This window comes from Dermacentor variabilis, chromosome 3 (assembly GCF_050947875.1).
Source record: "Dermacentor variabilis isolate Ectoservices chromosome 3, ASM5094787v1, whole genome shotgun sequence".
NCBI classification, from domain to species: domain Eukaryota; kingdom Metazoa; phylum Arthropoda; class Arachnida; order Ixodida; family Ixodidae; genus Dermacentor; species Dermacentor variabilis.
The window spans coordinates 28,827,200-29,403,915 of NC_134570.1; the positions used below are offsets into that span (position 1 = coordinate 28,827,200).

The 576,716-nt window shown below is 47.4% G+C and overlaps 8 protein-coding genes, 1 long non-coding RNA gene and 2 pseudogenes across 22 annotated transcripts in view; 6 read left to right on the forward strand and 5 right to left on the reverse strand.

Annotated features, from left to right (window-relative positions):
* Positions 1-28,679: 28,679 nt before the first annotated feature.
* Positions 28,680-280,574, reverse strand: LOC142575335 (cyclin N-terminal domain-containing protein 1-like). Its single transcript, XM_075684603.1, has 7 exons — positions 280,257-280,574; positions 277,046-277,149; positions 276,311-276,473; positions 50,612-50,774; positions 38,841-38,991; positions 32,093-32,186; positions 28,680-28,982 (listed from the first exon to the last, which is right to left on the reverse strand). Exons 1-7 carry the CDS (start codon positions 280,404-280,406, stop codon positions 28,875-28,877), a joined length of 933 nt encoding a protein of 310 aa, XP_075540718.1. The 5' UTR covers positions 280,407-280,574; the 3' UTR covers positions 28,680-28,874.
* On the forward strand, positions 44,521-45,898 carry LOC142575333 (ubiquitin-conjugating enzyme E2 Z pseudogene; annotated as a pseudogene).
* On the reverse strand, positions 48,330-48,511 carry LOC142576794 (U2 spliceosomal RNA; annotated as a pseudogene).
* Positions 151,851-162,032, forward strand: LOC142575334 (uncharacterized). Its single transcript, XR_012826628.1, has 5 exons — positions 151,851-152,352; positions 153,322-153,447; positions 155,686-155,877; positions 158,303-158,387; positions 159,249-162,032. It is a non-coding gene; the product is annotated as an uncharacterized LOC142575334 (long non-coding RNA).
* On the reverse strand, positions 188,585-272,396 carry LOC142575336 (uncharacterized). The gene is made up of 2 exons (XM_075684604.1): positions 272,049-272,396; positions 188,585-190,356 (listed from the first exon to the last, which is right to left on the reverse strand). The coding sequence occupies exon 2, from the start codon at positions 190,278-190,280 to the stop codon at positions 189,708-189,710; it is 573 nt and encodes a 190-aa protein (XP_075540719.1). The 5' UTR covers positions 190,281-190,356; positions 272,049-272,396; the 3' UTR covers positions 188,585-189,707.
* Positions 280,575-280,793: 219 nt separating the features above from the next.
* Scox (Synthesis of cytochrome c oxidase) lies at positions 280,794-296,618 on the forward strand. Its single transcript, XM_075684606.1, has 7 exons — positions 280,794-280,990; positions 281,062-281,142; positions 281,214-281,304; positions 289,475-289,672; positions 293,565-293,657; positions 294,835-294,950; positions 296,331-296,618. The coding sequence occupies exons 1-7, from the start codon at positions 280,913-280,915 to the stop codon at positions 296,478-296,480; spliced, it is 807 nt and encodes a 268-aa protein (XP_075540721.1). The 5' UTR covers positions 280,794-280,912; the 3' UTR covers positions 296,481-296,618.
* Positions 296,619-298,292: 1,674 nt separating this feature from the next.
* Positions 298,293-374,344, reverse strand: PolrMT (mitochondrial RNA polymerase). Its single transcript, XM_075684605.1, has 33 exons — positions 374,104-374,344; positions 373,835-373,948; positions 373,304-373,497; positions 371,900-372,295; positions 369,752-369,871; positions 367,353-367,511; positions 364,276-364,344; positions 357,800-357,901; positions 355,576-355,725; positions 350,984-351,077; positions 350,338-350,411; positions 347,038-347,169; positions 345,878-345,997; positions 341,125-341,166; positions 339,172-339,248; positions 338,770-338,836; positions 337,907-338,042; positions 334,019-334,152; positions 330,019-330,119; positions 327,025-327,145; positions 324,815-324,899; positions 322,719-322,830; positions 321,967-322,045; positions 319,448-319,693; positions 315,927-316,004; positions 314,818-315,006; positions 307,954-308,085; positions 306,331-306,377; positions 305,862-305,960; positions 305,096-305,168; positions 303,872-303,963; positions 299,783-299,862; positions 298,293-298,494 (listed from the first exon to the last, which is right to left on the reverse strand). The coding sequence occupies exons 1-33, from the start codon at positions 374,258-374,260 to the stop codon at positions 298,445-298,447; spliced, it is 3,921 nt and encodes a 1,306-aa protein (XP_075540720.1). The 5' UTR covers positions 374,261-374,344; the 3' UTR covers positions 298,293-298,444.
* Positions 374,345-385,565: 11,221 nt separating this feature from the next.
* LOC142575339 (uncharacterized) lies at positions 385,566-390,650 on the forward strand. Its single transcript, XM_075684608.1, has 6 exons — positions 385,566-385,825; positions 386,559-386,608; positions 387,177-387,227; positions 387,830-387,859; positions 389,820-389,882; positions 390,519-390,650. The coding sequence occupies exons 1-6, from the start codon at positions 385,696-385,698 to the stop codon at positions 390,561-390,563; spliced, it is 369 nt and encodes a 122-aa protein (XP_075540723.1). The 5' UTR covers positions 385,566-385,695; the 3' UTR covers positions 390,564-390,650.
* A 22,796-nt stretch (positions 390,651-413,446) lies between these two features.
* LOC142575342 (lisH domain-containing protein ARMC9-like) lies at positions 413,447-473,532 on the forward strand. Its single transcript, XM_075684612.1, has 26 exons — positions 413,447-413,537; positions 430,236-430,425; positions 432,690-432,790; positions 432,911-433,033; positions 434,371-434,538; positions 435,124-435,279; positions 437,341-437,445; positions 439,648-439,672; positions 440,355-440,446; positions 442,768-442,842; positions 443,339-443,481; positions 444,432-444,513; positions 448,502-448,603; positions 448,976-449,066; positions 450,877-451,003; positions 455,345-455,490; positions 456,343-456,419; positions 456,762-456,836; positions 457,570-457,663; positions 459,718-459,776; positions 460,152-460,262; positions 460,670-460,713; positions 462,352-462,467; positions 463,634-463,760; positions 472,688-472,878; positions 473,376-473,532. The coding sequence occupies exons 3-26, from the start codon at positions 432,737-432,739 to the stop codon at positions 473,378-473,380; spliced, it is 2,388 nt and encodes a 795-aa protein (XP_075540727.1). The 5' UTR covers positions 413,447-413,537; positions 430,236-430,425; positions 432,690-432,736; the 3' UTR covers positions 473,381-473,532.
* LOC142575345 (uncharacterized) lies at positions 438,402-467,739 on the reverse strand. Of its 12 annotated transcripts, XM_075684619.1 has the most exons (9): positions 467,564-467,730; positions 461,417-461,475; positions 461,093-461,166; positions 456,774-456,865; positions 455,728-455,811; positions 453,931-453,978; positions 451,165-451,202; positions 441,263-441,379; positions 438,402-438,609 (listed from the first exon to the last, which is right to left on the reverse strand). In XM_075684619.1, the coding sequence occupies exons 6-9, from the start codon at positions 453,946-453,948 to the stop codon at positions 438,534-438,536; spliced, it is 249 nt and encodes an 82-aa protein (XP_075540734.1). In that variant the 5' UTR covers positions 453,949-453,978; positions 455,728-455,811; positions 456,774-456,865; positions 461,093-461,166; positions 461,417-461,475; positions 467,564-467,730; the 3' UTR covers positions 438,402-438,533. The 12 variants fall into 12 exon arrangements, 10 of the variants coding, with proteins under 10 accessions (XP_075540734.1, XP_075540735.1, XP_075540736.1 ...); XM_075684620.1 differs by lacking the exon at positions 456,774-456,865 and having other exon boundaries at positions 467,564-467,693; XM_075684623.1 differs by lacking the exons at positions 438,402-438,609; positions 453,931-453,978 and adding an exon at positions 439,694-440,181 and having other exon boundaries at positions 467,564-467,689.
* Positions 473,533-475,358: 1,826 nt separating the features above from the next.
* The window catches only part of spen (spen family transcriptional repressor split ends), a 194,079-nt gene continuing 92,721 nt past the window's right edge, over positions 475,359-576,716 (forward strand). For 2 of the 3 annotated variants that reach the window (XM_075684609.1, XM_075684610.1), the window contains exon 1: positions 475,359-475,591. In XM_075684609.1, the coding sequence (XP_075540724.1) occupies positions 475,509-475,591 (83 nt within the window). In that variant the 5' untranslated portion in view covers positions 475,359-475,508. Of the gene's footprint in view, positions 475,592-564,561; positions 564,788-576,716 lie in introns of those variants that run through there. The other variant, XM_075684611.1, reaches the window with a different exon arrangement.

Sequence of the window (576,716 nt, forward strand, 5' to 3'; positions counted from 1 at the left end):
TATTCTCTATTCAGCGGTACTGCCAGCGTTACTCCCATCGATATCAATCTAGCTAACTAACGACAATATTACTGCTGCAAACTACAGGGGCCAATGGGTATCCTAGGAGAACCCACAGATAAAGAACGTCCATTGATAACCGCTACTGAAAATTAGGTGGTGTTATACTGTGAAACAGGCATGTGGAGTACGGAATCAACTGAGAAAGGACAACACAAATGTTTCTTTTTCTTTATCCCTACCTAAAGTAGGACAACTTTACATTCCCGACCTTGTGATATCACGGATCCCTGTACCTTTCGTTTTCTTGTCTGCTGGAACGCCCTAGATCCGCTACCGCTTGCGTATTATATCAACTCTGCCCCACGCATACTTCACTGAATTAGTGTTCCAACATACATGATGTCAGATATTCAACACAAGCAGAAGTTCTGCCGCACAGGCGAAACATCCATTGCGATAGCAAAGTATTAGACAGCTATACGAAGTAAGCATAGTAGTATTATCGGCCGCATAAATTTGTAAACATTCGCTTACCAACTAAATTAACAAGCATGGTGTCACGCACACACAAGGAAACATGAACACATTTCACTCTATGACCGCGGAAGCTCGCTGTCAAAACGCTGACGTATGCGCGGCAGCAGATCGAGCGAATTGACCATTGTGCTGTCTCTCGCCACAATGCGAACTAAAGGTCGAAAGCACAGCGCATACGAAGCTACCGGCACTCGACACACTCCGTCTCCATCGCAGATTGCTTACAAGACGGGGCCTGCATTGCCACGCTCAGCCGCGCCATACGCAGCCCACGCCGAAGTAGAACATCCCCCCCCCCCACAACCTTCCGGTATCTTGCGCGCCATGGAAGACGGCGCGCTTTCCCTCTGCCTTCCTCTCTTGCGCACCCGAGACCGGACCACCAAGTCGGTTCACCCTCGCACGCTTTCACTCACACCTACAGCATACTGCGCGCGGCCACGATGTCATCGCCCTTGGACTTTAGACGGAACGTCATGGCGAGAATGCACCTGGAGTGTCCATATAATTGCCATGGCAATAAAAACTAATACACGTCATGCTTAGACTTATTTTCTGGAGCTAACCTCAAGCCACATTTCTCTCTGCTTTAGAAGGACGCGACCTTTCCTTTAACCGCAGTTGTTTGAGGAAGCAACTGTTCTCTTTCAAAGTGCTGTCTACCCCAGCCGGGAAGTGTGTTTACAATTGCTAGTAGGTACAGCGGGGCGTGGCACTTGCGGAGACGACGGACGTTTGCGGGCATGCGCCAGTAAGAGCGGGTGAGAGAGAGGAAATGTGAGGACTTTGGCTCCTTAAGTATATGACGCTGCCTAGGCATTGCGCAGGAGTTTCTTAGCACGTGTTGTATGCATTTGTCCCTAGGCGTGCCGGCAGAAGTCGCGGGGCGCGGTATAGTGCTGAACTGAGCGTCGCAAGTTGGCAAGTGGATGTTATTATATTTATTCAATCGTGTTTCTGACTAAGTCAAACAACGTGTCATTATTTCGCATTATTGGCGGCGCCTCCACGACACCAAAGCGGCAACGGGGACACAAAATCTGGAACCGGGGCTGGTCCGTTGGTTGGGGCCCACCGACGCCTGCGCGAGCCAGGGGTGTATAAGATTGGCTGTCCGCGATTTATGCGAACACCCCCTGGCACGCTTCGACATCCGCAGCCCCAACCCACGGGCCGCCCTGCTTCCAGCTTTGATCCCCCCGCTACCCCTTGGGTGCCCTGGAGATCCTGCGCCGCCTGCTTTAGTATAACCTCAGGTGCTCTCCTGAGGCCTCCGTTTGCCGGTTACATGTGCCCTACTGGAACAGTGCTAGCGAAAAAATCCAATCTATGCGACGAAAAAAGCTATCCGCGACTTATACAACACCAGTCAGAACCTTGCCCCTTCAGACACAGCGATTACCAAAAGGCCGTTCATGCCCACTGCCTCACCGCGCGGGCAGCCATAGGCGGAGCGCAAACTCGACCGCACTCCGCAATGCCAGAATGTCTAGGGGACACACGCATACGACGCGCGCTAAGAAACCTCTTCCGTAGTGCCAAGGCAGAGTCACATATTCAAGGAACAAAGGCCTTCAGATTTTTTCTCTCGCGCCCACTCTTACTCGCACTTGCGCAGAAACGTCGAGTGCCGCGAGAAACGCCACGCCCCGCTGTACCTACTAGTAATTGTAGAAATGCAGCTGGGCGTAGCCTCTCTTCGCAGTTGCACTCTGTCACTCTGTTGTACTCATTTTTAAATGGCGTCTGATGTCTCCTTTCAACCACGGATCTAACGTGCAATTAGTCGCGGACATCCGACTACTCCACCACCACGCAATCAACAAGGGGCACAACCTAATTTACCAGTGGATGCTGGGTCACTGCGGAATTTCATGAAATCGCAGTGTGGATGACGCTGCCCGATCGGCTCACGAGGTTGCCAATATTGTACCAATACCACTGTCATGAAGAAGTGCAGTCACAAGTCTTTGCTCCATCGCACGCGATCTTACAAAGACATTGTGGAGCACCAGTGAATTCACGAACGCACGTCTCCACAGTTTGGATCCACATTTGCAACTCCATCTTCCACCAGGGTTACCACGAGCGGAAGCAACACTTCTGTGCCGCCTGTGGCTCGGCGTGGCATTCACGAACGCCTATTCCTTACGCATTGTAATGACCGACAGCCCTACTTGCGGCACCTTCCCTGTTACTGTTTCCGTTACAAGGTGCAAGAAAAGTGCTCGCGACAGCGCTCGAAAAACTGGACAATCGCTACTTCACGGAAGAAAAAGTTCTAGGACACTGGTCCAGACGGGTTTCGACACTCAAGGCCTTGCGGGCTTGTGAATTGTGCAACCGTCTTTGAATCTTGTAGCGCGTAGCATCGCGTTACTGTGTGAATTTTTCTCAGTTTTTTTTTCTTCTTTCTCCTTTTATTTCCTTTAACCCTTTCCCCAGCACAGGGTAGCCAACACGTATTACACTGGCTACCCTCCCTGTCTTTCCTCCCCTTTTGCATCTCTCTCTCTATCTATCTAAACAGCACTGCAAAACAAGAAATTTTTGTTTGTTTGTTTGCTGTTTGTTTCTTTTTACTTTAGTTTCTTTAAACCATGATTTTATATCCCTCTCACGAATCTCGATTGTTCCTGGTCTTTCACGCTTTCTTTTATTACAACGCTTCGTAAGAAAAAGTACGTTTCTGGCTTTTGTAAATAAGTCATACGGCGCAGCCAACGTCAAATGCTTGTTTTTCGTGTGTGAGCTCGTATGAGTGCTCTAAGAAAGCTTTATGAAAACTCTTACTCTAATATACTCTAATAAGTTAAATATCTTTCTCATGAGAATACATTTTATCTGCCTGTTGATGTTGACTTATAGTTGACATACATGTTTTAATTTTATTTCGTTCATTTCATTTCATTTACTTCTGAAAGTGCCCAAGAAGAGCTCTACGCCTTAGTATTGGTGCACTTGTGTTATACAAAGACCAGAAAACAGGAAAACAAAACAGAAAACCTGAGAAAGCAGTGTTACAAGATGCAACAAAAAATTGAATTACATCAATGACAAAAGTCAGATAGATAACAAATACAGGAGCTGAAAATATCAAGATCATAACGCAAGGTATCTTGTTGTGTTACAAGACGTTTTATAGCATTAAATGTGCAAGCTGAATTCACGTAGAAAATACTGGGATTACGCAAGTTTGGTCGAAGCAAGGAGAACGTTACAGCCGACAGTAACCGCGAATTACTGCCGGCTGTATCATGTATGTTTGTTTGAGAACTAGGAGGCATTTTTCGTTTATGCATTCAGCAAAAGCCATATGGCAGAGCTAAATGCAGCGTTTCTTTAATCACAGGCACAAGTTAACGTTAACAAGCGTTGCAGACACTACATGGATTTAATTAGCACATAACTAATAGCCCCTTGCTTCTGTCACCAATCCAAAGCAGTAGAATATTCGTTATTATGTTTCGCCAGCCTTTGCGTCGCAAAGCTCCATATTTTAGTTGTACTATCAACAATATGATGCACGATTCACGATAGTCAAAAGGCCTTGAATTCCATACAGAAAAACCAGCAAGAACTTAGTTTCATCCTATGGAGTTCCCTGCGGCACTTCATTACTGTTACATAAAAGCGACTTCTTGTGACTAAGCTGCAGTCAACATATACGGTGCCCTTCACTTCCTGCAGTCACAGCCCGATTTATAGGGACCTTGTTTGGCTGAACGTCGACTGTCAAATTTTCGACTTTCATCGTTCTTCGCTAAGCGGCAGCACACGGTAAGACTAATAGCGTCAGATGTCGCTAAACCGAAAACTAATACTAAAAAAACACAAGTTAGACGACTTGACAGGTTATCGGTTACATTTAATGCACATGCATGGTTCGATCAGTGATCATGCTTTGTTAATAACGTGAATATAGCACAAGTTACCTCGTAGTAATTGCCAGGGTGTGTTCAAACTTAATAGTCACTTTGTACTGAGCAACCACCTTTTTTCTTTCTTCTAACGCGGCCATTTCATCGGGCTTACTGCACTCACGGACGGCTTGCCGCCACTGCACGCGTACACGGTGTTGGCCGTCTCCGTCAGCACGTATGTTTACATGTGGTCTTCTATGTTTTCACCCTTGGCTGAGCTCCGACGGTGCCGTCCCGACTAATTGGGGTCACCCTTTCTGGCCGTTTGACAGCGGTCGCGTCCACGCAACCACTGCGCTGAAAAAGCTCCGTTAACGAGAAACTTCCCCCAGCTTATAACAGCTAGGCGCGGGAGCTGCGTGCGTGCGTGCGTGCGTGCGTGCGTGCGTGCGTGCGTGCGTGCGTGCGTGCGTGCGTGCGTGCGTGCGTGCGTGCGTGCGTGCGTGCGTGCGTGCGTGCGTGCGCGCGCGCGCGCGCGTGCACGCGAGCGAGCGAGCGGGCGGTCGTGTCGCCTGTGCAGGTGGCTTCTCTGCAGTTCACTTGTTACTGTGGCAAAGCCGAATAAGTTCCCACTGTATTAATGATCTTAATTTTCCGCGGCCAGCCAGCACATGCGAGTAGACCCATCAAAAGTAGAACGAACCAGGAAGTACTCTCTTCGTCGGCGCAAAAGCGTGGCACACGATTTTCTGTGATCGGTTGAAGGGGCGCGCCGTCTATTGGTGAGCTCCTTAGTAGAAAGAATACCGAAGCATTGTTCTCGTGATGATTCAAGCGCGTCTCATTCGTCGGTATTTCACGAAATCATTAATCTCTCTTTTTTTGTGGGTCATCCCTAAAAGACCGCGAACATAGTACAGGCAGTAAAGACAGTAGTTGGTTATTATTCAAATTATTTAAAAAATTATTCAAGAGAAATTGAAAAGAGAAGAATTATAAATAGCGCTTCCGTAATCTGACTGGTACCCTTTTCGCCGCCACTGCACCAGTACCTCGGTCTCCGCTAATCACGGTGCGCATTCTTGCAGTGTTGCAGCCTAGTGAGACCTGCTCCCTGCAATTGCTGGCAAGAGTTTCGACCATCTCTTAGCCTATGCTTAAGACGTCGTTTGCTTGCCGCATGCACACCACTTTGCCGCATGCACACCACTATTAGCAGAGGCAGGAATACTGGCACGCGGTGGTGACGAAGTTAGGATGTTAGGAGACACTGTGTTTAATCGCGTACAAAGAACAATGTGTCAGCGTGTGGTCAGTACTAGCGTGTGCAGCAGCGAATGTCAAATCTCGATTGCAGCTTCCTTCCATTTGTTCCTCCTTGGTCCTTTATAAGCACATATGTCTGCACTAAGACAAATCAGTTCATCTGCGCTGACTTGTCCTTGCTTTGCTTTGACTCTACTCTGCTCTTGCACGCGAAAAAAAAATGGCGGCGCATCCATCCTTTGGACATAAGTTAATGCGATTAGTAATCTATTTTTTTTATTCATATATCTTATGATTGCATGTGTAATTGTTCAGGATATGCTTTATATGATGATTATCATGAAGAGAGGCACATACCAAAAAAATAAATTATATTATGAAGTTTTACGTGCAAAAACCACTTTCTGATTATCAGGCGCGCCGTACTGGAGGACTCCGGAAATTTCGACCACCTGTGGTTCTTTAACGTGCACATAAATCTAAGCACACGGGTGTTTTCGCATTTCGCCTCCATCGAAATGCGGCCACCGTGACCGGGACGGCATATACGAAGTGACCCAAGTTGGCGTCCAAGAGATTCGTCAAAGAGCAGCACACGCACAATGACACATAACCAGCGATACAGGTTGGCGCGAAGGAGGTTCATTGGAGAGTGCCACGTATCCAGCGTTTAGGACTCAGTGAACCAAGTTGATCCGACGGTTGGTCTTGAACATGCTTCTCTCGGTACAACAGCCCGATACACTTGAACATATGAACTACCCCTTGGCCTAAGTTGGCGGGACAGAGGTTAAGCGCGGATATATACGTACCACCAATTGGGTGAAGTGTCAAACAATGCTGACCGTGCATTAGTAAAACCTAGAAATCAACACAGGGGCTCGCGATCGGCTCTCACACAGCCGCGTGTGTCCAAAAAAAGCAAAAAAATGAAACGCCGTCAGCGATAACAAGAATTAGCTCCACCTGGGTCCCGTCCATATAACAACAAGGAAGCTGCAAATTTTGGGACGCTGGTGTTTTGCTGAATCCGGTACATATTACGTCTGCCAGAAATAAATGAGGATGTACACGGTGGTCTGGCTGGTCTACGTTGTTCTTGTCATTTTTTTTTTCTTCCAGGGGATCCACACGTAGGTGAGTAGCACGGTCCTGGTTGTTACTACAAGGTCATTTTGAACCAGAAACGTCTTCCCCATCATAATAATCATCGCCCTCCTCAGCTTATTTTTATGTTCACTGCAGGACGAAGACCACTCCCAGTGATCTCCAATTACCCTTTTCTTGTGCTAGCTAATTCCTACTTGCACTTGCAAATTTTGTCATTTCATCAGCCCACCTAATCTCCTACCATCCTCAACTGCCCTTCCATTCCCTTGGCGCCCATTCTGTAACTCTAATAGTCGGCCGCTTATCTGCCCTACGCATTACAGGGCCTGCCCAGCTCCTTTTCTTTCTTTAATGCCAACTAGAATATCAGCTTTCGTCGTTTGCTCTCTGATCACCACCGCTCTCTTCCTGACTCTTCACGTTAACCCTAACATTTTTCCTTACGTCGCTCTTTGCGCGGTCCTTAACTTCTTCTCGAGTTTTTTCTTTTTCTTTTAACCTCCAAGTTTCTGCCCCATATGTTAGCACTTGTAGAATGCAATGGTTGTTCACTCTTCTTCGCAACGACAGTGGTAAACTTCCAGTAAGGATTTGGTAATACCTGTCGTATACATTACAACTCATTTTTATTCTGTAAATTTCCTTCTCGTATCGACAGGGTCCCCTGTGAGTAAGTGTCCTACATAAGCGAACCCCTGCACAGACTCTAGAGGCTGACTGGCGATCATGAATTATTGTTCCCTTGCCAGGCTTTTGAACATTATCTTTATTTTGTGCATATTAATCTTCAACCCTACTCTGACACTTTTTTGGTTAAGCTCACCAAACATTTGTTGCAATTCAACCCCAGTGTTGCTGAACAGGATAATGCCATCTGCGAACCGAAAGATGGGATATTCGGCGTTGATATTCGCTCCTAAGCCTTCGGCGTCTAGTAGCTTGAGCATTTCTTCTAAGCGTGCAGCGAATAAATAGCATTGGAAAGATTATATCTCCTTGCCTGACCCCTTTCTTGATACGTAATTTCCTACTTTTTTTGTCGAGAACCAAGGTAGCTGTGGAATCTTCGTACATATTCTCTTAGATATTCATGTATGCCCGCTGCACTCTTTGATTACGCAATGCCTCCAAAACTGCTGGTATCCCTATTGAATCGAATATCTTTCATAATCTATGAAAGCCATACCAAGAGGTTCATTCTACTCGGCCAATTTCCCACTTACCTGATTGATGACGTGCATGGGATACATTGTAGAATATACCTTCCTAATGCTAACCTGTTCTCTTGGTTGAATGAAGTCCAGTGTTGCCTTAATTCTATAAGAAATTATTTTGCTGAATACCTTATACGATGCTGAAAGCCAGCTAATCGGCCTGTAATTCTTCGATTATTTAACGTCTCTCTTCTTCTATATATGAATTAGCATACCGTTGGCATTCTTCCAACTCTGGGACACTTGAAGTCGCGGGACATTGCGTATGAAGGGTCGCAAGCTTTTCAAGCATAACATTTCCTTCATCTTTGAATAAATCGACTGTTATTCGATATTCTCCTGCCACTTTTCCGTATATATCTTCAAAAATCCTAATAGAAAATGTACATCGAGCTTGCAACCGTGTTATCCTCAGGAATGCATCTTATTGCACTCAGCGCTCATGCATACCTATTTTATCACTGTCTCTGTCAAGAATAAAGTATCAAAACAAGAAGGATAAATATACCAGGTCAGAAAGAGAGAGAGCGAGAGAGACAGTTTAACAAGCCAAAAGAAAACTCACTCGCGGACTACACAGGTTTAGGGGAAAGCAAAGGATGAAGGCCACCACAAAGCTGGTCGCCATACTTCGCCCTCTTTGCTGCAGCGTATGCGGAGATGTTTCCTGCCAAAGCCAGCGTCAGCGGCCTATTAGCCCGCGAGTCACTGACCTGCGAGACCATTAGGCGACGCAGGTTATGAGCGGGCGCCGGGAAAAGACTGTTTTTCAACGGTTTCACTCTTGGGCGCATCCAAAGTGTTGCCGTTAGTGTTACCTTCTGAGGAAAGCCGCGTTGTCATCCCTTTGTCGCCAAAGGCTGCGTCAGACGGCGGTCTGTTCGCCAAGATATAATTAGATCCGGTCGCTGTGCTACGTCAAGGACCATTATCTGAAAGACGAACGACTGTCGTGTGTCGATGTCGTGCAATCAGTTTAGGACATGTTGTGTTCTACCATGCTGGTGCTTTTGTGTCTTCTTAATTCAGACGCTTTCCTTTCCCTATTTGTTTGGTACACATCGGAAGATAGGGTGCTACAGCCAATTCATGACGAGATAGTAAACAACTAAGACGACATGCTTATGGTCGTAAGATTGCCAGTGGTGAATGTGTAACTCAAGGACAGACGAATGATGCGTCAAAGCTGTGTTTCTTGAAGGCTGAGGACAGAGTCATACCTGTTAAAAAGCAAGAAACTAAGGACAAAATAGTACATGAGCGGGGCAATACCTCAAGAAAGTATTGTGACATATTTAGAGAACGATCATCGGCGTCTTGTTACAGAATAGTGCGTGTCTTTCAACAACTCCCCAGTAACTATGGGATGCTTGCGCTGAGTGCTTATGCGATGACGCTATATTTATATGCATGTTCACAATAACGAAATTCAGGAAACCAGTGCCCTTGCCTTTATATGCGTCTTTATGTACGTACACAAAGTAAACTGCCACCACCACTAGCCACTGATAGGAACTTAGACATTGGCTCTCCGTGCTGCACTTCATCGTCTTTGTTTCATCTCCTGACGCACCAACAGTCACACTCACTATGTAAAAATGATTCTAAGCAACGGCAACCCATCGCTTATTGTTCGCAACGTAGCGTGGGTTGCACTCTGCTGGGCACATTGCAAAGTTTTGGCTTCAACGAACCCGAGTATGTCAGGCTTTATTAGCAGACGTAGGTATGGCGTCCCTCAAAGCCGACTGTGAAGCTTTGTAAAAATATGCGAACATTCTTGCTTTTGAAGACCGGGATTGTGCAGGACAAACAGACAGGACATAAAAGAACACAGGTGATGTAGACAAGCATTGACTTCCAACTTTTTTATGTTGGAATCATCAGACCAGCCTTTATACACGCGAACATGTTATCAAACTACAAACACTCAGCATAGCTGACTATTCATAAACTGCATTTCCTTATAGCTAATATTTACGCTGTGGGAGGCGCTCACGTAGGGATCACGAGCTTTGCAAAAGTGGGCTCCTTCAACTATATCTCTTTGTTTCGTTTTTGTTTCTTTTCGTTGTTGTTGTCCTGCATGTCGTAGAAAGGTGGTCTTATACAAGTGTGGTTTTAGTTGTTCGTTGTTGCAAGTGAGGTGTTATTGCTTATATATTGCTCGTTACTAGCAGCGTTCCCATGCTAACCGTACGTTTCAACATGGCCCGAATCACGTCGGAGTATGTCGCCATAAGGAATTACCACGGCCCTTAAAGCAATGAAAAGCAACTTTCGCAATGCACACTAAAGCAACAACAGTAAGCCCGCGTTCCCAGCTCAAATACTTCATTAGCGTCGCATCTCTCTTGCTCCATTTCCCTGAGCCTGCCTGAAAACAGCCAGGACTAGAAGGAATGGCATCAAAGAATGAACAAATCCACCGAGACGCGCAGAGTCGAACTACGCTATCCCGTACGGAAAGCAGTGGTCAATGTCGTTCGGTGCCCGGCAGCTGAGCTGTGCGTGCCCTCTTGCTGTTTCTCTTCTTTCTGGCAATCTCAGGCGGGCAATTTCCTTTCCTCCAGCCACATCCGGTCCGGACAGTTTCCGGCCCGAAAGTTACCGGCATGTCTCCCCTCCTGAGTGAGCAGAGTCTTTCGGGCCGAAGATCCCGTTTCTCGGATAGCGTCCACTTATTTCATTTGCTTTTCCCCGGTAATGACTTTAGCGCATTCACTCGCCACCCCACATAGGAAAACGCTTCCGAACGTCATTCAGTTCTTATTAGCGACGTATTAACGCTTGCTACATCATGTAGCTGAACGATAAAGCTGTTTATTTATGCGTATGCATTACATCTAGCTTGCATTAGGATGCGGCTTTTAAAACATAATAGAATGCGTCAGTGTTCTAACTTTGCAAGTCCATCGGCGACCTGATCCTTCGGTTGCAAATATTAGCTCCAGTTAGAAGCGACAAAAACAAGTGAAGCACACACACACGCTGTGACTTTTTTATATAACCGCGTCCACTTCGCGGTAACGTTTACACCAACACCGCCTTACCCGAAATACCATCTTGACAACATGTTTCACATGTTGTACGTGCTAAATACAACATGGGCGCGCGAAGCATCATGGAAGTATCAGTAAGCATGTTCATCGTCCAGGGTTCGGCACTTAAGCTAGTACTAGCTCAAAGCGAGACATCTAGCAATAGTCTTTATCTCGAGACATTTACGACAAAGTACTCAAACTCTTCAGTAAACCTGCATCACTTTTTTTTCTATTATTATGTATCCGCACTGTACAAAATCACAGCACGGGAAGATGTTAACCAAAAAAGCAACGCATTTCACGGAACGTTTCGAGTCGTTATTTCACAAAAATGCTTGGTGCTACGCACAAACCTTCTGATAAGAGTTCCGGCTTCGAATAATGGCGGTCTTCAATTCTGCAAACAAGACATGCTGGATAATATGGCTGATCAAGCAGCTAAATAGTGAATTTGTTAATTGCCAACCGCATCGGCGATCATTGCGCAAATTGTGACGTTTATCACTCTTCTGAACTTTGGTTAACAAAAATTATTTATCTTGATTTCTTGTCTCTACTAATCTGAGACAGCCGTACCATAAGTGAGCACTGTAAAACCTTGAAAGATCTTAACAAAGTGGACAAGATCTTAACAAGGTTAACAAGATCTTAACAAGGTAAAACGGGGACGGCCACCCACAAGACCAACAGACCATGCTGCATCCTACAAATGAGAAAACAAAAGCCTCTTAATTAATTTCATCGTTAAGTGAAAGCCAAAACAAAGTTTGGCACTCGCAACAACATACGCAGATAAACAAAGCCGCCGCATGGGCGCATTTTCTGCGCATTTTTGACGAATGCCCCGACATACACACTCTAGATGGACAGAAATGTAATTTGCGACACAGAGTCATTAGCCTCGAACATTAATCCTGCGTTATGACAGGAAAAGTTACCCTCGATGCGTTTTCGTTTCTTTCGCGAAAATCACAGTCACATTCTGAGACATTCACGTCCGATATTATTATTATTATTATTATTATTATTATTATTATTATTATTATTATTATTATTATTATTATTATTATTATTATTATTATTTGTTTTGAACACATATACACATATATACAGTTAACAGGAAAGGGAAGGCGAGGAGCAGGCTGGCAACTGCCACCGGAAGGGGTCCGATATATAACTTTAAAACTGAACACAGCTCGCATTAAGTTTGAACACAGCTCGCATTAAGTTTCATACAGGAAGCACTATAACATTCGGGTCTAATATAACGTTGTCCGCAACACTAAACACGGGTGGCATTCTGTCTCATACAGGAAACACTATCAGAGGCCCTCTTTCTAAATTTCGATGGCTCGCGACCCATCCGGCGGTCATTATGAAGCTGAAATTAAAGCGCACACGGGGATCCATGCCATCAGTTCTGCTTAGTCAAGTTATATTTTCGTTCAGTCATAACGATGATTGCAATATAGATCTCGTTATTCAGCGTTGGTACGACGCTCGAAATTGTTTCTGATAGTGTTCTCCCGAGCTTGTACCTTACATTAAATTACCTTACATTATTCAAGCATTATATACAGAGCATTAACGGTTTCGTGCACATTCAGGCTGAGAAAAACAAGCAAAAGCGCAGAAGCAAAGAAAACGTGACGCTTTCCATGCTGAAAAATAAACAACAGAGGCTGTACGTGCCCGCTGACCCACGACCTCACGGTGTCGAACCGAACCAAACCGTTATTATTCTACCACCTTGAAACTGAACCTGAACCAGAACCTGAACTTATTGAAGGAACCGCTCTGGAATCGGTTCGACAAATGGTTCAGAAGGCCCCAAAGGCCCATCTTTAGGGCATGTCAGAGGGGAACTTCGGAACAAGGCTCAAAGCTTTCTATAGCCAATCGGGAAACGATGATTTAGGGAAGACTCAAATAACATGGAATAACGTCATCTCAGTTGCCACACTTTTAATGCGTTAGCATTCTCAAGGTATTTCCCGGTATTTCCGGGTTCTATCTATCTATCTATCTATCTATCTATCTATCTATCTATCTATCTGTTTGTATCTAGCTATGTATGCTTGTATGTTCGTGCCTAACCATTTTCCTGCCTACCTGGGTCACTGCGTAGTCCGTGGTCGAATGGTTAGCGCATCGGGCTGCTGTGCTGGGGCAACAGAATTCGAAAACAACCGTCGGGCCAACTTGAGTCACTGAGTTTGTGTCGATATGTACATACGTGCCGCTCTTCAGCGAACCGCTTTCACGCCGACATGAGTAGCTGTGGATGCGGGTTTGGTTGGCCCTGCTGTTCGAAGAAGCCCTTTGAAGCTGACTTGGAGCACTGGGTATGCGCCACTCGGCCTGTGCTGGTCTTCAGTGAACCTCTTTGACGCCAACTTGTGTCACTGGCTGTGTGCCAGTAGTTGTGTGTCACTCTTCAATGAACGTATTTGACTCCAACCTCTGTATACTAGGTATGTGCCACTGGGAGTGTGCCGCTATGCAATGACGAAACACATCCCTTAAGTTTCTTTCCTGCTGAGCGACATCGTACGCTCGTCACAAGGGTTCCTCAAGGACAGCAATCTGATGCATTAGCAAGCTGCACCACAAATGCACTGACTACGTGCCGCTTTTCAATGAAAGCCTTTCACGCGAACGATTTAGCGAGATGCGGCACGAATGCACTGGTATGTGCCACCCTTCAATCAACCTCTCGGTAACTTGGACCACTGAGTGTGTGTCACTGAGTTTGCGGCAAGCTAGGGAACGATTCTCAGCATTTGTAGGCACCGGCACGCGCCACACTTGTCGCCTCGGAGGCCGCGCGCGGGCTTCTCGAGAGTGCCACCAGATGGCGCAGCACGTCCAGAAAGAAGCTCTAAAGAGGAGTCCGGTTGTCACGTGACGCGTTTCTCACCGTTTGCACACATCGGCGCGCCACGCATCGCGAAGGCCACACGGCGGTGGCGGCGCTACATGGCTCCGAGTGCTCCTATGGAAGCGCGAAACAGGAATCCCGCTGCAGTACACGCCTCATGATGCATAGCTCATTCTGATGGTGGCAATACGCGTGTCGCTATATTAATTCAATGCTAACGCATTACCGTCGACAGCAAACGTGAAATGCACTGTGCTGCACTTTATTTACGCCATTTTGTACTGTTAATTCTTGTGTGACCAAGGCTGCCCTTTATGCGATGAAAAATACAGGCACTCTAAGCATGCTTTCAAATCTTGCTGCAGCCAAGGGGCCAGACCAATTCTTGTCGACTTGCTGTTCTGCTTCAAATCTTTAAGATACAAGAAACGTTTATCTCCCAGATTTTAATGAGTTTTTGTACACAATGATATTTTCGCGTGATCTGTATTGGGTCAATTTCATGAATAATACTTTATTCTTTGAAGGGCTAGGATTATGTACTTTTAATATACGCTGGGCCTTTCGGGAGCAAAATCCGATGGAGATCCTCGAACATGTGTTAAATTTCAGGATTTCTTGAACGAAATTGCTCACAGGCGATAATCACACCAAACATTACGGAGGCCTAGTGAGTTTTCTCATGACAAAATTAGTATTTTTGTGGTAATTATTTTTTCACTTGACGACCCGTCGTGGTTGCTCAGTGTCTATGGTGTTGGGCTGCTGAGCACGAGGTGGCGGGATAGAATCCCGGCCATGGCGGCAGCATTTCGATGAAGGCGAAATGCGAAAGCACCCGTGTACTTAGATTAGGTGCACGTTAAAGATCCCCGGGTGGTCGAAATTTCCGGAGTCCTCCACTACGGCGTGCCTCATAATCAGAAAGTGGTTTGGCATGTAAAACTCTATCAATTTTTTTTTTCGCTTGACTGATGTTCTTACCGTTCAAGTGTCCATGGCACATCACTTAATCAGGTAACTAGAAAGGGTTCTTGTACTGCTTCCTGATACGCAGGCAGCATTAATGAACTTATTTTATACACATGAAGACAATATATTTCATGACGGATGCACGCATTAAAATATTATTCAGCATTTTATTCAATAAAGACAGAAATATTAAATATTACTGGGAGGTCTCTCCTGCAATACAGTCATTTTTCTGCGTTGCAATCTTGTTGCGTGATATGCTTGGCGATATCTAAATAAACATATTTCTGCTACCCTTTTTTGGCATACCATAAGATGAAACCATTACTCATTCCGATCGAGGATGTAGGGACAGGCGACGCCGTGCTCTCGTTCTCACAGTTATTCGCGGGAAGGGAAAGCGGCGGCTGCGGCGAAAGCAAATCTGAGCCCCCCCCCCACCTCTACTCCCCACTGGGTATTTCGATTTAACTCAACTTAAAATCATGTTAATTAGTTAATTACTGATTGGCCGCGCGCGAGAGCGCAATCTTTTTATGCTCGCGACTCGAACCACGCTATGTGCGCGGCGCGATGATGGCAGATGATGATGCGCAATGATGAAGATGACGTTACAGAGGATCACCTTTATTTTTCATTGCTCTTACTCTCACTGACTTCGCAATCAGCAATAAGGTTATGCATAAATGTCTTGTTTTATCAGAAAGTTTGATGGGATATATAAATCGGTTTTGATTTATCTAAATTCCGTATAACGTTGTTCACTATCTTATTGACTGTGATTAAAAGAGAATCGTCGACGGAAAGAAAAAGTGTGCCAGGAATAATATGTTAAAGTGCAATACTCGCTCTCTATTTGTACCTGCAACCATACCCTAAGTTATACTAGCAAGCAAAATAACATTTTCTTTTTAAAATAGCAGTAAGAAAATTTGGAGGACGCTTAAGCGACCGCCTTTAAAAGTGGAAGGCGATATCATTCAAAGATCCCCGACTGCTTCTCAAGCTTCCCGGCAATTGCAGCGTATGTATCAGTAATGTTTAACGGGAAACGCTCGCGGCGAACGCTATGCACGAAGGAGGGTTCTCTGGTAGAAATGCAGCCTCTTGCATGGGCCGCGATGCGGCGGTGGCGAGCGCCATCTGGAAGTGTTTCAAGGAAGCCAGCACGCCGCTTCGTGGTCTCCGAGATATGTACGCGCCCGCGTGCGCAAATGGCAGACGCCGTCTCCGGTCTATGAATAGTGCAAACGCTGGAAAATGGGTTTGAGTTTTTCGCGTTCCAGAATCACGTCTTCTCGTATATTCAAATTACAATACGAGAGCTATCATGTCTAGACCGTGTGCGAGTCATAGTTTATGATTTTTTTCACGTATTTTAGCGTGAGAAATTCAATTAGTTCAGTCAGTTCTTCGCGTCACGTGGAAGGCCTGGGTATGCGTGGTTACAAAATCAGTTTGCCGAAACGAAGTCCGACGCCGACACCGACATTTGATTTTCTGCGACACGGGCTCCTTAACGCTATCGCGTTAAAAAGCATCAGATGTACTTTGAGAAATAGCAATCCCTTAGCTAAGTCATGCTTTCATGATTTACGGAAGCCTTTCCTAAATTTACACTTAAAATCAGCTTCCACAAGGAAATACTAAGCATTATAAAAAAATAATAAGGATGCGCGCGCAACAGTGCCTGCTGTGTTCAATACTTCATCAAGTTTGGCAATGAATAAGTCAATGGCCTCAAAATAGGCAGAAATATACAATGTGGTCGTCTGAAACAGTATGTCGTTTGTTTAGTTCTTTAAAAATAACATGTTCTAAAGTACGCGGCGCTTATGGGCTAATGCTGTACATGGCCGGTTGGCTGCAGTTGTGATCCAACTACGACAAGAAATTCCTGATGTTGTTCAAGCTTGATGTGACAATGACAGTGAAAGAAAGAGGTAGGGAAAGTCCCCCCCCCCCCCTGTCAATCTACAGACCAGGCCTCATACTAACGAAAACCTCTCATGCTATAGAATTGTTCGTGATATAAAATCTAGTCACTCCTGATGCTGGACATGCTATTAACGAAGGCCACCGGGCAATGTCTACAAGCACTTACGAACCAGAAGCTTTACGAATTTAGCCGAAAATACGTACGTGATTACGAGATCAACATATTTATTTTAAAACGCCAAATAATTTTTGGTGTGATGTTAATTTTTGTCCCCATAGTACAGAAGCTTGGAGCGATACTAGGTCATCAATGTAGGTTGATGTAACTTAGCAAAATGAGGCAACTAGGCGGAACATAACCTCGGTATCTGCTTTCTGGATGCTGTGCCGCATGACCATATAATAGACTATCTCCATCAACCATATATCAATCTACAAAAACAGCACAATACCCATAACGTGATTGGCGCGTTAACTGCCATGTGACAGCGTCTAAGTTTCAATCCTTTAAAATAACAGAACTTGCCTAAGTGCGTCATTATAACTCGATTGCTGGCTGAACAGAACAGAATATTCGTGGTAAAGGCGTACGTCTGTCATACAGACCTGCGTCGCTGTCAAATCTTATCATAATGTATTGTGACATCGAGTTGCCTGTATTAAAGTAACAAGCACATCGATTCAGACACCGCAAGCGTCGCAAAACAAAAGTGGTACACCAACTGGATTAAGAAGTTGAGAAGTTGAGTTCGACTTAATACATACAGTGCTCAGAACAGGTAGCCGCCTGGCTTAGAACAGCAGACTGTGTGCCCACGGAAGAGAAGTGCAGTCCAAAGTAGCACAGAATGAGGTGGAGTGATAGGGATTAGGTGATTTGCAAGTGTATGTGGTCGGTTTGGTTTGCGTTGGGCATTGGTAATTGCATACATATCTCGGAGAGGCATTTGTGTTGCATTGAAGGATAGTAGTAGTAGTAATACTAGTAGTACTAGTAGTAGTAGGAGGAGGAGGAGGAGGAGATGATGCTGATGATCGTGGTGGTGGTGGTGATGGTGGTGGTGATCCATCACATTTCCGCACCGTCCGCATTTGTGTCCAAATGAATCACCTACTGGGGACACCATAAAAGCCTTGCATGAAAGACAGAGAAGTTGGCCTGAGGTATATGTGTTCCTTTAGCCAGCTGCTCTGTTCTCAGGTCAAACACTTGAACTGTTCTACGACATAATATAAACCTTCCAACATCACTCGGTGTTGTCTTCAAAGGAGAGACGGGAATCCAATGTCGGCTGGCTTCAGTGATCTGGTGGGCACCATTGTCGCGACCACTTGGAGGGTTCTGTTATCTTTTTAATGAAAGCTGTAACGTAGTATCGGGACGCGTCATTATATTAGTGCAACCATACCGTGGCCGACATGAGAGGGTAGACAAATATTACCCAACTTTTTGATAAGTCCCTTTGGGAGTCAGTGATTGCATTGGCATTTTGCGTGTGCCTATTCTGTGGGAATGTTTTTTTTTTCCACAGCCTTTAGGTTTCTTTGTGATAGTTCACAGCTGGCGCGGCCTCTAATTAGCGTGACAAGCCCGCTTAAGTTTGACGACCCTCGCCTAATGAAACGCCGTTCATGGGCAACACGACCATTGTGCAACGCGTGACATTCCGCCAACTCATGAGAGCTGCGGATACGAACTTATGAGCGAAATATAGGGTAGGGGGTTGCTCAGCTGATCATACGGTTCAATAAACTTTAATAATGATTTGACGCTGCGAATTGGACCGGATTTTTCTTCTTGCTGACGCTCCTGGCGTAGCACAAAGGACAAGCTAATTAGGAGACAGCTCTACGGGAGTCATGCAGCTGACGGTACAGTTAAGCTTGAGTCTGAAACAATAAATTATACGCTTCGAAACATGGAGCGATATGATTGAACTGCATGGGCGACAATATGCGAGTAAGAACTCAAAGCGACGTGGGAGGAGACAGATTCCTATTTGTCGTCAGGGCAATCTTCAAAGCAAGAAGGAAGGTGCTTACATAGACCCGAGAAATAGTACCTATACCTATATGCCGAGTGCGCTAGATTAATCTTCCTTCTGTGTTGTGAAGTCGATTAGCTTCTTTGCCTTCAATGAACATAGAGAAATGGCAGAAGGTCAGAGCGAGCAAGTCTAAAATGACAAGTCCATACAATCAGTAAAGAATCTGCAGATCCCACGCGCTGTGGGAATCGGTTTCGAGCGAAGCTTTCGTTGCTTAACGATTACTTGAATACTTAATCGACTGGCATTTGAAAGATGTTTACGAGTGCGGAATATTTTCCCTTGTACAGCGCGAAGTTTCCTTCCGCGATTTGAGCTGCGTTTATTCGCTCGGGTGGTTGTTCATAGCCATTAAAAAGTAAAGACACTCCGCCACAAAGAATCCTACATCCGACGAGTTGGGAAGTGGTGTCCCTGCGCTGCGAGGTATGCTTCGAGTTTAACTCAGTGTACAACAGCTTAACCAGCATTGCATCCCGTATTGCGATGACATCATGCAGGACATTCGCCGGCCTTCGTTCTTATTCGTTGCACTGAAATACGTGTAAGAGAAGTTAACCGCATCGAAGATTGCCATCTTTACGGACCCCCGCGCTGCCCTTAGCAGAGTACAACGCAGTCAGATTGATTGTCCAGTTGCGCGCAGCATTTGCAGACTCTCCCAACAAAATTTAATCACACGGGTATCTCTCCTTGCCCATTGGATACCTTCGGTTGGGATCGCCGGAAATGAAAAAGGCTTGCTTATTGTCTGGCTTCAACTTGCGCTCATAACGACTCTGTCTCGTCTGCTGATTCGTCGACACCTACTCAAGCAGCATCCAGACCAACGCTTCGCAAATGGAACGTTCCCGCCCCGTGTTCACGGTCGAGGCTTGCCTCGTCGCGCTAGAGGGCGGCTATTTAAGCTAAGGGGTGGCTGTGTCAACGGGTGCGAACGTTTATACCGTCAAGGACGTGTGGCCAGTCCATCGTGTGCGTGTTCCAGTTGCTGCGAGACACTTCAGTATCCGATGTTGGAGTCTCCCGCTTTCACTGCGCTAGTGAGAGACTATGACCTCCTTTGCCTGCGGTGTACGACACTCGACGAGTGTTTGTAGCCCAGTAGTTGTGCCTCTCAACGCGTGCACGCGCATCGCGTTTGTCTTACTTTTCTGTAAGTACTAACTTCGGTTCACGTTTGTAGCTTATTTCTGTTTTCAGATGACGGGACTTCAGACACTATTTCTTCTATTTCAACGTTGTTTAGTGACGTGACCTGCAGATACCGAACCCTTCTGTGTGTGACCTGTGCCATGTGTGTTCTGCTTAGTTCTTTGAGATTTGTCATCGTGCTCTTTCTTTCCTCTTTATCCCTTCCTTCCTATTTTCATTCCTATGTTTTTGTATCCTCATTTCTGAAGAGTAAGCAGGCGTCGTGCTCCTTCCGGTGGCAGCTGCCATCCTGCTTCTCGCTCTTCCTTTCGTGCCTAGTGTACATGTGTTTTCAAAACAAATATTAATAATAATAATTACTCGATCGTGTTGGCCCAGCATATGGCATAATGTAACAAAAGGCGCGGGCTGGCTCGTCCTGATAGCGTTATGCTGACCAGAATTTGGCCTTCAGCAATGCAGGGAAGCATCTCCCTGGCGGGAACAACTGGCGAAGTGATAGCTAAGAAGCTGGAAGGCTCGAGCTGGAGGTGGAAAGTGGAGTGAACGAGAAGAAAGGGAACCGAGGGATCCCATTTTTGTTAGTCATAACCCTACGAAGCCAAGAGATAATGAAGGCAAGGAAAGCATAGGGAAGTTATTTGTTTTAATTGGAGTATAGAGATGATAAGGTAAAGGGAAGCGATAGTGCACAAAAAAACAGCCTGCCACCAGCACCAACGTCACTCTTTGAAACTTCTGGCGCGTGCGTTACTTGCCAGTTCCATTTTCTTTTTTCTCGTGACAGCTGACCTGTTGAGAGGCTGGGTTAGACTGCACTGCCTTCGGGATCAGCCCACATTACTCCAACGGCACTGTCTTCATTGGCCTACATTTTTCGTCAGAGAAACACGATGCCACCAACGTGGGTCACTATTCCCAGGATTTCTGAACATTATAGGGCAAGTGCAAGTCGCGCAATCTTTCGGAGGTGGCCGCGCTACTCGCCGTAACTGAATCGAGAGGAGAAAAAAGATCCCATCTCATGAACAAAATTAGTTTTCATAAATTATACATACTGGGAGGCCGAATTAAACATTCTGGTGAAATTTCAGTAACGTGCCACAAAGCACGACCTAGGTTCCCAGGACATTTTATTATTTGACAGCACAGCCTAATTACGAGCCTCATAGGCTGTGTCGCAAAATATTCAAGTGTCCTGGGAACCTACGCGCTTCGCGACACCCTAATGAAGTTTCACCAGAATGGTCCAGCGGATCTTTAGTATGTATAACAGCGACTCATTTTCGACAACTGATTGTGTTAATTATATAATGTTTTAATACTTTTCCCCATTCCGTCACGTGGGGTGCGCGGTCGATCCACTGAGGGTTCAGTTTTGGGAACTAGTTTCGCATGGGTCACCCATTCCAGGCAACTCGGACAGCCTATCATATGCTATTGCATTAAAATAGTAATTCGTTTGACATCTAAACTACGGTTTCACAATGGTGCAGTACGGCGATGCCAAAACAACGATGCCAAAACGAAGATGCACGGGGCACGGGCAGCGACTACAAGCTCTAGCAGGCCCAGTTGTTGCAACGACTGTGCAACAGCCTTGGTCTAGATATGATGCCTGTGATCTCACTACATTGTTTTACAGCGAAGCTGTCGAAAGGACTTCCACAACCATTTCACAACCGCAACCTTCACAACCACAACCATTCCCCAAACCGCGTACTGGGTTCCAAGTTTCAATCAAAGAACAACCAGCAATTGACTTGCGTCGGAGACCCGAATTATTGCTTTGAAACATAATTATCACTGACTGTGAAAGAAAAATTACATTGTGTATGCCTCATTTGGAAAGACAACTTCTTCGCGCTCTCTTTCTTTTTTTTTTGTTCTTGTTTTCTTTGTTCCGGCTTCCCGTGGGAGATCAACAAGGAGTTTGCACGGCTGTGGTGGTGAAAGCTGACGGCGAGGTCCAGCAACGCAGCCTGCGTGGGAGTCCCAAAGTGGTCGTATGACCAGAAGGTCGATGATGAATCGTCACTGATATCAGCCATCAAACAGCCCCCAGTATACTCCCGACCAAAAATGTGAGAACTCGCTTGTACAGCTTCACTGGCTTACGACAACTAGCTCAGATTCGTATACGTATGCGAAGGTTTTTTTTTCTTGGCTCCTTTTTTTGTTTGTTTGTCTTACGCTATCTATAACCACGGCCACTGCATAAAAAAAAATAGAATCTCCTCAGAGAGTCATCTGAATAATGCGTAAGCATTTCGTAGTAACAACGTGGTGTTCAGTGGACATGGGCTGGTGTGTTTGGTATAATTGCGAGAACGACCGTGAAAGAATCGTCAAATGGAGAATCACAGTTTCAACAACAAACTGCTAAGTGAGACCTGCACGAGACCTTGGTTCAATTATTTCTGGCATAATCTGTATTCACGCTGATACTCTGCCTTTCTTCCTTCCTGTTCTTCTTCACTAAACGGCTGCGGTCGTCTTGGCTCGCTATTACGGTAAATGCGACAGCACTGCGGTGACACGAACTCCTGCGGAAGACGGCGCAACGTGAAGTGATGAGGCAAGCAAACCGAGCAAACTACTGCAGGCGGCGGCAGGTGTACCGATGACGTTCCGATCCGAAGCCACGGCTGCTCCAGTGGGCCTCTTCGATTTTCCACTACTCGCCACTCGCGGGCTGCCAGAGCCTGCCAGAGCGCCTTCGTTTTTCTCGGTTTGCTCCGCCCATCGCACCGCCGGGCGTTCGTTTTACTCGGGCCGGATGGTTCTGGCTATCCGCGGGCTGCCAGAACCACTCACGAAGATTTTTGTCTGGCTGCTCTCTAGAAGTTCTCTGGCTAGCACACGACTAAAAGAGGCGATACTTTCTCCCCTACTCTTCTTATCGTTCTCCCCTACTCGTATAGAGCTGTGGAGGTGCCGTCGCAAGAGAGGCAGTAACGGCCGCTGTACTTTTCTCTTCCCATTTTAACGCTACAGCGTTAAGGAGCTCGTGTCGCAACAAAGACGGTGTCGTGGGCGGTGAGCGAAAAATGGCGGAAGGCAATTCATAAATAAAAACAACTTGCAAGATGGGCTGGGTGGGAATCGAACCAAAGTCTCCGGAGTGTGAGACGGAGACGCTACTGCTCAGCCATTTTTTTTTCTTTATTGCCTCACTTGACACAGAGTTTACGAGATCAGAAGAACATATTAACAAGATCATAGTACCGAGAACCGTCAGCTGTTTGCTGACTACAAGTCATCAGTATTTCGGCATCTGCAACAACATTTCTAATCTTGGAACCCACTCTGGTGCATACGACTGCACCTTCTGCACTTCGACAAAATGGGACACCGATTCGCAAAAATATTCGCGAACTGGTCTAGCGTCGATATCCGCATTGTGTACAGCAGTCCGAGTTCGCCATATACCGTGCAGGCCCAGGAGCATAACCAGATCGAAAGGCACACCGTCGTCGCTTTCCACCGTGAGATAACGGATTCCATGCAGAGTTAATGGCCATTTGTTCGATGGTTCAAATCGGGACAAAAGCGCCTCTAGTGAATGCGGTGTTGCCTTAGAAACGTGCCGTAGAAAGTTATGCTGCGGTGTATATCGTAATTATGAGCATGCAAATTACAGAAGTCGCAGTTAAACGAGTAGCCAAGTGCGTTTCCGCTAAATTTCTTCTGCGCTTGGCGCACACGCAGCGCCAACTTGCGGCAAACACAGAAGAAATCGTGCTCTTCGCAATGGACGGCGCTGCCCCGACAGGTGGCGCGCCCCTCGCCCGCTTCTCCCTTTCGTCTCGTTTGAGCGCATTGAAGCCGTGCGGGGACCGGTGCGAGGATGCCCCAATACCCTCGCGTTTAATAAGTTTTCTCGCTCTCTCCCGTTGCAACTTCCAGAGTGCATCACTCGAACCCTCGTGTAGGCGACGCGGCTCCTCTTTCCGTCCACAGCGCGATTCCTAGGTGCAGCGTCCGACGCGGGACGCCTTTGACGTGATCGCTGCGCCCTAGCGCGTCTGGTGGGAAAGCGTCCCCTGCGATGTGTGCTGTGCTGCTGACGAGGAGTCTTGCGTCTGCGTGGTACTCCCAAGCGATATAGAGGACGATCCCATCGAGGCGTAAGCCCCATGATCACGTCCGTCTTTATGGCGAGTCGCGGCGTGGCTGTCTGTGCCGATCCCGACGTTTGGCTTGCGTAGATCGTTTCTCCCTCCGAGACACCGAGTTCTTTGGTTCGTTCCGCTTGCGCAGGCGCACGTTTCGTTGCCGCGCCGAATTCTGCGTTGCTCGGCGCTCACCGCGTGTGTTTGTGAGACTCAAGAGCATGCCGAGCGAATGAGTGGGCGGTGCGAATGGGGTGCGATAACGCTATCGCGTTCCACTCTTGAAGGCGAAGTTTAAGCGTCCTCCAATTTTCCCACTAAAATCACTTACACACACGCGATGGGCGCTCGCCGCCTTCTTTGTGCGGAGTAAAACTCTTGCTTGGGCAAGTTGGTTCATGCTTGAATTAGTAAAGGAAAGGCGCATGCGTAAGTGGCACCGGTCCTGTCGTTTGTGTTCTTCTCGAGTCCTGGTCTTCTGCGCCTTGCCTTTACTAATTCAAACTCTTTGTGGGGACTTGGCGGATTGCAACAGGGGCGCTTGAGGACTTAAATTTACCTGACTAAGCCAACTGTCTACGGTCATCTTCGGATTTACTTACTTCTCGCGTTATCTTCTTAGGTTCTAACACACCATTCGGCTTGCGAGGCGGTGCGATACGAGCGGCGGTGAACCATTTGAAGCTTTTGTGTGCGTATGTTTGTGTGTCCCGTGAAGGCTTCTTCCCGGCGGTGATCAGCGCGCCGCACTTTCATGCGTGCATCTGAATCGTATTCCGCTTAAGTTGTACAACCCGCCGTGGTTGCTCAGTGGCTATGGTGTTGGGCTGCTGAGCACGAGGTCGCGGGATCGAATCCCGGCCACGGCGGCCGCATTTCGATGGGGGCGAAATGCGAAAACACCCGTGTGCTTAGATTTAGGTGCACGTTAAAGAACCCCAGGTGGTCAAAATTTCCGGAGTCCTCCACTACGGCGTGCCTCATAATCAGAAAGTGGTTTTGGCACGTAAAACCCCAAATATTATTATTATTAAGTTGTACAAGCTCATTCACACCCACTGCGGTACATTTTCAGTTCATCTTTCCCTGGTGGTGCTCCTTTCCACATATTTCGCGTATGTACGCAGCGATATCTCATTTTTGTGCAGTTAGCGAAGGCGTTGCACCTAGCCCGTGTTCACTCCGTCTCTCCGTCGTATGCTTGGGTGGCCCCTCGAAACCGATATGTGTTCGAACTGCAGGCTGTTGATGTTAAGAATGTAATGGTTGAGTAACAGGCACACGTAGTATGTTAGCTTATTGCTCTCATGATCGTGACCAATGTTGTTTATCGTGTGAAACTTTTCGCTGGTCACAAGCGGCGTGCATTTTCATGAGCCATCCGCATCCCCAGCTCCTTAGGATCAAAATGAGAAGCAACGTCAGCCGAAACAAACTTTCTGAAATCGACGCCCACGCAAGTCGCCACGAAATTTTATGCGAATTAAACGTGCCCAATATCCTGCTTTTTCATGTTTAGCCAAGTGATGACGCAACGCCAACTCATCAATGTCGCCGGTGGGCGACGTGATCGCTGCGAGCAGGAATCCTCGAGCGATCGCTTTGGGGATACAATCACTTACGTGCGATTTCGTGTCTTGGCATCGAACGCGTCGGAGGCCATCTGTTGCGCTGTGTAAGGTGAGGTTGGCCCAGTGCGCGTCCTGTGTCGAGTCGCGTAAAATCTCGCGAAAGTGATCGTATCCCTGAATGCAACAACATATTTTCAAGCTGGCAACGCATAAGATACGCCGAGACTACGCCGAGTGCGCGCCGGCCTCGCCGGGCGCTGTCATGCTTGTTGCGCGTTTACGTTTGACCATGCAGCTGTCCCGGCGTTCGGTTTTCCAAACTTCGGGCAACTTCAGGTTGTCTTAGGATCACAGCCCACGTGACCTCCAATCAGGGCCGGAAATAGTTCGCTGCCGTCTGGCTGCCAGCGGGCTTCCAGGAATCCGAAAACCGAAGAGGCCCAGTTCTGGCGCATGCCCGATTGTACACGTCACGCGGTCACACAGACCCGCTCGTGCCACTGCTCGCTGCGATCGTCATCCTCTTCTCCCACAGCTGGCTGGCTCTGTCTTGAAAGCGATCGTCTTACGCGAAGGTGGGACGGACGGACAGTTTTCTCGGAGGGTAAGCATAGAAATGCTATACGCAGCTGCCTGCCGCGCCAGGCGAGCTGCAACGGGAGCGAACGTGAGAGCCGTAGTTGCATTCTTGGTCACTTGGCTGGGGCCGAACGGCGCTAGCCGTCGGGGACGGGACGCGTCTGCTTCCACGAGCGACGGCGTTCCAAGCGCGTTCCTCACGCATTTTCTATGCCGATCCCAGAAAACAGACCCCGACTGGTAGCGCCGCAGCGCATGACAGCGTTTTCGATGCATGCGACAGGCTGCATTTTCTTTTTCTTTCTTTTTTATCCAGCAGCCGTGGTACAACTGTCACTTATACTTAGAGTCTTGTTATGGAGTTGTTCTTTGTCTCACGTGGAGTATTGTGGCACAGTCGCCAAAATACATTGTCGCCTTCGTTGCCGTTTTAACCTTTGTAATGATGTTTACCTGCGCGAGTGAATCAGGTAATCTGCAAGCTAATGTTGCCAAGCCACAGTTATGCGGGTCCCCGAGCACTTTCAAGTGGGCTACACCAGTTTTTCGCCCGTGGCACGGGCCAGCTTTTGTAGTTGTATACTTGACCTGTACAGCTTACCGCGTGCTCATATCGCTGTCTTTTCTGCCGCGCCATTACACTAACCAGGACTTTCTTTCGAATTCCTCTTTTACCTTCGAAGTTTCAGCCTTTATAAGTTCTCTCATTCGTGCGTGTGTATTCAACGGCGACAGAATTCCTCCAGATCTGTGCAGCAACTGCCGAGAAAAGCCGCATATTTGAATATATGCTCTTATACACTGTTACCCACTGTAAAACATCCTCTCTACAATATCCTACTAAAATAGAGCGGTAACGCTGGTGGTGCGGCCAACTTTGTTCGAAAAGGGCTTCTGCCCTTTTGATTGCTGGGCATTTCTTGCACCTTTGAGGCCACGACATAGAGAAAGCGTTCAAATCTGCTCAATAGCCGTTGAGAGAATCCATTTCTGTGCGCCTTATGCAATAAAAACCACTCTCCGAGATAAAACACATTGTAATTACACGACTGCGATAACGACCCCGTCGTGATCGCCGCTGTAGCAAACCGGCTGCCGATATGCCGACCCAGCGGGCATCGGAAGTGCAATGGCATCGACCCTCGTCATCGGATATTTAATAAAAAAAAAGGAACGCAATCAGGGGGTCCGACCACCCATCCTCGGTTGTACAAAGGCCACTTTCACCAATGAAAAACGAAAGTGTAAAGCGCAGTACAAGTGGGTAATTACAGAGACATTGGTTCCGCACCCATACTGTGGTGCCGACATGGTGAGCCCAATCAATGCTACGTGTTCATTTTCTTTCTTCGTGACCTTGTGTTCATTAAAGAGCACTTAAAGACGGACAGGAAAAACACTAATGAGGTAAACCACGGACGAGGGAGGCCGACATAAAACGCGTTAAATCGTGCTCACAGAACGCAGAGTCAGTAATTACCACTTGCAATCAAGCAAGGGGAAGGTGCGGATGTTCGCATCTCTTTGATATTTAACATGACGGTGTTGTATTGCATTGTGTACGCATTGTACGCAGTGTACGCATTGTGTATTGCATTGTATTACAGTGTTGTATTGCAAAAAAAAGTATCCCGAAAGAGCAGAAGATTGAATTTAGCAAGTTTTAAAAAACATTTACTGCGCGCGCAACGACCCAAATGCGAAAGAGTCGTTCGAAATGTGCGACGTCACACTGACCGGAGTACCGGCACTATTTATTTTTTTTTCTTTAATAAAACTTGACCTTCACTTTCTCTTCTGATAATGAACCTATCATCCGCAAACTCAACGAAATAAGAGTTTCGAAGGAAGGCATCGTCAGTCTATACTGATTTAGCAGTTCTCTTTGACCTCTCTATAAGGTGCACATGCCGGATTTCTGTACTAGCCATGTGGATACACTGTAACCCGCAGCTGCTGACATTTGCGCAGGGTACGTAGCGCGCTTTTAAAGTATCTTAACAGAGCGTCACCACTGCACCATTGACAATACCACCTGGTACCGTCAAATGCGCATGCGCGATAAAGTATGTGCGCAATAGGGAGAAAGCGGTAGCGATTAACGGTTGAACACTAACGCTATGCTAAAATACTCGAGTGATAAATCGTTCTAACGTTATTCATAAAGAAAGAGCACAATTTCCATACCAATGCCAATCATTCATGAACTAACAATGCAGAAGCCACGATGATTTATGAGAATACATACGCAAACGGTTTCAAAGCGCCCAAACGAGGAGAGACATCTTACGGCGGAAAAAAACTAGAAACCGGCGAAAGAACGCTCCTTCCTGTCCTGTGAAATTACGAACTCCGCAACAAGTAGTGATACGAGGAGGAGAAGTCATGGCCAGCAATAACTCAATAATTTATTATTTTCAATATCGACTTCTTACGCTCGCGCTGTCCCGTCGCTTGGAGAAGACACCTGTCGAATAAGTTATGATTCGCAGGCGAACGTTGAAAAAAAATGATAAAAGAGAGGTGACTAGAAAGAGATAAGCCTGGCCGCGGATGGTCGGGCGACACTGCGTCCTGTTCAGTCGGCCAGCGGGTCTTCGTTGAAGAGCACGGCCATGACGACGGTGCTGAAGTCGTGCACCTCTTTTCCCGACAGCCGGGTGACGTCTTGAAGGTAGCCAAGGAACTGTGGAAAGAATAAACAAGAACTGGTGAGTTCACAAAACAGTTCGCGTACGTCCCGCAGAGAAGTACAGAAAACAGTGGTGCACTATAAATGGAGATGGCAATAAGTGCAGGAACATATACAATGATATGAGGGCGAATCAGAAAGTGTTTGCCACTTTTTTTATTTCAGCCAAATTACGGCCGTAAACGCGAAGCCAACATAGCCATTCCAAGCGGTCGACCTTTCTTCAACCGGCGCGGCCTTATCTGCCGGGAGCTCCGCGGCACGGCGCTGCTGTCAGTTCTTGAAGATGGCGGTTGCGCTTCACGCGTCCACGGCGTACGAGCAAGAGGATTTAGATGGCCATACCGACAACAACGGGAAGTCAATGTTAGACCTTTGTGAGCAACATAACCTCGTTATCGTGAACACAGGGCCTAAGTGTGAAGGGCGGATCACGTGGCAAGTGGGAAACCGGCAATCGACCATTGATTACTGTCTGATGACAGAAGGAATTCATGATAAGTTGAGAGAAATGGTCAATGATGAGGAAGGGTATGCAGCATAGGGAGTGGCCATAAGCGCATCATTTTTAAAATGGGATATGTAATTGGGAAGTAGAGCAAGGAATGCAAAAGGGCCAGTCCAAATTTGAACGCTGAACAAATAACAAATGTACTCACTATAGAGTCGAGGAAGAACTTGGCAAATGACCAAGTAAAGGGTGGGAATAAAGTGAGCTTCTAAGTGCAATAACGAAAGAAATACGGAAAGAGAAACAACATGTTCATTGGGAAGGAAAACAGAAACCGAAAAGCTGGTGGAACAGGGAGATACGAGAAGCCATCGCCGAACGACAGAAAGCATCCCGAGAGCACAGGCAGGCAAAGAAGGCGCAGCTGCCGCAGGATGAAGTAGTCAGTAACGAGGAATATACCGAGAGAAAAAGTCTATGGTTAAAATACTGGTGCAAGCAAAGATAAAAGGTGAAAGTGAACGTTAGTTGTTAGACATACGTAAGAAAAAGAAGGCCACACCTAGAATTTTTCGAAACCCCACCAAATCACTAGTCAGGAAGTCAACAACAATACAACAACATATGCTAGGCGAAGACGGAAACAAACTGGAAGGGGAAGAGGCAATAAATTACATCCAAAAAATAAGAGCCGAATCTTTCCAAGGCAATGACGGGGTTATATTTGAAGAAAAAAAGAGCATGAAAGCGACCCAGGTGGAAAAGGAGTAGGTGCTGACAAATTTCAACTGGAAGAAAGCGGAAGAGAAAATTCCTAAGCGCACAGCCACAGGGCTAGACGAGGTTCCCGTTAGGCTGATTAATGAACTAGGACCATGCAAAGAGTAAGGAAGCTCTGGTGAAAGCAGTGGGAAAAACTTTAAAAGATAGACGAATACCGCACAGTTGGCGACAAAGTAGAATGAATTTAATTGATAAAGGTGAAGGGGAGACAGATAGAATTCCTTTGTATAGACCACTGACCATTACATTGGTAACATACAGGCTAGCAATGCCTGTAGCAAAGCCCTACGCTGCCTGCGATTGTCGCGCCGCTACAGGAGCTTTCCGGTGTGCGTCAGGGAACCGCAGGACGCTGTAACTAATCCGAGGCCCTCCGCTACGGAGTCTTTTCATATAACAATCCCGTTCCTTAAAGAGCCATTCCGTCAATTAGACAACTAAACCTTCACCTGTTGTTCAGAGGGGGCTGCTTTCGCGAGGCAAGCTTATTTGCCACCGTCCGCTCTTCAGTCGCCAAATGCTCGCAAATATACGCATTGAATCCTGCGAACAGCGAGCGCCGTGCGTGGCTGGATTAATTAAGTTTACGTTCGAGTACCGATGGCAACAGAGAAGTTGTTGTCGCTATATATCCATCCCGTACCCATCAATTAATCTCTGCAGAATTTCGAGGCCTTTAGTTATTTTCTTAGACACCTGGAAACATTGTAGCCGTGGTTGCAACGGCAAAAGTTGCTCCAGATCGTCCGCAGGATTGGCCACGTACAACTTCCGAGCGGGGCAGCAGACGAATAGACCACGAGCTCAGCGCACAGGTGCAGAGAAAAGACCGTTAGCCATCACGAGTTGCGGTACTTTTTCCATGATTCTTCCATCTTGCTTTCTTTTTTGGGCGTAATATAGGCTTCAAGATTGTCACGTAACGCTTTCTCTTTGCATTTTTTTCTTTCCTGCATGATAGAGAAAGGAGTAAACGATGTTGTTGCCTCAAGACATCGCCGACATACCCACGAGAGGTACTGGCCGCATGAGAGGAATTAAAAGCTACACACCACAAGAAGGATTGAAACATTCACCACAATTATGATGCTGGTGACTATGATGGTGAATTTTGGCATCCCCCTTTTGAAACAGGGCGAAGACAAATATAGTGACCTAGCCTACTTGACTTAATAAGTTTTTAGTATGGCTATGGTCATTTACTTGGTCCGCTTATCTGATCTCCATCTTAACTTTTGTATTTAAAGCCTCTACCACTATTTGCAACATTACCTACGCTTGCAATGACTCCGGTTCTATCAATCCCTTGCCTCATTTCTTATCACCAATACCGTAAACGTCTCTTACTTACCCCGACTGTGACTGGTAAATTCTTCCATCTTCTTTGAATCCCAACGCTTCTGGAAGATAGGCGCTCTCTATGAATCTCACTAGGTGAATATCTTGGCATTCCGTTACGACGCGCCGAGTCGTTTACCACTTCTATAGCAGCGTAACCTTGTGGACGCATTATTCAGTTTGCGGAGAACTGCTTTTAACCTAGTTGTGTACGGCACGCAGCAATTCTTAAAGAAAACTCAATTAGTGAAAGAAAAAAATGAACGTATGTCGGAATTTAAGTTTCTTTTTGCTTTTGACACTAACGAACATACTCTTACACTAAACTTGTTTGTTTCCTTTTACTACTACTTCTGCTGCTGCTACTACTACTACTACTACTACTACTACTACTACTACTACTACTACTACTACTGCTACTACTATTACTATTACGACGACGAGGACGGCTACTGCTCTGCTGCTAATTAGCAACAACAACAACAACGGACATCGTGGAGCTCGCATACGCGCTCCAAGCGCCTCTCCTCACCTCGGTGTACCTCTGTGGAAACTTTATCTTGACGGCGGAGGCGATCACGGACGACGCTATCAAAAGCTGGTCCGCCTTGAAGGCACGGATCATCCTGTCGGGCACAAATAAAGAAAAGAGAGAGACGCCGCTCAATGTTTCCCTGCAGTACCACAGTAACGTGTTCACTCGTACACAGACTCGTCCATGAGTGTAGCATGGGCTGATATTCGAAAGCAGTAGGCCGTGTTCGAAAGTGAGAACGCGTATGAATGCGTCATTTCCTTCACACAAGTGCCTACAAAAGTAGTCTAAGGTGTGAATAGTTACAGATTATATTAGAGAGTTTTGGAATAGGGGCGCCAAACGTTCTGGGGCCTCATAAAGACAGCGTCAAAGCCACTGCGCATGCATGAGACCCAGACTGCGTTTGTGTTTTTCATCAGGCACGCTATTTCAATGATTCAGCGGGAGTCCCACAAGGTGCCCCAAAAGCTTTGCGTCAACAAACATGGCGGAACCCTCGAAGCGACGGCTCTGATCTAGCACCAAACTGGGCCCGATTCGTCGTAACGCGTGAAGTTCGTAAGGAAAGAGAAGTGACTGCGGCTTTCGCTTTCTCTCAGCAAACGCGTGTAATGAAGATTTATTCATTAGGCACCGCTGATTCCAAATTCGATTGTCGATTTCATGGCTAGTAGGCCTAACACGGCTTAACTTGGCTGCTGAAGGCACGTAAAGTTGATTACGCAAAACTAAGCGCAACAAATTGCTGCTAATAGAATAACCTCTAAATAGTAATTAAACGCGAGAACACGAAAGTCAAGATTGCTCTTCTTATCATAAAATTGTATATGCTATTTTAATATTACTATAGCTTTCCTTTGACGCCGCATTGGCGCCGTCACTAATAATGCGGCGCCGAAAAAAAATAGAAAGAAAGAAATGTCATAATCACCACTGCACTGTTTATTAAATTATGGGGTTTAACGTGCCAAAACCACTTTCTGATTATGAGGCACGCCGTAGTGGAGGACTCCGGAAATTTCGACCACCTGGGGTTCTTTAACGTGCACCTAAATCTAAGTACACGGGTGTTTTCGCATTTCGCCCCCATCGAAATGCGACCGCCGTGGCCGGGATACGATCCCGCGACCTCGTACTCAGCAGCCTAACACCATAGTCACTGAGCAACCACGGCGGGTAACTGCACTGTGTTTAAGAGTTTCACCCTTCCCGTTTGAAGGTGGTGCTATGTTACGCGAAAGCACCACTTTCTAAAACGACAAACAGGTGTTATCGGCTAGAATACTTATCGGCTAGAATACGGCTAGAATCGCCCTCTCACTTAACGGGATCGAGTCAAGCGCCTTGAAAAAACCCACGATGACAACATCGTCGCCCTTCTTTACTTGTATGTACTGTGAAACCGGAATACCCGTGTGATGCCTTTCTAACTGTTCCCGCGGAGAAATTTAATCAAATCATTACCACCAGGGCAGGAAGAGATCAGCTCTTCGCTGGTAAACTATATATGTGTGCGTGTGCGCGCGCGTGTGAGCGCGTGCGTGTGTGCGTGTGCGTGTGTGCGTGCGCGTGTGTGCGTGTGCGTGTGTGTGTGTGTGTGTGTGAGTCAAAATTTGGCAGAAAACATCGCAAGGTGACTGCCAAAGTCAAGCGACAGCTTCCTGGTAGACCTGATGAGATAGATACACGGTGCTGGGGACACTTATCGGTTAGCTCTACAGAGCTCTTTGAGCGTGAGACACGTGGCTGCAGTGACGCTGCACTGGTGCCAGGACAGGATCTTCGATTTCACTGTCTGTGGGATCGCCATAGTTTACTCGGCCAGACAGCAGACCAAGCAAAGCTGGGGAAAGTACCAAATATACATGGGTTCACTTTAGAACCAACTCAATCGACCAAGGGTGTCCGATGGTACGTGCGTGAGCTACACGTTTCATGCCTTGGTTCGCTATTATTTTACGCCACGCATCCCGCTGTCAACTCGTCGTCGTAAACAAAACCTTGAATCGCACCGGCATCCTTTACGAAATTCCACCTCTCCCGACCGAGTGCGCAAACCGAGGTGAGAGCGCTGTACATTTTTTGGAGCCAGCGTGCGTTTGGATGCAGAGGGAACGGTTTCTCATCTCGGCTCTGCTTGGAACGCACACAGCAAAGCGCTCTCGCGTTCTATACAGACGCGGAAGCAAGCGCGTGCTCGGAGACGCGGGACAATATCGCGGTCTCGGCTGGTGCGCGCGCGCACGCTGGCCGTGAAGGGCAGGGTGCGACAGCTTGCCTTCCGCGACGTCTCGCAGAGGCGCTCGCTCCCGTGAACCAGAACGGCCATGTTGTTTGCGCCGAAACAAAGGCGGCATGCGGCGACGGCGAGACGTTACATGCATGCATGATAAAAGACGTATTCCCGACACGGGAGAAAACAAAACGAATGAAAAAGCGAGACGCCCTAGGTTCTTTTTTTTTTTGTTGTTGTTGTTCTTTATATATGCCGCGTGTTTGTGCGAGGACTGTCGCGCAATATTAAACATAACATATTCGTCGGGACGGAAAAAAAAAAAATATGCGGATCCCGCGCGCTGTGGGAATTCGATGTAAGCGAAGCTGTCTGTGCTGTTTGCTTCGACTGACGATAATTGGCGGTGATGTTGACGGCGAAAGCTTGGTTTCTTCAACGTTTAGTCTAACACGAGAGAGCTGAGTTGATGTTAAACGTAACCTCGCCTGCGCCACTGCTGTTTGTCTGCGCGGTATACAGAACAAACAGGCAGACGTGTTTGCTTGAGGCGTTGTTGTATGACGTTGTTTGGGATCGCACCGCTGGTACGATCTGTTGGGAACTCGGCGCTGACGCCCGTGGTTGTACCTGGGTCGCAAGCCCCAAGGGTAGCGTTGGCCTGGCGGCCTGGGGTACAACTGGAAGCATCCGAAGGTCCCGGCAAAGCATGAGTCGACTGGTAACAACAAAACAACTTGTTTATTTTAACATCGCAAAGAGTAGGTGGTCAGGTTTGACCGAAGTAGAGAGACGGGAGAGCACTTCACTCAACAGAAGAAATCGGAGCCCTCCTTTTGGCGTCCGGGGCAGCTGTTTTTATACTCTCGCAGTTGAGGGCAAGAAGGAACCCCTCAAAAGACGAGCACGTGAATGTACAATGGGCTAATGGTGACGCACACTGTCGTAGCGCTGCCGTAGCACCATGTCGAGCACGATCTCGTAGCACCCTGTTGTAGCGATGCCGTAGCACCATGTCGAGCACGATCTCGTAGCACCCTGTTGTAGCGCTGCCGGTCGGGCACAATGACTGTAATGAGGGGATGATCCCTGCTTTGGCATCGCCTGTTTCGGGCACAATGACTGGAATGAGAGGATGATCCCTGCTTTGGCATCGCCTGTTTCGGGCACAATGACTGGAATGAGAGGATGATCCCTGCTTTGGCATCGCCTGTTTCGGGCACAATGACTGGAATGAGAGGATGATCCCTGCTTTGGCATCGCCTGTTTCGGGCACAATGACTGGAATGAGAGGGTGATCCTTTGCGGTCGCATCGCCGCAGTCGCGCCTGGAAACACCTGCCGATGAGTGTTGCGGCGACGACGATCGGGCCAAAATGTCTGCCGCCCCGCCGCAGTCGCGCCGGCAAAACCACGTGTCGCAGGCGAAACGCAACAACGTATTAACTCTACCTTTGAGATTGTTGAGCGTCATATGGCACATTGCCTCGTGGCAGAAGTACTAAACGTTAAGTAAATTATGGGGCTGTACGGGCCAAAACAACAATCGGATTCTGAGGCACGCCGCAGTGGCGAGCTCCAGATTAATTATGACACCATGCTGTTCTTAAACATGCAACTACCGTTTATCCGCAACCGCTGTCTTGTCTATGATAGTAGCGTTTTGTTGCCTTCTCACGTCACTTTACGTACTTATCTTACATCACATGGGAAGGCACCATTATAGGCGATAAAAGCATAGCTGTTTCTGGAACATTCACACATGATCAATCTATCTCTTTTTAGATTTAGGTTTAGGATCAATACTCTTCTTAGGTTAAATGACACAATGGAAATTACACTGCCACACGTGGTGAACGTGAGCCAGGAATATATAGTGAAATTATCTTGACGTCGCCCGGAAATGACCATCCCGTGTACCTACCTTCGTTCTTTTTTCTTTTCTTTTCTTTTCTTTTTTTTTTTTTTGCTGCAGCAATTTTTTAAAGTTTGGCAAAAATTACGAGAAATTAATTTGCAATGTGTCCGACCAAATGCTTTGGCGTTCCAGATACTTTAGTGCTTCAGTGCATAAAATGGCGTTTTCTTCGAAAAGTAAGCGGAACAACATTGCGATTTTACCGCACGTTTAACGCCGCATATCTCAGTCCAATCCTTGTGGACTCACTAACGACGATAGGTGAGGCGTAAACTTGTAAAGGCTCGTGGGACTCGTTGTCTGTTCGGCGCTTCCGGTTCAACAGATGACGTTTCCGGCGCACGATTCTCCGTTCGCGGGGCCGGTCGCGCCTTCTCTCCGTGCGCCTTCATCGAGAGGTATCGCCCGCGCTGCTAATTTCTAGAGCCTTTGGTGATCGCGTCGATGACTGACCCCAAATTCGGGGCATAAGCAGTCACTTAAAATAATTTTTTTAGCCGAACAGATCGAACACGTGAATTAGCTATGCCTGCTGTCGCAGTTACGCGCTTATCTTGAATGACGAATCGCGCTTTCTTGTTCTCAAGCGAGTTCTGTTCGTGCCAAATACATTTTCTTTTTACTTTCTTCATCTCAATTTAACTAGGCTGATTCAAACATACATGATTTGGTAGTGGAGGCACTGTAGGCGGGCTGACGTGGTTCAAACCAAGCTATTTCTTGGCCCGAATGTCTTGGAACACCTTTAGGCGAGTACCTTGCATGCTTTAGCGACCTTAATTTGGTGTTCTATGCATGATGAGCTAGGTGCACTGGGAGGGTTGAAAAGACGTAGACCATAACTTTTTTCTCATTTTGTGAAAGGTATACAGCGTAGTAGTGCCGCTTCCTGCCGCCCCGTCGAGGCATTACAGCGAGCACGAGGCGAGAAAAGGTATCGCCTAACGATCACAAATCTGCCAGTGTTTTCCTTATACAGAAACGCAGACTCAGGCGTGCGGAGAAGCCAACTGCAGTCGATGAACACTTCTAGCATGCCTCACGTTCCACATTTCACACAAATGTCAGAGAGTGTCCCAAACACAAGGGATATACTGCAGCTTTGAACGCGTTAGAGACTTTTATAATAGACGTTTTAGCGAAGCTGAAGAAAGAGATACTACGCTAAAACATGGTTAAAACATGTTTTTCTTTCCTTATTTATTGCGCATTTTAAATGAAACGTCATCAGTAACGTGGACTACAAGTTATATTACAAAACAACATTAGCGTGATTCATATGTAAACGTCTCAATATGTATAGGTTCGCGGTAATATGACATAAAGGTTCGAAGAGCCAAATGCTTTTTTTTTCCCGAAAAGTATTTCTAGCGGAAAGTATTTTAGTACCATGGAGCCTTTACGAGTATACGCGTCATCTATTCATAGATTGAAATATGTGCAGTAAGGTAACTAATTAAAAAGAAAATTAGTGATAATACGCTAATTACATTATTAAGCATTTTCTCTTGTCGTAGGACTAATGGCACCTCCATCGAGTAATTTAGCTCGAGGGTGAGAATTGTGCTATCTGCAACCACCGTTTACAGATTTATAAACGGTGTCTGCAACAGGCAAATTTTAAAATCTCGGTGCTCTTAAAGAGAAGCACCCTATTGCACTTTATTTAGTTTCAGTTTTTGTACATGCATTTTCCTCACTCAATCCGCATACACTATCGACTTTTATCTTGTCTGTAAACGTGTTGCCCATAAATTAACGTGTTGCCAGACATACATGTCATCGGGCGAGTTGGTAGCGGCAGCTGGTGGCGCAGAGTTTAACCAGAGAGGACCCAGAAATATTAGAGCAGGAACCAACCTTATGCTTGATTGCAGCATTACAATGCCGGAGGCAACGCAACCGTTAACATGCAGCCTTTTCTTTATTTTTATTGTTTCAACAACAACATCCATGCGAAACGAAAAAGGACTAGAGTATGGCGTCCGAGATCAATCAAAACCTGAGCGCGCCATCTCGGAGGCCATGTCTAAAGCATTTTTGTAGGACGAATCATCACATGGGGGGCCGCTGCCGGCGTTGTTGCTGATTCTGCAGTTCACGTCTACGGTAATCTGGTATTGCGTGAAGGTTAATACGTCTAAGAAAAAGCTAAAACTATTTATTAGCGTGTACAGTGCGGTCCGTTGTTAAAGGGAACACTCGAATGTGCGGTTCTCACTTTGTTGGCGCCCCAGCTGGAAGTGGCTGCGGAAGCAATCGCGGTGCACTGCACCGGTGCGTCGAAAGGAGTCCAAGAGCTACCAGCCACGAGTAATTTGCTGCAAGTCTAGGCGATTGCACACTCGTCCGATAGGAAGGTCCGGACACGCTCTGCACATCCTTTTCCCTTTACGCGTTTCCTTTAACAGGGGACAGCTCTGTACATATCATGTGTAGTCAGAGCGCATCATGAATAATGTGCCAAATAGATGCAGGCGCTGCTGTTCCGAAAACTAACCTGGAAGAGTATATGAAGAAAAGCAACTGAACTGATGAAACTTCCTGGACCACGCGGATTTCTGCCTAACTGATATCTGCCACAAACGTGCCTGTTCTGCTCTTTCTCGGTCGCCTCGCGGTCCATCTCCAGGTGGGCGAGAGCGCGCTCGTGGACCTCCTGCCGGACCAGGTAGAAGCCCTGCAGCACGCGCAGCATCGTCGAGTACAGGTCCTTCGGTTCGAAGTTCGGCTCGTTGTGGCCTGCAAGCAAATACGCAAGAAAATATTGATGCCCGTAATTTCGTGACACAATCTACGCAGTCGTGAACTTTTCTAACGTGATCGCGCTAGCCCCAACGAAAAGTTTATGCACTGACCCCCTCGGACACTTTCCGGTGAGACTACGTACACTAGGATTAGGCGACCTGCTCCCATTCTCAAACTTCATATTCACTCCCGAAATGTGTCACTCCCTCTTGTTTCTTCCGCTTTTTCTTTCTTTTTCGCCCAGTATTATTTTCTCAAATTTACTTTTGGCGTGCAGCTCATGAGAGATGCCTCGCGCTACTGGCTACGAGCGGAACCCAGGAGGCTATGAATTGTACACTTTATCACCTGCGGAAATGAAATTCTGGCAGGACAATCATTGTCGACGTTAACTCGATTAGCATTCAGGCAATTCAGGGACACACCGTATTTCTGAACACATATTTGTTTAGATTCCGTGGAGGTCATTCTGAAATTCCATTGCTTCGGCTCTATGCGACACACAATCTATCCGTGATCAGCCCGCTAGCTATGAACTTCACTAACCAGGACTGGCCATGACTATACGATGGCACGACGACGGCTGTATGACGACGACGCTGTGACAAAGAAGAAACGACGAAGAAAGAATGACGTCGATATAATACCGCGAGCGTCGTATGACGAAAACGCTTCGAAAATTGGGATGACATTTGTGGAATGATGACGATGGCATAACGATGACAGCGAGAAATGCAAGATGACGACAATGGGTTGCCGGCGTGTGAATGACGACGATGGAGTGATGACGATGGTATGACTAGGATTGGATGACGAAGCTGGAATGACGGCGGTAGAAAGGCCACGGCGGCATCCCAATGGCGGTGTGACGAAGATTCAATGACGGCGAGTATATGACGACTACGACATGACAACGGCGGCATATATAATCACTAGTATTGAATGACGACAGCGCGATTACGATGAAATGACGAAGAAGCAATGACGTCGAAGGAACTACGAAGGCGGTATGACGTCGATGGCACGACGACAATGGGATGATGTTTCTGAAATGAAGACGATGGCACGACGACAGCGTCACGATCACCGCATGACGAAAACGAGATGACGACTGTTACGACGACGATGGCCGGTAAACGACGGCATGGCGCGTGCCTGACGACGAAGCTGGAACGTCGACGATGGAATAACTGCGACGGCATCCAGACCACGAACGCTCGCATAGTTGTCTATGCTAGTACAGGACGTGGGTCTATTGGGTCGGCGTAGAGACTAGATGAATAGATATGTCCAATGTCCCTGAAGTAGGCAAATATGTATTTCTACCCGCATTAAAATGTGAGCCCACGCACAAGCACATATGCTCGGCTTGCGATTTCGCTGTCAGTTTCGCGCACGCATATTGCGAAAAACGTTCGCCAGTTTCATCGGTATCATCGCTGGTTTGTTAGGAGAAATAGATAAGTAAACAGAAGACAGGATCGAGGCGGGTAAGAAGGAGCTATTAAACTTGTTAGTCTGCGGGTAGTGAACGTGGATATACTATGTAACACACAAAGAGAACGACAAGGTAGCTTCATCTCGTCCGTGGATCGCCGGAGGGTGTCCGCCGGAGGGTGTTGAAGTAAAAATCCGTCTCCTGCGATCACCTTCAAAGTCGGCGACTGTACCACATTGGCGAGGGGTACACGCGCCGACAGCTGCGACGTTTCATTTCTCCAGCATGACGTAAGAGCAACAGCTATGGGACCAATAACCTCGACCGATTATTCTTCTCAACGTATCGTCCATTAAACACAGCTAAATGACGTCTATAAAGCTTCTTTGCAGTACAATCGAAACGTCCAAAAGAAGACTCACTGTAAATGTTAATTAGACGCATATTTCTTGAAAACCTCGAGCAGCTGTGTTAACAAGTATAAAGAAGGGACACGTAAAACAGGACGTGTAAGTCCCTTCTTTGTTCATGTTTTTTTTTTCTTGCGTGCTGCTCGGCTTATATTGGCGAAATTGACCAGTTAGCCTAAGCCAACGTTTTTCTGTGCTAAGGCCACGTTATCAGCGGTCCAGGAAACTTCTTGAGAAATGTTCTTGGAATTTCGTATCAAGTGCACAAAGTTTGCACACGTGGTACACTGTTTCGTGCGTCGCATTACACGAAGTGTATTGTTTCAGATATTTGTTCTGTCATTGCATTACCCCCTCCTGCTTATTGCCGTATGGGGGCAAGCAGTACTTGTGAAATAATATAAAGATATAAATCAAATAAAACCCAGCCCTTCAACAAGAATTTCATTTTCAAGCCAGTTCACTGACAGGCCTGTCAATCATTGCAATTAGTTTAGTTCAGCTTTAATGGAGAAAGTAATTGAGGCGGTCATAAGGAATTCGCTCAAATTAAAAAAGAAAGAGAAATTGCATTCGAGTGGGATTTAAACTCATACGTTCAGCGCGGCTGAAGACACGGGCACACACTGAATAAACGCACTCGGGAACTAGGCGACATGAAATTGACGCTGGTTAGTCGTGCGTCACGACTTATATCACGTAATTTTCCGCTAACTTAGCTATTCAAAGCGTAGTGAAGATGTTATTGCCCCGAAGGCGATCTGCCATAATTGATACTGCCCCAACAATCATTCCCACCGTTTCGTAATTCAAGCTTGGCGCGCCAGCTTTAAACATGCAACACATTTTCGCTGTCCACAACCGCCCTGCCGCAAGGAGCATTATATTCCGTATCAAGGCTGCCTATATAAATTCAAGCCCTGTATAAACACACTGGTATCAGAGTATAGTACTCATATAATTTCTTAGAGAGGCATACACAGGAAAACAGACCCTGCAGCCCACGCGGTGCCATCTACTGGCGAATTCCGCTACTCCCTTAGATGTTCGGGGCCTCCAAGATACGGCGTCGCGTCGAAACCTCTGACCGTGCAACCATTGAGTTTCTCACCATATTACCTAGAGGGAAATGCGGCGCCACCATCTATGGGAGTTTTCTAAAGAGCGCTGTGCCGTCATGGGAATGACGGTATATCGGCGTACGAGGCTTGTGTTGGCTGGTATTGTACGAGGCTTCGTTCATCCACATTACATCTTTCAACGAAGTTTGCTCACCTACAATGCAGAATCAAGCGAAGAAAAGCACGAACAGACGACCAAATGTTCCAAAGCGAGCGGGAATCTCGTCGTCTGCCATTTAACTTTAGCGGCCCGCCGATACTTTTTACGTTTCATATAACTGTACATATATTAACAAATCCTCCTAATTAAACAAGCAATGTTTTTGTGCGATAATAAAGATAAAACAACATTTTACGTCCACTTTAAGTAGGAACATTGTGTCAGACAAAAGATATAAATCAGACAAAAGATTCTTGTTGAAGGGCCGGGTTTTATTTGATTTATATCTTTATATCTTTTGTCTGACGGTGCTAGCCAGGAGCCTCTTCAAGGCGTCCCCGCTCTCCGAAAACGATGCCGTTCCGAAGTCACACTATACCGGCATTCCCATACAGACCACACCGCAGCAGCGCCAGATTTCCGTCTAGGTAATATAGTGAGAAACCCTACGCCTGCAACAGAGCAATACTGAAAGCAGTACTGGCTCGTAGCGTCATCTGTTGAGGCGGAAGCAAAACGTCAAAGCTCTGACGTAGACTCCGAGAGAGCACTGTCCCGACGATGCAATCTCGAAGGCCACAGTTCAGTCAAAACCTCCAAGACGTATAGCGCGGATGAGGTTAGGGTATCTTTCTCTTCTACATGGTATCTTTCCTTCCTAAACGGAACGTGTCGACTCTATCGAGGACCCCATAGAGGCAATTTTTCTAGAGGCCAAAATCTCGGAGCCTTCATCGACGGTATTTGACGTGGACTCCAAGACCTTCTACCCTATGCTGTTTTCGAGGCGTCGGAGGCCACTCAATCAAAATTGTGTGATGCAAATACTGCACTGGCTAAAGAATGACTGGATTGTTTAACTGTCACTATTTTATACGACTTCTTTATTTCTCTATCTAACTAAGATTAAAGCATGAAAAAGCACAGGGATTAACAGTACTGCAATCAATTCTCGAAAGCGAAACTGCAGTTAATATGATTAATTTTAGACAATAAAATAACGCCTCAAGATCGCTATTTCAAAAATTATAATAATCACAATGGGCAAAGGAAAGAGGTAACCTAAATCTTGGTTCTACTATACCTCCGCGGGAAAGCTAGAAGAAGAAGATGATGATGCTTTGTTTGAATTCTCTTTGAACAGGTGGGGCAACAAATATAGTCCCCTAGCCTGCTATACCTAATCAGATTTTACACCTATCCCAGTTTAGCGTTTTGCGTCTTTCTCCTTAACTTTCTCTCTTCAATAAAACCTACGCCTGTAAGGACTTCGGTTCTATCAATCTATTGCTTTATTTTCCACCCATGCCCTACACGTATCTCACTTATCTCGACTGCTGACCAGTTAGTGGTTCGATCCGCTTTGAATCCTGGCGCTTCTGAAAGGCGGACTTTTCCCACGGGCCTCGGTGGGTAAATGTCTCGGCATTTCATTATGCCGTGCCGCGTCATGTGCAAGCTTTCTTTCTTGCTTGCTTTTATTTTTTTCAGCACACACATCCCTCGCCATGTTGCGAATATTGCTCCGGTATGTCTCTGTCCTCGGGCAGCTAGCGCGGGCCTCAAGCAGCAACGCATTTCCCTGTGTGTTATCGAACAGAATTCCCCTCCTTATTTTTCTGGCGCTGAGCCATGCTCCCTCAAGGGCTGAAGAAGATAGCGCCAACGTCTCCTATTCCCAATGAAACACTTCTCTCTCCTTATTTCTTGCTAGCAGTATTTAAAACTCTCCGCGGCCCCATTTGTTTCCATTATGTGCCCCTCCTTTTTGATAACTCCAGGTTGTCCATTTACATCATAGGTACTCGGTGACTTAAACTTTCAATCACCCACACATGTAGCACACACACAGCGCCACTGAGTTCCTGTGAGCGCCGTGTGTGTTGAGATTTCAAAAGAGAGAGAGAAAGGAAAAATCAAACGGCACTATAGTATACATTTTGTGTTCTCTTGTCGAGACGTTTATTCACGAAAGGTAAGAATGCGACCGTTTCAAACCATTTCCATCAGTTTAATCATTGCTGTGGCAAAGCGGCCCAAGTGGTAAGTGTTCACTTCCCTTTAAGAACAAGGAAAGTAAGGGGCATTACTGCTGACCGCACTATAAAGCATTTCGCTACATCTGTCGACCCTTGAATGACGGTCAGCAGTAAGGATGGAGTTGACAGGAGGGAGAGAGGACTGAAGGAAAGAAACTACTTATATGTTGTACGACGAGATACGAGGGCGAATCGGAAAGTATTTGCCCCTATCTTTTATTAGCCAAATTAAGGTTCGCAAATTAATTTCTGATTCGCCCGCGTAATAATAAATAAGGAAATGAACAAAAACGACTACGCAAACATGAAAAAGGTCATAGTAAGTATCGGCGACGCGCCGCCGCGTCTCGTTCGCAGTCACGTGAGCAGCGTCGCGAGAGAAAGAGAAAGACGAGGCGCGGCTCGTCTTCGGCTGCAGGGCCCGGCTCGCGTTTCGAACTGCCGACCAGCAAAAGTCGCGCGATTTCCGGGCGCCGCGGAGAGAAAGCGAGAGGTCGCGTGCTTCTAACATCTGCGAGATGACGACGCAAGAGCCGCCTCAGGAAGCTGTCGTAAACGCCAGCGTCGCGGCGACCGACGCCACGTCCGCGTCTGGCTTCGAGTTCGGCGTCACGCTCGCCACCGCGCCTAACAAGCCCGGCACCGCGACCGGTGGTGCGCTGGACAACAAGTTCTCCATGCTCAACCTGAACTTCTGGGACCCGATCTCGTTCGAGCACGAGGAGTCGTCGCCGCAGTGCCGGCTGCGCACCAAGCGCGACATCATGGACATCTACGCCGAGCCGCCGCCGGGAGTGCACATCGCGCCCGAGGAGCACAACATCACCAAGATCCACGCCCTGGTGCTGGGCCCCGCGGGAACGCCGTACGAGGGCGGCTTCTTCCACTTCCTGATACAGTGCCCGCCGGACTACCCGATCCAGCCTCCGCGCGTCCGCCTCATGACCACCGACGCCGGCCGCGTGCGCTTCAACCCGAACCTGTACGAGAACGGCAAGGTGTGCCTCAGCATACTGGGCACCTGGGAAGGGCCCGCCTGGAGCCCCGCGCAGTGCATCGCGAGCGTGCTCATCTCCATACAGTCCCTGCTGACGGAGAACCCGTACTACAACGAGCCGGGCTTCGAGACCGAGAGGCGGCCGGGCGACTCGAGGCGCTACAACCTCATCGTGCAGCACGAGACGATCCGCGTGGCCGTGTGCGACGCCGTCGAGGCCTGCCTCGAGGGCTGCTCGCTGTGCCCGCCGAGTCTGAGGGAGGTGATGCTGAACGCGTTCCCGGACTACTACGACAAGCACGAGCAGGTGGTCAAGGCCAACATGGATCTCACAGGTACGCGCATGTTCGACCCGTTCGGCGCCAGGAGGGGCCTGTACCAGTACGAGACGTTGCTCAAGCGCCTGCAGAAACTGAAAGAGGGAGTCCGAAAGTGGCTGGACACTCCGCCACAAGAGAGAGAATGAGTGACTTTTTGTCTCTGTGGCGTGGCCCGGGAGCACGCAGAAAGCTGAAGCTGCGATGTGTGTGTGTGTGTGGTTTTTTTTTTCTGTCTGTCTCTCTCTCTCTATCGTTTCTGCGGAGCCATCTCAGACGACGTGGAAGTAAAGGGAGACTTTTCTTTTTTTTTTTTTTTTTGAGCTGCAGACTGCGCGAAACAACAGTGTTGTTAACTGTGATACAGAGTGGGTCATCTTTGCAGTTCAATGGATTGAAATAAAAAGCTTGACAGCGAATATGTAATTTGTCATTTCCAGTACACCTTTGATCACGGCACGCGTTGTCTGAAGCTTTCTTCATCATAAGTCATTCGAGGAACGTCAGTACGGTAAGCCACATACAAGAGAAGATTCAGTCATCTCCTTGTCTTGTATTCCTATTATCTCGTGTCTTCAATTTGTCTGCTAGATGTCGCGGTTAGGGCGAGTTGATACGTCTTAACTTCATATACGTAGCACACACAGGATGGAAGAGACACACACACAAAGAAAAAAAGAGGGAGATGCATGCAGCGCTGACTAACAGCTGAACGCTTATTCACGATAAACCGTGAGTGAATCCGCAGCAGATGTTGATCGATCGCCATTCACATCTCATCTCCAAAATTCTAGTTGCTTTTCGATAGCCCGATTGATGGTTTCGACGCACAAATTTAACCATGTAAAGCTACTAGTTCAGTTTCAATAATCCTTCTGATTAGCTGGTTGCGATTCTTGCCAACAATATCTGTGCTATCAAAAATGATTGACAGCCAAACTGCAATTTTAAGAAACCCTCCTTTGACAAGAAAAACTGACGGATTTGACCTTCGTCGCTGACTTGGCGGCCATCAATCGTTTTTTTTTTTTTTTTTCATAGAACAATGAATGTCGAGAAGCACCACAGCAAGCTAACCACAGAGGTTATTGAAGCTGAACTAGTAGCTAGGCTTCTTTTTGTGCCGAAACCATCTAGTGCAGTATCAAAAAATTGCACTATCATCAGCTGAAAGTAAGGTCTACGTATCTGTCTCCGTCTCTCATTTTTGTGTCCCCATTTTGCGTGTGCTACGTAGAGTCGCCTCAATTTTTCGAGGACAAATTGGTTATTTCATTGATGGCTCGCACATCTCGCTTTTCCTCATTAGGTACAGGGGTGTTCATACGTTTCATGCGCGAACACGTTGACTTCGTGCCCATGTGGCGTGTCATGTATCGGATTATGAGAACCCCAAGGTTTTTGTGAAGAGGGTGAGGGACACTGCTTGTCGCCACCCACAGCTTCCGAGTGCCAAAATTACTCGAGGAGTCCCGCCACTTCTTTGAGAGAGGACGTTTTCGAACACGCTGTGGCCTGAACTCTTGACCCCCCTGTACCTATTTCGCGACAGAGCAATCAAAGCAGAAGTAATGGAATTTATAAAGGGCCTGGAAGCGTCGCGGGAGGGGCTACAAAATGCCCCTGTACGCAGGATTATCCAGAAGCTGAATGCGTGCCGGCAGGCGCTAAATTGCACTAAACATTTGCAACGGGGACGGGCTACGCTATACACTGTGCATGAAATTCTCCCCCTTCCACTTCCTTTTTCTTTTTATACCCCTTAACCCTTCCCCCCGTGCAGGGTAGCCAGCCCTAACTACCTCTGGTTAACCTCCCTGCCTTTCTCTGTATTATGTCTCTCTCTCTCCGCGGCGCAGGCCGTTCAGCTCGGCTCCTTTGTCAAGATTAACGCTCGAGAGTAGTAATTTTTTCGAACAGATGAAGCAAGAGGTATGGTAAGGATTTTTCCCCCCGACAGATTACTGCGTGTTGTTCTATTGTTGTTCGATGATATCTGATATAATGGAAAGCGGGAGTGGCGGTGACGATGCGGAGCTCGATGGACGCTCGATGAAAGCGCTTCGTCATATTGAAGTCTGCTTCCATGGGAATAGTGCTATTCAGGCGGGTTAACCAAACTCTTGCGCGAAAGCGCGAATCAGTTGCAAGTTAGCACTCGTCACCATGTATTTGTGTTTCTGTCTCGTTGTCAAACGTTTCGCGCTTTCACACAAGATGCTTCGACACCAAATAGCCCAATAAGTTGCGTGACCGAACTTGCCTCGACGTTCGCTCAGTCCGAACTGCTAGCGTTCGCGTGAACCTGGCGATCCGTTTCCAGCCCGACAAGCCGACTCGACCCGCCTTTGTCGGGTGCACGTAAGCGTAACCGGCAGAGCTTCCAGCCAGCTTTCCTGCATACCGGCGGGAGTGGTTCCCGAAACTCAGAGTCGCATAGTGGATGGGCGTTCCACCGAGAGCTCATGGAATGCTGTGCAAAGCTTGGAAGGCTAGTTTGCTGGGCGAGCTGGTATCCCATTCTTCAGGCAAGGATCGCGAAGAACAAAAAAAAAGCTAAGTAAGAAATACAGACGGATACAGCATGCAAAGCTTCAATGTGTGCGTGCGTGTGCGTATGTGCGTGCGTGTTTGTGTTGCAACGGTTGCTGATTATCAGCGTTTCGTTCTGCCAGGTTCTGCCACACGCGACGCGCGCTCTATACTGGCCGTGGCCCAACAAGTCCGTGTGACGCAATGTTGGACATGTCGAGCACCACATCGACATTTACAGCGAAACTGTCTGTAGCTAGGTTCTGCAAAAAAAATGCATGCGCCTCTATTGAGCCGTGAAGGTCGAGAATTTCACCCCATGCGTGGGCCGATCCCGAAGATCGTGCACTAAGGGGCCCACCCGCGATGGAGGTGAAGCAGGCTTTAAGCACTCCGCCAACTTGCACAAATAACTTTAATATCTTAGGTCCAAATACAACGCGCATCAGATATTAAGCTGATAAGAAAAGACACTACACTTTAACCCGCGTCCTACATGTCCACGTTCACACCACCCTCTCTTTGTCGGCGTTCTTCGTGATTCGTGATTTGGGAGAGGGAAAGTACGCTTAATTCTGCAGCCCATATGGGAGCACGGTGCAGCGTATTGGGGGTGGGGGCAGGGGATAAAAGATGAGGGGATATAGGGGGAAAGGGCGAGTAGGTTTCAGGCAGCATACGTCAGCATCCGTTCCCCCTGGTAGAGGTCCCGTAAGCGCGCTGCCCGCTAGGACCGTGAGGCGGAAAGAAGTGCGAAAGATCCATGTGGCTCCGATCCCGCAGACTTGGAACGTTTTACCCGAGCAACAGCCAGGTTTCAGAGGGAGCTTGTGGGGAACCAATCTTATGTGGCCTGTGTTGTGTGTGACCGCTTGTGGTTTTCGAGTGACCTCACAACAATACTGCACTGCGGGACGTCGACCAACGCACGATCGCCTTGGCTACGGCGAAGCAGTGCGTGCCCTCGAAGTGCGATGAGGCACGCGTCTGTTCCACGAGCCTGGATTCGTTAGTAAAATGTGCAACAATACATGGATATGTATGTCTCCTGCTGCCTCATCATCTACCGAGGCTCAACATCGTGGAGGAGCGACTAGTCACGCCTCGCCTTTTATTTATGTGCATACAGCGTCTTACGCACAGCGGGACCCACATACACAGCTTCGCTGGTCATCCACATTCACAGAGTGGATTGGCATTATATTTTTCGGAAGAGAGTCCCCTCTTTCATGCCAATATGGAGAAATAAAAAGCCACGGGGATCAAACGCAATGTTAGAATATAAATGATGCGAATATTGCTTGAGTTATTGAGGCAGCATCATACTCGGAATGTGAGAATGGGCTAGACCAAATAACAAAAAGAAAACCAACGAACATGTTGTAAATAACAAGCCATTCTATTAAAGGGGCCTTGACACCAAGTTTACGAGCTTGAATTATGCATTTCTTGTTAAAACCGTACGCATGCCACAGCAAGCTGGCGAAATTCGAGCGCATTAGGTGCGATAGAAAACTTCTGTTCGATTTTTTTTTTTCTGTCGCAGTTGAACTGCACAGCAGTCTGGCAACACTGAGTGGTGAAGAAGGGAACTGACACACCGGGCACACTCCTTGGTAACACAAGCCAACCTCGAAGGCCATTCTTTTTTAATGTGAAAACATTATATGGCCCATTGCACGAAAATCCGGCGTTATCGGAGGCGGCGTGATCGAATGATGGTACCAAAAACAGCCGATGGCGCGAAGAGTAAAAACACGTAAAAATGCTCGGATTGACGTCATTTTTGCCAGGCAGGTTTCTGTAAGCAAAGTCAATTAATAGAATTGAGTTGAAAATTCGGTACATTTCGGTCTGGGTAGGAATTTTGAATATTCGGAATAGAGTATCTATCTTCAACATTGCGCTGAACGCAAACCATGATATGCTTATAACCGAAAACATCAAGTCAGTCTAGTACGGAGATTAATGGAATACATCGGTATTTTAAGAGGCGCACAAGCATGTTTGACGAGAACTTTGACATCTTATTGGGTATTTCTACTGTGAATTAGTGTTCCTTTTTTGTATCACCGTGTGACTCAACTCAATAATAACCAGCAGATCTACTTATAACAAATATTTCAGTGATTTTCGTGATATAATTCACCATCTATGAGCACATCCGTAATAAGTTACTTATTTAAGATTACGACGACTGACCTGATGTGACAAGTATTCCCGCCCAGAGGTACAACACTTTTTTTGCAATGTTTCAAGAAAAAAAAAAGAAAAACAAATTTGGAGGCCTTAAAAGAGAATCGTGCCATAATTCGGGACTGGAAGCAAAATATACCGTAAATTTATGCACTTTAGCGCTGCGCAAAAGTCCCTTTGTCATTGCATACGCTCTAACACGAAATTGCGCCTGCATTACTGCCTGTATTCATGTAAATGGGGGCTCCGAGCTCTTCGAGTGACTATATTTCCCCCTATTTTTCGAGTCTGCGCGATCTCCAAAGACCCTGTGGTCGGGAACCAATCCTGACTGACTGAGAAAAGAAAAAGCCGGAAGATGCGCAGAACAGTTGCGAAGGAGCAGGGCAGGTGCGCATGATCACCTATGACTTCGAGCAGCACCTCGGCGTACACGAGAGGGGTCGGGAGCTGGAGGCGATAGCCCAGCGTCCTCATGACCCGAAGCTCGGACTGGACCACGCTGTGGCAGCCGTACGAGTCACCAGCCGCCCTCAGCAGGTCACGCACGTCCGCGCTGGTCAGACCCTGGAGAGACAGAGAAAAAAAGAGGAAACACGACGACAGTGCGGGAGAAAATTTGTTTCTCCGACACTGTAAAAAGTAATATTAAACAAGGAAGAAAAGAAATTGCCGGATTTACAGCCAAAACGTTATTCCTTCAAAACTATCTTCGTTAAGGTTTCGCGGTAAGAGGTTTATTACTAGACGACAAAGTTGAAAGCCACACTTCCACTTTCTTTCTTGTTTTTTTTTTCCTTCTTTAACGCCGCAACCGTGGCGCCGGTACGTCGTCTTATGTCATGGATTTGAACATACTTTCGCCGAGGTGATAGTAGGCCCCTGGAGGTAATGGTGGTGATGTTGCTACAGGCGGGGTTAGCCTGGCAAACCTGGCCGATAATCGCTCCGCCTTAGCGTATGTTTCTTCGCGAAATATAACACCATGTGCGATCAGTCCTGTCTTACGGAAATAGGAGGAGAATGCGCGACACTTCCTTGCACGCTATCCGAACTCCTTCCGAAAACTGTTCGACACGTTCGTGAGGACACTCTCTTCTTCGCACGCTGTCCAGAAGCCTCCTCCTCTCAGGACAGAAGCGCATCTGGACAGAAGGCCAGGTGAAGTGGTCTACATCACCCATTTCATCGCACTCAGCATGAGTTGGAGAAGCAGCACAGCTGGCATTGAAGATTTGCGCAGGAGTGTAAGCCGATCCTGTTCGGACACTACAGGAGCGTGACCTCCTCCGTGTGTTCAAGTCCTTTTCCAACACAGGGCTGCCGCTGTGGTTTCCAAAGCGATCCAAAGTGGCAACGAATTGTCTCTTTAAGAAGTTGGTGATTCGCGGGAGCTCTCACTATTGGCTGAATTGAAAACGCTTGGGCTTCTTTAACACATAAGCGTCAATTACGTAAGGGGCAGGAGTGCTCTGTCCACTCCTCCCCCCCCCCAAACTTATCCGCGGGGGAGAGGGGCTTAGGCAGCCCCAATTACCGGTCGCATTTTGTTGTGGACTTGTACTATACTGCGGTAACATTATCACACAGGTTGCGATTACAGGGTGTGCCAGTATAATATGTTTATAAAATGGCATCAGCAAGTCCTGGTTTCAGCGATTCTCTGGGAACATTGCAAGAATGCGTTTAAAAGACTTCGGAACCCTCTTACACAACGACTGATTTATTTTGTGTGCCTCCCTCAATTCAGTTAGTCAATTTTAGAGTGCTCGTTGTCCAGACGTGGGTCACCCACGCCTTTGTGATTCAGAATCGCATACCTCAACCGCAAAGTGCGCAGAGCGATACATTTTGATGATCGAGTTACATGTATAGCTTCCACAGCTTTCACGTTAAGTATGAATAACGACGACAAATAGACACACACCATGATCGTCTGTGGTGCTTCTAGTCTGTACTCAATCTACTTTAATGAAGGCGCGTATGACGACAAACATCATTTTGCACCCCTATTAACCCTTTGACTACCAAGTTTTCCCCCCGACTGCTACACAACCCCGGCCCGTTCTTTATTATTTTTTTTTTACTTTTTTTTCGGTTTTAGTGGTATTGTGTCGCCGTTTTATTATGCGAAGTATTTTTGACAACTTCGGGCTTTTTGAGCGTACCTATCTAGCCCTTTACGCCGTAATGCTGGCGGTGCCTACCAACTTGAGCCGCTGGGCATATGCTCGCGTTTGCGATGCCGTCGTGATCGCTGCGTGGTCGTCATTCGAGCTTTGTCGTCCGACCCTCGCCGATTCTCGCCTACTTCCTGCGCTCGAGCCAGGTGGCGCACGTAAGAAGATCCGGGCATCTCGGCTGTGGTAAAGCCCCTGCATCTACGCGCCACCGCCGCTTTCTTAAGTAGCGACAACCTTTGTTGTGCGCCGCCTTTTCCCCTCACACCAAATCCGGTTCCGGTATTTCCGGTTCCGCCATTTCCGGTTTAAAAATTTCCGGTTCCTGCGTTTCCGCTTCCTGGAGTTGCGCTGCGGGAATTTCCGCTTTGACTGCTGTTGGACGACGGTGAGACGCCCGCGCGTGCTTAGCAGAGCTGTGGCAGTCACCATAAGGAGAATGCAAAGGGGACAAGTTGTATTCCGCTGAAGTAGTACTTCGCGGTCGCTGCTGTCCAAACGCACGAAAAACGGCAGTGGTCTCCAAGCGCCCAGGCACTGCATTCCACTGTACATTGTCGCTCGTGCCACAACCCGTCGCAGGTTGACGCGAAGCAGCGAACACGAGCAGATCGCTGGTTACAGTAGGCGGTGGTTCTCGGATGGAATCGCATTCACAGTTTCAACCGCAGCTGGAATCGCATTCACAGTTTCAACCGAAGCCTCTCCAGCGGCGCGAAAGTAAACAACGCTAAAAAACAAAGTGTCACTTCCACTCGGAACAGGAAGCTGCAGCTACGTAAGTTCCGCTTGACGCCGGAAGCTAAGGGGGTGAGTGAGTGAGGTGCGTGAAGGAGGAGGGCAGGTTGGCGGTACTTAACCTGGTCGGCGGAAACGCGTATGGAGGGGCTTTAGGCTGTGGTACACCGGGCGGCGGTTGCCTCCGTACGAACAGAGATTGAAAAGGAAGTTTCCCCGTGAGCGTTGGTCGCGACGGACAACAACGCGCCGCCTCTTCGTTCCTTCCCACGCTTGCACAGGACTTTCGTGGCCCTTGTCGCCATTACACGGCCGTTTGATCAAGTGTCGAGACCTGCTGCACTTTCTGCTGCGCACGGATTCTGAGTGCGACAACGCAGCGCTGAGCTCCAGCATGTCAGCACCATCACAGCAAATTGGACAGACTAAAGCCCCTTGATCAGCTTACGCTTACTTTTACAGTGGTGCACGGAGGGGGATTTAGGCTTTTGACGCTCTCGAAGAAGCTCCTGGAGGACGAAGATTAGTCTAAAAATGCGCCAACTGGGACTCTGCCTTCCTCAGGTGTTTGCTTGAGCAGCCCGAAGATGGCGTACGAATCGGGTACTACTGGGCGCAGAGGAAGGGGAATGTGTTCGCAATGAACGAGCAGCTATAGGCAAACCCACGCTTTCTCACCCCGAGCATGTTCGAGCTCAACAATGAGCTCGAACTCGCCGAGAGAGTCGGAGCTGGTCGAGGCGCACCGCCGAAGGGTCGACGCCCTAGCGAGCCACCTGCAAAACGCTTCGCAAAACCTGGATTCACACAGTACGTGGGATCTCCATAATTTCTTTCCTACATCAGTATTCGTGAACATTTTATGAATTCCTTCGTCTGCTATAGTCCGGACGGAAAGACATGCCGCGCTGGTCATGTTCACGATTGCGCTTCCGATACTCAGTCCCAGCCTTCTTATTCCTCTCACTTTTTGGTTCAGCGGAAAATACATGCGACACAGAAACGAGTTCTCCGAAATTGGTTCCTTTTGCTTCATAATTAAAGTTATAATCACAAATCAGGTATGGTTTTAATTCGACAAGTTGTAACTCCCATCACCTGTCAAGCATGGTCAGTGTGACTTGACAATTGCAAAGCGTTTTCAGTAAAAGCGTCCTGTAAAAGATCTTGAAACGTCCTAAGTTGAATCTTCGGCACTTTGAAAATACAATGTAGTGCGCTTTTACCGATCAAAATTTATCCACAGACCGCATCCAAATGTGTGACGTCAAGGCGAGCAGTTGCGGGAATTTCAAAGCGCGGCGGTGCCACTCGTCTTTCATTTTTGCACCGTCACAGCTAAGATTGCTTTTATCTTTAGTCGCCCTTATAAATTAAAGGGGCCCTGCAACGATTTTCTGGGATCCCCATATTTGCCCCAGCCCACGAAGGAAGGAAAGCGTAGGCGAGGCCCTGGCCGGCACGGTGTTGGGGAAAGTACGGAGGAAGTCACGTGCCGTTTTTCGCAAAGGAGCACTGGGACTGGCGCCCCAAACGTCAACGTTGCTATAGCAGCCGCGCTCCCGAAGCTCTCGCTGCTGCTCTGGACCTCTGAAAAGCGGGATAAGTTTCTTCGGCCCATGTCTTTCTCGCAGCACATTCTCTTCGCGAGACAAGCCGACTTTGCAGCGTGATGCATAAGCTTGAATATTGTGTTTAAGATCTACGAGTGCGAGTGTCAGCCAGCAGAGACGTCAGTAATCACGGCCCGGGTTTTCGTCGCGTTCTTCGAAGTGTCACGGAAAAGCACAGGAGCGCGTTTGCTTCCCTAAACTGTTACAGAAGTTTCGTGGGCTTCGTTCTGACGCGCGCCGACAGCACACACTTCCCGTGGCTCGTTGTAATGCAAGTTCAAAGCTCACGCCTATGCGCTCCGGCGAGCTGATTGGAGGCACAAAGGCAGATGGCACACCAACATGGCTACATTTCCGGTTTCAAAAACGTGATGTCGGGCCTCTTCTATTGCGTTTCTTTCATGCATGCCCCAGACCTAGGTTCAGCATGTCATAGAAAAGAGAGCCAAAACTAATGTTAGCCTCCAATATTATTTTCGCGGCTCTAAGTGCCACATGCACTTCACTTTCCCGTGACGTCATGTGGTGACACCAATGGCAGCAGGGCATTGGCGGAAACAGGATGCGCCACGGTTGCCAAGCCTGCTCAACTTGCTAGTGCTGCCAAGCCACGACGGCGGGTCCTTCGTGATTTGTGCCACATATTTAAACCATAGCTTTCTTAGCGAACACTTACGGTATTTGCTGTCCGTGGGGGCTGCTACACTACTGCTGGTGTCTTGCCGTGTAGCACACATAAAGGAAATAAGTGTTCGATGGTGGGATCGAACGTCGGCCGCTGTCAGAAAGGCGAGCCCCCGATGGTGCAGACACCATGACGGGATCGCACCATCGGAAGTGCGCCTTTCAGATAGCTAAGAGCGCCGTCCGAAACGCATGCCGCCATCCCTGTCAAAGAAGGCGCTCGCTCGAAGACCCAAGTCGGGTCACTATAGGCCACTGATCTGTGCTCAAGACCAAAGAGCAACAGCCAAGGCCTGCACCGTGGCTGACCGAAGGCGGAAAGGAAGCCCCGGAAGAAGCATGGCGACACAGTACGCAGCCAGACAGTGGAGCATGGGGTTTATTATTGTTTTCCCCACTTACCAGTCGGGTCACTCACGCGGCAATTATGCTGGGACAAGTCCCGTATGGTCCGAAACGACAGGTGAATAAAATTGTCTACGTTCAACAGTCATTCAATTAGGTCCGTCGAAGCAAGAGCAAGAAATAAAACTATCATGCATACAACCCAAGCTCTTGCGCGTGTCTAAAGGCATAAAACAGGGCTTACATCAGTCTTCTGAAGTGGAAGGCTCGTTCAAGTCGACATAGGGAATTCGGCGACGCATGCACACACAGTAGTACACCACGTAGAAGGCGGACGTGAAGGCGAGGAACAACAGGCCGAGTCCCATAGCCGCGACCGCCCCGTCCCTCCACTCGCGAGACTTGCTTCCCTCCGCCGACGCAGGCAACAAGCGAAGCAGGAGCACGGCGGTGACTCCCGTAACCCACAGGAGGCCCAGGATAGCCGCGGACACCGACAGAGTGCACGGGCGGCGGCAGCCGCCCGAGGTCGTGGAATACACGAGGGGCATGTTCTCGTCGACGAGCCACCTCCCGCGAACGGGTGGCCCTTGGCCAACGCTGCCCCTGGGGCCGCAGACCCTGCCGCTTTCCGACGAGGAGGACGTCGTCGAGTCCTCGGAAGCGTCCCGCCACGAACGATGCTCTCCCGGCGGCGTAGTACTTTCCACGAGAGTTTCGGCCGATCCTCCACTACTCGCTGGAGACTCCACGTACCCTTCGTTTCCGTAGCACTGCTGCGAAGCTCGTGAATTTGGGTCGGGCGCCATGGGTACTCGCGTTGATGCGGCAGACGTGGCCGGACGAGCCGCTTCGCGTGGCTGACCCGAAGTAGCGTTGGCCAGTGGCTCCGGAAGAGACGGCGAGTGCGCACGGCCGCGCCTTGCTAGGACGCGATGCGCTACCACTGAACTGAACGACGCCATCCCTCGGCGTGCCTTTTAAGGTGGACATTCAATGCGCTCGCGTCTTTTTATTCATTTAACGCGAGCGCCACCATGTGTGTTAGAAGAACTGCGAGGATAAGAAGACTGCGAACGTCAGCTGCGATTATCATTGCACGCAGGCGCAGTGGTAAGCGCTTATAACGATATCGCAGAGAGTAGTCTTGACGTCTTTTGAGGGAAACTCGAAAAGAGCGCCAGTGTGGCAAGTTTGTGACAAGTCTGATCCTAAGAGATTATGGTCTGATGCGAGACGTTAATTTGTGCCTACTGTAACGAGGCACAGCTTACAGTGAATTCGGGTTACGTCAGCTTTCGCCGCGTTAGTGTGGACGGTAGGTCGGCAGCACTCTTTGCAATGTAATGTATAAACCCCATGCGAGCGATCTTGCGCGCGACAGAGACATGCGACGCGATGGAGATGGCTGTCGCGTTCGCTCGTCGCCTACAAGTCATACCCCATGCGAGCAATGACTTCGAGCGACGTCTCCCCAGTGTTGCCGATATGAGGGCAGCAATATAGCCGCCGAAACTAGCGTGACGCGTGCTTTACTAACTTAAGTTGCTGTGTTTTACTGTAAGAAGCATAATAAAATATTTCTGGAAGTCTTGCAGTAGGTTCTTATCCCAGCACGTATAAAAATTCAATCGTTTGCTCGTTCCGTGCGACAATCGGAAGTTCTTGAGTTATGTACATCCAGTTCCGGCTTTGCGCTATTGGCTAGTCGCTCATAGCACTGCCGGGCGACGAGCGACGAATTCTAGATTTGCAGAACCGAGCGATCACGCGACAAGACCGAGCGATCTGTTCAAGGGACGGCCCCATCCTTCGCTGGAAGCCGTCGCTCGTCGCTCTCGCGCACAAGATCGCGCTCATGGGGTTTGAGCGTAAACGGCGGACGAGTTGGACAGATTGTCAGCTAATTAAACGATCGGCAGCAGTGAAATCATAATATATTGCCCACCACTGCCAGATTGTTACACGAAACGCTCAAAACGTCGCACTTTCTAACGCCTATAGGTGGCGCGGAGAGCGTTTCAATATGGCGAGGATAGTGGTGATGGAGGCGATACAAAAGCGTGCGCATCTTCAAAAGCAGGCTGCCTACGGGCCTCTGGTATCTCTAAGCGCGATCCTGGACCTTGCTAAGAAAATGCAGAGATGTGCTGTAGAAGGAGACGCTACGTTTAACGCTGGCCATATAATATGGTGCGGAATACGAGAGACAAGCACGGCTGTCCAGGTCGAGTCACTCTGCCTGCAGACAAGCGCCGTGAGAGGCCCGCCGCATACTATAAAAGTTCAAGTCTGCAATGTAACTGGCGCCGTAAAGGTCACCATTTCTCCTTATGATTACAATCTATACGCGATGTACGAGAAATGACACGAAGCAGTTAATCGGTCGCGCTCGGATGTAAACAAAGCGCAGTACCCCCAATGCCGCAGCATAAAATAAACGCTGTGTGCATTCACGACGAGATACAGGGCTCCATGAACCGGCTTAGTTGCGGAATGCTTGTTAAAAATGCCGGATAACACGGAAACATTTCAGTTTACAATTATAATTTTACAAGTTTACAATATATGAGCGAAACGATGCGCTGTGCCAGAGCGCCCCGTTTCCAGCACGATAAGCGTTTTCGCGTGCTGTAGTGAAGCTCGGATGCGCAGTCTTCATCAATGAAAGCTTCAGGTACGTAGTCCTGGCCTTTGTTTCCGGCAACATTGTTGTAGAAGAGATGATTTAAAACCAAAAGAAAAACAAATACAAAATCAGAAACGTGTGCGCGCAACCTCCCATTGGTACATACCATTCCACTACGGCAAAAAAGAAAGAAAACAAAGCAGCGAATGGCTTGAGCATTGACCGCCTGCTTTATTCTCACACATAACGACTCTAGTTACGTTATCTAATTTTCAATGCTTGCAACGCAGCGTCAGGCAACGTCGCAGAGTATATGTCAAAACAGCGCAAGCGCTGGCAGAAAATTTAATAAACAGTGACACGCGCGCACTTAAATTTAACTTGGGAATCTGTGGAGGACTTTCTTCGGCCAACTATGGGCCTCACTCTTGCTTCTGCGGGATCTTTTGCGAAGGCACGGAGTTTCTCTTCAGCCGCTTTCGTAAGGGCTTCAACACCTCTTTAACGCAAAGTTTCACAGTCAGCTCGCCACAAAAATCAAACGAATCTTTGAGAGCAGCGCAACAGTTAATTACACTCCCCAAAGTGACCCCAAAAGAAGGTAGTCTTTGTTGAAATGCTCGCTACATACGACCTGTTCTTCGCTCACTTGCTTCCCGATGCGGAGCTCGACCGCCCACAACTTCTACCGTTTTTTTCTCTTTTGGAAAGTGGTGCAAGCTTACTTTTTCCGATATCGCACGATTTGTGCATTGTGGCACACTGTACATGCGGTTGCTCTTCGCTCGTCGACTGCCATTTTCCATATCGTAGAGTACCAAAACGCCACAATAGTTGCGGAAACCGCGAAAGCGGGAATTCCATCACCCGTTAAAACAGACGTTTGGCCGAGTTGGTAAGACATAGTTGAAACAAAACAGCGCTGTTCTCACGGGGACAAGCGGGGAGAAACGACAGCGCTCGTCCGTGTCGTTTTTCCCCGCTTGTCCCCGTGAAAACAGCGCTGTTTTGTTTCAAATTCCATCACCCCCTGCCGGCTTCCGGAAATATCCGCGCGGCGGTGCTAGCGCATCTGGAAGGCGCGAAGCGCAAACTGTCGTTCGACGGGGCACTGTCACTGAGCCACACAGTCTGCGTTGCCGCACGTCTTTGGCGCTTTTTTTGTACGTGTCCAGCTCGCGTGCTGCCAGCACTCTGCTGACATTACTGATTCGCAACTAATGCAAATGCAGCACATGCTGATAATCTTGCACTGGTTCCGAAAAAGGATGTATTCCCGTACAATGAAACTAAACTAGCAAGTTAGTGTGCACTCTACGTCAGCGCTCTTGCGCATGTATGTCCACTTTCTAATGATCTGTGAAACATTAACAGTTACAACGATCAGTTAAAAAGCTGCGCCACTGTGAGTGACAGTATATTATCGATGTTGCTTCACATGCGGTTCTTTTATCGCAGTAAAAGTAAAGAAAAAGAAAAGAGAGACAGAGAGAGAGAGCACCACTTACGCACGAAGCTGTATTTGCATGGTTACGGGCACGACGATGGTGCCAAAATTTTCCATCCATTTTAGGGTCCGAAATCATTACGGAGCTCTTTTGAATGGTCACTCCGTGTACAATTTCGCACAATAAAAACAGCTAAAAGTACGACTTTAGGACGGAGCACGTGTTACAAGGCTCGTCGTCCTCTTGAAAATCGCGCGCGTTCTGTACGAGATGTCGGTCTTGGTCAATCGCCGTTATACACCGAGCCAAGTGGAAAGACATATCAACAACTGCGTTTGCCATGACTACGAAAGTAGTGTATCAAGCTTCTCAGTGCATCACCGTAGCATGACAGAGCGTTCACATGTGGCATGTCCCTGTTGTTGGTACTTCGGTTGTGTGGCGGACGTAATCTCGAGTTGGTGCCGTGCCGGGGCAGTCATCAGGACAAGTTGAGGAAACGAAGAAAAACAAACTTAAACACGTATTCCCATCATTCAGGGATCTCAGTCAACAGAGTACTGCGCTCCTCGGTGCGCAGGTTGGGGTCCATCCCCTTTTTTCCCTTCCTCCTCGCGGTGGACAGGATCGCACCCATCCGGGAACCCCAATTCACGACCACGCGCTTGCATTTGAAGTGAGAGGCCGCCTCTCTCCCTCTCAAAGGTCAGTGTCCAGTTGACGGCTCATGGAACCGGCGACACCTCTGGCAACCCTTTTAGGAATTTCGCGGTTGGTTGAAGCAACGTTCTCCGAAACCTGATCGGCGTCTGGCGCCGAAGAGGGGAGACCGCCGGAGCACGGTGCTTTTTGTTTCCTTCCCCGGGTCGTTCTCGCGAGGGGGGACGTCGGTGCGGCGCTGTCACGACGGCGTTCCAAAGCTGCAAGTCTGGCGGTGAGGCATCCCTGGTCCGATAAAAATGGGAAAATCGGACATCCACCCATCCGTAGCAATTGCTACAAAGGAAACCCGTACGGGTTCCTCGAAAGAAAAGCCTCACAGTTGAAGAGAAATTCGTCCTGGTCCTGGCAAGAGTTTGACGTAATAGTTTTGCGGAAAGCCGCAGGTTGGAGAGAAGTTATTAATGAAGGGAAAATCAGACATCCACCCCTGATTGGATGTCTGATTTCCCTTTATTGATTACTTCTCTCCACCTTGTGGGTTTCCGCAGAACTGTTACGTCAAATCCTTGGTCAGGCACAGCACCGTTCGTCCAAAACTTGTTTCCGGCGAGCGCGATTCGCCAGCGAGCTGCCAGACCATGCTGCTCTCTCCTTCGACGCGCCACGCTTACAAGCACCGCGTCCCAATCTATGTCGCAGCGCATTACCGCCGCTTGCGTGGATGCCACGCGCCGCTGTCGCATTCACGTGCACGCGGACGTGAAACGTGCTGCTTCGCCAAAATGAGTTCCGTGTATTGGAAAATTAAATTACGGGTTTTTACGCACCAATACCGACATTTCATTATGAGGCACGTCGTAGTAGGGAACGCTGGGTTAATTCTGAACGCCTGGGGTTCTCCAACGCGCACCTAAATGTAAATACACGAGGGTTTTCTTTCATCTTTTTTTTTTCATTTTGCCCCCATCGAATTGCCACCGCTTCGATCAAACCCGCCACCTCGAGCGCAACGCCCCCCTACATCAGCCAACTGTCGAAGGTGCCGCTGTGTTCATATCTTTGAAAGCGGTCGAATAATAGGAAAGTACTGTCAACGGCGCGCCCGCGAGACATTTGATAGCCTTCAAGCTTCCAGACCCTCCGTGTGGCAGATTACAAAATAAATAGATTATATTTTCATGCCGGTGATTATATCTTGTGTCGTTAGGCTAGTGCGCCTTCCGTATGTCTTTATTATTGTTTTTATTAATCATGTGAAGTTAAGTAAACAACACGAAGAGAGAAATAGAAGAAGTGACAGATAAAGAAAGGACAAATCAGCAAGCCACATGAAAACACATCCCGCGCCCCTTCCAGAAATAAAGCATTTGGTTGTTAAGACCACCGATCTTGGCACTGATGTGCCTAAATCAATTTAGAATTATGGAATATGTTTTTCTAAACTCTATTTTCGTTGTTTGACGGCAATAACTTCATAACTACAAGATAAAATCAGCCAGAATTCAACATTATTTAAAAATTCTTGCGCTGAAACCTCAGTGCCACATTGTCACTCTGACGTCACATATTTCGAAGCATATTTACGTGTCAGGTCCGTTCTGGCGCAGAAAAAATCTCTATAATTTCGGTCTTTGGCACCTTCAGAACACAGTGTAGATCATCCTCAGCGATAAAAAAATTTACTAGCCTCGAGCAGACACCATCAAAAACGAGTGACGTCAGGGCGAACTGGTGTTTCGTGCTCGCGTCTTTTCTGGCTTATTAGGCCTCTTCTCACAGCAAGAGTGACCTTATCGCTACTGTAGTTAAATAATTCACTAACACAGCCCAACCTAATATGATATGATCTTTATTGTCGCTCTAAGAAGACGTTTTATCGTACGAGCTCCAAAATCTTACTACTACAGGGGAGCGAAAGAAAATCGTTTTGCTCGGCGGCCGTAGCACCAGCTTTGAGGGAACTTGTCGCATTCAAAAGCATGTAGCATTTGTATAGCAAAAGCTTACATGCCCCCAAAGAAGTGCCTCCGCTTTAAATCTGCTCTCTGTCATGTTGCGAACGGATGTATCGCCCACCAATATGTCATTTAGATAAACGAGCTCTAACCCGCCTTACAGTTTCGAGTTATACGCGTGCGCGGTGCCAGAGACTAAATGACTCGAGGCAGGCATTTTATTTTTATTTTTTACTCCCAATATTTTATTCGGTCTCTATTCTGTTAGCGCATGTACCGAAGGTCATTCATCATACATTAACAACCAAAAATAATAAATGAAGGTTTTAGACAAGTAGCACACGTGGGAGCTGTAGACATGTAAAAACAAAATTATGCTATTAGAAGTATTACATAATGATCTAATATTCTTATATTGTACTATGTATTTCAATATTGCTTTGTTTTCATTTATATACCACAGTGACGCCAGTAGCCCCCCCCCCCTCCTCTGCCTAATGCAAGACATGTAATGAATTAGTATTATATAAATAAAAGGTACGCAGACGTGATGACGCCGCTATATGCAAGTACAACCAGTCCAACTTACAAAACCACAACGCAAGACAAAAAATTCACCCCGACAAAGAAAGCCCAAATAGCGACGACAAGAAAAAAGAAAGGCTAATTTCTGTGTAAGCTCTTAGTATGCGTACTTTTATCCGTTACCTTGCGCAGATCCGTGCGACGTGAAACATGCTCATCAATTGTGCGCGAAATAAGTTATTCGCTGCCGTCCTAACGAAAAAATGTACTCAAAAATGAAGTAGAGAAGGGTACCGTGTACCGCTAGTGAAGAAGGGAAAGAATTCTGCCTAAAAACAGACTTTATTACTTCGCTTACGACCTAGTTTGCTCGACACAACACGCCGAAAGCGCGATTTGTCCTATTGGAGGCAACGTCCGGCTGGTCGTCGACCGAAACACACGCTCATTTTTCGCCTCGCCTATGTGGTCTCGGAGCACCAACGAAGCCGTATGGCTACGTTTTTCACTCGGCTAAGTAGCACCTTTCGATAACGTTGTAGAGGGCCACGCCACTTCACCGACGGAAACCCTGTGCTACGACGATGACATTCCAAGTGAAGTCTTCCCGCGTAGACGGGGAGCGCTTGCACACACACGCCAGACAACGACACCGCAACGGCAGACGCCGCACAAAACAGACTCGTGCTCCGCAGCGATCCGCCTCACTCCAAAAGCGTGTTCCCGTTCTTCACTATCTTGTAGATGCCGACCGCCGACGCGGCCATGACGACCAGGCCCGCCGCCAGGATCATCAGCACGCCGTGGCGCCTGGACTGGAAGTCGACGCTCTTCGCGTACGCCAGGCCCGTGGCGGCGACGCCCGCTATGAACAGCATGCTGGCGATGAACAGCGTCGCCCAGCAGGCTCGCACCAAGTGAAGCGCGGCACTCGACGACGACGACGACCTGCGGAACGAGCACGTCGGCGAGCCTCCGTGGCGGCCGCCGGCGGCGCCACGTGGCCGAGGCGGGGTGCCCGTCGCGATGAATACGCTGTCGCCGACGAACCTGAAGAAGCCGTACGCCAGCGTCGGCGGTCCCGGGTAGGGCGGAGGCCCCGTCTCGTCCATCGACGCTGTCGAGTCGCCCTCCGTAGGAGCGCGCTTGGTGGTCGCGTTGTCCGTCTCGTGCGGGTCGCCGATGAGGAACGTGTCCGGATGCATTCTGAACTCGACTCGCGACGTCTGGAAACAGAATAAAACGAGCTTTCCTTTTTTTTTTTTCGGCAAGCCTGGCAAATGAGCACCCGACGACCCGAGACTTGTGCGAGTTACGGCAGCGTAAGGGAAGCGAACGCCGCCGCAAGCAACATCCCTCTGAGAACTGCGGGGAGCGGTGAGTCGTTACGCATTTCGACGAAGCGCGGGTCAGAAAAGTTCGAGCTACACAACCCAAGTCAGAAGGGACCGCGCAGCCTCCCCGAGGAAAGAAAGGATAGCACGCTAGCTACGAGCAACATGGGCGGCTTCGCTTCATGTCGCCGAGGGTGAAGGGATGCGTGCAGGGGAAGGAAGGATGCCTCAGATAGTCGAGGCAAAGCGAACGCACCCGGCGCGAGGGTAAAGCCCCTTTAGGCGAGGGGCATTAGCAACGCTCGCCGTCAGCTCTGCTACAATAGAAAGCCGACGCATGTGACAGTCCTGACATCAAAACGCCCTTTCGACTTTCTGACGGTCAAGCTTTCCGGGACGATCACGTGTCCGCCTTCCTCTCCCCCTGCCCTCCAAGAAAAAGAAGAAAAAGAAGCAAAGGAAAACATTTCCTTAACTCTTTTCCGTGCCTGCGTTGCGCTGTTTGCCCAAGATTAAAAGAAACCAACGCGTATAAAGATTATAAGAAAACTACTATTCCGGCCGGCTGATAGCGATTATAGCTAATGAAACGCCGTCGCTTCTTTAGATAACTCCAAAAGATCACGAAGACGTGGGAACCGTCTGTGCATTGCTTAGATATGCAGCTATGGTGCCCTGTCTTTAGAATGGGTTTCGTGGAGCCAATAAACCGGCAACTCAACGAAGTACGTGGCTAAACCTGTGAAAATTCGACATAACATTATGATCAGTGCAATACAAAATAGAGTATTCGCGAAATGCTACTAATTATAATGAAATGTGTCTACCGTGAATGTTTGCTGTCTTTCTTTTTCCTTTTAATCCGAAAGCATCAAATGGAAGCCGCCGTCTCGAGCATCGAAACGGCACCTAAATTCTCATTGGCTGCGACGATGAATGAATAGAGGTGAGGTTCTTATTAGAAGGAGGTGAAAGGTTGGATGAAGTGCAGCGCAGTAACTAGAGAGTTTTAAAATAGGGGCCCCAAAGAAATAGCGTCGAAGCCACTGCGCATGCGCGAGACGCAAACTTCGTTTGGGTTTTGCGTTGGGAACGCTATTTCACCGATGTAGCGGGAGCCCAAATAGCGGCACCAAAATCTTTGCGTCAGCAAACATCGCGGCATCCGTCGAAGCGACGGCTCTAACCTAGCACCAAACTGGGTTCGATTCATGGTAACACGTGCAGTTCGCAAGCTAGGAGAAGTGACTGCGGTTATCGCTTTCTCTCAACTAGCGTGTGTTATAAAGATCCCCCCCCCCCCTTGTCAGCGGGGCAACCGTTTCTGTGTTACGAGGGGTCACAGGGACCGCGCAGTGTTGGGTGACGCGTCGCGGCAGGCGCTAGGGGCGCGAGTGCCGATTCCGGGAAGTCGGTATTGTTTGCACGGTGTTGGCAGTCCGCCGACGGTCACACGAGTCCACACAGACCAGCCTTGAAGGGGACCGCTGTACGCGCTTTTGTGGTTCTGGCTCCCGAATACCTGACTAATTGGAGGCGCCGCCGAGGTTAAGAAGGGCTTAGCAACCTTGACCACGTGCCGCATATACGGAGCGGGGATCTATTCTTCTACGCGTCCGGAAGGCAATCGGCAGCCTTAGATGTTGGATGCGATTGCCTGTGTGGTGTCGAAGGTCAGCTTACAGTGTACGCTGTAGAGATGCGGTGCGCACGTGAGGAGTGCATTCGGACGGCGGCGTCTTGTAAACACGCAGTCGGAGAGCTTTGTCTGGTAGACAAAAAGTTTGAAGGACAAGGACGGTCATCAGTCTCCCATGCAGCCAAACCTTGAGTGCAGCTGCAGTACGAGGTGTCGATGCCCCTACTTCCGAGACGTTTGCGGCCTAGAGACGCCATCGGGCTTTGAGGCGGCCTAGCAATAACTTGTACGAACCTGGCGTGTTTTTCTGAGGCCGTCACTGACTACGTAGAAATGAGAGGGCAACGGAGTTTTAGGGAAGAAGGAAAAGAGCTTTGTTTTCCAATATGTCTATTTTTAAGAGTAAGCTCGTCCCCTTGGGTTGTGACTTAACAAACGGTGGACTCTGATTGGCAACTGAACTTGTGGGACGGGCCAACGGCCCTACCGGCTTGTTTTCTTTGTATATTTGGGCTATAAAAATCGGGACGACATACTGCCCCTCAGACTCGGCTGAAATCAGGATTGCTGATAGATCAGTGAGGCTCAGACTTGGCTGAAATCAGGATTGCTGACAGATCAGTGAGCCTCCGTGCTATGTACGTTAAAAGGAGTCTTGGCTCTAACGGTCATTGATACAGTCGAAGAGTGAGACTTTGTTTCTGAATTGTTCAAGTTTGTAATGCATTTGTTTTACCTGCCATGTATATAGAAAAGTTTACCTATAAATATTTCTTGTACATCTGATCTCCATCGCTTCCTGTCTGCGTTTGATCAACTGCCGATCATCGTCCGAGAAGCTTCAAGTTCCAACGGTGAAGCGAGGACAGAGAACGAACAAAACTTTACTATTGCGGAAAAACATAAAGCGATTCACCAGCTATTATAAAATACAGATGTGATAAGCCAAGTCCTCCTTGGCGGACAAGCCTTAAAGTACCTGTTCGTTTAGTTATTTCCACGTCCACCCCAAGGTGAAAAATGCGATGTAATTTCTGAATGTTGACAAGTGAGCAATGTAATACCTGCAGCGCGTAGCACAGCTTGCTAAAATTGTGGCAATGCAATGCAAGTTGCAAATTGTGCAAATGTTCACTGAAGTATTGAACGTGCGTAGTGACCGGAGACATGTCGGCGAAAATACTTGGGGTTGAAGGCCAGTAGTCGTGCCAGAACCCCAAGCTCTTTCCCCAGTTGATAGCGCTGCGGCTGACTCTAGAAAAATGTTTTCTAATGTTCACAACTCTGCTTCCCTGGTTCGAACAGAACACAGCAATAGCGTCAGGGTATGCGAGGAGCAGAACTTCAGTTGCTTGCAGACGGAGTTATCTTACCCACTGGGCTAAACTGGCCAAGTGTCTCAACGCGCTCGCTTGCCCGCGAGGAGTTCATAACTCGAAGGACAAAATTAATGTTTTCGTATCCATAGCCTAAGCACAGAAGTGCTTAGGGGTCCTCGGATATGTATATATTTTTTCATGTCTCTCTCTATCAGTGTGTGCTTTTCTACTTTCTGTCTCCCCTTACCCCTACCCCAACGCAAGTTCGCAAACTCGATATCTATCTTCCAGTTAACCTCCCTGCCTTTCTTATCACATTTATCTCTTTCTCACTCTCTAACGTGAACGAGCGTATCAAGGAAATGAGAAGCAGACGCGCTGGTGAGACATCTATGTACCCGCCGCTGTGGCTTAGCGGCTACGGTGTTGCGCTGCTAAGCACCATGTCCCGGCATCAGAGCCTGGCCGCATTTCGACGGGGGCGAAATGCAAGAACGCACGCGTCCCGTGCATTAGGGGCACGTTAAAGAACCCCAGGTGGTCAAAATTAATGCGCAGTCAGCCATGCGGCTTACCTCTCGTAATTAAATCGTGGCTTTTGAACGTAAAACCCCAGAATAACCCGCCGTGGTTGCTCAGTGGCTATGGTGTTAAGCTGCTCAGCACGAGGTCGCGGGATCGAATCCCGGCCACGGCTGCCGCATTTAGATGGGGGCGAAAACACCCGTGTACTTATATTTAGGTGCACGTTAAAGAGCCCTAGATGGTCCAAATTACTGGAGTCCCCCCACTACGCCGTGCCACATGATCATAAAGTGGTTTTGGCACGTAAAACCCCATAATTCTTTTTTAACCCCATAATTCAATTCAAACGTCGATCTGTCCTGCATGCCGAGGAAATTAGTTTCACACGTGCGGGGAATAAAAAAAATGGTGGTATCTTATCTCGTCACTCTATTTCAGCCGCGTGTATGTGACGTCAGTGCGTGAATATATCGAAGCGGCATTGAACCAGTCGGCGATATTTCGTTCGAGATTAACACGTTCCATAAAGAAGATTTAAAACCAGAACAACGCCACGCTGTACTCCAAAAAATACACAGTCCATCGACGCTGTTTACAAGCAAAACCACGCTCACAAACGATGCAAGGAATGACAATTCGCCCTCGTAAACCGATTCTGCTATTCATCGATCAGAGTTTATAAGGGCAATTACTGCTTGGCACGACTATTGAACAAAAAACCTCGCTGTGTGAGAACAAGCGCTGCAATCTACGAAGACAGTAAAACGAAAAAGAAATGCAAGTCGTAACCCCCCCCCCCCTCCACATCGACACAATTTCGCTACGCCACCCTTCAGCACTTCCCCTGTTTTCAAGTTTCCCCTCACGCGGCAGCTCTGAGCACGTGCTCTTCTGGCTTGGAAATAGGGCCGCAGAAGAGCCGACATAAAGATCACCCAAATTTTTTAGTTATTCTATTCGGTTGTCATCACAACCCACCGCGCCAAAACTATCCCATCATTCCTATGATGACAGCGCCGATAAGAGGTCATTGGCAAAAGTACTTAAAGCGCCCGGGAACGCTGACCACCGTGGCAGTCTGCTTCCCAAATACATCCAAGAGAAACAAACACCTGGCAAAAACTTTATTTAGCAGGCACTTAACGGCACTTGCTTGAACCTGCAACGCGCATGTCGGTAACGAGGACGCTCGTCGTCTCGAGGTGAAGAACGTGAGCGAGGCAAGCGCGGAATCGCTGTCCCTCAGAGTCGGACGCAGTCCTCTTCCTCTACGCCGAACACGTGGCAGTACAGCACAGCCATGAGAGCCACGCCGGACACCATAATACACATCACGGCCCAGTCGATACGAGCGAAGGCGCTGTCCTCGGTGAGGGCCCACGGTTTACTGAGGGAAGCGAGTCGCAACGCGGCCATGCCTGCGCCCAGCGAACCCAGCAACACCGCAAAAGCAATGACGACATGGAATCCGTGTCTCGCGACCGACGACTTAACCCGGGACGAGCCAGTGGACCGTGCTTGCGCGACGACTGCGTGAGACGTCGAAGGTGCCGCGCTGCCCTCGCAAGGGGGGAGATCGCCGACGTCGCCAGTCTGGCAGAAGCACGGAGTAGTCGTACCTTTGGAGCACTTGACGTTGTACACCATCCTCTCTGACATTCGCCGTGCTGTCCAGATATCGACTGGTTGGCGAGGCTCGGGGAGCACGAACACGCTCGCTGCTTCGGCGACAGAATCAACCTGGCACGAACCGCGTGCGTGTCTCAAGGTGCGTCGTATGTAGGGCCCGTCCTTCCTCTCGCCGGCACGAAATGTAGCGCCACGTGACGCCGCTGTCTTCGATGCTGCCGGAGTGACGGAAGTGGTTCTTGAAGAGATAAGGAAATGTTGACGCTGTTTTCTGCAGCCCTTGCGGGAGCACGGCGCAGCGTCAACAGGGGTGGGGGGATAGTGGGAGCAAAGGAGATATGAGAGTAGAAGGTAGGGTGGCTATAGAAGGTTAAAGTGTCGCCATGGCAGCGGCTGAGCAGTCCGGCAGGAAGGGCCCAGTGGGTCCGGTAGGAGTGGTGATCTGGTGAAAGCTGCCGGAGTGACTTCGCCGTCTCCCGCCCTTTCACCTCTCACCCATTTCGCTGTTGACTAAAGATTGGTGGCAACGCTGAGAAAGGGTGGAAGGATGGCGGCGATACAAAAGAAGACGGCGGCTCTCCCCGACGCTGCGCCGCAAAACTGATCGAACTTGTGGCAGATGAGGGCTGGGCTAGCTGACATTTTATGCATTCCAGTGCTTAGGGGAAAAGAAAGAAATACCAGGAAAATAAAAGACAGCAGGACAGAAAGGACGCTTATCCTAAGCGCTGGATACACAACAAAACGTCTCGAGCATGACATACGAGTGGAGCAAATGGATGTCGTCTTTCTCTTAGGAATGTCTATCGTTGCTTACCGGCTTTCCGCAACCCGTGGGCCCCGTTTAGAATTAAACGGTGAGCCAACGAGGTGGACTCGGACCAATTACGTGCAGTAAAGAAGAAAGCTACGGCTTGGGTCAGGCAACCTTATTGGCGTAAGCTTAAAGGAGTACTGAAAAAAAAAATCCACGTGGTTATATCTGCTTTAATAAGTAGTTAATGACCCAGAAATCACGGCACGAAATCTCATTTACTTCAGAGCGCGACAGGTAATTATTTGCAGTCCTTTTTGTAGCGACCAGTCGAAGTTTCGGTTTCAGAGAGCAACGAGACGGGAGCAGCGGGAATGTAAACAAAGTGGTCACGTATTCGCAAAAAGCCATGACGTATGCTGTGCGCGCAGCCAGCGTGCGCGACCAACTTGAATGTTGTGGTGGGACTGCCGCGTCGGTCGGACGACCGCAGCCAATGACAGTGCCGGTAGCCCGAACGTCATGGCCACGTGGTAGACCCGGAGGGGCGGGGCCGGCGAGGGGGCGCCTCACCGCTCCGATCATGTCTGTTTTTTTTTTCTCTTCCCTGGTCGAAACGCGGGCCTCTTTCGCCGCTGATGGCGGCACATAAATCGGCTACAATTTGTTTCTGACACGAAATAACTTCTAGAATGAAGTGACCTCGAAAGAGTGCGAGTTATAAAACGTTGTGCGAAATAGTAGAGAGTTTTAGTTTAGGGGACGCAAGCGGCTTGCGTACGCAAGAACTAGAGGCGACGGTACTGCGCATGCGCAGACCGCTACGTCTACTTGCGTCGTTGGGTTCTTTGGCCGGCCGAAGACATCGCTGCCCCTAAGTGGTCACGTTACCCACGTGGCTCTCGCGGTGTAGGAGAACTTACAAGTAGCTAGCGGGTAGATAATGTAATAAATATTTCGACAAGTGTCGACAGACGTCGTTTTATATATATATTAGAATGGTTTAGCGGGTCCGGTATTCGGATAAACGCAGTTGGGGCGTTGGGGCGGAGCCATAAACGGGAGCGCCCTGCATGGTGCATCCACCTGGCGGCGCAAAGCTCAAACTGACAGAAGCAGCTAATATTGCTGTAACCAAGTCTATTCTACTTCGCTACTGGTGTAAATTTTCGGCACTGGCGTAATTGTGTTGCTGGCAAAAATTTATACCCGCAGCAAAGTAAGATGAACTTGGTTACTGCAATATTAGCTGTTTTTGTCTGTTTGAGCTTTGCGCCACCAGGTTGCTGCACCATGCAGGCCGCTCTAGTTCATGGCTCCGCCCCAACGCCCCAGCCTGCGTTTACCCGAATACCGGACACTCTAAACCTCTCTACTAACTGCTTTTAATAAGAATAGTTTTATGCGCTTTACTTCATATGCTTGATTTCATGTTTCAAAAATGATAACGCAGCAAAGATCAGACGTTGACGGCGCTGCGAGCGCATGCGACCTCACTGCGGCTTGCGTTTGGGGCCGCTAACCTATAACGTGTTTCTGCTTGCGTACGCAAACGCACCCAAGCGCTAGGGGCCCCAACGCCTTGCGTCCCCTAACCTAAAACTCTCTAGTAAATCGTCGGCGTGATTTCTACTCGGACGCGGTCAGCGCAGACGCGCCAGCAATCGTCTGTATACGAAGAGGTTCGCCTAACTGGTGTGTTTACTCATCGCTACTAACGGCACCGGGAAAACTAACCGTATTTTCACTTAAGAGAAACATAAATGTTCAGGCATTGATTGTGCTGAAGAATTTAGGCGCTTTATTACGAGCTGCGGACGCATGGCAAGGACACTCGGCCCCGGATAGACGGCCGGCGAGCTAGGCCTACATCGTCCTCCAGCGATCGCAAGCTCGCCTGGCATGCACTTTCGCTTCTGTCGACGCCAATGAAATCAAATGTGCTGCAATTTAAGCGTGACATAACTGTGTACACGTTGTGCCGACTAACATAGGCGCTTCGTTATACGAGCTGCAAGCGATCGTGTCACAAGCGCAACCGGTGTCGGATTCGATGGCCCAGCGAGCTATGCCTGCCGGCTCCTTGCCATCGGCGGCTGTCATCGGAGCCGATACTGCTAACGCGGCCTTGCGGAAACACGTCTACAGTGCTCGCATAGAGGTGTTTATATCGTCATCGTTTGTTTCAAACAAGATAGCTGTGCAAATACGGTTGCTTTCACTTTCTGTTCGAAGTTACGCAGCATTTCGAACTTCCACGCAGGGGCGCCGGTTTTGGGCGGAGCTACCCGCCGCTCACTAATTCGTACCATGTGTCCCAAATCGCCGCATACGGCAAGCCGCACACGACGCGCCGTACGACAGATCGCACCATGTGTCTGGCGCTTTAGACGTCGCCCATCACTTAGCGACTCGGATATTGCGGCCAGCGATGGCGAGGACGAACCTCAACGAAACCCTCGCATCGACCACGTTCAATGGTAAAACAAAACAAATCGGCGTTGAACGTTGTGGCCTGCACGGTATTTAACCAGTAGCGTGGTCGTGCGTGGTCAGTGCAGCGCAGTCAAGCTGATAGTGGGGCAAATATCCCGGTGGACAGGACGAAAACTGCAGTTGAGGCGGCACGGAGAGCGTCCCACTACAAGTACAACAGCTAGAACAAGCAACAACAGAGGAGAAGAGCACATGTAAGCCGCATGGCAGCCAACGGAAATTCGTGACGTAGCCACATGACGTAGCGTTTTCTTGGCTATTTACAATACCGCTTGATGTCAATGTTGCCAGGTGCTCTGTTTTGCGGTTGGCTGCGCGCACGTACATTAAAATTGATTTTAAATACGTTGTAAGCGATATTCACCGATGATATTTTCTAGACGATGTGTGCGTGACCAACTAAATCGAACTCACAGGTTATCTCGACTTCAAATTTTTGTGTCAGTACTCCTTTAACAAGTGGCCCTTATATTTTAGATTGTTGCTAGTTCTGCACGGTGAGCGAATGCAGCAACATGGATACTTGGAAGAACTTGTTTCTATTGTCAGGTCGGGTGTAAACAGCGCAAAAAAGACAAACCGAGTGAGACCAGTGCCCTTTCGCCAGCTCTGTACGTCCTCGTCCACCTGAGCATTCCACATCCCCGCTAAAATACGGCAGCATTTACGGGCGTCTCCAAGCTTCCGGCTAAGGTAACCCCGGCGACCTTCGCTTATCCATGTTGTTTCCCGCCGGATAGCTCTTCTAGAATGGAAAACGAAATAATGTCCTGCTCCGTTTGGCAGTAAAACGCAATTTCAGCCCCCGTGTGCAACGCAACTATCTGGCCTTTCGAAAATAGCGCGATCCATAGCACCACAAAACGGCATCTCGCGGAGCGCTATAGGGTGGCTTTGGCTGTTCGTCTGCTTCTCGTATAACCATTTAGAAAGAGCCCGTCACCAACCTGTTCATGCATGCGCAGCAGCATTTTTGCAAATCGTCTATTTGTCGATACTTGCCAAGATGGTCAAGTAAGGCACAGGAAAAGAGAGAGAGAGAAAGCCAGCGCTCGCAACTATTGCGAGTAAGTTCGCGGTCAACTAGCTTGCGCGCCACTGGCTAGAGCGGAAGCATTCGGAACGGAATGTCCCAGGTTCGATTCATAGTGATGTGCTTCCTTTTTCTTCAGGGCAACACGGCTCACACAATCGGCTCACAGCGCAGCATTACCAACGGCGGGCTGTGAAAACACTTATCGAATTTAGGCTTCATCAAGGTGCTGCGCCGGCAAACCGCTGTGGTAGCCCGAGCTGCCAAAATCACACACAAACAAGTTGCCGATAAGAGGGTTTATTACGAGGACAGGCACACGTGGGTCACAAAGACAGTCATGCTCAAATAAGCACCATCATACACAAAAACATCCCAGAGGTCGAACGTCAATGTCAATAAAGCAGCGCTCGATTGCAGACTATGACCACTATATAAAACATGTGGACAACTACAACCACTAGGGCAAGAGAAGCCGCCGCAAATCCCAGCGGTTCGGAAATCCTGCGCCAAATGGTGTCGTCGACAAAGAACAGCGGCAGCATCAGGTCGATTAGCACTGAAGCAACCAGCACTGCGGCCAAGATGGCATACACGAAATATCCCGCATCCGTCATGTCCTCGGGTGCCTCGAAGACCTGCTGGCGCTCGATGGCTGGCGGTGGCTCTGGCCGTTCGCTGCGAACGCCGCTGTCGGCGCGATGATGTCCACCAACGGCGTAGCCCCGTGTCTCACAGCTGGGCAGCAGCGTCGCGGCTTCACCGGGGCGGTCGTCGCAGCTTGCCAACATTTTTCTTTCGATGCGCTGAAGAGCAGTCGGTCCAGTTGCAAGTCGGTGACGTGTACGTGCACGGTAGGTGCACGAGGACAGGGCTAGACCTCTCTCGCGGTGACAGAACCCGTCTGGTAGCAGGCGCGCGCAAACGTGCCGATATACAAGCTGTACGAAGCGTGTGTCGGTGCCAGTAGCAGATATAAGACACCAGGCGTGGGATGAGTTTGGACCGGTGGTGCCTTCATGCGGCGGCGCCGTGAATGTAATGGCATGTGACGGCCGAGCCGCAGGCGCCGCCACCAGCTACGTTGCTTGAATGTCGTTTCTTCCGTTTTGAGCTGCCGAAATGCAACGTGGAATCAAATCCGTACAAAGGCGTTGCATTTTTTCGGTGCACGAAAAGGTATTGAACGTGACTGGAGCCGGTGAGTCCATTCAGTTAAATCGGTTTTCAGGGCGGTCTCCCCAGGTCGAATGTCAGAAAGCCTAGATAAGTGCGGTCTGTAGGCAACGGTCTGTAGGATGAGCCCTGCACATTTCCCACTATGCGTTGCTTTTGTGGAGTTGTTCTAAAATTAAAAAGAAGACGCAAAAGCTTCGTCTTCAACGTGACTTGCGTCTCTTTGCCACGGCAGGTGCAACGGTTCCGAAGTTTGGGCACAAAAGCGAACACCCAGATTTGTAGTCGCCATATTGCCGGCTTCTCAGTGGCTTATTGATTCTTTTATTTAGCTTTATTTTAGCGTATATTTTCCTTCCTCGCGCTTTTCAAATCTAGTTGTCTCTGGTGCATGACCAATGTGCATCGAAGGTGAACGCAAACGCAGCGGCGTGTTCACAGTCACCGTCAACGCCGGCCTTACGCCTGCACCGGCCGCCGCAGACGGCTCTTGTCACGCTAAGTTGTGTATAGTAGACCGATAATAAATATTGGGGTAGTTTCTAAGATACTGAGATCGACGAAGCACGGCAAAGCAAAAAAAAAACGAATTACAACGGACACAGAGCGCGAACACTTACCGACGCATGTGCAATCAGCGAAGCAGCGCAAGAAACAAACAGAAAAAAAAACAGCTCAGTGCCCTTCCACTCTGTGAAGAAGGATGACCAGCGAAGATGTATCTGTGGGCCCCTTAATGGTGGACTGCACCTCCGCTGCGGGTCGGCCCGGCATCGCACTATCCTCGGGATTGGCCCATGTATGGGAAGTTTTTTTGCTTACCATAACGACACGAAAATTTTCTGGCACGGTAGAGGTATACAGCTTCGCTGTAAAACAAGGGAGACGTGCTTCTCCCTTTTTTTTTGTCAGTGATTGTTGTGCTGTTTCGCCAATTTACTGAAAGTGGCGTGTGCGCCTTCACCCCGTCATCTGCTTGACGTGCCAGTGCTCTATGGTATTGCTGCCTTTCGCGGCGCTGTTCACCAGCGCGTCGCTGGCGCCTTACGACTAACTTAATACGGCCGTCCGGTATACCTATCTATACATGGAGATTCAAAAGACAGCAAATAGGCGCTGCTTCTTGCTACCCTCATAGGAGCACGGCCTGATGGGTGTAACTTTGTAGCCGCCGTGGTTGCTTAGTGGCTATGGTGTTGGGCTGCTAAGCACGAGGTGGCAGGATGGAATCCAGGCCACGGCGACCGCATTTCGATGGCGGGCGAAATTCGAAAACACCCGTGTACTTAGATTTGGGCGCACGAGAAAGAACCCCAGGTGATCAAAATTTCCTCAGTCCCCCACTACGGTGTGCCTCATAATGAGATCGTGGTTCTGGCACGTAAAAGCCAATAATTTTTTACAGCCCTTTCTATGACTAAAGAGAGGTGCTCCGTGCGGAAAGTGGAAAGGTTGGCTCTATTTTCTGAAGCCCTTGTGGGCGCAGGTATTGCTAAAGCCCTTCCATACACGTGTTACGCTGGAGAAAGCCATTTTAATTAGGAACACGAAGCCTGGAGGTCATTTAGTCCCAACATACACAAACCCACGCTTTAGTTCTTCAATGTTACAATGGTTTTCCTTGTTACTTGCGTATGCTGTGCGAATGAATTCATGCCCTACCTTTGTCACCTAGAATTCCATGCTAAGCGTATGTCCAGGCTCTCGTTCTCCCCCTCCCCATGTGCAGAGTATCCAACCGCGTACGTCATCAGTTAACCTCTAGCGCCGTAGGAAAGGGAGCGGCGGGAGGACCATGGGTGCGAGGTTCTAGAAAGGGAGGGAGTGAGCTCCTCAGATATGTCCCTACAAAGAAATGTCCCCTGTAACGACGGTTTCCGAAAGTCACGACCAAATTCATATGCCTTGGATATGTATCATGAACGCCTCTACAGCGAAGACAAGTTCAAGAAATGTTCCTGTACCAATGTATTGCATTTTGCGCGCTCATTTGTACACCCTGTATATCTTTTTTTGTAAATGTTTCTACGTTAAACCCACGTTTTGTATGCTGTTTCCTTTTATTTATATTGATTTTTCTTTCTTGAACAAAGGATCCCACTGCAGTCATTGACTTTCGCAATCTCGTCTGCACAGCATCTGTACCTATAATCATTGCTTGTTCAACCGATAATAAACTGAAAGTGAACAGAAGATTAGATTAGATTATCGGGTTTTACGTGTCAAAACGGAGATATGATTATGAGGCCCATCGTAGTGGAGGAAATTTGGATCACCTGGGGTTCTTTAACGTGCACCTAAATCTAAGTACACGGTGTTTTCGCATTTTGATCGTGAACAGAAACGAAAAATTTCCGTAATCCAAGAATGGTTGATTTGTTGCTTTGCAGCGAACGCACGTAGAGGCACGGCCACTGCTATCCGCTTATGCGTCACAGATGTCCGGTCACCGCGAGTAATCAACCATCAACCCGGTTCACTAACCCCTTACTTTGCTCGCACTGACACATACAAAGTTTCCTTTTTCCCACGTAGCATGAGAGTGGCATTCACCGACGCAATATGATGCTGCGTTTTAGTTTTCTTTTTTTTTTACTTGCTACCTTTGACCCTATGTTATCAATTTCTTTATTTGATCTGCTTGGATCTGTAACATGATATGCAGTATGACAGCAATAAATAAATTATAGTGACGCACTTTGACGAGCATGCTGATGACAGCCAATGTCATCAGGGCAATCACGAATAATTACAGCTGTCAAGAGGCTAATGTGGCGACGACTAGGGAGCTCCAGAGGGCATTGTGCGCATTCGACGCAGTGGGCTGAAAACGCGTTTCTAGAGACGCCTGTCCTCTGACTCGCTCCTGCTGTCATGTATGCACACGGTGTGACCCCCCCCCCCCACCCACCCACCCCGACGCGGTGTGCCTGACAGCAGCTCTGCGAAATTCGAAGGAAGAGGCAAAGAAAGCTTTGCTCTAAAAGGAAACCGAAAAGCTGATGGAACAGGGAGATATGGGAAGCGATCGATGAACGACAGAAAGCACCACGAGAGCATAGACAGGCCAAAAAAGCGCAGCTGCCGCATGATAATATAGACAGAAAATGGCAAATATACGTGGGGAATTCATATACTGGCACGAGCAAAGATTAAAGGTGAAAGTGAACGTTGGTTCTTAGAAATACGTCAGAAAAAGAAAGCCGCAAAGAGAATATCTTGGAATTACTTAAACTTATTAGGCAGGAAGTCTGGAACAATGCAACAACATATCCTGGACGAAGATGGAAACAGACTGGAAGGGGACGCGGCATTAAATTACATCCGAAAATAACAGCCGTATCATTCTAAGTCAATGAAGAAGTTGTATTTGAGGGGGAAAGAAAGAGCATGAAAGACATCCAGATGGAAAAGGAGCTGGTGCTGACAACTTTCAACAGGAAAAATGCCGATAAGGAAATTCCTACGCACACAGTCACAGGGCAAGACGAGGTTCCCGTTAGGCTGATTAGTGAACTAGGATAAAAAAGTAAGGTAGCTCTGTTGAAAGCAGAAGAAAAAACTTTAAAAGACAGACGAATAATAAACAGTTGGCGACAAAGTAGAATGAATTTAATTTAAAGCGCTAAGGGGAAAAATAATTCGCTCATATAGACCGCTGACCACTAATGCAGGCAATTAAATTACAGCTACAAGCATGGGCAATAAATAATGCCATTTTGGTATACATCTAGATGATAACTTATTTGTTCTTACACAGTGTATTCAAATATACAGAAAAGAGAGGGGACCATTACATGTGGCTATTTTTTCTTTAGACATTACCGGAACGCACGACAACATAGACCGCAATATTTTTGTCGGATACTCTGGAAGGGGAAGGCTTAGGCGACGACTGTGTACCGCTTTTCAGGGAGATTTACCTAGAAAATACCATTTGGGTTGGATGGGAAGGGACGAGGAACGAAGACAAAGTTGATATCAACAATTAAGGGACTGAGGCAGGGGTACCTTTATCCCCACTGCTCTTCATGAAGCACATGGTAAGTATGGAAAGGGCGCTAGAAGGAAGCAATATCGGGTTTAATCGCTTATACAAGAAGCCGGGCACCATAGTAGAGCAGTAGCTTCCAGGTTCGTTTCATGCGCACGACATTGTGTTGTTTGCTAACATGTAAAATAATATGCAAGGTCTGGCTGATATCTAGGGACAAGGTGAAAATTTAGTGTTACAAAATCAGGTTTTATGGTATTCAATGAAAGGAGTGAACAGACAGTGTTAATACAGGGCCAGGAAATACTCTAAATACACACACTTTGGTGCAGGGATAAACGAAGGCGATAGATACCTGGAGACACAGGGAAAAACAATAGCAAAAGGGAGGAACATGCGGCCACAATGAAACACAGAGCGCTATGGGGATGCCACAGGTACGAGGTGCTCCGAGGTATGTGTAAAGGTGTAATGGTTCGCGCACTCACATTTGGAAACGCTTTTGTTTACTTGAGGTCAAGGATACAATCAGGAATAATGTCAATGAAAGGTCAGTGGAACGCCTCGCATTGGGCGCTCACGGCAAGACTAAAGTGTACTAGAAGAGGGCAGTGGGCTTACTCTCCAGCCAAGCTCCCACTGGCGGGTGCGCCGGAAATTTCAACAATTTTTGCTTCACCGAAAGGCCGCGGCGCGGCGGTGATGTTAACTTCACTGTAGCGGGCCGTGTCGACCGTGTTGGAGCCTGTGCGTGCGTGCCTGTGTTTATTATTGCGTTTTCTTGAAACGTCGTGCTGCTGGCGTTGTGTCTATGACTCTTTGTTCTCCAGTAACATGCGGAAAAGGTGTGTGCAGCGAATGTGAGCAAGGCTTCGCGTAAAATTTGTGTAGCATGTCTAAACGCCGACAAAACCACTGCTGCGCACTTAGGTGTAGGACGGGTTACGTTCACGTGAAGGGTGCTCCAAAGATATCATTATTTGGAATCCCGAAGAACGAAGAGTTGTGCAAAAAAATGGGAGAAGAATCTGCACCGCGCGGGCCCAAGCCTGGAAGACAGGAGCGCGGTTTGTGAATTGCATTTTGAGCCGCAATATGTGCTTCGGGACTATGTGCACACTGTCGAAGGAAAATAAGTACGAATTCCACGTGGGAAGCCGATTCTTCGTGCCGACGTAGTCCCAATCATTTTACCTAACTTGCCGGCGTACTTTTCAAAAAAGACAGCACGACGGGACAGACCACCTAGAAAAAGAAGAGGAGCGGACCACTGTGAAGTTCCGGCTAAAGTGTGCGCTGGCAGTGAAGGCGCTGCCGAACGTGATGCAGGCACCAATCATGAAGACAGCTTAGAACTTTACTCCGAAAGCTGTCTACATGTCCAGAAAGTCTCAGGAAGCAGTGAAGTCAGTCTGAGTTCTTGTGCTGCCTGCAAACGCCATCTGAATATTGGAGCATACACAAATTCCCCGATCACGATGGTGTCATATACTGCACATCGTTTTTGACATCGAAAGGCGAAGTCAAGTCAGAAAAGGTCGTCATGTTTTTTCACTCGTCATCCGGCCCCAACTGGAATGTTAAGAGGCCGTGAAACACGGTATAAGGGAAGCGTGCGCATTCAGGTTTCACTGCACAGCATTCGCCGACGCTTATTGACTATCTTAATGTCCAAGATAAGCTTCAAGGAATACTGCACGTGCTCAGAATTCCCGTTGACATCAAAGACTACCACAGATTGTGTCCTACAGTTAGGGGTGCTAAAAATAAAAGGTTAGATAAGCTCTGGCTAACTGCTTGATCAGTGTCGCCAGACTTAAAATCACTACCTTCAGCAGCATGGAAACATCGGCGCAGAAACCTGAAAAAAGTAGCATTTACTTTGATACCATCTTCCTCCATCAAGCCGTTACGTATCGCTGATTGGGCACCGCGCTATATCTCGCCCTGTCTGGGGCATAAAAACGCTAACTAATGAATTCCTTTGCAGACCATGTACGGAGCATCCGTCAACCCTTTCCCCCATAAAAGTAGGTGCAGGAATTAAAGCAGCGCGTACATATATGTTAGCGACCAAGCAGCGCCATAGGCTGGACCAGCACGAAGCTACAGTGAAGTTGCTGGTGGCGTCACCTCTCGTGCTTGAAATGAACGGCATCAGGGAACGAGGGGCCGTGATCCCACTGCCCTCTTCTAGTACACTTTAGCAAGACTACAAATGAAGCTGTGCAAGGTGACGGGCTGGACAATCTTGAAGTTAGGGAAGCTCAGAGTAAAATTGATCTCAAAGAACGAATAAGGAATGTGGAACAAAGTAAATTGCTCGCAAGAGTGTTCGCACAAGGCGACCTCTACCCCTTTATCTTCATTAAAATCTACTCCTCCTCCGCCTCCTTGGCAACAAAAAATGCCAAATGCAAAGTCAGAGAGGCTGACAATTTCATGGATGGCGGCAACGGAAACGAAACCTGCTACGAGTAACTACCTCGGAGCAAAAAAACTAAATCGGGAGAGAAGCAATTTGTGATAACTCAAAGGGAAGCTCCTTAATTTTCGAAACGAGATCAGGATGCCTTCGAACGCGCACTTATAAAGTGAAGTACACAAAGGATGAATAAGCATGCGCTTGCAGCGACAAAGCTAGGGAAACGACAGTAAATGTTTTATTAGAATGTGAAGCTATCTACGGAGCGGTTGGTTTACGGTTCTCTGGTCTCCTTGAAGCTCTTGGAAACAGAAGGGCTTGAAGCCCTTGAGCAAGGGTTTGTTGCCTAGAGTTCAGGAATAGCAGGGGGAAAGTAAACCTGCTTGCAATAAAGATTAGTAAGAGGCAATTTCAGAGGAAGACCACAGAGAACGGAAGCGTACAAAAACAAAATTCCCAGTAGTGCTTCAGAAAGTGTGATGCTAGGAATTCTGCGTGTCTTTTCTTTTTCAAAAAATATAGGTAGGACAACCGGCAAAATAAGAACGAGGGCTTGGTGGCGCAAGCCCACACCCCGTTTCAAAAGGCATCCTCATAGCATCTATCCATCCATCACCTTGCCCGATCGAGATCTTACCAACGTTTAGAATAAACAGCTTAAAGTACCTTGCTGCACGACGCAAGGAGAATAAGAGGAAGGATTCGATGTCGCAATAAGCCGTTGCAACAAGTCAGCAAACGGATAGCGGTGTTATGCCCCAACCACTGGCACGCGCTGAAAGCTTCGGCGCGCGCTGGCAAGCGAACGCGTCGCTTCGCTTCGGCTGGAGGGAAAGGGCGCGCAACCACTGGAGACAAGCTCCGACGCGCGCCGAAGCTCGCTCCTCGGCTGCGGCGCACTGTTGCTGGACTATTCCGTCTTCATCCGTCAAAGTCCGGCCTAAAACAGCCTGCTGTAAACTAAGCTTGAAACAATAAGGTTGTGATCTGTATGTGCTTTTAGATACAAAAAACACGTTTGCATAATGAATATACACCTGCCGCAACAGTTCGTTTTTATTTTTGAAATAACAATAGTGTACAAAATATCGACATCAGCGCTCGCGCGTCGTCTGTCTGCAAGATCGCTTTGCAAACACCTGCACGACGATGCCATATATCAAAAACTGTTGTACCATTTCATTTTTTGGTAGCTTATTGCACAGCCAACTATGTAAGAATTAGGCGTGCAATGGTATAACTGAAAAAAATCTGTGTTGGAAATATTGGCACGTAGTAGTGACGGTAAATAAATAGTGCCGGCTCAATCGCAACGATAGCGGCGAGCAATGTCGGCAATCGTAGAAAGTCGCATCTGCGGGTCAAGCGCGTCGGTTTGCATACGTCAGTCGTCGAAAGTTACAGCCTATTCGCTGGTGCCCGCGCGCCTTCCAGAAACTACAACACAATTCGTGTCGCGTATGCAATCAGATTAGCAAGGTTCGTCGACAACAGACAGAACCATCGATAACATTCGCGAAACTTCCGATACGTGCAGGCGCATCCTGCACCGAGCGATAACGTTTTAACATTTTTTAGCCGGTGAAATACGGTAACCGGATACAGATAAAGCATCCGTGTCAATATAATTATGCTTGTTGGTGCATGAGAGAAACGTGAAAAAGTGGCTTCTGAGAAAATCAGCAAAACAGAATTGAAACACCTGTAGCACTCACAAAAAAAAAAAAAAAACTAGAATAGCTAAAATGTATGTAATTCGTATCTTGTCTCCACCCAATTCTTGATTCTGCCAAATCTAGCCCATGGAGCACCTCTATTATTCTAGGTTGTTTTGATGCATCAACACCGCATCTGGAGGCCTTCACATTGAGTTTATTGCTACAAAACATTTTCACAGTGTAAGGGCCATGTTCTATTGTAACTGGTTTCCACATATCAAGTTTGCCTTTCTTTACATTAATGAAATGACATACCGTCAGATAATACAAGCTTGAGAATTAGAGGGTTTTAATAGGAGTCTTTCGTTGCCCTTTGCCAAGTCGTACAATTGAAGCACTTATTCGCATGTATGGGAGCAGCTCATTTGCATAGTATAAGAAATGTATAAACAGGTTATTTTCAGAATTTATACACTTCGTCACCACAAAAAGAAAAATTGCAGTTTATTGTTTTCAGCCTGCTATGATGTCTTGACTGAGAAAGATATATTCAATTTGTTCTGCGAGGCACGCAATAATTGCTGTGGCATATTTTACTGCACAAAACTGCATACAGTACCCAGCCATTATTAAAACTCAGAAGAAATTAATAGCACAATGCATATGATCAGGCACATAGCATATTATTGCACTTTCCTAATTCATGCCAGAACGACGACCACAGGCGTCCTTCTCTAACAAGGTCAGCATCCATCGTGCCTCCTAACCTCCCTACCTTTCATTTATCATTTTCTCTCTCTCTTCTTAATTCATGCCCTTTTTTTAATTGCACATAAGCTACTGCACTAAAATAGTATACTAGTACATACTTAAAAGGCACAATTTTATACTACGATAATAATCAATCATTCAAATTTTCATTGTAGTGCCCAGGAACAGCTAGAGAGCCTCTGTACTGGTGCACTTAACGAGCTTTAAGGAATGTATAATGTCATGGACCACCTTATACAGGAACAAAAGGTGCGATTAATTAAGACTTGAATCTAGAGGTGCGAGTTGAAGTATATTTGAGAAGGCTCAACTGTGGTTGCCAGAATGGCAAAAGTGGTGCTTGAAGATAGACATCATTTTATTCTGGATGCGTTCAATGAGGTCAGAATTAGATTTGCTCATTGCACCCCCCTCCTACAGAGGCATACTCTAGCAGTTGGAGGCACACAGCAGAATTTCAGAAACACAACAGGTGAGTGGAAATCATGCAATATACGGCAAGCAATTCCAAGAGCGTGAAGGGCATCTTGTGTAATTATCTATGTGAAGAGAAGCTTAGCATTTTGTCGAAGTACACACCAAGATCTTTCATTTCATCGACCCTAAGGAGTGGAGCATCACGTAGGGTGTATCAAAATTTCACATGGTGCGTTTTGTGCATATAACTTAATGCCCTAGTGTTGGAAGCATTTAAGAGTACTTATTTTTTCTGCACCAGCTTGAGAGTGAAAAAATGTCTTTTTGGAAGTCGATGCAGTGGTGAACACTGTTGACAGTCTGAAATAGTTTTTAAGTTGTCGGCACACAAAGTCATGCTGTTCATTTATTAAAATGCTCTTAGCACTAACAGAAAGCGAGGAATCCCATATCGATTCAAATACCTGACGCACTGAAAAGGATAGATATAGGTCGGCAGTTAGTAACTGCACATCCAACACCTGATTTGTGCATGGGCAATGCTCATGCTACCTTCAGAGTGCTAGAAGAGGTACTAGACTTTAGGGAACTATTGAAGATGCTTGTGAGAACGAGGAACAAGTATGCTTCCATACGTCTTAACCCTTTCAGACACCACTTTATCCCGTTGATTGAAAAGTTGCTTTCACCACATCTCTTGCATAATCAGAATCGTAGAACGTGTACAGCTGCAGCAAATATTAAGAATTTTCAATTGTTTAGCGAGTTTTGTCAAGTTTACAAAATTTCGACTCCATGCGAAAACTCACTACAGGAACACAAAATATGAGAACATGTACTATATCGTGTTTTGAAAAGCTTGAAAAGCACTTATCCAGCCACTTGACAATTATGCCTGGTGCACGACATTGTAAAAAACAATGAAAGAAGTGAACTCGCTACATACAACGTACTGACACAGAGTAACAACACCCAGCCGTCTACCTTCCCACTCATTTTGTTAAAACATTCTGCACGTTATTCAAAATTGCAGCACAGTTCCAATAATAAGTGTTTCAAGATGTATGAAACACATTTTAAATACCATTACTTTCATCAGTGCTTTTGCTATTGATGCACGCTCCTGCTGTGCCCAATTGTGTAGACAGCGTCTCAAAGGGTTAAGCTCTGTGGAGGAAATACCATCAGCACCACAAGAAAGGGAAAGTTTAAGGCAAAGTTTAAGGCACTTCATATACTTGGAAACGAGGTTTTCATTGACTGTTAGCATACACTGCGCCAGACTGAGAAGGAAGGTTACTTGAAGCATATTTCACACCATATAGCAAACAGAAATGTTCTGCAAAGGCATCAGCAGTGTTCGAGACACCACCACTATTTTCATGAAGAAGACGTACATCTTTGGCACTCTTTTTAGAAAGGAGAGCCCACAAAGCTCCAGAAATATTTTGAATTATGTGTCACGCTGGCTTCAACACAATCAACGTGGTCAAAGTGATGATTCTAATAATAACAATAATAATAATAACAACAATAATAATCTTAGTGGTAACTTGGCACACTAGACTAAAAAGAAGGCTGATGCCTGTATTTTAGAGCATCTGATAACCAGCCATCTAGAGCAGGAATTTGCAGGATGCAGAAGACACTTCCTTCCTCTCCATGTGCACACACACTTGCTCAATAACACAGCACGACACACACGCACACATTTCACAGGTGCACAACACACACGAGTGCCAATTCAGTCTGGTTCCAAGGAAGGAGAATCCAAATCGCCAGGGGGGTGGAGAGAAAGCTCTGCATGCCAGATATAATCATGGAGTTGTGTCGGGCCATAGAGGCGCGATGAGGGCTCAGACTGTGCTGACCACTTGTTCAGACGAACTGAAGAAATATTAGTGCTGTCCAGAGAGTCGTCAAGCACCCTGCAGTATAGATTAGTGCAATGTTGTGCTGGTATTGCAGGGTGTGCTACTTGAGGGGTTTGAGGCAATCCTCGAAGGCTGGCATGTGCTTGTGACAACCGAAAAGACGGGAGTAAAGGGTGCGTATTGTCCGGCGCTGAACAAGCTTGAGTTTGTTAGCGTCGCGAGTTTGGTACGGGAACTATACTGATGAGCAGTACTCAAGTCGTGACAGAATGATAGAAGTGTAGAGTGCTAGGAAAACCTTAGGTCATCAGGGAAGGGAGACACGCGACACAAACCCAAGAAAGGGCCGGTGCTTACACACAGTGCTGGTGACATATGCGGAAAAGTTGAGAGAACAGCTAAATGCTACACCCAGAATGGGAAGGGCCCGAACAGTCTTTATAGAAGTGCCTCCAAGGAAGAAGGGTGGACGTGCAGCAGTTTCGTTGTGGCTAATACGCATGGCAGCACTTTTTACGGTGCTACTACAAAGTTTGATCCCAGTCGTTCACCTTTACGGAATGTATTTATTGTAAGCACATATGCTGTGCATCGGCATATTGTTGTTGTGGAAGCGTTAACTTGTTAATCAAACACATTCTGCGCAGATGCATTAGTAACTTGGTTTTGAGTAGATCTTTGTCCTGACTACAATTTATAGTATCGCAGCAAGAAACATTTTAGTAGAAGCTGAAGGGATTCCAACAGTTTAAGCATACTGACTGCACAAAACACTGATGACACCTTTTCACCTTCCCCACAATGCACTCACACCATCTACACTTTCCATAAGCAAAAAGTGAGATAAAAAATCAATTACAGTTTCATTGACTCAGTACTTGCTGCTTCTGAAGCGGGCATCGAAGCAATCGTGGTATACGCTGCTACACGCATAGGTCTTGCCTGATGCAGGTCCTGCTATGCACTGCACACAGGGCACACGTTGCAAACAGATAATTTCTTTTTGCAGTGCTCAACTATAACGACACACTGACTCAAACATGACTGCATTGTCACGTATGCTTCAGTGCGTCAGTGTTCTTGATTGCTACACGAGCGATTTATGCCCAACTAGCCCAAAAGACGGACGCACTAGAAAGAAGTGAGTGAATGAGTACAGTGAACTTGTACTGAACTGGATTCACATGCCGAATAGAAGAGCGCAGTGTCAGCTGAAACAGGCGGCACGGCTGATTATGTAAGTACTTGTAATAGTTCGGCTACTAGTGTATTTCGCTTTCGGAAGTTATCTTTACCACTGGAAACAGCGCAGAGCTTGGCTGTGACACTTGAGTCAACCGACACCACACGAAACACGCCGCGGTTGACCAACCCAACTTCCACACGGTTCATTCACCACATCACACATCACACGAAGTCAGGAGTGCCATATTTTAAATCACTGCAGCACCAAAAGGACCTGAAAATTCACTTCCTTCGACAGAGTTTCTTAGCTGGCCTCGTTCACTCGTCAGTTACGAACTCGATGGACCCGCTAGGCCTACGCGTAACGTAAACAACATCGGCGATATCCGAGTGCTGATTATCCAGACTTCGGAACTCGTAAACATGTTTCCATTCGTTTTGGGCACAACAAAATACACACACAACAAGCACAGACGTTGCGGTAATCGTGATTCGGTTGGCTGTTTTAGCAGACGATCGCACTGAGCCCGGCGGAACCCAGTGGGCAGGTTGGATTAGTCGGCGTCGTTCGAAGTCGCTTCGGATCCACGCCGCACTGCCACAACCCACTGTCGTCGGTCGGTCGGTCGTGTCGTTGTCGGCCTACTATTACAACACTGTCTTTTAGGAACACTGTCGCCCGCGTCGTGCGTCCAAAAAACTCGGACGATCGTTGATGGCGGAGCCTCCGCTTGGGCGGCCATTACAGGCACAGCAGCCGGAGGCTGCGCAGCCTTCGATTGGTTGACGCGTGCGACTCGTCGCAGCCTCTCATTGGTGCACGCCGGCGCAGCTTCGCCGCGCGTCGGCAAACTTCTAGCATCGGCAGTAGACGTAATCGCTGCGCGACGTTCCGCTTCGCCGCGTTTCCGACCGACGCTTTGACGCATTTGACCCTTCGGCGCGCGCCAGTGGTTGGGGCATTAGGTTTCCTGCATTGCGAAAGTGCATGCTCAATGACGGCGCGTGTCATATCCTCGACAGAAATGTTTGTCTGGCGGCGAGTGTCCGGCTTCTGAAGACGACCGCACTCCGGACCTTGTTCACTTCCTACATCCTCCATTAACTCTTTCGCTATAACTTGCAAGCACTGAGCATTTTATGACGCAGGGCAAACATTCGACAGAAAAAAAAATTATTTCGCGCCCTTGCAATTCGACTATTCTCTCTTGAACGGCGCAGTTGCTTTGGGCTTGCAGTACAGGCGTTTTAGCAAGAGGCTACACCGCAACGGACGTAAAGGCTGCAATTGGGTTGGGCCGCGCCACCATTGTGCATGAATTTTGCATTACAGAACTGCCTCGCAGCTTTTCCAATTCATTGACACTTGCGAAAAAGGGCAACTGTCGTGAAGTAACGGACAGGAAAAAAATAGTGAAAGCAAGCGCTCGCAAAGAGCGCCAGTAAGCTCCCTGTTAATTGGCTTGCATGCCACTGGCTGGAGCGTAAATATTCAAAACGGAATGTCCCAGCTTCGATTCGTAGTGATAAGTGCCTCATTTTCTCCAAGCATTCGTGCTTTATTTTATCCTTTCTCCCAGCGGCACGATGACGACCATATTTGGATAAGGGCTACACGAGTCTGAACACAATTGGCTCACGGCACGACATTACCACCTGTGCACTGTGAAAACACTTATTCGATTTCATGCTTATCATGGTGCTGAGTGTTCAAGCCGCAGTCGCAACCCGGGCATAAAGAAAGAAACAGATTGCTTATAAGAGTATTTATTTCCAGGACATGCGCACGTGAATCGTAAACACAATCCGGATGCTAAAATCAACACAAATACTCACACGAACATACCAGAGGTCAAACACCCCTGTCATTCAAACGGCGTTCATTTCCAGACTAACAGAAATAAATGCAGAAGCTGGACAAGCACAACCACTAGAGTAACGGCAGCCGCCACAAACCCCACCGGTCCTATAATCTTCCGCCGCTTGCTGTCCGCGACAACAAACAGCAACAGCACCACATCGATCATCAGCACAACAAGCAGGACCGCGGCCAAGATGGCGTACCAGCGTCGCCATTTCCATACCACACTGGCGTCCGGCGACGGCGCCTCCTCGGGTGCCTCCAGCCGTTGGATGCGCACACCGCCATAGCCACGATGATGCCCACGAACGGCGTAGACCCGTATCTCGGAGCTGGGGACCAGCGTCGCGGCTTCACCGGGGCGGTCGTCGGAGCTTGACAACATTTTCTTTTGATGCGCTGAAGCGCAGTCGGTCCGGTTGAAAGTCCGTGAGCTGTACGGGTACGGCAGGCGCACGAAGACAGGGTTAGATCTCACTCGCGTTGACAGAACCGTCCGGTAGCAGGCGCGCTCGAACGTGCTGGTGAGAGCTCTACGAAGCGTGTGTCGATAGCAGGACCGAGAAATGGGAGCGCGGCACAGCACCAGGTAGGTGCGACCAGAGTCATTTTTCTGACTAAAGAGAGGGTGCTTAGTGTCGTAAGTGGAAAGTGTGGCTCTGTTTTTTGCAGTCCTTGTGTGACTCATTCGAGAAGCAGGGAAAGTCCCTCAGCGCCACCGATCTCACCCCACGCGCTACACACACACACACACACACACACACACACACACACACACACACACACACACACACACACACACACACTTGCTTTTACACTCAGCAATTTACACCTTCAATGTTGCAATGCTGTGCCAGTGATTTCATGCATGTCCAGGCAAACATCTCCAGAAGCCATTAAAGAATGACTGTCCGCGATCGTACTCCCCATCCCCAAGAAAAGTGTAGCCAAACGGGCACGTCCTTAACCTCCGGTGGCATAGTAACGGGGGTGGGGGAGTCTGGGGCAGCGTGGACGCTAGTCTCAGAAAGGGAGGGAGTGGGGGTCATCTATGTCTGCATTCTTCCGTCCTCCCGCCGGCTCGGTTGGGCATAAACGGTAAACAATATTCTGCGAATCTTCAGCCCGCGTTCATGATCCCCTCTCCCCCCCCCCCCTATTTTCTTCTCCATCAGTGGCAGGTGTCCATCCACTGTGACCGCCCACACACACTCCACTCTCCGCAGGGTGCTTCTGAGAACCTCGGATGTCACGCTTAAATTAAGTGCCTTGAAGAAGGCCAGTCCACTTGTCCACAACTTGGCTCCTGCTTTCACCTCGTTCTCGCTTTGTTCGTCGTCTTGAATTGCCATCTCCCGCCTTACCCCTTTATCCCAAGAAAGGCACTATAGCCCCCCTCCCTACCCCCACCCCCGTCGCTCCTCCCAAGTCTGCGATTATAAACGGTGTTTATACACGGATGCGAGAAGTGGCGCGTCGGATTCCTAGCAAGGTCGTTCCAAATAGGTCGCGAAGCTTCGGGCGAAAAGCGGTTCAGAACAAGTTGCTACCGACATCCGCAAGGGTTATGGGGGCAGCGTTTGAAGCGCGACTGTTTCGAAGGAACAAACATTGGGAAAGAAAAAAAAACGTTTTTTTTTTAATTAAAACGAGACCACAGTCAGATTCATTCAACGGAGAAAATTCCTAATGAATTTTATATATGCGTTACAAGTAAAGAAAGGACAAGTCTATTTTATTTTATCATTATCAATAAATACCTTTTTTTCAGTGCCCATCGTAGTACCCATCCGTGAGGTCGCTATCGCTTGCAAAGCAATGCAGATCTTGAAGTGTGCAGAAAGGCGCACTCGCAAAGGTCACCTGTTAGAATGCGCCCCCGTCACACGTTGTGCTGTTTTGCTTGTCGACGTTTGTCTGAATTTGGTGACGCGGGTAGCTTCATCGTTTCTCAACCTGTTTAGTCAAAAGTAGTGAGTCACTTTAGTTGTTTTCGTGCGACTGCGCAGGACAACGGGCTTGGTGTCCAACGACAGAATCAGCACTCTCTAACGTACTTTTTTTGGAGGAATCACCTCCAAAAAAAGTACGTTTTGTTCAGGGGTGCGATTTCGACACCTGTACGGCTGACCTCTTCTTGCATCGCTTTCCGCGCTGAAAGCTCGTAACGCCCATCAAGTCTAATTTGATCATATGGCAGGTCACCAAAAGAAGTTTCGCGCCTTTGAGAACAAAATGACTTCACTTGTGTTTTTGACAGATATGGCATCACATTGTTACAAATGCAAACGATAAATATCGTATCGGACGCAGTAATTGCGGTAGTATGTTATATCTGTATCTCAAATACTCGTTGCCCGAGTGTTTTGTACCGTATCATGGTACTATTGCAAAGTATATCTGCACAGCCCTGGTGCACATGCCCGCTCTGAATCACCTCGCGACGCGGCGCGCAAGACAGCGACAGTGGAAGATTCGAATAATGAAGCCAAAAGAAGCTTCGCTTTAAAAAATAAGCGCAACAATAATTGCGTGGAAGTTCTGTCAGTCTATTCACGCTTCGAGGTAAAGACTGCTACTTCGGAGCTCGATCAACCTTCATCTCTTCATTCTTTTACCAAATTATGTTGGAACGTAACGGACAGTTAGGCGTCCATGCGGTGCCTCCTATGTCACGTGTGATCGACGAGTGAAGCATACGCCAAACTAATCGATCACAGCGAAAACGACCACGATCAAATGACTAATTTTTCAATCTAGTTTGGACACGCGTGCCACTGTCACAGGCCGAGTGCAACGTGCAGAGAAAAACAGGCCGCTGATAAATACTTTATTTACCGGACACAACACGTCTTTCCGGACAGGCCCACGCGGGTCACAAAGATCTCTGTGGTCGCCTTGAGGCTAACACCAATGGCGGCACAGACATCCGGGAAGTCGCAGTCTTCAGCGCGTATAGCCGTCCTTCAACTCGCCCTCGATGAGCGGACGAATGGCGGACACGCACTCTTCCATCTTGTACAGGAACGCACCGATGGGCACGAGGATCAGCGAAGATTGGAAGAACCACCAGCCTCAACGGGGAGCCCAGGTCGAGAGTGCGGCATCGGCCACCGCTGCAACAGCGATCAGCAGGGTCATGCCGACGTAGTAATCGAGGCCGGTGGTCCACGACGGTGTCCACGGTGAGACGTCGACTTGCTCGGGGCTCGTGGCTGACCGTGGCGGCTCCGGCCGCTGCCTGCTTCCGCTGCTATCGCCACAAACCATTGTCTTTTCCACGTTGCGGACGAGAAATGTGACTTCTCAATGAGGCGTATGCGCGACGAGAGGAGCAAGACGAACAGAACGCGCTCGCTAATCTGGTAACAGAGCCGATGTCGTAGGCGCATCGCTTGCGCGTTGTATTGGAGTGGATTGCATTGGATTTAGCGGCCTCGCCTTTCTAACGGGTTGGCATCGCCGTGAAAAAGTAGCGATGCCCTGGCATTGGTAGGTAACAATCAGGTACACGCACATAAGCACAGTCACACATGCATTCACACACACTATCAATGTCAATCAACATCAATGTTTGGCCGTTAATGTGCGCGCACTATGGCGTTGAGTCGACTCCACTAACGCCACCTATACGACGTGTACACAACTGCCCTGAGTAGGATGGCTAAAATACCTCGCAAAAGGTCACTTTTTTTTTCTCCCAACTCCACTGTGTGGCGGTTCTAGGAACGCTGAACGGCAGGACATATCATTTTGAAAACAGCCATTCCTTTACGAAGCGCGGAGACGTACTCGTTTGTCACAGTCACCCCCGTCCCCTCTCCCTCTGCCCCTCTTCCACACCGTGACAGACACTCCATCTTGCTTCTATTATGTGAAATAGCTATCTTCAAAGATGGAATGATTCCCTTCTTCATCCGGCCGCCCGAGAAGGTCAACGCCACCAGTCACGCTAGGCCAGTTAGTCACGCTGAGTCAGCCATGTTGACTCGGTCGTGCTGACTCAACAACTACCTCGGCCACCTCCATCCCTTTTTGCCTGCGCTCCTTCGGGTAGGTATAGCGTTTACGTCAACCCGACGACATAAGTTTTGCCCGACAAGCACCTCTATGTGAGCTGGTTCTTTCCCTTGTGACTGGGTAGCAAAGGGTTAGGAGGGCTATTAAATCATCTGTGTATCACGATTTTACTCTACGCAAACTTCAGCAACTGTAAGAAAAGAGTCAGAACGTCACACTTTCTTGCGTCAACTCCTTCAGCTTCTTATGTACGCTAGAAGAAAGCTCGAGAGTGGAACATTGTCTAATGATCTGAAGTAGACGAGGAACATTCTCAGAGTTCGATTTATCTTGATCGAGTTGGCGCCGTGTTAAGCGCTACTGCCTTTTCTCGCTAACATCACTCATAGTCAATTTGTTCCAGCCGCGTCTGACCTCGTTTACACGAAGGGCCTTCTGGCGCTTAGCTTTAAGAAACTACGCATAGATATAGCAGACCCGACGTTAGAATACGCCATGGGCACTGGATCCAAAATAATGGATCATTCGTAAAATCATGGAACTCGGCTGCCCTGCAAGGCTCTTTTATCCAACCAAAAGCTCTCATTTCGAAGTCTGAATCTCTCCCTTTATGCTCGATCCTCCCAGAGAGTAGGAGCCAACAGCTGTTTCACTCGACCGAGAGGGACTGTATTGTTGCCATTCGATTACCATTACCATCGTCGTAACAGCGAAGCTGTTCGATGGAAAGAAATATTCGTTCTGGTAATCTGGTCCTAAGTTCTCGGTTGCAAAAGAGTCGTTTTCTTACCGTTATTATAAAAGCGGTCTCTCGTAGCAACGCTCTAGGAAACGGATTAGGCAGCGCACGAAGAGCGCAACAAGCGTGCGTTTATGGTTTTCCCCAACTGAGCGCGGCGCGTGCCATTCACCGCCCATGACCAATGACATAGGGCCGCAGGTGGCGCACTTTATACGGGATTTCCAGAAACTAAAGCACTCTTAGTTAGGTAACAGTTCTAACACGCTCATTAGCTATCGTAACAGGCGAAGTCTGTTACGATAGTCTACCACGCACAGTCTTTAGTACTTGCGGACATTGGAGCCTTGGACTAAAGACGCCACTCTCTAAACGTACGACAGGAATAAAGGTGTTCTCTCTCTCTCTCGGTGTGTGCGTGCGTGCGGCATTTCGACGGGGGCGAAATGCAAGAACGCCCGCGTCCCACGCATTCGGGGCACGTGAAAGAACCCCAGGTGGTCAAAATTAATGCGGAGTCAGCCTTGCGGCTTACATCTCGTAATCAAATCGTGGTTTTTGAACGTGAAACCCCAGAATTCAATTCAAACGTCGATCTGTCCTGCATGTCGAGAAAATTACGTTCACACAAGCGGTGAAAAAAAAAAATTGGTGGAATCTTGTCTCGTTACTCTATTTTAGCCGCGTGTATGTGACGTCAGTGCGTGAATATATCGAAGCGGCATTGAACCAGTCGGCGATATTTCGTTCGAGATTAACACGTTCCATAAAGAAGATTTAAAACCAGAACAACGCCACGCTGTACTCCAAAAAAATACGCAGTCCATCGACGCTGTTTACAAGCAAAACCGCGCTCACAAACGATGCAAGGAATGACAATTCGCCCTCGTAAACCGATTCTGCTATTCATCGATCAGAGTTTATAAGGGCAATTACTGCTTGGCACGACTATTGAACAAAAAACCTCGCTGTGTGAGAACAAGCGCTGCAATCTACGAGGACAGTAAAACGAAAAAGAAATGCAAGTCGTAACCCCCCCCTCCACATCGACACAATTTCGCTACGCCACCCTTCAGCACTTTTCCTGTTTTCAAGTTACCCCTCACGCGGCAGCTCTGAGCACGTGCTTTTCTGGCTTGGAAATAGGGCTTCAGAATAGCCGACATAAAGATCGCCCAGATTTTTTACTTATTCTATTCGGTTGTCATCGCAACCCACCGCGCCAAAACTATCCCATCATTCCTATGATGACAGCGCCGATAAGAGGTCATTGGCAAAAGTACTTAAAGCGCCCGGGAACGCAGACCACCGTGGCAGTCTGCTTCCCAAAGACATCCAAGAGAAACAAACACCTGGCAAAAACTTTATTTAGCAGGCACTTAACGGCACTTGCTTGAACCTGCAACGCGCATGTCGGTCACGAGGACGCTCGTCGTCCCGAGGTGAAGAACGTGAGCGAAGCAAGCGCGGAATCGCTGTCCCTCAGACTTGGACGCAGACCTCTTCCTTTACGCCGAACACGTGGCAGTACGTCACAACCATGAAAATCACGCCGGACACCGTAATACACACCGCGGCCCAGTCGAAGCGAGCGAAGGCGCTGTCCTCGGTGAGGGCCCACGGTTTACTGAGGGAAGCGAGTCGCAACGCGCCCATGACTACGCCCAGCGAACCCAGCAACACCGCAAAAGCAATGGCGACATGGAATCCGTGTCTCGCGACCGACGACTTCACCCGGGACGAGCCAGTGGACCGTGCTTGCGCGACGACTGCGTGAGACGTCGAAGGTGTTGCGCTGCCCTCGCAAGGGGGGAGATCGCCGACGTCGCCAGTCTGGCAGAAGCACGGAGTAGTCGTACCTTTGGAGCACTTGACGTTGTACACCATCCTCTCTGACATTCGCCGTGCTGTCCAGATATCGACTGGTTGGCGAGGCTCGGGGAGCACGAACACGCTCGCTGCTTCGGCGACAGAATCAACCTGGCACGAACCACGTGCGTGTCTCAAGGTGCGTCGTATGTAGGGCCCGTCTTTCCTCTCGCCGGCACGAAATGTAGCGCCACGTGAAGCCGCTGTCTTCGATGCTGCCGGAGTGAGAGAACTGGTTCTTGAAGAGATAAGGAAAGGTTGACGCTGTTTTCTGCAGCCCTTGCGGGAGCACGGCGCAGCGTCAACAGGGGTGGGGGGGATAGTGGGAGCAAAGGAGATAGGAGAGTAGAGGGTTAAAGTGTCGCCATGGCAGCGGCTGAGCAGTCCGGCAGGAAGGGCCCAGTGGGTCCAGTAGGAGTGGTGATCTGGTGAAAGCTGCCGGAGTGACTTCGCCGTCTCCCGCCCTTTGACACTCTCACCCATTTCGCTGTTGACTAAAGATTGGTGGCAACGCTGAGAAAGGGTGGAAGGGTGGCGGCCGTACAAAAGAAGACGGCGGCTCTCCCCGACGCTGCGCCGCAGAAATTCTCGAACTTATGGCATAGGAGGGCTGAGCTAGCTGACATATTATGCATTCCAGTGCCTAGGGAAAAAAAAAAGAAATACCAGGAAAATAAAAGACAACAGAATAGAAAAGACGCTCCCCCTAAGCGCTGGATACGCATCAAAACGTCTCGAGCGTGACATACGAGTAGAGTAAATGGATGCCGTCTTTCTCTTAGCAATGTATATCGTTGCTTAACCTCTTTCCTCAACCAGTGGGCCCCGTTTAGAATTAACCGGTGAGCCCACGAGGTGGACTCAGACGAATTACGTTCAGTAAAGAAGAAAGCTACGGCTTGGGTCAGCCAACCTTTAAAAAAAGAAAAGCAAATGAAGCGTCTCATCCTGTTCTGCCCCTGATCGCCCTCAACGTGCCCCCGACTAAATGAATGCTTTCTGTTTGGATTATTAGCGCACAATAGGCGCGTCTCCTTTCCTTCTCTGGACACATCGGGCGATGGCAATGCAGCTATTGTTGCAGTGCCGAAAATGAAATCCTGCAAGCTTCTGTGACCTGCGAAAAGCTAACAGACACCCTTCTTTCCTTTAGTTGCCGCTCGGTCAGGTAAAAATGTGCCCCTAGCGAGCTACTTCTCATCAACAAAGACCACAGACAAGACAGCTTTCCTGCGCTGGAAAATTCCGTTCATAAAGGTGTCGCAGCCAACCCTCGTTGGCACCGTCAGGTACAAATATGCAAATACTGTCCTCCATCCTCTATTCCGTTCGCCTATCGTCTCACCCTTTCACTCCTAACGCCACCGCCACTGCTGGCTGACGATGCGGTGTCAGCAGCGGTAGCTATGCGGGGACAGAGCGGTCAGCAGTGATTCCTTTACTTTTTTAGAGCGCAGCTCTTTGGCGTCCGTTCCTGGGTTTCGCGTCGTCGTCGGCGTTGTCGTCGGCGTCGGCCTCGTAACCAGCTCCGCCCCCCTTTCATCCCCCCAGCGCTAGCAGCGACCGACTGATACCGCTGGATGCCGCTGACGCCGCTAGAGAGTCAAGATAACGTGACTGCATAGAACACCGTCGCCGCCATGCAGAAAGAGTATCAGTCAAAGGGCACATTCACACCGGCGACTTGAGGAGGTCGCGCGACCATTTGCGACTCGCAATCAAAAAGCGACCGAAGGCGACTGATGTTCACACCGGCAAGCCCGGCTGAGCGCGACCCGCAAGTCGCAATCCCGGAGATTATCGTTCTCAGCGAGAACTCTTGGAATCTACGCGGAATTTGAACGCGACGCCAAAGGAGGCCGGATGTAGACACACGAAAGATCACTTCCGGTGCACCGCTGATTGGTTTATCAGTTTTGCGACCACGGTCGCGCGACTGAAAAATCGCGCAGAGAGCGACTGGCCCAAAATGGTCGCTTTTCAAGAAAGGCGACCGTTTGCGACCATTTGCGACTGGTCGCTTTGCGACCAACTTGGTCGCGCGACCACTGTCAGTCGCCGGTGTGAATGTGCCCAAAGGCATCAGTCAGTCGCTGCTATCTCTTCCCTCCTCCCTTTATCGTGTTGTCCGCTTGCTGCGCGCGCTTCTGCCCCCATCGTTTGCCGCTGGGTGTACACGCCGCCCCCCTCCGCTTCCGCTTACTGCTGGTTGCTCTCGACGGCGGCGATGAGCCTCCGCTTCGGCGGCGCGAACTGCAGGGTCTTCTCGGCGGCGGCGATGAGCTTCTGCTTCAGCCTCGCTTACTGCTGGTTGCTCTCGACGGCGGCAATGAGCCTCCGCTTCGGCGGCGCGAACGGCAGGGTCTTCTCGGCGGCGGCGCTTAGCCTCTGCTTCCCCCACGGCTGTGACAACCTCGCGAGGCACTTGTATACATCTCGTCTTTGAGAATCAAGCATTGGTGTACCAAGTCGAACATATATCAGTCTATTTCTCCGACCACAAAGCTTCCTTCATGACTGTCAAGAACTGTTAGTGGAGTCTTTGTTAAAGGAATACGTGTGAAAAATAAAAAAAAAATTCTGTGATAGCGCATACATGTGTTGCTCGATTTCTTTGCCTCAATCTATCCAAAAGGTGAAACAGCTTATTTGCTGCGCTCAAATTTCGCATTAGGAAGTAACGTAATCGTCGGTAATTTTTTTTTTCCTCATTTCGTATGAAATAAGCAATCATTGACGATTACAAATACGTAGCACCCACCGCGGCGCCATTCTAAAACCGAGGACGCAGGTCCGATCCCGGCCGCATTTCGATGGGGGCGAAATGCAAAATCACCCGTGTGGTTAGAGAACGCCAGCTGCGCGGTAGCTCCGGCGGCCCCGTATTGTGACTTCGCGTTACAGCAGTGGCGCGCGAAGAAAAAGAAGGTGGACACGACATGAAGCGGGAATACCGGGCGAGCGCTGTCGTTTCCTCACGTCGTGTGTAAGATACTTTGCGCGAAGATCCTGGCGGTAGAAAAAAAAAAAAATATCGGAGTCCGCTCCACTACGGTTCGACTCATAACCAGATCGATCATCATGATTTTGGCATGTAAAACTGCAATTTTCGATTTTAATTTTTTACCATACAACGCAAAGCCTCGGGCATACGGCTTCGGCGAACCTTGCATGCTTTTCAAGCATCGACAATTTCACGTGTGCACCGATTTCGCAGTGCACGAAAGCCACCTTGCACGTTTAGCCAGGTCCACAATGCGTGCAACCTCGAGCATATGGCAAAGTTGGACGGTAGATTTACGAAGTAATGAAAAGGAGTTCATCACATCAATTTTTAATAAATACATTGTGAATTATCAGCCAGAAACGAGACGTGAACAGCGGCGCTGACGTACAGCGAAACTCGGGACACCACGCAAGCATATGCGACTCGCTGTGGAGGCTTGGTCGTAACCGTAATGTAGTAACCTCAGCAGCTCACACGAGACAGTAGAGAGTCTTAGCAGTGCCAAGTCGCAGTACGGTAAGTGCTGTGATACCTTACCCGTCGAGGACTGCGCATGCGCGCATTCTAACGTACGGTAAGACTTTCCGTACGGCATACGAGACGGTTCGGAGTCCGTAAGCCTCGGCTCGCGCCGCGGTTTGCGAGCCGAGCCGCCCCAAGCCAAAACGGTGAGAAAGTGGCGTGGGCCACAGAGTCCGCGTCGTGCATGTTCGCGTCTCACCTGCGTTTTTCACCGTGATGGGACCGAGGCACGGGTTTAATTGCGGCGCGACGAAGTGGCAGCAAGTATGACGGCTCTTCTACCGGGAAGGTAAACTTGGGCTGAACTGAACTTGTGGCTGTACCCTTCGTAACAGGCGAGTGATCTAGTCAAGCCGAATGAGAAAAAGGAAAAAGAATATTCATGAAAGCAGAAATCATTTCTTTAAAAAATCAAAATAAATGGCAAAAGAAAAAAGAGACTGGGATGGTGGCGCGATCTAGTGACGCGGAGTTTACTTAGAGGAGACGCAGAGTTTTTATTGCAGTAACTAATTATATTCTGCTTATCTGCTGCTGTAATATGTCGGCAGCGGTGCAATTTACAACAAACAGTCCTTTTTGTATAAATATTGCTTAGACAAGGACACCTATGTAACGCGTTTCGCGTGTTGCACGACAAAGTGTCAGAAGATGTCGCTGGCGGCCTCGTTACTGGCGTTTACGTTTGCCGTAACAGGACACTTCTGTAAAGAATAATGTGTGTACGGAAAGCTAAAGCGTTCCCCAAAATGAATATCTCGCGCTCAGCTCATTATTATTGTATTTTGCAGAGCCTCAGTGTCAGCCACTATCATCATTATCACTTCACAGTACGCACTGAGCGGCACACGCAGCTAAAACGTTTTAGGCCATCGCGGTAGCTTAGTACGGTACGGCAATACCTTACCGTACTTTCCGTATTGCTAGCCGTACGGTGATACAGCACTGCTAAAGCTCTAGTTTTTCCCGGGGCTGAAAGGTGGTCTATCGTACGTCGCTAAAGCATGCGTGCATACAGTACACGCACAGATACTGGCCACGCGGTACATGGCCACGCGGCCACGCGGCCACGCGGTACGCGGCATGTGTTTATCCAACGCAAGACCGAAGCGGCCCTTTTTCTTTTCTTTGTTTTTTATCGTGCATTCGCTCAAATCTTACAAAGGCCGGTTAACTTCTCACGGCCCACGCTTGTGTACCCACTGCTGGCTCTTTTCTTTAGATTGTGCGATATGATATGCAAATAAGGCGAAAAGGTTTCTTGCTTTCGGCAGCAGATTGAGCCATAGGGAGAGTACTCTTCCATTTTGCCCTTAATATATATATACATATATAGTTTAAAGAGTAGAGGCGCGCGGGAACAAATAACAGGACTTTACTGACGTTTCGGCCGGGGTCCGGCTTTCATCAAGAGTGCGATTGGGGGCACACAGAGTGTAATGTATACATTGTTGTCTGTAAAAAAAGAAAGAAGTGAGTGAGAGAGAAAACAACAAAAACGTGTATACACAGGGGCATCCCATATATATATATATATATATATATATATATATATATATATATATATATATATATATATATATATTGAGAGAGAGTCCCTGGCCCAACACGGCCGTGTTGGAGAAAGGTGGAGAAAGGTACTGGAAGTCACACGTGTTGTTTTTCGCAAAGGAGCACTGAGACTGGCACTCCAACCGTCAACGTTGCAATAGCAACCGCGCCACTGAAGCTCCCGCTGCTGTTCTAGGCCTCAGACAAGTAAGACACGTTTTCTTTTTTTTTTCGGTCCGTGTTTTTTTCGCAGCACAGTCTGTTCGCGAGACAAGCTGTCTTTGCAGTGTGATGTGTAAGCTTGAAAGTTGTGTTTAGGGTATATGCGTGCGAATGTCAGCCAGCAACAGACACTCAAGTAATCACGGCCCAGGTCTTCGTCGTGTTTTTCAACGTGCCGCGGAAAAGCACAGGAGCGCGTCTGCTTCATTAAATCTGTTGATGAAGTTTCGTGGGCTTTGTTCTCACACGCGTCGGCAGCACACACTTCCTCCGGCGGCTCGTAGCAGTGCAAGCTCAAAGCTCGCGCCTATTTGCTCCGGCGAGCTGATTGGAGGCCCAAAGGCAGATCGCACCGCCAAAATGGGGGCACTTCCGGCTTCAAAAACGTGATGACGTACGTTCGGGCCTCTCCTACTTTCTTTTCTCCATATATATATATATATATATATATATATATATATATATATATATATATATATATATATATATATACATATATATGCTTCATGTGTGAAGACCAGCGATTACTGCTTGTTAAAGGTGTCGTGCCCTGTAGAACTGCCAGATGTACTGAAACGAGCGCTGTCTACTTCATCTGATTTATGCTGTGTATTGCTGGAATTGTTGCTCATGCTTTCTGGTGATGTTGAGCCCAATCCTGCTCCGATGACCAAGTCCGAGGCTGAGGCTTTTGCTGACGTCGTAGATAGAATTTATAAACTAGAGGAAGGACGTGCTGCACTCGCTGCTGAACTCAAAAGCGCTAGAAAGGGGGAGACTGCTGCGCTAACAAAAGTAACCAAGCTTGAGCAAGGCAATGCTCAACTACATGCTGAACTTAAAAGTACTAAAGACGAGCTAGCAGCCGCTAAGAGCGAAATCAAACTTCTTAACGCAAGGGTAACGCCACTAGAAGCAAGCGCTCCGTCAGAGCGCTCGGCCGATTCAGCCATGGGAGCCGATCTTCTGCATGGTGTTTCTAATCAGCTAGTAACAATCACCTCTAGGTGCGATGACACGGAAAACAGGCTGCGACGATGTAACTTGCTTTTCTTTGGCATTCAAGATGACCCAACAGAGGATTGGGCAGCATCGGAGATGAAAATAATAAAGTTTTGCGCAGAAAAGCTGGACATAAACATAGCTGGTGCACAGTTGGAACGTGTACATCGACTAGGCAAATACAATGCAGACAAGCACCGGCCCCTCATAGCAAAGTTCACATTTTTTAAAGACAAAGAACAGGTACTTGCAGCTGCACGTAAGCTTAAAGGCTCCTCATTTTTCATACGCGAAGACTTCTCGTTTACCACTCGCCAAGCCAGAAGAAAACTGGTAGAATTTGCGAAGACGCAAAACAAACCGTATAGGTTATCTGTTGATAGGCTGCGTATTGGTACAACAACATATGTCTATGACACTGCAACACAAAATGTTGTGCGGTGGAATAGATAGCATGAGAGGCGCACGTGCACTCACGACCGTCAAGAATCGAGATCTTCTCCTGTTAAAACACCAAAATCACTATCATTTACTAACATCCGAAGCCTAATATCAAAGCATGAACTGGTGTCTTCCTTCCTTGAAGATGCCGATTCTGACATAGTCATTCTCACCGAAACCTGGCTGCATCCAGATATTTCTGATAATGATTTTTTTTTTCTCGCCCGCACTTACAATATCTACCGGCATGACCGCCTTGACAGGCGAGGTGGTGGCGTCATTCTCGCGATTAAAAAAATCATTACATCTTATTACGTTAACTCAGACTCGAATCTCGAGATCTTTTGGGCCGCCTGTTTAACCCGTTCTACAAAGGTACTCATTGGTGCCTGTTACCGTCCTCCTGATTCACTTCAAACCTTTGCCACCGACCTTCGTAACAGTATTACTACTGCAATTAAGGCCTGCCCAGCGGATATAATTTATCTATTAAGGGATTTTAATTTTCCACACATTGACTGGGCAAAGCTAACCTCTATCTGCTGAGTGTCATTAGATTTCATTAATTTAACCCTAGACTTCAACTTCACCCAGATTGTCAACCAACCCACTCGCGGTCCCAACATCTTAGATTTAGTACTGACAACCAACCCTGAAACAGTTCAGCAAATAACATACTTGGATGGTTTTAGCGACCATAATCTACTCCAATTAACCCTTGATATTCCGTTACCATATACGGGTATAGTAAAGGAAACAATTCGGAACTATAACAAGGGTGACTATACTACCATTAATGCTGACCTAGACCTTTTTTTCAACAATGCACTTCTCCCTTCCTTTTACAGTAGAACGGTCGAGGAAAACTGGGTACTATTTCGAGACAAATTACAGTCATTAGCAAACCAGTACATCCCATTAATCAAAATATCCAACGATAAATCGAACCCATGGTTCACCTGTTTCCTTCGCCGTCTTAGAAACAAAAAGAAACGCTTATACACTCGTGCTAAACGATTTAACACCCCATCGGCTTGGGAAAAATACAATCAATGTTTAAAAAAGTACAACTCCGCGTTATCCGCTGCTAAAGATAAATATTTTTCACATGACCTTCCATCTCTTCTCAAATCCAACCCTAAAAAGTTCTGGCAAATTATCTCTCCGAACCGCGACAGTAATCACATTTTTTTACATGATAGCGACCATGTGCCCCTTCCAGACAATGAGTGTCCTTCATGCTTCAACACATATTTTTCATCTATATTTAGTACTGAAGATCACTCCACCCTACCTGACGTTCCCGATTTAGACTATCAGTACATGACACCCATCGACATTACTATCGACGGCATTGTATCTCTTATAAACAATCTTAAGTTATCTAATTCTTGTGGCGTCGATGAGATTAATTCCAAAATACTAAAGAACACCGTTATGACATCTAGCAAAATACTATATCACATTCTCAAACAGTCACTAACTTCAGGAGCGCTCCCGTCAGATTGGAAGACTGCGAAAGTAGTTCCCATATTCAAAAACGGTGACAGATACTCGCCAGGTAACTACCGGCCAATTTCGCTCACGTGTATTTGTTGTAAAATGCTCGAACATATAATAGCTTCTCATATATACAACCATCTGGAATCAAACAACTTTTTTTTCACTAATCAGCACGGGTTCAGGAAGGGTTTGTCATGTGAGACACAACTTTTAGAATTCACGACTGACCTGCATTTAGACATGGACCATAATGTACAGATTGATAGCATATTCCTTGACTTTTCCAAGGCGTTTGGTCGCGTAGCCCATTGCCGCCTAATTTCAATGTTAAATGCACTAAGATTGGATTCACTGACACTAACTTGGCTCCGGAACTTTCTTTCTAATCGCCGACAATTTACTATCGTTAACAACCTTTCTTCGCCCCTTTCGTATGTCACTTCCGGCGTGCCACAAGGTAGCGTTCTTGGGCCGCTACTTTTCTTAATATACATTAACGATATTCCTAATAACTTAACATCCCGAGTGCGAATATTCGCAGATGACTGCATTATTTACCGCGCTATAACCAGCCCCGATGACCACCTCTATCTTCAAAACGACCTTCATCTCATATTCGATTGGTGTAACACTTGGTTAATGAATCTTAATTCGTCTAAATGCAAAGTAATGTCTTTCACCCGTAAACACTCAATCTCTTCCTTCCAATATAACGTAAATAATAAGCCAATTTCTGTAGCTACTTCCTACAAATATTTAGGCATTAATCTCGCCCCAAGCCTTTCCTGGGCCCATCACATTACTACTATATGTACTAATGCTTCAAAATCACTGGGGTACTTACGCCGAAACCTACGTAATTCGCCCTCTAACATCCGTAAGCTAGCTTATCAGACGTTTGCTCGCCCCCAGCTCGAATTTGCCTCCCCAATCTGGTCACCCCATCATAACAACCTAATCAGCTTATTAGAATCAATTCAAAATAGGGCCGCCAGGTTTATCTCGCGTAACTACACCTACAATTCAAGCAACTCACAAATAAAACTTGGTATCTCACTTCAGCCACTAAGTACTCGACGAGATTTTGCACTCATATCATTATTTCACAAGTACGTTCATGCAGATAGGAAATCTTCTTTACGGCTTGAAGTCGCACCTTTCACATCTCGCAGATTACATAATCACCTCAGCTTCACACGCATGTACGGGAACACACATGCATTCAACTGGTCGGCGCTTCCTCATGCCATTCGATTGTGGAACGCTCTTCCTGATTTTATCGTCTCCGAACCTAATCCCGATAAATTCCGCCAGCTCGTCATTTCATATTCCACCGCGTAACTTCAATAAAGTGCACGATTATTTTTTTTTTCAGTTAGGTGCTCTCTTGTTTGTGAGCTCATTTCGCTTATTATTCTTGTATTCTTTAGTATTGTATAGTATTTGTACTGGAGTGGCAACATTATTTTTCATTGTTTATTAAAGAAACTGTATTGTTTGTTTTTTTCTAATATGTACACTCCAGACCTTGTTATGTTGTACAATGCTTTTAATACTTGTATAAGATAGACATATGTTTTTTCAGTGTCAATTAATAATGTATGTCTATTATGTTTTTTATATGTTCTATTTACTCTGTCAATCTTATTGCAACGCCCCCCTTACCCAATGCCTCATACGAGGCCTGTAAGGACATTGTTAAATAAAAATTATATATATATATATATATATATAATTCTTCATTCCACTTATTAAGCACAACTAATTTCCCCTATGTTGTCCTTGGTGTCTGTGTTTGTTGGCTTCTCGTGATATATATATATACTCCAGGACAGCTGTTCGCGCACCCTACGTACACGCGCCCGATTGGCCCCAAACAATTTTCTGGTTGCTGACGTGACATTTCATTGTATATATAAGCTAGAATGAGTGATGTCCATGAATTATTGTCGTCAAAGTTTATCAAAACTTGTGTGCAGACCTTTCTTGCTAAGCTCTTTTGAAACCTCCGCCTTTTCTTACTTTTGTTGCTCTACGAACCTGCTGTTGCAAATATCCGGTCCCGCGGTTCATTTGGCACGTGTGCTGATCATTCATGAGGGGTGCAGTCACCTTACAGCAAAAATCTTTCTCTTGACCAGGCTGTTTGTTCTTTTTTTTCTAACCACGTGTCATCTTTTCTGTAAACCCTGTTTTTGCTGTATACTGGATATTTCAGGGGACACTTTCAAAAATTTTTAAAGGTTGCCTGTGGCCAGATAGCACAATTCTAGTTCATGAGCTGGTCTACTCAAAGAGGCACACATTACTTGCACAAGAAAGATTGAAATGCATAATCGACTAATTAACAAAAATTCCCTCATTATGTATAAAACTAACGATATTATGGCCCATATTGCAATTTACCGATTATAGCTTTTGAGTTTGCAAGGCGGATCCACTTGGAATGAATTCTCAGGATGACACCAGTTTCGAGATGTTAATTCCCGAACTTTGCGGAGAAATGCATTGGCGTTCCAGTTACATTCTTATGAAAACGTCGTTTTATGCATTGAATTATAAATGTAACTGGAACGCAGGAGACAGAGAGAAAGAAATGTACAGGCCTGCGCGGCACACGCAGTACAGTCACAGCGTAAGGTGCAGAAGCGACTACATAGGAGCTCCATTTTCGGCACCATGCATTACAGGGCTTCGCGGTGAAGTATCTTCACGTCGTTTTCACGAGAACGATATGAACTGCCCGCTGCTAGGAACGGCCTGCAGAGGTGCAGACATGTAACGTTTTGCTAGCCAGGTGCGACAGCGGCGTCGACCTTCCCTGGAAAGCCACCGTCATCCTCTAGCCAAAGGGCGCCGCTAAGTCTACTGTGTGCTAAGTACTGCTACTGTGTCTACTAAGTCTACTGTGTCCGCGACTCTTCGTCGCGGGGTTGCCGAGATGAGTTCGACGAACCAGGCTTTGTGACTGAAAACGCCACCGCCGTCCTGGTCTGCCGTGAGCGGGGGAGTTCCCGAGGGAACGTATTTGGAGGCACCGTCCTACGCACCTTTCCAGAAGCAAGCCCCGAGTTCTGCGAAGACCGTCTGACCTAGGTGGGGGCAGTGAAACCAGTGCGTACGTGTGTGTGTCAGCCCTCCAGCTCAAGGGCGGCTCGGTTGCGATGACTGGTCGAACGTTTCCCTCACCTAGGGATCTAGGGAGCACGGAGTGTTTATAAGCAGCTGTTTGTCGCTGCTAGGGTGTGCTCGTCATCGTGCTCTGTGCTCGTGAGCTGTGTGCTCTGTGATCGCGCTCGGGAGCAGTGTGCTCGTGCTCGAGAACCAGTGTGTTTGGAGCTTCGTGCTCGCATGCTGTATGCTTCGTCTTGCGTGCTCCATTTCGGAGCCAGGCTAGACTGTAGAATGTATCTTGTTCTAATGTAAAAAATCTGTAAATAAATCCTGCTCGCCTAGTCCCGTTCCCCAAAGTTTCTCCCTACGACCTACAACCCCTACAACTGATGGCAGCGGCGAGATCGACCTCTCCAACTCCGACACCGCCAGGCGTCGACGGCGAGCTGCAGCTTGTGCTGCAGATTGTCCTGCTCTCTGCGCATCGTCCGCGGTAGAATTTCCAAGCAGGTGTACCATGTCCTCACGCGGCGCTCCCTAAGCGGCTTGAAAACCCTCGTGTGGACCCCCGCTCACGCGGCTGTGCCCGGCAACGCGTCGGCTCACAGTTTGGCTCGAGATCTCGCGCGCCGAGCCTCGTCCACGGATGCGGACGGCGTGAATGAGGAGGAGAGACACAAGGAATCCTGCGAGACTTATCATGAAATAGCCCATAGGTATCGTTTGAGGCGTCGCGCGCTCCCGCTAGCGGCCAAGTAACTCGATAAAACGCAAGCGGTCGCGTTTAGGTGACTCCAGACAAACACATACCCACACCCAAAGTACATTAGCAAAATCACAGGGGGCAAGGGAAGCGACCAATGTAGGCTCTGTTCACAAACAGGAACACTCAGACACATAATGTGTATATGCACCTCGCTCCCGTTTTCTCATCCCCCCGTCAGCAGCGAGACTGACTGGACAGCCTGGCTCAGGTCCGGGGACATCGACCGACAGCTTGAACTGGTGGACTGGGCGGAGAAGGCCAAGCAGGCCCAGGGCCTTACTTGAGCCCCGATCACTCAGCCACGTCCCCCTTTACCGTTCCGTTTTTCAATAAAGTTTACCACTACCACCACCAGCGGTCTGCTGATACAGATGTAGCCTGCTTGCAGCTGCACGCGTAGCTCTATATGAATCGCTTCTTCAGGTTCGTCCCTAGCGAGGAGGCGCCGTAACGTGTACCGAAGAGTAAACAAAGGTATTCAGACTATGTGGCGAGCATGTCACATCACTTGACCCGTGGCACCATACGTGTGTGTTGATGATGGTGATGATAATGATGACAACGTCCCCTTCAAAACGGGATGGTGACAAATAACCACCCAGCCTGCTACATGCAGGGTCAGCTAAATGCAGCACGCGCCTGCTATGTGCAACTGCTACATGTCGGGACACCTCGTGGAATATAACGGAAGTGCAACGCAAAGTTTGTACGTATCGACGTTACGCGGCGCGCATGTCAAACGGCACAATACAATGATAATGATCATCCTGATGCTTTATTGGCATTCCCCTTTCAAACGGGACGGTGTAAAACACTCACCTAGCATGCTTGAATTAATCAGGCATATTATAGACGTTTTTCATTAGATCAATATTTATACATTTCCATGATCTTCTTTTCCTTCCTCAAAACTACTCTATTTACCCCGCACCGCTAACTGTGCAGCTGCTGCGTGGGGTGCCACCGGGTGTAATAATATGCAATTTCAATGCAAAGGGCGCACGTACAGACGCTACCAGGCGCGAATCCCACATTGCAAGGCAAGCGGCACGATACGATGCTAATGATGACGATGATTTATTGGCATCCCGTTTGACACGCGGCGGTGACATAGTCACCTAGCCAGCTTGATTTAATCAGGTACCATAATGTTTATACATCTCTATAAACCTGCTCTAAAACAGCTGAGCTTACTTCTTCTGCATGAACAGTACAGCAACCACGTGCACATCTATACCGATGGATCGACTACGTCGTGCAGTTCTGGTGGCGCCGTGGTTATACCAAAGCGAGGAATGACACTGCGCTTCAAGACATCGCATGTCACGACCTCAACGGCGGCAGAACTAACGGCCCTGCGTCGATAACTAGCATTCATAGAATCTGAAAGAGCTAGAAAATGGGCTATGTTCTGTGATTAAAAACCGGCATTACAGTGCACGCAGTCAGTTCTCCGACACGGATGCCATGACCAATTGACATACAAAATCGCGAAACTTTACCATCATGTCCAACAAAAAGGTCACAAGGTCGTTTTTCAATGAGCACCTGGCAATTGTGGAATCAGTGGCAATGATTCTGCCGATAACGCTGCTCGCACAACACATCAAGAAGAGTACAGCGTTCCAATTCCGCTTTCGAGGACAGACGCCGCAACGCAGCTTCGACACCTGGCACGCATGCAGTCTCACACTGACCGAGTGGAACTCGCCAAACTTACGACTTCCACGATTGCATCGACTAAACCCCTCCCTGCAACCTCAACCTCGACTCGGACTTCCTCGACGTGAAGCTACGCTTCTCTGTCGCCTTTGGTTAGGAGTTGCCTTCACAAAGGCATACTCTACATTAATTGGAGTGACTGACAGTGCAGCATGCGAGGTCTGTGGCACGTAAGAAAACATCGACCACCTGCTGTGACACTGTCCACGATACACCCCAGAGAAACAAGTACTTGCCAAAGCTTTCCAAAAACTGAACAATCCGCCGCTTTCTGTGCAGGTGCTGCTGGAACACCGCCCCCATCGCCCTTCAGCCCATAAAGCAGTGAAGACGCCTTTGTGCTTCTTAAGGACGACGGGCTTGTGCGACCATCTGTGACTATTTATGCAATTTCTGCAGGCCACACACGTCAGCGAACTCACCGCAATTTCCTTCTTTCCTTACCTCCTCTCTCTCCCTGTTATCTGTATTCCCCCTTTCTCATTCCCCCGGTGTAGGGTAGCCAACCGGACGTTATTCTAGTTAACCTCCCTGCCTTCTACTTATCTCTTTTCCTCCTCCCTCCATAAACCTTCTTTAACTGCCTTGTTTTAACTGCCTTCTTTAACTACCTATGCATCTGCTACGTTGCGTCCAACGTGGTGTAATAATAGACAGTTTTAGTACTGTGCCATGACGATACGTACGCAGCACGCGAGCGCTTTGCGGAACGTTGCGGAACGTTGCAGCGCGCGTCACGTCAGGGCAGCGGGAAATGCCTACGTACAGTCGCGATCAATTTGAAGGTGATCGCTCGAGCGGCGACCAAAACTAGGAGCAGCGCCACTTTACGTCATCACTGTCGGTCGAGAGAGAAACATCAGATAGCTCCCCTCTCTCTCTTTTGGTGTTCCCTGAAAAGCTGTCACTCCCGTCACCATTCACGGCATAACCTGCGAATTCATTTCGATTGCGTTATGAGCTTTTGCGCAGAGGCGTCATTGTTAGCTAAAATATGCATGAGGAAGCGACGCACACAGATCATTGCCATGAAAGGGAAACAAACACAAAAATGTGGCGAGTTGGTCTTGGGGGTGATGGTTGCAGTCTGGAAGAGCATAATAGGGGAAGAAGGCCGCGCAATTTTTATCTTCGCAGTTCCGAAATCGGCCGCTATGCTGCTTGGAAGGCCGCCGGTCGATGCTCGCGCGATCACCTTCAAATTGATTGCGACTGTACGTAGGCGGGCGAGCGTCGTTAGACGCCGGGCGCGTCGGAGCGCGTCGGCAGCATCCGCCAGTGCGTTGAACCATCGGTCGAACTATTAAACGCTGTTGCAGTGCACACTAAACACTTTCTCAAAAACAAAGTTCATACTTTTTTGCTATGGATTCCCACCGTGCAGGATGCTGGAATGGGTTCTGCGCGTTCACTTCACGCAGCAAAGCCAAATCGTGTGACATGGAAAAGTACAGCCTTCCGCTGGTCGTCATTTTGGGAAACTCCTTTGTCTCGCGCTCTCCCGAACAAACGAGAACCACGAGAGCAGCGCGCAAGGCTCCCTACGTACGCACGCAAGAACCGGATGCGTGCGTATACGCGGCCGCCGTGTAGGTTCGTGTTGCATTCTGCACATGCGTACTTTGCAGAACGCAGCGATCTTACGTACGCAACGTACGCAGTACTAAAATTGTCTATTATGCGAGTGCAATAAGCCGCGCTGCTCGAATGTCACACCGCGTGTCTCCTCGCGTGCATTTTCCCGCTGCCTGCTAGCAAGCGCTGGCGTGGCTTAGTGTAGGGTAGCTGACTCCCAGGCAGCGGGCCCGGGTTCAATCCCGGCGGGAACTGTCTCTCTTTTTTCTCTCATTCCCGGTGATAGCTGCTGCGGACACCGGCGGTTGCGGCGGCCACCATCGCCACCCGAAACGGCTGCTAGAATGACCCCATAAGAGCTTACGCTGTAAAACGTAGTCACGACCACAAGCACGCGTACATTTAGTGGCGTCATGGATACCAACACGTGCATTGCCTCATGGCAACGTCAACGAAAACAAACGTGAAGACAAACTTGCGCGCACAACAATGGTGCTATAACAGAAGTACAACACTGCGCGCACATACAGTTACATTATGAAAAAGAAAAGAAGGAACGCAAACCAGGTAGGAAGTTTGTAAATAACGCACACGTCAACAGGTGCACATTCAGTTGTGTCGCGTGCGTCGTTGGCAACCTGCCCGCGTGCGTCGCTGGCAAGCTGCTCGCGTGGGTCGTTGCCAAGCTGCTCGCGTGCGTCATTGGTAAGCTGCTCGCGTGCCTCGTTGCCAAGCTGCTCGCGTGCGTCGTTGCCAAGCTGCTCGCGTGCGTCGTTGCAAGCTGCTCGCTCGCATCGTTGGCAAGCTGTTCGCGTGCGTCGTTGGTAAGCTGCTCGCGTGCGTCGTTGCCAAGCTGCTCGCGTGCGTCGTTGCAAGCTGCTCGCTCGCATCGTTGGCAAGCTGTTCGCGTGCGTCGTTGGTGAGCTGCTCGCGTGCGTCGTTGGTAAGCTGCTCGCGTGCGTCGTTGCCAAGCTGCTCGCGTGTGTCGTTGGCAAGCTGCTCGCGTGGGTCGTTGGCAAGCTGCTCGCGTGCGTCGTTGCCAAGCTGCTCGCTTGCGACGTTGCCAAGATGCTCGCGTGCGACGTTGCGAAGCTGCTCGCGTGCGACGTTGCGAAGCTGCTCGCGCGCGTCGTTGCGAAGCTGCTCGCGCGCGTCGTTGCGAAGCTGCTCGCGCGCGTCGTTGCGAAGCTGCTCGCGCGCGTCGTTGGCGACCTGTCTGCTTGGATAGTTGGATTGTGCGTCGGCTGCACGATCCGGTGACGACATGGTTCTGTTAGTGGCTTCAAGGAGTCGGCGAATGAAAATTGCATGGAGGCGAAGAACGGCCAATGCGTCTTCCCTGGGCCTTTGCAGTAGCTCGCCATCTCCCCTTTCCGACGAGCCGGCAACAAGGAGCGATAATGGAGAATGTAGGCCGGTACTCGGTACACTGACGCGGCGGCCAAAGCTCTGGACGAAAGCCGCACTACCGTCTGCCCCATTGGTATGGGGCAGGAACCCCTTCTGTTGCGAAGATGCCATGAAGATCGGGACAAAACATTTGTGGAGATTCAAACAGGCAAGATTATGCTTTACATGACCTATCAGCGCAACAACTACCGAAAGACGAAAAGAAAGGAGATCACGTGCGCTGTCTATCAACTGAAGTTTTAATGTAAACAGGTGTCCAATATTTTAAATTAGGCTCAATCACGCGTGAAGTGTATGGCGTTTTGTACAACGTGCTTGTTTTAGTTTTTCCCGCTTTGGTCACACGTGCTTGCACAAAAGCTTCAGTTTTTAGACAACGCCTGTGATCGTCTATTTCTTTCTTTTATTTTTTCGTCTTTGCCTAATTGTTGCGCCGACAGATCGCTGACATATTCAAACTGGCCCAGTTCTTGCTAATATGTTTTTCACTGCGGATTAGGAGTAAGGTAGACGCACTTGAATATAATAGCAATCCAGCTCCTCTGTGAAATGGAGTCGCCTGTGGCAGCAGTCGCACCTTCTTTTTAAACAAACCGTTCAAAACTATTGTTTGACAAGACGCCCAAACTTGTAATTCTGTCAACGCTTGTAAAGTGTGCCGACTTATTTTCTAAGCAGTTGGCCAAGTTGGTTGCGCCTGCATACCCGCAAAACGGAGCAGCACAAAAGGCAGCCTTCGGTGCTGGAACAGCGAACTGAGTTGGTGAACACGATAAGCGCCATGCACTGACCTGACATGAGTCATTACTCGCCGCATCATTTGACAGCTGCTTTCTTCGTAGGAAAAACAAGAGAGAGTGCGCAGTCTGAGGCTATCAAGTATGAGTTAAAGAACTGACTGGGCAGTCCACCCGAATTAATGGGCAGTTAACTAGAAGCAGCTCCTGCGTCAGTCATCAATTAATCGCCGGGCATACGTAAAAAAATTATGCAGATCGCACGCACTGTGGAAATCGATGTAAGCGAAGCTTTCTGTGCTGTTTGCTTTGATTGACAATACTTAGCGGTGATGTTGACGGGAAATGTTTACTTTCTTTGACGTTTTTTTTTTTCAACACGACAGTGGTGACTTGATGTTCCAACTTGCGCAGATGAGTTTTGTGTCTTCTTTCTTTTTTTCGCCTCAGTGCTTCATTCAGTTGATAGTCGGCGTTCGTGTTGTCCACTTCTCTTGTGTCAGTGTCTGCACGCCTTACCCCCTTTCTTGTATCCCCTTTTTTGCATTATTAAACGTTACCTTGCATGCGTCACTGCTGTTTGCCTACGTAGTATTCAAAAAACAAAGGGAGAGGTGTTCGCTTGAGGCGTTGTTGTGCGGCATATTTCATAACCTCTGAGTGGGTTGAGCATTATCATTGCCTCACATGGAACATCGCATCGTGGCCGAAGCATTAAACTTGAATTGGATTATGAAGCTGTACGTGCCAAAACCACAATCGGATTGTGAGGCAGGCCGTAGTGGCACACTCAGGAATTAATTTTGGTACCGCGGTGTTCTTTAACGTGTCCGTAAATAAAAGTGAGCGAGCGTTTTTTTTTTTTTATTTCGCCCCCCGTCGAAATGCGGCTGCCGCGGTCAAATCCGCGACCTCGAGCAATGCCATAGCCGCAAAGTTACCACGGAGGGGATAAAAGTGCTGATTTGTCGCGCGACCGCTTCTGTCGCGTCACCTAAACCCTGCGGTGCGCTTTAATTAATGCGGCTCTGCTTCTGCACGCCCTGCGTAAGTTGTCCGCTAGGCAAATTTGCATGGTTTCATTTTTCACAAATAGCAGAAACACAGCGTTCCGTACGTTGAACTTTAGTTCATCCAGCGTTTGCTTGCCCCCCCCCCCCCCTCTCCCCTTGTATTTGTATTGGAACTGCGAGCGAAGAGTGGCAAGGCTGTTATGTTGAATTCCAATGGCGGAGTCGGAGCAGCCGACGGACTCCGCGAGCAAGCACTCGACTCTGGCGTAGAGCAACGCCTCCAAATCCGCGAGTGGAACACAGCCTGCGCCGCCGGAGAAAGGCGGAAGCGGAACTTCTATCACCGAGTTACCCGGGATACCTTGCGTGTTGTCATTTCCTTCCGCTGTTTGCTGCCACCACCGCCGCACCAGTAACTTGTCTCTTCAGCGCCGTTCACCTGTTGTTGTTTTTTAAAGTGCGGAATGGATATCTCGCCAAGCTTGCAGCAGCTGGTGCGGCGACACACGCCCTACACTCTTTCACATCTCGTGGGGGTGCGGGGGCAAACCGCAACACTTAAAGACGCCTGGCACGTCATTTGAGCGGTGGGAGGTACACCTGACCGGCGATACCCTGGCGGGACAAGAAGCTCTCGTCCAGCAAGTACGTCGAGCATCCATGGCCAGTGGAGTCCTGGAATGAGGACACCACCCACTCGACCTCAAGAGCAACCACCTCGATGGCTCGAATAAATGTTTCTTTTTTCTCTCTCTCTCTCTCCTAGCTTTCTCTAGGCAACAATCGCGCTTGGCCCTGTGTGTGAACTGTACCACAATATTAGGGCAATTAGCGTTACCGCTTGTAAACACCAAACATTTTAGGCCGTAGGGGCAAACATTGCAGGGAAAAATATATTTCGTGCCCTAGGAAATAGATTATTTTCTCTTGAACGGCGCTGTGACCAGTTGCTTCGGGCTTGCAGCCCAGGCGTTTTAGCGGGAGGCTACACCGCAATGGGCGTAAAGGTTGCAACTGCATTGGGCCGCGCCACCATTGTGCATGAGCACTGCAGGAAAACTGCCTCGCAGGTTTTGCAACTGGTCGATCAGCTGGATCGCCATCTGTCGCATAACAAACGAAGCTCCAGCGCTCTGCGTGCGGGAATATGTGGTTGGAAAGTAAGTTTCTTTTCTCGGCTTCTGCCTGGCTTCTGCCGCCGCAGCCGCGTATCCTCTTTATTGCAGCAAAAATAGCTGAAGACGCCGTCACTTCGTTCCCGTTTACGTACGAACATGACGTGGGCCTACGACTTCTTGAAGCGTGCCTTTCAATCTGATCGTGTGTGGCAGCAGCAGCAGCAGCAGCAAACGACTTTATTGGGGTCCTGAGGAGCTAAGCGGGGGCCTGCAGGTCCCTACCCAGCCGTTGGCTAGTCCCATGTCAGAACAGAGAGGCCATGCCTCTCCGCTCGTTCACGGGCCCTCTGGACAGCCAGGAGCTGGACGTCCTGTCTCGGGTATGTGGTGGCCTTCGTCCAGTCGTCTTCTGTATTAAAATCCTGTAACACAGGGCACTGCCAGAACATGTGATTTAATGAGCTAAATTCAGTGCCACCATCTGGGCAGAGTGGATCGATGTCCGGGTGGAGGATGTTCAGAAAGCCCCTAGAGGGGTAGGACCCCGTCTGGAGCATGCGAATGTGTGGCAGCATTGGCTTTCTAAAACTGCCACGATTCGCCAGACTTGTCGAGGCTCGGCTCTGAAGGAATAAGATTACGTGAAAAAATATAATGAAGCAAATTGGCTGGAGTAATTACAACGATTACTCACAACCATCCGCAGCGCGCCGGACGCTGCCAGCCTGGTCACACAGTGTAGCGCCATCCCTCGAACGAGGCGGCACGAAACCCGCGACGCGGAGCTCACGGACCGTGGGCGTTGAAAAGAGCACAGGCAACCCTGTCTCAGCGCCAAAAGATGACAGTCAACTATCTGGTGCACTATCTGCCTTTTGAACGTCGCCCCCTGTTGGAAATTACAAATAAAATTAGAAGCGTACTAGAAGTTGCAGCGTGAGTGATATTGTGAACAAAGATTAAACATAACTCGGAAGCAATGTTTTTGTAACTTGTTCGGGCAGTAACTATCATATGTAAGCGATCTTGTAGGAAAGGTTAGGGGGCAGAGACCGCATTTTTCTTAAGTTTTGACTGGTTGCCCCGATGATCTCGTTTTGTTCTCGCAGCGATGCCCGGATACAGGCTCTGGCTTTTGGATCAAGGTCATTTGAAAGACACCGACAACGGGGGCTAAAAGCATTTCATGTTTAATAAACGGTTTATGGCTAGCTGCGTTTTAGCCGCAAGCGCCGTAGGCTGCTGCTTCGACAACCAGGAGCTAGGCCTACCAGCTCAAGCGATCGGCGGTTGCCGACAAAGTCAACGGGTCGAGCGCGATGCACCGCTTATGAAAGTTTGTCGTACGGACATGGTCCATCTGCAAGAAAGGAACGCCTCACAGAGTTGTTCGTCTTATTACGATGGACATTACAGGCGCACTTTTGCTGCCGTCGTCGCCGTGACGTTCTGTAAAAAGTCCAAGGGTGATAACACCGTCGCCGCACGCAGTTTGCTGTATGTGCGAGTGAAAGCCTGCGAGGGTGAACCGACGATCGCGGCTCGATCTCGCGTGCGCAAGGGGGGAAATCGGGGAGGAAGCGCGCCGTCTTCCGTCGCCCGCAAGGAACCGGGAGGAGGAGGGATGGTGTTCTACTTCAGTAGCGACTGCGTTGGCGCAGTCGCGAAGGCTTTAACGTGAAAGCGAGCTGCTTTGGGGGCAGCTTATAGGTAGGCTGAAGGCTCATAGCTTTGTGTGTGCTGTGTTCTCGCCGCTCAGTTTGCGTTGAAGTGATAGACAGCGCGAAGGTCATTTCGCTCGCAGCTGCTGCAGCGCTTCCTTACGCCAGCGTTTCGACAGCGAGTGCCCGCGGTCATCGAGCGTGATGTGTGCATGTTTCCCTGTGCGCGCTGACAGCATGCTTGTTAAATCCTACGCTACCATGCGGAAAATAGGTGTTTTCTATAGGTTACGCCGGTTACGGCAGATTTCTTTTTCTTCTGAGGGAACTATGCACTCAATATTTTTTATGTAATACATGAACGAAAAACAGAGTGAATGCACTTTTCACGCATAAAATGTTTATTAACGAGACGTATACAACAAAAAAAGATAAATTGCCAGAATCAAGATTGTGGGATAAAATTGAACAAAGTTTTAAAAACACGCTTGTATCAACTCAGAAAAACATGTAACAAAATGTATGACATATACACAATGTATTGCCGTCTAGTAGGTACTATCTCCAAAAAAATAATTTTTTCATTGAACAGTTATTGAACTACAAAAATTTCACTGCAAGCACTACAGTTCGGCGTGCCGGGCTGCTGCCGCCGACGTCCTGGGCTGGTTTTCGTCGTCACTCTCAAAGTCCGACGAGAAGGCAGCATACGGCCGATAGAACTACTTTCCTTAGTATTAGTAATTAGCAGACAGCCTCCCATGGCTGCCTACTAATTTGCAGTTACAACCGATGCCTCGATTTTCCGGCGAAATTGAGACTTGCGCACGATAACTACGACAAAGTCTGAAAACGGTACGCCGTTCTCTCGACTGCATGCACAAGACTGCCACCGATGAAAGCGTTTGGCCCTGCTCGTTGGCCGTCGATGTCGCCGGACACGAAGAAGCCTCTGCTAGCAACTCAACACATACTTTTTGTGAACTCTTTAACGCATGCATGAACATTAAGAGCCTAAATGAAAATACATTGCAAATACATACATGAAAATACTGTGTACACTGTCGGCAGCAAAGAGTAAGCCTGTCCCGCACAGTGGTCGCTGCTCGTGTACGAAACCAGTTGCCCCCGGATGATGTGTTTCGATCACTTCAGTGTAGTGCTGGGCGCGGACTATCGCATGAGACGCACTTTCCACATCCCTTCATAATATTTATTATGTTTGCACGTCAGCGACAACTTGTTGACGGCTTATGAAAAAAATGCGGCGGCGCTGCAGCGGCGGTAGCTGACCCAGGGAAACATATGTCGCCTTTGGAACGTGTACGTATTTAATATTGGCGTAAGCTTAACAAGTGCGCCTTATATCTTATATTGTTGCTAGCCCTGCACGGTGAGGGAATGTAGCAATATGGATACTTGGAAGAGCTTTTTCCTGTCGTCAGGTATGGTGAACAGCGCGAAAAAGCAAACCGAGTGAGACCTGTGTCCTTTCGCCGACTCTGCACGTCCTCGTCCAACGAGCTTTCCACATTCCCGGTAAAATGCGGCTGCATTTAAGGGCGTCTCGAAGCTTCAGCCGAGATAACCCCGCCGGCCTTCGCTTATCTCTGTTTGCCGCCGGATAGCTCCTAGGATGGAAACCGAAATAAAGTCCTGCTCCGTTTGCCAGTGAAGCGCAATTTCTGCCACAATATGCAGCACAACAATCCGGCTTTTCGAAAATAGCGCGGTCAGTAGCACCACAAAACGGCATCTCGCGGAGCGCTAGGGTTGCATTGGTTGTTCGTCTGCTTCCCATATAAACATTTAGAAAGAGCCCGCGACCGTACTGTTCACGCATCCGCAGCAGCATTTTTGCAAATCGTCTATTTGTCGACACTTGCCAAGAAGGGCAAGTGTCGTCAAATAAGGCACAGGAAAAGAGAGAGAGAGAAATCCAGCGCTCGCAAATATTGCGAGTAAGTTCGCGGCCAACTAGCTTGCGCACCATTGGCTAGAGCGTAAGCATTAGGAACGGAATGTCCCAGGTTCGATTCATAGTGATGTGCTTCCTTTTTCTTAAGGGAGACGCGGCTCCACGATCGGCTCACAGCACAGTATTACCAATGGCGGGCTATGAAAACACTAATCGAATTTAGTCTTTATCAAGGTGCTGCGCCTACAAACCGCAGTGGTAGCCCGAGCTGCCAAAATAGACAAACAAGTTGCCGATAAGAGTGTTCAATGCGAGGACATGCACACGTGAATCACAAAGACAGTCATGCTCAAATCAGCACCATCATACACACGAAAAACCCAGAGATCAAACGTCCTTGTCAATAAAGCAGCGATCGATTGAAGACTGCCACAACTACATAACATATTACGACAAAGACTATAGCAATGGAAGGCGCCGCAATCCGCATCGGTTGGGAAATCTTCCGCCAAATGGTGTCGTCGACAAAGTACAGCGAGAGCATCAGGTCGGTCAGCACTAAAGCAACCAGCACTAAGGCCAAGATGGCATACACGAAACAGTCCCCGTTCGTGAAGTCCTCGGCTGCCTCGGAGACCTCCTGGGGCTCGATGGCAGGCGGTGGCTCTGGCCGTTCGCTGCGCACGTGGCTGTCGGCGCGATGATGCCCACCAACGGCGTAGACCCGTGTCTCGGAGCTAGGCGGCAGCGTCGCGGCTTCACCGGGGCGTTCGTCGCAGCTTACCAACATTTTTCTTTCGATGCGCTGAAGAGCAGTCGGTCCAGTTGCAAGTCGGTGACGTGTACGTGTACGGTAGGTGCACGAGGACAGGGCTAGACCTCTCTCGCGGTGACAGAACCCGTCTGGTAGCAGGCGCGCGCAAACGTGCCGATATACAAGCTGTACGAAGCGTGTATCGGTGCCAGTAGCAGATATAAGACAGCGGGCGCGGGATGAGTTTGGACCGGTGGTGCCTTCATGCGGCTGCGCCGCGAATGTAATGGCATGTGACGGCCGAGCATGGCGAGCTGCTGGCGCCGCCACCAGCTACGTTGGTTGAACGTCGTTTCTTCCGTTTTGAGCTGCCGAAATGAAACGTGGTATCAAATCCGCACAAACGCGTCGCATTTTTTGGGCGCATGAAAAGTTATTGAACGTGACTGAAGCTGGTGAGTACATTCAGTTCAATCGGTTTTCAGCGGGGTCGCACCAGCCTGGATAAGTGCGGTCTCTAGGCAATGGTCTGTATGCTGAGCACAGCACATTTTCCACGATGCGTTGCTTTTGTCTAGTTGTTCTAAAATTAACAAAGGAGACATTCGTATACGCAAGAGCTTTGTCTTCAACGTGAATTCTGTCTCTTTGCCACGGCAGGTGCAACGGTTCCGAAGTTTGGGCACAAAAGCGAACACGCAGATTTGTAGTCGCCATATTGCCGGCTTCTCAGTGGCTTATTGATTCCTTTGTTTAGCTTTATTTTAGCGTATATTTTCCTTGCTCGCCCTTTTGAAATCTAGTTGTCTCTGGTGCATGACCAATGTGCATCGACGGTGAACGCAAACGCAGCGGCGTGTTCACAGTCACCGTCAACGCCGGCCTTACGCCTGCACCGGCCGCCGCAGACGGCTGTTGTCACGCTAAATTGTGTATAATAGACCGATAATAAATATTGGGGTAGTTTCTAAGATACTGAGATCGACGAAGCACGGCAAAGCAAAAATACAAAACGAATTACAACGGACACAGAGCGCGAACACTTACCGACGCATGCGCAATCAGCGAAGCAGCGCAAGAAACAAACAGAAAAAAAAAACAGCTCAGTGCCCTTCCACTCTGTGAAGAAGGATGACCAGCGAAGATGTGTCTGTGGGCCCCTTAATGGTGGACTGCACCTCCGCTGCGGGTCGGCCCGGCATCGCACTATCCTCGGGATCGGCCCACGTATGGGAAGTTTTTTGCTTACCATAACGACACGAAAATTTTCTGGCACGGTAGAGGTATACAGCTTCGCTGTAAAACAAGGGAGACGTGCTTCTCCCTTTTTTGTCAGTTGAGTGTTATGCTGTTTCGCCAATTTACTGAAAGTGGCGTGTGCGCCTTCACCCCGGCATCTGCTTGACGTGCCAGTGCTCTATGGTATTGCTGCCTTTCGCGGCGCTGTTCACCAGCGCGTTGCTGGCGCCTTACGACTAGCTTAATACGGCCGTCCGGTATACCTCAAATTCAAAAGACAGCAAATAGGCGCTGCTTCTTGCTACCCTCATAGGAGCACGACCTGATGGGTGTAACCAGAGTCCTTTGTAGCCGCCGTGGTTGCTTAGTGGCTATGGTGTTGGGCTGCTAAGCACGAGGTGGCAGGATAGAATCCAGGCCACGGCGACCGCATTTTGATGGGGGGCGAAATTCGAAAACACCCGTGTACTTAGATTTGGGCGCACGAGAAAGAACCCCAGGTGATCAAAATTTCCTCAGTCCCCCACTACGGTGTGCCTCATAATGAAATCGTGGTTCTGGCACGTAAAAGCCAATAATTTTTTACAGCCCTTTCTATGACTAAAGAGAGGTGTTCCGTGCGGAAAGTTGAAAGGTTGGCTCTATTTTCTGAAGCCCTTGTGGGCGCAGGTATTGCTAAAGCCCTTCCATACACGTGTTACGGTGGAGAAAGCCATTTTAATTAGGAACACGAAGCCTGGAGGTCATTTAGTCCCAACATACACAAACCCACGCTTTAGTTCTTCAATGTTACAATGGTTTTCCTTGTTACTTGCGTATGCTGTGCGAGTGAATTCATGCCCGACCTTTGTCACCTAGAATTCCATGCTAAGCGTATGTCCAGGCTCTCGTTCTCCCCCTCCCCATGTGCAGCGTATCCAACCGCACGTCCTCAGTTAACCTCTAGCGCCATAGGAACGGGAGGACCGTGGGTGCCAGGTTCCAGAAAGGGAGGGAGTGAGTTCCTCAGGTATGTCCCTATAAGGAAATGTCCCCTGTAACGACGGTTTCCGAAAGTCACGACCAAATTCATATGCCTTGGATATGTAACATGAACGCCTCTACAGCGAAGACAAGTTCAAGAAATGTTCCTGTACCAGTGTATTGCATTTTGCGCGCTCATTTGTACACCCTGTATCTTTTGTTTTTTTGTATATGTTACTGCGTTAAACCCACGTTTTCTATGCTGTTTCCTTTTATTTATATTGATTTTTCTTTTTTGAACCAAGGATCCCACTGCAGTCATTGATTTTCGCAATCTCGTCTGCACAGCATCTGTACCTATAATCATTGCTCGTTCAACCGATAATAATCTGAAAGTGAACAGAAGATTAGATTAGATTATGGGGTTTTACGTGCCAAAACGGAGATATGATTATGAGGCACACCGTAGTCGAGGACTCAGGAAATTTGGACCACCTGGGGTTCTTTAACGTGCACCTAATCTAAGTACACGGGTGTTTTCGCATTTTGAACGTGAACAGACACGAAGAATTTCGAATGTTTGATTTGTTGCTTTGCAGCGAACACACGTAGACGCGCGGCCACTGCTATGCGTCACAGAGGTGCGGTCACCCCGAGTCATCAACGGTCAACCCGGTTCAGAAACCCCTTACTTTGCTCGCACTGACCCATTCAAAGCTTCCTTTTTCCCGCGTAGCATTAGAGAGTGGAATTCACCGACGCAATAACTCACAAAGCATTATGATGCTGCGTGTTTTTTTCTTGTTATTGTTGTTTTTACTTGCTACCTTTAACCCTATATTATCAATTTCTGTATTTGATCTGCTTGGATCTATAACATGATCTGCAGTATGAAATAAATAAATAAATAAATAAATAAATAAATAAATAAATAAATAAAGTATAGTGACGCACTTTGACGAGCGTGCCGATGACAGCCAATGTTGACGTTCCGCAGCATAGCCGCATCAGTCACTCAGCTCGTACGTCGGTTGATTCAATACAGAAGCGGGTGTGACGGCTGACAATGCCGTCAAAAGGGGCTGTCACTCCCGCGTTTCACCGCGTAGCACACCGTAGAACCTCAATGCATAAGGTCGGCTGCATTCGCACATTCTCTCGGACGCAGTGCGTTGAAAGTTAGCGATTCCTCTTAACCTCGGGTCTGTCCAATGCGTGTTAAATGGCTGTTTTGTTTGGTGAACGAGCTTAGCCGGCTCTGTTGAGAGCGGTGTATGAACGGCAATCTTTACAACAAATGGACCCGTATAACGAACGATTGCGGAGGTCCCAAGCACTCCGTTTTAAAGTCGTTTGGCTGCATACGTTGTTATGAACGGTCTGGAATTCGAGCTTTAGAGCAGGGGAAAGGTTCGAGCTCGCTTTTCCGCGTAGAGATAAGTGCCCTCATCCCCATCTATGGTCCCTGCCACGCCCTGAGCTGACGCGGGTAACCACCAGAACACGAAAGGCCGTCGACTTCCCAAACTGACAAGGGCATACAATACTGCGCTGTCAATGCTGCGCAGTAATGATTGACAATACTGCGCTGCACAACACTGCAGAACTGTCCATGCCATTTGAAAATGACAGTATACTAATATGGTTAAAGAAAAACGCCGGAGCTGCCCTTAATTCCGTCCTCGTCCCGGTATTAAACGCAAACGCTCGAAACTCGCATAGTCTCAACCATTACCACTGAAACGAATACATTCTTTCTATTTTTCATCATCACGATGCTTGCCGTCGCCGTCTCCCGATTCTTGCAAAAGCCAAAAGAGCCGAGAAAGAACTTGGCAAATGGCCAAGCAAGGATGGGCATATAGTGAGCTTCTAAATTTAATGATTAGAGAAATGAGGATAGAGAATCAACACGTTTGTTGAAAAGAAAAAAAATATGCAGATCCCACGCACAGTGGGAATCGATGTAAGCGGAGCATTCCGTGCTGGTTGCTTTGACTGACGATAATTAGCAGTGATGTTGACGGCTGAAGCTTAATTTCTTCAACGTTTAGTCTAACACGAGAGTGATCAGTTGATGTTAAACGTTACCTTGCATGCGCCAGTGCTGTTTGTCTACGTAGTGCACAGAACACACAGGGAAGGTGTTTGCTTTGAGGTGTTGTTAATTGTGCGCCATATTTCATAACTTCTGAGAGGGTTGATCATAGTCATTGCCTCACGCGGCACATCGCATTTTGGCAGACGTATTAAACTTGGGTTATCGGGCTATACGTGCCAAAACCACAATCAGATTATGAGGCACACCGTGGTGGCGGACTCCGGATTAATTTTGACACCGTGGTATTCCATAACGTGTCCCAAAATCTAAGTGCACGTGCGTTTTCTATTTCGCTCCCGTCGAAATGCGGCTGCCACGGTTGGGGTCAAATCCACGGTATGTAGCAATGCCATAGCCGCAAAGCTAACGCGGCGGGTACAGAAGTGTTGATTTGACGGTCGACAGCTTCCGTAGTGTCACCTGGACCCTGCGGTGCGCCTTATTAATGCAGCTCTGCATCTGCACACCCTGCGTAGTTTGTCCGCTTGTCCTCTCTGCATGGTGTTTATTTTTCAGAAATACCAGCAACGTACTGTAAGGTACCTTGAAGTTGAGCTTATCCAGTTTTCCCCCCTGCCGCCATTATAGTAGGGCTTGCTTGTCTTCTGACGTCACCTCCTCCACCCCCCCACCCTCCTTGTATGGGAACTGCCTCTTCTCCTCCCTACAGTTCTATCTACGTCCCCTCAGTTTCTGCAATGCTTCTGAGGGAAGTCACGGATAATTACAGCTGTCAGGAAGCTAATGTGTCGACGTACAGGAAGCTCCGGAGGGCATTGTGCACATTCAACGCGGTGGGGTGAAAACGAGTTTCTAGGGTTGCCTGTCATCTGACTTGCTCCTGTCATGTACGCACACGGTGTGACCGCCCCTCCCCCCCCCCCCCAACGCCGTGTGCCTGACATAATAATAATAATAATAATAATAATAATAATAATAATAATAATAATAATAATAATAATAATAATAATAATGATCTTTATTACAAATAATCAAATTGTACATATGATTTTGCTAGGTCTGCCGAAGCCTTCTGTGGGCTTGTATGGCAGAAACCTGGTAGTCAGGGCAATGCATTATGTACCTTATTACAAACTAAACGTCAAATTAAAAAAAATTAGAAAGAACGTTTCACAGGTTTTTTCAAATAAACATGATCAGTAAATAACACCTAATGTTCAAATGAAAACACGTAGCACTCCATAACCATTACAATTGAGTAAACAAGGCACAATAAGTCAACAAAGTTACAACCTACCTAGAACAAAAAAAAAAAGAAAAAAAATGTGAAAAACACCGGAAAAGTGTGACATTCATTTTGGTAAAGATCACACTACAACAAAAGAGACTTTGTACATGTGTGAACTATTCTATCATTGCCTTGAGGACCTTTTTTAATCCCGACAAAGTTGTCTGATCCAGTACAGCACTGGGAAGGTTATTAAACAGGTGGGGGATGTAGTACCTTCTTTGTCCTTTTCCATAACGAGTTCTTGTCCGAGGAACTACATATCTGGGATGACTACGCAAAGCAACACTTTTATGGACAGGTTCTCGGAAAGCATTGCTCCAGAAATAACGCATCACAATTGTTGAACGAAACAGAGACTCGAAATCGGGCATTCCTAAATCTCGAAATAGGTTATCTGTGGTTTGATTGTACGCAACACTTTTTAGTATGCTTTTTAATAGGTTGTCAATTTTATGTTTCCAAAATCTGCTGCAATTAAAAAAACAGGGAATGCCGTACCTTATATGCGAGTAGCCTAAAGCATGCACTATCACTTTTTTAATCCTGGTAGGTGCATAACTCCTTATACGGTAAAGGACACACGCAACATTACGTAATCGCGCACAAATTCGAGCCATTTGAATATTCCATGATAAGTCAGTCTCAAAGTATACTCCGAGGTACTTGACACTATCCGCATATTGTACTGGGGCACAAACACAGTCTAAGCAATCGGAACCGTGAAGGAAAACATGTTGATTTGTTACAAGAGGCTTTAACGGATTTCTAAAACATACTAATTGAGTTTTCTTAGCACTGACCTTTATACGGTTTTTTTTAAACCAGTTCATCACATTTTTTATGTCGCTTTGAAGTAAAGCGACAGCTGCTTACTGCATGTGTTTCGATACAAGCAACGTATCATCTGCATACTGGAAAATCGTACATGAAGTTGTTACCTGTGCCAAGTCACAAACGTACAAATTAAAAAGAAGCGGAGACAAAACGGAACCCTGTGGAACCCCTGCGTTAAGAAACCGCAAAGAACTCTTTTGGTCGCCAATACATACGATCTGGGATCGATTTAACAGGTAGTTTTGTATAAATGCATGGAAATGCCCCCGAAAACCGTAATTATGTAGTTTAGCACATAGAATGCTGTGGCTTACCGAATCAAAAGCCTTTGATATATCTAAAGAAAGCCCACAGGCTACCTGGTTAAGTTCAAATGTTTGATATAGAAGATCCGATAGTTCTTCAAAAAGCGCATGCGTGCTTCTACCAGACACGAAGCCATACTGGGAAGGTGATAAGATGGTATGTTTTAAAACGAACCCTTCAATCGCTTCAAGCACGTGTCTTTCCAGCAGTTGCGCTAAGAAAGGAAGAACAGAGATCGGGCGATAGTTCTCTGGCTTCGAAGCATCTCCGCCTTTAAATATCGGTATCACACGTGCTCTCTTTAGTGCATCTGGTATTATGCAAGTATCAAGGATTCTATTAAAGATAAAAAGAAGCGGATCAGCCAGAACTCTGACGTTGCGACATATGTCTTCTGCTGTTATGCCATCAAGTCCTACAGCACGGCTTTTTCTAGATCGATGCAACAATCGATACAAATCTTCTTTATTTATTGGTGGAAGAAATGCCGAATCTAGTATTGAACTAAGACCACCATCGAGACCAACAGGATCATTTGGTCCATCATTATAAGCGCAAATCGAAGAAAAGAAATCATTAAAGCTGTCCGCCAGATTTTGATTGATAGATCCAAAATTTCTTGTTAACGGGTCCAAATACGAACCTGGATAAGAGCCTCTAAGCTCATTTACTACGGACCACATTTTAGCGGGTTTATGACGCGAGGAAAAAAATTTATTACGATAGTAGTTCCTCTTAGAACAGCGTATCATTGCTGTAACTTTGTTCAGGGCTTCTCGATAGAGACATTTTAGTGTTTCGTCATCAGGGTGCTGTCGACACCGCTTCCACAAGTTTTCCTTTTCTTCAGTAGCTTTTATTATCCGATTGCTCAGCCAGTATAGGTGTGGTCTTCGTTTTCGAACCAAGACTGTTTTTCTACATGCCTTCTTTAAATCGGAAATCACCGCTATAAAATTATTATATACACTGTTCGGACAGCTATTTGTTAGCATTGCGTTCCAGTCATAGTGGGAAACCAGTCGGTCGAAATTAAAGCAATCAAATATTTCAATATATTGGGATTCTTTACTTTGGGATTGCTGGGAACTTGGTAATGAAAGCTGGCATCCTATAAAATAGTGGTCTGCCAGCTTTTTCGTCACTCGGACGGAACTGATGTTTGAAAAATCTATTGAACGGACCATTACGTGGTCAATACAGGAAGTCACCACACGAGACAAAAGAAGCTCCTCTCGTGTAGCCTCGTTAATAGCCGACTCAATGCCATAGTCAGCTAGGATGTTCAAGTAATTGGTAACCATGGCTTTCTCCGAGTTTAAGATGTCTATGTTAATGTCTCCAACGAGACAAAGGTTCGAATTAGGAGGTAGACAACCGAGATTTTGCTTTAGTTCATTCAAAAATGTTTGCACATGTTCGGAGGGGGGACGATAAATCGCAGCTAACAACAAAGCCGCATTAGAATTTTCCAAGCGGAAGGCGAGGCATTCCGCCCCCGTAAAAGTAAACGTCGTAGTTGTAGTTACCCATTTAGACTTGATGAATACTGCTACACCACCACCTCTCCTGGCCGTTCTCGTAAAAAAGTATTCTTGGTAATTCGGTAGATGAAACTGCGACAACATGTCATCTTGAACATTTATCTCGGAGAGTACAAATGCATCCACTAAGGGCATGACGTCAGCAACGCCGACAAGAAACTGATCCCAGTATTTTCTTATGCTTCTTATGTTTATGTGAACGACTGAAAAAGAAGGCTTGCCACAATTTTCGAAAATAGATCCCAATGAAGCGAAGTCCGGGAGAGAAGTATAGTTTATCGCCATGAGTTTAAGGCATCTTATCGATGTCTGTGACCGAGGCAATCCTGATGACAGGGCCTCCGTCTTCCTTTCGTGCAAAGATCTTTGCATTCCTTACCCAGACAAACTTATAGCCGTTTTCTTTGCCTTTAGACCGAGTTTTCCAAAAAGGTTCCTTAGTAGCTTGGGTGAGGTTTTCATTGAGGTACATAGCAGTTAACTTTTTTGTGTGTGCCAACGCACGAAGTTTGCCGCGAGCAGCAAGCCAAGTGTCACGCAAGAATGGGGACGAGAATCTAATGAGCACGATAGGCGTTTTATCTTTTCTGGCAGGTAAGCGGTGGATCGCAACTATGTCGCGGGGTTCAAAATCTATTATTTCTAGCTTCTGTGCGAGATCCGCGACAGCAGTTCGCAAGTTTTCTCCGGATGAAAACGGAAGCCCGTGTAGCTCAAGGTTCGATAGTCTGTTATACTGCTCACAGCCATTAATATCCGCTCGCAACTGAACAATCTCAGTGGATTGGGAATTCACCGTTTCTGTCAGTGACAGAACTTGAGTTTCTAGGCTTTTAAAGGCCGAATCAGACTTTTTTTGTCTGTGTCGCAACAGTGTCATAGGCCGAAGACAGAAACTGTACAGAAGTTTGCAGCTCAACTACAGTCTCTTTCACTGACAGCACTTCATCTATTTTTGGTTTGAGAGCTAGGAGCTCCTCGAGCTTTTCTCGGAGAGGCAAAAGAACAACCATCATGTCCTTAATACCCCTTAGTTCTTCTCTGAAAGCATTTAATTCCTTTGCGAAAGAGCCAGGATCATCAGCCACTGCAGTTACTTGAGGATTAGCGGCTTTCAATAAGCTGTTATCGCTTGCAGGTGTTCTGCATTGCTTACATTTCCAGGCCTCTCTTTTTGCCACGCCCATTGCGGCAAACGTATTTTCAGCCACACCCGAACAGCTTTTGCCAAGGTGATGACCTAGTTCGCAATCCAAGCATGTTAGGAATCTGCCATCAACTGGCAGCTTCTCCGAGCACGATTGACATTTGGTTCGGTCAGGCATGGTCACATACACGCACAAAAAAAAAATGACAAGGCTGAATATACTGTTTGCAAAATACCTATCACATCAACACAATGTTCAACACAATAAAGCACAACATACTTATAGCATCAGCACAAGGTTCAACATAACTAGACAGCAGTCGGCAGCACTGGCAAACAACTATGCTCTTAAAATTAATGGCCCACCTGTCAAGACAAACATGGCAATGAGTATTCGGTGACAGCTTCGCCACCGACTGCGGAGCACTGTTGATTCGGGAGCGCCTTTTATGGTCCGGTGTTTTTGGAATCTGAACCTGGCAACGTTTAACGTTAGAACGCTATCTAGTGAGGCGAGTCTAGCAGTGTTATTGGAGGAATTAGAGGGCAGTAAATGGGATATAATAGGGCTCAGTGAGGTTAGGAGGACAAAAGAAGCATATACAGTGCTAAAAAGCGGGCATGTACTGTGTTACCGGGGCTTAGCGGAGAGACGAGAACTAGGAGTCGGATTCCTGATTAATAAGTTAATAGCTGGTAACATACAGGAATTGTATACCATTAACGAGAGGGTGGCAGGTCTTGTTGTGAAACTTAATAAGAGGTACAAATTGAAGGTGGTACAAGTCTATGCCCCTACATGCAGTCATGATGACCAGGAAGTCGAAAGCTTTTATGAAGACGTGGAATCGGCGATGGGTAAAGTCAAAACAAAATACACTATACTGATGGGCGACTTCAATGCCAGGGTAGGCAAGAAGCAGGCTGGAGACAAGTCAGTGGGGGAATATGGCATAGGCTCTAGGAATAGCAGAGGAGAATTATTAGTAGAGTTTGCAGAACAGAATAATATGCGGATAATGAACACCTTTTTCCGCAAGTGGGTTAGTCGAAAGTGGACGTGGAGGAGCCCGAATGGTGAGACTAGAAATGAAATCGACTTCATACTCTGCGCGAACCCTGGCATCATACAAGATGTAGACGTACTCGGCAAGGTACGCTGCAGTGACCATAGGATGGTAAGAACTCGAATTAGCCTAGACTTGAGGAGGGAACCGAAGAAACTGGTAAACAAGAAGCCAATCAATGAGTTAGCGGTAAGAGGGAAACTAGAGGAATTCCGGATCAAGCTACAGAACAGGTATTCGGCTTTAACTCAGGAAGAGGACCTTAGTGTTGAAGCAATGAACGACTATCTCATGGGAACCATTAAGGAGTGCGCAATAGAAGTCGGTGGTAACTCCGTTAGACAGGAAACCAGTAAGCTATCGCAGGAGACGAAAGATCTGATCAAGAAACGCCAATGTATGAAAGCCTCTAACCCTACAGCTCGAATAGAACTGGCAGAACTTTCTAAGTTAATCAACAAGCGTAAGACAGCGGACATCAGGAACTATAATATGGATAGAATTGAACAGGCTCTCAGGAACGGAGGAAGCCTAAAAACAGTGAAGAAGAAACTAGGAATAGGCAAGAATCAGATGTGTGCGTTAAGAGACAAAGCCGGCAATATCGTTACTAATATGGATGAGATAGTTCAAGTGGCTGGGGAGTTCTATAGAGATTTATACAGTACCAGTGGCACCCACGACGATAGTGGAAGAGAGAATAGCCTAGAGGAATTCGAAATCCCACAGGTAACGCCAGAAGAAGTAAAGAAAGCCTTAGGAGCTATGCAAAGGGGGAAGGCAGCCGGGGAGGATCAGGTAACAGCAGATTTGTTGAAGGATGGTGGTCAGATTGTTCTAGAGAAACTGGCCACCCTGTATACGCAATGCCTCATAACCTCGAGCGTACCGGAATCTTGGAAGAACGCTAACATAATCCTAATCCATAAGAAAGGGGACGCCAAAGACTTGAAAAATTATAGACCGATCAGCTTACTGTTTGTTGCCTACAAAGTATTTACTAAGGTAATCGCAAATAGAATCAGGAACACCTTAGACTTCTGTCAACCAAAGGACCAGGCAGGATTCCGTAAAGGCTACTCAACAATAGACCATATTCACACTATCAATCAAGTGATAGAGAAATGTGCAGAATATAACCAACCCTTATATATAGCTTTCATTGATTACGAGAAAGCGTTTGATTCAGTCGAAACCTCAGCAGTCATGGAGGCATTACAGAATCAGGGTGTAGATGAGCCATATGTAAAGATACTGGAAGATATCTATAGCGGCTCCACAGCCACCGTAGTCCTCCACAAAGAAAGCAACAAAATCCCTATAAAGAAAGACGTCAGACAGGGAGATACGATATCTCCAATGCTATTCACAGCATGTTTACAGGAGGTATTCAGAGGCCTGGAGTGGGAAGAATTGGGGATAAAAGTTGATGGAGAATACCTTAGCAACTTGCGATTCGCTGATGATATTGCCTTGCTTAGTAACTCAGGAGACCAATTGCAATGCATGCTCACTGGCCTGGAGAGGCAAAGCAGAAGGGTGGGTCTGAAAATTAATCTGCAGAAAACTAAAGTAATGTTTAACAGGCTCGGAAGAGAACAGCAGTTTACGATAGGTAGCGAAGCACTGGAAGGGCTAAGGGACTACATCTACTTAGGGCAGGTAGTGACCACGGATCCGGATCATGAGACTGAAATAACCAGAAGAATAAGAATGGGCTGGGGTGCGTTTGGCAGGCATTCTCAAATCATGAACAGCAGGTTGCCACTATCCCTCAAAAGGAAAGTGTATAACAGCTGTGTGTTACCAGTACTCACATATGGGGCAGAAACCTGGAGACTTACGAAAAGGGTTCTGCTGAAATTGAGGACGACGCAACGAGCTATGGAAAGAAGAATGATGGGTGTGACGTTAAGGGATAAGAAAAGAGCAGATTGGGTGAGGCAACAAACGCGGGTAAACGACATCTTAGTTGAAATCAAGAAAAAGAAATGGGCATGGGCCGGACATGTAATGAGGAGGGAAGATAACCGATGGTCACTAAGGGTTACAGACTGGATTCCAAGGGAAGGGATGCGTAGCAGGGGGCGGCAGAAAGTTAGGTGGGCGGATGACATTAAGACGTTTGCAGGGACAACATGGCCACAATTAGTACATGACCGGGGTAGTTGGAGAAGTATGGGAGAGGCCTTTGCCCTGCAGTGGGCGTAACTAGGCTGATGATGATGATGATGAGAGATCCAGGCGCCACGGTTCGGTGCGACGTGGAAGGTGGCAGCGGCCACTTTGACAGCAGCTTAGCGGGCTATCAGAAACGTCGTCCAAACTTTCCAGCTGAATGCTCGGGTCATGCCTGGGACGAAGAATGGCGCAGCCGCAGAAGCTTGTTCCAGGTTAGTTCACAGCGACCAAAGCAGCACCTGCCAAGACAAACGTGGCGATGAGTATTCGGTGACAGCTTCGCCACCGACTGCGGAGCACTGTTGATTCGGGAGCGCCTTTTATGGTCCGGTGAGAGATCCAGGCGCCACGGTTCGGTGCGACGTGGAAGCTGGCAGCGGCCACTTTGGACAGCAGCTTAGCGGGCTATCAGAAACGTCGTCCAAACTTTCCAGCTGAATGCTCGGGTCATGCCTGGGACGAAGAATGGCGCAGCCGCAGAAGCTTGTTCCAGGTTAGTTCACAGCGACCAAAGCAGCACCTGCCAAGACAAACGTGGCGATGAGTATTCGGTGACAGCTTCGCCACCGACTGCCTGATAATAATAATAATAATAATAATAATAATAATAATAATAATAATAATAATAATAATAATAATAATAATAATAATAATAATAATAATAATAATACTGTTTTCTGTCCACTGCAGGACAAAGGCCTCTCCCTGTATGTATTCCCTACGTCATAGTCTTCCTGTGGAAACGTTGCGTGATAAGTCCTGATGCTTGTGTGAAAAGACTATTTGATATGTAACCTTGAACCCTGTACGATGTATGACGGAACCACTCAAGAGATGAGGAGTAGCCGGCGCCTTAAACTGTGCGCCAACATCTCCTTATATCACATCAATAAAAAAAAAAGGCCTCTCCCTGCGATCTCCCAATTACCCCTGTCCTGCGCCAACCGATTCCAACTAGCACCCGTGAATTTCCTGATTTCATCGCTCTACCTAGTCTTCTGTCGTCCTCGATTGCGTTTCCCTTCTCTTGGTACCCATTCTGTAACCCTAATTACATGACCTGCGCGGCTCCATTTTTTTATCTTGATGTCTGATGAGGTTTTCCTCCTTCGTACTCTGCCACATAGTGTACGTGGCAGCCTTCCACAAGTGGATGGAAAGCGAGAAGAACAAGCTAGACATCCTAATCCGAAGGGCTTACAAGACAGCCCTCGGTCTACCCGGAACTACGAACACGAAACGTCTCCTCCAGCTGGGCATACACAACACGCTCGACGAGATCGCCGAAGCGCGAAGAGCCTCTCAGTTGGAAAGACTGTCATCAACAAAGGCCGGCAGAAAGATCCTGTGCAACCTAGGCATCGGCTATCACGAACAGCAGGGACCAAAATGCCCCGTCCCTGACCACGTACTACGGAACGTGCGGGTTGACCCCTTGCCAAGGAACATGCACCCGAAATTCAACGAAGGCAGAAGACGCACTAGAGCCAAGGCACTGACGGACCTGCGCGCGGAAGACACCGGCGCTAGATACGTGGCCGCAGCCAAATATGTCGGCCACAACGGCTTCGCGATCGCGGTGCTTGACGGCCCGCGATCGGGCCGTCAAGCTGGGCTTGGCGGTCCCTACGTGGGACTAGCCGGGTGGCGCGGGGTCTTCCCTGCGTCTTCTCTGGACCAAAATAAAGTTACTTCACTCACTCACTCCGGAGGCAACGTACGGGCGACCGCCAGCACATCGAGCCAGCAAGTGGAGGAAGCAGAAGAAATAGCCATCGCCCTGGCCATTGTAGACCGAGAATGCCACACGATCCTCAGCGACTCCAGACAGGCGGTGAGGAACTACGCCAAAGGAACAATTGCCCCAACGGCGGCTCGCATCCTGCTCCGACAGGCAGACCGCGACAAGAGGACTTGAATCAAGTGGTTCCCGGCGCACGCAGGTCAAGCGTCGGAGAAGAATGCCAATCGCAACGAAACGGCACACGCCCGAACGCGAGGACTAACCGACCACGCCCAAGGCAACGGCCGCCCGCTGTGGTTCAGTGCCAAAGACAGGATGACCAGCTTTAACGAATTGACCAAGGCCTTTCGGCTGGCCCGCAGACTTCTCCCGCCGCCCTGCAAAGGGCTGAGCAGGTCGCAGGCCGTGCTGTTCAGGCAACTACAAACGAGAACGCTTCCAAGCCCGGCGCTATTGCATAGGATGTACCCAGAATCGCACCACGATGACAAGTGCAAAGCGTGCTGCAGGGAGACGGCCACATTCGAGCCCATGCTATGGGATTGCTCCAAACATCCAAGCGAAGCTAACTTCGGACGTATACCGCCGCAGTTCGAGGAAGCAACGCTGAGCGACGACCAAGAAAAACAACTTCAGGCCGTCCAGCAGGTCATCGAGGCGCTGGCTAGGCAGGAGCCTGGCGAGCCGGCAACGGCGAGCGGGGATCCTCGCAGAGCAAACGCCAAGATGACGACGTAGGACACTTCCGAGGCGCGCCTGCGCGCTTTACTGCAGGCTCAATAGACGTTTTCCCAATCCAATCTCTTGATGTAAGTTAGAATATCATCTATACCCGTTTGCTCTCTGATCCAAACCGCTCTCTTTCTGTATCTTAACGTTATGCTTAGCAATCTTCGTTCTCTCACTCTTTGCGCGGTCCTTAACTTGTTCTTAAGCTTCTTTGTCAGTCTCCAAGTCGCTGCCCCGTATTTCAGCACTGGTAAAATGCACTGATTGTACACCTTCCTTCTCAATGATTATGATAAGCTTCTAGTCAGGAGCTGGCAATGTCTGCCGTATGCGATGCAACCCATTCTTATTCTTCTGTGGATTTCCTTCTCATGATCAGGGTTCCATATGATTAATTGACCTAGGTAAACGTACTCTTTCACAGACTCTAGATGCCGACTGGCGATCCTGAACGCTTGTTCCTTTGCCCGGCTATTTATCATTACCTTTGTCTTCTGCATATTAATCTTCAATCCCACTCTTACACGCTGTTAAGGTCCTCAATCATTTGTTGTAACTCGTTTGCACTGTTGCTGAATAGAACAATGTCATCGACAAACCGAAGGTTGCTCAGATATTCGCCGTTGAATTTCCCACAGCAGCAGCAGCTCTGCGAAATTCGAAGGAAGAGGCAAAGAAAGCTTTGCTCTAAAAGGAAACCGAAAAGCTGATGGAACAGGGAGATATGGGAAGCGATCGGTGAACGACAGAAAGCACCACGAGAGCATAGACAGGCCAAAAAAGCGCAGTTGCCGCATGATAATAGAGACAGAAAATGGCAAATATACGTGGGGAATTCATATACTGGCTCGAGCAAAGATTAAAGGTGAAAGTGAACGTTGGTTGTCAGAAATACGTCAGGAAAAGAAGGCCGCACCTAGAATATTTTGGAACCACATGAACTTATTAGGCAGGAAGTCTGGAACAATACAACAACATATCCTGGACGAAAATGGAAACAACCTGGAAGAAGGGACGCGGCATTAAATTACATCCGAAAAATATCAGCCGAATCTTTCGAAGTCAATGAAGAAATTGTATTTGAGGGGGGAAAAAGAGCATGAAAGACATCCAGATGGAAAAGGAGCTGACAAATTCCAACAGAAAAAATGCTCATAAGGGAATTCCTAAGCGCACAGTCAAAGGGCAAGACGAGGTTCCCGTTAGGGTGATTAGTGAACTTGGATCAAAAAGTAAGGCAGCACTGTTGAAAGCAGCAGAAAAAAACTTTTAAAGACAGACGGATACTAAATAGTTAGCGACAAAGTAGAATGCATTTAATTAAAAAGGTAAGGGTGAAAAAGAATTCACTCATATAGACCGCTGGCCATTAATGCAGGCAATTAAATTACAGCTACAAGCATGGGCAATAAATAATGGCATTTTGGTACACGTCTAGATGATAACTTATTTGTTATTACACAGTGTCTTCAAATATACAGAGAAGAGAGGGGACCATTACATGTCGCTTTATTTTGTAGACATTACCGGAGCGCACGACAACGTAGACCGCAATATTTTGTGGGATACTCTGAAAAGGGAAGACTTAGGCGACGACTTTATACAGCTTTTGTGAGATTTACCTAGAAAATACCATTTGGGTTGCCTGGGAAGGGACGAGGAACGAAGACAAAGTTGATATCAACAATTAAGGGACTGAGGCATGGGTACCTTTTAACCCCACTGCTCTTTATGATGCACATGGTAAGTAATGGAAAGGGCGCTAGAGGGCAGCAATGTCGGGTTTAATCGCTTATACAAGAAGGCGGGCACCATAGTAGAGCAGCAGCTTCCAGGTTCGTTTCATGCGGATGACATTTTGTTGTTTGCTAACATGTAAAATGATATGCAAGGTCTGGCTGATATCTGTGGACAAGAAGGTGAAAATTTAGTGTTACAAACTCAGGTTTTATGGTATTCAATGAAAACAGTGAGGAGACAGTGTTAATACAGGGCCAGGAAATACTCTAAATGCACACTTTGGTGCAGGGATAAACGAAGGCGATAGATATCTACAGACAGAGGGGAAAAAAACAGCAAAAGGGAGGAACATACGGCCACAATGAAAGACAAAGCGCTTTGGAGCTACCATAGGTACGAGGTGCTCTGAAGTATGTGTAAAGGTGTAATGGTTCGCGCACTTACATTTGGAAACGCTTTTGTTTACTTGAAGTCAAGGATACAATCAGGAATCGATGTCAATCAAAGGTCAGTGAAACGCCTCGCATTGGGCGCTCAGGGGAAAACCAGAAATGAAGCTGTGCAAGGTGATCGGCTGGCCAATCTTGAAGTTAGGGAAGCTCAGAGTAAAACTGATCTCGAAGAACGAATAAGGAATATGGAAGAAAGTAAATTGCTCGCAAGAGTGTTCGCACAAAACGACCTCTCCTCCTTTAACTTCATTAAAATCTACTACTCCTCTTGGCAACAAAGAATGCCAAATGCAAAGTCAGAGAGGCTTTCAATGTCATGGTTGGCGGCAACGGAAACGAAACCTGCTATGAGTAACCACCTCAGAGGGAAAAAAAAGCGAAATCGAGAGAGAAGCAATTTATGATAACTCAAAGGGAAGCTCCATATTTTTCGAAGCGAGATCAGGATGCCTTAGAACGTGCGCTTATAAAGCGAAGTACACAAAGGGAGAACAAGCATGCACTTGCAGCGGCAAAGCTAGGGAAACGACAGTACATATTTTATTAGAGTGTGAAGATACCTACCCAGCGGTTGGTTTAGGCTTCTCTGGCCTCGTTGAAGCCCTTGAAAACACAAGGGCTTGAAGTCCTCGAGCAAGGGTTTGTTGCTTAGAGTTCAGGAATAGCAGGGGGAAAGTAAACATGCTCGCAATACAGATAAGTAAGAGGCGATTAGAGAGGTAGACTACAGTCTGGTGTAGTCTACAATGTACAGTTTGGTGCTGGGAATTCTATGTGTGTGTGTTTTTTTTTTCTTTTTCAAGAGTATAGGTAGGGAATTAGGCAAAATAAGAACGAGGGCTTGGTGGGGCAAGCCAACGCCCTGTTTCAAAAGGCACGCTAATAGCATCTATCCATCCATCCATTCGGTGAATGCCCACCTCGCCCGAACGAGATCTTATCAACGTTTAGAATAAACAGTTTAACTTGTCTTGCTGCACGACGGAAGGAGAATAAGAGGAAGGATTTGATGTGCCGTTGCAACAAGTCAGTAAACGGAGAGCGGTGTTAGGTTTCCTGCGGTGCGAAAGTGCGTGCTCATGGCGCGTGTCATCCTCGACAAAAGTCTTTCTGCCTGCCGGCGAGTGTCCGGCTTCTGAAGAGGCATGCCGCAGCTGGTTCCCTTTCAACATCCTCCATTGACTCTTTCGCTATAACTTGTAAGCACCGAACACTTTAAGCCGTATTGGTAAACATTCCAGGAAAAAAAAAGTGTTTCGCTCCGTTGGAATTCGGTTATTTTCTCTTTAACGGCGTCGTCACCTGTTGCATCGGGCAGGCAGCACAACCGTTTTAGGGAGAGGCTACACCGCGATGGACGTAAAAGTTGCAACTGCAATGGGCTGCGCCACCGTTGTGGATGTATTTTTGAATTACAGAAGAACTGCCTCGCAGGTTTTGAACTTCGTCGACACTTTGCGAAAAAGGGCAACTATCGTGAAGTAACGGACAGGAAAAAAATTACCGACGATTACGTTACTTCCTAATGCGAAATTTGAGCGCAGCAAATAAGCTGTTTCACCTTTTGGATAGATTGAGGCAAAGAAATCGAGCAACACATGTATGCGCTATCACATAATTTTTTTTTATTTTTCACACGTATTCCTTTAACAAAGACTCCACTAACAGTTCTTGACAGTCATGAAGGAAGCTTTGTGGTCGGAGAAATAGACTGATATATGTTCGACTTGGTACACCAATGCTTGATTCTCAAAGACGAGATCTATACAAGTGCCTCGCGAGGTTGTCACAGCCGTGGGGGAAGCAGAGGCTAAGCGCCGCCGCCGAGAAGACCCTGCCGTTCGCGCCGCCGAAGCGGAGGCTCATCGCCGCCGTCGAGAGCAACCAGCAGTAAGCGAGGCTGAAGCAGAAGCTCATCGCCGCCGCCGAGAAGACCCTGCAGTTCGCGCCGCCGAAGCGGAGGCTCATCGCCGCCGTCGAGAGCAACCAGCAGTAAGCGGAAGCGGAGGGGGGCGGCGTGTACACCCAGCGGCAAACGATGGGGGCAGAAGCGCGCGCAGCAAGCGGACAACACGATAAAGGGAGGAGGGAAGAGATAGCAGCGACTGACTAATGCCGCTGACGGCGATAGTGAGTCAACCCCAGCTATCCGCCACACAAGAACAGGGGGGGGGGGGGGGGGGGGGGGGACCCTTTCCTCCTCTTTCTGCATGGCGGCGACTGTGTTCTATGCAGTCACGTTATCTTGACTCTCTAGCGGCGTCAGCGGCATCCAGCGGTATCAGTCGGTCGCTGCTAGCGCTGGGGGGATGAAAGGGGGGCGGAGCTGGTTACGAGGCCGACGACGACGCCGACGACGACGCCGACGACGACGACGACGCGAAACCCAGGAACGGACGCCAAAGAGCGCCAGTAAGCTCCCTGTTAATTGGCTTGCATGCCGTTGGCTGGAGCGTAAGTATTCAAAACGGAATGTCCCAGCTTCGATTCTTATTGATAAGTGCCTCATTTTCGTCAAGCACTTGTGCTTTATTTATCATTTCTCCCAGCGGCACGATGACGACTATATTTGGATAAGGGCTACACGAGTCTGAACACAATCGGCTCACGGCACGGCATTACCAGCTGTGCACTGTGAAAACACTTATTGGATTTCATGTTTATCATGGTGCTGAGCGTGCAAGCCGCTGTCGCAACCCGGGCATCAAAGAAGGAACAGTTTGCTGATAAGAGTATTTATTTCCAGGACATACACACGTGGATCAGAAACACAGTCACCATGCTCAAACCAGCACAAATATCCACACGCACATACCAGAGGTCGAACGCCCCTGTCATTCAAACGGTGTTCATTTCCGAACAAATAGAAATACATACAGAAGCTGGGCAAGCACAACCGCTAGAGCAACGGCAGCCGCCACAAAGCCCATCGGTTCAATAATCCTCCGCCACTTGCTATCCGCGACAAGGAACAGCGACAGCATCACGTCAGTGAACAGTACAACAAGCAGGACTGCGACCAAGACGATGTACCAGCGTCGCCATTTCCATATTATACTGGCGTCCAGCGACGGTGCCTCCTCGGGTGCCTCGACGGCCTGCTGGGGCCCGATGGCTCGCGGTGGCTCCGGCCGTTGGATGCGCACACCGCCGTCGACACGATGATGCCCACGAACGGCGTAGACCCCTACCTCGGAGCTGGGGAGCAGCGTCGCGGCTTCACCGGGGCGGTCGTCGGAGCTTGACAACATTTCTCTTTCGATGCGCTCAAGAGCAGTCCGTCCGGCTGGAAATCGGCGAGGAGTACGTGTACGGCAGGCGCACGAGGGCAGGGCTATAACTCGCTCGCGGTGACAGAACCCGTCCGCTAGCAGGCGCGCGCAAACGTGCTGTGATTCGGAGGACGGAGAGAATGATGCTGTTTTCTGCTACCCACGAGGGAGCACGGCTTAGCACCGAATAGGTGTGACCACCGTCCTTTTTCTAACTAAAGCGAGGGTGGTTCGTGTGGAAAGTGGACAGGTTGGCTCGGTTTTCTGCAGCCATTGTGTGAGCAGGTATTGCTCTCTCTCTCTCTCTCTCTCTCTCTCTCTCTCTCTCTCTCTCTCTCTCTCTCTCTCTCTCACACACACACACAAAACACACACACACACACACACAGACACACACACAGACAGACACATGCATTTGCTTTCGCACTAAGCAATTTACACCTTCAATGTTGCAATGCTGCGCCAGTTATTTGATGCATGTCCAGCAAAACATCTCCAGTAGCCATTAAAGAATGCCTGTCGTTCACCCCCTCCCCAAGAGCAGCGTAGCCAATCGGGCACGTCCTTTGTTAATCTCGAGTAGCGTACTAAAGGGGGGGGGGGGGGCGGTGAGTCAGCGGAAGCGGTGGCGCCAGGTTACAGAAAGGGAGGAAGTGGGAGGTCATCTATTATCTGCAGAATTTCGTCCTCGCACCGGCTCGGCACAAACGGTAAACCAAGTTCTGCGAATCTGTAGCCCCCGTTCAAGATCCCCTCTTGCCCCCTCCCTCAATTCTTTCTCCATCAGAGGCAGGTGTCGATCCTCCGCGACCACCGATACACAGTCCACTCCGCAGAGTGCTTCTGAGAACCTCGGATGTCACGCTTAAATTAAGTACCTTAAAGAAGGCAAGACCTCTTGCCGACACGTTGGCTCCTGCTTTCAACTCGTTCTCGTTTTGCTCACCGTCTTGAATTGCCATCTCCCGCGTTCCCCCTTTATCCAAAGAAAGGCACTTTAGCCCCCTCCCCACCCCACCCCCGTCGCTCCTCCAATGTCCCCGATTATAAACGGCATTTATACACGGATGCGATAAGTGGCGCGTCGGATTCCTAGCATGGTCGTTCCAAATAGGTCGCGAAGCTTCGGGAGAAAAGCGATTCAGTACAAGACGCTACCGACATCCGCAAGGGTTATGGGGGCAGCGTTTGAAGCGCGACTATGTTTCGAAGGAACAAACATTGGGAAAGAAAAAAAAAACGTTTTTGTAATTAAAAAGAGACACAGTCAGATTCATTCAACGGAAATAAAATTCCTAATCAAATTTATATTTGTGTTACGAATGAAGAAAAGACAAGTCTATTTTATTTTATCATTATGAATAAATACATTTTTTCAGTGCCCATCGGTGAGGCCGCTATCGCTTGCAAAGTAATGCGGATATTGAAGTGGGGGGGGGGGGGGGGGTGCAGAAAGGCGCACTCGCAAAGGTCACCTGTTAGAATGCGCCCCCGTCACACGTTGTGGTGTTTTGCTTGTCGACGTTTGTCTGAATTTGGTGACGCGGGTAGCTTCATCCTTCTCAACCCGTTTAGTCAAAAGTAGTGCGTCACTTTGGTTGTTTTCGTGCGACTGCGCATGCCAACGGGCTTGGTGCCAACGATAGAATCAGCACTTTACGCCTAAAGCTTTCTTCGGCCTCCAAAGAAAGCACGTTCTGTTCAGGGGTGCGATTTCGACGCCCGTACGGCTGACCTCTTCTTGCATCGCTTTCCGCGCTGAAAGCTCGTAACGTCCATCAAGTCGAATTTGATCATATGGCAGGCCACCAAAACAAGTTTCGAGCCTTTGAGAACAAAATGACGTCACTTCTATTTTAACAGATATGGCGCCACATTGTTTCTTCTTCCGCGGGAAGTGTTCCCTTCACATACAGATGGCGCTGAGCCCCATGAACCGCTAGAGTTACTGTATATACCTGTGGTAGCATATACAGTAACTCTATGAACCGCTGCCTAATATCCTACCTAGGTAGGATATTAGGCAGCATAGTAGCAAGAGCTTGGTGGCGCAAGCCACCGCCCCGTTCCAAAGGGGACGCTCATAACGTCCATCCATCCATCCATCCATCCGCTGAAGAACCGTCACGTTTTTTGAACCGTCACGTATAGTCTTCTACGAAAGCTTGGCTACAAGGTATATTTACCTTGTTACCACCTGCGCATTACCACCGCCTAAACGGTGGCAATGCGCAAGGAAGGTGAACAGCATTGATGCATCAGCAGAGGACAACTTGACACCAGTAAGTCGCTTTACGCGATGCATGTAGACGCTGTCGTGCACCATATTGTCAAGTAGTGGCGACGGTGAAGAATGATGCAGAGTCAAAAGTGGGGTTTACACACTGAATTCTTTAACGGGATAACTTGTGCCCAGCAAAACAAGTAACTCTCAGACGCAACAATGGCGGCGAGCTAAGTCGGCGATCGTCGCAAATCCGATCTGCAGGTCAAACGCGTCGGCTTTCGCATAGCAGCCGTCGAAAGTGGCAACGTATACAACAAGGTTGGCAGGGACATACACACAAGATAGAATCAACTATAAAATTCGGGTGAGTTCGAAACCGTTTAAAATTAAAAATATGGGGTTTTACGCGCCAAAACTACGATCTGCTTATGAGGTACGCCGTAGTGAGGGAATCCGTAAAGTTGGACCACCTGGGAATCTTTAACGTGCACTTAAATATAAGTGCACGGGTGTGTTCGCATTTCGACCCCTCCTAAATGCGGCCGCCGTGGCCGGGATTCGATTCCGCGGCCTCGTGCTTAGCAGCCCGAAAGCATAGCCGCTAAGCAACCACGGCGGTTTATTCCACATTGTGCAGGCGGGTCTTGCGCTGGGCGATAAAGATTAACATTTGTTAGCCGCTGAAAAACGGTCACCGGAGAAAGATAAAACAAATACACGCGTCAGCATTGTATTTCACACAGTTGCGGCCGTTCTGGTTCGTTTCGGACGAAGGAGAATGCGCTACATGAAGAGCACAGCATAGTAGAAACACGACACGCAAATGTCGCATTCTTGTAAACCCGCGTGAGGGAGCAAGGCGTTAAAAATCATTTGTGTGTTCAACCTAAAGCCCCATTCAGGAGCTTTAGTTCTACCCACCCCTCTGTTGCGAACAGCAGCTAGCGCCAGTGCGCCAGGGCAGCGCTTCCTTGTTCTAGGTGGCTTTGGCTTGGGGCAGAGTTTCGACCAACACCGCTCTCTTAGCTTTTTCTTAAAGCGAAGCTTTGATAATGATTGTGATTATCAGAAGGGGAAAAGACGCTATATTCTGCAGCCCGTTAGGGAGCACAGCGCAGCGTCGTAGGGAGGGGAGTGGAGGAGTTAAAGATGGTGGAGAAATGAGCTCGTCCGAGCAAGGAGGAGCCGCAGCGAGGCAGGAGCAGGCAAGGGCAGGCCGGTGGTGCTCAGAGGTACGCTGTAATCCCGCTCATCTCCACAAACTCCAGCAGGCTGTGTAGTGCGGGAAGGTGTGAGCGGGACGAGAACAGCAGGTTCGTGAGATGGGCCGCACGGAGGTCCTGGTGTCTTTGCGAACCTCGCCGGGTTTGAGTAAAATTGCGAGACCCCCTCCGCACGGCAGCGCCGGCGGCAGCCGTGCGGTGGAAAAAAAAAACTGCCAGTCACTTTAGCAACTCCGCTTAACGAAAGGCTCGGTATAACGTGTGTACTCGGTACGTGTGTACTCGGTATAACGTGTGTACTCGCGTTTCGACTTTTTGTGCATTCACACAAAACTTCGCTGTATATAGATTCCAACTCGTTGAGTCCACCACTTACGCCTGCGGCGTTCTGTTTGAAGCTGATTAGCTGGTCAAGTTAAAGCTGACCAAAACGTACGTCCGCCTCACCATGAGCGATAACAGGCTATGAAATTTGGCGACATTTGTACAGCATCACTGTCGCTGTAAAAAATGTCGCTACCAGCATTGTCGCTGCTGTACACCTGTCCGGTGATCCGGTATTGCGTAAACGACAATACGTTTACGGCCAAGGTAAAACGGCAATAGCGTCATCGTGCAGAAGCTTCTTATTGCCGCTCTTGTAATTCGATGGCGGCCCGATAGCTGGTCGGCAAGCAGAGCAGCAACTCCCATGAATACACTAAGAGACATTTATTTGAAATAAAATAAGGTTGGTCAGTTTTCCAAGCAAACATTTTTGTGCATACGCGTTTGCTGCTACATTATATAGATCCATAATTAGAAATTTCCGAATGTATCGAAGTATGTTAAAATACAAATGATAGGTATCGTACCGCACACAATAATTGTTGTAGAATCTTATATCTGTATCCCGAATACTCGTTGCCCGAGTATCTTGTATCCCATAATGATGCAAGCGCAAAGTATCTTTGCACAACCATGGTGCACATGCCCGCTCTGAACCACCTCGCGACGCGGCCCGCAAGACAGCGACAGTGGAAGATTGGGAAGATGAAGCAAAGAAAGCTTCGCATTAAAATTAGGCACAACAAAAATTGCGCGGAAGTTCCGTCAGTCTATTCACGCTTCGAGGTAAAAACTGCCACTCTGGAGTTCGAGTAACCTTCATCTCTTCATTGTTTACCAAATTACGTTCGAACGTATCGGACAATTGTGCGGGACACTCAAAGCGGTGCCTCCTCTGGAACGTGTTATCGACGAGTGAAGCACAAGCCAAACGATCGATAAAATCGATAAAAGCGAAAACGACCACGATGAAATGACTAATTTTTCAATCTAGTTTGGACACGCACGCCACTGTCACAGGCCGAGTGCGACGTCCAAAGAGAAACAGACCGCTGAGACCGCTGATAAATACTTTATTTACCAGACACAACACCTCTTTCTGGACAGGCCCACGCGGGTCACAAAGATCTCTGTGGTCGCCTTGAGGCTAACACCAATGGCGGCACAGACATCCGGGAAGTCGCAGCCTTCAGCGCGTATAGCCGTCGCTCAACTCGCCCTCGATGAGCGGACGAATGGCGGACACGCACTCTTCCATCTTGTACAGGAACGCACCGATGGGCACGAGGATCAGCGAAGATTGGAAGAACCACCAGCCCCAACGGGGAGCCCAGGCCGAGAGTGCGGCATCGGCCACCGCTGCAACAGCGATCAGCAGGGTCATGCCGACATAGTAATCGAGGCCGGTGGTCCACGACGGAGTCCACGGTGAGACGTCGACTTCCTCGAGGCTCGTGGCTGACCGTGGCGGCTCCGGCCGCTGACTGATTCCGCTGCTGTCGCCACAAACCATTGTCTTTTCCACGTTGCGGACGAGAAATCTGACTTGTCAATTAACGATCGAGGCGTATGCGCGACGGGAGGAGCAAGACGAACAGAACGCGCTGCCTACTCTGGTGGCAGATCCGATGTCGTAGGCGCGACGCTTGCACGTCTAGTCAGCTCCACCACTACTAACGCCACCTGTACGACGTGTTCACAACTGCCCTGAGTAAGATGGCTAAAATACCTCGGAAAAGCTATTCTGCTTTTCTTACAGCCGCACAGTGTGGCGGTTCTAAAAACGCTGAACGGTAGGACATATCATTCTTGAAAACAGCCATTCTTTCACGAAGCGCGGAGACGTACTCGTTTGTCACAGTCACCCCCGTCCCCTCTCCCTCTGCCCCTCTTCCACACCGTGACACACACTCCATTTTGCTTTTATGTGAAATAGCTATCTTCAAAGTTGGAACGAATCCCTGCTTCATCAGGCCGCCCGAGTGGGTCAACGCCACCAGTCACGCTAGGCCAGTGAGTCACGCTGAGTCAGCCATGTTGACTCGGTCATGCTGACTCAACGCCTACCTCGCCCACCTCCATCCCTTTTTACCTGCGCTCCTTCGGGTAGGTATAGCTAAATCCCCTACGTCCACGCGCCACCGCCGCTTTAAGAGACACCTGCGCCACTTCGACCACTTTGTTTCCACCTGGTCGGCGGAAACGTGTATGGAGGGGCTCTAGGTATAGCGTTTACGTCAACCCGAGGACATAAGTTTTGCCCGACAAGCCCCTCTATGTGGGCGGCTTCTTTCCCTGCCGACTGGGTAGCAAAGGGTTAGGAGGGCTATTAAATCATCTGTGTATCACGATTTTACTTTACGCAAACTGCAGCAACTATGAGAGCCAGAACGTCACACTTTCTTGCTTCAGCTCCTTCAGCTTCTTATGTACGCTAGAAGAAAGCTCGAGAGTGGAACATTGTCTAATGATCTGAAGTAGACGAGGAACATTCTCAGAGTTCGATTTATCTTGATCGAGTTGGCGCCGTGCTAAGCGCTATACTGCCTTTTCTCTCTAACATCACTCATAGTCAATTTGTTCCAACCTCGTGTGACCTCGTTTACACGAAGAGCCTTCTGATGCTCAGCTTTAAGAAACTACGCATAGATATAGCAGACCCGACGTTAGAATACGCCATGGGCACTGGATCCAAAATAATGGATAAATCGTAAAATCATGGAAGTCAGCGGCCCTGCAAGGCTGTTTTATTCAACCAAAAACTCTCATTTCGAAGTCCGAATCTCTCCCTTTATGCTCGATCCTCCCAGAGAGTAAGAGCAAACAGCTGTTTCACTCCACAGAGAGGAAATGTATTGTTGCCATTCGGTTACCATTACCATCGCCGTAACAGCGAAGGTGTTGAATGGAAACAAATATTCGTTCTGGTAATCTGGTCCTACGTTCTTGGTTGCAAAAGAGTCATTTTCTTGCCGTTATTGAAAAGCGGTCTCTCGTAGCAACGCTCTTGGAAACGGATTAGGCCGCGTACGAAGAGCGCAACAAGCGTGCGTTTATGGTTTTCCCCCACTGAGCGCGGCGCGCGCCATTCACCGCCTATAACCAATGACATAGCGCCGCAGGTGGCGCACTTTATACGGGATTTCCAGAGACTAAAGCACTTTTAGTTAGGTAACAGTTCTAGCACGGTCATTAGCTATCTTAACAGGCGGGGTCTGTCACGGCTTGGACTAAGGACGCCATTGCATAAACATACGGCAGGAATAAAGGCGTGCGTGCGTGCGTGCGTGCGTGCGTGCGTGCGTGCGTGCGTGCGTGTGCGCGTGCGTGTGTGTGTGTGTGTGTGTGTGTCCAAAGGGCATGCAGAGTTTTAGAACACGGCTTTGCGCTTGCGGATAACGTCTTGCGCATGCAGCCTCACGAAGGCGTCAAAGAAAAGCTATTATAAATAATTAAATAAAATAAACCATTCAATGACAAGAAGAGTAATTTTTACTTTCGTGTTTAATTACAATTTAGAGGTTACCTAATTAGCAGCAAGCAATGTGTTTTTCTTTATTAAATGTACTTAACGAGAGGTTGGTGGCTGTGAATGGCGCCGAGTACTCCTCTTCTCTTAATGATAGTTATTGTCGGAAAGTTGGCAACACTCACAAAATTGGATTAATAAATAGATGAACGAACATTTATGTACTAAGTCTAAGTTCTGCAATATAAACAAATGTTTGCGCTACAGAAGAGTTCACATATAGCATAAATACTCACAAAACTGAAGTGTTCCCACAGAAGATGTTGGCAAAATTACCAAAGCACTGGTAGATTCACGCGAAATATCAAGACATATGCGAAGACTTCTGGCCAGCAATCTTTGAATTGTTTCCTCTAGATTACAGGATATTCCATGTAGCAAGGAGCAGAATATTACATTCTTTGTCTAATGATTACCGAGTGAATGCGTAATAAGGAAGAGGTTGAACTACCCAATCTCACTCCAGCAAATTGACGAAGAATGTTGATTAGCGGGTTGACTTTCTCCCCTAATGCTTTTATTTGGGGAGCCCATGATAGCCGTCTGTCTATAATAGTTGCAGACGCTGCAGACAAGTTGCAGACGCTGAGAGTCTAGCCCGAGCCGGAATCTCTAGAGGCATTTCCTTGTAGAAGGAAGAACGGCAGTTTTCTCATGTGTAATAATCATACCTCTGCATTTCAAAAAAGATCATTAAGTGTTAGACCAGCTTGTAGTTTTTGCTGAACGGCTTAAGCACTCGAGTCAGATGCCCATATGCACAAGGCGTCTGCATATAGTGAATAATTCAAAGTAGCAATCAAGATATGGGGAAATTCAGGCATAACACAGTTAAATAGAAATGCAGTGAGTCCACCATACCTCGGGCAACACCTTGATTCACTTTCTGTTTTGTGCTTTTGCCATCAGCAGTTTCCATAATGATTTTCCCGTCTTTTACGAAATCCGCAATCCATCTCAGCGTTCGGCAACTATGCCCAGCTGAATTAAACCAATTACTACGCGAGTGTAGCTGACTGTGTGAAATGCAGGCTTTGCGCCTACACTCTTAAAAAAAAGAGAGTCAAAAGAGGGTCACGACTACCTCGACTCTCTTTTTTCAGTCGCTGACCACCTTTTTTTCCAAGGGTAGTCACAAAACGAAGTCGGGAATGACGCATGAAATGGATGACTCCCGTGCTGCTTGAAGGGAGTCAGTGAAAGGCACATATGATGGTATAGGTTGCAGCGAGTGTGGATTCGTTGGTTCACTCAATCAAATAACTGATCGACTATACCAAAGAAAACAGCATGATATGTAACTACCCGAGTTCAACTCTATAGCCGCAAAAAGTAAAATGCGCTTCATGCAGTGCTGTATTACTGCATAATCAGGATAGCAAGAAAAGCAAATTGTTTTTTTTTATTTTTCAGTAAGAAGTAATTGAAGCAGGGTGGTACAACGCCAAACTCCAGAAGTAATAACACTGGTTGGTATATTTATGCAACACACTGTACATTAACAGGTATTTTGTATATAAAGATACCTTAAAGGGGGGGGGGGGAGTGCACAATATTGATTGACCATGCACAGAATGGAAAAAACAAGAAAAAAATACAACACGAATATACACACAATGTCAACAGAACACAAACTGTGAAGTACACCACTTAGAGTTCATAACTAAAGCTAAGCAAATATTAATATTTTTTAATGAAACAACACTAATTCACATCTGGGTACCACTTTCCCTGCCAGATAAAGATCGAGGAACGCTGGTAATACTTCATCTTCTGGCTGCGCCGCACAGACTACATTGCGTTTAAATACCTTAAATGCTTATCGATGTCTCCTGAATTCAACAAGTCCCATCTTGTCTAACAAGAACAGAACCTCATCCTGAGCCGCAAAAATACCTGCAATCTGTGCAAATTGTGCGTCGTCTGCCTAAACCGTCGTGGTTGCTCAGCGGCTATGGTGTTGGGCTGCTGAGCACGAGGTCGCGGGATCGAATCCCGGCCACGGCTGCCGCATTTCGATGACGGCGAAATGCGAAAACACCCGTGTACTTAGATTTAGGTGCACATTAAAGAAGCCCAGGTGATCGAAATTTCCAGAGTCGTCCACTACAAGTGCCTCATAATCGGAAAGTGGTTTTGGCACGTAAAACCCCCATAAGTCAATTTCGTCTCCCTTGGCCATTAAAAGCACATCTCCCACATGGTATGCCATTTACGGCATAGTGACTGACTTTGCCTGCCGTACGTTACCTGCAGACAGGCGCTCCTCAATGCACGTATGTAAAACAGATCTTCGCACAGGTTTCAGGCCTGGCATGGTGTGGGGTTGGTTGAAGACAATCTCACGGAATTCGTAGCTTTGCGAAAGTTGGTGAAGCTCTGCAAGTGTTTTACATATGTTTTTGAAGTTTTTCATCTTTGATGCCTTGAACCTCATACGCCAGATTTGTTTGAGTGGTACGAAAAGAGAGATCATGCGTTGGTAGTGCACAAGGTAATGTAATTTAGGGATTATGCGGGCTTCTGGGTAGCGGGTAACGAATGAACGGAGAAATTCTTGAATTTTCCCCTCCATATTGCTACGGGATACTGTTTCCAATGACGAAGAGCCGAGCAGTAAGAAGACAACGACGACGATTGGAAGCTAGCGTGGGCTGTTGCCTCTTGGCCAACTGCGCCGTATTGTCTTGTAAATATGCTTGTAAATAGCTTTTCGTCGATGTCTTACTACGTAACAATATAAACAAGAGACTCTTAGGGAAGCTCATCAGACGAAAGCATGCCTACAACTTCTCCGAATAGGAGGTAAACCTCCCAGCCCTCGTTTCCCTCTAGAATTTTAGAAGCGAAAATCTGAGGTAACAGTCCGGAAAGGCACCACTTCTGTGAAGCAGTGCCCTTTAGAGGAATATTGCCTCGTACGAAGGCTTCTGTGGGTCGTGGTTGTCTGTCAACGCTTTAGATTTAGAATCTAAAAACGTTGTGGTCTGTTTGTGCAATCATTGCGGCCACGATGGAATGTGCAAACCGCTGCTCTGTTCTTGCTCAAATTTTGTAGAGCGATCGCATCTTGGCGTCGACTTTACACTCGGCACAGTTAAGTGCCTTGTTTGTAAGAAAAACGCAAATTTGCCTGCGCCCATGAGGCTGCAAACAGCTGCGGTAACGACGCAAGAATCAACCAGTGTCGCCGCCTGCCGTCAGCTTTAAAAAGCAGCGTCTTACAGAGGACGGTCGCCTGTACCAGGCATAGAGTTTCCTACAAAATTACTAGAGGGAACTCTGGCGCTGCAGTCGTTGTCCTACCATGGGAATGATGGGAAGTACATGGATTTGTCTGATCTTCGTGCTTGTGGATTCAGACGTTCTTGTGGCTTTGTATATTACGCTATATAATTCTTATTGTCGTATATTTCAGCGCAATCTATATTCTTCGAAGTGTAGAAGACGCCGGGGAACGCGTACAATTGCTATTAATTGCAATGATTGAGCTTGTTTATGTGCCCAAATCGAAACGCACCAAGCGTCTCAAAGCACTGGCATGCCCGCGATAAATTCATAAGTGCGTTTCATTCGCTTGTCGATACATGCATCCGTGGCTTAATGGTTTCAATATCAGGCTTCTGTACTAGAGTCCCTGTGTTCGAATCCTGCAGTCGGGCAATTTTAATGATGTTTATTTAATTATTTATTACGCAATAAACTGTTGAAAATGACGAGTTTACTAAGTCACAAAGCCGTTTGAAGCCAAAAAGGACGAAGTTTAGGCAAATCCATGTACTTCCCATAATTCCCATGCTGGGACAACCGCTCCCATTGTAGCTCACGTAGACACTAGCGCCAGAGTTCCCTCTAGTAATTTTGTAGGAAACTCTATGGTACCAGGAGCAGGCAACACGCGGCAGCGCTCCCTGATATGCTGCTTTCTGCAGCTGACGACAGGCGGCGATACAAGTTTATGCTTGCGCCGTCGCGTCAGCAGCTCGCATTTTCATGAGCGCCGGTAAGTTTGCATTAAAAAAAAGATCAGGCAATTAACTGTGCTAAGTGTTATACTAAACGAAGTAGACACCAAAATGTGGTCGTTCTGCCAAATTTGAGCAGGGATAGCGCAGCGGTGAGCGAAAAATGTTTTGCGAACGCGCGCAGCGAAATATTCAGGACCCAGCACATGACTTACGGCTTTCATATTTACTTCGACTTTGGATTCGCAACTATGAGAAGCGCGGCAATGGCTCTGACGGCGCTTTGCAATCTACGGCGGTGAACGAGTATCTAAACGCGAGTGGTATTCCTCTCTTGCTTGCGTTACGCCTGTGAAATCCGACAGCGGTGGCAGCATGTCGTCCGATCCGCCTTCAACTGAACGCTCGCCGACTGATGCGGAAGGAGCGGTTTGCCTCTTGCTTGCGGTGCGCCTGTACCTCACAGCGGTGGCAGTATGGCGTCCGATCCGCCTTCAACTGAACGCTCGCCAACTGGTGCGGAAGGAGCGGTTTGCCTCTTGCTTGCGTTGCGCCTGTGAAACGTGACAACGGTGGCAGCATGTCGTCCGATCCGGCTTAAACTGAACGCTCGCCGACTGGTGCGGAAGAAGCGGCTTGCCTCGTTTCGCAGGGGCCATCAAAGAAAATCGTGAAGCTCACAGGCGCCCGGAAACTCGCCGACCTCCACGAAAGCCTGCGGACGGGAGGGTTCGTGTACCTGATGACAGGCAACGATCTTCTAATACAGGTGAGCGTAAATGTGCTGCGCGTTATGGAGCGCAAAGAGGATTTGGTCATTGTTTGGTTCATATGGGCAAAGTAGCAACAGTATGCGTAGCGGAAATGTCGAGCACGATTATTAACTGTTCGGTTGCCGCGCGTTGAACTGACAGATCGAGTGCTACGAAATTGCTCTGTGTCACTTCACTGTGCTGCCAACTACTAATATTTTTGTTTCGTGGCAGCCAATGCACTTGACCTTAAATTGAGAAGTGTAGTACATACTTGCCCGTACGAACACAACGTTGCTCAACTATAATTATTGCCGTGTCGAGAAGCCGCAAGGAAACTAGCCTTTTCAGGACTTCCATCTTCTGAAAATTTGTGCAGTTGGTTTACTACTGATGTTGAGGTCAGGTGTGCAATCGCTTCCCTATCTCTGGTAGGAGAGGGAGTAGTAACAGCTTCAGTCAATGTAATGGTGCTTTAGTTAGCATAACTGGTCGCAGTATGCCATATTCTGCAAACTTCTGCAACGTTTAATAAAACAGGCAAGGCGAGGAAAACGGACTTCTTGTTTGCCTGTTCAATCTTTGTCGTCATTTGTGCGCTGCAACATTCACGCAGCAATGAAGTTAAATTGAACCAACTGAGGAAAAAAAATTGCTGGCATTTTCAGCAGTAGGACTATGAAAACCTCGGGCAATCAGCAATATGGGTCTATCTTTGTGAAATCATCTGTTCTTATACACTGATGGTTGCTGACATTGCATAAATAAGCTTAGCCTTGTTAGCTTAATGCGCCCTGTACTTAGATCACATATGGGCAGCAGGATTAGTGCTGTGCTGTGCTGTGATGGCTCTAAATAACAAACCTGTTTGGGACAGTACAGCAACCATAAAGAAAGGCTGTTTAATTAATCAATGCCTGTTCAATGTCCACAGCTTCACTTCTAATGTGCAAAACTATTGCTAAACCATCTGGGTGTGCTTTCAGATCTTCCAACGACCGGTTCCAGTGCTACGTCGACATGGGTGAAAGCACGACGGTGTGTGATGGAGCATTGATTAACTTGGTTGTCTCCCCAAGCCACTCCGAAGCATCAGAGGCACAAAAAAAGCCGTATGCACCCGATCTTATTTAATCTGTACTCATGCATTAACTCTGTATAACATGAAAACCTGTCGTATGCTGGAAAGCTATAATACCAGTATTTGAGCACTACTTTAAAGAGCCCCTCACCAGGCCACATAGCTAATTTAATTATATGCTGGAAGTTGTTAGGTGCCCTCTTGGGAGCATTCTACTGCAGAAATTTTCAAATTGGCTCATTAATAGCTGAGATAGAAATATTGCAGTTCCGCAAACCCATGATTTAAGGAGGTGAGCGTCACAGCCAAAAAGAACGCTTGGATGCCCCTTGCCAAGCCACTAGTGGAGAAAAGGCTGCATGTTGTTCCATACATGCATGAAGTGGCCCACGATTTAAAGAAAGTGGCCAGCAGGTACAAAGTACCTATTATTTTCTTGGCTCCACGGAAGCTTACTGTCCTGTGCCCACGCATCTCAGACCCACAGAAGCTGACCCTTTGTGGTAAAAATCATACAAGGCCATATGTGACTTGCGCAGTCGGTATGGTGTACGAAATTCCACTTAATTGCGGCAAGGTGCATATCAGCCAGACAGGTTGTTGCACCAACGATTTGGCAAGGGAACATGAGCTGTCTGCCAGGAATAAGATTAATGCGCATTTGCCTATGCACTGCAATTACCGGACGCGTGAGCCATATCTTTTCAATATCCGCATTCTTGGTAAAAGCAAAGATTGTCTGCATGAGAATTAATGGAGGCCTGTTTCATCAACATGAAATGTGACGTCTATGCCAGTGATACATCTGTGGCTTGAACTGAATTGAACGACAGTTTCTGCACTGTATGACTGAATAATAACGGGCAAACTTGTTTGAGTATTGCGTGCAAACATATGTGCGCACATGGCCACCTTCACCTATAAATATGAACCTGTTTGCTTTCAGTAAAGTAGTAGCAAGTGACACTCATTCCTGTCCTAAAGCTTTTTTCTGCCCCTGGTTGTGTCTTAACTTTGGGGAATAAGCTCATGGGAATTTCGTAAACAAATAAATGCATGCCATAGGGACAATTCCACTATGTAAAAATAAAACGTTTTTTCCCCCTAATATCTTTATGTATCTATATAGTCCTAGTTCCACTTTCATAGCATACCACTGTCCTTGTTAAATATGGGAATGCTCTGCTACTAATAGATATTACAAATGAGGTGTATTTGTGAAAACATAAAAACAAAACGCTGCAAAATATTTTTTTTAAATTTTCTGCAGTCTAGACAGCCCACATATAACTGATGATATATGAAGAGCTTAAGAAGCACAATCATGTTTGTGACTCCTCAATCCTTCCATATCACCTTTCAAAGTCTTATCTCACCTTGACATTTGTATCTATCTCAGTAGCTCAGATTTATGTAATGCTGAGGGAAAATTTGACTTCCTGTTTGAAATAATAGCCATGTTTCACAAAAAAAGCTTATAAGCAAAGGCACCAAGAAGTTATGAGAAAAAATACGTTCATTGAAATATTAATTCATTAGCCACCAGAAATGTGATAGGGAGTTAATAATGTTTGGATAAACACAACCGGTCTAGTTTGTGTATTTGAGAACCAGGATGTTCTAGTATATTTTTGTTCGATCAAATCATCCTTGGCCTTTATCTGACCTGCTTTTGTTCTCTGTTTCTGGTCCCAAGACAATGCTAGTCTGGACTTGGCACTCTATGGCCCAGTATTTGTCCTTCACAAAGCAATACCTGTGTAGACGATTTAGCTAGCAATAAGTTTTCCTCAGAAGGAATGTTTGCAGGTGCGTCACTATGGTTGCCTATTTCACCTTGGTGGGGGAGCTTTTTGCTCATGTTACCAATGTCTGTGAAGGGACCAATAATGCACCTTCCTTGTGCATGGTACCAATGCTAAAAGGTGGAGAGGGATCATGGTGTGTTGGTAAGGAGGTATCTGTATAGGGGGTGATAAAATTCCTCTTTAAATTTCGTTTTAGGAGCCCATTCATGCTGTAACGAGTCAGTTGTCTCAGTCAGTGATTTTTGCTGTTCGTACATCATTATCCTTGAAAAGCAATGGGCTCCATTTGCCATGGCAAATGTGCCCATATTTATCAAGAGCCCTTCCTGTATTCTTAGCACGTCACTAACTACATAGTAGGTAAATTTGAGCATGTGGAGTGATAGTCTGTGATACCACATCTTTTGTTTTTGTAGCACTGGATTTTGTTGTTGATTTCAATGAATACTTCTTTTTTTAAGGATGTCTGGTAGTGCGGTTGGACATGCGGAGAATGCAGTCAAAGGACAGTACAAGGAATTGTCAACGTACACACTGCCTCTGATGCCCATTGGCGTTGCTGCACACCTCTGAAATATTACAGCAGGAGGCGTGCCTGACAATCTTCAAAAGAAATTTGAATGGATTGCCTACAATTTGTTATCTCAGACAATGTAAGTCACAACAATTACCTGGATGCATTGGTCAGCAAAATAATGAGAACACACTCACAAAAATTCTATTCAGCCGGGTTCATCGGGCTAAGACCTACAAAAATTCGTCTCAGTCGGACTCACTGAGACTCGTTTTCGAGATCAGTCTGAGTGAGTCGACTCATGCATCAGTTTGCCGACCTATGCCAGATGCAAATAAAGTTGGTATAGAATGTACTTAATGAAAATTCATTCCACAGTAAATGTCCCAATTATGTTCAGTCGTGCATTTTTCCCAACCTTGTATTGCAATATGCATGGTAAGCACAATGTTAATTAGAAAGCGTATTACCCTCCATTCTCATGCGGTTATGTCACTAAGGCAAGTGGGAGGTGTCTATAATCAAAACAAGTTTTTGTTGTCTAATTCATGATTATAACTTAGTTGCTGCATAGTTCCCCTTGAAAACGCTCAATAACCGGAGGGGAAAAAAATTGTTTTCCTAAAGCTTTGCATTGGGGCAGTGAACAATGTCCACATTGTGTAGTGCCTTTTTAAGTGTTTAGCAGTGTATATAGCATTGTTGGTTCGAAATGTTTTTATCACTGATACATCGTTGACTAGTCCTGAATTACAGTTCACTCATGACCTCGAGATTTAAATATTCAATGGCAATGTCGACATTGCAGCCCTGAGCCCATTTTCTTTATTCTGGCTAACAACATGAACCCTGACACTAGCAGCGCTACATTTTATGCGGGTACACAAATACCAAGTGAATTGGATGGAAAGACAGTTGTGGCTAGATGAATTCGTACAGTGCTGCGTGTTTCATGTGAAATATGGGGGTTTGGCTACCAGGAGGGAAAGACAAGTCATGGCTAGATGAATTGGTGCAGCGCTGCATGCATCATGTCAAATTTGTGGGTTCGGTTACCACCAGCAGCATTTCTTCTACTTCCATTCCTTTTCCTTCACAAAAAAGTCATGAAAGCTACAGAAAGGTTAACACTCAGTCATAATTTATCTCATGCTTCAATGGAGCAATATCCTCCGTGGTTTCCTTGCCATGAGTCTTGGGTTAATGAGTGGGCGAGGGCGCTAGAATGACGCGTTGAATAAAGCTTCTTTAGCTGCTGGTTACAGTTCTTATAGGTAGTGTACACCACAAAGGTAAACGGTACATAGACAGAAGTGCCGACTGTCAACTGAGATGTTATTATTCAATGTGCCGAATTTACACAAGCAAGTGAAAGAGCTATCTGAAAAACATTAACTTCTGAAGATAGAACTAGAAAAGCAGACGAGTGGGCAAAAAATGAACTACGCTGGAAATTGAGATACAAAAAAAATATGATTGCGTCACAAATACAGGCCGTCCACGTGACTTCCAGAAAAAATTTTGCTCTTTTTCTGATAGGGCAGTCAGAAAGGTATCTGCAACGTCAAGCGCAAGATTTGGCATGTTGACTCCATATAAAAGGTTGTGTACGAAATTTCTCTTTCATGCGGCGCTTGTCATATGGGGCAGACTGCCAGATGCCTTCATGAGAGGTTGTGCGAACATGCATATAATGTGCGCAATGACAGAGAGTTTTTTTGGCACATCATACTAGCATGCGTGGCTGCACTCCTTTCTTTGAAAGAATGTCAGTTATTCACAAGCACAGGGATGGTCTTACCCATATCATACTTGAAGTAGCACAATTGGCATGGGAGCAGAGTTCATGCATCAGCAAGCCATCCATTGCCTTATCAGAAAGAGAGCTCAAGTTTCTGGGAAGTCAAACCTACAGCGAGCATTTTTTACGCAACTCTACATTTCTTCGTGTGGCTCTTGATGGTCTGCTTTGTTCTCTTTTTTAGTAGTTATTTTTCAGATAGCTGTATTACTATTGTGTGTATTCAGCAATAAAACCTCCATTGGTAGTCAGTGCTTGTGTCTACGTCCTCGTTTAACCTTTGCACTGTACACTCACGAGAATTGTTCAACAACTAGCTTAATAAGCTGCCCTTGTAAATTCTTATAGGAGATGCACCTTCAAGTTTGTATTCATGGCTAATTTTCCCTTGTGTGCATGTTTTAGTAATAAGCTAATTTGAAATATTAATTAAAACCTTTTATAACATCTTGTTTGGTGAAAGTATTTTAAGAGTTTGTGAACTGTGGTCATGATTATCTGTTTATCTTGGCTATTGCAGGACAAAAGGATTAAATGTTACCCCTGTCCTGTGTCAAATCCATCTGATCAATTCTCTAACCTCGGTCTTGTCACGCACCTAATGCTTTCATGGTGCAGTTTACTTAAATTCTCCCATCTGATGACTCACGGTTCAACTGTTTGATATTATTTCATGGAAATGGTTGCGCTTCAGTGCTGTTGCATATTGTTTCTTGTGTATTGTTTGATGTCAAAGGTTGATGCACGCTTTTTTAAACATCAGGTACCCAAATAAATTGTGCAATGTTGCTGCAAGGAGCCTCGTAAACCAGTACCCAGCACTGAGGGACACATTGCACCTTGGCCATGTAAGATCATTTTCTTATAACTTTTTTATTTCTTTTGCACTTTTAGATGTTAAGCATATCCAGGCCAAGGCAGCCGCATTTCGATTGGGGCATAATGCAAAAACACCTGTGTACTTAGATTTAGGTGTATGTTAAAGAACCCCAAGTGATCCGAATTTCCGGAGTGCCCTACTACGTCATGCCTCTTAATCAGATCATGGTTTTGGCGCATAAAGCCCCATAATTTTTTTTACATTAAGCATGCTGCCAAAGGCTTTCTTAGTACTTTGTAAAGTTTATGGCCATCCTTGCTTGCAGCTGTTCAGGTCTGTGTGCTTGTGATTGAGTAGAGATTTGGTGGTTTTAAAGCTTTGCAGCTTAACTAAATATGAAGATATCAACAGCACCTCTGCACCTGGCATGTATATGGCCACCTCTTGTAAAATTAATTGCAAGCTCAGCTAAATATGTATTTGGTTAAATAATATATTTTTGTACCTGTAGCCATTTTGACCAACACCAATACTGAAAGTAATCCTCAGATATTGTGTTGGAAGGTGTGCTAAAACAACTCGCTTGGTACATTCTGGAACATGAAGGAAACAGTGAAAAAAGCAAGCTAAGGTCAGGGCAACTCCACGTTTAACTGTACTGTGTTTGCAGTTTCTTTCAAAACCTGAAAACTGGAAGTCATTGAACTGATTATTCAAAAGAACAGCACAAAGTAGCAGGGACAAAGACAGAGGACGACGAGAATATTTTGAATAATCATGATTCTTTTGAATGATCATGACACACCAACTAGCCCAGCTTTCTGCTTTGATTGCAGTCATTGAACTGTTGATTAGGTATGTAAAGTCAATTGCTTTCATTTCATTCCAGTTCTCATGGTATATGGGCCTAAGAAACAAGTACAAAAACATGCGAAAGTGAATGCCACCAGGATGCCCTGAAGTCGATGCAGAAGTGAAAGCAAGAAAGGCAAGCGAAATTGTGACACATGCTCAAAATCTGGATTTTGAAGACGGGTGATCAGCTGCAAGTTTGCATGCATAACTCTAGATAAACTGACTCTCCTTTCTTTGTTATGTGGCTTAGTAGAAACATTTAGTTGCTTCTCTTGATGTACTTGTTCGTTTCATTTACATTTTTTCTTGAAAAAAAGCAAACATGCAATCCAGCTATAGCAACTATGACTGCAATGCTGTCACCAGAGATTTTGTAGGTGATCAAAGAAGCAAAATATCATATCGCATCGCCACCTTGAACCTAGAGTGAAACATTAGTTCAAGATGTAGTGGTAGATGCATTTATAGACTAGTAATACGGCATTTGTACTGTAATGTATATTGATATACATGCTAAGATTTAGCGAAAAGTGTGTGGCTATGCTGCTCTGACACTTCAGTTGTTTTAAACCTTTCATTGATGAGTTCTGCATACAGCATACCAAAAAATTATAATTTTTCTTGCTGATTTTTGGCATTGAGTAAGAAGTTTCTTGTTAAATGTATTGAGCCAACACTGAATGACTGGCAGCTAGTGTCATTTGTCGGTTTAGAGCAGGAACACAGGATGGGAAAAAAAAAGACATGGGACTCGTTTTCTTTGGAAAGCACGGTCAGGGGAGACAGACCAGTGCAAGATCTGCTGTAGCGACCTCAGACACACAATGCAAAGAGCTCTCTGTATAGATTCCAAACGCAGCCATATGTCGCTTGGGGAGAAGCCCACTTCTTCCCCCATACTACTAAAGGAGTTTCTACAAAATATCCTTTATTTTTGTTGGTTATGCTTATTCTCAGTGTCTTTTGCACATTTAGGAAAATAATTTGTTTTGTATTTATATGCGTGGTCATTAAAGGGTTTAACAAATAAAGTGGTTCCAATGAATGTGAATGTATAACTTTAGCGACTCTAGTCGCAATGTGTTGATCATTCCACAATCTTTGTGAGTGCACGAAACAGGAACTAGGCAGCATGAAAATCACTCAGCAGTACCAAGAAGGAAGCTTCAGCACTTATACAGTACTGCAGAATACACTTCTTCTATGCTGTACCTGTGGTGTCCTTTTTATTATGTGGTCTTGATCCCACTATGGGGAAATAACTCTGCTTTGGAAGTGCATTGCAGTACTTTTAATACTTTAACTGCTTGCTGCAAAAGGAAAGTGCCATTAGAGTATTACATAAGGATCATGTGTTATGAGGCAGTTGCTAGACGTGGTATGTCACAGCACTGAGTTGCCGGCGGCCATTATAATTAGCTGTTTTCTGTGGCATTGTTAACTTGACAGAACATAGTGAGCATTATTTGATCAATAAACAATACTACATAATTCTGGCCCTTATTTGGAACTTTGTCTCATCTCTGTGATGCGCGCAACCCGCTTTTGATGTTACTGAGATGGAGTGACTCCTTGCAAAGCAGCAGGGTAGTTCTGTTAATGATGCTGTCATTCACACTTACGCAGATTGTTTAGTAGGCATTAGCTCAGTGCCATTCCCCCATAGAATCGCAGCTTGCATTTCATTCATGTATAATAGAAACATTCTGTAGATTTCATGTGAAAATGTGACATTGGAGGGCATTATGCTATAAGTTCACAGCAGTGAGCCCCATTATTGGAAGACAGCTGTTGTCTCAAATTACTTACAGCAAAGTGAAGCCATGTACATTCTCGCCTTAACTACTGCAGTTTAGTATGGGCCACAATGACCAAAACAAACATAAATAAGGTTCTCGTATTGCAAAAGAAAATTGTTCGAATAATCGCTAATGTTGATAATACAACTACCTCCAAATGTGCTTTTGAAGCACATAACATTGTCCGCGTCAATCATTTGTATAACTTTAAGTTGTTACAAAAAATTTATTTCTCAATGGCATCCACTGCCGATTTTTATTCTACTCTGGCATCTTTGGACATGCGTCGTGCTAACATAGTCACAAGACCTATTAATACATGGATTATACCATGTTTTCGCGCTAATTATAAATTGCAAATGTTGTCTTATAACCTGCCCCATGTTCTAAAAGGGTATACCAAAGCTGAGCTGCGGAAATATTTTGTTGAAATGTGATTTTATGTGTTGAAATGTGATTTTATGTCTTTGCTAGTAGATGCTGCACGTTTGCTTGGTTATTACTTTTATTATTTCTGAACATAAATGTGACCATTTCAGCGTTTCGATTTTACTGTTCAAATTTTGTGCAAAGATTATTAGACTCTGTATGCATAAATAGTGAATGTTTCTCTTTATTGAATGTGACTATTCTATGTGTGTCTGTTGAAGATTTCCTGCACCACTCGTGTGCTACTGCTTGTAGGGGTTTTCTGGGCACAGTCAAGCTGTGCAGGCAGCTTTTTGCCAAAAAATTAACTTATACTTATATCCTTATACTTATTTAAATATGTTCTGCCTATTGTGTATCCACATGTGTGGGCTTGTGATATGCCCTGATGGCAAGGCCATTTGTGGTTCGTTCAAAGAGAACATTTACGGATGCATTATAGCTATTCTCAGGCTCCTCTCTTCCTGCTGTAAACTGGATTCTCTGCTTATAAGAAATAAGTGTTCCTTGTGATTACTATATGTGCTCTTGCTAAAGGTTACTGTGATGTGTTCATGTTCTTATTGAATAAAATGTTTACAAAGTTTTAACAGTTGTGCTGTTCTTTCAGATCTTAACCGGAGCAGGCAGCATTTCACGCAAACATGGAGGCAGTGCTAATGGAAACATTTAGGAGGTGAGACAACAGTCTTTTTTGACAAATTGGATGAAATGATGGCCAAGAAGTTGCACTTTTGAAACATTATGGGATGTACTTACTATGCCGGCACCACGGGGATGTTGAACTGGCGCTATTTATATTGTCCGGTTTTGCATTTATCTGGCCTTTAGGCATATTTCTTTTTCTCCATTAGCATCGATGCTGTATGATTGCTTTGTTTTGGTGAGATTGTAAATTTGTCGCTTAATATCAATATTGAAATTTAATTCCTCTGTCCATGTATGCCTCCATGGCATATCAACATAATTGAGCCCTTTGTCGTGGCAAATGATTAAATCCTTATTCAAATGCCTGAAATGCTAAATTACCTCATAATATGAAGTGAAGGCGCTAAAATGACGGAGGACAAAGAAGAAACACACACACAGGGCGCCACTTCCAACAATGTTTAATCAGGAAAAAACGCCACTGATTTATACTAGAAGCGCAATCACAGTTTCTCAGGGCGCTTTCGCGTTCAGGTAAAGCAGTTCTTTGCGTAACATTAATATGGATGCAACACTTACGCAGTTATCAGCTGTTTCAATGATTCTTTTGGCCTAAATTATTAATCTAACCCATTTGTCATGGCTTCTGGCAACCACAGCGCAGGCGTGGAAGTCTGGCTTACATTTGCAATTTCTACAATGAATTGCCAGGTGGCCCTCCCTCCCATTGTTCACTTTGTTATTGTGTTGCCTCAGCCTGTCATTCAGGCACTGCTCTGTTTGGCCCACATACTTTTTACCACAATCTAAAGGAATCTCATGAACAACTCCTGCCTGACAATCTACGTATTTGTTATCGTGTTTAGTAGCACAGGCCGGTGCCTTGCGGGAACTGCTTTACCTGAACGCGAATGCACCCTGAGAAACTGTGATTGCGCTTCTAGTATAAATCAGTGGCGTTTTTTCCTGATTAAGCATTGTTGGAAGTGGCGCCCTGTGTGTGTGTGTGTTTGATCTTTGTCCTCCGTCAATTTAGCGCCTTCACTTCAGATCATGCTTAACCAACACGCCCAAATATCCATCCTTACCTCATAACTTTGGACATATTGCAGCTGTTTAGTATGCCTTGTAAACTGAAGCATAATGTTTCTCAAGGTTGGCCATTGATTCCAATTTAGCAAATCAGACTGTTGTCTTCTGTTTTTGCCAGGTATAGTCCATTGATGCATTTGAGGTTAATACAGTGATAGCAGTGAAATATTTGCTCTTGGTGTTTCACTCACTGTAGTGCTACGTGCTCAGTGTTTTTTTAGTTGTTTATAGTATTGCAGTTTATCATAACATATAATGGTGGCTAAATAACTAGGTAATTGTTGCACGTGAAAACTAAAATCTATTATGTTGTGAGCTTCCATCTAAGTGTAGAGATAGTCTATTGACTGCCCAGGCAGAGGTCACAGCAGTTGCTGCAAAGGGTCTGGTTAAGTACCATGAGGTAGTTTCACCAACTCTTGTGATGGTAATCGTGTACACCACCATTGTCAGTCTTCAGATGACTACCCTAGGATGGGTCACTGTTGCCATTCCAAAAGGGGTACCGCTGACTATCAAGGGGTACTTGCATGGAACACTGAGGTACTCGCATCAACTCCTGCTTTGGGAGTAATACATACACCTCAGTAGGTCTTGCGGGAGAGAGTCACTCGTGCTGTGAGGGAGTCGCCCGCACTGTATTTTCAAGAGAGTACGTGTTACCACCCAAATGGTAGTTTAACCAACTCTCGCCATGGTAGTCATGTACACCACCATTGTGAGTCTTAAGATGACTACCCTAGGCTGGGTCACTGTTGCCATTCCAAAGGGGTACCGCTGACTACCAAGGGGTACTTGCATGGAACACTGAGGTACTCGCATCAACTCCTGCTTTGGGAGTAATACATACACCTCAGTAGGTCTTGCGGGAGAGAGTCACTGGTACTGTGAGGGAGTCGCCCGCACTGTATTTCCAAGAGAGTACGTGTTACCACCCAAAAGGTCATCATATGTGCGACGAGCAGATACACCCCGAAAAGAGTCGCTTGCGACTACCTTTTTTTTAAGAGTGTAGGAGCACTGCGAGGGCGTTTCACAGCTCCTCTCGTGATCTACATCTGTAACAAGATCTAAAATAGCATCCATCGTACACCGGCGCCTGCGGAAGCCCGCCATATTTTCGGGTAGTGCGTTGGTGCATTCTGTCCACCACTGAAGCATTGCGTCTATCATCTTTTCCATAAGTTTACACAGGCAACTCGTGAGACTGACAGGGCGGAAAGAATCTGGCGATAAAGAAGTTTTACCCGGTTTCAGTATCGGAACCTCTCGTGCAATTTTCCAGGAAGGAGGAAGACATTCCGATGTCCGTGCATCGCTCAGTAATTTCAACTGTGTCCACAGGACGCAGGTTTTCCTGGGCAGCATATGTGACCCCGTCAGGTCCAGCGGCTGTCCTCTGGCGGCATGATACAAGTGCGTTCTTTAATTCTTCTAATGAAAACGGCTAACCTAGGTCGTGATGATGGCTAATGATGGAAAAATTGATCGATGCTTCGACTTCTTCGACAGAGTTACTGTATTCAGGTGCGTTTGCCGCTGCACATAGGCGTGTAATAAGCTGACAGTACTCGTTTGCAACGGTCGTTTCCGGTATTTTCTGGACTAAAGCTAAAGCTATGAATAGCTGTTAGTGCGTTACTGGCCCATTCAAGGAGCACGGAACATTCCAAAGTTTTGAGTCAGGTGTAAGGGGAGTAAGTGAAGTGCAGAATTCCTGCCAGCTCTTTGTCCCTAGGCGCTCCAGGTGCCGACCCATACGATAATACATATTTTGCCATTCTCTGAAATCTTCAATAAGGCCTGTGCGTCGGTATTATCTCACAGCCGTGCGGCGTATAGCTCTGAAACTTTCGTATTCAGAGTCTACACCAGCGTAACCTTCAGGAATCTTAACAAACTTTGAACGAAGGTTCAATTTGTCTTCTATAAGCGATAACAGACTGTCTAAATCACAGACCGCATCAGCTTCACTTGTAATGTGATATCAAAATGCCTGCCAATTTGTTATCATTGCAGAGCGCCGACAAGTCGAAAATAGTAGTCTAGAATGCTGTAACAGAATAGCAAAATGATCGCTACCCCTTGCTTCAATGTCTGTTCTCCATGTTGCTCCCCATGCAGTATCGTTTGAGCAGTGCGTGAGATCTAGGCAGCTGGAGTAATTTAAACCCCGTAGAAATGTCGCTGAGCCGTCATTCAACAAACACAGACCACTCTTCTCAATGGCCTTTTCTAGGTCATTTTCACGACGGTCACAGCAGGCGCTTCCCCACATGACATCGTGCGCATTGAAATCTCCGCAAAATATTATATCTTTTGTGTATTTCTGAACGAGGCCCGTCAATGTGGAAAGTTAAATATGTGTAGAGAGCTGTAGATGAACAGTGACTATAGTGATATTTATTCGGCCAAATCGAACATTACATGCTACGCATTCTTGTATGTGTGGCGCTGCAGCACTTAGTAACGCTGACTGCAGGCCTCTTCGAACACAGACCATCGCTCTGCTTAGTCCTGTAGATTGAGAGGACGTATAAACAGCGTAGTTGGCTAGATTAAACGCGTTGTCCACACCGGCCTCTGTAATACATGACACTGGACAGGAGAACTGAGCCACCAGTTTTCTAAAATCCGCCAACTTATAGCGAAGACTATCCACTGTAATATGGCGACATATTGATAACAATTATTCATGCCCCGCCCGCGCAGTGGCTGATGTAGTGTTTAGCAATATCACTTGTTCCATCGACAATACGGCCTTGAGCTCCGGGAGGTTATTACCCTGTGGATCAGCGGCAAGTATGGCGTTTAAAACACAAAACAACATTGGTACGACAAGTTCAGCAAGAGGCGCAGAGGAGTTCGTCTGTTTCGTTACACTTACTGGTTGCGGTGCGCTCGTATTCTGTCGCATGTTAGCCACGTGGCTGCTGTTCTGACGAGATTCCTCCTGAACTTCTAGTCGAGCTTGATTAACTTTAAGCCTTCTTTTCTAGCATTTAGTGCGTATTTTAATATATAGATGCCACGGCTAAGCGACCACGCCTAAGCGCATATCCATATAGCCGAAGAAACTCCACCTGCCGCTGTAAAAAAACCAACTGCTAAGAAAAAAAACAAAGAATACCCTTGCCGGAGCGCTGTTAAGAACGGCCAGCTGCAGTGCAAGTTTTGCCGGCCAGTTGCGACTGTGGCGGCAACATTCCTGGAGCGTCGCCGCATACCTCTAGCCACGACGTGACTAAGTCGACTGTGTGTGAACAACAATACGTGCGTCCTCGACTCTCCGTCGCTGGAGCCGAGTTTGACGAAGTCGCCATTGTGACTAAACGGGCTCGGCGGACCAACTATTGTTACTGAGCCCGCGGGAACGTCTACTGAGACCCCTTCCCACGCGCCGACCAAGACGCCAAACAATGGGCAGCCGGCGGGCGCGCTGCAGCTCGCGGAGTAAATGCCCCTACGGTGCCGGGTCGTCTCCCCTACGGTGCCTCGTCTCCCCTACGGTGCCTCGTCTAATCGCCTACGGTGCCTCGTCGTCTCCCCTACGGTGCCTCGTCTCCTCTACGGTGCCTGGTCAACTCGCCTACGGTGCTTGGACGGCCGTTTCCGTCACCTGGGTATCGGGGGAGGACCGAGTGTTTAAAAACCGTTGCTGTGCGGCTGCTCAGGACACTCTCTCTCAAGCAGTCATGTTAGACTGATGTACTTTCTCAAGCAGTCATGTTAGACTAATATAAATACTGTAAATAAACCCATATTCCTCGTTATCGATGAGAAGCAGTCCTTCCCTTTCTCAACGTCCTCAGCGTGGATAAGTTGGACGACGGCATGCGCCAGCTACCTTCTAATTCATGCCCGACTCCAATCTTGACAACGGATCACGAGCGACGGGATTGAACCCCCAATCATAACAGCGCACGTTTGTATACTTGTGTGTTCATACTTGTAGCGCTAATCACAACTACCAATTTAAGGCTGTGTCGCCTGCGACTATGCGGCATCCTCCTTCATTGGATCGAGTGGCTTATGCGGCCACTGCAACTGTGAATCGAGTGCATCCTCAGAAAGTGAACCCGCTTCGACGTCCAACGTCAGCCTCTTCTGTGCGCGCTCGAACGGTCGACCCTTTACATAGGCGAAAATTCTCGGCAAATATGGCCTCGCAAACAATCAAACCAGAAAGCTACGCGTGATTTACAGACTTTAATCAACGTCAGCCGCCGTGCGCGGCTGACGACTTGGCGCGACCTAGGCCAATCGCGTGAGGCGAAACTGAACGCGAACTGAACTTGCGTTTCGAACAACGATCTCCGATCACGCCCCTGATAAGATGCGCGTGAGCTCTCTCTCTCTCTTTCTGCCTTTCTTTCAATCCTCCCTGAACACATCCTGAGCCACTGTCCAGGACCAGCTTGGCAACGACGGGCGACGACAGCCGCATACCACCGCCTCGGCCTTCCGGCCAACGCCAACACCATAGATCTCTTACCCCGCTATCCCCAGTCGCAGCACTGCAAGCCTTCCTCGAGTTCGTAGTCGATCCCCTCGGTCACCTACTCCTTGAGGTGTCCTGCCACGACATGTTGCTGCAGCTGACCATCCCCACAACCTACTTCCTTCCCCTCCTTACCTCTCTTTTCTCTCCCTCTCTTCCCCTCCCCCTGATGCGCAGCCATGCTCCCTCGCGGGTAGCAGAAAATAGCATCATCTCCCCTTCCTTCGAATCACTATATATCCCCTAGCCAACCGTGAGCCGGTCCGGTTAAAACTCTTATGGATCAATGCGGTACCCCCGCTCGTGCTAAGTAGCGCCAACCTTTGATATGCGCCGGCGTTTCCCAATTCGTCGCTCACACTAGTTTCGCTTGCGGTAATACCGCTTCCACGATTCCACGATTTCCACTTTCAGTGCTGTTGTTGCACCCAACGTATTGTTACACCGTTCTGTTTCACGCTCGCACCTCAATGCAGCAGTAACCGACGCCGTATACTACGCTCGCAACGAGTACGTGAGATCACATAAGTTCCGCTTGACGTCCGACGCCGCGGGGACGAGCGAAAAAGGAGTGCGGAGACGGGAAGCTGGGTACGTGCACATGTTTTACAGCTGCCCAACGTGCCTGCCTCGCTTTCTCTTTTTTCTCGCCACGAACTTGAGCGCGCACACACACACGTACAAGTGGCCTTCAAAAAAGTAAACCTCCATAACACCCAGGTGACTTATACATGTCAGACAGGAGGATCCGTGTACTTTCGCTCCCAGCCAATACCGAAAAACTCCCGCAACGCGAACCAAAAAAAGAAAAAGAATCATAAACGACGTGAGCACCAGTGAACTCGCCAAGCACTCGACGGCGTAGTCCTCGGTTCCCAACGCGACCACGGCGAAGTACAGTACAACCACGATATCGCCCGTCCCGACGAACGTCAGCATCCGGAACACCAGGCAATCGGCGCGATTCCCCACGGCCCACAGAGACGCTCTCCCGCGTTCGTCGCAGGCGAGCTTCCGGGGAGCGGCGACCGCGCGAGTCGCCGGCGGCGCTGGCGATGACCGTCGAGCCATAGAGCGCTCTTTGCCGCCGCCGTGCATCCCGCTGGTCGGCTTCTCGTTGACCGCGGGAACCAGCGTAAGTTCTTCGGGGCGCACTGTGTAGTGCACCATCGTGCTGCGTGTTTTCGAAAGACAAAACACACGCCGAGCGGATCGAGCGTCTGTGCGCGCGGAACCCAAACAACGGAGCGCCTCGGCGGCGGCACCACGACGGCTGCGCAGGAGGAGAGCTCTCGGGCCGCTTTCCTGAAACGCGATCGATTGGGCATGTCCCAGTGTTGCAAACTTAGCAGTCCTCCCACTTAATTTAGCGATCTTTCCCACTGTCTGGCGGAAAAGCTTGTTCTCTTCCGGACGGCGGGTTCTTTAGCGGTTTTTGCGTCACCTGTAGCAAAGGCGTAGCTCATTTAGTAGCCCTTCGGAAGTAAGAGAGAATTGAGCGTGTTTTCAGCCAGCTGAATGTGCTTCAACCTACACTAAGGTGCCAAATGTCATGCTTACTGTGCGGGCTGGTCTCAGAAAGAACGACAAATGCTGCATCAGTTACACGCTGTCCGAGCACGCTCTTCGCAAGATCAGAGAGATTGAGGCCGGTGGAGTCAACGATGGCACTGACCCTACACCCAAGCCACGTCAGCGAGGAAATACACAAAGAATGCGCGCGAACATACCAAAATGAAACGGAGGTCATTTTTCTGTATTATTATTCACTATCCGGTAGTTCAACCTGTTTTCCGGCAAGTGATTGCAGTTAACGTAGGCAGCTTTTCTTTCTGTCTTCTTTCTTTCTTTGCTTTCTTCTTTCTTTCTTTCTTTTAAGTTTAGTTTCGCAATACGTTTCCGCGCTTAACAGTCCCGCAATAAAAAACGCCCATTATTATTGATGATTTATATACTTTATTCCATCATGGACGAAAAGAAACACACTCTTCTGTCCAAGGCATGTTTTTTTTTTTTTTTTTTGCTCTGTTTTAGGCAGACGCAATAAAACATATTCTGAACTTGGTGCAGAGTGTTGCCAGCTTTTCGCGGGTTTCGAGCGACTGGGGTTTGGAGTTTTTTGGGGTCACGACTAGTTTCTCTTTTTTTCTTTCTTTTTTTCTTTATCATCTACTTGGCAACTCTGCTGGTGATCGCCGCGTTTTGACCGCAGCGTTTCAGTGAACAGATGAATGAATATCGAGTGTGCCCTCGGTGATGGGGGCAATTCTCATTATTCCTACACATCTACAGCAAAGCTGCCAAGGAGAGTTCAGCAACCGTGGTCGGTTTTCTGCGACATACTGCGGCATCGTCCCACTTTGCAATGGCGCTTGCTGGGGAAAGTCGCCCGTGAGCATGACGACGACTGCATGAATCAGTCACGAGGATGGAACGATGAAGAAGGAACGGCGTCGATGAAACGACAAAGGCGGCATGACGACGCCGACATGAAGACAACGGCAAGACGATGGGTGTAAGATGACGACGGTATGAACAAGCCGGAATGACGAACATAGCACGACCACGACGATACGAAGATTACGGTAGCACGACGGGTGCGTGATGGCGACTGTCTGACGACGATGCAATGACGATGACGGCGTGAAAACGGCGGCGTAATCGCGATAGGTCGACGACAGCGTAATTACGATATAATGGCGAAGAAAGAATGACGTCAATTGTATCGACGAAGGCGGTGTGACGATGACGACGGCATGAGGACAATGAGATGACGACGACTGTGTGACGACGACCCCATGACGACAGTCAGACGTCGAAGTTATCGTGACCAAGATCGAGCAACCGCGACGGCATCGCAACGACGGTGTGACAGAGATTGCATGACGACGGCGAAATGACGAAGATGGCATGACAACAGTATGAGTACAATGGGACGGCGGCAATGGCATGACGACGACTGTATCACGAAGCCTGTATGACGACGACGAAGTCGGAAAAGATTGCTAATCGCGTTGTTACAACCTGCACAGTGTTGGGAATTAGACGGCACGGATTACGTTTCTTTATATAATGTACCCTGTACTTGGAACAAATTGAATAGTCACTCTTTACGTGAATTAATGCTTTTAGGAAAGATAATTACAATCAACGTCAGAAAATTAATGACAAATATTCTCTGCATTCCCTGATTAGTTTTTAGCTTACTTGGGGGACACATTCATACAGTGGCGGGGAAGATGCTGGAGGAACAAAGAGTAGGAAAGGAGGAACAGCGCGACGTAGAAAACTTATTTTATCTACAGGGGCCTTTGCAACTAAGACGCAGCCGGGACCAGCAACGCCGGTAGCGTCATCTTGTCGCAACCTGCGTAGCCAAAGCCCGGGATGAACATCTATCGCAGTGAGCGACTCTAACTCATGTGCCGACATAAACGTACCGCTGACAGACACAAACCTCAGAAAGAAAAAAGGAATAACAATAACTGCATCGTTTACTCTTCTGCAGAGAGAGAGAGAGAGAGAGAGAGAGAGAGAGAGACAGCCTTGCTGAACAAAAACGGCCCTTGTGTTTGAAGCGGAAGAGGAGCGTTCCCGAAGGCTACGCGATGTGTTTGTTTTTCAATACTTTATATCTTAATTTGGGGTCGTTATCCCCAAACTGTGATGACGAATTCTGGTACCCTGTCTGCGAGGACAAAACAAGATTCGCGGAAATTTGTCGCGGCTGTTGCTTGTATACAAAACGGACAGCAAAGCAAACACACAACACCATCTATTGCCTCGTTCACGTTTCTTTACTTCGGTTATCGCAAATTTCCCTTCGAGCAACACTCATGGTCTCCACTTTAACGTAACGGGCCACAAACATCGCGCATTCACGCAATTCTCGTCATCAATACAAACAACCTTCACAACTTTTGACAGGGGAGGGGCATCAATCTTTCACCCACACTGACCAAACGTAAAGTTCAGCTCATGATAGGACAGGTCTTACACTCTTAAAACGGTTGCACCCTTTGGGGTGTATATTTTTCCCACAACAATAATCATCATCTGCCTTGCTTGCGTTTCCTTTCCTGAAAACTCGGCGCTCGCTACTTTCCTGTCGAGAGTGCTGCGTCGCACTGATAACGCGCATGCCGTTCGTGACTGGGGAGTACCGGGCTCGCAGCGTTAAAGAAAGGAAACGCGGGCAAGACAGATAACGATTATTGTTGTGGGACAAGGTGAGCCCCAAAGGGTGTAAAATTTTATACACTCTAAGAAAAGTTTAGACCCTTTGAGTCGTATCTTAATACACAACGATAAACGTCATCTGTCTTGCCCGCATTTCCTTTCTTTAACGCGGCGAGCGCGGTACTTTCCAGTAACGAACGACATGCGCGTTATCAGCATGACATAGCGTTCCCAACAAGAAAATAGAGGGCGCGGCGTTTTCAAGAAAGGAAACGCAAGCAAGGCAGATGACGATTATTGTTGTGTGGCAGAGATACACCCCAAAGGGTGCAAACTTTTTTAGAGTGTAGACAAATGTACACCCTTTAGGGTGTATATCTGCCACACAACAATAATCGTCATCTGCCTTGCTTGCTTTCCTTTCTTGAAAACACCGCGCCCGCTACTTTCCTCTCGGGAATGCTATGTCATGCTGATAACGCGCATGCCGTTCGTTACTGGAAAGTACCGGGCTCGCAGCGTTAAAGAATGGAAATGCGGACAAGAGAGATGACGTTTATCGTTGTGTGGCAAGATGCAACCCAAAGGGTGTAATCTTGTTTTAGAGTGTAGAATCAAATCATGATTGGCTATCGTGACTTATAGGGTATCAAGAAAACACAGCGGCCACAGTGAAAAAAAAAAGAAGTATGGGGTTTTACGTGCCAAAACCACGATCAGAATATGAGGCATGCCGTAGTGGGGGACTCCGGAAATTTGGACCACCTGGGGCTCTTTAACGTGCACCTAAATCTAAGTACACGGGCGTTATCGCATTTCGCCCCCATCGATATGCGGCCGCCGTGGCCGGGACTCGATACCGCGACCTTGTGCTTAGCAGCCCAACACCACTGCCACTAAGCAACCACAGCGGGTGGCCACGGTGGAGGCCTCCGGCTTCATTTCGACCCCTCGATGGGGTCCTGTACCGTGTATCCAATGCTCACTACATACGAGCTTTTTCGCTCTTCTACGACCGATCGAAATACAGGGCCGCTGCTGTCGCGAGCCGCAGCAGCAGAACGACTTGGTCCCGGTCCATGGCAATCGCAGTAAATCGTCTCGTAGACCTTCCAGTAGAACACGTACGTCGTGAAGCCAAGCGTGAGGAGAAGCAAAAGCACCACGCACGACACCAGCCGCTCGACGCGCCCGACGGCGTCGTCCGTCTCGTTCACAGCTTCCCACAGGCCCCTCAGGGCGCGGTACGGCACGAGCGCGATCGCCGCCAGCAAAACAATGCTCACGCACGGGAGCGCGGTGTGCATGCTTATCCAACAAAACACGAGGCGCCTCCTCTTGCGCCTTTTCAGCCGGTACTCGTCGATGTCGGCGAGGCAGGGCGTACGGGAGGCGACGACAGCGCCAGGATGCGACTTCGGCCGCGGCGGGAGGTCCGTTTTCCCGTCGCCGTGAAGATCGCGGACCGGCATCCTTACAGGGCGGAAGTGGCCAGCACGGGCTCCTCGCACTCCCAGTGGCGCACCTTGTGAGCGGGTGCCTTGGTCCTCGCGAAACACCCGAACGACGGTGCGCCGCGGCGACACGGCGGCTGCCCTTTGGGCGAGGGACCGCACGTTGCGCCTCTTTCCCGGAGCGCAAATCGATAGCGGCCGTCGCGTCGCAGCCAGAGCTTCACAATCGTGCGAGCTACTTCACGGAATGACTGGTTTGCTTATCGCAGATTGGAAGGGGCATTGGCCACGAGTATAGCTCGTCACCGGCTTGTCCACAACGCTAACTTTTGTACGAGCACAATATTTCGGCATTTTCCCCCGTACGTCCTTGCAGGTATCAAAAACCCGTACGCAGTGATCGGCGAACAGCGTGGTGGGGTTTGCTGACTATCGCGTCACCTATGTACTCCTACACTAACTACAAAACGCCGCTTCTCGAGCCCAACAGAAAGTCTCTGCCCGCACGGTAAGAGTTAACGGCACGTAAACTATATATTCAATCAGCACTGTTCTTTCAGTAGAAATCCCTATTCCAAGCACTCTTAAGCAGGCGATGGTCGACGACGAGTTACATCTCGTCGTTCACCAGTGGTACGGCAGTCAATTATTCCGTTACTCCCTTCATTTCCTATTATTTTCCCCTACAAAGAAAGGTACCCGAGCGTGTTCGTATCTACGTATATCTATAGTTTGAAGCGGAGCTTAGGAATGCAGAACTGGGCATCGCAACGTGCTGATTTTATCGAGACTGTGTCGACAGTGATGACGGTCTTTGGCTCGAAGAAGGAAAAGAGAACGAGGGTTTTGTGGGGGGCACGGCGCAAGTGGTTGCTAGCGGTGGGAAGGGAAATCCCCCTCCACCATCCAGGCATCGAGGAAAGCGCTAACCGGTGCTCCTCGCAGTTATTTCAGAGAGGCTAGAAATAGTTATTTCCCGCAGCGATTATAAAGGAAATGGTGGATGGCATGGGAAAATGATGCGGTGCAGTGTTGCCGTTGGTAGTTATTTTTCCGCCAATGTGGCTACTTTTCGGGAACGTCTCGCGCTTGAAAGATGAGGTTGGTTCCTCCGCCACTTTTTTGGCTACTTCTGATTATCATATCCGCTGAAGCTGGGCCTGCCAACAGCGATCTTTAGAAGAGCGGATTGCTATTTCAAGGGACATCATCACTGAATTGAACAGTAGAGTTTTAAATGCCAAGACTACGATCGGATGGTGAGGCACGTCGCAATGGGGACTGCGGCTTAATTCTGGTAACCTGAGGCTTCTTTCACGTGCACACAAAGCACGGGCACATTAGCGCTCTTGCGTGCTGTCCCCATAGAAATGCGGCCGCCGTGGTGGGGCGACGCACGAAATAGTAGAACGTGACATATGTCAAACTTCGACGTGACCGCCAAGCTATGGGGGGGAATCGTCCCTGTACTCAAGATGTGTAAAAAAGTGTATATGCGCCATAATGACGTGCCTTCTCATCTTATGACCTTATGTTTATTATATATTTACAGGGTGACGAACATAAACGAATTGGCCACTTTTGGCTACTTATGACTTATGCACTGGCTTTCTTCCTTTCGTTTTTTCTTCTGTTTCCTTTTCCCCTGAAATCGCACCGGCACCAGCACTTTATTTGCACCGACCGCGCTGATGCGGTCGAATGCAAATAAATTTGGCCGCAAGATTAGGGGCGGTTAGCTTCGTTTCACGCTACTGCTAATCTCAAGAATTGTAATCACCAAGCCTGACCCCCCCCCCCCCACCTCGAGCATTTAGCAAATTTATTTCCGCAACTTCAACGAACTACTGTAATATATATATATATATATATATATATATATATATATTCCCGATTAATTCAGTCACCTAGTCTTGTTCAACGTGTACCCAATGCACGGGAACGCAATCGTTCTTGCATAAAAAGGACGAAATAAGAGGGGGAAACAAACGTTCTTTTTCCTTTCTTTCTTTTTTTTTTTTGTCGTTTTACACTTTTGCTCCCATTGTTCGCTTAGTACGTATTTTTGTCATTCCCCTCTTACCAAGTGCCCGACGCAGAGGCTATAAGAAGTTTCTAAGTAAATAAATAAATAAATAAATTTCGCAATTCCTAAGTAAAGGAAAGGCTTCGAATCTGCAAGTTGGAATATGTCCTAAGAAAGCTTCTACACAGCACTCTTTAACGGCCTAACCTGTTAACTATTTATTGCGGCGTCAAGAAGAAGGGGCGCCATATATGAAACAAAAACAAAAAAAAACAATAATAAGAAGAAAGCTTACATGACTACTAGCTTGGTCTGATTCAGCACTTGTTAACTACGCAAAAGCTTTCACTGCGTCATGAGCACAGCCAACAAAATAATAATTTAAAAAGAAAAGAAGGAAGAAACGAGGTAAAGCTCACGTGACTATTCGCGGGAGCGCGGCAACAGCTTTCTGTAGCAATATATGGAGTAGTTATTCCGTAAAATGCACCACAGATAAACTTCAAATTTTCAGTTTAGTTTCAGTTTATTGATGCGTTTGAAATGTTTTACAGAAGTAACTCTAGGAGGTCCCATAGTCAAAGACTGGGGAGGGACCTCCAACAATAAATACATAGAAAAAGTATACTTAATGCGGTTAACAACAGCAGTAGCAATCCTAGGAACTGAAAGTATTAACAAAGTCGAGTCACAGTAGTAACAATAAAGTATAAACACGAAAAGCAGATTCAAGGAGTATTATTCGACATACAGAAGCGTAAAAAATATACAACACAATCACTTTCCCAAGAAGTGGTGACGAATTTTCCTCTTAAATAAATGAATGGAAGGAGATGATTTAATGGAGGGTGGTAGTGAATTCCATATTGATGTTGCCAAATAGTTCGCAGTAAGTTTGCCGTAGTTAGTCCTTGGTTTCGGTAGGAGGTAGTTATTATGGTGTGAAAATCGAGTGCCAGTGATATCAACGAAATTGGTAATTCTCCTCGACAAAATTTATACGTCACGACACTAAGACAACATTTATTTAAATCCACTACGGACAAAATATTATATGTGCGGAGTAATGGCAGAGCACTACATGAAAAATGGCTGTAACTGATTATTCTCAAAGCTTGGTTTTGTGTGTGTTGCAGGGGTGCCAAGTGAGTTGCGTAAGTATTACCCCAAGAAGAAATGCAGTAAGAGATGTGGCTGTGAATAAATGCGTAGTAGAGTGAAATTAATATACGTATAGGAAAATAGGGGCGGACTTTGATTAGTATTCTGATACCATATGCTGCTTTACGCGTTAATAAGGATATGTGATTTGTAAATTTCAAATGATTGTCGAGCTCAACTCCAAGAAATGTTGCATGGTCAACAGCCTGAAGCGAAGTCGGACCAATGTTAATGCATGGCTTCTCCTGTACACTTTTTTGCGGGGATGAAAAAACTACAAATTTCGATTTAGTAGCATTAATACTGAGCATATTATCTCGGCACCAATTAACGATTTTTAACCACGTCGGCATTAAGGTAAGATATTAGCGGTTCCAAGGAAGTGTTAGAAGAATAAATTGTTGTGTCGTCAGCGTATAAAATACAACTGTAATGTGTAATGTATTCTGGAAGGTCATTGATGTACATGAGGAATAAAATTGGTCCTAGTATTGCGCCTTGTGGAACTCCTATGTTAGTTAGTTTGGCACGCGAATGTGTATCAGAAATAGAGACGATATGTTTTCGATCACTTAAACAACTGCGAATTAGGGAAAGTGCTGGACCACACACGCCAACAGCGTTTAGTTTAGCAAAAAGTATGTCATGATTTAATGAATCGAATGCTTTAGAAAAATCAATAAACAAGGTACCAGCCAATTTACCAGTGTCAATGGCTGTTTTAAGATGATCGGTTAAAGTAATCAGCGCTAATTCAGTTGAATAATTCAGTGCACTGCAAAATGCGCGGAGTGAAAGTTCGATGAGAGTATGTTCACGATAGGCGTTTAGATGTTTGGGGTTTGCTTTGAGTTGGCCGCACATTGGCACTGTTATGTTTCAGTTCGCGCGTCAAGGGATCACAAGATTAGAATCATTTCTTTTTTTTTCTCTCTCGAATTCACGCAGGCAATCCACAGATACCACTGCTATTCGTCAAGTTATAAGAGATGCAGCCAAAATAGTCCGCAACCAGAAACGAACCGCGGCTCGTGCATGATGCGCATCGTATACGTTTTGCACGGTAAAAGAGTTTCCAATTTCCGTATAGTCACTGCTGCAGCCACAGTGGTTCCCCGACGTCCTGGCAAGAGTTCAAATCACGCAACTACTTCACAGAGAGAGCTAAAGCACCTCCAAATCGTTCCACGCCGCCCGGTGCCAACACATTCAAGCAGCTTCTCGCCGGCTCGGGCATGCCAGAATGGAGAAAAAGCTTCCGTCGCGCTCGTTGCCAGACATCTGGCCGATACGATGCGGCCGAGAGCTCTCTCGTTGCCCTCGTCGCAGTTCCGCGTGCAAGGTAACACACCGTACGTACGTCTGGTCAACGGGCCTGCCTGGTTTCCTCTGTTGCTCGCAACCAACCTGAGTCGCGTACACACGCACGCGTAAAATGGGTCTTCAAGAAAGAGAGATCACGGGCACACGCACATCCGACAGCAATGCTGTCGTACCCTCGTTCGATGGCGTGCATTATAGACGAACAGCTCTATGCCGAAAAGCATGAGAACACCAAGCGTGTACGCCGCACACAATAGCATCTGCACCATGCGCTCGGTGGCGGAGCAGCCCTCGGCGACAGCGCCCCACGTTCTCTCGACGGCCAAGTGCAGTGCAGCCAAGGTAGGGCACGCGACGAAGAACACCGCCACCCGAAGCCCGAACCAGCGGCCGTCGTTGCTCGCGGCCCGCCGCGAATCGCGGCGAGGCCTCTTCTCGCGTTTGTCTGCGGCGAGCTTCTGGGGAGCGAGGCCCGCTGAGCGAGGTGACTTCGGTCGTGGACTCTTCGCTTCGCCGCCGCCGCCGCCGCGTTGATCATGGATCGGCTCCACGAAAATGGCGGGAACGAGCGCGGGCTCTTCGGGGCGCAGTGCGTAGCGCACCATCCCGCTTTGCGTTCGCAGGCGAGCGACGTGCGGCTGCGCGGATTTAGTCGCCGAGCGAATCGAGGGTCCGCGCGCGGGACCCAAACAACGGAGCGCATCGGCGGCGCTGCGACGGCTGCAGAGGCGCGATCGATTTGGCGACCACCGCGCTCCGATGGGCGGATGGTTGAATCGCGGGAGCGGGCCCCCGGAAATGGGATGGTGCCTACTCTTCCCCCTTGGCAGTCGTGTTCAATTACAGTTTCCTTTTGTCTCTCTTTTTCTCTTTACTGCGACAGTAGTTAAAAGCTCGACTTCGGGGTAGCCATGTCCGTCCACTCTTTCTCTCGTGTTATCGTCGTCTTGCCATGACGTCGTCGTGCTCGTCACGTCACCTCCTCATCCTGCGCTTGACGCTCGCCATACGGCGAATAGAAAGTTATGTACGAGATCCAACGCACATCTTGGAATCTACGTGCATATCTGCCAACTCTCCCGATTTGTCCGGGAGACTTCCCGAATTACAGCCAGTCCTTCCAATTGTACGCACACGACCTATAAATCAATCGAAATAACTGCACAATCCCAACGCGGACAAAAAGATTGCAACAAATTAAGGAAAACGTTTCATGCAGTATAGCCGCGTCGTAATTTCCATTATACGCTAGTCAGCTAGCCGAATCCACGTTTCAATTCATCTGTGCCCTATAGACATGCGTTGAGGAGTGCGCGTGAGCCAAAGTCTAATATGCGTTCCATAATGAACGGTTTCTTTGTCAGCTTCGCTGCTATACATGCGTGCACTGCGGTGAAGCATATTCAAAGTGGAACGGGGCCATTATCACAGTACCAGCGCCGAGACGTCTAATAATTGTATTGGCAGCGGTTTCGCGCTGTATCTCGTTCTGTTATACGCCGAATGAGTTCGCAGGACATGAGTGGACTCGCGTTCCGCCGAAATATTTCAGGCTGCCGCTAGACGTGTTGGACAGAGCGTGTCTCTGAGCTTCAGTGCCCACCCCCACCCCTTCTACTTAGCAGGCCGTTACGCGAAGGCTAGCTAGCGCCGTTTTTTTACTCGCAACAGTCGAATGTTTAGCTGCTCATTGCAAGTTAAAAAAGATAAAAAGAGAAGAAGGAAAACAAGCTTACGGGTTATTTTACGCCAAGTGTCCCTGACGTGTCACTGACCCTCTCAGACGTTGCTTTTGAAAAATTCATGCCTGCTTACTTACCATTGCTCAGCACGATTTGCCAAGCTATATTTTCCTGAATGCTTCTTCCTTTCACGCATGACGCGCTTTCGAAGTTTGCCCAAGTACGAGAAGCATGGCTCTAGAAGAAATCTAATATAAAAGTTATATTAATATCTAACGCTTCAGACCTTCGCCTACTGGACCTACACAAAAATGTTCTTTAGCAGTGCCAAATTCTGACAGAAATCTACCAAACTAACCATTTCTTTACCGATTTGTTTATTGTAATTACATTACTGCGTTTTCCCTGCATATTACGCTAACATTGTTTGAGCGCCAAAACTCTGTAGGAACTTTCTTAAATGACCAGCCAAACATGCAATAATTTCTCGTTCGGTCCACTTTCACTCACGATTTTCGCAGTTCTCATAAGCGTATGCCACAAAGCGCATCAGATAAGGCCGCTTATTGGCGTTGGATTCCCGCCATTATCTCATTTCATTTTTTTAAGCGATATATGATTTTTTTTTTATTTGGCATCTGTCCCCACTCGACATATAGTACCTTGCTAACACTGTAAAACCGCACGCGTCAGCGAACTTGCCACAATTTCATTCTTTCCTTCCCTCCTCTCTCTCCCTGTGATCTTTGCTTTCCCCTTTCCCATTCCCCCGGTGTAGGGTAGCCAACCGGACGTTATTCTGGTTAACCTCCCTGCCTTCTTCTTTTCTCTTTCCTCCTCCTCCTCCTCCTGCTAACACTTCACCGCAAGCGCAGCAGCGGCTGTCTTGCTTCAGACAATCTGTGCGTGCAATCTGGTAGCATAGCAGGCCTTCCTCAGCACGTGGGGACTCGACTGTGCTGCCCACTCCCACTAGCTGCATATTATAAGATTTGTCTTTGTGTTGTCTTCTAGTCGTTCCCTTATGACCCTTAAAACAACAACAACAACAAAAACGCGTACTGCATCTGAATACTAAAACCAATCCCTAGAGCCGCGTATGCTAGCGAAAGGTCACGTGATCGGGCACCCGCTTTATTGTCATGGTTCTGCCGCGTGGGGCGCCAATCGTCCTTTTCCGCAACTTCTTGTGAAAAATTAAAGCTACAATCGGTCGTTCAATGAAAAAAAAAACGTGCTCTTTTCAGCCCATACGAAAGAGACGAGATGTTTCCATTAGACATTTCCATCTTGATTTATGTTCAGAATGGTTGTCTGTCCCTTTATCATCACCCAGAACTGCTAGATGGAATCTCTTCAGGCACAGTTAACTGGAACGCCTATAAAGGCTATCGGAAAGTTAAACGCCATCAGGTAGTACACATAACCGCTCTCTGCCCAAGATAAGAGAGGCCTTTAGCGCGTAGCAGGAGAGACGCAAACAGCAACGACGGTGACGTCACCTTCTCACAATGTGCACCACCAAAACCCGCGCTGATCATTTATTGCAGTGACCGACTTCACCACACTTGGCGACATGAATTCATGTAACGACCGCCGACACAAAAAACATAAAGACAAGACAATTTAATCGCTTCTTCAGAAAGTCGTACCGATCAAAACGGTCCTTTCTTTTTTCTTTTTTCCCTTAACGAAGCGAGAGAAAAAATACACGTAAAAAGCGTTGGCAACTGGGAGAGTTGGTACGGGTTCGTCTTTCTTAACGAACTACGCCGTAGGACAGGACACACGGAAAGAAGTGAGACAGACGACTTCTTTCCTTGTGCCATGTCCTATACCGCGCAGCTCGTTAAGGAAGATGTAGCTGTGTTTCTTATTTGCTTTTTTTTTTCACAATGCTCAATATTTTAACGAGGGATTTCTACCACCGAATTATGTTGACAGGTTCTGGCATGCTGTATGCGTGGACACATATAGATCTGAAAGCATTCGTATCAGCTGCACTTTGTAAAGGATGACAAAACAAGACAAGGAGAAACCACCTGTGGCGAATTCGCTTACGTTTCTTTACTTCAATTTTCGCGAACTTTCTCTTCCGAGTATCAGAAATGGCCTCCACTTTTCAACTCAACGACAATGGGCCGCACACATCGCCTTCAGGCAATTTTAGGGACCTACAAAAGCAACATTCACAACAACTGAGACGCCGTAGGGGGCATCAACTCTTTCACCAGCGCTGGCCGCGTCGAAACGTCAAATTTAGCTCACGATCGAGGATATCGCGAACCATATCACGATTAAGGATCCCGACTTAGCCTCGGAATGCAACACAGGAGCCACAGTGGAGGTCTCCGGCTTCGATATCGACCACCCGGTGTGGTTCGTTAACGTGCATCCAATGCACAGTACACGGACTAACTCTTTCTTTTTTATCTGGCATTTCCACCACCGATCGAAATGCGGGGGACGCCACGGCCGGGATTCGAACCCTCGACTCAGCAGCAGCAGCTGCAGAAGGCCTTTTCCCCCGGTTCCCGGCGGTAGGCGAGCAGTCTATCGCAGACGGCCCAGTAGAACGTGTACGCCGTGAAGATGAGCAAGACGAGAAGCATGTACATCATGCACAACACCATCCGCTCGATGCGCGCGATGGAGGTGTCCTCCTCGCCGGCGGCTGGCGCCCACTGGCTCCTGATGGCGTGGTGCGACACCAGCGCGATCGCCACCAGCAAGAAAAACGTGAGGCACGGCACCATGAAGAACAGGTCGGCGGTGTTCCTGGCGGCGCGCGCCATCCTGCGTCGCCTCCTGCGCCTCTCGTCCTCCGTCTCGGCCGGGGCGACGTTCCCGGGCTCGACGAGGGCGCGGAGCCGCGACTTCGGCCGACGAGCCTCCGCTGTTCCGCCGTCGGCGTTGGGATCGCGGTCCGGCTTCTCCACGATGGAAATCACCAGCTTGGGCTCGTCGGGCCGCTCGGTGTGGCACACCATCCTGGTTCGTCCTTGCTATCGGCTTCTGCGGACGAATCCTCAGCGCAAGAAGAGTCGGCGAGATCGCACGTTTGCGCGCGGAACATCCAAACAACAACACAGCCTCCCGGCAGCACAAACGGCTGCTTTGGGTGAGGGGCCGCACACTTCCTCTTCCCTGGAGCACAATCGATAGCGGTGGCCGTCGCGTAGCAACCGGTGATTTGCAGCCGTGCCAGTTGCGTGCTTGAACGGTTCATTTATTTGGTATGGATAGAAAATCTTGGCAACAAGTACGCGGTATGACAGCGGCTTGTCCGCCACGTGAAATTGCTGTATGAATAAAGGATTGCGAAATTCCCCACACGCCCCATCTATTAATACACGGACACAGCGATCGACTGACAACGTGGGACGTTTTCTGAGTGTTGCGTCACCTACGGGCCACAATACGAACTACAAATCGCCACTTTTCTAGCGCAACAGAATACGTTCTCGTACAGTATGCAGTAAGCAATGCCACATAGAATCAGAATAAAAAAAAAAAAATTTATTATTAGAAGTTGGGTCACAATTGCAAGTACTTAGTATGCAGAAGGAGGTCCCATAGTCAAAGACTGTATCGGGACCTCCTGTACAAGAACGGTTATTGTAGTTAACATCTAAAGGCAACAACAGCATATAATAAGGAAGTATACAAGCAACAGGAAAAGAACGGTTACAGAACAAAATACATGATTGATTACAAAAAAATAACAAGGTTTAGCATATCTCATGGTAGCAGCAAAATTGTGCGCGAACAAAATACCAGCAGTTTATTTACAACAACAAAGGAAAAAAAAGAGGAAAAAAAAAGAAAAACAAAAAAGAGAAGAAAAAAGCGAACAATGACCGACTACAGTAATCCTTGTCGTTAATCTAACAATAAAAAATACATTTTTAGTTCTCTTTTAAAATGTGATAAAGATCTTGAGTTTTTTATTGTGAAAGGAAGCGTGTTCCATATTGATATGGAAGAGAATTCTACAGACTGCTTACCATAGTTAGTACGGATTCTTGGTAAAAGAAAATTGTTATTCAACGCAAATCTGGTGGTACTATGAATCATCAGGTTAGAAGGCGAAAATGGGATCGATGGTAGCTCATTATTCACAAATCTGTAGAAAAAAATACCTAGGTTGTATTTAGTGAGTCCAGATATGGTAAGAATGTTATTCTGGCGTAGTAGGGAAGTGGCATTAGAAAAGCGTGGGCTGTAAGTAATTATTCTTATGGCTCGGTTCTGAACTGTCTGGAGAGATGCAGTATGAGTATTATAGGTGTTACCCCAACATATTATGCCATAAGTAATGTGAGAGTGGACAAAAGAGTGGTAAAGCGAGAGTAATGTGGCACGTGAGAAGTAAGGGCGTGTTTTAATTAAGATGCGTATACCATAAGCTATTTTCTTTTTTATGTTAGCAATGTGATTGTGATATTTCAAATTACAATCAAGTAGAATACCAAGAAAAGATGAACATGAACTTGGAGGAAGGCGGTGAGAACCGAAAGTGATAGGTGGAATGGATGGTATGTTTCGCTGATGAGAAGAGAATACAACAAATTTAGTCTTAGTTGCATTAATAGATAACATGTTAACATTACACCACCTTAGGATATTTTCTAAGTCAGCATTTAACTTATTAACGACAGATGAGATATCTTTATGAAATGTGAATATAGTGGTGTCATCTGCGTACAGAATGCATTTTGTGACTATAAGACTATGTTCAATAAGCTACTTTCTTTCAGTCGAATTCGCTAGTTCAAGTACTCGCTAGCAGGCGATGGACGATAATGAGTTTCACCTTATCGCCCGCTAGAGGGGCCGCAGTCAATTGATGTCCCGCATAGTACTTAGAAAAGGCTTTGTGGGAAAAAAGCTCCCGGCCTCGGGTTTCGGGGAGGATATATCGAAGTAGGCCGGGACTCGTATCAAGTTTGACAGCGCCTTGAGCACTTGGTAAATTTAGTTCCGCTACTTCAAAATAGCATTATATTACATTGTAGCCGGTGTCCCTGCGACTTTTAGCCAAGGTCTTGAAGATATGCCGGGGGATACAGCAGGACTGGGCCGCCTAATGAGTGCTGTTGACCATTCCATGGAGTAAAGTGCAGGTGCAGTATTCTTATTCTGTCCAGTTGCCCAACTATATATATATATATATATATATATATATATATATATATATATATATATATATATATATATATATATATATATATATTCAATTAATTACCTGATCAGCTAGCCAAAGTCGTAATTCTCTAATTCAGGTTGATACTTCCAATGAGAAAGCTCGAGAAAGCCTTTATAAACCTCTAATACGGCATTTTTCAACAGCCTACTTCTTACGCAAAATTAACCCCGTGAAACTAGCACCCAAGATATAGGAAAAGAAAGACGATAAAAGAAAATAAAATCGCAGTTTAGTCCGAAAGGTGAAGTACTGCTAGCAATATAGCAAAGTGTTAGACAACTACTCAAAGCAAGATTCGCGGTTTTACCAACAGTATAAATTGCAGCAAACGTTCGCTTACTAACTAAATTAACGGACATGGTGTCACGCGCCGCACGGGCAAACATGAACAGATCTCACTCGATGACAGCGAACACTCGTCGTCACAACGCTGGCACGATGAAGAGCGCAAACAGAAGGCAGCGAACGCTTCCGCTGCTTCTCTATCGCTTAAGCGCTTTCATTTCATAAATGACAACGAACCCGACATGTAAATTTGTACGAATTCCTTGTGAATAACAAGAAAAATATGCGGGGGATACGTGGACAGTAATACTGGACAGCTTATGAAAGCGCCCGCATTATAAGTGAAATGTTCAGCCTTTGCCCGTCGTGTTCTGCACCTCTGAATTCCGGGCTTAACTTAAGGTGGAGCTACTAAAGGTATATATATATATATATATATATATATATATATATATATATATATATATATATATATATATATATATATATATATAAAAGCTGACAAAAAATTAAATCCGGTCTAATGCAATCGAGGATAATTGTAGAGGTGCGCGATCGCTGTTTCCGGTTACCCTACTGCGTTTGTCATAGATTTTCTCACTATAACACCTAGAGGGTAATCTGGCGCCACCGTCTATGGGAGTTTCTTAAGGGGGCACCGTGCCCTCATGGGAATGACGGTATATGTGTCTGCGAGGCTCGTGTTGGCTGGTGTTGTAAGAGGCTTCGTCTAAAACGTGGATATGGCTACGCAAATAACGCGTTCTCAAAGTAAAATCTTCATAAAATGTTTCCATTCACGCATATTACATCTTTACTCACCCACAATGCATGACCAAGCGAAGAAAAGCAAGAACAGACGACCAACTGTTTCAAAGCGAGCGCGAACCTTGTCGTCTGTCCTCCAACTTTAGCGGCCCGCTGATACTTTTTACGTAACATGTACTCGTACACACAATAACAAGTTCTCATAGTTAAACAAAACACGTTTTCGCGTAATAATAAAGCTAAAACAGCTTTTCACGTGCTGTTTTAGTAGAAAATGAATCATTGTGACAGACGGAACGGTACTTGCCAAGCGCGTCTTCAAGGTGTCCTGTCTATCCGAGAACGATGCCAATCCGAAGTCACAATATACCGGCATTCCCATGCATACCACAGCGCAGCAGCGCCAGATTTCCCTCTAGGTAATGTAGTGAGAAACTCTATGGCGTTTGTTGTGTTTTACTATAGACTACGCAGTATTTGTCATATACGAGGACGAACCAGAAAGTCTTTGCCCCTATATTTTATTAGGAAAAATAAGGTACATGAAGGTATATAACTACAAATATAAGTACTATTCTACGTGCCCTAACGCTATTTTTCCACACAGTCCCCACACCGGTTCAGACATCTGTCCTATCGCAGCACTAAATTTGAGATGCCCCTGTGGTAGAATTCGCACGCACGCGGCCTCCGCGAACGCTCATCGTCATGAAAGTCTTCGCGGCCCTTTTGCTTTCTCGCAACACCACCACCTCACACTTTCTCAAAGCGAGGTACCTTTCCCCATACGTGGGCTGCATTTCCTTGTGGATTTCGATGGGCGTTCGTCCCTTGCCCCATATAAGATGAATCAGACTTCGTTGCTCGTACGCCGTGGACGTGTGAAGCACAACCGCCATCTTCAACAACTGACAGCAGCGCAGTGCTGCGCAGCTACCGGCAGATAAGGTCGGGCCGGTCCAACAAAGGTCCACCGCTGGGAATGGATACGTTGACTTCGCATTTGCAGCCGTAATTTGGCTAAAAAATAAGATAGAGGCAAAGACATAACGATTCGCCCTCGTAAATAATCAGATTTCGCCGAATCAGCTGCTGACGCACCAATCTTGAGTCGTGTGTTAGACACGTTGCCAGGCTAACCTCTCAGGGACACACCAAAAAGCTTCCGCCTCCCCCCTTCTCTCTGCTGACGTACTGTTTATTTCCATTGAATAATTATTAACTGCTAATCTACTGTCTACCGCTTACTGGGAAGAAAGAAACCGCCGGAGTGATAGGATAGATTCATTGGTTAGCTTCATAGAGCTAATATTGACAGGGTAATAGCAGATTTGTTGAAGGATGGTGGGCAGATTGTTCTAGAGAAACTGGCCACCCTGTATACGCAATGCCTCATGACTTCGAGCGTACCGGAATCTTGGAAAAACGCTAACATAATCCTAATCCATAAGAAAGGGGACGCTAAAGACTTGAAAAATTATAGACCGATCAGCTTACTGCCCGTTGCCTATAAAGTATTTACTAAGGTAATTGCAAATAAAATCAGGAACACCTTAGACTTCCGTCAACCAAAGGACGATCAGGCAGGATTCCGTAAAGGCTACTCAACAATAGACCATATTCACACTATCAATCAGGTGATAGAAAAATGTGCGGAATATAACCAACCTTTATATATAGCTTTCATTGATTACGAGACAGCGTTTGATTCAGTCGAAACCTCGGCAGTCATGGAGGCATTGCGGAATCAGGGTGTGGACGAGCCGTATGTAAAAATACTGAAAGATATCTATAGCGGCTCCACAGCCACCGTAGTCCTCTATAAAGAAAGCAACAAAATCCCAATAAAGAAAGGCGTCAGGCAGGGAGATACGATCTCTCCAATGCTATTCACAGCGTGTTTACAGGAGGTATTCAGAGACCTGGATTGGGATGAATTGGGGATAAGAGTTAATGGAGAATACCTTAGTAACTTACGATTCGCTGATGATATTGCCTTGTTTAGTAACTCAGGGGACCAACTGCAATGCATGCTCACTGACCTGGAGAGGCAAAGCCGGAGGGTGGGTCTAAAAATTAATCTGCAGAAAACTAAAGTAATGTTTAACAGTCTCGGAAGAGAACAGCAGTTTACGATAGGTAGTGAGGCACTGGAAGTGGTAAGGGAATACATCTACTTAGTACAGGTAGTGACTGCAGATCCGGATCATGAGACTGAAATAATCAGAAAAATAAGAATGGGCTGGGGTGCGTTATGCAGGCATTCTCAGATCATGAACAGCAGGTTGCCATTATCCCTCAAGAGAAAAGTGTATAACAGCTGTGCCTTACCAGTACTCACGTACGGGGCAGAAACCTGGAGGCTTACGAAAAGGGTTCTACTTAAACTGCCACTGTCTCCAGCATCGGTCGGCGTTACTACAAACCACATTAAGACACACTGTCCCTGCAGTGGTTTTGCTGTACACTAACATCATAATCCGCCCAACAAGTCGCTACCTTTGATTATAATGTCTTCGGGATCAGCCTCCCGGTTTACTTGGCCAGACTGTCTTCTAGGAAAACGGGAGGTGATAGCCAAAGAAAACGTGGTATTGAAAAAAAGAATGCGAGTTCAGCGCTCCGGAATTTTCTGCGGTCAGGTGTATGTTGACCGTCCTTAGCTATAGTTGTCATTACAAACGATTTGACGCGAACGTGGGTCGTTGGTTACACGGAACAAGCTATTTCAGAACCTTCCTTGATGGATCGATGCATGGTGTGTGTTCCGTGGGTAAAAAAAAAAAGACAGAAAAAGAAAGAGAAAAGGCTGCATATGACGAAATATTTATTTTCCATGTCAATCCGTCAGGAGGGCTTTACTGTACATGCAATTTGACCGTTAAAAACGCGTTGCATTTCTGCGAGCACAGCGTACATTAGTTGTCATTAATATCGCCAGAGATTAATGCATCCGTTGCCTCTACAGTGCGAACGCAACGGTTCATTCCCATACGTACAACTCGAAAAAGATTGCACATATCAAACAGCACGTCACCAAGACAAGTTAGAGCGGATCATGCATACCAAATGCGACAAATATTCACCATCAGAAGCTCACAGAGTGCTTCCGTCAGTATGCTTTACAGGGAATTGAAACCAGTTCGGCGCCGTGGCGACTGCGCTGTAGCTGCGTACACACCACAACACGGCGCTACACCTTGGCTCAAAATATCACTTAGAACAGCTCCTAGCGAAATAAATGCAGCTACTAGAAGCAGTGAATAACGTTGACAATGGCTACATCGTATTGAGCCCGACGACCTTCTGAAGGCCCCTAAGTTGCGGTCCCTTTAAGCGTAGCTTCCGAGCACTGCTCCTTCAAGTAGGTCGACCAGACGCCCCTGACTTAGCTATATAATGTCATGCGCGCAGTGGCTACTTTCCAGCTCTGGTTGTACATAAAAAAAACATTCGTTACCAACGTTAGTTACCGCGTATCATACTTCACAAGCAGGTTGATCGTCAAACATTAAAACGACTCTCGCAAGAGGAGAGAGTAAATTTCCAGTCTGTAGCGCAGTCCTCTGGAAGCTTTCCACAGCAGAAACAGTACCGGCATCAAGATTACGGCGATGCCGACGAACGCTGCGACCAAGTGGCTATGCGTATTCATAACGGAGGTCAGCTTCCGCGGATAATACTTCACAAACAGGTCGGTCGTCAAGCATAAAACAACAGTCCCACAAGAAACGAGAGTAAGTACAATTCGCCTAGTACACTCCTCCGAACGCGTTTCACAGCCCAAATACCGCAATCACCACGGCGGCAATGCCGACGAAGGCCGTGACCACGTTGCAGTCCGTGTATTCCTCGCCAACTTAAGTTTCCGCGGATCATACTTCCCAAGCAGGTTTATCGTCAAGCGCTAAACGGCAGTCCCGCAAGCACTTCCAGTCTAGCGCAGTCCTCTGGACGCGTTCCACAGCACAAACAGCACCGCCATGGCGATTACGGCGATGCCGACGAACACCGTGACCACGTTGCGGTGCGTCATCGCTCCGTCACCGTTGGCTTCGCTGGAGAACGCCATCCAGATCATGAGCACGCCGACCAGGAGCACGAGCACGCTCAGGAGCATCAGGAACCAGGACAGTGCCAGGATCTTGGCCACTCGCTCCGTCCAGGTCGAGAACTTGCTGCTGTCCTCCTCGATCGCGATGACCACTCGGTTAAGACGCGGGGTGATGACGCCGTACGTCGAATACCTCGCGAAAGGCCTCAAGAGGAGTGGCTGCGAACAAGGGACCGCGCCGTCTTGGGACGAACTCTGCGATTCTTCGAAGATGGGCGACAGCGAAGGCTCGTAAGGGACGAGGTACACCTTGGATTTCTTGCCTCGACGGCGAGACCACTTCACTTTCGGCAACGGTTTCCACGCTGTCGCCGCGGGCCGTGACGTCTCCATACGCGGCAGTGATACAGAGCACGTTCCTGAAGCCAAGCTCCCGCTGCTCTCGTGTCGTTGCATCACGGACAAATATAAACGACGTATGCTTGACTCCAAAGCTGAGGATTCACGATACAGAGCGCGTCGTATTTGGGCACTGTGAAGGGAGACAGAGAGAGAACAGAAAATTTTCAAGAAGGTCAAATCGCTTGCAGCGGTTTACATGAAGAACGCGAGTGGAGAATCACTGACTCTCCCTAGCCCCTCCCCCCTCCACCCTCCTTAACAAAAATAGAGAGGAAAGCTCTTAGTCAGTGTGCCTATCATGATCGTGATATGCGACCTCCAGGCTCAGTGACCCTTTATCGACGACCAGCTTTATGGGGCGACTTTAGTCATAAACAAGAAAAGGGAGAGCCCGTGAATAAGAAGAAAAACGTTGAACGCGGCGTGAAAAGCGCAAACCGCTGTAGGCGCTTCGAGCTACTGCCGAACGGCGTGACGTTCGTATGGCTTCATCCGCATCGCCGGCTTCATTATCTGCCAAGTCAATGCGCGAAGCCGTGCACAAAGGAGATTCGGAAACGGTAGAATTGAGCATGACGAGCTTTCCGTCATGAAGCGCGTACCAAGATGATTCGCAGGTGGGCGGTTCGTTCAACTGAGACGACGTGTGTTTGCGTCGGATTATAGAGGGCTTTAGATTACGTGGACGCACGTGGCTTGCGAACCAAACAACCCAAAGTATGGCTTGGGTTAACCAGCGAGCCGCGCATCTTGCGTCTCGTACTAGCATTCAAATATTTTTCTATTCAACATGCCTCGTGTTGCAGCGAACAATGACGCATCTGCACATCGCCAGGTCAGTAGCACCAACTCCATCTACTATAGGTGTGCGGATTCCTATCAGCAGGCACTGCTATCTCCGCTAAGCCGAGCCATACACGCTGAACATTTTAACACCCAAATTAGACTGTCGCCAGGCTAGCTCCCTTATTTTATTAACACCCTTAAGGATGAATGTTTGGTTGAAGTAGAAGCGAAATGAAAAAAATGTCGCACTCAGCTCGTTATACTTTTCACTGTTTACGAGCTGTTTATTACCATTATTACACAATTAAACGCAATCAAAGCACAAGCACTGCATCCCTAAATGTACTACGAAAGAAATACATGGAGGTGGATTCGAACTCAAGATCCTCACGCGGAAGCCAGACAGCCTAATCATTGCGCCACACAGGAGCCACGTTGCAGCTCTTCAAATGTTGGTCAAGGAACTCAAACTGTTTCGTTTGTCGAGAAACCTTACGCAAGGTCACATCTTGCAACGCAGAAAGCGCGTTCGTTACGCTTGAAATCAACTTTCTTAAAGCTGCAACGTCAGGTTTCAACGGCAGATCCGTATAGGGTGCCAATGTCTACCTTAGGTGTTAATTTTTTTTTATTGTGTTTTGATTCTTGCTCACGCAGCCTTACTACAGAGTGTTTCAATTAAAACGGGCGCTTAACTATAATGAAGGATGTAAATTGAAGAAAGAAAGCACCCTCAAGGGTGTCAGATTGTTTATTGTGTATATGACCTCCAGCAATGTCTCGGAGCTGGATACAGAATGCGTCAAGGTTTCGACTACACCTATAATGCAGCCAGCCAGCGCCTGTGTCATCTTCGCAGGTTCACGTGCTGGTCCTATTTTCCCTCTAATCACCACCGTGCGCCAATGACCAGCTTGTCAACGACATCAGCTGTTCGCACACCAGCACCATGTAGGTTGCAGCACGGCGTTGCGCCACGTGCGCCAGGATTAAACTCGTCATTAAAACGCTCCGCTGACCGAGTGGCGACCTTGTCTAACAAGGCGACAAAACCACGTGCTTCGTGCGGGAGGGCGTCTTGGAGAGAGTTCCTGAACTACACAAAGGCTTTATCACACTGGCCCTCGCATGCACAGTGAAGAAAGTAGACGATCTCGTCGCCTCTTTGCACGCGATAAAGTAATTGTCAGCGGTAGCGCAAATTAATTTCAGCCCCTGAAGTTAGCACGTAGTACTCCATGAAAGCGCTAAAGCTTACTAGTGACCTTTGCTGGCTGTAAATTTCGTGCAATCGCGAGCAAATGGGGCAAGTCTGCGTGTTAAGAATCGAAAGGTGTGTTTATTGAGGGATTCACCTACAAGCGTCTGATGAGAATGTAACACAAACAAAACGATACGTAGACAGACACCCAGAGTAACGATCGGGTGGAAGAATCAGGCGAGCAGGTTCGTCGATGAAGCTGTCCATTTCAGCGTCACCAGTTGCACGTCCACGCAATTTCAAACGGCACGGGAACCGGACGCTAGCTTGACTGCACCTGACCTGGTAGAACCGCAGAGCACACCGCACATCATCATCGAAACTAAGAGAACTGTGGCACCCATGAACATCAGCAGACCTCCGCGCTTGGCCGGCATTTTGTGGTATCCGAGCTCTTCGATGAGGCCCAGGCATATCACGCCGAAGCCGACGACGGCGAGCAATGTCGCGCCGATGAACACCCAAGAGTCGAATGCCCTTCCGAGGAACCTGGTCGACGAACGCCGCTCTTGCGTTATCTCCATGCAGGTGCACACGATGTCCCTACGAGTCTGGGTCGGTGTCTTGCCAAGACCACCGTCGTACCTAGCCATCTTTGGAAAGGTGACGAGTTCCTGCGATGTTCCCGCGGCCCAAACTTCGCCTTCGAACTCCCGTGCGGGTTCCTCGTAGATTGGCGGAAGCGAAGGCATGTATTTCGTCATGCAACCTCTACTCCTGCGTAAGTAGCGGCCTAACTTAGGCCTCTGCCCGGCCGCTTCCGCCGCGTTCACTAGGGAGGTCAGGAAGTGATGGTGGTCTCGAGATGGCATTTCTACGGCATCAGAAATTTTCGAACACTTCGGCATGGCTCTACGTCAGGCTAAGCAACGCTTGCCGGCGGTGGCGAGCACATGCGGGGACGGTACGCGGAAGCGACCGACCGTGAGAATCCGTGTACTCCGCACAGCTAGCAGCTTGTAAAACGACTGAGATATGTTTATCGCCCTCTTTATATTAAGACAAGACTGACGAGTCAAGCTCTCTTCGCGGGTGGAGAAGTTTGGTGTCTAATCTGAGATGAGCACAGTAGATCGGTTGAGAGTTTTGTGTGCGACCCCCCCTCCCGCAGCCTTTACATTTTCTTTTTTTTTTTTTCGATAGCTTTGACCGTGACTCAGAACTGATAAATAAAGACGCGAACAAAAGGCATGGAACAGGAAATGAAGAAGCTGCAGCCATACTGGTTTGAAATTCGGGACCCCCTGGTTGAGAACATAGTAAAAGACATTTCACGAAAAAAGAAATAGTGAGTCGTTTTACTGACAGCGGGGAACCGTACGGTGAGAACTCGTCCGACCACCCAGCCACAACTACTCGCTTCGGAACACGTAGGAGCCATACGGGTCGCTGCATCAATCAGAGATCAATTGAGCATATTGCGCGTGCATTATTTTAACACTGTTCTTCCTCATCTGTTTACATGCTCATCGAAGTCTACATCATGGCCGTTTGTGTTTGTTTGTGACTGTTTATGAACTCATTGTGGTGCAACTTGCACTTGACTTTTAAACTGTGATGTTCATAGGCGTATAGGACTGTGCTGTGGCTTTCTCACCATATGAAGTGATTTTCTTTCTTTTTTTATTTTCCAACATATTTTTCTTTATATCGTTGTTTCTGCTATGAGAAAAGGAGTAGCCGTCACCATTATAAGGTGACTACGTCTCTTTCTTTTATTTTCATTTCAATAAAAAAAAATTGAGCACATGTATACACGTTCGCTGACCGGTGTAACATCGTTAACCTTTCGTTACAATGTCGCGATTGCAAGTGGAGTCGTAGATTTGCAAACCGTATAGTTATGTTCAAACAAAAGACCGAAGCGTGCTTAACGAGTTAGTCATATGTGACTTGCTGCACCCTCAGTGGCCGAAATTAATCCCGAGTCCCCCACTGCGGCGTGCCTCATAATCATATCGTAGTGTTGGCAAGTAGAATTCCAGAATTTAACGGTTGGGGCATGACATATCATTAGTAGCGGTAGTGCGAGCCTAAGTCAGCCCTCAGTTATCTTGTTCAAAAAAGGAATTGCCAGGCCAAAACAGTTATCCTTCGCAAGTGCTCGCTCGCGAAATATTATGAATGGCGGGTTGGCTTCTCTTTAGCGTGCGTGTCTTCCCTTCTTTTCCGCCACTGCGCTACCCTTGAGCTGGCAGTCGGTGTGTGTGTGTTGTCGCGTTCCTTCACAACTGTGTAGGAACGAGCACTGTATGCGTGCCAGAGTGAACAGTGCCTATAGGCCTGCAGTTCAGCAGCATGCGCTCAAACAAGAACAAGCATCCGCCAGCTTTGGACGCGTACTGGCTTATCCGCGTAACGCCATTCGCGACTCAACTAGTACGCCAAGAACTTGGCATATGGTTTCCAGCGGCATTCGTAAAGGTAGAGCTGTAATGCCATATGGCTACGCCAAAGCGCTACTGAGTGCATCGCCGCCTAACCGCGTGATACGCCATTTCGATTCATGGGATCTCAAGCGGTCATTCTGCAAGCCAGCGAGAGCTTAACTAGCACATATGCTGCCTCAGGAATTGCAGGACACCAATGCCACTGAGCCATCTTACATATTTCGGCAGCGAAGCAATTATTCCTGAGGCCCTGGCCCCAAGGCTTGGCTCCACCGCTGTAAGTTCACTCAACACACCTGAATTATGTCCGCAGCGCGAGAAGGGGATAACAACGAGCAGGAATAATATTTCTGTTCGCACGCGCTGACTTTCAGCTGTTCCAGTGTTAGAAAAAGCCGAAGCATTGATAGCGACGGCAAGTATTTGAGCCCGACACGAAGTAAGGTTTGTACACAAATCAGCCTCATATATTTCAGTAAACATTCGCTTATAACTAAACACGCGTGCATGGTGCCACGCGCGCCGGCAAACATGAACAGATCTCACTTGATGACTGCGAGCACTCGCGTGATAAGGAATTAACGCTGGCAGTCGGGGAGCGCACGTGCTTATCCAAGGCCAGGGCGCCTCGACAGTAGCGAGGCATCCTATTCCTGACTAATAAAGCTGGTTGCCTACGGGCAAAAACGCGCCGAGCAAATATTGGCCGAGGCATGCGCGTGCTGAATTAGGAGAGAACTCAGCACATCCAAACGGAACGGGAAGGTATACCCACCCACCGACATCGGTAAGAAACGTCCGCCTTACAGAAGCGTTAATATTTAAAGCGGATGGAAGCGTTAACCGGTCAGGCAGTCGAGATAAGCCAGAGACGTTCACAATATCGGTGGAAAAAAGTAAGGAGCACGTTGATACGACCGGCTCTGTTACAGGCATAGGTGTAACGTAAAATGGGTGGATTTAGAGGCGTTAAGGAAGAGAGAAACGATTAGGGAGACATAGACAAAAATGCTTACATGATAAATGTCTGCACATTGCTGGATTAGCTCAAGCAGCCTAAGTGACTATTTGTCGCCGCCCTTTTCAAAGCGGATGCCAATAAACCGCCATAATCATCGCCTCTCTAAATCCAACGCATCGCATTGCCTCCGCTTCACCATTACAACTCTGCCGCGTTTATCGACAGATAGAAGTGAAACGCCAGTTTGCACGCTGTCGCACAAGCTCGTGAACGTGGACAGAGAGAGAAAATTAACTATATAGAGAAAAACATTGTCCGAACATGCGGACAAAAATCTCACGAAGGCTACCAGGCCAAGCATTTCTGAGAAATTCACAACTTATCACTATACGCTTGCGATACTCCGGTTTTCAAGGAAAGTCGAATTCCCGGCTTGGGCATATTGCTTACAATTCAGCGTTTCGGTGCGCCGTAGTCTCTGCCATCTGGACGCCGATTCTTCCAATCAGAAGGGTCATAAGTTAGCAAAGAAGAAATTCACATTTGACGTGAAACCCGCGAGCTTTTGTGGTCGACTCCATTCGAACTTGCCTCCTATTAGCACTGTTTGACAAACTATCGCAACAAGGAAAATTAATACTTATGCCCCCATAAGAGTTCTAGCTCGGCGCCATACGCTTCCCCGAAAGGGTCACGGAAGGGAAACATCAGCCAACCATTTGATGCTGTGAGCGAACTCATTGTGAGTATAATATTACGGTGCAAAATGCACGCTTTTCAAAACTACCAGGGTGATGAACCACGCGTCACGAGCAGGCGACATGCATCGACGAGACTTTCAACTTCGCCCTGGTGCTTTATTTGCGTGCCCGCCACGGAGGCCGAATGAAAAAACATAGACGGACACCAATACGGTATCACAATTCCGCAAGGGAGAAAGCAATTGCCAATGGTTAAAGAACAAACTAAGACTCTAAGTTATCCTAGGAAGACATAACACGCAGTAGGCATTTTCACCACCGGCTTCGTGGTCTTACCACGAGCGATGACGGCCGCGCGTGGTGAATCGGAACGTCAGAATACTGCGCGTCCTGTCCACTTCTACAACTGTGGCTCGTGTGTCTGTAGCGCAACAACCAAGCAAATGACAAAATCAAATTTAATCTCACCGTTAGGGCGGCTTCCTAAACTGACTGTCCTCACGCAGAGCGAGTTTCACGGAAATAAAGAGCCAGCATGCATGCACTTGCAAAGCTTTTGACTCACGCTACCTGCACGGCGCCTTGCGCATTCGCAGGTACAGAGGGCAAGACCAAGTGGTACAGTTCGAAGTGCACGTTTATCGATGGACACATATACAATGATTTCATGAAGATGGCAAGAAGACATGCCTACAATGAGAAATGGCGTCCGAGTGGGAGCTTAGAGTATATCGTGGGGCAGTCCATTTCACCGTCGCCTGCGAGCGCACTCCTTCATGAGGGATGGACTTCGTGCACGAACTTCACGGCAGCCGATCGGGTAGAACCGGGGAGCACACAACAAATCGTAATGGATGCCATGAGAAGTACAGCGCCCATGAACATCAACAGTCTGCCGAGGTTGCCCTGGGTGTCGCGAGATCGGAGAGCATCGACGGCGCCCAGGCATATCACGACGAAGCCGACGACGCCGAGCACTATCGCGCACACGAACAGCCGGGAGTCTCCCACATTTCCAACGAACGTGGCCGACGAATGACGGCCTTGCACGTCCTCGATGCAGATGCGCACATCGTCACTGCGGGGCTGCGTGGGCCTGTGACAAGGTCTACCGTCGTACCTGGCCGGCTTGGGAAAGGTCAGGAGCCGCTGCGATGAGCCCGATGCCGAACCTTCACCTTCCGACGTCGGTCCGGCCTCCTCGTATATTGTCGAAAGAGAAGGCCTGTACGCCACCATGTAACGCTTCTTGCTGCGTAAGCGGAAACTCCATTTCCTCCTCGGTTTGAACGCTTTCGGCGCGTTGACCAGCCGGGACAGGAGATATTGGCGTTCGTCAGATGACATTTTTTTCAAGGCACGAAGACGTTTCGGACACTTCGGTACGACTCGACGGCGAGCTAGCAATGGTCGCTGGCAATAACGAGCACAGGGACGATGCGAAAATGCGAATGACCTCGTGGGAAGTTCCAACTCGACACTACTCTGCTGCTCGAAAGAGTGAGCGATACTTATCTGTCTCTCTCGCCCTTTCTCTCTTTATACGTAGGACAAAAATAACTAGTCAAGTTCCCTCCCTTCGTGCGCCCCTATGGTGACTAATCCGAAGTAAGCTCTGCTGCTCGAAAGAATGAGCGACACTTATCCGTCTTTCTCTTCCCCCCCCTTTCTCTCTTTATAGTTTAGACAAAACTAACCAGTCAAGTTCCCTCTCTTTGTGTTCCCATTTGGTAACTAATCTGAGGAAAACATCTTGAAGGGGCCGCGCAACTCGCCCAAATGTCGATCCTTCTACAATCCGAGGAAAGCACAATAGAGCGGTCAAGAATTTTGTACATGATTGTTACAACTGCATTCTTTCCCTGTCTTCCCTGGAAATTGTTGGCGTGACTCACCACGGATAAGAAAGGGGCGAACAAAGGGAACAGAATGCAAAGAAGCAGGTGTGGCCATACAGGCAGTGGGAAATTCGAAGGAAGAGGCAAAGAAAGCTTCGTTGAAAAGTTCAATTAAGTATATATATATATATATATATATATATATACATACATACATACATACACACAGTCATCATAAGAAGCCCACAAACACTGACACCAAGGACAACATAGGGGAAATTACTTGTGCCTAATAAATGGAAATAAAGAAACGATAAATTAATGGAAATTAAAGTGGATGAAAAATGCGAAGGTTGTGGGCTCGGTTCCCACCTGCGGTAAGTTGTTTTTTCATCCAATTTAATTTCCATTAATTTATCGTTTCTTTATTTCCATTTATTAAGCACAAGTAATTTCCCCTATGTTGTCCTTGGTGTCAGTGATTGTTGGCTTCTTATGATATGACTAATAAAAATCGGGCCCCTCGTATATATATATATATATATATATATATATATATATATATATATATATATATATATATAGTGGTTCAGACCATGTGCATACATGACAGGAGCGAGTCAGTGAAGAGGAAAGCCGACGTGAGAAACTCGTTTGGACCTCACCGCAAGATGGATGCATGTTATGAGCGTCCGCTTTGGAACAGCGTGGTGGTGGGTTGCGCCACCAAGCTCTGGTTATTTTATTACCTAAAGTCCCACCTGTGTTAAAAAAAATACAAAAATTAAAAACCACGATGAATTCCTATGACCAAAGTTTATGAGCCCCTATTGTGAACTTCGTTTTTGTACGCCTACGTTATTTGTCGTTTCCCTACTTTTCTTCCACCAATCTTTCTATCGTCTCTTACTAATCTCTATTACTGACATGTTTACTTTCCCCTTGCTCTCGCTCAAGCCAAGGGCTTCAAGGAGGCCAGTGATTGTGCACAATGGCCTTTGCTGCTCCTTGGGCGTCCCCACATTAGCGACTTCACAACTGGAATTATCTGTGACCCCCCTCGAAAGCAATGCAGTAACTGCAACGCTTCCCTTTCTACTAACGTGCGAGTCCAGTGCGGACATAAATGGAACTGTAGACAGGAGGGAGGAGAAGAGGCAGTTCCCATACAAGGAGGAGGGGCGCTGACGTAAGAAGGAAGCCCTACAGCTATACGACAGCGGTTTCGGGGAAACTGGATAAGTTGAAGTTCAAGGTACGGTACAGTACGTTGCTGCTATTTCTGAATAATAAACACCCTGCAAATATGTCAAGCGGGCAAACTACGCAGGGCGTGCAGAAGCAGAGCCGCATTAATTAAAGCGCACCGGAGAGTCCAGGTGACACTACGGAAGCAGCCGGCCGTAAAATGAACACTTCTGTGCCCGCCGCGTTAGCCTTGCGGCTATGGCATTGCTCGAGGCTGTGGATTTTATCCCAACCGCGGCAGCCGCATTCCGACGGGGGCGAAATATAAGACGCACGTGCATTTAAAGGGAAAGTGAAGAGTCTGTCGAATTCAATAAGACGCTCATATACGGATGCGGGAACCTTATAAACCATGAAGGTAAAATTTTTGAGGGGATTTTTCACTTAGGAGCGACGCAATCGTCGGTTAAAATTGCGCTGTAGCTCCGCCCCCCGTCGAGCGCCGCGCGCTGCTGCTGACGCTGACGATGCGAGCGGAGACCGGAAACCGCGGCTTAGCGACGTCAACACTGGTGTTCCGCTCCTTCGCAGTCTCCGCGACCGTGCCTGACCGGGCTTATTTCTGCGTGCGTGCCGTCCTAATCTGCTTCGCTCGACCCTACATTCCTTTATTTGTGTGTATATAGGAGTGGTAGTTGACGTGCGCAGCATCAATTGAACTTGTAGGCCGATCATGCCGGCGTTCTGTGCAGCCTACGCTTGCACGAGCACCAGCGGCCGCGACGATGTTCCGATGTTCCATTAGTTCCTGCAAAACAAGAAGCTTTCAGCTAAGTGGGAGGCTGCTGTGAAGCGAAACAACTTCAAGCGCTCAACAACAAGTGTTGTGCTCTGACCACTTTCGTGACGATTACTACCGGAGTTTATCAATAATGCGTGCTTTGGTTTCTCCTAAAAAAATAGTTAGCACGCTGAACGGAAGGTGTATGTTTATCGCCCACCCTTGACGCAGGTTTCATCGCCAAGCGCCGCGAATTTCCTATTCGCACGTGTGTTGTGAAACAGCTTGCATGCAGCTACCATAACGTAGCGCAAGCGTAAAGTTTGCATGTGTTGGAAAGCCTGCTCACGCCAAGACGCTGCGCTCCCCCTTCTCTCGCACACATAAGAAACCGACCATCTCACGTAGCCGACGGAATTCGCCGGTTACGGGTAGTGTGCGGATGGCGCGCTGATGAAGGTTCTATACTACACGTGCTTCAACGGCCGGTAAGCTTTTCCCTCGTTTAAACCGTCTGTGTAGATTGCCGACAGCTTTGGAGCAGCGCACAAATGCTGAAGATCGCATCACCGCTTACGTTCTACGAGGAGGCATGCAGGAACATAACACTACAGTTGTTTGCCCGGAAACGTACTCACTGGAACGCTGAATGCAGCTTAGCAAAAAACATACTCGCCAAAGATCATTTCCAACACAAGGAGATGCTAACACTTCGCCTTCGTTCGCGTGGAAAGCAGTGCTTGCACCAGCATTTTTTGCTTCTCGGAAAGGCCGGCTCTTCGCAATCGGCTCGTACATGTAGTATGTATGTCACAGAGTGCATGCCCGCGCCCCTCTCAAGATGGCCGCTATTGCCGCCGCAGCAGCAACGCCGCTTGCACGGCGATGGGGAAGAGAGCTTCCCATTGTCCCTGAGCTCGCCGGACCGGTTGGTGACGTAGGTCGCCTGAGCGCGACGGAGGGACGAGGCGGCTCGGCGACCCGCAGAGCGGTTTGGAAGACGGAGCAGCGTGGCGGTGCACCGGGAGACAGCTGACTGAAGATGTGGTCGGCAGGCTGAGACCTCCAGGCCGAAGTCTTCGCCGTTCGATCGACAGACGGTGCAAGTCCGTCAAGATCTTCAGCAGCGAGGTACCAGCAGCCCGACTCTCTTCAGATCGGGATCTCGGCGAGCACGCCACAGATAAGCCTCGTGTTCCAGCCCGCTCTCAGAACTTTCCGCCGGACTGTATTTTTTAATCGCGTTTAATCTTTCATTTAATTATCCATCGAGTGTTGTTTCTTATATGTCCTGTTAGTTTAGTCTTTACCGCATTTATTGTCGCCTATATTTTGTATTGGTGTCGCGTATTTTGTTTGTTATTTCGCGAGTGTAGGATTTCCCACGTGGTGGGCTTAGTGTCGCGCGAGCTCGCGTCAGGGCGTGTGTTGTGTGACCCGCACGCCTTCCGCGAACTAGTCCCCGCTGCGGGTAATTTGTATGTCTTTCCAGTATGTCTCGCGCATGATTTCATTTTATTAAATTGAGTGTGTGTGTTGTACGACGTCGCCTCCCGTCTCATGCCTCTGGTTCGCGGTCGATCAGGCGTGGACCTTATCGCCGGTCAGCAGTCGAACCCTCTCTAAACGCACGCGGGGTGGGTTTGTTGTCGCCCCATCCCCTCCGGTTCGGAGAGTGCGAATTACCTCACCACCAATCCTTGACAACTGGCGTCCGCGACAGGACTCGCTGACCGCGATCTTCCGTGACCACGAGGCATAGCGGGCGGAACAGACACGTACCGCCGAGAGCGGGAGAAAGCCGAGATATGGCTGATGCACTGCTCGATGAATTGGAGCGCATCGTGGCCGTCGGGAGGCAGATGGGTCTTGAGGGACCAGAGCTACGGGAATTTTTGCGCGACATGCGCTCCAAAGAGGAGGCGGATCGTCGCGAGCACAGGAAAGCGCGACAGCTGCGACAACGCGAGGCGGAGGAGTGCGATGCGGCACGGTCTTCCCAGCGCGTCCTCGAGTTAGAGAGGGAAATTGCGCTGTTGCGCGCGAGGGAGGGCCGTGTCGAGAGCATTCGTAACGCAGAGTGCCTGCCGGGCTCGACCGCCGCCGCCGACCAACCCCAGCCTTGTGGAGTGAGCCTTGTTCAGGGTTGTGCCCATCCCGAATCCTGCCTCGTGCCTCAGCCCTTGGGTGCCGGGGCCTTCGAAGCGAACGAGAGGCCGCTACTTCGTGAATCAGGCGGTGGGGCGGGTAACGATGGTCAGAAGCCGGCCACGAAAAACGTCAGCCGCCGCGCAGGCAAATTGTGCTATCGCAGGCCGAGAGAGGCGGCGAAGTCTGTGGCGCGGCGGAGGCTGGCGGGTTACCGCACACCGCGGAGGTACGAGGTACGGACCGCTGGCAGAGTGCAGAGGGTGAGGAAGAGGCCGCGCACAACGACGCAGAGGTCACAGAGGCGTCGACAGAGCCTGGCAGTCGCAGAGCGTTGCTCGTCACCACGAAAGAGAGCGCGAGCGAGATATGCAGTTTATCCTCGGCAGGTGCCACTGAGCCGCGTCCTTCGTGGCACCCGGTTAGTCAGGCGCTTCGCGTGGGTGGGGACCGGGCAGGGTTCGGTGTACCCCAATCACCGAGCCAAAATCAGGCAACCGGGGCGCGAGGTGATATGTCGCTGTGGAGCGGCTAGTGCGTCTCCCCACCTATGCTTCGGGAAAGCTCTGGGGGCGGCAGGAATGCGACCCCAGCGAGTCCGTTTGAAGAGCAAGGGGGCATTGAGAAGGGCAGCCGGCACTGTATTGACAGTGTAGATTTGTTGATAGTGCCACGTAACTTTTTTTTATGTTTCATTGCATTTATTAACGATTAATCTTTCTGCCCTTCAATACACCGATCTGTTATTTTTGTATGTTTTGTTTTGTGTGTGTGTGATACGGGTTGCGTGTAGACTGCGCGTACCGGCTCTGCCGTGGTTTGCGCCAGTCGCACGACCCAAGGGGAACAATACAGTATCGCATCAATTTTTAGCAGCCGATTTTTAGTCATGTTGTTTTATCTGGCATTGTAGTGTTGCGGAGTGCACTGACTGGCTAGAGCGAGGCGGCGATGGGCGCGGCGAAGTGCCTTGTGGGAAGGACTTCACGAACCGTGACCCACACGACGACGTGATTGTGCGCGTGACCTTCGAGTGCGTGGGGAGTGCGGTCTCCTTAAGGTGCGCGTGCATGACTATGTGTTAGTTTGAATGTTATTAGAATAACATTCTTGTCGTCGGGGTGGTGTCACAGAGTGCATGCCCGCGCCCCTCTCAAGATGGCCGCTATTGCCGCCGCAGCAGCAACGCCGCTTGCACGGCGATGGGGAAGAGAGCTTCCCATTGTCCCTGAGCTCGCCGGACCGGTTGGTGACGTAGGTCGCCTGAGCGCGACGGAGGGACGAGGCGGCTCGGCGACCCGCAGAGCGGTTTGGAAGACGGAGCAGCGTGGCGGTGCACCGGGAGACAGCTGACTGAAGATGTGGTCGGCAGGCTGAGACCTCCAGGCCGAAGTCTTCGCCGTTCGATCGACAGACGGTGCAAGTCCGTCAAGATCTTCAGCAGCGAGGTACCAGCAGCCCGACTCTCTTCAGATCGGGATCTCGGCGAGCACGCCACAGATAAGCCTCGTGTTCCAGCCCGCTCTCAGAACTTTCCGCCGGACTGTATTTTTTAATCGCGTTTAATCTTTCATTTAATTATCCATCGAGTGTTGTTTCTTATATGTCCTGTTAGTTTAGTCTTTACCGCATTTATTGTCGCCTATATTTTGTATTGGTGTCGCGTATTTTGTTTGTTATTTCGCGAGTGTAGGATTTCCCACGTGGTGGGCTTAGTGTCGCGCGAGCTCGCGTCAGGGCGTGTGTTGTGTGACCCGCACGCCTTCCGCGAACTAGTCCCCGCTGCGGGTAATTTGTATGTCTTTCCAGTATGTCTCGCGCATGATTTCATTTTATTAAATTGAGTGTGTGTGTTGTACGACGTCGCCTCCCGTCTCATGCCTCTGGTTCGCGGTCGATCAGGCGTGGACCTTATCGCCGGTCAGCAGTCGAACCCTCACTAAACGCACGCGGGGTGGGTTTGTTGTCGCCCCATCCCCTCCGGTTCGGAGAGTGCGAATTACCTCACCACCAATCCTTGACAATGTACAAGTATGTACGTACGTGTATAGTATGTACAAGTATAAACCCCTTACAAGTGATCTTGCACGCGACAGCGACAGCGCCACAAGCGACGCGATGGCTGTCGCGTTCACTCGTCGTCTGCAAGCCGAACTCCACGCGAGCGACGGCTTTGAGCGACGACTTCCCGGTATGAGGGCAGCAATATACGCGCCAAAACTAGCGTGACGCATGCTTTATCAATTTAAGGTGATGTATTTTACTGAAGGAGCATAAAATATCCCTGAAGGCTTTGCACTAGGTTCTTATTCTTGCACGTGTAAAATTCAATAGTTTGCTCGTTCCGTGCGACAAACAGCAGTATCTGAGTTGTGTACATCAAGTTTCGGCTTCGCACAATTGGCTAGTCGCTCATAGCATTTCCGGGCGACGAGCTCTAGATTTCTAGAAACGAGCGATCGAGCGACAACACCGAGCGATCTGTTCAAGCGACGGCCCGTTTTGTCGCTCGAAGCCGTCGCCCCTCACCGTCGCGCGCGAAATCGCTCTCGTAGAGTTTGGACTTAACGCCGAACTCCTCAGAGAAACGCAAGCTTTCGAAAATTTCCATGACCGTCTCAGCAAAACAGCACCGAACTACTTTGCACCGTGCTTCGTGTGTAGCGGCAGCAGTCGGTCCGGACGAACACCACTGTTGACGTCACGAGGCGCCCGACCAATCACAGGCGGAAACGAGGCGCGCGAGCTGGGCGTGTCTGCTGCTGCACTTTTCGTCGAAATAAAATATGTTTGCGCTTTCTTTCACTCAATTTCGATGCGATATTCGAATTCAGATGGTTGAAAACCACGGCGTACTTCTCTTCACTTATTTTTTCTGGAAAACCTTTCAGCTTCCCTTTAAAGTTTGACACATTAAAGAACATCTCGCTGTCAAACTTGATCCCGAGTCCGCCACTACGGCGCGCCTCCTAATCCGATTGTTGTTTTGTTACGTGAAGTCCCGTAATCCAATTCAAGTTTAATACTTCTGCCACGATGCGCCGTGCCATGTGAGGGAATGACAGTGCTCAGCCCTCTCAGAGGTTATAAAATATGGCGCACAACGCCTCAAGCACACACCTCTCCTTATGTGTTCTGTGTACTACGCAGACAAACAGCAGTGGTGCACGCAAGGTAACGTTTAACATCAACTGATCGCTCTCGTGTTAGACTGAACGTTGACGAAATTAACCTTTCGCCCTCAACATCACCGCTAATGATCGTAAAGCAAAGCAACCTGCACAGAAAGCTTCGCTTACATCGATTCCCACAGTGCGTGGGATCTGCATAACGTTTCATATTCGTATGAATTTTTATGTCGTTGCTTCATTTAGTAGTTACATGGCGGTCACAATCAACACCATTTCTCAATTTTTAGAGGAAAAATTTATTCTTACTAGAAGTAGATTACAAACAACCACATCTAGCTTTGAGAAAGTATATCAGACTAACAATCATTTGTTGCAAGCCCATTTTTTTTCCTAACGCCTACATTGGAAGTTAAGAAGCATAAAGCTCGGTCTCAAGGTCAGTCCTCGAAAGGAAAAGCACGAGGCAACGCCGATCGCTAGTGGCTTCCGCGAGATATAACCGAGGTGCACAAATACAATCGGCGTCAAAAATAAACGGGACACAGGATTTCCAAAACAAAAAGGCTGAATTCTCGTCACACATAGCCAGCTTATTCCGTAGTAGATCTTGCGACATACGCGGTGATCGGCTTAAATTATAAGCGCCATGCACAGCAGTACTAGGCACATGTCCTTGATACCACGCCCCGAAAATGTTTGTCACCAAATGTAGACGCGCAATTAAGTCCCGACAACACGCACGCACCGGCGTCTGAATTTGGAAAAAGCAACTATTATTTCTTGGACAAAAGATTTCTGGAACGATCCCCTTCGTACAACAATTTTTTTTTCTCTCTTTCTCCTCTGACTACGCGTCTCGAGAGGGAAGCAGCACTAGCGGCGCGAAGAGGTCAACGCACTTGGCAGATGTCGGCGAAGTTGCGTGTCGCGTCCCCTTCAACAGTGCCTCCACACGGTACTTTGAAAACAAAAGTGGGGGCCCCGCCAATTTCTGAAATTTCGCTCTCTACACAAACACTCGTAGCCACAGCATCCTACGCTGTCCGTTGGGTGGCACGCAGTCACAATGTGCCGTGTGCAAGAGGCGGAATGTCCGGAGTAAATCGAGCCAGTGAACACCATCGCAAGTCTTATTTTGTTGTAGCGCAAGCTGAACAAGGACAGAGGAAAGGCGCATCTGACACAAGCAGCGCTGTGTCTGTCAGATGGGCCTTTCTTTCGTCCTTGTTCAGCTTGCGCTACAACAAAATAAGATATGCCGTACCAACAAGCCCCTATAGCCACCCTCATCGGCTATTGCAAACACTGCAAATATGCGAAACATTCGCTTTTTTTATTTCTGCTCGTAATTTATTTTCCCCTACACTTTTCCTGTTTGTTGCACCCCGGTTCTGGCTTTTCAGCAGTCAGGGATCGCCGATGCCGCCATCTTAGTATCTGTCTCCCAACAGCCGCAAGATAATGGGGTACATTTTTCCTTTGTCTTTTTTTTAACTATCACACTCAGTGTTGAACACATGTGGTTCCCGCTTCAAGCTAAGACATGACCCTATAGTCACAGGTTCCAGCAACACGGGCTGGAACATGTACGCTGGTACTGGTAGTACTAGGCGAGCCAATGAACCAGCCAGTTAACCCAATGAACCAGCCCAATGAACCGTGTGCAATGAGCCAGTTAATTGCACACAGCTATTTGTAATGCTATGGGGGTGGGCAAATATTCGAATACGAATCAAATACTAAACGCGAAAAATTCGTATTCGAAAAGGAACTATTCGGCATTTTCCAATACTCAGAACTAAGCAAATAATTGACAATAACCAACTGCTAAGGTCTTCTTACTAATCTCCATCTGCTAAATAGAGTATCGCAAATTATCAGAAATGAAACAACAAAACGTTCCGAATAAATGCAGAAAACAAAATGAATAAAACTTGTTTCGGGTATCGCGATGGACGCCGACATGACAACCTGCCAGTTTTTCTTGTAGTCTGCCATTTAATGTTTTTGGCGGTCTATAGTTAAGTAGCAAATCTATCTTTTATGCTACGACTAATGGTATTTTCCTTGCAACCAACCCTTTCACACCTGTTCACGGCACACAAATCCTTGGGCAGGTTTTTTACTTCCCAACTTCTGATTGTTTCTAGGCAACTAATTATTTACCGTTTCTGCAATGCTTCATTCCATACAGCAGCCATTATTTCTAGGAAAGCTTGTTTTAAGCCAGGCTCTGAAGTTGTTGAGAGCCAATTCGTTCAGCTGTTTACTGGCAATCAGTGACCTGTCTTGAAACTGATTCTATCTCCCTGCTGTCCTTTTTTGGACTGGTTAGTAGAGGCGTATGTGGTAACCAACTTCCCCACCTTTTCGCTAAAACGTACAGCCTATATAGAGGAGAACACTACTGAGTGAAAGGCAAGCTTTCCCGGATACCAATGTGACCTACCTCGTAAGTCGAAACAAAACACGCTGCAGTGCGAGACCTCAACTTCGCAGTAACGGCTAATACGCAACCCTGGCACGCAAAGCGGATGAATGAGAAGAATATGCTGTCCCCGTTTCGCATGAGAGAAAGAGCCAATCAAAAAACTAAATCTGGCCACAAAGGTGTAGTATCCAACTGGCAGATATTGGAAGCGGTGCGCAATACAACGGCGGGCTTTGTGGCGCCATCACGAGCGACATGCACGGTAAGAGAGAACCAGCAGGCATGCGTGTTCGAACTATTGGCTTATGCTGGCAGTGCAAGTCGCCGGGCGCAGCGTGTCGTGCAATCGCAGAAATAGACGGCGAGACATAGTCGGACAAATCGACATGCCGCGTTTATTGACGGATACATTTACACCTGTTTGACGAAGATCACAACAATAAATGCCTACGATGACACGTGGTGTCGGAATGAGAACGCGCAGGGCGGATGATGGGGCAGTCCATTTCGCCGTCACCCGCGACCACGCGGCATTCAAACGGGTTGGATTTCGGGCACGGGCCTGGCGGCAGCAGATCAAGCGGCACTGCAGAGCACAGTGCACATCACAACGAAGGTCATGAGAACTGTGACGCCCATCAACGCAAACAGTCCCGCAAGGTTGGTCGAGGTGTGATATGCGAGACCTCCGATAGTGCCCAGGCATATCACGACGAAGGCGACGACGGCGAGTAGTGTCACGACGATGAATACCCGGGATTCCACTGCCCTTGCGACGAATGTGGTCGACGAAGGAAGGCCTTGCACGTCCTCGACTGAGATGCACACGCTGTCGCTCCGGGTCTGGGTCGGCGTCTGGCGACGTTCACCGTCGTATCTGGCCGGCTTGGGAAAGGTCAGGAGCCACAGCGATGGCCCCGATACCGAACGTTCGCCTTGGAACGCAAGTCCTACTTTCTCATAGACTGGCCAAAGAGGAGGCGTGTAAGTCACCATGTAGCTACCTTTCCTGCTTAACCAGCGGCCAAACTTCTGTCTTGGTTTGGACGTTTTCGTCGCGTTCACTTGCGGCGTCAGGAGAGGCTGGCGTTCTTGAGACGGCATTTCCAAGACACGAGGACGTCGCGAGAACTACGGCAGGACTACAAGGCAGGCTGGCAATGGCCGGCGGCGATAACAGGCAGAAGGGCGATGTGAGGATACGATTGCCCACGACTGACATTCCAACTGCACACGAATGATTTGCTTATCGATAGAGTGAGCGATACTTATCCGTCTCTTTATCTCTCTCCCCCCCTTTCCTTCTGGTATGCGTAGCAAAAAAACAAAAAAAAAGCTGACTAGTCAAGTTCCCTCTTTCCATGCTTCTAGTTTGGTGACTCCTCCGAAGCTGCACTGAGCCCCCTCTTTCACGCCCCCCCCCCCCCCAACGAGCAATCTCTCTCGAGATAATCAGTGAGAGCAGTCGAGAATTTTGCGCGCGCTCTCGACACCTGCATTCTTTCCCTGTCTTCCCGGGAAATTGTTGGCCTGACTCACCACGGATAAGAAAGGCGCGAACAAAAAAAAACAGAATACGAAGAAGCAGTTGTCATCCAGGCTCCAAATCATGAATTCCCTGGTTTACGACAGAGAGAGATATTTCGAGGGGGAAAAAAGAAAACAGGGCAATAAAGAAATTTCGCAAATATGAAACAATGCACCACAAAAACTCGCCCGACCACCGAACCGCGACTACTGAAACACAGAGAGCCGCGCACCAGGACTGGCTACGGACTACTTCCACGACCTTGCCCCGCGGCAGCCGTGCAAAGGAAAATCGGCAAAGCTGGAGTTAATCAGGCATGCTACACATGAAAGGGTCTTAAGGCGAGCTGGTTTGTGAACACCCCCCCCCCCCCCATGGTAGAAAAACAGCGCTAAAAACACGGACAGAAGGAAGAACACGTGACGGACGCTGTCACGCGCTCGTCCTGTGTTCTTCCTGCTGTCCGTGTTTCTAGCGCTTTCCTTTTTTGTCTTTTTACCATGCTATACATACTTTTCATTCTAGCACTTTATGTACATATCCTTAAGCTTTTTTGAAGCGAAGCTTTGTTTGCCTCTTCCTTCGACTGTCCCACTGCTGCTACTGCTGCTGTCTAGCACACCGCGCGGGGCGGGATAAGAGCGCGGCACAAAAGGCGACACGAGGATCTTGCTTGGACTTTGCACCGCGTCGAATGTGCACATACCAGCTGGAGCTCGCTGGCCGTCGCCACATTAGCCGCTTGACAGCTGTAATTATCCGTGACTCCCCTCAGAAGCATTGCAGAAACTGCAGTGCTTTCCTTTCTACTGACGTGCGAGCCCAGAGGGCACGCAGATACAACTGTAGAGAGGAGAAGGTCACACGTCAAATCAACACTTCTGTGCTCGCCGCGGTAACTTTGCTGATATGGCATTGCGAGAGGTCGCGGGTTTGATACCGACCATGACAGCTGCATTTTGACGGGGGTAACATAAAAAAAAGCGCTCGTGCACTTATATTTAGGTGAATGTTAAAGAACACCACGGTGTCAAGATGAATTGGGAGCCCACCACTACGTCGTGCCTCCTAATCCGATCGTCGTTTTGGCGCACACAGTCCCATAATTCAATTAAAGTTTATTACAACAACGCTTCAAGCAAACACCTCCCCTGTGTGTTCTGTGTGCGACGCAGACAAGCACAGTGGTGCACGCAAGGTAACGTTTAACATCAACTCACCACTCTCGTGTTGCACTAAACGTCGAAGCAATTAAACATTCGCTGTTAACATCACCACGAATTATCGTCAATCAAAGTACACAGCAGAGAAATCTTCGCTTACATCGATTTCCACATGCGTGCATGGGATCCGCATAATGTATCTTCCTCAAACCTTGCACCGCTAATGCCTATAACGGGTCCGGCCGTATCAATCCTTTACCTCCTTTTTTAACACCAGTACCAACGTCTCTACACCTTGTCTGAATTGCTGACCGGTTCAAGCTTCCATCCACTTTAAATTAAACTATGAGGTTTTACGTACCAAAACCACTTTCTTATTGTGAGGCACGCCGTAGTGGAGGTTTCCGGAAATTTTGACCACCTGGGGTTCTTTTACGGGCACCTAAGTCTAAGTGCACGGGTGTTTTCGCATTTCGCCTCCATCGAAATGCGGCCGCCGGGATTCGATCCCCCGACCTCGTGCTCAGCAGCCCAACACCATAGACTCTGAGCAACCACGGCGGGTGTACATGGGTTAATTCATTTGGGCATTCAGTTAGGCAAGTCCAAGCGCTTCTGGAAAGTCTAAGTTACCTCCGGGTATCACTGGGCGAATCCCTTCTGTTGCGTTTCGCCTGCGACACGTGGTTTTGCCGGCGCGACTGCGGCGGGGCGGCAGACATTTTGGCCCGATCGTCGTCGCCGCAACGCTCCCCGCCAGGTGTTTCCAGGCGCGACTGCGGCGATGCGACCGCAAAGGATCACCCTCTCATTACAGTCATTGTGCCCGACCGGCAGCGCTACGACATTGTGCTACGACATTGTGCTACGACAGCGCTACGACAGTGTGCTACGACAGTGTGCTACGACATTGTGCTACGACATTGTGCTACGACAGCGCTACGACATTGTACGTTCACGTGCTCGTCTATTGAGGGGTTCCTTCTTGCCCTCAACTGCGAGAGTATAAAGACAGCTGCCCCCGGACGCCAAAAGGAAGGCTCCGATTTCTTCTGTTGAGTAAAGTGCTCTCCCGTCTCTCTACTTCGGTCAACCTGACCGCCAACTCTTTGCAATGTTAAAATAAACAAGTTGTTTTGTTGTTACCAGTCGACTCATGCTTTGCCGGGACCTTCGGATGCTTCCAGTTGTACCCCAGGCCGCCAGGCCAACGCTACCCTTGGGGCTTGCGACCCAGGTACAACCACGGGCGTCAGCGCCGAGTTCCCAACCGATCGCGCCAGCGGTGCGATCAAAACACTTCGCACTGCATTAGAATACGCTGAGTGGTCTTCAGATTTTTGCTACGGCATACACATGCCTCATCTTCTTGCAAAGATTTGCTCCGGTATGTTTTTGTCCGTGGACAACCATCTCGAGCGTCAAATAGCAAGGCACTGCCCGTTGCATTGTTCTACAGATTTTCTCTTCTAATTTCCTTCTCCTCGTTCTTGTAGAACTCCACGGTGCCTTCTGTTTCCATTTCTTGCGTCCAATTCACTGTACGCAATTGGCAAACACGTAGGCGCCGGCGTCATCTGTCCTCTGAATATAGAAAAACGCAACTATTGTTAGACCGATCCCCTTCGCACAAAGAAAAAAAAACTTTTGATAGGGAGGTCAACCAGACGAACGTCCGGTTTGCTTCCCTACACAGGGGAAAGGGTTTGGGGAAAGAAAAGAAAGGAGAGGGAAGAATGTACTACCGGTGTGAGTACATGCGGATGTCCATAACTTCACGCCTATAATCGGTCACTGAGGCCAGTCGCGTTCATGAAACGTAGCAGTGCCCGCGTCGCTTTGTAAGCCTGCGACGCATGGGGGCATGGTCCGAGAATCGTAGTCTCTGAAAATGGTCTGTTATCTAATCGGTTTAACACGCTGTGAAGAACGTCGCGGAAAAGTGTACGTTGGCCAAACTAGGTGACGTGTTAACGATAAGTTTGAAGGCAGCTCGCAAACAACGTAAATAATGCGCGTAAAGGAAAATATTTGGAAGGTTGTCTGGCAAATAATTGTCCGACTAGCAAAGACTGTTCGTACGACCTTGTAAATACTCCCGTTATCAAGACTAAAACGGGAGCGACACGGGAAATCGCAGAATCTGAAAGGATTTCCATACTTGGGGGTGGATGCGTCCGCGCGGCTTCTATAACACTTTCAGAGAAAGAGCTGGAACATTTACGTATGTGCACACGATAACCCCTCGCTCGAACAGCACGTATACAAGGTGTACACAAGTATTCAAGGGTTAATGTCACGATGGTTACCTGCCCAACTATTTCCGACAAGTTCTGATGATATTGATGATGGTAAAGGAAGAAATTAAACTTAACCCCGAAGCTAGAGCAGCTTCCTAAACTGGCAGTCCTCATCCCGAGCGACGTTCACGGAATTACAGAACCATGCTGCATGCGCGTGCAAGCTTTAGACTTGCGCTACCTGCACAGCGTCTTGCGCAGTCGCAGGTACAGAAGACAAGACCAAATGGTACAAATCGACGTGCATGTTTATTGATGGATACATTTGCAAGTATTTGATGCAGATGACAAGAAGACATGCCTGCGATGACAAGTGTCGTCGGAGTGGGAGCTTAGACTGTGGGATGGGACACTACATGTCACCGTCGCCTGCGTCCACACGGCTTCATGCGGGACGGACTCCAGGGACAAACTTCACGGCAGCCGATCGGGTAGAACCATAGACCAGACAACAAATCACAATAGATATGATGAAAACTGCAACACCCATCAAGATAAACAGTCCCCCAAGGTTGCCCGGGTTGGCTTGAGATCCTAGGGCTTGGATGGTGCCCAGGCCCATCACGACGAAGCCGACGACGACGAGCAATGTCGCGCAGAGGAATATCCGGGAGTCTCCTGCACCTTCGAGGAAGGTGGTCGACGAATGAAGGCCTCGCACGTCCTCGACGTATATGGACGCGGCTTCAGTCCGGGGCTGGGTCGGCGTGCGGCGAGATCCACGGTCGTACCTGGCAAGCTTGGAGGAGTTCACGGGCAGCTGCGATGAACCCGAGGCCGAACCTTCGGACGCCGGTTCCTGTGACATCATTGAAGGCGTGTGCATCACCATGTAACCTTTCTTCCTGCGTAAGTAGCGGCCCAATTCTCTCATCGGTTTGGACGCTTTAGCGGCGTTGACCAGCGGGGTCAGGAGATATTGGCGTTCTTCAGATGATGTTTTTCAAGGCACGGAGACGTTTCGGACACTTCGGTACGACTCGACGGCGGGCAAGCAATGGTCGATAACAAGCACATGGACGATGCGCAGGTGCGACTGACCTCCAAGCTCGACACGACTGCTCTGACGGATACGGAGTGTGTGTAGAGAAGTTGTTCTTGTGGGGGAAAGGAGGAAAGCTTGGTACTATCTTCTGCAACCCTTGCGGGAGCACGGCTCAGCGCCACCTGTGTAGAGGCGGAGCCTCTATTTTCTTTTTTTTTTTTTTTCTATGCCAGCCAATGCTAAAGCGGCCGATCCGACCGCTCACCACCCTCTCCCCTCGTGCTTTCCTACCCTCTTCCGTTGGCTAGCGTTCGCGCCTGCTTTGCGGTCGTGGGAGAGAGTACCATCTGGGTGGCCCCTCGCGACTGAAGCTGGAGGAAGACTGACAGACATACAAAATTTGAGTTATTTGAAACTAACTAGATATAACTATAGGGCGGAGAAGAGGCAGTTCCCATACAAGGGGGGGGGGGGGGGGTGACGTCAGAAGGCAAGCAAGCCCTACTATGATGGCGGCTGGGGGAAACTGGATAAGCTTAAGTTCAAGGTACGGTACAGTACGTTGCTGCTATTTCTGAATAATGAAAACCATGCAAATATGTCAAGCGGACAAACTACGCAGGGCGTGCAGAAGTAGAGCCGCATTAATTAAAGCGCACCGCAGGATCCAGGCGACACCGCGGAAACTGTCGACCGTCAAATCAACACTTCTGTGCCCGCCGCGTTAGCTTTGCGGCTGTGGCACTGCTTGAGGCCGTGGATTTGATCCCAACCGCGGCAGCCGCATTTCGACGGGGGTGGAACAGAAAACGCACATGCATTTAGATTTTGGGACGCATTGAAGAACATCAAGGTGTCAAAATTAATCCCTAGTCCGCCTCTACGGCGTGCCTCATAATCCCATTGTTGTTTTGTCAGGTACAGCCCCATAACCCAATTCAAGTTTAATACTTCTGACACGCTGCGATGTGACATGTGAGGCAATGACAATGCTCAATCCTCTCTGAGGTTATAAAATATGGCGCACAACAACGCCTCAAGCAAACACCTCTCCCTGTGTGTTCTGTGCACTACGCAGACAAACAGCAGTGGTGCACTCGAGGTAAAGTTCAACATCAACTCACCACTCTTGCTTTCGAGAAAACGTTGAAGAAATTAAACATTCGCCGTCAACATCACCACTAATTATCGTCAGTCAAAGCAAACAGCACAAGAAGCTTCGCTTACATCGATTCCCACAATGCGTGGGATATGCATAATTTCTTTTACAGCGAGTTCTTCTTCACTGCATTTTTTTTTTTTTTTTTGCGGCGCTTATCTCCAAACTGGCGTCATTCTGAAAATTCACTCCCAAGTGGATACTGACAAACTCGGAAGAAAATATCGCGTTTTGTAACGTAAAAGAAAACATCTGCATGACTAGACACCAAAGACTCCTAAATGAAAAACTACAAAGACAAAAAGGAGGTTGTCATGTAGGCTTCCACTGAGAAGCCAAAAACAAAGATTGCATCAAGGATGTTTTTTTTTTGTGTGTGTGCATAGCTTCCAAAGCTTGTGTCGTTGTTTCACTGCTGGTGATTTTCGACAATATATCGAAAATCAGAAGAGTAGAAAGGCATTAACAGTACGTTGCTTAGAAATTTTTGCTTGGTTTAGACTATTTGAAAATGCCCAATAGTTCGTTTTGGAATATGAATAGTTAGTGAGTAATATTCTATGACGAATCGAAACTTAGAATGTTCACCCACCTTCAATTCATGCTCATTGCTTTTATTTCCTATTTGCACTTTCTACTCTTAACGACTGTCGTGAACGTACCAAAGGAAACGCGATGAGCGTCTTGGGAGCGTTCGCAGCACGCGTCATGTATATCATATCAAGCAAGCATGGGCTTCAAGGTGCATTTCTGAATACGGGGGTAAGAGACAGGAAGAGATCGGTGTGGAGAGAGAAGTGGTCCTTGAGGGGGAAAAGGAAAGCTTGACGCTACATTCTGCGGCCCTTGCGGGAGCGCGGCTCAGCGCCACGAGCGGTGCGGATCAGAGACCGACGCTACAGCACGTGACCACTGCTCCAACTTTATTCTTTTCTTTGTGTGCCCGTTTGTACGCGCTCTGAATTGTCGATCATCACCCCACCACTCTCAAAACTCCAGCTTATTCACCACGCGGGAGAGGGCGGGTACATAAATGCCGCCACATGCCTCCCCCCCCCCCCCCCATAGCAGTTCTCGGGAAATTAGCAATCCACAGGGTCGACGAAGTTCCATGAAAGGAAGACGTTGCCATGCACCCGACATTGGCAGGAAGCAACAAAGGATACGAAGAAGCTTGCCCCAGTTTTACTTACGCATATTTTACTTACGAACACTTTTAGGCCGTATAAGGCCGTTGCAAGAGTGGGAACATTAAAAAAGAAAAGAAAAGAAAGCGATACAAAATACAGAAAGAACCGCAATCAAGTGTTTGCCGGAATCAAATCCAGAATTTCGCGCTCAGTAGCACAATGCCCTTGTTAATGCGCCACCGCGGTGTACAATATTATGGTCGTTTTGAGAAAAAAAGATTATTACTTTTCATTTATATCACGTGTAAAAAATTACGTTCACGATAAGTCACATTATTCCTTGGACGATTTTTGCCCACGGTAATTAACACGTATTTGTTTCTTTTTCTTCTTGTTGTGGATCATTAGTTCCAGAAACAGGTCAAAGTAAGCCTTCCTACTTTAGAGTAATGATAACTAGTTCCAAGGCTATATTTTTAAGACAAGGTATTGTTTGGCGAATTCAGGTCGACTTGGGGTTCATGGGAACTTTGTGTCTAACCACTAACAAATTAGAAAACTGGAGGTCTTCTGGTGCACGTGGGACCAACCAAAATGCGTCCAAATGGAGCTTTGAACGATAAAGCCGCACCCAGTTAGTGTAGGGCAGTGCGCGGAGCAGTAATAATGCCTAAGTTGCAAAAAAAAAGAAAAAAAAGCTGTAATGAAACTGGAAGTCTGGCGAAACTCAGCGAAAAAAAAAATACAAGACTATACCAGAGATAGGGCTGTCTAAAAATATGGGCCGATCCCGGAGTAGCCTGAATTTCAAGGGAAAGTAAATGTTAATGAGATGGTTGGTTAGACGGTACTTAAGCACGGTGAGGTCGCCTAGGTGAAGCTACGGTCACACAATAGCGGTTGACATCGAAGAAAGAAAGACAAGATCTTCCGAAGGATCCTCTCTTCCACTAATATACCTCGGAAGACCTTCGAGGTCAACAGCTGCTGACCCGTTTCCCTCCCCCCCCCCTCTCATTTCTATTTTTACGCCCACATTTAAGGTAATTTTAGCGCTCGATCACCGTGCTGCACAAGTACACTAGGCGTCAGAAATTAACCGAACACAAAATTTGCATAAAAGACGAAAAGTAACGATAAAGCTGGTATTGAAAGTTTTAATCAGTAGTATAGATTTAAGAGACTTGCGCGGTGATCGGTTTAGTTATAAGCGTCGTGCGTAGCAGAATTCGACATTTATCGTAGAAGCCGTGCCCCTTAAGTTTTCGCGACCGAATATGCCGATAGAGAGTGCTAAAGGGAACACACTTTAGGAGAGTATGAGCGAATTTAGATGCGTGGGAAATCTGGGAAACGTCCAAACTTGGCAGATTACGGAGCTACACTGGGGTACAACCTCTCTCGGCAATGCTGTGAGAACTACGCGACCGAAACGCAGCATTCCCCTAAACACGCCACGAAAGAGTTACCTGGATCTATTAATAATTTTCACACATAATAATAATATTTGATTTATTATTGCGTTACCAAAGTTATGCAAAGTCGCAAAGTCTTATAAAACCATTGTTTTCTTTTTCTTTTTTTTTTTAATTATTGGACCGCACTAAGTTTTCTGAACGCCTATGTTCTAAGTAAATAGGGCCCCTGCACTCACACAACCGAGTTGTTGTGCCCGTTCGGTGACGAACGCCAGAAATAAGTATAACAAAAAAAAAACTGCAATGAGAACGCACGTAGTTCTCACAAAGCTATGAGATCCAAATATTAGATTTCCAGCGGTGAAATAAATATTTCGTGAAATTTTATTCAGCATCCAAGGCTATTCCGGAGGTGCCGAAGACAGGCAATGGGCGTATGTACAGTGAGTGAGGAGAAAAAAAAAGGCACACAGGCAAGAATGTGTTCGCAGTGCACCGGCGGTAGGACGATGGGTTGAAGTAGCCCTAGCCTAGTATCGTAGCTGTCGCGCGCGCGAAATGTTTGACAGAGTCGTCAGATATGTCGCGAAGGGTAATTTATGCCACACTTTCTCCTAGCAGTCAATAAGTTGCGCGCAAAAGAAGGCGTCTGAAGGAGGGAAGAGCCCCCATTATTTCTGGAAAAAAGCCCTCTGGGAAGACCCCCTCCACCCTTCCCCCCGTACAATAGTTCTTGACTTTCTCCTCTGCCTACGCGTCTCGCGAAGGGTGACGCGCCAGCGGCCCAACGAGGTCAACGCACTTGGCAGACATCGACGAAGCTGCGTGTACCCTTCAACGATTCCTCGACACTGGCCCTTGAGCAAAAGTGTGGTACCCGCCCCAAACTCTGAAATTCGACTCCATACACAAACGCTCGCGAGCACAGTAGCCTATCCTGCCCACTAGGTGGCATGCGTTCACGACGTGCCGTGTACACGAGGCGAAATGTCAAGAGTAAATCGCGCTAGTAGACGCTATTGCAAATACTGTAATTACGCGAAACGATCTCTTCTTATTTTTAAGAGGAAGCATTAGCTCGGCTGCCCCTATCTAAATACATGTAAAAGGAGAATTCGTTTTTATCGGCAACCACTGCACCAAATTTGACGAGGTTTGTTGCATTTAAAAGAAAAAACTTAAAATCTAGTGACTGTTGGTTTCGGATTTTTAATTTTGATAGTCAATTTTTTATTAAAAATTGGCAAAAATTGAAAATTTCCAAGAGCGAAACTATCAAATTCACAACTCTGTAACTCAGCAACGAAAATTGATAATACAATTCCATTAAATGAATCTAATAGTACATCTAACGCGGACAAAATTGATATGTTACAAATGAATCTCAAAAAATTTCATATATGGAAATATAGATTTTGCAAAACCTTTGTAAACAACGTAACAAATTCACCTAAGATATAAAATTACGTATCGAAATTGTCCGCTTTCGATTATCTAATGGATTCCGTTTACAGAACCGCAATATCTGTTTTTATGCAGAGCTATGAATCTGTAAACGTTGTGCTTCTATTTTTTCAAACGTCCGAATTTTTGAAAATCTTTTTAACAGAATTCGGGACCTAAATCGAAATTCCACTACAAACAGTCACTATAATTTAACTCTCTCTCTCTCTCTCAAATGCAACAAATTTCATTTATATTGGTCCATGGGTTATCTCGGAAAAACGTTTTTGGGTTTTACATGCATTTGCATAGGCCGCGTCGGAGTTGGGCCCGAGCTAAAGCTTTCTCTTCGCTTAAAGAGACAGTAAAGCGAAAAAATAAATCAGTTTAGACTAATGAAGCATTGTTTGAGAACCCTGCAGGCCATCATTTTTTTTTAAATTGTTTGATTATTAGATGAGAAAATGAAGGTCCAAGTATCAGTATTTGAATTTCGCGCCGAAACCCCAGCGCCGGATCGTCAGCGTGACGCCAGGGATCCCAAAGTATGTTTTCGCATTTGGGCCGCGTTGGCTGAATAAAGGTTCCTGAAACTTGCCATGTTTAATATTTGGTTCCTTTAGAACACAAGGTAGTCAATCTGTACCGCTATATACAATTAGTAGGCCCTAGAAGCTGCCATCAAAATCCGAGACGTCATAGCCCCCAGGTGCGGGAACTTAAGTAGGCGTCGCCAACGGTACTTCGTTCTTGCGCTTTTTCTGGCTTGCCAAACGTCTTATCGTTGTAAGAGTGGTGTTTTTGGTGTTGTAGAACGGTAATTGACTGATGCAGAAGAAATCATTTTTCACTTTAGTGTCCCTTTAAGATAGCAGTGCACGTCGCCGTGTGCAGTGGGTTGCGGAAAAACATAAGGAGAAACAAATAAAACGCCGAACAGGCAGGCACATATTTAGCAAAGGTACTGCAACAGCACAACATTGACAGACAGAGCACATATACGAAAGCAGGACCAAATTATGAGAAGACAGGAGAGGAGTGCAGCTATGGAAAGACGACTGAAGAAAAAGTGGGAAGCTCTGAACAGAAGGAAGATAACACATTTTGAAAGATATAAGGATGGAGCATGTGACAGTGCATTCCGTGGAGAGGTGGGTGTCCGCTAAAATAGGCGGCAAGGCGGAAGCTTATACTGAACCTGATATACTCATCTGCAAAAGCCATCGCAGAAATAGACGGCGTGACATAATCCTACAAATCGACATGCCACATTTATTGATGGATACATTTACAGCTGTTTTACGAAGATCGCGACAAGAAAAACCTACGATGACCGGTGGGGTCGGAGGAGGAGCGCCGCGCAGGGCGGGTGATGTGGCAGTCCATCTCACCGTCGTCCGCGACCACGCGGCTTTCAAACGGGTTGGATTTCGGGCACGGGCCTGGCGGCGGTAGGTCCAGTGGAACCACAGGGCAAAGGGCACATCACAACGAATATTATGAGGACTATGACACCCAAGAACGTAAACAGTCCCGCAATGTCGGTCGGGGTGTTGTGAGGTACGAAAGCTTGGAGAGTGCCCAGGCATATCACGACCAGGGCGACGACGAAGAGTATCATCACGGCGATGAACACCCGGGAGTCCGCTCTTCTTCCGACGAATGTGGACGACGAATGCCGGCCTCGCGCGTCCTCGACGGAGATGCACACGCTGTCACTTCTGGGCTGGGTTGGCGTTTGGCGAGGTCCGCCGTCGTACCTGGCCGGCTTGGGAAAGCTAACGAGCCACTGCGATGACCCCGATGCCGAACCTCTGGCTTCGAGCGCCGGTCCGACTTTCTCACAGACCGGCGAAATAGAAGGGTTGTAAGTCACCATGTAGCTATTTTTCCTGCTTAACCAGCCGCCAAACTTCGCCCTTGGTTTGGACGTTATCGCCGCGTTGACCTGCGGCGTCAGGAGATGCTGGCGTTCTTGAGACGGCATTTCCAAGGCACGGGGACGTTTCGGGAACTTCGGCAGGACTGTACGGCAGGCTGACAATGTTCGCTGGCGACAACAAAACGAGGGGGCGATAAGCGGATGCGATTGTCAACGACTGACCTTCCAACTGCATACGAATGCGCTGCTTATCGAGTGAGTGCACGGGCGATGTTTTCCTCTGCCTTTCTTTTCGTGTTCGGAGTTTGCTGAGTAATCCGATGCAGTTACGATAGAGCAGTCAAGAACTTTGTGCACATCCGCCTGCCCATGCATCTTTCCCCTCTCTTCCAGAGAAATTCTTGGCGCGAATCAGCACTGATCAGAAAGGCGCGAACAAAGGACTTATAGAATGTTGCAGAGCGGGCACATACTGCCATATGACAGCATGTACCCCGCAGCGTCGACGAAGTTTCATGATAGGCAAAGAATGTCATCTACCCAACACGTGCAGAATGCCGCAAAGGACACAAGGAAGCATGACGGCGAGGAATTTTTCTACCACTGGAAATTTTTCTTCCCGAGAAACCCGTCTGCTTTTCCTGCGTTGCTTTGTGCTATTGCGGGATGTATGGAAATCGTTCCTTGTCATAAATGGTGCCCCCGTCACTTTGTCGAAATGCTGCCTCCAACCAGCTCATATTCGGCAACTGTTGACCCTCCCCCTCCCCGAATTCGTGCTGTCATACACCGCCGCACAAAACAACCCCCGGTGCCGGCAATCATTCTGGATTTTGTCTACATAGAATGTCTATTTCACGCGCTCGAAAACACATTTCGGCGCGAATATTGCGAACTCGAGCTGGATTTCGTGGCAACGACCATGCAACTGGAATCACATGACGCAAGGAGCCCCATCCGAGCACGAAGTTTCAAGGGCGTTTCGATGGCGAGCGGGTTGGTCGCGGCATCTCGCGGAGGCCGCGGAATCTACGGAGCACATGGCTTTCAATTCGGAAACTCTACGGGCATAAAGTTTTCATAAACTTTTGATGCGAAAGGTGCGTCGACATTTCCAAAGTCGTGCTTTAAATTTTCAATACTGGAACATTGTGGGTTTCATGTTGCCAAAAAAATTTGACGCCAAAGATGCACTGACTTTTCTAAAGTCGTACATCGGACCACACAACGAGACAAGCCAAAGCAACGTCTGGTCTATCAGTAAAGTTGACAAGGCACGCAGCGCGCTTCCATGAGACGAAGCCTTCTGGTGGTTCATTTGTGCCGTCGTGTCACAGAAAATAATATCAACCTTTTTTGTCGCCTGCACCAAAGCATCCATGTCAAGACACTAAAGCAAGCAAATGTAACTACGTTCTTATTCAACTTTTATACTTCGACTTCTATTCGACAGGACCATATTGAGCCTCTTCAATTTTCTCGCTACTTGGGGGCTCCCAGAGCCAGCCAGAGCGCATGCGTTTTTCTCGTGTTGCCCGGACCACCGCGCGGCGCACTACAGTGCGCGTTCATTTTTCTCTGACCGTGTGGATTTTCGCCTGGCAGAGTTTTGGGCGCTTTCTGGGCTAGCAGACGAGTAGGGAAACAATCGTCGCTCGCTGCCATCACTGTAGGGACTCAACAGATTGCAACGCCGTTCGCTCGAGGGCATCTTTCACTTCGATGTGATCGCAACCTCTCCGGAAAGTCCTTTGTCTCGCCGGTCTATACGATACCGAGCAGTATGCGTAGTTGTGGACCAAGCGCCTCACGTTTTCTTCGATATTCCTTCGGTAGCCACATCAGGTGCCCAAAGTAAGCATTCCATTGCGGTCTATGCTTTCCTTTACGTTTTTTTCTTTCTTTTTTTTTTTCATTTCAGTGCCTGTGCCAAAAAAAGAATGGCCTTGTTGCGGCGCCACACATAGTCCTCACATCTAACATCTATTCCTCGAATTAATTCCCAATCGTAAACGGAAAGAATGCATCTTCCTTCTGAACATTTACAACAGCCCCAAGGACAAAGCAAGGTGTCGCTTCCTCACCCTCTTTAAGAAGGCGCTTCACGTAGCTGGAACGCACCCCCTACTCATCGGCGGCGATTTCAACCTCGCCCATACAGGCTGGGGCTACGTTCGCACGGAAGCTGCAGCTCGCAACCTCTGGCAAGATTACCACGACTTAGGCCTTACGCTCATCACGGATCCCTCCTTTCCCACACGTCTCGGTACCTCCACCACGCGGGACTCTACCCCCGACCTCACCTTCATCAAACATATCAACAATGCACACTGGACCAATACCCAGCAAGACCTGGGCAGCGACCATTATATCCTTGCTCTCTCTTTACCCCAACTCGCTGCCGCCCCTACCCCCACTAAAGAATTCACCATTACCGACTGGGATGTTTTTCGAAAAATACGCATAGGTTCTACCTCAGCAGACGGCATTACCGACATTAACACCTGGATGCAAGCGCTACGCACTGATGTTCAAACGGCCACTCGGGTGGTAACTACAGATGCCTCAGTTGAACGCATGGATAGCCGCCTCGCCCATCTTCTGGAGGCTAAGGCCTCCATCCTAGCTCGATGGAAGGGACGGCGCCTAAACCATCGCCTCAGAAGTAAGATCTCAAAACTCAACACAGCCATCGAGGAGCATTGACAAACCCTCAGCCGGCAACAATGGACTGAGCTGTGTAACACGGTGGATGGACAACTTCATCGCCCTTCCTCGTGGAAACTCCTCAAACACCTGCTTCATAATACCACCACCCGCACCACCCAACAGGATCGGCTGCAGAAGCTCCTTTATACGGAGACCCTTCAGCAAGGTCCACAACAGGTGCTCGACTACCTCTGTACCAGATATATCTCCAGGGGACAAGTCAATCCACACAGCAATTACATCGGTAGCCCCAACCATACACCAGACGCCGATTTCAGCGTATCTGAAATACATGCTGCTCTTCGCAAGCTTAACGGTCGTTCTGCTCCAGGGCCAGACGGGGTCACTAACAAAAGCCTTCGCAATCTCGATGACGAGTCCGTGTCCCATCTGACTGACTACATCAACGATTGCTGACGCAGTGGTGCCCTTCCAGCTGCCTGGAAGACTGCCAAAGTTATCCTAATCCCAAAGCCTGGCAAACCGTCTAGCCTCAATAACTTAAGGCCCATCTCCCTCACTTCATGCGTAGGCAAGGTGATGGAACACGCCTTCTTAGCACGCATCAACAGTCACCTCGAGGACAACTCTATCACCACACCATCATTGGATTTCGCCCTCACCTTTCTACTCAAGACGCTATGTTGCAGCTCAAACATCAAGTGCTAAACGATCGTTCCCGTAACATGAAAGCCATCCTCGGACTCGACCTCACTCAAGCCTTTGATAACATTTCCCATGCAGCTATCCTTGACCAGGTCTCCAACCTCCACCTTTGAGAGCGAGCCTAGAATTACATTCGTGACTTTCTCTCCAATCGCACGGCTACCCTCTCGGCCGGGGATTTACGATCAGACCAGCTTCCCCTTGGCAGCAAAGGCACCCCGCAAGGGTCAGTTATCTCTCCCATGCTCTTTAACTTAGTCATGATTGGCCTTGCCAAGCAACTGCAACAAGTCGACAATATCGACCATACCATCTACGCCGACATCATCACCATCTGGTCGTACCGAGGCAGTGATGGTCAAGTGGAATCAGCCCTCCAAACGGCGATTTACACGGTTGAAGCCAATCTCCAAAGGACCGGACTGCGCTGTTCGCCGGCTAAATCGGAGCTTCTGCTATACAAGCCCATTCAGCGGGGTCGCCCTCCCAAACACCAATCTGATCACCGACCCTGTGACGCCATCACCCTACGCCTTCAAGATGGCAGTCCTATCCCACACGTCCCTAGTATCCGGGTTCGCGGTCTCACCATCTCTACCAACGGCTCCAACGCCTTGGCTCTCAACAAGATCTGTGCCCAATCTCAAAACACCCTACGACTTCTTAAACGTATATCTAACCCACGAGGGGGACTCAAAGAAGAAAGCCTACTCCTACTCGTCCAATCCTTTGTCATATGCCACATTACCTACGTTGCTGCGTACCTCAACTGGTACCGGGCTGAGCAAAACAAGCTCGACAACCTCATACGAGGGGTCTACAAGCAAGCACTTCGTCTCCCGCATTGCACCAGCACTAAACTCTTCAACCAACTGGGAGTTCACAAAAACCTTTCCGAACTCATTGAAGCCCAACAACGCTCTCAGCTTGAACGGCCGGCTCACCCTTACTGAAACGGGACACTTTATTCTGTCCACGCTTGGCTTCACCTACCATCAGCAACAGGGCCCCAAACAACCGATCCCGACCGACATCCGTAGCTGGATCTACATAGACCCTATCCCTAGAAACATGCACCCAGGGCCCGGCGCCAAGCTCGGGCCGGAGCTATCATGAAAGCCTTTGCCCACGTACCTGGCGTCACATTTGTTGATGCAGCCCAATACTCCCATGGCACATGATTTGTGGCCGTCGCAACACGCGATGGAGTCCTACACCACGCCTGCAGCGTCACTACCCACACTGCCGAGACGGCTGAAGAAATGGCCATCGCCCTGGCCACCTTAGATCCCACCTGTCACACCATAGTGCGTGACTTAACTTCAGCAAAGGCCGTATTTCTCCCCAAGCTCTTCGCATCCTCTGCCAGGCGCCACGCTCTAAAGACAGCGTTATGTCCCTAACATGGATTCCGGCCCATGCGGGCCCTGTCCACCTACACCTCCCCAATCTCAACGAGGTCACCTATACTCCATTGCGCGAGGCCTAGTCAACCGCGCCGGAGTCACTGGAGATGAGTTGGACACCAGGGACAATCTGACGAGTTATAACGATCCCGTTAAGGCCTTTTATCTCAGTCGCCGAACCTTCCCTCCGCCTCACCCAAAGTTCAGCCGGGCACAGGCTACCACCCTGCGTCTACTACAAACAAACACGTACCCTTCACCCGCCCGCCTCCACCTTATATTTCCGGACGTCTACACTACCCCCAACTGCCGGTGCTGTGGAATTCACCCGGCTACGCTTCCGCATATGCTATGGGAGTGCCCAGCACAGTACACACAGACTAACACCACAACTCTCTCGTCGAGGTTGCATGAGGCTCTGCGGAGCTCCGCCCTCGACGACCAAACCTGGGCGACCCAGCACGCCCGCGAGGCGGCGGCGAGGCAAGCCCTCGACGTCCCTTCGTGGGAGGCTTAGGCCCGGCCATCATATAGTGCTGGTTCTACAATAAAAGTTTATTCCTCCTCCTCCTTGCGGCGCGGTGAACTGTTCCATGGTGAACGTTCGATTTTGTTACTTCTTCTTTTGCGGAAAGTAATGGGTCACGGGACTCTTCAGTTGCCGGATACTATTGTTATATTATGGAGTTATAACAAGTATATGGACACTCGCCGTCATGTTCCGTATAAAGTCCAACGGCAATAACATCGTCACCGCGCGCCGCATGCTGTATGTGCGAGTGAAAGCGCAAGGGGGGGAGGGGGGAAAGGGATTGGTGAGTCGACGATGGTGGCTCAGTCTTGTCTGCGCAAGCGAGAAAAGTGAGGAGGAAGCGCGCCGCCTTCCGTCGCGCGCGATGCGTCGGGAGGAGTGGAGGAAGGGCGGGCCTTAGGATTCTGTGATCTGCGAATCTGCGATTGTGCAACACGTTTATTTGCCTTGTTTGACGCATTATATACTGACTTTTGCTTAGACACGTCGGTTTATTTGAGACTTATACGTATACTTAAATATCTTGCCGCGAGGATTTTTGTACATGTGCAGCGAAATTTATTTCCAATGTCACTTTGTTGCCCTTTATAAATCTGTATCTTCGCATTAGTATATTCCACTGTACCTTCGCATTTCTAATATATATATTGCAGAACTCCTGTTTTTTATATGTGCTATCTGTTGCGACTATAATTTCGATGCAATTACTATACATGACCGGTGACAGCTGCACCGAGGGAAGCAGACTTTCACAATACTCTCCTTCTCCGCTTTCCTCGTCGCGCTGTCTTCGTTCTCTACTTTCATTCCCTTCTCCACCTGTGCAGCACGGTTGAGGTGTCCTCTACTGAGAGACAGTTACTGCGCTGCACTTTACCCCATTTCTTCCACTTTTTCCAAGATAAGAATCTCCTACTCAGTCTCTGCTCTTTCTGCCGGTTACACCGACGGTCAACGCAGGAATGGTTACCTAAGCTAAAATTAAATTATAGGGTGGTACGTGCCAATACCAGGATCTGATTATGAGGCACGCCGTAGTGTGGGATTACACATTAATTTTGACGTCATCGGTTTCTTTATCATCCTCATCATCGTCAGCAGTAGCCTGGTTACGCCCACTGCAGGGCAAAGGCCTCTCCCATACTTCTCCAGCTACCCCGGTCATGTGCTAATTGTGGCCATGTTGTGCCTGCAAACTTCTTTATCTCATCCACCCACCTAACTTTCTGCCACCCCCTGCTACCCTTCCCTTGGAATCCAGTCCGTAACCCTTAATGACCATCGGTTATCTTCCCTCCTCATTACATGTCCTGCCCATGCCCCATTTCTTTTTCTTGATTTCAACTAAGATGTCATTAACTCGCGTTTGTTCCCTCACCCAATCTTCTCTCTTCTTATCCCCCTTAACGTTACACCCATCATTTCTCTTTCCATAGCTCGTTGCGTCGTCCTCAGTTTAAGTAGAACCTTTTTCGTAAGCCTCCACGTTTCTGCCCCGTACGTGAGTACTGGTAAGACACAGCTGTTATACACTTTTCTCTTGAGGGATAATGGCAACCCGCTGTTCATCATCTGAGAATGCCTGCCAAACGCACCCCAGCCCATTCTTATTTTTCTGATTATTTCAGTCTCATGATCCGGATCTGCAGTCACTACCTGCCCTAAGTAGATGTATTCCCACACCACTTCCAGTGCCTCTCTACCTATTGTGAACTGCTGTTCTCTTCCGAGACTGTTAAATACTACTTTAGTTTTCTCCAGATTAATTTTTAGAGCCGCTCTTCTGCTTTTCCTCTCCAGGTCAGTGAGCATGCATTGCAATTGGTCCCCTGAGTTATTAAGCAAGGCAATGCCATCAGCAAATCGCAAGTTACTAAGGTATTCTCCATTAACTCTTATCCCCAATTCTTCCCCAATTCTTCCCCAATTTAGGTCTCTGAATACCTCCTGTAAACACGCTGTGAATAGCATTGGAGAGATCGTAACTCCCTGCCTGACGCCTTTCTTTATTGGGATTTTGTTGCTTTCTTTATGGAGGACTACGGTGGCTGTGGAGCCGATATAGGTATCTTTCAGTATTTTTACATACGGCTCGTCTACACCCTGATTCCGTAATGCCTCCATGACTGCTGAGGTTTCGACTGAATCAAACGCTTTCTCGTAATCAATGAAAGCTATATATAAGGCTTGGTCATATTCCGCACATTTCTATATCACCTGATTGATAGTGTGAATGTGGTCTATTGTTGAATAGCCTTTACGAAATCCTGCCTGGTGATTTGGTTGACAGAAGTCTAAGGTGTTCCTGATTCCAATGGCGATTAGCTTAGTAAGTACTTTGTAGGCAACGGACAGTAAGCTGATCGGTCTATAATTTTTCCAAGTCTTTGGCGTCCCCTTTCTTATGAATTAGGATTATGTTGGCGTTCTTCCAAGATTCCGGTACGCCCGAGATCATGAGGCCGCGCGTATACAGGGTGGCCAGTTTCTCCAGAACAATCTGCCCACCATCCTTCAACAAATCTGCTGTTACCTGATCCTCCCCAGCTGCCTTCCCCTTTGCATAGCTCCCAAGGCTTTCTTATTTCTTCCGGCGTTACTTATGGGATGTCAAATTCCTCTAGACTATTCTCTCTTCCATTATCGTCGTGGGTGCCACTGGTACTGTATAAATCTCTATAGAATTCCTCAGCCACTTGAACTATCTCATCCGTATTAGTAATGATATTGCCGACTTTAATTGTTCTTTAATGTGCACCTAAATCTTAGCAGCACAACACCAAACATATTCCTAGGGGTGGGCACCGCAACCCGGACGAATGATAAAAGGAAGTGCACGATACGAGCGCGGACTAACAACTGGTTTATCTTTTTTTTCAAACAACTGATTAAATATACAGAGAATGTGTCTATATTGTCGTATCAATATGTGAAGGGCTAGTGAAGAAAATAAGAAAAGTTGAAGCAACCCAGAAATAGGTCGAAACGGTAAAAAAGTTTGCAATCATCCCTTATGTACATCAGATAGAGCATGGGTTAAAAAAGACAGCCATGAAATATGGTGTTCAAGTCATCTTTTCAGCTAAAAGCTCGCTAAACAAGATTTGCAGTCGCGTTAATAGACCTAAACAGACGGGCAAGGCCATGTGCCGCATCAAACACTCGTGGCATGCTCGGTGGGTGTGGTCTACGTTTCTTATTTCGTTTCTTTATGTCATTCATTAAGCACAAGTAATTTCCCCTATGTTGTCCTTGGCGTCAGTGTTTGTTGGCTTCTTTAATGATATTACTAATAAAAATCAATCCCTTCGGTTAACCCCCTTACTCCTCCTTTGTTGCATAACGAGGGTCTCGAATCCGGCAACATTGATGCCTTCAGGTAGCATGTGTGGGTTTATTGACCAGTTGCCTTCACCCAAAAAAGATCACCTTCTCATGACGCCTGCGGCAAAAAGGATGTTTCACGTCCGCCGCCAAGGTGTGTGAGTGGTGGCGCTGGCTAACACTCCCAGGGTCCTACTAGAGCACATAAATACCCAAGAAAGTGAATGGAAAAACGGCGCCGCGGTAGTATGGTGCGGTAGCTCAATTGGTAGAGCATCGCACGCGAAATGCGAAGGTTGCGGGTTCGATTCCCACCTGCGGCAAGTTGTTTTTTCATCCACTTTAATTTCCATTAATTTATCGTTTCTTTATTCCATTTATTAAGCACAAGTAATTTCCCCTATGTTGTCCTAAGTGTCAGTGTTTGTTGGCTTCTTATGATATCCCTGAAAGGGTCAGTAACACAAACCGTTTCTCTACGGCGCTTCGCTGTGAGAAGGAGCCTGTGAGGGCACTCATCGTGAGTATAATATTACGGTGTGAAAGGCGAGCTTTTACAGACATGTATGTCACCACTACCAAGGTGGCCAACATCGCGCCACGAGCAGGAAACACGTCTCGACGAGACTCATCTCTGCCGTAGTGCTTTATTTTGATACCCACCGTGCTGGCCGAATGAAAACATACATAGACACCGATATGGCATTTCGCGTGAGATGATGTAATTACCAATGGTAAAAGAGAAAACTAAGCCCCTAAGTTATTTATGAAATACACAACACGCAGTTGGCATTTTAACAGCAGCATTTCAATGTGGTCTCATCACTAGTGAAGAGGGCCACGCGCGGTGAATCAAAACATTAGAATACTGCGCGTCCTGCCCACTTCTACTTCTGTCGTTCGTGTCTCTCGCGCAACAAGCAAGTAAATCACAAAATCAAATTTAAAGTCACCGTTAGAGCGGCTTCCTAAACTGGCTGTCCTCATCCAGAGCGAGTTTCACGGAAATAAAGAAGCAGCATGCATGCACGTGCAAAGCTTTTGACTTACGCTACCTGCACGGCACCTTGCGCCAGCGCAGGTACAGAGGGCCAGACCAAGTGGTAAAGTTCGAAGTGCACGTTTATTGATGGATACATGTACAGGTGTTTGACTAAGATGACAAGAAGATATGCCTGCAATGAGAAATGGCGCCGGAGTGGGAGCTCAGAGAGGGAAGGAGGGGCAGTCCAGTTCGTCGTCGCCTGGGACCACACGGCTTTCAATCGGTTTAGACTCCAGGCACGGGCCTGGCGGTAGCAGATCGGGTGGAACCGCAGAGCACACTGCACATCACAACGAATATAATGAGAACTGCGCCCATGAGCGTCAACAGTCCCCCAAGGTTGGACGCGTTGTTGTGAGATTCGAGAGCTTGGATAGCGCCCAGGCATATCAGGACGAAGGCGACGACGGCGAGCAATTTCATGAGATTGAATACCCAAGAGTCCGCTGCCCTGCCGATGAACGTGGGCGACGAAGGAAGGCCTTGCACGTCCTCCATGGAGATGTACACGAAGTCATTCCGCGGTTTGGTCGGCGTCTGGCGAGGACCACCGTCGTACCTGGCCGGCTTGGGAAAGGTCACGAGCCGCTGCGATGACCCCGATGCCGAACCTGTGGCTTCGAGCGCCGGTCCTACTCTCTCGTAGACTGGCGAAAAAGGATCCGTGTAAGTCACCATGTAGCTCTTTCGGTGTAGGTAGCGGCCAATCTTCGTTCTTGGTTTGTAGATTTTCGCCGCGTTGAATTGGGGAGTCGGGAGATACTGGCGTAGTTGAGACGGCATTTCCAAGGCACGAGTACGTTTCGGGCACTTCGGCAGTACTTCAACGCAGGCTAGCAATGGTCGCCGGCGAAAATAATTACAGGGACGACGCGCAGATGCGACTGACTTTGCAACTCCACACGACTGCGTGGCTTCGCGAGAAAGTGAGCGAGGTTAACCTCCCTCTTTCTCTCTCTGTCCCTCCTCCCTTTCTCTCTCTCTCTCTCTCTCTCTCTCTCTCTGACTAATACGGTCCAACTACAGTAGAGCGATCTATGAGTGTGCGCGCCCGCCCTATCTGCAGCTTTTCACGCTCTTCCAGAGAAATTTTGGGTGCGAATCAGCACTGAAAAGAAATGCGCGAACAAAGGACGTAGAATGTGGCAAAGGTCACTGACCGGGTACATTTTTAGGACGAACTCGTGGTCTAGTTCGTTATGCATGTCTACTTAAACACAGCGCACGATAAATCGACATGGACTGACGGAGAAACAACAGTGCTCCGGTGTGTCCCTGTTGCGACGCTGCGACAGGTGATGTGGTGTATTGAGGAAAATGCGTCCTCCCTTCTTACTTTCAAGACGCGTTGTGCCTGGCACCATTGCTGTTCTGTTACTGGGCGTGGTGTCTTCTCCCCATTGACACTTTCAACACTGACAGGATCGAACCTTTCTCTATGCTAAATGGTTAGTGCTGCTGATGGTGGCTACAGTCGTGGTAAGCGGCTCGTCAGAGCCACTTTGACGTGGCTGTCAAGTCAGTGCGGGCCGCTGCCTCGAAAAACCGTCCCGGTGGATGGCATGCAGACTGCACTGCTCACTACTTTGGCGGAACACGACACTTGTAATAATAAACAAAATGAGACTGAAATGGACGGGACGTGACGTTGATCGTCAATTAGTTTATTCTTTTTCTTCCTAGCGTATTTTCTTTTTTTTTTTAAGCGAAGCTTTCTTTGCCTCTTCCTTCGAATTTCCCACTGCTGCTTCTGCTGCTGCTGCTGCTGCTGTGGGCTGCTCTCCCGCACACCGCGTCGAGGAGGGAGGGAGGGGGGGGGGGTGTTCAGAGCGAGTAAGAGAGGAAAGGCTACAGGAGAAACTCGGTTTTCACCCCACCGCGTCGAATCTGCACAATTCCCTCTGCTCCCTGGCCTTCGCCACATTAGCCGCTTGACAGCTGTAATTATCCGTGACTCCCCTCAGAAGCGTTGCAGAAACTGCGGCGCTTCCCTTTCTACTAACGTGCGAGGCCACTACTATACGGTTGCGAGGAAACAGGATGAGCAGGTACAATGTACGGTACAGTACATTGCTGCTATTTCTGAAAAATAAGCGTCATGCAAATATGTGAAGGGGACAAATGACGCAGGGCGTGCAGAAGCAGAGCCGCATTAATTAAAGCGCACCGCAGTGTCCAGGAGACACCAAGGAAGCGGTCGACCGTCAAAACAACACACTGCGCGCCGCGCGTTAGCTTTAGGGCTATGGCATTGGTAGAGGTCGTGGATTTGATCCTAATCGCGGCAGCTGCATTTCGACGGGAGCGAAATAGAAAACGCACGTGCATTTAGATTTTGGGAAGCGTTGAAAAAAACACGGTGTCAAAATTCCGCCTCTACGACAGTCCGCCTCTACGGCGTGCCTCATAATCCGAGTGTGGTTTTGGCACGTACAGCCCCATGATCCTATTCAAATTTATTACTTGTCCACAATGCGATGTGTAATGTGAGGAAATGACAACGCTCAACCCTCTCAGAGGTTATGAAATATGGCACACAACAACGCCTCAAGCAAAAACCTCTCCTTGTGTGTTCTGTGTACTAAGCAGACAAAGAGCAGTGGTGCACGCAAGGTAACGTTTAACATCAAGTCACCGCTCTCGTGTTAGCCTAAACGTTGAAGAAATTAAGCTTTGCCGGTCATATTGCCGCTCATTATCGTCCACAAAGCATCCAGCGCGGAAAGCTTCGCTTACATCGATTGCCACAGTGCGTGGGATCTGCATTTTTTTCTTCTTTTTGCTCTTTTTAGCACTCTGCAAAGTACGGGTACGCTAAAGAGAGGTTCTAGGCTTGAAATGGTGAACGTAGCTTTGTACCTAAAAAGAGATAGATAGAAAGGGAAGGAAATCGCTATTAAACGCAGTAGCTCTCTGGTGGAGTCTGCTGACACCTGAACATAGGTCAGCACTGGAGGAGAGGTGGCGATAAAAGAGCAGGCGTAAAGGTTAGTATACAGTACAGAGTAAAACGAAATATTTACAACGGAGCGACTAAGTAAAAAGAAAAACAGTTTCTTTGTGGAGTGACTTCCTCGAGAAAGGCTGTCACCGGCACCCTTAGGTCGTGTGGAATACCGGGTGCGAGGTCCGACTGCCCGAAGAAGTAGCAGCGGCGAGTGCTAGCGCGCACTCGCCGCTGCTAGCACTCGTCGCCCGAGCGTTACGATCCCGATGACCATCGCAAGCACTCGTGCATAGATAGCCTCGCGCACAGCCTTCGGATATTTTCCCAAGTTTCGCCGAGAGCCGTTTTCGTTGCTTTCGCGAATGGCAGTCTCCCTACCTCCCCATGACACAGGCGTCTAATGCCGAGTCCTCACACTGGTCTTTGAAATAAGACGAGCAGGAACTGCACAAATACATTTGCCAAAATTACTTTTCTGAAAGTCATCAGTCTATATAGAGTAAATGGTGAAAGTGTTGTCCGAATTTTTCGCGCATGTGCGCTGTTGCGCATGCAATGGCCGAAAAGATTTTTAAGACAGAAGGTTAAAACTGCGCGAAAAAACGAGGACAAACCAACCAGCTAGCGCTCAAGAACATCCTACTTAGCAAGAAGAAGCGGCCGAAGACTCGATCGGCTGCAATGTACCGCAACAATCAGACGCCAATCACTGCAGTAATTTTCTAGGGTTGGATTATTACTCGGAGAAGAAAGTGAGCAATGTGGAGGTTCGAGCATCACGCAGGTGCGATGATTACGCGAGTAAATACGAGATATCTTTCTGCAAGAAGACTACCTACTGGAGATCGCATGTTTCGAAACTTCACTGGGCGTCGGAAAACCGTGACATTCGGTTTGCTACGCGCGGCTAGGAATGCTACAGGTCACGCGGCTTAACCCCACTTTTCGCTGCAATCCTGGAAATAAAGGGTCGCTCGTTGTTTGCCCAGAATCCTATCGTTCAACCGCCGTCGCGTAGAATAAGGCAAACAGCAGTCCGCCGAACACATCCCGCCTCACCGCGTGGGGAAAGCAAATTTCCAGACATTTAGCCCGGGAACTAGCAGGAGGTGAGGGCAATTCTGTGTGCACTTCAAAAACGCTTCCACAGACACCTGTGAACGAAAGTGAGCCCCCAGAAAATTTCTGGAATCTTACTTTATCGGAAATTCTGCTGGGCACAATGGCCCCAACTGCTGGCTAGCTGGCATGCAGTCATGATGTACCATGCATGGTGCTTTCTTTCTTTCCCGTAGAACCACGTTGAAGGCCTGGTTGCAGACACGTGTGCTTGAAGGAATGTGGGTTAGGCGAGGCGACTAGACTCAGCCAAACACTCAAATCTTGGAAAAAAAGATTCCATCCGCGTTTTGCCTGGCTTGTATGTTCAGTGGCTCCACATTTCAGGAATGTTGCAACGGACGTGAAATAGCTTGGTATTTTTTGCACAGATGGCGCCATCAGCGAAAAAAAACAAGAAAAAGACGCTTGTGAAATGTAATATTTATTGGAAATCTTTTGTTTCAAGCACTGCTTAGTAAAACTAGACAAGACATTGTGTGGCTCTACTAATGTGCAACACTCGTTATGAATTAGCGAGTACATGAAATAGAATGTAAATAGGCAGGGACCTGGCCAGTAGAAAAATTAGATGAATTCACTGCTGCCTCGCAGATTCCTTAATAAACATAAGACCATTTTCTCTTCGAAGAATCGGAGAGAAGGGCTTGCTGCTTGATTATTGAAAAGTTGAGAGTTTCAGCTTGAATAGCTTTGCCTCTTGGGTAATGTGTGACCAAGTATAGACATAAATTGCCAATTTAAAGTAATAATAACTCCATGAAGTGTTCATGAGAGCACAAAACTTCGCATGGGTAAGCGCACTGTATACTAGGAAACCACTAAATATTGCTGTGCTGCGTTGACAAAGAAAAAAAAGAAAGACATATATCCATAAACTTGTACTGTTTTGCCCATGTTTATTGGATCCTATATATTTTTATAATTTCCTTACACGCAATATCTCTTCACGGAAACCTTGTATAACATGTCATTTAAAGGCACAGAAAACTTCATTATGTTGAACAGTTCTGCCGGAAACGCAATACAACAAAGGCTACTACAGCAAAAAAAAAAAAAAAAGCTTTTTTTTTTTTTTGCTCACACTGTTTTGCTTGCCGTCAGGTAACGCTCCAGGCTAGGCGACAATGCGAGGTGTCATCGGAAAGCGCAGAAAGCAAGCTTTCTAATGCTATATACTTCACATCCATCCAATGAGCGCAGAAAGCACGGTGCGTCCGCAAACAATGAGTAGAATGCGGAACGCGTGCCGCCGGATTGGGACCACCGTCCTCGTCAGAGCTAGAAGAACCAGGGCTCAACATACGGAATCGGGTTGTAAACCATGCGCTGAAGCACGCTGCGAGTTCTCCAAGCACATAGCTTCAATCTGCCTTGCTAAGGCTACTTCCTCTGATTTTACATTCAAAGGAACCTTTAAGTTGCGGCAGTCGTGATGTCTGCGACCGACAGTACATAGGCCAGACTGTGACCGTGTTCGGACGCCGTCTGAATAACGATAGAGCTCATGCCCGCGCGCTACCAAATCTTCCATTTTCAAACCATCTCAATCTGCCACAGCTACTGATTATATAAAACACGTGTGACCCTTATCCAGTCAGACTTTCGCTCTGCTCATGAACGGGAACAGAGAGTCATAATTTTGTCCATAACGGCGGTACTGCTTAGTGCGCGAATGTAGGAATGACAGGGAAGAGTAAGGAGTGCACTTTTCTCTGTCCTTTTCCTACATTCGCGCGCCACGCAGTATACCGCCGTTATAAACTCAGACCAATTCACCTGTATCCATAAATTTAGAACTATCCCACAATTCCTAAATGAACGCATGGGAAACCTCTCATTTCTTTGTGCGTAGGTTACAATAACTAAGTAATAACTGAATCATTGCATATGCAAACCGAATAAGTTGCCGATGCTGAAAGAATATTGAGTGGACCAATCGGGCCTCACCGCAGTGTCTCAGTCCACTAACTCTACCCTGTATTTCTTTTTATTTCGCCGAAGTATTATATATACATTTTTATCTTGTTAATTTTTTTCTTTCTGTGTCTTTTTTTTCTTCTCCACGATCAGTTCTTAGTACCCCTCGGAGCTGACACCGCTCCCTGCCATGTCAATTGACTCTCTCTCTCTCTCTTCTCACCAGACCACCACAGAGTCGGAATATCACGAAATGACGCCTACCACCCAGTGGCACGCGTATCGAATTTATTTTCTTGCTCCACTCGCTTCCCGGCGTCATGACACCCGTCTCGGGGAACATGTCAACGACAAACGCCGCCAATGATGAGGGATGCGATTCCGCGAATGCGCGGCGAGTGCACCTGGAACCAACGAGTAATCGGTTTAAGCCTCTGCCCTCTCTCGCACTTTCTGGTTCTTTTTGTCCTGTTTTCTTTCTGTCTGTCTTTTTTTTTTCTCTTTTGTACCTAAAGACTGTTCGCGAGAATGCCCGTGTCAGGCGCCACTCCAAGCAGTCCAAGTATCATGGTTATGGTTATAGTGCGCTCAGTTTTACAAACACGATACTAAGGAAGGACAGGACGTGGACGGACGAAGCGCAAACTACCAACTGTTTGATACTGTTAAAGAACGCGCTTATATACAAGGAGATATGGTGCGGGGGGGGGGGGGGGGTTGGGGGGCTACATATAAAAAGATATGACAAGGTGACGACATGTGATTATAGTTTGGGTCAGGCATACATCCTTCACATGCACCCGTTCGCCCTGGCGAACTCGACCTCAGCTTTGATAAGCGCGATGGACGGAGTGCTTACGCACGTCTCTTTTTCTTTAGCTATCGCAAGCGCCTCCCATATTTCTCGCTCCGTTTTTGTTTTTGATGTTCCGATGACTGTGGTGCTTTCTATTAGCGGGGAGCATTTGCACTGTTTGCAATGTGCGGCCAAGTTTTTGAAAGGACTGAAAAAACATTATTCCCGCATATTTTTTTCTACTTCAGAAGTACAATAACCATTGTCGATTCCGTTTCTGAAGGGTAGGTCAACGGAAGCAGCATTATTTACACTTAAAGAGGTCATTCTCCAAAATATTTACAGAAATCTTTTCACGGTTGGCGTTGCACCGATTTAATCAAAGCTCTTGATTGCATTAATCTGAACACCTTACTATTTAACAACATTTGTACGGGATTCGTAGTATGGTACACGCCTTGGCAAGATCATATTTATGGCACAAATGCAACAACGTGTTCAATTGGGTAATCAAAAGCCGTCATACTAATCTGCGGTGAGTGGCGTTCCCTAGAAAACTGTACTGGGCACACTGTTATTTTATATCTATTTAAATGACATTGCCAATATTGATAACAGTTTGAATTTTGTTTATGTGCAGATATTACGAGTCTGCTTCTGTCGGGCCCTGACGCGAACGTTTTATAATTATTGAACGTAATTATTAAATGCAATTATTACATAAGCTTTCTCTGTGCGCTACCGAAAATATAATAAAAATTAACAGTTAATGACAAACGCAATCACTTTACTGGCTGGAAATAAAGAATTCCAATTGGTACATGACATGACAAGAACTTTATTTGAGTCCTAAGAAACTGATATCTAGGGAAGATCAAGTCGGTGGGCTCCGCCCACGATGGGACCGGGAGACGAAGTCCCGTCGCAATGTCGTGGGCCCTCTGGACAGCCTGGAGTTGAATGTGAAGATTGTTGCTCTTGAAAGATTCCTCCCATCGCTTTTTCGTTACAGGTGGAGAGGCGTTAAGACCTGGGCACAGCCCGAGCATGTGATCAAAAGAGCATGAGTCATGACCACATTTGGGGCACGACTATGAGGTGAGCGTCTATCCTACTAAGGGACCGAGGAGTGGGATACGAACGGGTTTGCAGAAGTCTGAGTGTGCTAGCATGACATTTGTTCAATTTGGGTTGGGGGAATGCCCTCCTGCCCAGTCAATAACGGGAAAAAGTTCGGGGAAAGTACATAATGGATCTTTGTGTATGTTGATCTCGTTCCAAAACTGGCTACCCGCGACAGCGCGGTACGTGAAATCGGGCGCTCTCCGGTGGGCCTGCTCGTTAGGATTACATCCGACCGGGTTAACTGAGCCATCCAGACGGGCTGGGAACAACGAGATACCGACGTTTGCTGCTCTCCCGAGTTCTTTGAAGTGTTTTGCTCACAACACTGTTCGCCTGTTCGGACACGAGGGCGGACGAGAAGGATCTAACCGCCGTTCGCGAGTCCGAGAAGACGATAGGGGGAACTTTCGAGCTGTGAAAAGCCAGAGCAATCGCCGCTTCCTCCGCCCCATAGGCAAGCATAGCACAGACAGAAATTGCATTAACCAGGCTGCCCCCCGCGTCCACAAGCGAGACAGCTAACTTATCCCCACTGCCATACCTGGCAGCATCGACAAAGAGGACATGCTGATTGATCTTTTTTTAAGGATAGGCTTGGCTCTCGCGAATCTTCTACCCTCGTTATGCACTGGGTGGATGTTTCGCGGGATGGGGTCGACCATGATGCGAGTTCTGGTTTCCCGGATTAAGCCAATTTTGGTCGCCGGTTCATGTCTGGGTTGAATACCCGCTTCTTCTAATGGCGTTTTTCACTGGTCGACTAGGAGCAGGATTTCTTGCTCCGTGGCAACGAATGCGAATTTCAGTGGTCGATCTGGAGCGGTTTCGCGCTTTCCGCTGGTCGTTTCGGATTAACTCGCTCCGCGCCGGATCGCTCTCACTTGCTCCGCCACCAAGGCGCGGATTCGGACGGAAATAGCTCGCGTCACTTCCGTCTTTAAGCGAAATCGGTACCCGGTTGGTACGCACAATATTGTGTTGCTTCGCAACATGGATGCGATCGGTGATGCGGCAGAACTCGCGTTTAGCGATGAGAGCTCGCACGACACCGATTACGAGGTGATGCAGGTGCTGTACGAAGCCTTCTATGCACGTTTCCCATGCACAATCCTTGCGGGTGCAACATGGAGATGACGGACTCTGCGGCTGCCGCGGTCAAATTACGCATGGGAGACAGCGACATTGGTTGCCGTGGAAACTCACAGAACGGAAGTCGGGCATGGTTTTCGGCATCGGTTTGTGTCACGTGTACGCAGACTTCCTCTGTGATTCCCGCGGAGCATTTTCGCGCTCCGCTTGGCCGATTCAGATTTGTGAAACCCGAGCGCTCGCTCGAGGATTTCGGGGGCCGCTCCAGATCGACCAGTGAAAAACGCCATATCTTGATCCCCGACTTAGTGGATGATAGTCTCATTACTTGAGCTGCTGTGTGAGCTTCTTATAGCTCATCGATGGTGTTGCGGAGTCCTAGCTCCAGCAGCTTCTCGGTGCTCGTTGGCTGCGGAAGGCCGAGCACGCACTTGAGGCTTGTTCTGATTACGGGGCCGAGTTTGAATTTTTCCGCCTTAAGGCGCGAAGTAGATAACATGACTTAGGAAAAAACGCCTGATAAGCTCTGAGCAGATTGTTTTCTTTGAGACTGCTTCTTCGATGTGAGATGCGGGCTACAAGTCTTAGGACATTACTAGCCTGTCCAGTGAGCCTGTTGAGGGCTCTGTCGGAGCCCGCACGTAGCTTACATGAAACGACGCCTAACAGCAACCTCCCAGTTGTTTAAATACCTGACAGGAAAGACGTGGGGGATGTCAGTAGACGCAATGATGAGACTCTACAGAGCTCTCTTTCTCGGTTTTTTAAGATACAGTCTACCTGTACTGAACAACACCTGCAAGACAAATATTCGTGTTCTGCAAGCAGCGCAAGCTCAAGCACTCAGAGTTTGTCTTGGTTTGCCGAGATGCACGTCAACTGAGGCAACTATTGCGATTGCTCGGGACCATCCAATGCAGACTCACATCACGGTGGAAACCCTGAGAACGCATATCAGACATTTGGCACGGGCCCCCTATCACCACTGTGCAACACTACCTTCAGACAGGCACCAAGCATCATTCTCAAAAACTATTGTCAAGTACAACGACAAACTTCCCTCGGGCTTCACCGCTGCATCTAAACCATCGATGCCCCCTTGGTGCCTTGTCAGTCCCACAGTCCATCTCAACGTGCCAGGAATCGGGAAAAAGTCTGAGCTGTCGTCGCCTGTGCTGAAACAACTGTCTCTGCTTCTTCTGCACGAGCGGTACGCAGACCGTGCACATATTTATACTGACGGTTCCACAAACATCCACTGTTCGTCCGGTGCTGTAGTCGTCCCAGAAAGAGGTATTACCATCAGCTTTAGGACTGACCACCCAACGACTTCTACATCTGCGGAACTAGCTGCTCTTCGAGCTGCACTTTGTTTTGTCAATCGGGAACCACCTCGACAATGGTCAATTTTCAGCGACTCAAAGGCAGCCCTACAATCTGTACTATCAGCTCTGCGTCGCGGGCCATTCGAACAGCTCGTATTCGATATTAGATGCCTACTCCATACATCACATGAGAAAGGACATCACGTGACGTTTCAGTGGCTGCCAAGTCACTGCGGCGTCATCGGAAATGAAGACGCCGATAAAGCCGCTCGGACAGCTCTTGAAGACACACAGGAAGAGGCCATACCCCTTTCACGGTCCGACGCAGCCAGCAGACTTCAAGTGCTTGCACGGGAGATCACGCTCTCTCTATGGTGCACACCCAGCAGCCAGACCAACCGCAGCAATCATCAACACGACCTGCCCTCCTTGATGCATCTATGTATGCCAACCGGACTCCGCCGAAGTGAGGCCACCCTGCTTTATCGCTTATGGCTAGGGGTGGCCTTCACGAAATCTTACTCGTTTCGCATTGGAATGGCCGACAACGCTCTCTGCAATGCCTGTCTTTGCGAGGAGACGCTGGAACACATTCTGTGCGACTGTCCTGAATATAATGTTCAGAGACAGTCCATGGCGTCCGTTCTAGCGCACATTGACAATAGACCATTGTCAGTTGCAACCATTTTCACATATCGCCGACTGAAGTCATCGCAGCTGAAGGCGACGAAGGGACTACTTCGGTTTCTGAAGGATACGGGCTTGGACAAGCGGCTGTGACAGTGATGTCACGTACCGCACAAGAGTGACAGACTGTAACCAACGATGTGTGTGCCGTGTTATGTGCCCTATATCTCTTCTCACCATCTTTCATCCCCCCCCATCCCGCTCCCATGTGTAGGGTAGCAAACCGGTTAGGCAAAACTGGTTAACCTCCCTGCCTTCCTTCTCCACTTTTTCCTTCCTTCCTTCCTGTTGAGGGCCGTCGAGTTACAGCCCTTGGCATCAATGAGGAGACCTAGAATCTTGACCGAGTCCATCCTCGGTGTGGGATGTCTATTCTTAGCCCGAATTTCTATCGGCAGAGTTTCCAGAGGCACAAGGCTTCTGACCCCTTGTCTGGACCGCCGATATAACAGTAGCTCTGATTTATCGAGGGAGAATTCAAGGCCCGTGTTTCAAAGAAAATCTTCCGTAGCCTCCAACACGCTTCGTAACGAGTATTCGAGCACATGGCTAGCGAGCCGCCCGGCGCCCAGATCGTGATGTCGTCCGTATAAATGGCGTGACCCACGTTCGTGATTGCAGCGAGGCGAGTGCATGGAGAGCTTGTGCATGGCTATATTGAATAAGAGTGGCGAGAGGACCGAGCCCAGTAGGGCGCTGCGGATGCCTAGCTCGTAGGCTCCTCCCTAGTCCGTGTTTAGTCGGAGGTGTCCCTTGCGATCCGCGAGGAACGATTTGGAGTAGTTATAAAAACGCTGACCCAGGTTAACAGAGGAAATCTGCGTCAGGATGTGTCTATGCGCGACCCTGTCGAAGGCTTTGGAGAAGTCCAATGCGAGGATCCCTCTCACGTCGCGAGTATTGTTATAAAAGATTGCTCTCTTAAGCAAAAGCATAGCGTCCTGCGTGGACAATGCCTGTCTAAAGCCGATTAGGTTGTGTCTATAGAGCTCCTTGTTTTCAATGTGTTCAGTGATCCGGTTATGCATCGCGTGTTCCGCAACCTTGGCAAGGTGTAAAGGAAACAGGCCGCAGGTTATTTATATGTGGGGGTATTCCTGGTTTGGGTATGAGCACCCAAACCTGGTATGAGTACGCCAGTCTACCGGGACCTGTCCACTTTTAGATACGTCATTGGTTTCGGCTGCGTCTATCTCGAGTGCCCTATCCTCTAGGTTTCTAATGAGTTTGTTCGTGACTCCATCGGGTCCCGGGGCTACTCTTGTCATTTAGATTGAATAGAACATGTCTGCTGCTGCCACGGTGAAGGGTTCGTTTAGATCAGGTCCTGAGATTCACATGCAGTTTGCGCGCTCTACCGGTCGATCCCCGTCTTTGGCGAGGGGGGAGATAAGTACGTGCTAAGTTGTTGGCTAATTTCCTCTCGGTGACAAAGATTACGATTTGCCTCTTTATGGGCCTATCCGTCGCAAGGCTAAGGGTGCCCTTAGACTGTTTATCTTTGAGGAGACTTTTCAATAAGCTTCATTTGCTACCTCTTCGCATGCGCCCGTGCGTGTCGGTACACTCCAATTGGCACAGTCACACCTAGCCAACGTTGCAATCAGAGCAAGAGATCAAACTGTACTGCAATGTTATCTCTTTCAGATATGTCTAATTCCTCCCTAAACAACGTGATTGGAATTGGCGTTTTCAAATTGCAGAAGTAAAAAAAAAATCTTTCGATACTGTTCATCATACTGTTGATCATGGTGTAGTGTTCATCATACTGGTCATCACTTAACAAATTTGAACGCTATGGCTTCCTTGAGGGGTTTCTCGAATTTTTTCGAAGCTACCTTATGAGCACACAACAAATATTTCGGTTTTTCAATACTAATTCAGATTTTTTTCAGCTATACAAGGTGTCCCCCAATGATCAGCGTCGTGACCCTTTTTATTTTCACTATACGTGAATGAACTTCCATCAATGCTACATAACTTATGCAATGCCCTCATTTGCGCACATGGGTCCATGGCTGAAGCTTCCCGTATATCTAACAAAGAAACGAGGCTAATTTGTGATTGGCTGCATGTCAATAAAGTGCTCCTAAATGTTAAGGCAAAATATATGGTGATTTATTCTTCCTATAAAACACTGGACTGGCTTCATGCTAAAGGGGAACCTACAGAAACAGTCAGTGACCTAACATGATTTAGGTGTTGTGTAATACCCGTGTCACACGGGCGTTTGGAAGGCCTTCCAACAGATAGTCAGTTGACTCAAAGGTCAAGTTCGAGCTGCTACACGTACGGTTTCGAAGGCCGCCGAGTCAATAGTCTATCGAGTCAACGGAGCACCTTACAACTCTATCGAAATCTCGATGGCCTTTGAGCAACCGAAACGGGAACAGTGCGAACATGCCCTCTCGTTCACAGTGTGCTCGTACTATCGGTTAGAAAGAACAAATCAAACCAAAATGCTCTAAAAATACTATATATGGGTATTATTAATTATTCAATAAAGTATTTTTTCCACTTGATATGTGCGAACTGCACATACTCTCGACAACAGCGACATGCAGCGACGCAAACGTTGCCGCAGTTTCGCTACTCAACAACTTAAAAATTAAACATATATGTATGGCAATGTATAAACATTTCTTTAAATGTATAAACAAACATAAAAAAAATTATAGTTCTTTTAAGTGGTTTTAATGTTGCTTAACTTTTCGTGACCTGAAAACGAAAGTAAAGATCCGCAGCGTCACACAATTTTACGAGAAACACGTGAACCACTCAACGGCCTTTCGAAAGTGCCGTGTAGCAGCGCGACAACTCCTTTGAGTCGATAGAGTTGTGGCATTTCGAAGGCCGTCGACTGGAAGGCCTTCCAAATGTGCCCATGTGACACAGGACCATCAGTTCAAATGAAAAATGCATATTGACTGTCTGTGCAAAAAAGCTCGGTACTGTCTGCTTTGCACTTTTCAAATGTCGCCATTTATTTGACATAGCGACATTGAAAACGAGCTATTTTGCCCTATTACATAGTCAACTATCTTGTTGTATAGAATCTTGGGATAATACATACGATTCCTACATAAACCACTTGTAGACCTGCAAAAACGTGCTATCAATTTTGTCAAACTCAAGTTTTGCGACCTCTACAAAACCCCTCTTTTCTCAATACCAAATCATGCCCCTTCCCTTGCTAATACATTACAATACTATAATGATCGTGTATAACTCTGTAACTGGCAAGTCCCCACTTCACCGCTCAGTTTTATGTCTTCCCATTTCAAACAAGAGGCTATTAATGCAGTAACTTCTGGAAGACTCTATTAAGAAATGTGTACGGAAGAAGACGGCTCTGAGTTGTTAGTTGTTCTCTATGGAACAATGTTCCTGTTCAGCTAAAGCAACATAAAACCTTTTTGTGATACTTAAACGTTATTACGAAGAGCGGTATTACTAAAGAACTAAAACTCGTGCGTTTCGTACGCTAATCTGAGACGCCGCCGACCTTGTATATAAAGATGTATCCTGCCTATACGTTTATGTATATATTGTTCCTACTTCTGCATGGATTCATACTAGCATGACGCTACGGATCCAGGTGCTTCTCAACATGTCTCTTGTGTGACCTTAATTTGTCTGATAAAAATTCAAATAACGGACACGACCAACACGGTACAGTATGACATGCGTGTTTATTAATGAACATATTTAAGCGCTTAACGAAAATGACAGAAAGACAGTGCTACGATGACAAGAGGCGTCGGAGTGGGAGCGCATGTCGGAGGATGGGGCTGCATGTTTCAACGCCGCCTGCGATCTCACGGCTTCAAACGGCTTGGGCAGCGGACGCGATCGTGACGGCAGTCGATCGGGACGAACGCCAGTGAACACGGCACATCACAGCCAGCACCACGAGGACTGTAGCGCCCGGCAATATCAGCACATGAACACCGTCGTACAGGGAGTTGTAGTAACCAAGAATTATGATGAAGGCCACGCATATCATCAGGAGGAAGCAAACGCAGAGCAATGTCGCCCCGAATAAGATAGGGAGCGCGCAAGAAAGCAAGCATAGCAGGCACTGAAGAGCCCGTTCGACGTAGTTGGCCGACAGATGCCGAACTTGGGCGTCATCGATGCAGATGGACACGCCGTCATTCCGGGGCTGGGTCGGCGTGGGTCGAAACACACGGTCGTACCAGGCCGGCTTGGAAAACACACGAGCCTCGTTGTCCAATCTTTGCCATTGGATCCCGGTCGGAGTTCCCCGCAGATCATTGGCGGAAGAGGATTCGTGTGCCTCGGCACGTAACCCGTCTTCTGTGCGTAAGCAGCGTCCCAAGTTTGCCTTTGGTTCGGACATTGCCGCCGCGTTGACAAAAGGGATCAGGAGATAGTAAAGCTCTTGATATATAGAGTTTCGAAGGCGCGAGGACGCTTCAGGCACTTCCACCAAGTGTCACTTCAGGCTAACCAGTGGTAGAAGAGGTTCTGAATGGAAACTGAGAAATGGCTGACGCTATCTTCTGCAGCCCTTGAGGGAGCACTGTTCCGCGCCAACGGGGGCGAGGGGGGGGGCAAAATGAGAGGAGGAACCAATGCTAGCCGTTAGTGACACGTGACGTCTCCCTCTCTCTCCCCTCTATACCATACGACAAAACTGACCAGGCAAGTTCTCTCTTTTCGTCTTGGCGACTAATGCGAGACGCTCGCGAACTTCGTACGCGCCCTCCTTCGTCCGCATCCTTTCACGGAGAAATTGTGCGAGACCGCGCGGTGGCAAGAAAGGCGCGAACCGAGGGCAAACAAAACGGTACGACGAACGTCAGAGATTGCCACCCGTCACCCCTGTTCCGGGAGGAGGCCTCCCTCCTGCCATTTCCCACCTTCCTCCCGCGCCTTCATTTATGACCACTGTAGGACGAAGGCCTCTACTAATCACCTCTAATTACCGTTACCTTGCGCTAGCCGACCCAATGTTATGCCTGAGATTTTACTAATTTCATCATACTACCTTACTGCTCTGCCGTCCACGATTTTTGCATTCCTTCTCTTCACACCGTTCCGTGACCAATATATCACCGCGATCTGTCACCTTACGTACTCCACGGCCGGTATATCTCCTGTCTTCACCGTTTGCTTTCCGATCCATCTTATGGGGTACAAAACTATTGTTCCAGCACTGTTGGATTATTGCCATTGCTCTTACTTCGCTGCCGACGTAATAGCGCTGACCTCCTGTTTGTTTTCAAATTCCTTCACGGTATCCCCGCCTGCCCTGAACTCCTCAGTCGTACCATGTTTCGTATTCTGCGCAAGATCACCAGACAACATAGACCTTTCGATGTTCCTGCCGGTCATCAGCGACACTGAACAGTCCACAGAATACTGTGTTTGTATAATGTTTATTTTCATGTTGTCGATATATTTCATAACTCGCTGTCATTGCTCTTTTCCAACCTTTGCGTTGTTCTGTCATATTTTCACATATTATTCAACTGCCCTTCTCCTCCTTTTACTTTTATATTCACCATGCGCCTTCTCCTTTGTACTATCTTTTTTCAAAATTGTTCTATATATTGAGTGCTATCTTTTTTTACTTATGTATGGCCGCGCTAGCACTAAGACCTTATTGATGTTCCTGGGTATGATAACTATTATTATTATTATTATTATTATTATTATTATTATTATTATTATTATTATTAAAATGCGGATCCCACACACTCTGGGAATCTATGTAAGCGAAGTTTTCTGTGCTGTTTGCTTTGATTGACGGTAATTAGCGGTGATGCTGACGGTGAATCTAATTTCTTCAGCGTTCAGTCCAATACCAGAGCGGCGAGTTGTTCGTAAACGTTACTTCGCGTACACCACAGCTGTTTGTCCGCGTAGCACAGAGGCCACACAGGGAGACGTGTTTGCCAGAGGCGTTGTTGTGCACCTATGTTCGTAACATCCCATAGGGGTTGAGCATTATCACTGCCTGACATGGCACATCGCACCGTGGTAGACGTATTAAACTTTATTTGAATTATGGGGCTGTACTTGCCAAAACCACAATTGGATTCTGAGGCACGCCGTAGTGGCGGGCTCCGGATTAATTCTGACACCCTGGTGTTCTTGAACGTGCACCTGAATTTAAGTGCACTGGCGTTTTTTTTGTATTCCACTCCCGTCGAAATGCGGCTGCCACGCTCGCGATCAACCTGCGACCTCGAGCAATGCCATAGCCGCAAAGCCACCGCGGCGGGCACATAAGTGTTGATTCGACGTGCGACCGCGACCATAGTGTCACCTAGACCCTAGGGTACTTTAATGCGGTTTTGCGTCTGCACGCCTTGCGTCAGTCCGCTTGACAAATTTGTATAATGTTTATTTTCCAGGAATAGGCCCCCTGCAATGCACTTTGGCTGTACATGTCGCGCCACCTAGCAGCGGCGGTGAGCACCCGCACGTAGACACTCACCGCCATTTCACTATTTCCCGTACTGCGCTCAGGCCCGCCTGAAAGCCTCCTTTCCCCGTTTTTCAATGAATTCACCGCGGCCTCTCGGCAGCTCCTCCGTGAGAAGTGTGAACAAAAAATTTTGAGGAAGCTTAAGCTTCGCATTTAAGAGTGGAACGCGATAGCATTCAAAGGCTGCGTCTCACGCTTCCCGGCAACTGGAGCGCATGTAACTACCGGGAAATGCTACACGCTATGCAAGACGGCGAGCTTTGCGGTAGAAACACGGCCTCTTGCGTGGGCCGCAGTGCGATGGAGGCGAACGCCAGCTGGAGGTGTTGCAAGGAACCGGGCGCGCGGCTTCGTGGCCCCAAGACACCCGCGCGCCGGCGCGCGCAAATGGCGGACGCCGCGGCTGGTCTGCGAATGGTAGAAACACTGGAAAAGGCGGTTACTTTGAATGTTCACGTTACGGAATCGTTTTCTCGTGTAGTCAAATTACAATCTGAGAGCTATAATGTCCGCAGGTTGTGTGTAAGTGATAGTTTACGCTTTTCCCACGTATTTTTGCTTGAGGAATTCAGTTAGTTCAGTAAACTCCTTGCGTCAGTCACATGGAAGGTCTGGGTACGGGTGGTTCGAAAATATTTTTGCCGAAACGACGTCGCACGACGCCGGATTTGCTGCGACACGGGCTCCCGAACGCTATTAAAAAATTATCCCAAGCCCAATGGGGATGCCGTCACCCAATTGTACCGCTTCCCTTCAAAACCGTGGGGGGCAACGCGAATTTCTGTTGAATGAACTAAATGAAAGAAAGGAAGGAAACGAAAGAACCAGAAGCGGCATCGGTAAAAACGCACAATAAAGCGAAAACTGCATAAAAACGCGTGAACTGTTTCCCACTGTTGAGAATAGGTTTAATAGTCGTTTAGCTCGTCTCACTCCAAAACAAACACAGTGGCTGTTAAGTGTCAAGCCTGGCTTCGTTAGCGTTCCGTGCTGGAGCTTTGTATTCAGTGTGATTTTTGTTGCGCATTATTAAGTCAAGCTGCAGCTTATTTCTGCGCCAAGATCAAGGCGCGACTGCTGGAACCGGGCTCACTCATGCCGATGTTTTTTCGCGCTAAGAATAACCGAACTAAGGTTGGAGTGCACCGCAGCACACGTTGTGTATTCGCAAATTATCATTTCCTTCGCGCACGCTAGCGCACATTTGTTCCCTCTTCGCGTTGTTTTGTCTCCAGCTGATTATGATTACCCTCTATTATGCTTCATCGGTGATGACCTCTCACATTCGAGCCCGAACGGGAATACCAGAATACGCTGGAGGCACTTTGTCAACGAAGAAAAAAGGCACTTACCTGCCAATTCGCCAAGATCTCTACAATTGTGAACTGCAAGGCACGCTCCAAGTAATAAAGCAACAAATGACAGTTGAAAAACGTCTACGGCCGTATTTGCTCACTTAAGCGGCATAAAATAATGATTTGTTAACCTACTTTGAGTTCGACATCGTAAGTATGCTTGTTTGTTGCGAAAAACACTTCGCCACCCGCGGTGGTTGTTTAGTGGGCATCGTGTTGGGCTGCTAAGCACGAGGTCACGGGATTGTTGCGATTCGCCTGCGACACGTGGTTTTGCCGGCGCGACTGCGGCGGGGCGGCAGACATTTTTGGCCCGATCGTCGTCGCCGCAACGCTCATCGCCAGGTGTTTCCAAGCGCGACTGCGGCGATGCGACCGCATAGGGATCATCCTCGCATTCCAGTCATTGTGCCCGAAACAGGCGATGCCAAAGCAGGGACCATCCTCTCATTCCAGTCATTGTGCCCGAAACAGGCGATGCCAAAGCAGGGATCATCCTCTCATTCCAGTCATTGTGCCCGAAACAGGCGATGCCAAAGCAGGGACCATCCTCTCATTCCAGTCATTGTGCCCGACCGGCAGCGCTACAACAGGGTGCTACGAGATCGTGCTCGACAGGGTGCTACGAGATCGTGCTCGTCATGGTGCTACGGCATCGCTACGACAGTGTGCGTCACCATTAGCCCATTGTACATTCACGTGCTCGTCTTTTGAGGGGTTCCTTCTTGCCCTCAACTGCGAGAGTATAAAAACAGCTGCCCCCGGACGCAAAAAGGAGGGCTCCGATTTCTTCTGTTGAGTGAAGTGCTCTCCCGTCTCTCTACTTCGGTCAAACCTGACCGCCAACTCTTTGCGATGTTAAAATAAACAAGTTGTTTCGTTGTTATCAGTCGACTCATGCTTTGCCGGGACCTTCGGATGCTTCCAGTTGTACCCCAGGCCGCCAGGCCAACGCTACCCTTGGGGCTTGCGACCCAGGTACAACCACGGGCGTCAGCGCCGAGTTCCCAACAGATCGTACCAGCGGTGCGATCCCAAACATCTGGTGGCAGCGGTGGGATCGCGACAACGGAGGCCAGCAGCGAAGAGATGCAGTTGACGGTATGCTGAGCAGCTCAACGACGATCCGGGAGCAGTGCAACGAGCCCTGTGTGACGACTGGTTGCCTGCAGCGGAACGACTGCGCGGAATTCCTGCCTGCGAGGTTTGGTGAGTGCGGGACTTTCTTCTTCTGAGCTTTGCCAGGCTTTTTGTTAGTGTCAGAAACAGAGCTGGTAATTGTGGTTGTCGTTGCTGCCGGGTTAGTTGCGGCAAGACAATAGTAAGCAGTAGAGAAAGCAGCATTCAGAGCAGCCATGGATTTGAAGTCGTTGCGCAAACCGAAATTGTTGGAGCTTGCAAGAGAGTTGGGTCTGGATGTCTCAGACAAACTCAGAAAACCAGAACTGCTAAAGGCTATTCTTGAGTTAGAGGCTGAGGATGACGAGCTGTCGGAATGCCTTGAGACTATTGAGGACAGGTCAAAAAGACAGGAGCGCGAACTTAAAGAGCAAAAAGAGAAACAGGAGCGCGAACTTAAAGAGCAAAAAGAGAAACAGGAGCGCGAACTTAAAGAGCAGAAAGAAAAAGAAGAGCGTGACCGTCAACACGCTTTGGAAATGAAGCGTCTTGAGGTAGAGATGGAACGCGCTCGTAATGGAAGTCAGGCACACGGTGCAGGAGAACGCGTATTGTTCAAAATGACTGACCTGATGCGGCCGTTTAAGCTTGGAGAGGACATTGGTTTGTTCCTGGTTAACATTGAGCGAACGTGCGAGAAGCAGGGGTTCTCTCGGGAAACGTGGCCACAGCGCTTGCTCACTTTGTTACCCGGCGAGGCGGCCGACGTAGTCGCTCGCTTGGATAGAGAGGAGGCAGAGGATTTCGACACAGTGAAATCGAGTCTTCTAAAAAAGTACCGGCTGTCTGCGGAGGCGTTCCGTCGGAAGTTTCGGGAAAATGAGAAAGGCAGAAGTGAGTCATATACAGAGTTTGCGTATAGGCTTATGTCGAACATGCAGGAGTGGCTCAAAGAAGAGAAAGCGTTTGGTGACCACGATAAAGTTCTGCAGTGTTTCGGGCTAGAACAGTTTTATAGTCGGTTACCGGAGAACGTGCGGTACTGGGTCTTGGATAGGCCAGACGTTTGTACGGTGGCTAGAGCCGCTGAGCTAGCCGAGGAGTTTGTGACGCGTCGAGCTCGCGGAGCTAAGGACGGTCAAAAGGGTGAATTTGGCTCGAAGTTTGAGAGGCCGAAGTTCACACCCATGAGAGCAAAGGGGAACACGCGTAGTGAGGATGCAAGTGAAAGCAGTCCGACCAAACGTAAAGAGACGGCGGCAGCCGAAGCCGAACGCAGAAAGCGGTTCGAGATGAGGCGAGCGGGCGTTTGTTATACGTGCCAGAAGCCGGGTCACTTTTCGGCGCAGTGTCCGGAAACAACACCAAAAGTTGTGTTTTTTTCATTAGGCAGCACTGACGAGAACATGAAGCTTCTCGAGCCTTACATGCGAGACCTCCTCGTGAACGGGAAAGAGTGCCGAGTGCTTCGCGATTCCGCAGCTACGATGGATGTAGTTCACCCGTCTTACGTAGAACCCCATATGTTCACGGGCGAGTGCGCATGGATCAAGCAAGCCGTGGAAGCTCATAGCGTGTGTCTGCCGGTAGCAAAAGTGCTTATTGAAGGACCTTTCGGAGCGCTTGAGACAGAGGCGGCAGTGTCATCTATGCTGCCACCCCAGTACCCGTACCTATTTTCAAACAGGTCCGATCACCTCCTGCGCGAGAAGGGGCTTTTGTTTGGTGAAGCTAGTGTTCAGGCCTTAACCAGATCGAAGGTTCGGGAGCTCGCTGCAAAGGCGGTAGTTGCGGGGCCGACGTTATCAAACAACGAAAAAGGGTCAGAGGCGCAGCAAGCTGATATTCAGAGCACGCCCGAACAGAATAAAATTGAGTCTGTAACGTTAAAGGCGCCAGATACTGGAGAGGAAAATCCCGATTCGGGAAAGTTAGAAGAGCTATCTACTGATTTGCTCATCGCGCCTACGTCAGACGGACTTGATAGGTTGCTAAAAGTCAGCCGGTCGGCTTTGATAGCCGAGCAAAAAAAGGATGGCAGCCTGGAAAACGTGCGCTGCAATGTCAAAGAAGGTATCGCCAGGAAAACTGCGCGTTTTGTGGAAAGAGGTGGAGTCCTGTACCGGAAGTATCTAGACCGAAGAGGAGTGGAGTTCGATCAGCTGGTCGTGCCTCAATGCTATCGTCAGGATCTGTTGCGCTTGTCACACGGGGGTTCGTGGTCCGGACACCTAGGAGTTAAGAAAACTAAGGACCGTCTCTTGCAAGAGTACTATTGGCCAGGGTGTTTTCGGGACGCAGACCATTTCGTGAGGACATGTGACACTTGTCAGCGGGTGGGCAAACCAGGGGACAAATCAAGGGCGCCGTTGAAATTGGTACCTATCATTACGGAGCCTTTTAGACGGCTCGTTATTGATACTGTGGGACCTCTGCCGGTAACAGCCACGGGGTACAGACACATTTTGACTGTGATCTGCCCAGCGACAAAGTTCCCTGAAGCAGTGCCGCTTAAAGAACTCAGCTCAGTTGAGATAGTTAATGCACTACTATCCATATTTGCGCGAGTTGGTTTCCCTGCGGAAATCCAATCAGATCAGGGCACAGTGTTTACTAGCGCTTTGACGACAACTTTTCTCGAAAGGTGTGGGGTAAAGCTGTTACACAGCTCAGTGTACCACCCACAGTCGAATTCCGTTGAGAAGCTCCACTCCGTCATGAAGCGCGTGTTGAGAGCCTTGTGTTTTGAACATCAAACTGACTGGGAGCTGTGTCTGCCTGGGGTGATGTTTGCTTTAAGGACCGCGCCGCATGCGGCTACGGGGTTTTCGCCAGCTGAACTGGTGTACGGTCGCTCGCTTCGGTCTCCGCTTCGCATGCTTCGAGAATCATGGGAAGGTAGGGGCGACGACCCAGTCGTGGTGGAGTACGTACTTAAGCTCCTCGAACGCTTAAGAAGGGCACAGGAGTTGTCAGGTGAAGCAATGACAAAGGCCCAGCAGAGGGCCAAGGTTTATTATGATCGGACAGCCAGGGCCCGTCGTTTTGAGGTTGGCGATGAGGTCATGATATTGCGCACATCGCTAAACAACAAACTAGACGTGCAGTGGGAGGGCCCAGCACGAATTGTTCAGAAACTGTCGGACGTTAACTACGTGGTAAGTCTGCCAGGAAAGCGGAAAGCACAGCAAGTTTACCACTGTAATCTGCTCAAACCTTATAGACAAAGGGAAGCAGTGGTGTGCATGATGGTAAACGTTCCTGAAGAGCTTCCGGTCGAGCTTCCGGGACTAGGCTCAGTGACGAACAGGGAAGACACCGGTCAAGTCATTAGTGACCTTATCAGTAAAGCACCGCTGTCGCCTGAGCAGAAAACCGAACTACACCAGCTATTACAAGAGTTTCAAGGTCTGTTCTCTGAGAGGCCTGGTAGGACTTCGGTACTTACTCATGATATAGAACTTACCTCCCCAGAGCCAGTACGATCCAAGGCGTATCGGGTGTCACCCCGCCAGAGCGATATTATGAAGGCTGAGGTAAAGAAAATGCTACAGCTCGGTGTTATTGAGGCAGGTGAGAGTGATTATACCTCCCCTTTGATTTTAGTTGAGGTACCGGGCAAGGAACCTCGTCCTTGCGTCGACTACCGCAGGCTTAATTCCATCACTAAGGATCAAATTTATCCGATCCCTAACATCGAGGAGCGCCTTGAGAAAGTTAGTAGCGCTCAGTTTATTTCCACCCTAGATCTTGTCAGGGGTTATTGGCAGGTTCCACTTACAGAAGAGGCTAGTAGGTATGCGGCGTTCATTTCACCAATGGGAACATTCCGTCCTAAAGTGTTGAGTTTTGGTTTGAAGAACGCGCCATACTGTTTTTCAAGTCTCATGGATAAAGTGTTGCGGGGACAGCAAGAATTCGCTTTACCGTATCTAGACGACGTAGCGATATTCTCCGCATCCTGGTCTGAGCATATGACACACTTGCGGGCAGTGCTAACCCGCCTGCGCGAAGCAGGCTTGACAGTAAAGGCTCCTAAGTGCCAGTTAGCACAGGCCGAGGTTGTCTACCTCGGTCACGTGATTGGTCAGGGTCGTCGCCGCCCCTCTGAAATAAAAGTGGCCGCTGTGCGAGACTTTCCGCAACCGCGCACAAAGACCGATATTCGGTCGTTCTTAGGTGTCGCCGGCTACTATCAGAGGTACATCCCTAGGTACTCTGATATCGCGGCTCCCCTGACGGATGCTCTAAGAAAGACAGAGCCTCAAACAGTCGTCTGGGACGAGACAAAGGAAAGAGCTTTTAGCGCCCTAAAGAGTGCCCTAACAAGCCAGCCTGTGCTACGATCGCCAGACTATACAAAAGGGTTCGTTGTTCAGTGCGATGCTAGTGAGCGAGGCATGGGCGTTGTACTGTGCCAACGGGAAAATGGAGAAGTAGAACACCCCGTCCTGTATGCTAGTCGTAAGCTGTCCAGTCGTGAGCAGGCGTATAGCGCCACCGAGAAAGAGTGTGCGTGTCTCGTGTGGGCCGTTCAGAAATTGTCATGCTATCTAGCCGGCTCGAGGTTTATCATTGAGACGGATCACTGCCCTCTCCAATGGCTGCAGACCATCTCTCCCAAAAATGGCCGCCTCCTGCGCTGGAGCCTCGCTTTACAACAATATTCCTTTGAGGTGCGTTACAAAAAGGGGAGTCTCAACGGTAACGCCGATGGCTTAAGTCGAAGCCCCTAACGTAGGAATCAGCCTCAAAATTGTTTGTTACTGATGTTTTTCTTCCTGAGGCAGGATTTTTTTTAACATATTGCTTTTGTTTAGTGTTTCAAAGTGATGATATGCTTTCTAGTGCAATTTTTCAATTTGTGGACGCGTTCTGAGTGATGCTGGACTACTGTAAGGAACTAGGCAGTGGTATAAAAAGGGGAAAGAGCCTGGCAGGGCTTAGTGAGGGTTGTGCCGTGCTTGCTGACTGAGCGGTTGAGTTTCAGCGTAGTTCTAACGCTTGCCGGGAACGAGAACAAAAATGTGAACTCTCCCGAAGTCACTTTGCAGTGTCCCGTGCGAACCTGAACGAGAGAACGAGGCCTTCTCTGTGCGCTGCGCTCAAGAAACGTCGAGGGACGCCCGACTTCGGTTAGGAGCATCATCGAGCGACATCCCTCCGGACAGCGGATGCAGTCCCCTGTCCATCGGGATCTCCTTCCCCCGGCGGGGCGGTCTGTTGCGATTCGCCTGCGACACGTGGTTTTGCCGGCGCGACTGCGGCGGGGCGGCAGACATTTTTGGCCCGATCGTCGTCGCCGCAACGCTCATCGCCAGGTGTTTCCAAGCGCGACTGCGGCGATGCGACCGCATAGGGATCATCCTCGCATTCCAGTCATTGTGCCCGAAACAGGCGATGCCAAAGCAGGGACCATCCTCTCATTCCAGTCATTGTGCCCGAAACAGGCGATGCCAAAGCAGGGATCATCCTCTCATTCCAGTCATTGTGCCCGAAACAGGCGATGCCAAAGCAGGGACCATCCTCTCATTACAGTCATTGTGCCCGACCGGCAGCGCTACAACAGGGTGCTACGAGATCGTGCTCGACAGGGTGCTACGAGATCGTGCTCGTCATGGTGCTACGGCATCGCTACGACAGTGTGCGTCACCATTAGCCCATTGTACATTCACGTGCTCGTCTTTTGAGGGGTTCCTTCTTGCCCTCAACTGCGAGAGTATAAAAACAGCTGCCCCCGGACGCAAAAAGGAGGGCTCCGATTTCTTCTGTTGAGTGAAGTGCTCTCCCGTCTCTCTACTTCGGTCAAACCTGACCGCCAACTCTTTGCGATGTTAAAATAAACAAGTTGTTTCGTTGTTATCAGTCGACTCATGCTTTGCCGGGACCTTCGGATGCTTCCAGTTGTACCCCAGGCCGCCAGGCCAACGCTACCCTTGGGGCTTGCGCCCCAGGTACAACCACGGGCGTCAGCGCCGAGTTCCCAACAGATCGTACCAGCGGTGCGATCCCAAACAGGATCAAATCTCAGCCGCGGCGGCCGCATTTCGATGGTGACTAAATCCCAAAAGACCCGTGTACTTCCATTTAGGTGCACGTTAAAGAACCCAGGTGGTCCAACTTACTCCGGATTCTCCCACTACGGAGTGGCTCATAATCAGATCGTGGATCTGGCACGTAAACTCCATAATTTATTTAGTCTAATTTAAGCACTTCGCTGCGATGTCCGTGCGGTTAACTTCTTTGACACGATATTCATGGTTATAGTCGTAAAGTTGGCGTCCTTTCTCAAGCGTCGGTGGCCGAAAATGCGCCTCGATATTTTCAATTGCCTTAAAACCAGAGTTTAGAACGACCGACACGTTCCAAGCGAGCGCCGCAAAAGCGTGCCTCCGTAGAAGTGGCCGCCTCGGTGTTTCGCGGTAATGACACGGTGGCGCTGATGGCTGAGCTCATCGCTGCGCCGCCTGACTGTTGAAGGTAGCCTATAGCAGAATCGTACCATACAGTGCCTTCATTCTGCCCACAACCGCTGTTTCCTTGCCTTTTTACGTCATCTCCTCCCTCTCCCGTCCTCTCCCCCTCTTTAAGGTTCTATCTACGTCCCCTCTGGATTAGTAAAAAGGTAATCACTGATTTTTCTGGAGTGCTTTTGAGGGGGGACACGGATAATTAAAGCTGTCAAGAGGCTAAGCTGGTGACACCCAGGGAGCTCCAGATGGCACTGCGCGCACATGCGACGCGATGGAAAGGTCCAAACGACTTTCTCGCGTCGACTTTCCTCTCTGCCGCGCTCCTTCTATGTATATGCAAGCTCCAAACCAAACCGCGACGTGGCGTGCAAGACAGCAGCATCAGTGCGAAAGTAGAAGGAAGAGGCAAAGAAATTTTCGCTTTAATAAACATTTCAACAACAATCACGTAATCTGCGATGTCAAGTTAGGTGACAGCAAGCTGTATTTTTTTTTCAAAACGGGCACCTGGATGCTGATTCCATTATTTATCGTATGTTTCCCCAACAAAAGAACTGCCTTTGAGGCTCACCCTCCTGCTTGGGTCCCCGAATGTGGATTTATTCAACACATACGACTCAACGTCTGCAGCCGTACACGACGACCGTATACGAACAGGGATAACAGCGCGCTGCCCTTTAACTCTTGCAGTAATAGGGAAACAAGCACCCCCTGAAACACGCGCCAACTATCCAAAGAACTAGATGTCATGAACTAAACAAGTGCAAATAAGTAAACAAGTGACTTTTCTACCGGGGAAGGCTACGTGGGTCGCAGCGAAGAACCTTGGGATTACTTGGATTTCTTTATTTTAATTTTCTGTATTATTTTCTTTTCTTCACGTCTCATCGCTGCTGCACATCAAAGAAATTTACGGATGGTGTTCCAATACCGAAAAAACTACTTTCTCACATGTCTATATATCCCGGTTGTATGTGTATCGTGGGCCAAGTGGGCACAGTAGGCTCAAATCCTGAAACTATCTTGAAATCCTGAAACACTGCGACCAACAGGCATACATGTATCAAAAGGAGCCCTCAATAAAGATTCGTTATACCAGGATTCTACTCGTAGCATACCCCGCTTGGAAGGCAACAAAACAAATCCCATCACGAACCCCAAATTTATTTTTGTCAAATGCACTTTGTTTTACTAATATCTCAATAATTATACACTTTCATACTTTGCTGAATAGCACTGTGCCTAATTCATTTGTTTATATGTGCTCAACATCTAACTCGCGAGGCGTGTATTTAAACCCACTGCTGTTAATTTCAATTTCCGCCTTTTTACTTTTTAAGTGGGCACATCTTTAAGGAATTGGGTTTGCCGGCCCTTTCCCAGTCCCCCTCTCAACCCCCCCCCTCTGTTTTTCTTAAATATTTTTATTGTTAGTTTTTCAACGGTTCAAAGCCCATCTCTCCTTACTTTCTGTTTCCTGGGAAAACAAAGGCCACCAAATTGACAGCGCCTGCTGACACGCGATGATGCGATCATCACCGACGCGATGATCGGCATATGCCCGTATGCGGAACGGATGACTGCTGCGCTTTCAGGCACTGAAAGAAGTGCGGGCGACTTGTCTATCAATGTTTCTTTTTTGTTTAAGAACCGAAGAAGTGTGGAATACGTAGATAAAACAGATACGTGGTTTGCACTTTAAGTTGACGAAAAATGAAGAAAGTTGTCAAAGATCGAGTGAGACGGAAAGGAAGTCGCACGCAGCTACTATACGCACTGCGTCTACGGAAAAATGTATGCATCACGAAAGGTCCGCGTTCACGATGCCCGCTGCATTATTGCGAGCCTCAAGCGCCAGGAAAGTACAGTTTTTCCTTCATCCACTGTATCCCTGTCTTTTCTTGTTCCTAGTACTTGCACGTTATTTCCTCGCGTCCCTCAAAAAAAAAGAAAGAGAAAGAAAAAGTAGAATCAGGAAAACAGGCAATATTTCTTAACAATTACTCTTCTGATCTTGTACAGGTGTCCTTCGTCGCTGGTGGCCGACTTCTACGAGTCTTCGGCCGCTTTCTGACCATTACCAAGACAGAGAGACGGACATAAGGAATGCAGGGATGATAACCAGTCAAGAGTGTGGTCAATAGTCGCTCATTCGATTCGGTCGCAAAGTCCAAAACAATGTTTTTAACTACTTTGCTTTCCTCACACGCTAATTCGTCCGTTTCTACTTCACTCTGGTAATAAGCTGCGTCATAACACGCCACGAAGAAGCACCTATACCAACAGTGAACTGAATTAAACGCTACGCTGCAGAGTGAAGTGCAAGCAAAAGCAGCACAATTAAGCGCGCCTCTGAGAATTTTTCTCACTTTAGTGAGCTGCATGCGTGATAATTTCAAGCTCTCTGACAAGCTTCAATCAATGATTTCGGGCTAGCGACGCGACAGGCTACTGCTTTTGTGGTATTTACAATTCTATGCATTTAAGAGTTTCTTGCGACCCACTGATACATACCGGAGATTTCTTCAATTATGATAAAAACCTTCTCGCCTTCCTGCATACCCAAAACATGCATCTAAGGAGAACTGTAGCAAAAAAAGAAAAAAGAACTCCGCTCCTCTTCAAGCGCACACGTCCCGGCAGCGTCGAGATCACGTCCGCCATACGGCGGATGTCACAGCTGCGCCACCTGAGGTCGCGCAAGTTGCGAAGCACGACTACTGGTACACTGTAGCATGCACAGCCCTTCCCTCCGCAATCGCCCACCGTATTCCCAACCAAAAGCAGGCCGAGAGAGGACAAAATCAACACCAGGCCAAAATCAGCCCTCCATAGATTCGACTAACCATCGGAATTGTTCCAATGCTTTTTATCTTTCCTCCCCTTACTGCCCCCCCCCTTACGGAGTAAGGTAGCATTTAGCTCAGTCGCCCCCTTGGGAGGGAAACCACAAGATAACGCCGACTGGTAGTGGCTTCCGCGAGATAATTCAAATCTCCAAGCACAGTCGGCGTCAGAAGTTTACGGGACACAATACAATACTATGATTTCTCGAGAAGCCTCTCAAATTCCAAGCGTCAATCACAAGTAGATCTTGCGACCAATTTAGTGATCGGTTAAATTTAGAGGTGCCATGCAGAGAAAAATTCACGCTTGTCGTATAACCTGTCTTCCGCCAGCTTTCGTGACCAAGCGTTCCACATATTACTGGGTTTAAATACCGCAATGGTAACATGTACGCTGGCAATAAGGTAAGAGAGCCAACCAACAAAAGTGCTCTGCGATTTTTATTTCCAATAAGGACATACTCTTAGGAAGAGCTGATATGGGGAATATTTCTGTGTTTGCACGACAAGCAGCCAAAACACACAGGCGATACGCAGCTCGATCCGCATCTCTCTATAGAGGTTGCACGTGCGCCAAAATAAAAATATCTATATAACTCCCCGCTGCTTAATGTTCTCGTGAGCGCAGTTCTCGTGAATAATGTGACAAAGTGAAAGGCAGGCTTCCCCAAATGTGCCTGTATCAACATCACCAAGGTTACCAACCTCACGCTTCGAAAGAAAATAGTGGATGCCTATTGCGCAATCGAGGAAAAAGTGGGCACGAACCAAATGGTTGAAAACCACGTGCGTGTTTATCGAGGGATACGTTTACAAGATTTTAAAGAACACGACAAAATGAGTTGCGTGCAAGGACATGAGAAGTCGGAGCGAGATTGTAGGGAGCAGGAGAGGGCTGACCATTTCGCCTTCGCCTGCGACCGCACGGCTTCGTCAAACGACACGGACTCCGTGCACGAATCCCCACTATGCAGCCGGTCAGGTAAAACCCCAGAGCACAGCGCACATCACCGCCGAAACCATGAGTAGAGCAGCACCCGTGAACATCAACAGTCGCCAGCGGTCGGTCGGATCGTTACGGAACCCGAGCGCTTCGATGGCACCCAGGCATATCGCCGCGAAGCCAAGGACGGCGAGTAACGTCGCGCCGGTGAATACCCAGCAGTCCACGGCCCTTTCGAGAAACTTCGTCGGGAAGTGCTCGCCTTCCACGTCCTCCACGTAGATGCATGCGCTGTAACTCCGGGGCTGAGTCGAAGGGCCGGACAGGTACACCGTCGTACCTAGTCGGCTTGGCGGAGGTCACGAGCCGTTGCGATGAACCCGCGACCGAACATTCGCGTTCGGACGTCATTCCGCGTTCCTCGCAGATGGGCGGAAGAGAAGGCTCGTGCTCCAACCGGTAACCCTTCCTCCCGAGTGAGCAGCGGCCGAAATTCGCCCTGGCGGCGGCGATTCCCGTCGCGTTGACCAGCAGGGTCAGTAGATATTGCAACGACCTTGAGACGGCTTCTGGACACTTAGGCACGACTCCACGTCAGGCTATACCGATTGTCACCAGCGATGACAAGAGCACAGACGGCGCTCGGATTCGGCTGACCCCGACAACTTTCTAACCCCGCAAGACTGGCCTGCTTCACGAGTGAATGCGCGATGTCTGTATCTCTATATCCTTATGTTCACGACAGAACTGATCGGGGCAGTTCTCTCTTTTCAGAGGCGGAGATCGGCGACAAATCGGAGATGACCGCAATAGAGCGATCGAGATCTTTTCGCGTACCCTCTACTCCTGCAGTCATTTTTCTTTTCATATATATAATTTTAAGCAGTGACTCAGCATTGATAAGAAAGACAGGAACAAAAAAAGCATGCGAGAGGAAGCTAAGAAGCGCCTGCATCTATCCAGGATCTCAATGCGAGGTCCCTTTGTTGAGTATTGTGCACGACAGTTCGCGGGGAGGGGGGGGGAGCAGAGAATGTCATGTTACCAGCACCCGACAACATCACAGAAAAGCTCGTCCGACCACCGAGCCACAGCTACTGAAAGATTACCATCTATCCGCAAGTTGTGGGTGGGCTGGCTTATCCACGTCGAGCATGCGCGACTTTGCCAGCATGGCCAAATCTTGGCATACATGGCCCTTAGCGGCACGCGTAAGCTTAATGTAGCAGCGCTGACAGCATTTCCGCCATCATTTATTTATTTATAACACGCCCTGTTATAGCTTCACACTAGAAATGGATAACAAAAAAAAAAAGCGGCGGAAGTAATGTGCATCAGGTATGACCTGAAATCGGCATCTTCGAGAGCAGATTTGAAGTCGGTGTTGGTGATGAGAGCGTTTGGCTGGGAAGGTCATTTCAGCCGCTTTGCAGTGCGTAGAAAAAAAAAAAAGATTTCTGAAACGATATAAAGTGCGTGTGCGTGTTGTGGCAGCATGATGTCTCAGTGGCCAGCGCGTGGGTAGGAACGCGCCTGGGTGATGAGGGCACTGACTGGCTGTAAAGAATTAAAAAAAAAAAACAATGGTAGTGGTATAATCTTGATATTTTACGAAGAAAAACCAATCACCTTAACAAAGCTAAGATGCAGCAATGGAGAGCTAGTTAGTTCTCGTGCGAGTTTTCCCCTGCGTCAGTTTTCGAACATTTTCTTAAGCCTGTTGGTGAGCTAGTTGGTAGATATTTTTAGACCGGAACTGTAGCGTAGCAATGACAACACGGTATATAGAAACGGCATGGGCAGGCATGCATTAGCAGCTGCCAAAAACAATTTTCACTATAACTTATGAACCTGAAAGTGACATCTCGTTTCTGAGTAGTTTCAGTGCGGACATTGAGGCTTGCTACCTTTGCAGTCGCTGATGCCCTTATCGAGCTTATTCAAATAGATCTTTACAAAGGGAAATCGTCTTTGATTTTACCATTAGCGCAAGCTGATCCTCGCTACAAGATCTCTCTATAGAGCTGCCTTTTCGCGATAGGTATATTCGGCATCATCACCAAGAAACGCCCAGTTTATCGGCCACCAGACAAGTGAAGCTTATATTTATCTGAAAAATTCAACGCCCTCGAGGCGCGCTGAGACTTGTCAGCATCTGCTTGGATTTCGAGGTCTAGGACCTCCATTTATAGCGCAATAAATTAAACGGCAACGATGTCATCTCACTACTACTGAGCATTGCAGCATGTCACTGGACTCCCGAGTATTGCAGCAGTTTTGAGATATCCGTTTACCTACAATCCATACATTGGCCCACCCCACTTAACGATTTTCCAATATGGCTCGCCATTTCACACTGCGAAGCAAAAAAAATGAAATCAAAATTTCTAATGGAACCAGCCGAAAAGTGTCTGATAATCATACAGCCGGTCACCACTAATACTTACGGGACCCGGCATTTGAAGAAAACATGAGTTCCCACGAAGCTTCAGCGCACAGCCTTGGAGTCAAAGTTTCAGTTTGATGTAGCCTTCGCGGCGTACACAGTGTTTCAGTAAATTAGAAACGCCACGCCTCAACGGAGTAGAATGTCACATTTTGCGGTGGACACGGTGTCCCGCAAAGTTCTGTTGTCGGCACACGTTTTACGTCTGTCTTGTAGCGGCTATTTCCCAACATAGCCCAACAATAAATACTTCTTTTTCCGTAATGAGTTTTGCAGCGCGATACGAGGCCACCGAAGGAGCCACGTGAGCCTGTGCGAACTTTTTTCGATAAAACGTTTCACTGTCTACTGACCTTGTCAGCATACTCGTCCTGGATAATACTTGTGTGTGAGAAACAGTAAAATATTTTCTTGGGGCAGTTGGTTCATAACCGAGAAGGAAAACGGAAACGCGAACGAAACTGGGACGAGACGAGTACACAAGACCGGCGCCAGTCCCGTGTACTGGTCTAGTGCCTGTTTCGTTCGCGCTTCTGTTTTCCTCCTCAGCGGTGAAAGGGATAGCGGTGGTAGCGTCTAGCAACGCTACCACAGTGGCCGACCCCGCGCTCCGAACGGGAACTCGTCTCGGCGAGTCTCCTCAAATTTCGCCGTACAGTGCTACATTCACAGCGCTTCCACGCAAGTTGAATGACAACATAGATACGATGTCGTCGCAATTACACACGGGATAAAGAGTAGAAAAGTAAAAACAGCTAAATTTGTTGCCTAAAAGATAGCGTTGTAGCACTAACCGTTCTGGTCTCTGTTCTGCTCTCCCCCTAAACCGGCAGAGATTACGCGCAGTTTCGTCACGTGTGAGCAGCGTTGAAATGCAGAACCTTCATGCATGAGCACGAAATCTTATGCCGGCTCTTGCTAGGTGCAAAAGTTGCTGCATGCAACGCCGTGCGCGATCGCGGAAGAAGGCCAAATGGTACATATCGGCATGCACGTTTATTGGGAGATACGTTTACAAGAATTCGACAAAGACGACAAGAAGATATGTACACAGCGGCACCTGGAATCGCAGGGGTGCCTATACACTAAGCTGTCCATTTGACCGTCCGCAATGTTTCAAATGGGAGGGACAGTGGGCGCGATCCTGACTGCAGCCGATCGACCGGAACCACGGGGCAAAGTGTACATCGCCACCGACACCAAGAGTACTGCAGCGCCCAGAAATATGAACAGTCCCCCGCGGTTCACAGCAGTCTTGCGGGCACGTACGGCTTCAACGGTGCCCAGGTACATCACGACGAGGCCAACAACAGCGAGGACCGTCGCGCCGGTGAAGACCCAGGAGCCGACTGCCATTCCGAGGAACTTGGCCGACGAACGCCGGCCTCGCGCGTGCGCCGCACCGGTGCGCGCGCTGCGACTCCGCGGACGGGTCGGCACGTGGCGGGGTCCGCGGTCGTAGCTGGCCGGCTCGGGGAACGCCAGGAGCCACTGCGACGACGACCCGGACGCCGGTCCAACTTCCTCGCGTACGGGCGCAAGCGAGGGCGCGTACCTCACCGTGTAGCGCTTCTCCCGGCGTAGGCGACGACCAATCTGATTCCCGTTCGGTGCGGCCGTTCTCGCCGCGTTGACGTGCGGGTGCAGCAGGTACTGGCGTTCTCGAGACGGCTTTCCGAAGAAGGCACAAGGACGTTTGGGACACTTCGGCATGACTCCAAAGGTGGCTAGCAAAACAGTGGCCACGGCGTGGACAAACAGACGGACGACGCGTGGATGCGGGTGACCACGACTGACCTTCCCCGCGGCTCGACTGCTTCTAAACTGATTGGGCGACGTTTCTCCCTCTCTTTATTTGCGTACAGGACAAAAGTGAACCATTGAGTTCTCTCTTATGGTGGGTGGAGTCTGGAGACTAATGCGAGATGACCGCAACGGACCGGTCAGCGATATTGTGCGCTGCCTCCCCTCCCTCCTTCCCTGCCACGCTTATCATTTTCGAAGAAATTTTGGGCGTGACTAAACACTGATAAGAAATAAACCAAAAGCATGGAAGATGAAGTTAAGCAGAACCGTCAGCCATCTATGCTCCAAATCCGCGATACCCTGGTTAGGAAAGATATTCCGCGTAGAAAAAAGAAGGCGAGTCGTTTGTGAGTTTGAGCGTGTCCGACATTCCGGCTAACGCGAGTGGGTCACTGGTAAGCGTGAGCGGCCGGCGCGGTGGCGCCATCTGGTTTCACAGCTGTTTCTTCAGATGTGCGGCGGGGGAGTAGGGTGCTCCGGCACCAAGACAGGCCCGCCTCTCCCCTTCGCATATGTACACCGCTGCTGTGCATGTATTCTGTGGACACTGAGCGCTGCTTTCTTTCTGTATCCGCAAATTTCAGGGCCTATATACATGGTGATAATTTGAAAGTGTAAGTTTGATGGAATTTTTATAATTAGCCTGTTGCAGATAACAAAGTTCTAGTTCTTGAGCTTGTTTATTCAGAGAGGCGGACATTACCTGCAGGAGAAATCGAAACACAGATTCAACTAATTAACAAAAATTCACTTATCTTTTGAATTAATTTCGAATTGTAGCCGGGGAGCTTGCAAGGCGTATCCATTTGCAATTCATTTCCAGAAGGACGCTAGTTTGTAGATATGCGCCATCAATCTTGCAGTAAAAAATGCACTGTTGTTCCACCTACTTTTTAATCAAAACGCTCTTTGAAGCATTGAAGCACAAAAAGTAACTGGAATACCCATGTATTTCGTTCCACACTTTGGGAAATACACTCTCGAAACTGGTGTCATCCTGAAAATTCATTTCGAGAGGATAAGCCTTGCAAGCTCATCGGCTACAATTCATAAATTGCAATATGTGCTGTAAAGTAATTAAGAAGTTAGTGAGTGTGTGTTAATTAGTTGACTATGTGTTTCAGTTTATCGTGCTAGTAATTTATGCCTCTTCAAACCATCTAGCTCAGGGACAAGAACTATTCTATCTGCCACAGGCAATTTTTAAAAGTTCCATAAGTTGAAAAAAAAATGATTCCCCTGTATATGTAGCTCGGTTGCCCATCTAGCGGACGTTGTGGTGCCGCATCGTGTGCATACGGGGAGAAGAGCGCAGCTCCTTGCGCTGCAGTATTTTTAAAATGTACTTTACTGTAGAAGAGTTGATTGTTAGGCTAGTTGGGGGTTTTCCATACACAGTGCTTCACTGCATATGTAAAGCACCGATAATTTTTCGTCATAACCAAAGACATCTTGGATATGTGAATGAGCCTGTGTTAAACACTTGTCTTGCTGGTATTACACGCTAGTATTGCTTCGCAGAGCAGTATTCCGCCATGTTAAAAATTAAATTCTGGGGTTTCACGTTCCGAAACCACGATTTGATTATGAGGCACGCCGTAGTGTGCGATCCGGGGATCCTTAACGTGCGTCCAATGCACGGGACACCAGCGTTCTTGCATTTCGCCCCCATCGAAATGCGGCTGCCGGGGCTGGGATTCGATCCCGCGACCTCCCGCTTAGCAGCGCAGCACCATAGCCGCTAAGTCGCCACGGCGGGTGTTCCACCATGTAGCAGAACCGACTAGCCCACTACACAACATATTATTACACTTTTAGGTGCATAAAAACGTAAATAAGGTAAACACAGCCGTCTATCGCTATAGCACGATACCATAGATGGAATTTTGAAAGCCTAACATAAGCATGAGAAGCGCCTTATTGAGCGTTTCGCACAAATGTTTCAATGGGCACTCTTGAAGCTACTCATTATACCAGGGTTACATTCATAAACAAAATATATATGCATTTTGCATTTGTTCAGAACTAAGCATGTATACCCTCGCCTGAATCATTATATTTCTTAGAAGCCGTTTTTCATACATTTATTTCTTGGTATATTTATTAACATCCTGCGGTTGAATACTAATGTTCTTTTTATTTAGTTATACTACATTTTGTATATTTATTTTCGATCTCTCTCTCTCTCTCTCTCTCTCTCTCTCTCTCTCTCTCTCTCTCTCTATTTTAGACGAGACGTGTACTTGTACTCATGCTTTCACTTACCATTGGCCCTTTTTATTAAACAGAGAAATCCTCATTAACGGGCAACTACGGCGATTTTTCCATGTCAACGGATGTCGATGAAATTCGCTGGGTACGTTCATCTGAACACTTCCATCTTGTCCTCAAAAGCAGGTTTGAGAGTTGCGCAGATATTTCACAAATGAATTTAATTGACTGCCTCGAACCTTATACGTCCTCCTCAGTTACAAGCCACATTGTGTATGACGTCAGGAGTGTTCCATGCAGAGCATGCCGGGATTATGCAGACGACAGTGACGAGAGCGTCGAGGAATCGACGATCGTGAGCCAGTGCATGGCGTGAGAAGTTGCTATCGCGAGAAGTTGTGTTCTCTGTAGACGTAGGCTGCACGAACTGCAGCCCTCGCCATCCGCACACACAGTTTGAGCCGATGCCGATCGCGTTCAGCCGAGGTTAAGCCTTTATGCTGCTGGCGGGCCTGAGCGACTGACCTGAAGCTAATTAAGCCATAAGGATGAAGAAAACTCCTTCTGCGGTTTTGATCATACGGATTTGAAATGAACGATTCCTCATTTCGTACAGTGCACACACGAAAAGCGAGGAGCGACGTCACGGAGCCGTATCGACATCGGTACGTTGCCGTTTTCGACGGAAAGCCGCCGGCCGCACTCAATGGCACTTCCCTAAATTAAATGCGACTACGAACATGGGTGTATCTTTACGTATTGCCACGCAGACTCATTACTTAGCTTCCGAGGTGCACTGCTTGCCGCGTATCCCAAATGGGCAGCAAGCGTAGGCCCCTCGATGCGTAAACAATCGCGGAGTTCAGCTGCCAACGGTGTCTATATTGGCATCGACGTTTCCGCTAGAAAACTACGCGTTCTCGCAAAGTCCTCATCTATGTCCACTTTGAATGAACATATTGTAAGCATGAAGAGAATACGAAGAATGAAGCATAACAATGCCCCCGTACTACGGTCTCCCGCTCGCTGTTTTCGAAGATGTGTGGTCACTCATATCAGTGCGATTCAGAGTAATGCAACGGTGCTTACATGTACAAAATCTACCTGTTTTGATATATATATATCTTATATCTTATATCTCATATACCTTATATCTTATACCTTATACCTTATACCTTATATACCTTATATACCTTATATCTCAAGCGAACGAGGAGTGGTCGTTGTACCTATTGATGTAAACAAATGCACCGTTCGGTGCTTTGGACTGTCAGCGGCATTCTTGCGGGATACGAATGCGGAAAGTCGTGCTCAACATCTTACAGTGAGCATGCGAAACGCTTCCTTGAGAAGGAATGTAACACATAAAATAGCATGCTGCACGTATAAAATCAGTGGTTAGGGGTACTCTTAGTCTTCATGTTGCAGCACAATATATGTAACGCATGGGCGCTGGCTCTCGTGGGGGCGGGTCGGATGCGAACGGCGATTTGTGACCGTTGAATTCGTCAGAATCATAACTGTCAATGTTTGACAGATCCCAAGAGCTGGTGTAGCCGACATATTAGACAGTTTTAGTAGACAGTTTTAGTATAGCGTACGCTATTCCATTGGGTACGCTAAAAAATAGCGGGTCGTCACTGCGCATGCGCTGAACGCTAAACGGAATAGCGGGTATAGCGGGCGGGCGCAACGCAAACGAGTTAGCGTTAGCGTTTTTGCGGGGTTTGCGGAGCTTGCGGGAAACATGGCGGCGGTCCCGGCTGCCCACTTCGAATTGAATTTGGCGTTGCTTTTGTAAAATGCACTTCGTTCGTAGCAAATGAGTGTTTAAACGGCTTTCGCTTAGTCTCAGGCCGCTTCGACGACAGAGTATTATGGATAACCTCGTTGTGTTTTCGAGATCGCATCTCGTTTCCAACGAGTCGAAGCCTAACGAAGGAAACGTTCGAGATGTCAGCGCCACCTATCGCTACATGCGTGAAATAGTCGCAAAGACGGCATATGGCCTCTGAGATCCGAAGATATCGCCGGCCAATTAAAGTTGTAGAAAACATGCGCTGCTTAGCGTACGCTACACTTAGCGTATAGCGTACGCTATAAGTTGCGTACGCTAAACTAAAACTGACTATTGTCGCGCGAAGGTCCGGCGCGGTCACGATTCAGTTGAGCGTATGCTCTTCGCTGCCAGCGGGCGAGACCGGCATGCCTTGCGCGCCTTTCCAGATGGAGACACTCGTGACGTCACACGAAGAGGTTCGCTCGGCTGCGTGGTCAGGTTCCGGTTTCCTCTCAGCGATTTCTTGCTTATTTAACATTATTTGCGAATTCGCGTAACAATTCTACGAACAGACGCGTGACTGGGCGGTCTCGGGAACCTAAATATTCCATTACCTTGACATTACCTTGATTTTTCTTCGCTTCCAACTTTCTTCTCTCCAACTCTCGCATCACGTTATTTTTTTTTTTCTCAGCAAACTAAGCTCGCCGGATGGACAACGCCTGCTCGGTAGCAAAACCTCTCCAAAACAAAATTTGTTCCAAAACCAATATTCAGGGACAATGCCTGGTTTCCTAAGTTAGATTAATAACCATTAGTTCTTAGGACACCTTTTTCGACACCCACATTTGAAGTTAAGATGCACTGATATCTGCCCATTCTTGAGGGGAAACCGCGTGATAACGTTGACTGCAGGTGGCTGCCCCGAGGTAATTCAGGTGTCCAAATGTCCAAGGAAGTCGACTTAATCTGACCGCTAATATCTCCGCTAGCACCAAAAACTCTCGCTCGTTGGAGCCCTTTTATAGAATGGCATTTGAACGCGACAGTGACGTGTAACCTATTACGGTCGTCTTAGAGTCACCTCCCAGTCTCAACACTGAGCCTTGCACCATCAAACAAATTAAACTGACCCGCCGTGGTGGCTTAGCGGCTACGGCGTTGCGCTGCTAAGGACGATGTAGCGGGATCGAATCCCAGCCGCGCGGCGGCCGCATTTCGATAGGGGCGAAGTGCAAGAACGCCCGTGTGCCGAGCATTTGGTGTACGTTTACTTCGCAGTTCTCCATTACGGCGTGTTTCATAACGAGATCACGGTTTTTGCACGTACAACCTCAGAATTTATTTTAGAGCGCAGCTCCGCCCGTTCCTGCGGTGTGCGTCGGCGTCGTCCCTCGGCCTCCTCGTAACCGAGCGAACGAGCACAGCGAAGGGTGAAAGAGCGAACGCGAAGCGCGAATATAAGATCGCGATAACGAAGATAGCGCGAGGAGGAGGGTGAAGCGGAACCATCAGGCTGAATGATGAGGATGGGGGTATGGCGAAAGGCGTGAAAAGAAAAAGCGAAGTGACGCGCAAGACGGTCTTTACGGCGACGATGGCTACGAGATGGCGGCAGAACAGCGCGCGTCGTCTGTTCATCGATCACGCCATCGCGATACCATATATGTAAACAAAGCGCTGCATGAGTGGCGGTCTGCCTGCGGCGGCTGTTGTGAATCGCGCCCATGCGCCAGCCACGCGCTGCCTCTCACTATCTCCCGATTAGCGAGACAGTCGCACCACACTGCGCTGTTTGCAACGTGCCGAACGAGACAGATTGTCCGCGCTAGCCAACGTCTCGCGAAATGAGAAGACGTATACAGCTGCGCTCGAATTTCACATTAGGGAGTACCGTAATCGTCGGTGAATTGTTAAAATCAAATTGAGGAGATTAACGTGAGGGTCCTGCGCAGCGACTCGCATCAGGGACTTAGCGGGGGGGGGGGATAAAAGAAAGGGGGAGAGGGGGGGGGCACGACTTCGCATTATTTTTTATCATCTGGGTTTCACTAACGTGCGCTTAAACTTCAGTACACGAGCGTCTTTTTTTTTTCTATTGTTTCGCATCCGCTGGAATGCGGTCGGCGCGGCCGGGAATTGAACCCTCGACCTCGTGCTCGGCAGCACAACGCCACAGCCACTGAGCCTGGGCCGCCACGCGGCGGTTCCCACACCGTGGTTGGCTGCTTCGAAGAGCGCCTACGCTGCGGGCCTCTCGAATAGGAAGGACACCGTTGTCACCCCGTTGCGGGTGCAGCTTGAAAGCACACTTTGAAGAGAGAAAGAAATATATTCGAGCTGTAAAAGTAAATTACGCATCTACATTACCAAAGAAAAACCACTCTGAGCGTGAATGGAGGCTTCGCAAACCAGAAAACAGAAAAGACGCGAAATTGAAAGACGTATGTATACCTGAGTATATATCAATGACTGTATCGAAACGTCGACAGGAGGTTTCGAGACAGTCACTGACTACAGGGCCTCCTTTGCTACTTCATATTTGTCCAAAACTGCAACTACTGTGTGAAGCAATAAATTGAAAAAAAAAAAAAAGAATGAATCACCACCTCGAAGTTCCCGCACCAGCTCGCGGTGACGTCATGGATGTTGACGGTACCTGCTCAAGCTTAGATAACTTCGTATCGGTAAAGCTGGACTACAATGAGTAATAGGTCAGCCAAATACTTAGCGAGCGTCGAGAAAATTCACTAAGTCACGGCGTCGCAACTATGAAAAAAAAATGCTTTGAAAACTGTGACGTCAGAATGGCGTGCAAGCGCATTTTTTTGGTACGACAAAACTTTCACCTTCATTTTCTCTTCTATAATATAGAACCTGTTACCGGGAAAAGGACACTTATTGAGTTTTTAAACAATACGTAGTCAGCCTAAGCTGATTCAGTGCTTCTCTTTAGCCTCCGTATAGTGTTTAATACATAAAAACACGCGCGCGCGCCCATGCACAAATAAAAAAAAACAAAGCGCGAGATTCCGTTTACAGCGGAGCTTTACAGGGCAGCAGACTCACGTATATATGGCGGTCTTCGGAAGCAGATACCGTACGTGCCACGGTGGCGCAGTGCGTGCAGGCAGCTCGCCCGCTGCGACGACGACTCCCGCTGCTCCTGCCGTAAGCCAGAGTGGTGCCAACGAGGAGGACACGCTCCGGCACAAAAGTTTAACCAACGCGTCTGCGAGACGAGTCCACTTTCTTGCGGGCGCGGCGACCCGACGTCGAGTGGCAGCGCGCCACCACACACAAGAAGCGGGACTCGCCAGAGGAATCGGTTTGTCGCCGTCCTTAAAGGCAGCCGCGGCAACAGCGCCGCCAGTTATCGCACGCTCGGGTGGCTCACAGTGTAAAGTCCGCTGCCCGAGCGCCGTGATCACGAAGGCCTTGGCCCCTGGCGCGGTCCCCACTGCGGCGCGGTATTTTCCGCGACGGCGCGATCGTCGATGAATCGGAAGCGGCGCGCTCACCGTATGCATGATGTTTCGCTGTTCGCAAACAGAGACCCTGGAAAGCTTCCGGCTTTCACCGTTGACAGATGAACGGGGGCAAGAAAGACAGTGGCGAGCCGCTGTACATATAGCGCGGTAGAACAGAATACCGCAGATATCCGAACCTTCTAATGAGCAGCTTAATCCCAAACGTCGAAGTCAATTCCGCCTTATACTACGCGGCAAATGATATATCTACGCGCGATGCGCGACACGCATTCCTTTTATTTGAAAACTTAGTGGAAGGAACATCTCGTACACTCAGCCAACTTCGATCTTTTCAATACGTTTCATTTCTTATTCTCTGTGGATACTTCGTCTAAGCGTTGGCCTTCCAGAATTCGAACTATATACGCTTCCGTTTATTCGGTCATCGTATACACAGGCAGACAGGGCGCGGGACCGAGTTTCTTGCGGCCGCAGCTTCACTGCTGCCGCGGCACGTGGCCTCGTTCGACAATCGTCGTGCGCACGGATATCGCGTCTATTCGGTAACGCGATAACCGAGTGAAATATGGACTGCACATACGGCGCATTTCAGTCACGGCATCGGCGCGTCCACTTCGCAAGGACCGCGCCGTTACACTGCAACGCCGTTGCCGTGGCGCAAGCGCGCACGATGTGGCGCCCCCTTTAGAAGGACACCTCTGAGCAACGCTGTAAATCGAGTTCACACCGCTAACACACGGGCCTTTCCAAAGGCCTTCGGACTGAGGTACACGTCTACACAAAAGGCGTTCGCACGGGCTGACACGCGATTAAGTATCTCTTTTTTTTTTTTTTTTTTGTGAATATCCCTCGCGGAAGGGGAGATATCCGTACTCGTTTAGGGGCCTACAGCGTTGCGCAGATCTAAAACACAAATTGACGAAACACGATGGAGCCTTATTAATAATTTTAGTGGCTGCAAAAGCGATTTTATGGTTAGCAGTTAGGCCAATTTGACCATATGCACTATTTTCTTTAATGTTTTTGCCAGCGCCATGTGCTTTGCTGCAGTGGCTTAGCCGGGGGGGTAACACACCGTGCACGCGCCCCCCGCCCTCCCCCAGAAATGTATTCGCCTACCCAGCCCCCCTCCCCATTCCTCTCGCTCTCCGTCCCCGGTCAAGTACATCGTTGTGTCGTCACAACTTTTTAAATGTTTTCTCATACTGGGTCGTTCTATATATACAGGCCGAAAGTTCTAGAAACGTGCAAATTAATATCAGTGTTTGGTCATTTAGAATGCAAAAACCCATTCTTTAGCAAATCAACAATTTAACTAGACACAAGAAGAAGCGCAGTCGAAACGTAAGATCTTTGAAAAGGTTGTTCCATTGAAAGAACACACACAAAAAAAACAGTAATGTTATTGTGGCATGTCTGACAAAAGCCATTCGTAAGAAAGTTCAACGCTTCGGCACATAGAAAGATTGCACGCACTAAAAAGCCGACCGCACATCTGTTGCGCCCATATCCGCGTCACAGGAGCGAAATTTGAATATTTGGGTAGAAAACCGCTTTTCGACGGTCGGACTGTCGCTTCGAAAAAGCGCCGTTTTTTGTCATACCACGTGTATATCTACTACAAAGAGTCCGACGAAATGCTTCCAGCAAGTTGAAAGAAAGAAAAAAAAGCGGAAGATTGCAGTCACTTACCAAATCATAAGCGTTACTTTTTTATGTGACTCGCGACTATCCAATTTAAGCCGAGAGTCCATTAACGTTTGCCTATGAACCCGCAGAGCTCGAGGGAGGGTTTCTGACCACTACAAGAGTTATCTGCCGTTTAGAAACCTGTACATGTTCCTAAAGGCCTAACCACTCTTGCGAACCTCAGAGATTAAACACTTCCAAAACTGTAACGTTCCTAAATGCCCGACATCCGCAGCGGGGCGATCAAGTCGGAACGTCAAATACAGCTTATTAGCTTATTATCGAAGCGGATAAAAAATTGTATCATTGGGTTAAGCCGTCCGAAAGAAACTAATGGTCTGCGATATACGACACCAGACGTGTGCTACGAGTTAATTTCAACCACCAGGGGTTCTTAAGCTGCACAGAAAGCACAGTGCACGGGCGTTTTTGCATTCCGCTTCCATTCAAAATGCAGCAGCACTGTCGTCGAGCTTCACGCACTTCCCCGCGTGCTGGCGGGCGAACAGTTGCAGTGTGGGAAGCTGCGTTTGGAGGCACAGAACGCAAGAAAACCTCGCGCGACGACGACACTGCCCGCGGTTCGCTCGAGCCGAAAGCCTGATAATGACGAGAAGGCAAACTCCTTATTCCTTTAGAACGCGTCCTGTGTATACTGCCTAATCATGGTGCCGGCTCAATGATTAGGCCTACCTATGGCAAGATAACACATGTGCGCCTCTAGAGACTTTTAGCATGTCCGCTATTCCGGCAAACAGGGGTGGTTTGGGCGGATTGCCGGATGGTCGGGGGCGTAAACGTGAGCGGCCGAAGCGGTGCAGCCGCCTGGTGGCGTAGAGCTCAACCAGAGAAACACAGAGTTAAAATGGCAATAACCTACTATATTCTGCTTCGCTGCTGGTGCAAATTTTCGGTAGCGGCGTGATTGTAAGCACGATTACGCCGCTGTCGAAAATTTACAGCAGCAGCTAAGAAGAATATAGTAATTGGTTCTGTGTTTATGTGATTGAGCTTTGCAACATTAGCTGGCGTCACCAATCTGGCCGCTCATCCAGCAAACCGCCCGCGCTTACCGGAATAAATTCGCAATACAATATGCCCCGTTTCGCAAGTTTCATGAAAGAAAGAAGGAGGGGGGAGGGGAAGAAAGGTAGAAAAACCCATTTCTTTGAAATCGTCAGCTGAACAACAAGTGCATCAGAGGGGAGTGCACACCCATCGACCGGTAGAGCATGCAACAACGGCAGCTTGCCAAAAAAGTAACGCAGCGCTGATTTGAGTTTACCGAGGCAATGTTGTGGTATAGCTTCTAACATGAAGACCGCTCCGATGGAGTATGCAATATTTTTTCTGTCCAAATAAAACTAGCGCATCGATATCAAACAAGGACGTGCTCGGTCACTGTTATACATAATGTATAATAGCACATGCACTTGGTTGTTAGACCACTTGACACACCACTCAGGCAACGTTCACATTTGCCGAGCGAAAGCGAGCGAAAACGCAAATGGAGGCGAAATTTCCGCGCGTTACCACTATACACACTGCATGGCGCTTCCGCATGCGCGCATGCTAATCATCTGTGAACGAGCGCGCACACACCACCCGCACATTTTCCCTTTTTTTATGTTTACTTTTTTTTTTCACCGAACCTCATGAGTCATGGTGCGAAAGGGAGCGAAATATATGCGACAGTTATCGTCACTTGAGAGTCGCTAAATACAACTTATCACAACTTATCGCACTCGAAGGGTTCCGTTTCTTGCTTACTGTCCTCACGCTCTCCCTCTCTCCCTTGCAAATAACAATGGAAAAAGAGGGGCGTATATAAGGAACGACGTCGAGAAACACAGCCGGGAGATGCTTGCCTGCTTGCCCGACCGACTGACTGACTGACTGATTGATTGATTGGTTGGCGCGGACTTAAAGTCGCGAATCAACGCCCGATGCTACGAGTGATGCCGCATTCGGAGGCTGCGGCTTAATTTCCATCGCCACGGCGATCAATAACATGAGGCTCGGTGGCGCACACACAGACAAGCGTCTCTGCATTTCCGCTATACCAGTCGGAACATGCGGTCGAGAACCGAGCCCGCGAGAGGTCAACAGACCGCCGTCGTCATGCATGCAGCTCGTGCGATAAACACGCACCTTGACGCTGGAGAACATCTTGCTTGCAATCTGTATGCAGGAGAGCATGCGCAGCATCACCTGCTCCCGCATCCGGCCCACCACGCTGTCCCACGATACGGCGGCACAGGCGGACGGAAGGCCTAGCTGCTCGCGCAGGTCGCGCACGTGCTGCACGAGGAATCTGCACGCGCAGACACCGGGCGGTGATGATGCACGACGCTATTCGTTTTGAATGATTTATTTAATAATTAACACTAGCTGTTCGGGATTTAAGCAGTGTGGAAACAAGTGGAAAATACAAGAGCTGAGTTACAAGAAGATTGGCGTAGAATATAAATTAATATAACGCAGACATATTTGGCAAACAAGAAAAGAATGTGCACGAAATAAGTATACGCCATAGCATCGAAGGAAAGATGAACAAGCGCCAGTTTGAGATGCGTGATGGGATGGATCAGTTGGCAAATTTTACAAGGTACTACGAGGTCACCGTCGCGAATGCCGGACACAAGACAAGAGCACAATCGACACGCCGATTGTAACTAATTCTGTGTTCTCCTTTTGCGCTTTAATACTATGGTCAGTTTTAAGCTGCGCTTGCGTGTGTATAAGCGTCTCAGCCCTCCATTGCAAGGTGATAGTGGTGGACTATAGCCGTTTGAGGTTGACCACTGCGCTGTTGTAGACGCAGCGCACATGGTCACACGGAGTCCCTAATGAAAGAAAAATAAGCCACGGAGATTCGACACGTACCTGTCCAGGTACTCTACAGCCGTGACTTGGACGCAGATGGGCAGCTCGAGTTTGGCGCAAGTCTGGAACAATAGCTCTACGGTATTGCTCGGAGACAGGTGGTCCTGCGCAACAAGCAATGGAGGGGAAAAAAATGTTAAGGCCAAGCTGCACGAACGCTTGTCGGCGCGCGAACGCTTGCCGGCGCGGGAACGCTCGCTGGCGCGCGCTCGAAAACGCTGGAAAGCTCGCACCCGCACGCCATGCGATCGCCGCCCGTCACGAGGAATGGCGGTTTGAACCTACGAGGCGCGCGCCCGCTCGGCTCACTATTTTCGCCTTGGTAGACATAGTTTCGTATTTTTGTGACGTAGCCAGAGCACCGATATTTGTGTGGAGAAGATATATGTGCTCGCGCCACCCGTCGATATTCCGTATCCGATATTCTACAGTTGACATTAAGAGGAAGAATGGAGCTGGGCAGGCCACATGATGCACGAGCCAGATAATCGGTAAGCTTGAGCAGCAAAATGTGCCGCCGCTTGAGATGCCGAATGTCAATACTATGTCCAGGAACGAGATTGTGCACTGTGAAACGCGGTCAAGAGATAAACGCATTTGGCCTTTCTTTTATTCTGTTTGTGTAGTGGCGACACAGAGCGCGGAAGGAATGCAATCTTCCCACTCACTAAAATACGGGGCCGTAACACTAACTCAATGTCATCATCTTGAATCAGTCGGTGCACGCGAAAACTGGCGAACATAAGAATACGATCAAAACGACGCACTCGCTGTAAATAAATGAATAAATTGACGTATAGTTTTGCAACGGTCTGCTGCGTCATTCTCCTACACGGGGCACGAGGTCGTGGCCTCGATTTTCTGGCAGCGCGTTCAGGGCTCCATCTCTTATTGCGTGCGTCACACCGAGTGCCCGATTCCAGTGATGACGCGATCTCAGCGATAATGACGGCACGCCGCGGGGTGCGAAGACGAAAAAAAAAATTACGAGGCTCCCACGTACAGTGGAAATCGACGTATAAGCGAAGCTTTGTGTGCTGTTTGCTTTGTTTGACGATAATTCGCGGTGACAATGGCGGCGAATGTGTAATTTCTTCGGCGTTTACTCCTATAAGAGAGTGGCGAGTTGATGCTAAACGTTACATCGCCTGCACCACTGCTGTTTATCTGCGTAGTCTAGGTGTCCTAGACGCCGAGTGCACGCTTTGGAGCCGTCTTGTTGGCTCGTGTTTACGTGCTCCTTTTGCATGTGTGACCAGCACGCTGTTTAGACGCCAGCTCCAAGCGCACTCTTCAGGCTACGGATTATTATAATGTTTGCACTATCAGAGACCAGCACGCGACCTCCACAGCCCAGCACCTGCATTTTCGTCGCATAGGAAAGCAAGCACAGCACGTGCCATGCGCACACACTGTGAAACGCTGCCGCGGCGGCCGGGATAGATGGATGTTATGAGCGTCCCCTTTGGAACGGGGCGGTGGGTTGCGCCACCAAGCTCTTGCTATTATACTGCTTAATGTCCTACCCAAGTTAAAAAAAAACACTATGAACTCCTACAACCACATTTTCTGGGCGGGATGCGCGGAGGCGAGCGCCATCTGGTGGCGTTGCAAGAAATCCAGCAGTGCACGCTAGCAAGACCACACACAGCAGCAGCAGCGCTCAGTAAGTCGGCAGAAAAGGCAAAGAAAGCTTCGCTTTAAAAGGGAAAATGAAACGTCTTCAGAAAATACAGCCCCTGGAATCTTCTATGGCATGTACTTCACATAGCACATAAATGTACCCTTGGAACGCGAGTAAAACCAGCCGACTGCACTGCAAGAAATACGCACGCCGACAATGAATACAGCGGTCAGCTATATGTAGGTCGCGGAATTTACGACTATAGCAAGTCAATCAGCGTACGCTCACAAAGACACCGGAAGGCAGCTGAAATTGTCGTTTGTATTTAAACTGCATGGGTCGCCTCGCCGAAACGTACCACCAGACTGCAAGATGCCTAGCGAGTGAAAACTTTGTTGTAAATGTCCGGTGATTTGGGCGGGGTGGGGCCATAAGCACCTCAGCCTAGGTGACGGCCTCGAGTCCTTGGACTCGGGCGGCTTCCTCGGCGTGCCGGACGGCCCACAGTTGATGAGCGAGGTCGTGGCTGAGCAGGGCCGCCTCCCAACGCGGCCCTCGGTTCTGAAATGCACCGAACTCTGCCTTGCTGCAGTTTTCTTTATATCTTATTTGCTGCGCGCAGCCATCGGTGATTAGTAGTCACGGCAAAAAGACAGCGAACTGAAGAAATGCACGCGTCATTAGTTGCGGCGTAGACGCAAGTGCCACGAAAGAAAAAAAAAAGTTGAACCTTAATTTGATCTAAACTTACCTGATACCATCATCTATCTTTACGGTTCTCCGCGGACATTCCTAAATAGAATGGCAGCGGTGTCATTCTTTCTCTTTTGCGATTGCGAGTGAATTGATTCATTTCTTAGAGCACTTACCACGACTGACAGTGTTTACCTTCCAGCAGAACTTTCTTTTCACAAGGGCTACGGGAGGTGCAGTAGTGGTGGTGGTGGACTCCGGCTGAACTGGTGTTTAACTCGTACCTAAAGCTCGTTGCACTAGCACTGTTTGCATACAGCCCCTTTCGGAATGTAGCTGGAAAACGAACACGCGACCATGTGCTAAGCTGCAAAACGCCATATGCACTGAGTTACCACAGCCGGGTGTTGTTGCATTCAGTATAAAAGTCGATCGCTGAGCTTCAAAATGTCCGATACTTTCTATTCACCAGAATTAACTCAATAGACATATCTGCAGTTTCTGCACGTGTTCCGACTGAAATTCGAGTGTCGAATGCGCGTTGCAAGTTCTGAAATGCTCATTATATGCGAATCGATTCCATCCGTTCATTCGGCCTCTGAGATCAGCCTTAAGGTGCTTCAGCTACAGAGACTGCAAGACGAAGCGTCTACCGCTACTGTTGAAAAGCACGGAACATATGCATCTCGCGCCCACATTCTGGGCACGTGGTGCAGTGGCTGACACCGACAACGAAGCTCAGCATGAGAGACATTGCCAGGGAACTAAAGGTCGGAGTTGACAAGAAAAAGAAGAAAAACGAACGACGGAACTGCATGTTTCAACCTTTGCAACACGAATGGCACAATGGTACGGAAGCGCCATAGAAACGCAATTACACATCGAAGGACTCACCAAATACTCTTCCGGTTCACGAACGGCTTCGTCGTTTTGCTTGGCAAGGATGCAGAGCACATCTTGGAGCATATCGGGATCTATTATGGGCAGCTGCCTTGAGAAGTAAACGTCGTCATCGTGGTCCGAATCGGAACTTTCCTTTGCCATAGAGCCCAGGAAGTAGTCGTGAACCGTCGATTACGAAGGCTTATGTACTAGAAGCGTTATAATACGCAACGTTTTTAGAAAACTATACGTACGGTCATTGAGAGCGATAACAATCTTAAAAAGTTGAAAGACACCGCGTCACAACACGCTACGCAGTTGACAGAACGCTAAACTGCTGCATCGGTGCGTCTGCTCGGCTTCATGCTTAGATCTTTTCCACCATCACTTTTCAAATAAATACTCTTGTTTTTATTTTGTTGTTTTAAACATACCCTTGCAGTCCCACTTTCGTAATCTTCCTAAAGTGCAGTAAAAGAACTATAAGCTTCATTATAGCTTAATTAATACCACCTTCCCGCCATATTTGACGAACAAAGTGAGCGTGCTCCGGCAACCATGACAATGGCGCTATTACGGTTTGTTGCAGACTGTTAACAAACGCGTGCTGACTGGTTTTCGGGGAGTTCTTCCAACTTTCACTTTCGTCATTAGGACGTTTCAAAGTCATGTTACTAAAGTTGGGCCGATGTCAGCGTCTTGTACTGTCGAGGACACTGAACCTGTCCTTTCGATCGCCTCCAAAGGTGGTTTTAAAACACTGCGCCGACACGGCACCTACAGACAGGGCGTTAACTCGCTTGAAATTTCGTTTCAGCTCCAATGTTACGAAGTTCGTTTCGCACCAAGTTGCAGGAACTTCGCTACTGACAGACGAAATCCGAAAGACAAGAAAGTGGTATGTGCTACTTATGTTCTCAACTTGGCGCACGTATGAAGCACATTACGTTGCCGGGTTATTTTGCGTAGCCGATCACGTGGAAAAGCCTGGGCATCACTTTCGCCGTCGGCGGCTGCCTGTTGGGCTGGATGCTGTACACGAAAAAGAAAAAGCAGCAAGGTGAGGTACGCCCTTTTGTCGTTTTGCGCGTTCGTTGCATTCTGGTATTTTTGCTTTCGAAAGGATCGCCAGCCTGCGAAGCTGTCAAAATATATTCGAGAACTGCTTTCAAATAGTCGCAATATCGTGTAGCTAGAAAACACAGCATTGAAGAAACGCAGACGAGAAAGACGAAGGAAACAGTACATCACTCACAGCACCTAATGAGTCTCTGGTTCTGGGAGTGTTTAAATCCTTAGTACCTCAACACTTAACTAATATCCGTTTAGTCAGGATACCTGGGCATACCGGCCTAGTTCTAAATCAAACGGCTGATTCATTGGCGAAAGCGTAGTTACATCAGCCTTGATCGCAGCTGCAAAACTTATAGGGCAAATGATGATGCAAGAATTCTCAGTGCCATCTATAAAAAATTCCTCGAATTTTAAACACTTATTGTACACCTGGAAAAGTATGCTTTGCTTATAAAAAAAAAATTGAAGTAACTATTGGTAGGCTTCGTGGTCGAATAGCTTCTTTAAATATTTATACAGGGCTGGACTTGCCCCCTCACCGATTTGTCGTGTGGGGAAGATGAGACCATAGCACTTTTTTTTTATTTCTTGTCAACGATTTATTAGCTTAAGAAAATGAACCTTATACCCGTGTCACACGGGTGTTTGGAAGGCCTTTCAACCAATAGTCAGTTGGCTCAATGGTCAAGTACGAGCTGCTACACGGCCGGTTTTGAAAGCCGCCGAGTGAATAGTCCATCGAGTCAACGGAGCACCTTAAAACTCTAGCGAAATCTCGAAGGCCTTTGGGCAACGGAAACGGAAACAGTGCAAACATGCCCTTTCGTTCACAGTGTGCTCGGTTGGAAAGAACAAATCAAACCAAAATGCTCTAAAAATACTATATATGAGTGTTATTAATTATTCAATAAAGTATTTTTTCCACTTGATATGTGCGAACTGCCTATACTATCGACAACAGCGACACAAACGTTGCCACAATTTCGCTACTCAACAACTTAAGAACTAAACATATATGTATGGCAATGTATAAACATTTCTTTAAATGCATAAACAAACATAAAAGAAATGATAGTGCTTTTAAGTGGTTTGAATGTTGCTTAACTTTTCGTGGCATGAAAACGAAAGTAAAGATCCGCAGCGCCACACAATTTTACGAGAAACGCCTGAGCCGCTCAGCGGGCTTTCGAAAGTGCCGTGTAGCAGCGCAACAACTCCTTTGAGTTGATAGAGTTGTGGCATTTCGAAGGCCATCGACTGGAAGGCCTTCCAAATGTGCCCGTGTGACACAGGTATTAGAAACACCACTCCGCCTTCTTGGATCAGATTTAACTGTTCAATATCTGCTTTCTTTGGGTGCCTCTACACTTGGGCATAGCAACAGAAGGATTAGCGCTTCCATTCAAAATTTTCTTTTAGTATCAATGAAATTTAAACTCTGAATACAAAATTTCTTAGCCTCCTTTAACCAAAATTGAACTTGAAATGTTTTTACTTTATGGTCAGGGTAGAATTGTGAGTTTCCTAAAATCATGCAGGCTCTACACTCTCTATCTTTTGATTATAGCTTACCTATTGTAAAATTTTGATTTATATTGCACTTTACTATAGCCTACCCGATTCTTGGCCAATCCCCCAGAGTGGGTATGTGCCAGTAGATCACAAGGATCTACATCTACATAGATAGGAACAAGTATGTGCCACTAACATCCAGGCTCTACATCTACAACAACAACATGAGAAACAAGTCGACCCCCCATCTGTTAACCACACAAGGTCATCGATAGACAAAAAGTCTAGCTCTCTCACCAACTCCAAGGCTAAAAAGTACATGTGAGGACGCCTGCTAAGAAGGACTTCTTGAAAGAGAGCGTTTTAGACCAAGCTGTCTCTGCTGCTCAGATTTCTTCACCATAGGAATTTTAACAGTAATTCAGTGAAACCGTCGTTCCATACTTTCAGATGCGGCATACTTAGTATATCTTGCTTCTAAATATTCTCCAGGTATTATTATTTTACAGGAAACTTGACTTTCTGCCGGTCAGGCTTTTAATTAAAAACATTTCTTACATTTTTGATTGGATTGCCTTTCCCAAGGCGTTAACTTTCCCAAGTTAACGAACGCAATACAGCAAATAACGCGGCAGTACAATCAGCAACAATCATGGCCGCTCCAGCAACAACAACAACTACAGCAGTGAAGGGTCTCGTGACCTGGCACTGGAACTGTAACAGTTTCGCTAGCAAGAAGGCAGTCTTGCAGCAACACATAACACAAGTAGCAAACAAGCCTGATATAATCATGATACAAGAGACTCGCACTGATACAGTGTCGCTACCCGGTTATCGCGTATACGCCAAGTCTCCAAAGGTCAGCGGCGGCAGAGGGATATGCACATTGGTTCGCAAGGGACTCACCTTCATTGAGCACGAGTTGCACAATAGTAAAATTGAATACACTCTCATCGAGGTCGTTACGGGCAAGAAACAAAAGAACAGCACCTTTCTGCTTAACGTCTACAGTAGCCCTTCACACTGGAAGCAAAAATTCAAGACGCTCCTTCACAGAGCCAGCACCGTGGCGGGGACTCACAGGCTCGTCGCCTGCGGGGACTTCAACGCGGCACACCCGGCATGGGGATATAACAAGCAATTGGCCAAGGGGCGAGACCTGTTCCAAGACACATTGGACCTGGGCTTCACCCTCATCACAGACCCGACTGATCCTACAAGGATTGGGAACTCTGTGTCCAGGGATACGACGCCGGACCTCACGTTCGTGAAGAACGACGAGAAGGGGAATACCTCCTGGCGCAACACGGGGTCAGAGCTCGGCAGCGACCACTACATCGTAGAGGTCATCATACCGGAAGAGGTCAAGGCCTCGGAGGACACCAGAAAACATTATTTTACGGATTGGGATGCCTTCCGTAGCCTGTTACCAACGGAGATGGAGGAAATCAATAACATAGAAGAATGGTCAGCTCACATCGCGGGGAAGGTCAAGGAGGCGACCAAAATCATAGAAACGGATGAGCAGGTCGACAAGGTTGACAGCCGTCTCGCGCACTTATTCGAAGCAAAGCAATCTATCCTAAACAGGTGGAAGAAACAACGACTAAATCGGCGCCTAAGGAAGAAGGTGGCGGAGCTGAATCGCGCCATCGAAGTTCATTGTCGGCTGCTCTGCACGCAACAATGGAACGAAATCTGTAATGCTGCGGACGGGCAGATGCATAGCGGCAAAACCTGGAACTTGATGCGGCATCTGCTCGACGAGACTAAAACAAAGTCCCACCAACGCGACCGCCTCGCAAAGATCATTCACAGAGCAGTCAAGGAAAACGGGGAAGCTGAAGTAATCAGACGCATAAACAGCAAGTATCTTCCGGTTACACCCACGGAAAGGCATCCTGAGTACGGCGGTCAAGCCAACGAGAAGCTTGACCGCGACATCAGCGTCGAGGAGGTGCGAGCGGCCCTGCACGAACTAAACAGCAAGTCGGCGGCCGGCCCGGATCACATCTCGAACAGAGCGCTCAAGAACCTCAGCGATGTGGCCATCGAAGACCTCACTGGTTACTACAACAAGTGCTGGAGTGCGGGGTCACTGCCCCAGCAGTGGAAGACTGCCAAGACCATACTCATCCCCAAACCAGGCAAGCCGCCGAACACGGACAACCTCCGGCCCATCTCGCTCACGTCCTGCGTGGGCAAGGTGTTGGAGCACGTCCTCATGTGTAGGTGGCAGGATTACCTGGAGGAGTCGGGACTATACCCCACCACGATCATCGGGTTTCGGCGTTCCCTCGGCACCCAAGACGCGATGATTCTGTTGAAGAAAGATATAATTGACGAAGATACCCTAACGAAAGACAACAAGGCCATTCTGGGGCTGGACCTGCAGAGCGCCTTCGACAAGGTGAAGCACTCTGCCATCCTAGCCCAGGTGTCCAGACTCAACATGGGCGCAAGAACACACAATTATATCAAGGACTTTCTGACGGGACGGACTACTGAGCTCTGCGCCGGCGATCTACGGCTCCAAGAGAAGAGGCTCAGCAGTGTCGGGACCCCCCAAGGCTCGGTCATCTCGCCGTTGTTATTCAACCTCGTCATGATCGGGGTGGCCAAGCGACTCTCTCGCGTCGAGGGCGTCCGGCACACCATCTACGCCGATGACATCACGCTGTGGGTTCCGGGAGGCAGCGATGGTCACATTGAGAGCATGCTGCAAGAAGCCGTCGACGCGATTGAAGACCAGCTGAACGGTTCTGGTTTGATCTGCTCACCGAGCAAGTCAGAACTGCTGGTGTTACCACCGAAATACGTCAGACGTAAGAGGAGCGAAGCGAGGGATTACGAGGCCATCAAGATCGTGACGAGGAACGGCCACGTGATCCCGGAGGTCGACAAAATCCGGGTGCTCGGCATGATCATAGACAAGCGACGGGGCAACGACGAGACTATTTCCCGCCTTACAGCCAAGATTACCAACGCAATACGTCTCATCAGACGGGTCGCCAACCGCAAGGCCGGGATGAAGGAGGAAAGCTTGATTCGGCTTGTGCACTCCTTCGTAATCAGCCACGTCACCTACGTTGCAGCCTTCCACAACTGGATGCAATGTGAAAGGAATAAAATCGACGCCCTGATACGCCGAGCTTACAAGGCGGCGCTCGGACTACTCGAGTGTACGAGCACCAACAAGCTCCTGAGCCTGGGGGTACACAATACCCTCGACGAAATTGCGGAAGCGCAACGAACCGCCCAGCTGGAGCGGCTCTCTATGACCGAAGCCGGCAGGCGCATACTTCAATACTTGGGCTTCACGCCCGGAGCGAAAGCGGCGAGTAGCGACGTTTCTGTCCCGGACGGAACCCGGCGCCGGATTCGGGTGGACCTCATCCCGAGAAACATGAACCCGGAGTACAACAAGGAGAGAAGAGCGGCGAGGGCCAAGGCCCTCATCGACTTTCACGCCAAGGACGAGCACGCAAGGTTCGTGGATGCGGCAGAATACCAGGGAGACTGCGCGGCGTTCGTAGCTACCGTCATCGAGGCGTCGTCCGGCGCGACGAGGGCAGCGGCGAGCTTACGGGTCCGCGAGGCGTGTCAGGCGGAGGAGGTGGCCATTGCCCTGGCCATTGCCGACCTCGGGTGCCAGACGGTGTTGTGCGATTCCCGAAGTGCAGTGCGGAATTATGCAAAGGGCAAAGTGTGTGGTGAGGCTGTGCGCGTTCTGTGCTCGGCTGACCTGCAACGACAGAATCGGTGTGTTAGAATCAAGTGGTTCCCGGCACACGCGGGCACCGATGCGTCCGAGAAGCACGATAACCACAACGAGACGGCACACGCAGTGGCGCGAGCGCTAACCAACCGCGCCGCTGCAACCGACCGTCCAACGTGGTGTAGTGCCAAGGACCGCATTACGACGTTCAACGAACTTACCCAGTTCTACCGCCTCGCTCGAAGGACTTTCCCACCCCCGCACCCGGGGCTGAGCCGAGCGGAGGCGGTGCTGTTCAGACAATTGCAAACTGGTTCTTTACCCACCCCAGTATTAATGACTCATCTATACCCTAAATTATATGTGAGTGATGTGTGCCGCGTGTGCCAGCGGGAGAGGGCCACCCTGACGCACATCCTATGGGATTGCACCAAGTTCCCCAATGAGGCTTCGACAAGTACAACGATTCCTCCGCGACTCGCGGCTGCGGCGGAATGCTACGACCACGAAAGCCAAACCTGGGCCGACCAGCAGGTCTCGGCGGCTCTTGAAAGACAAAGGCCGAGCGAAACCGACGGAACGTTGCCCCACAGGGCGACCAACCGCGGGAGTAACACGCGCTGGAGTTGAGTAGAGACCACCCGCTGAGAAGACGTCAGGGCCCGTGTCACGGCGCCATTTAGTCATGGTGTCGTTCTGCAGGCGACTACATGAAGTTGTCTCTCTCTCTCTCTCTCTCTCTCTCCCAAGGCGGGTGTTTAGTTTTCTTTGTATCTGCAAAGATGCAAGCACAGTTAAAACAATTGAATGTGTCTATACGTCAAGTTTTCCATTTGAATGATGCCTTACCAGGCCTCAAAATTGAGTTTGGGGACGTATTTCCAAATCATGCTTACCTATTGCCTAGCAGGCATTTTAATCAATATATTACAAGGCCACCTAAGCCAGCTAGCTACTGGCACTTCTATGTGCAATGAGAAGGCAGGAGCGGGATTTTTTCTGAATCTCTGCAATGGCCTTACTCTCTTCACCTTTCCTACTTCACACACATATTTCAGGCAGAATTATTAGTGATTGTATTAGCATTATGAAAGCGTTCCCAAATGACTCATTAGCTGTTATTGTGACAGACTCGCTGTCTGTATGCACAGCACTTATTGCATTAAAGAATTCTCCAAACATTGTTTTCAATGGTTCCTCCGTACTTGCGGCAAGTATACTTGCTTTGGGCACCGGGACATCGTGGGTTGCACTTGAATGAAATGGTTGATTCACTCGCACAAGCATCCCTCAATGGCCCTGTCATGTAACCGCAGCTAGGTACACAAATTTCTCTATATCGCAGAATTACACAAAATCGATTCTAACATCGTCTTCTAAATTCCACCATCTTTGTTTCCCGTGGAATAACAATTTGTGTCTTTCGAGGCAATTTGAAGTTTCCTCTACAAAATTGAGATGCCGCATAGTGCCTCTAAATTTTGCTTACACAGGTCTGGTCCCGCTGTGGCCCCTCTATGTTCTTTTTGCAATGCACCTGAATCTATTAGAATTTTTTTTGCCTCGTACCACCGCTTTTTAAGACAAAGAAAATTCTTAGAAATTTCATTTCGTAACTCACGCAATCCTAACCTCGCAAACCGTTCTTTCTTTTGGGGCGACTTCACTGGGATCCAGCCACAGGGATGCTTTTCTTGCAGTTTACTGTTTTGTTAGACACAAAAAAAGTACCTTGCTGAAGTTCTAAAATTATCAATTATTCCTATCATTTCACTTTTTTATGTTAAATGATTTTATCCCAAAAGCCTTAACAGGATTTTTTCTAACTTCTAAATAATATTTCTTTAACCCATGCTCTGCTATGCAATGTTAGTTTTTGTTTTAATTCTAATACACATACTTAAAACCACTTGCTTCTTGGCCATTCCCCTGTAGTGGGTATGCACCAATATTTGGAGACAAGACAAGGCACTTTTATTTTTTCTACAGGCCGTCTCGCTCTCTCTCTCTCTCTAGTTCGGAGGTCATTGAAAGAGTTGCTTCGTTCCCGAATATGTGAATAAACATGATTGTCACACTTGCAGCACACAAAACAGTAGACTGCTTTCCACCAATGACGGTGCGAGTAGCAGGTTTTTATTGATTTGTCATTGCATGCCGACTTTTCGCCACTGAGTTGTGCCATACCACCTAGGAAAAAGAACATAATGCTGAACATAAACACAGTGCATTGACTTAATGTGATCAACAGTGGCCAAACAAGGGAAACTCCAGCATGGTGCCAACATTGTGGCAAACGGACTCGTCTTCGTCAGAGCACTGACAAAAATGAGTCCCCTTGTCCAAACATTGATTTCAGCCTGAGACATTTCTTGTTTGACCAGTGTTGAGTTCTTAAAGTATCCATCTTCTTGTAAATCCTTTGTCTTGTTTGGATTTTGACTTACCATATGGCAATTACATGTAAGCATATTGCATTGATATGAAAGAAAGTTGGTGTAAGTGATGCATTCTTAGTCCAGTGTTTGACAGAAGCCTATCTGGTGAGGAAGGTAGATAATTGAAATAAAACATACACTTACAAATTAAAATAAATAAAATATAATATTGATGATGTTTTGTGGTCCATATGGGTCCCTTGTTCACAGAGCGCTAATAAAAACTATGGCAGTGGCTTATGTACGTGTAGATGGCACAGTGAGTGCGTGCAAATGTCAGGCAGATTACCTAGTGCCTGATTTATTGTGTGTGATGTGGTTTGTATGTGTAGTAATTGTAAGAGCAGATATGTCCAAAAGCTTTTTTTTTTTCTGTGGCGATTACAGGTGCTGAAACCCAGTTGATGTGATTTACCATCTCATTGTGATGCTCGGATAGAGCATACGAGATCTACAATTATTCACAATTTAATGATATCTTCATGCAGCTTTGGACAAGGAACGCAAGAGGGCATTGGGAAAGGCAGCCATCGGTGGCAGTTTTGAGCTGGTTGACCACAACAATGAGCCCAAGTCAAGCAAGGACTTTCTGGGCAAATGGCTGCTCATTTACTTTGGGTTTACACACTGTCCAGACATCTGTCCCGACGAGCTCGAAAAGTTGTCCAAAGTCATAAATATCATGGGTGGGTGAACTTTTCTTTCTTCAGGCATGATGCTTCATCTGGGAAAATGACTTTCGCTTAACCTTTTCTATATGGATGTAAATAATGCTCTTTTGCTGAAATGTACAGCTGTTGAGTAGAGCTTTTATAATGTTTTATGTTGTTCGTGCCAGTAAGAAGACGCTCATGGCTCATCTGTTTCCTTAAGCTTGCTGAAATATGAACCAAAATGTGTGAAAACGCTTGCAGGCATTTTGCCAAATAGCCTTTTTGTTTTGCGGCTCTTAGAAAGAGTTCATTGATACATGCAAAAAGTTCATGGTAGATACATACATGAATATGTATAGTTGTGACCCCAGAGCTCTTACCTGCCGTGGTTGCTCAGTGGCTATGGTGTTGGGGTGCTGAGCACGAGGCCGCGGGATCGAATCCCAGCCACGGCGGCCGCATTTTGATGGGGGCGAAATACGAAAACACCCGTGTACTTACATTTAGGTGCACGTTAAAGAACCCCAGGTGGCCGAAATTTCCGGAGTCCCCCACTACGGCGTGCCTCATAATCGGAAAGTGGTTTTGGCACGCAAAACCCCACAATTTAATTTTAACCCCAGAGCTCAAATATAACTTTTGAGGGGGGTCTTTGGTTTAACAGTGATAATTACTTGTGATATGCCATACTGTTGACAAATACTATACAAATATGTAATACATAGACACACAAGCTTTTTTGCAGGACGATGGTGTATTTCTTGTATTGCAAGTCTTTCCCATTTTTGTGGATTTCTCAACAGTTGTCTTTGCTGTAACAAAACAGGTTATTATTGACTTTGGCAATTTACGCAGACTATTCCGAGTAACACAGAATATTTGTCAATTTCTTCAAAGCACTTGACAAGCTTTACCATACTATACTACTTAATAAACTTGAGTGTTACTGTTTGCACAGTGTGGCATTAGATTTAATACCTACTTACTATTTCGTGTTCAGTGTGTTGAAATAAGCAAAATTAAATCCATATTTCTGCCAATTAAGACAGAAATACCACAAGGCAGTGTCTTGGGGCTGTTATTGTTTAACCTCTTTATAAATAACATTGTATGTATTACCTCAGATGTTAAATTTGTAATGTGTGCAAAAGACACTAGCATATTCATCACTGGAGCTACTTGCAAAGCACTATTCGATATCGGTAACAAAGTACTAAAAGATCTTCCATGAATGGAGCTTAGGGCCCCTCACCAGGTGTGGCCATGTTGAGCTGACAAGCCCAGTGCATACAATGCGTACCAACGATCGTGTCTGCCAATTATTACATCCCTACGTGCAGCAGAAAGAGCTTAAATTTCAAACCAAACACCGTTCGTCCTCCTTGCGGGCACCGTGCCCCCCAGCCGGAGAGTCGACGTCATTCGTACAAGTGTGCACCTATGAACATTGCAGTGCTGTGACATCACTCACAGGGACATGTGATCTAGAGAATTATTCAAGGCAACATCAGTTATTTGTTTAATCTGTCACATCAATAGACAAGTTAAAGTTTAGAGAAATAATAAAACATACAAACCGAATCTCTGCATGCTTTCATTTTACTTTGCACCACAGCAAGATAAAGATGTACTCCCGTTTTGTCTGCTTGTTCCCACATCATGCAGTCGCGCAACTGTCATTTTCTACCATGTCCCAGTGCCCCAATCATGCTCCTTCATCCTCTCGCATCTGCCTGAATGCTCGTAACTGTGGCACCGACTTATACCGCTAATCAAGTGTTGTTGTGCCGGGCATGCAAAATCGTCTGCTACGTGAAATGAAACAAACTCAACAGCTCGCGTATGAGACCATCATCGGAAGTGTGCCACTCAGAAAAAACACGAGAGAGAGAGAAAAAAATACAAAAGTAGGCAGGGCCCGTGATGTATCCATCCCATGATTCTTAGGCTCCAGTATGGGAGAATGCAGGGAAGGAATTTCACATGCAGAGGCTAGACGAGGCAAGTGGAGAGAGTAGAGTGTCTATGTTGGCGGTGATGCCCACCTCCTGAAATCATGGGTTCATGGCACTTCAAGTACTTCTGTCTCTGCCAATCCTGTCTCTCAGCAACGCTAACATACCCTGTGTGAGTGGTATAATATCACTTGGAGCAATATCTAACGAACATCTGACATGAAACGCCCACATCCATTCATTAATAGTTAAGCTATTCAAGGGATGTGGTATAATGAACTTGAACACACTTTATTGCAAAATTATTAATTATCTCATCTACAACTCAATCTTTTCTAGCCACCTAACCTACGGTAACTTAGTATAGGGCACCACAACACAGACTAGCCTATATAAGATTGAAGTGTTTCAGAAAAACCTATGCATATTATTCACAATATGCCCTATGATGTGCCATGCATAATTCATTTCATGAACACAAAATCTCGAACAAATTGCATTGTACAAATTGCACAAATTTGTGCAAATTGTACAAACACAAATTGCTTTTATGAATATAGCCATATACATCACTAAATCAGGCAAAAAAAAGGCACCTAGCAGATCACTAGAAAACTTTGCAAAACTAATGCCAAATAGAAAAACAAGACCATTGCAATACATCCAACCATGGATGTAAACACAGTGACTTCTTCCTGTCAGTAGACCCAGTTACGGACAGCAGACTAAAGCATCAGCTACCTTATATGTTAAATAATCTACATTCCCTAAATATCTATGCTGGTTCGCTCACGCCTTGTTCAATGAAAAATTCACTGCCTTGCATATAGTTTTATTTGAGCTGCGATTTCAGTGCTACATTCATCTGGTGTACTGACCACTAAGTGCTACAACTGATATATTATTTTTTTGTGGTTTTCTAGCACACTGTGAAGTATCTATTTGAAATGCAGTTAGCTCTGTCCTTCTCTATTTAATTTTTGTTTGATATAATATAGAAGTTTCAGGAGTCACTGATAATTTGTTATGACCTATTCATTGTACAATTCTGAATGCTGAAAACACTTTATATATATATATATATATATATATATATATATATATATATATATATATATATATATATATATATATATATATATATATATATGTGGCATCTGTTTTGTGTACTTATAATGATGCCCTTGTCGCCGCCATTGTAACTGGGGGCATGGTACCTCAAAAGTCAGCGCTTCTGCAGGCTTTTTCCACCACGTTGCTAGCACTTTGAAACGGTGCTGAATAAAGGATTGATTGATTAAATTGAATTGAGTCAGCAAGGAGTGAAAAATGTCACGAGGTTTACTGTAAACGCATTCTGCACCATGTTCTACAAAACCTTTCAGCTTAGAATTAGAGGAGTTGGACCTTGGACATACCATGTGCCTCCACATATACACTTCGCCGTAACGAGCGATAACCTGCCGTGGTGGTTTAGTGATTATGGCGTTGCACTGCCAAGCATGAGGTCATGGTACGTAATCCTGGCCGCAGCAGCCACATTTTGATTGCGGCAAAATGCAAAAACACCCGCATATGTATGTTGGGTGCACATTAAAGAACTCCAGCTCATCAAAAATAATCCACAGTTCCCCACTACGGCGTGCCTTCTAGTAAGATCGTGGTTTTAGCACATAAAACACCAAATTTATTTATTTCTTTTTTGGCACGCAGTATTATTCAGTCACACACATTGCGACTACTGTGTTTCATTCAGTGCAGACTTCGTGCTTACCATACACATACCTTTATCCTACTTTTCTTTGCTGAATTTAATTGATTGTTTCATGTATTTAATTGTGAAGCTTCAAGATCTAAAGATATTATACTCCAACACTCACCACATGCAAATTAAAAGCACTTTTTATGAAGCAGTGTTGCCAATGGTCAGCTCTTAAGTGTGCTTATTATTATTTTTCTATTTTTTTCAGAGAAAGAAGCACCAGACTTCCCATTGCAACCATTGTTCATATCAATAGACCCTGAGAGGGACGATGTGAAGGCAGTCAAGGCTTATGTCGGAGGTAAAACCAATTCTCATTGATGTTGTAGTCAACATAGCTTTGTTCAGAGAAAGTCCTGCATTCTTGCAAGGAAAACATGGGAATGGAATGCGTCAGTGCAACATCAACAGTGGTCAGTGATGAACAATGGTTGAACAAGAGATGCCTCAGGCTAGAGCCCACATTTCAGCAAAGTGGCTTGTCCTTACCTGGGATGTGTGACGAAAATAAGTCCCCTTGTTGAAACTTTGTTTCTAGTCTAAAACATGCATTGTTCGACCACTGTTCATCGCTTCAAATCTCCGTCATCCTGTGAACCATTTGTCTTCTCGTGCACAGGAGAACTAGTCTTTCTAATTCTTGTTCCAGATTGGCTGATATAATCTGTAGCGGTGACTGCACTGCGTGGCCTAATAAGCGACACTTCAAGCAAGAGCTGTTTGTAGCAACAATGTCACTTTAATTGAGAAAGGAAAGTCATTTGCAGTTGATGCAGTGCTAGTTGGTAAATCAGCCAGCACATTATATGCTTGTTCTTTTAGCCAATGTTTGCAAAATAACATTAACTTGATCAGTTGTCATGAGCAAAGACCAGGCAACATTGCATCCAACGCAATGTGCTACACATTGGAAGTCCTGACATTTGCGAAGCTGTGGTGCCCAAAATACAACACATAATTCATTCACAGAGGAAGCATGGCCATTTTTATTAGCAGTTTTCACAAGTATTTCGTAACCGTTAGAACATTTAAAATTACAAAAATACTGGTTTCAGAATTGGCGTTTACTGTTTGAGTATTATATTTATATTTGAAGTACTGCCATCGACGCTACGTACTTAACACAGCAAAGTTAGTTCAATAATCACACTCGTAGGCAAATGCATCCTATAGTGATGGTCACTAAGCCTTTCTGTATGACAGCCTGCAAGTGGCACTAATGTAAAGTACACTCACTCAGTTTTGTTAAATTTGCCTATCCAAGTGTTCATATACACAGTCACACTTAATTTTATGCATTATGACTTATTTTTTTCACTTTTCTTTTAATATAAAATGTGCACATGTAATTTCAGCAGTCATGTTGTCATTCTTTTTTCTTCTTGTTGCCAATGGCTTTTTCCACAGGCATGTTTCAATAAAACCATGTAGTGGAGTCATCATGCTTGTTTAATTGCCCATTTCCATCTTTACAATAGAATTTCATCCAAGACTCTTGGGCCTTACTGGATCCAAGGAACAGGTTGAAAAGGCATCGAGAGCTTTCAGAGTATACTTCAGTGCTGGCCCTCGGGATGAAGTCGACGACTACATCGTAAGTCATTGTCCAACAGATATTCGCTGCCCTGCTGCTCTCCAAGATGCCTGTAAATTTGTCACTATCGGCTTTTCAGTAACTGCGTGTAGAATATTTGTGCTTCATAGGGTTGGCCTGTCTATTGATCGGCATATAGTGTATACTCAAGGTCAAATCACATATACCGTCACATCCGACTAGCAACATACTACAGACATAGTGACGGCGTCATGGAAATTCCGTAATACTTGAAATTCCTTTACAACTTGTAAATCTGGTAATGCAAGTGAACGCTTATGAAAACTAGGGATGGGAGTTTTTGGCAGCTTTTTTTTTTTAGTTGTGCAGGCATTTATTGGGGATTCATTTTCTGGCACTTATCGATGCCTATCTTTTTTTTTACAGTACAGCCTTATCGGCACTTTCAGCCCTTTGAAACACTGCTTACATGTGTTTATATTGGGAAGGAAACTAAAACATGAAAAATCTTTGTCACAAAGGCAGTGAGGCAGATTTATTACACTAGAAATTTGTTAAAGTAGATGCGCGTATACATGCGGAGATTGTTATCAGAGAGGCTGGCAGCACTCCTTTCTGTTTATCATTCTCACTTGGAAAAAGCTGCACTCCATGTCGATGCTAGATACAGGAAAGGAAAGCAGTTCAGTGCTGCATCCGAGAGGCATAGCCGCTCAGGTCGTTGCGTTTCGAGGGGGCTTAAGCACGAGCACCGAAGGTCCAGCCATGCGGACCCAGGGTGACACGCCACGACGAATTTCTAAATTCAGCACTTTTCAGCTTAAACCAAATTTCTGAAATTGGGATTGGTAGGCAGCTTTCGGCATTTACCTGTGTAAAATCAAGAACTCCCATTCCTATAACTTTGGTCTCAGGCCTTGCATTTTCAGTTTTGTTTAGCAGTAGAATACTAATTGTAGTAAAGCATGGCCAACCAAATTTTAGATTTACCTTGTTATATCTGATAATTTGTAATCACTGTTTGATATACCAAGGTGAGACTACAGCAACTACAGCATTCCATTTGTCCACATCTTCACGTATGATAGCTGTCACAATCACCACACCCCTAAAAAACATATGCTAAACCTACAACCTAAAACTGTGATTTTTTTTTTTTTTACTTTGTCATACCCACAGTTGTTACATCAAAGTTTGACTGCGTTGGGTTCATGTGTTCGGATATGCGACAAGTCCACAATCACTGTTTATTAAAAACACTCTAAAGTTGCAGCTTACAAATTATCCATTGGTAGAATGTGCCCATATGTCAACTCCTTGGTGTACAGCTTGCAAGAGCCCAAGGAGGCAACAGATGCTCCATTATTTCTAAGGCTTTCGCTACATAACATGACGCTCTCTATTCAAACCTCCTTTCAGGTTGACCACACAGTTATCATGTACTTAGTGGACCCTGATGGGGAATTTGTCGACTACTATGGCCAAAACAGGACAGCCCAGCAGATAGCGTCAGCTCTTCAGCTGCAAGAAGCGAAGTACAAGCATGCCAAGGGAAGTTCTTGGTTTTGAATAAGCTAGAAGACTCAAGCCATTTTTTTTTACAATGTGTGTAAAATGCGATTCAAGATATGACACTGTAAATATGGCACGTATGTGCCAGGTTAGGTAATGTGCATTTATGAATAAACTAATATTGATGCTATGCTCTACAGTGTGTGTTGCTGAAAGCGCAATGAGAGACAGAGAACAAAACACTTGCCCTGTCTTTTCGTTGTTCTTTTGTCTTAGGTCTTAAAGCATTTTCAGTATTCTCATGGCAGAACGTGCCGTTAGATTAAAAAATTCACAGTTAAGTGATGCTCAGTCCAACAGTGTGTCGTCTGTACACCCTCTTGTCTGCATGTATAAGCGTGAAAAAAAAAATCCATCGGCAGCTGTACTTTTTGTAAGGAGTCAAATTTCAATACAACAAAGCAAATTGCCGATTTTACCAACTTCGTTATGTGCAGCTTTAACTGTGCGTGTGTGCGTGTGTATTGTATTTACCCCGGGCTGCCACACAGCTTAGACACCACTGCTCCCGTAGGATGCTGTGAGAAGCCCTCTCTAGGCCAACATGATAGGAATACACCGCATGCTCTACACCACAATACACCACACCCAGCTCGAGTGCCTGTGGTGTGCTGAAAAATCTCAGACATGGCACGCTAGGAATTATGTCATGGTGACATCACCAGGTGCACACATCATCTGCTTAGGTGCTGTTTAAAGGCACCTAAAAAAACTATACTGCAGCTTTCGCCACTCAATTTAATCCAAGCATCACTTAAATTCATCCAACTGCCAGTCATATTAATCCAAGCGCCACTCAATTTAATCGAAATACCAGCAAAATTAAATCAAAATGCCTGTGAATTTAATCCAAGCATAACATGCTTCAAAAACCTTTGAAATTCAAAACAACTTGAATTGTGAAAATGATGGGGGTTCACGTTTTTATTCCAAATAAAAGAGCGAAGTGAGGGTCCAATAGCTTTCCTCCCACGTGACTAATGTAACCTTTGGATGATTTTGCTTCTTGTGTTTTGAGAGCAACTTGGAAGACAGAAATTCTTGCAGACAAGTGAGAAAACGTCAGCATTGGATGGTTAAGAGAGTTAGTGACGCAGGTACCATGTCATTATGGGTATCAACTGAAACACCAATAAGTGACTCAATGGTGATCACTAGGTGCGGGTAGGCCTTGGTCACTAGTAAATATGAATCACTTTTTCTACTGCCACTATCAGTAGCCTTCAATCAAATACATCATCATTGACACCATTCGAATTCTCATGAAGTTAGCAATTAATTGCATTTCGAAAGATATCAGTGACAATGTGCACAAATGAAGGCTACCACTGTCGTACAGAACAAAGTGATCTGTGATCACTAGTCACTACACCCTAGCATCTCTTAGTTATCATAAAAAAGTCACTAAGAGTTTTCATTTGACATCTATGATGCTATGCTGCATAAGAGTACAAGAACACTGGACTGAACGCATTACAAGTGGTCCATGATGACTCGGCATTATAATTTAACAATGATACCAAAAATGCTCATTTCATGACAGTTTGGTTTAAGCGTGCCGTGTCTTTCGCCATTGCAGACAGACATCCAAAACAGCCACTGCCGAGTTCTGTCGCGAGATGTGACGTACACCGCACCTCCATCAAAGTGTGATGGAGGTGAGATGCAGACAAAGTCTTGCTTATAAGGTCCTTGTTTCGATTGTCAAATTTTACAAAAGCTATGAGCCGATATCAAGCATGTGTTTTAAGGACAGGTAGGAAGGTAAGTAGGTAGGACCGGATATTCACAATAGGAACCACGAGCACATTAACAATGTAAGCACATTTATTTAACAAATATAACATTTTTTTCTTAATTTACAGGATACTTACATATATTATGTACATAAGAACAAGGCTGTGCGCATGTATTTGCCGTACATTTTGCCATATTGTCCAACATAGATGCAGCACTGTGCCTTAACTAAAGAAGTACACAGAGTCCAACACGTTTTCCAACTTGAAGGAACCTGGAAAGCGAAAAAAGTAGTCCAAGTAAGCACAATTATGGTCTACACTGTAATGTCCATGCACAATAGGATATATGCTATCATTATAAACAACTTGAGCCTAGCTATGTCAACTGAAAGACAGAGACTTCCCCTAATGATTGTTAACTGCCCCTGTTTTGTCTCAGCTGACTCCAGTCAATGACTGCAAATTTTGCAGCTTCATTGCACCTTTTAAACCTTGGCCGTCCTCGATTGCATTTTCCTTCTCTTGTCACCCGTTGTTATGTTAACCCAGTTGGTATCTTCTCTATGCTTTACATGGCTTGCTCAACTCAATTTTTTTTTTTCTTAGTCTCAGCCAGAATATACTGGCTAACCCTGTTTGCTCTGTGATCAACACCACTGTCTTCCTGTCTTTTAATGCCATGCATATCACTTTTTGTTCCATCACTCATTGGCAATACTCGACTACTAAAGGCAGCATGACGGCGAAAGGATGTCAAAATTGAAGCTGTTGGTACACGAATGACTGAAGAACAAACTGCACATAAAGGCAAGCAATGTCTTGCACTCAATGTATGTCTCTTGCTGACGGTACCTTCTGCGCAGTTTGTAGTAGTTGGCATATCATTGGCATATCACTGTAAATTAGTGCCTCATTAATTCACTTTGGGAATCTACACCAATTTACAGCATTCATAGCTTCATGCTCAGGCAGTCATGACAGTTGCAAAATCCTTGGCATTGTGCAAATGTTTGTGTCCGAACAGTTAGTAATTTGTAGCTATGCTCCCTTTCATACTTGGCAGCTATTGATGCGAAAGCTAAGCAAATGATGTAGTCACAGAAGCCTAACTCTGGGCACTTTGCACCCAAGTTATATCTGATGCCTAGTCAGAAACAACTAATTTGTATAGTATTAAAACAGCAACTTACGGATGTAATTTTACATCAACCCACATATTATTTGTGCACTTCTGTGCTTTACGTTTACTATGTCTTAATACTGCTATGTTATCTTTTTTTACAGTTTGAATATAATTGTGTTTTAATTACAACTGCAAGCAGTGTACAGTGGCTGTGGTGGTTGCAGAAATGTGCCACTCTGCCCATTCGACAGTACAAGGGCCGAGATCTGCAATGCCTTTCTTGCAATAATCACATCATATTTTGCAACATAAGAGTTTGAGACTTATTGTTAGATTGAATTTTATGACGCATACCTAAGCCATGAGTGCAAGCAGTGAAAGGACTCCCTCTAGCCTTCGCAGCGTTGCCTGCTAGTGCGTACGAAGCCTCTACTTGCCTTTCTCGGGAATCTGCGTGATCACCTTGTTAAGCTTCTGCACTGCCAATTCTGCCAGTCTACTGACTCCGGCAACCTCGCTGCATGACGGAATAGAAAAGGTCCAGAAACAAAGATTATGATCATCGTGCATCAAGCACTAAAACTAATACAACATTCAAACAATCAGACTTATCTACTGTGAATGTCTTTTTGGTAACGTGCTGCTACACAGGAAAGAAAATTGCCATATGGAATTGATGACAGCACCGATGAATAAACCAGCCAGCCCATTACATATTTGTTATTTAAGGCAATATGTGCAAAAATACATTATCAATCATCAAAAACCAAACAACTGAGAAATGCACAGCGTTTTTGGAAGTTAAGTGCTGAGAGTTATAAGTGTGAATGGTTTTCATCGGCAGTTTCCATTGCAAATGGCACGGGAATGCGTATCGCATTTGAAATCCAAAAAAAAAAAAATGTGGTTTCAGAATTAGGGCTGACCCTACATTGAATACCGTTTTATTCATTCTGAAGCACTCCTGAAGAGGCCACACTTCTATGTAGCAAAGCAAATTTGACAAACACACTCCCTGGCGAATGCATGTCACTAAACCTTTGTGTGACAGCCCGCGAAAGACACTAATGGCGTGTTCACACTGAGAAACTCCATCGCACTAGGAGCTGTGAAATGCTTGTTGCCGCCTGCCAACTCTCACGAGATGCCTGAAACTTGCCAGGGTATCAAAATGAAACTGAACCGAGAACTGGGGAAAGAAGCACATTATTTTTGCTCAAACTGAAACTGAACCAGAACATTGCGATTTTTTTCACTCCGAAGTGAAGCCGAAAAGAAAAAGTAATAGTTTTCATTTCAAGCTGGCCACCTTTTCTGGGGCTTTTCATCCACACATCGCCTACACTTTTCGCTCAACTATGCTACCTCATTTGTAAATGCCCACCACCTTCCTCTGATTTTTAGAAGTAGCTGCACCATTAGTACAGCTTTCAGCGTATTGTGTCGGAGGACCGACTAACAATACTCATAAGCGTTTGAAATTGATGACTGTCAAAAAGCTTTCCAAAAGTCTGAGTCCTACATATGATCGTCCAAATAAAGAAGCACTTCTCTAGCTGGATGGCGGCTTATAATTGCAAAAGTTGAAGTAGATGCAACAGAAATGACACATTGATTCCAACATACACTTCCAAAACATGATTTTTAAATTGAAGCTTTTTTTGCAGATTATCTCTGGTGGTTAAAACACGTTGGCGGGCTAGTTGGTTAGAATCCATGGTAAAGTGCATAAGCGCGACTGTACGAGGACGCACAGTCGCGGGTACCACCTGCCCACTCACGGGCAACCGCCTGACCTATGGGTGAGGTGGTTGCAAATGTTTTATATACAATAAACGGGTCTGCCCATTTGGCAGCGACACTCTGTGGAGAAATTGTAGAGAGAAGGGGAACTATGATATAGGGCAACTTAAATTGCGCAGAGAATGACAACTCGCAGAAAGATTCTACAAGACTCGAGGATCTCCATCCTAGATGCAGCCCCCCTCTTGACTTCTTCCATTGCTGAAAACTTAAGGGACGGAAGAGGGCTGCAGGTAGAATGGTTATTATCTTGTGTTAGCGGTGGCTGTGCACACCTACACAAGGCAGAAGATGTTGACTAGATTTCCTATGTTGCACCTCAAACAGCGATCTGTAGATGTGTCTGGTCTGCTATGACAGGAAGTCTGTCCTTTGGAATAGTGTGCCAGCCTCACAGGTGTCAAAGCAGTGCTTATCCTTACTCTCCTTAGGCAAGATTTGGCTGGTCCTCCGTGTTCCTGCCGAATAGGATACAGGGCCACATTTAGAAAGTGTTTCATTCTTAAGTGCTATTTGCCATTGGCTGGTCGCATTTGCTCATGTGTCCAGCATGAGGATTGGCTGAAATTCTCTTATGAACAAGTCTAGCATACTTTTTGTGAATATGGGTCTAGGGCCCGTATTCCCTTGTTAACGCCAATTAAAAATAAGCAACTGAGCAAAAAAAATGTGACTAGGCTCTTGGCTAGAGATAATATGAACGAAACAAGCCATCAAGGCTCTCTCGGGATCTTTAATTAACATCAGCTAGATTCAAGGCTGTGAGTGGGCCCTTCAAACAAGACCACATATGTACTAGTCGCATCTTATAGCCTGTCCTCATTATCACTCCTTATACCCCTCTTTTCTCTCCTCTTTTCCGTTCTTCTGCACAGAAAAGTAGCTGGTTAGGGGACCTCTCTGTGTTTTCTGAATAAACCACATCTCTCTCTATATATACATAAAGCTTTGCTTCACATAGATTTCAGCATGGGTGTTGGATCTGCATAATTCTTTTATAACTACTAACTACATGCAGCCAGAAGAACACTCATAATCTTTCTGTGCAGCTTAGCAGCAGCATTGCGATTTCTTTCCATTTCTTTTCTTTACTTTTAAACGTGCTGTTTTCCTGATTACTCTTCGGTTATTCAAATGAACTCGAACCGGTTTGGACCACTAATTTTTTGCACTGGCACTGAACTAGAACTTTTGCCGAGCCAGGAAGAAAATCAGCATGAAAAATGTTTCGGTACAGCGCTCTACTTCTCACAGGTTTGTTCTGAATTCATGGCTGTAGAGCAAGACTTTCGTATGTGTCAATGAAAAAAAGTACACTGCAGACACAACACAGACATTATATTACGTGAGCAAATACAGTAACGAACTCCTATAAAAATCACAAATTGTACTTGCATCTTGTTTGGCTCCATGCCACATTACCATTGTAAACACTTGCACTGCAGCTACAATGATAGTATGCAAGCCGACAACACTGTGCTGATCGTTCTCACAGCTACAGCGCATGCGCAACTGTACTGCCGGTTTCGACTATACTCCACGTAGTGCAAGACAATGTTCGCGCTCACCAACGGCATTGCCCCATACCTACGTATAACCAGTGCAGAATAAACTGCATTCTCTCTTTGCAGACCAATGAATTTTTCAATGGGCTGGAATAACCACACTCATTTTCTCCAATGCAAGAATACAAAGAAAATAAATGCTATGTACTCACAGTGAAAGCCCGATTCGGCGTCTACCAACACAGGAAACACATACACACGCTTAATCCACAGCTATTTTAGTGCACATACTGTCCATGTAGTATACAGTGCGCTTGTCTTGCAGACTTCTCTTCACGCGAAGCATGGCACACATTCAGAAAACACCAGCAAATGACATGACTGGCCTTGCCTGTGCCATATGCAAAATGGCTAACCGGACGTCTACAACTGAGATCAGTTTCCGCCCTTATTCCTTCCGTTCTCTCGTAATTTCTCGCAATGCTTTCTGTCCTTTCTTTCTTCTTTTTTTTCTTTTTTTTCGCTGACAAACATCAATCTCTGACCAAATGGTGTGATGAGGGCTTTTTTCTGTCATGCGTCATCGCGCAACACAGATGTATCGCTCGCTGATGTTTTCACCGACCAGAAATTTTCCGGGAAGAAGGGTGAAATGTGCTTGTTCAAATAATGCTAGTGTCAGAAGGGCAAATTTGGTGTTGACATTGAAGAGGTTCACTGAAGAGCGGCAGATACCCAGCCGCTGATACTGGTATGACAATCAGTTTCAAATCCGGTTCCCTCAGCACAGCAGTCCGATGCACTACCCATAGACCACTAGCTACCCTGTGACCCAAGTTAGCGGGAGAATGGTTAGAGACACAGATAGGTAGATAACCCACAGAAAGTGCATGAACTATCCTAAGAATGCTAATCACACCAATTTTGGTGCTTTATGTGCCAAAACTACAATTTTGTTACAAAGTATGCCATAGCGGGGGACTCCGGATTAATTTTGACTACCCATGTTCTTTAATGTGCACCTAAATCAAAGCAACAAGTGTTTATGAATTTGCCCCCATCAAAATGTAGCTGCCAAAACCAGAATTGAATCCGCGACCTCAGTGGCTTTAATTTGTGCCCTAACAGACCTTGCCAATACATTCCAATAATTTCATGGAGACTGTATACTTGAAGCATAACACTAATGAAACTCGGCATGGCCTTGCAAGCTCTCACCTCTCTTTGTAGCCGAATGTGCGCACAAAGTGCTTTGACAAATCCTCGAGGATGGGCTCACTGTGCAAGGCCACAAACTGCTCCCTGCACATCTGCACAAGCATAAAGATGCACACATTTAGTGCCTTCTGCATAAACATTCGGGCCAACAAAGAGATTAAAAAAAAAGCCAATAGGGCAAAAATGAATGACATAAGAACATGAAGAAATGAATTTTGAAACGCATGTGCCACTTTAATATATACAATAGCAATCACTGAAGAGGGCTCTGCCATTTTTTGCTTAACTAGAGTAGTATTATTACTATCATCATTATTACATGTATTGTAACAGTGCACTACTTTCAAGTGATGCACTAACCAGCGCCATAACTGAAGACAAAATGGATGCAAGAGCATTCACTGATAATTTACAGGACCCACCTTATGATGCCATCAAAAGAAAAGGAGAGAAAACAGACACAGAAGTGTAGGGCAAGAAATAAAGCTGATAAAATTAAGAAATACTATGCTGTACAATACAGTATGATGTAAATTGAGTTTGAATTGTGATATAGGCTTGGGGAGGCATTCAAACTACAACACAAGATTTTTTTATATATATAATCGTGTAAGTTAAAGCATTATACACTAAAAGAACAGCAGCATTGTTATTGAGCCTTCTCTAAATTGTTAAACTGGCTCTCCTGGAAAGGTGTTTACCATTATAATGGCAAATACAATGAACCAACTTGCCCAACAACGCATCCTGCTATTCTAATGGCAACACAGCCAATCTTCAAATCAGCTTAGAGTGTCTTGTCAAATGGAATGTGTAAATGCAACCTCCTCCCCTCCCGAACCCCCCCATTCCATTAATTATGAAATCTCGAGCAACAACTATATCATACCAGCATGGACTCACGGGACTTTGTTCTTGAACAATTACTGCAGCTGCTATTATTACTCAGTCAAAAGTGTAATGTGAAGGTCGCTTGTGAATCCAGATTATGCAGCTCAGTGAAAATACTGGAAGCGAATTGTACGAGCCTTCAACAGTGCTGGCACATTTTCAGCATGCAACTAGTTGGAATTTTCTACTGCACGAAAAAATAAGATATAGTAATAATAACAATGATGATGATGATTATTATTATTATTGTTGTTGTTGTTGTCGTCGTCGTCGTCATTGTTGTTGTTGTTGTTGTTGTTGTTGTTGTTCAAGAGACAAAATTCTCACACATACCTTGTTCATGATGTCCACTGTATTTGGATGAGTCCAGTAGCAGTCATGGACGGACACAAACTGAATTCCTGCCCTGAAAAAGTATAAGATTCCTTTCTTGCCTTTATTTTTCTTTTTAATTAATCTTCTCACCACCACACTAGGCTGGGCACAGTGTTGACCAAAGCATGTTTTCACTAAACTATTAGCTAAACTTCACTGGACAGTTCACTAAACTACTGTGACTTGGCAACTCTAAACTGGACAATTATGAGAACACCTTCCACTCATACACTGGCATTCTAGTCAAAAGTTTACGGCCGTACATATTACTGCTGAAGCTTTGTGTGGCACAGATATTAAAATTTTAGCTTCCCACATTTTTTTCTCCATTCAAGATGACAGCACAGCCCACTTATGGTAATGCAACATTGACTAGTCAACCATGGCACATGGCACAAGCTGTTACAATTCCCACTTTGCATCGAGCCAGACATGAGGTCAACATAGAAGCAAGGTAATCACAGCAACAAATAATAGCATGAATTACCAAAAATAAAACGTAAAAGCAAAATCCACCACTGTTAATGGTGCAACCAACTTCAGTCACTCTGTATATAAATAATTAGTACTGCATCCAACCTTGAGGACAATCAACTATAGTTACAAAGGCAGAAGGAGCTGACAGTCATGAGAAAGTATGAGTAAGCTTACAGATTAAAAAAAATATAAAGAAAGTGAGAGAACAGGACTACAGTTGCCAAACAGCAAAACAAAGAGAACTCACTTTTGGCAGAAAATGGCTGTCAGCATCATGTGGCTTGAATCAAGTGAATGGATAAAATTAGGAGGGAAGCCATTCTTCTGCTTCATCACATTAGGCCTCCTGAGAGCAAGCAAGCAGGGTAACATCAGTGCAGCACCGTAGCAAGTTAGCATGCATGAGGAAATGTTTCCAGCATCCATACAATTATCGCTAAACTTTAGGAACAAGTTTTTGCCATTACTCTTGTTATCCTGTCCACACCATATGTCATAAATGCTAGGGCAAGAGGATGCTCCACAAAGATAAAGCATGGCCAACCAAATTTTATATTTATTTCTGTATATGTATCTAAATTTGCTATATCTGTGTTCTTTATATCATGGTTCGACTTGTATAACCAATTTAGCCAAAGCAATCCTTCGTTACAGTTGGCCTGTACACAAGACAAACTTTCACGATACAGAGGCTGCACTGTATTTGAGCAACTTACTGGTGCATTTCGAAGATAGATCGAAACTCAGGGCTTATCCTGTCACCCTGGAAGAAACAGAACAGAAAGAAGACTATGAAGCAATGCTCCACAGAAAACAACATAGCCTAGAAACAAGTCAGCGCAGTGCTGTATGGCCACTTTCATGTTTCAAGGCTACCTACCATATTTGTGAATGGAACAACAGGCATGGGATGGACAAAAGGAATGGACACACATACGAACACTTCTAACTAAAGCAAACACGCTCTTTATTTATATGCTAAACTATGTCACATGATTCTAATGTGTGCAAACAAGACGACTACCACACTGTTGCAGCAGAAAAAAGAATGTAAATTAAAGGGCAGTAAAGAGAAGAATAACTTAAACTGCATTCGTAAATGACACCTTGTAGGATTCCCAGAACTTTACGGCACCGTCAACCATCATTTACATCATTCTTTTGTTAAGTTATCGCCAGATGGCACTGCATAATTTTATAAGATATAGAAGGGAGCACATTGTAAGTTTAAGGGGGACAGAGGCAGCTGTGGAACGAGGGTGACAAACAGCGGCAGGAGCCTGCCACGGAAACACTCGGGTTTGAACTGTGAGTTGACATGTGAGGTTGTATTTTAGAGCACAGCTCTTAGGCACCCGTTTGTGGGATGAGTTTGAGAACTGGATTGTGTTTTATTAAATAGACTCTCAGTTGGGAGTGTGTGCACCAGTGTGTCCAATACTTTTGACATTCCCATGTGTTGTGTGCCGGTCATAAATGTGCATAAACACCAAGTCGTCCTGTTCCCTATCTTATTACTACTCCACACTATCAATCGTTTGCCAAATTGGAGAGTCAACACAGTGACCAAGAGTGTTTCTTTTCTCCTCTTCTGCAATGATAAAAGTGGTTGTCTTTGTAAAATGTTATGCACGGCCTTTAGTGAAATGTCGTGCAAAGCGTTGTGCATATCAGTACACTGAAGAACTCCCAAAACATCTAAAACAACTGATCAGGTTTTCTTTTATACAAGTGTCAGAGAAATTCAAAACTGCACTCTCAGCAGACAAAACTGCTAGAATCACTGATGAAAGCAGCTTTGTTCAAAGAAGTGAAAGGCAGTGCAAACAGAAAAACAAAAAAAAAATGTTAGCTTTTGCACTTCGCTGGCCCAAATGTGCAGCGTTGAGGTTACCCCTCCCCCTTATTTTGGGAAGGGAGCCTGCAGATGGCATAAGAACATAAATGTAATTAGGGTTAAGACTAGAAACTCAATAGTCTGAAAATAAGTCCACACCCATAACAACGGATCTGCACACAATGTACTTTTGGGTATAACAGACATACTTCTCACATAGTTTTGCCAGCCAACATGATTCCTTCAACAAATTCTGCTTATAACAGACCTGGCTATAACATACTATTGGTTAGACTAGATAGCATTATATAAATGCAAAGTTCTGCCGTTTCACAACACACTGTGGCCCTGACTTTGGATAGAACAGACTTAGGATATACATAACAGACTTCTCTTGTTGAATTACTATGGTTTGTTCTCATGAGCATTGACTGTTCTTTACTTAGTCAGAAAGTCACGTGGGCACACACAAAAGAGGAGAGTGCTAGAAGCAGTCACTCACATAAGAGACTGGGCTCTTCACCGAAGTGGGCTTGTGGTATGGCTGGATGACGGGAAGTCCCAACGGAGTCACCCACGAGACAGGCTGACAGCACACGTACGAAATCATCTTGGCGCACATGGTAAACCAGTCCTAAGGTCATCGGAATGCGAGGGAACAAGCAGGAAGTGTGGTCACAAAAATGGCTCCTCCCAGTGATATCAGTTACCGCTATCTTGCATCACCTAACTAAATCGGGTGCCTATAAGTTTCCTATCTAATCACACAGCCTAACCATAATGCTCCCTACAAAAGATAGCTACAGAGAATTCTCACATTGCAATTGTTTAGCTACCACGAGAATGATAGGGGTAGGTAGTGCATAATTTGTCTAAATCTTGGTTCGTGTGGCTTTGTGCATTCACATGGCATTTTATTAAAATTTATCTTTATAAATTTCCAAACAGTGATAGCTTTTCTTTCTTTTTTTAACACAGCAAGGGAATAAGTGTCTCCGCATATGCACAATCATTGCTAACAGGTGTGATATGACACGCACAATGTCGGACTTGTGTCGACACGTCCTCAGCGACTGCGACACAATCCCTGGCAGGAACAAGCAACAGCCTGGAAAAATAATATAGAAGACAGGTGGCGAAAAGCTGAAGAGGGAGAAGGAAGAAAAAAAGCGCAAGGCACGAGGCGAGAGAGTCTGCACTGCGGGGACTCGGCAGACTGGCAACAACGAGGCGATGCCGGTTCGTGGAGCGGAAAAAAGAAAAGCATGCCTCGGGAGAGCCAGAAGGCAGCCTGCTATTCCAAGGGACCGGAGTGTTCCAGGGATGTCCATGGACGATGGTCCACGGTCGAGCTGAGCCTGGTGGATGGAGCCAACTGACCAGTCAAGCGAGAGGACCCGGGCTTGCTACACAACCTGGGCCTCGCTGCCTGTTGCTGAGCACTGCTCCTGCGTGCCGGCCCAACGAACGTTTCCCAAATGGCGCGGCTACGACCCATATGCCAACCGCTCCTAAGCGCTGATCCAGCACCCTGCCCTACTGACACCTCCTGGAGAATGCAGCTGGGACCTGTTCATCGACCGTGCTGGTCACGGCTACCAAGCGTCGCATTGAGGCCATCATCGACAAGGGACCCTGTGGTTCCTCCACGGCCGCATCCTTGGCAAGTGCCCCATCATCTGGCCAACACAATTTTTCCTGGTGAACCCACATTTACACAATCATTGTGACTCAATGACTCATCGCGTCATTAATGGACGAAGTAGTGGAACGTGTAGAGCAACTCTATAGCTTTGATCACGCCCTGCTTATTTGTTGCTGCCAGCTATAACAACGTTTTCTTCTGAGTGCTCCTGCACGTGCTGTAAATATAACTTATTCGATTTTATGAGAGTGTAGAGAGAAAATATCGCATTTTGTGTGCAAACGGCTCTGTCTAATGTTCACACCAAGGTTGCCCTTGCGTGCACGATATTGTCCTGAGAACCTGACATTACAAATTGGCATCCGCGGCGACAGGACAAAGCCGGTTGTGACACAGTGTGCTTCAAGTAGATACAAAGTGAGTACCCACGAGCTTAGCGCATTAGTTGAATGCAAGGGTCTTGTCGGTCCAGAATTGAAAGAGTTGATTGATGAGGAACAGAGAAGGGTACGTGAGGACCGTGTAGCGGAACGTGAGGCAGCAAAGGACCATCTAGAGTGCGAAGAAAAAACTCTGAAGTTGCGCATAAGGCTAGCGGAGATGGGTGGCGCAGACAGCCATGCAAATATAACTCAGTCGCTTGCGAGTAACCAGGTAGAATCCTTGGTTTCCGTAAATTCACACAACATGATCCCTCTGTTCAATGGAATTGGTTTCAATGAGTAACCACCGGACAGGGTTGGCCAAAAGAGAAATGGGCTACAGCTCTCAGCCTATGTCTCGATGATGAAACGTTTGGTCAATTGTCTCCAGAGGACTCTCTCAACTATGACAAGACCAAACTAGCATTGCTACAACGTTTCAGGTTTACGGCGGATAGTTACAGCAAAAAGTTTCGCCACAGCAAGCCTCAAGATGGAGAGACTGGTAAGCAGTATGCTGCTAGACTACTTAGCTTGTTGGACTGGTCGGTCGAAATCTCCAAGGAAAGAAAGACTTTTGATGCGGTCCATGACTTAGCTGTTGTAGAGCAGTTCAAGAATAACTGCCATAGCCGATTAACGCTGTTCTTGCACGAAATAAACTGCAGAACAGTGGAGTCAATCACAGAAACCACTGATAACTTTGTATTGATATCTGCCCTCCTTCAACTTTAGGCCAGCTTCAAACTTTTCTAGCTGCCCTGACTAACTGCCAACTATTTTCACATACACCCAAACTTCCGGTCAGGCTGCAGTGCAGCGGCACGGTCGTTGCATGGATAAAGAGGCATAAAGCACGTTAATAACAGCAACCTAGGATTTCAGTGTGGTGCATGTGTGCGTCGGCCTCAGCTAGCGGTTTCAGAGGGCGCTTTCGTGCTCGGTGTACACTCATAGCTTTCAGCACGTGGGCTAGCTCCGCCGGCGTATCGCTGGCTTAAACTGTGCGCGTGTGCGTGGGCCAGCAAATGCACACATTTTTATTGTGAGAGGAAATTAAAATCAAGGGCCATATTTCCTAACGATTATTTTGAAAATCATGTCATACTGTCTCGCACGTCGCTACACATTCGATAGCACATGGATTGGCTACCTGATGCGACGAGTTATGTGACATAAATGCACTCTGTTCGAAAATAGGGCGCAAAGTCTGCGATCATTCTATGCTGCCAATCGAAGTGCAAGATAAGTGAGCGATATGAAGCAAAGGCTAGCCGACGGAATGCAGCCAGCTTCAACAGATGATGGTGCAAGAGGTTGTATGTGTTAGTGTCTACCCAAGCCACTCGATTTAGTTCATCCCTGAACTTCATTTTAGCTTTGTTTTAATACATACATGTAAAAGTTTGCACAGCACTAAATGTGCATTGTAATGCATATGGTTCAGCTTCTACAACACTGCAGGAAGAGAATACCAAGAGTGAATCGACAGACGTCAAATCCAATGGGGTAGGTGCAAGCTGCCTGAACAAGAAGCACTCTATTAAGCACCGTTATTAACCTTGGCGTTCCCCAGGGATCCGTACTTGGACCTTTATTTTTTTTACTCTATATAAATTACCTGCCTTCGCAGCTTGTGCGTGCTACCCCTGTACTCTATGCAGACGATACTAACCTTACTATAGCAGATTATGAAGAATGCAACCTAATGAATGCCCTTCACCTTAACCCAACTAAGACAGTTTTTATCTTATTTCACTCTGAAAAAAGGAAAACGGCTATTCATTCAGATGTCGTTTACAATAACCATACGATAAACTAGAGTGAGACAAAATTTCTTGGTGTTATTATCGATAACCATTTAAAATTCCGCCTTCATGTGCGTTCCGTAGTTCAAAAGGCTTAATATGGCTTGAATGTGCTGTCGAAATGTCGAAACTATTTCCCTCCCCACATACTTATCAATCTTTACTACGCCTTTGTTCACTGTCACATTAATTACTGCTTAGCGAGCTGTGGTTGCACATACAAAACTCATCTGTCACCAGTGTTTACACTTCAAAAAAGAGCTCTTCGCATTATAGCACCCAACAGTATGCATATTAAGAGTGAAGATTTATTTAAATCCCTTAACATTCTCAACATTTACGATTTGACAACATACAACATCGCCTCCGTCATGCATCAAATAGTTAATGAAAAACTGGCCTTGATAACAGTCTCGCTCCATCCTTCACTTCGCCATGTTGGAAACACATCTCGCTGTTGTTTTTTATTGCCTAAGGTAAATACTAATTACGGTCGCTCTACACTACAGTTTACAGGTACCTCAATTTGGAATAAGCTTGATAGTGACCTAACCACTCTAAGAACATTGCATACATTTCTTAAACAATTAAAACTCTCACTTATTAACAATGCGTAACACTGCGCATGCTTACACATGCCCTCACTTTTCTTTTTTTTCTTTTCCTGTGCCGATGTTTTTGATGACGTAACAAAGAAAATTGTTAGAAAAATGTATCTCATTTGTGAAATGTTCCCTACTACTGTATTTTTTTGTTTTACTTATTTAGCTATTTAGGTTTTATGTGATTTTGCAGTATAAAAAAAAAACAGCTGCCACAGAAGTGTTTTTTTCCTGATAACAATCGGTAGGGACCCTTTAACAAATTTGTTGGGTGCAAAAAGTGTGTACTTTGCAATTGTATACGTTCATTATGTTAAATAAACTTTCAAACTTTCAAACTTTGTGGGTCACTGACACTCACATTCAGCATAACATTATTCATGTAACCCTCTTTTTTTAAATGCCCACCCACGATGGGCCTGACGCACGGTCGCGGTTGTTGAGTGCAGGGAGCTCCACACTTGGTCGCTGGCGACCGAGCATCACGAAAAGTTGCAAGTCCATCCCGTGTACAAAAAGAAAATGGAAAGCAGTCTTCCTCCATCATTTTGACACGACGTAAGGAGATGAAACAAACAAACAATACAAGCTGAATTTCACGACATGAAACTCGATGACACAGGTAGCAACAAGGCGACGATGGGGAACGTTTTCCACAAGAATACTCTCGCACCCAGCACCCCGAACGCTTCCTAAGGACTACAGCAGGGAGCACTCACTTTTTTGCAAAGTGTCCATTTGCCCACATTTAAGGAGAAAACGGTAGACCACACCATAAAAGGGAATGAAATGCGCATAGAAAGAAATCCGGTCAAGTGCTTCCTCTGTAATAAAAGTGGGCACGAGCCTTCCGACTGTCAGGTCAATTCAAAGAAGCCTTATTGCGACTATTGCAAATGGCCAGGACATGACACGCGGGACTCCAGGAAGAGGAAAGGCACTGCAAGCACTATTTCAGTCTGCTGTATGTTGCCGAAAAACGAGGAACAAAAGCAAAAGGTCCCATGTATCACTGGAACCAAGTGCAGGAGCTAGAAACATGTCAGGACTGCCATGTTTTTTGACACCTGCTATTGCTCTGCCTGTAATGCAACATTTTGTTAAAGATGTCCAATTTGCAAAGTCACAAGGCTGTTTGAAGTCAAAAGGATGAAGTACAGGCAAATTTAAGCAAAAGCCATCATTTCCATGCTGGCTGAATCACCATACTAGCAGCTCGCATATCCACTAGTGCCAGATTTCTCTCCAGCAATTTTTGTAGCAAACTATGCATCTCGCCTTCTGACACCCTTGACTACATTCCCCTTCCTTTGACATCCTTTCTTAAGTTATAAATAGCAGCGTGCAAAAATTCAAGACTTTCAAATAATGGATCGAACCATTGCCCTCTTCGAATCAAATAATCACTATTCGTAAATACAAATGTTCTTGGAATAGTTTTCTAATATTTCAAAATTGCCAACTGTGGCGATCAAGCATACAGTAGGAGGAAAAGGTGCGATAAACTTAATCGCGGTGGAAATGGTAGGTATAAAGGACGTGAAGTTACGCAATGGAGCACGCTGCGTCACTCAAGCAGTCAAACCACCATCAAGTGCACTCAACAACGAGTCCCGAGTATGTGAATAAACTGCTTATTTGCTCATAACGCTCCATTTGTGCTTTTCACAAACACTTCATTGCGCTTGCCGTGCAATGACAAAAGCCTGTTAACGTGAATATACTAGGATGTAAAGAATCGTGTTATACCAGGGGTGAAAAATGGCTGCTCATTGTTTGAAAACTATTTGAAAAGTACACAATATTCAATTCAATTTGCTTTCCTTCTGGAATTAGTCGGTTCCTATTCAATTCGGTCTCGAAAATTACTATTCGCACACCCCTAGTTATAAACCATCCTGTTACCCCTTAAGTCAGGCCATGCATGACACCGCAGCACATGAGACAGGTGGAGGAAAGGATGTGAACAGCAAAGACACAGAAGAAGAGGGAGGAGAATTGAATGAGACTATTTTCTGGCACCTGCATACATGTATTGGTCTATTGAAATGCCTCAAGGTACCAACAGACATTACATAGGGGGGATGGGGAGGGGGAGTATCGATAAATCAAGGCTAATTACAGTAGACATTAAAACAGATAATGCATATGAAGAAGACAATGTCAAAACAAAAAAAACATGTCAGTTAGCACATCATTGCATCAAACTTGATGCTCATCTAAACAAATCCATGTGAACAGGAAAAGCACAATGCGGCGACAAAGAAAGAAAATATAAATCAAATTGAACACAACACACTGGTATCAAGAAAACAAGAAATAAATTTGTATATGTTAAAAACATTCCTCAGCTTTGCTAAAAGCTCATCTAGATTCAGAACAGATAAAATTTTATTTAGTACATGTTCCAGGCAGTATATTGCAAGAAAGAGAAGTGAGTGACCTAAGGAGTCATTCACCCCTTTTGATGATGAAAGGACATTACACATTCACTGCCTGGCTAGTACCCTCAGGGCTAATCTTGTATACAAGAAAGTGGACAGGAGAACGGCCCCCATGGTAGCTCAATGGTAGAGCATGGCACACATAATACGGTAGATTCAGTTTCGGCTCCCACCTACAGCAAGTTGATCTTTGTGTACTTTCATTTCCCTTTTCCTTGTTAATCCTACATTTCAATTAAAAAGGACAGTTAATTGCTTTTATGCTTTTCCTGGCCTCAACATCTGTTGGTTTCGCGTGGTAGTAATCAGGAAAAAAATTGAGCCCCTCAGTTCTGCTCGCTCACCCCTTTCGAGGGACATTTGGTGCCACAGCAACAAAGCAAGAAGTGAATTATGAATGCAGCGCTGCAAAGCATTGCAGTCATTAGTGGAGCCAAAGATTCACCTGTATCTCGCGTGTGGCAGTGAACATCTCCTGGAGGGACAGGAAGGTCTTCTGGACAAGGTAGTGGGCAGCTGCCCAACAGTGCTCCTGGGGGAAGTCATCCAAGTCCTTGAGCTGCTTCAGTATCTGGAGGTGGGCACCGAAGCGCGTCACGCCGTACACCACCGTCATCACTGTCTGTTTCACCACCTGCAAGAGACAAGCACACATGTTTTGATGCAGTGTAATGCTAAACTTCAGAGGCAAAGGCTACGAGCTGTGAAACCTGAGTAGAATGCAGCATATAAAGGTCCGTGCTTCTTTCTTAAAATCTCTATTGAATTTCTAAAAAAATTGATGAAGATAAGTCTACTATACCGAGGGAACAACTTCATACAAGCTAACAGCATACAGTGTAGGGCAATACAAAACCTGCCAGGTGACAAACCATTTAGAACAGTTCTCATGCATATAGCCTGGTTAAAGCACGCAAAGAAAAGTGTTATGCTGAGTACCGCCCAGAATGTTGGCATGTGAATGTATTTCTTTTTCTTTGTATGTGACTTTTCATTGTTTCCTTTATAAATGCCAATGACTGAACCAAAATAAATATTTCTTCAGGTGTGAGAGTGCTGCATTGTTGTCTTTCCCTGCTTAGTGTCTTCATTTTTGCGCCATTTCTAAAAATGTATCTGCTCCAACTTGCCTTTGGTATACTGCCCGAAGATAAGTGTGGAAAACAACAGATGTCAGCCACAAACACTACAAGCACTTTTAATAGCAAAGTATGGTAGTAGCAACAGTAAATCTGAACAATGAAAATGAGAAGACAATAAGACAAAAGTGAAAACATCACTCATCAAAAAAGAAAGAAAGAAAAATAAATTCTGAAAAATATCATGTTAGACCTTTAATGTTTTTCAATTTCTTTCTGACAACTTTCTTTTGTTAGCACCCACGCCAAAAATGAAAATGAATACTATATATCCAAAATACGCATTGTGTTTATGTTCAAATTATAAATTAAGAGGACTGCTTCAGATAGTAGCAGCCCAGACAAACATAACGCAATCTTTTTTTTTTTGCATTGTCTACAATATAATTAAGACAATCACATCAAAACTTCTCACCTTCCTCTTGATGTGTCCTTCAAGCACCTTGGCAATGGGCAGGCCTTTGGCTGCATCTTTCTTTCTCTCTCGCTCAACCTGTGCAAAACATGTTAATTTCATAACCGAGTTCAACATGATGTTAATGAAGTTCTTCAAGCATTTGACAATGTACAAAAATGTTCTCAGCAGAAACTCAAGCGAAACCCCCTTGACAAAGAATCGTTCAAATTAGCTTCACGCCCCTGTTTCTCAATTTGAATGCTGGCAGTGAATGACACAGGACATAACCAATATCAACACAGGGTGCATACACACATACCACATTAGAGCTTCACAAGGTGCATGGATTTGACAAAATTTGCTGGCATCTACTCTAAGCTTGCCATTCAATCTCATGACTTTAATGCGAGTGTGCAACAAAGTCCGTTCTCCTACTCTAACTACCTGCTTGAAATTGATGAATGCTGCACTTGTCTAGTGTGCCAGAGTTGCCATTCGCTGTATCGCATGGAAAACATCGTATGAAACGGCGGAGGCGACGATTGGTTTGTTCATGTTATTTTATTTATTTTTATTTATTACATTTTTTGCTGTAGAGTCAATTACAGTAATTAACAAGTAAAAGTACCTACCCTTGTCAACTATATTGCCCATACAACAAACCCCTTTAAGTGTTTTCCTTCAAATTCACTAACAGTTGCTCAACAAGGGAAGCCTGAGCGTGGAGGCAATGTTATGAAATGGACGTCGTCTTCATCAGGATGAGAACTTGGACAACAACTACAAATTGCCTTGATGAAAACAATTCATGTGCAATCGCGATCTATTACTGCAGGACTGTGTGCTCTCCCATCTGTGTATCCTGTTTTCTGCACTGAACAGACAATTAAAGGGTGCATGACAACCAATTTTTGATCATAATATATATTGTGCGAGATAATCTTTATGCGTTCAAGAACATGTTGGAAAAAGTTTAGCACATTTGAGCCCGCATGTAATTTGTAATTGAATTTTTTGTGTCACACTTGAACGGCATAACAGTGGAGCAACACTGGCACGCTCCCGAGCCATGGCATCACAGGGTGCATGCCTGCCGAGCGAGCATGTATATTGTATATTCCGGCAAAGAATCAGTGCGCCAGCTGTGCGCGCATGGGGGAAACTTCTGCTTTGTTCAGTTTGCCATTGGAATTGTTCAACTTGTAGCGGCTGAAACAATGCCACCGCAGCACCTATGTAGCGCTGTTGGGTGCTAGAGCCAATGGAGCAAGGCGTGCTCCGTATCGTATTTCAGGCTCCCCAAGGAGCCGGTCAAACTTAAGGCTTGGAAGTTTAATGTGGGCAGGAAGGACTGGCGATTATCTGATGCTCATTTTGTCTCGGAACAGTTCAAGCGAGGCAGCTACAGCGACGATTTGCACCTGCTCAACGAGTTTCGGATGCCCGTGAAAAAGCCAGATGCGATGCCGACCATGTTCGCGCGCACCATCCCATCCGGCAGGCAGCGACCCGGCCAAGCGTTAACGTTGCTATTTGTTTTATGCATATCGGGTGCAACAAAGCAACTTCAAGTGAAGGTTCAGGCAAAGCGTACATCGCATTAAATCCTTGCGCCGCGGATACATGTGCACGGGCATTTGTTTACGTATGCTGCATGCAACTACAGCGGGAAAAAAAAAAAGGAACTGGTGGGAACGCACGGCACCTTAACAACATTGTAGTTTTGTTGAGTAGGGATCCTAGTGAAATGCATGCCAGCAAACAATCTACGCGCGTAACAATTTGCATTGTGCGAAGTAGCACCAGACTTCGCCTCCCATTAATAAATGGCTAAGCAGTGCTGAATGCATGAAATATCAAGAGTGCCGAAAGGCATCAGCAGCATTTAGCGCAACACCAATGTCGCCATCTATGTTGACCACGTTTACTGTGCAGTCATTGTCCATGGCCTCTGAGATTTGCACAAGCCAGCCGGCATAGAGTTTCTCACTATATCACCTGGAGGGAAATCTGGCGCATCTGCGCTGTGGTATGCATGGGAATGCCAGTATATTGTGACTTCGGATTGGCATCGTTTTCGAAGAGCCAGGCAAGCACCGCTCCGTCTGTCACAATGGCTCATTTTCAACTAAAACTGCATGTAGGAAGCTGTTTTAGTTTTACTATTGCACAAAAACATGTTTTGTTTAATTATAAGAACTTGTTATTGCATGCACAATTATATAAAACGCAAAAAGTATCAGCAGGCCGCTAAAGTTGGAGGTCAGACGACGAGATTTGCACTCGCTTTGAAACAGTTTGTTGTCTGTTCTTGCTTTTCTTCTCTTGGTCATGCATTGTAGGTGAGCAAAGCTGTAATATGTGTCAATTGAAACATTTCATGAAGATTTTACTTTAAGAACGTGGTACTTGTGTAGCCAAATCCACGTTTTAGACGAAGCCTCTTACAACACCAGCCAACACAAGCCTCGCAGACACATATACCGTCATTTCCATGATGGCACGGCGCCCCTTAAAAAACTCCCATGGACAGTGGTGCCAGATTTCCCTTTAGGTGTTATAGTGAGAAACTCTATGCCAGCCGGCTCGCGCAAATCTCAGAGGCCGTGTGTCGCCAATTGAGCTGGTGGCGATGAGGCCGAAGTCAAAATGTGCAGCGTATACTATGCCATCGCTGCATGTGCTGCTCAAAGATTCCTTGCTTGCTTCATCACGCAAAGTTGGCAGTGTTGACGACATGGCACATGAAACGGCAGCTATGCCCCGACCTCACATGGCATGGTGGCTGATTTTGTAGCAGACGATAGCTGGGTTCCATGCAGCACGTGACATCACATATGGTTCGGCAATATAGTGGTGGGCGCTGGCAGGCGGGGCTTAGAGCCAGCGAGTTCTTGCTCATATTTTGGACAGAAATGTGCCCAGCTTTTATGCATGTATAGCCATAATAAACCCTCTGCTACAATTTCTTGCGGAAACCCAAAAATTGTTGGGTGACTGTGTGTTGTCCCCTTTAAGCCTTACTAGCAATATCAAGTATCTACCGTTGCAGCTTTGCAAAGCTCTCAGCCAAGAATGGTGCTTTCTCATTCTTCCTGTACGCACAAAAAACACACAGTTCTAGAAAACACACGCAAAAATTAAATTATGGGGATTTACACAGAAAAACGCCGATCCGATTATAAGGCATGCTGTACGTGGGGCCTGAATTTTCTTTTACCACTTGAAGACATTAACAGGCACCTAAATCTAAGTAAAACGGTGTATTTGCATTTCGCCCTCATTGAAATGCAGCTGGCGCAAGAACCTGTGTTTTGCAGTGCAACACCATAGCCACAAAGCCATCGACGATGGCAGGTATACATGCACAAACATAAATACCACATTTATTCACAAGTTGTTGTTATTTTTGACCTCTCCATAAGGGTCATCAACAGCAGCCAGCAATACATAAATAAGTGGTAGTATCAGCCTTGTGCAACAACATCCAAAACAATTTTGTGTGCGTAACATGCGTTCCAGTGATTGTCTACACTCACCAATGCTGCCACACCACTGTACACGTCCTGTGGCCTCTCATCAGGCTGCAGGTTGACCTGTGCGGCACCGTGGGCGTCCCTGCCCAGGGCAGCGTAGTGCTGCAAGCCATTGCAGGAGCCATCCTGGTGCACTGGCAGGTAGCAGATGTGTCGCGTCGGATCAGGCGACCGCACGGCGGCCGCCACTTCTTTGCAGCAGGCCAATGTCTGCCAAGGCTCATCCGACTTGGTCCACCACCGCCGACCCTAAATTCAAGAGGTGTTCAAGTGAAAGTCCATCCATATGCATGTTGATGTTTGCAGAATATCAAAACATGGGAGACAGATGAGCAGGATAATTGGTTGATATCTGCACAACAAAAGAGCTGAGTGACAGTGGAACTGCGAGAAATGTGCTTACTCTCAAATGAGCAGTTTTATCAGGAAAAAAGGGTATGCGCATGTGTGCACATGTGTGTGCATTCATATGTACATATAGCATATACATACAAACCTCTGTGTATATGTGATGTCTTTAAAATAAAGTTATTGTTACAAATAATCTAATGTCCTGAGTTTGAATGCCTTTCGCTTTTTTTTTTTTTCTATGCACACTATGAAAATGTAAGAAGTAAGTGCAAGTGCAAGCGCTTTATTTTTCTTCACATAATCATGATTACGGTCGTTGACCGATAAATTGGACACTGATGCTCCGTACATGCTCGGTAATTCGGACAGTTTCGTGGCACCGCCAATGGACCCATAGAGTTAACGTGCCAAGACGATCGATATTTCGGACAGCTACTAGCTTTACATTCGATTATCCAGGCTCCGTCCGTAGCTGTAGCGAACGCCAGCTCTTTCGCCATTATCTTTTTGGCAACCTCGACGAGACATCAAGCATGGGCTCGGAGATTCCACCTGGACAGTAATCTCTGAGGCCTTGGCTTGATCGCCACTCTACGCCTCTGAGATTTAACTGTAACTGCCCATCTTGGAGGCTTTGCCTGAATTGTGAGGTCACAACAACATCACGATCATCACGTTCTTCTTCCGGCAGCCCTGTGCATGACCCGCTATCGCCATTCTGTTTGTTGAGTTTGCCTTGCAGACAGCATTCTGCCATGCTGAGCTTGTTTGTTTAGTTTGCATTCCAGACAGCGCTCTGCTGGCTCCAAGAAGTCTTTCTTGAAGCCACGTCAAATGACACCAACGGTGCCCTCGCAGTCCGAATGAGCCCGACTCCACAACTGAAGTGGCTGAACTACCCCTTACCACAACAAGCTCAAATGCGGACATCATTGATGACCTGTTAGGCTGCGGTGAGCCAATTCCTGCCGCTGTTACATTTGAAGACATTGCAGACGTCGACAGTGCAACTGATCGACGACAACATAATTGAGCAAGTTCTTCCACTGTCAAACTCGGATGATGATGTGCCATGTACTCCGATGTCCTCTACATGCGGACATGACTCAAGCCTTTGCAGTTCTTGTATTGGCATACAGTGAAATTCAAAACTCGCAGAAATACAGGCGTACTTGGTTGCACGTAAGCAGAAGTGCGCGAAGCAACGCATGGACCACTTGATCCTTGCACAGGGGCCTTAAAACGTAAATAAAGTGATCTTTCTTGAACACATTCGTTTTTTCGGACATTCGATAGTTCGGACTTATTTACGTTTCCCGTGGAGTCCGAATTATTAGACATCGACTGTATACAGATATCTGCACCAATAGCCAGCGAAGGCTAGTTTTCGGTCCAGTGTCAAAACATAACAGACAGGTAAGGTGCAAATTTTAACAGCAGAGCGTTCCGGAACACATCATGATTTATAACAGGCAAGAAACATTCTGAAAGTACTCCTAATTAGTCAATGCAAGTAAGAGATGCTGGTTATCAAGAAAAAAGAATTTGCTACACCGCTTGAAATTATGTGCGGTTTTAAACTCTAGGGGTAAAATATTCCAGATTTTTGTGCCAATGAATTCAACTTACAACTTTTTGTGCGCAAGCAAACAGGGACGAAGAATAGAAGCAACACAAGGACGAGCGCTCGTCCTTGTGTTGCTCCTATTCTTCGTCCCTGTTTGTTTGCACACAAAAAGTTCTAAGATGAATCTGTTCCAACTAGGTCGACCCGCAGTTATGCTACTGAATTCAATTAGCCTTTAGCCATATACATCATAACACATGTTGAAGTTACCTTTTAAAGCATGTCTAGTGCTGTGAATTGGAAAAGAAAAGGCGTTTCGAGGAATAGGAAAGTTAGTGCACAAAATATTATTCCCTGAATTGATATCTTATGATTACATAGTGCCTGAATCGATAACATGTTGTGTTTGGAAAATATAATTAAATGCATCACTGGTATATTTTTTATAAAGGTTGTAAGCATGTCATGTAAGCCACGCCCCATGATTCTAAACAATAACTAGTATGACTATGGCAAAACACATAATAAACGTCAAGTAGCAAGCGGTAGTGGCACCAGTAGAAACACCTATAGCAACGTAGCACTGATTTACTGAGATTCTCACCGTCATGGGGTTGTCAGCCGAGTCGAGAATTTCAGACATTAATTCATCGGCAAACTTCAGTCTCTCAGACACAGGATCCCTGTAACACAGAGAAAAAGTGTCATGTAACACTCACACATTATGAAGACTACTTGTAGCCTTAAAATTCTGTACTCACAAAATTAAATTAGTAAAGTTCACTGTACTCACAGTGAAACAATGTAAAAAATGCCCACTCCCAAACCCACAAAAAGACAGTTGCTTTCAGAGCTGTCCTTTAGTTCCTAGTGAGCATTTAAGTGCTCCCTTCTTTAACGGTATCTGGTACTACAAACAATAATATAGATATTGCAACATACTGCGACCAGGCCACATAGGCAGTTGAGGGGACATTAAGGGCAAATATTCAATGTGGACTGTTAATACACCATTCCAGAAACCTTGCAGTGCTTGTTTTGTGCCGAGAAAAGACTTAGTTCAAGATAAAATCATGTCTGAAGGGTCCGAATACCTTTAGCACAATTCAAATCGCTCACCCTTGAGTGAGGAGCGGTGACTTTACATATGCCATCACACTATGCCTCTTAGCAGTTTATACCTCTCAGCATTGTTAGAATGCAGTTGAAACAAAGATGAAAATTATGAGTTGTACATTAGTGAGCACACAACTGGAAATTTGCTGTAAACACTCCTCAGACAAGCCTGTGCCACACATTGGCTCCACAAATATAATTTTAGCTTGCACAAGTGCAATGCTGGAACAGGGAGAGCACCTTTTTTTGAGGCCAGTCAAGTTGATCAGGTGGACTTTCAGCCAGTCCAATCCTTTTTCACCAAGGGGTTCACCTCTGGCAAACAGTAGAATGCCTCGCACAACGTCACTGCCTAGAACAGAATTGCACATATATATTAATATGCTTTCTTGCTTTCTATTTCCAAGTGGCAAAACAAAGGCAGTGGCATTCTTGGTTAAAGTAAAAACTAGATTACATATACACCGGTATTTGCTGACGACTGATAAATTTGGTATGAGCTCTGCTCATAAAAACTGCACTGCCCTTGCCCTTTATGCCTCCACAACATCAAAACATAGGTAGTTCCTGAGAGACGACAGCGCTGAGACAAGTTTGTTGCCACTGTGGCACCACGGAAATGTGTGAAACGTAATTGGCTGGCACATCTATACAAATTCTCTTGATGCTGGCAGCAGTGTATCTACCTTTGCGCTCTTTAAGTTGTCATCGGCTATAGTCAAAGAACGAGAATGACTGCTTTTACCTAGTTCTATGGTCCCAGAACAATGCTACTAGTTTGAGTGAAAGGATTACTATGTGACAACTGGACTGCTTTGTGCCACACTCAACGAACTGAACACATGCAAAGTACCAAGTCATCAACAACATTGATTATGACTGTTGATGTATGATTATATGACTGTATGATTATAACAGCTGCTGCAGATGACTACTGCCTGTAAAATACGATGGGATCGAAGCTGTGATATGCAAGCACCCTGCTGGCTAGAGCTGGCGAGAGCTGGTCTGACTTTAGCAGAAAAGATATTAAATTAGCTCCACTGTCTAATTTTAAGAGGTATTCTTGGGGCCACAGCTGAGCCCAGCAACCCACGTTACCACATGAATGGCAAGATGTCACTAATTGACATGTGTTACCCCCGTCAGAATGTGATGCCACAGCGAAGAACCAAACCGCCAAGCACACGCTCAACTGCAGATTGTCGCAGGCACTAAGCTACTGTCACTGGAGTTAAGGAAGTACAGTCAATAACCGATATAGCAGACATCCGATTTTTTCGGACATGTCCGATAATTTAGGTGTTTTTGCACCACCACCACGTATCCACTAGAGCCAATGTAAAAGTATGTCAGAAATTTTGGATGCTGAAACAGATCACTGTCCAATTTTACAAACTTTTTTCCGTGACCTCAGGTCCAAAACGGCATTATTTGAAGCCAACACCCCCGGCACTCCACCATTTCGATTATCTCGCAGCGTCGAACCAGCACTTTTGCACGCCAATCCATGGCAACGTTAGGCCTAGCTGATTCGACGTTCGCTAGCCAAGCTTCCTGCTGTTCGGTGCCCTGTTTTCCATTGAAGGAACCCGCTGCTATCAGCAATGGCACAAATTCCCTCTTTGTCATCGTTGCAGACAACTTTGAAGCATGGAAAGTACAGCAAGGGTCGAGTGTTGCACAATGCCAGTTTCCAAAAGTCAGCTTCATCGCAGTACAACGGTGTTACACGGTCAAGCGTACCCAATGTATTGCGGTGAAGCATACCAAGAATGAAAAGGGACCACTGTCATGGGACAGAGTATGTATTATTTAAATTGCACACACATGCACCCGCCGTCTCCTGTCACAGAACAAGCCCTAATTCAGCTAATAAGTGTACTGGCAGACCGTCAGAGCGATTTCGAAAGTGTGTGTGGTGATTTGAGCCTTTGGGAGCAGTAAAAAGCATGCCTTCATTTTTTCAGGCTGCCCAATTTTTCAGACATTTTTGCGGCACCTAGGGCGTCCAAAAAATCAGATGTTGACTTTAGTGTAGGGCTTTCTGTTCCGTTAAATTAAATTAAATTCTGGGGTTCTGCACTTCAAAACTCTGATCTGATTATGAGGTATGACGTAGTGGTGGCTTCCCAATATTTTAACTACCTAGGGTTTTTTAACGTGTACCTAAATCTATGTACAGCATCACTTTCGCATTTCGTCCCCATAGATATGTGGCCACCACAGCCGGAACTGAACGCACAGCCTCGAACTCAGCAGCGCAACATCATGGCCACTAAGCTACCACAGCAGGTGGGTTTGCCAGTGGTACAAGCAGAAATTTTCAAACTCACCAAGATGATTAAAATGAGGTGGACATGGGTAGACTCTTCCTCTGAAGTCCATGTTGTGTGGAAACCAGAATACCCTGTCCCTGAACTGCAGGTGGAGCAAAAAGAAAATGGTCTTGAGGGTAATATAAATATAACAGGACAATGTGCTGCAGAAGAGTATGGATTTGGGCTGGTCGGTTGTGACTGCATTACGATGAATGTGGCTGCAAGCCATCTTTCAAAGGTGTGATCTTCTTGTCAAACCACCACGATGACCGCACATGTCTTATTTCTGAAGCCTTTCACATCCATAATAGCGGCAAAGCATGTGTAAGCCTCCCCTTCATTTCACTCTTTCCGAAGGAGATAGCCTTCCTATCCCATTGATCACAATTTATTGCCCCTGCGCATGCTGAATTTCTGTTTCTTTCTTGTGCTTCATGATAGTGGTAGAGTATACGTATACGCTGACTGAAAGAATAAAGACACTGTTGTTAGTCAGCGCTGTGGTCTGTGCCCCTCTCTTCGTGCTGTTGTTTAACGCTGTTTTCTGCTGATAAGACAATGTAATGCAATGCAAAAGCCCACATTTAGCTGACCACGTAGAGTTCTTCCCGTTCATCACTATGCTCAACTTATTTACTGCTTGCACTCCACTAACAAGTGACCCAGAGAAATCAAGAGGTCCCCCTACCTTAAAAAAAAGAAAGCACCTTTCTAATTTCACCACATATACATGCATAGTCTCGTGCACGGTCGCGACTAATGCATCACAGTTTTACAGGTTGCTGAAGCCTGCAAGCTTTAATTATAAGTACTAGACCACTGTTGACTGCCGATAACAGTCAAAGGGGGAAAAGAACTGTGGTGCTCTGGCAAACTGAATTGTAGCTGAGTATAGTTGCACTTTATGTGGCTTGCATGTTCTGCCTGACTCTAAAGAAAAAGGAGAGTTGCACATTTGCACGAGCCTGAGAAGAACACGCACAATAAACATCACTTAAACGTCCTGCTGATAAAATAAACAGTAGCTGCATCATTCCGCTTTGTCAGCGCTACTGGCAGGAGTGTGGTGTCCTCTCTGTACGGGCCTCTACCTCAAATATGACGACAGTGCCCTGGTACACTATGGCCTCCGAGATCAGCAGCCCAATTTATGGCACCTATGTAAGTGACCTTGTTCACTGAGAGCAATTTTATTTGCAGAGAAATTGTACAGCCCCCTTCAGCTGTAGTTTTCTACGCAACAAAATTATCTCTTGGCACAAAATAAATGTTGCAAGAGTTACAGAATGGCAATTTACAACTTTCTAGATTGATTCAGTGTCTTTAGTGTCCCTTCATAAGTAATGCTGGGAACAACAAGCTTAACCCTTCCAGGGTCGATTTTTTTTATTGCAGATCTAAATTCATCAAAGGTACCTATTTCGAAAAAAAACTGCCATAATCTTTCTAGGCTGACCGTAATCTTTCTATGTTATATATGTACCATTTATTCATGAATAACAACAATAAAAAATGAAATAAACTCATGAGAATTAAAAATTTGATGCATTGTTATACACATAGTTCAAGGCTTCAAAAATGCACAAACAAGAATATTTTGCAAGTCTCAAATGTTCCTGCTATTACACTAATGTTTACGTCCATAGTGTAATCGAACTGCATACGTGAGCACACTCAAGAAAACTGCACGGTTGTGTGCCCATCAAAAAGCAAAACTTCCGCTAATCTTCATCTTATCACCAACCAGGGGCAATTAGTTTTCGAGCGTCTCCAAAAAAAAAGAAAAGGAAACACATGCACGGCAGCATCCTTCACATGTGTACTGCATGAACAATCAACGAGCGAGTAACAGCGGTCACCACTTGAGCGATTAGTAACGAGATAGCCATCAGTTTTACGAGCGCAAGAAGCCGAAACCGCCAGCAGAACAAAACTGAAACTAACTGACACCCACCTGCGCGGGCGCCGATGCGCTAGAGCAAACAAACTATCTCTAAAACAAACCACGCAACGAAAATTGAGAGAGGGAGGTGCGAGAAACAAATTCCCTTTATACCTACATAGTGGCAGCGCATGTCAGGAAAGAAAAAATTTGGAAATTGGCACGCTTTTTAAACATACAGACAGAGTCGTAAATATACGGCACTGACCATCTTGGACTTGTTCGCGGCGCCGTATGTTTACATCATTGACCTTGAACGGGTTAAACAGCATAGCCAACTTACATGATTGGCAATGGAAAGCTTGTAGAGGGCATCACACCACAGACTGTACATCTCGGCGCGTCTTCGCTTGTTCAACACGCGCTCTCGAGTAACCTTGACCTTGTCTGCTTTGCTCATGCCACTAGAAAGACAGGAACAAGTACGTAAATGTCAAGCTACATTCAACTGATTTCTACAGCAGTTTGGCTCAGTTTGCAGAGATGCAGAGCTTTCTCAAAACGGGAGCCTGCCTGAGCTGAACATTCAGATGCCTCAAAAGAAATGAGAGGCATGTGACCAGAATTCTGTCGGATCTCAGTCACACTCCTAGCTTGAATGTGAAAGTGCCTCCAAGTGCGTTTTATAGACCAAGCAATTTCGTTCCAAGCGCTCAATTTTGACCTGCCTAAAGCAAAGCGCACTGCCACAAAAGCAACCAGTTGAATTTACACCCTTAATTAAGCATTTGTGCAGGTTTATATAAGAGGTTTGCTAAGCTTTTCTTGGATGCATAGAGTTTGTGGCTATTCTCAGCCTTTGGGAGCCTTGCAGCTATAGAGAGAGAGAGAGATGAACGGGATGGGGAAAGGCAAGAAGTTAAAATGGATAAGATTCTGTTTTGCTACCATTGCAGCTATAGAGTTTTGTACAATGGCCAGGGAGGGAAATATCACATAAAAGTATCTGTATATTTCTTTAAGGGCACTACAAGTCCATGAGAATACTGGGATAGAAAATGTGTGGCTTGTTTCGACCGTGGTCTGGCATAAAACATGGCTGTCCAAACTAATTTTCATATACGCCTGTACTTACTGACCAGCATCGAAACTGGCACACAGTTGGTTACCATAATTTTGGATGCTGTGGGATATGCAGCTCAATTTTTTCAGAAGTGATCCATGTGTATGACATTGCAAGCATTGCAGCTGTGGACAATGTTGTTGCCACTCTGGTTGTTGCCCATCCCCCATTTTAGTTGACAGGAAAATTTCATGAGTTTCAGATTACCTGTGGCCACTACTAAGAGATTTCCGTTAAATCCACACAAAACCAGAACTATGAACACCAAATTCTGATGACGCAACACTCGTTAGGCCTAGCGGTGCAAGGAGTATGGCTGCGATTAAAATTTTCTGCCAGCTGACAGGTGGCAAAGCCGTTGTGGGAAGCTCACCATTAGCAAGTTCCCACCAGTAGACCTTTTGATGATCTGGTTAAAATAACACATGCGGCCTAAACTAGCGGCCATAAAAGCAGTGATCCAGTCTGCAGGTGATCTGCTGGCAACTAGCACGAACGCTTACCAATTTAATTTCCTGACTTAGTACTGAACTGCACTTTCAAAGCTCCCAATTAAACTTCTACAACAGACTAACCTGACTTCATCGCACAGTCAAGGCCGCATGCACATACTGCGCTTCCCGACGAGCTGAACATGAAACACCCCAGTGACATAGACTGCTGTGGTATTTTAAGTAGATACTATTTCAATGAGGCACAACCCAAAGAAAGTATGTTTTTATACCGTTGGTGTTGTAATAAATAGCGAAACTGATTTCACCACTGAAGTTAATTGCGTCAGACTGCCCGATTATGCAAAACTTTTTTTAGGCACCCTGTGAGTCAAAAAAATCGGTTGGCAACTAGCTCCAAGAAAGCAGACGAAGGACTAAGAACACAACCCAAAACACAAGCGTTCTTGTTCTAAGTGGTACTTAGTCACGCTTTCTGACACCAGATAAACACAACATGGATAGGCATGAAATACACTAACAGCTCACACCTTTACTTTACTCAGCTTCATCAGCAACCGTTATTATTTGCCCAATAAAAGAGAACAGGCTAAAATGTCACGTGAATTCCGCCAAACCTTTCGCAATGCACCTGGGATTTCTGAGGCCTCTCCTCAGGGTTTCTTTTCCCTTCCTCCATGTTTGCAGCAAACTTTGGCTGCTGCTGCTGCTGTTCATTATTAATAAGTTTGCTATTGTTCTCAATAATATTAGAAAAGAAATTGGCTGAGGTTTAGCTCTTGGAAACCTAGTTATGATCAGCGAAAGGTCTGTTTGTCTTGGTTTTGCAAAGATTATGCAGACAGTGTTTCATTAAAGTTAAGCCACAGTCTTTAGCATACGTTGCACACACTGCCAAACGGGCTGTCCGTGAAGTTGCGGTGAAACCTGGCTGCTGCAGTCAAGCCTGCAGCCAGCCGAAGGGTGTGGTTTATCAGACGTTCGTTCTGGGTGCCGTTGCTTGTATCCATGGCTTTGTCTCCTTCTCCTTGTTGTTTGAGTTACTGAACGACACTGGCAGTTGCAGTAGATTCGATCTTCAAACATTTCCACACTTGGGAAGCTTCTCTATAACGGGCTAATCTGGCCTCCCTTTGCTCCAGTGTTCCAGCCGGCAACTTCGCCTTCGCTTGAGATTTCGCACTCTGCCATCTAGCTATATCTACTGGATGACTGGATTCAGCCTGTTGCTTGCGCTGAAGCACACGCACAGAAGGCCCAGCCGGCACGCCATCCATGGCAAGACTGAGTGGCCAAGCACCGGCGAAGCAGCCATTAAAGGCGCGTTTATAGTCCGACGTTACCAGCGCGTGGGCGAGCGTCGTTCGATGCAGGGCGCGTCGGTGTGCATTGGCTGCGTGCGGTTACATTGGCTGCCCCAGTGCATCAAAACATTGGTCGAACTATAAACGCTGTTGTTCTCGCTAACGTGATGTAACGTGCATGAGCACTCACGGTACATCAAACTATATTTAACCCTTGAACCTTCACTTAGTCACATGGTACCGCAGTGGCGAGGCTCCAAGCAAGCACAGCTGCAACTCCTCTCCGCAGCGGATCATGTGACGCAATGTCACACCTGCCACATTTGCACTCAGGTGGATCAAAGTCATTGCAACGCGATTAAAGACCTTGGGAGATATGGTGTAGTAGAGCTTTTGCTCTAATAATAAAATCCAATGATATAACAATATAGGGGCCATCCTCATCCTCCTCTACTTACGGTTCGAACTTGGGCGGGGCTGGGTGCTCTGATGGGGGAATGGGGATGTCCAACTCAGCACTGCCTTTGTTGAGAAACACTTCTATCACCAGATCAAGCATCTGCATCAAATGGTTATTCTTTGCAATTCAGACGGCAAGTACAGGTTAATAGGCAAGAAAGCGCATTGCAGTCAACAGGAGAGCTTGTGCACAATGATGCAAAAACTCGCAGTGAAATGTAACTTTTGCAGCAACACTGTCCACAAGAAAACACATTCAATCTTAACAGCCGTCAGGTGCTTAACACTCATTTGAGAGCACTGGGAGAGGTACATATACACTGAGCCACTGTCTGTAATTGTAACTAGTTCCAATTCTAAACCAATAATAGAGCTGAACCTCATTAAGACATGGATACTATAACAAACTGCTGGGTTAAATTAAGCTCCCTTATACAGTTTTAATACATAATAAAGTAAATAATAATAAGCTAAATAGGCTGCCTTATACACTTCTGGTTAAAAGGAAGTGCTAAAATTGTACAGAAGGGCAGCTGGACAGGTTGAAACGAAAGACCCACTTGCAACTGAGATTCATGTGAATATAATTCCACCGCGAACACTATTATGGTGTACCACCTGTTGCCTTAAATTTCACAACTAGTCCAGCAGTTTATTATTCTAAAGCATATTCTCCCTTACACAGCTTTACTGTTGCGATAGTGCGGTGGACTGTGAAGCAGGCGCAAGGGTTGATGGGAAGGAAAGCGATGAGTGGAGCAACAGTCAGGAGTGTCGCGTGTGTTCTACTGTGTGTGTGCCATATTTACCCAAACCTAACGCGTACCTTTTGTCAGAGGAGAAAATGGGTTAGAAAACTGCCTGCACATTACAATCGAATACAAAACCAAAACCGCATTTGCGGCGTTAGCAACAGCCTACCGTCAGAGCCATCAGAAGGAGCGTCTTCGCCATCACAAAATGGCGACAGAGCAGGACTTTATGAAGGTCGCTGCTACTTCATGTTGTGCTCAGCTACGATGTTGAGCGGTATTTTGGGCCGATAACTTTCAAATGTACAATCACCTCCATAAAATTTCGTGCGACTCGACACAGGATGTGTCTACATAATTGGCCCCAGTGTTTCTGGAACTGTGCCAAGCTCGCTATTTGCACCGAGTGCCAGGAACGCTGTCGGATACATGCTTCGACAAGTTCAATACAAAGTCTCACAAAAGTGATAGCAGTATATCCCTAAAGGTGATCACTTGTGTATACCGCCTCTGTGTGCTTGGTATCTGCAGCCAATGAAGAATAAATGGTGATGACAACGAAGTGCTACTTCCATTATGAAAGCTCTTCAAAAAAATTCCCGTCTGTGGAGGTAAATTCTGCACGGCTCATTTTTATCTCTTCGCAAACATGGGGAAAATGATACATTTTTCTTTTTTGACTTGACGGCGTGTTACATTCCTGTGCACTTCTTTTCTTACTTTAAGCGCTAGAAAAGTGGGTGTGCATTAGATTCAGGAATGCATCAGAATCTGGTAAATATGGCAGATAGATGGTGTGGTAGCGTGGTTGAGGTTGAGGAATGGTGGAAGTGTAATGACTAGAGTTAGAGACAGATTTCCCTCCACCGTGGTTTGACAAATGGCGATTTGAGGCAAGTGATCCTAACATTGTTTTTGATGTATGAGTTGCTTCGATTTGCATATGTCTGCGAAGGTTTTTTTTTTCTTTTTCCTCCAGTGTGAAGCACGTTTTGCCTCATTCTTGGCACTTTACAATTAGTGGGTAGGTAGGTGGGCAGCTAAACAGATTCTTATCTCACCTCTCTTTAATAAAAAGAAAATAATGTGTGACCAACGCTGGAATCGAACCTCTGCCACCAAGCATAGCAGCCTGGTGCTATAACCATTACACCACAATCGCATGCATACTTCTCTCGCTCCAAAACTAGTCAGCTCTATGAAACACTCAGCGCATGCTCCTCGTGCTACTTTCTCGTCTTCTTTCCTTGTGACAGCTTCTGCTGTGAGGCGCTGCATTAGACTGCATTATCTCCAGGACCAGCCCACTACTTTTTTCCAACTACTTATCTCGTAGCGGCTTATGCTACATAGAAACTGTACTACGTTGTACCGACTTCGTGGTTACCCACTTGAATCATGTCTTAAAGGGACTGACAACTGGCCAGAATGTGTTGTGAGACATTGATGGAAATGAAATGATCATGATTTATAGTGATAACCCAGCACGCCGTTCGGAATTTAAGTAGGAAATATAATTTTAAATTGGCAAAGAAAGTCAGAAGGACCAGTAAGTGGCAAGGCCTGGTGGTGAAATCTTAGTACTTCGAAATGCAGTAAAGAGATTACTGTACGTAAGTCAACTGTCATTAAGTACAGTATAAGTATTTCTTAAAATTGCAGTTAGAATATTATTAAACACTTACGCTTTATTCTACACGTATTATGAAGTAAAGAAAGTCCACACTAACGAGCAGCACTCGCGTCGTCCCACATGCATGGTGGTGCATATGCTGCTGTAGGCGCGCGAGTATAGCCCGAGTTTGCAGTTAGCCAGAGTTTTATATCTCCCTGTGATACAAGATGCCATCGAGGAGCTGTGCCGTAAATGGGTGCATTTTTTACCTTCGGTCGGCGCACCTGTCACAATGTACTGACGATAAGCTCTATGCCGACCGTCGGCAGATTGTCGGCGTCGGTACAGTGTGACAGAGGCGCCAACACAAAGGAAAAAACGCTGTCGCTGACAGTCAGCAGACCGAAATCGGTGTCGCATCAGCCTAATGTGAGTGAGCATTTACCAATTGCCGTTCTCCAGGCGCGCTGCTTGTGGCGGGGACGGTGGTCTATCACGCAAGTTGGATTCGTCGCTTTCACTGCCGATTTCGTCCATCAAAGCATGACGTTTGGGCGCTACTTCGTAAGGATCAAAATTCTGAGCACGCATGCAAGCTAAAATCCTTTGTTCCAGCTCGCTCAGGTCTTGGAGAGACGACATTGAAAATCAGAAGCACACGCTTGGCTGCAGCAACACGAACCGCATATCACACGTAAAAGTGTCATTTCATTTTCGATGCACTTGGTTTCGTTTTGACTAGTCAAATACCAAAGCAGTTGGACAGTACACAGCAAAGACACGTAGCTATTATCGCAGAAATACTTTAACACTTTGGAAAACAAGAATCACAGGAACATCGACTTGATAAACAGAATACTTTCTCACACCTACGGCCGCACTTGTCGTCTGCCTCCCACTAGTGCCGACCTGTAATCACTATCGCATTCACTTATCACAGTTTTCAGCATGCTTCCAGTGAACGAATTCATCCTCATTGCAGATCGAAAAATTCTGATAAACAAATGTTCCACAGCATTTTCTGCATTACTACTTCATGATTAGACGTTCTGGCCGGTAAGCTTTCCATTGCACAAAAAAGTGGGTACCATGAAAATTGGTTGTCAGTCCCTTTAGCACTTCTTTGGCAAAGTACAAATACTACTGTCGTTGTTTTAACATACACCACATGACATAGCCATAGGTATGTCTGAATGCGTAACACATAGTTGCTGATGATGTCACAATCCGTTTCTCTGACTTACCCACATCCACTACCTGTATAGAACCCAACAATCTCCATGTCATATGCTTGCATCGAACGACTGGCGCAGGAATCATGCTATTGCTGCCATATGATTGTTTTCAAATCGTCATTGTCACGCTGTTTTCATCACGCACACATACACTTGCAACCCACACACACAACTACTCAACATGTTGTTCACATGGTATCGCTTAGCAAAACACCAAACAGTGCTGGATAGCCAGGTACCTGCAAAATTCTCTGCATAGCATATTCCCACAGTGTGTGGGACCTGCACAATTCCTTTACCCTGGTGATATTAGCTTGGAACGAATGTAAGATATAATATAGGTATTTTTGTGTCAAATGTGACTTCATTTGAATGAGAATGTGCTGTAATTACTCACAGGTTTGTTAATTCTCCAAGGACAGAGACCAAGGATGTTGAGGGCATCAAAGCTTGGGTACAACTGTTGTACGGGAGTGTCCTCAAGTACCAGTCGCTGTTGCTGGGCTGCTTCAGGCAGTCTCACCAGGGTTGCTGAAAGACGTCACAAGCAGTTGTGCCTACTTCAAAACAATACCATAAGCTGCCACACAAAGTTAAACATATAATGACACAAAGGCAAGCATGGGAAAAATTAGCTGTGTTCTTTAATTTAAGAACAGAAATAATAAGGAAAAGGTAAATTAAAGTGTAAGAAAAGACAACTTGCTACCAGTTGAAACACACTCCACAACCCACCCATTCTTCCATATTCATTTGCCCTTTTCTCATTACCTATTTTTACATTCATGCAAAAGAAAAAGGCAGTTAAATTTCTCAGATGCTTTTCTTGGCTTCATCGTTTGGTTTCATATGTTTGTTATGCAGTTAAACATCGATATAACAAAGTAAAAATTTCACTCTTGAAAGCTATCATTTGTGTCTGCATTCCGTTTCTTCTTCTGTCCTTGTTTTTGCTGTGCTACACTACATGCTACTCCAGTACCAAATGCATGGGAAGGCAATGCACATGATGTGCCACCACACTTAGCAAACACAGCAGATTACAGGGCATGCGGGCTGTGTATGCGCTCAGCCGTGCTGATAGACATGCACAGCCACAGCTGCACTGCCATGTGCGAATTTCTTTCTTGTGAGCACATTTTTTTTTAAGTTAGCAGCACCCCATCTTTCAACACTTTTTTTTTTTTCATAAAGAGAACACATTTTTCGTAAAACTTGACTCATCCCATCATAATATTAGATATACGAAATATTCTCATGAATATTCTTGACTCTCATCGTAGTAGTATTAAATTTTAGGAAATATTCTGGAGCGTTTGCAGCTATGTGATCCTCCAAAGTGCTTCCATTAACAGGACTGCATTTGCGAACTTGGGTAAAGGTATCAGGACATAAATACTATTCACTCGATAAGCTTGCATAATGAATTGAATATTCTCGATTCATAAGCATATTTCAATGTGGAATTATTCCTCTTATGTAATTCAGCTAGCTGGCCTTTGTGTATAAAAGAAGCAACAAATGCCCTTTTATTGAAATAGCAATTATATGGACACTCCAAGCGAATTTTCGGCATCGGGATCGGCATGAGGCTCTACGTATATTAGGTATATGTATACTATATGCCATGCCATGCTATATGACATGCTGTAAATGTGGGTTATATTGCAACACTATTTTACCACTAAAGTAGCTCAAAGCAGGTCTCGCATCCTTTACAACATTATTCCTCAGAATTTTGAGGAAGGCAGCCCACAAGCACGTCAGGAAACATTACACTGACAGCACATGCCTTTTATCTGAAATCTTATCAGGCCATCAAATATTAAAAGTGCCAAGCAATATCAAGGCTCAAACCTGAAAGCAACGTAATTTTACCGGTGCAGCAGGGTGCACTATCTCCGGAATCGGTCCACGAAAGAGGTTTGAAACATACCTGATACAGATGAGTAGTGGTAAAGTCACTAAGAAAGATCTTTCCTTTAATTATTAAACATAAATGAAACTGTCCAATGGTAGGATTCAAACAGACAACCTCTAGCACAACCGCTCAATGCTCTAACCATCAGGCCATGGGCGCATGTCTCAGTAAATGGAATATAACATCCTTAAGTATTTCCTTTGTGCAAGCCAGTACGATGAATTTTATGAACACAGTGTGAATTTTCACCGTCTTCAATAATTGCGCATAAAAATACTGATTCCTTTAGTTTTATTACATTTTCTAAAGAACATTACTCACAGTAACGATGTCTTTTTGCATCAGAATTTTAATGCTAGGTGGTGAAAGATCCCCAGGCGTGTTCATGATCCAATCACAGACACAGAAGAAGCTGTATTCTAACACCTCAGGTTAGATGTGCTAGCTTGTTGGAACACATTGTAAAACATCCTACGCAGACTATGCAGACCATGCAGACCCGGTCAGCTTGTGACATCATTTTCCACATGTAGTAGCCAACATACAGTAGCTAAAATAGTGCCTGTTGGTGTGTGGTTTCCGTAGCAAAGCACTCCGTCCCTCACATGGCGCAAACAAGTTCCCGCGTGTTGTCAGAATGCCGGCTGAGAAGCTGTCTCTGTGTCTTCACGTGCCCCACCCCACATGTTTACTTAGTCAGCTTACGTTTACTGCAATTCACACTGCCACTGCAACTACAACTACTTGTAGTAATTGCAGAGTAGCTACAGCAGCAAAGTAGCTACCTACAGTTACTTTGTGTAATAGCCTAACATGTTGCTATCGCATTTCTTGCTTCGCCCTTATGGCAAAACTCTGTTTTTTTGTATGTTCACACTACCGTGCATGGTGCCTATTATTGCCAAGAGCACTTCATACCCATGAAAAGCCGATTGTGCCACCTTCAAATTCATTATCAAGAAGTGTTCAACAGCAAAGCATTCCTTCTGAGGAGTTGAGTGATGCAGTTTAGTATTCCAAGGCAACACATAGGCTATAAGAGACACTACAGAAGGAGGTTTCAGTATTATTAAACTCATTCACAGTAACTAAAACACCTGTTGCAGTTGAGTTCATGTAATACTTCTTCTGCCAAAAGAAAAATTAAAAAGAAAGAGAACTTTAGTCTATCAATAAAGTACATACATTTTAGAGTTGGTAATATTGACGAATGATCGATCAATCAATTAAATGTATCCTACAAAAAGAAAGCTCTTCATTGATTTCCACTTTTCCGTTCACTGACTTAATCGATTATACCTGTTCATTTAATTGTTTCCAAGAGTTTGACAGGAGTGGTAAAAAAAATTTGAAATCGTGCTCGAATGGCGGCGCACGAGCAGTGACTGCGGCTGTGGTAGAGCGACTGTCACCTGTTTTTCCCCCAAGTCCAGAGTGATGCCGAGCTGAGCACTTCCGCTCTCTTCCCCTACACCACACATGCCGCTAGGTCACACAAAGCCGGAGGCTTGAAATACCGTTGCAATTCAAGGCATACTATTGCAACCCAGTCGTCGCTCGTCATGCCACTCCCCGTCCACTAAAGACACGGCCCAGCATGCACACCGGTTTGGCGCATGTACTTGACATAGCGATGGAGTTCATGTCAATTCCAGTAAATCTATAGCGTCCGAGCATCTATTCTTGCACGCTGGCTGCATGGTCATTCAAAGGTGTAGGTGTCACCCTAACATCACAGCCAATTGACATTCCTTCACTCTGTAGAAAAGCGCACGTGGTTCAAAATCCTAAACCAGTTTCTCTGTGCATATTGCGATTTCTTGCATACTTCAGTTGGACTTCACGTCACCTTTCACTTTTGTCATTTTCTTTATTTCTTGTTTAACTGTAATGTACAGGCATTGATAGTGCCATGTATCCTATTTAATTCTTCACTAAGTGCTATTTTATAACGTATATTGTTTACATTTTCAAAAGCCACTAGTGCCAACTATATTTAGTCTTTAACAAGTTAAAGATGATCCTTTATAAAACATTTATACACTTGTGTTTCAACCTTGGCCCACCTCTCAAACATTAAAATAGAGTCCTAGGTAACTGTGTTTCAACCTTTTTAGAAGTCCCCAGCAAACATTTCAATTAATCAATTAATTGATAAAAGACCATGCATCAAAAGTGATTAATCGATTAAAGAATAAAATTACGAATGATTAATCGTTAATCGAACAAAAATTTTGTTGACCATCCCAATACATTTGCAGAACAGGGCAGTGGGTTAGAGCATTAACTTTCTTTGTTCTGTTGTTTGGTGCTACAATTTCTGTAGAAATATCAGTAAGTTGGCCAAGGGATGGAAAAACTCACTCTGTGTGAGCAAGAAGATTCCGCTGTTGACATCAGACCAAGGCAACGGCGGGCACACCATGGGTAACAGACCAACATCAAAAGCAAGCTCCTCAAAGGATGCTTCCCGGTACATTTTGGAGAGCAGTGGGTGAGGCTGCAAATGCACGGAAGTGTGAAAAGAGGAGTAACATTGCCCATGCTATGTCAATGAGTTTTTTTGTCAAGGCTGTAGGTTCCTCTTCAGTTTGACGTGCACTTTGAGTGCACTTAAGTTGAGAAGTTGACATAATTTATGGAACTCTGTAACACAAAAGCTGAGGCAGTGTAACACAACCTTTAAGAAACATTCAATGTTCATGTTCAAATGCAAATTTAATATATAACATGCTATGTAGGCTTAGGGCTCATTATTACAAGACTCGTTAATCTTCATGAGCTGAATCATGGATGACTGCTACAGCAATATTGCATCCATTTCTCTTAATTACTAAATTTTACTGTTCGAAAAATATATGGGGCAGAGCACTTCTGACTCATTTAATACAGCTAGAAACAATACTGAACAGGGCCTCAATTACCCTAAGCATGCGTTTTATTTCTCACCTTTTGTTTTGTACTTCTCCAAACATGTTCTAATGCTTCACAAGTGTATGCCATGCAAATGCATGCATGCGTAATTTCATGGCTTACAGTACCACCCCATGAAGTATTTACTACAAGGCACCTGGCTTCAATTCTCAAATTTCCTGTTGCTTATCATCATTAGGAGGGAGTGAACACAGAAAAATAATCCCCACCTGCTTTTACGTTCACCTGCTTCAAGTAGGCTTCAATGTATGTTAACAGCCACAAGCACATTAAAAAAGAAAAGAAGTTCAAACCTTTATCTCCTCTTTTGTTCTCACGCCGACAGTCCTGTAGATGTTGTAGAATGCAGGCACCATTGCCCTATGATTAGAAGATTATGATTAGGAGCTCAGCCAGGATGAGAAACAAATAACAGGACATGTTTCATGTAATAGCATCACAAGGAGCCTGACTTCGGGCAAAAAACTTTGAAGAACCAAGTGATTATAAGCACTACAGAAATTATACCACAAATTATACTTCTGCACAATATAAAATGTGGTAAAAGTGACTGTGTTAAAGATTTTCATTTATTAACATGTTACAATTAAAATTATGGTAATGCAATACGATATCATTACAGCATAGATACAACATAAACACAATTACAATAAAAGCCTTCGATAAACCATGTAAAATAAAATGTGCGGGCTTACTTTGTTGAGGAAGGCCGCATGACATTGATGTCGATCTTGACTTCATGAAACATTATGTCATATAGAAAGCGTCCAATCTAAAAGAAACAAAATCTGTGAAACAAGGCTACAAAAACACGAAAGGATACAGTAGACCATAAATATTTGATCACTTAGAACAAAAAAAGAAGGACAGAAAGGAACAAGGGGAGGACCCTTCTGTCCAGGCTTGTTTGTGCTAAGCAATCAAATATTTATGGTCTACTAATCAATATGAACAGGCTAGCCCAGCAACATGTACTTCTGCACTAAAGGGAAACTTCAATAAAATTCTGCACTGTGTAAAAAGCCTGATTAAAGACAATGTAGAAACAGAGGAGCCTCTATGCAAAACTTTACATTTGAAATGCAAGCAGAAGCATCATGAAAAGCTCACAAAAATTACTGTTTCTGATACCAAAGCTGAAAAAAAAAATATGGAAGAAAAAAACACCACCATTACCCTTCACTGGAAGTGATACATTACCTAATTCAAGGCACCTCAACACAACCTCCTAGATCACAACGGCGCACTTGTGTAATCTCGCAGGTCACACTGCTGCATAGCATAGACGCCGCTACCGCTGTGGGGTGCCATGATAAGCCCTCTCACTGTCGAGAAGCTTAGGCTACTATGTGTTCTGTCTCTGTGGGTCCCAGGCATGGCAACGTGAGCCAGCCTGAGAACCTGGCAGCCACAGCGATGCCACCATGTACACGCATCGCCTGCTTAGGTGCTGTGTTAAAGGCTGCTAACAAAAACAGCTATACAATCACCAGCTCTGTGGCTTTGCGAAAATTTGTTCAGTGGTATGTACTACTCATTTACAACATATTTAGCCAAAAAGGAAATTTCATGGCAGTTGGCCTTTGCTACTGATTTCAGGGCACCAGTGACACCCTAAACGTCGAGCAACAGTATCTCATGCATAAGATGACGCGCATATCCTAGAACCAATTAAATTAAAGATCACACATTATAGAGCCAAACTTGTTCCAACTCTTTAAGTGCCACGCATTTCAGGCATTTCGAGCATTTTTGCCAGGCATGGGCTGGAAGTTCGCTTAAAGTACATCAAATTCATTTTCTGAACAAGCAACACATTAAGAAACTTCAGATTGAAATGGTATGTACTGCCGATAGGTTACTGAACATTTTACGAAGTTTCTTTGCCTAAATATTCAAACATCTATAATTAAATATGCACATAAATGATTTAGCTTCATTGCTATCCTTGCCCCTAAAGTGCACCTGTGTGATCAATATTCAAGCATTCCAAAACAGAGCCAGCAAGGAGACCTTGATTTCTGCATTCGAAAACTATGTGGGCTTCTTGTGCCTGCTCATAATGTCAAAAAACAAGAGACCTGAGATCGGACATGAACATATGTGACATCAACAGATATTAGGGTGCACAAGCTTTATTTTTAAAATTATGTGCGATAATCTGCCACACTACAGAATATTTACACTGCCAGCATGCAATATGCATTTGGATCTGCCTTTTGTGACAGATGTATACTTTAACAAATGACCACTGAAATTTACTGGTGCTCTTTTCCAAAATTTCTACCTAGTAAATCTAAAGCTTAAAGGGAATTTTCATTTGAGCACTGAAAAATTTCATTTAACTTTCCAAGTACTATACCACTTGTTTAATTGTATTGTGATTTTGGATTAACAAGTGCTCGTAACTCTAAGCTTGTGTTTCGTTTTGTTGTGGTATCACATCCTGCCACATGGCTCTCTCTCTCTCTCTCTCTCTCTCTCTCTCTCTCTCTCTCTCTCTGTGTGTGCGTGTGTGTCTTGTGTAATACCATCGATAACCTTCACACTTCCAAAAGAAAAAAAAACAAGAAAAAAATAATGAAGTCCAACGTTTTTACATTAGTGCGCCTTTAACATTGAATATAGCATTCACATTGCTTACTCACCCCCAGTACAGCATGGAATGGCCAGTGAGCTATTTCAGCATCCTTCAAGAAAAAAGAAAAAAAATAATTGTACATAACACAGTCATTCACAACAAATGCAGACTTGCCAATTGTAAAATTTGTGGAATACTACAGTATTCTACAGTATACTACAGTAAGCAAAAAAATATTAAGATTTGGTGCAAAATATTAAAGATTTTGTAATTGCCCAAATGTTGACTGTTTATTAAAGGGGGATCTGGGTCTTAAAGACAAAAATATCACTAAAAAACCTTTTTCATTAATGTTGGTTTTCCAATCTACAATACAGTGCAACCACTGAAAAAGCTAGCTTAGAACACAGTGTCCCCGAGAAAAAAGAATGAATGAATGAATAAAGCCTTTATTTTAAGGAAGGGGATGGCTCTAGGTCGCTGTTGGGGATTAGGAGGCAAAGGAATGTGGGTTCCCAGACTGTTGGCTGAAGCACATCTTCATCTCGGTCTTGGATCTTCCGCTTTATGCAGACTCAGGTGCATGTTCAGTTCCCCCACTCTCGCATGGGCTGATCGACCCCTTCTACACTACTCGAAACAGGCCACTTTGTCTGCCATATGTCGCAATGGCTTTCTGTGTTTCAGGGTTAGTTTGTATTCCAATTCCTAGTGTTCAAATGTCTCCGTGTAGGAAATGTTGAATGTTGCATCTCCCTTGTGAAAAAGCTGCACAGCTCCAAACGAGGTGTTGCAAGTCTGCTCTGCATGACTCCTGGCAATGTGTGTATCGGTATAAGTGTTCGCACAGCTCCCCACACTCCATTTCCTCGCCAAACCCCGCGGACCAAAATTCATACCTAAAGATATTGGCCGAAGGCTCTCCTCGCAGAGCACTGATGCATTACATTCGTACTAAAATTAAAGCAGACAGTAAACAGAGACTATTAGAAGCTACACCACTACTTGTGTTTGATGACAAGGGCGGGATTATTCGCTTGGAAGAGGTTTTTTTGAGTAAGCCAATGCTGCATACACACCACACATACTTGAGAAATGGCACCAACCCAGACAAGCTACGATTGAGAAAAAAAAAATACTTTTTATCCTACGAAATGCTTAGTTTTGCCCATGGAATCTCTGAAAATGACCCATTTTGCCATTCACTATGCCAAAATCACTTATCAGAACCAGGCCATACTGGTTGGTTTCATTTGAAAGAGCATCTTTTGTTTTTTGTTTTTTGGCTTGCTTTCCTGCTAAAGATGCTTGCTTTCCGGCAAAATTTTTAGCATCCAGGTGAATAAAATGCTTTTCTCATATGGTGGTTATGTTATTCCGCTTTTCTAAAATAACTCGTTTTGGTTCTCAGCAATTTTCCAAGAGGCAGGTTACTCTTCTAATCATCCGATCTTAATAACATTTTATAAATCTGATAGCAGGCCTTCCAAGGAGTACAGTAAGTCTATAACACCTTGTTTCTGCATGCTGAAGCACTGAAAAATTTTGAGGAAAGAAAAAGGAATAATATGTCCAGTTACCACTCTGAACTTTCGTAATTTTGGATAGAATAGAGGTAGAAACATGAAACGATGCTGACTGCAGTCCTTGAGTATTCAGGAATATATTCACATAGCTTTTAGCTTGCTTACTGTAAAACATTTCACACCAGTCATCCCAATTATTTGCAACAGAAAAAGATTATATAAAATATTTTCTTCATTCTGTAGAGAAAAACTAGCAGCATATTTGCAACTAGCACATTAATTACCTATTACAGTTAAACCTCAATATGACGAACTTCAGTATAACTAAATTCTCCATATAATGAAATATTTCACCTTTTATAACCACTTGTCCATAGGACACTATGTACTTTGAACCTCAATATAACAAAGTGTGTGTTAACACATGATTTTAATATAATGAAATTTCACTGTCACTGCAGAGGAATACTGAAACAATAAACGGAAACTTCCGTGGACACTTTCCATTGACACCTCCATGGCTGAGTTGCATGTGGCTGCTTGCAAATGCACTTCTCAAATCGCGTACTGCACAATCGATAGTGACGCCAAAGCAGAGCAGCATCATGTTCTACATGAAGTCCAAGTGCACTAGGATCCTATCAAGCTCCGTGCATTCTACGCTTTAGGTACATTATTCTAATACACTATACATTAGGTGCAAGTGAAAGTGTGTCAGGGTGAGCCATGAATGGTGGCTTGATGAGTGCAGTCTTCCCACGTGAGCAAGGGGAAAGGGGGAGAGGAGCAATCTCAATGCCATCAAGCATGCACAAGAGTGGGGGGGCAGGCTGATGTGCGTCTGCTTTTCTAGCACGGCCGTGGTTGTACATGGCTGTCAACATGAAAAAAGAAAGACGTATGCCAACCAAATACAACTTTAAAAGGCAAGACGTTTCAGTTTCCATATGGAAGACTTGTTCACAATGGGCCAAAGAAGTATAAGTGGCTGTTTAAGTAGGTTTAAGCATGCGACAGGGGGAGCGTTCCTTTGTTTCAATTGAGCGTGTGTCCTGTTTTTTGTATCTTGAGGGGGTACAGGCGCGACTTCCAGTTTCTTTCCTGATCAATTATAGTAGAGTTCATCGGGTCTATATTGTGCTCAGTCATCGCTGTGTGCTCCGCCAAAGCATTTAAAACCACTCTTTTCTCCTCCACATCATTCTGATGTTGGCACAGCTGCTGTGTAAAGTTGCCTGTCTTTCTGATATAGAAGCCATCGCTATCGGCACAGGGGAATCTTGTAAACAATGCCAGGAACGGCTCCTTTCAACAGCTTGTCCTTTCCACTCACAAGTGCACACCACAGTTTGCGCACAGGAACGCGAGCCACCTCAACATCATATTTAAGCAGCACGCGTGTAAGATCTCACTTATCCAGTGCACGTAAGGAATGGCAGCGCATTTATTCCAATGTGCACTGGCAGGCTGGAAAGGGTTAGACAAACAGTGTATCACAGCATTCATGATAGGAGGGGTAACTGCTTGTCGAATGATTCTTCCGGATTGTCTGCACATTGAAATTCAGGTCTTCAGGCTTCATGCAAATGCAGCTTGCAGGGCCCAACAGGGAGGAAACTACTGACCTCTTGTGAGCGTCAGGATGAACAGACATGAAGTTTAGGTACCGGCAAGTGTATCTACTCTTTCTGTAAACGTTGAAAGAAAGCGCACCATTGCTCCTTTTTATCAACGCATCCAAAAAGACCGTTTATGATCCACCTCCGTCTCTACCATGAACTGAATGGAATCTGCTCGATCGTTTAGATGCACTTCCAAGGCACAGTGCTTGATCCCTCAAAAACAATTGTCAACGTAGTGCAGAAAAATTCTTGATGTTGGGCTGAATGAAGCGAGCTCGCGACTTCCCAGCCACTCCCTTCCGAGGTTCACAGCGGTCACCGAGACGGAGGAACCTTTTTGTGTGCCATGGACTTGCTTGGAAATGGCCTTAGTAAAACAGAAGTAGGTGTTGCCCGGGCAAAAACTAAGCAGCCTCTTCAAGTCAAGGACATCAATTGGCGACCTTTCCAGTAGAGCCAAATCGGCATCGAGAGCAGCAGAAAATGCTTCCACGGCCATGTAAGTGGAAATGGAAGTAAACAGAGACATAACGTCAAACGAAACCATCGCCGTCTGGTTTCATCCCAACAAGACGGGCTTCTGTCGAACTCTCAATTACATGGCTATCAGCAACATGGCTGAGCACATACGCAGCCCGCGTGCCCCGTTTTAGAGGTAATCTGCCTCATGTGCAAAGCCTGAGTAAGCTCAGGTGGCGAGGCATCATGCACTGTCTTCCCGCACATTTAGCACTGGAGGTTGCGTAATCTTGTGTTTCGAAGACACAATTGAAGCGAGGCATACGAAGCACTCGCTCCCATGATAACAGCATCCCACTGCAGGCGACACTATTAGGCACAAGGATGGAGTGGACACAAAAGCATGGCTGAATTCGCTTCATACCGCCGATATGAAAATCTTGTCGACATGGCATGAAACTATATCTTTCGTCGCCGACTCTCAAATTCAACAAAATGTTCTTTCTTTCTTTTTTTTCTCATTCAAATATGCCTTTTCCTATTGTCCAATAATTCAGAAACCCTTTCAGCCCATTGCATGCTAGAAAAATTCATTGGAGAGTGTACTTATTTGCATAACCGGTTGAATTTCAATACAGTGGAATTTCATTATAACGAAGCAAAGTGGCGATTTTACCGACTTCAATACATCGAGGTTTAAACTGTACCAGTAAATTTCATTTTTCTAGCAGCAACAGCAACAAAAATATTTCTCATGACCCTAGTCTCCCCTTAAAGATTCGCAGGTTTTGTTTTGTAGGGATGCTGTAAAGAGGCAGTCTCCTCCATACAGCCGTGACGAGAATGTTCTGCACCACAGGCAGACAGAAATGTCAATGAAATTCCATCGTGATGTATACCCATAACTGCGGCCAATATTTTGGTCCCAGTTATGTATTGGTTCTATAAGCTGGTGTAGCTGCTGGACTGAAAAATCGGGATACGTAAAATACGACTGTATCTGTACTCTTCTGAATTCACTGTTCCCTAAACACAAAATGAAAAATAGTAAAATTATTGTTGTCAATATATACAAGAATCTAAATGAGCTATAATAATCTAGTGTTTTACGATAAAACTGTAAGTGCTGGCAGGGATGCAAATGAGGCTGCAAGTTTGCAAGATTGGTTATAACATGTTTATTACCACTAGTACTACTTTGAAGAAGCCTTACCAGAGAAGGTCCCAAACAGTTTTCAGCGTTGAGTCTCTGCCACCATTCCCGCGCTGTATAGCTACTCCACAACTCAGGCTGGAGACAGTACTCAAGGTACTTGTCATACAGTGTGCTCACCTGCGACAAAAAAATTCTACCCCTGTGGCCACATGGCTGACTTATGTGCAACAGAAAATATAGCAGGATGTAAAGTATGATGTACTGCTAAAGAGAACATCCACTTAGTATTTCAATGCCATTTGCAACTTAATTATGGCACGAAGGCATGAGGACTACTATTTGATGCACACACATCAGCTCAATGCATCCTATCAGCCATATTTTTCCCCTCTTGATACGGCAGAAGTGTTTCAGATCAGATTATGGGGTTTTACGTGCCGATACCATGATCTGATTATGAGGCACGCCGTTGTGGAGGACTCCAGAAATTTGGACTGCCTGGGGTTCTTTAATGTGCACCTAAATCTAAGTACATGGGTGTTTTTGCATTCCGCCTCCATCGAAATGCAGCCGCCATGGCTGGGATTCAATCCCACGACCTCGTGCTTAGCAGCCCAACACCACAGCTACTAAGCAACCACGGCGGGTGAAGTGTTTCATTTATGCAGTTTTATTGTCAGCAAAGGTGTTCCCTTTAGAAGTTGACTGTACTGCACAATTATTTTAACTTTAGAGCACAAACTGGACGGTCTTTGCCTTGTTACTCGGCTACTGTTTGTTTGAATAACTCAACATTCAGAATTTTCAAATAAATATTCGTTTCTGGCCACATGGGTGGATCCTGATCAATTCTGTCCACCATACAAACAGGTTTGCATTCTAGCTCATACGTGCATCACTGTAGCTCACAAACAATACAATGTTGAGCACATTAAATAGACAAGAGTTTAATATGCTGCATAGTTTAATCTACACAGCACAGGTACATCTTGTCATCATCATCCCTCATCACACCTTTATGTCCCCGTTCCGCCTCCCCCGGGCAGAGTAGCAGGCTACAGCTTGTTAGCTCAGGCCGACCTCTCTACCTTGTTTCAAATAAATTATCTATTCTATCTACTTGCCTAAATTCAGTTCTGACAGTTTCTTATCAAGTGAGTGCATTTTGAACAATAGCTATTATAACACTGTCACTGTCACCAATTTGACAGACTGACCTTGGATGCAATTCCACTGCGCTTCTTCACAGCAGTCATGTAACGGGTCATCACCTTGATTCCAACACCATGATGTAAAACAAACAAGGACGGACTGAAAGTCTCAGAAGACATGGCCAGTGCTCGAATCTCCTGAAAGAAAATAAAAACAATTTTCACCTACAAGACAACCTACTACCTAGGGCAAAGTCGCAAGCTGTACCAAATTTCATATCTTGTAACCAACACCCAAAATCAAGAAGCTCTCCACAACTGGGATGACGACGTGCTAAAAGACAAAAGAAGTCATAACGTCCAGCGCCTTCCAGCAGAGAGAAGGACAAACAAATTGAGCAAGCATCAGTGAATTATTGTGCAACAGCCACTCATAGCAGCTTACAGTACTTTCCAGGCGTATGTAGTATTCTTCTCTGTTGTAGCATCAGTGAGGGTGGTGAGAGGTAAAATCTCTGACTGGCAATCTGTGATGAACCCAGAGTTTTAATTTTAGTAAGGCACCATGTTTTTTTTTTGTTCTTTCTTTATAAAGTTCCTGCTAAGTACTATGAGATTCCTGCAACGGTTACTAGCAAGCACCAAAACAAGTAAGGATGTAGGCCTTCAACACCTGCCGCAGCAGAGTTAAAGGCACTGAAGTCCAAAGCAGAATGCAGTTTATATGTACATCCTGCCTTTATACTCTGCATTGCCATAAAGTCTAATCATCCTTCCACACAAAGTAACAGTGCTAGCACTGATGACTGAACATACAAAACTTAGCGCTTTACTTTCTACACAAAACTGCACCAGACTGCTTTGCACGGTTACATGCACATGTTGTTTTTATTTTCCAATAATCGTCATTGGGGGTGGAGTTCATATGCAGGAACAAGTTATATATATGGTACTTCAGATGATGATGATGCATGCAACAAAAAGAAGTCTTAGAAGTGGCCACACACAACTTGTTTTAAGACAAAGATTCTTACAGATTCAGCAGAATACAGTAAAGCTTTGTTAATACGTAGTTGGCGGGGAACATGGATCAGGCACGCGCTCAAACACGCACGCTGAAAAGCTTTATTTGCAAGCAGGCTGCAAACAATCTGCGATTTTCACTTGCTGGCGTGAGCACGGTGTAAGATATATATACTCTTTAGCTGAAAACACTCTCGAGGCGCAATCTACCAGATAAAGTAACAACGGCATGTGCCCGTTGGTCCAGTGATGGTAGCAGATATTTATCAGCGGGACAATGCAACTTCAAGACAGAAAAGGTTTTATCTACTGTTGATAAAGCAGCCGGCACTTTGTGGAAAATCTGCATTCAATGACACACGGGCACTCTTTCTGTGGCGCCACCTTACAGATGTATAGCCGATTTTGTTGGGAGCATGGGATGGGTGCCTCTCTTTCACCACCAGTGACTTTTTGCCACGTCGCTCTATCATTTCAAATTTCCCGCGAAGAGTCGATTGCTATACCAATGAGAGATAAAACCTTTTCTGTCTTGAAGTTTATTGTAGCGCCGATAGGTAGCCACTGGTATCAGTTGGCCAACAAGCGCGCAATATTGTTACTTTATCTGGTCGATCGCAACCCGCAAGCAAGCTGAGAAGTGTCGCCACCTCAAGAGCAAATACGAGTTTACATATATAAAAAGAGTATATATTCATATCCTACACCGTGGCTGCAAGCCAGTTTCTCCATCAGGCCCCATTTCTCTGCGAGCAGCCTCATGACAGTCAACGCACAAGCTGCATCAGATATAGAAGGGCCACCATCCACTTCCTCGTCATGGTTGACATGGAAGTGCCAGAACAGCACCTGGCCAGAAGCTATGGGAGCAGGAAACACGTCATGGCCACCATGTTTTGACATCACTATCGGTGGCGACTGCAACCCGTGTGCCGCAATTTCAGTACCTAAGATGCACGCAAGACATTTCACCTATTCCACATGCCAAAAGATGAAGTAAATACTATGCACTAACCGTTTGGCATGCAGTAAATAGCTACGGCTTAAGCGATCAGCTAATACATGAGGTTCAATGGTGACAGGGTGGGGGATTTATCGCAACTTTACTTAAACTGGAATCACTTATTAAGTGGACAAATATTAACAAGGTTTTACTGCACTACTATGTGCCAGCATTCATTGCAGATGAAGTAGAAGAAAGCTTTTGAGCACTGTAAGAACTTCCTTGCACTAATATGAAATTTGAAAGTGACAGCATTGTAGTACAAAAAGAAGGGTGAGCCTTACGATAAAATTTAGCTGGCATCTCAAACTCACCCTTTTCTACCTTACGTAAAGGCAAATGCATGAATCATGCAAATCACTTTAGAGGAAGCTGTAGCTCGGGGCCAACTTCGATGTCGCCTATTCGAATATGCACATGTAAAATGTGCAAATGCTTTTATGAGAATGCCACTGGACTGATTTGAATAAAGTTTGCTGCATTTGAAAAAAGAAAAGGAAGATTAAATTCTAGTGACTGTAGAAAGAAAGACTTTAATTTAGGGCATGACATTTTTTATACTATTAACCAAAAGTCAGTAAGTTAAAGAAAGACAGAAGCACGTAGTTCATAAATCCCTAACTCTGCAGCAAAAACAGATATCACAGTTCTGTAAACTGCATGAGTTATAGAATCTAAAGCAGACAAATTTGGTATATTGTTCTACAGCTTACGTCAATTTGTTACAGAGTTTGTTACACGTGTCCGGTGTACGACCCCATGACTACACCACTGGACAAACGTAGTGAAATACCTCCATGTACTATACAAAAGCGATATCACAAATGCGTAAGCAGTGCAAATTGAGACAGCTAAATCATACAATATTTGTGTGCTATGTGCCATTCTACAATATACCAATAAATTGTCTGTAGGACTATTGCAGGACTTTTGTGATAGTGTAAAAATTGTAAGCAAGCTGAAAACTTTGTACCACAATTGTCTCCCTCAGATCCTCCAGCAGATTCAGTTTAATTAAGTGTGATATAGCATCTGCTCATGGTGCAGTTTCAGATTTGTAAACATTATGCTTCAATAATTTATAGACTTGCTCATTTTTGGCAATTCTTGTAAAAAATATTACGCCCTTAATACAAATTGTGCTTCCAACAGTCAACAGAATTCAGCTTTCTCTGTTAAAATGCGACAAATTTCACTAAACTTGGTTCAGAGGTTGTCTAATCCGAAATTTGTGCGTTTCACATGTGGGTATTTGAATAACGAAATCGAAATAGGCCTCAACCTAAACCCTACACTTAACATAAAGAAAAAGAAAAAAGAATTGGAGAGCAAAAGTTCACCTGTAGCATTACGTTCACATAGGCATCGGGCTCCAAGACGGACAGGTAAGGGTACAAGGACATCCCACGATTCACTGGAAAATAGGGAATGAGCACTGTTCAGACACTTTAAAAGGAGGTCATTTTGTCAACAAAATATAACTAAAATGGTCTGAGGCAGGAATCGAACAACTGATATTGCAAGGCTAAAGACGCACTTTAGGATTTATAAAGAGATATGATAGGATCTCAATTGTAATGTTTATGCCAGTGGTGTAAGTAACACATTGACATATTACTAATGAAGCCCACCTACAGCTACTAGTGTGAACAAATGAAGTGCAAGAAAGCTAACCCAAATACACACACTAAAAGTGCGAGGATTTGTCAATAAACTTTACATAAAGCTGCAATTTGTTTCCCTGGACAAACATGGTGTATGGCATGTCAACTAATAGTGTCAACTGATAGTATCACACTTCAAAATTGACCTGCTGAAGGCGGGAGAGGTGCAGAAAAAATCTTGTTTGGCACACCGTAACGCTTTCTCTCATCTATACAAGACTTTCTGAACAAATGGACTGTTGAAAGCACCGAGGCCTGAGAAAGGTCAAAATTGGTGGATCACAGGGCAAAAGGCAGCTTACAGGAACGAAGTGACACTTACTGTAGGAGTGGCTGAGTAGAGACCTGACGTTCTTCACAAAGGCATCTCTGAGCTTCACTCTCCACGCCGCTTCCCATTCCTGCACCTGTTTTCTCTGTTGGCAACAGCAAAGAACACAGAGACATATAAAAATTGCATTCCTGAGTAACCGCATTATCTGTGAAACATCACGAAGACAGCAAAGGTGGACATGAGACAGTGCCAAAGGGACACTGAGAGGCAAATACAAAAGGAGTAGTGACACATACTTTTCAATTACTAGCACAGTAAAACCTCGTTAATTCGGAAATTCGGTTAATTCGGACACGCCGTCTGGTCCCGACAAACATGTACATAACCCAATGGCACGAAACTCCCATTAATTCGGACATATTTGGTCGTACTTCGGTTAATTCGGAGAGTTCACGGAGCTCAGAGGCACGTGAGGCATATAGGATCGGGTGGCACTAGGGGATGTTCAAATCGCACCGTCAGCGATGGCGTCTCCGATTAGCGTGCACCGATTTCAAAGGCCATGCTTGCATGTGCTGGGAGTGCCGAAAGGTCGGAAATACGTCAAGGCCACCATGTTTATTATATTGTTACATAATAGACAAACCTACGTCTCAAAAAACATGGTGGCAATGAAGTACTTCTGGCTTTGCAGTCGCTTTTGGCACTTGGCACTATCTCTGCATTGCTATTGTTATCGGCACGGTAGTTACTGGTCTATGCTAGCAACCCTAATCTGTACATACATGTTTTTTTTCTTTGTATTGTTGTCCGCCATTTCCGACGTTGTCTTTCGCTTGTGCAGTTGTGTGGTTGCAGAGTTGTGCAGTTTTTTTTCGTTGTCATTTTTATTGTGTTTATCGGTTTGCGTCAGGTGCGTGTGCAAGGATGGCAGAACTGTTTTTTATGTTTGTGTTAAATTTTGTTTGCGCTTTTTTTTTCCATTTATACTTTGTTTTTTCTTGACATTGTGCGTGCACCCGTCGCTTTGTTGCCGCGACTAGCTGCGTCGCGCAAGCCGCGCCCCCATGTGCTCTCGTGCTCCACCGAAGCGGGCAAAGTACGAGGCGAAGGATTTGGCAGCGAAAGTAGAAATATTGAAAGTCGTGAAGGCAGGGGTGCCTCGGCAGGTCATAATGAATAAATTCAACGTGAAGAGAAGCACGCTTAGCCCATACGTGAAAAATGAAGCGAAGATTCTTCAGGCATATGACAGCGACAAGTTTGCTGACAACAGGAAGAGACTGCCAACGGCAGCGCACCCAAAACTTGAAGAAGCGTTGTTAAGATGGATTGCCAATTCGCACAACGCACAGCTGCCTTTGAGTGGCCCCCTTATCTGTGAGCAGGCCGAAAAGTAGATGCTGAAGCTCAGCATCGAAGACTTCAAGGCATCAGAAGGTTGGATCGACCGATTCAAGAAAAGACACAGCCTGGTTTTCCGAAGCGTGTGTGACGAGAAAGCTGCTGTGAATGAAGGATCAAAGATCAGAGGGCTGGATTACCCGCACGCCTAGCGCATTATGATGCCTGCGACATTTTTAACGCAGATGAGACGGCCTTCATCTGCAAAGCCCTGCCAGATAAAACCATCACATTTAAGGAGGACCCTTGCGTTGGCAATAAATAAAGCACGGACAGAATAACAGTTTTGCTTGCTGCCAACATGACTGGCACGGAGCGGCTACCGCTATGGATAATCGGCAAAGCAGAAAAGCCGAGATGCTTCAAAAGCATAAAGAAACTTCCCGTAGACTACTGCTCGAATTGAAAGGTGTGGATGACCTCAGCGATATTGCGGCACTCAGCGATATTGCACGAACTGGACCGCCGCTTTTGTGCAAAATCACACAAAGCACTAATTGTTCTAGACTGTAGTACGCACAATAACGTGTCGGGGCTGACAAACATACAGCTGCTTTTTTTGCCGCCTAACACAATGGCTTCCCTGCAGCCTCTGGATCAGGGAATTATTCAGTATGTGAAAGGCCGATACAGAAGACAAGTGCTTGAGCGCATGTTGCTCTGTACGGAGGCAAAGAAAAAATATGATGCAACTCTGCTCAGTGCAGTGCACATGGTGGCACATGTGTGGAGCAACATGCCGCCCGCAGTAATTGCTAACTGTTTCCGACACAGCGGCTTTGTTCGTGACGGTGATTCTTTGGAAGCCGGGACTGCGGATGTTAACCAAAACGCCGAGGAAGATGACAGTCGCTTCGACAGACTTCTGCCTCCGGACGTCCCGCTGGACGAATACATCCACATCGATAGTGACGTTGCCGTTGCCGGTTGCCTCAATGACGACGAAATACTGGATGTACTAGGCGACGAAGAGCCCAACTATGATAGTGAAAATGCGTCTGTCATGGATGCGTGTGAAGTGCTGCACCGCAGTGCTAAAGAGGCTGATGACGCCCTTAAAGTTTTGTGTCGTGTCATCTGTGTCGTTTCTCCCTAAAGTCTGCGCGGACTGCACCACCTACAAGCACTCCAAAAAATTGTGCTTTCAGCACAAATTTCTCACGCGCAACAAGCAACAATAACCAGTTATTTCATGAAGTAAAGGTACGTTGATGTTTTAGGCATTTTTCGAGTTACTATTGTTGAAACCTCGTTAATTCGACATTCGGTTAATTCGGACAGTTTCTCAGGTCCCGTAAAATCCGAATTAACGGGATTTTACTGTACTCCTCCACACATTTTTATCAGACATAAAATAATGACACTTGGCAAGCATGAAAGTTAGAAAACACTTTTTGATCTCAAATTGGACATCAACATTATCATTTCATGACACAGAAAAATTTGCTGATGATGTGTGGCAACAAGGCTTGGTATTATTACGTTGCTCAAAAAAAAAATATGACCAAAAATGCTACATAAATTTCTTGTGACTAGTTCGAATGTGCTGGCTGCAGATGATGATGATATGTGGTGTTTGATGATGCAAGGGCCAAGTGTGGCCTAAGAGCTTGGCACTACATGCTGCGACTGCCATCTCAAGCGCCATATTCCACGTCTGTGGGACATGGATTTCTTTGTTTTTCCTGCATTTTGCTCACCGAGGCGCACATTAAGCACTGTACTAGGTGTGCAAAACTGTTGTCACATCTCGGTAGCAACATGTGTGTCTCTTCGAACGGGTGATCATAAAACAAGACGGCGGCCATGACATGTTTCTGGAGCATGCGATCACTCCCAGCGCTTGGTTGTTTTTGTAAACAAAAATGGTGGTGCCAACGCAAGGTTAGGAGGCGCCAACACCTCCTAGCCTTGCGCTAGTAGGTAATATGCGGGGTTACATTCCAGCAAATTTCGTTCATGTGCGATGGTAGTACAGAGACATTTCGTTGTCAAGAGGTACGAAATGCATTGAATCCTATGGGCATTCGCTGGGGATACGAAAATATTTCACTGTCGCTAGAATTTCATTGTCACAGGGTTTCGTTATCGCAGGCTCCGACTGTACTCCGAAATCTAGGTATTCTTATACATGTATTTCCATGTATCCTTCACGACAGCCGAAACAGCAGTCTAGCAAACGACAAGGTACAAAAAGAGAATGTTGCGGCGCACGGGTTCAGAAAACCTGGGACAGAGCTCAATAAAAAAACGCAGGAGATAATTTTTTAAAAATCTATTGCGGAGGTGACGACGCATCAGGTTTTGCGAGTGCGTGCTCCGCCCAGGCAACTGTCGCCTAGCAACGGAGGTGCCCCTCTTCCTTCCTTCGCACTTCTTTCTGCAGCTGTACTAGCTAAACGCATGGAGAAATATAATCTCCGTACTTGGGGGGATGCCACATGGTCACACTTCGCACTTTTCGGACCGTGTCGTTTATGCGCACTTGCACTTTGGAATAGTTCAGGTGTCCTCCTAGAGTGAGGCATTTGCAGTGTCCAAGGCAAGGAATGTGAAAAACAAACATACAACAAGAAACACTGATCTTTACAGGCTACATGGAGCTTCCTTTTTGTCAGTAGTTTTCTCAGTTACAGCGTCTTCTTTGCAAGCATCGCTCTTATTATATGGTGTTTTGGTGGTGCGTGCCAGTAGAATCTATGGAAAATAGCAATAGTGTGGGCCAACAGCCAACAGCAACGTTTTCGTGGAGAGCTCAAACGGTGACAACTTATCAACTGATGTGCTGATGGGCAGAATGGTTATTCTTGGTGCTTTCACTATCAAAACATTTCAGAATAACGAACAATTTTCAGTGGTCTCTAGTGATTCGTCATATCGAGGTTTGACTGTACTCGGCAACTATCACGTCTCCTACAGTTGTTAGTTAGAAGGGTATTTAGTAAATTTTGTTCATCAATTGTTGATCAACACATATATGCAACGTTCACCACAAGAAATTAAAAAGTTTTATCTACTAATGTGCATTTTATGATCAATTGAAGATTTCATTGAAACACCAGGTTTGTGTTCTCACTTTTGCAGAAGAATGTTACTTGAGAGTTTGAATTGGTGGTGTCCTATGTTGAAATATACCACAACTTTTAAATTCGTCTTTTATTGAGAAACTTGCATGCATCAGACACTCTGCCCAACTACTGTGCTCTAGCCCCCATAAAACAAAAATTTGTGCTGACCATTTGAAGGACTTTCTCAGAAGGATTGTTCAGTTTTGCCACTGACTGCACAGTGACTTCGCCATCAGTCTCTAAGCCCATCTGTTCACGTGCACATTCTCGAAGTTCATCTATGGTGGGCAGGTCACCAGGAATCTCGTGAGGTTTGTGCTGCAGCAGAAAGTTAGCAAACATTAAAATGTCATTGCACAGCTTTGTTACAGTTGCACTTCAAGGGCATCTGTCACCAATGACGAGTACCACTTTCAGCAGAAAGCAAAAAAATTATAGCGCTGGATGCTAGGCAGAGCAATTCATCAGTAATTATTGACATCAGACTACCACACAGTAAAACATATATATACATATATATACGGTAGATGCTCGTTACAATGGACTGTGATAAACAAGCATAAAAGGGTCCGTTATAGCCAAAGTCTGTTCTTTCCAGAGTAAGGGTCGCAGTATGTTGTGAAATGGTGGAATTTCACAGATACTCATCTAACCTGTAGGCGATCGCAAAAACAATAAAAAAATTGAAATTAAAATAAATAACTATACATAAACGGACTTACACGATAATCGTACAACCATACGGCACGGAGTCTTCTTGTCTGCCATTTTCCTGATGCCGGCTGCAGACAAATATTAGCTTCCCCACAGTAGAAATTACGTATATACACTTGCATGACAACAAGATTAACAGCAGGGAGATGGCCAGCCAGCACTGCCGTGCCGGCTGGACGGCTTGAGTGTGCCACCTCCGCCAATGACACAAACAACAGCTAATGTGTGTTTTTCACACAAAACACTGACCTGTAGAATAAGCCAATGTCTTAATTTTATCTTTTATGACAAATGCTACTATCAATTCTTTAGCACGAACGAGAGCTGTGGTATGAAGCAAGTTCAATTCAGACACGCTAACTTGGAGCCCGCTTCTGGCCACCGCTGCACTGCATGCTCAACAGCATCGTACGCCTTGCAGTGTGGACACCACAAATAGCACTCTACCTTGTTTAATGTGCAAATAGATCTGATGAGAAATAAAGCCTTCTCAAAACGATGCGTTTTGCAATTGCCGGCGATATTTTTGAAGTGCCGTGTGCTATGGCTTCACTTTGAAGCTGGTTAGACCTAGCAGCACTGTTGACACTTGCTTGGGACTGAACCAACTGCTGGCAACAGTTGGTGGTGATGAAGTGGTTGACACAAGAACTCTACGCTGGCGAGGCATTGTGCAGCAGGCCATCACAGGAAGCTTGCCACTAGTGTATTCATTCTTTATAAAAAGAGCGCAATTTCACAGATTCTGCAAGCGGCCAGAAATAATTGCACGCAGTGTACTTCCGCACACGTGCATCACCACAGCAAAGTATGTGTATTTACACCGTCTAGCCAAAATTTGCCAAAAAATTTGCCTGTTATAGCAAGGTCTGCTAAAAGCACAATTTGTCGCATTGATAATATATAAACAGACCAATTTAAATGAGAGAAATGGTCTGTTATATATAAAAGTATGTTGTATGTGGATCCGTTGTAATGGGCATGGACTTTATAAAGTAAAAAGCAAACCTATTCCATCATTAAAAGAATGTACCTGTTCTAATGCTATACAACAGCCATAAACAGTAGGTGGCAACAAAGAAAGGCCCCCAAAACAAGACCACTTCCTCAAAGTTGCATGGTGCCGCAATAACAGATAAGTTTCTTGAGTCCCTCAATTTAAACAGCAGGATGTAAAGCAGCTTTATTTACACAAACCTTCAAACGTAAAGTTTAAAGCAGGCGTTATGAACATAGACTTCATTATCTGGGAGCACTGGCCTCAAACAAAATTGGTTCTCCGGGATCAGCAAGACACTTTAAATTATATGATGATGACATGGTGTTTTGTGGTCCAAGTGCCAGATATGGCCAATGAGCACCAGACAAGTATTAATGAGTTTTCAATCCCTTTAGAACATACGCAGCTGTCTAAAACCACAACATTACTTTAAATGATCTTGTCTGGCACACACCACTAACTTCTGTGGTTGAAGGATCAGAAAGAACATTGGGTCAACATGCTGGTCTAACAGTTCACCATAAACTCTATGCAAGTGGTTCAAAGTCTCTCAAGTGCAAGCCCCATCTACAATTTTCAGTTCAATTTCATTCTTCTAGGATACATTGGAAACATCTTCCAGGACTAAAAGCTGAGTACTTTTACTAAACTGAGTACTTGAATATATGTTGAGCATACCAGTACTTTCTGGGTCTTCAGTCTGCGCAAGAGCTTGCAGTCGTATTTTCGTGGGAATGTGGAAGGCGCTGGTACAAAGTCCGGCATCACCTTGTGAATTGCCTGCCAAATACACACGTAATTATCAGTTCAGAAAACTAAGATCCTGCATCATCACTAGCAGAAGCAACAGCCTATTCTAATTCCACAGCAGGATGAAAGTATCACCCAAATATACTCACCCCTGTCTTGCATAAGCTCAACCTATCCTATGCCTGTAAATTTTTTCATTACCATTCTATTTTGCAATTTTAATAGCCAGCAGTTAGCATCTGTTCAATGTAGTAGCTTTACATGACTTGCCAAAGTTCACTTTGGTCTGTAAATCTCAGCATCTAATACCTACACAGCCATCATTTTTGCTTCGTAGCATATACCTCTACATTCTTCCAAATTTCAGCACTGTGTATTATTACGGTAATATGAGCACACATAAGTAATGCTAATCAAAACTTTTGCACAACAAACAAAAGCAAGCCACTTACCCCTATCCCCCACCGCCCAGTTGGATCTTCATATTATAAATCCCTTAATACCATAAAAATACATTTGCACAATCCAAATTCATACCACATAAAGGCCAACTGCATGGAAATTTTAAACAGTTTTTGATAGTCTAGGTACAAAGTGGCCTCCATATCAAATTTTTACACTTGAAATCTGCAAAAATGTGTCATAAAAGCCAGCACAAATCCACATCTTCGATAATAAAGCACAAGGAAATGCCACAATTACAGTTCACTGAAAATGACAAAAAAACCAGGAACATTTGCCTAGGTGCCCAGGCATGATAGCGAGATCAGCACACATGCGTGGTTCTAAAATTTGTGCCTGTCACTAAGTGTACCCATCATCTTCTCAGCAGTATTTAGAGGCTGTCAAATTAAGTAATTACCAGCCTTGCAGCATTACTAAGGTTACTTCGACTGTAAATGCTACTCACTTATAACCAATTCAGCCAAAGTAAAATTTTACTGTAGGTGGCCTTTAAAATGAACTACACTTTCAAACATAGACTTGAAAAAAAAAATACCACTTTATATCAAATTACATATAGGTAGTACTCACAAGTCTACCATAGAAATCCATGTGGCAGTTATATATATAGCGCACACATAGTATCACAAGGACTTTCAAAAATATTCAACATAAACTGTTCTCTTAAAGGGCCCCTTACCAGGTCTGGCCATTTCGAGCTGACCAGAACAGAGCATACAATGCACATTAATGATTGTGTCTGCAAAGTATTACATTGCTAAGCGCCATGGAAAGATCTGAAATTTCAAGCCAAACCCCGTTTTCCCTTCTTCTTGTGGCTATCCCGCTCCAAGCAAGGAGAAAAAAATGAAGGCGGAGCCCGTGACATGTGCGTCACGCAGTCCTCAGGCTCCGGTATGGGAAAGAACTTGACTTGCGGAGGCTAGACGGGGCAAGTGGAGAAAATGTTTGCAGTGAAACTCGCCTCCTGAAATTATGGGTTCACGGCCCTGAAATATTTTTATCTTGGCTATTAATGAGCCGATTTGAAAAAACATTTTTTGCGGCAGAATGCTCCCTAGAGGACACACACCGTATTTCCTCTAATCTAGGCCGACCCCGATTCTAAGCCGACCACCAAAAGTCCGAAGCCAACAAAAAAAAAATATATTACCTCGAACGTAGGCCAAACAAAAAAAGCGAGGACAGCATTCACAAAATGCAAACAGCATTTATTGAATCTGAACACGCAGAGCTCATTCAACGTCGTCATCGCTGCTAGACTCATCGCTGCGTTTCTTGTCATTGTCACCTTCAAACAGTGCACTATCTTCGGTACCGTTAAGCTCATTAGATATGCCTAACTTTTTAAAGGTGTGCACGATCAAAGTACCTGGGATGTCATCCCACGCTGCAGCTACCCAGCCTGCCAGCTGCGATAGAGATGCACGTTTGATGCGGCCCATTGCCGTTAGCATGTGGTCTTCGTCAGTCAACCAGTCCGTGTAATATTTCCGCAGACGATCCTTGAAAGGTTTGTTGATGCAGACATCAAGTGGCTACAACTGGCTCATTATGCCACCCAGTATGACAGCGAGGTCCGTGTTCACTTCGGCGAGCGCAGCCTTCACGTAGTCGGTCAAGTGCCCACGGTAATAGTCAATGACAAGGAGCGGCGAATTCTTTGTCAAAAGGGCTCCTGGACGCCGTCGCCAGACAATCTTAACCCACTCTTCCACCATCGCCCCCGTCATCCACCCGTTCTCATTTGCCCGCACAATGACATTTCTTGGGAAAGTTTCTCGAGCAGGCAGTGTCTTCCTTTTAAATATCAAATTTAAATGGACAAGTTTATGTCCATCAGCTGTGCAGCACAGCATCACAGTTGCACGCTGCTTCTTGTAGCCCGCAGAGCGCACATTCACCTCCTTGGCACCCTTTTCATTCACGGTGTACGCCACTGGCATATCAAAATACACAGCCGTCTGGTGGGTGTTGCCGATTTGCCCAAGGTTATAGACTGCCACTTCTCTCATTAGCAGCACGTAGTGCTGAAAAGCTATTAGCTTTTCTTCAAGGTCGCTTCGCAGCTTCTGGGTGATTGAAGTGCGACGTCGGAGGCTGAAGCCGAAGTGCTTCATGAATTTCTGAAGCCAGCCCCGGCTGGCTTTGAAATCCTTTGGCATTAGGCCTTATTCCCTCAAAAGTTCCCTAGCTTTCACTCGGAACACTTCTGTTGTCACTGGAAGGGCAGCTGCTCTCTGCATCCGAACAAAGTCAGCCAAAACTGTCTCCACTTCATGGCGACGGCCTTTCTTTGGTCTGTTAAGCGCCATCCTCGTTACGGCGCACGCAAAAAGCTGCTGTCGTTGTCCCCTCCAACGACGGATGTTTTTCTCGTTGACGCCAAAGTCCCGCACGGCTTGAAGATTCGACAATGCCTCTGCGGCTATCACAACTTTTCGCTTGAAAGCGGCTCTGCAGTGGCATCTCCTGCTTGGTGTTATTGCGATAACACCACGCTGCACACCGATACGGCCGACACGACACAGGTCAAAATGACAACCTCGCTTGTGTACGGTTGGCTACTGGCATGGCTAGCAGTGGCTGCGATACTGACTTTTCTAGATGGCGCTAGCTGTGCACCATATTTAGCAGTTTCAATGAAAAACTGGCACGTTCTTTTTAAATCCTCGAATATAAGCCGACCCTAGAGTTTGAAATATGATTATTTGAAAAAAACTATCGGCCTAGATTCGAATAAATACGGTAACAACTTTCAGCATATAACCAAAATTTGCTATTGGCCCTGGTGAGGGGCCCTTTAAGGTGCCAGTAAACTCCGTCAGAGGAAACGATAATTGAAACACATTCCCTCCATCTTCAGCATCTTTAAGAACAGTTTATAAACCAAAACTTGTTTATAAACCAAAATTTGGCGTGACTGTAAATAAAACAGTCACGCCAAAACGGCAACGCGGTGGCTCAATTGGTTAGAGCATCGCACGCATAATGCGAAGACATGGGATCGTTCCCCACCTGTGGCAAGTTGTTTTTTCATCCCCATTTATTGCCATTAATTTATCATTTCTATCATTCAGTTAGTAAGCACAAGTCATTTCCGCTATGTTGTCCTTGCTGTCTTTGTTTGTTGGCTTCTCATGATAGAATTAATAAATATTGGGCACCCCTGTTAACCCCCTTTCTTCTCTATCACACCATTTAAGCGGTTCAGCTATAAGGACAAAAAATAATCTATTTCAGGTGCAGTCCACACAGAAGACACGTAGGCATTTCAGACACTTGCTAAACTAAATTGTTGCATGCAAGAACGACGACAAAAAGAGACATTCCCAAACAAGGCCCCGCCCTCCTCCCATTCCTGCATTTCTTTTTTAAGCATACTTCATGCTTAACAAGTAATTCCATGGTACATGTGAAATTCAAAGCACCTGAACATAAGAGGTGTGACACAAAAAAAGACGAGACTGGTCCAATAACTTATTGTACATAATGAATAAGTTCTCTGTGACATTATCATCTTCAAAGTAGTCCCCCTCAGCATTCACACACTTCTGCATTCGGTGCTGCCATTGCTGGTAACAGTTCTGGAACGAGGTTTTTGGGAGGCCCTTCAGGAGATTCTCCATTTTTGCCTGAACCTCTTCAAATGAGGTAAAATGGGTTTCCTTTAAGCAAGATTTAACTTTAGGAAATAAAAAAAAGTCGCATGGAGCCAAATCAGGTGAATAAGGAGGGTGCCCCATCACAGTAATGTTTTTGCTGGTCAGAAACTGCTTGACAGATAGGGCCGTGTGAACGGGTGCATTGTCCTGGTGCAACAGCCACCCTTACCCCACAACTGTGACCTTTTTTTCCTAATTTTTTCACGAAGTCTTTTTAGTACTTCGATGTAGTAGTGTTGATTAACAGTCTGACCACTGGGAACCCACTCAATCATTGCAATTCCATTAAATGTCGAATTTTTATTTTGACATGCGTGCTCTTTTGGGTCTTGGGGATCCTGGAAACTCCCACTGCATTGACTGGCGCTTACTTTCTGGGCCATAGGTAAAAGTACATATCTCACCACATGTTACAACAGATTCCAACAAATTTGGCTCGTTTGCAATGCATTCTAACATGTCCACACACACACGTCTTTACGGCACTGTTTTTGGTCAACGGACAGAACTTTTGGAACAACCTTCGCACAAATCTTCTTCATGTGTATTTCATCCGTTAAAATGCGTCGAACAGCTTCCTTATCCAAGTGAACCAACTCCGCCACTGCACGAACACTTAATCTTCGGTCACCACTGATCACATCACGAACTTTGGCAATGTTTTGGTCTGTAATGGCTGACCTTGGGCGCCCAGCACGTTCATCATCTTCCACACTGTCCCTTCCCCCTGAAAACCACTTATGTCATTCAAACACATGTGCACGAGACAAAGTTACATCTCCATAAGCCTCGGTTATTATTTGAAATGTTTCCGTGGCTGATTTCTTAAGTTTCACAAGAAACTTGATGTTGATTCGCAGTTCGGTTTTTACATCAGACACTTTTCCGGCAAAATGCAATTGCACATGTTCACTCAATGACGCAGCGCTCCCAACTGGCATGATTGGTTCCGTCGAAACTGGCCGCATGAATAGAGGAGGCGTGTGGGATGACGTCAGCAAAACAGTTGGTGCCAACTCAACTCTTTTTTCAAGCTACACACTTAGTCTCGTTTCTTTTGTGTCACACCTCGTATATGTGATGCATACTAAGCAAGGTTGCTTACATTCCTGTTTGTCATTTCTCAAACCTGAGCAGCACTGCAATGCAATAATGTAGACACAGCAGGTGAAAAGCTGTGTAGACATTTATATGCCTTCCCCGTGCGCTACTGATTACCATGACAGAATGTTCCAAACAAACCTGACACCTCAAATGGATTAACTGTGTTCATTAAAGCAGTCGCATAAGCTGCTGCTTTTGTTCAATATAAATGGATGCACTACATCAGTGTGTTAAAGCAGTGCCAACACACATTTTCACAACTGTAGACTATACCACACAGTTCTAGTATGGTAAAGGTTGAAGCTTGGCTAGAATGGCTGTTGGGAAACAACTATAGGATATTTTAATGGCACTAAAGTTGACCTCAAAATGTAATACCTGGTGTCATTAACATTATCATGACGCCGTGACAGCAATATTTGCTAATGTCGTGTAGCAATAAAGTTCGCTATGATGATGTCGCTCAAAAAAAAGTTAACAAACATGCTACGGTTGTTTCTTCTGGCCGCACTCACTTATGGCAGCCACAGCGACTGCAGGAACAGAGCGAACCAATGTATCATGACATCCCAATGCAACCACGTGCCGGGTGCCACAACTGGTTCATAGAAACAGATATTTTGTCAAGTTATTTACAACACTCAGATGCTTGCCAGTACTTCTTTCTATACTCGCAGACAAATTTCAGTGACAATGGAGGGAAAGCTACGGGGGTGGAGCTTCTGTACATGTTACTGTGCCAAGTATTCTGGAATAGCTTGACAGTGGTTTGGGTTTTTTGAAACAGATACTGAATTTGCTTGGCTTCCACATACAACGGTTTCACACTTGGCGAAACACTGACGAGAAAGTAAGAAAAATAAGTCAAATTAACCATTCAGTGGTGTATTTTGTTGGTTATTTTGCTGATGTAAATTTTGTTTTTCTCTCCACCCCATTTCACACTAACATAGACAAGAATGTGGAACCATTTTCACGAGCACTTTTACTTCTGTGTGCTTTCATTGTGTAGCTTCCTGCTCATTGCCAGAGGAAATTATCTGCGAGTATAGGCTTTAGGGAGGCTGGATCTTCATTTAACGCATAAGAATGACAAGTCAGAATGTTATGTCAGTGACTTCTTTAAAATGTCAACAAAAGGACACAAAGAGAACACAGCAAGAGAGTTACCTCAAGCACACGCTCCCGCTGATTTCCGAGAAATTTACAATCCGTGAACAGTTGCTGAGGTACAATGCCCTAAAAATAACATCATGTAAGAGACCAGTCACTTGCGATGGAATACAAAAATGTGTATTCCACATTTCCACACAAAAGGTGACATCTCTTGCTTGCAAGTTTACAGCAGAACAAATTTAAGGCAGACCACGAAGGGACCGTGGAAATATGTTAAGTCAGCCAACCCACTACCTTAACTGAATAGGCAATATGTGAAATTCCGTAAGCAAACGTTCTGAGGCATCTAGCTACCACAGCAGGTCGGGATCGTGGCACCGGTTCACATGCTGGCGCTTTGTTTATGATTTTAGCTTGGTGTCCCCCATCTTGTTCAGGTCAGGCAAGATCAGTAGAGAAGTGCAGTTGCAGATTTTGGATATTGTCTGTTAACTAAGACTTGGGGCTGACAAAAGCTATGCTTAATTAAAACAGCAACAGTAATATCACAAATGACGAGAAATTAATATGACGTAAAATAAAAACTTCTCATATATTCCACTGCAAAATTAACTTATCTAGAAACCTCACAGAACACGAACAAAAACATTTAATCATTCAGCTATTGTGGTTTGCTTGCCTTGTCTGTGACAAATAGAATTTTTATTGCAAAAGCAATATAATCTACCCAAGAACATGACCGAAACAGTAATTTGGGCTAGTTGGTCTATGATACTGAGAACCCATGTCACACTAAAAGGAAAACGCACAGTGTTACAAAAACATACAGCAGAATATATGTACTACAACCAAACCTAATTATGATGAAATGCATTAGACCAAACTAATACAAATGTACCAAAGGAATTGCCGTTCCACTGAAATTGCCACAGAAACCCATATATTTAAGATCTTGCTTTAATGAAGCAAATTTTCTGTAAATGAACATAGCGCTGATCTTTCCACACTGCTAAGGGTAGGCAGTGGCTATAAAGAAGAATTCGTTATGAAGAAGCAATTTTTAATCCCCCTTCAACTTCGTTACAGCAAGATATTACTGTAGTTCAATTCACAAACACAAACACACGCACCCAGCCCTCTACACTTCACTGACTCCCACAAGACTGAAAGTGCATCTGCACATAGTTGGCAATTTAGCCATGCTCACGGATTTTGCGTTTCTTGTACTGTCATTCTCTTTGCTGAGACTACACAATCTCTGGCTATTTGGTAGATAGCTAAAATCACAAGGTTACACCATGCTACGATGTGAAACTGCTTTGCTTGCTCCATCTTTTGTGTGCCTTGGTGAAAAAAAATTTTTTTAATGCTTAGAAGCTGAAAATAGTCCGAGAAGGCATATCAAAGAAATAACAGGCTGTGCACGCCTGTTAACTAATACGGTTCCACACAGTACACTCATGTCTGCGCCCAATTAGGCCAGCCCCGAAAGCAGCGCACAGGGATATTGATTACACATTGTGGGGTTTCTGGCTCTCGCGGCGTTTTTCGGGCTCTCGCGGTGGTTGTGTGGAGCCATTGCATTGTGTTGCCGGGGGCTCCGTGTCCCTCTCCTCCTTGCCTGCACGGGGTGGCAGCGGGTAATAAAACACTGTCACTCTGCTGTCATCCCGCCCACGGGAAAGTCAACAGACTTTCCCCATTGGCCGACATTTTGGTGGGATTCGGGTCCTCCTTGCGTGCACTCCGGGTAAGTGCATGCAAGACGGGGCCCGGCGAGACCACATCGGGGCGTCGGAAGGTGCGTACGTGTTCCTCTCTGCCGGCGGCGGCCCCCTTTGTCCGCCGCCGGCCAATGGTTACTTCGGCTCGTCGGGGTCCCAGCCTCGGCGGGCGGCCGCGCACTCTTCCGTCGTCTCGATGTCCTGAGGCAGCGTCTGCCGGTCGTGCCCCCGTCTGTTCGTCTGTCGTTTCTTTCTATTTCCCTTTTCTCTGCTGTGGGGTGCGCGATGGCAGGCGCTGACCGAAGGATAGGCAACTTCTTACTGCTAGGGTTCTTTGTTCTTTGTTCCTCGTTTTTTTGTTCTCTCTCTGTCGCGGTGCGCCATTAGTGGCCGCCGGCGACCATTTGGCCATGTTTTGTGTCTTAATTAGCTTCAGATTCGGACGTGATGTTAAAACATGTGTTTGTACTGAGTCCCAGTTTAATAAATGTACTTTCTGGCTTCTTGAGAGCTTTGCCTAGGGTCTCCCTTGCTGCGCACGCGGTCTCGCCTTCCCCTAAGCTGGGGCCGGTGGGGCGCGTACGCGCGCAGCTGCGCGCCGGCACACGGAGCGGACCGGAGCGGGAGCGGACCGGAGCGGGTGCGGACGCGGCGCCCTGCACGCATGGCGGCTCGGAGTGCTCGAACCTGCGGTGGTCGTCCGGCGCGCGCGGAATCGGAGCGTGCACGCCGTGAGCGTCGCGAGGGGACCACAACATGCATCGACAGCCCAAATACCGTGCCATTAACACTTACTAGCTATCCCCCATAAAATGTGTTTGTGGGGTACCATCATTATCAGCCTCTTTTATGTCTACTTACAGGACACTGCCCCAGCGGTCTCCAATTACAGCTGGCTTGTGACACCTAAGTCAGTCTTATGCAAGCAAATTTCCTAATCTCGTCCCAATATCTAATCTGCTGCTGCCCTCAATTGAAGTTCCCTTGCCTTGGCACCTGTTCTTATTACCCTCATAAACAATCTGCTCAATCCCAATGTACATGGTCTGCCTAGCTTCATTTCTTCTTAATCTCAACTAGAATATCGGCTACACCCATCTACTCATTAATCCATACCACTGTCTTCCTATCACATAATCACATATCCCATAACATTATGTTATGTTATTATAACATAAGATAATATTATGCCGATCACTTTTCCTTCCATCGTTTGTTGCGCTGCTGTTAGCTTCTTTTCAAATGCCGTTGTTCACTTCCAAATTTCTGCTGCATAGCATGGAATGATTGTGTCAACAGTCAACATATTGTGACCGACATTTTAATGTATGACAGTATTTGCTCCCTCAATTCGATTGCAGTTAGGAGAAGAAAAAGAAAAGCACAATGAATTCAGTGTTGCCTCACATGAGACTTCATTTCTTCAATGACTTTCTCCACACTGTCCCGTGAGAAGTTCTTCTGCAATGCGTGGCACTCGAGCAGAGCTGCAAATGTGGCAGCGTTCGGCTTGATGTGGTCGTGTTCCATGGTGTGCATGATTTCCTGTATACGAGACAACTTCCCCTGTAAGGTAAGGAATTGTTAATGAAATACAGTTAAACCTCAATATAATGAAGTTGGTAAAATCGGAAATTGGCTTCTTTATATCGAAATTTCATTGTATTGAAATTCAACCTTTTATCCAAATAATACATTCGCCGATCAATTTTTCTCACATGGTAAGAAGCTGCACAATTTTCTGAATTATCGGGCAATCGAAAAAAGCAAATTTGTATTAGAAAGCAATTCATTTTGATTAATTTGGCAGTCAGCGCCGAATGACACGGTTTCGTCACATCGATATCTTCACATCGGCAGCATGAATTAAGTGAAGCCAGTCATGCTTTCTTGCGCACTCTGCCTCCGCAGCTGATAGCGTCGCCTGCACTGGAATGATGCTATCATGAAAAGTGTCGGAAATAGGGAGCAAATGATTCGTCTGCCTCTCACTCCAACGGGTCACCGAAACTCGAGATTACACAACCTTCAATACTGAACATGCTGGAACACAGCTTACATGATGCCACACTGTCTCAGCATGCCCACCCTTTGCATACGTGGCACTTTAACCCTCAAGCATGGCGCGAAGCTGCGCATGCACTCAGCCACGCTCACAGCCATGCACAGCCATGGCCGAGACATACGCCAACTTGCCCTGCTCTTTCGCGTGCTTGATTGAGCTTGCTCCCCTCACCTTCCTTTCCCTATGCTCACGTGGGAAGGTGGCACTCGTAAAGCCACCGTCTTTCCTGTCTCTCACTCGCACACTTTCACTCACACCTAAAGCACACGGTGCGTGGGGCGCAATAGGATCTTATCGAATTTGGACTTTATATGGAACATGATGCGGCTCCACTTCGGCGGTCACTCTTATTGCGTGGCACACGATTTGAGAGGCATGTTTGCAAGCAGCCACTTTTAATTCAATCATTTGATCATCTGCGTCCGTGGAAGTTTCCATTTATTGTCTTAGTATTCCTTTGCAGCGGCAGTGAAATTACGTTATATTGAAATCGCATGCAAACACACTTCGTTATATTGAGGTTCTAAATACATGACATTCTATGGACAAGAGGTTATGAAAAGTTAAATACTTCGTTATATCAAGAATGTCGTTATATTGAAGTTCATTATATCGAGGTTTAACTGTACAATGGCAGCCAAAAAAACTGGGATGCTAAGCGATGGTTTCTATCTTTGTTAGTTTTTCCGACAAGATTTGCACATGTGGTACTTCAGCAATATTCTTTTCTTAATGATACTGCTCGTTTTTCACAGCCATACAGTTTCACAGCTTTCAGAGTGCCGCTTAGGCCTGGTAATGAAGCAATTTGGATTTGCATTCGCACTAAACTGCCATTGTAGGTTCCCAACCTATGGGAGACTGAGAGTGGTATATCAAATCTGTGTAGCAATCTCGAAAAATTCTCCAGACCTTGAGAACAGGGTTAGCCTGGACTCAATGGCTGCACATAGCAAGATATTGTTTTTAAACGAAGACAGTGGCAACCAAACCCGGAAAAGAAGCACTGCAAACAATAGTTGCCGATAACAGGCCAAATTTTTTAGAGAAACAAATGCCGATAAATGCCTGCCAAATTTCAAGAACATAGATGTCAAAAACATAACTGCTATGTACAATCCATTGCTTGTTACTGATACTGGCAATAATGGTGGCTAGTGGCAACAAGCCAATTATGAAGAGCAAGAAGAAAAGAATCTTTAGAAAACCTTGGCCAGAAGACAAGAAAACTTGTTTGTTATTGTGAAGCTAATGGCCAAACGTTTGTAGCTGAGACTGCGCTGTGTGCTAGCCATGTAGCGGTAGGTACTGCTATACATCATCGTCTAACTTTTTGCCGTTTCCATTTTTCACCAGTTTTTGACCGTTATTAAGTTGTTGCTCAGTACAGAACATGTCTACAGTACTTGAAATTTCTTTAACATTGTCGTCGATTCTGTGGCAAAGGAAGCATGTATGATATGACTGTGTGCACATCATGAATAGTGCTGCACTTTCTCGAATGCATGCGAGCACCAATGATTGCTCTGGAATGTATGCTAAGTTATGTATAAATAGCAGGCACACTTGACCCATGAGGCTGAATCTACAACCGGCAACTGTGCTTGCTACTATCACAGTAATTTGCGTTCCTCGTCTTTCTGGACACAAGTTTGGCCCATAAGGAATTGGATTTTTAACTCATATCTGTGACAGCATTTAGTTCTTCACTGTCATTACAATGCAACAGTATAAATATCACCTTCGCAGCATAGCCTCTGATGAGGGAGTTGTAGATTCCAATATCAACCACAGTGATGCCTTTCTTTTGTTCTCTAGATCGCTGTCGATGATAGTGCAGGGCGGACAAGGCTTGGTCCAACTGAAAAAAATGACGATGGGTGGCACACTGATGTAGCTGCCACTAGCTCAGCAGAGATAAATTTATTCGCATGGCAATTTTGTCTACTGCCCTGCTATCTCCTGGGCTTTCCATGACACTATCAGCTTTCCAACAATCGTGTATAGGAAATGACGTAAAAAGACAAACTGAAATTCCAAGTTTGCACAGTTGGAGTAGATTTGCTTAGCCAAAATGCAATGCTAGTACGAATTACAACTGACTTTTGTTTGCCCTCTGATCTCTTTTACACCATTTCCGCCATCTAAGTATAAAGCAAGTCCCCAGAAAAGAAATCGTGAAGAATCCAGTTTGTTACACAATAAAGAATCCTTCATAAGCAATCCATAAATATATGGATCCATAATATATATATCCATAAATATAAATAAATATATCCATAAATCCATAAATCCATAAATATATATACTTTAGCCTCAGGACTAACCAATTTCTCCTTTCAAATACTACAACTGAAACGCTCCCATTAAACAAATGATAACCAATCTGAATGGAATTTGTGGCACTTAGTGAGAGAAGACTAAATTATGCTTGTGTTGAAGCACACTCTGGTTTAGGGCTCTAAATTAAATAATTAATTGCCAATATTCAGCAAGTTTCAAATAAAATTGAAACACAAGGTTGCTAGGCACATAACTCTGCATTAAAAGCAGATACAAAAGTAAGAAAACTGTATCTGTTAGATCCTCTAAAGCGGAAAAGTACAATGTATTAGAGTACAGCTTTTCTGAAATGATTACATCACTTATGCAAGCTTTACAATATTTTCGAATATGCTGTAGAGATATGATAGGTATAATTCAGAGTGGCATATAATGAAACAGTTTTGGCTGCTTTACTTGATACCATTGTTTATGGCAGAGTTACGCAATAATAAAATTTATGCTGCATATTTTCTAAATTTTCCGATTTCTATACATTTTTACAATCGGCTAGGAGAGGAGGGACACTAAAGAAATATAAAATATTAGGTTGAGCTAGATTGAAAGATTAGGCTTATGTAATAACAATGCTATTATTGATAACGAGAACAGAGCTTTTGTAAGTGGGAAAATGACAAAATAAATAATTGGAGTGGCACCATCTATTTTGAACTATGGCACCACTCATGTCATGTCAGCACTGGCTCTCTCTGATGCCCACTGATGCTCACGTCTCTGACACCTGCTGATTCACAGAGAGTGGCAGAGAGCGAGGTCTGCAGGGATTACGTCAATTCATCCAAGTTTTGGTGTGGGTGATACGAAATGAGGAGCAGCAGCGGTGGAGCTTTTGGTGGCGATTTTCTACCCAACAGTCATATATTGGCACAAATAAAATGATAATAGACTTCCAGATGAATAATCTACCAATCTAACTTGGCTTAATATTTTCCTTTAGTGTCACTTTAAAGGTGTGCTGATGCACTGACACATATTTTTGAAATTGTGTAAACTCAATCACTAGCTTCTCACACATAGACGGATCACATTTAGCAAGTGTGATGGTGGTAAACACTCAAGAGTTATTTTTATGCTAAAGTTGGTCTCAAAATGCCATAACTGGTGTCATTGACATTATCATCATCAACATGTCATTGTCATGACACAGAACAACATTTGAAGACGGCGTTTAGCAAAGAGCGTAGATTGGTGGTGTAAATTATAAACTACACTGACGCACGCATTTCTTGAGGCTGCGCGTGCTTGTGCTGCACCGTGATGCCATTACACATTGAGCGGCTAGGTGTCAAAACCGCAACTGGATTTTACAATAGTTTATATTACTGATTTGGTTTGTATATTACTGGTTTGTGCTACTGGAACTGGTTTGCTATAATAAATTATTTAGGGCCCTCTGGCACTCACCAACAATTTATTAAAAGAATGACAAGTCAAAAATGTCCTCATCCCGTTGCTGAAAATAGGGTAAGCCGCGAAATCCCGACAATCAGCTAGGAAACGTTAAGCAATAAGGGAACTCATCAGCTACAGCTGTAGGTACACTCACCAGGTTTGCGTGTGCACACACTTCAACAAAGGCTCGCATGCTCATGCGTATCTGCATCTCTTGTGCCAGCCTTTCAAGGTCCGCTTTCTTAACCTTAGCCACCTTCTCATGTTGTGAAGGAGTAAGCCGGAACACGGCAGGCTCCGCCTTCTTTTTGGAAACTGACGAAACGGGCAACTTTACAGCCGCGGACTCTTCCAGCGGCCCATGCTGGTAGTCTTCCGCCAGGTCTACATCATAATGTACGGCACCATGAGGCGTGAAGGGCAACACGGTCGGCATGAGCTCCGCATCCCCTTGAAGAGCCAGGAGGTCCTCTTCCTCTACGGGCTGCGACTCTGTCAAGCGGCTCTGGCTCGAAGTTGCTGGTGCACGTGCAGTTGCAGTGACTTCATCCTGCGAGCATGGTTCAGTGTGCACCATTGCAGGCAGCTATTTACAGAAGGCAAGCAATGATTAAAAATCCGTTGATTAAGATAGCAGGGTGTCTACTACATTGGGGCCTTTCAAGTTCCCTGATATCACCTTTTTTTTTTTAACTGCTTTTATGAAAATTCTCTGACAGCCTAGACACCGAGATTCAGGCACAAGGTACAAATGGCAGTTTCTAGATTTCCAAGTTCTTGTGCCAGCCTTCAATTTTCAACAACTACTACCACGAAGCTGTAGATCAGGTGACTGAATCATGTGTTCCATGATATTTTAGCCACCTGACCAGTCCCATATTAACAAGGCCATCAAAAGACACCATTATTTGCAGACTATGTAGGTTCAATTCAAAACTTTGTTCTCTTCTTTACTAGTTTTGTCACAACCACTGTGAGTACCAATTCCCTTGGTCCAAAGCAACAGGGGTGAATATTTCCCATTTTTTCCCTAGAAACTTTCAGATCTGTCAAATTCCCTGAAAACACCTGGTATCCTCTAATGGAAGACACCCAAAACGTAAATGTATTAACTCATACACTGCATCTTCACTGCATTCTGAAAACGTTTAGTTCAGAAGGCTCTTGGATAACTTGATTAATTAGAACTTCTTGGCTTCCCAGAGCAGGGTGAAATGGCCGTAAGTAGCTGACAAGAGAATGCTAATAGTGTCTAAGTAATATATACACTGACAACTCATATTCAAGCTATCTTATATTTGCCCAAGTGCCCTTACAAGAGAACAATGTGGATCCAATCATGCATCAGAATTTTTTATATTCTCTATATGCGTTAGTGAAAACGCTTCCCTCTCCTCGTTGAAAAGTTTGCATCAGTCTTACGAGTGCAACTGATTTAATTCTAGACAGAAGAATGTACAGAAGAATGTATAGAAAACTGCTTTGTGTGTATCTTTGTACAGACATTCCTATTCCTCACTTATAAAAATGAACCAGACAAAGATGCACCGCTACTTACGTAATTGTGTACACTGGGCACGTCAGTGTTGCAAGCACATTTTTCACAAGTGATGGTGCAGCCGGCGCAGTTGATTGGCAACGATATAACGTTACACGTTGACGGAATGGTCAGTATGATTTCCTTCCTATGATATGTGTTTCCATTTGAAAGCTGGCCAGGTCCTTCCAGTTTCATTTTGTGAGCTTCGAGAACTGGAAGAAATCGGTCACTTATTGAACAGATAAAAATGAGCACTTTAAGTCCCGTTCTTGGGGCTGACAACAGTAAAAGACAAGCTAGCTTGAGAGGCAAGAGTTTCTTGACGTTATCACAAAATGAAACTAACAAAATCTGACATCTCTCTCAAAAAAATAAAAGATTAAAAATGCGCTACCTAACAGATGTAATTCTTGTGCAAATTACCAACGCTCAAAGCAATCACGGTTTGCGCGCAACCGCAGATTTTCATCCGAGTTTCGCTTATTCATGCCGGTGTTCATGCTACGCAGGCAAATAATGAGGCATTGCATATTAAATAAGCAGGCATACCTTTCATCAGCTCCCTGTACTGGTTTCTCCTCTGCTTCCCAACCTTGGTCTTCCTCGTTTTTGGTTTGTATGAAAGTTCTGCACTCGTTGCGTAAGGCATTGCTTGGTTTCTTTCTGCAGCAGAGGTGGCGGGGCGACAAGAGCAAATAACCACGTAAGATAACCCACGCCTATGTCTGTAGCAATTGGTAAAGCATTAAAACCTCGCTTTCGCGCGCTAAGCACAAGTAGTCATTGATTTCCATTCCTAGGAGGACGACACGACCTACCATTGATACACCGATGTTCTAGAAGCGTCCTTGCGGTATCTTCGCAACGTGCTCTGCCTTGCGTGTGACTTCCAGAGCGAAGTGTCCAGACAAGTCTCCGCACTGAACGCAGATGATCACAAGCCATCGAGCACTTTCTAACAACTGAATTATACATTACAATCGAGCTTGACGCGCTGTTGCTAGGAGCACATTTTTAGATTCACAAGGGCGCCGCCATGTTTTAAGTTAGTGGCGATGCCGGCGCGGCTACACACGTTCAAGGAGTGTTCGTCAGTAGCGCAGAATGGCAGCCAGCATAGAGTTTCATACAATAATTATTGTATGAAACTCTATGGCAGCCAGTGTGCAGAAAAGCTTGGGACCTTACAGTAGATGTTGTTGATGGAATTGAAAACGTCAACCTGATTACCATATTCTCTGATGGAAGACACCCTGAAACGTAAGTGTATGAACTCATCCACTGCATCTTCACTGCATTCTGAAAACGTTTAGTTTGGAAGGCTCTTGGATAATTTGATTAATTAGAACTTCTTGGCTTCCCATAGAAGGGCAAAATGGTCGTAAGTAGTTGACAAGAGAACGCTAATAATGCCTAAGTAATATATGCACTGACAACTCATATTCAAGCTATTTTATATTTATGCAAGTGCCTTTACAAGAGAACAATGTGAATCCAATCATGCATCAGAATCTTTTATATTCTCGATATGCGTTAGTGAAAACGCCAGAGCTCTTTTGATCATCGGTCTTCATCTCAGAAGAACAAACAGGGAGCAACTTTTTCCGCCATATGTACCACGGGGCCCTTTGTTTCCATGGTTGTCTCGTATCAGAGTGGCAGCCTCAGAAACCGCCTGAAAGCGCATTCGAGGATAGAAAAGCAAGGGCAAGTGTACTTTTAAACAAAGAAAGATTTGAAGAAAAAGAACGAAACAGACCACTAGGTCCAGCTTGGACGTTCGCGCAGGTTGTTTGCACTTGACCCTGTTAAACATGTTTTTTCAACGCCCTTACATAGACTGTATAGTCCCCTGTCATCACCATCACTCATCACACTTTTACGTCCCTGTTCCCCCTCCCCCTGTGCAGAGTAGCAGACAAGAGAGCGTTAGTTCAGGTATGGTTCAGGCCGACTTCTCTGTCTTCTTTTAAATAAGTTCTCTCTGTCTCTCTCTGTCTCTCTCTCTCTCTCTCTCTCTCTCTCTCTCTCTCTCTCTCTCTCTTTGTTGAAACGTGGGCTCCATAGGCATCCCTTTTGTTCGAGCTATGTTCATCACTTCAAATTATAACATCTATCTTCATGTGCACCTCTGTCTTGTTTGCATACTTAGTTCAATTTTATCACACGATAATATGGACCTAAGTTGACAATGGGCATCGACAGAAGGGTTATGAGAACGTCTTATGTTGGTTAGGCACTGCTTTAGTTTCTTTCTTTCTTTTTTTTTTCTTTTTAGATAGAGCGTCTAAATGCGTATAACAAAATTGTGCCACATAATTATTGTATCATCATCACATGCACCCATTATTTTTCCAAATTCAACAGAGTGTTCTGCACGAAATTTAAGAAACAAATGGCATTCCAGGTGTATATAACAGCATCTTACAAAAGCTGGATTTTATACACAGAAATCAATGATGTGTTTCTAAAGTTAAAAAAATGAAAAGAGAGAAAAATGAAAAAGTGTAAAAAAATTTATTTTGATGCCAAGGCAATGCAGTACTTGTAAGGACATTTGTGTTACATTGTATATTGGCCCCTGCAGTCACACACCATTTTCTAATATCTTAATGCCTTTTTGTTTTGGAGGTAATTTCGAACAGGCCATCGTCAATTTGATTAAAAGGACTCGGAACATAATATTCGCGCCTCTTGCTACCGTAATCAGTATGACAACGTGATTTAACGAAGCGCTCTGTTGTACGTAATGTTACATTTTTGTGTACTGGTATATTGAAATCATCAGAGGAGTAACACCGCTAAAACAGAACAAAATAAAGGAGTTGATGTATTCGTAGTACACCAAGAAGAACGCATCTTTTTTCTGTGCCAACTGAGTGCAATGGAGAGCCGTAAGTACACTTTACCGTAAGTTACTGCATTTACAATTCGTTTAATTGTACTGTTCAAGGCTTGTCTTTTATAGTGTGAGCAAGTGCCATATAATGTTATCGCATATATGAATATAAATTCAACTAATGCTTTGTATATGGTTATCCGCAAATTCAGTGGTTTTTTTTTTTCCTTCGTAGTTGTACATCAATGCCACAGCGGCCCTTATCCTTCTAGATATATAGGTAATATGATCAGTCTATGTAACGTGTTAGCGGTAAGAGGGAAAATAGAGGAATTCCAGATCAAGCTACAGAACAGGTATTCGGTTTTAACTCCGGAAGAGGACCTTAGTGTTGAAGCAATGAACGACAATCTTGTGGGCAACATTAAGGAGTGTGCAATGGAAGTCGGTGGTAACTCCGTGAAGCAGGATACCAGCAAACTATCGCAGGAGACGAAAGATCTGATCAAGAAACGCCAATGTATGAAAGCATGTAACCCTACAGCTAGAATAGAACTGGCAGAACTTTCGAAGTTAATCAACAAGCGTAAGACAGCTGACATAAGGAAATATAATATGGATAGAATTGAACATGCTCTCAGGAACGGAGGAAGCCTAAAAACAGTGAAGAAGAAACTAGGAATTGGCAAGAATCAGATGTATGCGTTAAGAGACAAAGCCGGCAATGTCATTACTAATATGGATGAGATAGTTCAAGTGGCTGAGGATTTCTATAGAGATTTATACCGTACCAGTGGCACCCTCGACGATAATGGAAGAGAAATTAGTCCAGAGGAATTCGAAATCCCAAAGGTAACGCCGGAAGAAGTAAAGAAAGCCTTGGGAGATATGCAAAGGGGGAAGGCAGCTGGGGAGGATCAGGTAACAACAGATTTGTTGAAGGATGGTGGACAGATTGTTCTAGAGAAACTGGCCACCCTGTATACGCAATGCCTCATGACCTCGAGCGTACCGGAATCTTGGAAGAACGCTAACATAATCCTAATCCATAAGAAAGGGGACGCCAAAGACTTGAAAAATTATAGACCGATCAGCTTACTGTCCGTTGCCTACAAACTATTTACTAAGGTAATCGCAAATAGAATCAGGAACACACTAGACTTCTGTCAAGCAAAGGACCAGGCAGGATTCCGTAAAGGCTACTCAACAATAGATCATATTCACACTATCAATCAGGTGATAGAGAAATGTGCGGAATATAACCAACCCTTATATATAGCTTTCATTGATTACGAGAAAGCGTTTGATTCTGTCGAAACCTCAGCAGTCATAGAGGCATTACGGAATCAGGGTGTAGACGAGCCGTATGTAAAAAAACTGAAAGATATCTATAGCAGCTCCACAGCCACCGTAGTCCTCCATAAAGCAAGCAACAAAATCCCAATAAAGAAAGGCGTCAGGCAGGGAGATACGATATCTCCAATGCTATTCACAGCGTGTTTACAGGAGGTATTCAGAGACCTGGATTGGGAAGAATTGGGGATAAAAGTTAATGGAGAATACCTTAGTAACTTGCGATTCGCTGATGATATTGCCTTGCTTAGTAACTCAAGTGACCAATTGCAATGCATGCTCACTGACCTGGAGAGGCAAAGCAGAAGAGTGGGTATAAAAATTAATCTGCAGAAAACTAAAGTAATGTTTAACAGTCTCGGAAGAGAACAGCAATTTACAATAGGCAGCGAGGCACTGGAAGTCGTAAGGGAATACATCTACTTAGGGCAGGTAGTGACGGCGGATCCGGATCATGAGACGGAAATAATCAGAAGAATAAGAGTGGGCTGGAGTGCGTTTGGCAGGCATTCTCAGATCATGAACAGCAGGTTGCCATTATCCCTCAAGAGAAAAGTATATAATAGCTGTGTCTTACCAGTACTCACCTACGGGGCAGAAACCTGGAGGTTTACGAAAAGGGTTCTACTCAAATTGAGGACGACGCAACGAGCTATGGAAAGAAGAATGATAGGTGTAACGTTAAGGGATAAGAAAAGAGCAGATTGGGTGAGGGAACAAACGCGAGTTAATGACATCTTAGTTGAAATCAAGAAAAAAAAATGGGCATGGGCAGGACATGTAATGAGGAGGGAAGATAACCGATGGTCATTAAGGGTTACGGACTGGATCCCAAGGGAAGGGAAGCGTAGCAGGGGGCCGCAGGAAGTCAGGTGGGCGGACGAGATTAAGAAGTTTGCAGGGACGGCATGGCCACAATTAGTACATGACCAGGGTTGTTGGAGAAGTATGGGAGAGGCCTTTGCCCTGCAGTCGGCGTAACCAGGCTGATGATGATGATGATGATGATGATGATGATGATGTAAAGTGTTGGTCAAAAAGAACACCCAGGTACTTAACTGGTTCGTACACTAAGACCAGGCACTTACACGGGGAACCATATCAAACCGTGCAGGTATGAAGGCAGCTGTAGGGAAATATTCTTGTGCGGGTTTCTGAAACATATAGCTATGTTTTTTTATGATTTACAAATATTGCATTCTCTGAAAATTACTCTAGTACTTTGCTGATATCCTGCTGAAAGGTTTGATTCTCTACTTTATATTCAGACATCTTGAGGGCAAGCGCTGTATCTATCGTCTGCATATTGAAACAGCTTCGAATTAGTTTTTGAGAGACCCAGATCAGATACATATGTGTTTTGAAAAGCAACGATCCATGGTATCCCATACTTTAATGGTTGAAAGTCGCCGTAAACGTCACCGAGTCTTACACACTGTACTCTATGTATGTGCAATAAACCCACATATTTTTCTGCATTGGCACACGTAACGTCTTCCCAGTATGACACGTCGGCGAACGCGGATTTATCTTCAAGGAACGTTCTTCACGCGACAATACCTTTACTAAAGTGTTCGCTTGATAGACTGGATGTACACGATGTACGCAAATATATCATCCTCCTTCGTCACACTTCGATCTGCTGGGTCATCACATATGCTCCCAGAGGCCTGTCGTCAGCTCTTGAGCACGATCCTCATTCTACTACTTATAATTTGCACTGAAATACATCAAATTCACTTCGTTATTTTTTTTTTACAATCTCAGTTTCAGTTGTGAGTTGTCCAGTGTTCTCGCAAGAAGTATTAAATTCTATAGATAATAAAATAGCAGTACAGAAAGCTAGGATAACCCGTTATTCAGAAATCACAGTGTTAAATATGAGACAAAGAGCCGTTGGTACTAAGAAATTCGGAGCAGATTTAAAGAATTTGAACTGCAGTGAACAGAGCGTGTAAAAAAATTAACGATATAAACAGTAATACCACTGAAAATGTTAAAAATATTCCTTTTTTCTGCCTTTTATCTTTTTATTCCCATTTGCTGCAGGTTTTTCCGTAGTGCGTAGTCACCATTGTTCAAGAACCAAAATCAACCAAGACTACGCTGCTTAGGGTATGCGCCAGAGATGGTCCGCTTTCTTTTCCCTCCTTCTGTTTGTTCTTGCTCTGAGATATCTGATTCTATTTATATAGGAAAAAAAATTTTTATTACCGTGTCGCCCCGTCTTTTTTTTTATCGCTTTTCGTCTGTTTGGTGATATTATCACCTTCTTAAGATGAAGCCCTCTCGTGGGTATATGCCATTATGCTGAGACATTGGCAACAAGAAGAGTACACGTCATGCGCTTGCAGGTATACTTAGGATTGTTAGCGGTGGTAGAGAACGTACAACGCTATGAAACAATGCACTGTTTCACAGGGCCGGAGATAAGGCGTAGTGGTGCTGTGCCTTGAGGAGCCGAGCCCGTCCCGAAATTCGCCCGGATACAAAGAAATGGACTACAGGCGTCTCGTTCTACAATCCAGAGTATTTGCTTTTATTATCTTCATTTGCATCGATGCAGGTAATCAAAATAACCAAGCGTTATTAATTACTCTCCAGGTACCAATAAACTTTCTCGTTTGCTGCCCATGCAGTAAAGGCAAAAAGGAAAACAAAAACGCTTTTCCAGTGTGAAAGAGCGCACAGGCATAGCAATGCGTTTCATTGAGCAACGTACTGCAACGAGCGACGAACGAAACGACCCAATAAGCGCAGCTCGTTGTGATGACTAAATGTCCGTAACCGAATGCATCAGAGGATGAAAAAAAATTTTTTTTAGGTCTCCCTCGAGGTTCGATCCTGTTCAGGCACTGAATTACGCCTCAAGCCTGCTTTATTAAATATTTAATATATGTAAAACCACAAACAGCACTAACTAAGGTGAAAATATATATTGAACACGAAATATTTAAATTACATGACAAGCAAAAAACAAGTGCATCCAGCGAGGCTACCAAGTATGATGGCTGCTCCTGGTGGAGTGGCGTACACAGTGTATACAATTATATATGCTCAGGCAGTAGGTACACTTACCGCGCCGAATTCGGGAAACGACAGCATAAGTAAATATAAAATAACTTCTGCAAGAGAATACTTCTAAAATGGTATGGTGTGAAACGCCAGTTGAGGGAATTGAGAGGTTGAAGAGGATTTCAAGGAGAGTTGAGAAAAATTGCAAAAGATTTCGCGGGTTAGATGAAAAGATTTGCATGGCATTGGAGAAAATGGCAAGTGGTCGGGGACCGTAAACATGATTTGCACGGAACTGCACAGAGGGACTTTCGTTCTATCTGCTGTCACGATAAATGACCCCGAAAACCAGAGTGAATAATGGGAGTTCGGTATATCTATCTATCTATTTATCTATCTATCTATCTATCTATCTATCTATCTATCTATCTATCTATCTATCTATCTATCTATCTATCTATCTATCTATCCAACCATCCGATAAATGATCCCGAGCACCAGAGTGAATAATGGGAGTTCGGTAATCTATCTATCTATCTATCTATCTATCTATCTATCTATCTATCTATCTATCTATCTATCTATCTATCTATCTATCTATCTATCTATCTATCCAACCATCCGATAAATGATCCTGAGCACCAGAGTGAATAATGAAAGTTCGGCAATCTATCTATCTATCTATCTACCTATCTATCTATCTATCTATCTATCTATCTATCTGTCTATCTATCTATCTATCTATCTATCTATCTATCTATCTATCTATCTATCTATCTATCTATCTATCTATCCTTTGCAGTTTTGACGTACGACGTTCAGTCAAGAAATCCGTGGAACGCCGCGATGATGCTGTCCGGCGCGACGATTCAGATCACTCCCGAAGTGTTCAGTGCTGGCGTGTGGGCAATGCTAGCATCGGGTTTCAAGGTAAAGGAACAAAGAGGCCTCGCCTACGAAGTCAGCTTCAGAGACCTGCAGATTTCGCACACACTGGGTACCCCGTTGGCTTCAGAGGGCGTAAAGTTCTCGGTGTGGATCAACTCCTTGAAGTGGCGCCTGGAAGTCCTTGTCGACGATGCCACCGGTGAAACAACGTTCAGAGACTTTCAGTTCCACCTCGGGCATATCACTGTGAAGACGGAAGGCTTGTGGTATCTGGACTACGTTGTCGGCGCTTCACTGAACGCTGTTTTGGCGATAACTCACGAAACAATACAGAGGATAGGACAGCATGTTGGTAGAAGCAAACTCCGGCAATCTTTTTGACGGCAAAGGATATTTTATCAGCGTCGTCCGGCCGAGAGTTAGCTAACGGCTATTAGACCTGGCGCAACAAATTCGCCACGTCAGCGTGGTGTCACCGTGCCTCTATTGATGTTAGCGACGGCATGAGGAGTCAAAATTCTTTCAACTTTCACCAAACGACTCAAGCTTTCAAGTGGTCATTGCTCTCACTTCACAACGTGACTTCGAACGTTTTATTCGAAATACTTCGCACTGTGTTCTTATGCGCGGTCTCTTCCAGCGCGGCATGCTCAATAAGCGGCAGCAGTTCTTGTAGGGAAACCGTGTCGACCAGCGTTGCGTCGAGCGGGAAGGCGTCTACAGGCTATATAGACAGCTTTTGTTCTGCTGTATAGTTTAACCCCTGCTTGAGGAAAGAACAAAAATACAACTATAATTCTAAGTTTGCCACATATATATCCGTACAAGGACTGGATATTACAGGAAATACCGTTATACGTTTTCATAAAATTGATGGTGGTGCAATCATGCTTCTCATCATCATTGTCACGGAGCAGCTATAGCAACTCCCTGAGGAGAAGCGTTTGCATTGCTAATGCGCAACTATATTTGTCTGAAGCCTTTAGATGCGCGTTCAGCTGGCGTATTTAGTTATTTGCACTGTTCAGAGAAAGCAGCCAGAAAATTTGGAGCGATATATATGGCAACTATAGCAACAGCTCCTCGCACAGTAACACAAACTCCCGGACCACAATTTGCGCGTGTTCGAAATATATGTCGAGAACAATCTTGGCTGGCTGTTCGCCATATATATAATTTTGTTACTGAAAATGTGTTCCAGTTATCATTCTCCTATTCTGTGTCATCGCAATGAAAAAACGATTCGGCTATGTATAGCTGGATACGCCGGTTCTAATGTGATCACGGGACGTATATAGGAGCTTGATCGGCTCTTTGGAGAGAAACCACATGGGCGACGCCGACTCGCAGTTGATGGCATTCTGCGATGAAATATAGTTCATGCGTCCCTCTAGTGCAAGTCCACAACTACAACAGGGTGAGCTACCCGCACGCTTAACAAAAAGGCACTGGTGCGTTTTAGTGATTTTTTATACTTGCTTGAGTCTAAAATTTCGTTAATGTTACAGCCGGTCGCAACAGTTTCGGGGCACGTCTATACATGATTTCGTAAACCAATTTGGGACTGGAATGGGCGCTGAGGTAGTGACATGGGACAGGTTTGGCCGATTCAATGACCGCGACAAAATTCAGTGCTGACGCATGCAGTGGACCACCGGCGGGGGGGATGGACGCCAACGCCGAATAGCCACTTCTATGCTGTCCGTGCTTTTAGTGCGACACGTATGTTGCAGAGGCGAAAACGAAGACGAAGAAGGCAGGTGCCATGAAGTCGACGGAGAGCTGGAGCATCGAGGATTCCGTGCTGGCGTCGTCGCGCCGCAAGTGGCTGCGCTACTGGTACGGCGGCGTCGGGGTGATGCTCGTCGTGTTCGTCCTCATGCTCACCCTGTCCACCGTGATCCGAGCAGGCACCGTGCGCGTGGCGCGCATGTGAATGACGCCGCGCCCCGCGTCATGCGTGGCCCACGGACGTCGCGCTGTGTACCGACGCCAGCCGATGCTGCGACGGAAACCGCGCATCGTAAGGCTTCGAGTCGTGTCGATCGTGTCGCCAAAACATCTGCCAGCGACGCCCACGGCAAATCCTTCGTCGTTGTTGGAAGAGAGCCTCGGCGGGCCCCGTATCGGCCGCGATACCCGAGCGACGTGGCGGTCATGGCGTCCGCGGACTGAACACGTTGCCGTGCTGTGTGCATGTGGTGTGACGAGAGGCACGTTGACCTGTGCGTTCTTTCGTAACGGCCGGCCGAAGATGCAGTCTTCGCGAGACATTCAGTACACGACAACGCTTGCCACTCTTTATAAGAGCTTAAGTGCAGGATAAAGCCTTGCCAACCTATACCCGTGTTCACCAGAGTAACGGCTGTTTTTCTTTCATTTGCATGTTAAAGAGCAAAGAAAAATGACTAGGATTTGTTACCAGAGGCGACGTCACCCGGTGTGTGAGTGAGAGTGTCATGGTTAGGAAAACGGGCGGTGCATGTGCAAGGGGTCATTTGAAGTGAAAGGTGTCAATGTTTTTGCATTCATGTTGGCAGTGGCGTAGCAATGGGGGGGGGGGGGGGTGCCAGGTGCAAGGGGCCAGTGTGGAGGGGGGGGGGGTGTCATATACGTCTGACGACACCCGGAAATTGTCGATATCCTCGCCTTCCTCGACTACACCCGGGGGGGGGGGGGGGGGTGACAGAAGACATACGGGCCTCGGGTGCCAGACGACCTAGCTACGCCACTGCATGTTGGTCAATTAATTGCCCATTTATACAATCACGACCGGGTGTGGTGGGTCTTCACCGCAAGAATCAGGAAATGACGACAAAGTCGGGTATCCTGATGATGAAACAAGTAGAAAAGAATGTGTTCACTTCATCGGTACATGGTTGTGGCACTCATCCGGGTCTGTCGCCTTGCGACTTCCACGTTTTGGAGCATTTGAAAAAACAGCTCGAGGGAACCAGATTTCGTGTCGGACGGTGACGTGAAAGAGTCAGTTACAGATTTTCTGAAGAAGCAACCCAAGGACTTTTATGAGACAGGAATCACACGACTCGTTAGTCAGTGGGACAGATATCTAAATGCTCATGGAGACTACTATTAAATAAAATACCCCGTTTGTCACATATTCACATTGGCTCACTTTCATTACACTCGCCCTCGTATATTTTGCAGAACTACTGCTTTTTATATGTGCTCTCTTCTGCGACTATAATTTCGGTGCAATTACTCACAATACACGACCGGTGACAGCTGCTCCTGCGCAATACATTGTAACAAAGGACAGCGTCATTGAGATTTTTCCCTGATCGTCGCATATGTACAACAATGTAAACAAGGTTCTTGAATGACAAAGTTTCATTAAAATATTTGTCCTCAAGTTGTTCCTTTCATGGCCTTTAGATTTTTCGTATCAACGGCATGCATTGCTTTGCTGGTTTCGAACCGATTCGTGTGATATTTTCGTTACTTATTAAATAGACAGAAAACATGAAAGCATTGATATCAGTTATTTTAGGCACAATTTCTGAGACATAAGAGTATATTCTTTTATGAAAAGATACACAGTTTACTTGTATTGCCAGTGCGTAGCGCTCAAGAATTCGTTTGCAGCATCTTTGGCAATGCCAATGCAGGTATTATTAATCTATTTGATCCCTCGACAAATTCGATAAGGAGCCCCCCCCCTCCCCAACCAAATTTCTGGCTACGCCACTGACGTATACACGTGTATCAGACGGCGAAACACCTTCAAGGAGATATACGTGGGTTTTGCCCCGTGCCAGACGAGTCAGACATGGGCAATCTTTGGAAAAGCAGCAGCGCGTGCGTGTTTTGCGCACGTGGCGTATTGATAAGCACCGAGGGCACTGGGGTGTATTCACCAGTTCCGTGCAGGGCAGCAAAACCCTTACGGAGGTCCCACCTTTCAGCGAATCGGGAAAGAGAACTGCGACTGCGTTTCTTGGAATGAACGAAAGAAATCCGCCCCATTGCGCGCTGTTTATACGTCTGTGATCATTTCTGTCAACCGGATCCGCGCACTAGAGCTGACAGCGGCTGATTAACGGCTGATAAGGGCCAAGCCTTATGCACACTCGAAGTTGTCGGACCAACACCACTTTTCTAGGCGGCGTTGCTCGGACTCGTAGATATCACTGAGCTGCACGGGTTAGGTGAAGTGGAGAATGAGTGGCGACAAGTGGTCGACGCTGTCCTCCGACACTTATATAAGCCGACGCGGGGTGGCTGAGCGGCGATTGCACACCTAGCGCTGTCATCGCTCGGGAGTCCCGCTGTTCCTCGTCCGGCCCTCGGCAACATGGTTGGCGCGCTCGCACTGTGCTCCGCGGTCGCTCTGTTGGTGGGCGCGTGCGCCGCTCCTTCCCAAGAAGCGAGCTCTCCCCCCGCACAGGGACCTGGCGACATCGCGAGGCGCTTCGAGCAAATCGGTGAGTGATTACGCTGTTCGACGTCCCGAAAGCGCATGCACTCTGTCTTGTGAAAGAAGCCGTTTGTGAAGCGCTCAGGATTCGCTACCTGGGCTTCTCTTGACCTGCGCATCAATTTATTTACTCGCGCATTACTGCACCCCATCCCTCCCCCCTCCCATCGAAACGCGGCCGCAGATCTGCGACCTTGCTCTTTTGCGTAAATGTCCAAAAAAGGGGGAGGCGCGTCGTATCTGTCAAAAATAATAAGAACAACAGGGTTCGATTTTACGGCAGCCCTGTTGTATGGTTCTCATTTCACTCTGTAATTTCACTGCGTTCAAATAATTTGTGATAGCTCGTCCGGCTTTCAGATCAACCTCAACTCCTAGGTGGTGTCTTATAGAACGAAGGCTCCTTTTCTATTTTTCTACTCGCTTCAATTTGGTGCTAATGCATGCTTGCGATGGCTTGTGCTGTATTAGGAATATAGCATCTGCGAATGCGTAACGTTTTCTCTCAAGCTTCACTGTTTTAGTCGATCTATACTGGTAGGCGATTAACTTTGCTCAGAAACCGACCGTATTCTACAACAGAATATCCAAGACCACGCGCCACCTCTAGGCACACTTCTCAAGACGCCATTTCATTTGCGCGATTCTGTGACGGAGCCCCGTGATTTGTATCTTCTGTATTTTTTTGTTTTTTGTTTTTTACGTTATTGTTCTAAAACAGCATCTAATTCATGTTTCAGAGCAAGCATGTTTTCAAGAAGCTCAGATGACTGCAGAAGAGACATCGACAGTAAGTACAATATAGCCGGAAAACATTGTCTGCCTGTGTTTGGTCGATCGGACGGTCGGTCGGTTGTAGAACACCGTGTCCTTGCGTGCCGTATACAGTGCCTGTTCTTGAAGCTAGTCTAGCCAGTACGAGATGCTGTTGAATTAGGACGTTATAGAGCTTCATAGCTGCCTTTACAGATGTCCGCGAGGTTACAAATCATTCCACTACACTAGTACGATTGACAATCAGAACTTTGAAAAGAAATAATGAATCAACAGCGTCTGTGTCAACAAATTGGTTAACATTGCCAATTTATTTTATAGTGAGGAATTTGTGGCCGCGCTCTAGTAAAATGCATGCAACATAGAGCATCTATCTATCTATCTATCTATCTATCTGTCTGTCTGTCTGTCTGTCTGTCTGTCTGTCTGTCTGTCTGTCTGTCTGTCTGTCTGTCTGTCTGTCTGTCTGTCTGTCTGTCTGTCTGTCTGTCTGTCTGTCCGTCCGTCCGTCCGTCCGTCCGTCCAATCGGTACGCCGGCCACTGTGTAGGGTCATGGCAAATGAAGCACATTCTTACCTTGCAGGTAGTGGATGTCCGCAAGCGAGCCACGGAAGAAGTGGGATCGCACAACGTGGTGAGCATTCCTTTCACTTTTGAGATTGACGTCTCAAGGTCAGAATTACTACACTAGAGGTTTCTATATTCCTTTCACGTATACGCCGTATCAGCCGTACACGCTCCACACAGGAAGGAGGGCTACTCAAAAAAGAAGGAGATATAAGAGCTGCAAAGCTGCTGACCGATCAGGCAGACAGTTAAAGACGTTCGCTCATGGACGATACGCTCGCTAAGCCACTACTGCAATTTGACACATGGCGAGGGCCTCCACGTCTTTCTTTAAATAAACAAAGCCAAAAATGTAAACCCTGATCTTTGCATCCGCTTTGTCGGACGGAACGATGGAAATTTACCGGCCAATGGTTAAAACATCTTGGTGAAAAATCAGTTCGCTTCACTGCTCGCACAACTTTCAGTTTTTTCGCACGGACTGAGATGGCGTAGTATCGAGCGTTTTATCAAACCGGCGTTGAGATGTATCGCGGTTTGTTTCGTTTCCTTGTGGGACCCGGCGTATTCCCCAGGGAATTGAATTAATTTAGATTAGCATTACCTGTTTAGTTTATGCGCATTTTGGTAATTTAATTACTTTTTTTTTTGCTTGAATCCATTTTTCAGAACCAGCAGCTTGACTTCCTGGAGTACATTGTGAGTATATTATGCAGTAACATGTTTAGGCTAACTGAACTAACATAAATTTAGTCTTGGAAGTATACCTGCATTATGTACCATACAATGTTTTGTTCAATCATCATAATAATCTCGTAGAAACAGAGGAGTTCGACGGCAACTTCATTTAACGTCACACTTCTAAGTCGCGGAGGGGTTGGACAGTAAGCCGCACTTCGCTGTTGCCCTTTCATATAGAGGGTGGTTCAGCGAACACTTTCAAAAGTTTTTTTAAAAGATCGCCTGTGGCAGATAGCGCAATTCTAGTCCATAAGCTGGTCTACTCGGAGAGGCGGACAGATACAAACATTTCAATTTCATAATCGACTAATTAAAGAATTCACTAATTGCGTTTTAATAATATGGGCCTTATGGTCCATATTGCAGTTTACAAATTCCAGCCGTGGAGTTTGCAAGGCGGATCCACTTGGAACGAATTATTAGGATGACATCGGCTTCGAGATATCAATCGGAGAAATGCATTGGCTTTCCAGTTACTTTTGTGCTCCAGTGCATAAAACGGCATTTTTTAAAGAAATTAAGTGGAAGGACAGTGCATTTTTGCCGCAACTTTTATGGCGCATATGCCGTAAATGGTGTCATCCACACGATTTCTTTCAAGTGGATATGCCTAGCAGTCTCACCCGCTATAATTTGTAAATTGCAAAATGTGCCATAAGGGAATTAGTTAAAACGTAATTAGTTAATTATATCAATTAGTCGATTATGCATTTAGATTTTTTGCATATGTGCCTCTTCGGGTAACCAGCTCTTAAACTAGAATTGTGCTATCTGCCACAGCCAATTAAAAAAAAATTTGAAAGTGTACGCTGGAACACCTGTATAATAAATTACTCGTTGAAAAACATAACGTCGAAATAAATTTGTATTTCTTAAGGTCTATTTACTCAAATACCGATGCAGTCGCCAGTAACGCTTGTCTTTCAACTATAGTTATATATAACTTTAATAGGTTTCCGACAGTAAAACCGCACTCGGCATTTCGATCCTATGACATATTATGTTAATACGCGTATTTCAAGACGTAACACTTATTCGTTGATTTTGGGAGTAAGGAAATAACACTATTAGCACCAGTTACTGACGTTAACAAAGCAAGTTCATGCCCCCGCTCTCCTTGCGAATAATAGTTGCATTGAGTGTATAAGCAACGCTGGACAGGCTTGTTCTGATATATAGCGCGATCTTACAAAAGAAGCGCCCCTGTGGAAGCTTTCAGAGTGAGCTGGGCCGCTTGTCATATATACTCACGTGAATTTGCGAGTATAGCAGTATGATCGACCACCGAAGACTAACTGCTTACTAAGCATGCCCTACACAACTTAAAAGAACCGGTAGTTGGCAGTGGGGTGCGCTTAGTTCATTATATATCGTTGGAGGTTGGGTCTAGGTATAATTATACAGTTCTAGAGTATTGCTAGAGAGGGATTCTGCTTGCTTCCATGCACCTTCCATACAACTGCTTGTGACTGCTGCTGCATGCTGCGTAGCCGACGCATCATTAGCAGTGCAGGCCGTCTCTCCGCCTGAACAAACATTGCTGAGTAGTAGCAAAACCGGCTTTACATATGTAGGAGGTGGCCTCAGGCCCAATGGAGACAGATAATGCAGAATACAGCCATGGACATGTATTGGTGGGCACCTTTAAGAAAATCTAAATATCTATACTTCCCTTCACAAGATATGAAGACTACTGGGCAATGTCCGATGGCTTATGCGGCCTTTCAATGTCGAAAACGTCAAGAGAAACGGTCACGATTCGGCATGGCCAAGCGTCGGGAATGTGTGTAGCTTCTGCGCAAATGATACAACGTGAGAACCTGTTCTTCAGTAACGAAAAAGTGACGGGTCTCTAACCGGTCCCTAAAACCTGCCCAGCGCACTGATTAACTATATGTGCTTCTCTTGCCTCTCACAGGACCGCTACGCGCCCACCCCTGAAGTTGCCCGCGGCATCCGGTCCAAGTGGAATGCATTTACAGTCAGTATTTTATATATTTGTGTGTGTTCATGGCTGCAGTAGGTCATCCTCATCCGTTTTGCATGGATACGCTGCACATCACGCTGGGTTATTAATAAGCGAGTACTTCTTGTAATTACTGTTCACATATATATATATATATATATATATATATATATATATATATATATATATATACATGCATGCACTTCGAAACAGCCAACGCCCTTGTGTGTGTGTATAACTCACCACTGTATGCAGAGAGAACAAGGGGAAGGCGGGAGATGGAAATTCAAAACGATGAGCAAAACAAGAACAAGGTGAAAGCCGGAGCCAACGTTCCGACAAGTGGACTTGTCTTCTTCAAGTCTTCTTCTTCTTGTTTTCTTCTTTTTCTTGAAGAATACAAGTCCACTTGTCGATGCGTTGGCTCCTGCCTACGCCTTGTTCTCGTTTTGCTCACTGTTTGCAGGGTGTGAGTGTATGCGTTAGACAGCACAGTGAAAAAGCTTCCGCGTCGACGAACTCCATGGTGTAGAAACAACATAATATGTTTTGATCAGTATAGAACGCATTAGAAGACGTAAAAACATCACCTGCTTCCAAGCACCGACTTTTTCGGTTACCGCATACTAACCTTTCTTGCTCGTTTTTCAGGTGTGCGTTGGTCGCGAAGCTGCAAAACTGGTGTCCAGGTCATAATGCTTTCACCCCTGCTGCAAGACAACCACTTCCGAGTGGGCACTTGGGCCAGATTTTCGTAAATAAATTGTCTTATTTACTTATTCACTGGGTGTGTCATCAAGTGTCATATATATATATATATATATATATATATATATATATATATATATATATATATATATATATATATATATATATATATATAGAGAGAGAGAGAGAGAGAGATGGGGGGGAGAGAGAGAGACGTTGACCTTAACGAAGAAGCCGGAAATGTTTTTGCCTTGCTGACGGCCGGACATGCCACGCACCCACACACGCACGCATACACAGCGATGAGCTCCAGCCACAGCAGTGTCATTTCTTTATTTCACCAGTGATACAAAAACATTTGGAGGGCGCTTAAGATTCGCCTTTAAGAGTAGAAGGCGATAGCATTCAAATATCCCTGACTGCTTCTCGCGCTTCCCGGCGACTGCAGTTTATGCAGTCCTAATGTTTAGCGGGAAACGTTGGCAGCGAACACTATGCACGAAGCCGAGCTTTCTGGTAGAAACGCGGCCTCTTGCGTGGGCCGATGCCGGAGGTACCAAGTGCACAGGCACGCCTAAAAAAACAACATCATTTTCAGGTTTCTGTTACTGTTTCCCACTTTTATTATTTCAGTCTTGGAAGATTTAATATAAAAGGTACGCGCGGTCAGTGTATTCTTTCATGACATTTGTTTGTGGGATGTCATCCTCAAAATTCCGAGGAATAATTTTGTCAAGAATGTGAGACAAGGCATGAGCAACTTTAGTGATAGAATGGTGTGGCAATATAACCCACATATACCGCATGTCACATAGCCAGGCATGCGTATATACGAAAATTTTCGTTCGTAGGGACAACGACGCCGGACGCCTATACGGCCGGATTTTCAGCGACACACACACACACACACACACACACACACACACAAAGGAAATCGCAGTTCCGCCCGAAAGCCGAAGGATCGAGTGCAATAGCAAATTAGTAGATAGCTGTACGAAGTAAGTAGTTTTATCGGCCGGATGATAGAATGCGTAAGAGTGACTCAGCGAGGACGTATATAGAAAGAAATAGACACATGGAGACAGCACTGTCTTTGTGTGTCTGCTTCTTTCTACGTCCTTGTTCAGTCTCGCTTACACATCCTATCACGGATTCAAACCAACTAGCCCGCCAACGTGTTTTAACTAAATTACCTAGCACGGTGTCACGCGCGCACAGGTAAACATGAACACATCTCGCTCGATGTCAAAATTCTGGAGTGACGAATCGCGGCAGCGACAAGCTAATTCACCTTCGTGCATCTCTCGCTTCAACGAGAACGAAACGTCGAAAGCAGAGCGCACACGAAGCTACCGGCACTACGTGCACTCTGCAAACGGGGGAGGCGCGCACTTAAGCGGGGAAGAGGGGCGGGGTAGGTGTGTGTTGTTGCACGTCGTTTTTCGGCAGGTATTTCTAGTACACAGAAATTTCCGAAGGGAGGGTGGAAGGGGGGGGGGGGTGTCACGTGCTTGGTTCGCCCTTCTCCTGTGGCTACGCCCCTGCAGAAACACTATACCTCTTGCAATGTTCACTTCTCGACCAATCCACCTTCTTCCTTCTATTTAATCTATTATCTATCCCAACCCTCCCTCCACCCCCTAACGCCTACGAAAATACAGGCACGCGCGTACTAGCCTTTCCAACGCTGCCTTTTTGGCCATATTCCAGTAGTGGGGAAGAGCCCCATGATTCAATGGAAAATAACGAAAACTACTTCCACTTATTTCTTTACAAATATCTTACTCACTTTTTTTTTCTTTTAGTGTTTTAGTGCTCCCCATCGATTTTAACGCTATTGTACGCCCAGTCCAATTTTAAAGTCCGAGCCCCTTTAATGGGATCATGCACCGTAGTGGGTGAGTTGCCATAAGCTCGGTATAGGAGAACCGTTCCTGCCATCCACACGTCCCGGGTTTGCGGCAACATGGCTGGCGTGCTCAGGCTGTGCCCCGCGGTCGCTCTGCTGGTCGTTGCGTTCGCTGCGGGTTCCGAGCCAACGGGCTCCAACAAAAGCCTCCAGGCGCAAGTCGGTGAGCGCGTGCGGCCGTTAGGCTTAACTGTCCCGAGACGTGCACGTGGTCCTCAGTTCTTTGAGTCTGCATACGGGCGTCTTGTGCCACGCGTGATACACTGAATTTTTCGGCCACGTAACCACTGGTGATTCTTCAGAATTGTGGCTGTTTGGCCCTGTTGGCTCAACATACTGGCAAATTGTAGAACATAAGACTCAAAAGAGAAGAAAGCGCTCGTCTGTCGTCTCATTACTTCTGTCTGTCTGTGTTTTCCCGCGCAACAGTTTGCCGATACACTGACGATTCCGTGAAATTTTTGTGAATTATATACCTTTAATGTTATTAGCTTTAAAATTTTGAGTTATTCGCCTTAAAGGTTTTATATCGCCCTTAAATATGTGGAGAAAGTCCGACCGTCGCTCACCAATCGACGGCCACGAAAACGGGCGAAGGAGCCAAAGAAAGTAGCGGTGAACGAATATTCGAGGTTCCGAATACGAATCGAATACACTTACAGACTATTCGTATTCGTATTCGAAGAGAAACTATTCGATCCGTCCAGATATTCGAAACTAACCAAATATTTCGTAACAACAGACGGTTAAAGTCTAGTTACTCTTCTCCGTCTGCTAAACAAAGTTATGCGAGCTAGCTTTCGGTTTCATGCGGAAGCTTACATGAAAACCTCTGAATTTTTCTTGCAGTCTATCATCCCTCGTGTTGTCTGTCATCAATGTTTTCGCGTATCCACGCGGCCACCATGTAGTCGTTCATCACACGCCCCTGTAACTTTGCCACTACGGCCTTCAAAGAATCCTTCAAATAATTTCGAGCGCCTGTGGGCTCACTGTAGACCACTACACATTTGCCACCATGAAACAAATTTCCGAGTTCAGAGCGATTTAAGGGAGCACCGCAAATAGTTGAGAGAAAAACACTGTTAGCCGCTTTATTTTCTTTTCCAGTTTGAGAAATGTGTGCCAGGTACGTAGGGAAAGGGTAATAAGGGGTATCCTACAATGGATCACAACCACGTCATTGTATATCAGGTAACTGAGAAATCTACGGAGTACAAATGACTCTGCGGCAAGCATGAGAATGTAGTTTTTTTTTTCTTTTTTTTTTTTTTTTGCGCGCGCGCGCGTTCCACTGTAGTATGGCCCCGTATATGCCGCCGTGATCCTATATTCTAAGAAATTGAACGAGTCCTATTTTTAAATTCAGAAATGAGGTATTCACTTTGTTTCACAAATTTTCGCTGTTTGCACATTCCTCTTCTTTCGACTAAGGTTCTACTCAAATTGAGGACGACGCAACGAGCTATGGAAAGAAGAATGATGGGTGTAACGTTAAGGGATAAGAAAAGAGCAGATTGGGTGAGGGAACAAACGCGAGTTAATGACATCTTAGTTGAAATCAAGAAAAAGAAATGGGCATGGGCAGGACATGTATGAGGAGGGAAGATAACCGATGGTCATTAAGGGTTACGGACTGGATTCCAAGGGAAGGGAAGCGTAGCAGGGCGCGGCAGAAAGTTAGGTGGGCGGATGAGATTAAGAAGTTTGCAGGGACGACATGGCTACAATTAGTACATGACCGAGGTTGTTGGAGAAGTATGGGAGAGGCCTTTGCCCTGCAGTGGGCGTAACGAGGCTGATGATGGTGATGACATTCCTCTTTTTTTAGCGTCCTGTTCCATCGTTCATGTTCCAGCGGGCTGGCCAGATGGAGAAGGATGGTGGGGTTGGGGAACTATAAGTTACTATATTCGTGTGCGCAACCCTGTGAATATATTTTAGAACAGAAAATAGGAGATCGCAGCTACATTTCCCTATAGCAGTTCTGCCCTTCAAAAACTAGGTGCGCTGCTATTCTTTCAGTGTTAACATTTTCTTATGACACGCATGTCGTTTTTTCCTCGCTATTTTTTTTTTCTCTCGGAGTACCGCTGTTTCACACTTAAATTCCACTTTCTTTGCTTGTTGCTCCATAATTTGCATGCGTAGCTAACGAATGCTGAAATTGGCCGTTTCAGAGAAAAAATGTTTCCAGAAAGTTGGCATGACCCCGGAAGAAATTAGCACCGTAAGTGTAGTTTAAGCATGTACTTTCCTTTTTTAATTCTTTTTAATTATTTTCTGCAACCCAGCTTATAAAACACAGATAGGTTGATCAAATTACTGTGGACTATGCGCGTGTGTGCGCGTCACGTTTATTCAATATCACTTTTAATAAAGTTTTGTATACTGCTGTTTTCTTCGTTTTTTTTTTCTCAATTAGTGAACACAACGTGCAATCTGGAAGAGATTGCTTACCTTAAGAATACCACTGTGCACGCGCGTGCTATTGATGACACATTTAAGTCATTGTTCTCTCTGCAGATAGAAGACGTCATGAAACGGCTCGATGAAGCAAGGGACACATCAAAAAAGGTATATTTACTGTTTCTCCGCGCGAAAGAATATGCATTATCGGTGAGAGTGATACCTATCTGCGCGCATTTCGACTTTCTGCTGAAACTCAATTGAATATCATGCATTATACTTGCAAGGGCACACGAATGCAAGGGTAACAGAAGGCAGGCGCAAAAACAGGCGCATTCACATTGACGCGAACGAAGGACGATAGCAACACACACTAACACACTATGCCGCAGAAATGTTTATATAGTAGAGGGCAACCGTAGGCTATCACGCGTCGTCACGTTATTATACTGCACGCGAGCTTTCAAGGAAATATTTTCGCGTCTCTATGAGGTTAAAGGGACGCTAAAGCGCAACAGTGTATTTTGAGAGTGGTACATTATTCTTCCAAAATTCAAGTTCCATCCATTTGGCGGAAAGATGGTCGATTGCTAAAGGCCATATCGCAACGAAATTTCACTTTAGCTAAATCGGTCATAACATATAAAGGAGTGTATGTATGCTATTCAAGACAAGCTGCAAGGATTCAGGGCTGGTAATTGCCCAAGTTTCTTATCACAGCCTCTAAATAGCGCTATAAACAGCCGACGCGTCTGCCTGGTGGTTCTGCGGCGGCGACGCACATCCATGCAGCACTTCGATCCCGAGATTTTCAGCGCGGATGTAGTAGAGCGTCTGAAAAAAAAAAGAAAAAAAACTCGGGTACAACGACAAAAAGCTCTTACGACAGACTTGTTCGTAAGAGAAAATTTCAGTCAATCCTGATGGTAAACATACCATTAGCGAAGGTGCCGAGCCAATGGCAGGGAATGCTTATAAACGAACGAAAGGTTTTGCGAATTCGGTCCCAGGCCATTATAGGACTTCCAAACTGCGTAAAAGAACAGCCTGACAGCGTCACTGTCTTTCATGTACGAGTTTCTCGACTTTGCATACATCTGCGTTTCTCACTCTTTCTTTTTTTTTTTTTTTAATCTTGTCCCAGAACCTCAGCGCCGCCAGCTATACGTGTGGTGTTGTCTCAAATATGGGCCATTTTCGTGCAGGAGTATATAGTGCTCAAAACCAGCTAGCTCTAGCGCTAGGTTATTTCGGAATGCAGCGCAGTATAGTTCTCAACCGGCGAAACAATTAACTCCAGACCCGAATAGAGGCTGCCGAATGCCGTGACGTCACAATGAGCCGGTGCGCGAGTATACTGCGGCCCGGTGTCGCCAGTCGGTCGTCTTTTGCTTTCACGTCCTTTCTGACAGCTTGCTCTCACATTAAACGTGGCCGTTTAGCTATTGTGAAAACGTACAACCTAATATAATAGTACAATGTTTAGTGTCTCCGTCAAGTTTTGCTACGTTGATAAGTATACGCAGTAAATTTGTAGGTATGTCGACAACGCTTTGTACACTCGTTCCCTCGTCCGGTTTCTATTTAATATTTTTTTTTCTTTGCGCTACCTGTTAGGCCAGCCGTGTACTCGTGCAAGCTGATCGCCCTAAACGCTGTCCTTATGCAATGGAGAAGGGTGGGGTTCAGCGTTGGTGCTGCGTGTCGCACCCATTGTTGCCTGTGCATGCACGCTTTGGCTATTCTTCCGGCTGTGTTGATTGGTATTGCTATGAAGTTTGGACAGATATGTATTAACCACAAAAAGCGCCTTGCGCTTTACATATTTCTTTTGTTTGTGCCTGTTATATACAAACTGTAAACACATGCAATTCACATCAATTTGTTCTCTTCATCTTTTAGTTCCAAGTCTAAATAAGGTTTTTTTTTTATATAGAATAAAGAACTCGACTTCCTGGACTACGTGGTAAGTGTTTTGTGCAGAGTTTGCATGATGTGCAAGCGAACGAATGTGACAAGGGGCATCTTGCTGAGACAGTTCCCTGCTTCGACAGCACTTAGTGATCTTTGTTGAATAAGACAACGCGTTGCCATAGTAATAAAATTTCCTTGGGAACTGACCTTTTTCTTTATAAATTTTACTAATTTCATCAAATAGTGGACGTTCGCTCCTAAGACGAATCCACGGTGTGCATAACTCCTGCACAGGCCAAACGTCGTCCTTGTGTGTACATCACTCGTGTAGTATAGATGTATAGTCATGTCTGGCATTCCTCTAGGGTACTAGAGAGAACGAGCAATGAACGACTTGTTAAGTTGTGCAGTTCAACACTTAGCAATCGTAACGAAGAAAAGAGCGATCTTTCGCTTTCAACTTCCCAGGTGAGCATCATGTCAAAACTTTTCAATCCACTTCGTGCATCTGGTAATCTGGTGATCTGGTAACAGCGACTACTTGCGCTCGAACTCCGGGCCGCGAACTTATGAAAAATATCACGTGGCCAACCGGTCGCCCTCATCAAAAAGCAGCGCCCTCAAACAAGCTTCATAGCAGTTAGCTTAGGTGCAGGCGCATAGGTGCCGGCGACTTGTAATGACTACTAATGACTCCAAAATGACCGATATGTCTAACGACGGCTTGTAACGACGACAACTGATTATAAATTTCTAGAAATATCTAGTAATGAGTAGCAATGACTAAAATGACTACTAATGACTACGGAATGACCAATACGTCTAACGACAGCTTGTAATGACCACAATTGATTACAAATGACTAAAAATGCTTACTAGTGAACAGTAATGACTAATAATGACTAAAATTACTTGTAATGACTAGTAATGACTATGAAATGACCAATATGTCTAACGACAGCTTGTAACGACTACAATTGATTAGAAATGACTAAAGATGCTTAGTAATGACCAGTAATGAGTAATAATGACTGAAATTACTTGTAATGACTACTAATGACTACGATATGATCATATGTCGAACGACAAATTGTAACGACTACAATTGATTTGAAATAACTAAAAGTGCTTAGTAATGACAAATAATGACTAATAAGACTGAAATGGTTTGTAATGACTACTGATGACTATGATATGACCAACATGTCTAACGACCGCTTGCGATGACCCCAATTCATTACAAATGACTAAAAATGCTTAGTAGTGAGCAGTAATGACTAATAATGACTGAAATGACTTGTAACGGCTAGTAATGATTGCTAATGACCAATATGTCTAATGACGAATTGTAACGACTATATCTGATTACAAATGACTAAAATGCGTACTAATGAGGCGAATGATAAGAGGAGGAAGAGCAGGCTTTCGCCGTTCACCTCTTAAGAGCGACGTTAAGAGCCCCTGTATATATATATTTTTTTCAACGACAGTGGTAAGCGCCCAGTCAGGATTTGGTATAATGCCAGCCGTGTGCACTGTTGTATACGTGCCGTACATGCACCAGCACACGCCAATCATCTATCCCCATTCTCGCACACAAAGCAACTCGTGAGCCGCAACAATCTTTTAGTGAAGTTCGCCGGCTGAAGTAGTTGTTCGAAAAATTACCAATCTATTGAGCACTCGTTGTCGCCTTTTCTATATGGTTGCACCGCTTAGGGTCTAACTGACAACCATTATTATATTTTTCTTTCGGTTCAGGTTGCGTTCGGGCTTCGACGTGTTCAAAGAATATCGGTACGGGTACGGTTTTCGGTTCGGGTTCGGTTTAACATTCTGATCATAAGTGTGCCTTGGTCGGTTAAGACTGTTTAAAACAGTCCGCATTCTTGTGATATGCACTTCGAGGCGAAAATAAAAGGCAGGAATGCTCCTTTAGCCCTGAATATTAACCGCCGGAATGTTCCTAAAGAATCGATTTGAACTGACAAATAAATGGATTTCAACATTACGACTCGTGGAGCTGCCCTTAGCGAACAGGACAACGCCGGAGGCCTTTGACCTATTGCCCTTTGCCTTCTCCCAGGACTTGTACGCACGCACACCGGAAATTTCAAAAGGCATACGCGCCAAGTGGGAGGCGTTTATGGTGAGTGTATCTTACGCTATCTTTTCGCGGAACATTACAGTCCAAGAATGAAGTTACAGATACACTGCTTTCCAGCTCAAATAATCGATGCTCCAGATAATTACGCCCGCTCATTTTTCTTGTGACGTCACGACGGAGGGGAACTTGCAGCATCGGCGTCTCTCGTGAACTATGTTTCGGAGAGCACAGACACAAATAGTTGTTTTTTGTTTGTTTTTTTAAAGCCGAGCTTGTGAATTCCTAGGCTGTCGTCGAGGGTTGCGTCGTCATACGAACAGGCCCGTTGCCTAATGGATAGCAAGCGCAATTAAAGACGAGACAACGGAAAGTACACACGAAGTGCCCTGAGCCTGCGCTGCCACTCTATCTACAGCATGTGCCACACCGTTCCCAAGTCAGCGCTTTTCTACGTGCGATTCCTTGCCGCACTCGTCATGGCGCTCTTTGGCCAAACCTGGCCCTTGCGCCATAAAACACCACACATCATCATCACTCCTCGCCGCTGAACAGCGTCACGCTCCCATCCGCTGAATAAACGGGCGATGTCCCTTCAGCTCCGATTCTATACCAGATCTGCCGGCTCTGTTCCCTCCACGACTTCAACCCACCAAGTAGAAGTGACCCTCTCCCGCTAATCACAAGCGTGATCGGACGCATCGTTCAACGTCTTATATGTCCTGACTACATATCGCCGCTATCAAAAGCCGCCAGTCCTATTTGGGCCCCTTCCGTCCCACCACGGCGATAGAATCCTCACACCTTTAAGTACGTTATGGCAACCTGTCGCCATCTTAACAGGAAAACTTGATTTCGGCTCTTTAACAGCTGTAAAGTACCTGGATGTATTGCTAATACAACAAATGCCTACAGGTATGCGCACGTATATTTCGTCAAAGGGAAACGATTCCACGACGCGAATGACCGCAGCTGACCCCGGGGCCTCTGTAATCGGCCTCGATCCTGTTGCATCAACACCGCTCTACATATACGGAGTGACCACTTTTAAGTTTTACGGAATTGTTAACAATCGCCTGTGACAGCGCAATTCTTGTCTATGAGCTGTATTATTCCAAGATTCGGACGTTACTAGCACGAGAAATCGAAACACATATTCAATTAATTAACAAAATAAACTAATTAGCTACTTCTTACTTAATTACCTTACGGCCCATATTGCAATTTACGAACTGTATCCGGTGAGTTTACAAGACGTATCCGCTTGAAATGAATTTCCAGGATAATACCAGTTTCGAGATATTTCCCAAAGTGTAGGACAAAATACAGGGGCGTACAGTTACTTTTGTGATTCAGTGCATAAAAGAACGTTTTGTTAAAAAGGTAAGTGGAACAACAGCGCATTTTTGCGAGGCGTTTGATGGCGCATATATGCAACCTGGTGTCATTCAGAAAATCCATTCCAAGTAGATACATACGCCTTGAAACCTCACCGGCTGCAATTAGTAATCAGTAAATAAATTAATTAATCCCAAAAGTAATTAGGGATTTTTTAATTAGTTGAATATGTGGTTCGATTTCTCGTGCAGGTAATGTCCACCTCTCTGAATAATTCAGCTCAAAGAGTGCAATTGTTGTTTGCAACAGGCGATTTTTAAAAATTACATAACACTTCAAAATAATCATCCCGTAGATTGGAAAACTGAAACGAGCTCCAACCGGCATCTTAAAACTAACATTTCATCCCCAAACTGTCGCTACTAAGCTACTTTCTAACTAAAACGGTTGGAACTCCAGTTCGCGAAGCATGGTGTAGTCAACGGCAGCAACAGTTAATGAATCGTGTACCAAATTCACAGTTTGTCTCCTGCCTGAGATATCCTTTGTTCTTATGCTGTTTGAAGTTTTTTTATGTTTAGATGTTTTTTTTTTTTCAGGATACTATACACAAGTAACAAGCACTTGTCGGACCTGTAGCCGAAGGCTAGTTGAAGGTCCGATAAGAAGAGATATCAGATCCTAGCATAGCAGGAATAAAAAAAGAGCAACAGTAACTGTATATACAAAGGTGTTGGTTGTTGATTCACAAGTTAACTAAAGGGAAGTGAATACAGCAGAGTACCAAATAACAGTGTAAGGGGCACAGTTCAAATACAGGAGAATACATATTGCAATGTAAAGATGTGTACTATGGTGTCAATTTCTTTTACGTATCCCACAAAAAATTGCAGGCAATATCGATTAGTACTGAACTGGTTGATAAAGCATACAATTGATGAAATTCAGTACGTACATAAGAAAAACGAGATCAATAAGACATTTCAATGCATAACAAAGCAACACAATCGCGTCATACTAATTACATGGAATAATAAAAAATAGTCTCAAAAAATATAATTCTTCTTGCTTTGTACAGATCACACGTTGATCACACTTTGTTGATCACACGTAGCGAGGGAAAGGAGAACAAGCGAAACACGAGGAGTATTCTTTCGCTTTATTTTTGGCTTTTCTGTTGGTTTAAGTAACTTTCGTGCAGATTTAGGAACAGCAAGGTATAGCGGGTAAAAAAAACGCCTTATATTTGCTTGAAGTTATCCATAAACAGCGTTTGCTCAGTACGCATAGTACGTTTTCTTGGATGTCTGGTTCATGCCTTCCATGTAGCGTTGTTCAGCTTTCATTTCATTTCTTTTTTTCTGCTGCTTTCCAGACGTGCATGGCAGATGAAGCTGCGGCTCGAGGACAAGAGATTTTGGGTGTTCATCACTGATACAAGAGGTCCAGTTGCTTGTCCTTGTAAATAAATTAAACTGCCTCGACTGTGTATAAACCTTGACAAGTCTTCTGCCGTACGTGTTTCACTTACTGAATTTATAGGTCTCTCAATGACGGCACTCTGCTGGTTTGGTACAAATAGATTTATTCACTTTCCTGTCCGTCCGCCGTGCAACAAAAATGCTCATTTACTGAGCTGTAAGTATAGCAAATGATTCATTTATATTTTTATTTGGATCTGCGGAACTCGTTCGTCCCACCCATCCATGATTGTTTAATAGTTTTGATGTCTGCACAGGCCACGTGTTTGAAATTATTGCTTAGTAAAAGCGCAACACCAATAGAGCCGAGCGACAGGTATGCCCATCGGACTGCAGTCCTTGCGATGAGTGAAGTGCGCCAAACCGATTGGCAAGAGAAAAAAAAATATGCTAAAGCCATTGACGACGATTGTTCATGTAAGCGAATAGCCTGAACGAACAAACGAACGAACGAACGAGCAACCTTGCCGCCCGTCCCCGCCACTCTGTAGCCCGAGAGCACGTGCTCTTTCCCTCGGCACTTTCCCTCGCCTTCGAGGAGTCCTTTCGTGGCAGCCGTGGCGGGCGGACGCATCCACTCCTTGCTTTCCCTGGTGCGTCGACGCAGTCAGCGTTCGACGGATCGCTCGCCTGCGTCCGGGAATCTGCCTGGGATTCACGTCCGCTGTGTTGGACGGGCCGCCGCCGCGCGGCCAGCGAGACGTGCGACAAACGAGCGAGCGACAGACACTCTCCTCCTTCCTTGCTCCACTGCCTCACCGCAACTACCGCAGAGAGTAAAACATCTTTATTAATAATATCTGAATGGCGAGAACAGTGTTGGAGGAACCCTCAGTCCAGGCTCCCTAAGATGATTCCGGCGATGTTTCGAGCCCGTTGTATCACTGCTCGGAGGACCTCGGGAGGTCCGTCGTGGAGGGCATCGTCCCACAGCTCTTTGTTGCGTAGGGGGTAAAGGAGAGTTGGCAAGGGAGGAAAGAGGTTTGCAGTGCACTCAATCGTGACGTGGAAGATTGTGGGCGAGCTGCCACAGCCAGGGCAACGATCTGCATAACAGTGTGGGTAGAATTTATTGAGAGAGACAAGATTAGGAAAAGTTGCGGTTTGTAACTGGCGTAATGCCACTGCTTCCTTCCGCGAGGACGGCGGTGGTGCGCTGGTGCGGCGTGGGTGTATAATGACGGAGTATGTCTTTATAACGGAGCAAGGGGTACTGCCACTCTGAACTAGTCGCCTCACCACGCCGAGTCGCCCGGAGGGAAATTTCTCGGGCAACCGCATGTGCGCGTTCGTTAACCGGGCAGCGAGGTATGACCAGGGGTCCAGAGTAAGTGGATGCGGGGAGGTGTGGTTAGAGTATTTTGCGGGATTTGTTTGAGAATTTGGTGCGCCGCTCTCGGGATGCCATGTCCTGATGGGAACGTCCGGCATGCCTGTTGCGAGTCCGTCAATATATACACTTCCTCAGGAACACGGATGGCGTATCGAATTGCAAGAGCAACACCGAGAATTTCTCCGTAAGCGGCATTTGTTCCGCGCATTGCAGCAGAGTCTCTCAGGGATTCGGTGCCATCCAAAACTACCGAGGTATAGCCCTCTTGAGTGCGTGATGTGTCCGTGTATAAAGTGTGTGTTTCCAGGATGTTTGCAAGCATGCGGCCAATGTATCGTACACGGGCTTTGCGCCGCCCTTTGTCATGCTCGGAGTGCATATTACGTGGCAATGGATGAATACTTAGTGCTTGGCGTATCGCTGACGACGAGATCGTTGGACGGGTTTCAGACTCAAGGGGTGGGACAGAGTATCCTAGCCGTGTGAGAAGATGGCGGCCAGTAGGAGTGAGTAGGAGGCGCTGGCGATGGCTGACGTGCCTCTAGCAGCTCGCCTAGTGTGTTATGTGTCCCTAAGTTAAGGAGACGGTGTGTGGAAGTGTAGTTCGGGAGGCCATGGGCCAGCTTCGTCGCTTTGCGAATCATTGCGTCTATGCGAAGTTGTTGAGCTTGGGTCAACCGCTGAAATGGGAGATGGTATGTAAGGCGGCTGATCACGCATGCCTCCACCAAGCGCAGCAGGTCCTCTTCTCGAAGGCCCGAGCGCCTGTTGGAGACCCTCCGGATCATGGCCAGAATTTGCTCAATCTGTCTGGATAGAAGGGAAACAGTGTAGTTTGACCTGCCATCCGCTTGGATGTGTAGGCCGAGGATAGACCACGATTAACCTGTGGTATCGGTGTGCCATCCACGTGCACAGTGATAGGGGGAGTAGAGGAACGGCTCCGGGGGCGAATGATTATGAGCTCCGACTTTTCCGGAGCACATCTTAAGCCGCATTTTCTCGCGTACTCGGAAACTGTATCGACTGCTTGCTGCAGTCGGTCCTGGATGGCTCCGTCGGAACCCCGTGTCGACCAGATAGTAATGTCGTCCGCATAAATAGCGTGGGCGACATCAGGGATCTGGTGGAGTAGTCGGGGGAGCCCTGCGAGCGCGATATTCAATAAAGTAGGGGAAAGAACTGAGCCCTGGGGTGTCCCACGTCCTACAAGGCGAATCGTACCGGATCGATGCGGTCCCATTCCTACGGTGGCTGTGCGAACTCGAAGAAATGCGCGGATATAGTTGTACATACGAATTCCACAGTGTGAATGTGCAACATTGCGAAGGACGAGGTCATGTTCAACATTATCGAATGCCCCTTTTAGGTCTAAGGCTATGAGTGCTCGTTTGGGCGGACGACGGAGGTCCTATCTTGGTCCTATCCAAAGCACATCTTTGGCAGACAGATGAGCCCGATATCCGAATTGAGATTTAGAAAAGAATGATTTTTCTTCGAGGAAGGGCTGCAGACGCCGCAAGAGTACATGCTCCATGAGCTTACCAATACAGGATGTTAGGGAGATGGGTCGTAAGTTTTCAACCTTAACAGGCTTGCCCGGTTTGGGGATCAGTGTGATGTCGGCGTGTCACCATGCTTGGGAAAGCGTGCCCTTGCGCCAGCAATCATTGAAGATATGGGTGAGGTGGTTAATATCCGCGTCACTGAGGTTACGAAGGATGGCGAATCGGATGTGGTCGGCTCCCGGTGCCGTGCTGCGGCGTAGGTCTTGTAGGACCACCCGCACCTCGTTAGATGTGATGTCCGCATCTAGCAATTCGTTCGCCTCGCCTACATAAGGATAGTCAGGGTACTGCGGCGGCGGGCCTGTGGGTATGAAATGCTTCTCTAGCTCTCTGAGGAGTGTCGAGACATCGTCCCTGTACTCGTGCATTAGGATGTGCAGCTGTTGAAATGTTCTTCCCTTTGTTGTGGTGGGATCTGTGAGTGAGCGAAAAATCGACCACGCTTTTGCTGTGCTCAATGTGCCTGAGAGGCGATCGCAAAATCCTCGCCAGTTATTCCTCGTAAGGATCTCTGCATACTCCTGAGATTCCCGTGTAATTTGATCTATACGTTTCCTAAGTTTACAGTTGAGGCGTTGTCGTTTCCATCGTCGTGTCAACCCTCTGTGGGCGTTCCAAAGATGAAGTAAATGCGGGTCTATGTCTGGTGTCTCGGCTGTGGTGCGCAGTGTGCTCGTGGTGGCCTCTAGATCTTGTGCGAGAGAGTCAAGCCAGCGTTCGTACCCTTGGCGCTCAGGTGGGTCCTGGCGACGTTCCCTGAATTTCGCACAATACGTTATACGCACATTTCGCTCGGGCCTGCGCGCAGCCCGTAATGACAAGGTGGTCGCCACAATGTAGTGGTCACTACCAAGGTGACCCTCTAAAGGCCCGTGCGCAACGACTGGGCCAGTATTGCGCACGAAGGTAAGGTCAGGGCAGGTGTCACGAGATACGCTGTTGCGCATCCGAGTGGGGTGCTCTGTGTCGGTAAGGAGTGTGTATCTCATGTTACAGATGGCATTCCATAAGCGGGTCCCTTTAGCCTGCGATTTAACGTAACCCCATGTAGTATGCGGAGCGTTAAAGTCGCCGGCCACCACAAAAACCCGTCCAAACCTACCAAATTCTGTTATTAGGTGCTGAAAACAGTGCGTTCGCGAACGGGGGGAACTGTATGCATTGAGTATAAACAGACTCTCGTTGCGTTTACCTTGCGTAATTATTTCCAATATTTGGTGAGGAATGTCAATGTTAGTGGTATGCATACGACATGTAACATGTTTCGAAACTAAGGCTACAAGAGGAGAGACACCCGAGAGCGTGCTGTAGCCGGATAAAGAAGGGGTGCAATTGACTTCCTGTAAGAGGATGACATCGGGAGGGTTCGTGGATGTGGCGATATACTGCTGTAGGGAACCTCGTTTTCGGCGGAATCCCCTACAATTCCACTGCCACACCACTAGTTGCTCCGCGTTACGCGGCGCCATCATCATCGCGAGAGGAAGCAGGCGGTCGTGCATAGGGATGCGGGCGCCGGGTGCGCACATTTGAAGGTTGCGGCCGAGAGCCTTGGTCGGAAAGCGCGCTTTCGTTGTTACCGCTAAGCTCAGGAACTTGCATGCGTGCGAAAGTGCACTCTATACATGATTTTACTTGCTCCGTAATCCCTATTTGAAGGGCCTCCATTTGGCGTTCTATCCTGTCCAAAGCCGCCTGCATACTAGTGCTCATGTCTGCCACCAGCGCGTCCATATGTTTTTGTAGGCGCTCACAGCGCGCCTCCATGTCACGACGTAGGCGGGCTATTTCTATTAGAGGATCGGGATTTGGTAACGAATTGGTAATAGGGGAAGGGGTAAGGAGAGATTTACTGGGCGGAGCGAGCTGTGGGGTACCCTTCGCCCGACCTACCTCCCGAGGCGCCTCCATTGCTGTTTTCTTCTCCGAGGTCCGCTGCACCCCTGAAGGGACCAGGGTCACCTTGGCTGGGGCGTTGGTCGGCAGGGCCTTCTTGTAGGGTTGTCGGGAAGATGGGGAAGGAGGGCACTTCTCTGGGAGGTCCACCGATGCCTCGCGGGATCGGGACCGAGACTTGGAGCGGGTCCGGAACTTGCGACGGGAGCTCGAACGGGTCTCCGACCGGACTTTTCTGGTCTCTTTCGTTGGGGCGCGCGACGTTCGGGTCTCCGCCGTATCTGTGGTAGTGGTCGGGTCGCTGGAGGGTTGGAGTTCACGCTGCTCTTTCTCGAGAGCTTTCCGCACCCATGCTTTGTTCAGTGTCTGCCTAGCACGCCGCGGGCAGTTTGGATCCGCTGTAGGGTGGGTGCCGTCACAGGATCTGCAGTGTGGGGTGCACGGATGTGACGGGGTGGGGTTGTCAGTCCCGCACGTCGCGCAAATGACCACGTGCGGCGTAGGACAGTAATCAGCCCAATGGCCGAGCTTGTGACATATCTTGCAAACCAGTTGGCGGGGTCGATGGGGGTAGCAGCGGAGTTCGGCACCATAGAAACGCACGTAGCGAGGCACTTTAAGTCCTTCAAATGTTACCAACGCAACGTTGGTTTGACCCATCATTCGTGCTTGAAGTATTTGAGTTCCAGGAGCCACAAGCTCATCCACTAGCTTGGATGACGATGTACCGCGCAAAAGGCCAGGAACAATTACCTTGCATGAGTTGTCTGGGGCCGCAAAATATGTCGTGATGGGATAGACCCGCTGACCAAGGTTCAGCTCCCTCACCTTGTACAATGCGTCGGCTACGTGTGACTGGGGTGTGCTGATGATTGCCAAGTTCTGCTGAGGTCGCAGTCGGAATATGATGTCCTGACGATCCTCGGTGGTCAAGCCGGCAGCACTCCAAAGAGCACTGGCGAGTTCTGGGCGCGTCCACTTATCGAGACAAAGTCCTCCGTGAGGCCGCAGAATTATCTTTTCATCGTGCAAAGGAAGTTGAGGCAGGTTCTGATTCCGAATGCGCTTGCGTACGGTAGGCTGGGAGGCGTCCGGAATGCCCAAGATGTTCTCGGAGGGTTGCGTCTTAGCGCGCGTTTGACGGTTGCGTCGCTTATGTATGACTGTCTTCCAACAGCCACCTGTGTCGTCGTCAGTTTTGTCGTCGTAAATGTTCAGGGCAGCATCTTCCTCCATCCTTTCCCCGGTCGGAGTGTCCACCTCTCGCTGTTGGGAGGAAAAATCGGCGACGATGGGATCGGCGGCCACTCCCGCGGTATCCACCTCGGGCGTCTTCGTTGTTGTCGAGGAACGCGCGTCGGTGTTCTCCGTCGCCGATTGCGTCTTCTGCTCGTTGGAAAATGACGTTGCGGTAGATAAATGCGCCATCGAAACAGAGCGGTGAATTGGTCGAAGGCCCTTTGCACGGCCGTTTAGAACATGGGCCTCAGAAGAGCTGGTCGCTTGGCGCTCTTGGTTCATGGTGTAGAAAACACGCCAAGGCAGCTATGGCCCCGGCAGGGGCAGCCGCGTTGGAACTGCTTCAGAGCTGTAGAGGCGCGGGGAGCGGCAACAAAGTCCCAGGAAGAAAAGGCGGTCGGTGGGAAACGGCGAGAAAGCCGCTTCCCATACGACTCCCGGCGAAAGCGGCCCGGGCAAGGGCGGTCAAGGGCGGTCGGTGAAGGTCGCGTAGTCTCGGTGGTTGCGGAGCGCGCCGACGATACGTCCGTTCACTTCGGCCGACCGATTGGAACTCGCAACTACCGCAACTCAACTCTTCCCTCGCCTTACCGCGGCGAACGAGCGAGCGAGCCAGCCAACGAAACGACAGTGCGCCCCTCCCCAGTTCCTTCGCCCCCACCTGCATGTTGACACGTGTACTTGTTTGTATTTATCGGGCGACACGTTTCACCGCCTAAAAAAAATGTCATCGCACAGCGCAGGACGCGCCTGCATGTATCGGAAGTTTCTGGAATGTTATCGATGCTTCCACCCGCTGTCTGTGACCTAAACTTGTGTAATCTGATTGCATGTGTGCGCGACGCGAATAATGTAGAACTTTGTGGAAGGCACACGGGTCCCAGCGATTATTCTGGAACATTCGACGAGTGATCTATAAAAGCCGACGCGCTTGACCCGCTGATCAGATTTTCGACGATCGCCGACCGTGTTCGCCGCTATCGTTGTGCTATAAGTGTAGCCTGTTTTTGTGGGCACAGGTTCGCCCAATAAAAGTTTTGTCTTTCACAGTATTGCTACTGTGTTCTTCATACGTCACTCCACGTGACAATATCTTCTCTCTACCTCTATCCCGTTTCGACATTTTTCCATTTACACACTGGTAATGCTCACGCATTAAAAACTGCATCCACGTTTACCCCATAACTTTGTCGGATACCAACCTTAACCTTTTGTCCTCATAGGGCCGGTCGGGCGCCAGGACGTTCGGTGGCAATTTTCTACGCAACAATGTCGTATATTGGCGCCCAAAAAGCGATGATAGACTTCTAGACAGATACGCTATCCATCTAGCTCAATATGATATTTTACTTTAGTGTCCCCTTTAAAGAAGAACATTTTACAAACATGGTTTACACAAATTGGTTTACTTTTTTTTCGTTTTGGGCATTCTTTCTCTTGGAGCGTATGCTCTCTGGACACTGTCATAGGGGTAGGGATGCTTGCTCAACCACAGAGAACTTTTTAGTTGCTTCAATACAATTTTCTTTATAAATTATTCGTGCGGTATATTTCATTGATTTCTTCCAGAAATGTTTTATTGCTATTCGTAATGAGCCAACTTACTTCCTTATACCATCCGTATCGTGGCCAATCCCCCCCACTGGGTATGCATCAACAAAACAAGCGAAAATAAACGAACGAAAAGAAAACGCGGAGTTCTACCTTGGTTCCACTACCGCTGCGTTTCTCCCACAGTGGATTTGTGCGACCATACAATGGATCTTCATCATCATCTACTACCGCCTGATTCATGGCCGATCCGCCAGAGTTGAGCCATTTCACTAAGGGACAACAACAAAACCAGGAAGCGATACAGAAAGGAAGTCGGCTACCGGACAGGGAGCTAGAAAAGGGCCGTCGGTTTCCGGACCCGAGCCACCAAGAACCACCTGTCCGGGGCTACTATTGTCAAGGGCCCGGCCAATGCCTTCCTACGCAATGACTTCGCCAGGCCACGAACCCCTACCCAGAGGCCCGTGAACGCTTAAGCACGTTGGAAGAACGCGAGCAGTCGGGCTGTGTGCTCGAGCTTGCCCACAGATGTACCTGGTGTTACGGACTGTTGCAGCTAGTGTGGCGTTCAGGGCATGGAATGGATTCTATGCTTGGTGGATTTCAATGAAGGAAAGGGGGCTTATTTAGGTTTGTCACACGGCTTCAGTCACTCAGGAGCAAGTTAAACGTCTCAGTGCACATCAGAACCCTCTGTCCTTACTCTCGAAAAGTACCTGCTTTTAATCCCATCGTCTTCCCTAGGCAAGTCGACTAAGGAATCTGAAGACTGTCCAGCAGCAAATTACCATCGTCGATTCCGTTGCGATACCACGCCCATGCTATCCATAACCCGCAGTAACTCCGAAGAAACTGGTTTGGAATTTGTGGAAGAAAGAAATCCGGCGACACCTGGTTCGTTCGTCCTTGCCTACCCCGTTCTTCGCTCAGTATGCCAGGTGAAGGGCGGCTGAAGTCCCTTCGTGGAACCCTGCAACAGCCGGTTTACACTCCGTCTTCAGGGCTGGATAAGTGCCGAGGGATGGGTGGTGATTTGACTCGTCTAATTAACTGCGCCTGTCCATTCGTTGTCGTGGTTCCCTCGCGTTCATCCTATTCTCCGGTTACCAGGTAATGGTGGGGTGAGCGCTTTTAGTCGTCGTCCACGCCGCGCTGACGTCTGGTTAGGTGGTGTGGTGGTCTGACACGCGGTAAACGTTCAATTAACAGCCTTGGTGGTGTTGAGACGTAACAGGGCTGCTACTACTTGATACGGGCTGGTACCAGTTATTACGGGACGGTGTTTCAGCGACCTTCAACAGCGTCTGCTTGGAGCTCGAACCAGATTGACCATCGGAGAAGGTCCGGCAGGAAAGACGAGATCCCTATTGTAAAAACAAATAACAGAAGTTTAATACATCGGTACGGATGAGCAGTGCGCCCCAAGACAAAAAAAAAGTACGGAGACGTTCGGCGTGTGCGCTCCTGCAGGTAAGGGCAGAGAAGATGTGTCTTGGCGTCTCACTGGCCTTCTTATACTCTCCACCAACCGGGAATCCTCATTATCTCTTGTTCCCTGGTAGAGGGCCTTGTTAGCCAACTGGTCAGCGCACACAGAGGAAAACAGAGAAAAACCACTCACTGGTGTAGAGGTGGGGAGCGTAGGTCACGTCGGGTCAACACACTGATCAACGCACACAGAGATATTCGGAGAGAAACACTCCTGGCGTAGAGGGGGTGGACGTAGGGCAAATGAGAGTAGGATTTGCACTGGTGCATCATCCCATCGCACACACTCGACAGAAAAGTTTTTTTTTTTTCATAATGGCCAACGTTGCGATTAGGCACGTTGTGTCTCGGGCACTTGGTATCCGTTTCCTTCGTCACCGTGAACCGTAACACTGGCCAGGACGACCCCTTCCCCTGCCGCTTCATCCTGAATGTTTCCGCTGCGGCGTCTGCTTACTTTCGGCCGGCCGAAGAAGTGTGCACCAGCCATCGCCGACTCGCCACTCAACCCCATCACTCTTGCATATTTTGCTGAGATCAGCGTCGCATCTCGCTTTGCTCGTCATGCAACGGTGAACTATCGTGCTTTGACTCTATGTTCTCATTCGCACTAGTGCATCTGCCGATTAAGTATTGTCTTTTGCTGTTGTTCTAAGTGGTAAATGTCGTGTTTAGACGTTAAATGTTCATTATATTGTGTATAAGGTTATTTGTCCGTGTACATTAAACGACTGGTGTGTCAACGTGAATTAACGGCTTTGTCCGTTAATTGAGTGCGCTGAGATTATGCCTCAGTGACCCGTTTTAAGGCGCTTTAGCGCGGGAGCTCCTATATAAACACATTGGAAAGGAGAAATAGTTCTTCTCGTCAATCATTGATCCAAATTTGATTAGGTTTTTTGCATTTAAAACTAAAAGTTAAAATCTAGTGACTGTTGGTAGCGGATTTCTGCTTTAGTCTGTCAATTATTTAATAAAAAATTGTTGAATATTGCTCATTTTCAGCATGCGAAACTATCAAGTTTACAACTATGACCCTCAGCAAAAAAATATATCACAATTCTCTCAATTGCATCTGATAGTATACATCTAAAGCGGACAAAATTGTATTACACGTGGCTCTTAAATACACCACTGATATGTGAGTAGGACTTTTGCAAAATCATATTAAACGTAACAAATTCACATAAGATATAAATTAATATACAAAATTTGTCCACTGTGGGTGGTTTAACGCATACATTTTGCAGAACTTCGATATTTGTTTTAGGAGCACAGTTACGGATTTGTAAACTTCGAGCTTCCATAAACATTTCTCTTTACGAACTTATCGACTTTTGGCCATTTTTGTAAAACAATTCAGGCCTTAAGTCAAAAGTCTGCTTCAGTCACTATAATTTAACTTTCTCTCTCAATTGAACAAGTTGCAATAAAATCGGCCCAGGGGTGATCTCCGAAAAGCATTCTTGCGCCGCCCTATCTCGGAGGCCACGGCAGAATACGTATACCCGTCCCGCTTTCCCGTTTAAAACACACGGTAGATGATCGCGTGCTGAAAGCGGTTACGTGCGCGAATGTCTACGGCTGGTGTTGCCGTATTTGCTTTAGGTAAGCAAGGTGTATGGCAGCGCGCTGTGCACGATGGACCAGCTTTTAAAGGACCACTTGGTGGAGGTTATAGATTGCTGTAAGCCTCAATACGTCTCGCATCGAAACTAAAAGGTACCGTACGTGATGCCTTCTTAAACGCGGGAACCACTTCGCGTACCTTTTCGAGTCACATCCCAAGTTCCCAACTCGTATTCCTGTAGTTATCGTCAATTTAAAATCGATAAAATGTTCCGTTCCAAACTGCATGGGGCTCCCTGCATGGAGATTGCAAGTTTGAGCGGGCGGTCTTTTGGGGGACGAGGCAGCTGGAGTCAATGCATGGTTTATATAGAAGCAAATGTGCGTGGCCTACGCATGCATGTGTCTTTCTGGGTAATCACTCCTGCTGAACGCGTCTAAAGGGGGCAGCCGAAAACGGGGAGAAAATATTTCCGACGTTTATTCAATGCGCCCTCGACCTCCTCCCTCCCCGCCCCAACCCCACACACAGTTCTTTTTTTTTTTTTTCAATGGCGAAAGCCCAAATCCGCTTATCAAAACCGCAACTATAGTTCCATATTTTGAAAAGAGCCATTTCATTTTCTATTTTTCATTCCTTATCCATTTCTCGCGCCCTCCGCCGATATTGTATACTGCGGCGTATGGGTGTCCGAGGCAATGAAGAATGGCTAAAGAATGAAAAATAAAGCAATTATTTATTTGACACATCTCGTTTATCGCCGTGGCTCAGACTCATCTGGAACAAAGCCGCTGTTTCGTAAACCGTGAACGTGCATGGGAAGCGATACGCGCATGCTCGTTTGCTGCACTATTATAGAAACTTAATAGAAATTTAGAACAGGCTCAAAAAGCAATGATGAAGAAAAAGAGTACAAAGTGCAGACACCCCCGCCTTGACGGTCGAGGCACGCCGGCTTCCACCTCTTTCACTATATGTACTTCATTCCGACGGTGCCGCCCGTGTCGATGGCCTGGCGGGGTGGCTTTGTGATTGAGCGGCCGCGCTAGTTGCCCGTGGAGACGCGTGGTCACTCAGTTCGGCCGGACACGCCGCATCGTCCGCACCACTGCTCTGGTGGAACTCCGGACTCCGAATCTCGCGCTGGCTGGCCGTACGTGTGAGTCGCTTTCTTGTCTTATTCACCCGATGTTCAAGCCGCTGGTGGCAGCGCTACGCATACCGGGACCGGGTTTCGCAAAGTTTTTCTTCTTTCAAAAGAGTTCATCCGCGGAGTAGATTCGTACATTGTTCTTGAACACCGAGTTTGTGCAGAGCGACTGTCTGTCATTGCTCGGTGCTTTTGCTTTATCATCTCGCTCGCTATGGTTACTAGCCGGTGTTCCTTCTCGCGATCCGTTCTTGCCTACGAAGAGTACCTGAGTCGTGCTATAGATTTGAGCTGTAGCAATGCTTCTCAAACTTTTGGCTGTCACGGGATCTTAAATGTGTCCACTCATTCAATATTGGCCTGTTAATTCGCGGCTTCAGCTCGCTATCTTTTGGAGTCAAAGGTTGGTCACCTGAAGCCGGTAAACACATCAAATGATCACGCCTCCTTCCCTGGTGTAGAAGTATAGCCGTGCATACACCTCTTCAGCTCACTTCTGTCCTTGGCACAGCTATAGCTCGTTCACTACAGATAGTGCAGAAAGGCAAGTCGTCAGCTACTAAAGTATGCATTACTTATTTCGTGCATACGGGCAAACGGCCTCTCTTGCTGCGAAAGTTCGTTGCTTAAAGTTTGTAACGAGTGCGCATATAGTAAGCGTAGATCACGAAAAACACGTTATCGCAGGTCAAACGCGTCATGCACCCTGATCGCAGCGGGAAAAGAGATGCAGTCCGTTTTGAAGAATACACCACGCCGACTTGACGCGCTGATATACCCTTGGTAACAAACGCTCGCAATATGAAATGTGTTCGACCGACCAGAGCCGGCTGATGCGCGGCCCGCCGCGGCTTCGCGATGACAGCGAATACATAGTTTATTCCTAGCCTTCCGGCAAATGATGATGATGATGGTGATTATGCCTTATTCGGCGACCACGTGTCGTCTGATCACGTGCTGCACGCGAGGGCTCGCGCCAGGTGTTTCCGACGTTTCTCGTTATGCGTTTCGCAGAATTTATGCAGGCGGCGAGCGCACGTCCAATTCAGTACGTCGCTCAGAACCACGAAGGAGAGAGATGGCATACGCATCATCGTCATAGTCGCCATTTTCTCCTGTCTTGAAAGCAACGAGTTAGCATTATTTGAGTGCCACATCAACGTGCAGGCGTTCTGGGTAAGGAATAATGTAACGATGTAACGATTCTATTCCACATGGTATTGCTTTTCGAGGTTCGCCAGTGGACATCGGCGTTGTGCTCGCGTTATGACCGGAGTCATCAGGCCATGATCGAGCAAAAATAATGCTTGCATGTATGCCGCTGGCCCTGGTTGTAAGCAATCAGATGTTGTATATGAGACAAAGATATGTAGTGTAGAAAGGCATTCTTTTCAAAAGTTGTGGCAGTGATCTTTATGGTGCTTTAACCCTTACTTCTTAACTTAATCTTTGATGGATTCTTATAATGAGCCTTAATGATCATGACAGCAAACTTGGAATGCTCTGTTTGTTTACAAAGCTTTTCATTCGTAGATGTTCTTTGTTATTGGCTGGTCGCCTTCACTAATAATATGTCCAGCACCATGACTGACTGGAGTTTTCTCTTAGGAACAATCATACAGTATATGAGCTTTTATGTGAATACTGGCTCTGGTGGGCCAACTGTGAACAGCAGCCGTTTGCAGCCCTACTGCATTTCTCTCAAGACTCTATCTTCACATTTTGCATTTTGCTTGTGTCATGATGGGTGCTAGTTTTAGGTGTTTTATGCGCACAACTCGAACACTCCGTTTTGTATGTGGCAACTATCTCCATGCGTCTTGAGTGAAGTATACTTCGTTTATCAGCTGAAGGTGGTAAATCTAACGCAGGAGTCAGGTTCCCGGCCTGTTCGTCCAGCTGATGCAGCTGCTATATCTACACCGTTGGTCCAAGCGTCGAAGCTTTTCTTGGAACGGTGCTGAACACGACAGAGTACGACCAACTGCCGTCTAAGCTGACGCTGGTACATCCATGGTCTCTGTCCTCTTGAACACATACTTGAAGAAGTTGTTAGGGGAGCGCATGAAACCAACACAAAAAGGAAAATAAATACCTGTACATGTTCCGATCATCACTGCCCCATTATTGTAATATTACCACTGCCTTACGTATCTTTAAAGTAATAAGACCAGCGGTAGCCTTACATTGCCCCAGTCGTGACGTCACAGAATTTCAGGCTCACACGGATTGCCAGTAGGCTTACGTTCCTTACTACATTATCAAACCATGGCACTTTCTCGATCATAGAGCTATATAAAACTTTATGGTTTTGGCAACTATACGAACAACGCGCGTAAAATCAAAATCGCCACGGAAAAGTCTCGGTCGACGCTTCGTTCAGCCAATCCAAATGGGATTGTGACCACCTACATGTGCCGACGCAACGCGAGAGCAAGACGCTGAGCCCATGACGCTGCGCTATTTGCCGTCTTGGTGCACCTCCCATGTCACATCATTGTGGTCGGCATTATATTCAACAACCACGAAGCCCAAAGTGAGCTCGCTGTGTTAGGTACAGCTGCGCTACACATGCAGTCTTGTATGTCGAAATTCTTGACGTCACTCCGTCAGTGGCAGGATGTGTTTCCAGGCCTCGTTTTGAGGTTCTACCACGTATAGCAAGCTTGGACAACCGAAACGCAAGAGAACAAGGAGCACTGTTTGCCTCTAAATGAGTGTCGAATCTATGGTCGAAGCAATGATCGAGGTGCTCAATCCGCGGCACAACGACAACTATATATATAGGTTTGACCACACGCGCAGTGTGTTCGGTACTTTCGACAATTATACTGTGCATTTGGCGAATCAGTTCCCAGGAAGACCGAAAGGTAGAGGAAAGCTCATGAAAGGGAAAAATTGATATCCACCCGTCTCGCAGAACGAAGTGAGCAAGGAAACCCTATACGGGTTTCTCAGAAAGAAAGCTTCGCAGTTGAAGGAAAATTCGTCCTGGTCCGGGATTCGAGCCCGCGACCAACGTCTTTCCGGGGTGGTCGCTCTACTATCTGAGCTAACCAGAAGGCTAGCAGGTCGCAGAGCGAGGGCGAATTGATGGACAACCCGGAGCACTGCAGGGGACACTAAACATGGCAAATTCTGCCGTATTGGAGGAAAGCTGGAGGAAAGTTCATGAAAAATAAATTCGTGCTCGCTCTGCGATCGGCTAGCCCCCTAGTTAGCTCGGATGGTAGTGCAATCGCCCCGGAAAGGTGATGGTCCTGGGTTCTAATACCAGACCAGGACTAATTTTTCTGCAACGGCGAAGCTTTATTTCCGAGAAAGCCGCATGCGTTTCATTCGTAGCTTCGTACTTCAAGACGGGCATTTTTTCCCTTTCATAATGTGCCTTCCTCGAAGTGAACTATAGTCGTTCACAAGCACGAAGGGAAAGAAGCTTTAATGAGAGAAATGTGGAGAGGACGGCCTGAGTGATGGCAGTCTAACCTGTTATTCGACATTGGAGATAGGGTTTGGATGAACGACAGAGATATAGGGTATGGTAAAAATATGATTATAGCTGCTGCACAGTCTACCCACGCGCGTGCGCTCACAAAAGTTCTCAACTTGCGTCTCACATCGGCCGCTGTCTTGGTGCATCATGATGACAGTACACGAGAAGGAGATGCTGGCGGGCTTTTCTCATCTACGTGAAGATTAGCTTAGTTTGGGGCTTTTACGTGCCGAAACCACGGTTTGATTGTGGGGCACGCCGTAGCGGGGGACTCCGGATTAATTCTGACCACCTGGGGCTCTTTAAAGTGCACCCAAACCTTAGCACACGAGCATCTTTGCATTACGTCACCGTCGAAATACGGCCACCACGCTCGGGAATCGACCCCTGAACCTCGAGCTTAGCAGCCTAACGCCATAGCGACTGGGCTACCGCGGCGAGTCACGTGACCATAGCAACACCGTCGGAGGGAGCCCGAACATTAGAAGGAAATAATCTCTCTCCGTGGACCCCGGCCGACGCACGCGTGTGCCCGCATATTTGCACCCTCGGTGGTAGCCAATAGTGACGGCAAGGAGCAGATGAAGTCTCCAGTTCACGGCGTACGTGTTTCGAATTTAAACACACAGCGGACAGCCACCGTGTACGCGGAGGTCAACGATGATTTGTGGGTGGAGACATGAATTTACATGAGAGCCCGACACCGGGCTTGCCTCGTGTCTACGCCCTTGCACGCTACGCTGAGTTGTTTGCAGATTGTGGCCGCGATTCCGCGTGTCATCTCACCGCGACATACGGATCGACCTGTTTCGTGCGGAATCGATCCCGCCACATTGTCGTGCTCTGCACGTCGCTCGTGTTTGTCGCGGATGCCAATCAATTGAATAGCGCTGACGAGGCCTCACGTATTCGAAAATCACGGATACGTGTATACCTCGCTGATTTTTCGTCGGCATGATCACCATATTTCTCACTTATAGGCCACCACATGAGTGACAAAACTATGTAAGGATCGTCCACTTTTAATCGAAACACTTCATTGGTATTCAAGCACTCACACGATTATTGATCTGCTAGATTTATAGCAGATCAATAATACATATCCGCATATCAGGCGTCACGCAAGGCGCATTTTGCTATAAGAACAAGATATATCCTTCAGTAAAAGTGTACATCATAAAGGTATTCAAAAAAGCGACTCGTTTTTGCCTATTCTATTCAGCAGTGGCAACATAAAAAGCAAGAATATTAGACTGCAGATAAGGTGAACCTCCTGTTTACCCGACCGGACGCAATTTCGTACCATGGCAGTGACTTCCATAAAACTTTACTAAAGGCATTTGCATGTTTGGCAGGACGTTCGGTGTGCCACTGAAGACTCGTTGAAGTACAAACATTACATATAAGCAAAATGCGAGGGTCAGCAAACGACGTGTAATATAACACGCTATACTTAGTATATAATAAGCAGTATAAGTTTTACAGTCATTATAAGAACACAAAAAACATAAAAAAGAAAGCTGAATAAATACAACACATGTAATGCCCACGCCTTCAGGTACAGCATCATGTACACATTATAAAGGCCTGAAGTTCACCACTGCAACTTGCGTACACATACTTGTCAATTCACGTATTTAATTCGACATTGTTTATAGTTCTTCAATAATCTGATCACTATCGGTAGCGTTTCGAAATGTATCTTGAATCCGCCAACCGGTAGAAATGGCGCCCCTGATTGGCCTCTGCGTATCCAGGATTCGTTCACCCTGAACTCGAAACATGTCTTTAGGCGTGCTTTTTGTGATGTGCACTAGATAAGCTCGGGTAAGCACCGGACCCTACGCGCTTGTCTTAATTACTATCCCTGAATGTTGTAGTAATGCATGCTATTCTGCGTAGGAGGCTATTCTCACTCGTTAATAACCAGAGCAGGAAAAGAAAAAAGTTTTTTAACATTTGATGTCAATCTGAGCCAGTTATACATGAAAGGCAGAAAATCTGTTGTTAACTCTTTGTTTACGGTTAGAAATCTGCTCATTTTCGATGCTGATATTTTTTAACGTTTTATTTCGACATATTCGTCGCAACATATACAGGTGACACAGTAAGTTCTAACGTGATCAATGGTGTTTTGAATAGAAGTAAAGCGGAAATAACTGCTCGGGGAGTTAACGAGAATTCTTACCTGAAATTTCAAAGAATCACCTCAAGACGCATGAATGAAAGCAATAATTCGTTATTTTGGTACGACTACAGAGCACAAAAAAAAATGAGATATACAAAATATGCGCCTTTCTCCTAGTTCCAAACTTCTGCAAGTCAAACCATGCAGACAAAAGTAGTAATCGAATTTGTTGGCATGAATATTAGCCACAATGATGCCCATGCTACGCGGGAAAGCCGTAGCATCGCAAATGTGAAAGCTGGTATAAGCCTCTATGGTGTAGAGAGCCTTTGTTTTTCACTCGCAGCAGCAATCAGCTGTTTTATTTTTCACTGAATTCTTCAGGCCCTCGAAGCCATGTTTGTCAGGTTGGGGAGCATGCACAAGCCTCCTCATGCTTGATGATTGTGTTCGATCAGCCTTTTTGTCCAAGCAGACTGGTCTAGCCGTGCGCCTTCAACTGGCGCTGCTCCACGTACTTGCACAGTACTTGTACAGTACTTGTACTGCATTGTACAGTAATGCACCTGATTAGACGACTGGCAGAAGGTTCCGTGTCTTCACTGCTGCTGCCACTTAAAGGTTGTGCTGCCTAGTCGACTAAAGCGTAAATTTTGCGTTGTTGGATTGAGGAAGTGCTAGAAATATTGGACGCTAGTTTCGACGATGCTTCCTCTCAAAGTTTTATTTTTCCAGACTCGCCAATGTGCCGAAAATTGTCATACCTGACGAACAGTTAAAGTACCGTGGTCATTTCACACTGTGCATGACGTTGCTCGAGGAAGAATTCCAACGGTAATGTTTAAAAACGTGTCAAAAAACGGTCGATCAAATTCATCGATTTTATTGGGCCCTAAATAGTTTCGTCGGTATAGACGCATTTCACAGCGAACCCATGGGCGCCGCCATGTTTAAGCACGTGGTGACGCGTCCATTGCTTGCCTCAGATTTCTCCGTTTCCTCCGTGTTTTCAATGGATGCGCATGACGCCCGGTGCGGCTCAGCAAGCGCATATGTTTCGGCGGATACCATAGTCCGTGAGTGGGTGGACAACACGAAGCTTTGCCCACACCTGCAGAGGAAATGTATAAGCGCTTTCGGTGGTCGTTACGCTTTGTCCAAACGACACGAGCGGCGTACACGGTGCTTGTACCAGAAGTGCATTCCAAGCCATCCAAACTGCTTAAACTTTCGCTTATGAATTCAGTCAGATTCAATATACTTTTCTCTTCTTTTCTTATTTGGCAAACAGCTTGAAGTAAAGGGTTGTCAAGTTTGTGATTCGGTAACGTTCCACGGTGCGGCCACTATTCGATTGTTCATTTTTTGCCTAATCACTTGCGGGTGTTCTCAGTTGCGATAGATGTGTTCTATAGCTGCGCGCAACGGCTTGGAGCGTAGATATATATGTGCTTTGTAACAGCCTGTAGCAAAGACGTATTCCGCTTGCCACTCGCTTAAAAGCGTCACGAAACGTTCAGCTTCTAAACATTCGTGTGCTGTCGGTGGAGTCGCCGTCACCCATGTTTCGGCGCATTCATTCATGTGCACGAGTACGCCCATTCATTTATTCCTTATACGTTGGCGACGGAGCGGGCGTAAGTTTGGCGTGTGAGTTGGCGTGTATGCACTTAGATACCGCACAAGAAACTTATTACGCCGGGAATCGGCGCTACCCCTCTGTCACTGTGCAAGGAGCGGCATTCTCTCTCTGATGTTCCAGTGTTTAAATCGTTTCTTTGGAAGTCAGCGATACAACGCAGGTGAATGAGTGAAATTCTATCCTCGTGGCAAGGCATGCATCGCGAAGGGCCGACAACACAGGCAGTCCAGTCCTTATGTAGCATCGGTCCGTGAACTTGGCCACGCATATTCATTCCATCTCTTAATATGCCAGTCACCATGTTTGCAGCCAACTACTGCACGCGTCTTCTCTCTACCGTTGCACATTTTGCAGCACGCATGGATTTCCGTGCGTTTGCGAACGCGCAGTTCCATTTCCGGCAGTTGATTGCACAACAGCAAGGCATGGTTTCGTATTCAACAGTTATGGTTTCGCATTTGTGCGCATTCGCTGAGGCAACGTGCGGCGCGCCGCCGAAAGCGCCATCTAGTTTTTCTATGAAGCAAACTGCTTCGCGAAAGTCTATACCACAGGTGTCCGTCTGCAGGCTGCTCTTATAGTTATGATTCATCGCCGATGCTGCAGTCGTACAAACTGCTAGCTGACTTCCAAACGAGGAGCCGGTAAAACGCGTCGTGAGAGATAAAAATTACAGATTACTGGCTAAAGTAAACCGTGCAAAAGAAGTCTAATCGAGTGAAGTATACGCAAGGTAATTTTTAGTTTATAATCGTCGATAATTACGTTTCAAAGCAAGAAATTTGGGACTTCGGCGCCGATTACGTTGCTAGTTGTTCTTTGATTTACATTCGATACCGTGCATGCCCAACGTCACCAAAACTACAGGTGGCGTTGGGCGTGCTTGGACTGAGCGTGCTCGGAACCCACTTAGACATAGGAAAAGTCATGGTGGTGTCGGCACGCCATGCAGACGGTTCTGGAAATAAGTGTCTCGTGAGGCTAGAGCTTGCGAAATGATGAGCAGTACCTTTAAAATCGTAGTTAATACGTCGAAAATACGGTTGCGCATATTTAGTTATTGCTATTGTATAGTTATTAGGATGATGTCATAGAACTTATAGAAAGCAAGCGGGAGCAAAAAAGGAAAGCAAGGAGAAAATAAGCAAACAGGAGTTATTTACAATGTTTGCACTTAAACTTTACGTAAAGGGTCGCCCACTCCAAGGACAAACACGTTTAAGTTTATTTCGATTTGCAGATAACCGTAGTGCGGATTTAATCCATGACGGTTATCAACGGTTAATTACCAACCGTTAATGGTCGATTATCCTGCGGGCATTCGTACCAAATTGATTCTGCTATACGCGAGCGCTAGGGTATTGTTACGACGGGTCAGATGTCCAGAAGGCAATATTAATGAAGTGTTCCTCCTGTACGTAAGCGGACCACACTGACGCGCCTATGTACCTGCAAGAGTGACAGCAAGAAGGGCACGTTCCGGTCACAACGAGTACAGTCGCACTAGTCGGCCCTGACCTATTTACGAGACAAGGCGCGCGACCTCAGGTTCACAGGTCGCACGTGCTCCATCGAGTGTGTCCTGCGCGAAAAAGAAGCAGAAAAAAAAAAAGAGGTAAACGGTCGTTTCTGAGAACTGCCTCGCCACGACGAACATACGCGCAACGAGTTCTGCATCATATATCTATAGTGTTGTTTTGAACCACTCACCGCAGTTGGTTCTTTTACATTTTTCTTTTTGTTCGTACGTCGACCATATCGCACGTGACCTCGTAGCGTCAACAGCTAGCACGTATACGCGCTTTCGTCCCGACGTCGTTTCCACGTTTCCTGCAGGCTTTTCCCCCTCCCATATAGTCCCAGCTCTTGCTTTCTGTCTCTCGTACGGTCCTTCAGCGTTATGGTGGTATCTATCTATCTATCTATCTATCTATCTATCTATCTATCTATCTATCTATCTATCTATCTATCTATCTATCTATCTATCTATCTATCTATCTATCTATCTATGTTATTGCTGATAACTCATTTCTAGTCCGCTTATTTTTGCCGAGCATGAAAGAAGCTCGCAACTACACGCAAAATCACCGCGCCACTGGCACCTCGAGGCATTTTGGGTGCATTCGCGGGCCTCTATCATGCTCGGAAAGACACTTTTATGTAGCACGTATTGAGCAACAGAAAGCTGTATCGGGAGTTCTTCCTGTTACTCTACAGTTTTCTCATTGACATTTTTAATCTAACTATAATATTTGAGAAGTTGATTAATAATTATCTAATTCGGCAAAATGAAAAAAAAAAATAATGTATCTCCAAGCGACGGCAAACAACATTACCTTGGTGTTGTCCAGTTACGCGGCGTCTGCATACTTTTAGGTCTTGGTGCATGACACTTGGGACACTTTGAGAACGTCAGAAAGCTGAGGAGCAAGATTAGGGTATGGTATGAAAAGGAAGGTGTACACAAAACGAGGACGCAAGAGAAACGAATGGGGATAACTCAAATTCGCGCACTCCGTGTTTGCTGTATTGCTACATTTTCGCGCTGCCAAGTGAGTATGAGATAAACCATTCAGAATCACTCAAAACTGCAGGGCACCAGTGGTAGTTGGTGCTAAAGCTCCATGCGGAATATATGTCCGGAAACGGACAGCAAGCCAGATTAGAAAGTGAGTGCTCATTATACAGGGTGCTCTCTCTCTCTCTCCTTCTTTTTTTTTTTTAGACAATACAGATGTTTTGTAAAAAGGCTATGACCATGAGACACCTGTCGTCTTCGCATACAAGTTCTGCGGCGAGGCGGAAATACTTTGGTGCTGCTTAAGTTATTCTGAAAAGTCTAATTAAAGAATGATTAAAGTGTTCATTATTAACTTAAGGGCAAGCAGTTGTTTAAATGGCGAACTCGAAGCCAGTGACATTTTAACGCACCATCATATTCAAATCTGTTGAACATCGCACCTACTTCGAGATATTTATCACCGGATTCCAACGGTAAATCCGGGCAATATCGAAACCGAGCGCCGCGGAAGCGCAGGAAAGGCAGCCCCGCTACCGTATCGGACCGAAACGCCCCGCGATGACATGGCGCGGCAGCTACAGCGATGCGGCACGTTTTGCTAGGGTGGCTAGCCACCCTAGTTTTGCCTGGCAAGCTTGTAGCGCGCTGTGTGTCGGGTCAAGATTTGCAGCGGCCATGCTGTCATTCAAACTTCGCCACACAGTTCTTCACGGGGCGTTGCTGTCTGACGCGCGATTTCGCTTCAATTTCGACGATGTATGTATCAAACTACGCGCGATATTTTGGATTTTTAAAAATTGAGTGCGCCATAATTTGTGACAACCACGAAGTTTCACCTTGTTCGCGTTTTGCTCGTCGTCTTGAATTTCCATCTCCCGCCTTCCCTTTGTTTTCCCTGGAAACCTACAAGTTTGCCGTATAAACAATTGCCCTCGAGTTATTAATAACAAAATATATTTTTTTCTATTTTTGTTAGTCTTTTCAGAGTAACTTAAGCAGCAGCAAAGTAGTTTCGCCTTACCGTAGAGCTCCTATGCGAAGAGGACAGGTGTCTCACGGTCATAACTTACTTATAAAACATCTTTATTTTCTAAAAAAAATAACACCCTGTGTTATACTGTCCGGTCAAGACGTCGAATAAACCGTTTACGAGAATTTCATTTACTACGTTATATTTATTATTTCGTTATATTCAGTTTCGATATAACGAGGTGCGAGAGTAAAGGCATTGTGAGCCTTAATATAGGGGCATGAGGCCTGTCATAATTGCCTAAGCGCATATATATATATATATATATATATATGGCTCTACCAATTGAGCTACCGCGGCGCCGTTTCCCGACCCACTTTCTTGGGTATTTATGTGTCCTAATAGAACACTGGGAGTGTTAGCCAACGCCGCCACACACAGGCTTTGGCGGCGGACGTGGAACGTCCTTTTTGCCACACGCGAAACGCGAAGATTGTGGGTTCGGTTCCCACCTGCGGCAAGTTGTTTTTTCATCCACTTTAGTTTCCATTAATTTATCGTTTGTTTATTTCATTTATTAAGTACAAGTAATTTCCCCTGTGTTGTCCTTGGTGTCAGTGTTTGTTGGCTTCTTATGATATTACTAATAAAAATCGGGCCCCTCGGTTAACCCTCTTTCTTCTCGTTTATTACATAACGAGGGTCTCGACTCCGGCAACATTGATTCCTTCAGGTAGCATGTGTGGGTTTATTGACCAGTTGCCTTCACGCAAAAAGATCACGTTCTCGTGACGCCTGCGGCAAAAAGGACGTTCCACGTCGGCCTCCAAGGTCTGTGAGTGGTGGCGCTAGCTAACACTCCCAGGGTCCTACTATGAGGACACATAAATACCCAAGAAAGTGGATGGGGAAACGGCGTCGCGGTAGCTCAATTGGTAGAGCATCGTACGCTAAATGCGAAGGTTGTGGGTTCGGTTCCCACCTGCGGCAAGTTGTTTTTCATCCAGTTTAATTTCCATTAATTGATCGTTTTTTTTATTTCATTTTTTAAGTACTAGTAATTTTTCCTGTGTTGTCCTTGGTGTCAGCGTTTGTTGGCTTATGATATATATATATATATATATATATATATATCTCGAGACTGGATATAACGAAATAATGTATATAACGAAGTAAATGAAATTCCCCTTAATATCCCCATAGATATTAATTTCATTAAAGACCTCCTTTTAACGTAGTGGAATAGTGCTGCCAATGGATATAACGAACTAGATTCGTCTCCAAAACCAAAAAATATCCTACCACGGTGCGCTGAGTGCATCGCTTTCCGCGGAGTTCGGCACTCGTTCGCCGCGGTAATTCAAAACTACGCGTCGAATACGTCATCGAGCAACGATGCTATTTCTCACCGCCGCATGTAGGCACATAGCTAGGAGGCACCAGCCCACAAGCAGCAGCTCACTATCACACTTCTGCACTGACAGCTCTCTATTGAGCCTGAATGGCTGCACGATACGCGCGGCAGTGCGAAAGACGGGCGCCGGTGCGAAAGATTACTGCAATCACTCCACTGCGCGGGGCGGCGCGCAGGAAGGCGCAGCTATGCGTCGCCTCCGAGATCTCCCGGCGCAATCTCGGAGGTCTCGCATAAACTTGCGCAAGCCGCGCCATGCTGCCCGGCAACGCGCGGCGGTGCGAAAAAATTAGTGCATGCATTTCTCTCTTTCTCTGCGGCGCCTCGCGCAGGCAGCCGCAGCCAAGGAGGTTGGCCGCAGCGGGGTCTGGCCTCAGAGATCACCCCGGCGCAAATTCGGAGCCGTGCATTCACTTCGCCTCTCCCTGCGGCGCGCCGTGCGGGCTGACATTTGGGCGTGGCCTCCGATATTGCATTGGCACCAGTGCAATCTCGGAGGCCACGAGCCGACCGAGTTAAGCCGGGGCGGCGATGTTTGCTTGCCTTCTCGATCACACAGCGCAGCGGGACGCAGCGCTTTGTTTTGTGGCACGTGCTGCAAGACCGCGACGAGCCAAGTGGAAAGCGGACGCGAAAGGCCTGCCTAAAAGCTGCCGCGTCAGGTGCTAAGTCGCGTGTTGCTCGCACCGAAGATTCCTTTGTTGCTTTATTCAAATTTTATCGCGTCCGTGGGCGTCTAGCGGTTGTTTTGGCGGGCCATACCTAGGAAAAATTCTATTGTAAGCATCTCATTGGTTTCTATAGGTAATATCTTATTGCATTATGAAACGATAAACCTGATACACCAACAAAAAAAAAAAAGCTGATATCCGTTATTGTTGTATTGTATTATGCAATAGACATAATACACTGATAAAACTGATAGCCTGTAATAGTCCATTAGATTAATAGTCCTTGATATGCTGATAAAACTCAGTCTATATTGCTTTATTAGCTTACACATGTATTGGTGTAGATAGGGGCGCTGTTTACCAAAGTGGTTTGTTGTACCAAGGTACATTGATTGTTACATTTTGAATCGAAGCTTTCTAAGCAAACTCTCCCAGACTCTGCTGATCTTAGTTGTTGGTGCTGTCTTATACTCACACATAGGAACAGCACTTATATTATAGTGAATTGTGGCCTATATATATAGCCCCATCTATACTACCGCTGCAGATGTGCAGGCGGCCAGCTTTAATCCCTACGAAATTATGCAGTAAAACAACAAATGGTACCTAAATATCCTCAGTGCAACAAATAAAGAGCTTAGAATACATAAATCCTTTATTAAAGCGACGCCTTCTGTGCCTTCATTCTCAATGTTTGGAGCATCTGCTTGGTTGGATTTTTGTCGAGCAATACTACCAATAAAAGTTTATTGGCACCTATAAAGTACTTAATTTGTCCAATACAAGTTTATACCAAAATCATTATGGGACTTGTACAGGGTCCTGAATATTTCATTGCGCGCATTGTAAAAAAGATTTTTCACCTACCATTGTACTGTTCTTGCTCACATTTTGCAGAACAATCACATCTCGGTGTTGACTTCATTTAGTATAATACTTGGCACAGTTAAGTGCTTGGTTTTTACGAAAAAAATACAAATTTGCCTGCGCTTATGGGGATGCAAGCTGCTGCCGCGACAGCGCAAGCATAAAGCCATGTCACTGGCTGCTGTCAGCTGCATAAAGTGCCGTTTCAGGGAGGGCTGCTGCGTGTTGCCTGCTCCTGGAATCTTACGATTATTTTCTTTCCATTATGTACCTCACTCAACAGACTCAACTCTAAGCAACTACCCAATGTGCCAAGTGGCGCCGGAGACCGCCTTCCATGTTGCGCTATGGCCATGCTACAGTGCTACAATGAGCTTGAACAGCAACTACGCTCCACACACCGGCAGTTACTTTTTTATTCTAGCATCACATGGCAGTAGCACGTGGTCAGTTGTCTCGGTTACATGGTTAGCATGGTCGCATTGCAATCGGCACACGTCGAACAGATGCACATGCGTGCCACTCCTCAAACGTAAACAAGTCAGCGTTGTGTAACTCGGAGTTAGCTGGCAGAGCAGCCTGGAGTTGAATGTTCGTTAGTGGCTGTATCAGATCTGTCATGCCGCTTGATAAAGACAACATGACTATTTATTTAAATATTGTCTGCTCTTCCTAGAACAGCTTCAACTGTTCTCTGGAGGAAATTAGGGACGCGCAATGCAGGAACACAATGCACAATCGTTGTCTGGGGAGACTCATTCCGAGCAGAATTTTTTGTTTCGTTTTCCCCTTGTAACCATGGCAAACAAGGCAAAAAGCTCTGCTTGGACATGGAATCACCATAACCGAGGCGAATGGAGTCCACCTCATATTATTCAACAATTAACAGATGTATGCGTTCATATCATTTGCATACATTTAGGAAGGTACATGCACTAACTTTTTGAACCTCGTATATACAAATTATCCACAAGTGTGCATGAAAGAATGAGCATAAGTTATACTACTAGAAATAATTTTAAGCTAAGCAAAAGCCACAGCTCATTACCTAATAACTTCAAATGTCATTTCTTTTAAATCTTAGCAGGTTAACATTTATGCTGCATACTCGATGCAATAACATTATCAGTACCCAAGGATATAAAAGGCGATGCCCCAGGCTCTTTCACTCATGCCGAAATGGAAGGTGGGTCAATTTTAGTACATTTCTAGCTCTTTAATAATTCCGTTTAGGCTGTCCATCACACCTTTTGCACAGGAGCATGCATATACACTGAACTTGGGTTATGTACCATTATACTCTCTTCATGTTTCTGTCCTCTTTTGTGCTACAAAGTTTCAAAGTACCAAACTTTAAAAGAGTGAATATTTTGTCTGGTAGGTATACGCTCGAATCTACAAGACACAGAATGAGGACATATCATCGCATTCCTACCCTGTTCTTCATTGTTCAAGTGTCAAATAAACTTCCACCATGGGACATCCCTTTGTAGTATCTGCTTATAGGGATGCAGCTTGTACTAGCTTCTGCATGCTGACTGGTGAAAAAGAAGAAAACGCAAACATTACATATGAACTTAAGTAGAACCCTCTATTAAACAAACATAGGTGCCACATATGTCATATTAGTGCATGAAATATTGTGAAAGGTTTTTGTTTTGAAAAACATGTTGGCAGTGTCCAGTGTTCAAAGCTTGGCTTTCTGCAAGTCATGCTCGCAGCTTTCTTGTTCATATTCAGATGTTCATACGTCGGCTACGAAGTGGCCAGAGACACGCACAAAAGCTTTAGATCAGTCGCCACTGCTTATGGCTGTTGTAACCTTGTATATAGTAATAATTTGTAAATACATGTTATCCCCTTAACAATATATCAAAATGCCCGAGGTTTGTCAACAGCTTTGGCACATGCTTTCAGCAAAATCTCACTTCTTTTTATACAACCACAGAGTGTTGCCAACCGTGGAATATGCAAGATATACCGCTTGTAATAATGAGGACAGGCCAAAACAACTTGAATGTTAATACCGTAGGCTAGAATTGTTTTTTCTATCTGGGGTCTTCACCACATTTTCTTGAATATAGTAAATTTTGAAAGAGAGACATAATTCATGATTGAAGGAGATATAGTGAAGAGTTTCATGCTCAAGGATGTGATGGAAGAAAAATTCTAAATTCTGAAACAGTTGTAATTGTTATTTCATATTGGTCTTGTGCATCTTGCTGACTTTAACTGAACATGGACAAAGCCAGCTATCAGCTGTGAGGCCACGAAAGACACCAGGGTTTCAGCTTTCCCTTTTGTTCTGCTTGCAGTAATGAGGCGACTTGGACAAAGGATGAGCAATATTGAACAGGACAAGAGGAGATGACAGACACAAGTGCTCTCCACCTGTCGTCTCCTCTCATCCCATTCAAAAGCAGTTTTTTTCACCCCACAGTGTACCTAATTAGTGCATTGTTGATAAAGTGACTTCCACACATGAAGTGTTGTATCACATCTTTTGTTATGAAGCCTTTGCTACTGAGTTAACTCATATTTCCCAGGTTAGACACTTCAATTTCACGCCGTAAGTTCACAACACATGCAGAAAGGGTTGCTGGTGTGCTAATGTTACTTAGTCTGAAAAGTGCATTCTGAACTGCGTATTTTTATCTGTTCTGTGAACCAAAGTTTGTGCATTTTTGCCTTGTGTACACTGTGCCCACCCAATCTTGCATAACTAAGCCTCCACAGCTCTTCTAGTGCATCGCATTGTTTCTGATTGCTATTGGATGTAGAAGGCTGGGAAATAAAAGTGTTCTTGTAAAGGTTTCGAACAAGGCTTAGTACAAATCACCACAGAAAAGGAGAATATGGCAGAAGTGCGAAATGAGCTAGTGCAGGCATCATGTTTGGTTTATTATGTGGCTGCTTTGCTTCACATATGTTACTTTTCAGCTTATTAAATGTAGAATAAGCTGTCATCTTTAATAGTTGCACACTACACTAATTTATGCAGGTCAACGTCATGGCTTGTTTGCGCCAAGAGGGATGATCTCGGAAATTCAGCTGAAAAGTTCTTCACTGCCACACGTGCAGTCTTAACTTCCGTGTGGACAATTACACGGGTCCGTGGAAACAGAAGGCTACTCAACTGAACTTCACCTTCAAATGACCCAAGTTCATGCCTGCACCTAGGAGAAATATTGGTAAGAGTTTCGGTTCAATTAAAGCAGGTGCATTTTTGACTGATGTCATAGAATACTGCTTTTAAGACTTTTTCTTTTGCCTAGATTGTGAGAACAGTCTGTTTTATGTGATGTACAGAGGCTTGGTCAGGGCTACAACTCTACGTCTGTAATTTATTATTGGTCTGCATGGTTTGGCAAAGGTAGAGCATGTTTCTGCAAAAAGGAATGCTCTACCTTTCTAGAATATGCTGTGTATTACAGATTCTCCATGGAAACAGCATGCAAACTTATCAGCAGTCATCTATTCACGACACCCAAGCATGTAGCCAGCAGTGCCTTAACAGCACTAATTTATTCGTACAAAAATAAAGTGATTGCCATAGAAAACACCACACGAACTGTTGCAAAAGTCTGTTTGGTTATATTTTTATTCCGTCTTGCATCTGGTGTTGTGAATCCACTTGATGCAGAAGCAGCCATGGTCACCTAGCTGCTGATATGGTATTGTTCTTCTATGCACAAAGTCGCGGGATAAATTCCCGGTCATGGTGGCCATATTTGGATGGTGGCTGAATGCAAAAATGCTTGTGTGCTTAGATTTAGGTGTCCGTTAAAGAACCTCACGTAGGCAAAATTATCTTGTAGTCCTCCACTGCGCCGTGCCTCATAATCAGATCATGGTTTTGCCACGTAATAAAAAATTGAATTAAATTATGGGGTTTTACGCACTAAAACCACAATCTGTTTATGAGGCACGCCGTAGTGGGGAACTCTGAAAATATGGACCACGCGGGGTTCTTTAACATCCACCTAAATCTAAGTACACAGGTGTTTTTTAATTTTGCCTTCATCGAAATGTGGCCACCGTGGCCGGGATTCAATCCCTCGACCACACTAAGCAACTGCGGCGGATGGCCACATAATGCTGCAGAATTCTTTTTTATTTAGCTTCATGCAATCATTCTAACTTTTCAACTTTTCATAGGTGTGGTACGGAAAAAGGTTTCTTTTATTGAGTTCCCTGTGCAATCAGAAATATGTCGTCTGTTCCCTCTTCACCAGCAGCTCATTAGTTCCACAGTAACTTGATGGCAAGAAAAGAGTATAATTTTAAGCAGCATGTCACTGACAGTTAGAATGCTCCGCTCAACACCTCTGAATGCCTCGTGCAGCTGTCTGAACATTGATTTGTCTTGTGTAACCACAAGCAGTGACAGCGAAGGTTACCAGTGAAGCACTCAGGTGAGCTGCTTGTTAACTGAGACAAAGCCGGGCAGGCTTTGTTGTGCAGTTGAAAATGTTAGCTCTTAGCACTTGTGTCTGGCTTCTGCACTCATTCTCACCTCTGTTTCTCATTTTAGCTCAAGAATATTTACATCCAGAGGAGTGTGAATAGATGGGGAAGAAAGAATACGTATCAGTAATGGAACATGAAAAAAAAAAATGATTAGTTGATAGAGCACTGGCAGCACATAAGACTGTACTAGCTAGCAGCCTGCTTGAGAACCAGGTTACAAAAGCTTACTGATTCAAAACCTATAATTCAGCTCTCGCTTGGGCACAGATAATGGCCTCTGATATTTTGTAAAGAAATTAATAAATAAGTACTTAAGGAGTGAGCTTCTCATACAAGACTTGCTCCAGGAATTTTGTAATTGTTGTGTTGGAAGAAGGAATCAGTGTGGAGGTGGCAGACCACCATCCATTTAAGTCTGTGGGTCTTATTGCCACAGAAGAGAGTCTGGTCAGATAGCATGGATAGCAGAGTGGTGAATATATAGCTTTTTTTCATCCACATGACAAACACCTTTGATGTTTCTATTTGTAGAATTCAGTCTGCATTGTGCAGCAGCTGTTTCACAGTGTTGTGTTGAGGTACTGGAATAAAACAAAAGAAAATATAAGGTCTTTGAAAATGTAGTTATGTGGCTTTTGCTTTGTGAACATGTGTTGGGTAAACAATGAAGTAGAGACTTGGGCTTGTTGCTGCATCTTTGACGAAAAACAGCATAAACACAAAAACAGGGACATAGGTGGAGCCACAGTGTTGCATGCTAGTGTTTGCACTTATTTTAGAGAACTTGTGTCATTAGTGACAAGTTTTACTCCAAGCATGTTTCATTTTGCTGAATGTAAAGAGGTGATGGTGCAATGATGCAAATTTGAATAATTTTTGGGCAATAAACAGAAAACGATGCTTCATATTTAGTATGTTCCCTGACTGCTTCGTCTTTAGAAGTGCTAATCTGTTGCATTCAGTTTTGTTTTCTTCTGATTTGCAGGGTAAGATTCACAGACAGCAGCATTGGAGCCTGCGACAACTGACGACATGTCTGGCTTTGTATTGTCCATTGAAGGGGAGTTGAACTTCATTGTCAAAGAGGCAAGTCTTTATCATATTTCAACAGTGCTGCCGTTCATGGCAGGAGCACTGCTGCCATTTTTCTCAGCTCGGTAGATTCTTGCAAGACGTTTCGAACTTCTCTTCAAAAACCTCTTGCAGTACCTCGACTACCTGGGACTCCACAGTGTGTCGAAACACTTCGAAGAAGAATGCCTGGCACACAGCAAGCCAATCCAGGAGAGCTTTGCTTCGTATAGAAATGAGCGGACACAAAAAGTGCAGGTAAAAGTTTCCCTGACAAACGTATAAAGCTGGACTTAAACCACAGCAAGTCCAAAGTCCAAAGTCCATGCTGGCTGCTTATTGCTGTATCAAAAGGACACAAAAGCCAACATTGGGTCAAGCTCAAGTGACAGGTTAGGTTTTTACATTATGTTAGGTTAGGCTATGTCAGGATGTATGTATATATGTATATGGATATGTATGCTACATTAGGCTATGGGTGATACTGAAATGGTAGGTTGGTTCTCAAAATGAGTTAAATGCCCTTTTACAAAAAGTAGAGGTTCTGTAAGCAAGATGATAATGATGTGACGCGAGGTGTGACTGGTGGCGCCACTGCAAAATATGAATGCAGCCGTCGCTGGTGTCTTCGATTCTATTTATAAGCAGTTGATAGTAGGAGGCGGAAAATAAGGAAGGAAAAGTAGGAAGGTCAACCAGATGCACATCTGGTTTGCTACCCTACACAGGGGAAGGGGTTTAAGGGATGAAAAGAAAGAAAGGACAGGGAGGGAAGAAGGTAATCTCAGTGTGAACACGTGCAGTTGTACATCACTTCACCCCTACAATCAGTCACTGAGGCCAGTCGGTTTCATAAATCGTAGCAAATACCCACATCGCTTTGTAAGCGTGAGACGCGTGGGGCCATGGTCTGAGAATCTTAGTCTCTGAAAATGATCTGTTGTCGAATCGGTTAAATACACTCCGAAGAATGTTACATTCGATGTCATAGAGCTTACAAAAACACAAAACACAACACATGCTTGATCGTCTCTTCGCAGCTGCATGAATCCAATCCGGTGCGTCAGTAGATAGTAGTTGACCACTGCTAATAATATTGTCTAGGTAAAAGATAATTACATTGCATTTGAACATACACAAAAAGAAAAGCTGTTCGCAAGTTTATTGTATCTTTTTTTAGAGAAGATCTGAATTAAAAATGGCATGCATCATCCTGTACAGTGATTTAAATATTAATCGTGAAACTTGGGCTCAGATATATTGATTCCATGCACTTGAATTTCAAGGATTAGTGCTTCTAGCAATCACTCAAATATGGGCAAGGAATTTTACAGAGTGAAAAGTTTCATTAAATATTTTATTTCTAATGTACGCTGCAGAATTCTCGCAGTCATAGGACGGCTTTGGCAGTAATTTATTCCCTTCCATTGAGGAACAGGATTCTCAAATTCCATTTGCGGGTCCTTTTAAAACCTCTGTGGCAAAGGGTTCCTTAAAAGGTTGTATCATGTCTTTTGTATGTATTAGAAAAGGGTTCTTTATTTGCTTGTGTGTCTGTCACTACAGCTAATCTTTTTCTTGCCTTCCTTGTGCAGAAGGAACTGCTGAGCTATTTTGATGAAGGCAAGCAGGCTCAATTTTTTGCCATTTGGGACTCTGTTGTCTCAAGAAGCACAGCCATTGATGAGGCCATATGCCGTGACCTGGAGTTTCACCTGCGGTTGCACTTTGCCATCTACCCACAGCGCTACCCAGAGAAAGCTGTGAGTTGTGAACCATGTTCTCACTCTTCCATGACGTTGTTACTGTAATATTTCCTACAAAAATTCCTACAGAGAACTTTGCCAGTGCAATCATTCAACTTCCACGGCAGTGATGAGCATTACATGAATTCGTCAAATTACAACATTACGTGTGCTTCATATTGAGTAGCGCTGAGTGAACGTAGGCACAAGGACAAATGACAGCAGAAGGGGCTTTTTGTTGCCATTTGTCTTTCTTGTGTCACTGTTCACCTTGCACTATCAATACGGAGGACATGTACCATCAAGCCCAAATGTTTGCCATTTTGAAATTTTTACATGACCCTCATAGCCTATTATGCAGCTTTCAGCTTTAGGGCATTAAGCCCCACAAAATTCAGTTTAGTTATATGTTAGTATTGTGTTAGTAGGTTGCATGTCGTGTGGGCGTGCTAGCCCAAGTGCATGGTATGTCAAACACGTGACCTGTAAGGAAGACATTGTGTAGTGGGAAGAGAGATGGCCATGCAGACAGAACCACAGGAGAAGTGGTTAAATTTTTATTGTAATATGGGTAACACATTCTGTGCTTTTTGTATTCACCAGAACCTTCAGGGCAGCGTCACTGTTGAGGGCGCTATGTCAAACTTCCGTCAGTATATAGAGTCCATCAAGGCCCGCACTGAGGATCCACTGGTGTACTTTGCCTTGCCTTATGTCCAGAACCCAAGGCAGTTTCCTGTCTTCAAGCCAGTTTTTGAGGCAAGTGCTAACACATTTTTTAACTACTTCAGTGTTTTACAGCAAAGTTGTCATTGTGACTAGCATGACCTAATAAATGTAAACATAAATGTCAAAGATGCTAAAGCCATAAGTGCAACATTAACTCTAAATGAGTTAATGTTGAAGCTGGAAGATCTTAATTTGTCAGCGGCTGTCTTAAGAACAGCAGTTGTAGCTATGCTAAAATTGAAGGGCATGTTAACATGCTTATGTGGGCAAAGTTATAAAAGTGCCGGAGAAATAATGAGATGAGTTGTGAGAAACAATCAAAATTTTATTAATTGCTTGCCCAAGACATAGTGCATTATATTTAAAGAGGTCTATAGAGGGGGGGAAGGGAGGGGGGGGTCTTTAATGTTACAAATAGCTTTGCTGAAACTCAGGCTGTGATCCTACAAAGTCGCACAAGTCTACTGGAGTACACTGACATTTTTTTTTAATTTTCATCTCTTGCTTTAAGTGACAGTCCTAGTCCTCGAAACCTTAGAAAAATATTACAGCAGAACTCAACATGACTGTTGATAGCAATGCAATTAGCATTTGAGCAATGTAATGATACACCATATTTCGGAAGTCACATTTATTTACCCTCTCTAGTGGTGATTCCGAGACTTCGATTCGTTGGCTATATGCGCCATACTCCAGTATCGTTCCACTTTGTTATGGCACTCGCTTGCCAAGGTTTCCCACGAGCATGGTGGCATTACCACGACTGTGCAATGCCAATGCATTGAAGAAGACGGAATGATGAACGAAGGATGTCGACGGAACGACAAAGGTGGTATGACAACGATGGCATGACAACAATGGAATGACATTTCTTAAGTGACAGTGTTGGTGTAACGATGACATGACGACAATATGAGGACAACGAAATAACAAACAATGTATTTCGATGAGGGTATGATGACAACTGCATGATGAATCTGGAATGAAGACGATGCCACGACCATGACGACAACCACAACATAATCACGATATAATGACAACAGCGTGATTACGATAGAATGAAGTCTATGGAACGATGTTACTGAAGTGATGATGATAACAAAACGACAGTGTGATGCTGACGACATGATGAGAGCCAGATGACGAAGTTAGAATGATGACGATGCCAAGATGATGACATGACAACGCTATAAGAACAATGCGATGATGACAACTGTATCATGAAGCCACTGTGACGATGACGGCAAGTCGAGAGTCAGATGACGAAGCTGGAGTGACAACTACTGAATGACCACGGTAGTGTCAGGACAGTGATGCGACAACGAATGCATGACGACTCTATGATGACAATTGTGTGATGATGACGGCATGACGAGAGCCAAATGATAAAGCTGAATAACAATGATGAAACAACCACAATGGCATTATGACCACGAGCACATACCTATTTGCCCACACTATTAGACAACTTGGGCCACTAAGTTGGCGTAGAGGGCGTGACGACGATGGCATGACGAGAGTCAAATCACAACGCTGGAATGACGATGACGGAACAACCACAATTATATCTCGACCATGAGACAGGCAGGCAGGCAGGCTCAAAATTCCTTAAGTAGGTAAATGTTAATCGCATTAATACTCGCAAGCCTTAGAGTGGTCAAGATAATTTACTATAATAGCTTTTCTGTGCGCCAGTTTTGGTTTTGTTTCCCAGGGGTTGTACATGTCACAACATCAGCACACAGAAGGTGGTTCTGTCAGACCAGAATATAGTGACATATTGACACTTGCTCTGGCTTGCTTGGCCGTCTACTGCGCTGCACCATTGGGCCATGCAATGAGTACCAGCCTTGCTGATGACCAAATGAACATTGCAGATGACCGAACACACACAACTCCTGGAAAATGAACCATAACTGGCTCGAAGAAAAGCTATTATAGTAATTTATTTTGGCCACTCTGAGGCTTGTGAGCATATTTTTCTAAGGTTTCAAAAGCTAGGACTTTCATTCAAAGCAAAAAAATGAAACATCCTAAAATGTCATGCTAGTTCTCTTTTAATTAATTCTTTCTGATGTCCTTCTGTTTCAGGAAAGCTGGGTGGATGAGCTCAAGACTAGGCTGGCGAAGTTTGTGCAAGAGTCTCTTTCAATTCAGTACCAACAACGAGCAAAGCCTCGCCTTATGGACCTTTATGTATCCTTTATTTTACTGAAAAGCAACCTGGCTCCACACTTACAAATGCAGTATGGCCATCTTTCATCATTTGTAATTTCTAATGAAACCTGAGTTCTGGGGCCGTATTCTTTGTTGATCACTTTTTATGATGTCAATTTCAGTGCCATTTTCGGTTGGCTGACAGCAGAAGCAAATGTTACGAAAGGAGTGCCACACCTGCCACAAATGTTATTTTCACATTGCATAGTTCTCAAGTATATTGACAGAATTCCCCACTGCAGTAACACGCCATGCTGGTTGCTTCATCGTGCAGAAGTAATGGTATCCCTGAAAGTGATCGACCAAAAGTACATCTCCTGTTATAAGGAAGTATTAAATCGTAATAGCTAAATTTGCTGTTTGTTTGTCTATGGCTTGATCAGCAATTTCATGGCACATGTTTATGCATTGCATAAATCAAGTGTATTTTAGACTGTAGACTGAAATTAAACCTTGTCACTGCATCTGTTTCGTGCCCTTTGTAGATTTTGTTAGCTGCCATCTGAGTCTCTCAACAAGGTGCAGCTGACTGGCTTCAGTTCAAGCTTGTAGGGAGCACATATCTTGCAATTTAATTATCAAATGTTTCAGATTATCTACAGTTGAATAAATTATTGTAAAACACAGTTGAGAGTTCTTGCAGAAAAATGGTTTCGCTCTTTCTGCACTACCCTCAATGAGGAGACATGAAGCTAATGAGCACCTCATGATAGAACAGTGATGAGGTTCCATGCAAATGATGCACATATGCAAATATCAGAGGCATGAACGCATCATTGGGAGTCATATTTTAACAGTGCTTGTCGCAATACACAGGAACGTAAATATCAAACGTGGGAATGTTTCGACATGTCTCGTGACGTCCACTCGTCAGCTGTTCTTGGCTAAATTGTCCTGCTCTGACAAGCCAAAAGTTGTATTTTTTTTTTTCTGCATTCAATGCCACGGACGAGTCTGTCTCGTCCACAAGTTTAAGCGATCTTTCCAAGCGCCAGCAACGAGAGCTGGGCTGGTCCAATTCATTTTGGCGTCCTAATGAGTTCTCTCTTTGGTCCCCACTAATGGGCCTACAGACTCCATTCATCTATGTTGGTCCGGTGGAGACATTTAAAAACGGTGGCTGCCAGTCGTGTCTTGCCATGCCTGTTGGGAAAGCACCACTTTGATTTGATTGAGTCATCAAGTCATCAAGCTTTGTAGATTATTTGCTTCTGCATTAAAACATTGACTGAGACTGCAATGTCTTGTGTTCTATAGGCAAATCTAGAGAGTCCGATGTTGACGACTACGACAATAGCTTTGATATTGTGTGGCATTAGATGGACGGAACCATTCGCCTGTGCCTCCTCATTTTAAATTTATGTATTTTAAGACATAAGTTGTGAATTTAGTACTCCCACATCATATGTTATATATATCTATATATATATATATATATATATATATATAGAACCTGCAAAACATTTCCTACCCAGACGTGCAATAAAAAGGAGATTTGTATTTTCAGAACACATTATTGGATTTTTTGCCGGCACTGAAAGGGCTATAGGCTCCAATGAAATTATTGTTTAACCCGCTGGCCATTTCGTTTTATGGAGATATTTCTTACCCAGAATGATTAGTTTTTTATTGGCAATTGTGAACATGCTTCTTATAGAAAGCAGGTTTTTCAGCTAAAGAAAAAGATAACTGACTCATAGAATAAACAAAAGTTGGTTACTGAAGTTTATTGTACGAGCCCCAGATAAACAAGAATGAAGAAACCGCCAGGCATGTATTGCCATCTGCCAACCGAGACACTAATTAAACCGTGGGCGAGTGTCTCTCGTCCAAAACGCTAACGGGGAGAACAAATACCACAAGGACGAGCCACACTCGTCCTAAACACCTGGTGAACACGAGGGCTTGGACGAGCAGGGCTCGTCTAGAATGATTAAAGGATAAAAAACCTCGGACATTTTTTTTTTTGCTTCTGAACAATGCCAAATTAAAAGCCAGGTTGGATTACATAATGGTGAAATGATGAAGCCAACTGTATGTATTACATATAGTATAAGTCACACTGAGTCAGCTTAAAATTTTTTTCTACTCATGAGCTGAGTTAACGCACTGTATTTGCACCTCAATGCAAAGTGTAATAGGCCCTATGTGTGAACACCTCCTTAACTGCAGCTGAGTCAGTATTGCAGCGATGTTGAACTAAATGGTAAGACCTGCCGTCAACAATGTTTTATTTACTTGTATAAAATGTTGACTTGGAGAGTTGTGTATGTGTCGCTAAACAAATATTTTAGCATCCCTTAATTTATTTTGCACACTCCCCCATGACCAACTTTGTGCGAAGTGTTTTGTTGTGGGAAGCAAGATCTTGGTCTTCAATTGATGTTGGACAGCTGTTATATTGTAAAACTTGGAAGATTCTGAATGCATAAACTTGATTCGGAAATAAATTGACAGAAAGAGAGAGATACATGTGTTATATGAGAGTTCACATGTGCATGTACATGACTCCCACAACTGCCATTGGCCATTAAAAACAAATTCTGGGGTTCTATGTACCAAAACCCCAATCTGATTATGAGGCATTCCGATTCTTTATTCACTAAGGTCCCACAGCGCCATCAAGCATTATTGCAGGAATCACAAAGCAGTACAAAGAATTTCACCAGAGTTCTCAATTTGTGCCATAAGCAACTTTAATTCCATAATGTTGTCCTGGAAAGAAAGAATCGAGCATTGCGACAGCCTTGCAACATCATTTAACCATTTAACAGACTACTGGATCTGTAATTGCAAGTTAACTTTGAAGTAAAGTGAATGCAGTCAAAAATTGCCATACTATTGCTTATTACTTTATTTTACATTAACTTTACCATGCACATTTTCAGACATACGAGAAGACTTTCGGCGCTGTGAACAGAGATTACAACAGTGTGATGAGCAGCGTGCAGCTCTGGATAAACAGATGTCTGAACTACAGGTCCGAATTTTTCTTGAACTTATGCTCGTAATATTTGTTCCTTGACTGGTATGGGCTGTAATGCATTTTATCCATAGATATATACAACTTGCTGCTTTCAAATTATAGAGGTACATGGTAATTCAAGGAATACTAAAGAAAAACATTAAGTCAACTTAGATCAAAAGACTAGGCTTCTCTAATAATGAATTCGTCATTCGTAGCTAGAACAGAACTTTTGTAACTGGGAAAACGATGAAAATTAATCACTGGAATGGAGCCACCTGTTGTGGACTATGGTACATCAGGTGTGACATCAACATTCTTATTCACAGAGAGTGACACCAAGGGAGGTCACATGAATATTAATGTCAACTCATCTGTTTTGGTGCTGTCAGTTCAAATTGAGTAGCAGCAGCCGGACCTTTGGCGACAATATTCTACGCAGCAAAGTGATATATTGGCACACAGAAAATTATCGTAGACTTCCAGACAAATAATCTATTGATCTAGCTTGACCTAAGAATTTTTTTTGTGTGCGTCTGTTTAACATGGAACTAAATTGACCCCTAACTTTTTCTCATTCCTCTTGCAAATGTGCAACATGAGCTACATTTGTAAACACTGCTATTCTTTTTCTTATTAAACTCTTACTTAGCTATCAATGTAAATGAAGTGTTCGGCATGTATTGTGCCTGTTTGTACAGTGACAATGGTTCTTATTTTTCTTGTACGACATTTTCAATTCCTTACTTTGCGAGATGAGTAAAGTGAAGAATCTTCCTGCAATGTCCCATTGTGTTACTTAATTATTTTCATTTTTTTTTTTTCACATACCTGCTGCTTTTTTGTCCACCTGAAGGCATATCTGCTGCGACTTGCCACGTCGGCTGAGCGGCTATCGTGTTGTGCTGCTGAGCTTGATGTTGTGGTTTCAACTCCAGGCTCTCCCAGCTGCATTCAGATGGAGTTGAAATGCTAAAATGCATGTGTAACTATATTTAGGTGCATGTCAAAGTACTCCAGGTAGCTCAAAATTATTTCTAAGCCCTCCACCGAGGCATCTCTCATAGCCCCGGTGTTGCTTTGTGACACTATAAAAAGTATAAATAATCATTAGTTGCTGCAGTATGTATGCTGGGCATCCTCCCATACAAACATTCTATGTCGTGGAACTGCTGCAGCTTTTACAGTGGACATATTTTGAAATGAAGTGAATTAAGGTGTTCACTTGTTTGAGGATTCTACCGGAATAAAGGTAGCCATAATGCAAAATATTTGAGGCAGAGTGACACTAGTCCATCATGATGCTATATAAACTGTAATAGAACAACTAGACCAAGACAACCATTAATACACACACTTATAAGATGATCTGGCAGCAGCGGCTGTGAATACATCACATTCAACCAAGTGTACATAATATGTCAAAAGAATATACACACTCTTGCTTGTCCTGACTCTCAAAAAGTGCCTATGCAAGAGCACTTTGCAGACTGGGGAGAGCAAAAAACTTCAACACACACTTCTCTCTGCAAAATTCAACTGTACTCTGACAATAAAGACAGAAGTATTAAGAGATGAACATGCACCGTGCGGCATCAGCCAGGTGGCCTGCCAGAGATGGAGACCACAGGAGTCGGCAATTGACGAAGGGGCAGCCAACACTTGGCTTTCGTTAGAAAACTTGCTTAACATAGTGTGAGAGCTAAAATACTTCCCTGGTCTCTCTTATTGCTAAGTGCTTTCAATGAATTGCTATTACAAATAGCCCAGCTCATCTCTTGTTAATAGTTTGGAGTCCGAAATTGCAACTAGAGATGTTCGTTCTTGTCATGCAAATTTCATGTGCATTGTTCTAGAACTTTTTGTAGCTGCCAATATGTATACTGATAATGGTTCTGCAGCTTTATTGCATATTTGGAACAACGGCCATCAGCTATAACATAGCAGATGGCGCTATTCAGCTGTGAGATAGCTGCTACGTTATGGCTTAATATGCTAATTCTCATCGGATCACCAAAACTAAGCAGCATCATGATTTGTCCGTACTTGGCGGGGTGACCACCAGAGATTGCTGAACAAGACAGGTGTCCATGCACAGCAAGAGATGTGCCCTTCCCCCTACTATAAAACAAGCACTATTATTATTATTGTGATTCTTTTCAACTGCCTTTTGTTTATTTTTTTCTGACCATGTACGCTGGTAGTGAACCTACCGACCTTTCATTCATCTCTCTCTCTCTCTCTCTTCCCCCCCCCCTCTCTCTCTCTCTCTCTCTCTCTCTCTCTCTCTCTCTCTCTCTCTCTCTCTCTCTCTCTCTCTCTCCCCCCCCATTCAGGATGACTACAAGACACTTGTGTCTGTAACAACAGAACTGATTACTGCCCTTGAAGCAACTGTCAGAGGAGATCTGGTAACCATATTTTACTGCCTGGTTTGCTCTTTTAGGCATCCGTATAAAGAAGCAACGTCAGCCTGTCTGTGGCATCTTCCTGGTCACTCTAGTTCTAAACATACAGCAGATAAGTCGCAGCAGTGCTGGCATAGTTATAGTGTTCAGTAGAGAGCAGGAGACTATTCTATACAACTGTGTGCAAACTTTTTTTTGGCAGCAGGACTTCCGACGCCCTCAGAAATATTGTAACTGTAGTTTGCTAAGCAACAAAGGTTTGAAACTGCGATCAGCATGTCTAACTCGTAGGGCAAACCTTACATGCCTCACTTACTTTTTGAAAAGCACACATAGATGCAACAGACAAGGTGTACATTAAAAGGTTTCAAAACACAGGAGCATTTAACTGAACATTGGTGGAATATGCAGAAATGTTCTGAATTACTCAAAAGCTTGAATCAAAGGATGCCTTCGAAATTTCATTCATTTACTGATGGCAGGATCACTTCTAATGCAGGTGAACTTGGATAATGTGCTGTTCTCATGTGGGCAGCGGTTTCCTGAATTAGTGAAGCTGCAGACTCCTCGTACATCATGTGGGTCGACCTGTGATGGCCAGGTGTTTGTCCTCAGAAGTGGACTCCACACTAGACGCACCAGGTTCGTGCCGATACAAGTAAACAGAAAGAAAGGAGTATCATTGAGTTGTGTAACTTTGTTATTTATCTATAGTATTGGTGCAAATTATCCTACAAAGATCTTGTTTTTACGCATAGTGACAAAATACATGCATTAAAAGTCAAGTGAGTGGCGGCAAACATAGAGCTTGCAAGCAGTGTATTGCTCAATTTTTGTCTTCGTTAATTCAATTTGTCATCTGTGCATTGTTTTGCATACAATCACACCTAGTTACAGCGAAATAGGAAACAACAGAATTAGGAATATAGAAAAGTAAGCGAAATTCCCCTTGAGATCCCTATAGAGATTCACAGTGCAGTTCATGCAATAATGGATATATAACAAAATAATTCTGGCTCATCTTTCAACTTCGTTATGAGATTTTACTGTATTACATATTGTAGTACCACTTACACCTGTACACCTGCTTTCTTCTCACAACAATGTTTTGTTTTGTTGTTTATATTATGTAACTTTAGTATTTTATTATTAACTTTTATTCCCATGAGGCAGACATGACCCTGCTTAGAAAGAAAGAAAACACAAGGTTGAAAGTTATGCAAGATGCAGCACTTGTTCCTTGTGATATTTTTGTGTGTGTGATTGTCTTAGTTTGTGCTGTTACGTCTGTCCTATTTGTGAATCAACTATCCCAGCAAGGAGTTCTTTTAAACCTAATCTAGGAGGCTTATTCCTGCCCACTAAGTTTGTTAACTTTATAATGATTCTCATAGTCATAGACAATAGAGCACATAAGAACCTGAACAATATGGCACCACGTGTGGCAACGAAGAGCAAACAAGAAAACATTGCACACAGAGGGAAAGATCAATTGTTAACCTTTATATTGACAAACTGATGTGACAAGTAAAAAAGTGCTCAGGTTTGTCATCCTGCAGTTGTGCAGAAGGCCATTATGAAAATGTGTGCAGGCTAGACTTCTCTAAGATCAAGCAAGACCTGTCGGAGGCGAGTGCCAGCACACGAGCTCTTCTACTGCAGGCACTTCGATGGGTATGTGTAGTCTGTCATGCATGCGGTCTCTCCAGAAGTTCTTTCTACACTTGTCCCCTTACAAAGCTGTGCCCTCCATTTCATTTGCATAGCTTCATCTTGCTAAGCTAAAGACTTATAGAATTGTTCCTACTTCTGCGGAAACCTCATACATATCTTCTTCAGTTATGAATGATGGCAGTGTTTCAATAAATGTCTCAGGGTCACACAATTTACACATGGGCACAAGGCTGCATGCACATGACGATGATGACGCTTTGTGAATTTCCGAGTCACCCTCATACTTACAGAGTAAATAAATATCGATTTATTGTGCTGTAAGTCACGTTGCCTTCTTTTATAAAAGGAATTCTATCACTAACTTAAAGCACATATACAAGTTAATTATTAGCTGCCAGCATTACAAGATGGAAAAAATGATTTTTTTACTATTGCTGACAGAACGTGGCACGTTAAACATCCGGTCAAACATCATAGTACCTTCAGCAGAGTGGTTGCCTTTAGCCATACTCGGCACGTTGAAGTGACATAGAGTCACATTGAGTACACATTGAGTTAAAGTTACCCAAAGTTTAAAGGGACAGTAATAAGAAAAATCAAGTTGAACTGCGCTAGTAAGTTACCCTTCTACAATACCAAAAAAGCCACTCTTATTGTTAGAGGAGGCTTGGTAAGCCAGAAAAGATGAAAAAGTGAAAGACAGCTGGCAATGTCACCTTGAAGTCCCTGCACCAGCTCACCATAACGTCGGGGATTTTGACGGTGTCTGATCGGCCCGAGTTAATTCTTTAGCAGTAAAGATCGACTACATTGTATTCCAAAAGGGCAAAAGACTGAACCTACCGCAATTCAAGAACTTTTAAGGCCAGACCACCTATACTCTTAATGAGACGCACAATTTCGCATCTGTGCACCTGCGCATGCGCACACGGTATGGGACAGCTTGTGCGTGTCAAAGTGCGCGGCGAGCACAGACCAATATTGATATGTTTCAGACTGATATTGGTGCTCGGACTGCCTGTGTTTTGCAATGCACATGGCTATACACAGTTACGGCATGGCGAAATCATTTCTCAGTGAGGCTGGTTCCTGTCATGCGAGAAAGTGCTTTTTCTTCCCTTTTGTGCTGATTTAGCAACTAAAGAAATGAAACAATTATGTTTATAATTATTTTCGCATCTTGAAGCACTGTCAACACGGTACAAAACGATGACTGCCAAACCGTTGATGTTTAGGCACAGGCTGGCATGCATCTCTTGTAGACACAAACCACCATTCCTTGGGACGCATAGCATGTGGAAGGTGCGTAGACGCATGCATGCGACGGTAAGCGTATGTGTGATCAGGCTTTTACTATGCCACAATGAGCCAGATACGAGAAAATGCTTTTGAATTTGTGATGTCACACTGTCGCAGGTCTTTGCACAAAATTTTTCAAAAATGATAGTTTGGTTTTAATTTTCTGTTCCAATAATCAATCTCTTTCCACAAGACTAACAAAAATAAAGTTATGAAAGAGTACTTTATCCGTCTAAACTGATTACGTCCTTCTCTTTAGATTCACTTCAATGCCTGTGGTTTTTTTCTTCCTTGCCACCAGTGGGCAGAACTGGCAAAAACAAGTTGTGTACACAAGCGCTTACACCATGATTGTAGGGGATATACGAGGTGTGTTCAAAAAGTACCAAACCTTTGGTCAGCAGAAATAGGTTTATTTAGTAGGACGTACAAAACCCCAATCTCCTTCAATGTAGTCTCCCCTTGATAATGCACACACTTCTCCCAGCACTCTGGAACGCATCTTTTGGAATGATGATCAGCTGGGCCATCGCATTTCACATGGTGCCTTCTCTTGACTGATATCGGGTTTCTTTCAGCAGCATTTTCAGCTTGGGAAATAGCCAAAAGTCACACAGAGCCATGTCGAAGGAGTAGGAAGCCTGACAAACCACAAGGGTGTTGTATTTGGTGAAGAAGATCTGAATCAGATGTGCAGAATGGGCAGGTGCGTTAACGGAGCTGCCATGCTTTTGCTGCCCACAGATCTGGTCGTTTGTGCCACACAGCATCACGAAGGCGACGAAGGACCTTGTGGTAGTATCCTTTGGGATGGTTCGGCATTGTGGTGCATAGTCATGATGCACCACCCCATGGGAGCCAAAATAAAAACCAAAAAACTCCCACGGAGCAAGAATTACTGAGGAGGCGAAACAGCGCTCGCTTGTGTGTCCCAATAAAGTCACGGCATCGGGCACGGCGCCGCCGTGCCCTCTATCATGAGTCGACTTGCCAAGAAGGCAAAACTCGCGCGGCGCGCTCTCCGGAGAGGCTCGCCGGTCCAAGGTCATTCGGTGGCGATTCACCACTAGCACTATATGCACGTATGGGTGTGTTTCTTGCGCGTCTTCACCGGCTCCAAATGCTTCGAAAAATTGCTGAAAAATGCTGAAAAAATGCATCACTTACAGAGCAATTGCCTGCATGATGTACTTTTTTACAATGCTAAATCTATAATGTATGTTTTTTTAAAATGCAAGATTGAAAGTGATGGCAAACATTGGAGGCGACAGGACACACTGTCTCATTTCTCTCACCGTCGCAAGCAGCGTACATCTTCGTATCTTCAGCAACCGAAGTCTCCAGAGTTTTGGCATGCTTTAAGCACTTCACGGCAGATCTAGTTGGCTTTCTCTGTTTGTGAACTGAAGACAAGCAGCTGAGGCAGTGTAGAAATATTGACAGCACGGCCTCTGGTAACAAGACAGGCCATTTAGGTTTGTCTAGAAGGAGTTTGCCACCAAGCTCGTTATAATACCGCCGCCTCTCTATGTCGCTCTCCAAGAAGTGCTTCTTCCAAACATAGTCACGAGATATGAGCTCGCCATCCTTCCTTGGAATTGCACAAGCCCACAATTCCAGCCATACCGAGTCTGTTGGAACTTTGAAGGTAATTACCGTTTTCTTGCAGGATGCATAGCTATTGCTGCAGTTCAGCACGACACATTTCCGCCCCATCCGAAAAAAGCACGGATGGAAAGCGCTCGCCTTTGTAGCAATGTGGACAGCGCGTGCAAAGTCTGAAAAACCAGCGCGGCCGGCGCAATGCAGAAGCGCGCAGGCACTCTAATAGAAACGGAAAGCCTGCAGATCGCGAAAGAAACCGCGACAGCTTGCATGCCCAAATTGGGAGCTTTCCTCCCAAGGTCACCTACGCATAAGCTCCCACCATATTCGAGTGAGTGAACTGTGGCGGCATCAGCAGACATGATCTGCTCCAAGATTACTACTAGTAGCTCATTTCAAATGCAGTACAGCATGTAATTAGGACAGCATTCATTAATAGCTGCTGCTAAAATGTCCACCACTTCTATTTATTGATGTCACAGAATGAAATCTGGGAAAACTTACAATATATGAGACGATATCACAATTTTTGTGCATTGCGTCCATAGAAGAACATGTAAATGATGGCAACGCGCCCAACGTATCATCTGTCATGCTGTGGCGAAAACTGCATTTCCTCCTCGCCAAACCGTGACTTTGTCGGGCTGCCGTGAATGCTGTCGCGGCCTAGCAGATTCCTCTCCTCAAATAATTCTTTCTCTATAACCACTCTTTTATCCGTGACGTGCTCATGGCATCGCCCTCGAAAGCCTGTTGAATCTTGCTAATGGTTTCCGCTTGGGTAACGCCAAGCTTTTGGCAAAATTTGATGTGATATCACTGCTCATGTTGTTCTGTCGTTTTATAACTTAGTGGAATACGACAAGTGCTCGCTACTCGTCCTTACTCGTAGGCCAACTGCCAGCAACTGATGCTTTCTGCAGACAGAAGAAAATTGACGCATGCACACTTATGTGTACTCCATACTGAAGGATGCCTCCCACACTTCATTGGTTTACGTGGGAAAGAAGAAGGTTCAATGCTTTTTGAACATGCCTTGTAGACTAATGCTTGGGCATACATTTAGCCTTCTTTCATCCTTTAGAAACTGACCAAGGCCTCTTCAGTCGAGGAAAGGGACTGTGTCCTGCTGGCATACGTTGACAACGATCTGCTGGGCTTCTTTGAGCAGTCACCTGACTACTGCGTAAGCAAAATCCGTGCTTGGAAGGATTTTTTTCACTGTACACAGACAGAGTTTGGTCTCACTGACCCAATCTTACCCATCTTCCTGATCTGCTGCTCACTAATGGCAGCGCTTTGGGCACAGTGTATTTAGAGTTCCTTGCATTGCTCACTGAACAAACTACACAATCAAAAGTTGAGCATTTCGAATTTAATTGTAATTGATTGATGAGTTTTAAAATTACAACTTTAGTTCTTATGTGGAGATTTTCGTACATTCACAATGTTTTGTCTCGCTTGTTCATTGTGTAATTGATATGTTATGCAATAAGAAAAGGAAAATTTCTTGCTTTAAAAATGTGCCTGTGTTATCTCTCTCTTTTTCTCTTTCCAGAACCGTATCTTACATATAGTTAAGTCACCAAACTCAGGGTTGCAGCAGAGCTTTGTGAGGTTCTTGAATACGTTGGCTGCTTTTCGATCAGGTGTAGTACTGCTTTTTAATCTCTACTAGATGCATTTGCTGTCTAATCTATACTGCCATTTTTCCTATGTCTTAATCTATTGAGAAAGTGAAGTTGGACAGTTCACTTAAATGGTTTTGAATGCAGTAGTCCGTCAGAGTAAGAGAATAGTACTAGGGATTGGGACGCAGTCCGGGGCGGCAGAATCAGATAGAGCAATGAACTTAGGAAACTGACAGGCGTACAATGGGATTGGCTTCACACAGGTCATGGTTGTAACTAGATGGCACTGGGAGAGCCGTTCACCCTTCAGTATGCCTATATTCTCCTCAGACCCAACAATATCACAGCGACACAATGCCTTCTAAATTCAGTTTTTACTGCGAACTAGTCCTTCAACTACAAAGACTACTTCCTTTATCAGATGGCATGGGCACATGCTCACATCAGCACATCCATGTATGCTGACAGAGAGTCCATTTCTCTAGTTTCTTCAAATAAAAATGTTTTTTGTTTTCTTAAACAAATAGATACAAGTTTAAGATCACACGGTGGTTCCTCATATTCACATTATTTACTCCTGGGTTGCCGCATTATCTAGTGACATTTAGAATGTACTAGACACATTCATTTTTTCGTTTTTGGTGACGATGCGAGCAGTGTGTCTCATACAAACTATCAATTGTCTCGAAAACTGGTGGAAAAAATGATTACATGCTTGACATGTAGTGTTGCCTGTGTCTAGCTTTAAACTGCACCAAATATACTAGCTTATTATTTATGGCTTAATTAATTGATGCCTATTTTCAAGCACCGCTTTTGCCATTTTAGTGGACATAACTCACACGCACAGAACCAAATGTATTAGATCAGACGTTTTGTTCCTCTATAAGGTGGTCCATGGCATTTTACATTGCCCAAAGCTTCTTGATGATGTACAATTTTCCGTGCCGCAAAAGTATACCAGGCAGCATTCTGTGTTTTCTGCATGGCCTTGTTGTATTAGACACTGTCCTATGGCTCCTCCACAACAAACAAAAAAAAAATGTAATAGGTACTCTGCCTGTACTGACATATTTCAGAGTTCATTCCCAGTGTTTTATATATATATATGTAGATAATCATGCCATGCGATTAACTCCCTTTTATGCCCACCTCCTTGTTTTCTGTTTCCCTGTTTGTTTCTCTATCTCACATTGTTTTGTCTACCACATTTGTCTTCTCTGTACATTTTGCATTGCTTATTAATTTGTAATAGCGCCAGTATAAAGGTTCTGCAGCTGTTCCTGGGCATTAAAATAAACATTTGATAAATAAATAAATTAATTAATTGTGAAAAGGATGAAAACCATTATCCACAGGTGTGGACACTGGGTCTCAGGAGGATGTAGGATGATGAAAATAATTAAATTCTACTTCTGTGGTCCAGTAGGAAACATATTAGAAAGGTTCCACTGCACTGAAAACTATGACCAAGAAGTAAGATCTTTTCAGAAACTGAAGATTAAACAACAAAAGTCATACATAACATGAAAAATATTTATGGTCTTGTCATAACTAATTATGCTCACCATCGTCACATAATATTTCTACATAGTCACTCATTCATGCTGTCTTGACATGTGACCCAAATATGCAAGTCCCTCTACATAAATTTAAGGGATGCCCCTTTGTAAGCGAATTTATCTTTACTTTTGATTTTATAGTAATTGTACTAGCAAACCTAAGGTAACATTTTAAATGCATTCTTGTGTACATATGTATTTGGTGCCATGACAGTAACAATATGCTATTTGTATATGGAGTCTAATTCTCATTCTTTTACATGCAGGGCGCAATTACTTGGCCAAGAATCTCCAGCTTGTTGCGGTGCTTACAGACACACTTGTTTTTGACCGAGTCACGAACCCTAGAACACTGGACATGATATTGGGGGTACTTCAAAAGCTGAGCCTAAGGTAATGTAGTATTCAAGAGAGTATTGCTTGAACATTCCTCTTGTCTAAAAAAAAAGAAGTGACCATGCAATATGATGCCCAGTGCAGTAATTTATGAATAAAAGTTTAACATGTGGGCCTTCATTCCAAAGTTAGGCTGCTATAAGCACTTGAATACTTACAGTGGGCAACCTGTACATTTACAAATCCTAAGGACTACCTGTAATGAGAAACGTTACAAAGTCAAAACTTGTTATAACGAATATGGATATTTATTTATTTGTTTGTTTGTGTGTTTATTTATTTATTTATTTATTTATTTATTTATTTATTTATTTATTTATTTATTTATTTATTTATTTATTCATTTAAGGATACTGTAGAGTCTCTTGACTCCAAGCAGGAGTAGGCACAAATGGAAATACATCAGAAATCCACAGCAACACAAATAAAAACCAAATACAATAAATCAAGACATGAAACACTGCATATAACACAATGCAAGTGCCCTTTACCCATGCATTTTCAAGTATGTAAGAAACGCTTCGACACTTGTACTGTCTACAATACGTTGCGGTAATTTATTCCAGGCGCATATGGTTTTCGGAAAAAATGAATATTTAAAAGCACCGTTTAGAGCACTGTATTCTTGTAGTATTTTCCCATTATCAAAACGCAAGCTTGTGCGCAGAGTATGAGGAGTAATGAAATTGTGATTGTTGATTTGTGCTATGTTGTTATACATTAAGTACAAGTATTCTAATCTGCATTCGGTACGTCTAGCTTTAAGTGTATCGATACCAAGATAAGCAATCATTTCTGTCATGCTGTCAGTGCGCTTATATTGGTTGCAAATGAATCTAGCTGCGGTTCTCTGAACTCTTTCTAATTTGGCAACGTTTTTCTCTGCATAAGGGTCCCATATACATGAAGCATACTCAAGACATGGCCGGACCGATGCTTTGTATGCTACTAATTTTACGTTCATAGGGGCTTTTGAAAGCTTTCGTCAAATGAACCAGAGAGATTTAAAAGCTTTGGTGCAGACTGTATCAATATGAAGGTCCCAACTGAGATTTTCTGTAATAGTGATCCCGAGATACTTAACAGCCGGTGATTCCTCAAGCACAATTGAGATTTTCTGTAATAGTGATCCCGAGATACTTAACAGCCGGTGATTCCTCAAGCACAATGCCATCCACAGAATAGGAATGTTGTAAAACGGTTTTGTACCTCGATACACGGAGGGCTAAGCACTTGTCAGCGTTTAAGAACATGTTCCATTTCTCGCACCAGCATGAAACTTCTGCGAGGGTTTTATAAAGCGTAATTTGGTCGTCTACTGATTTAACTGAGGTATAATGAACGCAGTCGTTCGCGAAAAGCTTTATCTTCATACCACTGTGTATGACTTTCATAATGTCATTAACATAAATGAGGGATAAGTTCAGTCCCATAACCGACCCTTGCGGTACCCCTGATACCTGTAAAGTCTCCGAACACTACTTGTCAGCTTGGACATACTGATACCTATTTTCTATATAAGTCCTAATGAATTCAATACGCTTGTTATTTAATCCGATGGCATAGAGTTTCTGTAATGATTTATTATGGGGCATTTTATCAAATGCTTTCGCATGGTCTTAAAATACAGCATCGGCCTGTTCTTTATTATACATCGCGAGGGCAAAATCATTACACATGCCAAGCAGCTGTGTCACCGTCGACAAACCACGCCTAAACCCGTGCTGGGCATCTGATAACAGGTTGTAATCTTCAAGAAATACGGTCAGGTGTCAGCAAACTATATGCTCTAATATTTTGCAACTTGCTGAAGTCAGGGAAATCGGGTGGTAATTTGATGTGCACAAGCGATCAGTTGACTTGAATATGGGAATGATACGAGCACCTCTCCAGTCTGACGGAAGAGAACACTGAGCTAGGGACGCATTATAAATGACAAACAAGTCGTGCGAAATCCATTCTGCGTAACGGTGCAAGAAAACTGTAGGAATGCTATCAGTGCCACCGGCCTTTTTAGGATCAAGGTTAAGAAGTAAGTTAAGAATATCTTCGCAACTGACAATGAGGTCGGGCATAGAAGAAAAAAACCCTTCTGGCTCAGCAACAAGATCAGTATCTTTACGGGCGTATACGGATTGAAAGTACCTATTAAATTCATCAGCTATTGCTTTTGCATCCGAGACTGGCGAGACGTTGATCATTAATGATATACTACTGGATTTGTTGCTACCTATACACCTCCAAAATTTCGCTGTAGCTTCCTTGAGAAAATTGCCTAAGGTGATAATGAAGAAACTGTCCTCAGCTTTTTTAACCTCAGTTTTCAGTGCTGCACTTAGCGCGTTAATAGCGGAGTCTCAAGGCCTTCCTGAGCTTTCAATCTCTTAAGCTTTCTTTTCATGAGAATTATATGTCTTGTAACCCAGGGGTTCTGTTTTTTCTTCTTAACCTTGTCGGGAACAAACATGGCAATACAATACAATGAAGACAAATCTGTTTGAATTTGCACCACAAAACATTCACATTGTTTTCAACATTGAAACCGTCCAGATTCATTTCCAAGTAGTCTAAAATACTCTGATCTTCTGCCCTGTTGAAGTCTTTCACAACAATCTCGGTATTGCTTTTGTCAGAACGCTTTTGAAAGGAAATGGTGGCAAATATCAACTCATGATCAGACAGCCCATGCATAACATCAAGAGAGTCAGATGTAATAGCAGAACTTACAAGCAATCAATCAAGAATATGTCTTGCAGTAGCAGTGATTCTAGTAGGGGCACTAACAATCTGAGCTAGACCACATCAAAATGCAATGTTCATAAGAACCTCGGAGTGCCTAGCATTCATGCACATTGTCTTCATGGTTGACCAATCAATATATGGTAAATTAAAATCACCGGCTAAGACAAATCTTACGTTCTCACCTTGGCAACGCTGTACATAATCGTGGAGTTGGTCGTGAAATCCAGGATCTGCCGTCAGAGGACGGTATACAACGCCGATAACAATAGAATTACCATAAAAATCAATTTTACAAAAGAGGCTTTCATGTTCCGGAACAGCCAGCAAGTTGCCACGTTTATGCTCTCCTTAACTACAACTGCAACTCCCCCCCCTCGGGATTGGCTGTCACACCTAAATATTTTGTACGATGGGGGAACAATTTCATTATCAAACACTCCAGCATGTAACCAGGTCTCTGTCAACAACATAACATGTGGGTCGGGGTCCTAAAGGAGCACTTCAAATATGGCCATATTATTCACGATGCTTTGCGCACTAAAAGATAGCAACCACAAATTACAAGTTCTATTTTCCTGTCACTTCTATGCCTCATTTGCGGCCCTTCGCCGGGTGATCATTCGATCATTGCTGGGTGCAGCCTGACTTCCACTGTCCTGTGTTGTGTCGCTGCTCAAATCTGTACCGGACCCCTCAAGCCTGTGCCTTTCTTTCTTGTCCTCATCCCACACGTATGTCACCTTGTTGAAAACTAGCTTATCATATTTCAGATACACTTTATCTTCAGGCATGCGACAGTCTTTAACAGTCGACCACAGCTGCTTCCTTATATAACAAATTATTGGATATAATGAAATAAGTATAAAATTTTACTTGTCAATATCAGCACAGAACGAATATATGCCTATAAAGAATAGCGGATATAAGGAAGGTATTTTCACATTGGATGTGACTTTGTTACAATGAGTGGGTTGTTATCACAGTTGTATATAGTAGCGACACATTTGTAAAAGTTTCAAAATGTCTTTTTGTTCATATTGGCAACATTTCCTAACATGTTGTCAACATTTCCTGACAGTGACACACATCATCCCTAGTGCTATTCTTCATATATCATTGTTTATTTACATTAACACAACAGTGTCGTATTATATTTAAACCGTTAACTTCAATAAAATGTTTCAAATAACTTTTTGAAGTATGTATGCTTTACTACTGAAGCACGATTTTAGCAGTCCAGTCCGTCTTCTTTCTCAGTATAATGCGAGTCACAATTCAGGATCCTCTTCACAGAATTGTAACCTCATATACAAAAATAACAAGGCCCCTTTCTATAATGACCTCAATTTTTTTGATCAGCCATAGCAGAGATGCTGTCACTGTTTCTACGTGATAATCTTCGTCATTCATATAACTATGCCTTAAACAAGAAATAATGGTAACTGTTCCATCAAGTGAAATCCAACCATGGCTTGAAAATCGCTAGGAGATATGCATGTTGCTTTACATTGTGCAGCATCACATCACAATTTGGAGGTTAGGCACATGCTTTATAAAAATTTGTCCACATGCAAATAGTGCATCTGCATATTACAGACATCAGCAGAAGGACATCATGATCAGCCATGGTATCTTGGAGTGGGTGGTGCGCACCTTGCAAGAAAGTGAGGTGGTCGGGATCTCAGAGTATGGCCTTGAATACATCACTGCACTCTTCATGAACCTGTGCCTCCAGAAATCAGGCATGTTTCATGCACCATGGCTTTATTAAATTATTTTGTTTATATATCTTTGGCTTCATAATGCTAGACTCTTGTGGAGGTGATTGCGTTTTTGCTTGCATTTCTATGCGTAAGTGACAAACTGCTGTTGTCTGCAAAACTAAAATTTGAAAGAAGAACTTCCAAAATTTATGTGAACTAGAATTTTCGTTTGCTGGGATGAAAACAGAGTGATCTATAAGAATAGCACTGGCATACCTTAATACAGCCTGCTCTGTTGGCTGTAATTGCTCTTGTTTTTGCAAATAACAGTGGTCCTTTGTCCCCTTGGGTGAACTGGGTCTGTATCAATGCCACAGGCATTATTAATTTGAATATATAGAAAACAGACCTCAAGATGCAACATTTGATGCCAACAATCCAGCAAGGAGCAAGAAAAATTTTTTCCAAGTTGTTAGCCTGAACACATGATCAAAAACCTGCTACAAAAAAAAAAATTAAGTGTGCAGCACGTAAATTAAAACACTGCATAACAATTCTGGATTTATGTGTCTGCAGTATCTGAATGCTTCCCTTTATGCTACATACGACGCTAGCTGTGAATGCAGAAATTCACATTGCTTGGAATCCTGCACTATATGTTCTTGCCTTCCTGGACTAGTTAATTGTCATACATCAAAATTTTGTAATCACCACTTATATATGCACTTCAACGAAAACAGTATATGTGGTTACTTTGAAAAACATTTCGCTCTTCTTTAGCAAGATCGATGTTCCTTTGCCTGTCATCACCTCATATGTATTCCTTTGCTGGTGTTAACCCCAATCCACCTCTTACATTATTTCCAAAGTGTGTCTATCCTGGCTTTGCAGCAAAGCAGCACTGCAGGAAAATGAGCACCTCTGTGATTGACATTGCCAAGAAGCTGCTTGAACACAAGAATGCAGAGGTATCATTATAAACTCCTGAGCACCTTTCTTGACAGATATTTTTTGTTCTGGTCGATGGATGCTGCTGTATCAGACATGCAGGGATGTTAGCATAAAACTTTTTTTTTCTTTTTGTAATTGCAGGAAATGATGCTTAGCGCAGGGATACGACACTAAGGGCATCTGTGTTGGTGTTTTGTAGCTCGTAAATTGGCTCTATTGCTTTGCATTGGGTGGTGGTAAAGTCTAAAGCTAAGCTACTGCAAGTCAGCATCTTTTTATTTCTGTTGCAATCATCCACTGCATTTTATGACATAGCGGAAGAATTACAAAGTCTGAAGTCATTCTCATGTGTATTACAGATTGTGCCTTACTTGAATGGTGCACTGTACAGTCTGCTGTGCGATTCGGAATTCCGTAGCATCGCTGTTCAAATGGTGTGTATGTCTTCTGGCCTGTAGTGTCACTGGAGGGATATAAGCTCTGTTACAAACCTTTCTAGGAGCCGCTTCTGTTTCAAATCTTGATTGAACCATACAGAAAATAATTACTGCCAGAAATATCTGCAACAGTATATTTGATGCCTTTCAAACTCTTGTGTTCGCAATTACTGGCATCCCTGCTCTAAGCAAAGTAGGAAGCATATGAATGGAGAATAAGATAATGTTGCATAGTCACAAAATGAATGTGAGCTTTGTAATGTGAGCATGTCGCCTGTAAAATGTGTGACATGGGCAGCTTCCATATCATGTCATGCATTTGCTCATCAACAGAGCTTCACTGTATTTTGGTTGACAGCCTCCAAAAGAACATTTACATAAATATTAAGAATGGCAGCCCGTAGTACTCTTTTATTTCAGTGATCATCATGTTATATGTGTGTGTATTTTTGTGGATACCTTTAATGATTATAGGTTATTCTTATGACTGAAGTAGTGAAGGCAGATCAAGAAAGGACACGGACAGAGGGCCAGAGAAAGGACAAGACAAGTCTGCATTCTTTCTTGCACTGACTTCATTGTTCCAGCCATGATTATGTATCAACCTGCCCAACTTTCGATGCTGTTGAATGCAATAATTATTACAGTTTCAATTTCTCTCTTTAATGCACTGTGCTGATTCTGGTACTGCATCCTTTCATGACGTTTGTTTGCTGGACTTTTATATCAGGGACTGGAAGCAAGCTTGCAGAAAATAAAACTCCTCTCATCGCCTGATGTGCAACATCAGGTGGACCAAGTTTGTGAGAGACTCCTTTCCTCAGGTTTGTGCTCAAGTGGTTGGCGAATTCATGCAAACTGTTGTCTTTGAGAAATGTGCAGACTAGTTAAGTTTGTCGTAAAATCAAGCTTCAATAAGGAGCTGACTCCAATTTTCCTGTTCAGATACAGTTAAACCTCAATATAACGCACTTCAATATTATGAAATTACCGATGTAGCAAAGTATTTAACTTTTGTAAATTCTTGTCAATATAACATCATCTATTTATAACCTCAGTACAACAAAGTGTTTTATAGACGATTTCAATATAACGACATTTTACTGCCGCTGCAAAGAGATACCGAGACAATAAATGGAAACTTCCACAGACGCAGACAGTCAAATGGTTGAATTAAAAGCGCCTGCTTGTGAATGCACCTCTCAAATCGCGCGACCAAGTGCGAACATTGAAGCAGAACAGCTTCAGATGTTCCATTTAAAGTCCAAGTACGATAAGATCATATCAAGCCCAGTGCACTGTATGCTTTGGGTGCGAGTGAAAGCATACGAAGATGAGCCGAGAACGGTCGTGGCTTGATGAGCATCGTCTTCCCACGTGAGTGAGCGGGGAAGGAGGGAGGGGAGCAAGCTCACCATGACTTGATCAAGCGCGTGCAAGGCTAGCGCCAGCCGGGGGCAGAATTAGTAGGGGGCAGGTTAACACAGGTCTCCTCTTTAGAGCAGCCGTGGTTGCACATCGCTGTTCACATGCCCTGCTTTAGAGGTAACCTGCCGTGTGTGCAAAGAGCTGGGGTGTGATGAGATGGTGTAGCATCACATGCGCTTCCTTTCTGCGTGTTTAGTACTGGAGGTTTTGTAATCTCGAGTTTCCGAGACGGGTTGAAGAGAGAGACAGACAAAGCATGGGCGATCCCCACTGCTAGCGCTTTTCATGATAGCATGTCCGACTGCATGGAGACACTTTCAACCACGAGGACAGAGTGGAGGCAAAAGCATGGCTGGCTTCGCTTCATACTACCGATATGAATATATTGGAGCTACGCATGAAACTGGATCTTTCGTCGCCAACTCTCAAATTCAACAAAATTAATCCTTTTCTAATTCAAATTTGCGTTTTCCTATTTCCCAATAACTCGGAAAATTTTCCGGGTAAGAAAATTTTATTGGGAACTGTACTTATTTGCATGAAATGCCAAATATTAATGTAACGAAATTGTGATATAAAAATATGGCCAATTCTACCAACTTCGTTATACTGAGGTTTAACTATAGAAGTAAAATGCACAAATGCTTTCATTATACAACTGCTGGACAGATTTGAATGAAATTTGTTGCATCTGAGAGAAAATTTTTAATTTTAGTAACTGTAGGAAGCAAAATATTGATTTCGAATCTCATACTTTTAATAAAAAGCGTCAAAATCAGCAAGTTTCAGTAAAATAGAAGCATAATGTTTTCAAGTCTCTAACTCTGCACCAAAAATAGATATCGCAGTTGTGTAAACTGCATTTGTAATAGCATCTAAATTGGACAAATGTGATATATGAATTTACAGCCTAAGTGAAACTGTTACAATGTTTATGAGTGTTTTGCAGAAGTCCTTCTCACAAATTAGCTGTGTATTTCATAGCGGAGTAAAATACATCAATTAAGTTTGTCCACTTTAGATGTATTTTTAGATGTACTTAACAGAATTTTGATTTATTGCTGAGTTAAACAGTTGTAAACTCAATATTTGTGTTTCTTGATGTTCTGAAATTTTCAAATTAAAAAAAAGGAAATTAATGGCATAAGCTGAAGATCTACTTCGTACAACTACAAAACTAATTTTTTCTTTTAACTGCAATGAAAATGTTATATAAATGTATAAACCTAATCAACATCGGTCCAGCAGTTCCCAAGACGAGTATTTCCCTGTTCCCATGTATTCAGATAGTCACTGTTGTGGACTACTGGCAAAATTTTTCATCTCGCATATTCCCACAGGAAAACCCAAAAATGTAAGGGCTCAGCCCTACATCTTCTTTTTTTTTTTTTGCGTGCAATTGCAAAGCCTAGCATGCTTTAATTGTACTTTTATGCGTCTAACCTTCTAGATGCAAATATCGATGATGGCATTGTTGATCCCCTGAGTGAGGATGATGAGGACGATGAGGTAATTCTTTATATTTCACCTTGATGCTAGTCTCTACATAATGGCCACAATATTTTTATCTCCTTAGTGTAAACACCTTCACATGCCTCAATGAGTAAGGGTATAATAACACCAGTATTTTTGATGACAGTAATAAGAGGAGAGGCCGTCAAGTAGAGTGTGTTGTGTGGCGCTGTAAAAATAAATATTTTGTGAAATTTGCTAAATTCGTCTCTGATTAACTTGACGTCAACCAAGAAATCTTGTCTGTGAGTACATTCTTTTTTTGCACTAGTCACAAAAAATGTATCACAGTCAGGGCTGAACATGGGTCTAAACAGACCATAGCCCACCTGAACATTTTACTGAATTGACAGTTGTCCATGCTGCATACAGGATTCACAGGAAGAGTCGGAGCCAGAGCCAGAACTCGACATGGATGACATTGTGCAAGCATTGCCCCACCAGATGTACGGTGACCAGCTCTTGAAAGTCTTTTATGAAGAAGTACGTGACTTTTCATTGACCCTATTTGTAATATTTCAAATACTGGCCCAAGAAGGAGTCAAACATTTGAAAGAAGCTTGTGAAGAAGCTAAAGACCATGCAACGAGCAATGGAATGAAAAAGTATAGGCATAACGCTAAGGGACAGGAAGACAGCATTGTTTAGTCTCTCTGCAAACACTAATACTCACACTCGCTTCAGTGGTCCATTAATGGAGTTGGAGGGATGAGCTGTGGGACATGCAATTGCTTATTGTGGCTTTCACCTGACAATCCTGGTATTCCATGTAAAATGTTCAGCTGTATTATAGATGGATGCGCTGGAAAGTATATTTTGCCAGAATCAAAGTGGTTTATGCAATCTCAGATGTGGTTTCGAATCTTTCTCATCTGATGAACCAATTTCAGGAGAACCAGGACACTGTTTCACAACGAGCATTGACAGTATCAAGGTAAGTGTGTAAGCGCGCCAACTTTTTATGATCATGCACAGATGACAAAAAATTTAATGCATTCGCCAGTCGCTGTGGTATCAGGCACATGATTGAACATCAGGACTTGAACAGTCATCAGACTTGTTATGTAAACCATCGTCCAATATAAAACGGAACACTTCATCTGTGTCTGAACTGCAATTTCTGCAAGTCAGAACTTCACTCACTGCTCTTTGTTATGTGGTTCTCCTGTTGAAAAATCCTTCTCATGGAACTTTTTCTTATTACAAGCACACACAAGAAAAACTTGTGGCTTTGAACTCAAATCCAGTGATCCCTTTCATATTGGACAACCCTGTACATGGCAGGCAATTTAATGTTTTCACTAGCAGCTTACCTTTATCTTTTAAAGATGAAGTGTATAATCACTACATTTTACTGGTAATGGTGCGGTACCTTGGAAGCCAAAGTCTGCAAAACAAGCAATGGAACAAAACATGATAGGCGTAATATTCAGAGAGAGGAGGACAGCAGTGCACGTTAGAGGGCAAACAGGGGTAACTGATATTCTAGTTGAGATTAAGAGGAAGAAATAGGAATTCGGCAGCCATGTAATGCGTAGGGCAGGTTACCAGTGGTCTATTAGAGTTACAGAAAGTACAGTTGAGGACAGCAGAGAACTAAGTGGAGGGACGAAATTATATAAAATTTGCAGGCATACGATTGGGTCAGCCGGGGCCATGCAGCGGTGATTGTCGATTGTAGGGAGGGGCCTTCGTCCTGCAATGGATGCCTATTATTAGGCTGATGATTTATAGCTGTGTGCAAAGCAATGTGGCAACGAACACCATATTCTCTTCATCAAGCGTTTGTAATTAATATATGTAATGTTGCTGTTTTTATTGTTTTCTTGTTGGCAACGTTACGAATGGCTTATAATTCGACCTCTCAAATGTAGGAAACATTCCAGCTCGCTTTCCCGTGTTGAGATAATTGCCCTCCTCCCCGAAAAAGTACCACCCCTCTGGCCCCTGCCAGGTCCTGAGCTGACACAGGTAACCAGCAGGCCACGAAGGAGAGGAGGCCACAACTACTGGCCTCACAACTTGACTAGGGGACACAAGACTGCACTGAACATGCAGGCACCGGCACCTCCATGAGCATAACCCCAAGGAGACTTCACTACCAAGCGACCACAAGAAGTTAATGGCCCTTTCAGTGGGGACCTCTTCACCGATTGTAACGGCTGTATGTGAGAGGTTATTTAAGGCCGTCCTGGCCCCCATGTTAAGCAGAACCACTCGAGACTCAGATAGAGTTGCAACCATGTAACAATGAAGTGAATATATGCTTTCGATTTTTTATCATCACAATGCCCGCCTTCGTCGCATTCTCGATTCTTGCAGTGACGACCCACCTCAACCAGTCAAGATCATATCAGCCAACTGTGCAGAGAAAGGTCATGCTGTTGTTGTGTCACCAATCCCTGCACACATGCACACACATTTAAAGAAAGAAGCTTTTTCTGTACAATGATTAGGTGCTTTTGGTTTTCTGTGTTGTGCGGGAAATTCCGCTGACATGGGAGATCTGTCTTAATTGTGGGACCCTGGTTGTTTGACAACTTGAATAGATGTCTTGTTTGTTGCTATTTAGTAGGCTCGAAGAGTCTTCCCCTGACCAATCCTTAGAAGAGACTACAGTGAACGCCCCAGAGACATCCCAATCTGATGAAATCGACTGCTCCCAGGCAACTCACACTGAAGCTGCCGGTAAGAGCTTAACATGTGCTACGGTGACTAAGCAAGGGAGTGAACATTTAGAAAGCTTTCGCATGACAGCCAGTCCGTGGGCTAATGAACAACTACAGTACTTTTTGAGTGCTTGATTTTAAAAAGAAAACTGTCATAATTACTTGTCTTCACAGATGGTAACTTCCATTTAGACAACAAACATTGAAACTGAAGGGAGCATTGAACCTGGCGTATGCATGCATGTGTGTGTGCGCGTGCATGTGTGTGCACACGCACACGCATGTGTGCATGTGGGGGGGGGGGGGGGACAGACAGAATAATCTGGTAATCAGCCTCAGCCAGGTCTGAAATCTTCGCTGTATTCCTTCACTTATTTAATCATCCGTGTTCTTGGAATCCAAAGGCTCATTTCATTTTTCAGACTTGGGAGACTTAGGGACGTGCGTGAAAAAATTTGACCTTACTTGTCATCTTGTGCCTTCTGCCATATCATTTTAGAAAGATCCTTTACCCGCTATGGTGGCTATGGCAGTCTTCTGCTGAGCACGAAGCCAGAGGTTTGATTCTCGGCCACAGCGACTGCATACACAAATGCTCATGTATTAAGGTTTAAATTCACATTAAAGAACCCCCAAGATGGTCTATATTAATCCTTCCTAAATCCCCAATTACGTGCCTCTCATGGCATGTGCATTGATTTAAAATGCTAAAACCCATAATTTGAGTTGAATAGAAAGAACCATCGAGGAAATAAACTGATTTGCTCTGACTGACATGCGCTGCGCTTGTGCTGACATATATGTGTAGCTGACAGACTAGCTACGACACCCTCCTTAAGGGCAGTTGATGTGCTCTTGATGATGATGGTGATTTATTGGCATCCCCTTTAAAATGGGGTGCTGACAAATAGTCCCCTAGCCTGCTTCATTTAATCAGGTATGCTATACATGTTTCTCATCCTAGCATTTCTGTATACATCTCTTTTTTTTTTTTTTTCCTCAAGACTTCTCTATCTACCCTGTACCACTAACTATGGTGGCACATGATCAACCTTCTCCCTGCTTTTTTTCCACTAACACTCTAAACGTCTCTTGCTTATCTCGAATGCTGACTGTTGCTGACTGTCCACTGCATATCCAAGCGCTTCTGGACAGTGTACGTTGCATGCTGTAAACCTTTTGCAGAGTTTACAGCTCCCCCTGTTGATGAACAAGCCTCCGAGTTGGTGAAGCAGCTAACGGGTGAAGAAAAGGTAGTCGTAGCAGCAGCTGGCCAGGTTGCCCCACACGGTGACAAAGCGAATGGACTCAAGTAGGCACAATTCATTTACATTACTTGTGCCCTTGTTGAAGAGTTTGGGGCCAACTCTGCTTTCTATGTTCAAATACACTGAAATGTCAGAAAAGCTCCGACTAGATGACCACCAGACCAACTTGAATAAATTTTGTTGCATTTAAGAGTGAAAGCTAAATTCTATCAGTTGTAGTAAGCAGAATTAGGATTTACTGCTTTCAATTTTTTCAGCTGCCTGAAATATGCAGATTTATACAATTCAAGTGCAACGTTTAAACTATGTACTCTGCACAGATATCAAATTCTAAAAACTCTAAATGTTAAATTGTGTAAAGCCAGACAGATATGATCATTTAGCTTAGTTAAAGTGAAATTGTTTAATTGTCATTGGAGCTCTGAAAACAGTCCTGTATGTTAATTATTGGTATATTTCAGAATAGTGTAATATATATATATATATATATATATATATATATATATATATATATATATATATATATATATATATATATATATATATATATATATATATATATATATATATATATATATATATATATATAAACACACACGCACACACACACACTCCTCCCCTCCCCCTGCTTTAGATTTTACAATAAATTTTCCAGATGACACAAAGACATCCTAAAGGCTTCAGTGGGGCGTCCAACTTGGGAGTTCAGGACATCCCAGGGACATCCCATTTACAGCAGAACATCCCAATTTGTGATACAAAAAGGGATGCTTCTGGGATGTCCCGGACTGTGAGCTTTCAGGAGGTTATCAGGATCACTTCCTGCCATTTTCTGTTTGTTTCTTAGCTGCATTACATTTGTATGAGACAGCAATTATTCAAAACCTAGACAATTCTTTTGAACCCCAAAAATAACTATGTAGTTTATATATTTGTGGTTTCACTTTATGTGACTAGTTTGAGCAGTTGCAAACCTGATGCTTGAAACCTTTATGCTGTGAAATTTTCATCAAAAATTTCACAGCATAAATAAACGATCTACTGCCTACAATTGGTTGATTGTTAAACTATGTCCCTTAAAGGGGACTTGGAACATTTTCCTAACATATAATGATTTCACTATTAAATATGTTGCCTCACAAATTTCTCACCACAATGCTTTTCTTCAAATACTTCAAGTATGAGCAGAGTTAGACAGTTCTCGCTCTGATGCGTGGCTTTCCCTCTCCTTTCATCTCCACTAGTACACTGGACCCTCGACAGGGGACAAGCCATGGGGGTAGAGCCCCGTCCAAAATTTGAGCATCTTGCAGCAAAAGGGCTCAGTGTGGCATCCGTGGCAGCCGCAGTAGACTAAGCTAAGCAGCATGCCACTGCCATCTTGGAGGTCACGTGCAGCAGACATAGTTACGCATAACAGTCATGTGTAGACTGGCATTGCAAAAATCAAATAATTTTGCTGTCTTTTTAAAATTGCATATGTATACATTTTCATTTATTTAACAGAAAATTACAAATAGTATTACTGAGAATGTTCTCGCAATTATGAAATTACGCAATAGCTGTTGGTGGGCATCATTGCTTGCGATGATGCTGCATGACTTTGTGGAGGCAAGAACAAGCAATTTTTCACTGTTTTTGGCAAAAGATTGTAAATTTCCTGCTGCGTGCAGTGCGATAACATTTGGCTCACATTTTAATAGGAAAATCTTCTACAGATCAGCAATGTTTTCATACCATGCTCAAAAACTGTTTCAGGGCCTCTTTATATGCTATAAACCTGGTGAAATTGACTGCAGTGGATGCCAAGAAAGATTATTCCTCTGTTCACATGTATTTAGAGGTGCTCCCTAGGTTAAGCTTCCCCCTGAGTGAACTTGGCTAAATGTTACCCTACAGAAACAGTTCAAATGATTGGCCTTCGGAATGTTTCATTAACCAGCGAGAAATGTCTAGACGTAAGCACTTCTCTTATGAATGCCCAGTGAACCATTTATGTCTCATAGATGTCCATAGAACATCATGTTTTAGACATTGCACACCATTCTACAGATATCTATATTTCTCCAAACAACATTAAAAATATGTACCACAGATAATCTAAGTCCCATCCCAATCACGTTGCTGTAGTGCTGAAAGGATATCGCACCTGGACATAAGTGACCTCTAATGTTCATTTTAGGGATGCAGAAGGTCCAAAGAACATCTAATGGATCTTACCTGCTCACAATATAATGAAATGCAAACAGGAGAGCATGTGGCCGAAGCATAACGAAGCACAGTGTGCAGCGTCGGCCTGCCATCACTGTACACATGCATGCGCATGTGGTTTCGACGCAGAGTGCGGTGACGCTTGTCCTACTGCGATTACATCACTTGTATTTTGTTTGAAGCTTGTATTATCACCCCGCCACGTCAGTGCCATTGCTAACTGCAATTAGAGTTAAGGTGGTGCCTCCAGTGTAATACATTTTCGGTGCTATTCAAATTATGATTAGACACTGGCAACTTTAATGGTGAAAACAAAAGCAAAGGAACGCACATTAGGAAACTGAGTACGTGCCAGCTGTATCATGCTACAGATGTGGCGATGGTGCTAGCCACCATAACAGTCTACTGTCAGGTAGGAATGACACTGCCGCGGCGAGATAAGAAAACAACTTTCGCACAAAATGCAGGCGACGTTTATCCCAGTGGAGCGAGAAGCTCTGCATTGTGGGCAAGAACCGCATGCCCATGCATGTGCACAATGACTGACCAATGGCATGCACTGTACCTTTAGTTATGCTTCAGTAGCACACTCCACCGTTGTTGGCAAGTAGCTGGTGACCGTGTTTGAAATGTTTTGTTAATGTATGAACATGTAAATGTCAAAATATAAATTCAAACACTCATGAGGTATCTTTCTTGTTATATATTGTTCTAGCGCTCATCAAAACCTGGAAAATGGGCTCGCGAACTCATACATCTGTATTTTGATCATTATGAATTAGTAGAAATCCTACAATGGCTACATGAAGAAAGCGAGTTCAATAGGCACTACGTAAAGCACACAAGTGAGACTCACAATGTCATATCAATGTTACTTTTTATTTATACAATTGATAAAGCTTTATTACAAAAACGATTGGCCACCAGCCAGGCACATGTACGAAAATATTCATTGTAAGTTCTGATACAAACAGGTTAAACATGGATGTAAAGAAAATATAGAACATCAATAAAAAATTCTTGAAAATTCAACTTCACTAATACAAATGTAGTAAGGAAATGGCGTTAACATTCAGAAAATGACTAGAAGTCACAATGCCACAATTATATTATAAAACATTAAAACAGATTGGTAGGAAATAATACCACATACTAATGTATTACCAAAAATGCATGGACTGCATGTCAGCACCCGCAAGATTCAAGATAGAAAGCGAGTACTTTCTAGCTATCTTAAAGAATATATTGCTACGTGCCTCAGGAGCAATTCGTCTTCGTCGAGGCGCCCGCGCGCATCGTCAAAAAGTAACACGCAGTATGCATGTAGCAATATACTCAAAGAAAATTCGCACCAGCAGAATCCCAAGATGGACAGTTAGCTTGTCACACCAGAAAAGTGTCAAACACATAACGCGACCAAATACTTAGAAATAAGCATTGCAAACGAGAAATATATTTAACAGTTGAAGAGGAGCGCTAGAAACCAAGCGATACAAACATGTCTGAAAATGAAGTGCCAAGACGTTGCCCTCAGGACATTTTTATAAAGCCGAACAAACGTACCACAAATAACAGTCATAGGAACCGCTCTCTATTTCAGTACGAAACTGTAAAGTTCTGCCTGATATATACGTACTTTGGTCAACCGAACAAAAGCCGAAAACTCTGACGAAGCACATTTCACGCTCCTCGCGCGCGGTAATTTACCCTGCATTTGCGTCGGCGGGAGGCCAGGGCGGCGCGCGCTGCGGATGGATGGATGGATGGTGGCTATACCCTTTGTAGCGGGCGGCGGCTGGCGCCACCTAGCCTTTTGCTCCCCCTCCTATTTTATTTTTTTTTCCTTTCTTTATATCCTCTTTTCCTTAAACTAGTTTTCACTCCCCTCCTCCCCCCAAAATAACTATCTAAAAAGTAGAGAAAACATTATTTCCCCGATTTATGGTATTATCTCTCCCTTGACTTCCTCCACCAATCCTCTACACTCTTAGGCAAAGTTACACCCTTTGGCTTGCCCCTTCTGCCACACAACGATAATCGTTATCTGCCTTGATGCGATTCCTTTCTTTAACGCTGCGAGCCCGGTACTTTCCAGTAACGAACGGCATGCGCGTTATCAGAAGGGGCACTCCAAAGGGTGTAAACTGTTCTATGCTGATAACGCGCGCGCCATTCGTTACTGGAAAGTTCTGGGCTCGCAGCGATAAAGAAAGGAAACGCATCAATGCAGATGACGATTATTTTTGTGTGGCAGAAGGGGCAAGCCAAAGGGTGTAAACTGTTCTTAGAGTGTTCGTTACTGCCACTCTTTTCTCGTCTATTTGCCCTTGTTCCCCGGGAAAACCCAATGCCCCTTCCATATCTGCCCCTGTTCCCTCTGCCAGAGTCGGGCGAAGGTCTGTGCATCTCAGCACTGTATGCTCAGTGGTCTCCATTTCGGCTCCGCAAGCTGTGCACCAAAGGTCCACGTCTTCAAATTTAGCCCTGTATGTTTTCGTTCTCAAAACCCCCGTCCTAGCTTCGAATAATAGTGAGCTGCCCCGCGAGTTATCAAATAAGAGCTCTCTCTTAATCTCCTGTTTTTGTGACCTATACATAGATAGTGCTGGCTTTCCGAGCATTCTTTCTTCGCACATTTTTCTTTCCGTCTCCTTCACCTCCTTTCCCACACTAGAACCATGTTGGACCCCCTCCCTCGGCTGTAGGTATCTATTCCTCAGCTTCCTCGTTCTGAGTGCCCACTTTGTGTTCAAACTTTTCATGCATAGATATTTGTACACTTTTCCTGCCCACCTTTTTTCCTCCAGTGCTGGGAGTCTCTGTTCATATTTTAGCTTACTTATTGCCTCTCTACCTTCTAATGACGTCCATCCCGTGTCCCCCTGCACTCCCTCATTAGGGGTGTTCCCGTGTGCTCCTAAGGCCAACCTGCCTACACTTCTCTGTCTCGTTTCCATGCATGCCTGAACTTCCGATTTCATGCACAGTACTGAATTTCCGAATGTGAGGCCAGGTACCATAACCCCTTTCCATACGCCCCTAACCACCTCGTACCTATTATAGTTCCATAGTGCCTTGTATTTCAGTACAGCTGAGCTCCTTTTCACTTTTTCAATCATAATTTTTTTCCTGTTCTTCCAAGTACTTTTTGCCCTCATTTAGCCATATGACCAAATACTTGTATTTTTCAACATGATCAATCTTAGTGCTTTGTATTTCCAATGGTTCCCCCCTTTCTTCATTGTATACTATTATCCCACACTTCTCTCTACTGAACTGCAGTCCCAAGTTTTCTCCCTCCTCTCCACATATGCTCATCAGTCCCTGTAGCCCTACTCGGGTGTCAGCAAGTAGTACAATATCATCTGCATACATCAGTCCTGCTAGTACTTGATCCACCTTCCGCCCTTCCAGCATATAGCTTATGTCGGTTCCTATTGTGCTCTGTTCTAGTCTCTTTTCCGTTTGGCTCATGTAAATCATAAAAAGCAGAGGCGACAATGGACAGCCCTGCCTGAGACCTCTTCTTATTTTAGCTGGCTTAGTAGTTTCCCCTTCCCATGTTATCTCTACCTCATTATCTGTATAAACTTGTTGTAGGAACTCAATCATCTTTCTATCTAGACCATATTCCCTCAACTGACTCCATAACTTTTCTCGGTTTACATTATCATAGGCTCCTCTAATGTCTAAAAAAGCTATCCATAGCGGTTTCTGCCTGGCTGTCGCTATCTCTATGCACTGTTATAACAAATAAATTATCATGAAGTCAAAGATATTGCGAGTTCAAGCATCTTTTTTCTTTATAATCTTTCGTAATACATCAGCAAGTTAAAAATTATATTTTTGCCAGTGTACTAATAAATATAACTGAAAAATAAAGCGGTTATATGTGAGAAACAAAATGACGTAATCAAAATCGAAAGTTCGGGCTTTCGACGCACGGTGTGCAAGCAGTGCGTGCGGAGGTCTTGCGAAGTTGATGAAAGTATGCACTGAAAGATAAGTAAGATAATATCATAAGCAATCTAGAAGATATAGTAAAAACAGCGGAAGAATTCTATACTGACCTGCACAGTACCCAAAGCAGCCAGGATGCCTCCATTCGAAGTAGTAATGAACAGGTTATACAGAGGCTCACGGTGTAAGAATAAATATAATATTCTTACACCGTGCAGAGGCTCCTTCTATAACTAGCGATGAAGTTAGAAGGGCCTTGCAAGACATGAAACGGGGAAAAGCGGCAGGAGAAGATGGACTTCCAGTAGATTTAATCAAAGTTGGAGGAGACATAATGTCCGAAAAAACTAGCCTGTTTACTTCAATTAAGGGTCCCAGAGAACTGGAAGAATGTGAATTAACATTGTACTAATCCACAGAAAGGGAGGCGTTAAAGAATTGAAATATTATAGACCCATTAGCTTACTTCCAGTATTATATGAAATATTGACCAAGATAATCTCCAATAGAATAAGGGCAACAGTGAACTTTAGTCAACCAAGGGAACAGGCAGGTTTCGGGAAGGGATACTCTACAATGGATCACATCCGTGTCATCAATCAGCTAATTGAGAAATCCGCAAAGTACAATCAGCCTCTCTATATGGCTTTCACAGATTACGAAAATGCACTTGATTCAGTAGAGATACCAGCGCGCTCATAGAAGCATTAAATAATCAAGGAGTACAGGACGTGAAAGAGCGTAGGTTAGGGCGTGTTGGTATTCCATAACTGAGGTTTTTTAGCTCACGAAAAGGGACGAATGACAGTGACCAGACAGGGACGGACAGTGTCCGCGTCTTGCCACTGTCTTTCGTCCCTTTTCGTGCGCTAAAAACCTCAGTACAGGACGCTTACGCAAATATTTTGGAAATTATATACAGAGATTCCACAGCTACCGTAATTCTCCACGAGAAAAGTAGGAAGATATACCTATAAAGAAAGGGGTCAGACAAGGAGACAATCTCTCCAATGCTCCAATCTCTCCACTGTGTGAATATTGGAAGAAATATTCAAGCTGTTAAACTGGGAAGGCTTAGGAGTAAGGATTGACGGCGAATATCTCAGCAGCCTTCGATTTGCCGATGACATTGTCCTGTTCAGCAACACTGGGGACGAGTTACCACAAATGACCGACCTTGGAAGAAAGAGTATAAGAGTAGAGTTGAAGATTAATATGCAGAAGACAAAGAGAATGATGAATAGCCGGGCAACAGAACAAGAGTTCAGAATCGTCAGTCAGCTTCTACAGTCTGTAAAGGAGTACGTTTACCTAGGTCAGTTACTCACAGGGGACCCTGATCATGCATGATAACGAAATATACAAAAGAATAAAAATGGGCTGGAGCGCATTCGACAGAGACTGTCAGATCCTGGCTAGAAAGTTACCATTATCATTAAAAATAAAAGTGTACAATCAATGCATAATTCTACCGGTGCTGACACATGGGGCAGTAACTTGGAGACTGACAAAGAAGCTCGAAAACAAGTTAAGGAGCGCGCAAAGAGCGATGGAACGAAGAACGTTAGGCATAACGTTAAGAGACAGAAAAAGAGCTGTGTGGATCAGAAAGCACATAGGTATAGCCGATATTCTGATTGACATTAAAAGAAAGAAATGGAGCTGGGCAGCTCATTTAATGCAGTTGGCGCAGGACAGGGGTAATTGGAGATCGCAGGGAGAGGCCTTCGTCCTGCAGTGGACATAAAATAGGCTGCTGCTGCTGCTGATGATGATGAACCACGTTGCAACAAATAAATGCGGTCATAACTGAAATTCTGGGCTTTAATACTGCAAACCGGACATTTTCAAAATGAACAAATAGGTATTGCGCCATTCAGGAACACATTCTCCTTCTCGTAGGATCTCGAACGTGCATGATTCTGATGTGGAAATACAAAGTAAACGCCCCGCCACAGTGCAAACAGCCAACAGCGCACCTCTTCCTCTCCCAGCATCCCATTGTTAGGCATTAGGGACAATTTGCTTGTATTTCTGCGGCATGGTGCGTTCATCTAGTCACAACGCACGATGTAAGAGCAATGTGCGGAAGCCGTGGGTGTGCAAGGAATGCCCAAATCACAAAGCGATTCGACATCCCTTGGATGACCCTTCACTGCCTTGTACTAGTGGAACATTTTGTACATGTGAGCTAGACGTCGTTAAATCTTGGATATTTGGTCTTTTGTGGAACATTCAGTGGATATTTGTGGTTTGCTGGGTGAAAATCTGCGTTCAAGGCAACGCAGCAACTATACATATACTGTATAACAGACCATCAGAATTTCAGAAACGTCCCATGCAACTCAACCAAATATATGTAATTTTGTAATTTGGCTATTGTGTAATTATTTAATTTTGTTCCCATTAATAGTACGTAGTAATAATTTATGTCTCTTGGACCAACTTTCCTAATATATTCTGACTCTTAGGGTCTGACAAATATACATATTAATTAATTAACTGATTAATTAATTAATTTCAGCATGCTGATACAGTCATTGGTAACCTGCTGATTTTCTACCACTCCCGATTAATCTGTGTGCACATGAAAAAAACAACCTAAGTACAGCATATCAGACAACACCAAACAAAGCAAACATTTTTTTTTTTCAGGTAGCAATTGTGCTTGTCTCTTTTTCCTTGTTCTTTATTTGTACTCCCAACTCTGTTTATCTTGTGGCGCTTTAAGCAGCAGTAGATTGATGATGCGCCTTCCAGCTGCCTTGTGGATTTCTGCTGAACATTTTGGTGCTTTCAGCATGCAGGAGTACAGCGTAGCATTCAGTTCCAGACCCAAGATTCCACGCACACCCGAGCCCAGCGGTGGTGGCAGCTCAAGTAGAGTGGACTCCACACCGACCAGCTCGCAGTCCTTGCGGAGAAGCCCTGCCAGTACCCCATCCAGAGGCAACACTTCCTCAGTCCGTCCAGCGTACAGCACAGATCAAGGTCAGAGTGCATACATGATCAGTAGTGTAAGGCTACCTTGAAGGTAGCGTTTGTAGTGAGGACCTATGTGAAATATTTTAATGTGCTGTTTATCAATTTTCTTTTGAGAGGGAAATTGGGGCTAAGGCCCACTGAGCTGTCATTCTGAATCTGTAAATATCTATTTCTTCACGTACCTATGATATACCACATAGAAAATTAGTGGTCGCTTGAATTATTCATTGCATGCAAAGCCGGCATTTATGTAACAAGTTTGTTCCAACTACTTGGATATGTGAACATGCATCAAACCCATGATAGCTGCTGCGACATAGTTGAATATTGATATAATGAACACTGATATTATGAATTATTGGATATCACGAAGTGAATCTTGAATGTTTCTTGCCAATAACACCGTGTAGCGAGTAAATGCTTATAACGAATATCATATAACGAGGCTCAATTTTTCAATTGCTGAAAAAAATGCTGACTCGCTTTCGTTTTTGTCATTTCAGAATGAACAGCATTCCTAGAAAGAAATCCTGCTAACTGCGTTCCAGTTCCCCCCAAGAGGCAGAGAGAGCGAGAAAAAAGAACTCTATTTTCATCTTTATGTTAAACTGTTGTATCTGCTCTTCAATAAAGCCCGTGTACAGTTTATTTGTCAATGCCTGTCATTTAGTCGACCGCAAAGCTACTCGGTAAGCTTTTCCGGAGGCCTCAATTACATAAATTATTGTATGCAGTGTCCCAAGTATACGTGCATTTCTTTGTGCTTATGGTATTTTTACACGCAACTTGCAAGGACGGCCTGAGAGCTGATGTGTCATTCAGGGTTTAATTTTTTCATGTGACACGTTAAGCTAAACTCTTATTCTATTCAAGTACAACGGCATGTGCAACGGCAATTCCAGGAGGGCAATTATTAAATGCTAAATGCGTGAGCGAGTCGATTATGAGGCGGGTTTCATATTCTTTAGGGCTGTGCTGGATGTTGAATTGCTAGATAGGAGAACTTGCAAGAACTTTGGTTCGACGGACGAGGTAAATGTCGGCTCGCTCCTTGACTTGTAGCTAAAAACGAAACTAAACGACTTTATGACGATGCTGGCATGATCGACCGTTTCAAACGAAACAAAAGCAATAATTCAAACGTCGAGGGAAGCTAATCTTAATAAAAAAAAAGCTGTCCGCAGATAATTTTCTCAAATTTAATACTTTTGGAGGGGTTTGACAAGACGAACGGCTCGATCGGTAAGATTGTGGCCAACTTCGGCACGCGGTGAGCGGCGCCTGGCCACCATGAATCGTCTTTGCGTTTTTGCATTTCCTCGCGAGGCGGCGCGGTCGCTCCAATCCCGCCCTCTGTTGCCCAACGTGGCGGTGCGCAGTGCGCAGGCGCATAACCCAATTCTGCCACGGTGATGTTCGAGCAACAGTCTTTGTGTTCCAAGAAGGTTAAAGGAACTTCGGTGTTCTTATTACCGCGGGCCGTCGGTGCGTACAGTCGCGGTGCCTTGCCAAGACCATTCGACGCCGCTGGACGGATTATACGTGCTTGTAACCATTAAAAAGAGAGATCACAATGGATTATTTGTTCCAGCCTCCTCGGTGTGCCTACCCTCTTGGATTATGGTTGGCCGGTGGGATTGCTGGCGATCCTCGGCGGCCATCTTTGCATCTCGAAATGCAAACGGATGCCGAAATTGGATTTACTCATTTCGGGAGATATATTGCGTTCCTTATTTTTCGCTCGGTCAGCGGCTTCGCATCGGCGCCCAAAAGTGGATTATCGTAGCGAGAGTGGCGAACCCACGATCGGAATTATCGACGAGGCCGCATCGTGGGGGTGGCTTGCGTTTAGTTTGGATTACTCGCCGGCGCTTCCTCACCTCCCTGGGATTTATCGAGTTATGCCACGGTTAGCTGTGGCCTCGACCATCACCAGGGAGTATTTTCCACTTTTCTGTTGTGTTGCATTCTTCTGCCTAAGCGACTCAATGCATGAGGGTGTGGCGTGCCTTTCTTTTCTGTGGCGGCTATATTTCATTCTGTTATATTTACCACATCCGTCTGTTTGGTGCCCTGGGTTTGCGTTGTGCAGAATATGACCAGTTTTGTTCAGTTTCACTCGAGAGGGACGCGAACGACGGCAGCTGGTCGAGGCTGAGGCCTGTGACGTGGCACGACTATTGCGGGTTCCCACGGGAGTTTCATTAATCCATGACCGTTTATAGCCGCGTTTTCGCGACGAGTGTGTTCCGAAAAAGAATTTCTCAGCGTTTTCGCTTTCACAAGGAATGCCTGGCAAAACAAGCAACGGCCAGCGCTCCGTGCGTATTCCAAACGGGAGAAGCAAAAAAAAAAGACACAAAATAAAAAACTAGCGCGGTCTGGGTGGGGGGGAGGCAGGCGGCCATTTTGACCTCCCTCCCTGCTTCTCCCTCCTCATCCGCGAGGGGCGGACCTCGTCGCGCTCTCGCCGCTTCTCGCGCGAGCCACGAGAACGGTGACGTCACTCTTCGCGGCGGAGAATGCCTGCGTGTAGTGTGGGCCGCGAAGAAAACACACGGTGTATGATATATGTTTGATGGGGCCGTGTGTACGAGTCCAGCGCAATGATGTCCTGATGTGGCCAGCAATGCAAGATGGTTAGAGAGACTAGACACCTTTGGGTCGGAAATTTACCGGATAATATTCGAGAAGAAAGGATACGGGAGCACTTCAAACGGTACGTACTCGATGGGTTCGAATTTTGGCGGCCGCGCCAGCGAGCCGCGGCGGCGCCTCTCCGAGGGTCGCTCGCTCGCATGGTAGCCGGCCGTGGTCTGCCGTGGCCGCTCGGCCGCTGTGCTTGTGCGCGTTTTTGTGAGCGATCGCGGCTCGTGCAGCGAATGCGCCGATGACTCGTGCGCGATGATCGGTCTCGAGCTGATCGCCGTGACGTGAGCCATTCTTTCCCGGTGTGTGCCGCCGCTCGAGCCACGAGGTGCACCTCCCCCGTGTGCGTACACGCGCGTCGCGATTGTGTGCCTTGCTTTGGCTCGTGCGATCGCGCTTGTAGAGTGACTTTACTTCCTTTATAGCTTCCCAGGGAGTTTCGTTGATATCACGCAGGATTACGATACCGGGTCCGCATTTGTATGTGAGCCGGTTGTTTTTGTTATGGTGTGTTTATGTTTGTATTGTTACCGCCACCTGCCAAAAGCGCGTGGTCTCGCTTGTGCATGCTTTGATCATAGCATTGCTGCTCTGGTGGGCTAAGTCGTCGTTTTTCATCTTTCCTGAACCCTTCGTGAACTTTTCTCCAACAATGGCACATCGCGTGCTCACGCGTAGCCTCGTTTTAAAGATTTCGTTGATGAAGCCGTGTTATTTCATTCGTTTGTTCATCTTCGAGTTGTGCGATTGGATTGATAGGTCGTAGTGTGTTTCGCCTATCTGATCGCCATCTGTGCCGCAGCTCTTTGAGTTTATTGTTAAGCCGGATCACACGAATCTCCTGGTTTTGACTGCGCTCCCACTTTACGTTCCGCTTAAACGAAGCACTCTTCGTGTTCAGGGAGAAATTTGAGCAAGTTTTCAGCTCTCTTGGCCGAACGCGATCGCAGCGTTCGCGAAGAACGCGAGACCAAAAAAGCCGCGAAGAAGCCGCTCACGTCCGTACCTCGGCGGGCCGCGCACGGTGCGGCGAAGGCTAGGGTAGGGGGGGAGGGGGGGGTGCACCGCGTCGGAAACGCGCGGGCTATGCGGCGCAGTTTGGTATACGGTCCCCCGACGGGCTCCTTTCTGTTCCTTGTCTTTTGTGCTTTTCTGCAACGCACTCCCCTCGAGTTTTTCTTCTTTCTCGCCCTCTCATAACCCCCCCCCCCCTCCGGCCGGAGGCGGCTTGCTGCTACATGGCTTGCTCGCTCGCTCAGCTCGCTTCGGGGAGAAACTTTTGCGTTGTGCTACTCGCTGTTGGTGCTCGGTCTTCCCGCGCTTTTGGCCCGCCCGCCTTCCTGGAATCCGGGCAGGATTCGAGCGCTTTTTCTTCACTGCTTGTTTCATTCTCTTTGTTCTCATCGGGTGGGTGGAAGCAAGCGCGGCTTGCAGAAACGTAGAAATACCTCGGGCGTATAAGCGCAATAAAAGTAGTGCCCTTGCGTTATCTCACCATTGTGTCCCCTGCAGCTTTCTTGCACTGGCCGGCAAAATTGTGGAGCTCGTTCCTAAGATTGCGCACCGGCATGAGTTGCAAGAACGATCAACGCAGCTCGCACGGCACGCGAACTCGGAGCAGCTGGCTACGGCGCAGTTCCTGTGCTGTCGGCCAGTCCCGAACGCGCGTCGTAGACAAGAGTAGAAACACAAATATTTTGAGCTAACCAGCGAGCATGCATCATGAAATAACTTGCAAGTCGAATTGCATTTTAAACAATAGCGGCGCCTTCTTTGACGAGCGATTGTTGTAAATACGCACTCGAGTGAGGCTGGGACCCTGTTCGTGTGGCTGTGACGTGCCCGTGCGTGATAGCGAATGCTGAGCCACATATGCCGCACATCGCATTTTGTTGTGTCTGCGAATGCGCGCAGGGTGCGGGTTGTCCGTTTTTGCCGAGATGCTTGTGCACTTAGCGTTCGCGTCGAGTGAGTCGCTGGTGTTGGGCCAAACAGCGCTGTCCGTACGCTTATAGTGTGTGGTTTGTGCAAGCGTTAGGGAGCCCGCGTTACGGAGCGCTTCCATGCTCGTGCGCGTCACAGACGGGAAGAGCGTTCGCCTCGATAGCCGTGCGTGCGTATTTGGGCCAACAGACATGCACGAGTCGGGTAGTTTAGGCCACGACACGGATAACGCGGTCAGGCGCGTAGAAGGGGCCGAATGCGGTTGGTTGTTCGACGTTGGCCGAGCTTTCTGAGCATGTTTTGTTCCAAAAATGTACTACGCTACAATGGTGGCTATTCTTGTAACAGTTAAAGCGCGCCTTGCTTACCAATAACGGGAATGGAGATGCGGCGAGCAGTGCCAGTAACCTCGCGCTTTCGTTCTTTATGCTTTGAAGAGGAAAAAAAAAAGTACCCTATGCTTTTGTTCGCCATATTTGCTCGTGCCATTTAACCACGCTGCAACGCCTGCCTGATTTATAGGCATGAGTATATTAGTGTTGTCTTGCAGTAGTGAAGCGATAATTGATTGCAGAGTATGTAACATAAGTATAATCGCATATGAAAAGAAACATTCCTCAATAGGCGAACGACCAGAAAGATGAATGACTCGCTACATCGGCATCACATAATCCCGGTCTTTTTATTTGCCTCGCGATGGTGTCGGCGCAGATGTTTCTTCGCCATAAACAACGCGTAAATCTTCGAGCCGTATCGCGCGAGCCAAGTTGGAGAGGAAGGTTCGCAGCTGTATTAAGGCTGTAACCGCCTTCGTGTTCCACATGAAGATGCGCTGTTAGGTTGGCTACGCGCTGGCGTTTTATTGCTTTAACATACAGGGTACCGCGTTGCATTTCTTATTACTGTCCACGTTTGCTGTTCCTCAAGAATTTTCGGCGATATTTGGGCAGTGTTGCTAGCAGTCACGGCAATCGAGTCCGAGCTCTATCCAGCATCGCCTAGCGCCCGTGTTGATTATCAAGGCTTGCTTTAAGGTAGCTCCCCCGTGAGATGTATCGTGAGCTTGAAGAAAGCTGCGCTGGGCTTCCAGAGAGATTTCAGTCTGAGTGGCTTTTCAGAAGTTCAAGCATTCTGTCGCGTTTGTCTTTCGATGTGGAGACCTGAGCAGACGGTATCTGTAACTGCGTCGTATGCTTGCCTGCTTGAAAAGTCAAAACTGGGGTGTTGTATCAGCCCGAGGCAGGCGCCGACGCTGCGTCGATCTCCTGCTGCGGTAGCTGTTGCTGCTGCTGTTTTGAGGCCGTCGGTGCCGCCTGTTTATCATGTTTGGTATTTTATCTTCCGGACCGGATCCCCGCGTAGCTTGCAACCGGAGCGTGCGCGTTGGTAAGCAGCCGTGGCGGGCGGGCGGCTGTGTTACGTCGTCGTGCTCGCTAGTGGCGGCGGAAAAGAAGGTCGATCTCTATCGTGCGTCTGCTGCGTGGCCCGTTCGTTAACCGGGTTCGTGCGGCGTAATTGCATTGTGCGCGGAGCGATCCGTGCGGGACCCTTACTACTACTATACGTGCAGCAGCGTCGGCTCACGAGCACTACGGCTAGCGAGGCGCAGACCGGGAAGGCGTTCGCTCGCCCGGCTGGGCTGGATAGCGCCTCCGCGTCGTCGCATCCAGCGTAGTCTCGTCGTTCGCTCTGCTTTTCGGTTGTCGTAGAGAAACGGAGGGGGATCGAATCCGTTCGTGATTTATGTCGTCGTTTTTCGGTGCTGCTCTTGTCGAGCCACCTGCTGATTGTCTTATCCTTTTTCATATTTATTTGTTCGTTTTAATTGAAGATCGTTTCACCGCCGGTGCGTCAATTGTGAAAGCCGCCCGCTGGAGGTGCTCGCGTCTTTTCTTTTTTTTTTCTTCCTGTTCGTTGTAGGGCCGGTATGACATTGCGCAGCTGCGCACGTACGCTCTCCGCAGCTGACGCTGTCTTGTCTAAACTTGAGATTGCGGAAACGGGTCGGACATGCATACGAGCTCTAGCCGTTCCTTCTATTGCTTGGCCGCATCGATATAACATGAGTGCCATTCCACAGTAGCACGCAGTAAAGCCGAGTGCTTCGCTGTTAAATATAAATCGGTCTCTGTTGGTTCTACTGTTGGCGACTTAGCAAGCACGGTGCAGAAACTTCTCTCGAAGTCGAGAAAGTGAAGGAAAAAAAAAAAAACACGAGTGCCCTTTATCGTTGTTGCTTTTGCGGGCTGTCGATCTATATTATTGCGGATTTCGTGTTGAGGTGTAACTACGCCAGCTGCGCTGCGATGTCTGGCGTCCAGCTGGCCGTCGTCGTAGTTAGGCCCATTTCTCTTGACTCGCATGACACCCACCTTTGGCTTGATTGACGCTGAACCAGTAAACGATGACTCCGTAAAATTTTGATGTCCCGACGCGTCTCGCATGTCAAATGATTCGCGAGCTGAACTCCTTCGAAAAGTGTAGACCCGCGCGCATTTTATTTCTCCTAACTTTTGCCGACGATGAGGAACGCTTGGTGTACATTTGCATTTAAAAATTTATTCTAGAGGAACGTAGCGACGCTGTTTCTTTTCCCCTTTTCTTTTTCTTTTTGCGCCCGCTTGTAATTGTTCGCTTTTCTTTTTGTTTCCCGTTTTGTTGTTTATTGCCAGCGATTTGGAGCAAATGCATCGAGGTCGTGCCTGTTACGTTACGGTTCATCTGTGCGAGCTAAACTCAGTTCTTCCATTTCATGTTGTCAAGAAACCGATTTTTTTTTTCTTTTTTGTCATGACGAATGTGGTCGTGTGGATGCGGAAAACGCGACAATGTCTGTCAATGACACGAATGAGTACGCATTGACGATTGACGTCGACAAGAAGGGCGCTGACCTTTGCTTTGTGTGCGTTTTTCTTTAGATTTCTTTTCTTTTCTTCTTTTTTTTTCTTTCTTTAACGGAAGGGCTTCTATAGCTGTCAACCTTTGTGAGCATTGGGGTCCGGTTGATTATCGTAGAAAAACAATGTCTACTGTCGCAAAGTTGAATTCTCCCGACCTTTCGCGGTTAATATCGCAAGACTTGCGACTTCTCTCTCGTCTCCGCGGTTGGTGTTCAGTTTGTGTCCGCAGCATGTTTCGAATGTCACACTTCCCGTGTTGTACTGTGTTGCTATGGCGCGCTTCGCTAAGATGAAGGCGTTTTAACAGCCAGCAAACAGACCCCTAGCACTTCCGAAGGGTTTGATAACTGGCTTGAATATTTTCGCTGTCTTTGACGCATCAGTATCAGATGCTCATATTGTTATACATCGGCGAAAGAATCTTTAGCTGCCCAGGGGGAGGGAATCGGATGCAGGCTTAATAATTATTTGTGCGGTTTAACGTGTCTTGGCTGCACGCGGGCTGGGACGGATGGTGGGCTTCGGATTAACTTCTACCACGAGAGGGTTCCTCGTATATATGTGGAACCAGTATGTAGAAACTTGCGTTGCGTCGTCATCGGCCGTGGCTCTGCAGACGCCGCTGGGTTCCTCGAACAGCAGCTCATGGTTAGCATATCTGTCGGCGCTGCGACCAACGTTGGTCTATTCGGACGGCAGAAGGCATTCCTGCTGTGGGCTTTTAGACATAGCGTGCGCTCGTAGGTGGGCATTTCGTTAGCGCACTGGGTGACGCATGTAGAGAGAAACGCGAGCCCCCCTCTTTTCGGTTAATCCAGAACTTTTATGTCGCCATCGGTCGGGTTCGAATCACGACTTCCAGATCACATGATCGTCAGCGATCGACCAAACAACCGAAGCCTCTCAGTGTGTAGCCAACGTTCCGACGAATGGAGTTGTGTTCATCCGTATGCGTATTAGCGCGAAACACTGCACGTTTCCACGAACCTGGTAAAGTCGGGTCGGGTCGCCCTGTCGGACCGAAATCTGGTCGGCGGCCGCATGTAAACGCTAGCGGGTCGGGCTGGCCGTGCGACGAGGCGAGTTGTGTCAATCCCATTACGAGGGGTTGGTAGCCTTGCTAAACCCTCTTGGCCAAATGCATGTAAACTCGCTAGGGTCGGTCGGGGTCATTTCGATTTCTGATTCGACCCGCTCACGTCGAGTTCGTGTAAACGTAGTCTGTAGTATCTCACCCATCGTCCTTAATTGTGATGTGGGACTGGTGATGCTCGTATCGAGCAATAGGACATCATTGTCCTGGTGTACGAATTCCTTTTGTCAGTTTACACCAGGACATCATTTCCTGGTGTACACTGACAAGTGTGTTCGCATTGCTGCATTCTCGTTCTGTCGACTTCTGTGTCTGCGCTGTTTGTCGGCTGTACATCATCACTGTTTCCCGTCTATGGAAGCGATGGGCGGAAATGGAAATATCAGTTTGCCTATCGGTACCTCATTACTGCGCAGTTAGACATTTTTCTCCTTTTATAGGTCCTCTGACAACCGTAAATAGAACCCGTGTCGGTGGTTCTTGTGGATATCTTAGTTTCCGAGACAGCGGGTTATAGCTCAACAAACTTATCTAGAAGGGGCTTGTTATAATCGAGCGGATGATGGTTACGATCTGGCGACATAGCGTTGTGGTTTCCTCTCACGGCTATCGGCCAGCCCTTCTTTTAGTGCTTCACTGCTAAGTTAACGACGGCACCGAAGCTTGACAAGCGTTTTTCTTTTTTTTTTTAGTTTCTCATTTCATATTTTTCTTTCCTCTTTCCTGCTGCTGTTTGCTGCACGCTGAGCACCGGAACTGCTCGCTTATGTCACATAATTCACCAGTGAACCTTTAAGACGGAATCGAACGTGCAGTCAGCAGCCTGTGACGTTGCACGTTAAGTAGCTTGGTGTGTTTTCCGACCTAATGTGGCGCGAAGGCGCAATTACAGAGAAGACATACACAGAGCACGTCACAAAGGCGCTGGTATGTTTTATCGTCCGCTAACAGAAATCGCGAGGCTACCACTAGCTGCGAATCCTTTCCCGGTGTATGCTTTGTCGTTCCCGAACGCTTCCCGTTATCGTGAACCTCGCAAAAATAGGCGCGGCCGCCTCTCTCTCTCTCTCTCTCTCTCTCTCTGTCTCTCCACAGTCAGGTGCTTCGCTTCGTGGCCTTGGTAGTGGTGGCCCGCCAGCATAAAACTGACTGCATGACAGACGCCGGCAAGAGCGCGCGCTCGTACGTTGCACCTGCGCCTACGTTCCCTCCCTCCCACTCTGCTGCGCAGCAGGCAAACAGCTAATGCAAAAAAAAAAAAAAAAAAAAAAAACAATGATACAATCGACATACCGTTCGGCTCTCGTCTCTGCGAATCTTTTAATTAAGGCGTATGCGGCGGCGTAGTGTGGTCCGGATGCCGATCTTCCTCGCCCATGTGCATGACCGACGGCGGGCTGCATAAATGTCGTGCTCTCGGGTTATTTTCGTTCCCAACGTCTTGCTGCGCATGCGCCAAATAAACGACGAGCGCTGCGGAGCACGTCGGGCGGCAAAGGCCGAACTACTGCCGTATTTTCTCAGGTTTCACGATAACCTGCCCTGGTACGGCAGAGCCAGAGCACGAGTGGCCGAACTGAAAAAGCCCCGTCTTCCCCATGACGGACAGGAAAGACCGATTTTTTATATAGGGGTCCTTTATGTTTCATATCGGATTATTAGATATGGGAGTAATGGGGCATTTGTTTGTTCTTGTGTCCTTTTATTTTTTAATGACGGGTGCGTTTTATTAGCGGTGAAATCTAGGCAGACGCGCAGACCTTCCTACAGAAATAACTAGACGGAACTAAAAAAATTAACTGTGGCTTAAGCTGAAATGTTGAAAATCGAGAAAGAAAAAAAAACCAACTGAAAGCGGATCCGAACGCACAACCTCCACAACCTAGGCGCGGCGATCGTTGATCTATACCGTGGTAATTATTAGTAGTACAAGGGTTCGTGTAATATTCGTATTTCTGGCTTCAGACGTTCCTGTGGCGTTATTATTACGCTGTTATCCTTCTAAATTTCTGAGTAAGCGCTTTTTTTTCTTTACGCATGAAGACAAGTATCTACGCACATACGTAATCATAGCGCATTGTTCCAACTATAACGCGATATTTTTTGTTGAAAGTGATTAATTTCGCGAAGTGGCAAAGCCTTTTGAAGCCAGGACAAAGTTTAGGCAAATCCGTACTACTAAGTGCATCATCGTTCCCATACTGCTTGAGCCGCCATGCTTGATTCTCCGGTATGCAGGGTGTCCCACTTAACTCGAGCCAAACATTAGATATGTGCAAATTTCACGTTGCTGGACAGAACCAAGATAATGTTGTTTGCCGTCGCTTGGAGATACTCGTATTATTTTTTTAATTCCACCTAATCAGACAATCAGTCTTGATTAATTGAACAACTTCCAAATATTTTAATTAGACGCAACGTGCCTTGAGCGGACAGTAGGGCGGTGATTTTGCGTGTATTCGCGGGCTTTCACGCTCGGAAAAACGTGGCACGTATCGAGCAGTAGAAAGCTGTATCGGGAGTCTTTCATGTTGCCCTACCATTGTCTCGTTGACGCTTTTAATGTAATTCTAATATTTGAGAGGTTGATTAGTTAAGACGAATTATCTAATTAGGTGGAATGAAAAAATAATCTGAGTATCTCCAAGCGACGGCAAATAACGTTACCTTGGTTCCAATTACGTGGCATTTGCGTATTTTTAATGTTTGGCTTAAGTTACGTCGGACACCCTGGAGACATTAACGCTAGAGTTTCTCCTATGGAGACCGCCTCCTTCACTGTAGCCATTGTGGGCGTCAAGAAAATAAAGAAAAGAAGCATGGGGGGGTATATACGAGTGAATACGCTATGTAGGCGGCGTGTCTGGTCGCTGCGTCCGCGTCTTATATATATATATATATATTCTAGTCCAGGAATAACTAACTTGAGGTACGGGTCCCATTCCGCTTTCTTCGCGCAGCGCAATGTTGGCGAACAGTTGAAGGAGGCGATAAAAGAAATTGTAGCAATGCTTAAGTTGGATTATTAGATTATTCTCTTCGGGCAACGGTGAAGGTGCCGGAGTATAGTCACGCCATGATTCGAAGCTTGGTAAACAAGGAGGAGCGCAAAGAAAAAAGAGAGCCAGAAAAATGAAATCGCTTAGGTGGCGACATTCCGAAATTGGGGCTCCAGCTTTTCATGTAATGGATTTTGGCCAGCATCCGGCTTGCTGATGAAGCGTTTACCGAAAAATAAGGCGACCACGTGGCAGCCGAAAGTAAGCGAAGACTAAAACCTGGCAATTCTTGCGGGCCTTTTTGCCGACTCAGGTGCGTGAAAATGCGGCAAAATCGGTGGCGTCGTACTGACGTCATCGGCTTTGCGCCTAGGACTTGAAACTAAACAAAGTAAGCGCAATTTCGCTTTCATTTCCTGCGATGATAATCAGTCCTTTCTCTTTTTTTTTCTTTCGTTTTTTATTTCCCGTGGAAATGCTGATGCTGCTTTCAAAGATTAATCTATCATCTGGGTTGATTTATCTTTTCTCTGTAACACGGCTTCGAACATCCTGCGTGCATGGTTGATGACCGTCGTCATTCGTGTGTATCGTGGAAAAAAAGCGGCGTTGATCAAGTTTTCACCATCCGAAGCGTTCTGGGTGCATCGTATACAGCACACACACACACACACACACACACACACACACACACACACACACACACACACACACACACACACACACACACACACACATAGTCCCTGTCATTTCGTAATCGGAGAGCGGATCTCTTCGACTCCATCGCAGCCTTCCTTCTAGCTCGCAGATCGGGTCGACTTACTTGCAACGTGGGGCTCCTTCGTGACCCTATCGCAGCCTGCGCTTACCCGTATATTCGTTCCAAGTCCATGTTTCACTGCAACTTTCATCCGTGGTATTACATGTGCTTTTCTTTTGTGTGGCTCCTTATCCTTTGGGAGAGATGAACGCGCTGGTGGGTCTGGATTAGTGCCTACGCGCCGCCTCGTCTGGGACTCCTCGGGTGAGACTCGGCCGGCTATACGACTGTTGCGTACGCCTTTGTTGGAAGCGCGTTGAGGATTTGCATAGGCCGGGCCTAAAGAGTTACGATGCGATTGCACCGTAATCAGCTTACTCACACGGCGATGTGGAATCCTTCGGGTTTACACGAAGGGTACGTACTATCTTCGTAAATGTCATAGCTCGCACTCGGTATTCTCGCATACGCGCTGTTTCCCCGTTCTGTGGCGAAGGCGAGAACGCGGTCGCCGGTTAGCGTCCCTTTTCTTGGTGCCTTTAGGGTGGTAAGGGGTATGCGAGCTTGCAGCGCAACGCTATCCTTACGAAACTTTGGGAAGTTCCAGAAATACAGTTAGTCGACTCTGCGCGCGAGGAGAGTAGGTTCTGCGCACGCGTAGTGCCGACCTTGCGATTCCGGGGCTGCGCTAACGCCACCTTAGCGTACGCAAGCTTCTTGCGTTTCAGAAACGCTGGTGTCTTAAGGCAGCCTAGTGCGGCGTTCTAGCTCCGCCACTCACGTTAGCTCTCCAATTAATGAGACCCTATACCTACTTCGCTGCTCGCGCGTAATTTGCGCGGATGATAACTCTCGGTGGCGGTGGACCGGTAACGCTATCCCGAGAGTTCTAGCATTACCGTGATTTCCTCTCAACTCAGTGTTATAATTCCCAGACGACCCGATTAAATAGTTGGCTATAGATAGCGTATGCACATCAATCACCTTGGCTACGCTGCGTTGCCCCTTATCGGTGGTGATGAATAAATTATCCGCCCTTCCTCCAACATTTGTGACAAGCGAGGCTAACATGTAAAAGTGCGCTTCTGTGTATGCCGACCGCGCTGTCACGCTGGCCACTCGGGCGGATCTAATGGCGGCTCGATTACTCTGTGGACGCGGGTGTTTTCGATACGGCGGCCGCCGTAGGTCTTGTGGAAAACAGACTGTCGTCTGCGCTGTCGCGCCGTAGTATTTTATTGCGCACTAAACCACGCCGAGGTCTCGGCGTTCGGGGTTTTTCCGAAACGCTCGCAGTGCTGCAGCGCTGCCTGCCAATGTGGAACAGGTCGCGGCGAAGTCATGCGGCTTGAAGGCATCGCAGGGGACACACTGTATACGGCTTGGCGTGCAATCCTGCGTTACCACTAATCGTGCCAACAGCCACATCCAGCGTGTTTCTACCAGTAGGAACGGCGTTCTTATTTGAGCTTGTTAGTTTTCCGTAGAGCAGTTAACGTAGCGCGTTGCGCCGTGGTGGACAAGGGCAAACCACGTGCCAGTCTGGCCGCGGACAAAGGAACCGGACGCTCTTCGCGCTAAATCGCAGTGTTTTATAGTTTGGAAGCTGGTGAACTTGTTATAGCACTTTACGTCGCTACATCAAATGCGCCTTGAACCCTTTCGCCCGGTATGAGGATCGTATCGAGCTTGGAAATGAACTGTCGTGAGTCAGCGGCAGTGTGTCGTTTCTTCTGCGGTCGACCTTGGCCTCCGAGCGCGACCGCCAGTCTCGGAAGCCGTGCCCTTTAAGGTTCCCGCTGCTCGGTCGGAAAAGCCAACTTTTTCTCGGACCCGTCGCACCGCGTGTCGCCTAAACACATTGCACACCCGCTCGCACGCGGCGGGTGGCCTGTTAGCGCGCGTGCGTTGGCGTCTTCGGCGCCAGCGTCGGGTTGCCCGGCCGGCTTGCGTCGCTACCGGCGCCTCCTTTTTCTCTCTCGTGCTCGACTTCCGGGGTTCTTGCATCAGCACGCGAGCACGCGACGCCGTGGGACAGCTCACAGCGGTGAGAGCGTTAGTTGCGCTAGGCTCATCTTCGCTGCGTCCACATCGCCGCCGCGGCACCCTCGAAGTTACGGCGCTTTGCGGCAACTCCACCGTGCCGCCGCCTTGCGGGCTTTGTTTCGCGGCCAGCCTTTGTAGCCTTGTCCGTGCGTCGTGTCACCCAAATCCGTGCAGCAGTGATGCTAAGCAAGAGCTACGGATTGCGTCAGCGAACCAGGCAAAATAAGGAACCGGATGCTTCTCTGGGTGAAAGAAGGAAGGGTTCGCCTGTAGTGCGCTACTTATCCTGCGATCCTTCAGACAAAGTATGTGTGCGGGCTGATCCTTGATGCTGCGAATCCATCGACGCTGTGAATTCGCACCGCGTATCCCTCCGGGACAGGTTCAGCCGGGGCGCTAATCTGGACACGTTCGAATTCCGCCAAATTGTCGGACTTACCATCTTTCCTCCGATTTGTTCGCAGGATGGCTACGACTTCTCTGATTGGCTCATAACCCAAGCACGGCGAAGTTTGAAAGTGTCCAGATTAGCATCATCGCCGCGGTAACGCGTGCGGGAGTAGTATTTTGCGGAGGGCAACGGAGTGAAAACCGTTGTTGGTGGTTCTCATTCCCGGTTCACTCTGTGACTCGGCACATAGCTTTCGCTTCACTGCACGGAGTTATAGGTTGAGACGTCGTATGGAGAGAGAGAGAGAGCCACGCTTGCGTTAGCTTGGTTCCGTGCCAAGAGAGCGAAAGGAACCCGTGTTACGGGTGGCACAAACGCGTGAGCTGCCGCCTTCGAGATCGGAAAAAAACGTTCTTTGTCGCCACCCCGTCGCGCTATCGCGGCTTCCGCGTTGACTCACCGCGGTTCGCGTCTGAGCTGCGCGTGTGGGTGTGCTCGCGTTCTACCGCGAGCAGGCACGCTGGCGGGCAAGCAACCCTTGCGGTTCGCGCTGTTTCCGGGGGCGTATATACATATGCACCGCCGCGCGCGGCCTGGGATCTCGCGATCGTTCATTCTTTCGTTCCATTTCTTTTTGGTCTTCTCGTCCGTTGGTTTTCGTCTCTCTCTTTGTATGCTTTGTGCTTATGTGCTCGCCGCCTCCAGTTTCCGCGTTACGTGAGTGCGTGTACCCCATTTATTACTGCCCACTCGCGCAGACCTCGGCTCGGCTTTCCGCGCCGACAAGGCCTCTGAAGTCCGTACGCGAAGCCTTCGCTGCGTTCGATATTAATGTTAAGGAGGCGTTTGCTTAACCAGAGAAGCAAACGAAGTGGTGGCGCGGCAATATCGCTTCGAACCGCGTTCCGTAAATCGACCTTGTACAATCCTCCGAAATGCCACTGTCTTGGCAAATGTGGCGCCGTTAAATATGAGCTCCTGCCGACATTTCCAATTCCCGTGCGAAGTTAACCTTCTGAGACACGACGTTTGCTTTTCGAGCAGGCTTCGCAAGTACACGTTAGGTACGTCAGCGCCAGTAATTCTTGTGGGCTATAGTCCTAGCACATGTTTTTAACGTTCCGAGAGCGGTTGCGATGGCACACTTGCACGCTATACTTTAAGTGAACTTGTTATTTTTCGTCGAACCATCATTGATTTATGGTTAGTGCCTCTTATGACAAGGCCACACGGAACTATGCATGCGTCAGGACCGGTTTGCGCGTTTTTCTGAGTCGCCTTGAGTGCCTGCCTGACGGTGCGCAAGGAGGCGTAGCTGTTAGGGAGCCGTCTGTATCCTACGCTAGTTATCCGCTTGCGAAGGGTGAAAGCCCCGATGACGGGGCTCGGTTAGCGCCTGCACCGCGTCCTGTGCACCGCCAGCGGACGCCTCCCCCTCCCCTCCTTCCACTTGTCGTTCCCGGACGTCGCCATCAGCCGAACGGATGTCTTGTTCGTTTCACTTGCACATGTCTCACTGGTCGGACTCCTGATGCCATGTCCGTAAGGAGCCGTGTTTGCTTCTGTGCTCCAGCGCAGCAGCGCGTTCATGAAGCGAATGCCCTCTCTGGATCTGTAGCAAGTTTCGGTCTGTATCAAGTGACGTCTGGTTCTTGGCTCGTCCAGGCATGCCTCTCCCGTTGTATTTCTTTCTTTTTTTTTTCGTGTGGGAGCACCGCTGCCCCGCCAACGAATAGGCGCATGGGGTGAACTTAACTAAACTGAAGGAGCAAGAGAGAGAGAGAGAGAGAGAGAGAGAGAGAGAGAGAGAGAGTGTGTGTGTGTGTGTGTGTGTGTGCGTGCGTGCGTGCGTGCGTGCGCGCGCGCGCATATACATGCCGTCGCTTTTCTGCGGATGGGAAGAGGTTGGATCAACGCATGCGTCACTGTCGCCGCCATACCCGCCCTGCATATACGCCACCAGGAGCTGTGCACAATGCGGGTCACAAAGCGCGCTATTCAAAGAAAAGGGATCGCCGTTGGGCTCGGGCAGATTGTGGGCTCCTGGTGTTCGCCATCTCTCTCTCTTCATTTTATTTTTCCTTTATGCCATCTCCCCGTCGTCTGGCTCACTTTTCTCGTCCTTCCGCGCTGAGAGAAGGGAGTCGCGGTGGTTGGGCGTGGGACGGGTAAAAGGGCGAAAAGAACCTTCAGGCGGCGAGAGGGCGTAGTGCAGTGGGGTTGACGAAAGTGTTTGCGCGCTTGCACTGCGCCCATATGGTCTTCTTTTCGTATCCTCTACGGCTGAATTTCTTTTTGCCGTCCGTTGATTCGTTCGTCTGTTGTTCGCCGCGCATAGCGGAGAGCTAGCTAGGTAAGCTGGCAGAGATGGCGTGTCCCTTCGAGACGGCGACGGAGCACAACGCCCCAGTCGCTCCTCGGTGCTGCTGCTGCGAGGGCGTAGGCAGCCGAGGCTGCGGGAAAAGCAAAGATGCACAGAGGGGGCTGCGTTCCTCGGGTCTCCGTCGTCCGCGGTGTGGTGGCTCGCCTCTGCCGTTGTTGCGAGGTTTGTTGTCCAGGCGTTGAACGCGAGCTGCGGCGGTGCGGTCTCTTCAGCTGGTGGTGGGAACGCAGACGAGCAGACTCTCTCCTTGTCTGGGTCACATCTGTGCCGTTTCCCACACGGAGTGATAAAGTGCCGTGGAGTTTCTTTGGTGGAGCTTCGCTGGCGTCACTCGGCAATGTTTTGGACCTTGTTTATCTCGCCTTTTTGATGGTGATGATGATGGAAACTTTCCCTAGGAATGCAACGCCCCTAGTACAGAGCGTTTTCTTGACATAGCATGCGGGCTATCATCGCATCCAGACCTGCACAGTTCACAAAGAGAGAGATAAAGAGAAACAGACGGCGCTCAGATGATGCACGGAGGAGACCAAATGTTTTCTGTCCGTGTTTTCTAAAAGCATTAAGACTTGAACGTGGTTCTAAACAATCTTTGGAACTGAACAGCTGAACGCAGGCGTCTTTCGTCTCAAGAGGTTCTTGTTTATGGTTAATTGGGATGGTTAGTCTTCGCAGCGTTGGTGAGGTGTCTCTGCGGACATATTTTTCCCGCTTTTGACCACCGGTTTGTTAAAACGAAGCGCATAGCTCGCCACCAGCGTCGCATGTCGTCTTGGCTTTTGTGGAATAGGTTAGCGGACGAGAAAAGGTGGCACGTCCACCTTCTGGCATACAACTTTTATAGGCCATTTCATTTGCTGTTTCGATGTCTAGCTGCAATAGAACTTCGTGAAAAAAAAAAAAAAAGAAACGTAGCTATAGCCGAGACCGTACTTACAGCATTTGGACCGTTGGCAGCGGCCGAGGCTGGCATATTATTTTCGTAAAACGGCTGTTCGTTTGAAGGCCACGAATTCGTCAAAACGCTAACGTGTGGTGTGTTCGCAATTGTTTGCCGTGCCATGTCAATGTCGAGTTTTGTGGAGGCTTTCGTTTTGTTGTGGAGCACACACATATACACACATCCGCGTGACTTGAGCCTATTCTAGATAAAAACAAACGTCCCAGGTGGGAAGAGGGTCTTGGGGATCAGTGATGAGTCACACCGCAAGTGGCTTGGACGGCGCATGAAGGTTGGATAATACGCCAGCCTCTCTGTTTGCGGCCTTCCATCTGCTGCCTTCGACGCTTGGCTGGTGACACGCGCACATGAAACGTTCTTTTCTCGAACGTTTTCTGGACATCGTACTTGTATTTTGTTCTTCAATTACTCTGTTTTGCTCGTGTGCAGCAGCGTCGTAACGTGGGATACGAAAACGAGCACAACACACTGTGATTCGTGTCCTGAACATTATTTTTTTTGCGTGCTACTGCTCTCCAAAGCAGTATAGACATCAAAGGGACTGGGCAACACGTTTCTGTACCCTTCGTTTTCGGCCTACTTTCTGTCGTTGATGTTGATTCCTTTTCAACAGGGCTCCTGCACTGCCGTGCCTGGCACTGCCTTTATTTTTTCTTCGTCAATATCAGGGTGATATAGGTAGCGCCCAAATCTCACACCCAGCGATGGTTTCTTCGGAGTAACGGAAACATGGCGAAGCCCATGCTTTTGTGCACTGCAAGCGCGAGAACTGATTGCAGGAGCCGAAACGCGTCATGGTCGCCATGCTTTCAACATGACTTATTCAGGACACTGTCAAATTTCACCGTGTCGGGGTTTTCAGCCAATCAGAGAGGTCGCAGCAGGCCTGTGAGCCAATCAGAACTGACGAGAGGGCGAATTCGGCATTATGGCGGAATTTGAAAATGGCCAGAATAGCAGCGCACACTCTCGCCTGCTCTGTCCCCCGTGACCTATCGAATCCTTGGGTCAACTCATCGTGCTTGGCGTAGGTCGGCACACTCACTCCTGTTTACGCTCATACTCTTTTCATAGACGTGAGTGTGAGTGGAGAAAGTTGTGGTGAGCATGAACGTGAGTGTTAGAGAGGGTAGCTTGGTGACAGATTGTGGTTCGTCAGCTTTTTCGCAGCCAGGCAGACGAAACGCGGAAGTTTCCTTCCCGCGACTATACCCGTGCGGGCCCGTCTTGTAATTCGCTCAAACGACGCAGATGACCTAGTTAGTTAACCAGGAAGAACAGACGCACCCTTCACGGCGCACAGTGTGTGGAACGTTAAGTCCTGCGTCCCATATGCGATTAGTTATCTCCATAATGGTGCGCTGGTAGACTAGTTTGTCATGACTGCGAATTATGCAGTTCGTCGCGACGATAGCACAGCAACGCTTGTGCTGTCTTCCTGTCCTTAGACGCGCTGTATATGGCATGTGTAGTTATCGTCGACCGAAACAGTTCGAGCGACACACGCTCGTCTTCCACGGCTAGGAGGCGCAATCGCTCACCATTTTCGTTTAACAGGCGCTGCCGAACCTGGCGGCAGCATTGCGGTTGGGAGCCCCAAGGCCTCGGCAGGTGCTCGACAGTCGTGGTAGGGGCTACGTCTGTGTCTCCGTGCGCGCTCGAGCATCTGTGCGTCGCAAAGTGCGACGAGGACTCGGCTGCCATCTTTGTCCGGCCTCGCCTACTTTCTGGCAGATCGCTCTTAGCACTTGCCCCCGGAGGAGAGGAGGAAAGAATAAGAAGGTCGGCCGGTGTGTATCGCGCGGCTTTCTTCTCGACGGCCTTCTATTCTTGCGATGTCCCCCCCCCCCCCCCCCAAGTCTGTCCTTTCTTATTGCCCCACCCCACCTCCCTTCTGCATCCCAGAGAGACGGGGCCTGGGCGGAAACCGGAAGGAACAAGTGTTTCTTCGCAGGGGCCGCCGCCATTGTGGGGCAGGAGGCGAAAGAGCTCGCATCCCAGCACCGGCCCCGCTCGCTCGCTTGTCCTCGGTGTTTTCGCGGGTGCTAGCGTTCCTTTCGTCGCCGTAATTTACGACCCGCCCAGCCGCCGCCACCGGTGCTGGTCGTCTCGCTCGTCGACGACGACGAAGCGAGCGACCACCGGCGTTGGTTTTTCCTCGGCCATTTGCAGATAGCGGCGTCAAAGAGCGCGAAATACTGCGCGCCATGGGCGTTGTCGTCGGCAGGTCGGCTCGTCTTCGTCGCCGAGTTTTCTCTCCTCGTGGCGCCGCCGTTGTTTATAGCCGCTCCACTTTTCCTTCTCGCAAGCCTTAGCGAATTGAGAGCAACGCCCCTTATCCGTGGTGTTTTGTGTTATATGACTTGCTTGTGTGTATGTGTGTGTGTGCGTGTTTGCGCGCGTGCGGGCACTTAAAGCGGGGTGAAGATTCGCGGTGTCGTGGTCCCTTCACTACTTCGTTGTTGTTTCCGGTTCTGACGGTTTCCTTGCTTGCTTTGTCGTAATGTGTAATGGCTGGTCGTTGCGGATAGTTCGTTTCCTTTCGTCTAGAAAGGTCCGCCCCGATTGCCTCTCGGCCGACCCTCATCGGCACGAGGGCAATAAAAGAACGCCGGAAATTCGTTGTATAAGCCCTGCGTGCCTGGCGCTGTGACGTTTAGAGCTTGGATCGCGCGTGGGCCACAGGACGTATAATTTTTCTTTCTTCCTTCCGTCCCGAGAAGGCAATGCTGTCCTTGTGCTTAGTCTAATGCTCCTGACTAACCTCTTCCTCCGATCATTTTTTTTTTCTTCGTTCTTCTGCTTTTGCGAGTAATTATTTTTCACACGGCAGTACGATGTGGATTTCGCGCGATGTCCATCCGACTGCGCCAAGGAGCGTTTCGGAAGCGTCGCACGTGTAAGCTGCCCGGATTCACCATCTGTTCCAAAACAGTGAAAGCGGTATCGGACTCTGCCGGACCGCTTGACGCAGCAACGCATGTGCGGAAGCTCGGCCCCCCTATGGCATCCCCTTCACTGCCGGAGAAAGTTGTCTCCGAGTATGGGGTTTCCCTTATATGCGCGCGATCGGTGTCCACGTTTCTGATAACGTCCATCGTCGCATTCGGGCTAAAGCCAGAGACTCTGTTCATAATTGTAAAACCTACTTTTCTGTAAGGCGGTGTGGCGAACTAATGGCGGCGTAGTTATTTATGCAGACAGCATGTACAAGCGCAGTTTTCTTGCATTGTGAAGTGGTAAATGTACACGTGACGCTCGCGATGAAAGTGTGTGCAAGAGACAAGCCCCAGCGTGTAGTACGGCCAGCGTTTCGTCTTCGTTTGAACGATGACCGGTGCCGTTGTCAGTTTTGGGCATATGTGCAGTGCAGAGAAGCGCAAGAAAAAAAAAAAGGGGGGGGGGGGGACTCCATTTGAGACATTTCTGCATACGGGGCACGCGACAGGTATCCAAAAGCGCCTGACCAGGCGGTGCGTATAGCTTGGAGCTGCGAGTGAGCGAGCTGTGTGCAGTAAATAGGCGCACTATTGTTGTCTAATCGCGACTACTTTCAGTGCGCTTCATGAAAGTAGTTGCACGGGTTCCCGACTATTGGTCGCCTAGAGTTCCTCAGTCGTCGTACTAGCTGCGAAGCTGCCATGAGAAGCGAGGCGACGCATAACCTATCCGTGAATGATAAAATGAAAGCCCGCCTATTCTCTGCGTCGTCGACCGCAAAGTGGAATATTATTATATCGGCTCGCTTTATTGCTCGTTGCTTTATTGCTCGTTTCCTTTTTATTTATCTGCTGAAAAGGGCAATGATCGCAATCATTGTTTGTAGCCTTTCATTTATGACATTCTCCGCAGCTTTTTCTTTCGTCTTGTTACTTTGTTCGTTGCAACAGATTCGTCGGTAGCGTCCAGCTGGCATCCCGGGATAGCGCAATTTCTCTTGCGTGGCATTTCTTCCATCACTTTTTTTTTTTAATTTGCCCCCAGATGATTCCGCAATCGAGCAATTCTCGCGCACGCTCTCTGTCCAATCTTCGTGCTGAGTTGCAACATGTTGCAACACGTGGTTTGAAGAGAGTTTTGGAACTGACGCAGTTGAAGTGCGTTTGTCTCCTGCTTCGTCCTCGCGAAACATCTGCTGCTTCCACGGACGAAACAAACGACGCTTGATGCAGCCGTAGGACCACGCCTCCCTCCTGCTTCTCCTGGCTATGCGCACACGTCACACACACACGCACGCGCGCGCGTTGGAGTGAGGAAGAGGCCTTGTCACGTGACCCGAACTACCGAACCTGCCCGTGTCGCTGCCACGGAGGTTGCGTAACCAGCGCTACGTTTGCGTTGTCTTGTCCTTTTTTTTTAAATTTTGTGCTGGGATGGCAAGTCTGCTGCTTCCAGTTTTTCTTTCTTTTTGCCCTCGTCTCTCATGCTTGCCTGCTGCGCCTGAATCTGCGCGTGTGCCCAACTACGCGCATCTGGCAGGCAGCTGTCTCCTTATTCTCAGCTGACTCCCCTCGCGTCGTAACTGTCACCGCGAAGGCCCTGGGTAGCCGCGCGTCGCAGTCCTTCTTCGTGCGCACATTTAGCGTCCCCGTTTAATATGCGAGCGAGGCGTTGGGATGACGACGGTTATCTCTGGCTCCCTTCGGCTGTCTGGGTGCCATTGCTGTCGTTCGATGGTGCGCTCTTCGTGGCACGGTCCGGCGCTGTTGCATTAAAACGGCATTTTCTTTGTATTCTCGGTGTTTTAGTGGCCGGTGGGGCAGGTCTAATGAAGCTGCTAGCGGCCGTAGCCATGTGGTAATACTATAGAGGCCTAGTTACGCGGGCGCGGAAAGCAAGCTTAAACCGAATCTCACTTACGTGCGGCCTTTCGCGGCTGTGTGGCGAGTTGCTGGGAAGGCCTAACCGCACGATTTGATTTCGCAGCCGCACTGGCTGTGCGTAAACATGTCGTTGGGTGTTTCTCATAATCGAGTGACGAATGTGGCATGTCGTGAGGTTCTGCCTGGCTAGCGCGGCCGTGCATCCGACGCGCCTTGCGCTGGAGCTTTCCACAGTTGCCAGCAGCGCGATGACGTCGCACGATGACTAAGCACAAAGCCATTCTCGAGCAGCTTGAGTTGAGCATCAAGCAACGCCCTCTCTCTTTCAGGCGAAATTTGTGTTCCCGTCGAGAATGACACAACAGTGTTCCGCTGGTCGTTAGGCGAGCGGAAGCAGCAGCGCAGGAGAAGCTTCAAGTGGGCAGTGATTGCCTTCGCGATTGAGTCTCTCTCTCTGTCTGTGAGAGAGAACCTGAGAGACAAAGCCGCAAAGCTGGCTTAACGAGCCAAGTGCTCGCCATTTTATAAGACGTTGCGCATTCCGCCGCTTGCGCGCGTGCTCGGTGGGGTCACGGTTGGATGCAACCTGCGTATCTTGTTAGACGCTAGAGTTGGTTCGGAAGCATAGCGGATCCCTGTTCGGAGGGCCTTTGTTGCTGGAGCAGTGGTCTCCGATTCTCGCGCAAGGGTAGAGTTGCTCAAGTGAGGACCGCCGAGGACGAGGCCTGTTATGCAGGACGGGTTCGTCTTCCCCCGTGGTCAGGTAGCAGTGGCGGCGGGTCGCCTTTGGTCATCATTAGAAGCAGGAAGACTGGATGAAGTGGGGGGGGGGGAGATCGCTTGTTCTTCACCGCGGGGTGTCAAGGCGATCGAGCCGCCGGACAGCGACCGGTTGTTGATCCACGGTTGCCGCCGCCGGTCGCCTCCTTCGCGCCGCGCAAGTGGCTCGGCTTGCTTGCCAGCGCACCCGGCCGACTGCATTCCGGCGTTTCGTCGCCCCTGCTGCTGCTGCGTCTTGCTCCTCGATCGCCCCTGAAAGCTACGCGATCCGTTCTCGCTGAGAAGAGAACCGTGCAGCGCGGTTGTGGAGCTTTGTACCTGCGCGCCAGTCGGGGAGCGAATTTTCCAATTCTTTCGCACGTGCGGAAGGTTCGCGGTTTCGCCAGACGACGGATTTTTTTTACTGTAGGTACCGCCGGCAGAGCCAGTGCCTTCGGCGCCAGCAAACAACAGTGAGCTATTTCTGCTTGTTCGTGCTTATCAACGCCGTCCAACGGTTCCCCGCTGTTCGACGTCATGAAACAGTGGAATCGCTTTCCTTCTTCGCGTTCTCGCGTGAATCCACAAGATTGCTTGTCAGCTGTCATCTTCTAATCGCCTGCAGTTTTATTTGGATTCGTTCCTTTCCTTTCTTGAAGGGATTCGCAGTTTCGTTCTCTCCGCTTATTTCCAGGTTGTGTGCTATCCTATTTAGCCTCATGTTCACGAGGATGGCTTGCTGGGCTAGTTGATAAAGCACCAAAGTTGTAGTTTAGCGCTGTGTCCGCTTGTTCCTCACTCTGTCCCCGTGTATGTGCGCTGTTAACACATCTAGCTTCGCATTTTGCGTTTTTCTAGGGGCTCCATTAAGCACAACAAACTGCCACTCGCTGCGCATCTTAATGTTGAATAAAGCGCTTCCGTTGCAGTAGTCAATCGCGAGCAGAAGGCTTGACGCTGGCGTATCTGCTCGAATCGTTCGTAACTGCCCGAAAGTCGGCACCTTTGGACCGCTGGTCCCCCAGACGCCTCGTACTCGGGCGTCCACTACGCTGCATGCTTTTAATGTATGCCCGTATAGCGCCTGCCGTCTATAACTGTGTGGCTTCTGCTGTTTTCGCCCGATACGTAGGCTGGTATGGCTAGCTCCGCGGAGGACGGACGGACACTTATTCGTTTCCGGCTGCCGCTGCTGATGCTGTTGCTGCTGGCTGCTAAGGGACCCGTTCTTCCCACCCTCGGGGCAAACACGCGTCGGCCTAGGTTCAGTTATCATTGATCATTTGTGGAACTGGTATAGTTTGCTTTACGCAGCGCCTCTCGGGATGAACGACCACTTTAAGCTAAGTGTGATGCTGCGGTGCTCTTTCTTTGTTTTCTTTTTTTCAGCGGAATGTCCGCGAGAGATTAGTTCTTTTTTTCGGCTGCTGTTTTTTGTTTCTCTTTTTCTTGGTCTTCTTTACTCAGTTGCCGCAATTATGAGGCAGTTTGCCGGACACTGCTTCGATAATTTCCAGTTATCCCCGGTTAAACTGTCTCCTTGCGATCTGTGTTCGTATTCCATCCGCGTTAGCCTTTCGGCAAACCAGCATAACGTGTATTTGCTGTCTCGCCGAAATTAACTGGAGGCCACGGAAGGGACCGGTTCGTTTTTTTGCTACCCAAATGCTACGTCGCTGCCGCGAGGGCTGCTGTTGGTTCGAGCGCGGATGTCCAGGCTTCGACTACCGCAAATTCTTCGGCTTCTCGTCGCAGTTTCGGCGTACGAACGCTTTCTGCGTTTCGCTGCCCCCACCTAAACGTCTGCGGTAATCGAAGCCGCGACGTCGTGCTCGGCAGCGGGCCTTCTGAACCGCCCTGGTGGGATGACGTAGCCGACTCGGTCCCCTGCGCGGACGCATCGATCGCGCCTCATCGACGACGGACGGTCGTGCCGAGCCCTGTCGAGGCGTAAATATATAAATAGCGTCGTTTCAGATCGAGACAGGTCGATTCCTTCCCGCGACAGCAGCAGCAGTCAGGCATTTCGGGGAACCTTCTTGGGCGTGCTTTTTTTTTTCCCTCGTCTGCCATCAACTGCGGGGGGTGGGGGGGGGGCGCGGACGAAGCGAGTCTGTCCGAGGCGCGCTGACGCGGCGCCGTTCCTGGCACGACGAGAACGCTCGGTCCGAACTCGGAGAGCTCGTTGTTGAGGGTTGGGCTGAGAAGGAGCGAGAGAGCCGAGCGGGCGCGCGATGGAAGAGGGAGTGGTGGAATGGTCACCCCGTCCTTCTCCGCCTCCTCCCACGTCCCCCTGATGGATCGCAGCAGTCCCGCTCTTCTGCTGCGGCCCCGGAATCGATGGCCGTGTGTGTGTGCCTTCCCCCTGCTTGCCTGGTCGTCTTCCCCTCCGTCACCTCGTTCGTGCGTGCATTTTTGGAGCCCGCTTCTGCTGCTGCCGCCTCTGGACCAGTGCCGCTGGGGAGAACGGAGCGAACACAACGCAGGGCTCACTCGCTTGCTTGCTTCCTCGTTTTTCTTTTCTTTTCCCCCCCTTTATTTTCGCCTACGTCATCTGCTGCCCTTCTCGAGCAACCTCCCCTCCTTCCTTCTACCATCGCCATCCAGGGCTGTGGTTCGCGCGGTTTTCGAGCTCCGCGGTGTTCCGCCCTTCCCTTTCTCTCTCTTCTCCGCCTCTTCTCGATTCCGAGCGCCGCCGGCCTGGACGACAAGCGGTCGTCGTGTACGAATACCGCCTGCCGCCTCGGCGAGTGCTCTGCTACCGTCCTTCTCTTCAACCTTTCCTTTTTCTAGTCTTATTTGTTCATTTGTTTCGTTGTCACGGCCACCGATCTCACTCTTCCATTCTCTCTCTTTCGATCACGTGGTGGTTACATTTCCTCCCTGGACGCTTGGGATGCCCTCTTTGTCTTGGATGGGCTGTCTCTTTCGACTTCGGGAGGGGCGGTTGGGACCGGGTGTGCTTCAGGGGAAGGGACCGCAGAGGGGCCGCGGTTGTCGCCCGGCCGGGTCGAACAGAGCCGGCGCGTTGTGCTGTGAACAAACGGGCCGCTGTTCTGCGCCGCACGCTCTGCTTCCTCGCTCGTCTTGTCCAGAGCGCGAGAGGAGAGTGTGTGACGGGCCGCGAACTTGAGCACTCGGAACTTTGCGGCAAAGCCGGCGGCCGTCTTTAGATTGCAGCTGCCTTCTGATCCTCGCGCTAGACTTCGTGGCGCGCCTGCTGTCCGTCTTGTGCCCTTGTGCCGCGGACGTTGTCCCGGCAAGACAGTGGCGCATACCCACAGTGGGGGGTATTGGCAATGAATCGGGTGGTCAAAAGAAGCGGTCAAGCCATCCTTGCGATTAAGGTTTATTATTCTTCCTCCTAATTATTAGAGCTTGAGCTTGTGCGAGTCTCGGTTCATAGCGCATCATTTTCGGCCGCGCCCATGCGGTATCGCTTAAGCTGTGTTCTCTGCGTTTGCCCGCTAAGGCGAGAACACCTTAACTGTGTCGATAGTTGAGGACTTGTCATTTCGTGAATGAACCAAGAGTTTATACAAAACCGGGACGTGTAGGACGATGAAGAGAACGGCGCAATAGAAGTCGCCGAGATCCAATTTCGTTTCCGCTCTACAGTTCCCATCTTATACTCCTCCATATCAAATACATCCGTGTTGCTGGATGTGCTTAAGACAAACCAGACTAGATTGACTCAATGCTCATGTCATTAAACCGTTCTCTTTCTACGGTGATTCTTCCCCTGTAGCCAGACAAGTCGAAACATGCATTTCGTTTTAACTCGTCTATGAACTATTTGTAGGTAACCAAATCTGGTGATTATCCGTGATCATCTGTATTACACTGGTCCTCTTTCTTTTAAAAAGAAGCGATTAGTTCGTGTTAATGACTGCCTTGCCGAAGAGAAATGTGTTCGTTTTATTTTTAGGAACATAAGGAATCAGCTTCCTGTGGTGCATGTCACGTCATCTGTACGTGAACGGAGGCGTACAAAAACAGTTGCCTAACGCATTGCTGTATATGTAGCTTTTTTACGTGTAACATTGGCGATTCGGAACTAGATGTACAGGTAGCTGTTGATTTGTTCTTGCGTTTCTAAAAATTTTTATTCTATAGAAACCGTGCTTCTCATCTCCCCGATCGCGACGTTTATATATATATATATATATATATATATATATATTCTCCAAGGCACGATTGCACCACTGTAGCCGGCGCGGACTTATACTCAGGTGCTCCTTGTGACTATTCGAAGAATGTTGGGGTTGGGAGAAGACGGAAGTGGGGGGGGGGGGAGGGCATGGGGATGGAGATGAGCTTCGCTCGAGGCGCTGCTTCTCTGCAATATAGCGAAGTGCGATGATGGCCGTTCACCCTCCCTTGCCTGCTCGCTTTATTACTCCGTGCTTTCGGCGTCGCTGCGTGCTGGCTCATACTGCACCGTGGGTCGCGGCGACGGGGCACGTGCCGTAATTGGTGCTGCGCCCCTCTCTCCCAAACGCCTCACTCTGCTTCCATAAAACCCCTCACTGTAGCCATCCCTTCCTTCCGAGCTCTTCATCCGTGGACGCTCTGACGAGCTGGGTCACCGAGCATCATCGGTCGTCGTACGTGTGCGAATCTCTCCCTCTCTGCCCCAGCCGAGCCGCTCGTGGACCCTCCTCTGTCTCTTCGCGTACCGTCGGCGGCGTAGGCGCTGGGAATGGAAGCGTGTGACGCCAACGAAGCGCCGTTGATGCCGGGCGCGTGGCGGGCGCGTGCTCGCGCGCCGCTCGTTCACGCAGCGGCCTCGATGATGATGGCGACGTCGTTGGCGCAAGCGCCTGCGTTGAGGGAGAGAGAGAGAGGAGCTGGTTTTAGAGCGGGTGCGCCCGGCGGCGTTGGCGCACATCGGGGCGCTCCGGCCGCCATTCTGCGGTCGTCGGTGCTGCTGGGCCGGAGGAGCTGTATAGTGCTGCTGCTGGCTGCCGCTTCCCAGCGCTCTTTCCACAGCCTCCCTCTCTCTCTCTATTTTCTTATGGCCCCGCGTGTGCCGCATCAGCGGCTCCTGAAATAGCGGGGTTGCACAGGCCATTACCCCGCATATGGGAAAACCTGCGACGCCGGCAACGCTGTCGAAGAAGGGATCCGCCGCTGCACTGATGCGAGATCCTAATGACCCGCTTACGCCCCCCCCCCCCCTCCTTTCTTCCTCTGCCACTTCTCATATCGCGCTTTCCGCCGTCGAGGTTATATGGCATTCATCTTTTATCCTAGTGAAGAAAAAAAGAAGTGAACGGGAGTAATACCTTGCGTGCAGCGTTTTGGGAAGCCGCCTTGCTGGATACGCGTCGGTGGTCGAGAGGCTGGGAGCTAGCCAGGGCGTACTTCGAAGCCAAGGCTGTTAGACTACACTGGGCGAGGACGTGATTAAAGCGCGCCAATACTATCGCTTGGCGCGCCGCGTTACCGCTGTGGTCGCGCGGGCGTTGCGAAATCTTCGGTCGATCTTTGTGCGAACGAAGGCTTGTGTCTTCGACAGCGTCCTGCGCACGAGAATAAGGAATTTAAGAAATGCCGTACTTGAACGGCTGTGCGTACGCATAAAGCTCGAACTCCATTGTGGATCAGAAGGTATTGGTGGGCTAATTGGTTGGCTGTAAGCATTTTGAAGGCAGCGCACTTGTTGAGACATGGTTACGAACGCTACGTCACGCAAACGCGAGCGCTCTATTTGCTGAATGATCGCAGCGCTAGTTCCCTCCAATTACTTTTGTATGAAACGCTACGTTTGTTAAACGCGATGCAGCAGCTAGCCGTACTGGAGCCGCTTATCGCGGCTTTCACCAAACTGTACAATCTTCTCGGCGGCTGTTTTGCTCACACACGAGGAGCCCACACACCAGCCTCTCCATGACGCCTTTGTTTCTGGCATTCCATTAGAATTAGTTACCTCAGCCAAGGTCTGAGACCCAGTGCCTTCTTCGACAAAGTTTCGGACTTTCTTGGTCGTCAACAGAATATCGAACTTGAGTCCACACGTTTGCATCCGTCTTATGTATGTCATCATCATCATCCATCATCAGATCAAATCAAATCTTTATTTTCGACACCAAAACACCTTTGCGTCCCCGTTCCACCTTTCCCTGTGCAGAGTAGCTGGCTAAAGTACTCTAGCTCAAGCCGACCTCTGTGCTTTCCTTCTCTCTCTCTCTCTCTCGCTCTTGTTATATATGCGCACAACAGTATCGTCGCTATCTTCTCTATGCGTTGCGCCATTCATGCTTCGCGTCCTCCATCTGTACACCCTGAATAAAGACAGTTCCACTTGTGTTCTTGACTCTGCTGGTTCCATGTCTAACTCCCTCCAACAACAACGCCATGTATAATATCTCCATGACTGTTTCTCGGCCGGCTGCTCCGTCACATGGGGTCACGCGAACGTTTGTCCCATGGGTCCTCCGCCTCAGTCTGCTTGGCTGAGCTTGTTTCCTCACGCCTAGCCTTGACTATTTCCCACGCCTTGTGTCCCTGGCGGCGTCCTCCTTACCCCTCGCTTGCACCCGCGGTTTTTGGGCCTTGCGTGCGTTCGTTGTTCCTACCTCCTCCTCCTCCTATCTCGGCCTCTTCTGCGGCAGGATTGTTGATCGCCTTACCTTGACGTTCCTTACGAGCTCGGTGCGCCGGCCTAGAGCGAGGTGTTTCCTTTTTCTGGCCATGAGCATGGCTTCACCGGGTCCGCTGCCGTGGTTTGAACGCAATCGTGGTTTCGTTTCCCCCGATGTTCTATGGCAAGGAAACTGCGGCAAGTGGGGAGCTCTCTAAGCGTTAGCTACGTTGCCACGATGCAATCCTTGTCGTTGGGTGATCAGTATTTGACTGTGAACCCTGAAACAGGGTGTGGTACAGATAAAACGGATTGTCGGCATCTGTAGCTTGTACAGTCTACCTCCACACGGGAGGGTGTCCGGTTTATGAGAACGCAGACACCTCATAGGTGGACGGTGTTCTGCGATGCAAAATCAGCGTTACAGGCGCTATAAGACTCTTTAAAGAAAGGACCATATTACCTACTTTTGCTGGAAATCGCCGAACTTCATCACAGTGCCGAGTTAGGTGGCCACGTGATCACTTTTCAGTGGGTGCCTAGTCATTGTGGTGTGATTGGCAATGAACTTGCTGACAGTGAGGCAAGGTCGGCAGTCTCCTCTTCTGATGAAGTACGGATTGCCTACGCGCGACCTCACACCAGCTCTATGATCAACGCGGTCATGCAGGAACTTACGAAGGCATACAGAGCCCATGATGACACCATCCACAGACGCCTACATATGATCGACTCAGACGGCAAATTCTGTTTGCCCCCGAAGGTTACGCGGAGCAGAACGCCGTTGCTACACAGGATGCGTCTGTGCTTAGCTTTCACCCGTCGGAGAGCACTGTCGGAGAGCGCTATCCTCGGCCTATGGCCTGACACTGCAACTTCAATACGGGCAACTAAAGCGCTGTTGAAGTTTCTGCAGAACACCAAGCTAGACGAGCGGCTCTCGTAGGGCCACTGTCTAATATACATAAGCACTCACCATTTCTCTCATCGTCATCACTCATCCCAGTACTTTCGCTCCCCTTCCCTCCTCCCCAGTGCAGAGTAGCAGACTAGAGCGCACTAGCTCAGGTCGACCTCTCTCTCTTTTCTGTCAATAAATTCTATCTGTCTACCCCTACAAATGTCCCTGTGACTGGCTCCGTTCTCTGTAAAATTCTCCAAAGAAACAACGGTACCTGAATGTTCTCGCTGCAACAAGTATAAGCCTTCAAACGCATAATTCCTTTATTAAAGCAACGGCTTCCTTGAATTCCTCCCCGGCGCTTGGCGCGTTCGTTCGGTCGGTTTCTCGCTGAGAAAAGCGGGCCGGTCCTGCACATACGTGTAATGGTGTAAGGAAATATAATATGGTATACTGATACAGTGTAATCTGCAGCCACCCGCCGTGGTTGCTCAGTGGCTATGGTGTTGGGCTGCTGACCACGAGGTCGCGGGATCGAATCCCGGCCACGGCGGCCGCATTTCGATGGGGCCGAATTGCGAAAACACCCGTGTACTTAGATTTAGGTGCACGTTAAAGAACCCCAGGTAGTCAAAATTTCCGGAGTTCTCCACTACGGCGTGCCTCATGATCAGAAAGTGGTTTTGGCACGTAAAACCCCATAATTTAATTTAATTTTTTTAATATGCAGCCGTATGGGTCAGCTTTAGTACGCTAAACTCAATCAATCAATCAATCAATCAATCAATCAATCAATCAATCAATCAATCAATCAATCAATCGCTGAACCATCGACGTTCCCGTCTTAGCGGCCGCAGGCCTCATTACGTGTGCGTTAGACATGCTGCCACGCAGATTCCCCGTGCAGTGCTAGTGGCGACCGCGCGTGCAGACGCGGTCTATGGAAAGAGCACGCGCAGGTTTTTTTGTCGTTCGCGCTCCCTCCTTTCTTTCGCGTGTGAGGTCAACGGTCGGTAGCTGCGCCCTGTCCCGCATTTTTTCTTTTTTTGTGTGTGTGTTGCGTCACCATGACAGTGCTCGCAGTCGGCCAGGCGCATGCCGCGGATATGCGGTGGCGCGCGTACGTCCGTGGCGGTCAATGCCTTTTTTCGGGTGAGCGCAGCGTTATTAAAGCAGGGCGGTGGAAGAAAGGGGTTGACAGCCCTTCAGGTTGTCACGCTGCGGCTTAAACGCGTTGCGCAAGCGTGGAGGGGCCTCTATAACGAAGTGGGGCGCAGGCTCGCGGTGAATTCTCGAAGGCACGGCCTGTGGACACCGGAGTTGTTTGCTTTGTTTGACTCGTCAGAAATTGATGTGGCCTAAGCGGTTCGATGTATTCGCGGTGGCTGGCGTGCCGACCGCAGGTATGCTGATTACGCGTAACGCTGACGTCGAAGTTCCTTTGGCCGTGTGATAACACAAAAGAGAAAAAAAAATGTTGTTTGTGTGTGTGTGAATGAATGAATGAATGAATGAATGCGAGTTGGAAGGTCTCACTTGCGCGCTGGTCTGAGCGTCGAAAATCGCTGCTGGCTCAACGGAACGTGCTTGACGCTCCCCTGCGATAAGTGCGAACCGCGGGTACCACCACGGTCTTATCTGATTTCAAAACGTATCTGACAACCGGTCTAGGCAAAGGTAGATTTATCTTCCTTCTCGTTATCTTGGGAGACGGAATGAACAAGTGTTCGTTACCACTACTTTGCATTGTTGAGATAGCCACTCGGGCCGCTCATTTCAGGAAAATTCACGGGTGCGGTGCTACAGCTGTCGCTTTCCTTGGGTTTTATGCTCGAACGCGGCGACGCTCTTTTTGATGTTCTTCAAATTTTTTTTAGCTATTTCGATTTCTTTTCAGGCACATAGAGCGCTAGCGACCGCAAAGGCCTATGGTTCACTTGTACGGAACGAACTTGCACGAACCCTACAAGATCGAACCGAGTCCTTTTCTCGATTCGACGGAACGCTGTCGTCCGGTTCACGTAAACGCAAGCGGGTGGGGTCAACCCGCCTTCGAGGAGTTTTTCTCATCGATCGACCCGCTCGGCAAAGCTCGCAATTCGAGTCCTGACTCGAGTCACTCGCGTCGAGATCATGTATCGTCGGGTCCACGGCATACTGAACTCTCCTTGACCATGTCGTCTCTCGATTCGGGGCTGCCCCATTTGCGCTTAATTTCGATTACCGATATTATACCGTGCGCGCGTCCGGACCAAAAATAAGCGAGGCGCTGTTTGTTCGGTACGAAAATGAATCGGCGCATGTCCCACGTCTCGAGAAGCCAAGCGAAGCCGAGCGAAGCCAGAGGGAATCCATCATGGGACAACAACAACGCGGCTAGGCTTTACAGTGTGTGTTTACTACGAACTCGAGAGCGTTATAGTGCTTCTGCTTGCTCATTTTTCGTGCTGGACCGATTTCGTCGAAGACCGCGAGTTGCGTGCGCCTCCAGGCCATTTTGTTGTTCCTTGCCCCCCCCCCTCCATCCTTTATCTGTTAATTTATGCAAATGGCGTGTCTGGTCGGCAGCGACGGCGGTCTCCTGTGTGTACCGAAGGTCTCGATGACCGAGAAAACGTAAAAATTAAAAATATCGAGCGGCCGGACGGCCCTGCTTGTTTCCGAAATGGTATACGGTTGGAGCCGTCCGCATGTATTGTCCATAGTGGCGGCGCAGTTGGCGTTTGCCTGTTTCTTGTTTTTATTATTTTAAGGCGTAGTTTACACGTTTTTCTGCAAGTTTGCTTTCTCTGTTCTCTCTACCGTCATGCTGGAAGGGTTAGGCTGTTTCATTTCTGTTCGTTGCTTTGGCGTAGACAGCGTACGGCCGCTCAAGCACGCGCGCTCTCTGTCGATGCGTGGTTCGAGTCGCGGCGGCGAGACCGAGTCGAAGCGATCGAACCCGCAGATGGAAGCGGCACCGCGTGCGCAGCGCGGGCGCCAACGTTCGGCGGCCGCTAATGAACTCCCTCGTCGAGCGGAACGGCACCGGAATATTTCCGGCCGAGCGTGTTATCTCGGGAAGTGAAGTTCGATTTCGTTCGTGAGACCTGGCTGTGCTTCGAGCACCTCGCTTTCTCTACCTTGTGCACGTTATCCTTTTATCCTGTGCGACGATCGTGGCGATGTTCCCGGTGTTGAGGTTTGTTTAAGGATCTTAACGAGAGCGCCGCTTGCGCCTGACTCTCTGGTTTAGAAGATTGCGTGGCCGTTTTCCTTACGTTGTCTTCAGGGATTGGAATAGTTTGCATAGCTGGTTCCTTCGGCATTGTTTCTCATCTGAGAAAGGCGCAACGGGCAGTGAAATCTTTCGTACGGAACAGGTATTGCACTATGATGCAGCACCAGCACCTCTCTGAGCTCCATACTTTTCACGCTCCCGACTCTCTCGTTTTTATCCTGTTTGGCCGGGCGGCTAGTGTATATCTACCATCAGTAGAAATTGAAACGCGCACAGGAAAGATGTAATCGGAACACTCGCTGCGCGCAAATTACCCGGGGTTGCGATGGCCATTCTCTTCGTGGCCGGTTTCCAACGTACGTTTTTGTGACCTGAATTTGGTAGCCGTTACAAACACAGGTGAACGTGTAAACGCAACGCATGCTAGCCGTTCTCTACTTGCGCTGCTATAGCACTTCTGCACTTGGCTCTTTTCGTTGTCGTTTCCGCAACTGACAAGAGATGCTCGCCGACGATGCATATTCGCTTCCCCGCCGCTACTGCGGCGGCGCATGCCGCACATTTGTATGCGGCGCGCAGGCTGTGCGTTCGTTACTGCAGCTCGCGTTCGTGCCTGGCGCGTGCGAGCGAGCCCGGCTTCTCTGTGTGTGTCTATGGTGTCCGTGCCCCTTTTTTCTGCCGATGCTTTTCCGTGGCACATAGCGCGTTTTTCCGTGCTTCGCCCTGACATGCGACGCCCGCCTCCCTCCTGTCACGTCGAGGGAGCGACAGCTCGCACGATGCGCGCTCTTCCACCCCTCGCGCTCTTCCGACCACCCAGCTCATCTCACCCGTACTGGGTTATTCCGTCGCCGTAAATGCGTGCAGGAATACCGGTAGAGGGGACTTGATTGGATGAAGCAGCCATAACGTGGCGGCCTCTGAGAATGAATGCACTTCTTGCGGGCGCGTTGCGGACACGTTGACAGTCCTTGCGCTAAGAAGTGTGCGGACAGGTCGATTGGGGCTAAAACGAAGGTCGAGTAGGAAATAAAGAGATTGCGTATACGTCACAGATCCGAAGCCACTAGCGGCGTTTCGCGTAGCGAACGGGACCACCTTTCCAGCTCGGCATGGCAAGCTGAAAGGGAGTCCCGAACGTGTGGGTTGCCGGCGGCTACACTTATCCGGTCGGCAGAGAACGAGACGACATGTTCAAGAACAGAGTGTATGGCCGACTTGCTCTTGTTCGTAAGTTATTGCAACGCAAAACCTGCGTCCTACATGTTCTTCTTCTCAAGCCAGTATGCGCCGTGTATATATACGTGTATTTTGCTTAATAAGCGTTCGCAACAAGAAACATACTTAACGTGTACCTACGGGCAGCCCTACTATGCGCGGCTGACCGTGTAACCAAACCTCCACGCTCAGAGCGCATGCGCAGTTGTCTTTCATCTGCCATGATTCATGCAGTTCTCTCTGCGTTTCCTCTGTACTTGCAGTTCACGCAGCCTGTCGAGCTGTATGCAGTCCATGGGCGGGCAGCCGCATTGTGGATATAGCCAGAAGATTATTGTGCATCGTTCAGTTGGGAAGAGAGTTTGTCGTTTCATTCCTCGTGAACCTGGTCGCTGCAAAGAACTACCGAAACGGGTAGCGCGGCAGATCGGGGCCCTTCTCTCCGCCCCCGCATCTCGTGCCTGTCAGGGCGCATCGATTTTTGCGTCAGGGGGACCGGGTCCGCCTTTTCCTCCTTTCCCCGCCGAGCATTCTCGGAAAGGGCCCGGGCAGAAGAGGAACCCGGATGTAGCCCCCTGCCGGGTTTTACAGCTGGGCTTCCGGCCCGGGCCTGGCTTCCTGGGGACGAGGGTTTTTGCTCGTCGTCCCGAAAGTGGGCGTCTCTCTTCGTACACGGTTTATGAAAGGAAAAGGCTTCCGCGGCTGCGCGGTAACGGTGAATTGAGCCTTCTCTGCGTTGGGTTTGCTAGAGTCGCGTTTCTCATTATGCGCATTGGCTTGAGACTCCTGGTTTACTGTTGTCCGAAAAACCGGGATGTTACACGATGGGAGTGCCTGCCCTGCACTAGTTTTGCTGGTCCCTCGAAATTAAGCGTCACGTTGCCCTCTGGTCATCCAGGAATTGAACGCTGTTTTGAGGTACTGTGCATTGTTCAAGATAAGCAAGGTGACTGGAAAGTAGACAGCTAAGTTGTAGTAGTTAAAGAAACGGCGTCGCGTAATTTAAGCTTCTCCACGGGGTCGTTTTCGGTTCCCTCTTCTGTTTCTTCATCGCAGCACGTTGCTTCAGCCTTGCTATGATTGCTCATGAATAAAGACATTCTGCTCTTTGTACGCTGGTTCCCGCACATGTGCGGTACGCGTTCCCGCTCGCACTGTTGCGCGACTGTACACAAGTGACGTCGCTGCGGTTCTATGTGGGAAGGTAGGGGTTGGTTGCCTGGCTGCGGAGGAGGGTGGTCGCTCGTGTTCGCCTACCTTGGTTATCCCGTCATCCTCTGTCGCCGTTTTCACATCATGTTACCGGCAGCGGACAGTCACGGGCTTTCTGCTGGTCTCCCAGACGAGACGAGGAAAGACAAAAATGTTTCGAACGAAGAGAGTCCTTCGTGATTAGCACGGCCACTGGCCCTCTCACCTGTCGGAGAAGGCGGCCGCCGCGTGGGTGGCTCTTGACCGCAGCCTGATAGTTTTCCGTGCCGGTACACTCCTAAAGGTTTGACACCGTGGAAGGTGTGACTTAGTGACTCGACAATAATAATAGCCGTCCTTAAGTTGTCCCCTTTCAGACATTCGGATCGACGCTTCTCTCGCGCATGCGTTGTCACGTCTTCGTGCTTTCTCTTCGATCAAGTTATCGTTCTTGTTATTCAGGTATTGTTATTGCTCGTTTCTGTTTCTACCCAGAGCTATCGAGAAGAGGCACCCAGGTCTGCTAATACGGTGGCCCCGCGGCTCTGAGCGAGCGGCCTCGTTTCTTCTTTAGCTCGTCTCGTCGCCTCGCGCTACCCCCTGTGGCGTTGGCCCGCTTCGTTTGCAACCTCGTTATTTCGTTCATTTTTGTTTTCTTCAACACGGTTCAGTGGCCTTCGCGCCCGTCGACGAGGCAGGCCCGCGCTTTGCTGCGGTGATGGCTGCCCGTTTCAGCAGTCGTGCGCGTGCTGAGCTCCTCTTGCCGGTTATAGCTTCGTTTGCGTGAACTCGGCGCGAGAGGGTCGAGTCAGAAGTCGAGCTGGCCCAGCCCGACTCGACCGCGTTTACATGCGTGTTTCCAAGCAGGTTGACAGCACTCGTCGCGACGCTCGCGGGGCCCGGCCCTGCTAGCGCTTGCATTAACTCGACGACTATTTTTTTTTGGCTGGACGAGGCCACTGGAACCGACTTTGTCGGTTTCATCTAAAGGTAGCTTATATGCGGATCTCTGCGTACGTTTCGTGCGTTCGTTTCACGGTGCGGTTGTGAGGACACTTCGGCGCTTTGTTTCGAAACAATAAAGCTCTCGTCGAGTGGCGTGGGTGCGAACTCAAGTGGTAGCAACGTGTGCGCGCGCCTACGGCGTGCTGTCGCGGCCAGGCGGCGGCTGCTACTGTGTGTACGCGCGCAGCGGGTGGGCCCACCGCCCGCTGTGTCGCGAAGTGGGCCGCCGTTTCGACTCCGAGAAAGAACGCTCTCTCTTTGTGATTCGTCGCAACCTTCGTTCGACCGGGTTTTGGAGCAGCTTTCGCCGAGTTTCGCGTAGCACGACCTGGCTTTGTTAAGCCTTCTTCTCTGTCCCTCGACCCCTTCCTATTTACTGTACTAGACTACAATAGGCTTTAAAAAAAAAAAATATTTGCAGAGCTGCGTGGAGTCGAAGGCCCCGATGTAGGCACGCTGTTAGTGCATATCAGAACGTTCTTCTCGCAGCAGCTTCTTTGTTTTTCGTTTCAAGGCTAGCAGATGGCCGCGCATACCGAAGCGTGCTTTTATGGAAATCTTGGGAATCGTTGGAGCTTGACAACGAGCATACGTACGAGTCACGGCAGTTCTGAGCTTTCACGTGGCATTAATGCTGTACAGCGAAGCGTACCTTGAAAAATAGCTCCTGGCAAGCTCGGGTCCTGCCTTATACGCTGCGTTTGGCCCCTGCCGACGCTTCTCGAATCATCTTACCGGCCTTGAATGTTCTTTCTTTCCTTATTATTTTTTTTTTTCGTTCTCGACATCGGGTAATCCGCGAGCGTTGCGGTGACCCAAAGTTTCTCGAGTGGCTGACGTTCCTCATTTTGAAAAATTATTGCCCGTATTTGCAAGAAGAGTTGTCACGCCAGTCTCTAGAACCGTTCGTAAGAGTAGGTACCGACCGTTTGTGGTGTTATCATTAGCGAAAGTGGCCGGCCAGTGATAAAGCAGCGCTTGAGGACGAAAAGCTTCGTGAACTCGGCCCCGTGTTTCTACACTGAACCGGTGGAACGCCTTGCCGTTTACCTAGTCTCTTATCGTGCTCCATATGGGTTACACTACGCGGAACATTTTTGTAAATATGCTCTACTTATAATGTGCAACCTACATGTGAAATGAGATTAAGAATTATACTTGATAGTAAGAGGCAGTAAGAGTGCCACCAAAGGAAGAGGCGCTCAAGGACATTTGTTGCACGGTTTGGCAAGTGGAACGCTTTTTCCCCCTCAATTTGTTCCACTTAGCGAACCCTATGTGGAACAATATTAAAGGTGCAGTACAGTAAGCCGCCGTGGTATATGGCGCTCGCGGGAGCATGCTGTAGTCGAGAGTTTGCGGCACCTAAGACATCGATTACTGATTTAGATCACCGTCGTTTCAGGTTTCTTTTTTTTTAAATTTTTTTAGGCGCCCTTAGGTATGTCTGACCTGCCATCCTGCTGGTTGCCAACACGCGTGCAGCTAGTACAGGGCGTCACGATTCGAATTCTTTTATTTTTGTCACATCCCCGTCTTCGCGGCTGTACTGTCGTGCGTGAATCCACATCTTCTGCCGAGCGAGCGACCATGTTTTCTTGGTCAGCGACGCAACCATCTGCATTTCATAGTCCGGACCTGGCGCACCGCCTTTTTCGGTTCGAGCAGCAGCAGCCAGGCAGAGCGGATATCTCTGGTTGCTTCCTCGCGTTGCGGGCTTTGCCGTCGCAGCGACCACAATCGGTCGGCCCTGCTCGAAGAAGGCCGGACAGGTGCGCGCGGATGCAAGCTAGCCAGGACCTCTCTCGCGTATTTTTTTTTTTTTTTCGTTTTCTCTTCCTCGAGTCTTCTTTTCTGGGCTGCCTTAAGGCGACGAGAGAGAGAGGTTGTCTCCCTTTATAGCCGTCGTGCGCGCCCCTTCGAGTCGTGCGCGGCTGCCTTGCGTGTGCGTGCGGGGCCCCGGTGCATCGCCTTGGCTTGGCTTTGAGGCTGCGTTGTTGTTTATGTTGCGATCAGTATTTCCTTTTTCGTGACTCGGCCCTCTCGCTCACCGCCTCTCTCCGGCTCTGCAGCGATGTTGTTGTTGGGGCTGCCTTGGGCCGCGTCCAATGCGCCAAAACCTGATCTCCGAGGGGTGGCGGCGTTTCGGGATCCGCCGGCAGCCCGGGAGCAGTTTGGCGAGCGTACGTTGGCTGCCGCGGCGTCTCGCTAAAACTGTGCAACGCCGTCGAAGGTTCGAACCCGCGCGCGAGATGCCAGCCAAGCGCGTGAGCGTGTGCACTGCGCATTGCGTTGCAGCGCGACGTGTGACACCCGTACGCGTCCGGTTACCACCGTCGTCCGCTTGCGAAGACGGCGAACGAACTGCGCTGCGAGACGCGCGGAGTGACACTGAAGTCCTGCGGTTTGTTAAGAGCGTGTGGCTTTGGTCGTCGTAAATACGTGGCATCCGCGTCGCCCAAGCCTAGCGCTATTTTCTGCCGCGCGCTGGTGTGGGCACACCGCCTCGGCACTTCTTTCTCGCCTCACCGGCTGATGGCTCCAGCGTCGCTGCACCCACTGCACTGCTTTAGTGAAGCGGAGGGCGACGCTGAGAAGCCAGGTGGCAACGACGGCGGCAGACCGTGCCAACGACGGTTTCGGATGGGATTCTTCTTTCTGGCGCGCCTCCTGCCTTTGGCAGGACGTCCCTTCCCTGCCGGGGTTCGTTGGGCACGCACGCATTCGCGTTTTCTTGCGGGCTAACGCCCCACAGCTCCGCGCGCACGAAGTCGTTGACGGTTGACGTTTCCCGTAGTAAGAGCGCGGCGTCGTGGTCCGTGCAAGCCCTGGCTGGGAACGGATCTCGCGGAGACGTTTGCCTCCCATTGGCCAAGCGTGTGGGTCGGCAGTGACCGCGCGCACGCACGCGATCCGCGCTATTTTGGCCGCTGTGACCAAATATGCGGGCTGGTCTTTCCCCTCCCGCCGTCGCTAGACGATTGGCCCTTCGAAGGCTGGCCTTATGTTGAAGCTATTGAGAGACCTGGTTTTTTTTTTCTCGCTTTCGCTTGAAGTTCTTGTGCTGTCTTCGAACTAACCCCACATCGGTATACTCGGTTCACAGCGTGTTCGCCTTTTTCCCCCATCCGGGGAATCGAGGACCGACTGAAACTTTCGTAAACTCGCATGAACAGTGGCCCTCGAGGCAGGGGACGCTAAGGAAGGAACCGAAGTGCGCTTTTCAACATCGAGGCGAAGGATGATGATTCTGTACCATCGAATTGATAGGAGATAGGTTCCGCATAACGTAAATAATATTTGGCGCCCTAATACCTCGCCATTTGTAATGCAAACGTTAAGTTCCTGGATTTACACGATGCTCTTTCTCGTTGCTCAGGCTGTATCAAAAGGTTTGTGTACCTAGCGTTTCGCGTAAAGAGCGTACTGCGCGGCTCCGCAAATTTCTGCAACTCGGGAATGATGGACGGACAAGTTTGTGGCGTGATGTTAAACGCGCAGAGCCCAACAGAAAATCCAGAACGGCGAAGATGCGAGGCTGGCCAAGCGTCGACTGGCAAGCTAATATGCCTGCATTCTCCTACGTCCCACTATCCTGTACGGCTCTATTGAATTGTCCTCACACTATAGAGCGACTGTCGCACGCGCCATAACTACCTTTCTCTTCCTACCCCCCCCCCCCCCCCCGCTCTTTCCAACGAGAATAACTCTATACTACCGTGCTCTGCTTCCCGGCAATAATTTAGAGCGTCGCGACTGTGCAGCGCATGGGCCGCCCTCGCTCGCTCGCTCTCGTACAGTTGCCGGAATTTGACAAATTATCAGTGGCCGTGTTTGTTCGTGTTCCGGTATCTCTCGGCTGTTTTCCTTTCGTGAGTGATCGTTTGTGTGCACAACGTGCGCGAGACGTGTCACCTGTTGTCACTTTGGCTCTCCATCACCGCCACTTCGCCCCCCCCTTTCTTTTTCCCATTGTTCGGTGCCTCGCGCAGCGAAATGTTTGTTCTGTACTGCGACATCGATAGCTGCCCGTCCAGGTTCCTCTTTTCATGTTTGTTCTGTACTGCGACATCGATAGCTGCCCGTCCAGGTTCCTCTTTTCACTCGTTAATCGGTCTTCCTTACTTTAATACCACATAGGGTTCCTATATTTACGCCTTATATGGTGCGTCAGGGTTCAAAGTATCAGTCGTGTAGTCTTGAAATGGAGCGTAATCGTTGGTTTTGATCGTTCTTGCCACATTTATGCGCGCGCATAATTTGTTCGTACCGTTGTAGTTTATAGAGAACAGGCCTTGCCCTGCCATAACATGTAACGGAACGATCTTTCCTACGCGCTGTGCCTGACGGTACTTCTGCACAGGTCCTCAAATTTACGACCGTCTTTATTTCCGCTTGTCGGGAGCACGTCTCGTATAGGAAGGCAAGTGAAAAGCTGGGGGCGCGACAGTTCCTTGATTGACTTGGAGGAGCTAGTGAACGAGCGTTGTAGTATATTACGGTCGCCTTGACAGGAGATGCGAAGATGTTAGCGGAAGTGTTGTTGTGATATGCGAGGTGATGACAGTGTGTATTCATCAAACGAAGGTGTCTTCCTGAAAAAGACCACCGACGACACAGCGGCAGGTCAGTTTCGGTAGCAGCATTTTGTTTGTCGTTTGCTAACCTCGCCGCTGATACTCCGTCACTTCGACCCTGCAGCACCGACCGAAGTACACACCGACGCCAGCGGTGTTGGACTCGGCGCCGTGCTCGCGCAGCGCAAATCTGAATTCGACGAGTACGTCATTGAATACGCAAGCCGAACCCTCACCAAAGCAGGGACGAATTATTCCGTTACTGAAAGGGAATGTTTGGCCGTAATCTGGGAACTTGATGAATTTTGACCCTGCCTCTATGCCGCCCCTCTGACGTCATCACCATGCGCTTTGTTGGCTGTCCACGGTGAAGGACCCATCTGGCCGATTAGCCCGCTGGGCTTTGCGGTTGTACGATTTCGACGTGCGCGTTTTTTACAGGTCTGGCCGCCGCCACACTGATGCCGACGTGCTTTCCCGTTCGCCTGCGTCAACCGAAAGCGCTGCCTGCCTGTCTGCCGTTGACGAAGTACTTTCGTTCCTAGCGGGCTGCGACATGGCATCGGAGCAACGCAAGGATGCCTGGATTAACGTTCTTATCCGCTCCCTTTCAAACCCGTCGACTTTTCCTCCACCTTCTCGAGCTTTGCGTCGTCAGGCTTCTCACTTCGAAATTCGGGATGGTCTTATTTATCGCCGAAATTACGTTTCTGACGTTCGCAAGCGGTTGCTGGTGATACCTCGACATCATCGTGGCGAAATATGTTCTGCCTTCCACACAGTGATCCACAGTCTGCACATGCGGGTGTCTTCAAGACTTGCACCCGGCTTCGCTCCAGGTTTTATTGGTGTGGCATGTACACATTTGTGTGCAAGTACATTCGATCGTGCCTTCAGTGCGTCAAGTGGTCGCCATCGACCACTTGACGCGATACGCTGAAATAGCCGCTCTGCCTGCTGCCACAGCTCGTGATATAGCATACTTCCCCCTGGAAAACTTCGTTCTCCGCCGCGGCATACCTCGCGAACTTTTGAGCGATAGAGGACGCGTGTTCCTATCCGAAGTCGTAAACCCTCTTCTTGCCGCACGTTGCATGCAGTGTTCATCGCACCACCACCGCCTACCGCCCAAACTAATTGTTGACGGAATGCTTTAACCGCACCCTTGGCGACGTGGTCTCCAAATAAGTCGCCTCTGGTCACACTGATTGAAACCTTATTTTGCCATTCATCAGGTACGCCTACAACACTACACCACAGGCGACCACAAGCTTTTAGCCATTCTTCCTCTTGTATGGCCGCGAACGTTCGACTACACTCGACACCATTCTTCCGTACATACCCGACTCATCCGAATGTACGCCCATCTCTGAAGCAGCCCGCCACCCCACGGAACGCCGTCAGCTCGCCCGTTCCTTTACAACCGTCGACCAATGGCAGCAAAAATCTCGGATGTAACGATGACCACCCGCATTGTCACTGTCTTCCAGATTTCTTTGTGTGGCTTTGGGTTCTAGCTGTTACTGCCGGCCTCTCATCCAAGCTTGTCTCCAAATATCAAGGACCCTACCGTGTTGTAGCGCACACATCGCCTGTGAACTATATCGTCGAGCCGCCTACGGACCAACGCTGTCGTGGTCGGTGAAACCGTCCACGTGCAGCGCCTGAAGCCGTATTACGACCCACTGACAGCATGTTCACCACGAGTCGCCAGCTCGAGATTGCCTGGGCTGCTCTGGTTGAAAAGCGCTGCCGACGCTTCCTGCTGCTCTCGTGTCATGTCCTTTGCTCGCTTTAGATTTTATGTTTGGTTGTTTCTTGGACATTGATGTCCACGTTGCCGAGCTGTCCCCCCCCCCCCCCCCTCGTTTTATTGTCGACAGTATCGAGTTGCATCTTATGCCGCCGAATTATCTCGCCAGCTCCGCGCTTTTGTTGCAATCCTCTGGCCGCTGCCGACATCGACGGTTCACGAGGTCCGCAGCGCTTTACGCAAGCCCTTGCAGAGAGGTTCGGCTCAGCCCGCGCCTGCTCAGTCCCCTGCGCAATGGCAGTGTTGGAGGAGCCTGGGGGGTGGATTCGAGATGGGACGCTGAGGCGGGTCACCTTGGCTGGCGCCGCTGCTGCCGGCTCTTTCTCGGGCTTTGGCCTGGCATCGCTACGTCGTTTTTCTTCATCATTAGACCGGCGCCGTCTTCGCTGTCGCCGAAGGAATGGCGCTGGGTGGAGACGAGCCGAACGGCTTTTTCGGCCGGGCTCCCTTTCGCAACTCTTGCGGCGGAGCCGCCCTTCGTTCCGTATGTCACGTGTCCAGTTTTTTTTCTTGCACATTTGTTCATTGTTTGTTCGACGAGCCGTGGTTCGATCGTAGTTACCGGTAATGCGCGTATCGTGCCTTTGCGCTTCTCGGGGGTGATCGCCAAGCGCTTCTTCGCTCTGAGTGTGGCTGCATTTTCCGGTCCCTCATATGTCCCAGAAGTCGAGACCGCGCGTTGAACGGGTAAACGTGTGGGTGTTGCACGAGAACATTTTCTTGGGCAAGTTGGAGCTTAGGCTTCCTGTACATCCTTGTTTTGGGGTGTGGTTTACAACGCGAAATAAGGACAGAATTTACAGTGAGTATAGGTATTCCGCTGTAAGACGCTTTTGTCCCAGCGGAAGCCGACAGTGGCATGCGAACGGCATGCTGCTTTGTTGCGAAATCGGACATTCTCGTCATGGTGTAGCTGTGCGGGGAAGCATTCCTCGGTAGCAGGTCCTGTCGACACCTACTCTCCCCAACCTGTTACCTTTAGTAGGCCAATGACGACTCATATTTTACTAAAGCTAATGAAACGAGACAAAGCCCTCATCATTTTTCTTTAAGGGAACGGAGTTCTTTTCATTTATTTCTCACGTTGCATAACTGCGCCTGACCAAGACTTCATCTTCCTTCCCCCTTGCCAATGAGTTTGCGCAAAATCCTTATCATCGTCGTCGTCGTAATCATTATTTTCCTTCCTTAATTGTGAAAAATACATTGCGGTTGTCCGGAGCACGACTTGGCGTTTAGAGAAGCCTGGGCTGGTCGGCGCGCTCTTATTCAGCGCCACGAAAGTCTGCGAGGCTCTGTTGCACACCGAGGGGCCTTTGATGCCTGCACGAACAACGGCAGTCTTTCTCAGTTCTTTCTTTCTGATATTTTTTTTTCACGCCGCTTCTGGACCGTGGCGAGCTTGGCGAACGGTCTATTTTCGGCGACGGCCCCGCAGCGCGTGGACTGTGTCCAGCGCTGGTCAGTGCCACGGCGTCGCCTGGTCGCCGCCGCGCTTTTTGGGCCGCCCAAGTGATCGGGGGTCCTTTGCAGTGGCCGGGTCGCTGGAGCTGGGCGCGACAGCGCGTCGCGCGCCGCTTCTCTTGCGTGCCCGAGGACCGCGCTCCGTGCCGGGGATTCCGTGCAGTGCCGCGAGAACCAGACGGCCCCCAGGTTGAGAAAACTTGCTTGCTCCTGTCCGCGGTAGCAGTAGTCCACCCCGCAATGGAGCAGGAGCCCACATCTCGTAAGGAGGGATCACATGCAGGACGTGCACTTGTATTAGCCGGTGAGGACGGATTAGCCGGGGAGGACGGACTGCTGTGTTAGTTGGTCTGTCAAACGGGGCCAGAAACACGAACGGATGAGCAGATGACTGAGGAGATCACGAGGCACCTCGTAATGGCCTTGTTGTCTCCTCAGTTGGCCGTTGTGCTCAGTGGTGACGTCTACAAGCCTTCAATGTACGAAAACTGCGTTGGTGGCCCGTTATACGCGGGAAGGATTGTCACTGTGTAACTGCCATGCTCATTAATGCGCGTAAACATAATTCCACCGCCTGAAAGGATACAAATTTGGCGCGGTAGAAGTCTGCGCATCTCACAGTAAATGCCATTTCTCGATAAGTACACCGATGACGCATTAAAGGAAATACATAATATGGGGATTATGCGTCAGCCACTCCCTTGATTATTGCGTACCGCGCCTAGGGAATATGAAGCATAAGTATACTTTAGAAGAGCGAACTGCTGGGCTAGTTGGTTATCGGACATAATAAACGAGTTTTGCTCCAAGCACAAGAAAGGAGACAACACGGGCGCTTGTGTTGTCTCCTTTCTTGTGTGTGTGTGGTCTTGGCGCAAAACTCGTTTATTATGAAGCAAAAGCCCGCTAAAGCTTGGAGGTTGCGGACGACGCAGAAGCGCAGCTCATTGTTGTGAATCTTGCTTCTTATCCTGCACGGACGAGTGCTTCGTAAGCCACGGGAAAGTCGGTGCAACGGAAATTATATTCGTCGTAAAGAAGATAACGCGCAGTAGCCGTAACCTCAACACCGTTGCACGCAATTAACGAGCAGGGCACCCAACAGCTACAGCGCCCTCCTTCTCTGCTGCTCTGATTTCATTTTTCCTCGGCCGCCATGTTCTCTCGTTCTTGTTTTGTCAGCCTGTCTCGAGGACATTCGTCGCGACGGCGGGGGACCCAGCTGCGTCGGGGAGCGCGTCAGGTTACGCGCTACGCACGCGAGGGGATGACAACTATACTCGCGGACAACTTTCTGTGGCAGTGAAGGGAAAGCTGCGGAGGCAAAGCGCGCACGAGTGAGAGCGCTTCTGAAAAGAGTCCCGTGTTTTCATCCACGTCAGCTTAAGCTGGCGAAGAGAAAACATAAACACCTTATTAGCAACAGTTAAATACGATAAAACACGCCACTTATCGTAAAAATTTGGTTGTTCTGCTGCTTTTCCCTTCCGCGTGTGGGCAAACGCGAAACCGTTGAGCGTGAAGCTGCGTCGATTCAGCGTTTGTTCCGGGCAACCAAAAGCACTGTCAAACGCTGGCGGACTACTTGGCGCCGTAACACATGTGCGACAGCCACGCGCCCGTAGCTTTCCCTTCATTGCCACAGAAAGTTATCCGCGAGTACAGTTGGCACGACCGCCGCGCGTTTCATCCGGGGCCCTGGGAAACTAGCACCGCGCCATAACACAATACTGCCAGTCGTAATGGATGTGTTCGTTGTACTAGGTGGGGGTCGCTTTTCTTGTATTTCATGTCGCCCAGCGGCAACACAAACTGTGAGAGAACCGTCACAGCGGTTGAGTACCTGCTGCTGCGTTAACTTCTGAACAGGACTTCTTCAAATCGGGGCTGGAGCAGCTGCTGCCACAAAGCTACCACTGAGCCACATGACGCATTCCTGCTGCTAAGCACGACGTCACGGTTTCGAGTTTAGGCCGCGGCGGTCGCCTTTGAAATGGGGCAGAATGGGGGTTAAACGCTCGTGTACCCAGCGTTATGCGTGTGACAAAGAACACCAGGTTGGGCAACTCAATCCGCAGATCCCTGCTAGGGCGTTTCTCGCAGCTGTGTTGTGGCTTTCAGACCCTAAAAGCTCAAAATCCAGTTCATTTTGTAGATATTCAGAGGATACTCTCGTGTCAAGGAGGCGGGTGATGGCTGCTTATAGTTTTAACCAGCGTGATATTACGTTCTTTGACCTCACCTATCAGTAGGTACCGCAAAATTTACGGACGTTATTAAAATTTGACCTATATCACCGTTTTATAGTTTTAACTCACCGGCAATTCGGAAAAATACCGGACAGAAGCGCCTTGGTGTATTTCTGGGGAGTAGGGCGTCAGTAACACTGCGCATGCGCACAAACCCGAACTCTGCTCATCTTCATTTTATGCCTTATAATAGCGTACACGTTAGCATTGGACCCGCTCTATCTGGAAATCTCGAGCTACGAGGCCTTTTCCTAAGCTTTATTTTCCTTTAGCCGAAATGACCTTTCTCCGAAGCCACATGCGAGTGGTCTGTCACATCTAGCGGGCATTTTTATCTTTCCCTTGGTTTCTTTCGTACAGCCTCCTGGCATGTTTCGAACTTGCAAGAAAACGAACCATTTGGTAGCTATTTATGCAACGCGTTGTAACGGGTTGCCACGAAAGACGGGAACTGCCTTTCACTTTCTGGATTCAGTTTTTTCCATTTGCGCTGTTCGCAGGGGAGCACTGTAGCGCGCTGAATAAATGGAGCGAGAAAATGGGGCGTGCTTCTTTCTTTTAGTGATTTCATCGATCCGACCAGTCCGTGGGATGCACGTGTCAGGTGTGCGCTCGAAGACAAGCCTCCCTGATGTCGGTGCTATAACGAGAAGTCATTCGGAAGAGCAGGAAATCTAGGAGAGTACCGGAGGGCGTCTTATAAATACGAGACCTCCGCCAAAATATATCGCCCCTATCGCGTGTTTGGACTCAGAGCCCCACCTTTACGCCGTCTTGCGTCAGCCGTTGTGCGTATTATACGCGCGCTGGGCTTTCGAAATGCGGTGGACGAGGGGGAAAGGTTGTTTGCGAAACGCGCGAAGGTATTTTGCGAAGACTGTCGATCGAAGAGAGCGGAACGAGCTTGCGCATCGCGTTTGGGTTCTTTCACTGCCGAACTAACCGCCATGAAAGGGAAGAAATATGGAATAGACGGAGAGCTTATTTACAGTGCGCTCTCTCTCTCTCTCTCTCTCTCTCTCTCTCTCTCTCTCTCTCTCTCTCTCTCTCTCTCTCTCTCTCTCTCTCTCTCTCTCTCTCTCTCTTCTTTTTTTTTTTCTCTTTCTTTTTGCTCATATTTACCCCGGCTGTTTTGAAAGCAGTGTGATTCTGCTGCTGTTCTTGATTACGTTACGGCCGTGCTGCTTCCGTTTCTCATTCGCGGTTGAAGTAGTAGTGTCCCTGTGTATGCAGGAACACTAGGTTGAAGGAGCGATAGAGCCGCCTGGTGTGCCGGAATAGCGACGTCCGCACACATTGTTACGAAACTGCAGGCGTCTTTCGCGCGCGCGTTGCCAGCGCAATCCGCCCTCCGTGTGATATGATAAGGAATTGGGCGCGAGGTGCTGCCCCGTGGCATCGTCATTCGTCCCGCCATTTCCCTTCGCACTGCGTTTGTCGCCTGCTGTTTATTGCCGCTGTCACCTTTGCATTTCTTGGAAGGCGATGTGGTATTCTTGAAATAAAAAATGGCCCACTAAAAGAGAGAGAGAGAGAATGAGGAAGTTGCATTCCTTCGGGGCGTGCGCATTGTTATCGGTGTCTGTTCTAGGGCGCGAGTAGTAAGCTCATCTCGAAAGAACGGGAAGTATCAGACTTGAGTCCCTTAATACGTTTTAGTGTCAAAACAGTAATAACGGTCTCTGATCAGATGTTTCGGTTTGCCTACGGAAACCATATTCACAAATCTAAGTGCCTGAAATCAGATGGAAACGTCGCCGAACACGACGTGACCCTATCGCTGTAATGACCAGCCTGTATAAGTCGACATTACGAAGGCCTTTCCGGGTCATGTCTAGTTACGTAATCACGTACCGCGTTCGCAGAATCGCGTGTATATTTAGATTCTGTAACTATTTTCGCTGATCATCCGCCAACATCGAGTGCGTTTTCCCTTTTCCTTGGCACCCATTGGTTACTCCAACAGAGCGCAGGTTATCTTACTTTTTACGCATGACGTGACCTGCTCTAGTATACTTCCTACTTGTCTCAACCAGAATCTGAACGCTACTCGTTTGCATTCAGTACAGTCATATATATATATATATATATATATATATATATATATAGCGCGGTACCTAAGTTATTAACCGTAATGATAACGAACTAACACATGTGCTGCAATGTCGAAAATGACATTTAACCCTCTCGGGCTTCTCTGAGGCATTACACCGACCCCCCCCCCCAACCAATCGGGTCTGGCTATCATCTGCATCATATAAAGCGATGACGCGTGCGAAGTGTTACTTTAAATGGAAATTTTCACATTTTCCTTTGTTTTCGCGTCCTTTCTGTTACGGCACCGGTGATCGAGTGACTAAGCTGGAATTAAAGAAGGCCCGACATCCCCTTAGGGTAGTCGGCTTACAGGGGTGTCTGAAACGGCCAGGTGGTTGAGGTCACTGCCTCGGTTGCATTATGTACTGCCAGAGGGCCAGCGTATATAGTATCTCCAATTTAAGGAACATGCGGGCCGCTTTATCGAAAGAACTGGGCATCGGCGACCCAGATCGATGCCAATTATGGCCCTTGTAACGTCAGTAGCACTGCACTTATTTCGGCCTGACACTATTTTCGAGTGAAGAAACGAGTTGTTTATTTGGGATTCGTCGTGTCTGACTGAGAGGCTGTGCCGCGAAACAGCAGGGCGATCGGTGACGATATAAAGAAAGGAAGTACGCGGACAGATAAGATCGTCTGCAAACGCGCGCTGAATGCGGCGTCGCTCTCCTTGTAGACGTTCTTTTTCCTATTTTCTGCTCTCTTGGACCTTTTGCTGCGAGTTCTGAGGAGGTTCCCCCCTGTGCTTCGCTGAATGGCTGTGCCCGAATTAATTTTGATCGTATTTCTTTTCAAGGTCAGGCCAGCTCCCGTGCGGGGTTCTAATGCCTGCCCTGTGTGCGTTTGAACAAGAAACATCGAATAAATGATCGCTGTGACGCCAAAAGTCATGGAATGTCCATTACTCTTCTCGTATATAGGTTCCAAGATGACGCTGCAGTTCGTAGACCTCCCGTTTAGAGGGTAATCGCGGTTCGTTTTACTGGAGAAACGCGGAGAAAGTTCACCTTGCAGTTTCGAAATAATCGCAAGTGTCTATATGGGGGATACGAAAGCTGAGCAGTATGCTGTATCTTTCCCGTGCAATGCGGACGCTGAACGAGTTCGTCTGCTCACAAAGTCGTCTGTGTTTGATGTTTTTGTCTGCTTGCAAACTCGCTTGTTATGCTATGTCCTTTTCTGTCTCCGGGCAGAGGTGAAAGAAGCGTACAGCGAATACGTGGGAGGGCGTGCGTTTCTCTCTCTCTCTCTCTCTCTCTCTCTCTCTCTCTCTCTCTCTCTCTCTCTCTCTCTCTCTCTCTCTCTCTCTCTTTTTTTTTTTTTTTTTTTTTTTTTTTTTTTTCGCGGAGCTCTGGGCAGCCGCTCATTGCTATTTTGCGCGACGTGTCCTTGCATCGGCGATGAAGGTGCTGCTGCTGCTGCTGCTGCTTCAGCTGTGCGCATGTGTTTGGACAACCGTCTCATGCGTGTGTGTCCACCGGATGGTTATGCGAAGAGACTGCTGTTGTGCTGCTGCTGCTGCCTGTTCGCGGCGTACATGTCGGCCTGTTGGTTTTCGCGGAATGCTGGCGGCCGCTGCATGCTTTAGGTGCGCGTGCTCGCTTAGATGTGCAGGAAATGAAGCCCCGGTTCCTTTCTGCACACACAAGCCGTGGCCTTTGCTGAGCGCTTTTCACCTTTTTGCCGGTTCGCCCCTCATTGCCTTTCACCATTCCCTCCCATTGCAGCGCACTTAGCGATACACAGCGCTGTTATCCGTATAGCGACAGGGCGATATTCGTATTGTGCAGCTTGCGTTAGCACAGAGTTTGCACTTTTTGCAAAACATTGGTGTCTGCTGGGTTGCCTTTCTTTCGACGATTACCCTTCGTCGCAGATAAAGGCCTCGCTATTGTGTGCGTGCGTTCATGCTGGTCACATACCACGATGTACACTTATCGCACACGCTTGCCTCGTAAGAGCTCGGTTTGTCTTTTGGTGTGCTTTTGTTTTGTGTGTGTCTGGCACTCAGCAAGTGACTGTCTGCTGGTCCCCACCCCTTGTACGTCGAGTTTGGTTCGATCTCTGTAGCCCAGATCGTTCGTATGGCATCGACCGTACGCGATAGCCGTAGCTATATCTGAGTGCCCTTTCGTGAAAGAAACGTAATCCAAAGGCTGAATAGAAAGTTCAAAGGGGCCAGTCGGCACAACACCGGCCCCTTTGCGATCTTGTTTGCGTGGTGCCGGCGCGTATTGTGCGAGGCCGGTTGAGTGATCGGCTAGTTTTTCATCTGGCTACGTCCACAGTGCGCGTGACCTTGCGACCACAGCGGCATTGACAGTATGGTCTTCTCCTTAGTTATTCTTTCTCTCGCTTCGAGGGCCAGTCAAGGCCCCTTGACGTTGTCCTGCGTCTGCAGTATTGAAGCAGGCGTACGGACATTTGTAATAGCTGCTGCTGTTTGGCTGTACTGAGCAGAATGGTCTTCTGCATCATTTGTTTTGTCTTAGTGAGAGTAAGTTTAACGGCCTCTCTCGCTTTGCTCAATCAGCGGTGTCGGGCAGGCGGTGCCGGCTTCCTTGATAGCTGCCTGTATCTCACTGAATTTGATTGGTAAACATTTCTGCGTGATTGGTTACGATTGGATGAGTCCGGAAACCCGGTTAGCCAATTGCTGTGTAATCCAGTAGCTTGGGTGTGGCACACTGACAGTACCTCGTGCCGCTACCTGACTTGCGGCGTCGCAGCATTTCCTCGTGAGCCGCTGTGTATTTGTTCTTACGCAGAATACGTTTCATGGCATGGCCGTCGGCTGTCAAGTTTTGCCGCCTGTCGGGGAATATCGGTCCAATTGTTGGCACTGCATCCTGAAAATCGGTTAAACCAGCGAAACGGCCGCAACACATCAGTTAATTGCACTCGGTGTACAGTGCGGGCCGAGTTTAGTGCAAGTGCCCCGGAGTCTGACGGTTCTGGCAGGCCCTGTTTACAGCTCGGACGATATGAAGACATGTAGCACGCGAGGCCCGTCAGGCACGGCCTGACGGGCCTCCGTGTCGTCGGAATTGCGTTGTTCGGGAACGCGGCTCAAAGGTGGAAGTCAATTTCGCGCTAACGCTAATTGGGCGTCGTCCCTATCCTCTTCGTTTCTGATTCGGCACACTTCCGAGTTGAGCAAGAGAGGGAGAAAACACAAACGGAAGGAACAAGTGACAGGTTGGACAGTCGCGTCGAATATACTTGCTGCTGCGACCCCCTCCCCCCCTAAAAAAAAGAGAGAGCACTCCACCTATCGCGTCTCTCGGTTACCTTCTCGCCGTCTTTTCTGGCGCCTCCTTTCCACTTTTGGCGGGTGGCGCGTTGTTATCACGCGGCTGCACCGCCACCGCGTCTCGTGGCTTTCCGTCCTTCCTATTGTCTGGCCCATTAGCGAGAGGAAGCTCGCATCTCATAGACTGCGAGCAGTGTAGCCAGAGCTACGGGCTGCGTCGGCCAACTGGAAACGGCCAACTGGAATAGCGAGCACCTCCAGTGACCGCTTCTAGTTGCGCTCCAGCTCCGCCGAAGGATTAGCAGTGCACGGTGGGCGAGCCCCACCCTTCCCTTCTCTGGAGAACAACGCAGCCGGTGGTGTCGGCCAATCGGGCTCTCGCAATGCTGATCAGCTGACCGCGAGCCCTAGCCATCGCTTTGCTGCACGGAATTGGCGACGCGGGGGATGCATGCCTTGGCTCGTCTCGGCCTCTCTCGGGCGGTGCTAAAGGCTTCCCGGTTCACCTTTTCATATTGCTATTTCGTTTCTGCCATTCCACCTGCGCTTCCTCCCTGCCACTCGGAGCTGGACCGTTGCGTCGCGTGAGACAGCGGTCACCTGCGCTGAGTAACCGTCGAGGTGTGTACTCGCGAGAGGCCCCTTTGTGTTGCTCTTACGCGCGACAGATATGTGCGCGTGTTGCGTATTGACGCGAGTTTAAGCATTCCCTTCTCGTTCTGTGTTCTTTCTCAATTATGCCCCACTCTTTACACGCGCAGAGAGTAGATTATTTAACGGAAGGTAGATGTTCTTTTTTCCCCGGCCTGTGTGTGACCCGCCTGCATACCATTCTCCAATATATATATATATATATATATCGTGTTAAGTGCGCTTCGTCGTTGCATCCTTTTGCGGGCCTCATTCAATCTTTCGCGGCAAAAGGCAACAGCGCAAAGGACGCTGGAGCGTGAGACGGACTCACTCGTCCGTGTCCTTTCGCGCGGTTGTTCCAGTATGAAATAACCTAACCGACTAACCCAAGGCAGCACCTTTACACTGAATCCTGGTAGTGGCGATGGTCAGCTGCTCCTCACAGCGTTATGCTTTAGGGGCTCTTGCGCGCCCGTACTACGGCGCAATAGCGGCGCAGCCGGTGGGTGCCGTCGGCCAACGTCCTTCGCTCACAGAACAAGACGGGAAAAAAAAAAAGTGACAAGCGGCGCTTTTTGTTCGTCGATATTTCCTGCTGTTGCGGCGCGGCGACTGTCTGGCGGCAGGTGTGCGCCGCGAAGCTGGGCCTGTTTTTCGCCGTGTTCGCTTTATTATTTCTTTCCTTAATGCATCGCGGTCTTTACGTATGCCTTCTCTCCTTCTCATCTCTCCTCTTCCCCCTCAATGTTCCGAGCGTGAGTCATAGTCGTGCCACTCATCGCACGACCGACACGCGCGAGCAGCCGCCGGGTGGGGCTGGCTGTATGGCTGGCCGCCTTTCTATTAGCAGTTACCACGTTTTTCGACCTCGACAAGGCCTGTGATCGCTGGCATGCACTGTACGCTAATTAAACGAAACAATTTAGCTTGCCGTAGGCGCTATCGGCGTTAGACGCGGTTTGTGGTTACACGCTCATTGATATACAGCAAACAGCGCTTGCAAGGCAATTGTGAGTGCGGATGCGCTATTGTCGTATAAAGCAGCTGGAAGAGACCGGGAAAGCCGGGCCGAGAACAGACGTGTCTAAACCACCGCTTTTCGTTATAGGTTGCAGAACTTTCAACTAACACTAGCCGCCATCTTCAGACTACTAATGTCGAAGCCCCGACTAACTGGGCGCTCCCCACCGCTTGCTGTTGCGGCCTGCCCGTAAATTGCCGGAGTACAGTGCAGACATGGCCTGTAGCTGACACGCAGATAAGCTTGTAGTGGCTACCATTCGGTAATGGGCGACTCAAAAACACAAATGCAAGAAGAATGGTCCCCCGTGCAGAGTCCCGTCGCTGCGACGCCCATCCTCCCTGGCAGGGTTCATTAGAAATCCCAGCTCTATTTCTGCATCAGCGTCCAGAAAAGTTGAGTTCCAGCTACGTCTCCGGTTTCGTGCGCGTGGTCTACGCGCCAAGACGGAGCCACAAGACAAGCAACATGATCGAGGCAACAATTAAGCTACTTTTAGCGATAACGGTACCCGTCGGCGCGAAATAGCACTCTACAAAACAGTGGCCAACACTGAGCGAAAGTCTCTAACGGTGTATCGGAGGCCCGTATACATTCGCACAAGGTATTGCCGAGTGCGGGCCCCGACTCTGTATTATACAGCATATGCGCAGCAAGAAGCGTGGTCTCGCGTCCTCGGTCTGGGTGTTTCCGAGACTGCTGTTCATTTTACGGGACGTTTTCAGCTAGCTTGTCATCCGTCTTTTTCTTAAGGTGGTGATTTCGGAGGTTGTTCCGACACCGAAACGCCCCCGTGGGTTCGCGACTGACGTAAGGTGACGGTGGCTTGCCACACCGTCGCGAAGTTAACCGTTTTCGCGCCGTTCGCCACTACCTACGTGGGAGAGTAAACGGGCCTGTTGGTCGCCGTTATCTCAGCCTCGGGCCTTGTGCTCGGCTGTCCACGATCCCTCCTCGCGCGCACCGACGCGCTTGGTTAGCCCTTATATTTGCAGCTGCGCGCGTGAGACCACAGTTTCGACTTCCGATCGCGCACCCGCCTCTTGGGTGGTCGTGCGTGACAACGCAGGTGCGACCTTGGTACTGTTATCTCCGGTGCTCTGCTGCTGCTTTTGCTGCTGCTAGTCGCGGTGGACGTTAACTCTAGAGTAACCTCGCGATGCGCTGTTCCCGATAGCCGATCACACGCAGCGTGGCCCCTGGCGGTGTGTAGGAACGGAGAGAGCACTGCTCCTACTTGAAGGCCTCGCGCGGCGACTCTTCTGACCTAGATTGCAATAGCGAGCCACGAGATAGGCAGCGCGTACGTTACTCGAGTAGGTTCCCGCCGGTTCTCGGTGAATTGGGGTTGTCCCGTCGTGTCGGGCGTCGAGTTGTGAGCGTGAGGATAGTTCCCTTGTGCCTTGTGGCACTGTTGTGAGTTTCTATACACCGATGCTGTTTAACGCGCTACGTCAACCCTGCGCACCGAACGTCGTGCATTTTTCAACCATCGCAATACTGTCAGGATGTAGGTTCACAGGAGAACGGAGACTGTGAAGCGGTGAACCGTGGCAGTACAAGGAGAGCTTCAGCCTGGAGGAAACGTAGAGGGCACGTTGCCCTGACGAAGGCAAACCTCCTTGTTGATCGCAACGCTGGCAGATACCGTGTGTCGTATCGAAATGTCAGCGTTATTTCTCGGACGCACACTTTTCTCATATTTACCGATGTTAAGGAACACAGCCAATAGCGTTTGCGCGGATGCGACTCTTGATGCGCAACACTCTTTAAGTACAGATGAGCAGTGAGTTGGGAAGACAGGTCTCATTAATGCTCCTAACAAGGGCATATAAGCGAAAGCCGCGTCACGTGTTGTGTATGTCAGCGCATCGCATTTCGGCTACAGATGCACGACGTATGACACGTGCAGATTAGACATGTGGTTAAAGAAAAAAAAATAGTATTCCGACTCCGTCGCACGCGTCTCGAAGCGCTACGTGCAAACAGTGACACGTCGCATTGCGGTCATGACGCAGGAAATGCGATGCGCCGTGTATATACCGTGTCGCATTCTTGTGCATAGGTGCGACGAACGAGGAAGCCAGGCGTTTGAATACTCGAGGCGTCTCGGCATAGTGTTGTCATCACGCGCGTATGCCTCCGTGGTCGCGCGCTGCGAAAAGCCGAGACCTTCTGCCGTGTTCTGTGCGACTGAGAGCTTTCACAAAAGCTCAGTGCGCCTGTCATTCCTGCAGCGAGCGCGTTGCGGCAGAAGACGGATGCGGCTGTCACACACTTTATCTGCTTTGGTCGCGAAGCTGGCGTGACATATTTTTTTCCCGCGGCATTTGCGCTCTTCTCCATGCTGAACTTCAGGGTGCTGATCGCTTGCGAAACAAGGCTGCGGCTGCAGCAGCCGTTGTCATCTGCACGCGTACCTTCCCCACTGCCTCCCGCGGCTTCGTCGTAGCACTCGGTTCTTTTTTTGTTTGTTCGCATTTTCGCGCTCTTCGCACCGAATTCCGGGTTATGATTCGTGCTTCCCTCTTCGCGTCTCGTCGCGCATGCGCATCCGCGCTGCGGTAAATGCCGCAGCGACATTATCCCGAAGTTGTGCTTCGAGCCAATCCCGTATTTAGAAACAACGGGATGGCTATGAGAGCGCCTTGCTTCGAGTATTTTAATTATTGCACGGGGCTGCTTGTCTGTCGAGAAGTTGCTCGCCTGTGACGCGTCTTTCCGTGCGTCGAACAATACATGTTCAGTGTTGTTGCTGAGTGGTTTTTCTTACTGCGTTGCAAGGGAGAATGTGACAGGCGTTACGTATAACTTTCGCGACAACGCAGCAGCGTGCGACTCGAGGAAGCAGGTAGCTAGGCTAACAGCTGTTCCGGAGCGTTTATTGTTCTCGTGCTGTGATGGAGCGCTGAAAGAAAAGGTCGCAAGCTCGCGTACATCTCGGCAGTGCAGTCATAGCAAATCAGTCTCTTCCTGATTCACTATTTATTCCTCCACAAGTGTATCTGTGTCGATCTCAAGGTTGACGTAGTGCTATTGTTAGCGGTATGTTCAATCGATCAGCGGCTGCATTTACAACGATAATGCAGATTTAGCGTCGCCCTCTCTCGTTAGTGTCTATCCTTTCCTTATTTGTGTCGGGCTTTGTTCTACGTTTGTTTATCTTTTTCTTGCGCATCATCGTCTCGCATGGGCAGGGCCGAGCCCATCGATGTTCGGCCTTCATTCAGCGAAGAAGTCCATATCTTCGCGGGCGTTTTGTCAAAGTAACGGCTGAGGAAACCCTATTACCCGATAAAGGGACTCGAAACGTACAGAAAAGAACGTAGAAAGTCCCGCGGCGCCAGAAACTCCCGAGGCTACACTTCTAAATGCGAACGAAGACGAAGGGAGTGAAACAAATTGAAGCTGGCGAAGCACGCGGAATGACGCTGCAGGTTTGAGCATTTCCTTCCCATACACTTCAACCGAAACCGGCGGCTTTGCTCTCGGAATGCAGCGTAGCACCATGGACGTTGCACGAATCGCGCCGTCCTTTGTCCGACGCCGTCACCCCTTTCCGATTCCATAGGAAGGCCTTGATGAAAGTTGGTAGTTACGGGTGAGAGAAGGACATTGTGGGGGAGGGAGAGTGTTATTTTGTAAAAGGCGCAGCGCCGTGTAGTAGGAAGGAAGCCCCTGCCGCAATTGTCCTGCTCCCTTCCTCCTCCTACGCTGACCTCGTGTGCAATCTCTCCCGAAGCGCGCCCTCTCTTGTCGTCGCCGAGCGTAATCGTTATTGACGTTCCTCTTCCTAAGGCCGGTCGGCTGGCGGTGTAGTAGTAGTACTCCGTGGGGGCCGAGAGAAGAAGGACGGCGCGAGGCAGAAATAAACAGTGACAACAGACCCCGCGCTCGCGCATCCCTCCACTGCTGCTGGCCACGCGGGGGGCGACGGGAAAGAAATAAATGGGCTGAGGAGGAAGGCAGAGGAGCTGGAGGAGCGAACGGCTTCCCCTCCTTCTTCGCTGCTGCGATGGTGGCGCCACACTGCAGCAGAGGCCAGGGGGTGACGAGGACAATGGGCCGCTGGCTTTGCTCGCCTCGGAAGATGCAATGAAAATGCCCTCCCTCTCCTTCACTCCTCCTCTTCCTCGTCAGAAGAAACCGGCGGGGCTTTTCTTCCAAGGAGCTCCCCTCCTTCCTTCCCCAATTTCTTCTCTTTTCTTCTTGGCTCGTCTTCTGCGGAGGCGATGGCCGTGTTGGCCCTAAGTGGCCCCGTCGTTCATTGCTGTTGCTCTTTCCTGCTTTGGCCGTCTATTCGTCGCCTTATCTGTCGTCCGTCGTTTGGCCACTCTCCCCCCTTCCTTGCCTTGTTTCTCTCCTATCTCCTGGCCGGTCGCCTATTCCACTGTGACGCCCACGCAAGGAAAAGAAGGAAGCCTGTGACCAGTGTGCCATGTGGGATGCTTTAGAGAGAGAGACCCTGAGCATCGCCCTGGGGTTTTTGAGAAAGCAACGCGAAACCTAGCGAGGAGATAAAGAGCTTTGCGCGTACCAGAGAGACGTTTAAGAGCCACGGCTCCTCGGAGGGTGCCCCGTCTCCCTACCCGCCGGGCGTGTCGCTGACCGAGCACAGTGCTTTTTGGGCGAGTGTTTGTCTGGTTCTTATTGTGCGTTCCTATCTTGTGTCGAAGTCGTGCGTGGCGTGATGGGTTCTGCTGCTATGTAAAAGCGGGCCGCTGGTCAGAAAGGCTACTGTTCACCTTTTCCGGTATTCTATGGGTCCCCTTTCTGTTTTGCGTCGGCGGCGTTTATTTTCGTGTTTTTGCGCGCCAGGGACGTCGTTGTCCGCTCGACGATCTTTTCTTTTTGTCTCTGTCGGCACTCCCTCGAAACATCGGAACTCCGATCTCTTCTTAGCCGTCTATCTTGTACGCCCCAGTCGAGACCATTATTTAACCTTAATGGGCCACCGCCTTCCTCGTAGCCAATTAAAAAAATGGTCAGCTTCAGTCGCCCCTGACGACAACGACGCGCCTTCGGAGAAAAGTTTTTGAGTTTCGTCTTGGCGGGGACTGCCTTCAGAAAAAAGCTGTTTGGCTTCGGGGCCGCCAAGGACAGTCCCCGAAACCGAGTCCACCCCGGCAACAGCTGGTCCCGGGGTTGCGCCTCTAATGCCGTTCTAATGGAAATTCGGTGTCGCGCGTGGGCGCATCTCGGCTATGCCGGGAGTCGTTAGTCGATCCCCTGCCCTGCTCTGGCCTGCCTCCTTCTTCACTCGCTCCGTCAGCTTGATGAAGGGTCGAAACCGCCGCCAGCGCTCTTGAGAGGAAGCTTTAGCTGGGGCCCCCAACTCCGACGCGGCCTTTTCAAATACATGTAAAACGCAGAAATGCTTTTCTGAGATAACGCTTGGACCGATTTTAATGAAATTTGTTGCATTTGAAAGAGAAAGTTAGATTCTAGTGACTATCGGAAGCGGAATTTCGATTTAGGGCCTGAATGTTGTTAAAAGAATTTTCTAATATTCGAAAGTTCGGAAGAAATAGAAGCGCGAAGTTTACAAATTAGTAGCTATACATCAAGAACAAATATGGCGGTTCTATAAACGGCATCCATTATAGTATTCAAAGAGGACAAATTCGTTATGTCAATTTACATCTTACATGAACTCGTTACGTTGTGTACAAAGGTTCTGCAAGAGCCGTATTTCAATATTAATTTTTTTTTACATTCATGTGTAACATATCAATTTTGTCCGCTTTAGATGTACTATTAGTTGCGATTCACAGAATTATGATATCATTTTTCATTGCCGAGTCAGAGTTGTAGACATTATAGTTTCGTTTTTCGAAAATGCGATTTTTGCCAATTTTTAATAAAATATCGACGACCTAAATCAAAAATTCCAAGCGAACTATCACTAGATTTTAAGTTTCTCTTTTAAGGTGCAACAAACCTCGTCAAATTTGGTGCATCGGTTGACGATAAAAAACGAATTCTCCTTTTACATGTATTTACATAGGAGCATCCGAGCTAACGTTTCCTCTTAAAACGTAGCCCATCGCAACTTGCACGAACGTTTTCTTAACAGTTACCTCACTCGCTTCGCCAGTGCGGCAAAAGCTCGCGCTACTTTTCGAGACTTGAAAACAGTGCGAAAGAAATGGACGATTGAGCAGACTACAATATCGCTGGTGTCGTCTGCTCGCTCGTTAGTATCGTCTGCTCATCGAAAAGTCCTTGTTGCTAGCTCTGTTTTTAAATATGAAACATAAGCCACTAGCCACTAGCCAACACCTTGGTGATTTTGATGGCTTTCTTTGGCGAGAAGCCGCGCCGTTCGCGATTTGGAGCCTCTTCGTCGTGTTCGTCGTGCGAATAGAGCGATTTTTGTAGCTTGGCAGACAGGGATTTAGAAAAACAAGGATGTATTACGCTTCCCAGTGTCTCTGTAGCGTGATGACTCTTAAACAGCGCCATACAGGCTAGTGGGATTGTGAGGAAGAAGGTGGTGGAGAGGGTATGGCGGAGTAACGCTTGTTTTCGAAGTGGCAATCCGGTGTGTGCGTTTAAGATTAGGGATAACAAGTGGAGGAGTTGAGCAAAACTTGTAATGCTTAGAGCAGATAAGCGCTCGTCTGCTAAAGTAATGGAATGTGCCCAGGGAAGAGAAACACATTTGGGCGCAACAGAGGGATTAGGTCGGAAATTATGATTTCCACAGTGCGGGAACTGCCAACCGCGAGAAGTCGACAACCAAGAGTGCCGTGATGTGGTATCGGCCACTACATCGTTTGTGCAAGTAGATAATGGAGGTATAAACCTTACCAACCTGCCTGGGTGTCGCCATGAGACCCCTGGACTGTTCTATAATCTCTCTCTCTCTCTCTCTCTCTCTCTCTCTATATATATATATATATATATATATATATATATATATATATATATATATATATATATATATATATATATATAAAATGTGTGTGTGTGTGTGTGTGGACAAGTCTCAATCAAGCACAGTTGTAGCGATGTGCATCAACGTCCTTCCAGTTATTGTTTGTTGTTATCTGTGGGGGACGAGCTTCCCTGTAATACAATAAGCTCCTTCCTAGCGGCGGGCTGCTTCGTACGGTATAAATGCGGGCGTCCGCGTGCCTTGCCGGTTTCGTAATCCAACGAGAACGTTCTATTTTTTTTTTCCCTCGCCCCGTTCTTGCCGCATATACTCTACCGGGACGAGCCATCAACGATCGATCGGCCGTGCGTCTGACAGTGCAGGCGTCGCTTCTTTTGGCCGCGTTGCTGATCGGTTGGCCTCGCCTGGACTCCAGCGGTGGCGCGCGGGGCTTCTTGGTAATCGACTGCTTGCGCCTGGTTATGAGCGGTGCCCGCTAGCACTTGTCCTCTCGGCGGCCGAGGGCCAGGGTTGCCAGGTTTGGCGACTTCTCGCCCGGTTGGCTACTTTTAGAGATTCCTGGCGGCCTAAAATCGTGGTTTGAGCCTTCCTACTTTCTGGCTACTTTTGGCGGTGGCAATTTCTATAACCAATATCCAAATCGCACTCCCACCGACGACTCCCTCCGAAGCAACAGCGTAAGAACGCCCAATCTTGAAGGCCTTGCTTTTGTGTCTTGCAATTTCCGGAAGAAAATGCAGGAGCTGATCAAAACAAATCATAGCCGCCAGTGGGCCTCTTCGACTCGTCGTCCCGGGTTGTCCAGGACTGCTCGAGATGCTTCATACCCAACGCTCATCGGCTGATAACAACGCCTCGAACAGTCCGGGAATGTGGCAGACTGGATAACTGAACAAGGCCCATTGGAGTTTCTCTATAGGCGGCGTACATCAGCCCTCTCCGAGTAACAGGAATGAACCAATTTAAGGTCTATGCGTTTGGGGCGCCCTTGGTTGGAGGGAAGCAATAGGTGTCGTAATCCCACCCGCAGTGACGGTTACTTCTATAGCGAATCTCGAAAACCATGCTTCTTGACGCAAGAAGCGACTGCAACAACCGAAAGCGCGTCATGGCAGATATGACATTACAGGCTCCCATTGTCTATGTGCGTTTCCTAAAAACGCTTGCGGCTGCAGTCCAGGGAGAGTAGAAGGTGTGTGACGGGTCATACAGTTCGCACCGGAACGTTTGAAAAGAAGTTACAGTGGTGCAAAGACGGTGTGTAGCTAGATTATCGTACGGAATCTGGCAACACCGCGTCGGCTATGAGAAAGCACGCAAGTTTGCCGCGGGAATGATCAGAGAACGGTCAGCTGGTCATTGTGGCAAATTGTGATACAGTAATATGTGATAACGTTCGCTTTGTTTGCCCTCAGTGCAGCATAAAACTACATCTCTTTTCCACCTTTTTCTTCTTTAGTTTCGCGTCAAAAATGAACAGTTGTTGGTTTGTCGCACCCTGGCTATATTTTTGGCTAGTTTTCTGGCTACTTTTAGGAATTTTTCGGCTACCTTTTCTCCCGAAGAGTTGGAAGACATGGCTGAGGCTTACGCAGCGCAGTCGGACGGCGCTGTTTTTCGCCAGCTTTAATATAGAGCCATCGTGTTCGCCTGTCTGTGCGGGCATTCGTTCCATTTTTTCTTTGGTGTTTTACCTCTAATCCTGCTTCTGTGAAAATTCTTGCTTGCGCGCCCTCATTACTTCTATCGCGTCGGGTTTACTCCATTCGAGACATCGAGGTGAGAGATGTTTCGCGAATTTTTTGCAGGAAATATGGTTTCAGACACGTGGCAGCCATGTCGGCTGTTCTCCGTATCCGTTCGATGTGGGGCCGAAATAAAAATGCGCTGCGTGCCGTTTCAAGAGGTGTCCGCTTGTCGGGTGACAACTCTGTAGCGTTGTTTACGGCGGGTTCCGGTTGTTTAGTAACTTCAGGCTCTGTCTGTCAATAGATAGAACGGCATCTTGTTTATCTTTCACATTCTCCTCGTTTTTTTTTCTTTCATCGCCGCAAGAGTAACTACTCAAAAGTGGTACACGCGTGGGTTTGCCCCGGTGTTTTCGATCTGCACGAGTCGCGCGGCCCCGAATGTGAAGCCGCTCAGAAGCGGTAAACAGTGGGTTGTGTAAACATTGAAGCGGCCGCGCGTTATGCAAGTCGTCGACGCCACGTATGTGCGCTCTTCCATCAGCCTTGCTTGGCTGAGCGTTACGGGCCTTCACTGCATCACGCGGTGGTGAAACGTTTTTGTAGTAGAGCGGGGCAGAGTGCGAGAGAAGATAAATTAAAACACGTCTTTTAGTGTACAGACCAATCTTCGCGGTTTTGGTTTCGTTCGGTGTGTGTGTGCGTGTGTGTGTATTGTGCAGACGCCAGGCTCTCCGAGCGAAGTTTTCTTCAATCTCGTTCCATCAAAAATGCATCGTGGGACAACGTTCGGTTTTCTCTTTTTTTTCCCTTCTTTTTTATGTTAGGAGTCGTTTTCGCCGACTGTCTCGTCGCGCTCTGATGACAATAAAGAACCCGAGCGCCTCGTCGCGTTGCGTAAGCACACGTGTCGACGGTGGTGATATTGTGTTCTTGTCTTCCTTCCAGGCTCTCTCTCTCTCTCTCTCTCTCTCTCTCTCTCTCTCTCTCTCTCTCGCTCGCTCGCTCGCTCGCTCTCATTAATTTTTTTTTCCACGGAGCACGGTGAGTTCCGGTAAACGACTGAATGCGGAGACCAGCTCGCGGAGACAGCAGCGATTCTCCATTCTCCTGCTCGCTTCTGGAGGAAAAACACGTCTCTTCCTCGCATCCGAAAACCCGGGTCCTACAGACTCGCAGAATTTCCCTTTCGCGAACCGACACGCTGCTTCCTTGTTTACCGGGTCGCAGTCATAACCGACAGTTGCTTGTTGTCCTTCGGCTGTATGCATTTATGTGAACATTGTACCGAGTGTCGTTGCGCGCGGACGCTATATGCTGGTCGTGCGTGCGTCTGTTTGTGTGTGTGTGTGTGGGGGGGGGGGGGTCTTGCCACTTTCGCCCTCCGGTCTTTTCCCTTGTTCATTAGAGTATCAAATGCTTGAAAAAATTGCCGGCATGACGAAAGATTCCCAGTTTCCATTGCTCGGTAATTAGGCGTCGGTGATTGTTGGCTAGCGTCCTCGCTTTCGTTTATCTCGCCATTGGGTCGGCGCGCGTTTCTCCTAACTTAGCTGCGTAGTACGAACGAACACGCATTGCGGTGTCTCGATACCTACACAAGGGAACAGTGAACGTCCTCGAAATCCGCTGAAACGCCTGCTCGTGGCGCTGTAACTCGTTAGGGCCCCATACTGTCCCCCCTCCCCTCTTTCTTGCGCTCTTGTTTTAAACTTTTTTTTCCCCTAGCCATTTCTAGCTTTGTGAAGGTCATATTGTGGCGCATACGTCGGCGAGGCACGTTTCAGGCCTCCTCCGTGGATGAGCGCCAGTGTCGAAGTGGGGGAGGACGGCGGGAATGCAGGAAACGCGACTCCACGCTGCATTTCTGCGAGTTTCGCGTATAGAACGCTCGTCACGTGACGCCGTGCGCGCCATAAAGAGCGCGAAAGAAAAGAATAAGAGAGCGCAGGGAAACTGGCATTCTGGATGCATCTTTCTCTTCTCTGTGCGTGTCTCTTTTCTCGCTCTTTTCTTTTTTTAATATTTTTTTTTTTTTGGTTCGTGTGGCGCATGGCGACCAATGAACGTGCGATGGTCGCTCGTCTTACAGCAGTTCATTGGGCCACTGTTGCTCGGCGTTTTTTTTTTCTTCATTATTTTTTTTCTTTCTGTATAATAACCGCGCGGTCCCCCTCTGCCGAGGACATGTCGATGTGGCACAGGGGGCGAACTGCATAGACGTGCGCGCGCGCGCGCGCTCTGAATTTAGCGCTTTTCTTGTATTTTCCTCGCTCTTGTGTCATCGAGTCTCTGGTTTCCAAGGTCGCATCTTTTCTCCCCTTGTTCTTCTTACCTCGTTCGGCTCGAAAGAAAGAAATGAAGAAAGTGCTGTTCTTGGCACGTTCGTTGCGCCTTCTCAGCCCTACGCCGTTGCCGGCCGTCCAGTCCAATCTCCTTGTGAGCTCGTGGCGTCCATTACATGGGCCTCCACCCGATTCCCGTTCGCAGGCCAGTCCTCGCTATTGTATTCTGTTTTCTTTACGCTATCACCCGCTTCGTTGCTGTCCATCTGGAAGATAGCTGGCGAGCCTGTTCTTGACTAGTGTGGCTAGCTTTGGAATATCTTCTGTTACCGCTTTTGGGGGAGTCGAACACTGGCATTGTGTGTACTGCGTCGTATTCGACCACTGCTGCTGCCGCTCCTTTATTCGAGCCTTTGTTGTCTGGAGTGGCGGGAAGCTACGCGTCCTGACTCAGCCCTCTGCTTCGAACGAACCTACATGGCTCGGCGAAATGCGAAAACGTCTGTGTCCCGTGCATTAGGGAGCTCGTTAAAGATCCCCTGGTTGTCCAAATTAATCCGCAGTCCCCCCACTACGGCGTGCAATCATAATCAAATCGGGGTTTTGGCACATAAAACCCCGGAATTAATTCAGCTGACAGCTCTGGATTTGATGCACGAGTTCTGTTTTCGAGCGCTACGCATGTCCCGTATCGACGCTACGCAACAGCTCGCTCTTGATTGATAAGATGTGAAAGTTCGCTCTTCTTGGGCGGTGGAGTGTGCCTCATTTACGTGATGTGCGAAATCGGCAAGCTGCGCAGTGCAGGAGTGGATCACGCGAGTCTTGTCGGAAATCAGCATTTCGGCCTCGCTCTCGCTGATTGAGAAAGAACAGGCGAATCATATATGATGCGGCGTGTCCGGGCGGTTGGCAAGTCGGTGACATTGTATTAGACTGGTGTTCTGTTGCTATATATGTGACGTTACGGCTTAAAAGGGGACAACTCAGCAGGTCAAATGAAGCCTAAAACTGGCCCTACGTGTCCAGTGCATTAGCGCTCGTTTCTTTGCGCCTCTCGAGTTGGTTATCAGCTGTAGCATTGAACTCGTCTCTGCGGTACGGTGGCCCCTGCGTGCGCTTCGAGTTGGCGGCGCAGCTCTTTCCAGCGATGGTATTTGCGTGCGAGTCCCCTGCTGTGAACGGCGGGCAACGCGTTGCTTTGATCCAGCATTCATTCCATGGAAGGCGCCCAGTGTGTGGTGCAGATTCCTTTTGCGTTTGATTCATACTCTAGACGAGAGGTAGAGAAGACAATCGTTACGCGAAGTATTTTGGTCGTTGTCCCCTAATGCGAGCAAATTTGGCCACTGCAGATACCACAGTTGCGTGTTCCTATCGCTTTATTCGCGACGCCCCTGGCCGTCTGCTTAGGAGTTAAAGCGCAGTCACATAGGATAGGCACCGAAAAGCCCCTCCCTACAGAGTGCGATTGCGCTCGCCGCCGCTTCCAATCAATGCCGGGGCGATAAGCAGCTGTCCGCCAACGCGTATGTCTGCGTTATTGCGCGGTTGACCAGTCTCTTGGAACGGAGCGGCGAGTGCCATAGCTCGTGCAAATATTGGCACTTTGCTGAAGCGGCAACAGCCAGCGGCAGTTCCGTAAAAGGGATGGCCCTAGGCGTCGTCGTTCCCCTCAACTCGCGAACGCTGAAAACCGGTGGCAGCCTTAGCGGCTTCAGGCCGCAGCAGCAGCAGCAGCAGCAGGGCGTCGAAGGCTTGCTTGTACCGCTCGCTGCTGCGATCGGCGATGCTGGACCAACGCCAGCGAGGCGCGCGCCCGCGCTCGCCAAACAAGATCGAAGTTGCTCGGCGCTATCGCCGCCGCCGCCTCGTCGGCGCAGCTGCGCGTGTCGTAAATCCTGCGCCGCTGCCTCACCCCACCCCCATCTCCCCCTTCCATCTAATCGCTTCGCCCATGTGTGTGCGCACGGTCTTTTCTTCGTTCCTGCGTCGTGATGCGCGGCCAATAGAATCGATTGGCGCAGTCCACGTTGCTCTCGGTCGCGGTTCGAGGGGAGGCCGGTTGACGGCAGGAACGACGACGCGCTCGGCACGTGCCCGGCGCTGCCGCTCGATATGAGCGCGGCCTGCTGCTTCTGCCGTCTGCGCCGGTGTGCTCTGTGTCGCTGGAAGTTGTGCAGCGTGGTGAAATTCTTATAACACATGCTGCGGCAAGTAACGAGCGAGCAGGAGAGAAAACAGCTGCACGCATATGGCATATTTTCTCCTTTCGCGAGTGTCTAGAAAGGCGCACGTAGTTTTTTGTGTACCGCGTAGGAATGTTGTACGCCGATATAGCGCCTAAACATTGCGCAGTGTACGGCGTGAATGCCGGCTTTCGAGCATGGCTCCGCGCCTTCATAGTGTCGTCTGCACACTATTATCTGGATGCAGACGGCAATGTGTGTAGACTGCTATGTGTTAACGCTGGTATACTGTATAAGCTGGTTCGCTGGTGCGAGTGACTACGAGGTTGCACCGTATTCATAGGACACAATCGGACAGAGTGTCGTTTCGAGCGTCGGCAAGGCCTCGCGTGCCTGTGCGCTCGCTCTGTGTGAGCTGTACGAAAAGCGCTCATACAGGCGTACGGTGCATATGTACTTCTCGTGTTTCATAATCTGAAGAAATTTGGCTTCCCTTGCGATTGCTTAGACCGTAGTATGTAACGCAGCACCCTGAAAGGCCTCGGCTCTTTTCCGAAAGAAATGTTCGTACCCATTTATTTAGTGGCGAGAGATCTCGGCGAAGCGTCGTTAGCCTGCATAACGGCGCTGATGGCCCAGGATATCAGCACGCAAGCTTACTCCCGCGAACCAGTGGCGTGTCGGGAGAGCTTCGGTGATGGCCTGCTCCTGGGCGCGCATCGATGCCGGCCGTGGGGTGCATTTTTGCTCTCGGAATTGGTGCTGGCGCTGATGTGATGAGGTTCGTCCGAGTAGCCGATGGCCGAGCGTGTTGAGAGATTCATCTTTTTTCCGATGTTGATTTCGTCGTTGCCGCTCTGTCGTGGTGGTAGTGTTGCTGTCGGTGACGAGCAAGTACTGCTTCGTGTCAGTGTCATTAGGTTGGCCGTACGTCTTTGAAGCGGGGAATGGATTTTAACGCGCTCCGAATTTCCCATTTGGCGGTAGTGGCGCGCGCGTCGCATTACGTGTGCCATGCGCGGCGGTCCTGTAGTTCTCGATGTGGCATGTTTGCGCGTCTTGAATCTCCTTCGCTGCGAGAAAAGCTTGGTTTCTTGCTTTCACAAAACATGGAGTTGTACTTGTAAGGCCAGTGCTAAAGTGAAGCGCAATCGAGACTTCTGGGTAGCTGGACGCAGTGACTAAGCGTGTTTTTTTTTTTTTTAATACTGTTGATGCCGCGCTTGATGTAAGTCGCGTCCTAAACATGTAACGCCACATTGTGCTACTCAATACATAGTTATTAGGTTATTGTTCCGGCATTCATCGCAGGCAGCATTTTCGCTAAATACTTGTAATCTTATAGTTTCAGGACCGCGTATAATATACCTCATTATCGGCCACTGTCGTCCGAGGGCGTATATAAAATAAATTGGTGAGTTAAGAGATCGCTCGAGTGTCCTGGTTAGGCGACCTTTCTAAGTCTGCTGCGCCTCGAAATTGATAGATTTGTTGCATCTCCGACACACAGATTTCAGTGTTTGTCAGTTTGAGGAGGCGGCATTTTACGCGCTTGTTTCCATTCCTTGGCGGAACAACATGCAAATAAATATTTCTTGCCTCGAAGCCTGGGGCGCGAGCACTTGTTACACTAAAGGGCTGTAGATGAGTTGTGCTGACCTTGCGTATAGACGCTCACTCGAAATGTCGTGTGCTCTTACGTCACTATACCTGAAAGGCGTGGCGATGCAACTTGCCGCTTGTCGCTCGAATGACTTTACCCTTGTTTTTTGACCATGATATAGCGCTGGAATGGGAGCTAGAGATGGCGGCGGTCAGCCAATCCAGAAGTGCGGTCTTGAGCGTGATCACGTGCCTCGGTGCCAAGCTGCTACGCGCCGGAGCGTCGTCTGCTACGGTCTAGAGCGTCGATGTGCGCTTCCTGCTTGAGACTTAAGCGTACAGGGCTTCGATAGCGTTACAGGACGTTTCTTGTCCTGTTTAAGACAGACTCGTGACCTCAGTCTCTTTACCGCGCGCTAAACAAGCACATGCGAGAATCGATTGTTGATCTTGCTACCAGCGGCACGTCGATTTTTGTCTTGTAGAAGACGTGGACGATCGCTTCGACTTGTCTGTGATTAAATTACCACGTCTCTTACGTCAACGGTAGGTAGCTTTGATTATTACTACGATAAGTGAAACAAATATGGACGACGGGCGTGGTTATTGGCACGCTTATTTGTGTCTAGTTATGGCAACTAGGCTGGCACCGTCGCATTGGCGTGCTGATTAGGTTAGAGCGGCGGATCTCTCACGGGATGAATGGCGCTTGCGCTCCTCTCGCCCCGTTCCTGTCTTTAATTCTGCGTGAAGGGCAACTCGTTGGCCTGCCTGCCCTTCAAACCGGCGTAATCTCCAGACTCTTGCGCCGTCTTAGTGCCAGAGGGTGCGCGCGCGCGCGCAGTGGGAATCTATTCGATGGGGCAAAGAAAAAGAAAAAAAGGAGCAAAATCCTTATCCCGTTTAATACACGCGCCCTTCTTCCACTTCTGGGAAGCCCGCTGTCAGTCACACTGAGTCGAGATCAGGCGCACGCGCGCGCTCTTTCTGTGCCTTGCACGCTGTTCTTTATTCTTTTTACTTTTTCCTCTTGACATCGCTATACTCTTTGAGGGATCTGAAGGGCTCTGTGTTTGCTTGCGAGGAGGACGGGGGGGAGGGAGGTATAGGGGGGCGTTCAGCTCAGTAGTTGCGACGCCGCCGTAATTGGATCGCCAAGGCAACGCGTGGCCCGCTCGATCCTCCGCCGTCGGCGCGAGCAGACGTCATTGGGTGGCAGTCAGCGCTCGACGTCTGTGTATGTATGTATGTGTGCGTGCGCACACGCACGCACACACACACTTTGCAACGCGTCCAATAGAGGTGACCGGGGCTGTCTCGATCGTCGAAGTAAGACGTGCGATCGCGTTTGCATAGTGGAATAGAAAAAGAGAAGAGGAGACGGGCGATGTGGGGTGTTGGCGAAGAGCCTTATTGCTTCAGCACCGCGAGAGCTGCCGTCCGTCGTCGACGCCAAACTCTCTGGTCGACGGCGATATGCCTAGCTAAGAAGCGGGGGTTGGTGGAAAGGGAGGTAAGGCTTGTGACGGTCGAGCTTCGTCATCGTTCGAGCGCGCTGCTGTCGCCACCATGTTAGTGCCTGCCGTCGTCGTCGTACGCTGGTCGATGGCAGGGACGAAATCGAGTGTCCTTCTGCTGCCGCGCGGCGTTGTCGTTTCGATGGTCCTCGGGCACCACGGCGTCGTTTCCCGATTGCGCTTTCGGTTGTCACGCGCGCGAATCTCTCCGTACGACTCGCCTTCTTCCTCCAAGTTGGCCCGATGCACAGCTTCATCGTCGTTGATTTTTATTCCTCCTTGCACGCGCTCTCGCCGTCGGGCGTCATGCTTTCTCTGTCAGTGTTCTTGTTTAGGAAAAAGAAATAATTTTGCAGCTGATGTTCTGATGCTTGCCTTAAACGCATTTCTGAATATCTTTCTGGCAGCACTACCGGCGTATCCACAGGCTTGGCGCATCAAATGAACGGTCGTCCTCAATCGCAGCGGCGTGCTGCCTCTGACGCGGCTCATTTCTCATTTCTTGGCTGTAGCGAGCAGAGATAACTCGCGATGCCACTTCCATGTCCCGTAGTCCATTATTGCCCCCACCATGCGTTTGTTTCCTTTGTCTTTTGTTCGTTTCCCGGAAGAACAGCCTAATCACGTCCGGATTGCTCGCGTCATCGCCGTGTGTCATCACTTCCGAGTCCGGAAAGGAAAGAGAGGCGCTTTCGATCGGCCAGCGGCAGTCAGTGGCCGTCGCGTCGTGCCTCCGCACCAGGGCGCTCGCGGAAATCCACTTCCGGGTGGTGATGCCGCCACCGACCACCTCTCCTTCCTCCTGCGATGGTGGTCACTCGGCTATAGCTCAGCGGACGGCTCCGATGCCGGTGGCTAGGCGATGATGACTACCGTGATGATGCGTACCCCGGATTAATAGTTCTTTTTTTATTTTTTTACCCTTTACTCTCGGTCCGTATAACATCCCCGCTCGACCCGTTTCATCTTTGGCTTCCTCTGGCATTTGATACGGCGTGTGTGTTTCCTGCAACACCGGTGGCGCTCGTGCAGCTACCGAGCGCTAATCAAGCCTCGGTAGCATCGAACGGGGTCCCCCCCCCCCCCCCCCCCCCGTAAAAATAAAGGGAACAACAGGGTCAGCGGAGCTTGAGTGGTTAAACGACTCGTGCAGCGGTCGGTAGGCCAGCTGGCAGAAGGCGAGAAAAGACCCGGCCGCTGGCGAGGAGTGTGAGGTCGCAGGGCCCCCCTTTGCGTGTGGCGTCGTATCCTTCCTCGTGCTTGCCGAGAGACGTGCAGCGACGTCGTTCTTGGACGGGCCGGGTTCTCGTGCGCGTGTTTGGGAGACGCGGCCTCGTTGTTGTTTCCCGGTGGCGTTACTTACCTTCCACTTCGCGCACCTCTCTCTCGCTCTCACGAACCTCGCTGTCGGACGCACGGACGGAACGAGTTGGCGGGCTTTTGCGGCGGGTCGCCTCGCGCAGCTGCGGACACCGCGGCGCCGTTGACGACGCCGTCGCAGTGCAGTGCGTCCGAGCAGCGCGCCTTTGTTTCTCGTTCTCTTTGCCGGTTAGGCCGTCGAGCCTGCCTCTTTGGTCTGGTGCGGAGAGGTCGGCGCAACGGCGGCGCAAGACAATCGCGTCGTTTCAATGGTCCCTGCGCCACATGACGCTCGACTCGCCAGGCAGGTCGTTGAACCCGCTCAACCCTTCCCCCCCTCCCAGGTCTCTCTATTTTGTTTCCTACTGCACGCCACCTCGTGCGTGCCGTCGCTCCCCCCCCGCTCCCCCTTCCTGCGGCGGCCCCCTTTGGACACGCTCGTTTAGAAAGAGCGGTTGTGCGAGCGCACGTGCGACTCGTTTCTGTCCGCTCGGGCCGCCGCGCCGCCCGTGTCCCGACTCTGCAGTCGGCGGCACACGCCCGACGCGCCCGAAACGCCGTTCGGTCGGTGGGAGGAAGTGTGCCGCCGTGCTGGTGATGATGATCGTGATATTGACTCGGAAGTGTGGCGGCGATAGCGGCGTGGAAGCGCGCGGTTAGCGCGCGTGCCCCCCGCAGCTGCTCGTCGCCGATCGGGGTCGAAATCGCGTGGAAGTTTCCGCGATACGCGCCATCTCGTTATGTGGCCATCGCGGACCCCCCCCCCCCCCCCCTTCTTTGACGTCATCGAGCGTGGCCAGCGTCCGGCAGATTTTGCGCTCTCGGCAGTTCGGACCAAGTACTCCGCACGCGCTGTGCTGATGCGGGAACGTTTCAAGAGGCGCACACGCAGATTGAATGTTTTGGCCGGACTGGAAGCGAAGCGGTGCGAGTGTTTCTTCTTAAAAAGCCTCGAAAACCGACGTTCATGGACGTGAAATTGTGCTGCATACCCCTAACAAAACACAAAAGGAGAAACGCGATCAGATAGACACACAAGGTCGCGTTTCATTTGCGTCTCGTTGGAACTGTTGAGCCCAACATTTCATTAGTATTTTTCGCCTGGTTGCCATGCCGATTCCGTCGTCATTACCCGGTCGTTCCACTCTAGAAATCCACCTTCAAGCATTCCGTCACTTTTAAGAGTGCGGATGAAACGGGACTTTGCTTCGGTTTCGCGACGGATTCCTTCACCGGATGAGGCTTGTCTCTATTCGGGGGGTGTTCTCTAAGGAAACGCTTCACGAGCCGTTAAAAAGGTAATGCTGCTGCTGCTGGCCAGTTCGTCCCCGCGCCGTTTGGTACGCCTGGCGATTGAGGAAGAAAAGACATGATCTACACGGGCGATGTTCCGCCGCGACGACTTCCGCATCGGACAAGAAAGAGCCCAGCTCCCTCACTCGGCTGCATTTTTTTCTTCTTTTTTGCCTGCTGCCAACGACGCAGACGCCCGTGGCCAGCCAGAGCTCGCTCGAGGGAGCGGAGCATGCGATCGGCTCCGAGTTCGTGCGCTGCGATTGTTTCCCCCCGAAGCCCCGCATTGCTGTTGTGGCCAGCAGGCCGCCGTAGTGGAGGAGAAAGAGCGGGGTGGAGGAGGGCTTTGATTTGATGGCAGGTCGCGGGTCTTTGTACGCCGCGCAACAATGAGTGCCACGGAGACGGCTGTTAGCGCAGTGCTGGCTCGCGCCGCAGCGGGGGGTGTTCGAGGCCGGGGGTCGCGAAAGGGCGTCGAGATGACGTCGCTCGTCGAAGCAGATGGCTGCCTCTCAGCTGGCGCCTCGTCGTTGTTCTCGGCCTCGCTGCTCCCGCCGCGTGCGTCTCTCGGCAGTGTGCGGCGACTTCCAACCGTCCTGTCGTGTCAGCTTGCCAGCCGCTGTTACCCGAGTAGCTTGGCTAGACAACGCCGAGCGCGCGCGCGCGCAAGTGTATTGATCCATGGTTGAGCGTTCTGATTTAGAGCTCGCTGCCTTTGAGCCGAACAAGGCAGCTACGGAGGTAGTGTCCGACTTTAATGCCGAGGAAAGTAAGAAAAATACGCCGCGAGGGAGTGGGTGTCGAGCTGTTCGCAAGAGATGTTTCCGAAATTGTTTTATCGTCCCTAGACGAAGGCACAAAGTACGCTGTACTGAGTGTCCCTGGGTGTGCGTGTCACTCGGGCTGTGCAACCTCGTACCATCGAGTCGTGGTAAAAAAGCGTCGGAAGCGGATCGTGAATCTGCGCGCACTTTCTTGCTGCCGTATTCCTGCTCCGCAAAGCTTGCGAGTGTGAAGCGCAGAGCCCCCCCAACACTACGCACTCCAACCCGCGCAGATTTGCACAGCCTCGTACTTTTGGACATGTTTTTCTACGCATTGGTCCTCGCTAAAAAAATACACAAAAGGCCACGCGGCATGTGACGTTCGCACCTTGTAACATGCTCATTAGCGCGATAGAGCGTATGTTACGTTGTTGCAGTTCGAAGCGCGCATTCGCTTTTGAGCGGCGAGACGGTTTTTCTTGCGCCACGCGAGAGCCCCACGTGCTGTTGCGCGGTTTATTCCTGGCTTCGCGGAACGCAAGATAGAAGCAGCGAGTTATAATTTCCTCCGGACGCGCCGCAGCGCAAGAAGCAAAGCGAGAGGGTGGCTCGGAAAGAAGATACCGCGCCCTGAGGGCGGCCACTGCGTCGGCAGCAAGGGTCCCGCTAAATGGCATCGCACGAGAGAGGAACAGGAAACGAGCGAGCCGGCGAGGCATCCAATTCCTCGAAGCCGTGCGCAATAAATAGCGAAGCCGCCGCGAAGCGCGATTCCACGGCCGCCGCAGCCGTTTTCTGCTGCTGCCTCTGCGCCAGCGCCACGCCATGCGCTGCCCCGCTAGAAGCGTGCAGTATTGTGAAAGCTAAGAAATGGGAATCAGAACCGCCAGAAGGGTTTTAAGGATCGCACCAGCGACACTCTGGACTGAGGATCTTGCCAGCTGCTTCTTTATGTCATATAGTGTCTATCTTACTCATTAGGTGAGATCCCGTGGAGTCGAAAGCGGGTTGCCGGCAATATACACTATCGGTGTTTGCGGAGTTCGTGTTTTTGTGTATTGTATGCAGCGCTACCGTCGGTTTTTTGGAGCAACGTCCCTATTACTAGCATTAAGGTGTCGTCGGTCCAGCCGCGTCTTGGTGGTGTTGGGCGATCTCGAATCCAACTGAAGCTCTTCGCGCTACAGAACGTTGTCGCGATTGGTCGGCGAGTTGGCCTGTTCTTCGAGAGGTTTGTAAATACAACACATTTATCTTGACCCCAGTGCCTCGTATTCAAGAAGGTTGCACCGTATTAACAGGCACGAGTTTTAGAGGGAGGAAGATGAGGGAGCCTAGGGCGGAGGCGGCGAGCCATGTACGGCGCCAGCGGAGCGCGCTTGACGTCTGCGTGATCCCCCGAGCTGCGCTGTGCTACGCCGGCCCACCCCTCGGTGCGACGCAGTGGACGCTCCCAGCGCCGGCGCTGCTTACTTGCGTCAGCGCGCTCTAGGGCGCATCCACTTCGTTATCCGTGCCAAGCGTTGAGGGTGGGCCGGCAGCAGCCGCGTCTGGTGTGCGCAAGGGCTGCATAGGTCCGTGCGTTGTCTGCCCTGCCGGCCTGTGTGCGCGCCTGCGCCGCGGAGCTCCTTGCATTCTTTGATGCCCTCTGCCCCTGCTGCATTTGCGTTGAGCTATTGCATGCATCATGCAAAATTTCGTGTGAAATTTCGATCAGTGGCTAAAGACCAGATGTTTGTACGTTCACGGTCGCGTTTTTTTGTGCTCAGTACAAAAAGCGTTGTGAGGAGGGCTCGGCTAGTATTTCCTGTGTCCAGTGTGATGAAATCTACATAACCTGTTCACAGGAAAAAACGGAAAAATATTATTTTGATGCGTTTTTTTTTACCATTGCTAATATCTGTCCCAGTCGTATACACAAACATGTTTCACTAGCTTGGAATTTTTGGCTGTCGCAGGACGCGTATTCGAGAAATGCTGGCAGCAGCACACTGAAACAGACGCTTTAATTGGCTGCTGGCTGCATTAGCAGTCGTATCTTGGCTTCTTTTCAGCGTTTAAAAACGATTTGTGCTGGTTGGAGCAACATGTACCTGTTTAGATTCTTGTGTGGTGGCGTTACCTTATGTGATTGCGAGTGAAATTTCCGGGCGCAATTGTTTCGCCCTTGGAATTCCGTAATTAAGTTGCATTTGTCACTTGCATATTGCGTCACTGGACACTGCGGTTGCAGTCAAATAGAGCCTTCGGCGCCGCCACCGTAGCTTGCGTAAGCATGCCAACTCTGGATAGCTTTCTTCGCCGCCAGCGCATAGGCAAATGCGTGCCTGAAAAATCGTTTCATAATGTCTACTGCCGTGTCACACTATCCAGCTGCAGGTGTCGCAGTGCTTGCTTCTTTTCTTTGCTAAATAGCGAACCCTGCATAGTACAAAAGTATTTGTGGCGGAACAATGGGTTGATGCCCTTTAGTGTATTGCTGACGTTAGTCAGCGTAGACTAATTTTAGTTGCTAAGTCACTGATAACTCCTTGAAGTGGGTTAGGGTGCGTACTTGTGTGCGGGCGTGTGCGTCACGAGCAGCGGCTTCGTTACGAAGCTCTGCTTGATCTTTTCGCCGTCTGGTTATCGGGGCTCTGACTCCGGCTAGAAACTGGTTGCCGCTTTTTGTGCGTTGCTTCCTTGACCCTGCGTCTTGAGAGACAACAAGAAATTCGCAGTCCCCCTGTTTTACGGGAGCATTTACAAAATTAGCTTCTGAAGTCTGTAGCTATCCTCCCTGAGAGTACCGCGTTTGACGCAAGCCGTACACAAGTTTTAAAGCTCTAGCATCGATCATTTTCCGTGTTTTCTCTTTTCGTCCACTGTATTGGCAAAGTCAAAGAGTTCAATCAGCCTTTGGCAGACTGACCGCGCACCAGCAGACAATCCCTTGTTCTGCAGGAAAGCCTACGTGACGAAACTTCAAAGCCTATCGTTGAGCACAGTCGTGACGTCCTACTACCTGAACGTTATTCAAGATTCTCGTCTACATCTCCAGACTTCTCGCTGCCCAAGCTTAGATAAATCCATTTCGCGTTCTCGTTATCTCTTCAACTGTATCGGCTCCTTGTTCACGCAATTCGAGGAGCAGCGCTCCGTTGGTCATACTGGTAACCAACGTGATCAGTGCAGCGTCCGCAGCAGTTTTATGTCGCTGCGTTTCACGCTTGTGTGCGTGTGTCGTTTTAGTTTCCCAGTTATCGCAGTTGGGATGAGTCATCGATCTGTTTTGTCGCCATGAAAAAAAAAAAAAATGTTTCCTGCCGAACTCGTCGGCACCGCCTCGTCGCTGTCGAGGCCAGCTGCGTGGCGAGGCCTCGGGCGAGCGAGGCAGATGTTGCCCGACCGGCTGGCTGGCTGCTGCTGCTCTTCGATATACGCGTCGCTTCGAAACGGTCGCCTTGACACCGTTGCGTTACCACCGCAGACTGTGTCGCTGTAGCTGCACAGCAAGCAGCGCGCGTGCGTGGCGCTGGCAGGCAGGCTGGCCGGTAACCCTACCCCGAAGCGCGTCGTGTACCGCCCCGCTCCAGCTCTGCACAGAGTGCCGTATTTATTCCAGATACGCGTTGCACGTTCCGAAGCGATACCCTTTCCTCCCCCTCGCTAACCTCACCATTCGCGGCCTCGACTTGCGTAACGTAAGCTTGTGCCGACACTGGCGTAACGGTACAAGATCCGCCAGCGGCGTTTTTTTTTTGCGCCGATTGGCTGTTCTATTGGTTACCGCTGCGCCGCCAGTCGCCCGGGCGTCTCTCACGTCCGTGCCTGGCGTCCCCCTTAGCCGATTGTGACGCAAGCAACAGGGGTTGCCGGTGGAAACCGCTGGTTTGTATGGGCGACTTGAAGGGAACGGGACCGAGTTCCGGCCTGTGCAACGACGGCGGAACCACCGCTATCGCCTTCGCCTGTGTGCGTGTGTGTGTGTTCTTTTTTCTTCCCCCTCCCCCTAAAATATCATAGCGTTAAAGAAGGGCAAGCCAACCATGCAGGCGGCTGGCTGGCTGGCGGTGCTGTAGTGAGGCAATGGAGACGTGCAGTGCAGCTTATTGTTGAGCGAACTAGGAACCGAGCTCTGATAGAATGCGACAAGTCTGGAAGTCGCCCGGCTTCGCGGCCGACGGTTTGTGATAGGGGGCGGGGCGCTGGTTTCCTCCCTGCGAGCTGTTTATTTACTATATGTCGCGTATATTATATGTCTATACTATTTGTAGGAAGCCACGCGCTGAATGGCCGATAATTCCGTCTCGACTGTGCTTACCTGCACGCTCGTGTATTGCCTTTGCCGGTGGTTGCGGCAGTGTTGTTATAAGGTGGTCATGCCGTCATGTTTCAGACTTTGCGTGCACAGTTCTGCCTGTCTTCGGCGTGAGCACAGAACGGAGTGGACGCCATTAGGGCTATACTATGGCGACTTCATTGTAGTACTTGTCATTGGCCTAAAGGCACTTCTGTTCACACTTCTATATCCCGTACCATATCTTGCAGTCTGTTTACGCCCTCTGAGCTCTTCTCCTCGGAGGCCTCCGTTCCACGTGCTGCGTTGCAAGCGTGTTCGACCACATCGGTTTAACGATCTTCCTCGTTCAGACGAACACTAAGGCGATGAAGCCGTTCTGCTGAACGCCTGTGTAATCTGCGTTCTTCCACTGTGTGCTTTATTGTTGTTCAAGTCCCGCCTGAACGATGTGGGATGCAGCGCGTTGCGACTTTTTTTTTTTTTCCTTCTGCCTGTCGAGAACGCAAGTGCGGAACTGGATACCGGCCCCCTGGCTTCTCTCTGCAGTGACTAGCTATCGCCGGAGCAGTTTGCGGATTCCAAATGCAGAACAGCGTTCGCCGTATAGCAGGCGGCAACTACGTAACGTCTGTACGAGACTCGGAACGACGATAAGCGCCTCTCGGAAGGGAGCCTGCTGAGCGCTCCTGCAAGCGCAGTTTGTGGCTTCGATGTCCGCATGTTTCCTGCAATTGCTCCCCTTGAATAAGTCGCACCTTCTTCTTCCCAAGGAAGAGCGTCGCTGGCTCGATGTATGCGCGGAACGAAACCCGAGAATAGTTATCGGAGCAAACCTAAATCACTGGCCGTCTGCGAAACCGGTCGTGCCATCCGAGATGCGTTGCGGCGTTCGGCAACACGCACTGAGACGTATACCCGCTTGGATAGCCCCTCTTGTGTCCCTGGCGAAGCACCAAGGAGGGCAACGAGTTCTGGCTTCCCTGCGAGGCCGTCGTTCGCTCTCCTCCTCCTCCCACTCGTCTACTTCGCGCGCACGCAAACGGACCTGCTTTCGTCGCCGCTTTCTTAAGCTTTGTTCTTGTCTTTTTCTCAAGCTGACGCGAGAAATGGCGCTCGCGACACGGTCAGTTGACACGGTCAGTTGATGTTTTCCATAGTTTTCACTTCCCTCGGGCAAAAAGATGAGAATATGAATATTAGGTGGCTGGAGGCGGAGTCGGGGACAGGCAGTGTATAGTGGATAGTGTAGGCCTCTTTGGCTGCGATCAGCTCGGCGCGCTCCACTGCCTCTGTTGTTGCCCCGGACTTCTCGCGAAAAACAACCCGTGCAGGAACTTAGCTCGCCGTTGTTGAGACGGGGGCGAAGGGGCTCCCCCCGCCCCTCCTCTCCGCATCCGAGCTCTCTCTTGCACGCACCGATGGACGGCCGCTTTTATTCTTCGTTTTCCTCCGTTGTGCGCACGTTGTATAGCGCTAGTGTTGTGCGTGGGGCTCGTTCCGGTCGACGTAACGCGTTCGTGTCCCCCCCCCGGCCGGCGCTGTTTGTGTAGTTCGTTCATTTCTTGCTGCCGCTTTGTGCGCTAGCTCCTGGCTGTGCTGCCGGCCGTTGTATGAGCGCTCGGCCGTTCTTAGCGGCGGGCTAGCCCCGTCTGACGTGGCTGTCCTCTGTGCGCTCCCTTGCCTCGACCGGCCGGCTAGCTTGCTCGCAGTCTACTCGAGCCGCCGGGCTGCATATCTCCGTCCTGTCTTGCTTGCTTGCCAGCCAGCCTGCCCACCCGCCCGCTCGCCTAGTTTGGACCGACGCACGCTGGTCGGCCCCCGTTCTTGCGGCGTGTTATGTAGCGTCTACGCGGAGTGGAAGTCACTCGATGCCGATGTGTGAGCTCGATCTTGAAACATTGGGGGCTGTGTTCTTTGGCTATAGGTACTATGAAAGGGGCGTTGAGCTAGCAGTAATTACGTAGAAAGCGCCCGTGTTTTGTCGGCTTGAGTGGATATGCGGTAAGAGCATAGCACTTCTGTTTTGTAGCCATCAGCGCGGTGTGGGTAGCGATGCACCCGTCAGAAGGAAATAGCCTCGTGCCACGCTGAGAGTCGCTTCCTTTTCACAAGAACCATCCCTGGCGCGAAACGGGCCGCGATTTCCGCTCCAGTCGAGTATAGTGAAGCCTAGCCAGTGTGCAATCCGTGTCGGCTGCGCAACCCGCCACCGTCTTCGTGCATGAAAGTCCCAACTTCCCACTCACGAGCCTGCATGCTCCATCTAAATCCTCCTCGCTGCTGTAGCAGAACCGAGGAGTGCTCCAAGGCGTGCAGAAGTGTCGGAAAAACAGACGACGTTACTTATCGTCTGTTGTCTTCTGCCATATAAGTAGTGTCCATAGCAAGGCGCCCATGGCGTGTTTCCGGCTCCTATAGTTGCTTCTGGATCTTGCATGACATCCGAGATGAGCTTCGCTTACTCCGAGGAAGCCGCAGCTGGAGGTGCGATTTGGACACCGCTGTTGTTTTGCTGCAAGGTGTTGTAGAAGCTGGAAAAGACGAAGCTGGCGATACCTGACCTCGTTTGCATTCTTGCCTATTGTTCCACTGCAGACGGCGCAGACGGGTGGGAAAGAACAGACGACTCTGGCGATACCCTATCTTCTGTCCCTTTCTATCCTAGTTCTCCGCTGTTGTATAATCTTCGAGAGCACAGCGGAAACACTATGCCATTCTTGTGGCGTGTCTGGTAGCAGTGTTTGACTCTTCGGCAAGTACGAACTAGCCCGGTTCAACGCTGTCGCTGCTGCAACGGAGGCCGTCCCCTCCGTGCACTGGCAGAGTTCCTTTGCAGTTGCCTCTTCTTCCTCGCCTGCTGCTGCGAGGCGGGCTGGTTGTTGGCCCCCGTGGTCTGGCCAGACGACTTCGTGGAAGTCGGGTCACGCGCCGAGTACGCCAGCACGCGAAGGGGGAAGAAGAGGGGGGGGAGGGGTCGCTGCTGCGAGGCCGTGTCCGCCCGAAAAGAAGAAAATGACGCCAGCCGCCCGCCCCGCTGCATGAGAAGAAGCGCTGGCAGCTTTCAGTGGGGGCCGCCGCGTCCGCGGAGAGGCTGGCGTCCCGCATGCGCCTGCCTGTAAGCTGCGTCCTGAGAACTGCAAGTCGAGCGCAGGCTCTGGTTCAGGGCAGGGCTATCTTGGCATGTCATTGAATACTTCTTTTGCAGTCCGGTCGCTGACCGAGTTCGTGACGCTGTTTCTCTTGTAGGCGTAGTAAAGGAATGGTGTGGTTTGCCTGCTACTCGACCTATTACGATTGAACATATGTGCTCGGGCGCAAAGCAGTCATAAACCGTTGGCGCGTAATATACGGACTCAAATGTTTCTGCAACGCCGAGCTTGCGCAGGCGATACCACTGATCAGTGATCAGCGACCCTCGTCATGGAAACCTTAGATTTTACTACTACTACTACTGCTGCACACCATCATTAGACCGTCATCCCCTCTTCCGCCCCTCACTTGTGCCGCTTGATATCCTACTTAAGTAAATGGGCAGTGTTCTGAGCTTTAGGCGCATACGACTGGAGACTGCTTCTTGGACGGGAAGGCTGTGCTCCCAGCTTTCACCGCAAATCGCGCGCACCGTATAAACTTCGTGTGTTTATATTCGTGCGCGCGTGTCGATCGATATCAAAAGCAAACTTTTTGTCCATCCAGTCCTCGCTCGCTAGCACTACGCCGTAGTTGGAGAGGCAAATCAAAAGCATACGAGCCATGCAGTCTGCGAGCACCCACGCTACTGCAGAATCTGTTTTGCGGCGGCAGCAGCAGCATCAGCAGCAACTCGCTCCCGGAGCGATCCCCTTTCGTGGACCAAGCCCACGCATAGTTTTTGCCGAGCCCTTCCACTCCGACGCGCGTCATTAATCTCGTCGCATCTACCTATAGCAGCGCAGAGCAGCAAATATGCCTGCCTGCAGCACCGATTTCTTTAATGACGTACATAGTTTTTACTGCTGTTGGTATAACTGGCGGCTCGCGGCCGACCCGCTATCTTGCTCCCATCCCGCCTCTCTTATGCTGGTGTTGACTCCTTAAAAACATGGCCGAGAGGAGCTCGCCGTCTGGCTGCTCCCCCCCCCCCCCTTTTTTTTTCCCTTCTCATCCACGCGTTAATATGCAGTGCATGATGCACTGCGCCCAGGGTGGCCTCACGGCTTTCTTTGGCTTGCTGCTCGGTTTGCAACATTTCACCTTCTTGGCTGCGCGTTCAGTCTAAGCTCACTCGCGGCGATCGGCAATTTGTTGCGCGAGATGAGTGGATCCTCGCCGATTGCGGCGTTCTCGGCAGAGAGTTATTACGCCGTTCATGACCGCGCTCTCACGATAACACCCGCTTGCAGCGAAGTCCCTTTGGCGAATAAATAGCGCTCGATATTAAACGTTGTAGTGATCTACGTGTGCACCATCACACAGCTGTTTTCCTGAACTGGCATTGCTGTTTTGAAGCGGTAAGCGATCGGGTTTCACTAACTCGTGGAAATCACTTTAGTTCTTGAATTGCAAGGTCTTATAAGGCCTAAAAAGACAGAAGTTCTCACCAAGATGGGGGCTTTAAGTGATCAACTGTGGGACGAATTAAGACAAGCCTTTTTGTCGTAACGTTTATTCAAGCAACATCCCTTGTTCTACCGTGGTTAATCACAGCGTCTTAATAAGAACAAGGACATTCTTAGTGCCCATTCTGGGTGTTTAGTCTGGTACTAAGTGTTAAGTAAACGCATCAGTGCACCGGTAACTTCTGCAGCTTTAACGGGACACCTCGCCACAACATTAAGTTAGAATAGAGCAATAGATTCCTCGTCTCAAGTATTTACATACGTCATATTTACCGAGAAGCAACTTTCGTGCTCAAGTGCGACTTAAAGGGACACTAAAGCGAAACAATGAATCAGTTTAGACTAAAGAAGCATTGTTTGTGAACCCTTCAGGCAGCCATTCAAAAAATAGTTTGGTTATTAGATGAGAAAATGAAGGTACAAGTATCAGTATTTGAATTTCGCGCCAAAAACACAGCACCGGTACGTCAGCGTGACGTCAGGGATTCCAAAGTATGTTTTCGCATTTGGGCCGCGTTGACTGAATAAAGGTTCCCGAAACTTGCCATGTTTAATATTTGGTTCTTTTAGAACACAATGTAGACAATCTGTACCGCTATATATAATTAGTAGGCCCTAGAAGATGCCATCAAAATCCAAGACGTCACAGCCCCCAGGTGCGGGAACTTAAGTAGGCGTCGCCACCCGTATTTCGTTCTTGCGCGCGCTTTTTTCTGGCTTACCAAACGTCTTATCGCTGTAAGAGTGGTGTTTTTGGTGTTGTAGAACGGTAATTTACCAATGCAGAAGAAATCATTTTTCACTTTAGTGTCCCTTTAAAGCGAGACAGATGCGAGAAAAGGCGGCCCACGATGGTACGCTGTAATTACTGTACCTGAACGTCGTGACGTCACGCGCGGTATGTCTAGCACCGCAGTGCATGCGCCGCGTCGACGAACGCGAAATTCGCTTTGATTTTCTCACGTTGATAAAGCATCTTTTCCAGCCGTAAAGTCGCATAAAGATAGTTGCGAATGGGTGTTATCTACTATTCGAATCTCTTTTATTACTTCCGTCTTATGTCACTCTGAATAAACTCCCCTATAGGCGGTTTTGCTATGTTGGGCGCCCAACCAGTACTAGCTGTGCGGTGTGTAGCCGAGGGGTCTCGACCTCGTGTGTGTTGAACGCATGGCCGTAACCATTGCGTAGAGCGCCGTGTTAGCGACATTGCGCGCGATGTTTTCTCAGAGTCGATACGATAAGATTCGACCAATTCGAATAAGGTGTGACAAAGTATAATGTCGGCGATGCCCACGCAGGCCGAGTGTCTGCGCGGGCGTCGATCGTCTTTCCACGCTATGCGATGCATATTTGTTTTTGGGAAATGGCGTCGCTGGACTTTGCAGGAGCAATTAAAGGCGCCTCCTCAGTTCCTCGGTGGCTTGTCAACGTTCCGCGCAGCACACACGCTTGGCAGCGCTCCATCTCGTAGTCGCGCAAGTTTCTGCTGCTGCTCTGCGTCGTGTTGCGTCCTGCGACGTTAGGTTTGTTTACTAACCCCACCGAAGCGAAGAGGAAGTAGCTGTGGGCAGTGCAGTTTTGTCGGTTATGAGATGACCCCCTGCGCGGTTCTACGTTCACACATCAGAACGTTTCGTTCGCTCGCTTGAGCGAAGTTTGTCGAATCGAGGTGTCTTCTGCTACGACAGTTGTTGTTTGTTTGTTTTCTCAAGGTTGTCACTTTCGAAACTCCGTGGAATCATCGCGTTTGCGCCTACTCTGTTAATATTTTCCCCCGTCTTGGTTCTAATGGGTCTCGATCGAGTACCCGCTTTCGCACCGGCGCAGAGCAAGTTTCACGCACGCCGCTGTAGGGCTTTTAGTATTTAATGCGACGGAGAATGCGAACAACGGCTGGCTTTCGCTTAAACGGACACAACATTGTTTCCTTGCAACGCATTTGCTGTACTATCATGCCAGTAAGTACATTTGGACGACAACACAACTACAACAACCACTACTAGCTGTGCGGTGTAGCCCAGGGGTCTCAACCTCGTGTGTGGAACGTATGGCCGTAACCATCGCGTAGAGCGTCGCTTTAGCGACATTGCGCGCCATGTTTTCGGAGAGTCGATGCGATAAGATTCGACCAGTTTGAAGAAGCTGTGAGAAAGTGTAACGTCAGCGATGCCCTCGCGGGCCGAGTATTTGCGTGGGCGTCGATCGTCTTTACACGCTATGCGATGCATACTTGTTTTTGTTTTGTTCGTTTGTGTCGTTCGCGTCTTGTTGAATATGTTTTATTTCATTGTGCGCACACCAGTTCTTGTTTGCATGCCGCTGGTGTGGCAAATGCATTTTCTAACGTTGTGTTGTGCTACTGTCGGCGATCATGGGGGGGGGGGGGGAGGCACTTGTACTGCTTCTGATGTGTTGCGAGTGCCCTACAATATGCAACATTACGCTGCCCGTAGCATACCAAATTTATCTGCTTTCGAAATGACTTTCCCGTCATTGGGTGGCCAGGCGGATTTTGTTCGTACAATTCGGTTTCCCTGTTACGCAATTAATCCCTGGAACATATCACTTAATGTTTGTTTTCTGGTTCTTTCTCGCAGGTGAGTGCGTGTGTGTGTACCCTCCAGAGGATTACTGTATAGTGTGGATACCTGGCGTTCTCCTTCGGCTCGAACCGGTATTGTGACTGTTTCTGTGATTCCGTTGTTCTTGGCGGAGTGCTGCTCCTGTCTGTGCTGTATCGGAGCCGCCGCAGTTTGTACGGCGCTGCGCACAGCGCGCCTTCGGGGCCGCTCGTGTGCCGTAAAGTTGGACATTGGGTCGATGTTGCCGTTGTCACCTGTGTGCCCTGTGGTCCGCTTACTGCGGTGCTGTGCGTCGCCGTCGTCACAGCTGTGGTGTGTTTGCGTGTGTGTGTGCGCGCGCGCGTGTGTGCGTAGGTTGTTGGCTCTTGATACGCGCGAGTGTTCAAGCATTGTGCTCCTTGCAGGAGCTGCGTGACGACGGCGAGATCGTTACTTCGTGATGAGTGTGACAGGATATGCATTGCTGTCGTGTGTATGTATATGACCGTCTGTGACGCCCCCTCCACTTGTGACTTGCGGCAGAAAAAATAATAAAACACGGTGTTGATGACGAAAATGCAAATTCCTTTTATGAGAAACTGTCACGCGTTGCTTAGTCAGGGGCTTTGTGTTCACATTGTGGCGCGTGTTTCGTCGCGAGTGCTGATTGAGTGCCTTCCCGTTTAAATATATTACTTATTTTGTCGCGTCAGAGAGTATGAGCGTGCGTAAAAAGAGTTCCGATTGTTGGTTCTTTTCGTCGCAGACGTCGTCAGCACGGACTCGTTTTGGCGGACGAGGAAAAGTAAGCCCGATGTATGTTGTGGCGACATCAACACAGCTGTCGCGATGATTCAGAATTGTTTAATAACGACTCGCCGTGGCTGCGACGCCGGCGCAGAAAGGAAGGGCTCGACACTTTGTTTCTCCTTGGCGCGCGTGCTCGGAACCTACGTGCGCAATAGCAAGATTCATGCGCGCGATTGCCCATGAAAGGAGTATCGCCGACGTGCCGTGTCTGGCGGGCGACCTCTTTCCGTGATCTGCCTTCGTTCGTCATCTGTCGCTCTCCAGTTGTATCGGCTCGTTCATTTAGTACGCATTCTCCCTCCCTCCCTCTCTCTCTCGGCGGTGCGCATGTGTTGTTTCAGTGCGTTTACGCGTTGCCGTGACATCGCTTCCTCGTGGCAGCGTCGCCCTGCGGTACGGCGGGTTCGCGCACGCGGCGTTGCGCCAGCAAATGTGTCGCAACGCGTGCGGAGCTTGTGCAAAAGAAGCAGAAAAAAGAATTTTTTTGGTTTATGGTTGGGGGGAGAGAGAAGGGTGGGCTGTTGCAGCCATCTGGCGCCTCTTCTCTCCCCCTCCACACCAGCACGCCAGACCGGCAAGACCCCCCTCGTCCCGCCGCTCTCACTCTGCCCGTGTTATTGCGCCTTTGCCTTATTTGTGGTCCTCGCCTAAACTCGCGCGTTCGCTCGCCTCTTGTCTCCAACCCTTCCTGCCGTTCTTCGCGTCGGCGCTATTCACCGTCGAAGAAAGGGGCCACGCGACGCTGCTCTCGTTTTATCCCCCCCCCCTCCCGCCCCACGCTTCTGCCGTTGCTACTGCTGAACAGTGAACACAAGGGTGCATGCATGCATGCACGCATTGGTGTGTGTGTGTGTGTGTGTTCGCGCGTGCGTGCGTGCGTGCGTGCTCGGCGCGCCAGCGTTCGCTCAGACCATTGCTGGATGGAGCTGGCGCAGCCATTGATTCCATGTTTCTCTCTCTCGACCTCGGCTCTTTTACGCAGGGGCCTCTCTTCCACTCTGCTTTGCGCATTGCGGAGGGGAGTGTGGGTGGGGAGGGCAGCAGCAGACCGGAAACTGCGCTTCCACTGTTGTAGGATGTCGGGACGCATAGGGGGGATGGAGAGAACAAGAGCGGCACTGCGAGGAGGGCTGGACGGCGGGCATTCATTGCAGCTGGCCCATGGCCGCCAGCCCCAGCAGCGGCAGTTGGCGGGCCCCTGCGCTTGCCTGCCTGGCCCGCGCAGTTGCTGTGCCGGCGGCTGCGGCCGGCACAGTTTCTTTTACGAGCAGGCGCGAGCGAAGGAGGCCCTGTTTATTTATGCGCGCGCGCGAGCGTGCTGCCTGCCAGGCTGAGTGTTCTTTGAGCTCTTCGGTCAGGGGGGGGGGGGGGGAGGGTATTCTAGAACTTTATGTGAACAAGCGCTCCCCCCTTTGCCGTTTTCCCTTGCTCTGTCCTCGGGTAAGTCGGCGCGGCGTGTGTGTGTCTGTGAAGTAGTCTCGGCATGTTACGTATACCTCCAAAAAAGCCGACACCTCGTTTTTTTTTTCCTTCGTTTTCTTCGTGGATCGCCGGTCAGCGTGATGAGAAAAGTAAACACACCGCGATGGGATTAACTTTTAGACGTACTCGGCAGAACGGCCTTAGCGCAGCGCTAGCGGTGCCCTGAGCCGTGGCTTAACGAACGCTAAAGCCCTTCGTTACCTTGGTGAGCTGCCCCGTCAGTCTATATACTATTGCCGTCTCCCGCGAACGTTCGGAGATGCCTGCTTTCTCAATTTTTTTTTAATAGATATGTTTTTTGTCCGTGGTTACCGCCAGTGCGTGAGATCAGACACGGTCACAGATTACGGAACCTAACCCTGTTGCTAGCCGTGGAAATCGGAACGAGCGGCCCTGTTGCCGGGGCCCGTAGTATCCTGTCGGGGTTGTATGGTAAGCGGACTCCGCCGGTGCCTATTATCCGGTGCGACGCGCGCGCCGTGCGCCGTTTTCCGGACAGGGGGGGGGGGGGGGGGCTGTTCGACTGCGCAAGCCAGCCTTTGTTTAGACAAACGGCGGCTGCAGCGTTTTCGCCACCAGCGCGCGCCCCGGCGTATATGTGTAAGTGAGTGCGTGCGTGTGGGGCACGCAAGCTCACGGCCTCCGCTTAGCTCGCCTGCTGCTTGCAGCTTGCGCCAGAGAACAACGGCAGCAACAGCGCCAGCTCCGAGGTCCCTTGGTATACGGCCGCGGTCGGCTGGAGGCTGGAAATAACGACGACACGTCGGTCGACGCGACCCCCCTCGGTGTGGCTATATAGTCTCGCGCGGTGCTGGTCTATCCTTGCTCGCCGTCGATCGAGGAAACGAAGACGGTGGGGTAAAGCAAACAAGCGCGCCCCTCTAAACGCAGCCGCTTTGTTTTTGTTTTCTTCTTCTTTTTATATGCTTACGCACGATACCCTTTCTTGCGTGCCTTCTTCGCCGGCAAGAGCGTTCTGTAAGCAAGCCATTCTTTGCAGCTGGGCTGTCCTGAAAGACTGGACTGCGTTGGTGTTGGTACGGGGCAGAACGTTTTTTCTTTTTTTTTGTTATGGACAGCAATGTTCTCTTGCTTATTCATCTTCTCGCGGCGCAGGAAGGCTTTTATTCTTTCTACCCTCGGTCTCCGAGAATTATTACTTTCACGCGACACGACCGGAGGAGGGCTCTGCGATGTTTCTCCGACTCTGTATTTTATGAAAACGCGAGTGTGTGCGCGACCGCGTCTTGTCCGCCGTTTTGTGTGCGCGCCGGGCGCTCGTTATTCCCGTTCTGCGCGGCCCTCTTGTTCTGGTTCCCGTTCCTGCGCGATCCTTGGCCTCCCTCGGGACGGGGCCGACGACGGTATTGGTGCAGCGTTGCGCCCCGTTTGAGCAAGCAGCAACAGCAGCTGCGATGCCAATCTTCCAGCGGTGGCATTGCGCGCACTCTTTCTGAATTTAGCCGGTGACGGGGCCGTCTCCTCATCTTACTTGGGACTCCCCTCTCTCGCACGAAGGTGCACGATGACGTTAGAAGAACGGCGAGGAATAGAAAGATTGCCCGGGAGCGCGTGATTAGTGCTCGTAAACGCCGCGTAAGAATCGTGATTTTCTTCCCAGCTACTCGGCTGTTGGATAGGAAAGCACCCAGAGATTGGGCGGTATTAGGAGATGTCGTGTATGTTACCTGCCTCACAAACGTACGCACAATCAAATAAGCGAGAGGAAAAGCCCAGGGTTGTTTTCCCACCGCGAAAGTAACGCGGCGCGAGGACTGTAGTCGTGATTGGTGGACACTCGTGCGTCCGTGACCGTAGCCGGCGCACGTGTTGCACCAGACGTTTTGTAAGCCCTTCCATTTTTTGATGACACCAGCTTTGGTTTCCAATAAGTTGGACTGTTACACGGAGAGGAAAGCTGCTTTTCTCTGTCGACCGTGGATGAGCGACGGGTCGGTTATATTATCATGTATTCCTTATCTTTGCCTAAACTTTGAGGTGAAACCTAGTAACGAGTCCTTCGCTAGCGAAGAAACGACTGCGTCTTCTGCAGAGCTTCTCACTGCAGGTGCCGCTTGGTCGGTCTCGTGTGCGGCAAACAAGCGCTAGCCTACCTTCGGTCATAGTGATACACATGCGTCGTGCATGCGAGCTCTATAATGTCCAGTTTGCTCCACACTGTGTCTTCACATTGTGTCCTCCGTTCGTCTCGTACGTTACGCGATGCCGCCCTGCTTTCGTGATGCGCAGTAACAGAGCAAGAACTCTAGCCTCGCCCTGAACTTCTTTCTACACGGTTGCCTCGCGAGTCGGCTGACCACACTGGCACTTCGTTACGTGGACTCCGTGTTTGTCACGTGCAGCGGTGCAAACAAGGACTGCCTGTTTTATGCTGACGCCGTCGCGGCGCCCCTTTGTGCAGTAATACGCGCGAGCCGTCCGTGGGAAGGGAGGAAAGAACCCTTTGCCGACCGACTGGTAGTAGTCGACTTGCGCGCGCCTGGCGGAGGTATACACGTTTCTTTCTCTATATATGATATGCGCACCAACTGCGAGCACAACCGATGGCGCCAGCGTGTACGCGACGCCGTTCCCACAGATCTGAGGGACCGCGTTCGGCCACGTTTCCGGGAAGGCGAGCCACGCGGCTTCCTTCGCCGCCGTGTCCCTGCCATGCGGCGACGTCGTGGTCCGCGGTGCACTGTTTCGTGTCCCGTCCTCTTTTGTCTTTCGCACTGCCGTGGGGACATCGGAGAAGCCTTGCGGATGTTGGCGCGCTCCACTACGCGTTGTCTTGCATCCTGCGCCGCTGCTCTCTTTTTGTGTAGCCGCCTTGCGGGTTGCTTCCCAATGAGGGGCCCGTAGCGTGGAAGGATCCCGAGCTGCTCTTCGGGGTTGTCTTGCATCCGGCAGCATTGTCTTCTCTCGCATCCTGGGTTGTCTTTGTGCCGTCGCTGGGATAGAACGCTGGGTGTGCACGTATAGCCTCGAAGAAGGACCTGCGAGTCGGACGGACAGACAGACGGACACACCGAGCACTGCTGTAGGCTGTTCTGGCGTCATTCGGAATGGTGCTCATCTTCTTGCGCTCTGCGTCGTCGTGCCGACATTTATTGCGCCGTTGACCGACTGTGGGATAGAGCGGCAGCCGCCGATCGGGTAGGACGCTGCAGAGAACGTGCCCAAATCTTCTAGGCTTTCAGCCATATTGTGGTGTCGTCTTTTAGCACCCGATCGTGCTGCCTTTGTTCTCTCCGTTTGCGGCGCCGTCTGTGCGGGTAGAGGGCACTGCAGCGCGTTCGTGGGACTGAGAGGGAGACGCGAGCCCAGGATCTTCTGGGTTTTCTGTGACATCCGGTGGCGTCGTGTTCTCGTGTTCTGCCTCTGCGCCGCCTCGTGCCTGCGCGCCGCTGTCTGGCGTGAGCCTCGAACACGGATCGCATGGACGTAGGGACGTGCTGAACAGCGCTAGGCTCTCTTTTCTCGCGTCTGGTAGTTGATGTGAGCGTGACGTGCAGAACTCACGTTTTTTTCCGCGCGCTGCCGTCATTCGTCCGGTAACTGTCTTCAGTTCGGGATGGCCATTGGACATTTTCAGCGGACGGAATAATGTCGCTTACGTATGGCTGATTCCTCCTCTTGGTAAGCTGCTCTGTTCGGCATGCTCCATAGTCTTTTTCTTTTTTTTTCCCCCCATGTTGTTTTACAAGTAACAAGGCCTCGGGAGTTGCTCGACGCGTAGCCACGTCGAGCATCTCCGAGGTGCCGATGTATTGAGTTTCACTTGTTGGAACGTCGATTGTAAACAGTTTGGTCATACCAAACTGTGTTGTGTCTGCGTGCCTGCTCTCCATCCAGCACCGGCTTGGATCGCATTTCACGTCGTCAGCCGTCTGGAGGTCGGTAGTTTCGCAGTAACAGCACAGTTGTACCAGAAGTACGTCTGGAGATAAAGATATACGCCATTGGTGTCGTTGCGCTGCGAGGGGATTTTTGCGCGAACTCGTTTGTCGGCGTTAAAGGGAAAAAAAGAAAGTTCGCCTTGGCCGTGTGTGGAATTCATCATTTTTATTTCGATGTGTTTCTTTTCTTCTAAGTTCCCAAGGCTTTATATAGAGTCTTGGAATCGATACTTCACGGCCTATGCTTTGTATCAATTTCATCTGCGCGTAGTCCCTTTTGTTGGCGAACTTCTTCGAGGACGAACTTCATCACTTTTTCTTTTTTTAACGCTATGAGGTGGTATCTCTGGCGAACAAAAGAAGCGCAAAGGCTCCACGCAGCCGGAAATCTTGCCCAACTTGCGTGGCCGAGGCAGCGCCTGGAATAGAGATCCGTCTTCTTTATTCTTACGCCACAACCATTCCTCCAGGATGCCGAATGGGCCCATTGAGCGAATGAGTGGTGCGCGCGTATTACAGAGAATCGCAGGATCAGTAAGTAAACAACTAAGAGAGCCAAAGAACCGCCGCATGATTCTTGCCGTCTTGGGTGCTCCGAAATTGAGCCGTGCTTCGAAGGAGATGGAGAATGAGAGGCACTTCGCTTTTTATGACTGCCACGCTTTGGTGCCTTCTGTGACGGACCACGTCTCGTGGTTTCCCGCTTCCTCTGTCGTGATTCGTCTGGCGTTCTCTCTCATAGCGTAACCTGCCGGCTGGTTCTGTTATTGCTTTCTTTCTTCGAGACCGAATAGCTCTTTTCACGTGGCGCCTAACGGGGAGTCCGGCTTTCTCCACTCCACGAGCAAGCGAAAAGTGCTTCGATGAAGTCGGCATGTGGAGTAGTATTGGCGTCGGAACGTATCGCCGGGCTAGAATAGGATTAGGTCAGTGTTCAAGGGAGTCCGCGCAAAGCGGTACAGAGAGGCACGGTTGACGAGAATCGTCTATCGCAAGAATGAACAGTTCTATTTAGGTATTAGCGACATCGATATTAAGTAGCCCCGAGATACTTTCTACCTCAATCGCTTTACGTCAGATCGATTGAAAGGGAGATTGATATCAGACCACATTCTTGAATTCGACCGCCTTCAGACCACAACACTAGACAAGAGCAGATTTAGTTCCAGCATGCGATGTAACATGTGCTACCACGAATCGTACTTCCAGGTTGACCTCTCTCTCTCTCTCTCTCTCTCTCTCTCTGAAAACACTGGATATGGGATATTAATGTATACTGGGTGGCGGCTGCGCGCAAACGGCCACCTTTACGTCGGAAAAGACGGCTGCGCGGTGCACGAGTATTACTGCTATCGCCAGCAGCTGCATAGCCTGCCTTTATTTTTTTTTTCCCTTCTTTTTTAACAGTGAGCCCGAAGGGCAGTTATCTCCACAAGTATGCGGAGGTCCTTCGACAGCGGCTTGTCACCGCGGCACCGTCATGGTGATGCGGCATATTACTGTGTTTACTCCCTTCATTGGCTGCTGCTGCCTTCGCAGCCGGCACACGCGCCGTGCACTTAGTTGGCTCGCTGTCAAGACGCGGAGTAGTGAGTGCCCCGTGTTATTTTTCTCGGTGCTCGCCGGGCGGGCGTATTGGAAGGTCGCCGGCGCCCCCGGATCCGTCTGTTAGCTGCGCGTCGATGATAGGCAGCAGACGACTCGCTCCTGTGGTGGCCTGCCCAGCGAAGCTAGGCATTTTGTATCTCTCCTCCATCACATGACCGATTTCCGCGCAGTTTTGTGCGCTGATTGTGTGCGCACGGCGGAGCGGAACGATAATGGTTGGCGTGGCTGGGGCTGGCGTAAGCAAGCAGCTCGCGTTGGAGGACGTGGTGCTGTCTTTGTTGGCGCTGCGGCCCCTACGGCGGCGCCACTGTCGGGAAGTCGCGCGATGCGACGGCGGCGACGACGCCAGTGCGAGTGAGCGGTTGAGGTGGGGTGACCCGAGTTTTACCCTGTCTGCAGCGGAAGGCGAATCGGTGGTGTTTGTGCGGCCACGTTCACTGGCCGTCGTTCTGATTGAATTCGCGGATTCATTCTATTGATAAACGATCGCCGAGAATGCTGACCAGGAATTTAATGGACGCCAATACATAGCGAATAGCTAGACATGTTTATATCGGAACGTACTAAATAGTTAATCGATGAGCTGAACGGGATCTCTATGTATCGGTTAATGCGAGCAGGTATGTAGTTGCAGAGTGTTGCTTCAGTCCGTGTTAGGCTCGCCCGGTTCAGTTATTTCTCGAAACGTTGAAAATGGGCTAGAAGCGGTCCTAAGTTGTTGAGGTGCCCGAAGATACCTGTGAACGCTCGTCTGGATACATTATACTCGAGAGACTGACTTGGACACACGTCGACAGCCTCTCCAGTTAGTCCCTCCGTGCTGTCTCTCTTATTGTCTTTGTGCCGTCGATGAATTCGACACCGTGCGGACCCTCGGGAGACACTCGAACGGCGAGCGATATATACACAGTGGCATCACAGATGTGGCCAGGAGGTCTGCTGGCAGTAAGCATCTTCATTAAAATAAATTTGTTTCTACACTTGTTATGTCTTACGCTCTGGAGAATCGAATCACTGGGGGAAAACATTGTGAATTGCGGAAGTGACCGTTTGTGTGGTCGGCCTTGATGAAAGCGTCGGAGAGCCTGGCAGTGGCAACGCCCATATAGTTATGTGGGTGCAGGGTTATAGATAACTACATCGCTTCTTACAGTGGGCGTAAACTGCTGCGGAAAAGGCAGCATGTGTATAGACTTCAGAAGGTACGATGTCTCAAGCGAACGCCGCTATTGCCTTGCCTTGTTCTAAGAGCGGCTGTTCATATTTTGTACGCTATGCACCCCAGGAACAGATTAAGGTGATTCAAACGACTAGCGCGAGTCAGCTGGCCGAAAGGTGTGCAAACTATTATTTGGCGGGTCGGTCTCCACGCTTGTGCCGCATGGATTGACGTGTCGCTCGTCAAGGACGTTCCTTGTTTTGCGATGCGCGCACAGTGTTATTACTACATCCTCCCGCCTGTACAGTTGTCCTGGCCCGTCGATTGTATCGCCCGATCGTCTGCGGCTGTTATTACTGCCTTTTAACGGCGCCCTGTTTTTCACGTAGAGGCGCGTAATCTGCAATGCCCCTCTTTCCTCAGACCCACCCCCATTCTTCTGTTGTTTCCTTCGCTGACGGGATCAGGAGACGCTGATACCGAACCGCGCGGCCTTGTCTGCGAAGGCGTACTACCACCCTCACTGACATCGCTAAATAACGATGACTCGTGTATTTTCTTTTCAGCTCGAATTCCTGCCGTGCGTGCGCGCGTGCCTTATTTCGCTGCTGCTTTTGAAAGACTCGCGTTCTGCTGGTTTCGTAGCACGCGCTTTCCTGACTGGCAGAGGATGGAACGCGATGATGCAGGAGCGGTGGATATTTTTCAGTGCGGTGATCACCTTCGCTATATTTCGCGCGGCTCAATCAATACACGCGCTGGTCGTAAAACTTGCGGAGCATATTTTGTTTTGTCTGTCCACTCTGTTCAAAACGTTTTTCTAGTCAATAGTGGGAGGGGTGTATGCTTTTCCCAGACGCTTGCGTCGTCTTGCTCAGCGGGGGGGCTGCTGCACCCTGCCCCCCCCCCCCCCGGGCGGGGGGGATCGCTGCGAACAGATTGCATCGGGTGGCACGTGGCGTCCCCTTAAGGCCGATGATAGCGCGCTTGTAAGGAGGAACGGCAAGAAAGAAAACTGCAAAAATGGACAAAATTACCAGCGAGTGAGAGAGGTAGGATGCATTGGCCTCGGGGAAAGGAGGCCGATTCGCGGACTTTAGTAAAGCGTTGGGTGTCGTGGCCCTGCGGGCGAGCCAATTAACCGGGCTTGTTCAATTTGGATCGGGTGGCGAAAGCCGTGCGGGAAGAAGGACCGGCGCCTCTCTGGTTTTCATCTACGCGGCCTTACGAGCGCATTGCCTCCTGTGGCGCCTCTCTCGCCCTTCCCCGTTTTATTTCCTCCATGTCTCTCTTTCCTCGCCCGTGGGAATCCTAAATTTGCTGGAGGCCATTCTGACCTTATATGGCTTCGATGGCTTGAGTTGTCGTGTATGCTGGCCAGCGCGACTACGGCAGGAGTTCGCCTCTGCCTTCCCGGAGATGGCTGTTTTTTTGTTAAAGCCTTAAGAGGTAATGGATCGGGTAGAGATATCTGGTCTTGCCTTTTTACCCACCGGCGTGAGGCGCCTTAGTACAGCAGTCACCGTCCGTCGCGCCCACTGCACCAGCTGTAGCTGCTCTTCATAGCAAGCTCGAGCTGGGTAGTTCCACTTCCCACTGGTCTAGCGTAGGATGTTAAACATGGACGTCAAATTGTGTTAACCTTAAACCGAGTTGCGACTCGAGTGGCCATATGCATGGAGGAAAGAAGTGCGTAAATTCTTGCTAGGAGTCCGCCGCGGAAATCAGTACGCTCGTATACGCGTCTCGAAGTTCTAGGATCGCATCTTTTGCCAACAGGTTCACGCGCAGGTTTTTGCCGGTCGGTGCTCCAGCACGTAGGCCGGCCGTGCAGGTGGCATGCTCCTCGTCTACAGTCACGCATGACGCTTGCGTTATACATAAACACGGAACCTCTTGGTCAGGTTTTCGCCTTTACAGCAGTGTACGATGTATTGGAGATATACGAAGCCTAACTCAGTCAACTTACCGTAGTTATGAAAGTCACGAAAGGCCTCCACGCAACACGACGTTTTAAGCTCTTGCCCGGGAAGTTATTGGTGGTGGGCTAGTGGTTGGTCATCACCATGGTCCGCGTTCGTGTTATTCAGTGTTCTATGTATGCCTCAACTGCGCTGCCGTTGAAATGATAATGTTCTACGGTCATTTCGTTGTTGGCGCGCTGTCGCGAGTCCCGAACAGTCTCCTGCCACTGCGAACTCGCCTTTACATCGTCGTATCCCAATACCCGCGCTCGTTCGCATTCGTGCCTGCCTGAAATGGCCTGTCGTCTCTCCTCCAGCGATGGAAACTCGGATACAAACGATGGCGTGTGTGCGCGCAACTACGGCGGCTGATCCGTAGTGCTGCGAGCCGCCTCTAAGCGCCACCCGCTTATTCCTTAATATTATTTCTTTTTTCCACACGCTGCTCCGCTCGTATATACGACATCGTTTTCTCCTCCTGCTACCGCGGCGCCGTATTTGGGGAAGTTCCAAATGTGGGCATCCAGGCCTCGCGGCACAGATCGATACGCGAAGCCCGCTGACGCGAGCGCGCGCTCGATTCCGCCGCCTCGGCTGCTGCATCAGCCCCTCCGCATACTAACCTCCCCCCCCCCCCCTTTCCTCCCCAGCCGCGGTACAATGGTCGGACCGTGCGTAATAGGAACGGCAACAAGAAAGATAGAGAGAGGGGGACCCGGCGCAATCATAATACGAGAGGGAAAGAAAGGCCGGAGGGGGGTGGGGAAGCTGCCAAGCCAGCCGTGCCTGCTTCTCTCGTGTCGCCGCTGCTGGGGCCTGCAGCAGGGCTGCCTTGCTCCCTTGTGGCTGAGAGAGCGCGGGGAAGGGGGCCAATGTACAGGGCGCTGGAGGTGACCTCTACGGCGGCGTGGAGGAGGAACGTGCCGCGCTGAGCTCCTGGCGCTACCGAGCGATCGCGCGCGCGGGTCGATGGAGCGCCTGCCAGGCTTCGCCACCCTCCCTGCTCCGACTGCTTATCCCTCGCTAGCGCCTGGAGCAAAGTGGGCCGTGCCCATTGTGCGTCTCCGAGGGGTGGCCGCCTGACGGGACGGCGCCGCTGCTTGCAGCACGAAGGCTTGGCGTGCCTGTATGTGTTCGTGTTGCCCGGCTCCTCGGGGATTCTGTATGTGCGACAGAGCGAAGAGCTTGGGCGTCGTGTTCGTTTAGTTCGCTAGCCAGCTCCTGGCTGTTACAAAAGTTTTCGGGGAGCTAGCCCAGCGTTGGGCAGAGGAGCAGTCAGCCCCCGCTCGTGTTCGCTCATTTCTCTGGCGCAGCAAAGTTTGTTCCGAGAGTTGGAGGCAGTAGTTTCGTTAACTGCCGCCGGCTGGTATGGATACGGGCATGAGGCAGTCGAGGCAGTCTCGTCGTTTTTGCTCGAGCAAGCATAACAGGCTTGTTCGGTGCGGGCTTTCTTGTGCAACAGCAGCACATGTTAAAAAAGAAACGGAAAAGGACGCGGGAATAATCATCGCGGGTTTGTTCCGCGTGCATTTTTCGCCAAGTCCTTTAGTTTCCAGTGTCAGTGCATCTTTCCTTAACTATAGTGAACCGCCGTGTGCGCGAGAGAGATTCCGTTCTTTTAGTCAGAGATATTGTGCGTGGCTTTGGGTTTCGACCATGGCGTATGACACGATATCTTTATTACCTTCGGGTATGTCCTCGCAACCCGTCCTGTCTCAGTATCTCGTCCACTTGGACCTCATATGTTTTTCTCTTAGCCTGAAGACCCCATACGTATGTACATTTACTTAGACGGGTAGTCTAAATGTGAGTGGTCATTGTCGTGTTCGTAGTAGCTAGTCCGGGTATTCATGGTCTAGAGGTGTGATCCCCACTCTGGAAGGCTGTGAAGGCGAAAGCGGCAGTTGGATATTATTCACGGATGCTGCGTGCCTTGTCTGCTACATACCTTGTGGTGGCTGTTTGTCGCAACGCGTGTTACTGCGTCGCGGCGCAGTCTTATGTGCGGCACTCTGCTTTCTTTATTAATATAGCATTTCAATTCCTGCGGTAAGCAGACAAGAACACACGAGAATCAGCTGACCCGCCCAACGCACGGACCGTCCCGTTGCACGGAAGCAACTTGTTTGCGTAATCCGCGAGCTGTGACGGGCAAACGGAAGGCGCTGGGGCCCACCGTTCTATGTATTCTTTTCTTTATCCTCGTTCTACGTAGGAATACGCCCGGCGCACTGGTGGTGTGGTCCGTGGGCGTAGGCTGCGTGCTGCTGCGCCAAGGCATCGCAGCTGGGTCTTAGGTCCGCCCCCCCCCCCCCCCCCACAAATAACGAAAAACAAAACGCGCGCGTATGCGGTGCTGCTGTGTCCTGGCGTTGGCTCGTGTGCGCCGGCGCTGCTTGCGGGCCTGTGTTGAAACAGCCGCGGCGCCGGCTCGCGCTCGCTGCCTGGCAGACCTCTTTATATTTGCGTGCGGCTGTTGCGTGAACTCGGGCGTGCTGTTTGACGGGGCCCGTGCGTGCCTGCTAGCTGTGCGCTGTGCTGCCTGCCTGCCAGCCAGCTTTCAGGGAAGGGCACCGCGTTGTTTTGTGTGTGCGTGTTTGCTGCCGCACTTGCGCTTGAAGACTCGCGTCTGTCGTACGGCTGCGGCTGTGCATACCGGCAACGTGTGCAAAGCTATGGCGTGTCTCGGGGTCTGGCCGCATAGCGCGTGCGACCCCGCCTAGTTTGTGCGTTCGCGTCCAGGTGCCCATAACAACGATAGGCTGGTTGTGTCCGTCAGAATGTGCCCGGGGCGCACATCCGTCACTTCAGTATGTGCACGGCACACTCCCTTCGTTCTGCAGACGGGATATGTCTCATGTCTTCTGTATCCTACTGATTGCGCTGTGCGTGCCTTGCACTCCGCTGAGCTTGAAGGCTAAATAAAATAGCCCTCTGTGTGAAATCGTAGTCATACTTCCGGCGTGTGTATTGTTCATGGACGGGTCTTCGAATTCCATGCCGTCTCTCTCTCTCTCTCTCTCTCTCTCTCTCTCTCTCTCTCTGTGTGTGTGTGTGTGTGTGTGTGTGTGTGTGTGTGTGTGTGTGTGTTCAGGGCAGGTGGGGGCCTCTGCAGCCGCGTGCGGTGCAGTTCGCATTGGAACTTTCCCGCCAACAGGGCCCATAGGAAGGGTTGTCGGTACGAGCGCACTTTGGCCGCACCCGGGCGATCGGAAACAGCGCAGCGTTGTGCGCGTTTGCAGAAGCGATCCCCACCTTGATCTTGCACGCGCATGGGCTTGCTGTTGTCCGCTCGCACTCTGCATCGTGCCCTCCACGCCTCGGTATCATGCAGGCAGCCTGATTGGGCTGCTGCGGGGCTCGGCGAAGTAAACAAAAGCGGTGCACTTTCTCTGCGTCAGGGGCAGGGTCCGTCCGTTTCAGCTAATGTCCAATTCTCGCCTGTCCGCCCTAATGGAAGGGCGCGGGCGCTCGAGGGAGCCCCGGAGCGAGGTGGTAGCTGACCCGTGTCCGAAGGGCCGGCAAATGCGCCGAGTAACGGGGAGAGAATAACAGCCAAGCTGGGAGCTGCTGCTGCTGCTGCTGTATTTTCAGCCTCTGCCCGTGTGGGCTGGGTCCGGGGGCTTTGCGCCGTTCTGGGGAGGGAGCCACGTACTTGGGACACACAGGCCGCGCCCGTATCGCCGGCGCCGCCGTAGCAACGCCGCACGTTGCTGCTGCTGCTGCAGTGTGATCAAAGTGTCCAATATCATTACGGGGACTCTTCAGAGAGAGGCTGAGCGGGCTTGCGCGGCTGGCAACCGGCTACGGGCCCCGCCGGCTTGCAATCCCTTCGCTGCCCTGCGGTGGTAGCAGACGCTGATTACCTTCCCTCCCCCGTGCCTACCTTTCTGCTGTCCTTCCTGCCAGTGGTGGCGCACGTTATGCAATTCCTGCGGGCACGAGAGAGTGAGGGCGCTCGGTATCGAGGCTTCGTGCCAGAAGCCCGGCGGCGGTTCGCGGCATTCTACGGTGAACGCGGGCCCCGGGATTTTCTCGACGGGGGTGCGGCTCGCCCGAGGCCTTCTCGCTCGCTTCCGAGCCCTCCTTTCTTCCCCGCTGCTCGTGCCATTTCGCCTCAGGCGAGGTCGCTGACCTCCTCGTGCCTCGCGCACCTCGTGATCGCGCTGCAGTAACGCGCGGCCTCGTCGGCGGTGAGCGTGACGCTTGGCTGCTGGCTGGCTAGCCGGCTCGGATGCTTGTTGCGAGGTTTGTGCCCCCCCCCCCCCCCCCCGCCTGCCTTGCGCACACCGCCAGTTTCTCTTCCTGTTTTCATCATTTTTACAAGTTTTATTTTCTCTCCAAATTCCGGGACTTGCTTGCAGTGTCGGCCAAGAATTGGGCCCTATCGCGGCGTCCGAAGTTGGGGCTCTGCGCAGACTCGGCGAAGGGCGCCCAAACTTTCCATTCCCGACGCTGGAAAATTTGGCCGGAAATGACGGCGCTTCTGCGGTTATTTAAGGACGCCGCGGTTTTGGGTAACTTCGCGGACCGATTTAGAGCAGTGGGGGTGCGTGTTCCGCCGTGAAACGAACGCATTTTTTTCCCTTGTCTCCTTCTCTCTCGCGTCTTTTTCTTAACTTTAGTCTCTAGGTGCTGCTACTGCTGACCGCCGTTCACGTGCCATCTTCGAGCCGGGCAGCTACTGCACGGTCAGCAGGCCCCCTTTATTTCTTCGCACGCGACGCTAGGTTTGCCGCGGGCGTTATTTTCATTACGCAGTTGTCGCAAGAAATTCTCACGGCGCGAATAATTTGAAACGACTACTTCTTATTCGCTAACGCCGTGGTTTCTGTTTTCTTAGTCGTGTGACGAATGTCGCACTTTTGCCAGCGTTCGTTCGGCCCCCGTGAAACGGCGTTGCTGCTTAATGTCACGTACATGCTACATGCTACGTACAGGTCAGTAGTACATGCTAGCGTCGCATACGGCGAGCGACTGACGACCGCGCAATGTTCACTTGCTTGGCTCGTGTCAAACTCGACTCGTTTTCGACCACTCACAGCGATTGCCGAGTCACTGCTGCTAAGCACGAGAGGTCGCGGGCTCTATTCTCATTGGTCGTGTGTCTGAGTGGGTGAAATGCGAAAGAACCTTAGGCGGTCAAAATTAATCAGAAGTCCTCCGTTACCGTATGTTTCGTGGACGCAGCATTAGTGTCGATCGAGCAGTCAATCAATCAGTCAGTCAGTCAAACAGATGTGCGGTGAGTGAGTGAAGTAACTTTATTTCGGTCCAGAGAAGACGCAGGGGAGACACCGCGCCACCCGGCTGGTCCCACGTAGGGACCGCCAAGCCAAGCTTGACGGCCCGATCGCGGGCACTCTGGACGGCCAGGGTTTGGTCATTGAGTTCGGGGCTGCGAAACCCACACTATGTAGTGTCCTTAAAGCTGTGCGACGCGCGCGGTCATCGCCACTTGGGACATTGCCTTGGTATACGCACTAAATATACCGTATAGTTTATGTTTTGCATGGTAATCGCGCTTCCTCCTCTCCTTCTTTTCCAGTCTATTCCCATCTTTTTATATAACCCTGTGGTGGAGTAGCATACCGGAGACGCACTCATCCGTGATTTAGTGCTCCTCTCCAAGCTTGAGCACTGCGGAAAGTCTCGAAAACTTCTCTCTTTCGCTCTGCTTGTGGGCGGCTTCCGACGATAGGTTTCGCGACACATTTAGCGTAATGTTTGCAGCCCATGGGAATCAACCCCAGCGCACGTCAACTGCTTTGAAGTATATTCGCGGCGGCCACGATGCGCTCCCCAGATGCTCTTGACCCGCGCCCAGTGTGTGTGTGGAGGCTACGCGCTCTTGCACGCCCTGACACACGCACGCGTCGGTCGGCTTCTTTTCTTTTCTTCTTCTTTCCAGCGTCGTGATAGACCCGAACGAGGAAAGGGGACGAGAAATGAGCGCGACCAGGATGTCGTTGAACCCGCGCCTTTCTTCTTCGCTTGCGCCGCCTGGCTGCAAGACAACCTGGTCGCGAGCGTGGCCTGACCCGTTATCTAACAGCGGGGCGTCGGCCGATGTGTGTGTGTGTGTGTGTGTGTATATATATATATATATATATATATATATATATATATATATATATATATATATATATATATATATATATTCACGCACGCCACCTACCGCGGACGCCGACACTTTCGCCACCGCGCTCGCAAGTTGGGGAGTGTGTTGCTTGCTGCCTTTGGTGTGGGCAGTCCAGCTATTTATTCCTTGGTGGAACAGGGGAAAAGGAGGGAGGGGGCAGGGGATGCCTACGCATTATATCTTTTGCCTTCTCTATGGCCGTGGAAACCAGCTGCGGGCGAATTTGATAGATTAGCCAAGGATTCAAGGGGAGTGGTTGGGGTAGGCAACGTTCTAGGGAGTTTGAAGTAGGGGAGGACCCAAAGTTGGGGTCCACGTAGCATTATTCGGCCACACTTTGACTGGCGCTATTGACGGGAGTTCGTGCTCATGAAGTGTGCTGAGTGAAAGCGAGTCAAAACAAAGAGGGAGTGCAAAGGTACGGCGTGTGTTAGGTCCGTCTTGTCCAGTCGTGTTTTGTTGACTTGAGACGAGCGCAGCCATCGAAAGCGACCACGTCTTTGATTGCTGCTCGTGTAGAATGAGAAGGCAAAGCCTGGGCGCGAAGTAGAGCATAAAGCGCGTGCAACGGTTTCTGACATGTTATCGGACGGAGCAGCTGTGTGCAGCCCCCATGTGAGGCGTCTGTCCACTGCAAACAACAACAACCGCAGTTTGTCAGCATATCACAATGCTATCTGCTGTTGGTAAAGAAGATCTAAACTAGTCAAAGATATTGAAGACAGGGAGGGCACAGTTCAGTTCACTATGGTCACTGGTCAGTAAAGCATTTCTGTATCAGGTTCGATGGCAAAGA

What these genes read in the sequence shown, in the direction of transcription:
- LOC142575336 (XM_075684604.1), bottom strand. Translation starts at nt 190,280, where the DNA reads ATGCAACGACACGAGAGCAGCGGGAGCTTGGCTTCAGGAACGTGCTCT.
- LOC142575335 (XM_075684603.1), bottom strand. Translation starts at nt 280,406, where the DNA reads ATGGCAAAGGAAAGTTCCGATTCGGACCACGATGACGACGTTTACTTC. An exon ending in GCTGTAGAGTACCTGGACAG is followed by an intron (nt 276,474 to 277,045) that starts GTACGTGTCGAA and finishes CTGCGCGTGCAG; the next exon opens with ATTCCTCGTGCAGCACGTGC. An exon ending in TTCCACAGAGGTACACCGAG is followed by an intron (nt 28,983 to 32,092) that starts GTGAGGAGAGGC and finishes TTCTTTCCACAG; the next exon opens with TTCCTTGGCTACCTTCAAGA.
- Scox (XM_075684606.1), top strand. Translation starts at nt 280,913, where the DNA reads ATGTTACTAAAGTTGGGCCGATGTCAGCGTCTTGTACTGTCGAGGACA. An exon ending in ATCCGAAAGACAAGAAAGTG is followed by an intron (nt 281,143 to 281,213) that starts GTATGTGCTACT and finishes TATTTTGCGTAG; the next exon opens with CCGATCACGTGGAAAAGCCT. An exon ending in GAAAAAGAAAAAGCAGCAAG is followed by an intron (nt 281,305 to 289,474) that starts GTGAGGTACGCC and finishes ATCTTCATGCAG; the next exon opens with CTTTGGACAAGGAACGCAAG.
- PolrMT (XM_075684605.1), bottom strand. Translation starts at nt 374,260, where the DNA reads ATGTATAATTCAGTTGTTAGAAAGTGCTCGATGGCTTGTGATCATCTG. An exon ending in CTGCCACACGCGAGATACAG is followed by an intron (nt 308,086 to 314,817) that starts GTGAATCTTTGG and finishes CGATGACCTTAG; the next exon opens with GACTGGTTTACCATGTGCGC. An exon ending in ACATTCGGCTACAAAGAGAG is followed by an intron (nt 299,863 to 303,871) that starts GTGAGAGCTTGC and finishes TCCGTCATGCAG; the next exon opens with CGAGGTTGCCGGAGTCAGTA.
- LOC142575339 (XM_075684608.1), top strand. Translation starts at nt 385,696, where the DNA reads ATGGTTGGCGCGCTCGCACTGTGCTCCGCGGTCGCTCTGTTGGTGGGC. An exon ending in AAGTGGGATCGCACAACGTG is followed by an intron (nt 387,228 to 387,829) that starts GTGAGCATTCCT and finishes TCCATTTTTCAG; the next exon opens with AACCAGCAGCTTGACTTCCT. An exon ending in CCAAGTGGAATGCATTTACA is followed by an intron (nt 389,883 to 390,518) that starts GTCAGTATTTTA and finishes CTCGTTTTTCAG; the next exon opens with GTGTGCGTTGGTCGCGAAGC.
- LOC142575342 (XM_075684612.1), top strand. Translation starts at nt 432,737, where the DNA reads ATGTCTGGCTTTGTATTGTCCATTGAAGGGGAGTTGAACTTCATTGTC. An exon ending in TTGAACACAAGAATGCAGAG is followed by an intron (nt 456,420 to 456,761) that starts GTATCATTATAA and finishes TGTGTATTACAG; the next exon opens with ATTGTGCCTTACTTGAATGG. An exon ending in TGAAAGTCTTTTATGAAGAA is followed by an intron (nt 460,263 to 460,669) that starts GTACGTGACTTT and finishes AACCAATTTCAG; the next exon opens with GAGAACCAGGACACTGTTTC.
- LOC142575345 (XM_075684617.1), bottom strand. Translation starts at nt 467,641, where the DNA reads ATGCAGGGTAAATTACCGCGCGCGAGGAGCGTGAAATGTGCTTCGTCA. An exon ending in CTTTTGTTCGGTTGACCAAA is followed by an intron (nt 451,203 to 467,563) that starts GTACGTATATAT and finishes TTCTCATTACAG; the next exon opens with GTAGTCCTTAGGATTTGTAA. An exon ending in AAATGTACAGGTTGCCCACT is followed by an intron (nt 441,380 to 451,164) that starts GTAAGTATTCAA and finishes ATCTGAATGCAG; the next exon opens with CTGGGAGAGCCTGGAGTTGA.